The sequence below is a fragment of the Sus scrofa genome, chromosome 9 (assembly GCF_054392235.1).
Source record: "Sus scrofa isolate SSC_HxYL_T2T_F1_AM1 chromosome 9, Sscrofa_HxYL_maternal_Yorkshire_Landrace_v2.0, whole genome shotgun sequence".
Lineage (NCBI taxonomy): Eukaryota > Metazoa > Chordata > Mammalia > Artiodactyla > Suidae > Sus > Sus scrofa.
The window spans coordinates 85,732,780-86,309,495 of NC_139391.1; the positions used below are offsets into that span (position 1 = coordinate 85,732,780).

The 576,716-nt window shown below is 35.4% G+C and overlaps 1 protein-coding gene and 2 long non-coding RNA genes across 11 annotated transcripts; 1 reads left to right on the top strand and 2 right to left on the bottom strand.

Moving 5' to 3' along the window:
- Positions 1-6,428: 6,428 nt before the first annotated feature.
- On the bottom strand, positions 6,429-452,716 carry THSD7A (thrombospondin type 1 domain containing 7A). Of its 9 annotated transcripts, XM_084977144.1 has the most exons (27): positions 452,308-452,716; positions 280,417-281,248; positions 235,247-235,495; positions 232,566-232,747; positions 185,783-185,938; positions 184,269-184,481; positions 119,949-120,143; positions 101,555-101,789; positions 96,635-96,750; positions 86,812-86,944; positions 85,115-85,218; positions 69,013-69,207; positions 67,286-67,549; positions 46,363-46,541; positions 41,879-42,012; positions 37,377-37,530; positions 34,467-34,611; positions 32,999-33,114; positions 29,293-29,410; positions 28,684-28,829; positions 28,086-28,260; positions 23,013-23,186; positions 18,899-18,994; positions 15,621-15,703; positions 15,071-15,281; positions 12,627-12,714; positions 6,429-11,917 (listed from the first exon to the last, which is right to left on the bottom strand). In XM_084977144.1, exons 1-27 carry the CDS (start codon positions 452,468-452,470, stop codon positions 11,833-11,835), a joined length of 4,941 nt encoding a protein of 1,646 aa, XP_084833270.1. In that variant the 5' UTR covers positions 452,471-452,716; the 3' UTR covers positions 6,429-11,832. The 9 variants fall into 9 exon arrangements, 7 of the variants coding, with proteins under 7 accessions (XP_084833270.1, XP_084833271.1, XP_084833274.1 ...); XM_084977145.1 differs by lacking the exon at positions 119,949-120,143; XM_084977148.1 differs by lacking the exons at positions 280,417-281,248; positions 452,308-452,716 and adding an exon at positions 265,343-265,430.
- On the top strand, positions 15,185-35,276 carry LOC110262234 (uncharacterized). Its single transcript, XR_002347052.2, has 3 exons — positions 15,185-15,316; positions 20,240-20,338; positions 33,663-35,276. It is a non-coding gene; the product is annotated as an uncharacterized LOC110262234 (long non-coding RNA).
- LOC146400018 (uncharacterized) lies at positions 423,523-426,891 on the bottom strand. The gene is made up of 2 exons (XR_014815886.1): positions 423,816-426,891; positions 423,523-423,740 (listed from the first exon to the last, which is right to left on the bottom strand). It is a non-coding gene; the product is annotated as an uncharacterized LOC146400018 (long non-coding RNA).
- Positions 452,717-576,716: the final 124,000 nt, after the last annotated feature.

Below are 576,716 nucleotides of genomic sequence, written 5' to 3' on the forward strand. Positions count from 1 at the left end.
CAATATTACATGAACACCTCAAAAGAAGCTCAGAGCAAAGATGGTATTGTTTCTTAGCTCATTTATACCACATCCCTGAAAGAGGGAAGCTGTGTATTGCCAAGAATACACATGCTTTTGGAACCTGACAAGATCAAATGCAAGTCTGCAATCAGAGTGACCACCCCCTGAGAGATGTTTTCGTATGATATGATAAGACTGGATCGATATTTATCACTAAATGAGATTCTAGGAGTGTACCAGTGTCTTTTGATTTTTCTGATTGTTTGCTGTAAGGGATCCATGTTCAAAGACCCCAGGGTGGATAGTGATATCGTGATGCATAAGAAATCACATCATTCAAATATTCAGAGAAATAGGTATTTCTCATATATATTTGGTCTTGGTCTGTGGTTTCTGGCTCTCAGCTTTCAAAACTTTTGGAATTTCCCAAATTGTGAGAGCAATAAAATTGTCTTTTGTTACCTTTAATGAGGTAACTTTTAGAACTCACCTAAGATGGGGCTGGTTGTCAGGAATACTCAGAGAGGGAAGAGAGGAGCTGGAGGTTGAGTTTAATCACCAGTGGTCAATGATTTAATCAGTCATGCCTATGTCATGAAGCCTCCATGAAAACCTAAAAGAATGGGGTTCAGAGAGCTTCCAGGTTGGTACACAGGTGGAGACCAGGGAGAGTGGGCATCAGAAGAGGGTAGAGAAGCTCAACATGCCTTGCCTTGTCCATGCATCTCTTCCTCAGGCTGCTCCTGAGTTATATGCTTTTATACTAGTAAGTCAATTATCTAGTAAGTAAATATTCGAGTTCTGTGAGCCACTCTAGAAAATTGATTGATCCTGAGGAGGGGGTCATGGGAACTCTTGATTTAGAGCCAGTCTGGTAACAGCCAGGACTTGCAAATGGCATCTGAAGCACATGGGCCTTCTTGCAGGACTGAACCCTCCGCATGTGGAACCTGAGGCTTTCTCCAGGTAATGTCAGATTCAAGTAGAATTCTCTCAGAGAATTGCTTGTGGTGGTATAGTGAAAGCTCACCCTCCTTCCTCATGCTGTCCAGGGGAATGGTGTACAGGAATATAAAGTGTTACCCTAGTCAGGAGTGGCCTCCCCTTCAAAGCTCTAGTATTCCCTCTCACTGTATCCAGCTTTATTTTCTCCATGGAAGTTTTCACTAACAAGCATATTTCCTTAATTTTTAAATTGTCTTTCCCCTCATTAGAATATATCATCAGTGAGGGCAAGTGTTGGGTTTTTTCCTTCTCACGTCCCACCATTCAGTCTAGAACAGTGCCTGGTACATAGCAGATTCTCAGTAAATATCACTGAATGAATGGATGGGTAGAGAGAGTCACAACACATGCCATTGCCTGTGTTCCGTGAATACTAATTCTCAATCTGTTTGAGAGAAGGTTTCAAACATCTCACTAGCCAAGAGGTCTTCTCAGACTCATGGCACTATCTGTAATTTCCTCTATAATGTAATAAAAATACAGTTTTCTAGCAGTGATCATATTAGTGAAGCAATTAGGGAAAGTTAGAATGGAGTCTTTTCACATGGCATCTAACATTCTCATTACACTTATCTTTGGATTGATCATTGATATTAAATTCCCTGTATTTTTCAACTTCACCTCACTATCCCTGGATGGAAGATAAAAGCTTCTTATGTGCTTTTTGTTCTTGGTCTTCACAGCCAAGTTCTTACAGTGTTTCAGAAGATAATAATAGTAGTGACATCCATTTAGATAAACATTTGTTCAAATTTTTTTCCCCCAGAGGCCTCTAATGTACATTTTGGGAAGTTTTTTTTCCCCTTACCTACTTTCTTAGCTTCAAAAATTGAGGCTGGATGTCTAACCAGAAAGATAATTATCAGTTCTTTGTGCTTCCAAGTTGGTGTTCTGTGTTTTTCTAAGTCCAGATGAGCTACAAATGTCTTGCTCATTAACTGGTAAACATCGACCACTGCAGACAGAAATGGGCTTCTTTTCCAGCTGCTCTTCCTAATGTTGCCGAAGCTTTCTTTTTCACTTCATTAAATTTAACTCCAGGCAATTACTAAAATGCAAGATAATTCTTTTTTGTTATTTCTTTGGCACTTCCAAAGTTCAGTCTCACATTAATAGCAAAGAGCTGAAGGGGCTTTTCAAGGTTTTTTTGTTTGTTTTGTTTTTTAATAGTTATTTTCAAAGATAGGGACTTAGAAAAAAAAGATCCATTCCAAATGACAAATATTTAGCCTTATTTTTCTTTTGTTTATATTGAAGTGTCCTCAATTGTAATCATTTTCGAAGTTGGCTTTATAAATGCATGATCGGGAGGAAATATTTTTGAGTTTCATACTACACCACAAATCTGGACTCTAAATTTCCAGTCAGGTGTTTCTAACACTTAAAATAAATGACTTGAAAAACATTTTTAGAGCATAATTAAGAAATGTTTTTGTGACTATGTGTGTGCTCTGATTGTCCACTAATTTTTGCCAGTCCCCAGCTCTGAAAAATTAAAGATAGAAATAAGAGGCTCCCATAGATAGGATCTTGCATAGTGTTCTGTATTATGAACGACCATAATTTATTCATTTAAATTTCCCCCTTTTTTTTTTTTTTTTTTTTTTTTTGCTATTTGCTTTTTAGGGCCACACTAGCAACACATGGAAGTTCCCAGGCTAGGGGCCAAATTGGAGCTTCAGCTGCTAGCCTACACTGCAGCCACAGCAACATGGTTTCCAAGCCCTGTCTGTGACCTACACCACAGCTCACAGCAATGCTGATCCTTAACCCACTGAGCGAGGCCAGACAGTGAACTAAAGTCGTCTTTAGTTCTTGTAGCTGAACGAATTTGCCAAAATCTTTTTGCAACATGCCTTACGTCATGATTAACTACCAGACATGGCCTCAGTCCCTCTGTACCTCCATTTAGGAGATAATTTGATTTTGTTGTGGATTCTTACAGGTGGACATCAGACTGAGCATGAGCACACAAAAATTAATTTTCTTCTCATTTTTAAGGTTCTTTTACACAAACATTTGATCAAAATCCCATCCATTATGACTCCTTCTACAGTTAGGATCCTTTCTTGATTTATTTTTATAAATTACTTTCCCCATAGATAGCAAGGCAGTGTTATCAGTAGAAAAGACTAGTAGCCCTTTGGCAAAGACAGTAAAAAGTGATAAACATAGAAGAAAATAACCCCCAGCAAATACTATACACATTGGAAACTTTTATAAAGATAAATTGTGAAAGGGTACAGTTATACATCAGCTGTCAGAGTAGCAGCTGGAGGGTCACTGGGGATGTGGTTTGACAGGATTTTCACTGTAATCACTGTGTTTATGAAAGATGCGGACACAGGCCTCTGCCTCCTCTTAAGATGGGCACTCTGTTCTTCATATTACAGTCTAAACTTGATAGCCGACTCTTGGTTCTGAAATTCTTCTTACTCTTGCAAGAAATCAAGATACTATATTCTACAAAGAATGGATTTTAAATGGTCTATTAATATATTTGCATGATTGCTGATTGGCTCCCTCTATTGTTCCAAAGTAATTATGAGGATTTGGGAGACATTTTGAATTGTAATTTCATTCTGTTCTTTTTTTCTTTTTCTACTTTAGAGCAAGCAAATGGTATGTCCTTCGACTACTATTGATACCATAAAATAAACTAAGAGTTTAAGATTTAATAGGATAATCACTCAGGCTGTTTTTGCGTCTAGGAACAAGGGCTTATTTTTTTTCTTTGTAGTTTTGGCTTTGTTTTTATAGCCACATCCATGGCACAAGGAAGTTTTCAGGCCAGGGATTGAATCTGAGCCTCAGCTGTGGCAACCTTGGATTCTTAACCCACGGTTCAGGACTGGGGATTGGACCCTAGCTGCTGTAGTCTTATTCTTAACTCACTGTACCACAGTGGGAACTCCTGCAATTGATCTTTTCTTAACCAGCCTCCCTCCTTCATTTTGCAGTATTCTCTGCTCCCTCATGTACTTGTACTGGAATTTCCCATGCAATGAAATTTAAATTAAGAGAAAGCTGTGACAGAATTATCTTTCACAAACTCCATTGTCAATATAGTTTCCCAAATCCCACATCTCACGTCTTCCTGGCATGTCCTCGACTGTCACTCTTCTATGATGCCAGGCTGATTTTATTTTTTGACTGATCTGCTACTGTTCTGTGCCACAACATTGTGCTTTCTGAGTTCACGTGAACATACTTGTGGTAAGTGAAATGAATATAAAATGTGTTCATGATAGAATACTGACAACTTTAAACTTTGGATGAATTAGGTGGTCACTTAACTCTACTGGCCTCTTTGTAATTGCTCTGCTATTTAACTTAACCACTCTTTGTCCATAAACCTCACAGTTCACTAGTTCTTTTGTTCCTTTATTCATCCAACCAGAATCCATTGTTCTCACTATGTGTTGGGCTTCATTCCAGGGAAGAAACAAAATGGATAAAAGACCTGACCTCTCTCATGTGAGAGACAGTAAAAAGACAACCAGACCCAAAAGATAAATAATGCCAGGTGCTGCCATAAGGAAAACTAAAGAAGGGCAGGAGGATGGAAAGTTACAGAAGTAGTCAAGGAAGGCTTCTCAGAGGAGGTAACATTTGAGCAGAAGGACCTGTAGGAAGTGAGGGAGCTGCCGAGCCCATATTGAGGGGAAGTGTGTTCCAGGTAGTGATAACAGCAAGAACAGAGCCCTAAGGAAAGTTGTGTGGTCCTAATACATGATTAGGTTCCAACTTCTACACCTCCATGTAGCATGTCTTAAGGGTTAGCATGAAATGGGAGTGAACATGCTCAGGAAATAGCAGAGAGCTGAGGGCAGTGAGGCAGTAGGGTTCTTGGAAGAACATTTCTGCCTGGGAATAAAAAAAATAAAAACAAACAACCAAAAAACAAGCTTGTAGAGAAATAAAATCCAGGAATTTTTTAACTACAAAGTTTAAATTTAATTGATGACCTAAAATTAACAACCACTATGGTATCACAGAATTGTCACTTAAAAATGATATATAATAGAGGACCAAATCTAAGTAACCCACGCATAAATATGAAATGAAAAGATAAAATGGGCTCAAACTCACCAATCATCACGTAAATGAAAACAATGAGAGAGGTTGTTTTATCTTGGATTGGGTCTTTTTCATAACTCAAATTGTAACTAAAGAGCTATGGGTTTTGCTTAGATGTTGCCAAGGGGAGCACAAAGGACACTGTACTGTGTTTGAAACAGTAATAGAAAAATAAATAAAACTTTTTAAAATTGTATCTACTACATTTAGTCTACTTCTCACTCTCCAGTCTTTCCCACCACTGCCCCCATCATAATCATAAGGTTATACGATTAAGGAGAAAAATATGGCTGGATACACATCACATTATTGAGTTACCATGTCAGGGAGATACTGTGGAGAAAGGTATAAAGGCAGGGGGGAGGGAGGAGTGACCTTTGGGGGTTTGGGGGGGAGACTGCAACATCAGAAGGCTTGGTACTGCATTTAAGCATTTTTGTATGGACATAGACTGTTTTCAGAGTAACTGATACTGAGAGCTGTAAACTACAGTGTGTTGGCTTTTCTTCAGAGTATGTTCAGAGCTTAATGAATCACTAGGGACTCAGACCAGCAAAATGTAGACCAATCATGTTCATACTTGTGTTTGCAGGACATACATTAGAGTTGAAAAAAAAATGAGGTTAGGAATTTGACTATGACTATCCAGATACATAGGAAGAAATATGTGGGTTATTTAAAAAGCTTTCATCTAGATTCAGTTGTAAGGATCAATACAGAAAATAGGAAACTGTCAATCACTGGTTTTTCATCAAGTGTTTGAGGCTAGCTGTGTATTTTGAGTGGTTCATATACCGTGTTTAATAGGTTTCTTGCTTAGTTATATTTTAACAGACAGGGATTTCAGAAAATGCTGTAACTGCAAGACCCTAACAGTAACTTGTCGAATTTGTGCATTCCTTCCTGGACTTGTTAATGTGTAAATCTGAATTTGGGGAGTTAAGGGGATCTTAATTTGTTAATGTATGAGCTCCTGCCTTGTTTTTTTTTTAGGATGGGTCTTTTACTGGTAGACATACAGAAAAGGGAGACAGGGAGAGGCCTGCCTATGACTGAGGGGGCAAGAGCTGCACCCTGTTCTAGAGTGCCTTACCATCCTTTGCTGCTGCTTTTAACTGACTAGAAATCAAGGGGTCCTTTGTCCAGGTTGATTAATCTGTGGCTTCTACAGACTTGTAAAGGTTTGCATCTCTCCAACTTTGTAAATAGGAATTAAAAAAAAAAAAAAAAAGACTCAGGAAAGGGCAATACAGTAGCAAAAAGATTTGGTTATTCACTTAAAAAATTTTAACCCATATGGAATAGCAAATGATACAAATTAAAACACAGATACACATGAGTAGAATGAAAATGATATCTGTGTTTATGTTTGTCAGCAACATAGTTATTTACAAATAACCCATATGAAAATGTAAAAAAAGCATATTACATCTTCACATGCCATCTGTATTAACTGAATAAAGCTTAGTGACATTATTTGCAAATCTGTAGTTAATTGTACATAGACATTTTGTGCATTAAAAAAGAAATGTACATAATTTAAAATAAATTACACAATTTACAAAGTAATATTAACAAAAACTTCTTAGACAGCTGCCTCCTTATTTAAACAAAATAAATATAAATATTTAAGTAATTAACAAAAAACACAATTGGGGATTATAATTTATAGAAAGACATATCTCAAATTTAATAGTTATATTTTACAATGACAGATATTGATTGCTTCAAATCTGTGCTAAAAATAGGCAGGAAAAAGTACCAGAAAGGAAATTTTAATGTTTAACTTTTACAAAATAAACATAGAGTCCTGAAAAATAGTTTGAAAGAGTTCATTGAGGAATTGAAGTAGATAATCTAGAAACTGTTGCTTAAAAGAAAAAAAAAATCTATAAAACACAACCTTAAGAATGATACCCAATGATACTCTAAGTAGACACCCAATGATATTCTAAGTAGACAAGAGATTTTTGATCATTGGAAACATGACACTCCAAACTAAAGGTCTTCATACAACTGCCTGTTTTAAAAACCTGGCTTGGTAAAAGCACAAAAAACGTAAAACTACAAAATTAACTATCCATTTAGTATTTGTTTCACTCATTTAATAATGTAGACATAACCATTTTTCAGTGTCCCTGTTAGAATTATCATATCCCACTGCAAAACATCTTTTTTATAAAGAGTCATGTCTGCTGCAGAGCAGGACCAGGTAGGACAAGAAAGGTCACTACTGTGAATCCTCACATACCTGTTCTGCACTGCTCTCCTTTCAACACTCTCAAGCTTAGAGGGGAAATAGAACAAAAAGCACACTGGAATTGGGTAATAATCTTAAACATAGTGAGACCCTGGATCATTTGAGAAAACCTGTTTTTTTGTTTTGTTTTGTTTTGTTTTTTTTGGGGGGGGGGCATGGTGTGCAGTGGTTTGATATGGGATCACAATTCTCAGACGAGGCATTGACCCAGGCTGCAGTGGCAAATCCTAACCACTAGACCACCAGGGAACTCCCCAGGAAAGCCTGATCTTTGCAAATCTATTCAAGCCCTGATTGAGCCTAAGAATAGGCCCTCCTTGTAAAAGTTTGGAAAGTGCAAGCCTCCCTCGCTGTCTTGTAGGGTGGTATGTGAAGAAAAAGGCAAAAGGAAGGTAGGTTAAGGGAGAGAGTACTGTGTAGGACTAAATCTAAGATGGGAATTGATACTTTTACAGAAAGGGTTAGTTTTGGCATGTCTTCACAGCTTTCATTTCTTTTCTTTTTTACTCATGTCTTTGACCAGTACATTCTGTTTAAACAGAAATATTCACACTTTCCATGACACTTTAACTCCAATAAGAGGGACATATAGATAGTCACTTTTTTTCCTTATTAAAAATTGAGGCATGTTAGTAGGAAGTGGTTCTGGGGGAAGCAGAAAAGATTAGTTGTTGAAAGGAGAGCAGAGTAGACAGAAACCAGGGAGAGCAAATCATTATAAAGGAGCAGGGATATAAAAGGAGTTAGAGGAGGTTAAAAAAAATTGAGAGGTGTTAACTTGCTTCCTGTAAGAAGCTTTAAATAAGTGACTATACGTTGAAATGTCCAGGAACTCTAAAGGGCTCTAATTAAGCCATCGTGACCCCTGCCATCTGCCTGAGGGTGGAGGAGTGAGATAGCCAAAGCCTAAGAGCATGGACATAGAAGGAAAAATACCAACCACACTGAATACCAAATCTAGAGTGAAGGGTGATGTGAGTGTCATTTTAACTCATTAAGCATTTTTTCCTTCTTTTGAACGTCTTACATATGTATGTAAACAAAAGCTGTAATATTTTACAGTGCTTAGCAGAATGTCTTACATAAGATGATTCCATAAGTATTTGTCTTGTTATAAGTATTTTGTGCTTTGTTGTAAGTAATTAAAGAACATGCTTTTATGCACTCCTTTTCAATTCAGCTTTAAGCTACATCATAATGTCCTCAAAAAGTCTTTGAGATAATGATTATGGTCAGTTTCCTAGATTAGATAATGATGAATGAGCAAATCACCCCCTTTCAAGAGATCAGTTATGCCACTTGTCTGTGGCTTAAACTGAAACAGTCCAACAAAATAGCATAATATCGTGTCAATGTTTTTCATTTCTTTTTCACACCAAGTAGACCTTCATAATTCTGGAACAATAATTCTTAATCTTTGTGGACTCACAGACCATTTTGGTAAGGCAAAAGTGTCAATAGAGAAGTTACTACTATATTCCCCTCCTAAATTCTTAGAATGAACAGGAGGAATAAGGTTTTGATGAAATTTCAGTAAATTACTTAACTCATTATTGACTCAGACCAGGAACAAAAATAAGGCCATTTTCATGTTATGAACATGAATACAGTAACCTTTCATTTGTCCAAAATAGTCAGTTACCTACATTCTCCTCCTTGTAGTTTTCTAAAAAAGGCCATCCAGTACTCATTTATCATAATGATGAACTTCCAGTATGTTCCCAAGAGTTAGGTCACACTGAACTAGTTTCCTCCATGTATATAGTGTTTTAAAAGGTAAAATTTCTATGAGTAAAATCATCTTGTATTTTCATAACATTGTAGAATTTGGATCTATTCATTTCATTTTAACAGTATAGGTAGGATGATACTGATCTGCCTTCTCAATGAAAGACCTTTTGCAGTATCCTTAGTATTAGTAGTAACAATATTTAATTCTGGTCAACAATTTCAAGGATGTGGGGGGTGGCATGCATTTCATAAAACTGTTAGCTGAATTTTTCAAGTAACTGTGATAGACTTTCTCAACCATTTTGGACAAATGGAGCTCACTTTTTTCAAAGAGATCAACTTGAGGATTATCTGGACGACCCCTGAGTTACATATATTGACAATCACAGTTATTATTTCTGTCTTCCTCTTTAATAAGACAGTTGAAATGAAATTTGTTTTTAGGCTTTTCCTTGTTTAGATCCTTGGTCGAAGGTAAAGTTCTCATCGTCCTGACAACCTGTTTGCTTAGAAATGATTTATACATTGCTTAATACAGTGAATATTGAGTAAGGAATTAGTGCTTACCCTATTTAATGCTTAGTGAAATATGTAGACATCTGTTCATTTGGGGGACAATGATATCCTAATCTATCTTTTGTAAAATCTTTGCAAATATTCTAATGAACAGTAGAGGGAGTTCAAACTCTACTATGAAGGTAAAATACCTTCTAGTCCAAACCACTTTTGTAGCAACACAGCTGCGTTTAAGATAAAATAGTTGGTGATACTACTTTTGAAAGAACTTAAAACTCAATGTCCTCCCCTCTCCCAAAGGCTACTGCAGTTAATGTTGCCTGAAAAATGGTATTGCTTTTTAATGGCACCTGTTAAATTTTCTTTTCATATGAAAGAAGTCAGCCAAGTTAGATATGAGTTCACTGTGCCATTCCCAGTTTCTGTCTGTGAAAAAATGTAGCTAATTCCAATACAGTGCTAAATTTAAGGGACTGTTTTTCATTTTTAAAATTAAACTCTGGTCACAGTCTGGGAGTAAATGAATGAAAGCTCAAGATGACCCAATGGATAGTTAGCACTGAAAAAAACTTGTAGACTAGTGACCAGCAAACCACAACTTGCAAATGTGGCCTGCTGACTTCTTTTAAAGCAAGTTTTATTGGAAAATAGTCATGTTCATTCCTTTGTGTACTCTATTGTATATTGTCTATGGCTGCATTCCCAAAATGGCAGAGTGGAGAGGCTGCAACAGACCTGGCTGAAAACATTTACCATACGACCCTTTACTGAAAAAGTGTGCCACCCTTAGTCTAGATATTTAATGAAGCCCAGGACAAAATATGTATTCTTCTCTTTTTAAAATTCTAGTTTTTGAAATTATATGTTAAAAAAGACTCACTTCAAATTTTACCACTGAGAAAGACCAACTATGGATTTAGAAATAACATTCAGGCTGAAGCTAGGATAATGAATCAGGGAGGAAAAAAAATCAACACACAATTTTGATTTTAGTTACAAAAATCATCAATACATTATTTTCTCCATCTGCCCCAAATTAAAAAGACAACCAGCTCCTTTTTTTCTTTTCTTTTCTTTTTTTAACAAAGATAACAAATATAAAAATCTAGTCATAAACAGCCTTCAAAGTACAATTAAAAACCAAGTTGACGGATCCATCTTCTGGAGGGTTAATGAGTTCGGGACTTAAACACTTAAATTACCGCCATGTTGTTGATGTCACAATGGCTGCAGAGATGAGGAAGAGTGTATACAGTAGGTGTAATATAGCTAATTCCATCCTGTTGCCATCCCAGCTGAACTTTACTCTCTTCAGGACATAAGAACTTGTAAATATCTCCATGACACTCTGAGCACAGATGTCTTCATCCCATATGAAAAGAGGCAGTTTCTATGGCAATACTGGTTAAGTGCCTATCATGCTGCACTAATATAGTGCAAAAATGTGCCTTCCATATAGCAAAAAAGATGCAGGCAACCAGTTTGAAAATTAGGGAAAGTAGAAATGTATTAACACAAGCAAATTAGTTTTCCAGACAATAACCACTATAAAATACTGAACTTGAGGACTCTTCTAAGATACTAGTATATGTCCAGCATTTGTACTTGGAGAGAGACAAGAATTAAGTCTTACAAAAATGTTTTTGCCTCTGAAATGCAGGTCAATGAAACTATCATCAACCACCAAGATGCTGAATTTATTCAATGGGTTTTCTGCTCAACTTAGAGCTTATCTTTATTCACCATTAAAATTGCTTATTTAAGTATATGATCTGGTATAATGTGTATCATTCAATTGAGTATACATGTTGTTACGTTTGACTATAGTATTGTAGAGACCTTGGTATAAACTCTTCATGCGAAAATGTTACTATGGGTTATAACACTTCAGACAGAGGCTAGCATCAGGCATCCTAACTGGTCAATTCCATCACTGTATTTTAAAGATGGAAGTGAACTGTCAGTTGGTAGACTGCAAAAAAGACCAGATCAAACTCTCAGAATGCAGCATGTATTGAATGAAATCTCCCAGAATTCTCAGGGTCGATCATTTCTATGCAAGTGGCACTGTCTTGCTATCTCCAATGGCACCATGATGTTCACTCTTTTCTTAATGAAGATCTTTTCAAAGGTTACGATGCATTTTAATCCACACAGTTTGAATAGCTTTGTGGCCTCTGGATATCTACAGCAAAGGCAGAAAGCTTAAACTGGTTGCTTCGGGATTAGGTTATAATTTACATGTCTGCATCTCCATCATAGGCTAAGGTTAAAGGTTTCAGTCGGTTGTTTTGCCTTCTTTGGGGTTTCTTTGGCTTTTTGCTGTAAAAAATTTTTTTTAATTGGGAGAAAGAAAAAATCAATTTTCAATTGTAATTTTTATTGTTTTAAGTGAAAAAAATTCAAAACATTGATAAATCTAAACTGCTAAATTGCCTATGCTGCCTAAATTCAACCTTAAAATTTGACTTCCCAATATTTTAAAATCTCATTTTTATGCTCTGAATAAGCCTGAAACAAAACCCTTCAAATATCTTACTATCCTGTAAAAGATAAACTATTAAATGAAATCCCTCTAGTACTAACAACAAAAATAAGTTTATGGTATAATCATTTACATTTGTCCATAAATGTTTACAAATAACACATCATTTATAATTAATGTATATTTTAAAATATAATTGAATAAGATTAGGTATTAACATAATAGTTTCCTCAGTAATAATTGAATACAAAAATCTACAGTTCACCATAAGAATACAAAGTAATATGCTTATATAACCCAGGGGGTCACACTTGAGAGGATTACCTGTAGCAGCACTGGCTCATCTTCAGAAATTAAATGGCTCAGATTTGGTAGACTTGAGATTACCTAAAGAAGCCATGCTTATTCATAAATTCTGACAAACACTAAATAAATGTGGCATACTTATTTGGGATATTACATTGCTGTTTCTGGTTCTGGCCTAACTGAAAGCATGTCCTCTAAAATAAAGAGATCCCCTTAGATTTTGAAATACTAAACACTCACCAAGCTAGATAGATCATGGAGACAATGAAGATGAGTAACACAAATGCCCCAGCTGCTACACCGTAAACCCACGTCTTGAGTCTTCCATCTAAGAAGAATGAATATCAGTCATTAATTTACATTAGTCTGGTAGTTTTAACTATGACCAATGACCAGTTACACATGACCAAGTCCTTTCAAAACTCAAAATGAATTATTACTTAGGCACAGTTAATTGTTAATGCAAAGCCGCTACTATGAGTTAGATGCTCCTTCATTAAAGATAAATTATCAATGAAAATTGAATTGAAAAGCAATAAATAAAGTTTCAATTTGAGTTTAGATTTCAAATAATATGATTAAATTTATGCTGCTGCTTATCTGATTTTTACTTCAAATTCATTCTATGTGTAATGCTATATAAACATTTCCTTCTGATTTTCATTCTATCTTGAGACTGGCAATTGTGAGAAAAGAGGGGGAAAAATGGAATTTCGAGGAAATTCTACAACTTTGAGTTGATGAACTGATGCAGACAGTATCTGAATGTAAACTGTCATTTAAACATTTTTTTTCCAGATGAATTGAAAGTAAATATATTTAATATTTCTGGAATTAATAACCCTTTGCCTAGTTCACACCTAGGAGTGTGCTTTAAAACTGATTTGACAATATCATTTATAAAATTAACCAAGAATAATTGAAATACAAAAGAATCCCTAACCTTTTCTTTTACGTTTTCTCCTATATGGAATTCGATAGGACAGGAACTTTTAAAATTTGATTTTCTGGTTTTATTATCTTTGAAATTCCCAGCTTTATTCTAAATAAACTTCTAATGGATGATACTGTTAATGACCTTGACTAATTTAACTTGATCCTCATACGAACATCTATTTTCTGTTGTACACATACAACTAAACATGATTTTAGCATTAAAACTGGGGGCAAACTGACCCCACAGAGACTATGGGTTATCTGATGTTAGGAAGGTATCAAAAGCAAATAAGTACTGAATGGTGAATTTTTTTTTTTCCCTACAGGTGTATCAACTTGAGTTCATTTGCCAGAAATAAATTAACTTAATATTCTAAGAATTAAAAAAAAAATGAGTCTGGGTGCAAAATCAAAAGAGCTGTTCTGCTGTTGGGTTTGTCTGCCCTGAAAGAAATTCAACAAATATTTTTTGGTTTTTCATAAACCAAGGTCTAATTGTATGTTTTTAGAACAGGTACATTTTTAATATAAGATGTTCGCATTAAACTTGAAATGACAATAATAATATTCTCTCTTTAAATATCAGTTTTAATATGAGGAGATCTGCTTGGATTCTTGGTCAAGATCCCAAATGTAAATGGCTACCTGCTGATCTGCTATCTTGGACACTGAGAAGAAGAGTTTTCCATGCTTACACAGATAATTCAGCTTTGCAAAATTTATTTTTGGCTCAAAACCTAATCAAGGCAGAGTAGTTAAATGAATCACCCAAATATTAAAAATACTGAAATAAGATGCCAGTAGTAATTCACCAGTAAAATGTTTTGACTTAATGCATTAACATGAGAGATGTGCTAGCTATACGAATTCCCTCTGTCCTTTCTCTGTAGAAAAATGGATTTAGGAAGTACTAAATGTACTCCTGGCTTTGCCCGGAGAATTCCTTCAGTCATGAACTAGTAATCCCTTTAGGTTTTGAGAAAAAGTGACATGGTCTTAGTTACCAGTTGTAACTCTAGCTCCTATAGCACATTTTTAAGCACCAGCTTCGTTCTAAGGGATAAGCATATGATTGAATCAACTGAAGAAAGTGCAGAGTATGAACAGTATTTCATCAGCCTTCAAGCTTCTATCTGCTTGGCCTTCAAGTCCATAAGTAGATACATTAAAATCTGTCTGTTTAATATGACAAGGGTCTGGTCAGTTTCCAAATTTAGACTGTCCCATCTAGACAGGAAGGCTCCACCTGCCCTGTGTATCTGGTACAGATTCTGAGCATTTGGATGTGGCAACTCTAAGGGCTGTTAGAAATTGGTCTGGCTGCCAAGTGTCCCCTGCATTACTGATCTTCCTATCTAAGGTTCGAATTACTAACACTCTGTGGTCAAACGGAAAATTCTTGAATGTCTTTATAGTTTTATTCTAGTCTCAATGACAGCACACTTCTTTCCTAATTAATATTTTCATGGTTAGATTTCTTTGCTCAATGTGCAAATAATTATACATTTAGGACTGCAATTAAAATAATTAATATCAATCCTAAAATTTCTCTCAGAAGAAAGTATTTTGAGCATGAGTCTTTTTTCACAATAGTAAAAAAATTATAAGACTATTTGGCAATATCAAAATAAATGAGTATAGACGAAATAATTATCTCATGAAAACGCTTGCTCATTTTTTTTTTTTTTTTTTGCACTGGTTAAATATAAGCTAAAGAATTCTGTGTCAACACTGGCTAGTAACTTCACCTGGCCCAAATGGCTGTAGAAACCAGGTCCTTCCCCGTCCTGCTGGGTTACTGGAGGGCTGGGTTGGATGTACTGCCCGACTGGTTTTCACATCTTCTCTTTTGTCCTCCACAGTGGGTATCACCACCACGGGGATAAGTGTGCATTGCTCAAGTGTACCATTGGAAGACATGACTTCAGTGTACCCTTCTTCACAACTGCATGTCCTTGTCTGCAGGAGAACAAGACTTGTACTGTATGGGCAAGGTGAGCTTAGAAAGCATAACAGACTCCCTTTAAAGAAACCCTATTCTGGGAATTTACTCCACGTCATTTCTGTCATAACCATATAAAAAAAAAGAACATATTTTTTTGTACCTTATCCAAACTTATTCTAAAAGTAGAAGCAAGTGCATTCAGAATTGTTTATATTGATAAAAGGAAAAGTCTCCAAATAGAATTTTTATGTCTGTAGACATGGGTTTTAGAGGTGGGGGAATGGATTGTACCAGAGGTAGTGAGGTGACAAATGATGAAGCTGACTTGTCTACACTAATGAATTCACACATACCTCGCTACAATACGAGTGGGGTTGACTACACGGTGGGTTACAAGACCTGTCAGCATCAGGCTGGCGCACCACCAAGCAGCCCCCTGCAGAACAGAAAATCATATTTTGACAAGTAGCATCTCTTGCAATGATAAAAATACATTGTTATTGTAGACTTGTCTCTGAATCCTGAACCACCTTGGGAATCCCATAGGTTTTTCTGACTGTGGCTGACTGAAATATTTGGTTAACCTTAACTACTTTATTTAGGGACTTAAGGTCCTTCTTGTTCAGAAGACAACTTAGTACCTAGCCCTCAGGCTCAATAAACACTCAGTGAATGGATGATTTTATAGTTGCTACTTGGAAAACGCTAATTGCACACAAGCTATTTGTCATAGTTACTGAGACCAAATCTAGCATTAAAAACCCATTTTTTTTTTGTCTTTTTAGGGTCATACCCACGGGATATGGAGGTTCCCAGGTTAGGAGTGGAATTAGAGTTGTAGCTGCTGGCCTACACCACAGCCACAGCAATGTGGGATCCAAGCTGCATCTTCAGCCTACACCACAGCCACAGCAATACCAGATCCTTAACCCACTGAGCGAGGCCAGGGATTGAACCTGCATCCTCTTGGATACTAGTCAGGTTTGTTAACCACTGAGCCATAACGGGAACTCTGTAAGAATTAATTATTTTAAAGTTAAAATTCCTTCTTGGTTATCAAATAAATAGTTTTCATGTTAAGAGGTCTCTCTAATGTATGTGACTGCCTTGTAAGTGTATTTTTTATAATACATATTTCTTTTTGAGAAAATTGCTATTGCTACTAATTCAGGGTTTTGGGTTACAGGAAGGAAAGCAAATGCAACTACTAAATGGTGTGTTTGCACTACTGTTTTACCTTGACATTGCAGCTCTCTATTTAGCCCTCTTCTTTCTTTCTTCCTTTTCAAGTATAATACCAAGTGTGCCTAAGTTGTTATAATGAAATTTGAGGATGAGAATAGACGTCACAGTGAAACAATTTTGGTAGCCTGGATGAAACTCATAGTTGCAAACTATACTTGTTCAGTTTAATAGAATTTTAGCAAAATCATTTATTTATGGAATTTACAATCCTCTGGAATTTAATCAAAAGTGCCTATTGTTAAAACTTTGCCTTATCTCTTTGGTACTATAAACAAAATATTCACAGAGAAATTTTCGCAGAGAAATTGTTATGGAAAAGTAGTTAGTTATTGCGAGGCATTTGCAGTTAAATGGCCACATTGAAGTTATCATCATTAAACACATGAAGACAAAGGAAAACAATATCTTGAGTTTCTTATATGGTCAACTATTCATAAAATTAGAGCAACTGATCAAGGTAGGTAATATACTTTACATGCTTGTCTATTTCTTACAAAGAATCTCATCTTTCCTAAAAGATGGAAGAAGAATTCATAGAGAGTTTATTACAAATCATTTATACATTTTTTGATATAGAACAGCATTAGAAGGGAATAAATACCAGGGATACTTTACTATATGGAAAATAAATTGAAAATATGATTTCTACAGGTAAGTTTTTTAAAAATTTAACTTACCTTTGCATTGGGGAATAGCCCCAATTTAAGTGTAGAAAGAGATTTTTAACATGTAGAAGAAAAGGCAGACAACTATTACTTGGATCCATATTTGGAAAACAAAAAAACCCCCCAAAAAACCCAAAAACCATTGAAACTAATAGAACCTTCTGGGGAAGCTGTAAAATCCCCTTTGAACAAAGAAGCAAAAAAGCTTATATGCCCCCCCCATGCCTCTTAGAGTGATGTGGTTGAAACCTATTTTTGTCCCAGAAAATGATACTGTGAGAGGTACCTGGTAGGTATCTTTTCTTTGATATATATGGGAGATACAATTATCAAGTGTTTCTTAACATAGATTTCTCATGTATAAAATCTTATCTTCACAAGAGTACAATTTGAAATCTTGCTCTAGCTTTCCAGGGAGGAAATGAGTAATTAAGTTTTGATAAATCTGGGTAATTTAAAATTCAATGTAAAAATTGATGGTTTCCAAAAAGCATATCGATCCCTGCTCCTGTCATCTTACTGTAGATAGTACAGCTAAATTTATAAATGGATGTTACTCAGAGGCACCAAAGTGCACATCACTTTGTCTTCCAGCCAGGGGGTCAAAACAATGGCCGCAAGTCAGCAGGTATCCTTGAACAGTAACCTGTCAATACTCAGGCTGCTGCTAGGCTACAGAGATCCCTGTAGATTAGATCTATACAATGTATTGTTTAAGAAGAGACATTAGATCTTTAGGTCCACGTGCTTCAGGTTCTGGTTCTGACCTTGAATTCTTGGTAGGAAATTTGCAGGGTGGTTTCACTCTATCTCTGGAGCCAGGCTTATTCCCTCTTCAAGAGGGTCTTTAGGATTCCTTGATTTTATTGGACTCAGATAAGGAAACTTTGCATAACTGCAGATTAGAGTAGTTCTTTGGGGTATATTTACACCTAAAAATTAAAAAATGTTGTTCATTTGGATTTCTTTTTGTGAGGTATAGTGATTTTTGAGTAGGACTGAGTATCTCCTCAAATGCTCTGGGCTTGAGTTTTACCAATAGGTCTTTTCCATTAATTTTTTTTTTTCTTTTTTGCTTTTTAGTGCCATACCCACAGCAAATGGAGTTTCCCAGGCTGGGGGTCTAATGGGAACTATAGCTGCCGGCCTGCACCACAGCTACAGCCACAGCAATGCAGGATCTGAGCCGCGTCTTTGACCTACACCACAGCTCATGGCCATACCGGATCCTTAACCCACTGATTGAGACCAGGGATCGAACCCGCAACCTCATGGTTCCTAGTCGGATTTGTTTCTGCTGTGCCACGATGGGAACTCCTTCTCTATTAATTAATTTAAAAATCCTATAAATCATAGATTTCTGAATTTGAGCAAAATATCTGGATTTGTATAATCATTCTCTTGATAACTTTTTTGGCATGTAGTAAGGTATTAATATTTACTTAGAATATTATTTACTTATAATAATCATTTATAAGAGTTAGACAGTATTTTAATTAAATTCTAGCAGCAATGTATAAAATGGCTAGGGGAGGGAGAATTTAATTGAAACATTAAAAAAATAATTTGTCACTGGTCATCAGGCACACAGGTCAGGTTTCCTGAATTCAAGCATGTGTGGAATACTGAAATACCTTTGTTTTCCTAGTTATTTTCTTTAACTAATTAATATGTATGTTAATTGAGGAAGACTCTCAAAGAACAAAGAGAAATAGGTTTACCTGTTACATTTACACCATCTGATCTTTGACACCATACTGTTCGGGAAGAGCCCTTCCAAGCACTGGCCATCCATTTATACTCATAACACTGTCCATCTGCAGGGACACAATAAATATTGACAGAGGTGTTCTGTACTCCAGCAGAACAATCATGGGGACAGAGTATTAATAAAAAATTTATAAACAATTGAAAAGTGAAAAGAAGTCCATCTTAAATGATTCAAATGTTAAGTTATTGTCCTGAAGTTGCCATATAAATAAATGTTACAAAATTCCAGATATCTATCTAAATTCCAACTAATTTTCCATATCTGTTGTCATACTATTTGATAGGAACCTGGATTTTAAATTTAATTTAGTTTTATTTATAAAGTATTATGAAATAAAACATAGAGACAAGGGCAGAGAATAACTAAACCAATATATGCAATTACCCATCACTCAATTTTAACAAATATTACCATTTAGTCATATTTACTTTAGTTTTCTTTTGCTTGTGGAAGAGTAAAAAAACAACAGGTAGACTTGACATCCTACTACATTCTTTCCTCATCTGCCATCCCTCCAAGTCTATCTAGCAATACCCACTATTCTGAAGTGCATATGTGAATTTCTGTGACATGCTTTTTTGTTCTGTTAATATAAATAGAAATATACATAATACATAATTATTGTTAGCATTATTTATAGGCAGTCTTTTAAAAAGTATTATATTGGTACATATGATACATATATCATTCTGAAACAATGTTACAGATGAAATATTTCTGTGTGACATTTTAATGCACAAATACTCAATTTATTTCAACTGCTATACAGACTTCCATGGTATTAACTACTACTACTATTAGCTATTTCCTCTCTGGGTGGACTTTTAGATTGTCTTCAGTTTTTGCTGTTAACCACTACTACCTCAGTGATTAGCCTTGTGCAAGCCTGCTGGTGCTTCTTTTAAGGTAATATCTAAAAGGGAAATTTTCTGGGCATCACTGTAGGGACAAATGAAACTTTACTAAATACAGATCATGTTTTTCTTTAAAAGGTGACAATTTACATGCCCATCAGCAGTGAATAAGGTGTATTACTGCTCTAAACCCTAACAGACATTCTTAAGTTCCAGGCTTAAATCTTTTTTGGCAGTCTTGGGGATGTGGAAAGTTATCCTGTTATTTTAACTTACAGTTGATTACCAAAGCTATTAAACAGTAAGAAAAATGTTTTAGGGCAATTAGAGTTCCTCTTATGAACTTCTAATGTATATCTTTTGGCTCCCCTACTCATTTTTTTTTCTATTGAAATCTATGCCTTTTCATATTGAGTTGTGGCACATTTTTATTCCAGAAAAATAATTCTCAAAGTACGGTCCAGGGACCAGAGGATACTTTGACATTCTTTCAGAGTATGTGTGTGAGGAGTTTCCCCTTTTAACTACACATCTGGGTAAGTAAGCCTGGATTTTTTTTCACATACATAAACCAAGATTATAATAGATTCAAAGCAGAAGCAGATAAGAGAATCCAGCTGTCTTCAATTAAGCCAGATGGTCTAGTGATTTGAAAAAAGGTAAAACAAGACGATCCTTCCCATTAAAGTTCTTCTTGTTCTGGAAAAGTTACATTTTAGGAAATATTTATTGTAACATAAAAATTGATTTAGGATTGTTTTACATAAATTAACACATATTTCAAAACATTAGTTGTCATTTAACACAATTTTTTTTTTGGCTGCACCCACAGCATGCTGAAGTTCCCAGGCCAGGGATTGAACCTGCAACATGAGCTGTAGCAGTGACAACATCAGATCCTTAATACCCTGTGCCACATGGGAACTCATCAGTTATATTTGTTTTGTTTTGTTTTGTTTTGTTTTTGGCTGCACCTGGGGCATGTGGGAATTCCCAGGCCAAGGATCAAGCCTGTGCTACAGCAGCAACCTGAGCCACTGCAGTGACAACACAGGATTCTTAACCTGTTGTGCCACAGTGGGAACCCATTTGTCATTTTTAATATGATACATTTTGACATATATAACTCACAAAGAAGAGCAGTTTGGGGTCCTCAACAATTTCACAAGTGTGAAATTGTCTTGGAATGCTGAAAACTTTTAGGATAGTTGCTCTAGTCACTAAACCCTTATAACTGACTTCACAAACAGCTGTTCTTAGTCTGTGGCTTGTCTGATAACCTTGTTTATTATTTATTTTACTGTGTAGAAGATTTAAATATTAATTTAAAAGTGTTTTTATTGTTTTCCATTTTTGTTTGTGATTTTGGCATCGTATTAGGGAGATTCTCCTCTTCTTTTTTTCCACTTAATTTTTATGTCTTAAGATTTTGCCTAAATGGGAGTTAGTCTGTTTCTTTAAATTTTAGTAAAACTCATAATTAAAGCTATTTAGGTTTTAGTGTACGTTCATATATAAATACATATTTGATAGACTTGTATTTTTAATGTTATTAGAATCTATGGTTTAGCTTTATTACTCGATAAATGGTAATAATATTCTAAATTATCATCATTTTATATTTATTAGCAAAATGTAGTCATAGAATTATATTTTTAACATTTTTTTATTTGTAGTAGTAATGATTTTGTCCTTTTTTTTCTTTTATTTCTTGTTTCTTTCACTTTGTATGGCCACACCTGTGGAATATGGAAGTTTCCAGGCTGGGGTTGATTCCGAGCTATATAGCTGCCAGACTAGGCAACAGCAATACGGGATCCCAGCTGTGTCTGTTACCTACACCACAGCTCATGGCAACGTCAGACCCTTAACTCACTGAGTAAGGCCAGAGATCGAACCCACATCTTCTTGGATCTTAGTCGGGTTCGTTAACCGCTGAGCCCTGAAGGGAATTCCATGTCCTTTTTTTTTTTTTTCATTCACTAATTTTGGCATGAGGTGATCTATTTTGTTAGTTTGGTCAGAAAACAAGCTATTGGTTTTGTTGATTCTCTTATTTCTTTGTTTTCTATCTCACTGAATTTGTATTTATCTGTATTGATTGTACTGTATTTCCTTTTTTTGAGTTGAGAATCTATCTCATATTAAACTTTTATCCCTCCTATATAAGCATTTAAGGTTTAAATCCACTTCTAAGCACTTCTGTGCTGCATCCTGCATAACATTTGTTATGTAATGTTCCAGAAATATAGTTTTCAATTTTTACCTCTGTGTGTGTACGGGGGGAATTTCTTTGCAGTTGTTGTGTTATTGATTCATAATTTTATTTCATTTCATTTTGGAGAGGAAAAAAAACCATTTTTTTCTCTCTCTTGGGAATTATTGTATTGATTGTAACCCCGGACCTTTCTCTCCTTTTTTACCTACCCTTTCCCAGGAATGTGAAATGTTTTATCTGGTAGGTAAATTTGGGAAGATTTACCTAAGATGGTTGATAATTCTATAATTCTAAGCTTTCTTGACATTTTCTATAATATAGGTGACGTTTCCTCTTTGCTAATATGTGTCATACTAATTCCTTCAAAACATAAGCAGGGATGTGGGGGATGTGAGGGTTATTTGTTGAGCAAGACATTTTCTTCTAGGTAACAATTCTTTTCTTTTCACTTGGAAACTATGACACTTTAATGCCCAGTGTTTCTTAAAAGTGTCATGTATTGCCTGTACTGGGTGCCTGCTTCTATGTGTATGTATGTGTATGTTCACATATACACATAAACATGTATTTTCACATATGATGTATGTCAAACTTAGACTAATCCTTAGCGATAATACTTTATCAGTTTGAGAATATAGTAAAATAATTCATTAGGCTGTTGCTTTGTAATTTATCTTTCTTTTCATTTGAATAAATTGAGCATATTTTTAGCTTCATGCATGATTAGGACTGCTACAGATATACAAATACATGCTCCCAATGATTTCAGCCTTCTTTAGCTCATGTAACTGAGAAACATTTTTACAATATTTTGTGTCTAATTTATGAAGGGTGTGGCAAGGCTTTTCTTCCTCTAAATCATACCCTCAACTCAATTATCAGCCTCAAGTGAGAGCTTAGAAAATTAGCTTATTTAACAAAAAAATTTATCTTATGATTTTGCTTATGAACACAAAACTAAAATAAATGATTTCAGGAATGGCAACACTCACCATCACAAGGTCTGGTTTCTAACATCTGCTCTGGGCACAGATATTGGTTCTCTAGTTCTTGTATAATCACTGCCCTGGAACGGACCTGTATTCCACCAAAGCCTAGGTCCTCACCATTTACACAGGTCAGCTGACACAGGCTCCATGAAGACCAATCCTTCAAATAACAGTCACCTGCAAAAGACAGGTTTGCAGTTATACCCATACACATAAAGCAGCCAGATAATCATTTTAGGTTTAACCCACTAAGCAGTGTTTTTAGGTATGCCAATCATACATGATATTTGTAAGATTTATCTAACTATTTAATATTTACAAGTTTGTAGGTAGTTTTTCAAGTTTGTATTGATAGTGTTATTTTCCGAGTGAATGTTACTGAGTATAGACTGTGTTGCTTAATGACATCAAATGTAAACTATGGTTTGAAGGAGCTCATCCATCATGACTCCCTTTCTCTTAAAAGACAACAAGTACTTGATTAAAACCTACTACCACTGTTGTCATTACTATCATAAGGGGGTTCATGAAGCACTTGGTAATAGTCAAAGAAAATCTAAATATACATAGAACTTATTTTCTGGGTGTTCCAAATTTCTGAAGAGCTCAAGTCCAAGCTGAGAACGCTGGTATTTATGCTTGATTCCAGTTTCTTCCCAAAAGTGTGGCGGTAAGACAGCCAACCACAAAGCTGGAGTAGTGGAAATAAAGCACAGAGTTCCCAGTGATCTGCATCTTCAATTACTCCCCCCACTTTTTTTGCAGTTACTTTTTGAAGACTATTACACATGCAAAATGATTACATAGCGTAAATGCACACAGAGCTGGATTTTTACAATCTGATTAAATACCCATGTAACCAACATCCAAATCAAGCAACAGAATCTCAGAAACCCTCCTCATGTTATACATTGGAATAGTATCCTATACACTTCTTTAATATCTGGTTTCTTTCACTCATTGATGTTTGTGAGGTCCATCATATATTTACAAAGCTCTAATTTGTTCATTTTCAGGGTTGTACTCTACTTCATTGACTGAATGTACACAATTGAGAGTTGTGTGTTTTTCCTGTTACAAATACTGCTATTACAAACATCTGGCATGAGTCTTTTGGTGAACTTATACATGCATTTCTCTTGGGTATATTAACTAGAGATGGAATTGCTGGGCCATAGTCTATCTTGTGTTCATCTTCCATCATTTTGAGAACAGGGAAGATTTAATGAAATACACCTTTCCCATACAACCATTCTTTCAAAAAATCAGGACTGACTGCTTGGCATTTCTGTTCAGAGGATACAGTAAATTTTGATAAACACAAATCTGTAAGGAGTTCTTATCACTTTAATTATTCCGGCCATATCACATGAATAATTTATATTGCGTTATATTATGCTGAAGATGTCTAATATGAGCACAAAGTTGCCTAGAGATCTGATTAAAGAAAAAACTTCTTGTGCCAAGATTAAGAAATCCTGGAAAGACATGAATTATTGAATAACAGATACACATATAAAAGTAAAGTGGTATAATTTTTGTAGACCTTTATGTCATTAATACTCTGTCTAATGACATCCTAAAGTGAAGAAAATTCTAGTAAATTTTGGAAGTGCTAATGAAAAAAGACTACTAAGAATTTTTAAGTAGTTTAAGAAAGTTTTAGAAATATTCATATCCCCTAGGAAATGCTACTTTTGGCTTACTCACTTGTTAATTATGCAGAAGAAACTATCAAAAATAAAAAAAACTCTTGTCAGTAGCAGTGTAGTGTAACTTCACCTCAGTAAGTGCAAACTACATGGAAATACACATTTTTCACTAATAGGTTTTTATCTTTGTGCTTTTATCACTTAACATAGTGTATTTTACTGCAAAACTCAATACATCAGTCTGTGCATTTTATAATTATCACACCAAAATAATCCATGTCAGGATTCAAAGATTTAATAACAGCAAATGAGTGTGAGACTTGCAATAAACAACCTTTAAATTGTGACCATATAAACCACTGTAGTAATAAAACTACGCTATGCCTGCCAGAGATATGACAATTAAATGTCTGAAATGCATTTCCTACTTCACTGTTCTACTTTTTTAAAGCTTATTAGCTCACATACTGCTGGCTTTCAAATCCCATCATTGGAGAAAACTAAGCAACAGAGGAATGGTAATGAATAGATTGTAATTTATAAGAGAAGAGCAGCCTTCTTCTGGAATTGTAATTGCTTTAATTAAAATGGTGTGTATGCCCTGTTCTGGGCTACTAGGGGATCTTGTAATTTTTCTTCAGTCTTATTATTTATGTCCCTATTAGATTAGCAACTGTCTCTTCCATTAGAAGGTACACTCTATGAGGACAAGGTATGTTTGTCTCCATAGTGGTGTCTCCATAATCTCCAACCCTGACCCCATGGCCTGGTTTGCAATGACACTTGATAGATAAAACTCAAATGAACTGTGCTGCAGGAAGCATAAGGCAAACAAGCAGGGAGACTCCACAGCAAAGCATATGTCAATGCTTGCATGCCAGTTCTGCTCAGAGTTGTGAGTGTCAAAATGATGCTGATATGGCACTGGAGATGTGGTTTGAGAAGAGGCAGGCCTTCCAACTTGTAGCTTTGGTTAACTTTTGTTGGCTACGTGGACATTCAGCACATCAGAGTTTGAAGGTTCAGTACTTGGTTCTGTCTAGAACCCTCATCTGCTGTCACAGTCTCAACTGTGGTCTGCAGTGAAGTAAAATCATGTTATTACATTGCACTGTGTGTGTGATATGTACTGAAATCAGGCCACTTTAAGTGGGTTGGGGGGGCAAAAAATGGAACAGAGGAATTGCTAGATAAGTAAAAGGATATTACTGGCATGTGTGGGAATATCTAGGAAACAACTCTCTGCCTCGGTCCAGAAAGTTATACATATATATGTATATATATGTGTGCGTATATATATATATATTTTTGTCTTTTTGCCTTTTCTAGGGCCGCTTCTGTGGCATATGGAGGTTCCCAGGCTAGGGGTCTAATTGGAGCTGTAGTCACTGGCCTACGCCAGAGGCACAGCAACGCGTGATCTGAGCCGCGTCTGCAACGTACACCACAGCTCACGGCAATGCCGGATCGTTAACCCACTGAGCAAGGGCAGGGATCGAACTCCCAACCTCATGGTTCCTAGTTGGATTCATTAACCACTGCGCCACGACGGGAACTCCAAGAAAGTTCTGTTTTTAAAAAAATTCTTTTTGGAGTTCCCACTGTGGCACAGTGGGGTAAGGATCTGGTGCTGATGTAGCTGCAGCTCAGATTCGATCCCCGGCTGGGGAACTTTTATATGCCATGGATGCAGCCAAAAAATAAATAAATCTTTTTCTTAACATGAGGTAGATGAAAATATCAGTGTGTGCAAAGATGATTTATCATACACAGTGAAGAATGCCCCCAAGGTCTAGCATATAGTTAAAAACATCAGAGATTATTTTATTTACTTCTGATAAATAAGTTACTGTTCTGTTCAATTTTATTCATTTTGTCTTAATATCAAACTATAGAAACTACCAATATTATTATCTTGAATAACTGACTTACTAAAAAATGAATAAATTAATGAGTAAATCAATGAGCAGTCTCGATTGCTGGCTTTTCCAGCTTTTAGAGAATTAGCCACATTAAAAAATCTTATTTTGAAAATATGTAAGTTATCTATTTTTTAACAGCTGCACCTGTGGCATATGGCAGTTCCTGTGCTAGGGGCTGAATTGGAGCTGCAGCTGCCAGCCTACACCACAGCCACAGCAACCCTGGATCTGAGCTACAATGCCAGATCCTTAACCCACTGAGGCAAGGCTGGGGATAGAACCCCATCCTCACAGACACTATCTCAGGTTCTTAATCCACAGAAGCACAACAGGAACTCTGTAAGTTATCTCTGTACATTTTTCTTAGATCATGTCCTTTTTCTATAGAAAGTCTATTTTATCACCTATCAGTATTTGTTTGCCAAATCCTTTTTATTTGGGGGGGGGCTTGTTTGAAATACATTTTTTAAATAGATAATTTTTTATCATAACTATAGGTAAATTGGGAGAATAAAAACTTTGAGGTTAAAATATAGGCAATTCACTTCTAATCTTGTTCTTTTCCAGCCCGCTAATAAACTGTTGCCCCTACATCTTTCTTAAGGTTCTAAGTGCATGCTTGACACTGAGGTATTTTGACCTTCTATCTACCCTAAAGTTCTCTACATAAGGCCCAAATTTCTAACTTATCATTGCCTGCTAGTTATTTCTAAACTATTTGATATACAACATTTAATGTTTGCACCCCTTTTGTCCAACATTGAGAATAATTTATTTCAATATTTTCTTCCATTATATTTTTTCTCACTTTTGAATAATCATTTAGATGGGGATAGAATTTTTAGGTTATTATTTTCCATCATACTCCAAATATATTCCGATTGTCTTTCGGCTTTCATTGTAACTAAGAGGATTTCTGTTATAATTCTAATTGATTGTCTTCCAGTTGCAGGTAATCTGCTTTTTTCTTCCTGAATGCTTTACTCGTTCTCTATTTTTCTACATTTGATGTTTTGACTACAGTATATCTAGATGTGAATTTGTTGCCGACCCTACCCAAGACCCAGAGGAAACTTTCATTATGATTTAAAAATCTTTCTCTAGCCACTGTGTGCATAAACAATGCCTCTCTCTCATTCTCTATTCTCTCCTTGTGGAAATCCTACATACATATATGTTCTATGCTTATTTTCTCAACTCTTCTTTCATACTCTATCTGTTGAGCATGAGCCTAAGGCCTTAACTGCTATTTCTTGATGAATTTGAAACCCCAGGGGCTTAGTTTCAACAGAGGCCATGTGGGAGGCCTGGACTTCACCCCAGCCGGCAGTAATGAGGCAGCGCCCCACTCCATCCACAGTGCAGTGTCTAGCTGTCGGCACAGATACCACTGAATGAAAAAAACTTTTATCTCTTAACTTAAACTTACAGATGCAATCCCTTCTCCACCCTGGTCCTGGTAAGGAGTGGTTAAATTAGAAATTCTGTCTTGATGTTGTTACCTGGACAAGGCTGGGTGCAGCTTTCCTCAAGGACCATTTTTTTATTACCATCTATAATGGGTTCAGTGTCAGTACAGAATTCTTCATCCACCACTTTGCTGAAATCATCGGCTGATCCATCACTCACTACACAAGAAATGTTCCTTGTTCTGGTCCCTTCACCACACTGGGCATCCTGAAATGAAGGAAGAAATAACTAATTAGGAAGAGAAAAATAATTCATTAGTGAGCTCATCGCTTACAGTCATCTCTGCACCATTGATTTTGATTTATGAGCAGTGAAAGGAGCATTTGAAACCCTAGGGGGAGAAGTCCTACAGGGCCCTAGCTATAAAGCATACAATGAACAATTTATTTGTTTTCTAGCCCAAAACAGGCAAATAAATTTTCATTAAGATGAATCAGTCTCCAAATGATTTTAAAAATACAGGACAGGGAGTGCTTGTTATCAAAACTAATTAAACAGTTATGAAATGGGAAGGTACTGAAAATCTTCAAGTGGGAACATGCCATCTTTAAGCTCTGAAAACTACTTCTGAAACCAGGTCTCTGCACATAATGAATACATATTTTCATACAGCTTCTTGAGACTTGTTACCTGCACTTTGCACGGAGACCACTGACCATATTGCCACTGATAACAGGGCTTCACTGGGCAAGGCTTGGATTGTTCCATCAGGGCAGGGCATGGTCTTCCATCACCCTGAAAGGGCTGGGTCACTGTTCGTCTTCGGATCATTTTTCCTTTAAGAGATCCAAAGTGATGCAACCTTAGTGACAGACTAGTTATGCAAGCATACATCTTTTTATTTAATTAATTAATTTTTTGCTTTTGAGGACCGCATATGGAAGTTCCCAGGCTAGGGGGTCGAATCAGAGCTACAGCTGTTGGCCTACACCATAGCCACAGCAAAGCAGGACCTGAGCCACCTCTGCAACCAACATCACAGCTTATGGAAACACTGGATCCTTAACCCACTGAGCGAGGCCAGGGATTGAACCCTCATCCTCATGGTTCCTAGTGGGGTTAGTTGACTGCTGAGCCACCAAGGGAACTTCTGCAAGCATATCTCTTACTGCAAGAAGGCTTATATGTTTCACCAAACAAGACACCCAGATTCAACCTTTCTGAAGATTATTCAATATGACTTAAAAAGGGATGTTTTATTTTGTATTTGGTCCAGTGCTAAATGAAGCACAAACACACCTGTGAGGCCACATGTTTGAGAACATTCTGACCATGGAGACCAGTCAGAAAGTTGACAGTTGACAGGACATTCTACCATGCAGGATGTGTTCATCTGCCAGTTCTTCTCCAGGCCAAGCTGAAAGGACAGAGATAGATCTGTTTGTACTTGTGTGGAGGCATGATCATTGTGTAGTGTTGATGAAGGGAAGGAGAGAGGAAGGAAAATATAGGAGTGGGGATGAGAGGTGAGGAAGAGTAAGCAAAGTGCAAAATAAAATATATCAGCAGACCAAACATCCAAGCTATTAAAAATACAAACTGGTACTACCCAGAGAGTGGGAACAATAGGCACAGGATAAATGGAGGAACCTATTTATTCAACATATTTATATATTTTTGAGCATTTAAAATAAGCAATGAAAACAGATTTAATCTCCAAATTGCTGAATTTCCTAAATGTGGAATAAATGGTTATAAACACAGTAACTCTGTGTTAGGTAAAAAACAAGAATATCATCAATATACAGATATGTAATTGTATCTTTGGGACAATATTTATTTTCAAATGTGCATGTAAAACTGAAAAGCAAAAGAGAAAACTTTTAAAGGCAAATTGCCACTTAAACCAAAGATATAATGTACTGAACTAATATAGAAATGGTTTTAAAGTAAGCTACCAGTCTCAGAAGGAAGGATGGGTCACTAGAATTTTTTGATGATGATTATTTTATATACATTTTTTATAAGGATTTTCTAAAAGTGATCTCAGCAGTTAACTGTGGTGTAATTATTATTTTGGCATTAGGCTCTCATAAGATAATAATATGCATTTTATTGCACTGGGTTGCATTATTTAAATGAGTATTCTACCTTTAAAATATAGGATGAGATTTCAAATTCATTTACTATATATGTAAACATTTAAAAAGTCTAAGGTACATTGAAATAGAAAAAATTAAGAGCTTGTTAGGAGAATGCATTTGTTTTTTTCTTTACTGGGAATCCTTGGGGATTTTCATGACCTTTTTTTACTTCCGTATAAAGGGTAAGTTTATAATGTCTAATTTACATAGCAGAAAATGGCAAAAGGAAATTTTTCTGAAATGTTATGTTGTTGTTTGAGCATAGCTCTTGGTTCTAAGTTATCCATGGAGAGAGCATCAGATTCATGATTAGTGCACCCTATCCCTCTGCAGGCATTCCCATTATATTCTCCACCAATAATACCTGACAAAGCTGAGTACTGGGTATGAAAACTTTTTCCATATCACTCAAGTTTCATAAAAAATCACTGCTGACAGTTTCATGGAGAAAGGGTCTGAATCATAGAATTCAACTACCATTGGCTTATTTCACTAGAGAATGAAAAAGGATGTCTTTACTGATATTTTGTGTATTCAGTAGTAAGATATTTTAACCTTGTACTACTTTTACCCTTATTTTATCACCTTTTTTCCCAGCTACCTATTAATCATCCATCCATTCATCTATCCATCCATCCATTCATCCATCCAACCTATCATCTAGCTAAGCTATCACTTATCTAAACTACATTTAGCGATCAAAGAATAGAAAAGGAGAAACCAGTTATTGGGTATCACGTGAATTAATGTCTGAAAAACATCAAAGGCAAAAACGCTACATAAATGTTGTATGGGCTTAACCCTAATTTTCCTCTTTGTTGGGTAGTAACGCCATCTTTCTTTCTGGCTATTAGAGAAACAGCAAGACTTAGCTACTGCTGTGGCACTGAATACAGGGTTTGCACATGTATTAGTTGGTAGGCAATATATTGTTAAAAAAGATAGCCAGTTTTTCTCAGTGCTATTATTTAATTCTACTGCTTCCATAGGGGATAAAATGGGATGAGTTGTTTAATCCAATTCCTGAAGAAAGCAGCACTATTCTCCCTGAAGAGAGTATTTGCTAAAAATGTTATGATTTGAATCTCTAATTGTCATCCCAGTATTCAAACATTATAACATGTGTACATAAAAGTTAATTTATCTAGGCAACTGGATAATTAAAATCATTTCTCAGGTCTTTACTCACATTTCACTTAAGAATAAAAGGCCCAATTTATGTCTTTGTCCAGCAGTCATATGAGATATTTAAAAACTGGTCTTATATGATTTGGGTTTAGCGTTCTAAAAGCTTTCAGAGCTATTCATCATTATTTCATTTTGACCCAGAAGGTCATTTACCATGTGAATTTGCAAAAAAAAAAAAAAAAACAGCAAAAAACAACCAACTAGAAGTAGATTATAAAAAACTCTGCAGCCTGTATATGACTATAATAATAATATTCATTAACAATAATGTTATTTTAATAATGATCACATTATTTGGATGTTACGAAGCCAAATTGATTCAGATATGAAATGTCTAATTAAATCGAAAGCAATAATTGACTACTAAGTTACATTATAAGATGATAGTAAGAGGAATTTATTAACTCAATGACTTATTTTTTAGCACATTTGGGAGCTCTGTTTCCATGGACAGTGATATAGAAAGTTAAATTAGGTTCACATGATAAAGATATCAAATAGATTAAAAATATTAAAATTTTTTTTTGGATTTTCTAGGGCCACACCAGTGTCATATGGAGGTTCCCAGGCTAGGGGTCTAATCAGAGCTGTGACTGCTGCCCTACGTCAGAGCCATAGCAACGCCAGATCCAAGCTGTGTCTGCAACCTGCACCACAGCTCACAGCAACACCCGATCCTTAACCCACTGAGCGAGGCCAGGGATCGAACCCACAACCTCATGGCTCCTAGTCAGATTTGTTAACCACTGAGCCCCAACAGGAACTCCAAAAATATTAAAATATTTTTAATTAAAAATATTTCCATCTTAGAGTAACCCCAGGATATGTAGACAGAAGTTGTGGTCACATGTCTACTGGAACCTAATGAGGTTCTAGGTTCCTCCTAGGGTATTTCAGATCTATGGAGGCTGTTGCTTATCTTGGTTCATGTTTAACCCAATGGGCCTCGGATGCAGGAATCAAAACCTGTCAGGAATACGAGTACCCTTTGGTCTGGAAATCAGACAAAATAATTACAACCTGAAGGGTAGCTTCATGAAAATTACAAAAGGCCAACAACTATGTTTTCTTACATTTCATAAAGTCATATTAGAAACAATGACAGTACTTTTGTAAGTTGGAGAGTTAATAGTTACAGTTCTCTGTACCTAAAAATACTTAATGGCAGGCTTCCTTGCTTTGTTTGAATTTCAAGCTCTTATCCAGACATGAGTCTTAGACTCTCACAGCTGGGTATTAGATTCTAATATCAAAATCTGCTACCACACCACATGCGATCAATGTTTTGCAACAGAGAGAATAAATGATGGCTCTTGGCAGGTGTCCCAGGCAACACAAAATTCACGTGAAATTACAAAAGATGATGAGTAGTCTGATTAAGATTTATTGCCTTTATTCACCTTGATTACTTATTGTTCCCCAAGCATTTCTTTCAGAATAGGCTAATTAGCATACCTTTGGGCTCCAGGCAGAACAAAATACAGGAAATTATGTGTAGGAATCAGTAGAGTTGGACAGTGTCTCTTTTCAAGAGGCTGTTTAGCAGACTCTGAATTGTGCGGAAAACATCTGCTGGCAACAAGCTGCATAAAGCTCCCGTCACTTGGCTCAGCACGAATGGAAATTATTAGGAAAAAATTTACTCACAAAGATACAACACAGCATCTCCTCACCTCTTCACAATATTTCAGGTTAACTGACTTGCCATCACTTCGCACACAATCCAACATCCTTGTTTTAATGCCATTTCCACAAACTGCCTTTTCACTCAGCTGGCATGTACTCCAGTCTGAAAAGAAGGGAGCCCATCAGAACAGAAGGCTATGTATGAAACAGATTTCAAATGAAACTAGGATGACCTGAATCCCATATTTAATTCACAACTGCTTCCTAAGCTCCACAATCAATCATCTCCCATACAGAGCATATGGGTCCCAGCTTTGAACATATCAGGAGTCAAATGGAATTGCTGGGGTTGCACATAGCTGCAGAGATTATTCCTGAAGGCAGATATCTCCTTGACAATCTTGATAGCTAGCCGTTTGGTGATACCGTAAAAATGGTTTTGGCCTGCAGATCAAATGTCACATAAAAACTTTTTCCTAATGAAGGGACCAATTTAAATTTCAACACTTTTGTTTTAGCAAAACAGTCATAATTTTAAAGACTGGTACTTTGTGTCATTATATCGCCCCAAAACACTGTATTATTTCAATTATTGTCCATACTTAGAATGTTTTTAAACGGACACATTTATTTCAAAATCACTTTGGCTGTATTTTTTGATTCTCTCATTATATGTCTTTTGCAAAATCATTCTTTCATCTTTCTTTCTAGGGTAATACAGCATGTCCCAGAGAACTGTGATTTCATTATGTCATGAAAAGAAATGGAAGAGAAAAAACAAAAACAAAAAGCCAATCTGCCTGCTATGTGTCATATAGTTTCTGGAGTTTATTTCTGTGTGAAAATTACATGGGAAAAATTCTAAAATAAGCTTCAATATTGCCCTAAGTCATGTAAGCCAAGAAACTCTTCTTTCCTAGAAGTATATGCCTTGATGATATAAGATGACAGTTTGGGAGAAAAATGGAATTTATAATCTTTTTTTTTCCCTAAAAAAATTATCTTTTTTTTTTTACCTGGACCTTTGATAATAATTGAAATTTATATTCTCTTCTCATACTTTTTGGCAAGCTTAAGATTGCTGATATTTTTACATCAAACTAAACATGCTTATGAAATGCCCACATACAAAGAATTCTTGTCCCAATATTTATAGTCATTAAGCATCTTCTGAAGAAGACATCTTTCAGTAAAATTAATACCCATGGGAAAGAGCTATCTTTTATTTGTACCCTCTGAAAGTGGGAGAGTATCTTAAATAGAACTATTTAGACTATTCACGATCTGCCTTGGGAGCTAAGGTTTGCATGCTATTTTTCATTCTCTGTATCCTAACATTTATTAAAAAATGAGACATAAATATTTCTTTCATTTAATACAGAATTATATCTGGGAGAGTAAGCAGCATGTCCAAAGGGCATGCAGATGGGATGAACAATACTTCCAGGAATGCTGCTAAGCTGATAGACACAGAATTTGGCCTTTAACTCAATGAGGAGATGACTATTCACGTACCTGTTACATTATAATAATAGTGGAAGCAGTTTTTGTTCAGGTTACAGGGTTCCTTCTCAATAGCATCAGGGCAGGCTCTTCCTTCATCAGCAGGTTGTCTGATGGGATCAGCTGACCTTTGCCGGAAACTGTTTTGATTGCAAGGCTGACAAAGAATAATGAATTTCTCAGAAAGGTGAATACTCAGCCACACAAGAGCTAATGTACTTGGAGAGCACTGGTACAGGAGTTAGAACCTTTGGGCCACTGGCTAACTTAATCTCACAACACCTCAGTATCTTCATCTATAAAATCAAGGTGTTGAATGAGTTTCTGATGTTCCATCTAGCTCTAAGATGCTGTGGACAGGGTATGTTGCCTGCCATTCCAGCTCAACAAGGATCAAGCTATCAGACATTGTGGCTACTGCAGGAGATGTGACCCTTGAGGGAAACAGAATGGAGAAAAAGAGGTAGCATTCTGTGCTTTGGAGAATCAAAGCACAGAATTCAAGATAGTTTGAATATAAGATAGTCTGATACAACTTCATAGTTGATACAATCTTGATAGTTTGGATACATGGCTAAGGAATAATTTCAGTGAACCCCAATTCTTGTATCTTGCTATACACAGGAAAGCACTAAAATCATTAACTGGAGATGTCTTTTCTAGTAATTAGCAGTAATCTGCTGATGTTCGACTACTTGGTTTTTTTCCAGCAAAAAACTCCTATTTATCCTGATTCTTCCCTTACCTCATTGGAGCAGTTCCTCAGAGCTAGCTAAGAGGCTCTAGTCCTAAGACCTTGAATAAAACTTGGCTTGAAATTTTTAGGTTGTGTGCTTTTCTTCATTTGACAATGCCTAAGAGTCTTTGTGTCTAACTTGAAAAGATATCTGCACCCCCATGTTTACTGTAGCATTATTTACAATAGCCAAGACATGGGGAAAAAACCTAAGTGTCCATCAATGGGATGAGTGCATAAATAAGTTATAGTATAATTACATAATCAAATATTATTCAGCCATAAAAAATAAGGGTTCCTACAATTTATGACAACATGGATAGACCATGACAGCATTCTGTTAAATGAAATGTCAGACAGAGAAAACAATATAAATACTGTGTATCTCATTACATGTGACATATAAATCGAAACAAAATAAAACTCATAGAAAAAGAGATCAGACTTGTTGCTAATAGAAGTGAAGACAGGGGAGGGGGGCATTTTTCTAGTTATGAGATTAAGTAGTAAGAATGTAATGTAAACCATGATGACTGTAGCTAACACTGCTGTACGATATATAGGAAAATCGGTAGGAGAGTAAATCTTAACAGTCTTGTCACAAGTTGAAATTTTTTTCCTTTAATCCTTTTTTCAATTCTTTTTATGTACCTATTTGTGAAGATGGATGCTAGCTGAACCTGCTGTGGTAATCATTTCACGATATATGTAAATCAAACCATCATGCCATATGCCTTAAACAGACAGTGATAGCTGTCAATTATTTCTCAATAAAACTGGGGGAAAAAAGTCTATGTGTCAAATATTAATAAATACATCCCATTACCCATTTACAAGCACATATATATGATCATATTAATTATTGTAGATCACTAATACAGAAATTTCAACCTATCTAATATATCTGTCTACCTACCTACCTACTTACCCATTTCATACAGTTTCTCAAACCTGAAAAATTGTTTTAAGGGTGACTTTAAATAACTAGCTATTAGTAACCTTTATTTTCCTAATGTACATATATACATGCACATAAACACAACTTGGCACTTCTTAAAAAAACTGGCTTGCCATTCTCCTACTGGTACAGTCTTGATTTGAAAACATTTGGGTGCTAAGAGCAGAAACGGTCACTTCAAATCTGATGCTACGGAATTAGAATAGAAATCTTTGGCATACCCTTGTGAAACAGTTGGTTCTTTATTCCAATTTAACCTGTATCCAAGTCAATTGCCAGCCCTGTTTTGCTCCTGCTATATTAGTTGTTTGCTAATCAGCATCTTTAATAATGTTAACACTGAAATAGAAAATTAATTTCTCCCTGAAAGCATGTATCTGTCCTATATTGTATTTCAGAAAATCAATTTCACATTAGATGTTATTTTCCCCATGCTTTTGATGCCACTATGAAGTGTGTAGTTTTACAAAGGTGCCCCTGGTAAGCCAGATTTCTTACATCGCCAGCCAGTTCTGTTTCAAGTGACTCTCATCCCAGTGTCCCACGGAAGAGCTCCTGCGGGCTGTTGAAATCTAGAAGCTTTGTGTGACTGGGGACTCTCAGCTGGCTTTCCAGGCCCAAAGAGGCTCAGAGTCAGCATGTGGAAAAGGATTCATTGATGCACAGCTTTCTTCCTTCTACTCCCTTTTTTACCAGGATCTTTTGTGTTTTAGTGTCAATAATCCTGCTGCTGTACTTCCACTGTGTGGAAGGTAATTCATAAGATTTAAATAAAATGGATTGAGCAAAAAAGCAAGGGATGATAATTACCCAATACCGTTAAAATACTTTCACTAGAATTTCATTCTTTTTCCCTTTACCTGGAGGGAATCATTATCACCACTGCAGTTTTTAACATGCTGTGTATTCATAAGCCAATCTAAAGGGATTTTGTGCTGGGTTTAGGAAGATGGTGGAGGAGTACAAAGCCTGTGTGAGGTCAAGCTGTTCTAGTGTGAGTCAAAACGTTGCTTGACTTTAAATGGCTCAGTCATAGAATGAAGTAGCCAAAAACACATCTTGCTTTGGCAGTTTATTCAGTAACTTTTTTAGCAACCAAACCTTTATTTTCTTAGAAGGCAGCTAGGCTAACCACTATGCCACCACCGCAAACCTTTCTTAATATCTTCAGAGCTTTACAAGTAAGGAATCAAGCAAATCCTACAATAATAAATGGTTATTGTCTCACCAAAGTGCATCGGGTCCATGGACCCCATTCAGATATCACGCAATCCTCAGGACACGGTAATTTGCACTCTCTAGAGCCCAGAGGCATCTCTTCTGGGTCACAGAGGTAATCCTCTACGTGGTCAGAAGGGCCATCCGCTGTGTTCTGCATGCATCTAGGAGAAAACACACCTATCAGTGAAGGAAGTGGGACAATCGACCCATGAGCAACCTATAAGGTATATGGTTTTTCCTAAGATAACACTGTGGGGGTGGGGGATGGGAAGCTTGGCATTTAATGAATAAAATTCTCCAAACATAAAGACATAAAAGGATCTCTGCCTCCCATAACTAGTCATAGAACTTCATTATGATTTAAAAATCTATGCCTGCATGTATCATCATAATCTTTTCAACGTTTAGCCATGTGGTACACTCTGTATATAAACTCCACGTGTCTTACTCTAAAAGGAGGGGGTCATGTACACCCATATATGATCGGAAACTAATGAGGAGTGGTCCAAACATATTCATAGATGGGTTGAAATTTTATAATATAATGCTTTTTTTTTATTCTGGGGAAAATGGTGGATTTTTCCTATTTTATGAAAATAGAGAAAGTAGATCACACATGATGGAAAATGAGGCACATGTAAATCTCTTCATTAAGTGTTTCTGAAAGTAACTGATAGAATTTGTTAAGTTGTTCTGTCATTTAAGAAGTAATTTTAGCCTCCTCTCTGCTGATAACCTTAGGAGAAAGCCAGAAGTGAAGTGACAACCTTCACTTTTTTTTTTAATGCTATTATTATTGCATAAATTCTCTAAACGTGGTCATTGGGATCTTCCTATATCTTGACCTTTTAAAAATTGTTTTCTTTTTAAGAGAACAAATTCAAACATTTTATTACATTTTATTCTATTGTAAGCAATCAAAAAGGGCTCTTTGCTCATCTCTTGGGAATCTAATTAATGTGGCTTTTACCAGACTTCACTTTTACCGTAGTTAATAATCTCTCCGGGCACTTTTCTAATAAAAGAGAAAAACTTTATCCCTCATTTGTAACTCAGAGAAGGTCAACACAATTAATAGGTTTGGGAAGAGAAGGATATTGCAGGAGATGAAAAGGAAGGCTTGAGCTCTTAAGCCTCTCAAATACAGTGCAATGTTTTGAACTGTTGGTTGAATTACGTTATCAATTATACCTGGAATCTCAACTTTTCTCAGGGATTTACAATCAGTAGGGACATGGCATCTTCACAGATCTGCTCTGTATAATCACCTTTCTATATAGTGCTGCTGATTTTAGGAAACGTGATTTTCTTATAGGATGCATTCAGAGAATGGAAAACTATGCTGCTGGTTATGTAGGAACTGGGTTTGTACCCTAAAAAATATTCACACAAATAGCCACATGTGCATTTTTTTGTATACCAAATATAAAAAAGTAACCATACAAATATGTAAATGTAGATATTTATTTAATTTCATTGTTGAAGGAAAAATAAATTATAAATTTCCTTAAGAAAATTTTAATTTGCCAGGAAAAAAGTTCTAGCTTTAGAGCTATTTTTAAAATGTTCTGTGATAGCAGCTTTGAGAGGACATGGAGCAGATGGGACAATTCAATCTCCAAAGTTGGATTTGCTGGTAGGAAAAGAATGCATTCACGTTAGGCCCTGACATGATGTACAAGGATTAACTTGCAAAATTACCTATTGATCTAGAGTTAAGGACAGATGTTCAACGTTCTATTAAGTAGTTATACACATAAAACTTTGTTTTCAAAGGCTTTTCCTTAAATTTTTATTATGCAGATAATAGATTCATTTTAGGAAAATTAGAAGAAATAATAAAAACTTACTTCATTCTATTAGATATAACGACTTTTAAGACTATTTATTTATTTACTTATTTATTTTTTAAGGCTGCAGCTGTGGCATATGGAAGTTCCGAGGCCAGAGGTTGAATCAGAGCTGCAGCTGCTGTTCTGCACCACAGCCACAGCAATCTGGATCCTCTGAGCTGCACGTGCAACCTACAATGCAGCTTGTGGCAATGCTGGATCCTTAACCAACTGAGTGAGGCCAGGGATCAAACCTGCATTCTCACAGAGACAATGTCGGGTCTTTAACCTGCTGAGTCATGACAGGAACTCCCCACGCTACTATATCTAAACCTATATTTCATTAAACAGGAGCAAACTTTACCTGCTACTACCATTAGGAAAAACATCAACAATACATTATAAACATCTTTTCCATGTTATTGCTTTTCCAAGATATAATTTTTAATGGCTACATTTGAATTCCATCATTTGAATGTGCGACAATTGATTAAAATTCTTGTTAGCATTTAGATTGTAAGTTTTCTTTATTTGATTTGGTATTAATGATATTTTTATCACTGTAGAATACAGAATAAATATTTGAATCAAGTTTTGATCCCAAAGGAAGGCACTTTAAGTTTCTATGCTCTCTTCAAATTCCTGGCTTTTCTCCTTTCTATAGGAGAAGGGATTATGCTCTGAGAATATTGAAATATACTAGAAAACAATGTAGAACCAAGTTGGAGGACAGGGATGGGGCTAGAGACCCACCACAGCTGTGACAATAAGGAAGTTTACTGTCTTGAGAGAATTCAAAAGCAACAGAAGAAATAACTAAATCTGTCTGGATTTTATTATCATTATGTGCTGGCAATTCTAGAAAAGTTACAGTGAAAAAATATTCCTTTCCACCAGGGCAAACCATTACTATCACTCAGTCACACCATCATTAAAGAGAAGGAATGAGGTCAGATATTTGGAAACCTGTTCTCCTATAGACTAATCTGTCCTGAAATGTCACCCAAAGCTTGCATCTAAAGGGACATTTGTCCATAATTAGCAGAGGATAAGGTTTATGAAGTGTAGTACTCAATCAGGAAAGAAACATTACAAGATCAGAGATTCCAATCAATACTGATCTCTTTTGTTCTATTTGCATTAAAAATGTTTACTGAAAAAATTAATTGACCTGAAAAGTTACTTTAAGATTTGTTTGGAAACATTGAGACTATCTGCAAAGCAAAGTGAAGCAACATATATACACAGATAACTGAAGGGAAAGGCAAATGAACAGCAGTTCTTTATTGTAATTTTTAGTAGCAAAACCCACAACCTGATCAACTTTTTAATATAAGAAAACTATTTTTAAATTTTAAAGAGAAATTTTAAATTTGGAAGAAGCCTGGTAAAAAAATAGAATCTTTGTCTTTTTCTTCCCTGTTTCTCTATCATCTCATTCTCCACCCTCCATCCCATCCACCTTTTAAAATTCCTCAGAAAAATAACTTTAAAGTTCAGACTGGCTTTGAAAAAAGAAATAGAGATTATTTTTATCAGAGGCTGAGTTTTCCAGTGTGCCAAGGTTTTAGGATACAAACGTTACTTTGTTTTACTTTTGTGTTGAGAGTAAGAAGTAGACTCAAATTCTGGAAAAGTTAGGTCATGAGTGAGGCTGAGATTCTTCAGAGCAGGAGCTGTCGCATTTTGGATGTTTTTATATTTGTCTTAATTGTGCGTCACTCAGCAGCATTAGAAGGAACTGGTATGAAGAGTGACAAGAAACTTGAGTTTGAATTCAACTCCGTCACTTCAGTGATGTGTCTTCTCAGTACATGACCTACTACTTCTGAATCTACTTTGTAAAGTGGAGAAAATAAAATCTCCCAGACTTGTTTCCCAAGTTCTAGACCCTTGAGGGACATATGCAGGGAACATTTAATGAATATCACACTTTTATGAGGTTTTCTGGAATTTCTATGAATATGACATGGTCTCAGTTTGGAGAAACTTACAGAATTTAATAAAGATGACAGATGCGTACATGGCATCTTTGAAAACAGTGATGGATATGTGGGGTAATACAGAACAAGACTGCTCAGTAGAACTTTCTATGGCAACAGGAATACAGTGCTTTCTCATAGAATAGCCACCAGCCACCTCTGGCTGTTGAGCCCTCAGACTGTGTCTAGTGTGACTGAGGAAATACATTTTATTTCACTTTAATGAGTTTAAATTTAAAGTGAAATAGCCGCATGTGGCTAGTGGATACCCTACTGGGCAGTGTGGCCACAAAGAATAATGGGTGGCACCAGCCAGCTGGGGGTTTTAGGGAAGGTTTCCAGGGGCAGATGAGAGTATTCAAAAGGTAGCCAGGGTGATATGAAGAGTTTATAAAAGAGTATTACTAAAATACATTTAGTAACATAGTTAACCTTCAAGAAAAAAGTTATTGGGGTTGGAAAATCTGCGTTCATTCAATGTCACCCTTTATGAGCACCTCAAAACCACACTTCCGAAAATCCAAAGGCCAAGGATGCTAAACTGCTGCTGGAAGCTTTTAGAACCTTCCATGAACACAGCCAGACTCCCTAAAAAGAAAACTGGAGATTGGGAGGAGGGCAAGCTCATGTTGCCGTATGTGAAACTGGGAGGTGGCTATGCCTTTGCTTCTCTGTGTAACCAGGCTGGGCCTTACCTCACTTTGCGGGTTTGCACGCCCTCTCCGCAGTTGTCCCGCATGTTCACGAAGGTCACCTTGCAAACACTCCATGGCTCTGTGACCCATATGTACTGGTTGCAGTCACTGTGGCAAGGAACGACCTCGTACACCTGAAACACACACAGTACTCAATGACCTGACCCCGACAAGGGCGAGTGGGAACACTGCACATCACTGTAGTTAAGATTTTTTTTTTGTTTAGCTACTCTCAGGCCTCTCCTTTACTATTTATTATTCTAAAATAGGCAGAGAGAAAATCTCTTGAGCGCCCTAGCGGTGAAGGGCAGGGCTTGCCGTGCTGTGCTGGTTCTACTGCTCCTCTGTCCCACTGCAGCTGTAGATCTGACCTCACAGACCATTTCAGACACATTCCACACTTTCCTGGACTGACCCTTACCACACGGTCTCGTAATTTCCTGGGCCATACTTCCTGTTCATAGTTTTGTGTGTCTTTAATACTTAGGCCAGGGTGCTAACATGTCAGGCATTCTACAGAGATTTGTTGAATAAGAGGAGTTAATAAATTAAGTAAGCATACAAAAAGAGCTGTTTTCAAATAAATATAATTTGGCCTCTTTTCTAAATAAGTATGTGTACCAATTAAGAATTTTTATTTATTGTGTTTTATATGTGAAGCTAAAAGATAAATCAAATCAAATAAAACCATCTTAAAACTAACTAAACTTCAGTCATTTAGGGCTTGGAAGCAAGGTCTGAAACTGGCCTCATACTGTAGAGCTAAAGCCCAAAGCAGTGAGGGCCACAGGGAACAAAATGAATTGTCTGTGCTCTGGTCCCCACAAAGGCTTGCAGCCCCAGATTTGGGTGGGGTGGTTGGTTTCAGGATTTTTTTTTATTTTTATTTTTTGGTTCCTAATGCTCTTCTCTTAATGAGAAAGAATGACTAAATAAATGAACTAATTAGACCACAATCCACTGCAACAGAGCTGACGCCATCTTTAAAGAAAAATGTCATTTTAAAGAAAAAATCACTTCAAAATCTATGATAATTCAACTCTATTTCCTATTTCACAAACACAATAATACATTCATGCTTTATATACTACTTAATTCCAGATAATATAGATTTAAGTAGTCCTTTTGGGTAAATTTTAGTGGACTAAATACCAAAGTAAAGTGAATAAAGTTGACCTATTCTACATAGGAATAAAAACTATGTACTGTTGGAGTAAGAATCTGTAATTATTGCAGTAAGAATCACCTTCACATCTGATGCTGTATTAAAAGAGGACTAAATACTATTTTAGTATTTAATAGAACATAACCCTCCAACTTGTGGGGAAGGGAAAAACTGAGGGGAAAATACCATCTTTCCTTCACCTCCCTCCCTCTGAGTAGCAGGAGACCATTAACAGGAGGTGTCAATGCCTTTTCCAGGCTGCTAGAGTAAAGCTTGTTCTCCCCATTCTTGTACCTCAGGACCTGATGTTAAAATGAGAAAACACATGTAACATGCTAGGGAAAAAAGGGGAACGGCTGCAGAAGAAAAATTTTATGGAAAATATGATGATTTTCCCTATAAGAGATAAAGGAAAGAGCAGGAAAGGAAATACATTCTCTGATGTCCGGAGTGAAAAAGAAAACAAAGAGCACTCTGTGATGAACCATGAGGTTTAAAAGTTCTTACCTGGGCCTGGAGTAGCATTCAGCAGGCATGAAGAAAAGGGAGAGAAAGACAAGTAAAACATGTCAGTATATTTGGTGCAAAGAACTCATGTACTAAGTTGCAAATATCATCCATATATAAAAGATTTCTTTTTGGTAAATGATTAGAACATTTTTCTTAGACCTTGAAAGAGAAAAGCCAACTCCTTATTATTGTTTAAAACTGTGATACACAAATGAATATTGCAAACAGCATAGCCAAGAAAAGAATCAGATAGGAAGGATGAAGAAAGTATTAGAAAACGGAGAAGACTTCAATACATGTATCATGGGGAATTGATAAATGACTGCAAATATCTTGTGGTTCAAAGTGTGAATGGACTGGAGTTCCTGTTGTGGATCAGTGGGATAAGAACCTGACTAATATCCATGAGAATGTGGGTTTGGTCCCTGGCCTCACTCAGTGGGTTAAGGATCAAGTGTTGTAGTAAGCTGCAGCCTAGGTCTCAGATGTGGCTTGGATCTGGTGTGGCTGTGGCATAGGCCAGCAGCTTCAGCTCCATTCGATACCTAGCCTGGGAACTTACCCATGCCATGAGTGTGGCAATAAAATAAATAAAATAAAATAAAATAAAATAAAATAAAATAAAAAACAAATTGTGAATGGATTATCTATAGATTGATTGGCTGACTGATGAATATGTTGATCTTAATCAATCCATCCACCTATATTTCTTAGGAAATAAGAATCTGCTTCCTCAATTGGAAAAATGGGACCTTAGAGATCATTTTCAAGGCAAAGTACCACCAATTATTTATCAAGGAACATATAATTTCAGTACAAATTAATATGATTTATAATTTTCAACAAACATTACACAAACCTTAGCAAACAATCTGAACTTTTGCAAATTCACTATTTAAAAAATGCTGAGGCAAACATAGCTTGTTATATTAAATGTTGCCTGGTTGTACACACACATACACATACTAAAGGTATGAAAATGTGTAGAATTTATTTGAATCATGGATAAAAATTTATTAAAATTTGAATTTACTATTGGAGGAGTTCCCATTGTGACTCAGCAGTAACGAATCCAACTAGTATCCATGAGGACTCGGGTTTGATCCCTGGCTTCACTCAGTGGGTAAGGATCTGGCGTTGCCAGAAGCTGTGGTGTAGGCTGTAGACGCAGCTCGGATCCCACTGTGACTGTGGCTGTGGTGTAAGGCAGCAGCTGCAGATCTGATTGGACCCCAGCCTGGGAAATTCCATATGCTGTGGGTGTGGCCCTAAAAAGACAAAAAACTTCACTATCAGAAATTCAAAAGTTCAAAGCTTGTAGAAAAAAAATTTTTTTATACTATAAACATTATATTTCAGTTATTCTGTTTCATCAGGGTCATGCATTTTCTTTGGAAATATGTACTAGGACAGAGAAACTTGATTACCAGTAGATGGCAGCAGTACAGTATATTAGTCACCTTTAGTTGCATTTAAGGGCAAGTTCATTAACTTTAGTGAGGGGGTGGGTATCAGCATTCTTTCAGAGTACTTTCTATGCAATTTAATTCTCCACTTTCTTGGTCCTTAATCCTTTTACTGAAAAGTTGTTTTAATTTTCTCTATAGTTTACTTTTATTGTGATGAATAAATTTAGGTTAATATGGGAAGGCAAGTACATATACTTGCTTACCCATATATATTTAGGTAAGCAGTGTGTTTAGAGATTAAAATTAGACAATCTAGGTGTGTATGAAATACATCTACGTATTTAAGGCTGGTTCACATAATGACTAAGTTCATCTGTGACTTAAATTTAATTACACATGTTTACATCTACACATACTGTAACAGTTCAGTGTTTGTTAATTCACATGTAGGCCAAACATGATAATAATTGTCTAATGCCTCTCAGATTATATTAAATTAGTCACTATTCCCTCTATTAGACTTTTTACTTTTTGTTTCCAATGGAACACAAGTAACAACTATGAATAGCAGCTAACAAAGTTTGCATCCAAAGTCAGGGAAAGTTCCAAATAAGATTGAAAACGCCAATGAACAAATTGATAGATAACACCTTTATGTTTTGTTTTTCTTTATTATTATTATTATTTGCTTTTTAGGGCTGCACCCTTGGCATATGGAGGTTCCCAGGCCAGGGGTCAAATTGGAGCTAGAGCTGCCAGCCTATGCCACGGCCACAGCAACCCAGGATCTGAGCCGCGTCTGCAACCTACACCACAGCTCACAGAAATGCCGGATCCTTAACTCACTAAGTGAGGCCAGGGATTGAACCCACATCCTCATGGATCCTAGTTGGGTTCAGTAACCACTGAGCCACGACAGGAACTTCTCTTAATATATTTTATATCAAACAAATTTAAACACATGTCATGGATATATTTCCCTATTTTAGACCCAAATCCATATACTTTGATTTTAATTTATAAGAGTTGGTAATTGAGATGTCTTATCTAAGTCTCTAGGGGATCTATAAGAGTGAGACAATCCTGCTCTCATCACACAGATTACTGCATAATATATAATAGATTAAACACCTTGATATTATTTCAAAGGTAGATTTCATTTTTATTTCCAGTGAGTTCTATTAATATGCATATGCATACATATGAATGTACTAAATCTCTTGAGAATACAAGATCATCTATCTGACTTGGGATTTTAATAATTTACTCAGGCACTCTAGAAATAAAATGGGTCAAATTTTCTTATTTGGGGCTATTATTTATTCTTCATTTTTGGATTAAAATATAGATCATTGTGCATCTAGAAGATACTTTAAAATACCCCCAATGGTAGAAAATACCTGGTTTACATGGTCCAGCTTGGGGCACGGCCTTCCTCCATTATAGGGTTTTTCACGCAGCCATTTAGACCGAACCTTCACGCCACTCCCGCAGGACTTACTGCAGCGAGACCAATTGGACCACTCACTGAGTTTGCAGTCTGAGGGGCAGGGGATGATGCACGCCTCTTCAATATAACCTGAGTGGAGGAAAATGAGACAGGAGCCATCTCCTTCATATGTCATGTGTCTACTTCATTCTAGCTCATTTAGAAGGTCCAAGTTGACTTGACAGTAACATGCAAATGCAGAGATGTCTCCGTCATTAGGGACTCAAATTAAATTCTGCAGGAATATGACACATACATAAGGCAACTCTGTTAAAATAACAGCTGAGCAGCTGCCACATGATCTGCTTAGGATTCATGCTCACCATATTTCAACATTTTGGACTTTCTGACAGCTCGTGTTTAATTGACAATAACACGTCTGCTGCCATATCATTCTCAGTCTGCCAGAATGATACATTAAAAAAACTGTAACAGTTTTCTATAAAATCCTATCTGTTAATGTCACACAAGTTCAAGTGTCTTGAGTCCAGACACTTTCTTTCAAGAAGAAAGCCAGACCCTCTCAATCAATATTCAAAAGGAACCATTTAACTTAGCACCTTATGTTTCCCCTTCATTGAAAATCAAGTCTGATGAAGGAAAATGAAGGATGTTAAACAAATAATGCCTCATATTTTTATAGTGCAGTCAATTTCAAAACACCTTCACCTCTTGTATTCATTTGATTCTCTTAAAAATATTACAAATGAATTGGGCATGTATTGATGTTCTATTGGGCAGACAAGAAAACAAATGCAGGAAAATAATTGACAAGTGCAAGGTCACACAGTAAGAGATGGGGATAGGTTTTCTGAGGTCTAGTCCAGGACTCATTCCATCAAATCACATAATTAACTTAAGAGTCTACAGATTTGTTTTGAGAAATGGGAGCATTTTCCTTGACCAGTCCCTCACTACCAATTTGGCATTTCATAGCACCAATTTATCATTATTGTTCTCAAGGCAAATATGTGGAAAAAGTAAGACTCCTCTGGTCAAGAGTCAAATGCTGTCCTCTGTAATACTCTGACTGTGGAGAGAGGTTGGCTTTTTGTTTGTTTTTTTGGTTTTTTTGGCTGCATACACGTCACATGGCATATGAAAGTTCCCAGGCCAGGGATCGAACCCGTGCCATGGTCTTGACCGGTTCCACAGCTGCGGTAATGCTGGATCCTTAACCTGCTCTACCACAAGGGAATTTCATGGAGAGAGACTGTTTGTGATACAAGAAAATACTCTGCTCTTATCATTTTAGATCAACATCATAGTTTGATTTTTGAAAATAATTATAATGTAAACAATTTATCCTGGGACTCTAGGTAGATTTAAAAAAATTTTTTGAGACTAATTTATAGGCCATAAAATTCAGCTCATGTTTCAGTTTTTAATATAGTCTAACTTATGCAACTATCACCACCATCTAATTTCAGAACATTTCATTTCCACAGAAAGAAACCTTATACCTCTTAGCATTCACTTCCTGTTTTCCCCTCCCCTACTCCCTAGCAACTAATCTAATTTATAGTTCTAAGAATTTACCTGTTCTGAACATTTTATAAAACAAAATTAAACATTATATATTATGATTGGCTTTTCACTTAATATAATATTTTCAGGGTTCTTCTATGTTGTAGCATGTATTAATACTTCATTCCTTTTTTTAAACTAAATATTCCATTGTATGGATATATCATGTTTTGTTTATTCATTCATCAGTTGATGGATATTTTACTTGTTTCCACATTTTTTAGAATATGAATCATGCTATGAATATTTGCGTACAATTTTCTGTATGGACAAGTTTTCAGTTCTCTTGGGTATATATCTAGAAGTGGGATTGGTGAAACATACAGCAACTCTATATTTAACTTTCCTGAAAGTGCCAAATGATTTTCCAAAGTGATTGTACCAGTTCACACCACTACTGGAAAAGTATAAGTCTTCCAATCTCCACATTTGTTAAAACTTGTTAAAAAGTTGTTGTTGCTGTTGTTTTTGATTCTTGTTTTCCCAATACAATTTTTTCCTACTGGGGTTAATAGATACAACAAAAGTTTTAAGTATTAATGAAGTCCAATTTATCTATTTTTACATTGATTTGAAATCAGAAAGTGTGAATCCTCCTACTTTGTTCTTCTTTTTCAAGACAGTTTTGGTTCTTTTGAGTCTCCTGCATTTCCATATGTATCTTACACCAGCTAGTCAATTTTTACCCCAAAGGGCAGCTAAGATTTTGAAAGGAAATTGTGTTGAATAGTTTGATCAATTTGGGAGTATTGAAATTGTAACAGTTCAGGAGTTCCCGTCGTGGCGCAGTGGTTAACGAATCCGACTAGGAACCATGAGGTTGCGGGTTTGGTCCCTGCCCTTGCTCAGTGGGTTAACGATCCGGCGTTGCCGTGAGCTGTGGTGTAGGTTGCAGACGCGGCTCGGATCCTGCGTTGCTGTGGCTCTGGCATAGGCCGGTGGCTACAGCTCCGATCGACCCCTAGCCTAGGAACCTCCATATGCCATGAGAGCGGCCCAAAGAAATAGCAACAACAACAACAACAACAAAATAAAAAAAAAAAGAAATTGTAACAGTTCAGGTACATGGAATTTCTTTTCATTTATTTTGGTCTTTAATTTCTTTCAATGATGTAGTTTTTAGTGTAACTCTTGGACTTCTTAAATTTATTGAGTATTTTATTCTTTTTTTTATAGATAGGTTTAAAAGAGAACAAACATTGGTTTCTTTCCTTATGGGCAAAATTAAGACCACCTAAAAATTAATATGACTAATTTATTTTATTTTATTTTTTTGTCTTTTTGCTATTTCTTTGGGCCACTCCCGTGGGATATGGAGGTTCCCCGGCTAGGGGTCAAATCAGAGCTGTAGCCACCGGCCTATGCCAGAGCCACAGCAACTCGGGATCCGAGCCATGTCTGCAACCTACACCACAGCTCACGGCAACCCTGGATTGTTAACCCACTGACCAAGGGCAGGGACCGAACCCGCAACCTCATGGTTCCTAGTCGGATTCGTTAACCACTGCGCCACGACGGGAATTCCTGACTAATTTAATATAGAAGTATGTGCCCAGTATTGAGATACTGTTAAAAAGTTACCCCACAAAAAAAACAAAACAAAAAAATGAAATGCCATTTGCAGCAACATGGATGGACCTAAACATTATCATACTAAGTGGTGTAAGTCAGATAAAGACAAATATTATATGAGATTCCTAATATGTCATAGCTAATAAAAATGATACAGAAGAAGTTATTCGCAAAACAGAAAGAGACTCAAAGATTTCAAAACCAAACTTATGGTTACCAAAGGGGAAATGTTGTGGGGAGGGATGGATTAGGAGGTTAGAACTGGCATACATATACTACTATATACAAAAATCAATCAATTTTAAGGACCTACTATATAGGTTAGGAAGATCTATTCAGTGCTCGTGATAGTCTATATGGGGAAAGAATCTAAAAGAGAATGGATATATATGTATATGTAGGGCTGACTCACTTTGCTGTACACCCCAAACTAACAGAACATTGTAAGTTACCTATATTCACAGACTTTTGGCTGCCTAGGGGAGAGGGAGGAAGTGGGAGGGATCAGGAGTTTGGGGTTATCGCATGCAACTTGGAATGGATTTACAATGAGATCCTGCTGAGTAGCATTGAGAACTATGTCTAGATACTTATATTGCAACAGAACAAAGGGTGGAAAAAAAATGTATACATGTAAATGTAACTTGGTCCCCATGCTGTACAGTGGAAAATAAATAAATAAATAAATAAATAAATAAAATGTAAGCAACTTCAAAAAAAATTTATTTTATAAAGTTAGCCAATTTACTATATAGTATTTAGCCTTGCTTTATAAATTACCTGGCACATATCTTAAAAGTACAGGTCTCTGGCAACCCCAGACATTATGTCATACTTCACTTGGGATAGTGTCTGATTTTTTGGAATTAATTAATTTTCTTGTGTTTATTCAGCACTCCTTTTTTTTAATTGAAAATTTTCTTATCAAGGTAATTGTAGATTCGCATATAATTGCAAGAAATAACAGACAGGTCCTTTCTATACTTTTCTCTGTTCCCTACAATGGTAACCATAGTATAATTTCAACCTAGATAGTGAGATGGACACAATCCATTGCGTTTACTCAAGTTTCATTACATTTACTTGTACCCATTTGTGTGTGTGTGTGACTAAAATTAGGCAACTCTGTTGTAAGACACAGGAAGAACCAGTAAAATCTGTGTGAGAAGTAGATTTATGGCATATTTTTCTATATATTCTATATTTTTGTCAAAGATACACATCACCTGTTCTAAACTTATTGTAGTCTCCATACATGAAAGCACATCTTTCAAAAGTGTAAAGTTCACTGAACAGCACTCTAGAACTCTTTTTTGTGTTGCCTTCCAGTCACTACCTCTTCTCACACGAGGAGCTACTATCCTGATTTCTCACAGTCTAGAACTGTTTTACTTTTAAAAAATGTTATGTCAATGGAACCATAGAGCATATACCCATGTGTGCTGGCCTCATTCACTTTACCTTGTGGTGTGAGATTCTTACATATTGCTGCATGTTGCTGAAAATCATTCATTCTAATTGATTATGGTTTATTAATTCATTCTACCATTAGTGAGTATTTGGTTATTTTTCAATGTCAAGGTATTATCAATCATACTGCTATGAATATTCTAGAACATGTCTTTTGGGAAACTTATGTATACATTTATACATTTCTTTTAGGCATATTCCTAAGAGTGAATCAGGTGTCTCAGAGGATATACATATTATATCAGCAATTTTTTTTCTTTTCTTTTCTTTTTTTTTTTTTAGGGCCGCATTTGTGGCATATGGAGGTTCCCTGGCTAGGGGTCGAATTGGAGCTAGAGCTGCCAGCCTATGCCACAGCCACAGCAAACCAGGATCTGAGCCGTGTCTGTGACCTATACCACAGCTCACAGCAATGCTGGATCCTTAACCCACTGAGTGAGGCCAGGGATGGAACCAACATCCTCATGGATACTAGTTGGGTTTGTTACCACTGAGCCATGATGGAAACTCCCTATATCAGCAAATTTTAAGTAAAGTATAAAAGGATTTTTTTTTTTTTAAGATAGGATCATGAATTTGGTATGAAGTGCAAGATGCAGTGAAAGAGTTCTTGAAAGTGCGAATAAGCTTCCGAGAGTTTTCAAGGGGGCAGGTATGCCAATGGGGCTGTGAAACAGTGAAGGTAGAAAAAAGATGCTAATGTTAAGGTTTGAATATACTTCTGATATTGAAGAAGACTTTTGGAGTATTGATAATAATCCAGAGGAGAATCCAAAAAATAAGTGAAAAAATACTTTCTAATAGTGTTTACCAAAATTTTGAAAAGCATAACTATTTTTCAAACAAATTGTGCCGTGACCTACTTAAACCTTATACTCTGACTTTAATTATGGTTTGAGGTAAGGAAACAAGCCCACCTCACTATTTTGAGTTAAAATATGCTTCAAATCACATTCCCCTTTTCAATCAGCACAGACAATAAATGAATTTATCTAAAATAGAGTGAGATAGTTAAAAATGAAGTCTGATAGGGCCAAGACCAGTAATAATTTGTATTTCATAGTTTAATAAATAGAATCAAACTATAAAAATATCTAAAGTCATTTCCAAATCAATGCCATCTTTGGCCCAACTGTTTAATGTTGTAAAAGTACAATGAATTAAGTAAAAATCCCAACTATTTCCAAATACTATCACTGGCTTTTGTAAAAGGACACCAGTATTTCAAAGGTAGTGAGTTACTGAAATATTTCAAGAAGAATTACATTTTTCCATCTTGCTAAACATCAATATTTCTGCAAAAGTAAACCTCTAACCTTCTGTTACTCAGTAATTGCAGTTGAAATTGGAATCACATGATCTTTCTTGTTACTCCTTCAGAGAGTAACAGTTAAATGAAAAGTCTTTCCATTTTATCTGTTGAAGTACTGTGGCAATGGTTAAATAGATCATGTCTGTCTTCAGACTAATTCACATTGTACTACTAAGTAAGCAGATATAAAATTTTTATGTTTGATCTTCTGATAGAGTATTCCAGAAAACATCTTTCAAATAAAAATCTATTAAACTGTTGAAAGAGACAAATTAGACACTAAGATAAAGACAAAACTGCAAAAGAGTATAATGCTTAGTCTTCCATTTTAATTTTCTAATGTGTTACAGCATTCAATAATTGCCTGTCATGTTTATCTAGTACAAATTAAAATCCTTAACGTTACTAGTGAACTGCTAGATAAGCATTCCCCTGCCTTCTCTGCTAAGATCATTTCTGAGGGCAATTAACGCCAAACAATCATGGGGGATAAAAAGACAAAAACATTTGAAGTATTTTAAGGCTAAATAAACTGCTGGCATCTTGTAGCAATTTATGGTTCCTGAGGAATGCTGGAATAAAATAAGTGACTTCACAATTAGGGTGTTAAAACTTTCAGTAGCTCAACACTGAATATGACACATGGGAAAATTGAACTGCTGACTTCTGATTGTATTTTTTGTATCTGCATCTGTTGTGATGGCTGCTTTCAAGTTGAAATGCATACAAAACACTAGCAGGCTTTAGGAGGCAACCAGAAAACATATTGCCTTTGAGATATATCCAATCATCTCATTCAGGTGAATTATGAATGTGCAGATAAAGTAGCTTTCAACAACCTTCACAATTACTATATTGTGCTGTTGAGAGGCACACTGCTGATAGATTAAGGAATTCATTTTGAAAGCACCTGGAAAATATTGGTTAGTTCTGATTTACAGCTGTGTAAATGAGCAACTCTGGCACTCTATCTGAAACATCTGGATTAATTTCAAAAGTGACCTGAAAAATCTCTTCTACTTAAACATGTGTTATATGCACATGACTGCAATTGTGAATGAGAACATTTAGCTGGAACTTTATCTATTGTGGTCCCTGTGGATTTGAAAATATTGAAAAAGTCATTTAAAAATATGTTATACATGTATGACTGGGTCACTTTGCTGTATAGCAGAAACTGACACAACATTGTAAATCAACTATGCTCTAATAAATTTTTCTTTTTTTTTTCTTTCTCTCTTTTTTAGGGCCGCATCTGTGGCATATAGAGGTTCCCAGGCTAGGGGGCCAATCGGAGCTGTAGCCGCTGGCCTACGCCAGAGCCACAGCAATGTGGGATCCGAGCCGCGTCTGCAATCTACACCACAGCTCATGGCAACGCCAGATCCTTGACCCACTGAGCAAGGCCAGAGATTGAACCTGCATCCTCATGGATGCCAGTCAGGTTCATTAACCGCTGAGCCACAACAGGAACTCCTCTAATAAAATTAAAAAAAAAAAATAAAAATATGTTCAAAAATGAACAGAATATCCTTTTGAATTTTTTCTTAGGAACTGATAACTTGAAAAGCTGGGAAAACTAAACTTCTATATACATATCCAAATTCCTATAATCAGCTGTTCTACCCAAATTCATTATATTCAATGTATGAAAAGTTATGAATCAACATTGGGCAATTAAAATTTTCACAGTGAAGTGTTCAGGTAAAATTATGTAACTGCAGTGAGATGCTATTTTATTTTTATTTGTTTTATACACATATGAAGGCATATTTCTTCATATCTGCTAGGTATGTCTAGATTGTCTCAGACAATTTCAACATCACTTTTAATTGCTGTAGGATTTTATAGCTGCTGTTATTCCAGTACTAGGTACGTACCCAGTGAGTAGGCACATTTAGATTCAGGTAGTGCATCTATGTATAAGTTCACCACCAAGGCCATTTCTTATAGCAAACTTTAAAACTCTGATGTATAATCAAGACTTTGGCTGGTCTTTTCCCTTGATCCCTGACAGGCAGCCTCTAAGCCCTGAAATTTCCTGAGTGGTTGGAGTATCTTTGTTATTCATGGTGGGCTTCTTGGACTACATGTGAATTTATGCTAAGATGTCTAAGAAAGAGGAGAATGATCATACCACAAAGACCAACTATGTGTTTAAAAGGGTGGGGCTTTAAGCCACTTGATATCCTCCCAACCACTGGGGAGGGCAAAGTGAGTTTAACCCTGCAGTCAATGTTCAATCACTTAGGCCCTTCCCCCTCCTCCCCAACTATGGACACAAAAACTCAGGCTGGTAAAGCATATCCATGAACCAAGAGGGTGACATCTGCTGGCTCTGTGGGGAGACAACATAGACCTCTTGTATTCAGGATCCTCTCAGGCCTCATCTATGTGTCTCTTCAATTGACTGGTTGTGATTTTTATTCTTTCGCTACAATAAAGCTGTTAAGTACAGTGCTTTCCTGAGTTCTCTGAATTGTTTCAGTGAGTTATTGTATCTAAGGGAATTGTGGGAATCCCCAAATCTGTGGCCAGCTTGTCAGAAGTAAGGCTGACCTGAGGACCCTGGGAGGCAGCTAGTGTCTGAGGTGACAGCAGTCCTTCAGAGGACTAGGCCCTTAACCTGTGAAGTCTGGCCTAAGTCCAGGTAGTTAGGAACATAACTGTGTTCCACTTTCAGATGTACATTTTATTAAAAAAGGAATATACATATTCATGCAAGAACCCATATCTGCAGTTTACTTATTCCACCAAAAATTAAAATGAAAACTTTGGGAATAATTATGTACATAAGGCATTTATGGACTTTCTTCCCAAATTTAAATTTTCTAATTTTAACTAATACTGCACTAAAATCAGAAAAAAAGGTATAAAACCCCATGAAAATAGGGCTTTGTCAGCAATATAAATAATAGGACTTTCACTCCAAGAATTAAGCTCATGATCCCTATCAAACCCTGTGAGTATCTGCATGATCCACTGAAGTAATCTTAAACTTTAAATGTGTAAGAGAACCCCCTGGGGATCTTGTCAGAATATAGATTTTGACTTAGCAGGTGTGCAGTATGGACTGAATTTTTAGCATTTCCAAGGCTTCTCCTGTGATGTCTATGCTGCTGGTCTGTAGATGGCATTCTGAGCAACCAGGGTTTAAATCCCAATTGGCAAATGACAACCCAGGCTGGCAGCCTGTTTCTGTATATAAAGTTTATTGGAACACAACTGTGCCATTCACTCACATATTTTCTATGGCTACTTTCATTCTCTAACTGCAGAGTTGGGCAGTTATTACAGAGACCTTTTTGGCCTGGAGAACCTGAACTATCTGCTATTTGGCCCTTTAGGAAAACCTTTGGTAACAAGTAATTTAACCTAATAGTTGAATTCTTGAATTTCCTCAGGGTCTCTCCATGTTGGCAACAATTTGCAGGTATCAACAGCAATAGATTACTTTTAGGTGATAGGAGAGCTATGTATATTAAGCAGTGTGGGCTCAGGAAGGACAGTCATATCAGATAGGTCTTTTGCTTACTTGAAATGAACAGATGATAAAACATCACAAAACAGATTGAGTTCAATTTTAGAATATCTATTGATAATGCGTTATGGCTTAAACTCCCTGTGAGGAAGAGCATAGCCAAATTTGCTAAGTAAAGATTAACAAGATGTGTCTAGAAGGAATTGTGAAACTCAAAGAGTTCAAGACTTGAGCATCTGACATTTTTACACTTTATCTAGTTCACCTTCAAAGTATCCCTTATAGATAAATCCAACAGAAATATTATTCCTTATTTTCTCAAGGAAAGATGAGTGTATACAAAGAGGATTAAATAAACATTTCAAACTCCCAATTAAAGCTGTAAACATAGGTTGGGAAGAGCAAGTTGCCACAATCACTAATATAAACCAAGAAATCAAGGAATCAGGCAATTCTGAATAGTAAGCTTTCAATGGGAATAAAGAGACTTTGTGATATTGATATTATTGGACTAATTCTGATACTGATATTACTGGGTATGTGACTATTATTTCTTCTATCATTCCTTCTACCTACTATTTAGTTAGGTAGGGAGAAGCACAAATATGTGATGAATATTATACAGTAAGTTTGTGGCCTGTTTGTCTCTTATTCCTGATTTAGTTATTCTCAATGGTCTATTTATTTCCCAGAAATGTGACACAGAGGGAAGGGCACTGTCTAGAAAAAAGAAAATATACAAGCCTGACTGTGGACCAAATATAACTACAAATATTGTCTCTAGCTCTTCACTCATTCATTCATTCTACAAATATTTACTGAGCACCTACTGTTCTAAGTGCTTGGGATACATGAATGAATAAAATAGCTCAAGATACCTTTATCAATCTACATGTTATATTATACAGTAATGCATGCTTTTGAAATACAAAAAGTAGAGCAGAATAAGGGGTTTGGGGATAGCCGGGTAGGGTTGAAGAGCAGCATGATATAATTCTATCACTTATGTTTAAATGAAAATCTTGTATACATGTTCCTTGCATAAGCTCGATTACCTCTAAGAGTCTTCAAAATATCGAGGTTAAATGATATAATTTTAAAAGGTTCCAGAAATACTACTTTTTGTTCTGTGAAATTTTAAAAATGATTAACTTGAGGGAGTTCCCACTGTGGCTCAGCAATAACCAACCCAACTAGTATCCATGAGCATGTGGTTTCGGTCCCTGGAGCTGCTCAGTGGGCTAAGGATCCAGCATTGCTGTGACCTGTGGTGTAGGTCGCAGACATGGCTTGGATCTGTTATTGCTGTGGCTGTGGTGTAAGCTGGCAGTGCAGCTCAAATTCGACCCTTAGTCCCCTAGCCTGGGAACTTCCATATACTGCAGGGTGGCCCTAAAAAGCAAAAAAAAAAAAAAAAAAAAGATGAATTTGAAAAGCACCTAGTACTATGTAGATAGGTACTCAATCAACTTCTAGTGGATTTCTAACAGTGAGTAGGAAATGTGCAATTTGGTTTTTGAGTGATCTATAATCTGCTGCTAATAGCAACGTCACCCAAAATTTTATACCAAAAATAAATATACATAATTTGCATTACAATTTTAGGATAGAGGATGCCAAAAATGTATTTATATATCAACATTTGTGCAGAAACTATATTTAATACTATACATCAGGATGGATGAACATTATGTGGTTCCCAAGGTATATTTTAAGATTTGATTTTTGGAGTATGGACATACTGCTTTTTTTGGTACAGAGTCTATTACTATAAGAAATTCCAGACATAACAGAATTGTGCCTTGGATTTCAAATATTTAAAAAAAAATAGTGATCACATGAGAAATGACCTAAAATAATATACTTAAAATGATGAAAGGCAAACTGTTTTATCAGTATCATAACTGAAAATATGATCCACAGATGGACAGCACAGATTAAACAGAAATTCCATAAGGTCACTATTGAATAGGACAGGGGATTAGTGTCTCTGCACTGCATACATGTGGGGATCAATTTTATGTTTAAATTGAAAGCAGGAAGAGACTTTTCTTGAAAGCCACTTTAAAACCCCATTTCCATCCCCTTCTGGAAAGCTGATTTGGCTGAGAAAAGGCAGCGGTCATAGAAACTACAATTTAGAGCATGCCTAGGACAGAAAGCCAAAGTAATAAATAGCATTCCACTAACATGATCAGGATTGACAGAACATCAGTGTAATTCCAAAGAAATCAGGTAAGAGAGAGTCAACTTCCTCAGACCTTACTTTGAGTAAAAATGTTAGTAAACACTAAAAGACCCCATTGGACATCCATCATAGATCAAATTTAATGAGAAAGTGATGCTGGACAGACACAAAGACCTAGACTGAAACAGTTTAAAGATCTTAGATTCTTTCACAAGTGCCATGAAGTTCAGTGGTACCAGAGATTCATCTTTTTCTATATGTGCTTTCCTTCTAGAATACAGTACTGCATTCTTCATGCTTTGAATTGATAGTGCAAAGGCAGGAAGTTTACTGCCTTTGGCCAATTTCAATTTTTTCTGTACTTTTACATTTTGTTTTTTGTCTTTTTCGGTCTGGACCCATGGCATATGGAAGTTCCCAGGCTAGGGATCAAATCAGAGCTGTAGCTACCAGCCTACACCACAGCCAGAGTGACACAGGATCCGAGCCATATCTGCAACCTACACCACAGCTCATGGCAATGCTGGATTGTTAATCCACTGAGCAAGGCCAGGGATTGAACCTGAGTCCTCATGGATACTGGTTGGGTTTGTTACTGATGAGTCACAATGGCAACTCCTACTTTTTTTTTTTTTTTTTTTTTTAAAGGGACCAAACATTTTTGTGAGTCAGAAGATATTTAAAATTTTTTTCTAAAAATAAGATTAACTGTTAAGTGGCTTAATGAAATTTCATGCATCTAATTAACAGATCAGGGTAAAATGAGAATATATGAGAGTCATTCTGAAAGCTCACAGGTTATGCTCAAAACAAATGATTAACTGGTGATTCACTAAGCATAACAATTTAAACTGTGAGCAAACACATACTATAGTTCAGGAGAAACACATATTTAAAGTGATCTTCATTTTTACATTTTAATGACTAATTATGATCTACATTATCATCTCAGAATGGGAAGTGCATTTACATTTTTCTGCTATCTAACTTATAGCACCTATGTTATTTGATATAGAAAATAAAAACCTCAATACTCTTAGAGAAGTTTTTCAAAGCATACTAAACCCTTTTTACTTATTGTTCTAAATGCATGGGATAATCTTAAACTTAACAGTACAACTATTTTAACCTAAAAATAATTATATCTAGAGCTTCAATACAACAGATTCTTATAATATGGGCTTATATTACTAGACTTTGATAAAATGGTAATTATGAGATGAGGTAAAAAAAAAAAAGTCAGGATTTTGGGAAACTTTTTTGTGGGGACAGGTTTAAGAGATTCCATAAATATGTCACCATGATACTCCATAATGGTTTACAAATGTGAGACACTCCTATTTATTCATGATGTTTTTCTGAACCATTTAATAAAACTGGAGGAGCAGTGTTCCAAGAGCAGAAGTTATTTCAGCAAGGTTGGAGTCTAACTACCATGTACCTCCCTCCCAGTGATTTGACTCATCTTCTTTGATCAGCTCCATGAAAGGAAGAGGATCACTGTCCAGTATTTGCAAATATGTGATATCCATAATATAGGCTGACCCACTGTTGACTGTTCTCATTCCATTATGAAATGAAAGATACATTAAAATAAAAGAATGAAGAAAGCGGGATCAAGATGGCAGAGCAGTAAGATGTGGCACTCACTTTCTCCCACAAACACATCAAAAAGATAAAACCATCTATATGTAGAATGATTCACACAGAACATCTACTGAGTGCAGGAAGAAGACCTTACACTTCCAAAAAGGGCAAGAAACCTTCCATGTAACTGTGTAGAACAAAAGCAAAAAAGAGAGTGTGTGGGGGGGGGAAGGAATCAATATGGGACCAGTAATCCTGAGAGGGAGCTATGAAAGAAGAAAAGAATCTGCACCCTGCGAGGCCGCCTAACTGATTGGGAGATCAGCTGGGATGGAGGGGAAACCTCAAAACCTTGGAGAAAAGTACAGCAGCTAGACTGAGGAGGGCAAAGAAGAGACAGAGCCACACAGACCATTGGTACTATCACCCAGGACACAACAGCCCAAGACACTTGGGCAGGGGCTGTGTACTGAGACTCAGACTTCAGAAGTCATTTCCTAGAAAAGGACTGGGGTTGGCTGTGTAAAGACAGCCTTATGGGGTGGGAAGCATTGTGCCACAGCTGAGAGAGTAGAAGGAGGAGGCCTGGGCCCACAGGAGAAGCAAGGGGCCATTGTTGGAAGGGTGAGAGGAGGATGGGTGGGACCACCATAGGAACATCTTTCTCTGTGCATTCGAGGGTGCTCAGGTGTCAGGGGCAAACTGCGCAGCCATCTCAGACTCCAGAGGTGGTATGACCCACCACCACTAGGGAGTCCTGTGAATAGTCACCACTTGTGGCTCCAGTCATCGTGAAGTTTGCTTCCAAGGAGGGCACTACAACTGAGCACCCCCTGTTGCCCTTACTCCCCTGGGAAGGCACATGTTCTGCCATTGCTGACATTGTTAAAGGCTCTGGGCACTCCATCTACTTTCCTAAGGATCACTGCCACTGCTCAGGGCTCTATAACCAGGAGAAGCCTATGCTTTGGCTTCCCCACAGGTCTTCACCACTGTCAAGGGTCCAGTAACCAGACACTGGCTACAGGCCCTGCCCATTGCCTCTGTCTCCCGAGAAGTATGCACAGGCCATACACAGGCACACCCCCTATCAAGGGGATACAGTCTGCACATGCTGAGGAAAGAGAGAGCAAATATCCAAACCAAAATTAGCCCCCATGCCAAAGAAACCAGTAGGCCCTTACAAGCTACCCAGAGGTGCTCTTGCATATAAATAGCCCTCTGAGACTATAGTAGATAGTTGTTTTCCCTAAACTCACAGAATAAGAAAAATATAAGCAAAAGGAAGAAGCTCAAGAACTACTCCTAGTTAAAAGAACAGGGTAACTACCTTGAAGGAGCAAATAATGAAAGAGACCTTTGAGTCTAACAGACACTAATTTCAAAAAGGAGGTAATGAAAATACTGACAGAATTAAGAGAAGATATGAATAGTAATGCAGATTATTTTAGAAAGGAACTAGGAACTACAAGGAGGAGCCAAGCAAAACTAAAAAATTCACTTGCAGAGACAAAAGCTGAATTAAAGGCACCAAAGAGCAGAATAAATAACACAAAGGATTGAATAATTGACTTAGCATATAGAATAATGGAAATAATCCAATCAAGACAGTAGACAGAAAACCAAATTAAAAAAAGAAAGAAAACAATATAAGAGATCTATGGGATAACATAAAGTGGGCCAATCTACACATAATAGGGATTCCAGAAGGAAAAGCAAAAGAAAAGGAGATTGAAAACATATTTGAAGAAATTGTCCGAAAACTTTCCAAATCTAAAGGAAACGCATATCAGGATTCAGGAACTATGGAGGGCCCCAAACAAGTTGAACTCAAACAGACCTACACCACTATAATAAAATTTTATTATATTTTATTATAATAAAAATGGCAAAAGTTAAAGATAAGAAGATTCTAAAGACAACAAGAGAATAACAAAGAGTTAATTATAAGGGAACCCCCATAAGGCTATCAGCTGATTTCTCTACAGAAACTCCACAGGCCAGAAAAGAGTGGCCAGATAAAGTTCTAAGAGGGAAAAATTTGGAGCCTAGAATACTCTACCCAGCAAGATTATCATTTAAAATAGAAGAACTAAAGAATTTCTCCAACAAACAAAAACTAAAAGAAGACAGCAATACTAAACACATTCTAAAAGAAATACTGAAAGGTATCTTCTAAATAGGAAAGAAATGAGAAGACGTAGGATGGAGGAAATCATATTTGGAAAGTAATCACTTAAACCAGTACACAGGTCTAATGGGAATTAAAAAAAAAAAACACAACTTATTTGTAAAAGTGATGATGAGCACAAGGAACAGAAAAAGGATGAACATGAAGGTGTAAAAAAGGACATGGAAATCATAAAATATGGGGAAGGAAAGTAAGAAAATCTTGACTCTTTCTTTAAAGAATGTGTTTAGACCTTTATGACTATCAGGCTAAGACATGAAAATACAGGAACTGGTTAACATACTTGAAAAACAGGGCAACCACAAATCAAAAGCAAATAATAAATTCACAAAAACTAAAGAGAAAAGGACACAAGCATAATAAAAGAAAATCATCCAACCAAAAAAAGAAAGGAACAAAGGAGAAACATAGAATCAATTGGAAAACAAGGTTTAAAATTTATCAACAATTACCTTGAATGTCAATGGACTGAATGCTCCAATCAAAAGGCGTAGAGTGGCAGACTGGATAAAAACACAAAAGCCTATAATATGCTGCCTACGAAAGACTCACCTCAGGGCAAAGGACACATATAAATTGAAAGTGAGGGGATGGAAAAATATATTTCATGTGAATGGAAATAACAGGAAAGCAGGAGTCACAATACTCAATTCAGACAAAACAGACTTTAAAACAAAGGGTTAGAAAGACAAAGAAGGACACTATTTAATGATAAAAGGATCCATACAATAAGAGGATATTACAATTGTCAATATATATGCCCCTAATACAGTAGCACTCAAATACATACAACAAACACAAAAGGAGAAATTGATGGGAATGCAATAATAGTAGGAAACTTTAAGAACCCAATCAGATCAATGGGCAGAGCCTCTAGACAGAACATCAATAAGGCAACAGAAATCCTAAATGACACAATAGACTTAAATGATATTTTCAGGACATTACATCAAAAAAAAACCCAGAACATACATTCTTTGCAAGTGCACATGGAACATTCTCAAGGATTGACCACACATTGGAGCACAAAACTAAACCACAACACATTTAAAAGTATAGAAATTAAGTATCTCCTCTGAACACAATGGCATGAAATTAGAAATCAACCACAGGAAAAGGAATGAGAAAAAACTGACTGCATGGAGACTAAACATGCTACTAAAAAACCAATGGGTCAATGAAGAAATAAAAAAGGAAACTGAAAAATACAAGACAAATGACAATGAAAACACAACCATTCAAAATCTATGGGACGCTGCAAAAGCAGTGCTTAGAGGGAAGTTCACAGTGATACAGGCTTTCCTCAAAAAAGAGGAAAAATCTCAAATCAACAACTTAACCTACCACCTGAAAGAATTAGAAAAAGAACAAACAAAACCTAAAGTCAGCAGAAGGAAGGAAATCATAAAGATCAGAGAGGAAATACATAAAAGAGAGATTCAAAAAACAATATAAAAAATTGATAAAACCAAGAGATGGTTCTTTGAAAGGGTAAACAAAATTGACAAACCTCTGCTCAGACACACCAAGAAGAAAAGAGAGGGAAATAACCCAAATAAACAAAATAAGAAATGAAAAAGGAGAAATTGCACAGGATACTGCAGAAATACAAAAAACCTTAAGAGAATGCTATGAACAATTATATGCCAACAAGTTTGACAACCTAGAAGAAATGGACAACTTTCAAGAGACATACAGCTCACCAAAACTCAATCAAGAAAAAAATAGATCATCTGAACTGACCAATCACTGAAATGAAATCAAATATGTAATAAAAGCACTCCCTACAAATAAAAGTCCAGGACCAGATGGCTTCACAGTGAATTCTACCAAAACATACAAAGAAGAACTTATACCCATACTTCTTAAACTTTTCCAAAAGACTGAAGGGGAAGTAACACCCCCAAAGATATTCTATGAAGCCACTATCACCCTAATACCAAAACCAGACAAAGACACTACCAAAAAAAGAAAATTATAGGGCAATATATTTGATGAATATAGACACAAAAATTCTCAACAAAATTTAGGCAACTCAATCAAACAACACATAAAAAAGATCACACATCATGACCAACTGGGATTTATACCAAGTTCACAAGGATGGTTCGACAAATGCAAATCAATCTATGTCAAACACCACATTAACAAAAGAAAAATCAATAAACCACATGATCATCTCAATAGATACAGAAAAAGCATTTAACAAAGTCCAACATCCATTCATGATAAAAACTCTTACCAAAGTGGGTATAGAGGGAACTTACCTTAACATAATAAAAGCCATTTGTGACAAACCCACAGCCAATATAATTCTCAACAGAGAAAAGTTAAATGCCTTCCTGCTAAAATCTCAAACAAGGCAAGGATGCCTGCTCTGACCAATTTTATTCAACATAGTATTGGAAGCCCTAGCCATAGCAATCAGACATAGTGCAAGAAAAGAGGTAAAACTGTCACTGTATGCAGATGACATGATACTATACATAGAAAATGCCAAGGAGTTCACACAAAAACTACTCAAATTGATCAATAAATATAGCAAAATAGCAAGGCACAAGATTAACACTCAGAATTGACTGCATTTCTGTATACCTACAATGAAATACTAGAAAAGGAATATAAAAAACAATACCTTTTAAAATTGCACCCCCAAAAAATTTAATACTGAGGAATAAACCTGACTATGGTGGTAAAAGACGTATATGCTGAGAACTATAAAATTTTAATCAAGGAAATTAAAAAAGATTCAAAGAAATAGAAAGATATTCCATGCTCCTGGATTGGAAGAATTAATAAAGTTAAAATGTCCATACTACCCAAAGCAATCTACAGATTTAATGCCATCCCCATCAAAGCAACCATGACATTTTTCACAGAACTAGAACGAACAATCCAAACATTCATATGGAACCATAAAAGATTCAGAATTTCCAAAGAAATCCTGAGGAACAAAAACCAAGCAGGAGGTGTAACTTTCACAGACTTCAGACAGTATCACAAAGCTACAGTTATCAAGACAGTGTGGTATTAGTCCAAAAACAGATATACAGACCAATAGAATAGAATAGAGAGCCAAGAAATAAAACCAGACACTTATGACCAATTAGTCTTTAACAAAGGAGGCAAGAATACAAAATGGGAAAAGGACAGTCTCTTCAGTAAGTGGTACTGGGAAAACTTGACAGCTGCATGTAAATCAATGAAACTAGAACATACCCTCATAGTATGCACAAAAATAAACTTAAAATGGCTGAAAGACTTAAACATAATACAAGAGATCATAAAACTCCTAGAAGAGAAAATAGGCAAAACATTTTCCGACACCATACAAATGTTTGCCTAGCTCAGTCTCCCAAGACAATGGAAATAAAAACAAAAATAAACCAATGGAAACTAATCAAATGTACAAGCTTTTGCACAGGCAAGGAAACCATAAAAAGCAAAAAAACTAAAAGACACCCATGGAATAGGAGAAAATATTTGCAAATGATGTTACTGACAAGGGCTTAATCTCCAAAATATACATACAAACAACTCATAAAACTCAAGAACAAAAAAACAAACCTAACTGAAAAATGTGCAGAAGACCTAAGCAGACATTTTTTTCAAAGAAAACATACAGATGGCCAATAGGCACATAAAAAATACTCAACATCACTAATTGTTAGAGAAATTAATAAAAAATGCAATGAGGTACCACCTTACACAAGTCAGATGGCCATTATTAATGATTCTACAGGAGTTCTCGTTGCGGCACAGCAGAAACAAATCTGACTAGGAACCATAAGGTTGCAGGTTTAATCCCTGCCCTTGCTCAGGGGGTTAAGGATCTGGCATTGCTGTGAACTGTGGTGTAGTTTGCAGACATGGCTCGGATCTGGCATTGCTGTGGCAAGGATGTAGGCCAGCAGCTGTAGCTCTGATTGGACCCCTAGCCTGGGAACCTCCTTATGCCACAGATGCGGTCCTAAAAAGCAAACAACAACAACAACAACAACAACAATAATTCTACAAATAACAAATGCTGGATAGGCTCTAGAGAAAAGGGAACCCTCCTACATTGTTGGTAGTAAAGTTAATTGGTACAGTCACTATGGCAAACAATATGGATGTTCCTCAGAAAACTAAATAATAGAACTACCATATGATCCAGCAATCCCACCATGGGCATATATCTGGACAAAACTTTCATTGAAAAAGATACATGCACACCTATATTCACTGCAGCATATTCACATTAGCTGAGACATGGAAATAACCTAAATGTCCACTGACAGATGAATGATTAAGAAAATGTAGTACATATACGCAATGGAATACTACTCAGCCATAAAACAACAAAATAATACCATTTGTGGCAACATGGATGCCACTAGAGATTCTCATCCTAAATTATGTAAGTCAGAAAGACAAATATCCTATGATATTACTTATATGTTGAATTTAAAATATGGCATAGATGAACCTATCGACAGAACAGAAATAAAGTCACAGACACAGCAAACAGACTCACGGTTGCTGAGGGCAGGGGGAGGGGGTGGGATGAACTGGGAGTTTGGGGTTAGTAGATGAAAACTATTACATTTAGACTGGATAAGCAATGAGGTCCTGCTGTATAGCATAGGAAACTATATCCAGTCTCTTGGGATAGACCATGATAGAAGATAATATGAGAAAAAGAATGTTTGTATGACTGGGTCAGTTTGCTGTATGGCAGAAATTTTCAGAACATTTAAAATCAACTATAATACAAAATTTAAAAAATAAATTAATTGATTTTTAAAAAGAATAAATAAATAGTGCTTAAGGCTGACTGTATTAATACTTAGAGCCAAAGAGTTCATTACATAGCCTGGTCATAGCCACTCTTCACAAACTTTTGGCAACTCAATTGTTATCACAGTATTTTAGCTTCCTTTTTGTTTTCATTTTTTGGTTGAGAAAAAAAAAAGTTTCCTAAATGTTATGTACCTTTTTCTGGTTTTGTTTGTTTTGGCTAATCTCAACCCAATGAGGAATAAACAAGAAATGTTTGAGTTTCCACCTATTACGGCTTTCAATCTTTCTTTTCTGCCACTTTGACATCTTAGGCACATTCCAAATCCTGCCAGTTCCATTATTAAAAGTCTGTTTAGTTTAACACTTTATTCTCAAATTAAATTCACATCTCCCTCTTCCCTTTTTTCTATACACAGACTTTCTACGGATCATTGAGCCTATTCAACAGACTCTGGATCAGTCCCAAGGAGATCTCTGGCACTGTTTTTGCCTACATGAATGTAAGCCTTCCTTATCACCAATTTTGGACTTAGTTGTCAACTTCTAGACAACAAGTGCCACCCAATGTCCTGTTGCACATAAATGATATAGTGTGGTGTCTGATGATGTTCAATTTAGGACACATTTCTGTAAACTTTCTTTTCCATCCATTCTGATACACATGCATTTTACCTCCACCTCCAAAGATAGCAAATGTGTTAAGAGTAAAGAAAAATTGAATTACCATGGCTGTTACATCTGGATGTCTCCACGAGCCTGCCATTTTGATCGTAGCAGGCCATTGCTTGGTAACGATATCCTTGACCACATTCCTTGATGTCTCCTTGTACTTTCATTCCCAGTAAGACTTCCACTTTCCCCTCTGGTAAAATGCAGTCAGACCAGTTCCCCACAGGCTGTGCATTATACTTGTCACAGGGACAATACTGAGTCTCAATCAGGGGGTACAAATGAGAATTTTTACATTTTTCCTTCTTTTTACTTTTTCCTGTAGAGAAAAATAAGTTGGAAAATATCATTATTAACATCCCCAAGTTTTTTCCTTTTCTAAAGCTCCTTTCTCCATTTTTAACCATATTCAACAGCAGCCTCTAAATAAATGCTATTTTCTCACTCTGTAGTGACTTCTATGTAGGCTTTTGTTAGCACTGAGTGCTTTGCATAGTGAATTTTTTTTCTTATTTTCTCACTTAAAAATAGCCTACTTTGAATAAGGCACTGACTATTGTGCTAAATTTTACACTCTTCATATGGATTAAAATCCTCTCAAATGATCATGTGCTGTCACTGACTGAGGAGTCTGAGGTAATTGCTTAAATCTCTCCTTTATAATATTAGCAAAAATATGAAATGCAGAGAGACAGTCACTGTGTTGGCTTGCACAATTAACTTTTTTTTTAATTTCAAATAAATGGTATAGTTACATTAGGATTACAATTCAGAAAATGGGGCTTCTGCATTTACTTTCCTGATTGTGATTTTCTATCTTTCAGTGATTCTGAATAACTATTTTGACACACTGGGTGATTAACATAGGAAACAATAATATTCAAAATGAAAATATTTAATATCACCATAAAATATTAGAAATGGCTTGTATATAAATCTAAATAAATTCCCTTTTAAAATAAAAAAACTTGAATGCAACACTAATATGCACCTGAAAAATAATATATCATTATTTTAATTAGATCATATATTTTATATTATCATATATATTATATACTTTTAATCATAGTGCATATAACCAATTACATATGTTTTCCATATATTTACCTCTTTTGTAAACTGTTTTACATAGTTTTTGATGCTTTCATTATGACAGATAGTTCATTTTATAACTTTAAATTCTGAATACTCTACTTGTACCAGTATTTTTAGACTTCTTTTGCCACTGACAATATTTTTGAATGCATCAGAGTTTAGTTCAGTATGATGACTCCTGCTCCTGCTCATTATATTTTTTTTGTCATTTTGACTGCCTTTTTAAAATGTAGTTTTCAGATACAGAATTGATATCATATTTCTCTTCTAGGATAGGAAAGATAATCTGGAGCTGTGACAGTGAGAATGGGTTAAGAAAGTGAAGGGGTAACCTTTCCTCATGTTCTTAAAAAACTTCTCCAAGCACTTTAACAGTCTGTAGGCAATCTATCAAAGGTACATGTTTAAACCAAAAATTAATCTACCATGTATTGTATAGGGAGACAGAGCTCAATTTTCAAGGCTACTTTTTCTTTCTACTAAAAGTACATAATGCATCTGTCACTGCCAACTTACATTAACATAGAGCTCTGAATCTCTTGCTGTCTTAGGTGTAAGTATTGCAATAATAATAAGGCACATCTGTGCATTTTCCAAATATATTGTCAGAACTATCTTGGTCTAACTTTTTTTATTGTGTTTTTCTGCCTTGACAAGTGTTGTCTTTGGCACACCGCTTATTCTTACCAACAATAGTGCGCTTTCTGGTCCTAACTGCTCCACAGTCTCCATTGCATGAAGAAAACTTGGACCAGCTGGTAAATTGACAGTCATCTTGGCAGGGGATCTGGCAAGCCTGGGTGAGGGCTGGCACAGGGCCCGCGTTCTGGAGGCACTCATGGATGCTAGCCTGTCCTCCATCTTGCTTTCGACAAGTAATGGCTAAAGGGAAAGCAAAAAGCTATTTACAACAAATTTGAATGTCTGTAATTACTCTATAATTTAGGAATTAACCTAACATTTCTTACTCATTCAGAGGAATCTTCTTTTTATTCTTTTTTGCAGCAGAAATCTGGTAGGTGTGTTCCTAATAATTACAGTAGTCATTAAATTGATTGTATAAGATTTTTAAAATAATAGATAACCCTCACTGATTTTTGTGACACATAAAAAAACATATATATACACAGCAGCTTTTATTAGATGCTATTAAGGATTTCAAATCACATGTGGAGTATATTTAGAAATGAATTATTTAAGAGACAAGTAAATAATACATGGGTTCTGATAATAGTTTATCTTGAACACAGGCTATTCACAGAAGTTCTGGGAGACACCACATACCTCTCATAGTTGTTTTTATATCATCGGCCACTCTAGGATTCTATATAGTAGGGTCTTAATGATAGCAAATTGTTTGGAAGGTTTGGGTGGGGAGAGAACCCTTATGAAGCTTATCTTGATGCTCCATTTGCATAGACAGTATGTTTAAAAAAATTTACACTGAAAGATTGTTGTGGCGGCTTCAGAGCAGTTGATGGGCAAAGGCAGTTTCAAAGTCCCCCAAAGCCTCTGCCTAGAAGTTCTTCACATGCAGATAACAATCATGAATTTATAGTGAAGACAAAAACTTTGAGCAATCTTAATCTATCATACCATAATTCACATTTCCAACAATTACATACAGACTCTCAAAAAATGGTCAAATAATTTTGGTTTTATGTATATTATTTTCCCCAAGATATTGTTCCATGGAATTTTTTAAACCAAGTCATAGTTTTATTACTTTTTGAACATAGATATAAAATTGCTTTAAGCTAACAGGTATGAAAGAAAAAGAGTGAGTCATGTCTAAGTCCTCTTTCTCCCTCAGCCATTTCCCCTGGTGGTTTTAGAAATAATTCATTTTTTTTAATTGAGGAAGCAGATGAAACACTTAGACCTTGGTTCTAAAGTTAAGTCTTCATTGAACTAGCTTAAATGGCCCAGTCAAACTGATTTACATGGCCCTTTCAGGTTTATGGTCTAGGCTGAAACTGCTGCTGATCTCTGCCCTGCTCAGGATTCTATCATCACTGAAGGAGCCTGACACTTTGATCTTGAATTACAAGTAGGGACAGAGGGCCCTAGCTTAGATACACTTTCTGGATCTGTACACTTAAATTCAACCCTCTAGTATGGGGCTGTGTGGTGGGGTGTGTAAAAAGATAAAATTTTAGCAAAAGACTTGCTCTGTGTAGGTGAACACAACTTGTTGCAACTACTGCAGGAAAAGTTACATAATTGTGCAAAGGTAGGTGAATACTCACCTATTTCTTTGCTATAGCTATCTCTTCATTTAATATGCAAAACACTACAAGGGCTGATTTTTACAAAAAAAAAAAAAAAAAAAAAAAAAGAGGTCTCTGAATTTTAAAGATAGGAAAACCTGGCTGAGTGGACAGTGGTGGTAGCCTTTATGAAGGTCATACGATGGGAAAATAATATCAAGTGCCCCAAAGAGACTCTCACCATTTGGGGAAGGAGTTGTCTGGTGCTCCGTGGTTATGGTTCCAGTGCAAGGTAGTGGCTCTCCAATTAAGCTGCAGATGAAAATCATCTGGATAGCTTTTGGAACATGTCCAGGCTCTTGATAAACTCAAACATTCTGATTTAATTTGTCAAGGGTAGGGTCCCAGGCATTAACATTTTTTAAAAAGCTACCTGATAATTCAGGGATGGACACTGCTGCTCTAATAGGTAATGTATTTTCACTGGTACCAGAAACACTTGGAATGCTATTAAAGTTGAAGATTTTCAGCTTCACTCCAGAGCTCCTGAACAAGATCTCTATGTGTAAGGTCGACAAATACACATCTTTTTTTCAAGATGCTCAGATGTTCCTTATGCACATTCAAGCTTCAGGCCCACTGGGCTGTGTATTCAAGTCATCAGGAGAGGTCGGCCTGAGACTTGTGACTGAAACTGAAAATCCTTTAGTGCCTCATCACTCTGGTACCATGCCAAGCTTTGGGAAACAAAGGCTGAATATGTGCTAATGAACTAAGAGGAGTTTAACTCGGAGCTCACAGGGGCTTCTACAAGGGGTGCACCAAAAAGAGCATCCATGTAGTTTCAAAGAATGTTATGTGTGGAACAGTGAAGGAGGTCTCCACACAATGCAGTATATTAATAAGCTGATGTGATTTTGCAATTCTCTCTACATCTGCTTAAACACTTTAAATGTAGTAAGCTTGTGGGCAAAGTTGTTCCAAGAATGCTCAAGAGGAACATATTAGACTTTTACTAATCAGGAGCTGTAGGAACCTCAAGAACGATTCATTTGGAAAATAAGAAAATCGATGATACTAGAATTCCAAGCTGTGAAGAGGGTCGCACTGTTTATAACTAAAAGAAATCCACAAAACTAAATTTATGTTCTTTAAAATAAGACTACTTTTATCTACAGATCCAATTTGGTACTCTGAACTAAAGATTTAAAAGCTTGACTACGAATCTTTTAAACGAAATGAAATTGCCTTGGGTTCTCCATTAAGGTTCTATCTCTAAGGTTCTCTTATAAATTTTATTTCAGGATTGCTCCTGCCATCACATAAAGGGACACCAAAAAACAAAAACAAAGTAAAACCACTACTAACACAATCCCAGAAACAAAATAATTTCTTTTGTGCAAATCTATACTATTTACATAAATCTAAAGCCTACACACCTGCAGTACATAAAAATATGAAAAAGTATCTCAAATAATTCAAAAGAAAATTGTGTAAAAGTCCATATCTGTTCTCAGAAACCCACTCAGCACTCTGCTCCCCTTATCTGAGATTTTAGACAACATACTTTGAATGAATTACTCATGCAATGTTATCCAAACAAGTAGCAACAGTACCATTTGTACACTATGTTGAAATTTATCATACATCTCAACTTGTTTCTATTCTTTCTTGGAGGAAACACAACAATTCAAACACAGGAATGCAATCTCAAATGAACTTCCTGCTACTGGGATGAAGAAAATATAAATGTTTGGAATGGAAATCATCTGGTCTCTCAAATTTATAAATCTTAAAAATCATTTTAAAGTCACTGAAAACAGGGTGGTTTTAGTGTAGAAAAGATGTATCATCCTAAGCATGGTTTTCTAGCACACCAGAAAGCTATGTATACCCAGACGATCTGTATTTACAAGTGCAGGGTATATATCTTGTATATAATGATTATGCAGATTTTCCTTTGTGCTGAGGCCTTGTTAGCAAGATGGGCCAAAACCTATGTTGCACCATGGATAAAATACCATGAAAATTAGCATGAAAGCTTCTGAGTGAGGTCAGCATATATCAAAATAATTAAAGTAAAATTCCATATTTAACTTGAAACTGATGATATCCATTTATTTGATTTATATAAGGGACAGAAATTTTTATTTAAGTGCCATGGACAGGCTGCTTCCAGCAGGCTGAAAGCCTAGGAGACATTCATGTGACTTCCTTCTGGGTTACTTATAAATTAAGCTAGGCAAGCTCAGCCCATCAATACTGAGGAAATGATAGAAAGATAAGTAATAAAGTCAGTTTTTTCAACAACTAAATGCTCTGAAGAAGGGAACTGGAATTGTTCGATTAAAACTGAAGAGTTCCTGCTATGGGTGTGGTAGGTTAAAGGTCCTGTGTTGCCTCTGCAGTGGCTTGGGTTCAATCCCTGGCCTGGGATAAGGATCCAACATTGTTGCAGTACACGTACATAGGTTGCAGTTATAGCTTTTATTTGATCTGGAAACTTCCATATGCCACGGTATGGCCAAAAAAAAAAAAAAAGTGACTGGAGAAATATTCTAACCAAATGCAATGTGGAGACATTTATGAATCCTGATTTAAACAAATCAATTATAAGTAGACATTTTTGAGATAAGGAAAAATTAAACAGGATCTGAATATTAGATGATATTTAAAGAATTACTGTTATTTGTGTTTAATGTTATAATATTTGTTATATTTTTTAAAATTAAGTATTTATGGATGATACATATCTTCTTTGGGAATTGCTTTAATACTCCAGCAGGAGTTCCCGTCGTGGCGCAGTGGTTAATGAATCTGACTAGGAACCATGAGGTTGAGGGTTCAATCCCTGGCCTCGCTCAGTGGGTTAAGGATCCTGTGTTGCTGTGGCTGTGGCATAGGCCAGTGGCTACAGCTCCGATTAGACCCCTAGCCTGGGAACCTCCATATGCCGCCAGAAGCAGCCCTAGAAATGGCAAAAAGACAAAAAAACAAAACAAAACTCCAGCAAAATCATTTTAACTGTGTGAAGAGTAGCAGGTGACCAAGAGTGACAAATTAAAATCTGTTGAAGCTGTGTGAGTAGTAACCATACTGACAGTACTTATCTAACAGTCTCTCTACTTTTGCGTATCTTTGAAACTTCTCATAAATTTAAATTAAAAAGATTCATAAATAGAATAAATAGAGTCAATTCTGGAATGTTTTCATGTAAGTGTAATTCTGAACTATGTTTTAAAGAGGAGAATAATAAAGGTTTCTGAAATGAAAGGGAATAAATAACATTGGTCTGAGCTAAAACGACATTACTATCTGTTATGTATATGTGAGTATGTAAATGGAAGGCTATCCATGCAGCTAAGAGGTCAGTCTAATAGAATTCAGAATGGAGTTGCTCATCTTCATTTTCTCGAAGAGGAATGAAACGCTCTAATTATTCAGGATGCACAAAAACAAGGAGTTCTACTGGTCTGCAGATTCCCCTTCAGCGTGTAAGAGCTGGTTGTAATTTTGTTTCAATAATCAGAGTGAAATAAATTTTAGATCAAAAATGTGCACACAGAAGTTCATTACAGGAAACAGAGTAAGATCAATGCCCTAGTGCAGTGAAAGCTGTTGGATTATATGTAACAAAGAGTTCAAGGAGCTCTGAGACCTTATTTATTAAATTGAGCCATATTAATACGGTTTATCCCACAGCAACAGCATCTGGGCAGCACTAGAGACAGAATATGTTTAGCTGACTGAGTGATTAGAGGAGTGATTCCTTTTTTTTCCTATGGTGTTATGGAAAAAAATGACAACAGTGAGGATGAATCATGTAAAAGTAAAAAAGAAAATGCTTAATGTGAGTGGGAGCCAGTTACCAAGAGACCTAATTGTGCTTAGAAATAAGACTAAACCTATAAATAATGCAACAGGGCTCCAGTTTACTGGGTAGATTTAATGATCTTGGTCTTTCTCTGTGTGGAAGAGATTTTCACTGACAAGTTTGCCAAATCACACTTTCTAATTACGATTTGTGAACGTAACTCTGGCAGAATGGAGAGAAATGCAGTTTTCTTGTTTATTGATCCTAACTAGTTATCAATGATCTTGAGTCTTATTGGTACTCATAATATATGCAAAAGTCTTTGTCTGGGGACTAACTAGGAAATAATAATCAGCTCCCAGTAGAATAGCTCAGACCAAGGTCAGCTACATCTTCAACTGGAATCTGGGAAGGGTTAACTTATTGCATTACAATAAACAGGGCATTGAGGAAGCATCACAAAGCCATCCCAGTGTCAAGGTTATTTTACCAGCTATTTAAAAAATAGAAAATGCTAAGAGTCACTTTATGACAGGGCCCTCACAGAGATAGAAAACAAAAATCAAAATCCCCAAATCAACTAGAATGCTAATATTCAAAGAAAATCAGAGAAAGCCATTTAAAAGTAGAAATAATTCTAGATGTTTTAAATAATGGCTCATATAAAGGAAAAATACAAAAATATTGGGTGGTAGTTATTTAATAAGTATATTAGCCCAAAGAAGATTTTAAAAATCATATCTGTGCAAAATTTCTTTAAAGCAAGCTCCTTGGCTCTTTTCTACCTAGTTTTTTTTCCTACTTTAATTATTTTCATTCCTATTACATAACAACCTATGAAAATTAACAGATTAAAGTGAGTTACTGAGATAAACTGGCCCAGATACTCTAGGCCTAACCTCAATTAATGCCTCTAAGGTATAATCCTTTAAAAATAACAAAGTGGGCCAGAATTTAAGCAAAAGAGTGATGCCAAGGGCGTCAATATAGTTTAAGTCACTTAATTTAAGAATAAGATTTCAGCATATTTGCTAACCAAAAAAATGGTTACTTATATCTCACATTCTACAAATTCATACAGGTTTAATTTTGGTGGAGGGAAAATAAGAACTTTCTTTCTTATTCCTAAATTTTCCTTTTATAACTGTTTTAACCAATAAATGATGCAGTGTAAGGACTCCCAGGCCAGGAGTGTCCCTCCCATGTAAGGCAGAGAGCTGACATTTTTTCTTTTCTGTGGGCTGGGTGTGAGAACACATCTGTATCATGCTGGCCTCCACAGAAAGAGAATGATATCAGATCTTAGTGACAGGTCAACATTACAGTGGACATTCCTTGGCAAGCAAGGGGTAGAGGGGATGGGGGATTAGGATAGACAGGGTTGACCCTGGGGATTAACTCTAGTTCTAATTTACAGAAACTGTATTTGGCAGGAGATACTATCAAGATAACATAGAGACTGAGTAAGTGTAAATCTGAAGTTATTCTTATAAAATCCCAACGTCTAATCTATGATATTTTTGCATCATATTCCTGGTATTAATATGCCAAAAAGTAATAACACTGAAATTATATACATATATATACACACATACATGTATTATATATAAGCAAATGTATATACATGTATATAAATATACACATTTTATGTAGCAGTGACTGACATTGTCTTTTAGGGCAGTCCTAGAGAAAAAATAAGTAAATTGTCCAAAACTGCCATTAATTGAACCATGTCTTTTATTTTGAATGTAAATGTAATGATTAAGTCTAGCCACAGCTGCTGTGGCTGTGTTTTAATGATATACTCACTGAACAATCAATAATTTAGCCCTCTAAATGCCATCTGAACCATAGAAAAGTGAGCAGAGAGAAGAGACACTAGAGGTTAGAGTTCTATTAAAAGTTTATATTCAGTTAACTTGAATAGCATGAAGCAAATACGAGCTGTTTATACACTAAAAAATTAGATTGTGGGCATAATTTTGTGTTATTTGCTTTCTTTTATTGACAATCTCATAGAAACGATGCCTACTTCAAAGGCCCTCTAAAATTTCCCTGTGAGATTTAAGAATAATTTGTTTTAAAGTTGAAAAATCCTGTTAATTCCATCTTTAAAATATCTCTTTCTCTTCTCTCTTTTAAATTCTTTTAACCATCAGTTAAAATGTCCTGGAATACACCATTCTCGATATTTAAAGTCTTGCTAAAAGTCTTTATTATTGCTAATTTCCTGTTATGTTCTAATGTAAAGTGTTTCCACAGAAAGCATTTTTTGAAATATACAGAATGTAGTTTTTTGAAATATATAGAATGTAGACTTGGTTAAGACTGTATTTACTTGATTAGGATAGGATCTTCCTATCTTCCTATATGCTTATACCTGTGTTACTCTAACCCATTTCTGGGTAAGGCTGATTCTCATTAATCTGCTTTATAGTAAGTGCAAGTGCTGACATAGTGAGCAGTTACAGTTAGTGACCCATTAAAGAGACTCTGGAAAAGTAACTGCTTCCCACCTCCTCTGAAATGTGTCACCACAGAGAGTTTCTACAATTCCAACAATTATGGTATTAATAGCATTGAGCTAAAATGAAAGACTCATGAAATAAAATGAAATAAAAAATGAAAGACTCATGAAATAAAATGAAAGTCTATCACAGTCACTTTTGTGTTAACAGGTGGCTTTTTAAGCATAGGTGCAGGTGACTCAATAGGAGGACCATGAGGACAGCCTGCTAGGAAGCGAGTACAACAATTTAGAGTTACATTTTCTACTTGTAGGGAAAGTAAGTGTCTTTTTAGAGAAAATGAATCATAGAAAGTGAACTTATAAGTGTTCTGCTGAGTGATGCACAGTATATAGGACACATACATTATTTCCTTTCTATGTACATGTAGTAAATTAACTCTTCTTTTTGGTCCATATGACATTTTTATTTAGCTGAAGAAAGAGAAATATTATCATTTCAAAATATAGTCCATGTCAGAATGAAGGACAAGATAAGTCCTGTTCTTCTTTCGGAGCCTTGAAATACAGTGTTTTACAATTACAGCACATCTCAAATTAAAAATTAAATTTGATACATTTTGAGATTTCTTAAGATTTCCAGTTATAAGAGAAGATTCAGAGTATTTGTTTACCCTCTTTAAAAAATAATTCCCTGTGCCATACAATATACCTATTTTATACATAGCCATTTGTATCTCTTAATGTCATACCTCTGTCTTGCCTCCCATTGGTGACCACTAGCTGTTTTCTGTATCTGTGCATCTGTTTCTCTTTTGCCATATACATTCTTTTGTTCTATTTTTTATATTCCACATAGAAGTGATATGCAGAATTTTTCTTTCTCCATCACACTTATTTCACTAAGTATAATATTCTCTAAGTATATCCATGTTGCTGCATATGGCAGAATTTCATTCTTTTTCATGGCCGAGCAATATTCCATAGTGTGTGTGTGTGTGTGTGTGTGTGTGTGTGTGTGTGTGTGTGTGTGTCTGTATGTGTGACATCTTTATTCATTTCTCTATTGATGAATACTTAGGTTGTTCCATATCTTGACTATTGTAAATAATGCTACTATGAACACTGGGGTGCATGTATCTTTTCTAATCAGTGTTTCATTTTTTCCAGATACATGTCAGGGGTGGAATTGCTGGATCATAATAGTTCTAGTTGTAGTTCTTTGAGGAATCGCTATATTGTTTTCCATAGAGGCTGCACCCATTTATATTCCCACCAACAATGTACAAGTATCCTCACCAAAATTTATTTGTAGACTTTTTGATAATAGCCATTCTGACAGGTGTGAGGGCATATCTATTTGTTGTTTTGATTTCAATTCTGTAATAATTAGCAATGATAAGCATCTTTTCATGTGCCTGGTCACCATCTATACATCTTCTTTGGAAAAATGTCTATTCAGGTCTTCTGACTATTTTTTGATCAGGTTGCTTATTTTTTGATATAGAGTTGCATAAGGTGTTTATATATTTTGGATATTAACCCCTTGTTGGTCATATCATTTGCAAATATTTCTTCCCATTCCATAGGTTGGCTTGTTGTCTTGTTGATGATTTCTTTTACTATGCAAAAGCTTTTAACTCAGTCCCATTTATTTATTTTTGCTTTCATTTCTTTTGCTTTAGGAGACAGAGCCAAAAAATATTGCTACAATTTATGTGAGTGTTCCACCTGTGTTCTCTTATAGGAATTTTATTAGTTTCAGGTCATACATTTGGCTCTTTAATCCATTTGACTTTATTTTTATATATAGTGTAAGGAAATGTTCTAATCTCACCATTTATGTGTAGCTGTCCAATTGTCCCAGAAAAACTTATTGAAAAGATTGTCTTTCTTGCATTGTATATTCTTGCCTCCTTTGTCACAGATTAATTGACCATAGCTGTGTGGGTTTATTCTTGGGCTCTCCATTCTGTTGCATTTATCTATGTGTCTGTTTTTGTGCTAGTATCATGTTATTTTGATTACTGAAGCTTTATTGTACAGCCTGAAGTCAGGGAGGATTACACTTCCAGGTTTGTTCTTTTTTCTCAAGACTGTTTTGGCAATTTAGGACCAACAATGGCTGCTCCTGAGTCACTGCTGCTCCAGATCTGGTGCTGTGCTATGATGTGGAGTGAGTGGGGCTGGAGTCTTCATTCAGCTCAGACTGGGATGTGAGCCCCAGCATTCTTGGGAAACCCAGCAGACCTCACTCCACCTGTCTTCAGGGACAAGCCAGTGTTAATGCACTCCTTAGGTCCCGCAGCCCTCCTATTAGTCTCAGCAGTCCTCTCATCATCAAAGGTGACTTGTCTTCCCTGCTTAGGATACTAGCAATGGGGTGCCTGATCTGTGGCTCTCACCACTCAGTCCCCAGGGTGGATGTGTGCCCATGTATCCTCCCTTCCCTCTGAATCCCTTCCCAGGGGATAGGTCCTGACTTGATCCTTTTTCCTCCTTTCCTACCCAATTTTGTGTGGATCTTCCTTACAGCCTTGGTTGTACCAGGTTCCTTCTGCCAGTTTCCAATTACTTTTTGTGAGAATTGTTCTATACATAGATGTGTTTCTGATGTGTTTATATGGGAATGTGAGGTTTAAGTCCTCTTACTCTGCCATCGTGATCAATTTCCTGTAAATGAAGAGTTAATGTCCAGTTCTTGGGTATGATTTGCCATCTTCTACACAGGGAAACTATGAGGACCTTTTGTCTCTTGTCTTCTATATCTCATGTATTACCTGGTTTCAGCTTTAATTCTTTTTTACTTTTATTTTTATTTTTACTACTAAAGGTTTCAGAATCAAAATTTTATTCCTAAACCCCCCAAAGAATACTGCAATTTCATCTTCATGACATTTTTCACTCCTGACACAGTCTTTAACATCTACTACTTTTATAACTCTAAAATAGTTTCTTTACTCACAAATTACATTTGAAAACTTTGTCCCAAGAGACCAGATGAATGTTAGGGATTTTCTGGTGCTATAGAGTAAAGACTATTCAGTACTACTAGAAGTTGGCTATGCCATTGATTACATGGCTTTAGAGTTTAGACCAGGGGTCAGCAAACTTTACAAAGGACTAGAAAGTATATATTTTTGGCTTTGTGAGCCTTATGGTTTCTGTCAAAATTACTTGATATTATTCTAGTATCATGAAAACAGCCATAGGCAACTGGTAAAGAACTGGGTGTCACTGTGTTGCAATAAATTGCAAAAGAAAAACAAACAAACAAACAAACAAGAAACCAAAAAAAAAAAACAAAACCAAAACCCAAAAAACAGGCTGTGGGTTAGATCTGGCCCATAGGCCCTTGTTTGTTGACCACTGATCTAGATCAGTAGTTTGATAAGGCATGTATAATAAAAATTCCTATGTATTTATTTATTTATTTAATGGCTACATCTGTGGCATATGGAAATTTCCAGGCCAAGGATCAAATCTGAGCCACATCTGTGACCTACATCTCAGCTCTGGCAATGCCAGCTCCATAACCCACTACACTGGGCGGGTGATCAATCCGGCAATGCCACAGAGAAAAGCCAGATCATTAACCCACTGAGCCACAGTGGGAACTCCAAGAAAACAGTAATTTAAAGTGAATACCATTTAAGTCCTTTAGGTACAAAGAAATGCTTAAAGAGTATACAGATGCAAAGGGGTTTTAGAGAAAAGGAAATCTATTAATGGAAAAATACAGTAAACACTTTTTCTTCTATATACAATATATTTTAGAACTCTTAGCTTCTCCTATAGCTTCATCTCTTTATGGAAATGTTAACCAAATTTATATCTGCTTTCCTAAGGTATATCTGTAGCTACATTTCTACATTTCAAATGCATACTTGTGTATAACCTATTAGCTTCCCTACCATCACCACTAACACACAATATAGAAAATACGCTATCGAAAATTAGCTCTGCTTTTACACCCAAGAATTTTCACAAATGTTATAAATATTCTCAAGCCAAAAATATTTTAGTTAAAAAATCATATGATTTTTGACTTATTTATGTTTACTTCTGCTGCTATTGTCTGCTAAGTCCTAAAATTATTTTCCTCTACACTGTGTTGAAAAATCCCCTTATTTTTGCCCATTCTGGCTACAGTGGTTCCAGTCTGAGTCCTTATTATTTCAACCTTGCATTGCTAAAACAGAGTCCCGGCTGCATCCAGACCCATGTGTCTCATCTTTTTAACTTATTCTGTACATGCTGACAGATAAAACACGGCTTTCATCAGGTTCTTGCTCCTACCACTTATTGAACAAGGTCTAAAATACTGATCTTGACATTTATAGCCCTCTACAAAATTACCCCAGGCTCCAGCTCACATCTTCAGAGCTTCAATCTACCTACTTTTCTGTGAACACATTTAATGTTTTTGTTTTTCTTACCTCAAATCCTTAGCTTATAGAGTTGATCTTATTTTGTATTCTTTTCTCCTTTCTACTTATTCTAATACTATGGTAAAAGTCAAGTCCCAGCTCATCCTTTAGATCTTTCTTAAGCTCTTTAGCTTCAAATGACTGCTTTTGTAGTAGATTGGTTTCAGTCTTTAACTCCTACTTGTTGGCTGATGTTACCAGTGATCTCATTTCCCTAAACAAATGTAAGTTCCCTGTTTGAACATCTTCATTTTTTCCTGACAGTCATGGCTCTTTCTATACAACCTCTGAGTGCAAACATGGTTATATGAGTGACCTGAATTAGAAAGTCTGAAATATTAGAGAGAAGGGAGTAGCTTCTCCACAGTCTTTGCTATTGATATTAATCCTTACTAAACAATTATTTTAATTACTAAAAAGTAGCACAAGTTGGTGTTTTTTCAGTCTATGACTGGATAAGGGAAAAGATGCAAATAGCAAGGGTCTGAGAGGTTCAATCATACAGAGTTCTGAAAACAGCCATGGCCACCAAAGGAAGAGTTTTTGGCTTTTCTGCCATTAGTAAAATATATTTCTACATTCTTAATTCTTCCCATTTCATGTCTCTGTAGGAATATAGGCTCTAATTAAAAAAATAATCTATTAAGGCAACAAAGAAAAAGATTATTTTCATATAGAAATTAAAGGGTTCTTCTAACTATAATGATGCAGAAATTACTTGTTATAGTCCAAACTTCTCTTCCCAGACATACTGTAAGATTGCTGAGATAAAGTAGTCTGACAAGTATGCCAAGATGAGGAGGCATTATTTAAATACAGGTAGAGGAAGAGGCACCAGTAACAAGAAACCAAAAGAGGGGACATTCAGAAAGGCAGGAGAGGAGTTCCTGTTGTGGCTCAGTGGTAACGAACCCAACTAGTATCCCATGAGGACGTGGGTTCAATCCCTGGTCTTGCTCAGTAGGTTTAGGATCCTGCATTGCTAAGAGCCGTGGTGTATGCTATAGATGCGGTTCAGATCCCACAGTGCTGTAGCTGTGGTGTGGGCTGGCAGCTGCAGCTCGGATTTGACCCCTAGCCCGGGAACTTCCATATGCAGTGGGTGCAGCCCTAAAAAGACAAAAAAAAAAAAAAAAAAGAAAGGGGGGGGCAGGAGAAAGTATCATTGAGGAAGCTGAAGATCCCTTTTCACAGTGGGGGTGGGTAAATAGTCACCCAAGATGAGGAATAAGCAGAAACTTTCAGATTTGGAAAGGTAACAAGATCAGTGGTAATCACAGAAAGAGCAGTTTTTATACAGATTGTGTCAAAAAATAAGAGTCATGTTAATAATATTGTTGTTTTTATGCCTACTATGATCTATGTGCACATTTACTGAGGCATGATCTAACAGGAAAGCGGAAGGAAGGAACATTTAATGAGGACTTAATATGTGCAAAGCACTTTAAGGATTTTTATATCCTTGTCCTCAGAAGGAGGAAATGAATAAACCAAGGTTGTACAGTTAAGTAACAGAGTTTGTAACTGAAGCTGTTTTCACCCTTGTGTAACTACCACCGTATCTTAGATTTCCTCCTCTAGTGTCTACAAAAATATGGCTTTCAGGAGTTCCCATGGAGGCACAGTGGTTAACGAACCCGACTAGGAACCATGAGGTTGTGGGTTCAATCCCTGGCCTTGCTCAGTGGGTTAAGGATCCAGTGTTGCTGTGAGCTGTGGTGTAGGTTGCAGACTCGGCTTGGATCACACGTTGCTGTGGCTCTGGCGTAGGCCAGTGGCTAAGGCTCTGATTAGACCCCTAGCCTGGGAACCTCCACATGCCGTGGGAGTGGCCCTAGAAAAGGCAAAAAGACAAAAAAAAAAGTATAGCTAAAACACAGTAAAACAGACTTATATAAAATGTACCTACTTTATCACTGAACTCAAAATAGAAAGGAATTCAATAAAGTTGTTATATAAATTGTTTAAAAAAGTATGGTTTTCATCTGCTTTATCTAACTTCAGGTCACACTTTGATACCTGGATATTATCTGCGCAAAGATTGTAGAATACGAAAATTAGAATAATCCTAAATAAATTGGTCCAGCCTCCTTCCCTTTTCTTTTCTTTTTCCCGTTTAAGTAAACTGAAATCCAGAAAGGTAAAGAGATGAATAACTCACATTGAAAAAACTGGACTTTTCAGTGAAAAAACTGGGACTGAAACTTCTACTTCCTGAATCCCAAACTCATGCCTGTTTTCATTATAAACTCTATGAAGAGTCCAAATTGTATGCAAATATGTGCTTGATTCAAGGAGGAATCAGCAGGGCATGACAAGAAGGTCTGATATCAATGTTTCTCCATGAATGGTTTGAAATGGGGAGAATGACTTTCAATTCTAAATACCTAAGTCTCTATAACTATAAAAGAAGGCATTTATTTTTTAGCAGAAGCTGATGGTGGAGGATACATAATGAAAAATAAGCATACAAAATCCTAAAAATCACTAGATAGTTAATATTCACTATAATCTAACATTTTTATTTCAAACCAAGATTTCTAAAGTGACAATGATCAGAAGATTTTTATAAAAAAGAAGCCATTTTCCTCAAATTGAAAAAAAGCAATTTTTTCACTGTAAAGAAAAGGGAGTCCTTTTGTCCTCCAGCAAAACTGGAATCTTATTCTATATATTAAGACTTTTGCATCATCATCAAATATATACCTACCAATGAGGGTGCAAAAGATGTTTTTATGAATCAGAGAAAGGTGGCTATGTATTCCACTACATATTTAGCCACATTTTAAGTATGAAGCAGGAACTGCATGCTAAAAGTCAATATGAGTAGGAGTTCCCGTCGTGGTGCAGTGGTTAACGAATCCGACTAGGAACCATGAGGTTGCGGGTTCGGTCCCTGCCCTTGCTCAGTGGGTTAACGATCCGGCGTTGCCATGAGCTGTGGTGTATGTTGCAGACGTGGCTCGGATCCCACATTGCTGTGGCTGTGGTGTAGGCCGGGGGCTACAACTCCAATTCGACCCCTAGCCTGGGAACCTCCATATGCCACGGGAGTGGCCCAAAGAAATAGCAAAAAGACAAAAAAAAAAAAAAAAAAGTCAATATGAGTAAAAAGAATTATGCAATCTTTATGAATTTTGCTACATGTATAAATAACACATTCCAAAGCTTGGAATGTAAGTATTATCCATAATCTCTAGCAATAATCATGTAAATAATCATGGCAAGCTGGAGGCATTTTCCATCGCTCATTTCTGCAGGATTCCATGTTACCTAGTAGTGTTGACAGATTGCAATTCACATATGGTAGCTTTTGAGTACATAAATCTGCCATTTAAAAATCAGTACTAAATACAAACAGAATTGGGGGTAGCCATGACAATGATAAGGATGTCACTGCTGAGTTGCTGAGAATTTCTGGAAAGTCAACCAATTATATTACATTATATGCATGCACATATATAATGCATATGGGCAAGGATCTTATTGATTGCTAAGGCGACAAGCAGAGTGTTATAGAATGGCATGAGCCACAAGCCTAACATGATTAACAAAGAAAACAAGCTGCAGTGTACAATATATGTCATACATAACCCTCTTAAAAGCTTGACCTGATTGTCTTCCAGATATGAATGAGGGGAAAGTTCAACCAGAGGAGTTATGAACTCATATCAAAGAACAAAGGACACAATTTCCAAAGACAGGTTTCCTTTTCCAGTGTGAGGTAGCATGGGTGCCAGCAGATTCTTATCTGCTCTGCTGTGTTGGCCTAGCATGTCATCAAAGTGACAAATTCTTCAAGCTAGTGGTTAAGTTAGTGATGTTGGAGAAATGAAGAGTACATCAACTGTGGTATCAGGCCTCCTACCTCTTGCCTGTCGTCCGGGCCCACAGCCTTCCTGAGCTCCTGGGCTCTCCTGCTGCACGCTCCAGGGGACCAACTGGCACCTGCGCCATTTGTGAGTCTTCCACCTACAAGGGAAGAACAGAAGCCTCATAGAGAAGGAGCAAAAATGCCAAGGAAATCAGAGAGATAACAGTGGCAAGGAACCACGACTCTGACAACTGCAAAAAGGAATTTATTTGATAATGCTCAGTCCTATCGATATTTACTTTAGATCTTCATCAAGGAATTATAAAAAGCAGCAATAAATACAAATGTACTTTGTAGGGCAGTGGAGACAAGAGTCCATCACAGTCACGTTTTATAAGAATGGACTCTACAAGTACCATTTAGCCTTTTTAATGTTAAGACTGCCAGCAGATGTAACAGTACCAGAAGTGATGTCTTCCATTTAAATAAGGTATATTTATTTTATATTCAAGTTATAAAATTGCATTCAAGTCATGAGGACTTTCGCATAGTGCGTGCGTTCTTTCTCTTTCTTTCCTTCCTTCCTTCCTTCCTTCCCTCCCTCCCTCCTCCCTTCCTTCCTTTTGTCTTTCCTTCTGTTTTTCCTTTCTTTTATTCTTTCTTGCCTGCAGGTACAGCAAATGGAAGTTCCCAGGCTAGGGGTTGAATCAGAGCTACAGCTGTTGACCTAGACAACAGCCACAGCAATGTCAGATCCAAGATGCAACTGTGACTTATACCACAGCTCTTGGCAATGATGGATCCACAGCCTACTAAGCAGGGTCAGGGATTGAACCTGTGTCCTCATGGATACCAGTTGGGTTCATCTCCACTGAGCCACAAGGGAAACTCCTGCATGGTGCTTTTTGATTAGCATTGTAGGGATAATTCAGAAGCTGCAATTTATAATATGCTTCACAAAAATAAATCCCCTAAATAAGTTTGGGCTAATAGTTAATATTCATCATGTAAGCATGTAATTACACTGTTTGTCATCTCAGAATTAATACAGATAAATTAAGATGGCAAATGTGCCATCAATTTCATCTTAAATTATTATTTTTGCGATCACTCATTCCATCAATTGATGGCATAATATTTCATTTATTGTCAGGACTGCAATTATACACCATATCGAGTTTCAATTAGATGCTTTTTGAAAATAGTGACAAGAAAAATTTTCTCTAATAATTATCAAGATGATGATATATAGCTTCAACAACCTTACTTTTCCTTGAGGTGGCTACAAATGAACAGAATAGACATCTCACTAACATCACTGAGATAAAGAAGTCACTTCATGAGCCCAGATGCCAGCATTTATGAGGAACAGGTGCTCTTTGGAGCCAAGGAAGGAATGCTTAGGCTCTTCCTAGAAGTGTAAAAGAACTGCTTCCTAAAGCATGTGTTTCCTAACTACACATCACTTATCTGCATTTCATATTGTTTATATCAACATAAGACATTTCCTCAAACTCCTGAAGCTGAAAATATAGCTTGGCCATTTACACAGTATTTGTGTCCCTGGAGAAGATTCTGGCAGCAAAGCAGCTCTTTGAAAGAGGCAAGAGATGGTATCCACTATCATAAATATCTCCAGCTCCACTGAGTCAGCAGGGCTGTGCTGGCTTCCTCTTCTCATTGTTAAGAAGATGCAGACCTGACATATTTTGCTTTGTGCTTTGTTCATGGCTTTTCGTTCACTCCAGTACCTGTAGCTTTGGCACACTTGAGGGGCCTCACAGGCCTTCTCTTCATAGAGAGGATCCGTGCAGTCTCTGCCTCCATTGGCTGGCAGCTGAATGACGACCCGGTGCCGAGTCTGTTTCCTGATTCCAGAGTCTCCTGGAAAGAGTCAGATTTTTAACCTCTGTTCTCTGCACTGAGAAAAGAATCTCCAACTACTAGCCTATGTGAAGAAATTACATGGCCTCCAGCTACACATGCTTTGACATTCCTGAATGAGAGGCCTCATCTAGTCTAGCCATTTCCTAAGTTCTCAGAAAGACCATTTATATTGAAAACCCAATTTACTCTAAAAATGTGAAGAATGGGGAAAATAGTTCCATAGTCAGCTAGCCTTCCTCATGCTCAGTTACAAAGTGATTTTGCTTTTGTAAGTCTCTTTCCCCTTGAGACATATGACAGATTTAATTAATTTATTTTCCTCTACCTTAAGTTTATTTTCATGCCATTTCACATAGCCCTGTTTACCATATGGGACTCATACACATCTAATGAATCTTTCTTGGGAGAATATATTCAATGTTTTAATGTGAAGTTTTATTTCTTTGCTATTCACTTAATTTGAAAGGTATGGCTCGTTAATTATTCTAGTCATTTATTATTCATGTTAAACAGTTTAAGATCTTCAATTCAGAGCACATCCTAAACACCCAAACTGTAGTAGTGAAACAAAAGTGGCTTCCTAGAGGCAGAATTTTTAGAGAAGCATTTAAAAGTACAGTAATTACTATGAGTAAACTACTACAAATTGTGTTAAAAGAAACAATGGAAATAGTCAAGATTTATCTTCAATGAAGATATCAACTTGAGACTACTGCTGATATGAAGATGCTCAAAATATTTTACTATGAGAAATACATAATATATACGACTTGACAACTTTAACAAAATACATCCCAACTCACAATATATACACTTTAAAGATGAATAGCTTCATGTCACAAATTCACTTATAAAAGGATTCCCTAAACAGTCACTTCAACAGAGGTCCCCTGATGCATTTACATTTTTTGCAAGATCATTAAATATTTGATCTGCAGACAACAGAAACGGAAATTTAGAAGGGTTAGCAGCTTCTAACAATGAACATTTAATCAGAAACAAAATGAAACATTCTTAAAAATCAGTCTGTAGGAAAATATGATTTGACAATTAGAAGTTCCCAGTAACAGAACATGCTCTCACATGAAGTCAGGGTATCCCTCAGCATGGTCTGGTCTCTGACTCCCATGGGAATTGGAGTTTCCTGTATTATATGGGAGAATGGATCAGAGTAGTGATTCCTAAACGTCTAACTACATAGGAACATTTATTTGAAAACAAACAAACAAACAAACAAACAAAAAAACTATATTTCTCATCAGATACCCTGAAATACTAAATAAAAATCACTGAGAGCTGGAGGAGGGAAACTGTGGATATGTGTGAATCTGATTTTTTACAAAGCTTGCCAGGAAGCGCTGATAAACAGCCAGGTTTCAGATCTACTGGGATAATTGGCCATGTGTGTCTCATCTCAATTTCAGGTTCTAGGGTTTGCACATAAATTTTTAGGCTTATTTCCATAGTAGGAATGTACTATTAATGACTGCATTAACTATGTTAGTGAATAGTTGGAATTCTATAGGTAATGAAGTAGGGAACTGGGAGCTGGAGGTAGTGGGTACCAGAGAGACAAAAATATTGGAAAATATTGTTATAGACTCTTTAAAACTGTAGCAATTGTAGTTTGAATGCCAGCTGCAATTTTACATATTAAATATCATTTCCTAAGAAAGCTCTAAGAGGTGCCAACAGGACTTTTAATTGCTAACACTATCTCCATCCATTATATTGTTCAATGACTGTTATTTTAAGGCCCAGGTGACAAATTCTTCTAATAATTTAGAGTTGGGAAAAATTTTGTTTCCTTTGACAATCTGTTCAAATAATCTACTATGCTTCTATTTTATTGCCTTGTTCACAGAAACTCTGAACTAATTTTCTTCTCAATTGCAGGGGCTTACCTTAGCTCTCATTTTATATTATTATGTTTCTCTTCTTCTCCCCTCCCTCCACCCTATTTACTATCTGACTCATTTTTTTTATGCTTTCTATTATTTTTCTTTTGCTTTATATTTATAATCTATCTTTAATCTTTTTAAAAGAATACACAAACTAAATGGCCATTCTTACTTGTTTAGAACTAGGGGAAGGAGGGAGGTGTATGTTTGCTTGCGTTTTAACAGGGAAAAGAGGGAAAGAACACAGAAGAGCACATCTTTGTTTCCCAGGTGGTCAAAATTCTTAGAGTCAATAACTCTCCAGCCCTTTTTAACCTGCAGATAAAAAAGGAGACATAGAATTGAAGCCAAGGGATTCGGAGGGATGATGAGATCAGCATCAGTGGCACCTTACACACTGAAGCTCCTGATCATTAACTACCTAGATATCAGCTGGTATCCACCCCAGGCTAATCAGATTTGGGAAGCAGCAATCAAATGTTGGTGTTCCAATTCTACTTTATTGATCTGAGAGCAAAAAGTCACCTAATATAAAATGCTGAAACATTTCAGTGCCTTCTCCTCACATCTCCACAGGTTTGTACTTGATATATAAGACTATGATAACTCTTTTCACATCCATAATTGATTCTGCAATGGCCATCCATTTATTCCTATAAAAAAGTTCAAACACCTTAACCTTGTGCGGCCCATATGATAGAGATTATGACCTGATGAAAGGGGAACATTCCAAAGCCGTAACACCTAGAGAGGAAGTTTAATAGGGTTACACAGGAAGTCATGACATCCCATGTCTCTATCCACTGGAAGGTTCATTTCCTCCCAGATCTTAGTTAACAAATTATCTGTACACTCAAAGAAAGAGCACTATAAGCTCAGCCAGGTTATACAGCTCTCACATCAGAGAGCAAAAGGAAAGCTACAGCACACATCACAAAAGATAAATTACTAAAAATGGAAGGTTCCTCACTAATGATTTGAGCTGGCCAACATGGAATTTTACAATCTTCATATCTTCCTCTATGTATTTACACCCAAATTATTGTACGTGGTGGGAATATATTCATAGCTTCCATTTATCTTTGTGTTTCAGCACCTGAGCAATGATCACACAGAGTAAAGGCTAAAAAAAATGTTTGCTGAATTAGCAAACACATTTATTTCACTTCTTCCTAACTGGATTATAAACTAGCATATTCGGGGAGTTCCCGTCGTGAATTCCAGAAAACGAATCCAACTAGGAATCATGAGGATGCGGGCTCAATCCCTGGCCTCACTCAGTGGGGTTAAGGATCTGGTGTTGCCGTGAGCTGTGGTGTAGGTTGCAGACGTGGCTTGGATCTGGCATTGCTGTGGCTCTGGCATAGGCCAGCAGCAACAGATTAGCACCCTAGCCTGGGAACCTCCATATGCCTCAAGTGTGGCCCTAAAAAAGGACAAAAGACCAAAAAAAAAAAAGCATATTCTACTCCTTTTAATCAATTTTCTTATAGCATTATGCACATGGGTAAGAAGTCTTTTGTTTAGTGTTAATATGAAATAAAGTATTTGTTCACTGGAAATAATGAGAAGGGGAAAAATAAAGAAGTATTTCTGTAGTGTTTATACTTGAAAATACCTATCTAGGATAGGAAGAAAAAAAGGGATTATATATTTAGAAAACAGCTGTGTGGTAATGGGCGGCAGAGATTCAGAAGATATGTAATCTCTCACTCAGTTACACATTTTTCAGATATCTTAAGACATTCAAGACAAATTCCACTGGAGAAATTCCTTGATGAAAGGACTTAAAGGGCAGGCAAAACTAAGACTGGTTAAGCTGGAAGTGTGGTATATGGTAGGCTAGAGCAGCATAGTGATGGGACATAGAAGGGGAAAGGCAAAATATAAAGGCAGTTTTCAGACTTTTGGGGGTTAATTCTAGTATAGTACTACTTGAGGGCATCAAGGTAGAAAAGATGCCTCTGCAATATTCCTTCTAGCTCTCAGGTCAATAAATGTAGTAAGAAAAAAGGAGCAAACAGAATTTGAGCAGTCAAATGTATATTTGGTCAAAAGAACTGATTTTTTTTTTTTTTAAGATTGGAGCTACAAATAATTTATATGCATAAATGTTTTCCATCTTTAATAAATCATTTTATAAACATTTATGAAAATCTGGAAAAGTTATCAAGTATGCTGTTTTAAGGATTAAATGACTCTACTCAAATATTGATCTTTATCAGCATTGATTTTTCAAGACATATCTTGAGTGAGGGCTCGGTGCCATTTCAAATCACTCTTTCTGTTCTTCCTGGAATCCTAAGCTGCTCTGTTCCATTTTCTGTAATCCTATACTGTAATTTTACCTATTTCAAGTGACTTTAAAAAGAAGGGGAGCTCCACATTTTCTTAAGTCCAAAATACTTACAAAATGTAGATTTCACCTACAAAATTAAATTTAAAAGAACCTCTTCATTCCTGAATTAATTTTCTGTTGCTATTATTTATCCCTGAATATTTAACTTTTTTTTTTTAGCATTTTAAAATTGTATACGGAAGTCAGTGTAATTTCAACGAAGCTTGGCTTATTTCCACTTCATGCCAAATAATGAAAAACTAACATGTCATTGCTTTATTTTTCCCTACAACAAAAGGCTAGTTTTCTATAATACCATTGTATCTTTATTCTTAGTTACAGCAGTCTACAGGAAAAACAGAAAAGGCTTCTCCCCGCACACAAAGCATCCTGGCATTGCTGTCCAATAGCAACTGCACCACTACCTCCTAATCTTTATTCTTCAATACGCAATTACAGCTATTCTTTTAAAAGTCTGAGCGCCTAAGTTTAAGATTTATGAAAGCCTCTTCTTCTGGGCAACTCAATATAGAGCCGCCAAATAGAACAGGCAGGGCTAATCTGCTGGTGATGAGTTCATCAGTTTGGCCAAACACAGCCTCATCTCTCAGAGCCTCTTGCTCTCAGGACAGCAGATTATTGAGCTGGCATTCTTGCACTTTTTAGCCATTACCACCCAGGAGATCTAGAGACTAGTATTCTAGTGGCACCATGCATTTTAATTTACAGTAGTTAACCACCTTCCTCCAAGAGACCATCCAATTAAAACCCATTAAATCTCATATGTCTGTCACTTACCACAAGAAACTAGCACCCGCTGATCCTCCTTGCACATCACCTGGACCATGGCACACATTCTGTGCCTAATCTATTCAATTTCTCATTCTTTTCCATCCTCTAATCTTTCCACAACTGTACCCAGTGAAAAAACAGTGGCTCTCTCCCTTCAATCACTCCTTAGAATATTTCCTTCATATTCCCTGCCAGTGGAGGTTGGCTCTACTAACCATTTCCTAGTCTTTTCTCCTCTCTTTTACCTTTAGAAATCTCTAACTTCTCTGAAGCTCCTGTCATCAACTTTATCATCAGTTATTAACTTTGTAGCAGTCATCTATCAACATTCCATTAATTAATGACTTTAGAACACTGCTCACTATAATCCTTGCTCTTCTTACCTCTGACACCAGTGGTTCTGGCATTCACTCTGGTGGTTATTCCATCAAAGTCACTGGACTCTGAATTACTGTACCTCCTCACCTCCAATGACCTTTTCCTGCATCATGCATCAATTACTAGCTCTTCTGTTCATCCCCCAATGATATCATCATCAATACCTGCACACTCTCATCCTAAACATCTTAATTTCTGGTTACTCCACCTAACCTTCCAGTTCACATACTTTACTAAAGGTGAAAGTTCCTCTTACTAAAATTCCTCAAACTCCATTAAGAGTGCCACTCCACCTTCCCAATCACTTTTTCAACACATCATCCCCTTCATGACCTTACTTCCATTTTGACCCACTTTAGATTCCATTCTCCATTATTATTATAAGCACTCCCTTGAAAACACCCTTGACTCTTGGTTCCTCTTTCTCTTGTACTCTTCTGGAAAAGTCCTGACCTTAATCAATGTTAATTCTTTCCCTATGTCTTTCCTTCACTCAAGCAACTAAACATGGTTGAAGAAACACTGGCAACTGTGCTAAAAAACCCCTTTTAAAATGCATGATTAAATGGAACTCCATGTTGTCTATCACAAATTCTATTACATATTATTAACCTGCCCACTTTTGTACATTCTAAAATGATGTCATATCTTCTTTTTCTTGCCTACCCTGCACCCTTCACATACAATGAAACATTAGAACAATCACTAAATGCTTTTTCTGTCTCATACCACCAGAATGTAAGCTTCTAGAGAACATGAAAATTGATTTCTTTGTTGACTTCTTTATCCTTTATATTTAAAATTGTGCCCAGTACATTACAGTTATTTGAAAAATCTCTTAGAATGAAAAAAAGAATGATTTCTTAAATAATATATATAATGTTTAATGACACAGCAAAGCATTTAAAAACAATTATAGTAAATGTACCAGCAAATCCTAATAACAATTAGAAATTCGTATCAGTAAGTTCTCCTTAATCATGATCTAAATATTTTCCCCACATTGACATGTAATTAAACTTCTAAGAAAGGATGTTTTCGATACACCAAGTTAAAACATTTATCAGATACTGAGCATATGCAATGTGTAATGCCTCTTCTACTACAGGAACTTATAATCACTATAGACAAGAAATTATGTTTTAGTTGAACCATGACTCACAAAGCAAAGAGCACTTTACCATATGTTATCTCATTTTTTTTGACATAGAACAACCCATAGATGTTATATCCAAGGCTTGGAGAGATTAAGTATCTTCCTTAAGGTCACTTAGCTGCTATGTGGCCAAGATAGGTGTCCAAATGAGATTTACTGATTCAAAGTCCACTCATTCCATTAAATCATGAAACTCACTACTCATTTTTATGTTCAAAAACTAAAATTGTTTCCTACCATATGAGTAAGTCTAATTTGATCTTGGACGACCTGCCTACATTCTTCTTTCCAACTTCATATCTTGACTTACCTCTACACATTCCAAGCTCCAGTGGGCTGGATCCCACCTTCTTCTCAATAACACATCTTTTTTCATGGTCACTAAGAGTTTTCCTGATGGCTTTGATCCACCCTTGGGATTCTTTTATGCATTCTCTCTTTCAAAAAAGGCTCTCTACCTTCTTTTCAATAAGATTTTCCCTAATATTTCCTCCCACAATGGGTTTTCCTCTCCCTACAGCTCTTTCTGTTGTACCACTAAATCTTGTTATTGAATCATGTTAATCTTACATTATGTGATCTATGTAGAAGAGTTCTATATTTTAAATAAGATCAAAAGCTGCTTTGGAGTTCTCTATAGGAGCCACCAATGTGCTAGTTAAATATAGTAATCATTAAATTAGAAATGCAGTATTTATGCATATATTACAGATGAGTATTAATAATCTATTTGTTCCCTCATCTATCTGCTAAAATGTTTTTACAGAGCCTTATATAAGTTACCAGTTTGACACATAGTTTTTTTTTTATTTTCTAAGAGGTAAGAGAAGAGTAAATATATTTCTTAGTACTGTAAAAATCATCATCAAAATGAAAATCATGTTATTTAATTTTTCAATGATAGGTTTTTTTTTCTTTTTAATTTTATTTTTTCTTTTTTAGGGCCACACCCATAGCAAATGGAAGTTCCCAGGCTAGGGGTCCAATCGAAGCTGCAGCTACTGGCCTATGTCACAGCCACAGCAACACAGGATCCAAGTTGCATCTGCAACACACACTGCAGCTCATGGCAACATTGGAGCCTTAAGCCACTGAGCAGGACCAGGGATGGAACCCACATCCTCTTGGACATTAGTCGAATTTGTTACTGTTGAGCCACAATGGGAACTCTCATGAAAGATTTTTTAATGAGTAAGTTATATCTATATTTCTTCCTTTTCCAGGCATATGTAATGCATAAGAAGATAACAAATTCATAGATTAGCTAAACTGGTTCCTAATTCACTGACATATTCTAATATCCCAAATTAGTTTCAAATGAAGATCTACTGAAATGAGAATATTTTACCCAATTTCTCTTTTTTAGGATTAACTATCCTAGAATCAATTTCATGGAATCTTTACTGTTTAATTTTTGTATTTTGTTTCCTTGAAATACTTCAGACCAGGAGAGCTATTATTTCAAAATACTTTACTCAATATAAGGTAATACCCCAAATAAAGAAAAGGCAAAGTTTTTTCTACTTTCAAAAATTTTTCTTACATATGTTAAATCTGCATGAGATTATTGATGTTTTGAAATTAGTAGTAAATGACCTATCTCATACCAATACAAAACATCCAGTATAAAAAATACAGAACAAAATGTTCAAGGATAAAAATTCTTTGCAATTAGTAATCTTTTTCATTGTAGTAATGAATAACCAATAATTATCACAGAAATATTAACCAATGAGAAAGTACAATTCTATTGCTGATTATGACCAAACTAAAGGGTATCATATATTATTTAGTTTTTAAGGAAATAAGGATATAAAAGAAGAAAATCTGGATAAAAATGTCATACAACATTGCCTTATAAATAAGATTAACTCCATTAACATTTTTTAAAAAGTAGATGTAATTTTTTTGTCCTAAAAGCTTTTAAAATGTCTTAAAAGACTTTTGTTTTTCTTTCTTTTTTTCTTTTTTCTTTTTTTTTTTTTTGTCTTTTTGTCTTTTCTAAAAGGGCTGCACCCGTGGCACATGGAAGTTCCCAGGCTAGGGGTCTAATTGGAGCTGTAGCTGCTGGCCTACACCACAGTCACAGCAACGCCGGATCCAAGCCATGTCTGTGACCTACACCACAGCTCTTGGCAGTGCCAGATCTCTAACCCACTGAGCAAGGCCAGGGATCAAACCCGCAACCTCATGGTTCCTAGTCGGATTCGTTAACTACTGAGTCACGATGGGAACTCCCATTATTAAATTTTATGCTATTATGTAATATTTTCAGAATTAAGAAAATTCTGACAATTTAAAACAGTTATTAAACTAGAAGTTGATTCTTAATTGAATCTCTCTAGTAAGAGTCAAGAAGCATAAGTGAAGCATAAAAGGAGCTTAGGAAAAGCTGTCTTGATTTGTTGGAAGAGTAAAATAAAAAGTAGGAGACAGTGTCATCTGTGACAATGAGAGACATTGTGCTCATTCATTGCATAAGTTACCTGGAGGATGTTGACATCTTTCTTAGCTGCCAGAAAGGATCCTATCCTAAAGGGTAAAGAATCATCAAAGTATATGCCATGATGTAAAAGGGACTGTGTCTGTGAGTAATGAAAGCAAAACCAAACCAAACTGGTAACAAATCCTCATCTTGTAAATGCCCTATGGCATGTTAAGTGTTGGCAGAGGTATAATTTGCCCATTTTTCCCTTTCCTTTACTCCCATCCTGTGGGTCACACGATTCAATCTTTAGCGAATCTGGTCTCATGACTGTTTCTTGCCACTAAGTAGGTTGAAAGCCATGAGTATGTTCTTTTTGAAATACATAAAGGCACTATACATTCTAGAATTAATGTTTATGGAAAGTTTATTACTACAATAAAGTTTAGAGTATTTTCACTTTGATCTATATTCCAAAGTTATTTATGTCACTTTTAGCATAAAATTCATTTGTTTGGTACTCTAAAAGCTCTGTTATTTTCTAGAAGGAAACCAAAATTTTATAGCATTCATGCCAAACCAGGATTAAACAGCCAGCCCCCATGTAAACTTCAAAATATTGCTCAGCCACAGGAACTTGGAGGTACTGGTGAGAGGCTTGCCAGGTGAACCACCTTCAGAACCCTGCAGATCATACCTTCTTTACATGAGGAAGGGCATGGAGTCCAGTCACTATATGGGGTCACGATACAGTCCTTCCTACAAGGAAGCAGACAGGGCCTCACTGTTTCAGGTCGAAGGCTTTCAGGACACCTAGGAAGAGCAAAGGGAAATGACTGCATCTACCTCTATAGTCATCCAGAAAACTAGGTAATTTAATATCTTCAGAATTTTCATTGCTAAAATTGCTAAACAGTCATCAATCTATTATTCAACTTCCAGCATCCTTTCTGATTTGACAAGCACTACACAATGAAAATAATTCTTCCAAACTGAACCTCAATAAAGATTCTCAAGGCAGAACATGTAAATTCAATTATCGTAATTGTGCTGTACAGAAGAAAATATATTATGCCTTATTTGCTTATAACAATCTCTCCATTAATAAATTTCTATTTTCCAACATGCTTTGTAAGAAATTTACTGAAGTTCAAATTGCCAATTTATTACCAACTATAACTTTCCAGGTTATTCTGCAGTTTATATTTACAAAATATGTTCGGCATAAAATAAATTTATAATGGAGTATATTCTACATATAGCATATACTCAAAAGTACATGTTGTATTTACAGCCATGTATTTCATAATAAATAAATAATAAAATAATAAGTGTATAGATCACTAAGATAAACAATTTTTATTTTATTCCTGGTTTCATTTACTGTCTCTATTCTTATTTTTTCTTCCATTTTGTCCCAAGTTTCAAATTATTGGATTTTAAATATTTGAAGTGTTTTTATAAGTTACAATATTTTTCAAAGAAAAAGTGAGTACAAATAAAGCAGAAACAATTAAAGAAAAACAAAATGCTATGTTCTTGACATAAAGTATAGTAAATTTAAAATGATTATTATTTTTAAAAATATAGGAAAAATATATTATTTATTAGGAACACAAGAGAAAGATAATGACAAAACACTGAAAAGTCTTACACTATATAAGGTTTTTACTTCCTAAAAGATAATTTTAGGAAGCTGATATATCAGTTTTAAATATACTGTTTTGGTTATTGTGTACTGATTATAAGATTTTTAAATTTTCCTATTCTTTTCTGTATCTTTACAATCTGATTCTACTATTGCTAGTGGTCAAATGTTGGTCATGAGCACTAGAAGACAATGTATATTAGGACAATAAAATACAATAACATATTTCTTATAACTAAAAGTACTTAATGTTCTGATTCCTAAGATATTCTGTTTTGAGGTCATATTAATCCCTGAAAAGTAAGTTAAGAGGTAGTGAAGAAATAAACCAAAGAATTAGTATAACTGTTACTGGAATAACTTGGCAAGTTAGTGAAAAATGGGATTTAAAAATACTCCCCATAGGAGAAGCCAAATTTTTTGTAGGTCAAGATAAATTGCCTTTTAACAAGTAAGTTAATCAGCTTTTCAGAACTGAACTATGAGTGAAAAAAATCAACATCATTAATCTCCTTCCCATAATTTATGGCACTTTGCTGACACTTCATCTTTTGCTAGATCTTATAATTTTTTATCTACATATCCTATCTCATCTGTACATGTTATGTTCTATTCAACTATACAGATACATGCCTTTATCTCTTATTCTATAACACTAGGGTTTATTTGAAAGTGAATTTAAAAAGATATACTGGATTCAGCATTTCTAAAAGAAATAATCTCCCTGGGTTTATGTTGAGTAATAAGTTTGGATATTCCTAATTGTTATGCCTACTCAAAGTCATGGACATCAAAGAAATTTAGATGTGAATCATGGAAGTTAATGTGTTGTTACAAATTGAGCATATAAATCACTAGAATTATAATTTAACCTATATTCTTGACCAGGAAACACATGTCAAAACCCCAGATAAAATCATGTTAATTCTTTTGAAACTATGGAATTATTGATCATCAATTATTATTGGAATCATTCCTTCTCGATGAGGTAATTTTATAACTTTAACAATGGGAGAGCATTACTCAATTATGTACTCTTCAAATTTTAGTCCTGAGTAAATCAATGGAATTTACAATGTTATCACTGACAACCTCCAGAATTCTGTTTTAGTTTAGAAATTTCCTCAGCAAGATACTTGGCTAACTGTGGAGAACAAAATTACCAACAACAAAGCCGTTAAATGAATACACAAAGATAAATTATACAGCCTAGATTACAGCCAATAAAATGAAATCAGACTTCCTTTGGTGAGGCAATTGGTTCAGTCAACATGCTTCTTTTTTCCTTTGTGCTGTTTGTATTTAGTGTTTGTGGTTTAAATCAAGGAATTGATTTTCCCCCAAATCTTATTCAAGGTCAAATTAAACAGATGTGATAGGAGTTGAAGTTTGTTACTCGGAGGATAGATAAGATCAATAACATTGATTTTACCATTGTACAGTAATCTCTTTTATTAAGAGGAGTTTAAAACAAGGTTTCTATTTGCATTTTTGTTTCAAATGGCTAGTACTGAAAATCAGTCACCGAATTGAACCTAGCATTTAGGCATGAGGGTAGTAACACTTCTTTTTTTTAATTCACAGTATTTGCTTAACTTTTTAGAACTTTAAGAGCCAAGTAAACCTGAGTTAACAAATCTATACCTGTATCCAGGTCATTGAGTAAAGGCTGCAAGGGTAAAACACATTTTAAATGGATTATTGTGGTGGTTTGACATAGGGCTTCAGGATACCTTTCCTATTGAATGATTTAATGACATTAATCCACCAGGCTTTTCCACACATGGGGTTGTGCACATACATCCATTGTTCAGCAAAATATTCTGTAGTTTGCATAAGGGAGGAAAACATCAACAACAACATGTGAGAGGTGATTAACTGCAAAACAGGAGCAGAGTGAGGTTACCTGTAGATTAGCACAACACTCCATTCTGTGCCATGACAAGTTGCTCAGGTTATAACTCTTTGCAGTGAATATTTCTGCCTCTGTGCTTATCCCAGCAAGACCCACAATATCCTCCAGCACTTAGGGTTTCCACTGCTGCTGTTACTGCTACTGAATTTTAATATACTGCATATTAATATACTTATCACAACTTCAGCATTATTCTATTAAAACATGTGGAATAGTTTCTCAATTTATCCAAGTCTTTTTGGCATGTATTTTCTGATTTTTTTTTTTTTTTTTTTTTTTTTTTTTTACTCTTTGGGGCTGCACTTGCAGCATATGGAAGTTCCCAGGCTAGGGGTCTAATCGGAGCTGTAGCCACCGGCCTATGCCACAGCCACAGCAACACAGGATCCATGCGCATCTGCAACCTATACCACAGCTTACGGCAATGTTGGATCCTACCAAGCAAGGCCAGGGATTGAACCTGCACCCTCATGGATTCTAGTTGGATTTGTTAACCACTGCGCCATGATGGGAACTCCCTTCTGACATGGTTCTTAATGTCAAAGTACATAAAAAAAGTCTGGCACAAAATACTGGTAATATCTAGAATCCTGGCCATTAGTAAACACAACTCATAATGGGATTCCTATTTTCCCCTGGAGTTTGTCATCTATCAGGTACATTATTATCATTTCTCTGAAACACTAAGAAATTATCTCAAATTTTTAATAGAAAATAACAATTTCTAAGACTATGTCGTGCTTATATTATGACTCTTTTTTTTTTTTCCATTAAATCCTTTCAATGAACTTTGAAAACTGAGGCCAGAATCTACTATATAGCATGCCTAAGATCACACATAACACCTAAGCATTTGGCCAAATATTTGGAAATTATGAGGCCATTTTTATACTAATGCAAAACTGACAAGTTTTACTTTCCATGTTTCACATGGCTGAGATGATTTGAATTTTAAAAGACTAAATCTCCAAATTTAGTAAAAGGCAAAAGATTTATATGATATGAAGAGAAGTGGGATCGCTTGGGTGTTTGGTGTTAGTAGATGCAAACTACTGCATTTGAAGTGGGCAAGCAATGAGATCCTGCTGTATAGTACAGGGAACTATATTTAGTTACTTGTGACATGATGGAGGATAATGTGACAAATACATATATAAATATTTATGGGTCACTTTGATTTGACAGACACTGTAAATCAACTATAATGGAAAAAACAAAAATCTTTAAAAAATTAAAAAAATAAAAGATGAAACCTTTAAAAAAATCTCCAAATTTAGTCTTTGCTGTCTAAATCTTCAAAGATAAAGAGGTTTTTTTTTTTTTCCCCTCTTAGAGGAATATATTTTCGTGCTGATTGATTAATTTTCTCTCAGAAATGATGAGCCCAGCTATGGCATGTTTTTGTTTATATTCCTTACAAGGCACTTATAAGATGCCAACTCTCCAGTTCTTTGTCCTCCCCTCTAGCAAGTTGTTTTCCTTGCTGTTACACTATTCATGAAGAAAGTTAGAAAACAGTGGTTTTCCTGCTTATCATAACACTCATCCTATCTCAAGGCTCTCTCTTGGGAGCAAATGGCTTATTCATTTAGCTATTAAAAGATGTAATAAGATTGGCCTCAGTATTTTTGATATGGTACTTTCTAAGGGAAATGAAAGGCAGATCATAGAAGGCTACTGCCCAATTAAACTAGATCGGCAGCCTCCATAGCCTTCGGGTACACAGGGGGTCATGGATGACCTCCACGGCCAGGACTTGTACATTGTCATTATCGATCAGCCAGGCCTAGAGCAAGCACTGCTTTCATTGCCTCACTAGCTCAATAAAAGCAGAAAGTGCTACTATAAAACTGAATATAGGTACCACATCAAAAGATCCCAGGTACAGGACTCTTAAGCTGTTACAACTTTATCAGTGGCTGTATTCAAAACAAAGAAGTCTAATAACTCTTGAGGTCAGGTATGACAAGCGCTGAAACATTCAGTTTCATGAAGCCTAAGCCAATACCTGTGTGGCTGGCCACAGGATTTACTGGTCATTCTAAAGCCCTTACTTTTTGGGTCCCACTTGGCCCACATTGACCCGCACGCAGATGACTTTTCTTGTCTGCATGCCAACAGAGCAAGAGGCCTCCCCGTTCCAAGTTGTAGTTGTGTTGAAGGACGAGACTGAGGTGTCCTCGATGCACTGGCCCCAGGGACCAGTTTGCCAGTGGTACACAGTACAGGGATGCTCGTTACAGCTGCGCACCTCTTGCAGAGCACTGCTATTTGGACACTGAGCTCCACCTGTAAAAATGGACAATATTAGATTAGATATGGTGCCAACAAGAACCTTATGATTCTCTGTTCCTTGAAATTAACAAGAACGATGATACTTGCCACCTATTAGCACATGCGACTGGGGCACTGCAAACTGCATATTAATCTTACCTCATAGCATGGTCTGACTTAAATTTAAATCATGTGGTAGGAGTTTCCTTGTGATACAGCGGGTAAAGGATCCAGCATTGTCACTGCAGTGGCTACTGCTGTTGTGAAGATTTGATCCCTGGCCTAGAAACTTTCACATGCTATGGGTGAGCTCCTCCCTCCCCCACTCAAAAAACCCTATCTGGTATACATGATATTTATTTTTGAGGACTCAGGATGACCTCAAAGAGAGGGGCCATTATTCTTCAGAGAAGATGAAAATGAGGTACAAATATAGCCTATGTATTTTTCAACACGCATAACATGGGCATTGAGACTCTATGGTTGGAAGAAACCCATTGTGTTTAGAATGTTATCAGAATGACAGGTTTCAAAGTGCTGCTTATTTCAATGAATGAGGATTTAGGGTAATTAGAAACAGGGGCTTTAAAATCAACTGATGCTTTATGATCTTCCATAGAATTACTGGAGAAGACATGTAGTGATGACAATACTGTATTTCTTTAAATCTAAGATATGAGTATGAAATACACCATCATTTTATGTGTCCCAAAGAAAAATAGCTGCAAATTATCCTATAGTGGAGCAATTTTCATCAACTCTAATTTTTACTGTATGCTTATTGAAATACCTTTCTATGATTTATTTACCTTTTTTAAAAAGATACCACTCTTTAACATATACTGAAAAGGAAGGTACTCCTAGAATTTCTTTTTCTTTTTTTTTTTTTTTTTTGTCTTTTTGCCATTTCTTGGGCCGCTCCCGTGGCATATGGAGGTTCCCAGGCTAAGGGTCGAATTGGAGCTGTAGCCGCCAGCCTACGCCAGAGCCACAGCAACTCGGGATCCAAGCCGCATCTGCAACCTACATCACAGCTCACGGCGACGCCGGATCATTAACCCACTGAGCAAGGGCAGGGACCGAACCCGCAACCTCATGGTTCCTAGTCAGATTCGTTAACCACTGCGGCACGACGGGAACTCCTAGAATTTCTTTATTTCAGAATCCAAATTTTTCAAGTAGCATTTTAACTCACACTCATCAAAGTATACGTTCTCTTACACAGCATCATACCTGTGGCACTAAAAGTATTGCTGATGCAGGGTATCTGTCTGTCTGTCTGTCTCCCTTCCTTCCTTCCTCCCTTCCTCCCTCTCTTTTCTTTTTTCTTCCTCCCTCCCCCCCTCTCTTTCATTTTCTTTCTTTTTTCCTTTCTTTCTTGGCCATGCCCACACCCAAGCTGCTGCAGTGACAATGCCGGATCTTTAACTTGCTGAGCTGCAAGAGAACTCCATGCACGGTTTCTTAAAGAGTGTTCTCCTGTTGTTTCCAGCGGTTTCCTCCAGAAAGGATACTGACACCCATTTCCAAATACTGATACTGTTGCATTTTTTATTTTATTATTATTATTTTCAACGGCTGCACCTGTGCATATATGGAAGCTCCTGGACCAGGGATTGAATCTGAGCTGCATCTGTGACCTATGCTGCAGCTGTTGCAACACTGGATACTTTAACCCACTGTGCCTGGCTGGGGATCAAACCTGCACCTCTGCCGTGACCCCAGCTGCTGTAGTCAGATTCTTAACCCACAGTGCCACAGCGGGAACTCTGCTACTGCATTTTTTAATCATACTAGGAGATATATGCCAATGAAAAGGTTTATGCAAGCAACTGAGGGTTTATTTTCCTTCCTCACATGGCCCTTGGCTGATTTTCTTTTTTGGGGGTCAGAATATCATGGGATTGCTATTGCCCCTAGGGTATAACAATGAAATTCACATGTACTAGCAATGACAACTATGTTAACTGCTGCTTGGGTACAGCAATTTTAAAATGCATCCATTGTAGGATGTAGTAATTAAAGAGGTGATAAAGGGTAAAACAGATGTGTCCTTTAATCAACAGATTGTTGTGTGGAGTTGTCAATATGGAACTCTTTTTTTATGTGTTAGCCCCCTTACAAGTACTTTGTAGGTGGGACCTCATTTTACAGCCACAGCTGAACAAGTTAAACATCATTATAAAGTGGATGAGCCCATAGAGCTTAAGTAATGTGGCCACAGTGACAGCTAGGAATCTATGGAGCTTAGTTTTTTTTACCACTATGCTATTTATAATGCTGACTATGGAAATAAAAAGATTTGTATTGTTAAAGTCAGAGTATTGGAGGAATTTATTGCTTACTTTATTAACAGTCTGATCTATTCAAATGTATGTAGCCTTTGGATTTCATGAGAATAGAAAATAACTGGTGGTTCATGTGGAATGGTGGTAACCCTGGGTTACCACATTTGTGACAATAAATGAAGGCTATGTTGAACACAGCAAGAGGTGGATTTTAAACATTAGGAAGACAAGTCTCAAAAAGTCAACATAAAAAAGAAAATAAAAAAAGTTAAAAAATAAAAAAAGATGATTCAATAGCTATTGACTCTAATTCAGAAGACGGTCCCTAAAGTTTGAGATTTCGGTAAAAGTCCTCAACAACACCATACCCTGAACTGATCTTTAGGTAACATTTCACCCGGGATTAAGGTCATTCCTCTATTCAACATATAAAGCAGTAGGTAGTTAACGTGAGAATTCAACTGCAATTTAGACTCACTTATGCAGTGTTGAACGTGGGATCAACATCAGAATAACCTGCATTCAACAGCATTTCGTTCCTGCTTCGTGAAAGGGAAAACATCTGTCACAGTTCATATTCTATCCTCCAACACACAGCTCAGTGACCACAGAAGCAGGTTTAGGATTTAAATAGGAAAGAATTCTAAAACCTACTAATTGGATTGCAGAGAAGTAAATGAGGTTCTACCCTGAAGCTCTAGATTTATCCAGTCTTATCACTCAGGAAAAAACATGCTAGCTGTAAACAAATACAAATATCTCACATAACCATTTTAGCCATATCTTCATATTTAATATCATTCTCCCACAAAATAATGTCTTTACCCCATTTTCATGTGCATAGACAAATGCTATTTAAACTGATTTGAAATTGTTTTTGACATTGGAATTAACTTGTTGACTCTGAAAAAAATGATAAGAACTTTAACATCAGCATAACGTGTCTAAGAACTGCAAGATGACTGTTAAGTTTACAGACATAAAGACTACTTATTTTCTTGCTCTAATCCACATTAAAGCCACATCAGCAGTTTTGTTCTGATGTCAAGATATTTGCATAGATAAGCCCCAATGTGGTCTTAATTATAACAACAATGTGGCAATTTGGAAAGCATGGCTCCGAGTAATCAGTCATTGCAGTGTGTCATGTTGTTTGGGGAATAATTCTATGGTTGAAAAATTGATAGATAAAATATTGAATTTATCATTTATGGGATGATCTAATTCCAGACATCAGGGAATATTTCCTTAGTACTGGGGAAATTATAAAATGTCACCTGTGACAAAATTAGTGATAGGTGTATTTTTAAAAAAATCCTCTTATACATAAAAACATATACTTCAGGAGTTCCTATTGTAGCTTAGCCAGTTAAGAACCTGACTAGTATCCTTGAGGATATGGATTCAATCCCTGGCCTTGCTCAGTGGGTTAAGGATCCGGCATTGCTGCAAGTTGTGTGGTACGTCGCAGACATGGCTTGGATCCTGGGTTGCTGTGGCTGTGGTATTGGCTAGCAGCTGCAGCTCCGATTTGACCCACAGCCCAGGAACTTCCATATGCTACAGGCACAGACCCAAAAAGAAGAAAAATATATGCTTCATACCAATGTGACTAGGCTTCCTATCATCCCACTGAAATGAAGGACTTTCTAACACTCTGATGAAATTCTGCTTTATAAACAAATTTCCATGTTCACATAAAAACATCAACTATTATGTGAAACTTCTCAGAAATGAAAAAGTGACTTTTCTTTTGCACATCAAGTCCATAAAATCTTGTTTAGGATACATTTAATAGAGCTATAGTGTTTCTAGGTCTGGCACTGAAGTCTTTACATTTTAGATGGCAGACTGAAAAACAAAGAACCTTTTCAGAATGTATTGGATTCCTATATATTAACTGCAATATGCAATGATGACCTATGGCTCAAGGGATATCTTGAGGGGTTAGAAATAGTTTCTGCTACCCTCAAGGATCTTACAATACAGTAGAGAAAAGTAGTAATGGGGGTAAGCAAATAAATGAGTATAATTCTAGGTAGAATATAATAATTATGTTAAGGGAAGTATTTGGTATAACTGGGATGCACAATTATAAGATTCCATTAGGTTGGAAGGACTAAAAATGCCTCAGGTAGAAGGCATCGAGATGAGTTTGGAAGGAGTAGGATTTCACTGGGAAGGGAGAGAAGGAAGGGAGGATTTTACTTAGGCAGAAGAAAAAATAAATAAGAGCAAAGACACTCAGGGAGGTATGATCCTGGGAATTAGCAATATTGATGTTGTCAACAGAAGTGTAGAGTTTATACAGGGAAGTAACTGGCAATAAGGATAAGGAAGTGGACTGGACTCAGGTTAAAGAGGCTGTTACAGTGTACCATGTATTACAGTTTTAAGATACTTGTAAGTTGCCTGCTATTGCAGTATTAATCTCTTTGATAGCAGACCACTGTGGGTGAAAAGAATCTTGGCAACGGCATGATCTGGGAGACTTTAATTGCAAATGGATTAGCCATAGGGAATCTCAAGAGACTCTGCTGCAGCTCCCCATCCTTTCCACTTCTTTCCCCCTGTAGTAAGAGGTAGAAGACAGCCCACTGTGGAATCTGCATAAATCCTGCCAGGTGGTCCTATAGGAACAGAGTGAAGCAGAACTGGGAGGATGAAGAAGTGATAGTATTTACTCAGGAGTCAGAGTATGTGTGTATATACATAAAAAACAGATCCTGGGTTCTTCAAATTCTTCTAGGAAATTTAAGTACTTCCTGGTCTTAGAATTTAACTGTAAAAACAAAACAAGGTAAAATAGAAATATTCCTCCCCTCAATGTTTTGTTCTATAAAATATAATTTTTGAAGACTACTAATTATTTGAGGAAAAATTGGCATATTTTGATTTCAATTTGCATCTATTCTCTGTACAAAGCAGAAGTAAAGACACACTAACATTTGACTGAAGTTATAATACTAGGTCATTTTGAACTCTTCAAAAATAAATATTTTCTCATTTCTTACTTTGTAAGGACAATTGACTCTATAATGAGAATTAACAGAAGTTATTGTTATATACAGTGGAACACATTTTGAAAATCCTTTTTCCTTTTTAAACCAAATATGTTAAGGATCTTCAACAGAGTACAAAATAGAGATGGCCATAAATCTAACACCAATTTTTATGTTTTTATTAAAATGCAACTTACTACTCTTAATATTAAAAATATGCCAGACTTAAGTGTTCTAAGAGCCTTTGACATAATTATAAAGGAGCTTTTGGGACCCATCTCATAGTTTACACATTATAAGGAAGATATTTTACCTCAAGATATCATACAAACCAAAGATCACATTACTAATCTTATTTAACCAGAAGTCAAAGCTTTAGAAGTAAGATATACACACACAACTTTATTTTTTAAGTTGAAAAGACGTACTTCTACTTTCTCCAGTATATCAACCATCTACCTCCAATTGCTAACATTTGTGATTTGGTTTCCAAATGACAATATTTCAGTAAAAAGCATTTTATGACAAATTTTATGTATTGCTGATACACAAAATGATAGGTTACCTAATGCTACTCAAGATTATATGAAAAGCAATTGTATTCAAATTGTTTCTTTTTTCTTTTTCGTTCTGGCTGCACCAATGGCATGCAGTAGTTTCCAGGTAAGAGATCAAACCCATGCCACAGCAGTAGCTACAAGCCACAGCAGTGATAAGGCCAGGTCCTTAACCCACTGAAGCATCAAGGAACTCCTATATTATTTTTTTTGTTTAACTTTTTAAAAAATTTATTTTTACTAATATATAGTTGATTTACAACATTTCGTCAATTTCTGTTGTACAGCAAAGACAGTTTCCCATGTTATACAGTAGAACCCCACTGCCTGTCTATCCCAAATGTAATGGTTTGCATTCACCAACCCTGAATTCCCCATCCATTCCACTCCCTCGCCCCTCCCCCTAGCAACAAGAAGTCTGCTCTCCTTGGCTGTGATCTGTTCCTGTTTTGTAGATAGGATCATCTGTGCCATATTTTAAATTCCACAAATAAGTGATATCATAAGGTATTTGTTTTTCTCTTTCTGGACTTAATTTCACTTAGTTTCATCCATGTTGCTGAAAATGGCATTACTTTGTCCTTTCTTATGGCTGAGTAGTATTCCATTGTATATATGTACCACATCTTTTTAATCCATCCATCAGTTGATGGACATTTAGGTCATTTCCATATCTTGGCTATTATGAATAGTGATGAACATAGAAGTACATGTATCTTTTGAATGAATGTTTTGTCTGGATATATGCCCAGGAGTGGGATTGCTGGATCATAGAGTTCTATTTTTAGATTTCTGAGGTACCTATATGTTGTTTTCCATAGAGATTGTACCAATTTATATTCCCACCAACAGTGAAGGAGGGTACCATTTCTCTACACCCTCTCCAGCATTTTTAATTTGTTGAGTTGTTAATAGTGGTCATTCTGACTGGTGTAGGGTGGTACCTCATCATAATTTTGATTTGCATTTCTCTAATAATTAGTGATGTTGAACATTTTTTCATGTAACTGTCGGACATCCATATATCTTTTTTGGAGCAATGTCTGTTTAGGTCTTCTGCCCATTTTTCAACTGGATTTTTTGTTGTTGTTGAATTGTATGAGTTGTTTGTATATTTCAGAGATTATGCACATGTCTATTGCACTGTTTGCAAACCTTTTCTGACATTCAGGTCTGCACCTGAGGCATATGGAGGTTCCAAGCTAGAGGTCAAATCGGAGTGCCTGCTGCCAGCCTATGCCACAGTCATAGCAATGCAGGATCTGAGCCACGTCTGTGACCTACACCACAGCTCATGGCAGCACTGGATCTTTAACCCACTGAGAGAGGCCAGGGATCAAACCCACATCCTCATGGATACTAGTTGGGTTTGTAACCTGCTGAGCCACAATGGAAACTTCTGTGAGTTTTGTTTAAATTTTTTTTAATGGTTTCCTTTGCTGTGCAAAAGCCCCATTGGTTTAGTCCATCTAGGAGGTGGATTAAACAAGATGTTGCTGTGATTTATGCTGAAGAGAGTTCTGCCAATGTTTTCCTATGGAAGTTTTATAGTATCTAGCCTTATATTTAGGTCTTTAATACATTTTGAGTTTTTGTGTATGGTGTTTGTGTTCTAACTTCATTCCCTTACATGCAGCTTTCAAGTTTTCCCACCACCACTCATTGAAGAGACTATACTTTTTCCACTGGATGTTCTTGCCTCCTTTGTCATAGATTAGTTGACCATAGGTACTGGGTTTATTTCTGGGCTCTCTATCCTGTTCCATTGATCTATATTTCTGTTTTTGTGTCCGTACCATATTGTTTTGATAACTGTAGCTTTGTAGTACAGTCTGTGAAGTCAGGGAGGCTTATTCCTTCATCTCAATCTTTCTTTTTCAATATTGTTTTGGCTATTCTAGGTCTTTTGTGTTTCCATACAAATTTTGAAATATTCTGTTCTATTTCTGTGAAGAATGTCTTTGGTAATTGGATAGGGATAGCACTGAATCTGTAGATTGCCTTAGGTAAGTATAGTCATTTTGACAATATTCATTCTTCCAATTCAAGAGCATGGTTTATCTTTCTCTGTGCTGTCTTTGATTTCTTTCACCGGTGTCTTACAGTTTTCAGAGTTGTCTCTTTAGGTAGGTCTTTTGTCTCTTTAGGTAGGTTTATTCCTAGGTATTTTATTCTTTTTGATGCAATGGTAAATGGGATTGATTCCCTAATTTCTCTTTCTGATCTTTCACTGTCAGTATATAGAAACACAATCGATTTCTGCGTATTAATTTTGTATCCTGCAACTTTCCCAAATTCAGTGATGAGTTCTAACAGTTTTTTGGTAGTCTATCCAGGATTTTCTAGGTATAATATCATGCATCTGCAAACAGTGATAATTTTACTTCTCTTCCAGTTTGGATTCCTTTTCTTTTTCTTCTCTCATTGCTTTTGCTAGGACTTCCAAAACTTTGTTGAATAATATTGGTGAAAGTCCATTGCTTTTGCTAGGACTTCCAGAACTATGTTGAATAATATTGGACATCCTTGTCTTGTTCCTGATCTTAGTGGAAATGCTTTCAGTTTTTCACCACTGGGAATGATGTCAGCTGTGGGTTTGTTATATATGGCTTTTATTATGTTGAAGTAGGTTCCCTCTCTATCCACTTCCTGGCATTTTTGTTTTTTTATCAGGAGTAGGTATTGAATTTTGTCAAAAGATTTATCTCCATCTATTGAGAAGATCATATGGTTTTTATTTTTCAGTTTGTTGATGTGGTGTATCATACCAATTGATTTGAGGATACTGAAGAATCCTTGCATCCCTGGGATGACTCCAACTTGGTCATGGTGCATCATCTTTTTTTTTTTTAAGGGCTGCACTTGTGGCATATGGAACTTCCCAGGCTAGGGGTTGAATTAGAGCTGTAGCTGCCAGTCTACACCACAGTCACAGCAACACCAGATCCAAGCTGTGACCTACACCACAGCTTAGGGCAACGCCAGATCCTTAACCCACTGAGCAAGGCCAGGGATCAAACCCTCATCCTCATAGATGACAGTCAGGTTCATATCCCACTGAGCCACAATAGGAACTCCCATGTATGATTCTTTTAACATATATTTCTATTTGGTTTACTATAATTTTGTTGATGATTTTTTCATCTATGTTCATTAGTGATACTGGCCTGTAGTTTTCTTTTTTTCTATGGTATTCTCATTCAGTTCTGGTATCAGGGTGATGGTGGTCTCATAGAATGAGCTTAGAAATAACCTTTCTCTGCTATTTTTGGAAGCCTTTCAGAAGGATAGATGGTAACTCTTCTCTGACTGTTTGATAGAATTTTCCTGTGTAGCTATCAGGTCCTGGATTTAATCACATTTTCAATTTCAGAACTTGTAATCAGTTTGTTCATATTTTCAATTCTTCCTCATTCAGTCTTGGTAGGTTGTACCTTTGCAAAAATCTTTCCATTTCTTCTAGGTTGTCCATTTTATTGGCATATAGTTGCTTATAGTAGTCTCAAGATCCTTTGTATTTCTTTGGAGTCAGTTGTGATTTCTCCATTTTCAATTCTAATTTTATTGGTTTGAGCCCTCTCCCTTTTTTTCTTGATGAGTCTGACTAAAGGTTTATCAATTTTATTGATCTTGTCAAAGAACCAACTTTTGGTTTCATTGATCTTCTCTATTGTTTTGTCTCGTCTCTATTTCATTTATTTCTGCTTTGATCTTTATGATTTCTTTGCTTCTGCTAATTTTGGGCTTTGTCTGTTCTTCCTTCTTTAATTGTGTTAGGTTTAAGGTTAGATTGTTTATTTGAGATTTTTTTTTCTTTCCTGAGGTAAGATTGTATTGCTATAAACTTCCCTTTCAGAACTGCTTTTGCTGTGTCCCATAGATTTTGGATTGCTGTATCTCCACTGTCATTTGTGTCTAATTATCTTTTGATTTCCTCTTTGATTTATTCAATGATCCATTGGTTGTTCAGTAGCATATTGTTTAGCTTCTGGGAGTTTGTGTTTTTTGCTGTTTTTTTCTTGTTGATTTCTAGTATCACAGCACTGTGGTCAGAGAAAATGCATGAGATAATTCCAACTTTTTAAAATTTACTGAGGCTTGATCTATGGCTCAAGATGTGATCTATCCTGGAGAATGTTCCCTGTGCCCTTGAGAGGAATGTACATTCTGCTGCTTTGGGATGGAGCGTTCTATAAATATCAGATAAGTCTATCTGGTCTAGGGTGTTGTTTAAGGCCTTTGTTTCATTGTAGGATTTTTGTCTGGATGATCTATCCATTAATGTAAGTGGGGTGTTAAAGTCCCCCACTATTATTGTGTTGCTGTTGATTTCTCCTTTTACGGCTGTCAGCAATTGCTTTATATATTGAAGTGGTCCTATGTTAGGTGCATATATTTACGGCTGTTATGGCCTCTTCTTGGATTAACCCTTTGATCATTATGTAGTGTCCTTCTTTGTTGTAACTTTCTTTAAAGTCTATTTTGTCTGATATGAGTATTGCTACTCCCACTTTTCTTTGATTTCCATTTGCATCTATCTTCTTCCATCCTTTCACTTTCAGTCTGTATGTGTCCTTATGACTGAAGTGGGTCTCTTGGAAATAGAATATATATGGGTTTTATTTTTGTATCCACTTGTTCCTTTTCCTTTATGGCTTTTAATATTTTTGTCTTTGCATTTTTGTCCATTTGATTAGTATGTGTCTCACTGTGTTTCTCTTTGGGTTTATCCTGTGTGGGATTCTCTGTGCTTCCTCAACTTGTGTTTCCTTTCTCATATTAGGGAAGTTGTCACTTATAATACCTTTGAATATTTTCTCTAGCCCTTTCTCTCTCTCCTCTCTTCCTGGTACCCCTATGGTACAAATGTTGGTATATTTAATGTTGTCCTGGAGATATCTTAGACTCTCTCCAGCCCTTTTTATTTTTTAATTTTTTTTTTCTGCGGCAGTGATTTCCACCACTCTTTCTTCCACCTCACTTATTTGTTCTGCCTCTGTTATAGTGCTTTTGATTCCTTCTAGTATATTTTTCATTTCAGATATTGTGTTATCCAACTTAGTTTGCTTGTTCTTTAAGTCTTCTAGCTCTTTGTTAAGTATTTCTCATAGCTTCTCTATGTGCTTCCATTTTTTTCCAAGATCTTGGATCCTCTTTAGTATCACCACTCTGAATTCTTTCATTTAGATTACCTATCTCCTCTTCATTGACTTGTTTTTGTGTGTTTTGGTCTTGTTCCTTTGTCTGAAAGCTCTTTCTTTGTCAACTCATAACATCTAACTTTATATGTTTATTGCCCCCTTTATAGCAGGTATGTAGATGCAGCAGCTGGTGCTTAGCTTGGAGTTCTCAGGGGTCATAGTGGCTCATGAGTACCCAGAGCACATAATGTGAGTGGTGGTATTATGTTAGTTCCACTGTAGCTGGGTGGCTGCTAGGAATGGTGTCCAAAAGAGAGTTGGCAGTGGTTTATGATTCACAGGATTGCTTTTGTGGTGGGGGCGGGAGGAGGGCAGCACTGGCCCCTGAGACCCCTCCTGCTCCAGGCAGCCCTTAGGATGATTTTCTGTAGTTGTCAATATCAGCATCTGCTCCTGCAGTCCCTCCCCTTTGTTAGGGAGGCTCTCGGGACTGGTCTCCATAACTATGGGGGCAGGCACATTTTTTATAGTCACTCTCTTTATTTGGTTGGTCTAGGGAGCATTCTCTGTAGCTCCAAGGGTGGGGGCTGCTCCCTAACTGTTGCTAAAAGGCTCTCTCTATAGCTGTAGGCCTGTACCATTCTGGTGGTCTCTCCCCCTACTGGGCTGGTGACAAGAGTGTTCCTTGTAGCACTGCAAAGTAAAAACATGTGCCAGTGGGCCCCTCTCGGATTTTTTGGCTAGCCATGCAATGTACACTGTTTCTGTAGCTCCTGCTTGGTTTCTGGCAAGGATCACAGAGCTTGTGTTGTTTCTGAGATCACTCTGCTGTCCTACCAGGCTGTTTGTGACTTCTAGGCAATGGTTGCTATTTCCAAATTCACTTTGCACATTCACTGGGCCTTTTGCAGCTTCCACTTGCTCAGCAGGCCTTTTGCAACTCCCAGAATCCCTTGTGCTGTTTCCATATTCTCTCCCCCCCCCCCCCCCAGTTCAGATCACGATTTTCCACCCACCGGCCTTTTGCAACTCCTGGGATCTTTCCCACTGTTTCTGAAATAGCCTTATAAGTTCTATGGGCTTTTCGCAGCTCTCCACCTGCCTAGAAGTCCCCTTGCAAATTCCCAGGATAGTTTGTACTGTTACTGAAATAACTTTCTCTGCCCCCTAGGGAGGTCGCCCACACACCAGGCCATCAGCAGTTCCTTGGGCATTTTGCTTTGTTTTAGCAATTGCTTCAGTGTTTCCTGCCTGCCTGCTGGCTAGGATCATGGGGCTATGCTATTCCTGAGTTTTCTTGGCCTGCTCCAAGAGTCCCCTCCATTTGTTCCACTTTCTCTGTAGCCTTAAGGGCAGTGGGCTGCTCTCCAATTGTTGCTAAGCAGCCACTGCTTGAGGGTAGATCCTGAAGCTGCAGCAATTGGCCATATGCAGCCTGAGAGTACTCAGAGGGTGAGGCTATAGTGGTGGATCCTGCCCCTTCCCTCTAGCACCCCCTAACAATGGCTCCTAGCCTCCAAGTTCAACCAGGTTTTCTCAACTCACAGCCTCAAATGTGGTCACTCTGGACTCTAGTCCCTCTAGGCTGTCTCCACACTACCAGTCCTAACTTTTCCCCATGTAGGCAGTGCCAACTTCTTCTCTGAGTCTGATCTCCAAAGCTGGAGTTTCAGTTCCAGCCCCTGACCGCACCAGCATATGGCTGGGAAGTACAAGGTGGTGATACTATTTGTAGAGGACTGTTTCCTTTTTAACTGCTTTACACTGATTGCTGTGTTCTCCTCCAACACTCCAGAGTTTCTCCTCTGTCCTGGCTGGTGTCCTCGCTAGTGGGGGGCTTCCAAGGGTGTGGGAGTTTTTTCTCTTTCCAGCTCACTCCCAGGGGTACAGGTCCTGATCTGCTTTGTTTCTTTTTTTCTCTCCTTTTTTCTTCTTTCATCCTGCCCAGTTTCATTAAGTTTTTCTTGCTTTAACAGAATCCTGGGGTCTTTTGTCAGCACTCAGCAAATTTTCTGTGCAAACAGTTCCACATATAGATGGATTTTCAGTACGTTTGTGGGAGTAGGTGAACCTCACATCCTGCTCCTCAGTTGCCATCTTGATCTCGCCTATGTTTAACTTTTAACCAACCTCAAAATTACAGGAAAACTAAAGTATTATCAATATCTTTTCCCTTGGATCATTTGGAAGAAGTTGTTAAAACGATGCCCATTACTCTAAATACTTCAGTGTGTATTATCTACAATCAAGAGCATTTTCCTACACATAAGCACATTTGATATTCAAGATCAGGAAATTAGGAAATTAACACTGATGCATTACTTCATCTACTCCTCAGACCTATTCAAGCTTGCCAACTCTCCCAAAATGTTCTTTATAGCAAAAGGACATAGTTCAGAACCAAGTGTTGTATTTATTATGTCTTGATGGTATTCTTCAATCTTCTCAGTCTTTCCTTGATTTTCATAAATTAGACACCTTTGAAAATTAAGGGCCAATTATTTTGTACAGTGTCTTTCATTTAGGTTTTCTCAGATATTTCCTCATGGTTAGATTCTACAATACACATCTTTGACAGGGATGTCATAGACATGATGTCATATTCTCATTGTATGATACCAGGATTTGCATTTGCCTCATTACTGATGATGAAAATTTTGATCACTGGGTTAAGGTGGTGTCTGTCAAACTTCTTCATTAGGAGGACACTTGAGATTGTAAACATAGTGCTCTTTATCATGTGTTCAATTAATATATTTACTTATATAAAATATGGATCCATGGTTTCCTATTTAAGATTATCAGCTGATATTATCATTATTTTGGCCTTCATATTGTACACATTGGCATATGTGACCAGGAGGAGACCCTTCACATTAGCTTCTGTAACCTTTTGACATATTCTCCTCTTCCTCCCTTTCTGGCACAAGATCCTTCAGGCATATCTTGTACTTTTCCCATCCCAGCCCTAGAATTGGCTATTTCTCCAAGAAGTCCTTGTACTTTTCACTGAAGAGTGGTAATAGACACCAAGGTCTGAGTGCTGAATGCACTTATTTCTATTAGGGCCCCACTGCTCTGATGTCCTTTCAGTGGACAGAGCTAATATCTGCATATATTCATAATATAAATATGTATAATACACTTACATTTACATTTTATTTGTATCACTAGGTTTAAAACTGAACATCATGAATGCACAGTGACAACTGCAAATCCAATATAATACAACAGAATTTACTGTAATTTTCTTTTTTAACATATTTGTAACTCCTTTCCTTTCCTTAGCAATAACAAACCCAACTGCTATTAAGTTTAATACCTATTTGGTTGAACACCCCCTCACCAATCTCCCACTGCCATCTCCATTGTCATAGCCATAGGGCATCTTCATCACTCTGCTCATACTTTGATATCCTGTATTCAGGCACCTCACATCACAGAAATGCTCCTCAGCTCTACCTGGCTCTGATATGCCACATCAGGCTAGCTGCCTCAATGCTGGTATTTTCTCTTCACCTTGCTGGTGCTCTCTGACATCCTGTGTTGGGTCATTGCCTTTACATTCTTATATAATCCATGTGCTCCTCCCTTTAGATTTCTCAGTGTCTGTAACACTTCATGCCTGGCCACCCTTTTCCCACTGGGGTTGCCCATCTCACTCAGGCTAGGCTCTGACAGCCCACTTTGGACCACTGCAGACCCTCCACCTGTGGCACAGATGCCCAACTGCTTGGTTCCACTTAATGACTTTGCAAATAAAATTCTTAAGAAAGGGAAAGAAAGAACTTATAAAGGAAGAGAAGGAAAGAGAAAAGAAAGTATAGCATGAGGAAAAGGATATATTGATCTATCATCCTTTTAATAGTAACAAGTAAATAATAAAGGTCATAACATTTTAACAATGGAGAGCTTATCTACTGAACTGGGGCTGTATGGAATAATCCTCTATCATATATGTATGAATAATAGATATACATATAGACATAAAAGTGGACACATATATGTACACACATATACAAAAAGAAAACTGGCAAACCAGGGTTAAGACCAGTAGCCAGCACTCTTCTCTTTCCGGCACACAGTAGAACTCTATTTCTCGCGCCCCACTTGAAGACAGGTTCAACTTCATTCATGATTATATAACTTGCTTAGAGAATGAAATGTCAGTAGATATGACATAAATCACTTTTGCATCAAATAATTTAATTGCTGACACTTTTAAATCAGCAGATATATTTTTCCTCTGGAGTGAGGTAGGTCTTCAGATGGAAGTGTGATGCTAAGACATTTCATGGATGACAGACTGCCTTGGAGAGTTACCTGTCACTGTAGCAAAATTTCTTTTCTTTCTTTTTTTTTTTTTTTTTTTGTCTTTTTGTCTTTTAGGGCCATACCAGAGATATATGGAGGTTCCCAGGGTAGGAGTCAAATTGGAGCCGTAGCCTCCTGCCTACACCAGAACCAAAGCAACACGGGATCTGAGCCGCGTCTGCAACCTACACCACAGCTCATGGCAATGCCAGATCCGTAACCCACTGAGCGAGGCCAAGGATCGAACCCACCTCCTCATGGATGCTAGTCGGGTTCATGATGGGAACTCCCGCAAAATTCTTAACAGGGAAAAATAATTGTTCTTTTAAGTTACTGAACTTCTGGGCTGTTTGTTATTATATTACAACTTAGTCTGTCCTTATTAATACAAAGAGGTTATATAATCATCCATATAATGTTTAATGATGACATTTGACCAAGATAAACAAAAATACAAATGTATAGGTTGCAGCATTTATTTCATAAATTTAGATAAATAGTTTGCACATGGACTTGTCCTGTAAGTTATTTCTCCAGAAAATTGTAAAGTTCATGACTAAATACTCAATATATAATTTTATTAATGTGATCTTTCCCCTTAAGGTCATCACAGTAGTTTTCTGCTCTATAGAAAATTAAGAACATTTAAGACACACAAAAAATGCTAATTCTTGAGGTAGTAATAGAAAGACCTGCTTTTGTGTAGAATTATAAAGGGTTATCTCACTGGCAGGGAAACATACTTTAAAACTTCTTGCAAATGTAGTTCCTAAATCATTTTAAAAATAGCTCAGAATTATAAAAGCCCAATTATGAGGAAAAGAAAATGTGTTTCAGTGTCCAGCAACAACCAGGTATTAAATCCTCTTTGAAAGATAAATTATTCATTAAATGATTCACATAATTACACCAGTTTTTGTAGCTGTTATCAACAGAGACAAATAGCAGCAGATTCCCCACTGACAGAGTTTCCTCTATAGTTTCCATTTAAAATTATGTTTTGAATTCATGTCTTTATGATTAACTATATACACATCTATAATTTTCCAGCATGGCTTATGATGCAGCTACTAGCCTTAATTAAAAATTATCAAAGTCCCACCTTTTCAAACAAAGTTGATGAAATATACCAAAGAACAATCATAAATTTCTGCCTTTAAAGCATTTCATGACCTTTCAGTGTGAAGCATTATGTCTATAGAAATAATGATCTGGTGAGTTCTGCAAGCATGGCAAAATCTCAGCCATGTGACTCATGGGGCGAAAGTCACTCATTACTAGTCACACAGCAAGTATAATGGATTTATAGGAAGCATGGTGACCACAGATCTAATTTTAATGAAGCCCAAGACATAATCTGAGCTGATAGAGTGTGAAGTCTGAATATAATCTATACAAGGTTAGAGTGATTGTTTGGCAACATAAGGACTATAATTTTCTCTTTAAGAGGTTCTATCTTTCTATTAGGTTCCATAGATACACTTTTTTTTTGGAGTGTATAAGTAAATTTATATTAAGGTGACAAGAAAACTGTTTTGGATACCTTAAAGAAAATTTAAAAAAAAAATTTCCCATAGGTTAACTATTTTAAATATGATAAATTTTCTCCTATGTCTTAAGGCCAAGGTAGTTATATTTCTGCATGGAATCACATACACAGACGGCAAGTTTGATTAAATATGAATCTACCAGATTTCTATCACTAAAATGCTTTATGAACAGAATAATGAAAGGGCAACATGAAAACTCCTCCAAAATTGATTATTTGATCAATATTCATAAATATGTCATTACTATAAAAAGAAATCATCATTTACTAGTATTAAATCTGAATGAGAAGAGTCATTCAGCCTGATAATATTTAAATAACATATGCCTCTATTCTTGAGACGGAACACTGCCTTAATGTGACAACTTGACTTACTTCTATGTTTTCCTTACTCCTGTGTAATTTTCCAGAATGACAAGATTAAGGATGATGTTATATCACCCAATCACACAGAAGCCAAATTAGCATTTGGATATAAGCTTGAGAAACAATTACCAGGAGCCTTGTATTTCTTGACAACAACGCCTGCACAAGTGAGGTATGAATATATGACAAACCATGCTATATTCACCCAGCTGGGTGAGGTGATTTAGGAGCAACATATTTCAAAAATGAACACAATCTACATATGAGACTTCTGGAGCTCAGAGCCTATGTTCAGAAACCTGAATAGTAGAAATATCTATGTAATTTTCAGTCAAGCAACAGTCAGGTCAGTGATTATTTTAAATGAAGTTTCTCAGTGAACACATATTTCTATTTATGAAAAGGGAGAATATGATTTCATGGGGAAAACTGACTACTGAAATAGAGAAAAAAACAATTAAAACTGACATTTGGAGTTTTTTTTTTTTTTTTTCTTTTCAGGGCCGCACATGTGGCATATGGAAGTTCCCAGGCTAGGAGTCAAAATGGAGCTGCAGCTGCTGGCCTATACCTTAGCCACAGCAACACAGGATCCGAGCCGCGTCTGTGACCTACACCACAGCTCAGGGCAATGCCGGATCCTTAACCCACTGCGTGATGCCAGGTATCAAACCCACATCCTCATGGATCTTACTGGGTTCGTTACCACTGAGCCACAAAAGGAACTCTGGGAGTTCACTTTTAAAAGTCTTTGTTTTTTAAAGATCTATTTTCAAGGTTAATTTTAGAAAATAGGAGCAAGCTGCCCACTATGTTTAATAGATCTTAAATCTCCTTGGATTGGTGAATTTCTGAAAGTTGCTATTTTTAGAATATCATCGCATCCAGGCTAGACAAAGAAAACACACACCAACTTCTGGAAGAAACTTGAGTATCTTCTGAAGCTGGTGACCTTACCTTCCTCCCCCGCATAGGCCAGGATGGACCGCGCTCGGATCTGTTTCCCTTCTGTGGTTTTCCCTGAGCATGTGTGGGAGCAGGAGGACCAGGCAGACCACATACTGAGCACACAGTCCTTGGGGCAGGGGGCATCGCAGGCAACGGGGATGGGGAAGATGGCGTCTCTGCACAGCTGTCTGTCAACTTCTTCTCCTGGGAAAGACAGCATCACCAACAGTCTATCATTTTACATAAATGTAAAATGAGCAACTGAAACCCGGTGAGCACAAAGATAAATTAGGTTACTTCTCTTTTGTTCTCTGTCAAAAACAAAGGCAAAAGAATAACTGCCTACTATAGCCAGATGCTAAAAGAATACTGGGGATAGACAGATAGATAGATAGATGGATAGATAGACAGACAGACAGACAGACAGACAAATCTTTAAATGAGGCTTCTTTATTATCAGTGCTTAGGTATGTAGGTAAAGCATACTGCAGCAAGTATTTTATGCTATGGTACCTGCCCAGTAAGTGATTTTTACATGTATAATATTAATCTTGCAATAAAGAGCATCAGTGCGATATGCTCCCCCCTTTATTTTGTTACTGGAGATTAGCCATCATTTATAAATAACGAGTCTATCCATAGCACTGTTTGTTTTTATAAACTAACTCATATCTCTACTTGCAAACTTTCTAATGTCTCAAAGAGAATTTAATTTTTGTAAAATTGGCAACCTTCTTCTTTCATTAAAAATTAGTTTATCCATTGGTAACAACCAGGAAACATAAATGATAGGATAGCACTATAAAACCACTGGCTACAGTGGTCCCATAGGCAGGAGGTGGCGGCAACAACAAGGTAAGCAAATGGCAGAAATAAGAGAGTATCACTGCAGTGCTTAAAACTCTTTGGTAGTTTCCTACTGCTCTTAAGATAAAGACAATATTTCTCAAAAGTTTATGAGACCTCCAATGACCTGGCTCTTGTTTCCTTTTCTAGCCTCATCTTGCTCCACACACTCTGCTACCCACAAAACTCTAGATACTGGCGCTCATTTATGTTTGTGGAGTGAATGAAATGATACATACAAAAGGCCAATGAGAAAGAAAATATTGTTGCTGTTAGTAAATATCAAAGAAATTTACAAGAATTACAAATAAATGACCAAAATACAGTACGAAAAAAAAGCTTGAATTCTGTGGCTTAGCTGCTAAATGTAAATGCTAATGAAGTCAGTGGAACAGAGTTAAGCAAAATACAGACAGGCACAATTAATATTCTATTTTTGCCACAGAATATATCTATCATTCTAGATAAGTATATCAGAAATGTGTCCCTTGAGGCATGAGGACTTCAGGTGATAAAGGGTGACTAAATGTGCCTTTCTTCAGTGCTATAAGCAAACAATTCAAAACTGTTTGTCACTGATGAAGGGTTAAGAGCTTCATTTTGACAGTCTTTTATTCATATATTTGAAAAACAAGACATAAAATCAGAAGTCAATTGGAAATGCTCTAACATGTTAACAGCTACTAGTTTGTGGAGCCTTAAATCATTAGGCAAAATCAGAAGTCAATTGGACTGCACTTGTGTGTTAAGAGCCACTAGTTTGCAAGGTTTTAAACTATCAGACTTAGTCACTAGTAAGACTAATATAACAGTAGGGTCATCATTATATCATTCATTCCTCTTCAGTTACTCTGATCTGTGAGATCTGTTTTAATTATGTTTTTATTGGCTTTAGGGTTTGGTTTGTATACCAATAAAATGATATGATGGTTTGTATGGTAAATAGGAGTACAAAAATCATTACAATAGAATATGTATGATTTATAGAATAATGGTGACTCTTTTGTTTACCAGACTTTTTTCTTAGTGCAAAGAGGGGTTTGCATGTCTTATTTCCTTCACTGCCATCTTTTACTATTCCATCTACTCTCATTTATTTTTGCTTCCAATATTCTGTGAAAAGTAAGGCAAGTTTGGGGCTACCGCTTAGAGACAACCAGGAATTATAGTTTTCTGTTTTCTGTAATAGCTACTTAATCATTTCTATTCAGAAAAACTTAATTCTTTCTGCAGCACTTGAAAAGAGTGTGCCACCTGAGTGCTATTACATTAATCTGCACAGCATAAGTCATACATTCTGTTTCTTACAGTGTAAACCTAAGGGATATACAATTTTAATCTCTCTTGCTTTTTGAATTATTTTCTTTTCCAAACTGCATCCCACACCTTATGTTAGCTCTTTTTCACTCACCTTGTTCTGCTTAGGCAGGCGGATTTTCTTGCAGGCACAGTCCTTCTAGAGTCTACCTTAACCCTCTACAGAGCTGTTAAGACCCATTTCAGAGTCATTGTTTAAGATTTCAGCATTTACGGCACCACCTCCAACTCTGTCAGGTATTGGCTCTTCTTTGCCCACTATGGTCTTGCATCCAAATAACAGCATTATGTACTAAGCCATAGTGGCTTTTTTCCCTTTCCTCCTAGAGACCAATCTCACTACTACCTTTGCATTCTCTTGTCACTCTTCCTGAAAATTTCAGATCTTCACATAGCAGACTGCTTCTGCAGTCTGGTTTCACTTCAACTGTCTGCTTGCTAGGGGAGCCTTAATTGACCATAAGGAAGCTCAGCAACTTCACTTTACTTTCTTGATGGTTTTTATCATCACTATACATTAATTAATTAATTAATTATTTTGGTCACAACCATGGCTTGTGGAGGCCAGAGACTGAACCTGTACCTCAGCAGTGACTTGAGCTGATGCAGAGACAATGCTGTGCCACAGCAGGAACTCCAGAAACTGTTTTAATTACTTGTTTACCCATTTATTATCAGATCCTACCACTAGAATAAAAGTTCAATAAGGGCATGATTTTTATCTGCTTTGTTTATTATTTTATACTTAGAAACTAAAACAGTATCTAGGACCTAGCAGACACTAAATAATCTTCTGCTATATGAATAAATGATTTTTTAAGCTACTGTTCCAGGAAACAAAATGTTAGACTAGACAAATGTGAGCAAGTGCAGTATTTTGAAAATTACTGCGTGCATTCAAGTGTTCTAGGACTCTGCTGAAGTGGACAAGCAGCACATGCATCATCTGGAATTTGCTGGAAATGCAGTCTCCCAAATCCCACCCACTAAGTCATAACTTGCATTTTAAAAAGATCCCTGGATGATTTGTATGCAGGCGAAATATGGAACGCATTGCTCTAAGATTTTCTTTGCCTTTATTCTGTTGTAGTTTGATGAGAACCAGATCACCTCTTGAAAGGGCAGCTGTATAAAATGAATTCATCTGGACTTCATACCTAACATCATTTGCTTCTCTGTGGGACCTCCCTTTATATTTCTCTTTATATTTGGATGGAAACATTCTTTCAACAAATAGTTACTGATTGCTCATCTTTTATCAGGCACTGTGCTACGAATATTGTATACATCATCTTGGCTAATTATGACAACGACCTTCTTTTTTTGAGATATAATTGATATATAATATTATTTTAGTTTTAGGTATACAACATAATGATTCAGTATTTGTATGTATTGTGAAATGATCACCACAAAAAGTCTAATTAGCATTTGTCCCCATATATAGTTATATTTTTTCTTGTGATGAAGATTTTTAAGATGTACTCTCTTAGCCAACCATTAAATATGCAATATAGTATTATTAACTAGTTGCCACACTGTGCCCTACCTCCCCATAACTTACTTATTCTATAACTGAAAGTTTATATCTTTCACAGTAAACTTCTGACATAGGTATTAAAGTCTATTTTTCACTTTAAAGGAAATTTGAGCTCAATAAGTTTAATTTTACTATCTCAAATTAGCAGAAGTTTGACTGGAGAAGAAGATTTGAACTGAGTTCTAATCAACCCCTCAATCCACTTTTTAACTGGTATGGTGGTAGGGAGCACTCAGATGCCAAGAGAATTAAGAATGGATGAGTCTTTGTCTCAAAGACGTCAAGAAACCAGCACTCTAAGTTGTTTTTCAAGGCACAGAGATGTGTGGTGCCAGACACATGCTGCCTCACATACAAGACTATGCACTTGCTAATGTGCTCCATGTTTCTTATTCTGGCTTATGGTCACTGAACAAACATCAGTGACCTGTGAGAATACGGAATCATTCAGTACTTGACTTCGCTTTCGAGGGATGCTTTAATCTACTCGGCTAATTGCTACTACCTGGAAGTCTTAGGACCTCTGCTCTTTTTAAGCTAAATATCCAGCATTTCTGGCATAAATCATCTGAGAAATGTTGGGGGGGGGGAGTTGGGTCTATGGCTATCACATGTAACTCCATAACTTGTCACATCTGGCCACTTTCTGGGGCTATTACTTTTATCTCATTTGTTATATAAAAAGTGACCCTGAAAATAAGCTCTTTAAGAGCTGTAGAAAATAATTTCACCCCTCTTTCTCACATTGAAAATTATTTTTGATTGATAAACATTTTAATTAGATAAGAACTATGTTGCATGATATTCTATCAGAGAATATATAGCAGAGAATATATAGCAAACCTAATAATACCAATATCAGGGTTAATTTACACTCTTTCCATATAGAGAAATGGAAATTTTTCTGCTTAGCACCTTGGAAATTCCATTTTTCCATGTCAGTGGCCCTACTATTAGGACATTTTCAGCCACCGTATGTCTCCATTATAGAACCATTTGAGACTTTGATTATCTGAATGCACATCCCAATAAATCTGGGTAGACACATCTGATTATCATTATGGTGAATGATGTAGTTCTACAACTCATGCATGCACAGACCAATGCAACCTGTTTTTTTTTTTTATCTTCAATCTTTCTGAGGTTAATTTCTTGCTATTCTGAATATGATGCTAACATTTTGAATCCTTTGCATGCTTGCCACTGTGTATTAAATATCCCATAATTTTTGGCATGCATTTTCCAACATGAAAAGTTCTGAAGGACTGCTTTGCATTTATGTAACATGCTCAGGCACCCCACATCACATCAAGCTCTAGATATGTTAACCAATTTTTAGAAATGCATGTTTTACATGAAATACATAACATAGAACTAAGTGAATGAACCATTGTCTACCTATTACAGTTTATACTGTTTTGAAGCCTTAACAGGAGCATATCTGGTTTAAACTCGTTTGTGAAACCCTATAACAAAAGGTTAAGAAGTAAAATAAAAATGATTGGGTTTTGTACTTTTATGAACTCAGAAAATTTAAATATTTAAGTTGCTGTCTCCCATTTAACATTTTCCTTCGCAATTATAGTTTTAAACATTTTACTAATTCATCATTTCAAACATGTACTTTGATTAACATCACCTTAAACATTTATTTTGGCATCTTTGAAGTAATCCTCAAGTTTCCCCGTTTAATCCATTTTCATGGATACCACCAAAGTCTTTCACAAACTCTTCCAAAATATCTCCTCTCATTCTACTGTGTTTCCTACTATAGGATAAGAAAATTTGGAGTTCCCATCATGGCTCAGTGGTTAACGAATCCGACTAGGAACCATGAGGTTGCAGATTCAATCCCTGGCATTGCTTAGTGGGTTAAGGATCCAGCGTTGCTGTGAGCTGTGGTGTAATTTGCTGACATGGCTTGGTTCCTCTGTTGCTGTGGCTCTGGTGTAGGCCGCTGGCTAGAGCTCTGATTAGACCCCTAGCCTAGGAACCTCCATATGCCACGGAAGCGGCCCTAGAAAAACGCAAAAGACAAAAAAAAAAAAAAAAAAAAAGAAAAAAGAAAATTGAACATCAGCTTAAAGTAATGAGACTAAAAGTTCATTAAGATTTCCATAGAAATAAAACAAAATGAGAACTGAGATCAGAGGGAAGACTTTTTCTTTTCTTGGTAAAAATATATACTGAAAGTTTACTGTAGTCACTATGGTAAAGCTTAGATGTAACATAAAAAATAAACCTTGGTTTATGAAGGTTTTTATAGCTCAGGAGCCAAGTTAAGAGTACAGTGTTATTACATCAAAAATATAATAAACTGGAATTTCCGTCGTGACTGAGTGGAAACAAATCTGACTAGTATCCATGAGGATGCAGGTTTGATCCCTGGACTTGCTCAGCAGTTTAAGGATTTGGCATCACCATGATCTAGGGTACAGATGCAGCTCAGGTCTGGCGTTGCTGTGGCTGTGGCACAGGCCAGTGGCTACAGCTCCAATTTGAACCCTGGCCTGGGAACTTCCATAAACTGTGAGCATGGCCCTAAAAAGATAAATAACATAATAACAATAATAATAAACAACTGCATTTTAATGTAAGGTATCATACATATACATATCCCTAAATATCCCTTGCATAATTCTATTTTTTAAATCATAGAAATATGCAGATTGTTATGGATGATTTTTAGCCATCACAGTCAGCACTACATGTGGATTCCTTCCAGAAGGCATTTCAAAATCAAACTCACCAGTGAAATAAAATTGAGGGGGGGGTAGTAAGCAAAAGGAGAAATCAAAGTAGAGAAATCCAGATACAGCCAAGATTTTTTTTTAAATCACACTATTTAGAAAATCTCTAGTATTGCAACTTTGTCATAAGATTTCCCTTGCCAGAACTGTACAAACTCTACAGTAACTGTGAAAATTATTGAGTTGTTGATGTCTTTCATATTCTTCAGAAATTCACATTGACTTTATAGTGAAAGTCGTTATTTATATATTTACTTATTTATTGATAATCAATGCAAATCCAATAAACAATTGCGTGCAAAAAGAATGAATGCTCATACGTGCTTAGATATTCTAGAAAACATTTTCATATAATCATCTTATCTAAACCTAAGAACAACTGTAAGATATGTAAGTCAAGAATCGCTCTCAGCTTACTGAAGTAAAACACCCATGGACTGAATCTCAGAACTCTATATTCCCCATCTTAAAGCTACATGTCTCTTCATCTTAAATGGAAGGTTCCAAATCATTTTTAATCCCTGCATTTCCTCTGCTACCACATCGAGATAGTGAGTCTGATTTATTCAATGTACTAAGTATTGCCTGACCCCATGTTCTCTTCCAGACCACTGAACACTTTCCTCTGGTCTCCTGCTGTATCCCATTTCCCCATTTCCCCTGCAGCCCATCGACCATCCTGAACCCAAGGCCAAGTTTCCAAAATGCAAGTATTAGTTGAAGGCCAAATACTTGTTAGAGCATAAAACATCCTTATCTTCTGTCATTGCTTCAAGTTTTCCGTACATTCTATCCAGAGAAAGCTATGTGCTTTTCCCGGAACTGACATGCTGCTTTCTCATTCTTCTGGCATTTTGTGTACACTGTTTCTAAGTTTGATTGCCCCATCATCTTGCTAAGCCGTCTTTCAGGACTGGATTTCCTTCCTCTGCAAACTTTCTCTGGCTTTCTCAAATTGTTCATATGGAGTTGTGCTCTACCCTCTCTGTTCCCACAACATTGTAGACATAACACTTTCCAAGACTTTATAATTGTCTGTTTAATCATCTTTATGTCCATTAGCCTATCAGAACTTTCTAACCAGAGAGTTTGTCTTATTCAACATCTTTATATCTGAAGTCTTGGGTTCAGTTATTGCTAAAACCTAAGAGTTTTGCAGTAAATATCTGATGGATGAGGAAATAAAATGAATTGGAAATACCAGAACATACACTGCTTTTCTGAAAAAAGCCACTGGTATTTATATATTTCCAGTTGTTAGTTTACTAGAACTGGACCAATATGGCCTTTACACTACCCTCAGCTTGGCTGAACTTTAGACAGGTTTCTCCTGACTCTAGGCCCCTGACCTTACTTTTCTTAGAGAATTTATTTTTAAAAAATTGCAATTGTAAATTTTCTTTTTGCCCTTTTGAAATTTGTATCAATCTTCTAGCCTCTTGCAGTTTTACAGTCCAGGAAATGAATCGCTTGGAGTTTGGAGCCATTTCTGACATTGAAACATCAATGAAGATAATATCCTGATCTCCCAGTGTCTATAGGATGGCAGGTGCCTATTTTCGTCAATGGGTGACAGTATTACATGCAGATGATCTAATTACACAGAAAATCGTCTGCAAACTCAGGGGTAACTCCATGTGCCCCATACATTCCATTGATCCATCTCTTCTCTAATATTCTCTAGTGCTTTTCCACTAGCTCACCCTAGTGCTTTAAAAAAAAGCCTTTTGTTTTTGCAGAGTTGCAAAGTAGCTCTGCAAAACTTTGCAGAGTAACAGCCTAGGATAAAGGTCTCCTTGCTTATATAACTTTGGTGCAGTTTTCATTTTAATAAACCAATTCATATCCATTTATAATATGAATATTATCCTTAGCTTCACCTCCTCTTCTTTTGCTGATATATATATAAAACCTATTGACTATTAAATATCATTAAACCATCTAGGATTTTCATCCTAAAATTTCTTCAGGATTTTTCTTATTTTTTCATCTTCTTCAAACTCTTTCCATTCTTAACTAAGTTTGTTTTATGTCCCCACTATGTTCTTTTCCTTGCCACCTTTATCTGTTTTGTTATCTTAAGTCTCTGTGTTTTCATTCTTCACAATTCTGGCAAAATTGACCCAGCAGATCCTGAGATAAAAGCTGCTTTCCTTCCCCCACAGCTGCCACTTTCCAACTCCAGGCCCTGATATAGTCAATATACAAACTTTTTAACTTCATTGTTGAGATGAAACTCAGTCTAACAAGGTATAGTAAATAAGATGACTTGTTATCAATAAATGGTGAAAATTTAGGGCTTAATCTAATCATAACTTTGCATTTTCTTACTTTGTTAAATTTAAGGCACTTGTGTTAATCACCTACTTAGTGAATAAGGCATTAGGCAAAAAAAAACTTTTATTACTACATCAATGACTTCCTTCCTAATAACTCTAGTTAAGGATTTCATACGGAGTTAAGCTGAAAATAAAAAAAAAAAAAAGGTAAGACTGACATCAGACCTATGACTTCTGCCTCTGTTTAACACCAACTAACATGGCACATTTTTTATACATGTTCTCTATGTGTGCAACATGCTCTGTGTAAAATTGAAAACATAAAGATATATGAAAAATGTGTTTTGCAATAAAGGTCTGAGGTGTATTTTCTTAACTGAAATGAATACTTCAGTTTTATGCTCTTTCCTATTATCTCTATGTTGGTCTGCCTGAATCCCAGACTCTCCTGCTTTGTTTATTTTCAGTGACTAAAAGGTGAACTGACTCACGTTATTAAGTGTTTTATAAAAGCACTATGGAAATTCTAGGAAAACTAAGTAATAACTTTATCTCCCGCATTGTTTGAGATTAAGCTAACCATGGCCATGCCCTTCTGAACGTGCCAGATCTCATCTGAGATCAAACAAAGCTTTATTCATTGTTAGTTCCTCAAATTTATTTCATATTTTCACCCTTGTTTAGTTATCTCTTGTGACTTTATTCTTAGTTGTTTTTGAGTTTGAAATTATCTACAATGTTAATTTCATCTCTTCCATTTTTACTTTTTTAGTAATTAGAAGTTAAACTTTCCTGGTTTAAATACTGACTCTATTCCACTTAACTATGGCTTCTCGAGAAAATAATTTAATTGTTTTATGATTCGGTTTCCTAATTTTGAAAAAGGGAAGCTAAACAGTACTTATCTTAGGTACTGTTATGCATATTAAATGATAAAAATCTTTTAATGAAGTGCCTAGGCTGAATATCTGGGACAGAGTTGAAAATGTTACATATTATAACAATACCATGCCTATTTTCATCACCTTCTGTCAGTGGAGGAGTTGAATATCCCCCCATACCACTTTGGAAATGGATCTGCTCCATTCTAAATATCAGTGTGTTTAAATCAACTTGAATTAATGTACTTAATCAGTTTTCCCCTAATTCTGCTTAGGATTAGATATTAGCTTAGAAGCAGGCTTACAGAAAAGTATTAAAAAATATCATTGTACTAGAATTACAATATAAACTCTATCATTCAGTAATTTTGTATTTTTCTTTTTGTTAAAGTGTTAAGGTTGTAGGGAAACAGAAGTCCTCAGAGAAGCCAATTTATGTAATTATGACCATTACACATTACAGTTCATATTTTGAAAATTATTTAGAGTTATGTTGTAAATGCCTTTTGAGCCTAAGTCAAAAAAATTAAAGTTGCAGTAGAGAATATTTAGCTCACAGTGATAAGCAGAAGTATCAGGACACGTGGCATCTTCTTTTGTCCCTTTTCTCTCTATGCACTAAAAAATTTACACTGACTTTTAAAAATGCTAAGTTAAATAGCTGCACACAACTACTTCCAGTCATCAAGTCTCTCAGGAATCTTCTAGACAAGAAGAAAAAATGGTTCTTCTGGAAGTACTGTGATGCAGTTACAATGAACTACATTAGAGTACTAGATTGTTACAGGCTTCAAGACCCCTTCAAGGAGATTAAACCCAAAGCTTCTGGCCATGTCTCATTGTAATGCCCCTTTCCCCGCCTTGAGTAGCCTGGGCTCCTCACTCCCTAGGAGGGAAGAAATGTGGCCCATTCCTCACCCCACCCTCCCTATAATCCATTATCCATGCAAATAAGGTATCCTGCCTGAGATCAATTAAAAGATCAAATATGCCCCATAGAGAGATCAAACAATATTCAGTGCCTAAGCATGGTGTAGGGGGCTGGGGCAGGAGAAATTGGGTCTCCACTCAGGAGACCAGTATTGTGTGGTATGAAGACAACTGTAGAGTGAGTTGGGGCCTTCTTTTTTAACTTGCGTGCATGTGAGTTCTCTCTCTGAAAATGTACTTTCACTCTAATAAATTTGTAAAATGTCTGCATCCCGGGAACATGGAAACTGTGACTCTATCACAATGAGAGAAATTATATTACTAAATGAAATAAATTATACCTTTGGGTCATTCTGAAGAGTTATCAATACAATTAACAAAACAGTCATATTTATTATAACCCAATGGTTTAATTAATTTAGTTTTTAAAGCTTGTATAAATACACAGTTCCATATCAAGCATCTAGGCTGTATCCCATTCAGTTCCTCTTGCAACCTTGAAGGGCTAGCTGTGGATGAGGATTCTTAGAGTGGCTTTTCCTTTTGTTTTGTTCTTTTTTTCTTTATTTCCCCCTCTTTTCAGGTCTTGGTTACCTCACCTTCTTTCTCTGAGGGAGTCTCACATTTCCAATCTGTCCTGCAAATTATCAACCAAATAGTCTGCCAGCCACACTGCTGTGACTGCATTACACCCTCTAATGACTCCCTGTAGTTCTCCAGATCAAGCATGCATTCATGTCTGTTGTGTTTTAAGACATTCCGCCATCTGTTCCTACTTGACATACCTTATCTAGTAAATCCATTTCCCATGCTCTGGATATATCTGCAACAATTCTAGGCTTGGGGGACCCCATTACCTGGAAAAGGATGACTCCAAGCCTTTATCATCCCTTTAGGATGAGGTTAAAAACCAATTTCAATTTGTAAATTTTCTTATTCAAAGCAATTTTTACTATCTCTCTTTCTGTACTCCTGCATTTTTGGATCTCTTTAATATTCACAAAAGTAAAAAGAAAGTATTGTTCTTCTATAGATAGCTCTTACAAGATCACAAGGTACAAACAAGTCTGTAGCGTAATGGGGAAATTACAAAAAAAATTAAATAGATTTATATTTGACCTTTGAATCTTGCCAGGATTAAGAGGACCAAATGACTGGGAGATATACATTTATCACATAAAAATATTCATCAATAAACCCAATGTAAAATTCAGTTCATTGATAGAGACTGCGGATTGATGGGTGATTAGAGATAACAGTTTTTTTGTTTGTTTTTGTTGTTTGTCTTTTTGCCTTTTCTTGAGCTGCTCCCACAGCATATGGAGGTTCCCAGGTTAGGGGTCCAGTCGGAGCTGTAGCCACCAGCCTACGCCAGAGCCACAGCAACGTGGGATCTGAGCCGCGTCTGCAACTTACACCACAGCTCACGGCAACACTGGATCCTTAACCCACTAAGCAAGGGCGGGGACCGAACCCGCAATCTCATGGTTCCTAGTCGGATTCGTTAACCACTGCGCCACGACGGGAACTCCCTAGAGATAAAAGTTTTTAAAGGGAGATGTTTTTGAAGGGAGTGAAATCTAAACAAGAGTTCGGAGGAAATACAAGCTAAGTGATTTGAGGAAGAGAGAACATTAAATTATAGGAGATTGTCTATACAGAAGACTGAGGAAGAAACTAATTCAAATATCATCACCATGAAATTTTTTCAAGATCTTCTGTTTTGTCCTCTGATGACCCTCAATAATGAAAGTTTGGACCATGTAGACTAGGCTGAGAGTCACAGCTGAATAAATCACAGTCTGTCCCTTTAATCTTCATGACTGAAGTGGGATGTCTGCTAGCAAATCATAGGAAAAAAGCTCTAGGGAAAGTGAAGTTTCACTGTTGGGAGAAATGTTACCTTATTAATTGATCCAAAAGCTGTTTGCTTCCCCAGTGAAAATCACGAATGTGTTAGGAAGTACCAGCCCATTTCATTAAGAGTTAACATTTATAAGAAGTTGCTTGGGATCATCTCAGACTCAATAACAATCACAAGAGTTGGTAATAACAACAACAACAACAACATAGCTATAGCAGATAGAGAAAGAGCATTATGAGCTCAGCAATTGAAAAAGAGAGTCTCTGTTAAGATCAAACAAAGCCAAATCATGATTAATGAATATTTGCAGAAAGTAAACCTGAGAATTCTATAAAACATTAATATCTATACAGAAAAAGAAGGAGTTGGTTAGTTGGGGATGGGCCAGAATGGAACTCAGGCACAAGTCAACATAAGGCAAAATTAAAGGCTGGGAGTTCCTGTCGTGGCTCAGAGGTAAGAAACCCTACTAGTGTCCATGAGGACATGGGTTCAATCCCTGGCCTTGCTCAGTGGGTTAAGGATCCTGCGTTGCTGTGGCTGTGGTGTAGGCTGGCAGCTACCGCTTAGATCTGACCCCTAGCCTGGGAACATCCATATGCTGCAGGTGTGTCCCTAATAAGACAAAAAAAAAAAAAAAAAAAAAAAAAAAAAAAAGTTAAAGGACAATGAGAGCAAGGATCCAATAAAAGATAGAAAAATTACTCTAGTTCACAGTTTTCTAAACCTGCTAGGGGGTGTGGTGTAGGGTAGTTATAAATATTCTAAATCTTAAGGTCCCATCAGAGAACTACTCAACTGGACCTACAAAGCAAGATCTTAGAAATATTTTAAAAAGATCCCTGACACCTCCATCACATCACATAATTACCATTTCTTTCTTTTTTCTTTCTTTTTTTTTTTTTTTTTTTGTGGTGAGGACATTTAGGATCTACACTATTAGCACTTTTCACATACACACCCCAATGCTGTAATCTATAATCACAATGTTGATCATTTGATTCCCAGAACTTACGCATCTCTTAACTATAAGTTTGTACTTTTTGTTCAACATCTCCTCATCACCCTTCAAGTCCCAGGCCTTGGTAACTAGAGTTTTCAGATTCCATATAAAAATGAGATCATACAGTATTTGTCTTTTTCTGTTTGACATTTCACTTAGCACAATGCTAATACTACCCTGGTAATCATATAGCAATATATAAGTGTATCAAATAAACACCTTGTACATCTCAAAGATACAGTGTTACATGTCAATTACATTTCAGTACAGTTGGGGACAAAGATTCCTAAATGATTCTGCTGCATCAGCATTTGGGGTTATGCTACACTGTCTACTCACTTCTGATTAAATGCCAAAATCTAGGAAGAGATTAATGGTTCAAGTCAAATTCTCAGTCTTATTTGTGAATAGTGTTTACATGTACATATTTAATTAAAAAGAAATAATTTAGGTACACTGCACTATCTTATCTCAAACAAATTTTTTATTGTTTATTTCATATAATAATTTAGGTATTTTAAAGAGACAAAAACAAATCAAAGTGGGCTCTTTTTTACTGCATAGTCTGATAAGAAGACTAAATAAGTTTTAACAGTAACAGGTTTTAATGTTGAAGTTTTAACAGGTTTTAATGTTGAAGTTTCCTAATAAATAGATTTGGGGGTAATACCATTTTGTTTATAAGGTACTTTGATGACTGCTAGGTGGACTATTTAATCATAAATCAAAAAAAAAAATTACAAATGCTGCCCTGAAGAAACACACACACATTTATATAATTTGACTCCAAGTCTAAAAGCAAGTATTGATATACATTAGTAGGAATTTTTCTCTTATAGGACAGAGTAAATATTTTCTAAAATTGAAATGTAACTATATTAAGCTAAATATATTATATAATTTTCTTAGGTAAATCTAGTGCTAATATTCAGTTGGTGTGTGCTGACAAAAAAAAAAAAGCACACTGATTTTTCTATTAAAATTTTGTTTTTTCTTTTTATAGTTGCACCTGTGGCATATGTAAGTTCCCTGGCTAGGGTCAAATTGGAGCTGTAGCTGCTGGCTTATGCCACAGCTTGTAATGCCAGGTCCTTACACCACTGAGTGAGGCTGAGGATCAAACTTGCATCCTCACAGAGACAACGCTGGGTCCTTAACCCACTCAGCCACAATGGGAATTTCCACACTGATTTTTTTAAAGACAGACCAATTAGTTAAGGCTTCTTTTCAGAGTGCACATTGTTTGTGTCTTGGTCAGTGAATATTTTTGTAAAATATTATAAATAAAACTCTCGGGAGTAATCAATAATTTATTTAGAAGTCCTGTTCTCTTAATTTCTACCATCCCCATTATAATTTCAGAAGAAAGCAAAGTAAAATAAACAAACAAACAAAAAAATCATGCAGTTGAGTTTAAGAGTCTTAAACTTCTCCCCAATCTAAATCTACCTAGCACTTCAGTTCAAGGTATGATGATCTGTCATGGTTTTTTTTCTGCTTAAAAATCTGTAATAGCTTCGCACTGATTATTGTATCCTGAATGAAGGGAAAGAAAAATAACTTTTTTTTTTTTTTTTTTTTTTTTGCTTTTTAGAGCTGCACCTGCCACATATGGAAGTTCCCAGGCTAGGGGGTGAATTGAAGCTATAGCTGCCGACCTACACCACAGCCACAGCAAAACAGGATCTGAGCCACGTCTGCAACACAGCTCATGGCAACGCCATATTCTTAACCCACTGACTGAAGCCAGGGATCATACCTGCATCCTCATGGATACTAGTCAGATTTGTTTCCACTGTGCCAAAATAGGAATTCCGAAAATAACATTTTTGAGTACCTACTATGTGCCAAGTAAATGATCATCACGGCGATTCAATAGGTACAGTTTTCTTAGTCACATTTTTCAGCATTCAAAATAGAGAATTGAACAATTTTTTTTTCTGTCTGCCCCCAGGCATCAGTAACTTCATGCAGAGGCAGGATTTCAAGCCCACATTCCTGGACTCCAATGTTCATGTTCTCTCCATCATAACATGATTAATTCCAGGCATAAGTATCTGGTAGACACTTGATTAAAAACTAGTAAAACAGTTTATATTTTACCCAAGACTATATACACTAATGCATTTTTCAAAATACACTTTTTTTTCTTTCAGAGTATAATCTACCCTTAAAATATACCAATTCTATGTACCATATTAACATGTGGAAATCATCAACAGTATACCTTGCGGAAAAGGAACCACAGTAAAGACACAACTTTTAATAAACAGATGTTTAATTTCTTTGGAGGTTTATTCTTCTATGCAGTGTAACTACTTCTGACATTTTAGTAAGGCTTTATAAGCAACTTGACCTTTCATATATTTCTTTTTTTCAAACCTGTAGCTTGAAAAATTGCCAGAAATAGAGCATTCAGGAGGAGAGTTAAAAAAGCAAAAGAAAACAACTAAAATAACTCTGGCTTACCAACCAATGCTTTTTCAGATGAAATTTTATCTGATTTATAATCTCGCCTTTTGATTTATTTTTAACACTCTGCATGTATATGCTATTTTACATTGTGCTTTTGTAATCTGTGGTTCAAAACATACACAGTAACTAGGCAAGGAAGCCCTAAGGAAGCATCAGTCCTGTATGCTTATGAGGATAAATGTTAAAGATAATAACTGAATAAGAAAATAAAGAAATAAGATACATAAATAACACTTACAGTTGAACTCTTGCTAGAAATCTGTTACAATACTAAGGAAACCATAAGCACATTCACTTACAAACTGGCAGCACTTTTATTCCCCAGTTCTATAAGTAGCAGCTAAATAGTATCAATGAAGATAAAAAATAAAATCAATGTGAACCCTTCCTATTGTAAAACTCTATCTTCTAGTATTGTGTGCCAAGATAATGCTCTCTAGAAGCCATTAAAAAAATCAAAACCATTATTGAACTAGAGAAATCTTAAAAAGTGCTTGGCTTATGTATACATCCTAAGATGGAATAGAGGCTGCCTATTTGATCAAACAAGGAGAGAAGATGCAGGCAGAATGAGCTCCATAGCTAATGTGCTAAGACTTTTGAAGTCTTTACCCTGAGGGTAGGAATAATAAGCTGCTCTGCTTGGGTTTGGATGGACTTACAAAGCCCGGGGGAATGGATGAGATGAAATACACAGAATCAAAATAACAGGGGATTTAGGGAGTTACGATTTTCAGACAAGTTAAGTTACTGGGAAGTCAATGCCAAGAATAACAATAGAGACGCAAATAGGAAAATCTTGGCAGTTATTCTAAGATCATAAATTTTTCAAGTGATAAATTCTACAATGAGTCAGAAGTAGAAAGAAATGCTAGGGATCATATGTGAACACTCTAAAGGACATGAACATAAAATCACAATCTGGAACTAATAACTTCTGACATTTATGAGCGAGGCTATATGGTTAGGCACGAAGTGTTTTACAGGTTTTAGCTAATGTAATTCTCCAACAATTTTATGAGATACATATGCTTATTATACCCATATTATAGAGAAGGAAACTAAGGCATGCAAGTTGACTAATATGTGATCAATCTCTTGTGATTCTCCAATAAAAGACTGCTATGTATGTAAAATCAGAAAAGCATGGAAAGAAAAGAGGTCGGAGTGATTTAGTTTAAGGATTAGGGGCCTATAGAAAAGGAAAGACTTACCCAAGGTCACACCACAAGTTACTATACATTTGGGTTTCTAGTAACCATTCAGTGATAATATGGAGCTCACTGAATGGTTACTAGAAACCCAAATGTATCATTAACTTTTTGTTATTTTCTCATATATGAGGCCATTACAGAGAATATAGATACTACCTCACAGTATTGTTCTCAATTATCTGATGCACCAAGAAACAAATAAATTACACTGCTCCCAAGTGCCAGATAAATGTGCTATGTAAACTGCTTACAATAATCTTGAGAAGCAGAAAATATCATCTTGCTTTCACAAGTGAGGAAACTGTATGAATCAAATATAAAAGCAGTAAATATCACTTAAGCATGTAAAGGGTTAAAACCATATAACAGAGTTTTCTTGCAATGAAACAGAAGAAACAATAAAGAAATCCAGCCAACAAAGAGTAGAACCGAAGTCAACAACTTAGGAGTAGGAAGGACAAGATGTTATAGATCTGATAACAATTAAATCTATGTAAATAAAGGAACTGAGGCTAAACAATTGTGAGACTTCATTACAGATCACACAGATGCCATGAATCCAGAAACTAAACTATCCAGCATAAATCAATAAGGAATTTTAATAGACATCTATCTGCTGAGAAAGGCAAGATGTTTTGTACATCTCCCAGTAAATGGTGTTGACAGACATTCGCCCCCGTCCATCTCTTCAGTATACATTAGAAATGAAGTAGTTCTTGAGAAAGCAATTCAGAGTCAATCACCAGTCCGGCATTGTTTCAAAGATAGCATGGAAATCACTGATCATCCTGTTGGTAAACACATTTTGTAGTATAATATACTGTCAATAATCTTTAATACTTTATAGCACCTTCCACTCAGAAAAAAATCCTTAAGGTTAACTGTCCGGGTATATTATTAGCATCCTTGTATGTATGAGGCACAGACTGCAGAGATGCAGGAATGTTTTGAAACTCCTGACTGTTCAACTGTGGCTGTCACATTCTCATTTGGTTCAGCAGGCACTTGAATGGATTTGACAGGGTACCACTACTTAGAAAAAGTCTTCAACTTATGAAGCTTCAGTGGATGACAAAATTCAATTCTGCTTTAGCAGAACTGAGTATCTTAATATCAGAGGATTAAAACTCTTTGATACAAGAAAATAACAATTAAAATTCTGTAGCTCATTCCATTGGTTGTCCTTCTCTCTAAAATGTCTTACAAATAAATGGTCACTAATTCCAAACATTCATTTCCAATACTTGATGTGAGAGAGTCTAATTCCTTCTATCTTTTCAACTTAAAAGTAGCAATGATTTAAGTATTTAAAAGAACTCAGTTGCAACCTATGTTTCCAAAAATATTACAAAGGAAAGAAATATTTTTTATTTCATAAAGTTGACATGTTACAATTTGTAAATTTAGGTTGTATGGCATTTTACTTTGATAATTTATATACTGTAATACAATTGCCACTGAAGCAATATTTATCACATATATCATTACAGTACAGTATTATTCACTATATTCATCATACTGCATATTAGGTCTCCACAGCATATTTACTACTTGTTACAAGTTTGTACCATTAAATACCATCAATTTTATCCCCCCACCCTGGTACCACCCTTACTCTATTTTCCACTGACTCCTTTTTAATTTTTTTTTTTAGATTTTTCATTTGGGTGACATCACACAGTATCCATCTCCCACTTTCTATCTGATCCATCGCACCCAGCAGGATGAGCTCAAGGTCACTCACAAATGGCAGGATATCTTCCTTTCTCATGGCTGAATAATATTCCTCTGTGTATATATACCACATCTTTTTTTTTACCCATTCATCTGTGGCACTTTTTTTTTTAAATTCAAAATATTAGAGTAGAAGATGTAAATGATGGAAGGGAAAGTAGTTTTCACAGTGGAATTGTGGATAAAAGCTCTGCTACAGAAAGAAACAGCAAAATTAAAAGTTGGTATTTTGGAAAAATATTTAAGGCAAAAAATTAAATACACTAGAGAATTTATATAATAAAAAAGTTCAGGTGGATTCAGGGAGAAAATTCCTTTCCATTAGAGTGAAAAATAGAAATTCGTATAACACTGGTGTGTAGTGAACAGGGTTTGGGGACACAATTAACAGGGTTAATTGTACATGGTTAAAAGTGAGGGAAGGGTTCAGAATAATGAGGGAATGAAGCATGCTATTTGAATGCCATTTGAGCAGTTAACTGTGTTACTGGGCTGTGCATTATGGCTTGAGAGTTTCATGTCTATGGGGCTTATTACTGAGTTTCTTCTCCTTCTGGTAGTGACCTGGCATGCTAAGAATCTTGAATTAAAGGATAGAGAATTTAAGAGTGCTTTACAAAGAGTACCAACCTTTTTAAAGTACTTCTGAAGCAAATGAAATAAAATTTTATGAGAACACAGGGATAAAGAGATCCTGAAGCAGGACTAAAGGAGAGGTACCAGCATATTTGGTTAATTTCACCAAGGGACACTGCAAAATACAAATGTTTTGATGTTTTTATGTGTAAGCTTTTCTTTTAATTAAGTATTTTCTTAGCAAAGAGTATCATTTTACTACTAAGTAAAAGGACTCTCCTTGATTTATATGGCTATTATTGTATTTGGTTCATTTGTATCCTAATCATTTTATTACCAATTCTAACCACTTTCTAAGGTTCCGGCTTTCACCCTTTTTCTTCTCCATTTTGCAGTCAGACAATTCTATTAAAAACATAATTCTGATCCCATCATTCTTCTGAAGACCTTCCAGTAGCTTCCCATTAATGTGGAATATTTCCCAGGTCCTAAAAGGCTCTCTATGATTTAGTTCTTGGACATGTCTATTCTTTTGCTGCTGCCTTATTCTGTTCTAGCCATAGTGGCCTCTGAGATAGTCCTGGAAAACCTGAAGCATACTCCTGTCTGGGATCTTCCTTCTAGCTGTGATACCCCTCTCTCTGATATTCACTTCATTGCTCCCTCATGCCCCATCTCTAATTTTCTTCTTCTTTTCTTTTCTGGCCATGCTGTAGCATCTCGGGCTTTAGGCCAGGCATCAGATCCAAGCCACAGTTGCAACCCTAGCCACATCTGTGGCAACACCAGATCCCTAACCCACTGTGCTAGGCTGGGGATTGAACCTCAGTCTCAGTACTCCTAAGATGCCACTGATCTCAGTGTGCCATAGTGGGAACTCCTTAAGTTTCTTCTAAAAGAGGCACTGCCTGGCCTTTCTGTCTAAGATATTCTTCTCTCCATGCATGGTTCTCCATTACCAGACCTTTCTTTATTTTCAGGTACACTGATGGTGCATTGCATATTTTTGTATGTTTGTTCTCTCTCTTCCCCCTAGAATACAAGTTCTACCAAATCAAAGGTATTATCTGTTGTTCATCTATCATTGCTGTATCCGTAAGTGACTGAAAATGTGCCTGGTACCTAGTACAAGTTTGTTAAACATTTTCTGAGCAAATAAGTGAGTATGACACCTAATGACTCCAGATAATTATCATAAAGAACACTTATAACTTAACTATAAGAGAGCCCAATTAAAAACAGTCAAAGAATTGAATAAATATTTCTCCAAACAAGGTATACAAATAGCAAAGAAGCACATGAAAAGATGCTCAACTAGGAAAATGCAAATAAAACCAAATAAAGTACCATTTCACCCAAGATGGTTATAATAAAAAGAAGAAAAAAATAGGTGGTGTTGATGATGTAGATAAATTAAACCCTTAAATATTGCTGATGAGAATGCAAAAATCTTGCAGCCATGGTGGAACAGTTTGGCTGTTCCTCAAAAAATTAAACTAGAACTACCGTATGACCCAGCAATTTCTCTCCTTGGCATAGAATCAAGAAAACTGAAAAAAATATACCTATACAAAAAACTTGCCTACAGATATTCACAATAGCACTATTCATAATAGTTAGGTGGAAATATCCCAAATGTCCATCAACAGGTGAAAGATAACTCAAAATGGGGGGGTATAGAATATTACTCAGACATTAAAAAAAGGAATGAAGTACTGAGAAATACTGCAGTGTGGATAAACCTCAAAAATACATGCTCAGTGAAAGACCGGACACAAAAGGTCATATATCGTGTGATTCCATTTATAGAAATATCCAGGATAGGTACATGTATAGAGACAGAAGGTAGACTGGTGGTGGTCCTGAGCTGGGGGAGGAGGATAAGAAGACAGGCAATGACTGCTTAATGAGTACTGAGTCTTCCTCTGGAGTGATCAAGTGTTTTAGAACTAAAGAGCAGTGTAAGCAGCATAATATTGTGAAAAATACTAAATGCTACTGAATTGTACACTTTAAAATGGTTACTTTCATGTTATGTGAATTTCACCTCAATTAGGGAAAAAAACATGATGTGTTTACAATAATTTATAAGGCCTTCAGGATCTCATCCCTGCTACATTTCTACTACCTCCCCATCTATCTCCCCTACACACACACACACACACACACACACACACACACACACACACACACTGTACACACGGTCACACTTAGCTCACACTCCTGCCTCCTGCTCATCCTCAGACCAGCCAGGTGTGCTCCGTTTCAGGTCTTTACCCTTTCTCTCCCCCTCTTTGGCACACAATCCCCATGCCTGCCTCAGGGCTTATTCCCTCTTGTAGGGGTGGGGGGCTCTGCTTAAATGTTGCACTTCAGAAAGGTCTTCCTTGACCACCCAAAATAAAATAATACACTCCCATCTCTCTCACCCTGTACATTCTTCTCCATAGCATCTATCATCATTTGACTCATTACTTTTTAAATGTCTGTTTCCTCTCTAAAACGTGTGGTCCACAAAGACAAGGACATTTTTTAATCGTGTTATATTCCATATATATAAAACAGTTATATATATTGCCTGGCACAGAGTAGGCAATCAGTTAATATTTATTAAGTAAATTAATATCATTTATATACAGTTCCACAACAAGTAAACATAAAAATGCTTAGGGACACACTCATATGCTGTAATATGGAAATGGAAAAACATAATGATAAACAAAAATTCACTTAGAAAATCACTTTGGAGAGGCGTTGAGTAGATGTGAGAGAAATAAGGTTAGTTATGAGGTTCCAGGGCTTTCAGTGCTACTAGCAAAGTTCTAATTGTTTAATCGGAAAAATGTTTTAATGAGTGTTTATGCTTTATGACATATAACATTTTAAATAAATTTTTCATATGAATCAAATATTTCACATTTTAAACAAGTTAGAAGTATAATTATTAGTATCCCATTTATACTAAATATTTAAATAAATTACTTGCTTCTCTTTCTCTCTCTTCTTTCAAGAGTATTACTTAGAAGAATATAGGGACGTTTGGCTAAAACTGCACGAAGGCTCCAAAACTAAGAATCACCAGCACTGGTGGGAGAACTCAGCTTTCAGTAACAGTGACTTCTGTTACTTCATTCCTAACTCATCAGGGAGGAGGTTTTCACCCAATCTTGTACATATTGCCAGCTGCTTCATATTTATACTCATTTAAAACTGTTTTCTTTTGCTTTGAGCAGTAAAAGAAGTGATGAATGAATTTCCAAAACCAGTAGTTATAGAGAGAAACGCTTACATACAATCAGGAATCACATTAGAAGGCCTGACGACATATTTAAAATCATTTACAAATCAAGATGGAATAACTACGGTTCAGGCATGCAGTGGAGTCAGTAACCATTGGGGATGTGGTTTCAGACACCTTCCTGCATCACTGAGAACTTTTCTCTGAACTGTATCAAAATCAAGGACACCACCAGCAGTTTTTAAAATTATATCTGGAAGTAGCTACTGGCTGCAACCTTGTGAAAGTTCCCACTGCCTTTGCAACTGTGTAATCATTTTGAACCCCAACCAATCCTTGCTTACCAAGAATCCTTACTTGCCATTTCCATTCCCTAATTCTTGAAAATTTATATAACCTTGTGTTTTTTTGCCTTTATGATCTTCCCCAATTTTGTACTCCAGTAGAACACAATTCAAGTGCTTTTAGGATCTGTGTCTCCTGGCTGCAATCTTAACAAATACCCCTAAAACACATCTCTCTTGCCTCAACCATGTCTCTGTTCTTGGAATTATTGGTTAATATTACATTTAAAAATATTAAAACACATGCCTTCAACTGAAAACAGAAAAAATTTGCTATGATTTTGATTTCTACTCTAACAATTAAATCTATTTGTTGGACTCTGTATCAGCCTGGTTGGTCTCAGAACATTACAATTATTTCCTGCATATGCAATATTTTAATTTAATAGTCATAACTCCAACAAGATTGGCATCACACAATCAGAGGAGATGATGATGGCAAGTTGATCCTATTTTTTCCTATTTGTTACTTATTTGATCTCTGGTTGATCTCTGACAATTGTCGACCTGACTTCAAACCATGCATTTCTACCTTTTAACTGAAAGAAGGGAATTCCTTTCTGATCCTATAAATATTCAAGACAGACAATTTAATAATCCAGAGTGCCATAAATTAGCACATATATCAATAAGCAAATATATTTACTTAACACACATTTCACTTATCATCTTCTGATCTTGAAAACAACATACTATCACAGCATTTTCCTAGATTCATTGCCAGATACTGAGTTATCATGACAGTAAGTGACAGAAGTAGGATTAGAATTCATGTCTCCTTACTCATATTTGGGTAGTCTTTCCAGTATACCTCTGATGATGATGTCTATACATAGTATCCTGATTGTTCTATCCAGGGATATAAATCTCAAAAGTTCCTGAGAAGAGTGGAGTACTGCTTTGGCTAAATGAATTGGGACTTCATAATTGTGAATGGCCAATTTACAGTAAGAGCCTGTCAACATATTTTAAGGTTCAGTATCAATCACGATTTAGAATATACTGTGACTGAGTAAGTAATGAATAAAAAATTATTTATAGAAATATGAGAACTCTTTTTTTTTTTTTTTTTTGTATTTTGCCTTTTCTAGGGCCGCACCCATGGCATATGGAGGTTCCTAGGCTAAGGGTCTAATCGGAGCTGTAGCCACCTGCCTACGCCACAGCCATAGCGACTTGGGATCTGAGCAGTGTCTGCAACCTACACCACAGCTCATGGCAACGCCAGATCCTTAACCTACTGAGAAAGGCCAGGGATCAAAACTGCAACCTCACATTCTTAGTTGGATTTGTTAACCACTGAGCCATAATAGGAATTCCCTGACTGTGATCATTTTTGAAAAATTATTTGCCAATTCTGTTTCCTATTAATTAGAGATTTCTAGGAGCTACTATTTTTATTTTAAGCTGTATTCTAGCTATAAAGAGGTAAAATACCTAATTAGTAATTTAATGAGCTTACTGAAAAAAATTCCACCCTAAAGGTTAAGGTAATTGCACCCATAAAATACACACATACATGAAATACACTTATAAAATCAGAAATTTTAATGTGGCAACCTATTTCTTGAAACAGGAAAGGCAGAATGGAAGATAAATAAGGTTGTTGATTAAGCCTGGTGAGTATCTTTGTACCCTAGGAATGACTTTGAAAATTGATTAATGACTCCAGGCGACCCACTAGAGATTTGTTATCCCTTCCAGAGGAGAAAATGTGAAAGTGTACTTGGCTGATGCGATATAGCCACCCACCCCTACCTTTCTGTAAAACTAGACTTCCACAAGCAAGCTGACCTTGTCTTGTGTGCAGAGATGGCCTTGTTTGTATATGTACCAAGGCCACTGTCTGGCTTCAGTATAAAATGCTATAAATAATATTTTGGTTATAAATTCTTAATTATCTGCAAAATTTTTAATACTTTTTCTTAAGACAGAGTAAGCTATTGACTGGTAATATAAATCTCCATACAACAACTTCTTTACAGTAGAGACAGTAAAACAGAATTCAAATCGCATTTTTGAAATATTAAATATTAACTTTTAATTGAAAATCTGGGTATACTTAAGAAATTCCTTAGGAGACACATGTGAGTTTAATAATGAACTTGAATTTGGTGACATAGCATCAGTTGTTCTGGAATCTTGTCAGTACCTCTATTTCATAAAAGACAGACATATCTTTATTTTTATTGTTTTTCTCTACCACAATTACAGTAGTAGCCATGTAGATAAAGTCTTTACATGATGCCCAGGGATAAAAGAGAGTAAATATCAGTATTTTCTCCATACTAACAATTATTTTTAGAGGTAAATGTACTGCCACCTATCACATTTATAGAATCAACAGTTTAAGTGCAAGAGAAGGTAGAAATACTTCCATATAATTAAAAAAATCAGAAAACTACCTTTCAAATCCTACTATTATATTGAGAAAGTTAAAAAATAGTTTTCCCTCCTGAAACATAGCTATGCCATTAAAAATAGATGCATCAAGTATAAAAAAGTACAAGCTATAAAGCAAAAAAAAAAAAAAAAAAAAGCACAAGGGAATCAGATAAGAGGAAAAGAAGAAAACTCCAACAGCTTATAATATTTTGGTGTGAGCTTTTGATTACTATTTTACCTCTAGCCCTTTTTTAAGAGCCTTCTATTGACCCAAGCTGTCAGAAGACAACTACACCATTTTTACACACAACTTTATGTCTCATATAGAAAAAACATTTTAAAGATGTTTATAATGAGATACATGGAAGAGAATTTTGTAGTAGGCTTATTTTTTCTGATACTTTATGAAAACTGACAGACCTATCATCTCTATATGCTAATCTGCTTTCTTCTCATCTAGAATTAGGTGCTCTTCAGAGAAATTCAACATTTCTAAGTGAAGAACCAACTGACTATTCAGATTTACAACTCTTTCTGGACCAGCCCTGGGGAGAACACTGAGGAAGTTGCTGTAAGAGCCACAGGGAGATAAGGCAGACATGTTGTTATGGAGGCAACAGGGAGAAGTGAAAAGGGAACTGACTTTAGAGCCACAGGGACCTGGGTAGAAAGAAGAGGCCACCTCCTTGCTATAGATATGTCACTTGGGCTGCATTACTTAACTTAAGAGCTGGAGCGTCACTCTGCTCAGAGTATAGAATACAGCTCTTCAAAAAAAAATGTTAATGCCTGTTCTCCCCTTGCTTCCCCCACATAATCTACTAATTTACAGCTTAGGTCAAGGAGACAGAGGTACATGAAATGTAATATAAAGTGAGCATCATACAAGACATGACAGGGGTAGAAATAATCACTATGCAAAGAGAAAGCATTTGGTTCTTAGGAGGAAGAGTGAGGGAGACATTGTGGGACAGACTTTTCAAATTGGCTCTTAAGAAATGAGCAAAATTTCAATAGAAAGACATAGGTAGGAGAGTGTATTTTAAGTTGGAGGAGAAACAGAAAGGTGTCATTTAGAACTGCATGGTTTGGTAAGTATCAAGCTTCATTCATGTGTGGCTGGCACCATTCTAGGTACAGCACATACATTAGTGAACAAGACATGACAAGCCTTTTCCTGACAAACTGCATCAATTGACTTCCAGTAGAAGCAAGGAAAATAAAGTAGAAAAAAAATGCACAAGTATGTATCAGACTTTCTTCCCTGAAATTGTATTAGATAAGAGATACACCAGGTATGTGCTATGTGCTCAGAACTAGGTGCTGTGGATAACTAAAACCAAATGGAATATGACTCGTGGTTTCCAGAAATTTTTTTTCTAATCTAGTGGACAAAATGAACTCCTGTGAAATAATAAGTAATCACATTTTGTGGCACTGACTATAAATGAACTCAGAGTTAAAAACAGGAGATAGTGTAGGAAATATTTCATTCACAGGTCTTTTTAAAATGTTTCCATTTTCACTCTTCATTAATACAGACTTCCTGACAAATTTGTTCACCAAATTTGAATATGCACCAAAGTTTTACTCCTTGTACTGTTCTACTGAATGAGGATAAATCATTCATAAGCTTTGAAGTTAGGAAGGCCTGAATTTGAATCCCTTACTTGCATTTTCTAACTAGATGACTTCTTTCTTGTTTTTAATATTTTAGTTTTGTTTGTATTTTTATTGAGGTATAAAAGATATACATCGTAGTGTTGTCAAGTAAATCTATCACTCAACAATAGTCACAATGCAAACAACTGGGTGATCATTCCTTAGAGTGCGAAACAGAAGAATACTGCCAGCAGCCTTGACACTCCTGTCCCCCCCTCAGGACCATTCCAAGTACTACCCCTTTCCTCTTCCCCAAAGTAATCATTATTCTGATTTTTAGCCCAGTTGTTTAGTTTTGTCTGCCTTTGAAATTCATATAAATAGGTTTTTAAACATTCTTTATATGTTTTTAGTGCACTTATGTACACATTTCTCTTTGGTATATACTTAGGGTTCAGATTCCCACGTCATGGGTGATGAGCATGTTCATTTTTGCTAAGGCAATGGCCAAGTGTCTCTTATCTGCTGTGGTAGTTTCCTTGCTCTACATCCTCACTAACTCTTGGTACTGCTTAACTTTAATTTGAGCCATCCTGGTTTGTGTGTAGTGGCATAACATTTTGATTTCAACTGGCATTTTCTAGTTACTAATAAGTATGTTTTTAATATACTTCTCTTTTTTTTGGAAAAATATCTGTTCATCTCCTGATAAATTTTTTTTTCTATTGGAATTACTGTGTTTTTCTGGAGCTGTAATAGGACTTTACATATTCTGAATACAGAAAATTGTCAGCAAATATGTTCCTTCATTCCTTCCTTTTCCTTTCCATGATCTTAATAATGTTTTGGAATGAGAATTTTTTGACTTTAACTTATGAATCTTTTTTCTTCATAAGCTGTTAAAGCTTTCTCTATGTGAGTTCATAAAGTTAATCTCCTATATTATCTTCTAGATTATAAATTAAAATTTATATTTTAATTTACAATCCAGGTAGAATTGATTTTTGTATATTGTTTGAGAGAGTGATCAGGTTTCTATTTCCCTTATTGCCATCCTATTGACCTAGCACCCTTTATTGGAAATTTTTTTTCTCTATGCTTTTACATTGCCAGCTTGATCATACATTATATCTATAAACAGCCCATTCTGTTTCTGGGCTATGCATTCTGTTCAATTGATCTAAGTGCATATTTTGCCCCAATACCACTATGTCTTATTTACACAGGTTAATAAATCTTGCTCTCTGATAATAGAATATTCTTCCATATTTCTGTTTCCTGATGGTATTGTTTACTCTCGCCTTTTGAACGTCCATAAAAATTTTAGAATAGGCTCTAGACTGCCTACTCAAGAGTGAACAGTACATATTTTTATTTCAATTTGGCTATAGTTATTGGATGTTTAATATGCAAATATTGATTTGATCTGATAACTAATTAGTTAATTTGCAGGAATGGTGACAGCATACATCCTTTCTTGTTGCTTATATCAGAGAAAGTTTTCATATTTCACCACTAAATATGATGTATGATTTAGTATTTTTAACATACAGTAATCAAATTAAAGAAGTTTCTTTTCATTACTAGATTGCTACAAGTTTATATCCTGAATAGAGGTTAAATTTTTACCAAATACCTTTCCTGACTCCATTGAGAAAATTGTGTTTTGTTTTCTTTTACTTTGTTAACTAATTGAATTATTGTTTGAGTTTTGAATGATAAACTTACGTCACATTCCTGGGGAAAAAAACATAACTAGTTGCTATATACTACCCTTTATATATATATATTGGATATTATTTGCTAATTTTCATTTACAGTTTGGCTTCTAATTTTGATATCCAATTTTGACTTTGATTTTGGTATTAACATTATGCTCGATCTCATTGAATCAGTTAGGAAGTACTTCTCACTTTTTATTTTCTCAAAATTTTGTATAAGATTAAAGTTATTTTTTCTCTTAGTATTTTGGCAGTATTTGCTAATAAAGCCCCTGGATCTGTATTTGTCTTTATGGGAAGATACTTATTTTGGATTCAGTTTTAGTGAACTGTGTTTCTCTGGGAATCTGTTCTTTTCACCTAAACTTTTAAATGTATTGGCATAAAGGACCAATAAGTACTTTGGATTTCATCCAAAAAATCAAATCCCTGTACTATTTTTTCATGTTTTCATAATCTCTAATGATGTCCCCCTTTTCACTCTGAAGTTGGTAATGTGTACTTTCTATCACTTATTTTTCTTCATTTGTCTCTGTATGGATTTATAAATGTTATTAGTCTATGAAGAATTAATATTTTTAATACTGATGTCAATCTCTATGGTACCATTATCAGAAAACACATTCTGGAAGATTTGAACCCTTTTAAATATACTGATAACTTGCTCTCTGTCCCGCAATATTTAAAGATTTCATGTTTCCTGAGAAGAGTACTCTGTGATTCTTTTAGTTCAAATTTATTAGTTATGCTTTTCAAATCTTTGTTATCTTTGCTGGTTTTAGTGTAATTGTTCTATCAGTTACTGACAGTGGTTTCTTAAAACCTCACATAATATTTATGACTTGTTGCTTGCAATTCTGGACAGCTTAATCCAATTTTCATGATTTAAGTGATTTGAAGCTGGTCTAATTTTTCTTTTGATTTATGCTAGAGTAGAGCTCTTTAAGATCTCACCCTAGTGTTCACTAGGCAGCCCCTTCTTTGGCTGGCCCTGAATTCTAATTCTTGTCTCCATAGCACTGTGGGGCTGTGAAAGCTCTGCTAGTCTTCTCACCTGTATAGCCTCTTCTCTTCGGGTGCTACAGGTATCAACCCAGCTGAGATTATCCAAATACTAAACTTATATTTTTGCCATTCTCCTCTCAGATCTTTGACCTGTAATTCTTCACCACTGTGTTAGCCCTCTAGTGCTTTTAAACATTTTTGCAAATATATTTTTTCAGCCTTTTAAATTGTTCTCGGAGTTCCCGTCGTGGCGCAGTGGAAACGAATCTGACTAGGAACCATGAGGTTGCAGGTTCAATCCCTGGCCTCGCTTAGTGGGTTAAGGATCTGGCGTTGCCACGATGTAGTTCACAGACGTGGCTTGGATCTGGCGTTGCTGTGGCCCTGGCATAGGCAGGCGGCTACGGCTCCGATTAGACCCCTAGCCTGGGAACCTCCATATACCGCAGATGCGGCCCTAGAAAAAAGACAACAAGACAATAAATAAATAAATAGTTCATTCTAATTATTACTCTTTCATTACAGGTAGTGGAAGTGTTAATAGCTATGATTTTAATAAGTTACTTAACCTTAGTCTCAGTTCATTCTACTATAAAACAGAAATAAAATTACTACCTTTAAAATTTTCTACTGCATACTTTGCATGTAATAGTAACTCAGACAAGAATTATATTTGACTTCAATTACATTTTATTTACTTAGAGATCTGGATCTAGTCGGGTGGCTCTATATATCTTTAAATATTTGGCAAGCCATACTTCATTTCCTTTTGATGTTCTCATATTCATCCTTTTGATGTTCTCTTTTGATGTTCTCATATTCACCCTTTACACTGGTTTTCAACTTGCTTATCTGCTAATCTCTCATATATAAACTAATCCATCTAAATAACTTTTCTTTCCAAAGTCATTTGCTTCTGTATAAAGTTATTTGTGGTAAATTATTATTATTATTATTTTTTTAGTTTCTCACCCTCCCAAATTTGAAGGCATGTTTGAATCAAGTTTCTACTAATGTTTATTCAACTGAAAAGATTTTGTGATTTGTCCTTAAAAATGTCAGTAGCCCACACTCTTTTAGTTCCATTGCATAAATTTTGTTGTGACACTTAGCCCCATATGTTTGTAATAGTTTAAATGTCTCCTGATTCTTCTACTTCCAGATGCTCAGACGTTTACTCTGTTCTACAGTAGTCTTTCTTTTTTTGGCTGTCCCATGGCATATGGAGTTCCCAGGTCAGGGATCAGATCCCAGCCTTAGTTGCAACCTTCGCCACAGCTACAGCAACACCAGATCCTTAACGCACTATGCCAGGATGGGGATTGAACCTGTGTCCCAGGGTTTCAGAGATGCTGCTGATCCCATTATACCACAGAAGGAACTCCTGTCTTGCAGTAGTTTTAATAGAGTATTTGATAGTATTAACGTTTTCCCCAAAAGCCTTCAAGTAAATGTGGAACATTCAATAATAAATTCCAAGCCAATATACGGCATGCACACCCTTCTATAATCTTGTGTTACTGACTCCCCAACTTTATCTCCAAACTGCTTTCAGATGAAACCTATGCTCTGTTCATATCGGTAAATTCCCATATGCATGTGCCCCTCCTCTTTTTGTCTTTATTAATTTGTGCCTTTTTCCCCCAATTTAGAACCACTTCTTCCTTCTGTCAACTTTTTAAAATCCTTCACACCAAGAAATGCTGACTCAGTCTTCACTGTCTGTCGAATCTTCCTGATGACTGACTGTAGCTGAGACAATCCCTAACTTCTGAAAAATCTGTAACATCTATGGGGATGTAACATGATTCTTTGACAGACTGTGGACATTGTCAAATGGAGAATTTTAAACTATTTTTTAGCTGCACAATCTTGAGTAGGTTACTAGTTTCCTGTATGCAAAAGGGATTTAATTCCAACTCTTTTGAAGGCTAGTATAAAAATTAGAGATGATAGTTGTAATAGCTAAACACAGTATAAAGAGCCTGGTATATATAGTTGTTAAAATAAGTGGTAGATATTACTTCTATCATTGTTAATAGTATGACTCATTTAAAACTAACTGCATGCTATTTTTATCATCAACTATCTTTTATGCATATATTCTATATACGCTACTGGGACATAAAATCCTTTAGAATAAGACCCATGTACATACCTACTTTTGCAAATCTTGCACATATTGAGTACTTGAAAATCTCTGTTGATTGACTGATAATATTTACATACAAGTACATAATATTTTTAGAAAGACTTGCTAAACATTATTTTAGGTTGATGAAAGAAGTTAAAATTGTGAAAAATCTTCAGCTTTTGGTATAATCTGACAAGAACCTCAACTATTCCAGCATTTATGAAGGTACTCACTGAAAGGTCTATAAAGATCAGTGAACACTAGCATATTGATTGTGTTCAGTGAAGGAAGCTGTCTTCCATTGAATAATCCAATCAAATGTCATTTTGGCCTAAGAGAAAAAGAAAGTTTGATGACAGGCAAAGGTCTTAGTGTGGTAGTAGGGGAATCAGTTTTAGTCATGGAAACAAGAAGGATCAATATGCAGACCACCAGTCTCCAAATACACTGAATGGTCTTATAGGAAATAAGAATGCTGATTGTGCTATTTAAAAGAAAAGTCCACAAATATTGCTCTCCAAAACGTAGTCACTTAAAATCTCTGTGCTTTTATCAGATAATTTTCAAAACATTTCCAATCATTATTGGTGATTATTTAAGGAACAGTGATAATAAATGTTACACACTCCAACATTTCACACATCAGAACTCAGCTGTGTGTGTGCACGTGTGCACACACACACACACACACACACAAATATAAAAAAGAGTGCTCAACCTGAGTTGTCCCAATAGTAATACTACTTTTCAATTACAAAATGTCATCTAGGTCACCTTCCATTCTCTTCAACCTTTAAAGAACTAAACATGAAGTACATTTACATAGCTTGGCATCTTCAAAGAATTTTATATATAATCACTGATTTTTAAAAATTTCTTTGCTAACTGGCAAGTGTTATCACTGAGGTAGAACTCTCTGGAGACAATGAGGTCACAAGATTAGGGCTCTGAGATTGAGCCACATGATTAAAAGAATGCTTCTGTTGTATGACTTTTTCCTTCAAATGACTGCGGAGTGAGAGCAAAAGAGGATTGCTATTTGGCAGGGATAGGCAGTCACTACCTTCTGATGGGCTGACTTCAAAATTTGTGAGGCAGATGTCTGGAATTGGGAATTTAATACATTAATTAACTCCTATGTCACCTTGTTCCAAAAAAAGTTTTAATGTCGTTTGCAACATCTAAGAGTTAGCTAACTGTAATTAAAAGGTTGAGTAATAAATTTATTTTAAGAAGTAGAGACTCCGGAGAAACGAAGTTAATACAAGTAGTTGTGCATATGAAATCTCATACACTGGTTACAGGGAGGTTCCTCATAATCTCAGTTCTAAATTTTTTTAGCAGTCAACGTAAAGGGGGATTGATTAGAGAATTCATCCTAGAACAGGACAATTTTCAGGAGGGGTAAAATGTTCTCAATTTGAAAAACAAGTAAATTTCTTTCTACAATTTTCACAAAGGAGATGTTGTGTAATTTACTGCATAAATATTACCACAACTTCTGCATGCCCTTTGTGAAAGTGTCTTCAACATAGGCACTATTAAGTAAAAGAATTCAGTGAAAAGACAATTGTATAAAGAAAATTAAAATATATTTTCCTATGGAAATTTATACTTGGTCATTATTTTCTAAAAAGATTTCATAAATCCTTAATGATACAGAGTTGAGCTAGGTTTCTGATATTAGTCCTAAAACTTCAGCGTTTCTAAGCTCTTTAGGTCCTAAATCCAGGCAAGGTAGGACCAAATTAGGGAAAAGAGATTTAGGGCCTGATAAAGACTTTGACAGTAGGGACTTTCATGAAAATGTCAGGAAAAAATTCAGCTGCAGGAGAGTAGTAAGGTGGTGGCACTATTGGCTCAAGTGAGGGCATTCATAACCCCACATTATTTGTAGGACAGGATTCCTAGTTAGAAGCCCAAGAGTCAAAGCCTGCTTTCCCCATTTTCTATTAAAAGTGCATGTTTCCCCACAGGCCACTAGGCAAATGTCCAACGGAAGTAGGTCACTTTGCCTAAATAGAACTAGTAGAAATCAATATTATTTAAAATGTTCTTTGGGTAAATATTTCATCACATTGATTTATAACAGTTTTCTTTCACACTCTCATGTTTATGGATGAGAGTTAACACTTCCATACTGTCTTAAAGTGTTTTTCACATTTATCCTTGGGCTTTGTTTTTTTTTTTTTTTGACTGTTTATTTTTAGTTGCTACCACAAGAGACAATTGGATATAAAACCTATTGTTGGCAGTTAAAGAATAATTATTCTTATTAGAGCATCTTGTATTATTATAAATAAATTATTATAATTAGAAGATAAAATAATGATCTATTTAATGCTAAAATACTGAATATAGGAACCAGATTACATCAAGGCTGTGGAAACTATAATATGAGAGTTCTTTAAAAGTTTCTACAAGCCCATTGCTCTCATCTTTCTTGTGGGAAAATATTTATTGTGGTAATGTTTGTTTGGTTTCTACTATAATATGGAAGTACTTGGAAAATTAAAATATTAATGCATAGCACACATTTAATCAAAACCATCAACAGATAAATATAATACTAGTTATCTTTTGTTAAACATTCACTGTCCCTTTCAGTTCTAAATTTTGAGGTATTTAAAATATCTCTGTAGAATTTGAATGCCAAAAAAATAAAAGATTATAGCTAAGAAACTCAGATCAACTCTCCCAATACGCTCTCAAACAAGTACAAAGAAAAGTTACAGAAAAATGGTACTTTATTAGTAGTAATACAAATTTTAATATAAAAGACACTTTCTTAAGACCTAAGATACATACCATATCATTTTCAGTTCTGTGTTGATTTTGCACTTTGGTGAATGGAAGCTTGACAAAGTTCAATGCATTTTATAAAAAGCTACTCAGAAATAGAGTCATAAGTAGAAAGCTAGCTTTGTCCTTTTTGTCTAAAAATATGGCTTTACATTAATATATTGATTTTTGCTTTTAGAAAATGATTACTAAATGAGAGACACAGGTATTAGAAAATAAAAGTAATGGCAATAATCATGTTAATCCTTCTCTTTGATATAAAATTATTTTAAGGAGTTACTGTCATGGCTCAGTAGAAATGAATCTGACTAGCATCCATGAGGACACAGGTTCAAGCCATGGCCTCACTCAGGTTAAGGATCTGGCATTACCCTGAGCCGTGGTGTAGATTGCAGACATGGCTCAGATCTGGGCTTGTTGTGGCTGTGGTGTAGGCCAGCAGCTGCAGCTCCGAGTTGACCCCTAGCCTGGAAACCTCCATATGCTGTGGATACAGCCCTAAAAAGACAAAACAAAAAAAAAGTTTTTAAATATTAAGAAAAATAAAGGAAAAATTGACAAATAATGAAGGAATATATCAAGCTTCCAGATGGAGACATTATACCTAATAAAGATGTCAGTTTTTGCTAAATTCATTTCATATTTCCATAATCCAGCCTCACACACTGTTGGTGGGAACATAAATTTGTATAAGGAGTTCCCATTGTGGCTCAGTGGTTAGCAAATCCACTAGCATCCATGAAGATGTGGGTTCCATCCCTGGTCTCACTCAGAAGATTAAGGATCTGGTGTTGCTGTGTGCTGTAGTGTAGGTCGCAGTTGCAGGTCAGATTCTGTGTTGCTATGGCTCCAGCGTAGGCCGGTGGCTACAACTCCTATTGGACCCCTAGCCTGGGAACCTCTATGTGCTGTGGGTGCGGCCCTAAAAGACAAAAGGCAATAAATAAATAAATAAATAAATAAATAAATAAATAAATATTGTGTAGCCACTAAGGAGAAAGGTATGGAGGTTCCTTAAAAAACTAAAAATAAAACTACCATATGATCCTACAGTCTTACTCCTGGTCATATATACAGAGAAAATAATAATTGAAAAGGTACATGCACCTCAGTGTTCATAGCAGCACAACTTAAAATAGCCAAGACATGGAAGCAACTTAAGTATTCATCAATAGATAAATAGATAAAGGAAATGTGGTATCTACACAATGGAATATTACTCAGCCATAAGAAGAATGAAATGATGCCATTAGCAGCAACATGGATGGACCTAGAGATTTTCATACTAAGTGAAGGAAGTCAGACAAAGACAGACAGATATTGTATGATATTGCTTATATGTGGAATCTAAAAAATGATACAAATGAACTTATTCACAGAACAGATATAGACTCTAGACATAAAAAACAAACTATGGTTACCAAAGGGGAAGGGTAGGAGGAATAAATTAGGAGTTTGGGATTAAAATGTACACACTACTATGTATAAAATAGATAACCAACAAGCACCTCCTGTATAGCACATGGGACAATAATTAATATCTCACAATAACCTATAATGGAAAAGTATATATATGTATACACACATATGTATATATCTTAATCACTTTGCTGTACACTTGAAACTAATACAACATTGTTAATCAACTATATACTGTACCTCAATTAAAAAAAATGCAGATTTGGATTCAGTAGGTCAGAAGTGGGACCCAAGATTCTGCCTTTCTAAAAAGATCTCAGGAGATGCCAGGTAGCTGGTATTTGGACCACATTCTGAATAGACAGAAAAGAAAGTTGCCTGACTCCTGAGTAGAGGCAGACAGCCTGCAGAGTCAGCTAGTTCCCAGTCTTGTATTCAGATTCTCCTCTGACCATATCTTTAGTCACATATTGCTTAAATAAGCGACTATGTTCTTAAACTTTTTTTTTAAAGGGACTGATAATCACAATGTTTTAATAATATGTACAAATAACATATAAATATAGGTTTTCTCTATAAATTGTGCACATCCTTCAAACAAATATACTTTAAACCATGTGGACATTTAATATTCTCTATATTTCTACAGAATGACTCTTCTGTCATTTTCACTGATCTATCTCCTTCCTTGATCCTATATCTTTGTATCTACGACCACTGAAAAAAACCCAAAAATAGGAAGTAGGATCAGTTACCTGAAAGATACAATTTGCCAAAACTCACATAAGAAGAAATAGTCTGACTAGGACTATGTCTATTAAGGAAATGAATCCATATTTAATAATCTTCCAAAATGGAAAGCATCAGGTCCAGACGGGTTCCCTGGGGAATTTTATCAAACATTTAACGAAGAAGTAATACCAATCCTCTATGATCTCTTACATAAGACAGAAGCAGAGAAGCAGGGTGAATACTTTCTAACTTCCTAACCATGAGGTCACTATAAACTAGGCAAAGACAAGACAAGGAAAAACAACAACAACAGACCAATGCCTTCCATGAACACAGATGTAAAAATTCTCAGCAAAATAATAGTAAGCCAAATGCAACAATGTACAAAAAGAATTATGCATCATGACAAAGTGGAATTTATCCCAGGTATACAAGGCTGGTTTAACATTCAAAAATGAATTAATGTAATCTAACTCATCACCAGACTAAGAAAGAAAAATATCATTATTATTTCAATATAAACATAACAATTATTTGAAAAAAATCAAACACACATTTATGAAAAGAAGAAAAAACTGTAATCCCATTCCAAAATAAATCACGAAAAAAAGAGAATTTACAATTCAGAAAAATGGCTAATCAGTGAATATTTGAAAGTTTAGGAAAGAATGACAGAGAGATCAATAGACCGGAATATATTGTACAGCCCTCCTTCACAGTAATTATCACAAGTAGTGCCTTTACGTACAAAAGACACTCTTCCTTGCAGTGCTTTCGGGTCTTCTTTATTCTTACTTCATTCTTACTACTTTTAGTATATGCTATAGACAATATTTTTTTCTGTAGGAATTCACATTTTGGGTATTATTTCTTAGAGTAGACTACTAGAGGTGGTAAAGAAAAAAATACTTAAGGTTTATGATATATAGTGTTTAAATTCTAAGGATCACAATAATTTACAATTCCTCTTCTTTTGTGTAAGAGTTTCTATTCCACGGCACTGTGTACTCTTTTTATTGACTGTATTACACACACAGAGGAATATAGATACTGTCTTATCAATTTGCATTTTTTTGGGTTGCAGTATTCTCATACATTCAGTAACTCCCTGTGTTATTTCTGACATGAATTGGATCCTGGTTCTGTGGTGGTGTTCAGAATCTAGGCCTAGTGAAGGGCTGAAAGCAGCAACAGAGAATTCCAGAGGGCACCCTGTACCCTACATTCTAGACAAATGCCAGTCTTAGGGCACAACTTCCCAGAATGGCAGGAGACTCACAGTCTTGTGCTATATGAGCAATTCCTGACACATGAGTGTTCACAGCATTCTCCACGCCTTCAGCTGGAGCAGCATTAAGACTTGCACCATTTTTACAAAAAGCATGAAGCCCGCTCAGAGTAACACTTTTTTTTGAGTGTGTCAGTGAACCTTCAGCTGAAACATTCATTTCAGATGAACAATATTTTTTATGAATATATAAACTTTATAAGAGATGAATGTCTTAGGTAGGTAGAAAGGTGACTTGGTTATAAAAACGTTTTCAATCTTTATGTTACATGTGCCTAGCCAGGCAGAAACACAACTTCATACAGTCTGAGCTCTCTAGGGTGCTCTCAATGGCCCCAGAACTCTACTTTCCTCCTCTCATGCATGTGGGCTGTCAAAGTAGAACTCATGGGGGGGCCCACTCAACTTCAAAAGAACTACTGTCATTCTTCTATGAGAAAGAGTTAGGTTATAAAGAAATCAAGATACACTTAATTCAGAATGTGTAGTTAATGCATACCTGCAAATCTGCTCGAAATACAAAACTTTATAAAAGAAAAGCTCCAAAAAATTGATTTTTCCCCTGAATTTGATTAAATGATTATAGGATTATTTATAAATAAATAGCAGGGAGCCAGCCTTGCCTTTCTTAATTGTAGCAGGAGGTAAACACTTCATTTTCTGGGGATGAAAGGTACATTCTTCATACACATTATCATCTTTTCCACATTTAATATTAAACTTTATGTTGATCAAAGCTACAGTTTAATCCTTCAGTAAACCCATTTTGAAATGCTTTCTTCAAGCAGTAGAAAAAGAGGATACGATTCTGTGAACAAAGGCAAAGGATTCTTTTATGACTGAGATGCAGCTCTGGTTTATTGTCTTCTGCCAACTGTATCAATAGACCATGCCTGAGTACAATCCATTTGACTAGCAAAAAGTTATTTAATTTAAATCCAACTAATAAAATGCATTGCAAATGAATATATTAAGGGACTATAAAATATTCTTTATATTAAATGGAAAATATAATAAAATCAATTTTTAAATTATAACCATAAGAACAACCAACATTATAATCATTATTAGTAATGTCACAGATCAATTCCAGGAATACAGAGCTTAACCTATTAGTCCTAAATAACAGAATTATTACAGTTATGTTACAAACTTTTTCAAGTATTCCTGACATGTAAAATTTGCTATTTTAAAATTATAGCTTTCACCAATATTATTATAATACATTGATCTTTTACACTTTTATATAGATGTCAGAGGTGTGTATGTATAAAGTTCAGATACGGATTTCTCCAATAATTATGAAAGCCATCCTTACAGTTACATTATTAGGGGCACTTTAACATAAATAAAAATAAAGTGTTTATTATAACTTCCTTATTCATTTACTTGCAAGATCATACTAATTTGGAATTTTTATTTTCATTAGCATTATGATAATCTATAAATTGTCTTTTTTGTTTCATAAACATATAAAATATAAGTTCTAAAACATATGGATTCCCACATTTTCTAAATTTAATGTGTGATAAGGGAAAAAAAGAGCATCAATAACCCTGATTAAACACAAATTCCACTACAATAAAATTCTCAGGTTATTCCTAGATCAAAATTTTGTTTTAAAGATAAAATACACTTCTTAGTTTATTTAAAAAAAGAATAAGAGCATCTGTCTCAACTCTTCTTTTTTCCTGCTCTGGTTGGAGGTCTATTTCTATATTATTATTATCATCACCATTGCAGAACACATTTTATACCCCTATATTATACCTCTTCACCCCTACTACTGATAACGATTAGTTTGATCGCCATATCTGTGAGTCTGCTTCTTTTTTGTTGTATTCATTAGTGTGTTATATTTTTCAGATTTCACATGAAAGCTATATCACAGAGCATTTCTCTCTCTCTGACTTATTTCACTTGGCCTAAGACCCTCCAAATCCATTCATGTTGTTGCAAATGGCAAAATTCTGTCGTATGTTATGGCTGAGTAGTATTCTAGATATATACACAAAATATATATTATATACACTGCATCTTCTTTATCCATTTATCTGTTGATAGACAAATAGGTTGTTTCCATATCTTGGCAACAGGAAATAATGCTGCTGTAAACATTCAGGTACATGTATCTTTTTGAATTAGTGTTTGTGTTTTTTGTGTTTTTTTTTTTTTTTCAGATATATACACAGGAGTAGGATTGCTGGATCATATGGTAGTTCTATTTTTACTTTTTTGAGGAACTTCCATATGGTTTTCAACTGTGGCCGAACCAATTTACATTCCCACCAACAGTGTACAAGAATTCCCTTTTCTCCTCATCAACATTTGTTTTCGTGGCTTTTTCCCCACACCTGCAGCATAATGAAATTCCCAGGCCAAGAATTGAATATGAGCCACAGCTGTGATCTATGCCACAGCTGTGGCAATGCCGAATCCTTAATCCCTTGCACCACAGCAGGAATTCCTATTTGTGTCCTTTTTGATGACAGCCATTCTGACATGTATGAGGCAATATTTCATTGTGGTTCTGATTTGCATTTATCTGATAATTAGCAATGTTGAACAACTTTTCATGTGTCTGTTGGCTATAGCAGAACACTTTTAATACCATCAGAATGGAAGAGAATTTCTTTTACTTGGCTTCTTTCATAGCCTGGTGCCATCCAAAAAAATTCATCCTCTCCAACTTTCCAAACACACATTCTGTAGTGACATATCCAAATATTTGCAGCTCCTCTAACATCCCAAGTTCTTTCACACCTCTGTGCTTTTGCATGGCTGTGATTTAAGCCTAAAATATACTGACTTTCTTAAAAATTTTTATTTATCCTTTGAGTTAACACATAAGTCATCTCCTTTCTAAAGCCTTCAGTGACCCTCCAAGGTAGAAAATAAACTCTACCCACTTTTCCTCTTAGCAGACTGAACATATTTCTAGTTTAGAAATTATTGCACTATGTTAAAATTATATGATTACACATTTTCCCATCTCCAACTAGGTGCTTGTTGGGAGAACCTATCATTATTAACATTAATATCACTAGGGCATATTACAAATTGCCTGAAACAGAGCAGGCACAATAAATGTTGCGGAATAGGTGAATGAATGAGTCTAGGTAGCAGACTTAGAGATCTAACCAATGTTCAAACCAATTCTAAACGTTGTTTATGAGATCAGAACTTCTCTCTAGCTCTCTCACGGAATACAGCCATCTTTTGGGTTGTGTATCCTAGAAAAGCCCAGACTAAATATCCAGAAGGCTCACTACGTACATTTCTTATTTAAAAATACATATACACAATGGAATACCGCTCAGCCATAAAAAGAACAAAATAATGCCATTTACAGCAACATTGATGGAACCAGAGATTCTCATACTAAATGAAGTTAAGTCAGAAAGACAAATACCATATGATATCATTTATGTGGAATATAAAATATGGCACAAATGAACCTATCCACAGAACAAAAACAAACTCATAGACATACAGATCAGACTTGTGGTTTCCAAGGGGGAGGGATGGACTGGAAGTTTGAGGTTAGTAGATGCAAACATTACATTTACAATGGATAAGCAATGAGGTCCTGCTGTATAGCACAGGGAAGTATATATCTAATCACTTGTGATGGAACATGATGGAGGATAATGTGAGAAAAAGAATGTATATGTGTGTGTGTGTGTATAACTGGGTCACTTTGCTATATAGCAGAAATTGACAGAACACTATAAATCAACTATAATAAAAAAAAATTCCTGATATGGCTGTGAATCAAAGTTGACCTTTTGAAATTCTAATAAAAAATACCAGGCAGATATTTTGAGACAACATGTCATTTCTATCATGATTTCAACAATGATGTCCAGCAATGGAATATTTTAATGTCAAAAGATTAGAAGGGAATGGGAAGGTAAAAAAGCATCTTGTAATACTAGTGGCAAGAAAGAAAAGAGAAAGAAAGAACAAAGGGAGGGGAGAGGAAGGGAGGAAGGGAGGGAATAAGGAAGGGAGGTTAATTCCCTGAGGCACTTTAAATACTCCACCATTTCTCTTGACCTACTTCTGTTTTGGTACGGACAACTGATGCTTTCTTAATATAACATCAAATACTCTCAGAAGACAAAACAACCAGATTGTCATCCTGTGTTCCTTCTACCAATAAATCTTCTGCAGAAATTAGCTTATTTAGAAACGCCACATTAGACCCTTCTTTAGTCTAAGCAAGGGGTTTTGCAAATGTTTCATAGCTATATTCTTAAGGAAAATAGAGAGTGAATAGTTGCTTAGAGGTGAATCTTGAGTATATCTGGGAGTGTTAGCCTAGGTAGCCAGCCACTAATTCAGAGAGGGAACTTTCTAGTCTCTCTCTGTATCAGTCAGATCTCTTCTGGGATAGAAATAATGAAGAGACTTTACTGGTTTAAATAATGGCTTCAGGTAAAGATTAAAAAATGGCTTCAGGTGAGGATTGATTCAGTGGCTCAAATGGCACCAACATGCACCTTCATCACGACCACATATATATATTTTGTCTTTTTGCCTTTTCTAGGGCCACACCCGTGGCATATGGAGGTTCCCAGGCTAGGGGTGTAATTGGAGCTGTAGCTGCCGGCCTACTCCAGAGCTACAGCAATATGGGATCTGAGCCGCCTCTGCAACCTACACCACAGCTCAGGGCAACGCAGGATCCTTAACCCACAGAGTATGGCCAGGGATCGAACCCGCATCCTCATGGATGCTAGTCGGGTTTGTTAACCACTGAGCCAGGACGGGAACTCCCTCCACAACCTTTTATATTAACTTTATGTAGTGATCCTGGAAAGCTCCAGAGTCTCTTTTACTTATTTTTGCACATATTCTGGGGTTTATTCTCTCTTGCTAGTCCAAATTTGTCATATGTTCATCCTTAAAGCAATTATTATGGCCAGGTAAATGGGATATGGCCTTACTAAGTACAATCTCACCAAGTTTTGTGAATAGGTTTGGGGGATGGGTGAATTCCTCAAAGAAAAAAAATCAGAGGCATAGTTGATGAGAGGAGAGAATGAATCAATGCTGAGGAGGCAATATATAATGAACACATATCTTTAAGTTCTTTACATCAATTCAGCAATTTCTTTTATTCAAAGATTCAAGATTTTAAGACATATGATCACAGATTTAAAATTTTCACTAATTTAAATTCTTTACCTCCTTTTAGCCTATTGGCAAAACTGAAAATCAAGAAAATGTACTGTATTAGTCTTAAATTTTTTTCATACCACAGTCCCTGTTTCTATACTATATGCTCTGAAATAGGAAATCTCAAATTGACGAGCAGAAGTAAGCAGTATCTTCTCTTTTACTTCCTAATGTAGATTTTTGATATTTTGGGATACTGGTGGCCTTAAAGTTCAAAGATTACTACAGATTTCTTTTCTTAGATGTTTAATTGTCATTCCACAAAAATAGTGCCTGGTTCTAATATAAACCAAGCGAAGTCCAATTTCTGATTATACTCACTGATTTATCTTTCTAAGGTAAGAAATAAAGCTACATTTTTTGGTACATGACACATTCAGTATAATTCTGACATCATATAAATAAAAAATGTACACCCCTAATCACTTTAAAATTAATGGAAAAATGTTACAAGAATTAAAGTTCAAAACTTGGCCAAACTCAGTCTTAGTTATCTTCAGAAGACATTACTAGCTCCGTACAAGTTTGAATCAAAAGCATATATCAACTGGAAAAAAAGAAACATCAATTCAGAGATTTCATTGTATAACAGGGGAAAGGATTCTCTATGATGGAATTTTACTATTCTATACTTATTATTTTCTGATAGCTAATATCACAAGTTACGTTCATTTCTTCAATGTTACCTATATATAGAGAGATATCAATATAGGTATATATACATACATATTCGCTTTGAAAATATACTTCTATGAGGGCATTATAAAAATAAATGAGATAGACTGTAAATCATTTGGTCACTATGGGTAAGTAATAAAATTATCCTTAGCAAAACAAACAAAAAAATAATCATCTTTCACTATTGAACTCATCTCAGATGTATGACAGTAACAACAAACACTTAAACAGTTTTATGTGCCAGGCACAATTCTTAGCACTTAACACATATTAACTTATTTATACTCCACAACAATATCATGCATAGGTAACTATATTATCCTTATTTCACAGATGAGAAAACTTAGTCACAGGGGATTTAAGTAACTTGCTAAGGAAAGTGGCAAAGTTAACATCTAATCCCTACTCAGTGCTTCAATGATGGGGTTCCATAAAATTGAATTTCAACAAAAAAAACAGACTAATGATAAAATGCCGTGAGAAGAACCCTTCAGATGATAGGTTTTTATGCACATTCTGTTTATTTTTTCTCTTTATGCAAATGCAGTGGTTGTTTGGTTCTGGTGTTTTGGGACTCGAGAGTAATGGGATTTGAAGGCATATTGAGACGTAATAGAGTGTGCAATTTGGTGACATGCTTTATCTGACATCTGTTAGGCAAAGTCTGAATTTGCAGTGAGAGCAATAATGAAAGTTTACTTAAGGAGAAATTGAGAGCCGTTTCCCCCAAAGATGTGATGTTTAGGAATAAAGAAAGCAAGAAATTAGTGATGAATCAGAGATCCATTATCGACAATCTGTTATGTGGAGCACAGCACTAGGAAATAGGTATACAGAAATAAAAAAGACATGATCTCTATCCTGCAGTAACTAACCGTCCAGAGGGGATTATGGGTAACAGTAAAGTGAAAATAACCAAATACTATAAAATGTACAGTGATGTAGTAAACAGAAAGACAGAAAAGACAACTGGTACAAGGGCAGGATGAGATCAGGGAAGACATTCTGTGATTCCCAAGCAGCTCTCAACTTTATGCAGAAGGCAACAGGAAGACAAGAGACATTATGCAGCTAAAGTACATGATCAAGAAAGGATGTCTGGTAGGACCTGTGATCGCCAAATAAGGAAAATCTGATCCTGGGACCTCACTATCTCTATTAACTGCCTTAGTTCTTCCCAGATTATTTAACTCTTTTAAACTAGTATCCCCCACTTCTATTGTTACAACCCTTATCTAAACCTCACAACCATCTCTCACCTGAATTAATGCAATAGCATATGCATGGCTTCTTACCCTCCCTTTATCATCAAAGCAACAGGAACAATTCTTTAAAAACATATGCCAGTTCTGGTTACTTGTCTGCTTAAACCCTCCAACAGATTCCTAACTTGGTCACAGTGAAAGCCAAAGCCCCTGCATGGTCTCACTCCACATCACCTCATCCACACTGGCCACCTGGTTGGTCCTCAGATTCAAAGTAGTTCCTACCTCAGGGTCTTGCATGTAGTATTCCTTCTGCCTAGAATATTGCCTTCTCAGATTCTTGTGAAGCTGACTTTACCTCCTGTGTCTCTTGACAGTTGTCACTCTATCAACAGGACTGACAAACTGGTGCAAAAAACTAGGTAAGAAAAACTGGAGGAGAAACACATTTTGGAGGAAAGATGATGAGTCTGACTTCGGTACATACTGAAACTGATATGTCATAGGGTTCAGCTGGAGCTTCCAGGTAGACCTCAAAAGCAGAAGGCTAAAAGGGGAATGCTAACATTTAAAGACGTAGAGAAAGAATATAGCATATGGGAAAAGAGGAAGTAGCCTGTGATGGATGAAACATATCTACAAATTCTGACTAGTACTTCCACTATTCTGACTAGTACTTCCACTCACCCTGTGAATGGCTTTGGCCTAAATAACATAGTAGAAGTAACCTTAGGCATTATTAGGCTTTTTTTTGCCTGTTTTGCCCTTTTGGAACCCTGCCCTGAGATTACCTTGAAAAATTAGCCAGTCTAGTCTACTGGGCTGTGAGAGTTCATATGGAGGAAAAAGAAAGTATCTTCATTGATATTAGTGAGGCCACTTTAGACATCGCCCATGCCAGCCCTCAAGGTGAGTAGAGCTGTACCTGTGTGATCTGAGAAGGAACCAGCAGAGGAACTTCTCGGCCAACCAAAAGAATTGAGAAATTAAAAAAAAAATAAACAATCTTTAGTTTTAGAGTGGTTTTTTATGCAGCACACATATCTGGTACAAAACTTGGTAATCAAAAATAGAGTCCTTCTTTAACAAAAATCTAAAATATGTAACGATGGCTTTGAGACTTTGGGTAAAGGCTGAAGAGTGGGTGAGATTTTTTTTATTATTATTATTTTGCAATAGTTATTTCACCAATACAATTTTTTTTCTTCTGTACAGCATGGTGACCCAGTTATACATATATGTACACATTCTATTTTCACAAATTATCATGCTCTCTCATAAGTGACTAGACATAGTTCCCAGTGCTACACAGCAGGATCTCATTGCTTATCCCTTTCAAAAGCAATAGTCTCTATCTATTAACCCTATGCTCCCCAGCCACCCCATTTCCTCTCCCTCCCCCTTGGCAACCACAAGTCTATTCTCCAAATCCATGATTTTCTTTTCTGTGGAAAGGTTCATTTGCGCTATATATTATATTCCAAATATAAGTGATATCATATGGTATATATCTTTCTCTTTCTGACTTACTTAACTCAGGATGAGAGTTTCTAGTTCCATCCATGTTGCTGCAAATGGCCTTACTTCATTCTTTTTTATGGCTGAGTAGTATTCCATTGTGTATATATACCACATCTTCTGAATCCAATCATCTGTTGATGGACATTTGGGTTGTTTCCATGTCTTGGCTACTGTGAATAGAGCTGCAATGAACATGCGGGTGCATGTGTCTTTTTTAAGGAGTTTTGTGTGGATATATGCCCAAGAGTGGGATTGCAGGGTCATATGGGAGTTCTATGTATAGATTTATAAGGTCCCTCCATACTGTTCTCCATAGTGGTTGTACCAGCTTACATTCCTACCAGCAGTGCAGGAGGGTACCCTTTTCTCCACATTCTCTCCAGCATTTATTATTTGTGGACTTATTAATGATGGCCATTCTGACTGATGTGTTATCTCATAGCAGTTTTGATTTGCATTTCTCTAATAATTAGGGATGTTGAGCATTGTTTCATGTGCTTGTTGGCCATCTGTACATCTTCCTTGGAGAAATGTCTATTCAGGTCTCTTGCCCATTTTTCAATTGGGTCATTGGCTCTTTTGCTGTTGAGTTGTATACACTGCATATTCTAGAGATTAAGCCCTTGTCCATTGCATCATGTGAAACTATTTTCTCCCATTCTGTAAGACGTCTTTTTGTTTTCCTTTTGGTTTCCTTTGCTGTGCAAAAGTTTGTCAGTTTGATTAGATTCCATTGGTTTATTTTTGTTTTTATTTCTGTTGCTTTGGGAGACTGACCTGAGAAAATATTCATAACGTTGATGTTAGAGAATGTTTTGTCTATGTTGTCTTCCAGGAGTTTGAAGGTGTCTTGTCTCATATTTAAGTTTTTCAGTCATTGAGTTTATTTTCGTGCATGGCGTGAGGGTGTGTTCTAGATTCATTGACTTGCATGCAGCTGTCCAGGTTTCCCAGTAATGCTTGCTGAAAAGACTGCCTTTTTCCCATTTGATGTTCTTGACTCCCTTTGTCAAAGATTAATTGACCATAGGTGTCTGGGTTTATTTCTGGGTTCTCTATTCTGTTCCATTGGTCCGTCTGTCTGTTCTGGTACCAGTACCACACTGTCTTGATGACTGTGGCCTTGTAATATTGCCTGACATCTGGGAGAGTTATGCCTCCTGCTTGGTTTTTGTTATTCAGAATTGCTTTGGCAATTCTGGGTCTTTTATGGTTTGATATATATTTTTGGTTTGTTCTAGTTCTGTGAATAACGTCCTGGGTAATTTGATAGGGATTGCATCAAATCTGTAAATTGCTTTGGGTAGGATGGCCATTTTTACAATATTAATTCTTCCAACCCAGGAGGTTTGTCAATTTTGTTTACCTTTTCAAAGAACCAGCTCTTGGTTTTATTGATTTCTTCTATTGTTTTCTTTATCTTACTGATTTCCTCTTTGATCTTTATGATTTCCTTCCTTCTGCTGATGTTAGGTTTTGTTGGTTCCTCTTTTTCTAATTCTTTTAGGTGTCGGGTTAAGGTGTCAATTTGAGATTTTTCTTCTTTTTTGAGGAAGGCCTGTACTGCTATGAATTTCTTTCTGAGCATTGCTTTTGCAGCATCCCATAGATTTTGAGTGGATGTGTCTTCATTATCATTTGTCTTGAGGTATTTTTTAATTTCCTTCTTGATTTCCTCATTGACCCATTGGTTTTTTTAGTAGCATGTTTTTTAGTCTTCATGTAGCCATTTTTTTCTCATTCCTTTTCCTATGATTGATTTCTAGTTTCATGCCATTGTGGTCAGAGAATATACTTGAAATAATTTCTATACTTTTAAATTTGTTGGGGTTAGCTTTGTGCCCCAGTATGTGATCAATCCTTGAGAATGTTCCATGTGTACTTGAGAAGAATGTATATTCTGAATTTTTTGGATGTAATGTCCTGAAAATGTCAATTAAATCTAAATTTTCTATTGTGTCCTTTAGGATCTGTTGCCTTATTGATTTTCTGTCTAGAGGGTCTGTCCATTGATGTGAATGGGGTGTTAAAGTCTCCTACTATGATTGTATTCCCATTGATTTCTCCTTTTATGCCTGCTACTATTTGTTGTAGTTATCTGGTTGCTCCTATATTAGGGACATATATATTGATGATTGTAATATCCTCTTCTTGAATTGATCCTTTAACCATTATAGTGTCCTTCTTTGTCTTCCTTTATGGCCTTCGTTTTAAAGTCTATTTTGTCTGATATGAGTATTGCAACCCCTGCTTTCCTGTCTTGTCCATTGTCATGACATCTTTTCCCATTCCCTCACTTTCAATCTATATGTGTCCTTTGCTCTAAGGTGAGTTTCTTGCAGGCAGCAGATTGAAGGCTTTTGCTTTTTTATCCAGTCTGCCCCCTGTGTCTTTTGATTGGAGCATTTAGTCCATTGGCATTTAAGGTAATTATGATAGATATGTATTTATGCCATTTTAAACCTTGTTTTCCAGTTGATTCTATGTTTGTTTTTTCTTCTTTTCTTTTTTGGGTTGAATGGTTTCCTTTTGTTTTATGCTTGAGTACTTTTCAGTTTTAGTGAATGTAATGTTTGGTTTTGATTTGTGGTTGCCCTGTTTTTTAAGCACATTAAGCCCTTCCTATATCTGCTTGCTTTTGCCTGATAGTCACATAGGTTCAGACACATCATTAAAATATAAAAAAGAATCTACATTTTCTTACTTCCCCACATTGCATGATTTTGATGTCTTTTTTTTTTTTAAACATCTTCATGTTTAGATTTGTATGCTGTCTTATTTAAGTGATTTCTTTCCAATTGTGGTTTCCTCCATGCTATTTCTTTTCTCTTTTTTCTCTATTTTTTTTTAATTTAGAGAAGCTCTTTTAGTGTTTCTTTTAGAATGGGTTTAGTATTGCTGCACTCTTTTAGCTTTTGTTTGTTAGAGAAATTCTTAATCTCCCTTTCTAATTTAAATGATATTCTTGCTGGATAGAGTATTATAGGTTGCAAATTTTTTTTCCTTTCAGCACTTTAAATATATTTTCCCACTCCCTTCTGACTTGCAGTGTTTCTGTAGAGAAATCAGCTGATAGCCTTATGGGGGCTCCCTTATAATGAACGCTTTGTTTTTCTCTTGCTGCCTTTGGAACCCTCTCTTTATCTTTAACTTTGGCCACTTTTATTATAATATGTCTTGGTGTGGGCCTGTTTGGGTTCAGCTTATTTGGGGCCCTTTGTGCTTCCTGTATCTTGAACTCAGTATGCTTTAGATTTGGAAAGTTTTCAGCCATAATTTCTTCAAATATTTTTTTTATTATTTATTTATTTATTTATTTTTTTATTTTCCCACTGTACAGCAAGGGGGTCAGGTTATCCTTACATGTATACATTACAATTACAGTTTTTCCCCCACCCTTTCTTCTCTTGCAACATGAGTATCTAGACATAGTTCTCAATGCTATTCAGCAGAATCTCCTTGTAAATCTATTCTAAGTTGTGTCTGATAAGCCCAAGCTCCCGATCCCTCCCACTCCCTCCCCCTCCCTCCCCCTCCCATCAGGCAACCACAAGTCTCTTCTCCAAGTCCATGATTTTCTTTTCTGAGGAGATGTTCATTTGTGCTGGATATTAGATTCCAATTATAAGTGATATCATATGGTATTTGCCTTTGTCTTTCTGGCTCATTTCACTCAGGATGAGAGTCTCTAGTTCCATCCATGTTGCTGCAAATGGCATGATGTCATCCTTTTTTATGGCTGAGTAGTAGACTATTGTGTATATATACCACATCTTCCGAATCTAATCATCTGTCGATGGACATTTGGATTGTTTCCATGTCCTGGCTATTGCGAATAGTGCTGCAATGAACATGCGGGTGCAAGTGTCTCTTTTAAGTAGAGCTTTGTCCGGATAGATGCCCAAGAGTGGGACTGCAGGGTCATATGGAAGTTCTATGTATAGATTTCTAAGGTATCTCCAAACTGTTCTCCATAGTGGCTGTACCAGTTTACATTCCCACCAACAGTGCAGGAGGGTTCCCTTTTCTCCACAGCCCCTCCAGCACTTGTTATTTGTGGATTTATTAATGATGGCCATTCTGACTGGTGTGAGGTGATATCTCATGGTAGTTTTGATTTGCATTTCTCTTATAATCAGCGATGTTGAGCATTTTTTCATGTGTTTGTTGGCCGTCTGTATATCTTCCTTGGAGAACAGTCTATTCAGGTCTTTTGCCCATTTTTCCATTGATTGATTGGTTTTTTTGCTGTTGAGTTGTATAAGTTGCTTATATATTCTAGAGATTAAGCCCTTGTCAGTTGCATCATTTGAAACTATTTTCTCCCATTCTGTAAGTTGTCTTTTTGTTTTCTTTTGGGTTTCCTTTGCTGTGCAAAAGCTTTTCAGTTTGATGAGGTCCCATGGGTTTATTTTTGCTCTTATTTCTGTTGCCTTGGGAGACTGACCTGAGGAAATATTCATGATGTTGATGTCAGAGAGTGTTTTGCCTATGTTTTCTTCTAGGAGTTTAATGGTGTCCTGTCGTATATTTAAGTCTTTCAGCCATCAAATATATTTTTAATCCCCTTTCTTCTCCTTTTCCTTCTGGAATTCCTATTATGCATAGATTGGCCCGCTATATATTATCCTATAGGTCTCTTATATTGCTTTCATGTTTTTTCATTTGGTTTTCTGTCTCCTGTCCTGATTGGGTGATTTCCATTATTTTATCTTCCACATCACTAATTCATTCCTCTGCATTATTCATTCTGCTCTTACTGCCTTAAGTTCTGTTTGTGTCTCTGCAAATGAGTTTTCTAGTTTTTCTTGGCTCCTCATACCTTCTAGTTCCTTTCTAAAGGAATCTGCATTACTGTTCATATTCTCTCTTAATTCCTTCAGTATTTTCAATACTTCCCTTTTGAACTCAATGCCTGTCAGACTGCAGAGATCTGTTTCATTGTTGTCTGCTTTAGGTGAATTCTCCTGTTCCTTTGACTGGGAATGGTTTCTGTGCTTCTTTATCTTGCTTGTGTTTTTCTTTTTTGGTGAATTTGGGAAGTCAAATTGTAGTCTTGTAAGGCTACTTCTATGCAAGAATACCCCTTCGTATTTTTTTGGGGGGGTACTATTTATTTTTGATGTGGGAGTTTGAATATTTGTTGTCTCTTTCTTCGGTGTGAGCAGACTGTTATTCCCAGGATGCCCAGTGTGTTTTCAGGGAGAAGGAGGCAATGGGTAGGGCCAATGGTCATTGGGCTCTCAATAGCAGCAAGCACCTGCAGGAAGGTGGCACAGGCTACTCCTAGCTGCAGGGCCCTGGGAAGTGGTAATAAGCTCTAGGCAGATCTTCAAGGTGATACCAGTAGCAACAGCAGGGTGCGTGAGTTCCCAGGGGAGTGAGAGCAACAAAATCTTGTGTTTGATTGCAATGCCCTCTTTTGAGGTGAATGGAACCACAGGTGGTGCCTGTTCAGGGACCCCTATTGGGAGCAGGCCATGACCATCTCTAGAGTCAGCGATAATTGCAGTGGTTTGTCCCTGCCACCTGTAGACCGTGCATGAGGAAACCTGTCTCACTTAGCCCACACATGAGGTGTGGTGAAGGGTGCTCCTAGTTGCAGGACTCTGGGAAGTGACAGAGATCAGGTGTGTGGGTACTGCCCAGAACGACTGGCAGTGGCAACAGCAGGGCGGGTGTGTTCCCGGGAGTACAAGAGCACAAACAGGTGGTGTTCAGTCACAATGCCCTCCTCTGTGGTACCCTTTAGGTAAGTGGGGCTGCAAGTGATTTTTGTTCAGTTATTTCCAATGGCAGTGTGCCATGCCCACCTCTGGAATCAGGGATAACTGTGGCAGTTTGCCCCTGCCACCTGCAGACCATGCAAGAAGCACCCTGTCCCACTTGGCCCATGCAGGAGGTGCTGCACCAGTTGCTCCTAGTTGTAGGGTCTTGGAAAGGGACAGTGACCAAGTGTCTGGGGCTCACCCAGAGCGTTTGGCAGTGGCAGCTGTGGGATGGGTGTGTTCCCATGGATTTGAGAGTTGCAATGCCCTCTTTTTTTCTTTTTTGGCAAACCCTGAGGTGACTGGGGTCACTGGTGGAGCCCATTCACAGGCCCCCAGTGGTGGCAAGCCACGCCTCCCTCTGGCCTCTGAGAGGACCTCCTCAGTCTGTCCCTGCCACGTATAGATCGTTCAAGAGGCACCACCTCGTGCTTAGCCCCCTCATGCCCTTAGCACACACAATAGGTGGCTGGCCACCAGTAGCCTGCACAAGAAGCACCTAAGCTCCCTTAAACAAACAAGAGGCTTCTCATTGCCCATAGCCTCCATAGAGCCGCCCCACCCTCTAAGCCTGTGGGCATGTACATGCTCCAGCACAGGGAGTTTCCTATGGTGGCCCACCTCTCCTCCTCTCTCCTCCCCAACAATGGCACCCTGCCTCTCCTGCAGGACTGGACCTTCTCCCAGGTTCCCTCTGCCAAGGTGTTCCCCAAGTGTCAATTTAATTTTTTTCCCCCAGAGAATGACATGCTATAAGGAAAGAAATAAACTAAAAAAGGAACAACTCAGGGTAAAATTGGAATTAAGATAATGCCAAAATGTGCTGAAATGGAAAATAAAATTGTTTCTTGCCCTAGTTATCTGCCAAAAAATTTTAGAGTAATAAACAGTCTAAGATAAAAGTTAATTCAAGGATGCAGCCAAAAATTTCACAGAACCAGAACAAATTATTTCAAAACTTGTTTGTCAGCAAAAAAGACCCCAAACAGCAAAGCAATCTTGCCAAAGAAAAATGAAGCTGGAGGAATCAAGCTCCCTGACTTCAGACTGTACTACAAAGCTACAGTCATCAAAACAGTATGGTACTGGCACAAAAATAGAAATATAGATCAGTGGAACAGGATAGAAAGGCCAGAAATAGACCCAAGCACTATGGTCAATTAATTTATGACAAAGCAGGCAAGGACATACAATTGAGAAAAGACAGTCTCTTCAATAAATGGTGCTGGGAAAACTGGAGAGCTATGTGAAAAAGAATAAAATTAGAACAGTCTCCAACAGCATACCGAAAAATAAATTCATAATGGCTTAAACACCCAAATGTAAGACTAGATACCATAAAACTCTCAGAGGAGAACAGAGGTTGAACACTCTATGACATAAACTGTAGCAACATCTTCTCAGATCCAATTCCTAGAGTAGTGATAATAAAAACAAAAAATAAATAAATGGGACCTAATTAAACTTAAAAGTTTTTGCACAGCAAAGAAAACCATAAACAAAACAAAAAGACAACCCAAAGAATGGGAGAAAATATTTGCAAATAAAGTAATTGACAGGGTTTAATCTCCAAAATATACAAACACCTCCTGCAGCTCAATATAAAAAAAGAACAAACAACCCCAACAAAAAAATGGGCAGAATATCTAAAAAGACATTTCTCCAAAGAATACATGGATGACCAAAAAACACATGAAAAGATGTTCAACATCACTAATTATTAGAGAAATGCAAAACAAAACTACTATGATGTACCACCTTACACATGCCAGAATGGCCATCATCAAAAAGTCTACAAACAATAAATGCTGGAGAGGGTGTGGAGAAAAAGAAACCCTATTACACTGTTGGTGAGAACGTACATTGGTGCAACCATTATGGAAAACATTAGAGAGGTTCCTCAAAAAACTACAAATAGAACTACCATATGACTCAGCAATCCCATTCCTAGGCACCTATACAAAGAAAACCATCATTTGAAAAGACACATGCACTCCAGTGTTCATTGCAGCACTGTTTATAATAGCCAAGATATGGAAACAACCTAAATTTCATCAACAGAGGAATGGACAAAGAAGATGTGGTACATATATACAATGGAATATTACTCAGCCAATAAGAAGAATGAAATAATGCCATTTGCTGCAACATGGATGGACCTAGAAACTATCATACTAAGTAGTGAAAGATAAACATCATATGATATCATCTATATTTGGAATATATATAAAAAAGGATACAAATAAACTCATTTGCAGAACAGAAGCAGTCTCACAGACTTTGAAATACTTTGGGTACAAAAGGGGGCAAGTGGGGGATGGAAGGGATAGACTTGGGGTTTGGGATTGGCATGTGCACACTGAGGTATATGAAATGATTGGCCAGTGGGGACCTGCTGTATAGTACAGAGAACTCTACCCAATATCCTGTGATAATCTATGTGGGAAAAGAATCTGAGAGAAAATGGATATGTGTATATGTATGTTACTTTGTTGTACAGCAGAAATTATCAAGCCTTGTATATTAACTATACTTCAAGAAAACTTAAAAACAAAAACAAAAAAATAAAAAAACCTGAGCCACACCAGTGACAGTATTGACTCCTTAACCACTAGGCCACCAGGGAGCAACCAGTATATACCTTAGACTTACACAATGTATTTGTCAATTTTATCTCAATAAAGCTGGGAAGAAAAAGTTAATAAAAAAAAAAAAAAGAGGTAGAGCCTATTCCTCTCCTCATTAAATGTGAGTTGTCATCGTGACTTCCTTTGACCAAAAGAATGTGGCAGAAATGATATCGTGCAAGTTCAAGAGGCCTGTCAGTTTGTTTTTGTCCTTTTAAAGCAGTGCCCTAAAACCTTCTAAGGAAGCTTATCCAACTTAATGGAAGATGAGAGCCTCCATAAAGAAGCAGCAATGCACCTTAGCAAGAAGTTAGCACCAATTGCAAAATACACCTTGGGAGGCAATCTTGGATCTTCCTTCAGTCTTAGCCAAAGCTCCATGAGTAGTCCAGTAAAACCTGAATAGGAATGCCTCAGAATCAAGAGAAAACCTTTTTTTTTTTTTTTTCTTAACCAGTGAGTTGACATGGTTTCTTAGCCAGCAGTAGTTTAATGATACATGGCCTGAGAAGTGGGAAGCAAATCCGAATGGAGATTGATGAAATCAAGAGAAGACAAAATTTGAAAGAGGAGATAAGAAATAAGAAAAGTCATGAAAGCAAACAAGGGAAGGATAATGTAAGGAAAGAGATGCATCTGCTAGGTTTAGCAATTAAACTCCTGCTTAATTTGACTTGAAAGATGTGTCTTCTATCACACTGGCTTTTACTGACAGCTATGAGAAAACTGGCTTCCCTGGGTTGTATTAAGGCACTCCATCGCTTATGATAAAATGAAAGGCTGTTTTCTCTTGCATCTGCCATTTGAAGTGGTAGCTAACACTTGTGAAATTTATACCATCTCATGAAATCTTAAACAAACTATTGTTCACTTAACCTTCATCTCAGGTTTCTGCTATATCTACCCTACTTTAAAAAAGAAAATTCTTTATAAAATTCTAACGTTTGGTAAGACATTGGTATGCAAAAGAACACTGGCTTAACCCTGATCTTTACAAATAAAAACTAATTTTAATTAATAATATATCAAAATATAATAAACACCACAATTACACACATACACAGAGCAAAGCAGAAAGATCAGAGTATCTGATGCCAGATTTTTTTAAGCCAACATAAAACTGTAATTACTACAAACCAACACTGAAGAATAACCTATTGTCTTAAGTTTTCTAAAAGGCTATAATGACTTTTTCATCTTTTCAACAAATTGAATAGTGACTCTCACCCCAATTATAGGAAACAAACTCCTACCAACAGTGTTAGATGATCCTAATTTTAAAGAGACCTTAAATTTAAGCATAATATCTAACCTAATTATATTCCAAACACATTAGAATGTAGCATAGCATTCTACAAGAAGGAAACTCCTTAGTTGATTTATTGCTTAAATTATGGAAAAACAATGCAGTTACAGGACACATTCTTGCATTTAAAAGATCAACTTTTCCATGTAATGGCTGTGTAATTTGTGTTAAGAAGTAGATTCCAGTTCCAAAGAGTAATCAGTCTTTTGAAATTGTGTTCTCAACTGGCTCTACAGATACTTCAATTGATATGAACTCAAGTTCTTCCCAAAGTTTTAGAAGCAAATGTTATTTAGGTTACTTTCCCTTACACAAATTTTAACTTAGGTTTTCATCACTCCTCCTCATGTATTATGATGTTCTTGTCCATCACTGATAAATAATTATGAAAAAATATGACACAAAATGTATTACCTTGATGGACAAAAGCAAAAGTATTTATGAATGTGCTTTCTGATTTTAAGTTCTTGAATGATATTCTAACATTTTCAAGTAGTAAACAATCTCAATGACTAGTTCTTGTGTATTTTCTTGTGTACTTTCAGGTTTCTTAGCCTTCTCAAGTTTCATTAAAATTTAAATAGGGGGAGGGAGTGGGATGGATGGGGTGCTTGGGATTGATTAATAGATGCAGACTATTGCCTTTGGAATGGATTAGCAAAGAGATCCTGCTGTGTAGCACTAGGAACTACATCTGGTCACTTATGATGTAGCATGATATGTGAGAAAAAAAGAATGCATACATGTATGTGTAACTGCGTCACCATGCTATACAGTAGAAAATTGACAGAACACTGTAAACCAGCTATAATGGAAAAAAAATAAAAATTATAAAGCGAAAAAAAGTTAAATAGAATTACCTAAATTCCACTGGAGAAGGCAGGAACCTCTTAAGTGGCAGTGGATCACCCCACTTTTATTTTCTATAAGAATTTTAATGGAGCTAATAGTTCTCCTAATACTTTTAGTTCCAATTTTATCTTGCCTCCTAGAGGATGATCACATACACACTACTTATTCTTCAAACCAGGTCACATTTTAGGACCAAGGAGAGAGCCATTAATAATGATCTCAAGAAAATGGTACTATCCTGACAAACCTGTAAGGCCAAATCACCTATTTCTCATATCAAAAGGTATTTCCAATTATCTGTGGCCCTCCTCAAACTTCTTCTCTAATTTCCTTAAGATCTTTACTCACACTTTTCCCAGAGCTTTTTTACATTCCCAAACTTCTTACCTCTCTCCCCATACTGCCAGAGAGAGCTTAAACATTATCTTATTTTGCAGAACTCAGCTCTTCTCTTATTATTCAGCAATATTGAGAGTATTGAAGATTTGTCAACCAAAACCTCCCATCAAAATATTTCCCTCAACTGGAAGCTGTATTCTCCGTGGTATAGAAGACACTATTATTAAGTTTTAGGTTTGCTTTAGTATTCACAACATTTATACCCCTTCCCACTGTATTTGGATCTCCTCCTGGACAGTGCTGTTACCCAGCATGGATCCCTCCAGATTCCTTTTACTGGATCTTTGCACCCATCTATCAGATTCTGCTGTTAATAAATTGTTTTTGACTTTCAGCTAAATAACCTTGGGCATTAGGGTGGTCTGCCAATGTAGAAAGCTGGAAGTTTCTCAGATTCACTTTCTTCCTTTGAGGCAGCACCTGTGGGCCAATGGTTTACTGGTATAGGAGTATAAAATCCCATCTTCTTTACTTCTAAAACTACAATGTTTGGGCATTAATTTATACTCCAGAGTGTCTCCCCTAATTACACAGCATCTGCAACTTTGGTATTTCCTTGTGCAGAAGAGTTAACTTAGCAGGCCTGAGGGTGCTATCCTTAGTCATGCTCACTGTGCTGGCCCTTGGCTTGCATCTGGGCACTTGAATTTCTGGAGGGCTCTCCATTCTCTAGATGATTTATTGCTTACTGTGGTTAAAGTATTTATACAAGCAACAAGGCTTAGACCAAACACCTGCATTCCTTCTGGGAGTCTGGAATTTTGTTATGGGATTGGCAGAGAGTGACTGCCAATGGCTGACCCAATGTAAACCCTAGCCTCACAGGCTCAGATGAACTTCCCTGATAGACAATACCATACATGTTACAATTTGTTGGTGGAAAAATTATACATATCCTATGTGACTCCACTTGGAGAGGACTCTCAGAAGCTTGTGCTTGGTTTCCTCTGGACTTTTCCTGTGTGCCTTTTCCTCTTGCTGATTTTGCTTTGGATCCTTTTGATGAAATACATCGTAGCTGTCGGTATGACTACATGCTAAGTTCTGTAAGTCTGCCTGGTGAATTACAGAAACCGGGGGTGGTTCTGGGAACCCAAGATACATTCCTACTTATCTATGTCGCTTCTTTATTTCCTCTTCTTTTACTGGATTCCCTGGGAGCACATCCTTAACAAACTGTGTGCATCCTAATCCTTGACTTGGCCTATGTCTTGAGGAGGGCTTATGAATATTCTCAGACAAAATAATTCTTTCTATTCCTGGAATGATTTTCTCCTTACCCTATACTCTTTATTCCACATATCTCTATCCCCCTCCAAACCATTACTCTTTAATAAATATATTTGAATGAATCAATCTGACATTTATATAATTTATAAACTATATAAAAATTATACTACAAAGCTTAAAATAAAGCAATACCTTGCCATATCTCTCCCCATACTGAGTCCTGTTTCCCAGAGACAAAATTTTTCAATATTTTTTAGGTATTTACTTCTGATTTACCATAGGATATTGAAATGGTATGTCCTTACATTCCTTTTAATACTGATACATGGGAAAAAAATAAGTATGACATGAAGTGCCTGGGAAAGAAAGAGTATATAAGTCTTCCCCTCCTCAACTCATATGTGGATACACATCTCATTTCAGCAGGAAGAAACTGGTGGTAAAAGTACAGAAAGTCACATGGCAAGCCAGTGCTTAGGACACTGTAGTCATCTTCAACCAACTTTCACAGTCAGTTCTTTTGGTACTTCTGATAACATTCAGAAATGGTTCCAAAAAGAGGCAGAAAAACTTACCTGAAAGGCCTGCTTCAGCACTAACCTCAAGGAGTTCTTAATCATAGGTCTTCTTCAGCATTACTCAAATTGAGCCAGTTTGCTTTGGATAACAGAGTCGGGTCTTATGTTCCACCAAATCAACCCTTTTCTCATTTTAGTACAGTGGTTCACAAACTCCACTGCATCAGAACTATCCAGAAAACTTCATAAAAGTACAGCTTTCTGGGACTTGCCTCCATAGTTTGTGATTCATTGGGTCTGTACACAAGACAGGTACCTGAATTTGTAGCACAGATTGCTGATGATGGGAGATTTTAAAACACTCTTTGCAAAAACAGATATAGCATTTCACAGGGTAATCGGAGCTGTAGCCGCCAGCCTATACCAGAGCCACAGCAACGCCAGATCCGAGCCGTGTCTGCCACCTACACCACAGCTCACAGCAACGCTGGATCCTTAACCCACTGAGCGAGGCCAGGGATTGAACCTGCAACCTCATGGTTCCCGGTCGGATTCTTTTCCACTGCGCCACAATGGGAACTCTAATATTTTTAACAATCTAATAGATTTTAACCATGGTGGCATGACACAATGGTATGTTACAATCAGGTCTTAGGTTTATGTAAAACATTTGTTATTAATGACATTTCAAGTAAGTAAGTTACTTTTTAATAAATAAGTTTGAGTAATTTAGGATTAATCCATATCATAATGATGTTTCTATTCATTTGAATTTTGACACACTATACCCAATGCAAGAGGAAGGAGCTGAGCTTCAAGAATGGCTTAACACACTTGGAAGACCCTGGCCAGACACTGCTCTTATTATTATACTATTAGTAGCTGTGTAATGAGTAGTTGCTGCATCAATTTACTTCTATACAAGTATTAGTTCTCGATTTCATAAAAATCTCTGTCAAGTATGACTGTGACTCATGTATGTCAACATCATGGGTTATATGTTAACTTTTACTAATGTGGAAAAAATAAGAAAAGTAGCATAGACATTGCAGGTATTTTTAAACTGCTGATACTCATTGCTTGGCAAAGTAATACACAAAAAAATAATACAACTATGGTTTACACAAAGTGCCAGTACTCTGATATCTGATACAGAACACATGGTAGTGAAATATGGATGACACCACTTTTCTTTCTTTCAACAGAGGGGAGAGAAATATGGAAACAATATTAAGTTTACAGTATCCCTAAGTAATTGATATGACAGATTATTTTCAGATTTTCAGCCTAACAGCCTTGCTTGCTTCTGTGTCTAACCAATCAATTTGGGAAAAAAAAATACTCTGGCCTCACCAAATCTAAACTTTTAAATAAAACACAAACACATTTTGCAAAAATAGAGATAAAGCAGATTTGGGATTTTCTCAGAGGTTCAAGCTCCTTTAGGATTATTCCACTTGCACTCTGCCCCATCACTACCAGACTTCTAAGAGTAGTTCCTGTATTTGTGCTTCAGAGATATGGGATCACTTTTTTAATGAACTTTAAGTTATGAGTAATATTTTTTCCGTTACTCATAAAACGTTTCTGTCTTTCTGGAGAGTCTAATTGTCTTGTAAGTTCTCTCTCACCTCGTATGTTTGCTACACCCTTCTGTGTGCCAGAGAATCTACATAAAACTCCTCCTGGGTGCCATCACAACCCTTACCAACTCTGCTCCTTAGAAGACAATTGGAAAAATAAATAATAACAGCAGCAGCAAGCAGCAAATCCTAAGATCTGTGGATCTTTGAAAACTTGGATGAAGAGTATTTCAGGAAAAAAAATACTTTAAATGCTTTGAGGTCATTAACAAAACTGTGACATTTGTGAGGAACGTGGGAAGAAAAAAAGCCTTTTTATTATTTGCTGTATTCACAGGCTCTAATTCTTCATTTCCCTTGTTGAGCTTTAACTTAATTATAAAACAAAATCTACAGCCATAGCCAGGCCTAGAGGTTGAGTCTGTACTTCTAATCAACTTTAATTCCCTGGGCTCGGTTTAATTACAAAACGACATTTGGTGCAGCTGCTAAACAGTTACCAGGTGACCACATGATAATACTGGAGAAGTGTTTACAGGTCTCCAGCTTTTGCGCTGCTTCTTCCAGCAAAGCTGTTTCAGTTATAGATACATCTGAATGGCCTCTAGGATTTATAATAAAAATTTTCTTGATTTTATAAATCCCTGCAGTTGAGCCAGTTAAAATACTGAGTTGCACTACAACTAATATCAGGAAGTAAAATGGAACAACAGAGGAGATGTCTTGATAAAGAACAATAATAACATACTGAATATCAATAACATACTTCTTACCGTTTAAAATTCATTCTGTTTGTGGGGTGGACAAAGTAAAACCACCTTATGTATATTGTGAGTTATCAGTTTGCCTCTTAGGTTATAACATACATTACTGTCCAACCTAACTAGACATATCTCATTCTTTTGCTTGTCATTGTTCGCAAGACAATTTAGGAGGTTTTTTTTATCTGTACTACAAAATATTTTTTACTTGACAAAATTAAATTTAATCACTGATGTTTCTAAAATAGCCAGTTTCTCTAGCATATTTAAAATATACTTGGAGGAGTTCCTGTCATGGCGCAGTGGAAAATAATCCAAATAGGAACCATGAGGTTTTGGGTTTGATCCCTGGTCTCACGCAATAGGTTAAGGATCTGGCATTGCCATGAGCTATGGTGTAGGTCGAAGTCACAGCTCAGATCCTGCATTACTGTGGCTGTGGTGTGGGCAGGCAGCTTTAGCTCTGATTTGACTCCTAGCCTAGGAACTTCCATATGCCACGGGTGAGGCCCTTAAAAGCAAAAAAAAAAAAAAAAAAAAAAGATACACACACACATTTACACTCAATTTGCACAAACATCCAGGAAGACCACTGCAATAAGTGAGATCTGATTTTTCATTTGATAATATTTACGTGGAAGTTCCAAGCACAATCAACTTTTCATCTTAGAGGGTTTTTGTCCATCAACTCAAATACACTTTTTTTTTTTTTTTTTGCTTTTTAGGGCCATACCTGTAGCAAATGGAAGTTTCCAGGCTAGGGGTCGAATTGGTTATCAGCTTACAACACAGCCACAGCAATGCCAGATCTGAGTCTCATCTGAGACCTACACCACAGTTCATGGCAACGCTGGATCACTGACCCACTGTGAGAGGCCAGGGATCAAACCTGTATCTTCAGGGATACTAGTCAGATTCTTTTCTGCTGCGCTCTCAAATATACTTTTTCTAATACTTAGGATTCCAGTTCCTCTCTAGGTCTATAGGAGGATAAGAAAAAAAATTATTTAAATTAAGGAAAAGGAATCAAGAAGCATTGTCATTAAAGGAGTTATAATGATGCTAAAATAAATGACACTTACTGTATTTACAGCAACTCAGAAGGTAATATAGAGTGCCATTTAATTCAAATTATGATTTGACATGAGTAGATAAGCACAACAGAATGTTTTCCATTTGCTTTCTTTTACCTCGATGTCAATTGCTTTATCATTCCCTTTACAGCAGAACTGGGTAAAAGCTAAAGAGAGGATGTACCATAGCTAATTATATCACAGAAAAAAGTGGAATATATAACATTCATAAAATATCTGGAGCAATAATCCCTTTCTTCACCTTCCAACCACAACGCTGGTTCAGATTTTACCTGGTTCATATTTTACCTGGTTCTGTCCTGCATGACTACCTTGGACCCTGGACAAAGACAACACTCTCCATTTCACAGTTAAGAGGCTAATTTTCAGTACTAGCAGGGTCTGTCAGTTTTCTATCCCAGAGAGTATCCTTCTCTACTGAACAGTGACTGAGTCACAGGAGGAAACGATTCTGCTTGCTGGAAGAAAATCTGATGGAAGGAATTACGAGGTCTACCAGATGTTCCAGTGCCCCTGAGGGGGCACCAGAATGTTGCTGCATATGCTGTAAACAGCATCAACTGTCAACTATGGGACCCTGGGGCATGGTGCTCATGCTGCTCTGACTGCAGAGTCATAGGATTCCAGAATTGGAAGGAACCTCAGAGATGATCTTAGTCAGGGGTTTTACGCTATGTCTGGGGGAGTTCTATGTTTCCTAAGTGTGACTTGGGCATTGCTAAAGAATAAGGGGGAATTTCCCTGAAACCACGGCAACACTCTTGGAAAGATGTACAAATCTTAGGTCAAGTTTGACAGCAAGACAGGATATTTTATCAAACAAAAATCAGCTGTAAAAGCCGAAGGTAATACCAATGGTTTAGGAAAAGAACCTTATGGAAAATCCCCATCCTGATGATTGTATGACATTCCTAGAAGGGAGAGCCTTAGAACTCAGAAGGCTGATTCAGGAACTCTAGGCTGCAATAGGCCTCATTGCTTGGAAGTCTGGAAATTAAGTTATATTACTAAGACACAGTATCAGAGTGGGAGGTAAAAGCTTCTGAGATCTGGACAACCAACCCTTACAACCTTTCTTTATTTATATATCATTTTCTATGTCAAATTTTAAAAGAAAAAACACTTGGAAAAAATGTTACCTTTCCTTGTTACATTTTAAATTTGACAATTTGATATATTATTGCCTTGACGATAATTTCTTATTCTATATTACTTGTTTTCAAAGTAAGAAATACCATGTGATTGTTCAAAGACCCTCTTCACAGCCACCAGAAGAAAGAAAGAGAGAAAGAGAAAAAGAAAGAAATGGAAGGAAGAAGGAAGGAAAAAAGAAAGGAAAGAAAAAAGAAAAGTGTGGGAAGGGAGGGAAGGAAGGAATGAAGGAAGGAAAGAAGGAGGAAAGGAAAGAAGGAGCAGCTATTTCTATGTTTGTAAATGGAACCAGTTATGATAAAACATGAGATTTAACATAAGGAAAAGCACTTCTCCAGAGTCAGACATTCATAAAAGCAACATCTTTCTTACCATCACTGTTGATGCATACAACCTCTTGAACTTGAGTGCCTGGACCACATTCTTTTCCATTATCCGGTTCACAGTCTCCAAGCCTCACTGCTTTCCAGTCATAGCAGGATGGCTCTTCACAGGGAATGGCTTCCAGTAAGTGAGGGCAGTTCCCAGTGCCCCCAGAGCCTCCAGTGGGCTCATTGGTAATGCGCCGCTTCCTCAGTTTGAAACCTGAATTATTGGGGAAGGAAAATATTTATTGTTACCATCATGGGTTGAATATTCAGAAGACTGAATGAAACCCCAAGTTAAATTTGGATGAGGGTAGAGGGTAGAAGTCATAACTGCTTTAATCACTAGTGTATCCCCAAACTCTAGCTTAGTGTGAACTCATTAATACTTTATTAAATGAACAAATGAATGAAAGAACAGAATGGCCAAAGAGGAACTTTTGGGGTTAGCCTACTATAGTAAAAATAAAGCAAGAATGGAATGGGGGGGATTGCTTTTGGTTAATTTGCAAAGTCTGCAGTTATAAAATATTCAAAGACACAACAAAATCTCAAGCTATTCAGAAATATTTATGACCAACAAAAGTACTATTATTACTTTTGAATTGCGTTGAATTCTTTGACAAGATCATGTGATTAAATTTAAAAAGGAACCTCTGAGAGGTCTGCTGGTCCCAGGAAATTGTCTCTTTGAGCTTTAGTTGATTTTAAACTATCTGGAAATTTGAATTAGGGACATAAACCACCTGGGCTCAAACAAGGAGGATTCAAAGTCTTGCTCTGTGTTTTAATAGCACCTAAGTGTTGCCCTTCCTGACAATGTATAACAAAATTAGTGAATGTTTATTGCTATGTGAACATACTAAAATTACTAAAAAAACTGTCCTTTGAAACAAAGTAGAAAAATATTTTCAATTACTAAATCATATGAAAATGACCCTACCATGTCTACTATGTAGTAATAAACAACTGCATTTATTCTACTCCTTTTAGATATATAATTGCATCACAAAAGCAATAGTTGTTATTTTTTTGTCTGTTTATTTAAGTAATAAGGAATTATGTCTTTCTAGGTTCTAGCTATGGGTCAGACAATGAAATGTGTTTTATATTTATCTCATCTTTAAAGAAAACCTGGGTAACAGTATTCTATCCCTTTTACAGATAATGGGACAAAGATTTAAATAAGTTAATTAACTTATCTAAACAATAGAGGACAGAATAGGGTTTCCAATCCAGGTCAGCCTGACAGCACAGCTCATCTTAACCACTGCGCCAACTGTCTCACATGTTCTCCATCTGTTGTCTAAATTAACAAGCATCTTGCCTACGATCTGCAGTTTTAATCTTCTGGTGCCATCACCAGAGGAGGTGTATATATATTTTTTGATCAATACTCATTACCATTCTGGAAAATATTGCATACAAATGATCACAGGAACACAGAGTGGCATTTGTCAATAATTCATGGTTTGACAAAACTGACAAAATATTTCAGCATGCCATATTAATATTATATACCTTTTTTGCCTTGCTGGTCATTACAGTTTTCATAAGTACATGGTCCCCAAGCTGTCCAAGGCGAAACCTCACATTCAGTAGGACAGGGAATGTGGCACAGTTGTGTTGTATTAGGGACAGGGCCAGTGCATGATTTCACGTCCACTGGTTTTGAGGCTGTTGAGAGAAAAAAAAATACAGAGATCCCTTAAGAATTAAACATTGCTATGGTCAACAATATGATTTTTCTATGTGTCTGGACAGGGAAAATGCTTAAAGTAGTGCCACCAAGACATTATTCTGATGCTTCTCAGCTCCATCCTGAGAATAAAGGGAGAAGGAATGGAGAAAAAAGAAGCAGTTGTCAAATGAAACAGGGTGCAAGTCTTGCAGATTGTTTGATTACCAGCTTTACTACTAATTACCCATGCAATTAATAATGCTGAGTCTCAACTTTCTCCGTCAGTAAAATAATCCATAATGCTAATTTTATTTCTAAAATCTTATAGTTAAGAGTCGAAGAAAGTGGAAGGTACTTTGAGGACTGATCAGAGTAGGGGTATTTTTTCCATAAACATATGCATCTTTAATGTAATATGGAAAAAACCTCCACTGAGGGGCTTCTGGGAGGGCAGTCTCCCTTCCCTTTTGGTCCACAGAAAGGTAACTGATGGATACAATGAAGGAGTAGCTCAGGCCACCAGATGGGGCATCTCTGTCTCCAGCTGATGACTCACTAGATACTTTCCAAAACTTTAAAGACTATACTATCTACATATGCGATCCAAAGCTTAGAACTGCTAAAAAGGCTAATTAATAATTGTCCATGTATGTTCACGAGCTGACCATTGAGCTGTGGATATTGCTAGCCCTTGCTTCTCTTCCGTTTCAATGACTGCAGTCTATTTTGTACAACACAAGCATTTGACAGTTAATGTCAAGATATGCTCATAGATCTTGTTAAAAATGACTAAATGAGGTACTACTGTCCAGCATGTGGAACTATATCCAATTTCTTGGGATAAACCATGATGAAGATAATATTAGAAAGGGAATGTGTATATACATATATATATGTATGTATCACTGGGTCACTTTTCTGTACAGGAGAAATCGGCACATTGTAAATCAACTACACTTTAATACAAAAATAAATATCAGAAAAATACATTAAACATTAAAAAAATTAAAAATGACTAGGTTAGAAAGATACTTGAAGCTTTGTAGAAATCAGAGGAGAATCAAGGTGTACTACTATAAAATTTTTGAGAAATAAATGTCTTGGGCACACATTTACTTTAATAAAACCTAGCTCTTGTTACCCTCTGATACTTTGAAATACCCATAAATCTAGCATAAAAGACTGAAATAATAAGAGGTCTTAAATCTCATTTTCTCCATGTAAAGGACTATCACATTTCAATTGCATGGGGTGGCAGATAGAAGCTCATAGAGAAAACAAAATATTTTAAACTATATTATCCTAACTTTTAAATAAAAGTACTAAGTATATCTGCTTATAGTTTAACTATTAAAGCAAACTGTAGGTACTTGTGTATCCCTCAAGTTTCTGCACACACAAATACAAACAACCATAAGTGCTCTGCACACACAGATACAACCCTTGTGCTATCTAAAGACTACTATACCGACTCCTCTGTCTGCCACAGATTCACAGTTCTGAAAAATATTCTATAGATTTTATTTTTTTCCTTTTATTTCCTTCCCTTTCTACTCACCCCTACCTCCCCCACAATACTGCAGTGAAAATGCCTGGATACCTCTAATTTGCTTAGCATGATCACCATGAACATTCTCACTTAAGTTGCTACTTTGTATCATAACATTAGCCAAAGTCAAAAATGATTAAGTGGATTGCTTTCCAACAGAGAAAGTACTTGGCACACTAATGACAGAAAATACAGAAATAAATGCTTCATTTCTCTAAATATATACATAAAAAAACTTGACACCAATGATACATCATTGACACAAAATAATTTGTTTTTAATATTCTTACAGGCATAAGAATCTTGTGGTGGTTAATTTCATGTGTCGACTTGCCTGGACTAAGGGATACCCACAGAGCTGGTAAAGCACTGTTACTGAGGGTGTCTGTGAGGGTGTTTCTGGAAGAGATTAGCATTTGAATCAGTAGATTGAGTGAAGAAAGCCCTCCCCAGTGTGCGTGGGGCATCATCCAACCCTTTGAGGCCTCAATAGAACAAAAACTTGAGCAAAAGGCAAATCCTTTAGTGTCCTGAGCTGGTGTATCCATTTTTTCCTGACCTTGGAAATTAGAGTCCCTGGCTCTGGGAAACTGGGAATTAAACCAGTGGCCCCACTCGCATAATCATGGGAGCCAATTCCTATAATAAATTTCCTCATATATATCTATATATATCCTATTAGTTCTGTTTCTCTGGAGAACCTTGACTAACTCACTTTAACAGCATGGAGAAAGCTCCTGTAACTGCAAATTAGCATAAGTGATTCCTTCACTTATAGAATCCTTCAGACTGTCATTTAAATTGTGGCTATATGTTTAATGACATTAAAATTATCCATTCTTTCCCTTCAATTGAATAAAAGTAACTTGAGGCTTTTTTATTGTATAGTTTTGGAAATCATAGTTACTATAAAGGGAAGTCTACTGAGCATACAATTATTAGAACCTGAAGAAATTTATTTTATCTGTAAGGCTAAAAACTTTAGGAAGAAAACAAGGTTGTATTTATTTATTTATTTATATTACTCAAATGAATTTATCACATCTGTAGTTGTATAATGATCATAACAATCTGATTTCACAGGATTTCCATCCCACAACCCAAGCACATCCTCCAACCCCCCAAACTGTCTCCTCTAGAGACCATAAGTTTTTCAATGTCTGTGAGTCAGCATCTGTTCTGCAAAAAAGTTCAGTCTGTCCTTTTCTCAGATTCCACATGTCAGTGAAAGCATTTGATGTTGCTGTCTCATTGTATGACTGACCTCACTTAGCATGATAGCTTCTAGGACCATACATGTTGCTAAAAATGCTGATATTTCATTCTTTTTAATGGCTGAGTAATATTCCATTGTGTATATGTACCACCTCTTCTTGATTCACTCCTCTGTTGATGGACATTTAGGTTGTTTCTATGTCTTGGCTATTGTAAATAGTGCTGCAATGAACACTGGAGCACATGTGTCTCTGTGAGTCATGGATTTCTCTGGATAGATGCCCAGGAGTGGGATTGCTGGATCAAATGGTAGTTCTATGTTTAGTTTTCTGAGGAATCTCCATACGGCTTTCCACAGTGGTTGCACCAATTTACAATCCCACCAACAGTGTACTAGGGTTCCTTTTTCTCCACACCCTCTCCAGCACTTATTGTTTGTAGACTTTTGGATGATGGCCATTCTGGCGTGTGAGGTGGTACCTCAGAGTGGTTTTGATTTGCATTTCTCTAATAATGAGTGACGCTGAACATCTTTTCATGTGTTTCTCGGCCATCTGTATGTCTTCTTTGGAGAACTGTCTGTTTAGATCTTCTGCCCATTTTTTGATGGGGTTGTTTGTTTTTTTGGTATGCAGCTGCAGAAGGTGTTTATAAATTTTGGAGATTAATCCCTAAAACAAGGTTTAATCAAGGAAACAGGTAAAAACATTAATTCCTGACCATTTTTCTGTGAGCTTAATTTTACCTTTTGGTGTATTTTGAATGAATCAAATAGATTATCAGTCACAAATTCTCCCTGAGCTATTAAAAGAGAAATGTGATGAATAAAGGAAATAGTGGAATAAGAGAATAGTTATGGAAGTATTGCTTGAAACAAAATACTTAAGTTTTTCTGCTAAACTGGTCAAATCAACACTGAGATAATACAGTTCTTGAAAAATAACCTCCAATTTAGAGATAAATTTTACCTTCCTCCCTTCCCCTGTCCCTCCCTTCCTCCCTCCTTCTCTCACTGTTCCCTCCCTCCCTTCTTTCTTTCTTCCTTTCTTTCATTAATAAAAGAAACACAAGGAGAGAATATGTATTTGTGCATGACTCAATTCCTTTGGTGATGTTCATTATAGGTTTTCTTATAGAGTATATACCGATTAATGTAAATCACAGATATCAGCTGAACTCCTCAATAACCAGTCTTGCATCCCTGAATAAACTATACTTGGTCCTATTTTTCAATTCTTATATATATTACTGAATTCTTATTTGCTAATATTTTGTTAAAGATTTCTGTGTCTATATTTATGAAAAAGTTTGGTCTGTAGTTTTCTGAGCTACTACCATTGTTTTCATGTTCCTTGGGAATTCCTCTTTCACACATGACTTATTTAGAGGTGGACTGTTTAGTTTCCAAGGGTTTGGAAATTGTTATTTTTCTGTGATAGAAACTTAGTTTGGTTCCAATTGTGCTCAGAGAAAACACTTTGTATGATTTAAATTCTTTTACATTTGTTAAAGTTTGTCTTACAGATCAAGATATGGTCCGTCTTAGTATATGTTTTGTAGACATGTGAAAAGAAGGTACATTGTGTTGTTGGATGGAGTGTTGTAGCAATGCCTAATAGTTTTCAATGATTGATGTTCTTGAATTCTTCTATACTCTTGCTGACATTTTATGTTGGAAATACAGTGTTGTCATCTTTGACTTTAATTGTGGTTTAGTGTATTTCTTCTTTCAGTTCTATTGGTTTTTGTTCATGTGTCTTGCAGTGTGTTGTTCAATGCATATACATTTAAGATTAGTCTTTTTTGATGGACTGACTCTTTCATCTTTACATAATGTCCTTCTCTGTTTCTGGTAATTTCCTTTGCTCTGATTTCTAATTTACCTGATATTAATATAGCCACTTCTGCTTCTCTTTGAGTAATATTTTCATGTTTATTTTTTTCCATTATTTACTTTCAACCTGATGTATTGCTCTATTTGAAGTGAGTTTCTTATAGAATGTGTATAGTTGGGTCTTATTTTCTAATCCACTCCACCAATTTATGTCTTTTCTCCTTATCGGTTTAATTTTGTCTAGATACAGAATGTATTTTAATTTTTATAATGCATTAGAAGCAAATTATAACATTGCTTGAATAGGTGTTTTTTAAAATCTGTACCCACAGGTGCTTCTGGACTGCTGTCTTCTCTCACTCCAAGTCTGAGATGGGGAGGCAAAAAGAAAACCAAAGGAACTCAGAGTTCCCATCATGACTCAGCGGTTAACAAATCTGACTAGGAACCACGAGGTTGCAAGTTCAATCCCTGACCTCGCTCAGTGGGTTAAGGATCCAGCATTGCCGTAAGCTGTGGTGTAAGTGGCAGACATGGATCCAGCACTACTGTGGCTCTGGCGTAGGCCAGCAGCTACAACTCTGATTAGACCCCTAGCCTGGGAACCACAGGGGCGGCCCTAGAAAAGATAAAAAAAGACAAAAAAAAAAAAAAAAAAAGGGAAGAGAGAAAACTAAAGGAACTCATCATTTTGTCATTTCTTGAGTCTTAAAATCTTTCGCTTATCTGCCTCCTTTTCTCCAGAGTCATCTTGTGGTCTGTTTACAAATATAAATGCTCACTATCACTGATTATTAGATAAATGCAAATCAAAACTATCATGAGATACCACCTCACACCAGTCGGAATGACCATCATTAATAAGTCCACAAATAACAAATGCTGGAGGGGGTGTGGAGAAAAGGGAACTCTTTTGCACTTTTGGTGGGAATGTAAGCTGGTACAACCACTATGGAGATACCTTAGAAAACTATACATAGAACTCCCATATGACCCAGCAATCCCACTCGTGGCACATATCCAGACAAAACTTTCCTTAAAAAAGAAAGAATTTCTTTTTTAATTTAGTGAGAGAGTTAGGAAATATTACTCTTTTATATCTTCCTGGAAGCAGAGGTCCAGACACAATTCAAAAAATAAAACATTTCAATTTTATAACTGAGATCGTAAGAAAGGAAAACCCTCAAAAGGATTCCTTAAATCCATAGCATGAATCCCATATAGTACCAGAGTCTTAAAGCTGGCTTCTCTCTTGGGGAATTACTGATCCCAGGTTATAGAAATTTCAATTTTAATGGCCTAATGCCCATTAAATTGCATATCCAGAGTTCTTCAATTACCAGGGATAAAGAAAGGCATTTTCAGCCAGAAAAAGAGTGTTTAATTTTAAAAGACCGTCATTAAGGAAATTTCTAAAAGATTTATTTCTCATACAAAAAAAAGCAAACAGAGAAGCAGGATCTAAGATACCAGATGGAATGGTGGCCAAAGAAAATAATGTGAGTAAAAGTAAACACTGACTGTAAAAGCATAATTATGATGATTAAATAGGGGAGTGTGGTAGGCAGAGTAATGGTCCCCCAAAGATTCCATGCCTTAATCCTTGGAATTGGTGCCTATGTTTTCTCAATGGGAAAAAGGACTCTGCAGATACTGTTCAGGGTTTGAACCCTGAGATGGAGAAATAATCCTGGATTATCTAAGTGGGCCTAATCTAATCACACTATCCTAAAAAAGCAGAAAGCCTTTCCCAGCTGGTCAGAAAGGTGAGATGGAAGAAGGAGGAGGAGAGATTCAAAGCATGAGAAGTACTTGATTTGGCATTTCTGCTTTTGGAGGAATGTGGTCAGAGCCAAGGAATGTGGCCTCTCAAAGTTGGGCATGGTGTCCAAGAGACAATCAGTAAGGAAATGAAGATCTCTATTCTTCAACTGCAGAGAACGGAACTCTGTCAACAATTTCAGCAAGGAAACAGATGTTGCTCTAGAGCCTCTAGAAAGAAAGGCAACTCTGCTAAGCCTCTGATAGCCATGTAAGACCCATGTCAGATTTCTGAGTCACAGAACTGTAAGATAAAATGTCAGGTTTGTGGTAATTTGTCATAGTAATGACAAAAAATTAACACAGGGAGTTATAAATAACAATACATAAATAAAACACAAGACTACATAATATATAACTCGGTGAAAGTTAATCAGAGGTATAATAGTCTAAAGTCCTTGGCAAGGTAACATATTAATTATAGATTATATTCAGTTGGGTCCGGACTTTAATATTTTAATCTCTTTATAGAAACAAGATAAGAATATATAACTTCTAAACCAAAGGAAACAATATAACAGTAACTGTTACAATAAATTCAAAGGCAGACAAGAATGAAGAAAAGGAAAAAAATTGAATGAAGAGAATAAGAAGAAATGAAGGTAAAGTCTAATCCACTAAAAGTCAAAGATTACCAGACTTAATAGAAAAATAAAATCTGAAATGACATTTATATCTCTTAGTTTATCAAAAGAAAAAAAAAAAAACCTTGATATTTGACAATACAAAGTGCTGGAGAAGATGCTGAAACAGCCAGAATGGTTAAACACTGCTAGGAGAAATCTAAGTTGTTTTAACCATTCCAGAAAATAACTTGGAATTTTCTAGTAGATTTGAAGACAGGCAAACTCTCATGTACATAACTTTGGAAAAACGATTAGACATTAGACATTTGCCTCAGGAGATATTTATAAGAATTGCCACTGAAGCATTGCTTATAACTGCAAATATCTAGGAATAACTCAGGTGTCCAACAAAAAGGAAATAAATGTTAAATTATGGAATTGATACTACAGTATCTATACAATGCTATACAGAGGTAGAAATAAACTGGAGTACAATAATCAAAGTAATGAAACCCATCAATATACCAAAGAGTAAAGAAATCAAGCCAAAAAAGCATATATACTATTAAAACTTTATATAAGTTTTAAAAAACAAACATGATCACCAAGTTCTGGGATAAATAGGAAAGAGGAGACCAGCCACTACTGTCTTGGAACTGGCCTGATCCTTTCAGCTGGGCCCTGGTGTTTTTAAGAGCTGGCCTGGTACTCTGAGCTATGCCATGGTGTTCTCCTATGGGGTATAAATAATCCCCCAGAGTACCAAATCAGACAAGTCATTCTGGACTACGATGGAGTGAGGCAAAAAATAAGATTACTTCATGTGTCACCAAGGAAGGTCACCATGGGGACTGCAAAAATATCAACGACTCTCATCTCCCAGATATGAGTGAGTTCTGCTTCTTTATCAATTACAACTTTAGCCACCCTCTAGTCTTTCCTCCTTTCCAAAAGGTTTATTAAGATACCTGGTTATAGAATTACCCTTGTTTCCTTATGGTATTTAATCCACAGCCAAGCCCACTTATTTAAATCTCCCTAAAATGATTACCTGATTGAAGCCTAAGTCCTAATATAAGTGCTATCTGACATTTTTATTGAGATGCCCATGGTTACCCTTGGTGTAGGTCCTCTCTTACTGCAAAAAATAATAAAGCCAACTTGTTCAAGCACAAGTGTATACTTGGTGGTCTTTGACTGCAGAGCATGGACAAATCAAATACATAAAAGCAAGGAATGTTAAACATAAAATTTAGAATAGGTGTCCCACCTGTGGATGGAGTGGGATGTGCTTTATTTAAGGTGCTAGGCAATGTTATGGTGGGTCCAGTACTTAAAAAATATTATTTCATATAGTTTGCACAAAATCCCATGGTATAGGCATTTTAGTTATCCCCATTCGGGGTGGCAGTGGTATATAATTATTCCCAAATGGGGAAACTGAATGTGGAAAGGTTAAGTAACTTTCTCAAAGTCACATATCTAAGAAATTATAGATTTTTGATTCATATCCAGGCAGGGTAGCTCCATAATCTTCAGTGTGTACTTCTAACTACTACTCATGTGATCTTGAAAGCATAAGTGAGGCACTTTAAACAATATGTAATAATATGTAATGATACACACACATGCAAACACATCTGAAATAAGTCATAATGTATTAAAACACAGTCGATGGGGATTATTAGTATAATGCATGTATGCCATAATAATATAATGAGGCTATCAAGATAATAAAACGTCAGCCCTGGTAGTGAAATCAGTGAAAACTATTCAGACTTTCATACATCAGCTGAGAATGGAACTAAATAGTCATTCTACAAGATATAAAAAACTGGCCATCCAACTAAACTACTATTAAGGTGGGATGTTCTACACTCACACTGATAATAATAATAATAATAGTGAATACTTACATTGAATTTACTAAATAATTTTAATCCTCATGACAATCTCATGAAGTATGTTCAATTACAGTAATCCAAAATTTAAAGATGAGGAAATTGAGGCACAGAGAGATTAAGTAACTTGCCTATGGTCACACAGCTAGTTAGTACCATCTGGTATTGGACTTCAGCAACCATGCTCTTATCCACTCTGCTATATACCATGATACGACAATTAACAGAACCCACGTTCGTCCCTTATTTCTTACCCCAACTCCCAGAACTCTATAATATGAAGTTTGGCTTGACCAGAAGACATTTTTAAAAGTTTATTTAATTATTATTGGTGTGGGGGGGGGTGGTGACAGAGAAACTAGGAATGATACTCATCTGGAAAATGAGTCTTCAAGTATTTTAATACAAAACATTTTAGATTCTCATCCATTTTTTTAATGCTAAAATTTAAAAGCTAAATAATTTTCATCCTTATGCCTAAAAAATATACCACGTGTTTTAAACTTTTTGTATCATAAATACATACTTGGATTCTCAAAACATTTTAAATGACAGATCTCACCCTCAGCCTACTTCAGACCTATGTGTATAACAATATGCCCTTTCTGAGTCCTTCAAAAGATATATTAGGGTTCTAACGTCGAGAAAAATGCAATAGGTTGAATAATTCATTCACCCACTTAGCAAAATGGCTGAGTGTGTTAGGCATTCAAAAGCTCCTGATACAGTATTTTTTCCATTGTCTTCCCTGAAAATCTTTTTCTTTTTTTTTTGTTTTTTGTTTTTTCAGGATTTTTATTAAAATAGCAGTAGAGGGGCTTTAATAGCACACATTTCAGAGCCACTTAATTGGAAATTCTCAGCATTGAACCCAGAGAGTATATATGTACTGTATTCTCATTCACTCTTTGAACAGTTCCTTTCACCTTCTTTCCCTTACTGGAGTCTGGTTATTTCCTAATGGTTTCTATTTCCTGCAGCCCTCTCAAGCAGAGGCTCTTCCATTCTCTTACATGTTTCATCAGTGGGGTAGGTGTCTTGTTCTTGATATAGCATTGTTTCTTTAAACAAGCTTATTTGATTGCTAATCATAATTCCAAGGAAATTCTCTTGGATTTAAGTCAATTTCTGTATAGGAACTGACCAAGTATTAAATATACATACATACTTATATATGTATATGTATGCCTGGTAACAAAAGAGATTCCAAAGACATGTAAATAAAATTAATTACAAAGGGCTCTCCTTTCCTTTGTTACTCTGTTTTTCAGTATGTTAAACATTGGATGCCTACTCTGCAAAGCCCTGCCACTGCATTAGGAACCATATACCCAAGGGTGCTATAGGGCCAATGGCAGCAGCAATGGTGATTTTTCTTATCAGCATGTGATGATAGTAATTTAGGGTATATTTAACCAAAGCAGTTTTAATTCCATGAAGGTTCTTTTGATGGTTTACTCAACACCCACTTACATGTCAGCTGGAGGCAAAATAAATTCTCAAGAACTTGTGTCAAGCAAATAAAGAAAGACTTCATTCTGAAAATTAATCAAATTCTACATGTATCAGTGATTACTTAAAGCTTTGTGAAGATGTTCTTATACTAAACTTTATTCACAGAAATTTATTTTATCTTTCACAGGCTGGTATAGTTAATGGGGACATAAAACTCATGTTCTTTTTAATAACAGAAGGCATTGTTTTCAAGATAATATGCTTATTCTTTAATCAATATTCCAACAATGTTTAAAATGATGGTTGAGAATTATCTCTTGGTATTTAACGTGCTTCAGAGCTCACTGCCAATCCTTTCTGGCTATGATCAACTCATTACTGAGCTATCATTTCAGATTAATCCTTTTGTTTATTAACAGAAGATATGTTATAGTTTCTTTCGTAAGCATTCATGATAGTCTTGAGCTCATTTTCTACTCTATGATTCACGGTTTCAGTATCTGATGGACTCATCACTGTCTCTGTGCTGCTCAGGAGTTGATAGTCATGATTTTCATCTCCAGGCCATCCTGTTTGACTGTAGCTTGCTTCTCTTTGTGCTCACTTGTGAGTGCTGTTGTTTAACCTCTTGAACTGTGTTGACAAATTGTGTTTACAATTCAAAACATTTGATTGAAGTCACAAAACATTTTTTTTAATGTTTGTTTTTCTTCTTACATTAGGCAATTTCAGAGCTAAGCTGTTTGAATGGTCCCTGTGTTTGAAACTGCGGTATTTTTACATTTTTCTGATTTTCTGTTTGTTTATTCTTTGGGGGCTCAGCGAAGTCCAGGCTTTTTCTATTTTGGTTTTTATAGTCAACTGAAAGTGACACTGAATACATTCCATACATTTAGATAAGGTTCTTCCCAAATATCCCAATAAAGGATATTTAGGTCCAGATTAAAATAAGAAAAGAGCATTCCTCTTTCTTTTCTCCTCAGCTATCTATTCTAGTTTTAACTTCTCAACTGTGGGTGCTGAGGAGACTGAAGATAGGGAAGGAGGGAGCCCATGAACCCTAACAGTGTTATCAAAGATATGGGCAGACCTCAAAAGAAGCCATCTTCTCTCTATAAAGGACTCAAATGACCATGCAGCTGGTCTGCTGTCTGAATGTTGCCCATTAGCAGGGTCAAGAGGGCACCAAAAGATGGGCTTGCCACTGCTTGTGCTTCCAGCTTTATACTGCTAGGTTGGGTATCATGGAGAGTCCTGTCAGGGTCCCTTCCTACTTCTCTTAGGAATGCTACTCTGCCTCTCAGGGGCTGTTCCTTTGCCTTGGTGCCTCTGTCCCTCTGATCTTCCATCAATATCATCTTAGCACATAGAAACCCCATTCAGGGTCTAGCCTCTGGATGGGCTCTCTTCTCGTTTCAAGGACTCATGCTGGTTTTTCTCTTTTTGCATGTTCCACTGATCACTGCAGGGAGTAAAGAGAGGCCCATATGCCTAAACTCACAATGCCATATTGCCTAGAAAAGAGCTATCCTCCCATCTTGACTCAAATGAAACAGTGCTATTCTTTTAAGTATTTTCAGGGACAAACATATGTCATGTAATTTCTCTCAGTGACCCTGACTCCTACAAAAAAAAGAACGTTTAAAAATACATGGGACTGTTCAAAATATCTTCATAGTAATGTCAATCATGTTAGGATTTAAATTTCACAACTGTATCAACAGCTTGATGAGGACATCAGTTTTCCTACTATAGGGATGGGCCATCTGTTATAACACTGCAAATATGGAGGGGTTTTTATTTTTTACCTTTTTTTTTAAAAAAAAATAGGACATGTAGAATAAGCTATGTGAAATTCTCACTTAAATCTTCTAACAACATGTTCAAACTTACTGATTCAAATTTCCCATTTACAATGCCCCTTACTTGGAAAATAACATTAATAAATGTTGTAAATTAAAATAAGCAGTTTGGAGCCTAAATGTTATCCACAATATAATGACAAAGAACCTCAGCCATTAGGATTTCAAATAAATGGCACTTTTGTTTTGAAAAGTTATTAAAAAGCAGACTAATCAAATAAGGCCTACAATCAGCTCTGTGCACTTTCTGAGCTCCTCCAACTGTCATTATCCTGATGACCAAATGTATCAGTCTGCTCAGGCTACCATCACAAGATAGCACAGACTTGGTGGCTTGAACAACAGAAGTGTATTTGCTCACAGTTGTGGAGACTGGGAGTCCAAGATCAAGGAGCTGGCAGAGTTGGTTTCTGTGAGGCCTCCCTGCTGCTGCTTTCTTGTTGTCCTCACACAATCTTCTGTGTGTCTGATCATCACAGGAGACTTTCTCTTCTTGTAAGACACTAATCCTACTAGGTTAGGGCCCCATCTTTTCAATCTCCATTAACCTTCATTACTTCTTTAAAGACCCAATATCTTAAAAAGTCACATTAGGGGTTAGGGCTTTAACAAATAAATTTGGGTGGGGGGCAGGGACGACACACAATTCAGGCCATAATGCCAAGCTTGATTATCACAAACAATGATAATGATTTAACCACAGTCCAGTATATGACCATATTCACTGGCAAATTTTATCAACTTTTAATTGAGTTTTTTTCCTCCATTTTCAGTTGTACCTGCTGCATATGGAAATTCCCAGACCGGGAATCGAATCTGAGCCATAACTGTAGCAACAGCAGATCCTTTAACCTACTGTGCAGGGCTGGAGATTGAACCCATGCCTCTGCAGCCACTTGAGCTGGTGTACTCAGATTCTTAACCCACTGTGCAAAGGGGAAAATTTGTTTTTGCTATACTTGCACTTACTCAAGTTCTTCCACAGGAGGTTACTGCCACTATTACTCTCTGACCACACTTCATTTAAAAGCAAGCAGAGGAAGTATTTCCAGTATGACATTTTCAGTTTTTCCTGATACTTTCCATTCTTCCTTCAAAATTTTTACTTAAAGAATTCAAAGTGTAGAATCCCATTTCCTGATCACTGAATAGACAGAGATGAACTTGCCAAAAGGCTCAGAGACATCTTATGGCTTTTCCTTCTACTATCTTCATGTTAAAAAATAAAATACAACTGGAACTCTGAGACAAAGGCCAAAAGCATGATTTCTGGGTAGTCTTGAACTGTAACTTCAGAACTACTTAGTACCTACAAATACACCTACAAATAAACTCATGAGAAGTTTCTGGTTCCAGGCCTACTCAAATTTTTTGGCCTACCTAGTTATCTTTATATACCTCAGATTCAAGTTAATTTTCTCTACTTAATCCTTTGTAATTATTCCTAAATTTCCCCCCCTAATGCTTTGTCAGGATCAATATTTGTGAATATTTATTTAAGTACTTCAATCAACAAATGTTTACTGAGTACCTATTATGTACCAGGCTGATAGAGAGAGGTGCTCAAGATTTAGTAGAGAACAAAACAGATAAAGGTGCCAGCTTTTTTGCAGCAGGGTTTCTCACTAAAGAAGTGGGGAAGCCTAAAAGTAACAGGAGACTTAATAACTTATTAACTGGTATAGTATAGTATAAGGCAAAAAGGGCTGTGAAAAAAAGAAAAAAAAAAAGAGCAGAGAAAGGGGTCTGGGAGTGTGCGGGGGAAGGGTGGGCAATTTTAAGTAGGGTGAGCACATCTAGCCTCTTTGAGAAAGAGACATTTGAGACAAGGCTGGAAGGAGGGATAGAGTTATCCCAGCACATGTCTAAGGGAAAAACATTCTAAGCAGAGGGTGTGTTCCAAGAACTGCAAAGCAGTCTCAAGCGATGGAAGAGAAAGGAGCAGGAGGCAGAGGTGAGGGAAATGCGGAAGGGGGACAAGAGTAGAACATGATGATGGGCTTTACGTGGAGTAAACTGTAGCACAAATGCAAGGCTTTGAGCAGAGAGGTGACACAGCCTGACCTATTATTTTAAAAGACTGCTCTGCTGCTGTGTGGAGAATGGGTTGTGAGGTGGACAAGGGACATGGGGACACCTGTCAGGAGGCTATTACAATAATAGAGGCAAAAGATAGTGTTTCAGACCAGGGGTGGTAGTGGAGATGAGCTGGTCAGATAAATATTGAAGGTAGAGATGGAAAAAGTTCCTAAGGAACTGACTGTGGGAATGAAAGAGAGAAATCAAGATGAACCCAAAGATTTTGGTCCAAACAACTAATATCTAGCTTTTGGTTGTTGGTATATCCTTTCTCCTAGTTCTTGACCCTTCCAACTATTTTCTCACATTGCCTTTGAGGAGATCAAGACCCTTCGCTCCACACAACATTCCAATTGACAGGATTCCCCCCAGTTCCTCCTCCCTGCACTTCTATTCTGGCTCTGTTATGCTCCTCCTCCAATTAATCTACCCATTCCTGCAGCTGCCAGTGGAAATGACAGGTCTGGACCAAACTGCTGAATTTGACATTTAAAAAATATAATTTCTGAGATGTCTAGTTTCCCCCTTTATTAGGCTATTACATGAGGACTGCTAATGTTCAGCTCATTCATGGTAAGACACATGAAATCCATGTTAAGACTCCTTGAAAAACAATAGTGCTAAAGTTTATGGCATTATTTAAATTCTAGTTAAGTGTTTCTAAAAAAAAAAATGAAAGAAAGGTAAAAGGTGGCTGAGTCACAACATCACTTGTTGGAAAATGTCATCGTGTAGCATTAGGGCTTTTTGGAAAGTGCAACATTACTAGTTTTTGGGTCTGGGGAGCAGAATCATAATGTTCAGGATCCACGCTTAACCCTACAACAGTGACTTTTCAATTTTCAGTGCCTGCCACAATTACCAGGGGGTGGGAGTGAGGAGATGGGTTGTTTTAAAGAAACAGACTCCTGGGTATCATGACCAGAAATTTGGATTCACTATATTTGGATCAAAACCTAGAAATAACTTAGCAATATGGATTTTTGACAAGCACTTAAGCTGATTTTGATATAAGGAAGGCCGAGACTACCCTTTGAGAAACACAGGTATGCAGGACTGGGGCTGAAGTTAACCATAGGATACCATTTTGCTGTGGCACAAAATGCTTACCTTTTAGAAAATGTCACTCATATTCTAAAACAGATGTGTACACCCTGGTAAAAAACTGCTTGCTATTGTCTTCAGCCATAAGAAAAATTAAGAATTATTCCTTCCGTGGTATATTTTTTTCTATTGGTGATGTATTTTTTTCCTGGACATTTTTCTAAGCCTAAATCCACATTTTAATTTATGATAGCATGTAAACTGAGTTTGAATAATTTTCCCCAATTTACATTGTATTCTTTTAAATAAATCTGCTTGGAAGATACTGGATATATGAAAACATCTGCCATTGTAGATCTCAAACCTCACTAGGAAATCCTGCTAGAGATTTGGTATTGGTGATCTTCTCAACTCACTTTTACGCACTGATAAAACTGCATCTTAGAGAAAAGGAATAAAATTGTGGGAGCTCCCTAGAGCATACAGGCTTGCATATTTTGGATATTAACCCCTTATCACTTATGTGGTTTACAAATATTTTCTCTTATTCCACAAGATGTTTCATTTTGCTGTTGGTTTCCTTTGCTGGGCAGTTTGATGCAGTCTCACTACATCATTGCATATTTTTACTTTTGTTGTCTTTGTTTTCAGTGTCAAATCTCAAAATCACTGCTGAGGCCAATGTCAAGGAGCTTACCCCTTATGTTTTCTTCTAGGCATTTAATGGTGTCAGGGCTTATGTTCAAATTTTCAATCAATTTTGAACTAAATTTTTATTAATTATTAATGAGGCTCTCTTACATTTTATCCCACAGATTTTTAACTTTTTAATCTCAGCTTTACTTCTCTCTCATTTATGTTTTTGTGGACTTCCAGCCTATTGTAATCAGTCAAAATCTTACCTATTTTATTTTCTTTTTCACTTTTTTTAATGATACTTTAAGTATCATAGTAATACCTTATTACCTTTTTGCAAAATCTCTTTTTCTTTTTTTCAACCTAAAAACTCCACTCCTAATCTCTCCTATTATCATTGTTTTTAAACTCCCTGTTCTCATAAATTTCAGATTTTTTTTCCTCTGGAAGCAAAAATGAGAGAACATGCAGCAATATATGGAGTAGGGTCTTTTCCTTTACTCTCTTGACCTTCTGATTAACCCCAAACATCTTTGAGTGTTTTCAAGTATCACTTAAAAAACAGAATGGTCTTTGTTTTTAATACTACACATCGTTCAAAGTTTACATGAAGAGAGCTACATGTTTTTAAATCCATTATGCCTGACACAAAGAATTACTAAATGTGGAGAATAAAGAAAATGTCAGCATTACAACCCAAGCAAGGAGGGACTGTAGGCATGGGGCACAGAGAGAGCTTTAAGCTTCTGGCTTCACCCTGATGAAGGGCCAGGTGGCTTACAAATTGAAAAGAACTCTCAGAGGATATTTAGAGGTAGATACAAAATAAGGGACCTGATCGCATATGTATTTTGCTTGGTTCTTGTGTTCTTATGTCAAGATAATTGCTGTCTCCAGTCTTGATGAACTCATCAAAGAACCCTCTTGGCTGTGGAATTTCTCAGCTCCTCCCTCAGGTCAGAGGAGTTTCCTAATGGGCTCAGCTGGATTTAAGTTGGAAGGCCACATTCATTTGTAAAGACTCATATGAGGCCAGCTGGCACCAAACAGATCCGAGAAACCACAAATATGAGAAGGAAAGCTGGTCTTTCCTCAAGATTATGGTTCCATCAGATATAGCTCGCTGGGACTAAGGAAATGATGAAGGCTTCACAGATTCTTTCTCACCCAAAAGGAAATGAGGATGTTATTCTGGGGGAAAGGGAGAACTGGGGCCTGAAGGCCCTTACTCAATTCCCATGGTCTAAGCTATGTGCGGGAATTTTTTTTTCCCTTTATAGCCCTGCTGCTGAGTTGCACACCTACATTTGAAGGAAAATTTATGCTAAATCATGGGTCCCACTTTACATTTTTAGATCAGATTTATTGAGACCTTAGTATACGCCTGGCACAGTTCTAAATGCAGTAGGTGGATTCTCTCATTTAAAATTTTCACAGATTTTATTATCCCTTTTTCTAGAGAAGGAAACAGGTTCACAAAGAAGTTATATAAGCCATCCAAGATCATGTGGCTCAGGCCTTCTATCTCCACAATCTACACTCTTAACCGCCAAGGAATTAGTTCTCTCAGCTTTCATTTCTCTGAAGGTGTCAGTTTGACATGGTCAGTCTTGAAGGGCATTTTCACTGGATATAGAAACCTGACAACTTTTTCCAGCAAAGACATTGTTTCATTGTTTTCTGACCTTGACTGTCTCCAATGAGATTTCAAGTCTCATTTGTTATCTTTATTCACATGTTATATGGTGTGGTTTTTCTTCTGGGTGGCTTTGAGAATCTTCTCTTTATCTTTAGTGTTTAGAAATTTGTGTTATAATGTATTTTTCCTCTTGTCTTTATATTTATCCTACTTGGGGTTTGCTGAGCTTACTAGCTATGAAAGTTTATTTCTCTTTCAACAAATTTGAGAAAGTTTTGGCCTTTATTTCTTCAAATATCTTTTTTTGTCAGATCACTCTCTTCCCTATAGTATCATTAATATGTAGATACTTGATGTTATTTTACCAGTCACTGAGTCTCCTTTCACTTATTTCCCTCTTTCTCTCTTTTCTTCACATCTGATCATTTTCTATTGATCTGTCTTGAAGATCAATAACCCTTTCTTCTACAAAGATCCAATAATTTTTATTGATCTATCTTAAGGATCACTTAACCTTTCTTTTACTATCACCAAGAATAATGCACACAGTGAATTTATTGCAGATTTGTTACATTTTTGAATTTCCATATTCTTACCTCTGTGTTTCTCTTTATACTCCCATCTGTTCACTCCCCAAGACAATCTTTTCCTTCAAGACTTTGAATATATGTAATGGTTTTTAAAGTCCTTATCTGCTAATGAATATATATAATGGTTTTTAAAGTCCTTATCTGCTAATGGTTATATCTGAGTCCTTTCCAAGTATATTTCTACTAAGTGCTTTTTTCTTGATAACAGATCTCTTTAATTTTACATATGGAGCAATTTTTTTTGTTAGTATTATTTTTTTAATAGTTATTTCCCCAATACAATTTTTTTTTCTACAGACAGCATGCCATTTGCAGCAACATGGATGGAACTAGAGACTCTCATTCTGAGTGAAGTAAGTCAGAAAGAGAAAGACAAATACCATATGATATCACTTATATCTGGAGCAACTTTTTATTGTACTTTCTAGGCTTTGTGAATATGTTGTAGAGTCTGGGTTACGTCATCTTCCTTTATGAATTTTTTTCTGTCCAAAAGTTAAATCACTGGCAGTTCCTTTTGACCTCTTGAGGTTTGGTTTCATTTGGATTAGCATTTGCCTGGTTCAGATTTGAACTTGTCTGTGAGAGTATGGTCCTTACTCCCAAGCCCCGAGGCCCAGGGTGCTCAGCGAGTATTCTCCTCCTTGCAGGGCTGGAACTTTGACAGCTCCCAGCACTGCACTGTCTATTTATGACCCTCAGCACTCAGCCTTGCAGCACAGGATCTCTGCTGGGCTTCAGAGTCTTAGTCTGCATGTGCGCAGCCCAGCTCTGAGCCAAGGCTCCATGGTATATTTCCCCTATAGATTCCTGGACTCCACAGTGCTCCCTCAAATTCAGATTCCCTTTTGCTGTACTCTGCCCTGAAATTTCCAGTCATTTCAGCATCCTGAATTCAGATTTCTGACTCCTTAGTTCAGCAAATCTTGGTGCTATGCTTGCCTTCATTTTCCTATTCTATGTTAGGAAAGAGCCTCCAGTAGAAGACTGAGGGGACTGATCACCTCATGACTGTGGTCACAGTCTTCTGTTTCTTTGCTGTTTAATGCCTAAAGACAGATGCTTTGTAATTTTTGTCCAATTTTATAGTTACTCATATTGAGAGGGTTCCAGTTACTCAAGCACAGCCAGAAGCAGAAGCGTAACAATTTATTTTCTTTTTTAATGATGTAAATTATTTACTTACCAAGTTCTGTGATATGTTTCTAAGTATGTATGCCTTAGAACTTTCACCTCTCTGGCTATCAGAAGAAGAAATTTTGCCAAAGTAATGATGAGTTGGAAATCATATGTATCAAACCTTGGGGGCTATTACTAAGTCCATTTATTCATTTACTCACTAAATATTTACTAAACAATTATTATGTGTTGCCTATTCTGTGATTTTTTCCCCTTATGTAGATTTAAGGGATTTATTTTAACACATGTATTAAACAGATCATGGAGCTGGTACTATTCAGGAATATTCTACTCTGATGTTGTTTTAAAACTCTTATTTATTTCTACCATTACCAGAGAATGCAGAGGGAAGAGAAACATTCTTCAATGTTATGATTAGATGTCAAATAGAAAGAACAATATATGGTTTTGTTCCTCATGGGAGAATTTTGGGCTAGTTATATAAATTTGGGAAGTCAAAGAATACCCCAGAGATCCAAAAAGTATCACTGCTCAACCTTTTTCTCACATCACCCTATTTTGATCCTCCACATAATACTTACTGCAAACTGATGCTTTTCTATCTCTTTGCTTATAGTCTCTTCCCATCAAAATATAAATTCTGTGACAGAAAGAATCTTGTCTATGCTGTTTACTTCTCTAGTTTCAGCATTTATAACATTGCCTAGACATAGAAGGCACTCAGTAAATACTGGTTGATTAATGAAAGAATGAATAACTTCCTTACATAGTAAATAGAAACATGGACATTATAGTATATGTATAGTTTTACTGTCATTAAATAGGAATAACTAACAATAATAAATCATTGGCTCTGAGACCTAATTAGGTGTATGAAAGAAAGGTACATATTTTAAAACAATTATCACTTTGAGGGGAGGTAACATCAAATTGGCTTAAAATAATAACCCTAACTCCATGGCATAGTGATTAAGAGCACAGATTTGGGAAGCAGACTTTTTGATTCACAATCCTGATTAGGATATTTACTAGCTAAACACCTTGGTAAAATGATTTCTTTGTACCTCAATATTACATAATAATAGTACTTACTTCATAGGCTTGTGATGAAGGTCTAATTAGCCACTAAACATAAAACAGAACAGCGTCTCACATATAGTAAGCATCTATTGTCTTCTCAATCCTTCTCCCCCTTATTATTATTACTTCAAGTTAACTTATTTAGTTCCATAGATTTATACTCACGAATCATTTTGAAAAAGATGCCAGAAAGTTAAAGTGTTTCTTCTAATAGATGACATTAAGGTTAAAGCTGCGTTTCCCTTGTATCTGTGTCAGATTTTTGCTATGGGTGATGCACGGAAATAGAAGTAGACATTCCTCTATCTATGTCTAAACTTTTTCTTTGTCCTACATCTAAGTGGAGTCATATTTTATTTTATTCAAGTTTCTGTCTTTGCCAAAAGCCTTTCGATTTTCTCTTAAGGATGCTAATCCTATTCTCACCTAGATGATGGCTAGGAAATGTGTCTCTGCATTTAAGTGCAACTAATAGAAACTGAAATAACAATATGCCAGATCCTCGTGTCAGGGGATGTAAGGAAGCTCTCTGCCTCTCAATATCTATCGAAGCTCCCAGGAGCGTTGCCCTAGGGAATAGTTGTGCATCCATTTATTTAGGTATTCTGAACTCTATCCCTGAGTTATCCTGCTTAGCAGAGACCTATAAATCTGTACCATATCACATTAATCCTTGCTGATTTGCCTTTCCTGAGTTACACTTTCATATTTATGCTAGTGGCCTACACTGAGGAAAACTGCTTAAAGAAAAAGCCTCCTTATAAAATTCATGGTGGTCTTCACATTAAAGATGTTAATGAGGTTGTAATGTACTATAGCTACAGTGTCCTCCTTATGAAGGCCTACTGCCCGATTTTCTTTCTGACCCTAAAACCAGAAATTGGGCTTTTCCTTTACAATTGGTTTCTATTGTCTAAAGGATGCTGTGAATTTCATAATTAAGATTGTATTCCTCTTTGCATTGGCTGTTATAAGATTAGAGACAAAACATACAGACCTGCTTCAAGAAATTCACAGGATCTTATAACTCACATTTTGTACACTATCTTTATTACATTCATCATTGGTTTGGTATTCTCTTTCTTCCTTTGCTCACATTCCTCTTCCATTTATTCTTAAAATCACTTTATGTCTTATTTTGTATTATATAAAACAAAGTGGGACATAGGAAAGTATTAAAAATCACATAACTGAATGCAGGAGATTTCTTTTCTAACTGCATAGAATAAAAGCTGCCTGATAAATTCAAGTCACTCTCAACTCATCAATATAAGTTATCTTCCCATAAATTATATCTACTATGTGGAAATCTACATATTTTTACAGGAGACAATCATTACCCTCTCTACAGCACACTGCACGAAGCACAAATGTATACTGTTCACATGGAAACAATGACTACAATTCACATCCAATAGCTGCAGGCTTGATTCTGACAGTGCAAAGTCTTGGGCAAAGATTAGTTCATGCCTGGTGACATGACACAACAGAATACAGATACCTTCTCAGTTGGCACATATAAACTGTCACTAATCAATAGCTCTTGATCTACAAAACTAGCAGTTTCATATGATTCAATACAATACTGGCTCAAATGCCCATGGACAAGACTTCATATTGACCTTATAGAACCAACTCAGGAATTAAATCTCTTAAATGTGTTGAGTCCTAGAAAGGAATTAAATTAACCTTAGTTTTCTTTCAAAAAGGCAGATGTCCATGAAATTTGTTTATTTTTGCAACAGAAACATAATCAGATAATTTAATGTTATACAACTACTTCTGATGATTTTGATAAAGTTGTAGATAGCTACTATACACAGTTATTTATTCTGAAGCAAATTCACAGGGCAGGGGAGTATGACTGGATAGAGTTTAAACCTGGAATTAAAAACTGGCTTGAATATGTCATCAGTCACTAGTCTCAGTATGTCTGTGAAAACTATTCTCTAATTTCCAGTTAATTATATATTAATGGAAAAATACTATGTATCATGACATGTGAGTTTCTTTGCTTACTCCCTTTGCTATGAAGTTTTGAAAGACAATGAAAAATGCATGAAGAGCTTTCTTAGTGAAAAATATGACTTTTCACTTTCAAAGTACTTCTGGAAATTCCTAATGGGGTAGGAACTTAATTGAACCAAGGCTTTCGAACCAAATCTAGCTGAGAACGTGTAAAACATTGTCTCAAATTGTTTTGCATCTATATAATATTATTTTGAAAAATAAAAAATGTTTTATTAAACATTTAATTAAAAAATTAAAAAATGTTAAGGTCTCCCAGGCATATTGCTGCCTAACCAATATGGTTTTAGATACCCAGGAATCCTATGTAATACAAAAGGCAGATGGACCAGTGTTGCATAGGCTGAGCAATGGTGAAAGTGTTCTTTTAGAGCAACCACACAATCCCATGGTTATTGCAAGCATCTCCTTCAGAGTCCTTTGGCAAGGGAGTGCTGCTTAAAATTCTCAAGGATTCAGCATCACAAAGTAAGGGAAGCTGTAATTATTCTGTCTCCCATAAATATAGAAGTGAAATTAGTTCTATTTCTTTTCACTCTGAAATAATACAAAGCAAGCCTACTTTTTCCAAGAAAGGAGCTATTTCATATATAATGTAAGTACATGGAAGGATTTAGGGACAAACTGAAAAGAGACTCCATGAATTATACATCCTCCATTATGCTTCTCAACTAGCAAGGCCAGTATGCAATTATGCCTTTACTACATGCAAAAGGCTTGGAGTAAAACTATTATTTCAAAAAGTTCCTTCCTTTTTCTCAATTTCACCAGAAAAGTAAACACATAAACAAAGGCAGTTAATATTTATTCGACATATAATAAGTGCAAGTCCTCATGCTAGGATGTGTTTTACATATGTTATCTCATTAAGCCTTTGCAGAGGAAAGGAAAACAAAGGAAGAAAAGAATGAAGTTAGTGAGACATTTAGCTTAATCCAAAATGAAACACTATACATGAGATATCTAGGAAGCCACCATTCTCTCACTAAAGGGCTTTTTTTTTTTTTTCTTAAAGACATTTTAAAATGATACAATTAGCAAATTATCTAGACCTCTGGTAAGAATGATGGATAAATTAAAATTTAGGAGGGAAAAAAATGTTTTTCCATCCTCAGAAGCTTAAAATCTTGGGGACTTGGCACAATATTCATGAAGCAATTGTAAAAGAATAGAATTCTATGTAATCAAATGGTAACTTGTTTAATATGGTATAAGAAGGGCATAGACTTTGGACAAAGAAAGAGCAATGAAATCTAAACAGTGTAAAAATGATCATTTGAAATATGAGACATCTGGATAGTTGTGACAATGGCTGAAGGCATTTCAAGCCAGATAAGAGAGGAGTGGCAAGAGAAAAGGAACAGAAACGTCACTGGTCTCTGGTGCCACAGACGTGTGATCCTAGCTTAGAGAAAGTTCTTGTCTAGAGGCAGATAGACAGAGACAGCACAGACTGTCACACTGAGAACCCATAGCTTTGCTGAATACTGAAAATATGAAACTGTAAAGCAATGCACCAAAATCATATAATTATAAGAATATGGATGACTCCTTTAAATTCTTAAATTGTATTTAACACAATTTTTTTTCATAAATTAGTTCACCCAAGAAGAGGCATTTTTAGTGGATTCCAGACTGATAACATGGATCCTTATATTTCAAGTGTGTTTTTGTGTGCAATAAATGGTGAGACCTTTCCAAGATGAATCCGTTGTCATGGCTTCCTTTTCCCACTGCTATTCTCCTTGGTTTATTTCCCTTTTTATTGCCCATTGCTTTTAGAAGAAATAAATATTAATGAGTTCCACAGTGTAGTTTGTACTCCTCTGTTAACACTGATGAGAGTAGCTACTCCCTATTGAGCAATCATCAGCAAGGCAGGGAACAGCCAGCCACAAACCATTTCTTTTACATTCTTAGATAGCAGGAGTGTGCCTCTGAAAAAATACTATTCATTTGCCAGTGTGCATCCCTGAGTGCTAGTTTCAAGATTCCTTCTGGTGCTATCATTCATCTACAACTGACTCGACGAAATAAGTGCTTAAGGGTTACCCAAAGCACACATAGTACAGTCACTTGATCGTGCCGGTTATGTGACATTTTATCCAGCATTTTTCTTTCATTAATGGAAGGTCCTTTACTAGTGGCTGTGGCTTCTCTCCATCTTGGGTTACAGGTATGAAGTACGATGAAACAATATCTCCCTGTTAGGTGTTCTTCCTCTCCAATTTCCTAGCTTAGCTACTAGCAAGCTATAGTGGTTTTCTAAAGATTGGCAGCTCAGGGAACTAAAACAGGGCTCAATGAATGTAAATAAAACTAGTATTAGTTTTGCGTTTTTTTTCTGTCTTTTTAGGGCTGCACCTGTGGCATATGGAAGTTCCCAGGCTAGGGGTCAAATTGGAGCTGTAGCCACCTGCCTATGCCACAGCCACAGCAATGCCAGATCCGAGCTGTGTCTGTAACCTGCACCACAGCTCATGGCAATGCCAGATCCTTAATCCACTGAGCTAGGCCAGGGATCTAACCTGCATACTCATGGATGATAGTCAGATTTGCCTCTGCTGAGCCATAATGGGAACTCCAAGACTGACATTAGAACCGAAAGGTCTGCTTCACTTCTGAAAATACAGAGTGACTCTCCCTAGTCACACCATTGGCCCTAGTCTTGCCTGGAAAACTCTGGGAAACCTCTATTCAGGACATGAATGTCTGCATTTCTGTTTCTTATCTTAATGTACCAATTCTCTTTGGCTCTAATAGAGGCCAAAAATCTGTGTTAGAATTTGGGACAGATTTATTAAGAAAACCATGATTTCTTCATCAGCACTGGAGTCTTCTGAAATTCTGAGAGAGAGCTTAGTGATTTTGTATTTGGAATTTTACTCTTTTTTTAATGTATAAATTACATAAGTTTCGGTCCTAAAAAAACTCTCAGATCTCCCTGCCTCCATCGCAGTCTCTCCCAAAACTTTGGAAAGAGCCTTTTGAAAGACCTGTCATGAGCATTATAGTAAAAGCACCTCCTGATTATAATTACTACAGGGCTTATAAAAAAGACAGAGGTTCCTGCACCCATTTCAGACCTATAGAATCATGATCCCAGTGGGTAATATCAGGGATTTTTGCATTTTCTTAAAGCACACAGGTGATTCTTAAACTTTTAAGCACACAGTTTGAAAATATGCGCTTTAAAAAAAATAATGTACCTAACAAATAAGCATAAAGGTTCTTTTTAAGACTAGAGCATGGCGGTAATATATTTTCAGACTTTAACTGAAGAGCCCCAAAGTGGCCTATCTTAGAAGTTGCTCCATAATAGCCTTGTGAAGTGGCGGTTCTGAACCTCGAGTAAACAAGGTTGTAAATACAAGGCTACTAGAAGCAGCTTGTAGTAGGACAGGGATCAAGTCTGCTTTTTAAATTTTTTCTTTCTTTTTTTTTTTTTTTTTTTTTAAGGGTTGCACCTGTGGCATATACAAGTTCCCATACTGGGGGTCAAATCACAGCTACAGCTGCTGGCCTACAGTACAGCCACAGCAATATGGTATCTATGCCACGTCTGTGACCTACACCACAGCTCACAGCAATGCCAGATTCTTAACCCACTGAGTGAGGCCAGGGATGAAGACTGAATCCTAATGGATACTAGTCAGGTTTGTTACCACTGAGCCACGACAGGAACTCCCAAGTCTGTTTTTCTAAACATTCTGCCTTTAATATCTAAATAAGTTGTGCAACCTAACAGTTGCTCAGTAAGTATTTACTGAATGAATGAAGTAAATGAGTGACTGAAGGACTACTGATTGACCTATCAAAATTTGAGCACCTCATCAATCAGATTGTGACTGATGTTCAGAAAAGTAATGCTTGGAAGAACAGACAGAAAGTGTTTAACATTAAGCCTCTATCACATGGAAAGATGCTCAAAATTATTAATTGTTAGAAAAATGCAAATCGAAATTATAATGAAGTAATACCTCATACCAATCAGAATGGCCATCATCAAAACATCTGGAGGGGGTGTGGAGAAAAGGGAACTCTCTTACACTATTGGTCAGAATGTAAATTGGTACAGCCACTATGGAGAACAGTATGAATGGCCCTCAAAAAAATAGAGCTACTGTATGATACAGCAATCCCACTCCTGGGCATATATCTAGAGAAAACTCTAATTCAAAACAATACATGCACTCCAGTGTTCACAGAAGCACTATTTACTGTCACAGACATTTTTCTACAATATTTTCTTAACCTCTTTGCTGAAAACTCCATCTTGTCCTGCTTGACTTTACCCCATATTCCTGCTTGAAAAATAGCCGCAGTGCTGGTAAATGACTTAAGCTTAAGAACAAAGACCTAAAGGTGTAAGTTATTCATGTGGTCAGCTGAATGAGGACATAATGCGTTGGTCTAGGCACACTGGACCTGTGCAGATTGGCACGCCATTTGCACAGCATATGTCCTGTTAAGAATAAGAGAAAGAGGAACTTCAAGCCCCAAGTGGTTTATGAGTGGTTGTTAGCAGAAAATGCATTAGCAAAGAGAACCAAAGTGCAAACCTAGGCACGCTGGGTTGCCACAGATAGGCATGCCATCTGCGGAAGCACAGTGATCGGTCTCTAGATGCTATGCATAGATAGTTAACGCCAAGTTTCCTCAAATGTTAATGATTGTTAAATGTCTAAAGGTCAGAGTAAAAGCTTAACCATCTACCAGCTATGTCACTTTTAAAATAATAAAAGAACTTTTAAAATAATAATTAAAAAAAAACTATATCCTGCACCTACATTCCCCTCCTCACTTGACGTAATCCCAAAGAGCGCAATAAAAGCAATGTGGTTTCTTGAGATGCGGCTCTTGGTCCCTGAGACCTTGAGTCTCCAGTTCCCACCTTTAATTAAGATAAATGTCTCTATGTCTTGTTTAATGTTAACTTTTTCCTTAAGTTTCACAGCACCCATTCTTCAGCCCTAATCTGCTGAGCTGGTCTCTGCAATTTACAGTAATCAAGAGGAGTTCACATTGTAGCATAGTGGCTTAAGAATCTGACTGCAGCAATTTAGGTCACCATGGGGGCACAGGTTCAATCTCTGGCTTGGCACAGTGGGTTAAAGGATCTGGTGTTGCTGCAGTTGCTATACAGGACTCAGCTGTGGTCCAGATTTATTCCCTGGCCCATGAAATTTCATATGCTGTGGGTGTGGCCATTAAAAAAAAAAAAGATATGGAAGCAACCTAAATGTCCTTTGACAGAGGAATGGATAAAGAAAATGTGGTATATATGATACAATGGAATATTACTCAGCCATAAAAAAGAATGAAATAATGTCATTTGCAGCAACATGGATGGACCTAGAGATTATCATACTAAGTGAAGTAAGACAGAAAAGGACAAATACTATGTGATATCACTTATATGTGGATTCTTAAAAAATGTTATCAATGAACTTATTTACAAAACAAACAGACTCAGGCAGAGAAAACAAACTTATGGTTAATAAAGGGAAAAAGTGGTAAGGGAGGGATAAATTAGTAGCTTGAGATTAGCAGATACACACTTTTATATATATAATAGATAAATAACAGGTCCTACTATATCACACAGGGAACTACATTTAATATATTATAATAACCTATAATTGAAAAGAATCTGAAAAAGAATATACATATATTCTTATATTCATATATATGTGTGTATATATATATGTATATATGAATCACTTTGCTGTATACCAGAAACTAACACAACAGTGTAAATCACTATACTTTATAAAAATACATTAAGCCTTTGATGCTAACTGTTCCTTCCCCACATTAAGCATTTAATCTTCACAGCAACCAAATAATTAACACAGTGCCTTAATAAATGCAATTAACACTGTCACTGTCATCATCATCATACTATTATTTTCTTTTAGACTGCACATCTGGGTCTTAAGTGTAGGTATTTGTTGTAAGTATTTCATTAGACTTTACATTGTTGGAGAAATTTCAGTATGTCCATCATATTAATATCTCTTTGTGTCATAAAATTATCCAGTATGTTTTATCCTTACTAGGTTAATATCAGTCACATATTTTATCAGCACACCATCTAGGACTTTGTCAAAGACGCCAATATACATAATGAATTTTATTATCTTCTCCAGGTAATAACTTCTTTGTCATTACCTTTGTCTAGGTAATCAAGCCAATGTCATTCGCCTTTCCCATTAGCAAACCGGGAAAAAAATAGAATGATAGGTTTGAAATATTCATAAATTTTCAGATTTTTTCTCTTTCAATTTTAAAAGTTCGCAATCCTTCTCATACTTAACTGGACAATATCAAGTTGGTGACATGATTTTTCTTGAGTTTTAGGCTTGTGAAGATTACCCTTCACTCTAAAAATATGAGTGAAACTTTGGGGCATTTTGATTATCTAAGAAAATTTTCTATCAAATGCTCTTTCATTGATTTAATCATTCAATGTTCTGAATGGTTTCAACATCGCACACACATGTAATTTAAATCAACCTCATGTTATTTTCCTGATAAAACAAAATTTTAAATTGCACTTTGTATATGAAGATGGTATTACTGTCTGGGAAATACAATGTGTGATAGTGTGTTCATGTATTTGGCCAGAAGTGGTAAATGTTTAGACTGAGTAATCCATGCTCTTAGTTTGATCACAGCAAAACACTTATAATACAGTTGGTCGAACTCATAGAGGCAATGATAATTAAAACAAAATAATTTTATGTAAAAACCTCTGACTCTAACATTTAAAAAGTCATATTTCTAGATCTTCAGTCCTTTTTAGTATTAGATCTCTATAAGAAAACAATCATTTTTTTCTCTTCAATACTTTCATTGAATTGACTGATTTTTATTTAGTCTCTTTTAGAAAAATGCGCATATGTATTTACACATATATATAACATGTATTTTTATTTTAATAATTATTGTCAATTTTTAATACGCAGAACTTAATGTGTAAGGGTATATAAATATATATTATATATAAGTATATATAAAGTATACGTTTACTTTATATATATCTATCCTTATTTAGATTATCCAGGTACTTACTAAATTCTTTGCACATCTTGAATTCTTCTCTTTCTAGGTTCAATTTTCCTCTTTCTAAACATCATTTAGGAGTTCCCGTCGTGGCGCAGTGGTTAACGAATCCGATTAGGAACCATGAGGTTGCGGGTTCGGTCCCTGCCCTTGCTTAATGGGTTAACGATCTGGCGTTGCTGTGAGCTGTGGTGTATGTTGCAGACGCGGCTTGGATCCCGCATTGCTGTGGCTCTGGCATAGGCCAGTGGCTACAGCTCCAATTCTACCCCTAGCCTGGGAACCTCCATATGCCACGGGAGCGGCCCAAAGAAATAACAAAAAAGACCAAAAAAATAAAATAAAATAAAATAAATAAAAAATAAACATCATTTAGCAGTACTTTGAGGTAGGGTTATTAATCCTTTCATATTTGTCTTAATTTTGCCCATGGTTTTTAATGATAGGTAGCTAGATAAATAATTCTAAGTTGACAGTTATTTTCCTTTCAGTACTTTTAATGTATTATTTTTATTATTTTTTCTCTTTTGTAGTTGTTGGGAATTTCATTGTTAATTTCTTAATTCTTTCAGTTTATTTTTTTCCTTCTATTCTTTTTAATTGTCTTTAGCATTGATGAGCTGAGATCTCACTGCACTGTATCTAAGGGTACATGTATTACTATTCTGTTTGGAAACTGTTTTTATTGACTCTACATTCTTGACTTTCATAAATTCTACAAAGTTCAGGAAAATTCTCACATCTTTTCTCTTGATTCTCTCACTCTGAACCTTCTTGTTTAATTCTGCATGACTATTATACTGGCTTTTATTCTCAACTTCTAATTTCAGTGTATAATTCTGAATAATTTGCTTACATTTGTCTTTGGTTTACATTTGTCTTAGGTAGTTATTTATCTCAATCTGTTTACCTCAACCTATGCATTTACTTCCAGTTAAAGTATCGTTCATTTCTAGAACTTCTTTTTCCTTTTTAAAATCTGGTCCTATTTAATTGTGACTCACTATATTTAACTCTTTGATTTTTCTTTTACATCTTTATTAAGTTTTAGCATATATATTTTATAGTTTATATATATTTCTAATATTTCCAAACTTGCATGTCTAACCTTACCATTGATTAGGCATTTTATTTTATTGCTTTTTAGGGCAGCACCCATGGTACACAGAGGTTCCCAGGCTAGGGGTTGAATCACAGCTAGAGCTGCTGGCCTACACAACAACCACAACAACCCAGGATCAGAGGCACGTCTGCCACCTACACCATAGCTCATGGCAACACCAGATACTTAATGCACTGAGTAAGGCCAGGGATCGAACCTACAACCTCATGTTTCCTAGTTGGATTTGTTTGCACTGCACCACAATGGGAACTCAGTTGTTAGGCATTTTAAATTCTGCTACCAATGAATGATTTTTCCTCATGTAGTTCACAATTTTGAACAGCGCAATTTATCTGGGAAATCCTGCAGCTTAAGTTAAGATATTCCCTTCCTCAAAGTTTTTGCCTTTGTTTATGTTAGGCCCCTTGATAATACCACTGCCTGACATTATTTCTTATACTAATTTCTCAGTTTTGTGGTCTTTGGACTTATGGAAGCAACATAAATTTGAAAGTTAAACTCCTAGGATTATAGGCCCATAGTTGGATTTCTTAAAGGTTTGTTTTTACTCTGTTCTAAAGCTGATCTACTTCTTGTCATCTTCCTCTCTAGGTAAGTTAAGTATCTCTATACACTCACTGATGCTGTAACTCCTTAAGGTTGATGAAGTAATGCAGTATTTCTGCTTGTACGAGTTCTCTGAGTACATATATGTCATGCCTCATAATGGCTCCACTCCCCCAGATTCCCATAATATAAATCTTTCTCCCACACCCTCCCTACCCAGTGATAACCACAGAAAATATAAATTCAGCCTTCATAGCTTGTTATGGGAAACTAATCAAGACCCCAGTTCTGCTCCTAAAAGTATTTATACTTTTATTTTTTTAAATTTTTTGTGTCTTTTTTCTATTTCTTTGGGCCGCTCCCCTGGCATATGGAGGTTCCCAGGCTAGGGGTCCAAACGGAGCTGTAGCCACCAGCCTATGCCAGAGCCACAGCAATGCGGGATCCGAGCCGCATCTGCAACCTACACCACAGCTCACGGCAACGCCAGATCATTAACCCACTGAGCAAGGGCAGGGACCGAACCCACAACCTCATGGTTCCTAGTCGGATTCGTTAACCACTGCGCCACGATGGGAACTCCTAAAAGTATTTAAAAGTTGCATCCTTCATGTCCAGGTATTTTGTAAAGAATGATTTCCAGCTATTTTAGTCTGCCATACTGCTGGAAATGGAACAGAAGTGCCATTATAGCAATCTTTAGGCAAATAAAGTTAAATAAGGATACAAGGCCATGCAGAAATGAAAAGCAGGTTTCCTTATTGGGGTTCTTTTGAAAGCTGCTTTCACATAAAAATTCACAAGATTTTTAAGCTATCTATATAATTAGAAAAGAGAAAAACAGACATACAAAAATATTCCTTAAATGAGTGGCCAACATGACACCGAGTGCATAAATTTTGACTCCCATCATTTGATCTAACAACTAGATCATGTTTCCTCTATTCAAAGTCAGAGGTGCTTGGGTTTGCAGCGGCCCAGCTAGCCGCTCCAGCCCTTGGGGGGAGCTGCACTCCCGTGTAACAACTGCCCAGGACCTCCAGCTCCCTACAGGAGCACCCCCTCCTCCCCGCAGCCCAGAAAAGCTACAGCAAGCTTGGCCGGGCCATGAATAGATCTGCCTAATTTTCAGACAGATCCTCCGAGTCAGGATGCCCTGGTGAAGAGCCTCTTGGGTTCGCAGCAGCCCAGCTAGCTGCTCCAGCCCTTGGGGGGTGCCGCACTCCCATGGAACAGCTGCCCAGCAAGAGCCAGCCCCCTGCAAGAGCCCCACAGCCCAAAAATACCAGAGCAAGCTCTGCCCGGCCGAGTGAAATCTGCTACCATCATGGTGTGGACCTCCCAGTCCTGTCTGCCATCAGGAAATCCTCCTTTGCTTCAAAGAGACCCTGTTAGCCCCACCAACACTCCAGAAAAGCCACACTGCCTCAAAAAAGACTGACCAATAATGCCAGCCCTCAGGAAACATTCCACGGCAGTGACAAGGCAAACACTGCCCGGCCATGGAGAGTACAACTCCACCAGAAAAAAGAAAACAATAAGCAAGATGAAGAAGCTGAGAAACCACCCCCAGTTAAACCAACAGGAGAACTCACCTAAAACAGTCAACAATGAAACAGATCTCTGTAGTCTGACAGACCTGGAGTTCAAAAGAGAAATAGTGAAAATACTGATGAATTAAGAGAAGATATGAACAGTAATGCAGATACCCTCAGAAAGGAAATAGAAAATATAAGGAGGAGCCAAGAAAAACTAGAAAATTCATTTGCAGAGATAGAAACAGAACAAAGGGCAGTAAAAACCAGAATGAATAATGCAGAAGAACGTATCAGTGATATGGAAGATAGAATAATGGAAATCACCCAATCAGGTCAGCAGGCAGAAAACCAAATCAAAAAACAGGAAAGCAATATAACAGACATATGGGATGATATAAAGTGGGCCAATCTACGCATAATAGGATAAGGGAATGAAAAATATATTTGAAGAAATTATCTCTGGAAACTTCCCAAATCTAAAGGATATTGAGTTTAAGATACAGGAAGCACAGAGGGCCCCAAACAAATTGAACCCAAATAGACCCACACCAAGACACATAATAATAAATATGGCAAAAGTTAGTGATAAAGAGAGGATCCTAAAGGCAGCAAGAGAAAAGCAGAATGTTACCTACAAGGGAACTGCCATAACATTATCTGCTGATTTCTCTACAGAAACACTACAGGCCAGGAGGGAATGGCAAGAGACATTTAAAGTGTTAAAAGGAAAAAATATGCAATCTAGAATACTCTATCCAGCAAGAATATCATTTAAAATAGAAGGAGAAATAAAAATTTTTTCCAACAAACAAAAGCTAAAAGAATACAGCAATACAAAACCCAGGCTAAAAGAAATACTGAATGGGCTTCTCTAAACCAAAAAGAAAGGAAGGAAAGAAAGGGAGGAAAAAGGAAAGAAAAAAAAAATAAGAAGAGGAAGAACTAGGACTGAGGAAACCACAATCAGAGAGCAGTCACTCAAATAAGCCAGCATACAGATTTAATCATGAACATGTTTCAAACAAAATAAAATTAAAAAGAAAAAAAAGAGTCATCAAAATCATAAAATTTGGGCAAGGGATGTTAGGAAATAAATAGACCCTTTTTGTTTGTTTGTTTGTTTGTTTCTATTCTTAATTTTAATATAGTAATGAAGTGTTTGAACCTACAGGACCATCAGGCTAAAACACACAATTATAGGAAGGGGTTAGCATACTTAAAAAACAGGGCAACCACAAGCCAAAACCAAATATTGCAGTCGAAAAAAATGAAAAAAAAAAAAAAACCAAACAAACACTTAAGCAGATAATAACCCGAGACCATCCAACCAAAAAAAAAAAAAAAAAGAAAGGAAGAATGGAGAACCATAGAATCAACTGGAACACGAGGTTCAAATGGCAATAAATAATCATCTATCAATTATCACCTTAAATTTCAATGGACCGAATGCCCCAATAAAAAAACAAAGAGTGGCTGAGTGGATAAAAAGGAAAAAACCTTCAACATGCTGCCTGCAAGAAACTCACCTTAGGACAAAGGATACATAGATTGAAAGTGAAAGGGTGGGAAAAAATATTTCATGCCAATAGACATGACAGGAAAGCAGGAGTGGCAACACTCATATCAGACAAAATAAACTTTAAAATAAAAGCCAAAGAAAGACAAAGAAGGACACTACTTAATGATTAAGGGATCCATCCAAGGAGACGATGTTACTACTGTCAACATATATGCCCCAAATACAGGAACACCCAGATACATACAACAAATATTAACAGACATAAAGGGAGAAATTGATGGGAATACAATCATAGTAGGAGACTTTAATACCCCACTCACACCAATGGACAGATCCTCTAGACAGAAAACCAATAAAGCAACAGAGGTCCTAAAGGAAACAATAGAAAAGTTAGACTTAATTGATATCTTCAGGACACTACATCCAAAAAAATTAGACTACACATTCTTCTCAAGAGCACATGAAACATTCTCAAGAATCGACCACATATTGGGACACAAAGCTAACCTCAATAAATTTAGGAGCATAGAAATTATCTCAAGTATCTTCTCCGACCACAGTGGTATGAAACTAGAAATCAACCACAGGAAAAGAAATGAGAAAAAACCTACTACATGGAGACTAAACAACATGCTACTAAAAAGTCAATGGGTCAATGAGGAAATCAGGAAGGAAATTAAAAAATACCTTGAAACAAATGATAATGAAGGCACAACCTCTCAAAATCTATGGGATGCTGCGAAAGCAGTGCTCAGAGGGAAATTTATAGCAATCCAGGCCTTTCTCAAAAAAGAAGAAAGATCCCAAATTGACAATTTAACCCTCCACCTAAACGAATTAGAAAAAGAAGAACAAAAAAGACCTAAAGTCAGCAGAAGGAAGGAAATTATAAAGATCAAAGAAGAAATCAATAAAATAGAGACTCAAAAAACAATAGAGAAAATTAATAAAACTAAGAGCTGGTTCTTTGAAAAGGTAAACAAAATTGACAAACCCCTGGCCAGACTCACTAAGAAGAGGAGAGAAAGAACCCAAATAAACAAAATTATAAATGAAAAAGGAGAAATCACAACAGATACTGCAGAAATACAAAAAAATATAAGAGAATACTATGAACAACTATATGTCAACAAATTTGACAAACTGGAAGAAACTGACAATTTTCTAGAATCTTACAGCCTGCCAAAACTGAATCAAGAAGAAACAGACCAACTGAACAGACTCATCACTAGAAATGAAATTGAAGATGTCATAAAAACACTCCCTACAAATAAAAGTCCAGGACCAGATGGCTTCACAGGTGAATTCTACCAAACATACAAAGATGATCTGGTGCCCATCCTCCTTAAACTCTTTCAAAAGGTTGAAGAAGAAGGAATACTCCCAAAGACATTCTATAATGCCACCATCACTCTCATTCCAAAACCAGACAGAGATAACACCAAAAAAGAAAACTATCGGCCAATATCATTGATAAATATAGATGCAAAAATTCCCCAAAAAATCTTAGCCAACCGAATCCAACAACATATCAAAAAAATTATACACCATGACAGGGAGGGTTCGTTCTAGGTTCACAAGGATGGTTCAACATATGCAAATCAATCAACGTCATACACCACATTAACAAAGAAAAGTCAAAAATCATATGATCATCTCAATAGATGCAGAAAAAGCATTTGACAAGGTCCAACATCCATTCATGATCAAGACCCTCGCCAAAGTGGGTATAGAGGGAACATTCCTGAACATAATCAAAGCCATTTATGATAAACCCACAGCAAATATAATCCTCAATGGGGAAAAACTGAAAGCCTTCTCACTCAAATCTGGAACAAGACAGGGATGCCCACTCTCGCCACTGCTCTTCAACATAGTTTTGGAAGTCCTAGCCATAGCAATTAGGCAAACAAAAGAAATAAAAGGCATCCAAATAGGAGGAGAAGAGATAAAACTGTCACTGTATGCAGACAACATGATACTATACATAGAAAATCCTAAGGACTCAACCCAAAAACTACTTGAACTGATTAATAAATTCAGCAAAGTATCAGGATGTAAGATTAACATTCAGAAGTCAGTTGCATTTCTGTATACCAGCAATGAAATATTAGAAAAGGAATACAAAAATACGATACCCTTTAAAATTGCATCTCACAAAATCAAATACCTTGGAATACACCTGACCAAAGAGGTAAAGGACCTATATGCCGAGAACTATAAAACTTTAATCAAAGAAATCAAAGAAGATGTAAAGAAATGGAAAGATATTCCATGTTCCTGGATTGGAAAAAATCAGTATTGTAAAAATGGCCATACCACCCAAAGCAATCTACAGATTCAATGCAACCCCTATCAAATTACCCATGACATTTTTCACAGAACTAGAACAAACAATTCAAAAATTTACATGGAACCACAAAAGACCCAGAATTGTCAAAGCAATCCTGAGAAACAAAAACCAAGCAGGAGGCATAACTCTCCCAGACTTCAAAAAATACTACAAAGCCACAGTCATCAAAACAGTGTGGTACTGCTATCAAAACAGACAGACAGACCAATGGAACAGAAGAGAGAACCCGGAAATAAACCCAGACACCAATGGTCAATTAATCTTTGACAAGGGAGGCAAGAACATAAAATGGGAAAAAGACAGTCTATTCAGCAAGCATTGCTGGGAAACCTGGACAGCTGCATGCAAAGCAATGAAATTACAACACACCCTCACACCATGCACAAAAATAAACTCCAAATGGCTGAAAGACTTAAATATAAGACAGGACACCATCAAACTCCTGGAGGAGAACATCAGCAAAACACTCTCTGACATCAACATCATGAATATTTTCTCAGGTCAGTCTCCCAAAGAAATAGAAATTAGAGCAAAAATAAACCCATGGGACCTAAGCAAACTGAAAAGCTTTTGCACAGCAAAGGAAACCCCCCAAAAAAACCCAAAAAGACAACTTACAGAATGGGAGAAAATAGTTTCAAATGGTGCAACGGACAAGGGCTTAATCACTAGAATATAGAAGCAACTTATACAGCTCAACAGCAAAAAAGCCAACAACCCAAGTGAAAATGGGCAATAGACCTGAATAGACTGTTCTCCAAGGAAGATATACAGATGGCCAACAAACACATGAAAAAATGCTCAACATTGCTGATTATAAGAGAAGTGCAAATCAAAACTACCATGAGATACCACCTCACACCAGTCAGAATGGCCATCATTAATAAATCCACAAATAACAAGTGCTGGAGGGGGCTGTGGAGAAAAGGGAACCCTCCTGCACTGCTGGTGGGAATGTAAACTGGTACAGCCACTATGGAGAACAGTTTGGAGATACCTTAGAAATCTATACATAGAACTTCCATATGACCCTGCAATCCCACTCTTGGGCATATATTCTGGCAAAACTCTACTTAAAAGAGACACATGTACCCGCATGTTCATTGCAGCCCTATTCACCATAGCCAGGACATGGAAACAACCCAAATGTCCATCGACAGATGATTGGATTCGGAAGATGTGGTATATATACACAATAGACTACTACTCAGCCATAATAAAGAATGACATAATGCCATTTGCAGCAACATGGATGGAACTAGAGAATCTCATACTGAGTGAAATGAGCCAGACAGACAAAGACAAATACCATACAATATCACTTATAATTGGAATCTAATATCCAGCACAAATGAACATCTCCACAGAAAAGAAAATCATGGACTTGGAAAATAGACCTGTGGCTGCCTGATGGGAGGGGGAGGGAGTGGGAGGGATTGGGAGCTTAGGGTTATCAGACACAACTTAGAATAGATTTACAAGGAGATCCTGCTGAGTAGCATTGTGAACTATGTCTAGATACTCATGTTGCAACAGAACAAAGGGTGGGGAAAAAAATGTATACATATAAGGGTAACTTGATCCCCTTGATGTAGAGTAGGAAAATAAAAAAAATAAAAATAAAAATAAATAAATTAAAAACAAACAAACAACAACAACAACAACAACAAAAAAACAAAGTCAGAGGTGTGCATTGTTCATTCAGGGGTGAAGAATGATATATGTGGATATAGCCCCAAGCTGAAATAGAAAATATTTAAGTGTACCTGAAGTGTTGAAGAGATAATTTTCAGATAAATTTAAAAGAAAATTGTACCATTTCATAAAGGGAAGAGTAAACATGTCAAACAATAAATATTTCTTAAATGTAGACTAAGTCAAATGCATTAGAAGCATTGCTTTTATGTTTACATGACTTCTGAGCCACCTCGTTATATTTTTCTTTGATTGCCTTTTTGGTTGAATACTTCCTGACATGTCATTAGCAAGCTCTTCCTCTACTAAAAAACTAAGTTACCTCTGGGGTAGACCACTGACAAGCTTAATCTAATCCCCAGCATGCAAGTTTTTATTAGCTTCCATTCCAGTGGCTAAAACCTCTTGGCATCAAATAGGGTAAAAGCCTTCTCTCCCACAAAACAGCAAGTGGATTGACTTCTGAGGAAAGTCTGACTCTTTCAGGGGTTTCTTATATTTTAATTATTCTATAATTACATCACAGTGCTTTTTAATCCCAGTGCATCAGTATAGGCTGTTGTCCAAATGCACCCACGGTGTGACTGAGTGCCTTTCCTTTTTCTTTTTCATTCTTTCTTTTTTTTAATTTTTTTTTTTTTTTTTAGGGCCGCAACCATGGCATATGGAGGTTCCCAGGCTAGCAGTCAAATTGGAGCTGTATCTACTGGCCTACGCCACAGCCACAGCAATGCAGGATCCGAGCTGTGACTGTGACCTACACGACAGCTCACCACAATGCCGGATCCTTAACTCACTGAGTGAGGCCAGGGAGCAAACCTGCAACTTCATGCTTACTAGACGGATTTGTTTCCACTTCGCCACATGGGAATTGGGAGTTCCTTTTTCATTTGCCATATGAAGATTAGTAGAACACAAAGTGATGTTTAGAAATACAGTGATAAACTATGAAAACTGTTCATACCATCACTAACTTATCAAAACAAAAGTGTTCATGACCAAACTTTATATATGTGTATATAATTTATAGTGTCCTAGTGACCTTTTCAAGTCAGTAATTTTAAAATATTTTTATATTTTTCTAAAATTTGTATCTATATAATGATGTTATAGGAAAAGACACAAAATCCTTTCATCTATTTCTAGCAAAATAGAAGGTAAAAGTAAACTACTATTCTTCCTGAAAAGTTTAAAAATTGTATCAGGGAATGTTCAGAGAATTCTAATACACATTTCTGATTGCAATGTTGTACAAGTCTAACATACCTGTTATTTCACAAGTGATGGATACGCAAGGTGTAGTGCTAGAATGCCATGTACTCTGATATTTATTTTCTGAAATAATAGGGACATAGCAACATAAGCATAGCCTTTTCTAAAAAGTAGTTTTGACTAAAATGGACTAGTTTGTGGAAACTGTGATAAAAGACTACAGTTTTAAAGACTCTGCATTTCACTTAGCGATGGTGACTATTTTATTTTTTTTCAAAACATGGGAAAACATGATCTCTTTATTTATCCTTCTGTCTACCTATTTATAGTTCAATCATCTTTCCTTCAATCCCTCTTTCATTCACTGATCCTCCATTTCATTCACTGACCCTCTAAATGTTTCTGCTGGTCTATCTCATCCTATGTCATTGTACAGGCTCATTATCCAGGCGGTCTTTCTTAATAACATCAAATCCTGCGTATCTTATCCAGATTTCAGAGGGGATTATTTGATACGTTTTCTACAAAATAACATTATAAAATTTCTTATAAATCATAGTAAGCTTTACGGTGCTTTATAAAAATACTTTGTTTCCATAATTTAAAAATATATTCAGTCAGTATCAAATGGAACACTTTCTTGAGTTACTATAGCTAAAATTTATATTCATTTCACTTTGAATTCTTAAAAAAAGAAGTCAATTCATGTTCATGCATTCAATGATCAGCAACATTTAATCAGCTTCCTAAGCCTTATGTTGATAACCTCCCCATGGGCAAGGCATCATTATGACATAGTCTGAGAAGGCAGATTTCAATTTCATGCCAGCTTATGCTGGACATTCGACAGCCCTCGTGGGATTCTGAACAGTAAGCTGAACAGGAGATTCTCAGAGATTTTTACTAGTAACTTTTCTCAGTAGAGAACTTGTCAAGACATTCTACTAAAGAAGTGATAGTGGAAATTTTGATCACCTTCCTAAATGACACAACAGAAAAGTTAGAATTAATCAACATTTTCAGGACATTACATCCAAAAAAAATCAGAATATACATTCTTCCCAAGACACATGGAACATTCTCAAGGATCGATCATATACTGGGGCACAAAGCTAACCTCAAAAAACTTAAGAGTATAGAAATTATTTCAAGTATATTCTCTGACCACAATGGCATGAAACTAGAAATCAATCACAGGAAAAGGAATAACAAAAAAAAATGACTACATGGAGACTAAACAGCATGCTACTAAAAAACCAATGGGTCAATGAGGATATCAAGAAGGAAATTTAAAAATACCCCAAGACAAATGATAATGAAGACACAACCTCTCAAAATCTATGGGATGCTACAAAAGCAGTGCTCAGAGGGAAATTCATGACAATACAGGCCTTCCTCAAAAAAGAAGAAAAATCTCAAATTGATACCTTAACCCAACACTTAAAAGAATTAGAAAAAGAAGAACCAACAAAACCTAAAGTCAGCAGAAGGAAGGAAATGATAAAGATCAAAGAGGAAATCAATAAAATAGAGTTTACAAAAACAATAGAAGAAATCAATAAAACCAAGAGCAGGTTCTTTGAAAAGGTAAACAAAGTTGATAAACCTCTGGCTAGACTCAGCAAGAAGAGGAGAGAAAAAACTCAAATAAACAAAATCAGAAATGAAAAAGGAGAAGTCACAACAGATACGACAGAAATACAAAAAACCATGAGAGAATACTATGAACAATTGTATGCTAACAAATTTGACAAACTAAAGGAAATGGACAATTTTCTAAAGACCTACAGCCTGCCAAAACTGAATAGACCAATTGAACAGACCGATCCCTAGAAATGAAACTGAATATGTCATAAAAACACTCCCTACAAATAAAAGCCCAGAACCAGATGACTTCACAGGAGAATTCTACAAAACATGCAAAGAGGAACTTATACCCATCCTCCTTAGACTTTTTCAAATGGTTGAAGAAGGAATACTCCCAGGGACATTGTATGACACCACTATCACCCTAATTCCAAAACCAGACAAAGATACAACCAAAAAACAAAACTATAAGCCAATATCTTTGATGAATATAGATACAAAAATTCTCAACAACACTTTACCCAACTGAATCCAACAACATATCAAAACGATCGTACACCACAACCAGGTGGGATTCATCCCAGGTACACAAGGATGGTTCAAAATATGCAAATCAATCAACATCATACACCACATTAACAAAGAAAAGTCAAAAACCACATGATCATCTCAATAGATGCACAAAAAGCATTCAACAAAGTCCAACATACATTCATGACCAAAACTCTTACCAAAGTGGGTATAGAGGGAACACACCTTAACATAATCAAAGCCATTTATGACAAATCCTCAGCAAATATAACACTCAATGGAGAAAAGCTGAGCCTTCAAAATTAGAACAAGACAAGGATGCCCACTCTCACCTCTGTTATTCAACATAGTACTGGAAGTCCTAGCCACAGCAATCAGACAAACAAAAGAAATAAAAGGCATCCAAATAGGAAGAGAAGTGGTAAAACTGTCACTGTACACAGATGACATCATACTATATATAGAAAACCCTAAGGATTCAACCAAAAAATTAATTGAACTGATCAACAAATTCAGCAAAGTAGCAGGATAAAGATTAACATTCAGAAATCAGTCACATTTTGGTATGCTAACAATGAAATATTAGAAAAGGAATACAAAAATACAATCCCCTTTAAAATTGCACCCCCCAAAAATAAAATACCTGGGAATACATCTGACAACAATGTGAAAGACTTGTATGCTGAGAACTATAAAACATTAATCGAGGAAATTAAAGAAGATGTAAAGAAATGGAAAGATATTCCATGTTCCTGGATTGGAAAAAATCAGTATTATAAAAATGGCCATCCTACCCAAAGAAATCTACTGATGCAAAGCAACCCCTATCAAATTACCCATGACATTTTTCACAGAACTAGAACAAACAATTCAAAATTTTATATGGAACCACAAAAGACCCAGAATTGCCAAAGCAATTCTGAGAAACAAAAACCAAGCAGGAGGCATAACTCTCCCAGATGTCAGGCAGTATTATAAAGCCACGGTAATCATGAGTGTGTGATACTGGTACCAAAAGAGACATTCAGACCAATGGAACAGAACAGAGAGCCTAGAAATAAACCCAGACACCTATGCTCAATTAATTTTTGACAAAGGAGGCAATAACATAAAATGGGAAAAAGACAGTCTATTCAGCAAGCATTGGTGGGAAACCTGGACAGCTGCATGCAAAGCAATGAAATTAGAACACACCCTCACACCATGCATGAACACAAACTCAAAATGGCTGAAAGACTTAAATATAAGACAAGACACAATCAAACTCCTGGAAGAGAACATAGGCAAAACATTCTCTGGCATCAACCTCATGAATATTTCCTCAGGTCAGTCTTCCAAGGCAACAGAAATAAGAGCAAAAATAAACCAATGGGACCTAAGCAAACTGACAAGCTTTTGCACAGCAAAGGAATCCCAAAAGAAACCAAAAAGACAACTTACAAAATTGGAGAAAATGGTTTTAAATGATGCAATGGACAAGGACTTCAACTCTAGAATATACGAGCAACATACACAACTCAACAGCAAAAAAGCCAACAACCCAAGTGAAAATGGGCAAAAGACCTGAACAGACATTTCTCCAAGGAAAATATACAGAGGACCAACAAGCAGATGAAAAAATGCTCAACATCCCTGATTATTAGAGAAATGCAAATCAAAACCACCATGAGATACCACCTCACACCAGTCAGAATGGCCATCATTAAGAAGTCCACAAATAACAAATGCTGGAGAGAGTGTGGAGAAGAGGGTACCCTCCTGCACTGTTGGTGGGAATGGAAGATGGTACAACCACTACGGAGAACAGCATGAAATCTATACATAGAACTCCTGTAAAACCCATCCATCTCACTCTTGGGCATATATCCGGACAAAGCTTTCCTTAAAAAAGACACGTGCACCATCATATTCATTGCAGCACTATTCACAATAGCCAAGACATGGAAACAACCCAAATGTCCACTGGTAGATGACTGGATTAGGAAGATGTGCTACATCTACACAATGGAATACTACTCAGCCATAAAAGAGAAAGAAATTATGCCATTTGCAGCAACATGGATGGAGCTAGAGGTTCTCATCCTGAGTGAAGTCAGACAGAGAAAGACAAATACCGTATGATATCACTTATATCTGGAATCTAATATATGGCACAAAGGAACCTTTCCACAGAAAAGAAAATTACAGTCTTGAAAAAGAGACTTGTGGTTGCCAAGGGGGTGGGGGTAGGGGATGGGGAGGGAGTGGGTTGGATTGGTAACTTGGGTTTAAGAGATGCAGACTATCGCCTTTGGAATGGATTAGCAATGAGATCCTGCTGTGTAGCACTGGGAACTATGTCTAGTCACTTATGATGTAGCCTGATAATGTGAGAAAAAAGAATCTATACATGTATGTGTAACTTGGTCCCCATGCTTAACATAGAAAACTGACAGAACACTGTAAACTAGCTATAATGAAAAAACATAAAAATCATTATATAAAAAAAAGCAAAAAAAAATACATTTTGATCACCTAAATATTGTGTTAACAATTGGGACAGTTACATGAATAAAATGTGGATACTCTGAAATATCACATAGATGTATTTTCCCTATTGTCTAAAGATGCCATCACCAACTTAAGAAATATCCTGATGATTAAACAGATAGAGAGAAGATACCAAGTTTTGAATATCCCACTTTATATTTTGTAAATATTTTAATAATACATATTTCAATCTGGTAAAAACGAAATATATTAGTTCTAAGGTAAAGAGTTTTTATGATCTCTGTGGTGTTATCAGTTAATAGCAGTAAATACATCAATGAATAAAGTGATTTAATATGGTCTTGCTTTTGTGCTAAAGTGGTTATTATCGTTCCTCTGTGTAATATTATGTGCCAAGATAATAAAAGAAATTAAAGTGAATTTTTTTCCTTATTTCCATATCAAGAAATTTTATTTTGATCTAAAATATTATATTTTAGTTAAGGTATTTTTAATAGTTTGGTTACGTGTGAAAGCAAGACATTTTTAGAACACAAAGTGTGAATCTGCAAAAACAACAGTTAGACCTTGTTCCTCAAATTAAGTGCAATACAAATTGCGCTTAAAGTTTGTTGTTGATTGTTACAGTCAGAATTTCTTGAGATCAGTACCTTCTTCTTAAGACTATTGGGGAAGTTATTTTGAGAGGTTTCCCTGTTTTTCTAAGGTAAGTTTCCATTCTTTCTCATTTATTGAAGAAGAAATAATGAACAATCTCCACAGCCCACAGTTTAACTGTTATCCATTCACACATACTTAGTCTTTACATCTCACCTTTGGGCGGCAGGTGTATTAAGTTTCCAATTGGGAAATGCTAAGCGCTTCTGGGGGAAACTCAAAGTTGTAACTGTTAAGGAAAATCAACTGTTTTTGTTAAAACTATAAGTTTATTAATATTCTTGCTATTTGACATGGAAGGACACATATTCTTACGTTATTTGTATTCCATAGTTACATGATAAATATTAATTTTAGAAAGTGACTACTTTCTTATCTTTAATCTCTGCTTTGGCATTTGCTTTAATTCAACAAATACATCTTAATGATATTCTTTTGTGCTTTCCCTTTTTTTCTGTGACTTTTATTTTTCTTGCTACATTGTGTTTGACAGCAACAATAGGGGAACTCTATGACAAAATGATTTTAAAAATAACCAGTTGCAATTCAGAATTCTGAAGGATTTTTAGAAAGTAATAACCTACAGGATATAATTGACATTCAGAAACTAAAATCTGATCTATCTCTAGCAATGAAATTATACTACTCTGAAAGGACTGCTGTAATAAATCCGCCTAAGAGTGTTAAAATGTAGCTATTAAAGTGGCCAAGAAAATATTAATGTACTAACATTACATGTTTTATGCTACTTCTTAAAACCTCAAGATACATTAGTAGTAAAATGTATCCCAAGGCTGGATTCCTAAATGAGTTGACATGCTGTGTAAAGTTAGTAGATTCAAAACAATTAAACTTTCCAAGTTGTAAATGCAAAACTTTAGTCCTTATTTCCCAAGAATTACTGGTCACTGGTTCCACTCCTTCTGAGGTGACGCAGAGGAACCATCTTCCTCTCTTCCATCTCTTTTTTGTTTTTTAAAACATCTATTTCTCTTGGTTCTTTCCCTTCTTTCTGCTTATGTGGTTATTGTTGGTCAGATTCTTTTTTTTCTTTTTTTCTTTTTTTTTTGGTGTTTAATACATGCTGTATATCGTGCTTAATACATGCTGTAAACTGCCTCTTGCATTAGTGACACACCTAACTGTATGGGGTGTACATGTCATAACTTAGCTCAAGTGCCAAGTTATGAAGGTTTATGATGAAGGTTTCTCTATCTCTGATGTCCCATAGTTACTCTAAAACTCAGTTACAACACATATTATATTGCATTATAAGTACTGGTTGGTTGTGTACCCTCATGATGACAATGAGCACTTTCCTGACATGAAATCTGTACTGATAAATTTCTTTTTGTTGTATGACCACACCCGTGACATAGAGAAATTCCCAGGCTAGGGTTGAGTCAGAGCTGCAGCTGTCAGCCTACACCACAGCCATGGCAACATGGGATCTGAGCTGCATTTGTGACCTATGCTGCAGCATGTGGCAATGCCGAATCCTTAACCCACTGAGTGAGGCCAGGGATTGAACCACATCCTCATGGATTCGAGTAGGGTTTGTAACCCACTGAGGCACAACAGGAACTCCCTATTCTATTTTTATAATTAATACCTCATGTTAAATTTTGACTCAGAGTCTGAAAGTCAAAATTTAAAGATAGGCTTGTCAGTAAATCAGAACTGACCAAACATTGAACTGTATTAATTGTCTCTACAACCATAAATTGGACTACTGTTCACCAAAATCGCTATCAGCTGTAATGTGAACAAAAATACAGCTGTTCGGGTCCCAAATGGCAGCACATACACTCCTACTGGGGGATACCACAGTAGGTCTCCACAGGAGAAAAGAAAACAAAGTTTACCTTCTTTGTCCTTGGGGGTGTTTAACTGTGAAGGGAGGTTCTGCTTAGCCTGCACACAGTACACCTCCCGGGTCTGGATCCCTCCTCCACAGAGGGCTGTCTGGTTGCCCCGCCTCTTGTCCTGTTGGCTGAGCAGAGGGTCCACACGGCACTCAGTCCACTCCGTGGTCCTCCAGCTGTACCTGGAGAAAGAAAATGCTGGCAGTGGCAATGTGTTATGGAATTAAACTTTTCTCCACTACTATTTCATTCTCAAAAAGATTAATCTGAAAAATACTGTCCTCTTGAATCAATCTTAGACCCATCTATGGAGCAGATTCAGTTTCAGTCCCTTCTTACACCTTTGCTTTGCTCCATTTAAACAGGGGTTAAATTTAAGATGATCCAGTTTTAATTGCAACTACTGGAAGTTACTTATAAATATTTTATGAAAAGAGAACATAATGCTGAAAACATGAAATTTTATGTTCAATTAAGCTAAACTCAGGCTTGCCCTTTCTTGATGCTTATAAACAAAGGGAGACTGAATCTGAAAATGGAAAACATTCTAAACGATGATGAACCCAGACATTTGCTTTGTCTTTCATAAAATGCATGAAAATTATTGTTTCATACTGGATCAAAACCGTAATTGTGTGTTAGTAATAAAAATATAACATAATTCAGAGTTTTCTCTTTACTTGAGAATACATTTTTTTTTTTCCTATTGCAATGAGCATCCCTGATGAGTGCTGATGAATGATGAAAAGAGCTGACATTTCTAATCAGTGGAACACAGGAAAGATGTTCTGTGATTCTGAATTAAAGCTCCAATCAAGACTATGGTGTGAAAAAATGTCAGGTTATTATCAGCTCAACACACGCTTTAAGGAGATAGGCCACTATTTCCTGATGCCATTGAAGATAGAAAGTGATGGCATTTCTCCACCTCAAGGAAAATGGATATTCTAAAAGCACAAGGAAAATGGCTCAGGTAGCACTTTGTGTCACCTTAACCAAGATACTTCCTTGGTAATCAGATAAACAGCCAACATAGGGAAAAATGGATGTACTAATGTTCATCTCAATTAGACAAAAAGGTTCAGCGGGCTCTCAGATGTCTGAGCTAGATGCTTTACTTTCTCAGTGGTCAAGTTTCATGACAGTAAAACTGAACTTTATGCCCGTTTTTCATTTTTACAAGTGGGAGATTCATGGCTTAACAGAGGTGCAGGACTGGGGCATCAAGAACACTTGACATATATTTATAAAGGAAGTGCAGTACCTAGGTCAATTCTAAAAACCTGGATAATTGATGCCTTGGGTGGGGAGAGAGGGAAAGACAGTATAATCAAACAAGTTATCCATTAGGGGAGTTAAAATGAATTTTTTTTTTTCTAGAATGGAGTACCAATGTAGGTCATCTGAGGGAGTCCAGTGAGAAGAATAAAATTTTAGTAATATAAACTGATTACACATTGTAAAAAAAAAATTCTCCCACCCACAAGGGGTTAGAAGAAAGAGACTCAGAACATATATTTATTTTTTTAATCATCAATGGTATTTGACTATCTGAAAGAATAAAACACCTAGCTTGAGACAAAACTTGAAGACACATGGAGACAAAATACTGATTAGAGAAACTAATCCTTTGTTATTATTATTGTTATTACTGTTAGAAATGGGGGGGTGGAGGAGAAGGAGTAAATTTTCCTATTGGTTCATGAAGTTCAAGTTGTGTACAAGTTCTTTAAATGTTTAAAATAGTCTAGGCAACTTCTCAATGAAGCATGTGCATATCTACCGAGAAATTAAGATTCTGTAAGTTGTTTTATAAATATTCTATATTCAAACTAAGCTGAAATCTATTTATTGCCAAGATAGTTCACAGTAAGGTTTTAGAAATGATGTTTTTAAGAATAAAAAGAATATAGTTATACTGCCAAATATTTCAAAATTAGTCTTATTGCATCTGATTTCAATGAACATTTATTGGGCACTTACCGTGTGCCTGGTCCTATAATATATGCTAGTAATTAAAAAACAAACAAACCTCTGCCCACAAACTTAATAAGCACCATCTTTGTCCTGAAGGAGCTTAAAGTCTCATTATTTTAATGGAGTATTTTATCCATTAGGATAATGGATAAATCAATAGGATTTGTTACATACAATAGTTAATTTTAATAGGACTTCCTCAATAAGCAATAGGAACCTGTATTTGGAAAGTTTATTTTACCTTACAGACTAGTTGATGCACTATTGTTCTAGGTCCAAATCCAACCTGTCCCATTTTTATAAATACATTTTATTAGAATATATCCACACTCATTCAATCACATATTGCTGATAGCTCTAATGGCAGAGTTGAGGCATTGTAACAGAGACATAAGTGGCTCCTAAAGACTAGTATACTCACTCTTGTCAATACCCATGATAGAAAATACATAGAGAACTGCTGCTAAAAACCTAACTTTCATGGGGATTTGGAAATACAGCTTGTTAAAGACACTTTTTTTCTGCAACACCAGTGTTTTGCTATAGGATAGTGTTTGTAAAGAGACATTTTATTTTTCCTCTTAAAATTTGTAAAAATCACAGTTTCTCAGCATATGGTTCAGTTGGAATCAAACCATTAAAGGAGCATGCAATTGGGGCAGGCAAGGCCCCAGAGGCTGCCATCCTGTCCTTGATTAACTCACGTGGCACAGGGGGCGACACCATCTCCTTGAGACACACAGGGCTCTTTCTCCTCAAGTTCTGGGCACTCCTTCTCGCTGCCAATGGGAAACTGCCTGATGAGCCGCATCCTCACACGCGTGCCTTTGGGGGACGCCATGTCGTGACACGTTTTTGAGCAGGGGCTCCACTCAGACCACTCCGACACCTGGCACTCTTTCATAATCACACAGGCCTGGAAGGTCATGGGCAGCTTCTCTTGCTTGCAAAAGCTGCAAAAGAGCATTAATATTCTCATCACAAACCCAATGGCAGGCATGAACTGTGTCTTCTACACTCCAGAGTGAAAACAGCATGGACATTTTAATTTCCACTTGGTGGTGCAATTCCAATTTCATTGAAAATATATCAACATTTACGACATGTAAAAGCTGTTAGACGTAAAGCTAACATTTGCATTTCCTCCTATTTTGTAAGAATTGTTAAACCATTCATAGGAAATAGAAATAAAGGGATTAAGCAAAATTAGCTGAAACTAAGTCAACCATATTGTTCATTTTACTCATTTCAGATTTGTTTTAATTCAGAAAATGAGAAACCAAGAGCTGTTAACATATGATAATTTCCATTCTGTTTAGTGACTGAAATAAACATGCCTGGCTAATACAATATTGTTTTGAATAGAAAAAGTAATTTAATTTATGCTTAACATTATTTTTAATACTATTTGAAACTTTAGCTGTCAATTATAATGTATGCTTATTCAAATACATCAACTTTTCCAGCTCATACTTTAATGCAAGGTATACATATGAGCATATTAACTAAATACATCATATAAATCTATTTATGGCTATATTCCTGGAGAGATATTCTCTAAATTGACAATATGTATTCATCAGTAAAGTATTTATGTTCAAATTCTTATCTAGCTAGTCCTCCTTGAATCAGAGGGATGTTGAATTCTAAACTGCAGTGTCTACATATAAAGATGGTATTATTTATGCATGTCATCAACTAAGGCCATATGCACTTCAAGGGGTTTTCCTGGAATTAGATGGTCCTGTGTTGATTCTTAATAGAACTCTTGTCCATTCTCAGTAACTAGTAGCTCATGTTTATAAGACACAGGCAGCCTGTTGCCACAATAGAGCATCTGTGTCAATGGGAGACTGTACTGACAATTCTGATTCATCATTCAGGTGCTATATTTAACTATGATAATCAACCAAACAGAGAGGCAGGTCCATTCTAATGTAAAAACTCACATTCAATCTCCTTAATTCTACTAGCATGTGTACGAAAATTGCATTCCTAGGAGACAATTAGAGCTCAAAACGTCAAAGTCAATTTGTCTGAGATGAGAGGTCTGGGCAGAAGAATCATCTGAGAGTGGCAGTAAGAGGGCCCTGTGAGTCAACTCCGTTTTTCTTATAACAACAGAGAGGACTAAAATCCCATTTTTACTCCAACATCATGTACTGAGTATTAATGATACATTGAGTACAATATTAACTTTAGAGCAAAATCTTCTCAGTGATGAACAAGTTTTCACTCTTAACACTTATGAGTTTATCCATAAAAATGAGGCAATACAATGAATGATGGTGACCTCTATAACTCCTTTCTTACGAAAACCTCCACATTTAATTTCCTCTTAAATACCTTTCTAATCCTTCATGAGATTGTTTTCATATACATATATGCATCTATTATCCCTATGTAATACTTACTAAGTCCACATTTTATTTATTTATTTTTAAGTGTTAAGCAGTAGTTATTTTTTTATTATTTGCTTTTTTTTAGGGCTGCACCCATGGCATATGGAAGTTCCCAGCCTAGGGGCAAAGTTGGAGCTACAGCTGCTGGCCATAGCCACAGCAATGCGGGATCCAAGCCGAATCTTTAGCTCATGGCAATGCGGGATACTTAACCCACTGAGCAAGGCCAAGGATCAACCTGCATCCTCATGGATACTAGTCAAATTCATTTCCACTGCACTACAAAGGGAACCCCCCTAATTTATATATAGGTAGAGAATTAACTGTCCCTTTTAGCCTTTTGTGGAGAATTAGACCATCAGATAACTGCCTCCAGTTACAGTTACCTGGTAAGCTGATGAAAACTGGAATATCAGCTATGTTACTAGATAATATTACCTATGATAAAATGAACAATTTCAATAAATTCCACTTGCTCTGGAGAAACTAAAACTACCTTGTAGGCATTCACGGCTTTGGGTTTTCCCGAGTGTGGCAATTCTTGTAACAAGGCTTGTTTTTTTTTTTGTGGGGACATTGCCAACTAGCACAATGGGATCACTCTGAGAGATATTATCTCTTGTGGAGCATGAAGCTTTTAAGCCAAGGCAGCTCTTGGACCTCCCTAGTGTAGAACTAGCTTCTTCTATCTGAACCGTGCTGCATGGATTTCTAGGAAAATTTCCATCTAGTAAGAAATGACTTTTGCTACAATGATGACAGGTTCTATATCTTTTTAAGCAGACTGATGCCAGATGGTGGTCTTGTGAATATTGTATATCTGAAAGTTTGTAGAGGCTAAATTTAAAACTTAATTCATATTATATCATTTTATACTCCCAATAATCCTTTTGTGTGGGTACCATTATTATTTCCATTTTATAGGGAAGGTTGGGGAATGCATTCAAGATTATACAGTAAATAGTGAACTGATATTTGAACTTGGATTTTCTAAAATCAGAGCCCAGTTTCTTAATCACTCTGCCCTAATTCTTCTCACAGTTTAAACTGAATGTAAATCTCAGTTTGTTAGAGGAACTGCTTTAGCTGAGGCCAATGCCAAGGTTACTGGCATACTATGAATCAACTGGTATCATGATTTCATAGCCCCAGGATTAGTACTATCCTAGAACTCTGCAAATGTGCTACTTGTCCTAAGGAAGACTTAGCAATTATGGAAAAGTCAAAACAAATGCGTTTTCCTGATACATGTTAACAATGTTTAAAACAGGCTCTACAATGAGTAATCAGAGCATAAACATGAGAACAGTATGAAGTTATATGATTATATAGCTTTTGATGTGATATGTGTCTACCTATTTGTCTATTTAGCATTTGTCTTTAATTTTCTAATACCCTAAACCATTATTTCAGCAAATGTGAATCAAGTAACTCTACTAATTGGGCTTCAAATGTACAAAGACAAGAACACAGTAATTAAATTAAAAGCATATAACTCTGCGTGGGGAGGCACGGAAGGTTATATATAATAACAGGTCACTATGAGGAAGTTTAAACAATATATTAAAATTTTTGCAAATGTGCTATATTAATCTCTCTCGCTGTTTTTTTTTTTTTTTTTTTTTTTTTTTTTTTTTTTCTTTTTGGTCTTTTCAGGGCTGCACCTGGGGCATATAGGTTCCAAGGCTAGGGGTAAGAATTACAGCTATAGCTGCTGGCCAACACGACAGCTATAGCAATGCAGGATCCTACACCACAGCTCACAGCCACACCAGATCTTAAACCCACTGAGCAAGGCCAGGGATTGAACCCACGTCCTCATGGATTCTAGTTGTGTCCGTTACCACCGAACCACAATGGGAACTCTGATCCCTCTCTTTTTTAAAAAATAAAGAAATGGAAATTAAATATCTCACCTGAGTCTAGAAAACAGCAGAACTGGGATTCTAACTAGATTGTTTTGCTTACAAGACGTATGAAGGTGTTAACAAAGACAGTGGCAGTAGAAACTGAAAGGGGTTAAACTATAAAAAGAGGAGTTAAAGACCGCAGAACCTGATGGATAGCTGAAGAGGTTAAATGAGAGGAAGAAGTCATTAAATAACTTAGAAGCTTCTAGCTTTGGAGATCTGGTGAGCACCACAGCAAATCTTTGAAATGGAGAGTATGGGATTATAAACAAGTTTCTGGCAGGTGATAATTGAGTTCAACATTTGCATCTTGATTTGATGTGGACACATCTGGTACATATCCAACATGCAGAAATGTCCAACAGGCAGATTTAGAATTAAGCATCAGGGTTTAGATGAAGTTCTAAATGGTCTGTATACTTTTAAAAATCATAAGCATATATCAGAGTTCAAAGACAAGCCTGAGCAGCTGAGTACTCACACAATGGGACTCATTTTAGGCCTGCATAATTCACACATGGCCTTACAGTGGACCTTGGTAGGCCCATGAGGACTGTGACGTTCATAAATTTCATTCTGTGATTGCTAGTGAGACTAACTGGGGTCATGAAATCATCCATGCTTCCTAAGTTATTCAGCTGCCACCCTCTCCCATTCTCTCCTTTATCCTAACCAGGCAAAAAGTTGATGCTCAAGAACTTAGGGGAGTATGCATTGTGGTCATTACGGTTCTCACGAGAACATGCCCCTCTGGGAAGTCAAAGGCACAGGCTGGGCTCCTGTAAATGCAGCCTGGTAGAAGATGTGATGGTGACTGTGACAATATCCTTCTCATTTACATGATATATTCAGGATACGCCGAATAACTAAGACGGAATAGAACAAAAACTTAGCTTTGAGACAAAAGTAAATGTTAATTAATCACCTTGCATCAGAAAGAGAGAAATCATTTTGAAAAAAATGAAAAAGTGGAGAGCAAAGGTACATATTTGTCTAAAAAGAGACTTTATGAAGAGATGACGGAACACAGATACTTCTTACAGTCACTTTTAAACTCTAATTATCCAATATACTTAACATTTTTTTACTTCAGGTCAAGGTTAAAACTGATCAACGACAGATTACGTTTTATTCATTCTGGATAATTCAAGTCATACTACACAAAAATAAAATGCCATTTCATAACTCTTTTTCCTAAGATTATTTCTGTAGCCCATTTAATAATCATAACACCTGTCAAAGTATACCTTCTTTCTGAAGGTAGCCTAATTAACCTCACAAAATACCATTACAATTCTTTAGCTTCTTAAATAGGAACTTTTCAGAGATACTTATTTTCTCAAGGTCAAATCCAAACTCCTTTCTGGTAATCAAAGTGCTCTACAATCTTTTACCGCTTCTACAGCCCTCTCTCTCTCTGATTGCCACTTAGCCAGTATTAACTTTCAGTCTTCCTTCCCAGTAGCCTGTAATTCTGCCCACTCTCCTCACTGACTCCAGATAACAGTAGCTGGGTTCTATCCTACCTGCTTTTGTCTACACTATCTGCCATTTTGAATGCCATCTCCCCTCTTCCTTCCTCTGTGCCTCTCTGAAGTCAACTCTCTCAGAATCTAGGCCAAAGATCAGAAAAAGTCTCTACATGTGGCCAGGATTACCCTTCCCCAAACAGGTGATTGTGTGACAATTTTTACTTCTCACAGGAAGCAGAAAAAATAGTAGACTGAAAATACAGTGTGTTAAATTATTGGCATGAAATATGTGTCCCTTACAAACAGGTGGTCTGAGTTTCTGCAATGAAGTGGCCAAAAATGACATCTGTAATTACCCATCTTGAAGCCTCTTTGCTTAGAACTGACTTGTTTAATTCCTTTCTCTTTCTTCCTCTCAATAGGTAGGTAGGTAAGTACACATATAGATAGACAGATAAGATAGGTGGACATCGATAAATGAAAAAAAAGCTATTTCTCTTTTTGTTCCTAGCAAGGGGGAAAAAAAAAAAGTCAGAGTAGACTTGGCTGGAAATCACTGTAGTCCCACTGTTTCTAATTCAGGGAAAGTCATTAACAATTACCAACAGTTTCTCATCATCCTCGTTATTGCAGTTAACTGGGACCTTGGTAGTTATGCAGAATCTCAATCCCCAGGAATACACACCACTGAATCAGAATCAGTATTTGAACAACATTCCCTGGTGATCTATAAGCACACTGAAGTCTGAGATTACTGGTCTATAGCTAAATCTCTTTATTACTCAAAACCAGAAGCCATCCACTATTTATAGTTGACAAATGAATCTTTAACAGTATATCCCTATTTCTTACAGACAGCAGAAACTAAATAGATCATATAAAATGGGATTTATTACCAGATATTAGGTAGTTTAACTGGATAGACTGGAGAGGAAGATTTCTAAGGCCAACTTCAGCACTTGGAATCACATCACCATTTCTTCAATCTATATAGCTGCTTTAGTGGCTGCAGGAAGCCACACTTCTGGCACAAACATCCCCGTGAAGTGGGTGCTTTTGCCTCTTCCTACTGCAAGCCCAGCTCTAGCACAGTGTTGGAATCTAAGTCACATCCAGAAAACTGGCTGCAAGTGGAGGGTAATTGACTGTTAGGAGTTACAATGAGTTAAGCTCAGCAATCGAAAGTACTGAGGCATTGTAAGAACACGATCAGCGGATGCAATTCCATGAATAGGGCCTATTCAGGTTTGTTTATGATAAATTCCATGGTGAGAGGCCTATGATGTGAGCTGCATGCTAGACAAACAGAGTAGGACAATGTTATTGGATCAGTAGGAAAACAGGAGTTCCCATCGTGGCGCAGTGGTTAACGAATCCGACTGGGAACCATGAGGTTGCGGGTTCGGTCCCTGCCCTTGCTCAGTGGGTTAACGATCCGGCGTTGCCGTGAGCTGTGGTGTAGGTCGCAGACGCGGCTCGGATCCCGCGTTGCTGTGGCTCTGGCGTAGGCCGGTGGCTACAGCTTCGATTCAACCCCTAGCCTGGGAACCTCCATATGCCGCGGGAGTGGCCCAAGAAATAGCAATAACAACAACAACAACAAAAAAAAAAGATAAATTCCATGGTGAGAGGCCTATGATGTGAGCTGCATGCTAGACAAACAGAGTAGGACAATGTTATTGGATCAGTAGGAAAACAAAAATGAAAACCAGCAACCAAAATCTGATCCCTCACTGGAAACGGCTTGCAAAACACCACTCTGTCACCAGAGTGGCATGACTGAAGAGCCAGCCAATACATGGTAATTCCTCAAACCCAGCTCAGTTACTAGCTCCATCATGAGGACTGGACTATGATGAGCTCGTATGACTTTTTAGAAATATCAATCATTTTGGCACTTAAAAACATCTATAAACAAGAACTATAGCAATGTATTATTTTTAGTCACTGCAAAATTAGCCTACAATAAGCACTTAAAATATCACTGAATTAAAGAACATGTTTTCTTCCTGTAAAGATACAAATGAGTTCAATAACACTATTCATGTTACAGAAGGATTTTCTACAAAAGGATATTACCTTAAATCTTTTTATAATAGTAACAAGTATCCCCAAGTTTTATAATATAAACAAACACATTTTAGTGTTCAGAATAGATGAAAAAAATATTCATTTTGTTGTATAAGGCAAAATATTTGTAGGCTTGTGTACTCTGTTAGGACAGAGTTTCATATTTAATTTGATTACATAAATTTGTTCTAAGAATGAAAGTGATTGTCCTTATCCTGGCCACCAAATTATAAGGGTATGGAACTTAAACCACACACAGTGTATTACTGTAACACACTGACTATGAAGAAAAAATGACATGCTTTTGGACACAGATGCATTTTTCACATATATGTGTATAAGATAGGTATCAGCAAAACAATAGTTACATCTATAGTCCCATTTCTTATGCTTCAATAAAAAGATTTAATTTTTAAATGATATTCGGAGATTACTGTCAGAATATAATCTTCAAATACACATTTATTTTTCCTACTGATCTACTGCTTGCTTTTTCAATGAAAAAATGAATAGACCAAGAAGATTGACCAGTTTTCTGAGTCCCTAGCATGTAACAAGATAGAAATTGATGAATGCCGTGCTCATAGTCAAGAGACCCTGACATGCCTAAACTGCCACAGTTGAGTTGCATGACTCTGGTTAGGTAGCAATTACCCAATGGCTTTTTCATATGATAAAATTACATTTTCCTAAAAGACATTTAGTGTCCCTTTCTTCAATGAAATTGAATTCTTAAGTCTTTGTAACTTAACCAATGTAAATTCTTATTGATCTATGTTTTCAGATTGAATCTTAAAAAAATAATTTTCCCATCTTTAATGATATTCAAACTACATTCCTTTTTTAAACACAAACTTCCATTTCCTTTAATTTTGTACTTATTGGAAGGAACAGTTGACACATTTTCCTAGCTGATTTCATTAAGTTCACCCTTTCCTTCACAGAATTCACCAAGTTAGAAGTAATAATTTTTATGGAAGCAAAAATGCATGCACAGTCAAATTACTTTCATTCTAAAGGCAGAGGTCTTTCCCCTTGCTTTGATATTTGAAAATCTTTTGTTGAGCTACTGGGAACACTGCCAAATGGTGTCACCTGCCAGCTGGAGTGATCATATGCTTACTATTAAAGCTGAGGGCCATGCCACTGGTCAGCAGCTGAATGTGAGGATATCAGTCCTGCACACATTTAGTAATGGGATAAACTGCTAGGGCAGTGAGGCCTCCCTGGAAGGGATGGTACATCTATTTTCTATCTTTTCACACAGTGAATGCTTGCATGCAGCTGCTTCCTTATTACTCATGCTGTTCGAGGCAGTGAACCTTAGTGAAGATTCATGGCGCAATCCCAAAGCCACCCCAAGTGAAAACTCCAGATAGCTTTATGAGACAGCGGGGGGGTGGGGGGGTTGGGGGGAATGATCTACCTACCAGACTTCTGAAATGGCATTACGTGGCATGACTGATTTGGGCAATTCTTTCCATTAAAGGGATTCTTCAACATTAAGGAATTTTTGCCTGCTTTCAAAACTCAAATTAAAGTGAGAGAGAGAAAGAAGGAAGAGATAGCCACAGGGATAGTTGAGGTATTATTTTAGATTCTGCATCCAATTTTAAATGTGTGGGGTGGTGGAGAGGTGGAACATCAACAAGCAATTTTTGGATACCAGCTGGGTGTCTGAGGACTCAACTTAATTCCGATGCTCTCTACCCAGAGACAGTATCATATTACAAAGGCTAAGGATTCAGTTCTACAAGGCTATCCTCACCCTCCCACTATAGATGCTATCACAAGTTCTGGCTGTTTCCAGTACTTCTGATGGACTAACTATAACTATAGGTTCCCAAGACCCACTCCTTCAGTTTGATTAATTTGCTAGAGTGGCTTGCAGAACTCAGAGTAAAAACATTTTACTTACCAGATTAATGGTTTATTATAAAAGGATATAACTCAGGAACAGGCAGAAAGAAGAGATGCTGAGCGCAAGGTGTGGGGAAAAGTGTAGAGCTTTCAGGCCCTCTCCAGGCACATCACTATCCCTGCACCTGCACTTGTTCACCAACCCAGAAACACTCCAAAACTAGTCCTCTGGATTTTTATGGAGGCATGATTGCTTAAATCATTGGCCAACGGAGACTGTTTAACCTCAAGCCCCTCTCCTCTCCTATAAAATAGGGGGGCAGTGGCATTGAAAATTCCAAGCCTTTAATCACACAGTTGGCTCTACTGACAACTAGCCCCTATGTTTAGGTGCTTTCCAAAAGTCATCTACTAAAATAACAAAAGACTCCTTTATGACTCTCCACACTGAGGAAATTCTAAGGGTTTTGGGAGCTGTGAAGCAGAAACCATAGGCAAATAATAAACATAGATGAGAAATATATTTCGGTCATCTGAATGACCAAATACATATTTTTCTTATAAATCACAATAACATTATGTCAATTATGTAAAAGGAGAAATTACTAAGTATCAATTCAAACACCGAGTAACTGTCATAACTTTTATGACAAACAAAAGAGAGAAGGAATTAGTATAATATATTCCAGCTAAGGAATTGAAGTTAACGGCAGGAAAGCTTAGGGGCAGTGATATGATTGGAGATTCTATTTTATGTAGACACTGGATTCCATTAACATTCACCTGACCTGGCCAACTCCCCATTGCTTAGACAATCTGAAAGTCTCAGTGACTACTCTATTGAAATCAGTACAAAACCTAATTATAAAATGCAATTTACAATAAAACTATAAGAAAAACAATGTCATTATTCTGAAACAACTCAATTTTCCTGCTTTTGATCACTATTTCTAGGATATGTCTCTGATTTTTTTTTTCTCTTTCCTCTGAACTTTCACTCTCTTAGATAAAAACCCAGAACCATCTTCAACTAAATATCAACAGAGATATTTCTATTTACCTCTAATAAAACAGTTCTCAAACTAAATTCAACATCTTTCCCTCGAAGTGACTTGCTGCGTATTTTTCCCAAACCTCCTGATTCTTTACTGTCAACTCTACCTTACTTATGCTATTTTGCAACCATCTATCACAGATCCTTATACAAATCATCCACTGATCTCCATTTCCACCCTTACAATCCTGAGCCAAGTTTTCTTTGTCCTGTGACAGAGGAGGAGGATAAACTGCCTTTTTTTTAATCCATCCCTGCAAACAGTGTTCCATGCTGCTCTGTCAGGATGACCTGACAAATTTATATTTACTCAAGTTATCATCTACTCAAGAACCCACAGTGGGTGGCTCAGAGTCCACTTGATCCAGATGAAACCCTTTGTCCGGACTTTCAAGGTTTTCACACAACCTCTATCATGTTCTCACGGATGTGGAAACACAGCACACTGACTACATTCTTCCACTTCAGCACCTGGTTCTTTCGCATTCCCTCTGGCTATCTTAATTTTCCAAAGACTCATTCAAGCCCAGGACATTTTTATTGAATACTGAATTTAACAGGGAGAAATTTAAAATATTAATTTAGATTAGCAAATGACAAACCCGGAATCAAGGAGACTTACTTAAATAGTGATCCCTGTGATGAAGCAACAGAGCGGGCCCACCCACTACCCAAAAACTCTTTAACAAGTTCTTGAAATATGCAGTCTGTAGGATGAAGAACACAGTTTACTTCTTTCTACACTGAGAAAAATGGGAAAGTAAAATCTTTTAAAAGAAGATAATTCGGTATTTCTTTCCAATAATGTATTCTTCAAAAGGCTCAGGGGAGAAACCAAGACATTCAGAAAAAGTATTTTAAAATCAACATCTTTAGATAAATTGCAATAAACAGGAAAAATGAAGTCATTACAATTGTATGAGAATTCCTGCTGGAATATTTGTTCAGCTTAATGGAAAAGTACTTATTATTGGCTTTATTTTCTACCTCATAGTTTTTCACTATGTTCCAATATGTATCTTGTAATTTCAGAGTTATTTATTTAATGGTAGAAAGTTCTTTTGTTGAATTACAGTGTTACATAGAAGAAGATGCTTAAGGGAGATTAATAAAAAGGAGATGGTAGATTCTCTGTTTAAATACCTATTTGACATATTCTAAGACATAGAGGGTTTCAAGTCATAAATGGGAAATCAGATCTGGACAATAAGAGTCACCAGTGTGAATGAACCTCATCTTTCAACTTGCCTTCTACATATTTGTCAAAACTGTGAGAATTTGGATTTTCTCCGAAATTCAAAGTTTTTTTTCAGTTAAAATATAATTTTCTTTAATTCCAAGTCTATTTCAAGTGTTAAGGATGATCTAACTAAATCAACACTTAATAAGCAATAAAAGAAATGAATCTGTTTTTTTATAGAATGAAGACAATGCAGTAAATATATGCAGGTGCCATTTTAAAATATATAGATTTTAATTTTGGAAGGGAGGACTGATGACCATATGTTATCATACTACATATTCTATGATAACTGATTAGTATGCTTATTCTACAGAATATATTAATTCTAATATTAATAGATAACTGTGTACTGAGGCAGGACACCTATTATATAGCTTGTGAAAATAATTACTGTACATTAAATGTTTACAAAGTACATGTTAATGAATTTCATTAATATTAGTAATAACCATATCATTGATTTAATGGTTCACTAGGCATTAAAATTCATTATTTGTTCAGAAAAGCTACTGTGCAGACTGTATTTTTAATCAAATGTAATAAATTGATAGATTTTATAATGTTATAATATTAGTAGGCTTTAAACTACCTGAATCAAAGCAATATATAAAAATATAGGAGGCTGTTGAAGGTGCTAGATTAACCCAGGGTGCACAGTTATGACTGGTCATAAACAACATAAAAATATCAAAAAGCTTTTTTTTTTTTTTATCTTGATAGGAACCTAAGACATTACTGCCAATTAACTCCTCAATTTTACAGATAAGGTAACTGCAACCCAAAAATGTTAAACAATTTTTCAAATATACAGAATAGCTACCATTGGCTTTCTAGCTTGGTTAAGTGCTGCCATCTTAGAACCTACTGAGAGGCCTGAGTTCTTCATGACAGCACCTGAGTCCCAAGTCTTTGTATTGTGAACTCCGTAAGAGGGAGGTACCAGATTCTTACTGCTGGGGTTCCATGACCCTCCAGAGGGCTCTACTCAACAGCACTCAAAATGACCCCGTACTGTTCTCCCACGTGACAGCATGGTCTTCATGGAGTCTGTATGAAGCAGCCATTGCCATAATCTCTCTGCGAGTGTAGGGTCTTTACTGTGGGCCTCCCAGAGCACAGTGGTTCTCCTGGATCCACCAAACCAAAGTCGTCAATCACCCCAATCTAACTAGAATCTCAAACCCCAGGGAATGTACGGCTCCTGAGGAAAGGCCCTTATTAGGTATGAGGTAAAAAAAGCAGTTCTTTTCTAAGAATCACCTGACAAATCCTTCTTGCTTAGCGCTTTTACTCCATTTTATATTCTTGATGTGAACATGAGGCTCAATATCTATCAAACATGTATCCAGATATTTACTTCTGAACTGCATGTGTTTCCTAGAGATACACTGCATATCTGTAAAAATAAATATCCTCAAATATATATTCACATGTACTTAAATGGATGCATGCATGTAGCACTTGGAAAAGTATCAGAAGTGATTTTATTGCATCATACCTTTTAACGGTACATTTTGACAGCACTCTAAGATCATCAGTTTCAAGATGGAAATCCTAAATTATAGTCTGATCAACTGTGTATGAGTCTCATTTTCTCATATCTGAATTTTTATACATAATTTTTTACACCAGAAGAGAGATAAGTGGTTAGCACTTTCTTACTTTGCATTTCTTTGATTATTAGTGAGGATGAACATCTTTGTATAAACCAATTGGCCTTTTTGTATCTCCTCTTCGCTTTCTCAAAAACGAGATTTTTCAGTATCTTACCTTAGGGCTGCATCAACCCTCTGTGCCATAGTTTAGTCTGCAGGAATTTTACTCATATCATTCCACAGGACATCCATACAGATGACAGTATGCCAATAAAATCTTACCATCAGAGAGCAGCAAGAACCCCCGATATTCAAAGGGAACCCTCCTACACTGGTGGTGGGAATATAAAGTGGTGTAACCATTATGGAAAACAGTATGGAGATTGCTCAGAAAACTAAATATAGAACTACCATATCATCCAAGAATCCCACTCCTGGGATATATCCAGACAAAACATTCATTTGAAAAGATACATACACCCCTATGTTCACTGCAGCACTATTCACAATAGCTAAAACATGGAAAAAAACCTAAATGTCCATCGACAGATGAATGAATTAAGAAGATGTGGTACATATACACAATAAAATACTAATCAGCTATAAAAAGAAGAAATTAATGCCATTTGCAGCAAGATGAGTAGAACTAGAGATTCTCATACTAAGTGAACAAAGAAAGAGAAAGACAAGTACCCTATGATGTCGCTTCCATGTGACATCTAAAATATGGCACAGATGAACCTATTTACAGAACAAAAACAGACTCAAAGACATGAACAGACTTGTGATTACCAAGGGGGAAGGGGAAGGAGTGGGATGGACCGGGAGTTTGGGGTTAGTAGATGCAAACTATAATTTTGTTAAGAATTTCTGTGTCTATATTCATCCAAGACACTGGCCAATAGTTTTGGTTTTTGGTGGTATCTTTGTCTGGTTTTGGAATTAGTGTGATGGTGGCATCATAGAATGTCTTTGGGAGTGTTCCTTCTTCTTCAAACCTTTGAAAAAGTCTCAGGAGGATGGGTTTAAGTTCCTCTTTGTATGTCTGGCAGAATTTGTCTGTGAAGCCATCTGGTCCTGGGCTTTTATTTGTAGGGAGTGTTTTTATGACATATTCAATTTCATTTCTAGTGATCGGTCTGTTCATTGGTCTAATTCTTCTTGATTCAGTTTTGGCAGGCTGTAAAATTCTAGAAAGTTGTCCATTTTTTTTCAGATCATCAAATTTGTTGGCATATATTTGTTCATAGCATTCTCTCATTTTTTTTTTTTTGTATTTCTGCAGTATCCATTGTGATTTCTCCTTTTTTATTTATAATTTTATTTGGGTTCTTTCCCTCTTCTTCTTAGTGAGTCTAGCCAGAAGTTTGTCAATTTTGTTTACCTTTTCAAAGAAGCAGCTCTTGGTTTTATTGATTTCTTCTATTGTTTTTGTAAACTCTAGTTTATTGATTTCCTCTTTGATCTTTATGATTTCCTTCCTTCTGCTGATTTTAGGTTTTGTTTGTTCTTCATTTTCTAATTCATTTAGGTGGTGGGTTAAGTTGTAAATTTGACATTTTTCTTCTTTTTTGAGGAAGGCCTGTATTGCTGTGAATTTCCCTCTGAGCACTGCTTTTGCGGGGTCCCATAGATTTTGAGAGGTTGTGCCTTCATTATCATTTTTAATTTCATTATCATTTTTAATTTCCTTCTTGATTTCCTCATTGACCCATTGGTTTTTTAGTAGCATCTTGTTTAGTCTCCATGTAGTAGGTTTTTTCTCATTTCTCTTCCTGTGGTTGATTTCTAGTTTCATACCACTGTGGTCAGAGAAGATACCTGAAAAAATTTTTATGCTCCTAAATTTGTTGAAGTTAGCTTTGTGCTCCAATATCTAATCAATTCTTGAGAATGTTCCATGTGCACTTGAGAAGAATGTGTATGCTGATGTTTTTGGGTGTAGTGTCCTAAAGATGTCAATTAAGATTGACATTCAGAAATCAGTCACATTTCTGTATACCAACAACGAAATACTAGAATAGGAATACAAAAATACAATACCTTTTAAAATTGCACTGCAAAAAATCAAATACCTGGGAATACATCTGACCAAGGAGGTAAAGGACTTATATGCTGAGAACTATAAAACATTAATCAAGGAAATTAAAGAAAATGTAAAGAAATGGAAAGATATTCCATGTTCCTGGATTGGAAAAATCAACATTGTAAAAATGGCCATCCTACCCAAAGTGATCTACAGATTCAATGCAATCCCTATCAAATTACCCATGACATTTTTCACAGAACTAGAACAAACAATCCAAAAATTTATATGGAACTTGAAAAGACTCAGAATTGCCAAAGCAATCCTGAGAAACAAAAACCAAGCAAGAGGCATAACTCTTCCAGACGTCAAGCAATATTATAGCCACAGTCAAAACAGTATGGTACTGGTACCAAAACAGATATACAGACCAATGGAAAAGAATAGAGAACCCAGAAAGCAAGAGCATAAAATGGGAAAAAGACAGTCTATTCAGCAAGCATTGCTGGGAAACCTGGACAGCTGCATGCAAAGCAATGAATCTCGAACACACCCCCACACCATGCATGAACATAAACTCAAAATGGCTGAAAGACTTAAATATAAGACAAGACACAATCAAACTCCTGGAAGAGAACATAGGCAAAACATTCTCTGGCATCAACATCATGAATATTTCCTCAGGTCAGTCTTCCAAGGCAACAGAAATAAGAGCAAAAATAAACCAATGGGACCTAAGCAAATTGACAAGCTTTTGCACAGCAAAAGAAACCAAAAAGAAACCAAAAAGACCACTTACAGAATGGGAGAAAATGGTTTAAATGATGCAACGGACAAGGGCTTCATCTCTAGAATATACGAGCAACATACACAACTCAACAGCAAAAAAGCCAACAACCCAAGTGAAAATGGGCAAAAGACCTGAACAGACATTTCTCCAAGGAAAATATACAGAGGACCAACAAGCAGATGAAAAAATGCTCAACATCCCTGATTATTAGAGAAATGCAAATCAAAACCACCATGAGATACCACCTCACACCAGTCAGAATGGCCATCATTAATAAATCCACAAATAACAAGTGCTGGAGGGGCTGTGGAGAAAAGGGAACCCTCCTGCACTGTTGGTGGGAATGTAAGCTGGTACAGCCACTATGGAGAACAGTATGGAGGTACCTTAGAAATCTATACATAGAACTACCATATGACCCAGCAATCACACTCTTGGGCATACATCCGGACAAAACTTTCCTTAAAAGAGACTCATGCACCCCATGTTCATTGCAGCACTATTCACAATAGCCAAGACATGGAAACAACCCAAAAGTCCACCAAAAGATGATTGGATTCGGAAGATGTGCTACATCTACACAATGGAATACTACTCAGCCATCAAAAAGAATGACATAATGCCATTTGCAGCAACATGGATGGAACTAGAGGCTCTCATCCTGAGTGAAGTCAGGCAGAAAGAGAAAGACAAATACCGTATCATATCACTTATATCTGGAATCTAATATATGGCACAAAGGAACCTTTCCACAGAAAAGAAAATTATAGTCTTGGAGAACAGACTTTTGACTGCCAGCGGGGAGAGGGAGAGAGTGGGAGGGATTGGGAGCTTGGGGTTAATGGGTGAAAACTATTGATCTTGGAATGGATTTACAATGAGATCCTGCTGCGTAGCATTGAGAACTATGTCTAGATACTTACATCACAACACAACAATGGGAGGAAAAAGTATGTAAACATGTATGTATAACTTGGTCCCCATGCTGTACAGTGGAAAAAATAATAAAAAATTTAAAAAATGCTTAAAAAAACTATTTCAATATCATGTTGTTACTATTGATATTTGAAATACTAGAAATGGAATCAAAGTACTCTAAGTATTGAATATCCAAAAAAAAGGAGGTAACTGTCCTAGGCAGACTATCACAGAGTCTCTTACTTCATTATATTCCAAACTCCTTGGAGCATGTTTTCCTGTACATCTGAGACTGGGAAGATGAACCACAAATCTGTGACTCCCTTGTAGGTGAGGTTACACATGTGGCCTAGATTTCATACATGCAACTATATGTAACTTGTAAAGGATACAACACAATTGCAGGCAACTTAAGGAATGTGATCATCCTTAGAGGAAGGCAAGTACACAGATGTCTGGTTATTCTTTACCAGCTAGTGTGCAGCTTCTGCTTTAGGGATGCCAGTTGGGGGTGATGAGTAAGGTACAGGACTGCTGCTGATGTCCCCGCCCCCACCCCCTGCTGTGAGATTGGGTAACTCTCCCATCTGTGCTGCTCCTGGCTATGTGGTGTTAAAGCTTGTTTCCTTGGCTCTCCCTGGAATTCTGCACTTGGTCTATTGTCAATAATAAGCTCCTTTTTGCTTTTAAACCAGTTGTTATGCAGTCTCTTATTTGCAGATAAGACAACTGACCAGTATACTAGTTTTCTAGTAAATTCACTTAAGTCTTATAATTACTGTTTTGGCCAAATACCAAATTATATATTTTCATTTATCATGTTATCATTTTCTATTATTTATAAGTGCTTTTCAATTTTTTAGCTTCATCCCCTCTTTACCAGGAGAATATATATTTTTCTTTTGGCTATATTTCAGTTGCCGGTTTCTAATTGCAGTGTGCAATTATAATAAATGTAGTCTGTCTGAAATAAGTAGAGGAACATTGATTTAATCCAGATTTGTCTGGTCTCACAGAGTGTATTTTATCTACCACATTATATAATTTTGACCTTTCTGATTTCCTCCATTATTTTAATTACTTTAAGGGAGGAAATCATCCAGAAATTAGATAATATTTATTTGTTTTCTTCTATTTTCTCCATTATTCAGCATTTAAAAAATACCTTACTAGTCTTAATGTTGTGTACAATAATTTTTGTTTGTTTTTTTGTCGCGCCTACAGCAATGCAGAAGTTCCTGGGCCTGGGATGGAACACGTACCATAGCAGTGGCAACTCTGGATCCTTAACTGCTAGACCACTGGGGAATCTCCTAAATTTATTTTTAAAAATGATTTTCTTGTTACAAAATTCTTGTACATTACAAATGTCACAGTACTGGAGTTCCCGTCGTGGCTCAGTGGTTAACAAATCCTACTAGGAACCATGAGGTTGTGGGTTCGGTCCCTGCCCTTGCTCAGTGGGTTAACGATCCGGTGTTGCTGTGAGCTGTGGTGTAGGTTGCAGACACAGCTCGGATTCCGCGTGGCTGTGGCTCTGGCGTAGGCCAGTGACTACAGCTCCGATTCGACCCCTAGCCTGGGAACCTCCATATGCCATGGGAGCGGCCCAAAGAAATAGCAAAAAGACCAAAAAAACCCACAAAAAACAAAAACAAATGTCATAGTAGTACATATTGAATAAATTTCCCTTACTCCACTGACCTGTTATATTTTGTTATATATAAAAATTGTAAACAGATAAAATCCTTTTTTTCAGATTATATTCCATTATAGGCTATCACAAGATAGTGAATATAATTCCCTGTGTTATACAGCAAATCTACATAAAATCTTTTAATCCCTTACTTTTAATATGTATCTCTGTACCAGTGTAGGCACATTTTCAACATCAATACTAATCACAGCAACTTTTGACACATTTGTTACTCTTTCCTTGGTGAAATTGTCTCTGCTTTTAAGAGGTAAATGAACAAAACACACCTGAAATGAGTTTAGAGTAGAGTTCTGATTTCATTTTTCTCTTCCCACTAAGCTGGACATATAGATTTTATAACTTTATAAATTTTATAAATCAAGAGGACACATGAGGGAACACCAGAAACAGATTGAGACATGTGTCCTGACAATTTTGATCCAAGGCTATCTAGAGAGGTAGAAATACATTTTTGTGGGTATTGCTTTACCCCATCCAAGAGTGATGTAAAATTTAAGATGTAAAACCATAAGTCAAAAGTCATTCTTTTCCCAATTTCTCTCACACATTAAAAGGACCTCAGAAAATGCGTTTCCCATCAGCAGTGATTAAATTACTTGTTTTCTCTTGTTCACTTAAATACCAGGAAGTGGCTGTTTTTTTTAATTCAATGAATTTCATTATTTTGTTGTACAACCATCATCACAAGGGGCTCACTGTTAAATTCTTCTAATCCTTTCCTCTTGGTTCCCCATGCTCTCTCATCCTCATGTGGGCCATCCCCTCCTGAGCTCTCCCGAAGGTCTGGTTTCACCATGGCCTATAGTGTCCTGAAAAGTCTACTTCTGTTGCTCTAGTTGTTTTTCTCAAGAGACTACACCCCTTAAACTTTTTTCCTTTTTCTCCTAAGAGAAAATAGGCAAACGGAAAAATATTAAATAGTAAGTCAAGCAGAATTTTGGGAATTCTCATAGACTAATTTTTATTCTCTGACACAATCATTCATTTAAATGTTTTTATTTGTTAAGGGTAATTAACATCTTATTCTTTAAGGAGAGTCAGGAAAAATTTCTAAATAAGTAACATAAGCAATATTTTTAGAATCTGACAGTGATGGTATATCAGTGCTTTGCAAAACAACTGCAAGCAGTTCAAGCAATATATCCAAGCTAGATATTCTATGAATCCAAGATCTCCTCTAGCCAAATAAACTTTCTATCTGGTCTACAGTATTTTAACCCCTCTTGAACTACTTTATACAACTATTGGATAAACTTGTGCTCCAAAAATTCACAAGGTGACAGATGAAACCGGTATACACACACCCACGCACTTTAAGTAAGAATCATGTTTCATCTTTTTCTATTAACTGACCAGGTATATTAGTCTAATTTCTGTTTCAACTTACTATAGCTAGTCCAAATGTGATTTTAAAACCTCATATAATATCTTCCTTCCTCTCCTCTTTCACTAATTGCATTTATATATGTATATATGCATATATAACTCATTTATCTGTTCATTTTGCTTTCTTATTGTAACCCCACCCCCTACCAAATCATTACTGCAAGTAGATTATAACTACTTTATATAACGCTAACAGATACCTGAAATAAATTTCTAACACTTTCATTGTTGAAAAATGACACTGATACTATTATTCACACTATTTAGCATTCTATTTATCACATTATCAACAATCACCAATTCCTTTGTTGTTATATTAAACTTAGATGTTAGATGTTAAATATCTGGTCTAATTAAGAAGGGACTTAGGATAAAAGTAAACTAACCACAATGTTTTGTTTCAATACATAACTACTCTTCTTTAAGTAACAGGCTATTTAAGATCTAGAGTTAATTGAAAACCGCTATTATCAAGAGTCTCTATTCAATTAGCAATCAGAGAGGTAGAATGTATATTACTGTAATTGAAGACCATAGGTCTCACTGCCAGCTCCAAACTCCAGTGGGAATTAATGGAACATGAACTCTAGCTAGTGACACTATGAACTTCCTTAGAAAGGATTCAACTTGCATAGACTCTGTAACTCAGCCAATGTATAAGGCCTCTCATCACTATTTTTATGATATATTAATTTCAATCTAAAGCACAGAATAAATTTGAGGTTTTCTATTTGCAGAACTTTGGACAACAAAAGAGAACTCAAATACTATATTACTAATTAATGCCTTGATTTTGATCACATACCTTCTTCTCTTGTACTAATCATTAAAAATAATTATGTTAGAAAACTTAAATATATCCCCTATGGAACAAATTTTTATTGATTACTATCATAGTTGAAACTGCTTTATTCAACCAAGTAAAAATACCATGCAAATGAAATAATACACATAAACACTGGAAAAGGTGAGAAAGAAATTTCTTTTGTTAATGTTACCATTACATACTACAAAAACTCAAGAGACTCTAATAAAAAAATTTTTGGAATTAAAAAGCAAATTGGCAATGTGGATGGATATAAATTAAAGATGTAAAAATAAATAGCTCTACCCTTGTAATTAGCATCTAGACACAGAAATGTTAAAAATTCTATTTATATTATCAAGAAAAAAATCAACTGTAAAATATTTAGAAATAAAGACAGCCAGAAATATTCAGAATCAATATAAAAATTATAATGTATTATTTTAAAACTCAACACAAGAGCAGAAGAAATAGAAAACTGTAATACTGTCTTTCTGGCAGTTCATAATTATGTTCAAATATAAATTATCCCAGTTAAAATCACAACAAGATTTGTCCTATAATTAGATATAAAGCCCTCAGTGCCAGAATAACTAGAAAATTATGAAAAAGAAGTAGGAAGGAGAGCACTTGCCATTCCAAATATGCAAAATACATTCTCCACAGAAAAATCTACATAGTATTGAACAGGGGAAGACAAACACATGAGGCACAAAATATAGAGAATCCAGAATTAGATTCTGAAAAACATGAGGTATTGATAGTTCAAATAAATGAGGAAGGTAGGAATTTTTTAATTGATGTCAGGAAAGCTAGTTATCCAGAGGAAAGAGAAATAAAAAAGGAAGCCCTATTTTACACATACACACAAAAAACACCCAGATGGAAAATATGTAAATTTAAAATTAAAACAATATACATCTTACAAGAAAATCTATGAGACTAAATTTGTGATTTTTGACTAAGAAAGCCACCTTAACCTCAACTGAGGATGGAGAAGCTGTAAAAGAAAAAAAAATATATATATGATGGTTTAAAAATTTAAACTTTGTGCTAATCAATAGTAAATTTGAAAAAATTTTAATGAATATTATGAAATCTTTGTTACCATTGAACATTATAAACTACTACAAATTGATAAGAATACACATAAAAGATAAAAAATACATGCCTTTTATTATATACATAGATGCATAGAAGAAATCAAAAGTCCATATATGAATGATAACATGCTCAGTCTTGCTACCGAGGTAAATGAAAGTTCAAGCAATAATATTGTCACTTGATATGCATGAGATTGGCAATAAATAAGAGCTTTTGTTCAGAGGAATAAGAAAAAAAGAGTACTCCTAAAAGTTGTTAACGTAAATGTTTGATGTTACCACCTTTTCAGAAAGCATCCAGAAATACCTTTTAAAATAAAATTTGACCCAGTAATCCTACACCTAGGAATATGCCCTATAGAAATAAAAATACCGATTAACATGGAAATATATCTGAGAATATTTATCAAAGGCTGGTTCCTGGTAGTAATAAGCCAAAAATAAAGTTAACCCCATCAATAGGGAATTTAAAAATTTTAAAAAGAATGGATTAGAGCTGTTCTGTATAAACTGGGGTTTATTTAGTAAAAAATAGGACACAGAAAAATAAGTACAATATGATCTGTTTTTTAATGAGAAAAATAAGTCAGTGCATTTGCATGTATATGTATAATCAATATGTTCATATGAGTGTGTCCATATGAATATAGCTTGTTAACATAACTTACACTCCATGGGGGAATGGTCGATGTGTTAATACGATGCAAGAAGGGAGATAACAATAAATTTAGTATGTATGGCATAATCCAATTTATATAAAATTATATGATACACTACAGATACATAATATGATGCACAGCCACCAAAATATTAATAGTGGTTATTTCAGGGTCAATGGAGTCTAGATGGCCTTTACCTTTCTTTCTATTTTAATATATTATACTCAGTTTAAATATTATTTACATAAATAGAAAAACAACCTTATTTCCACTCTGTATAAAGGGTAATAAGAATAAATATTCTAAAAAAGAATTGCACTATGAAATATTTATACCTAAGCTAGAGGACACAAGGCAAGGAAGTATGATCAGCAAATAAGAAACAAAAAGAAATTGGTTTCATTTACCATTACTAAAATATAGTGGATTTGCAAAGCTTTCAGGTGTAAATTCCTATGTAATTAAAAATTTTTTATTAAAGTATAGTTGATTTACAATATTCCTTCAATTACTGCCATATGCAAAGTGACCCAGACATACATCTATATATATATGTATATATATATTTTTTTACTATCATCCATCATGTTCTAACCCAAGAGATTGGACATAGTTCCCTGTGCTGTACAGTAGGACCTGTTCTGTATCCATTCTAAGTGTAATAGTTTGCATCTGCCACTTAAACTCCCTGTTCATCCCACTCCCACCCCCCTATCCTCACCCCCCTGGCAACCACAAGTCTGCTCTTTATGTTCATGATATGTTTCTGTTCTGTAGATAGGTTCATTTGTGCCATATTTTAGATTCCGCATATAAATAATATCACATGGTGTTGTCTTTCTCTTTCTGACTTACTTCACTTAGTGTTAGACTCTCTAGTTAGGTCCATGATGCTGCAAATGGCCCAATGTAATTTTGTAACATTGTAGACTGCAACAAATGCTCATAATTGATTAGACTATGATTTCTGCCACCATATTGTTGTTGTTCATTAGTGGTACCAACAACTATGTTTCAAAGATTAATTTTGATATGATTTATGTGTTTTAAACTTTTAAATTAAAGTAGTCATACGAGTAAAGAACATTTTACTCATCTTTGTACTTTCAGGGCCAAGGGGATATGGAGAAAACTGCAAAGGAATATGTGTCAAGTGATCCTAATATGAGTGTCAGTTTAAATATTTATGGCTTTCTGATTGTATAATTAATATTCACCTCTGCTATCTTTCTAGAATTATGGGGCAATTTTATAATTATTCTCTTTATGCTGCTTTCACACAATTCCCACCTTTGTATAAGTGAAAACTGCTGACCCAAAACACTCCCATCAGGCAATATTCACTACTACTACCTAGAGCGAGGCTCTAGTCCTGTGTAACACTTTCTCAACATCCAGTTCACTTCTCTCTCAGATCTAGAGGGTAAAGTTAGTAATAGCAAACCATGGGATTGACAAACATCTGATCAGTTATGTGATGATTCTCTCAATAAGAATTGGTTATTTGAGTAATTAACAATTCTACTTGCACTTCACACCTTTCTTCGTCTATACATACCTTAAAGTTGGAATTCCAATAAATGCTCAACAATCGTTTTCTTTTATTGAAGTATGTTGCACTATTAGCACTTTTTTTTTTTAGAATTTTTTACAAGTTGAAAATATTTTTTATCCATCTTGCTTTTTAAAACATTTTTTGGAGTTCCCAAGGTGGCACAACAGTATCAGAAGTGTCCTGGGAATGCTAGGACAGGATGCAGGTTTGATCCCTGGCTTGGCACAGTGGGTTAAGGATCCAGCATTGGTGCAGGTGTAGCTTAGGCTGCACCTGTGGCTTGGATCTGATCCCTGGTTGGGGAACTCCATATGTCATGGTGTGGCCAAAAAAGAAAAGAAGGAAAAAAACAAGCAAACAAACAAAATTTTCTGGACAAAATTCATTAGACTTTTTGTTTGTTTTAATCAATGCTGTATCTATAGTATTAAGATTATTGTCCTAGATCAATGTATTTAATACACATATAGAAGTACGATCATGTATTTGTATACTAATGAAATAATAAATAAAATGCATAAAAGGAGACTACAAGTGTGACATACCTGAAACTCCAACTTTCAAAGCTGATATTGCTAACATGGTCATTTCTAATAGAGATGGACAATCGATACAATTTCAGGGATGCATTTACTAGGTGTTAATGACAACACCCCCTCATCCTTTGGGAGCTGCCAAGGACTGAGTACCTCTTCAAAGTCCTCTCACAGTAGAGGGATAGAGGATACGAATCAGACATTCTCAAGTAGTTCACAGCCTAGTTGGCAAAATACTGCACATGAATTATATAAAACACTTATTATCAAAGGCAAAGTAATCTAGCACAACTGAAGCACTTAATTTAGGCTCAAGAAGATAAATCTAGACCATTTTCATCACTAACTGTTCATTTAACCTGTACTTTTCCATCAGCCATTTTCAGCCAATGTCCCTGGCAGGCAATAAAAGCTCACTATGGATTATACAGCTCTGACCACAGCCCAAAATAGGACAAGTGTCCCCATTCTCAACTCATTCTCAGCTTCACTTGTTCCTCTGGTTCCCTTGGGCTCCAGACTGTCAGCATCATAATGAAAGTATCAGATAAAACGAAGCTATGCAGTGTCACCAGTACACTGTTACCAAGAAACTCCACAAATCACATTAGGGAATGTTTTCTTTTCAAATGATTTATTTCACAACACTCTGCTTTGGTTGCTCAAATGCAAACAGTTCCAGAAATCAAATTTGCAAGTCTAAAATTAAGATGCCACACCAGAGCATATGCATCATTCATTACGATTTCACAGCGTTTCCTAGCCTGATTTACAGTTGTCAAAATTAACATCATATGACATGATCCATTATGTTTCACTCAACACAGCATCATCCAGATCAATGACGAATTCAATTAAAACTAGCTTTGATTCATTTCAACTCTTCCATTTATTTCTTTTAGCTCTTTTATATCCCCTTCTTTCTGCCAAGATATAAGCTTTCTATAATTCTAATTACAACATCCCTTTAGTAACAATTTCTTCACAATTTCCATAGCATTCCTCATTTTCATACTTTAATTTTTTAAATGCAAATTTGTTTTACCTTACTTTTCTTTCCTTGATTGATCTGTATTACATAGAAAACTCCACACTGTTTTAAGTTGCAAAATTTTTTTGCTATAGAGCTGTGCTGCAGACATAATCTCAACATATAATGATACAGAAATAAAAATAAAATCTTTTTTTATTTAGCTTTATGTTGAATACAGTGTCTTATAAGTTAGGAAACAATTAAGGATGAAATCATTAAGAAATGCTAAATCAATTAGTGACTTTCCACTGGAAATCTGTGATGTAGCAATTCTTCGTAGAAATCTCTGATTTAGTTGAAGATCAAAATAGTCAATGATGTTAGCTATCACAGATTTACATAACATTTGTTGAAAATCACATCATACAAAAATTATCTTTAATATCCTCATTATAATAGTATAACTTTTATAAAAATAACTTTATACTATGCTTAATAGGATGTAAAGACAATATAATGTAAATGATATTTTGGATCCTTCCAGAATTTAAAATTATTTTTCTGTCTTGTGTGAGCAGAACCCAAGATTCTATGACTTAGCGGAAAAACATATTCATAGTAAAATGTATATACATATATATATATAAAGTAAATATTATCCTATTAATATTGGTCTTACTCTATCATACTAAAGGTATATAGACATAAAAAGATGTCTATTTTACTTTGGAAAATAATACATACATTGATTTCTTTCCCCTTTTGTAATAATACTCTGCCCCTTTGAGGGAGATTTAAACCTAAGAAGGAAAGACTTGTGTTTTTATCTCTTGTTTTCTTTTTCTTTCTTTCTTTCTTTTTTTTTTTGTCTTTTTGCCTTTTCCAGAGCTGCTCCCATGGCATATGGAGGTTCCCAGGCTAGGGGTCTAATTGGAGCTGTAGCCACTGGCCTACACCATAGCCACAGCAACCTGGGATCCAAGCCACATCTGCAACCTACACCACAGCTCAGGGCAACGTGGAACCCCCAACCCACTGAGCAAGGCTAGGGATCAAACCCAAAACCTCATGGTTCCTAGCTGGATTCGTTAACCACTGCGCCATGACGAGAATTCCTATCTCTTGTTTTCAATGCTGTCTACCATCTGATTATCTTAAAGCTATGTTTTACTATTAATAAAAATTCACATTTTGATCAGCCATTTCAACTTACACAGCACTTTTACACACATTTGCACATTTTTTTTATATCTTTTTTTTTTTTGTATTTTTAGGGCCACACCTATGGCATATGGAGGTTCCCAGGCTGGGGTCTAATTGGAGCTGTAGACACTGGCCTACGCTACAGCCACAGCAATGCCAGTTCTGAGCCATGTTTGCAACTTACACCACAGCTAACAGCAACACTGGATCCTTAACCCACTGAGCAAGGCCAGGGATTGAATCTGAGTCCTCATGGATACTGGTCAGATTGTTTCTGCTAAGCCATGACGGGAACTCCTGTTCTTTTGTATCTTCAGAAAACTCCTAACATGTACATAATGTAGGAATATTATCCCTATTTTGGAATTACAAAAATAAATGGTAGAATTCTAAGTGAAATCCAGGCAGTCTAAGTCTGATGATGGTGTTCTGTCAATGACATCAGTTGCATCAATTTCTTTCTCTTTTCCTCATAAAACTATTCCTTGAGTGTCTAATCTAATACAAATTAGTATCTAAGTTCCAAGCAGATGGGGGACACTACATCTTCTTCTCAAACCAATGAAAGAGAAGGTGTTAGCTTAAAAAGGGCCACCAAGGATTCATCTATCTTAACTTCTCTCTCATTAACCTGTCTGAACATCAGAAATTGTTTCCCTCATTATTCCTTTGTAATAACAGACTGAAGAGCCACATGTCATATTATTATGAATAAATGAGTTCTTTTTAAATAACCAGTAACCATAGAGGAACAAAATATAGATAGATGAAATTTAGACTGAGCAGATAAAGTCCCCAAAATGCCACTGCATGGTATTGCTTAGAAAGCCTTTAGATATATTTGCTTAATTAAAGATGAGAATAAAGCCCCCCACCCCAAAATAGAGCCAAAGGGACTCTCACAAAGGGAGACTCTTAGGCTCAAAGGAAAAGTAACTCATAACTTTGCACCTCTTCAAACTTCACTCCACAGTGCCATCCGCTTCCCTAAAATACTGCTAGATTCCTGGACAATCTACGTCAGATGGTAGTGATAATCAAAAGTTAGTGTATTAAAACTTATTTTCCAAATAAAAGATTAAGTGCAAAATAGTGGTTCATTAAATATTTGTTGAGTAAATGTACAGATACAGAAGATGAAGATATGAGAATCCTCAGTGCACCAGCCCAATTCACCCCTCTTCTCACCTAAGTTAGGCTCAGAAGTGCTTGTGGAGCAAAACTGAAGGAGGTACTGGCAGGACCTTCGGAGTGAGTATCTACTTACACTTAGCGCCCTGGGCCTATTTTGCCTCTGGCTAGTTGGGCCCCGTCCCCATTCCCCACTAATCTATTTTGCCTTGATTGGAAATCCTGCTTCTATATTCATTATTTAAAAGAAAAAAGTTAAGACACACCCCTTGCCAGCCTTGGGCAGACTTGGTGGTGAGGAATGAGTAGAATGAATGATCATTGAAAAGGAACCTTCACAGCTCTTTTTCTTCCTTTTGCAAAGGGTAAAGCCTGGGAAGTGCAGAGTTTGGTTGATACACATAACTGTAAGGATCAAAAGTGATATACACGAATATATTTAACAAAGAGTAAACCTTAATTATCATCATGAAAATTCATCCACAGGGTCAGTTAGGGATCAGCTTCAGTAGTTTGGCATCATCCTAGAGCTTCCTTGACTATGATCTATTATGTATGTGGGACCCCAAATAAAATGGCCAGTTGAAAGTCAATCTGTTGTTTGAGGAGCCCAAAATAGCTGACTGCTAAAGTAGGAATGGCAACTTCTTTTCCTTCTGTCTCTAGTACTTGTCAGTGTTCCATTTTAGTTAACCCAACTATCCTAGGATTTTGTCATTTATTGGTCAGAGTTCAGGAACTTGGAGGCTCACAGCAGGCAGAGATCCAACACACAAACTGTTAAACAGAAATGGCCAAAATTGCATTTCTTCCTAAATTGATTCTATATTGTCTGTGTGACCTCAAAATCCCTGGCACGTATACCTTGATCCACCCCAACAAATTCTTGGATTATAAACATGTCCTAAGCCCTGGCTGCCCACACTCTAAAATTTGGGCTCTTCAATCCATTCTGCATGCCATTCCTGTATGTGAACATAATTCTGTCCCTGCCTACTGGAAGGAAAAACCTTCAAATTTCTCTTCCTTTCCATCTTTACTGTCCTCTACAGATAATCTGCTCACTTCCAATTCTGAGTTTTTTTTTAAATCATGTTTGCCTTAGAACGCTCAGATTTGCCATCGCAGCACACCTAGGTAAATAGAACCCATTTTTTGGGAACTTGGTCAAATTCCTTTGCCTTATCAAATTATTCTAGTTAACATAAATGCAGCTGTTTGTGAATATTTTAGTTGTTTTATCTTTGATTTATCCTTTCATCAGATATTTTTTACTGACTATGAACTCTATATTATACAACTCATAAAGGATAAAAACTTTCTGGGTCTTTATGGTGTTACAGTAATTTAAAGTAATTTTACTTATTTTTTTCCCACTTTTTTTCCTCCTTGTTTCTCATGCATAGAATTAAAGATATCAAGTGCAGAGACAGTGCTTTACACAGAGCTGGAACTATACCCTGTCTACTATATTTTTGTTCACCTATTTCTTTTTTAATTTCTCTATACAGGATCCTTGATAGACATGAACCTGCCAAAGAACCACATTTTTGATAAAAACTGCTTGAAATTTTATATAAAATTCAAAAGTATACAAATTCCATACTACCAAAAATAATTTTTGACCAATTAATAGCTATTATTCTTGAATTAGAATTTATATCTCTTTTCCTAACTCTATTCACATTCACATTCATCTGCCAATAGAAATATTACATATATTATAATGCATATATATACATATATACACACAAAAGTATTTATATATGTCAGTTAGTATCTGGCTTATATCTGTTAGTGGACTTTTGAAAGTTTTAATAATTACTATTTTTTTTGTAAACCAAAGCAAAAAATAAATGTAATCTCAACTATCAGTGGTCAAAATTGATTCTGCTTTATCAAAAACATGCTTTCTTTGTTCTAGCACTCAACACTGTACATGATTGTACCAACTTTTCAAGATCCCTTTAGTACAATGGCTTCTTGTATTAAGCACAGCACAGTTATTCTGTTCATTTACAATTAAATTGCTATCCTGTTAAATACTACTTGAACACATTTCCATGATCACATTCTTTTAAAATCTAGTACCAATAAGCACATATTTATAGTAAACAGAGAAGAAAAAACATCTGTCAAAAAAACTTAGGGGAAAAAGGTAAATAATCGCTCTATAATAAAAGTATACAAAAGTAGAACAAAGAATATAACAAGGTGAAAGTATGAGTAGAGGCTTAAAATAATGCCTAATATATAAGCAACAATTTGGGGGAGGAAATAAGATAAAATACTCGTAGTTATGAACACATTGTGTTAGTAGAGTCTAAAAGAGTGAGTGCATTCTTAATTAGGATGTACAAATAAAGCATTAATGATCTATTAAATTCCTTACCCCATGTGCTTTTTTTTTCCTTTTGAAAGTATTTCCTCCCATTTAAAACCTTGTTATATTCCAGTCAGAGGGAAATTCAGTACTACCCACAGAAAGCTGGTCGAATTCCAGTAAATAAATGAAAACAATGGGCGAGATCAAACTTGCTATCACGGAGATGCAAGGTCACTGCCCCAATCAGTGGCCAGGCTGCTTAAGGAAGTGCCCGCTCAAGGAAGTTTCTCAAGGAAACGTACTCATACTCTCTCACCCGCTCAAGGAAGAAAACTAAACTTAGAACAATCAAATGAGAGATATTAATAAAGCTCTCAGGAAAAGTGAGGCAGTTGGAATGGATTTTAACATTAAATAAAGTTTATATGACAGAGGATTAGGCAGCAAGGTCTATAACATGGCTTAAAGTTAGCCCCAACCCTAAATTGCTCTCCTTTAAGTTAAACACATTTTAAAAGCTGCCTGAGAGCTTCCTTTTGTTTAATTGCCACATGAGAGGATCATCATTTAAACCATAAATACTCCTGGGAGGTAACAGAGGAAGGTGCAGGAGAGGTAAAGCTACCCTAAGTAGGATGAGACTGTGGTAACATAGGATATGGAAAGTGACTCCAGGGGGTCACACTGATATTTTTGAATTTGATATGTTTATAGGTGGATATTGACAATATCAGCCTTTAGTATGTTATCATCAATATCAACTAACTGTTATGACTAAGTAGCTTAGTGACTTCAAAATGTAAAAACAGGAGTAATAAGCTTACAATACAAGCAAAAATGCTTATAAATGGAGTAAAGATGAAATGAAATAAGCTAACACTTAGAAACTATTTGGAGTACCTTTACAATATCAGAATATTAGGAATGTTACATTTTCTTTTTTTCCATTTTACAGCTGAACCTGTGGCAGATGGAAGTTCCCAGTATCAGGGTCAAATCAGAGCTATAGCTGCTGGCCTACACCACAACCACTGGAGCTTGGGATGTGAGCCTTGTCTGTGACCCACACCGCAGCTTGCAGCCATGCCAAATTCTTCACCCACTGAGTGAGGCAAGGGATCAAACCTGCATCCTCATGGATGCTATACGGGTTTTTAACCTGCTGAGCCACAACAGGAATTCCATGGTACATTTTCTAATTTCTACAGAAAATATATTTTATCTAACTATTCAACAGCAATTGTTGGGTGTTTACCAGGAATAATAATATTGAAATATATTCTAAGTAATGTCACCTGAATGGAATATCTATATTGTACATTCTATATATTCTATATACTCCTAGTTGAATATGACTCATCTCCTGGTATTTTTACATATTTTGGTTACTTTCTTTATAATTTATAGAAGTTTCCATTTTCTCATTGGCCTTACTTGACTCTCCCTTATTCACTAAAAGACTCAAGTTCAAAGACTCTCTTAAATTTTGGAGTGCCTGTTGTGGCGCAGCAGAAAAGAACCCAACAGTATCCATGAGGATGTGGGTTAGATCCCTGGCCTCGCTCAGTGGTTTAAGGATCTGATGTAGCTGTGAGCTGTGGTGTAGGTCAAAGATGCAGCTTGGATCTGGCATGGCTGTGGCTGTGCCTGTGGCCGTGGTTGTGGCTGGAAGCTGCAGTTCTGATTTGATCCCTAAGCTGGAAAAGTCCATATGCTGCAGGTGTGGCCCTAAAAAGCAAAAAAAAAAGAAGAAAACAAAGACTCTCTTAAATATTAATATTTTGACAAACATTTATTGGAGGCTAATTATTTGCTAGTCACTGTCATAGTTGAATGGGACCTAAAAATAATTGGAATTGTGTCTTTCTTTCATGAAGTAGCTTGATTCACCTAAAAAACTCACCTATTTTTATTACATAGAATATGTACATATACACCTATGTAGATTTGTGTCAGTATATGTCTTTCCATAACTTTTGAGAAAATTTTCACTATTTAATAAAATATAGTTTTCAATGAATTCTGGGACCTGACATAATATACATAATATGAATAAACCAACTTTTTTTGTACAATGTTAAAAATGTGCTTTTTTCAAAAAATAAAGTTGAGGAAAAGAACAGAAGAAATAGAAATGAACTTGGGTAATAATTTAGGTAAATATATCAGGAAAGAAGGTGTTCATAAACTTAGCATAAGTTTGAAGAGAATGTCATAGTAAGTGGGGAATAATAAAATTAGAATAATAATTTTAAAATAAAATTAAAATAAATTTAATAAAATTAAAATTAAATCAATTAAAAATTAAACAATAATAATTAAACACTAAAATGAGAATATAAAAACAGAAGATTACAAGCTTTTCGCCCTTCATAATTTCTACTAAAACAGCTATTTTGTACCCTAATGCTGGTTTAGTGAAGTATATAGAGTTAATAACATCTCTTCTGACTGTGCAATTGCTTTAGTATTTTGAAATGAACAAAACATCTTTGGTAGGAATATGAAAGTACATGTGCTTCCCTTTTACTGATTATAGGTAAAGTGCCTACATTTCTCTCCCTACTATTATAGTCTGTAATCTAAATGGAATATTTTCTGGGAACATGCAAAATCATAAGAAAATGGAAAACTGACACCTCTGCTATGAATCAACCTTGGCATAGACAGAGTGGGGCTTGATAATCTAATCATACCCAATTAGCTGTGTCCCCTAAAAAAGAAGTTATCCAGAAGACTGCTTTAAAAATGGATGTACGTAAATGATAAAAAAATAAAAAGTAAAATAAAATAAATAAAAATGGATGTATGAACTTCAAGGTTTGAAATGTGTTTCTGTATGCTGAGAGTGAACTTAAGCTTCCTCTTTGAAGTGCCTTCATGTGAACCATCTTTCACCCTAGATTCCAAGATAGTGCTCGGGTATCACGTATCCAAAAGCTGGTCAACTCTGGTCAAGACTTTTTTATTGCTCTCTGCCTGTGCTCTTTGGGTGACCTAGGTGAGGTACTTAAAACTCCAAATACTCAATTTTTGTCATCTATATCACAGGAATAATAACATCTGCTTTATTTTAAACACAGTAATCTTTAATTAATCAACAAGTAAGCCAGCTATGACATGGAAGTAGTTCTCTGTCTCTAACCTTGTACTCTAGTAATATCAGGGTTGGCAGAAAACAAATTGCAAGTTTACATGTGTTAACTTGGAAGAGTGTAATAAAAGGATTATTAGCAAAAGCATGGGCAGTATTAAGAGAAATCACCAAGGGATGATGAAACACTCTGGGGCTAGCAACTAATAGGAAATTTATCATGCCAAGGTGATAAAGGCACCCAAGAAAGGATTTTTACCAGCACTGAGACAGATATAAACAGGTGTAGGCTGCTGGACAGGGGCTGAAGTCTTTTGTTAGAAGAACTCAGCCATTGCTGATCCAAGAAGACAGAATGAAAACCCTAACTTCCCTTTCCACCTCTGACAGACTGCTGCTGCTGACTCCCAAGGGTAGAGTCCAATCAGGAAGAAGAGAACTAGGAAGCCTTATAAATGAGCTGCTCAGAGACCAGCCTCTAGAAATGTAAGCGGGATCTGAAAGAGGTGAGAGCGACTTTTTACGGGCAAACATAAAAAGTGCCCATTCGGATCTGCATTCCGAGTGAAGGTTTTCAGGTTCACCATAGACCATCTACAAAAGGTTGTGGGCACACTGCCTATTTCTTTAGCCAGATGCAAACAACAAAGTAAGCTGAGGAAAGCTCATGAGAAATGCTGGTACCTGGCAGATAAACGGACACTCGGGATATTCCACAAAGTTTTTAATCTAAAAGGCTGCTATTTATGCATGAAAAGTAGAAATTTTATAAATGGATTTTGAATAATCTAAAAATAGCCTGTATTACTTTTTAAAATGGGCAATTTTTAATCAAATGAGTATTAAATTTGCAATTTCACTGATTCACAGTCATAGTATAAGAATGGACCTCAGGAACCATGCAGTGAAGCAATTGGGTCAAAACCTTGCAGTTACTCTCAAGTCCAGAAGAGCTGTCTTATTCTATAGGAACTGCATATACATTCATTTCCATGTTTCACTATGAGCTGATTTGTGGAATATGTTGAAAGTTAATTAACTTTCTGCTGAGAAAAATACATATGATTTTAGGCATGTAATTTTAGGTATGGTTTTTGTTCAAGGTTCACCAGAATCACAAAACTTGGAAGCCTTTTAGAAAATTTTTAAGATTCCTCTTTTACTCATCACTGCCCACTGACCTCTATACATATGGTTTATAGGTGAAAAAACTGAGTCCCAGAAAGTTTAAATCACTTGTTCAATGTTGTGTAGTCATGAGTGCAAATGCGTCCCTATGTTTATTGAGTACTTATTTTCCTAATTACCCATTTCTTAAATTGTCCCTCATTGCATCAGTGAATTTTCAGACTATTATAAAGCCAACTTTATATTCAACTTTTATATCACCATTTGAGAGAGCAAGCCTAAAGAGAAGGATGGAGTAGTTAACAAGTATTCTAAAGTAAAATAGGAATCAGGCATAAAAAGATGGACTGTCCAGAGAAGGAATATACTTTTCTGCTCACCAGATTTAATTTTGAAGTTGAGAGGGTACATCAAAAAAATCCTGAGTTTAGAAAAAAAAAATAGAAAGTCACTTGAGCATTATTCATTATGATTTGAAATGCTAAGGTTGAATTTATATAGAACTACACAGGAAAAATAAAATTGGTAACAAAATGAGAAAAAAATACTCCACCATGTCAGTATTTCCAGGAGTTACGAGATTATTCTTCTCTTCATGTATTACCCAGTTTTTTAGAAGAGACTTTAGAGAAGTTTTAGATTTACAGCAAAACTGAGAGGAAGGTAGAGAGATTTCCCATATATTTGCCACCCCCACACATGCATAGCTTCCCCCATTATCGACATAACTTACTAGAAAGGTACATTTTTACCAAGGATGAACCTACTCTGACACATGGTAATCACTCAAACTGCATAGTTTACATTTTAGTTCACTCTTAGTATTGCAGATTCTATGAGTATGAATGATGATATAAAGGCATATTTCCATCTGCCCTAAAAATGTTCCAGGTTTCCCCTATTCATCTCTTCCATCTAACCACTGGCAACACTGAACTTTTTATTGTCTTCACAGATTTGCCTTTTCCAAAATATCACATATGTAGTTGGAAGTATGGAGCATGTAGTCTTTTCACATTGGCTTCTTTCACTTAGTAACATGCACTTCAGTTTACTCCATGTATTTTCCTGGCTTGATAGTTCCTTTCTTTTCAGCACTGAATAATATTCCATTGCCTAAATTTAAACACCACTTCTTTATCCATTCACCCACTGAAGGACATCTTGGTTTCTGAAGGGTGAGTTACTTTTTGTGAAGGGGTAAAGTCTGTGTCCACATTCCTTTTTTTTTTTTTTTTTTTTTCTTTTTTGCCTGTAGATGTTCAGTTGTTCCAGCACCATTTGTCGAGGAGACACTCCTTACTCCATTGTATTGCTTTTGCTTCTTTGTCAAAGGTATGTTGACTATATTTATGGACCTAGTTACTTTTTATAGTTTTCATTTGTGCCCAAAATATCTGATTTATGGAGTTATCTGGAAGCTGGATAAATCTATTTTTTTTTTTTTTTGGCTTAGCCAACAGAATTCTGGTTTAAATCCTAATTTTTATTCCCTCAGGAATTTATGAGTTGAATTTCCCACACTTCTTGGAAAGGCTTCTATTGGCTTCTATAATCACAATTAATTGCCTTTGTTGAACAATAAAACAGGACCTGTTCACATTAGAGATATTTTCAAAAGTAAGCATTACTTCCACCTAATACTTCTTGAAGATTTCATAGTTCTTCCTGAAACACATGCCTTTGATACACAGATTCAGGTATTTATTTCTGGAATTGGTGAGCTGGGACAGCTAAAAGCTTTCCAGAAGTGAGAGTGGCTTACAGTAAAGCCTGAAATCTTAAAAGCCTTAAAGCTATACTTGCTGCAGTCTAGAAATGTCTGCCTCTTATATCCCCTTCTTCTCCCCTTCACCTTTGACAACACAGACAGGGGATGAGGGAAGTTATATTCTGTTCCTCGAGCTCTACTGCCCCTATAGTTCCAGGGTAAGGATAGGCTTCTAAGGCACATCCCTCATCTCCTCTGTGGACTGTCTATGCTCACCTCCCAAGACTGAGATACTCCAAGGAAAAGATTCTTGAATGGCCCTTCCTGGACTGTGTCTTAATTACTTTCAAAGACTCTCTTTCATGCCTCAGGTCCTAGATTTCTTCTTCCTTTAGATCTAGATTTTTAACATGGATACTTTTTTAAAAAATTTTTTTCTATTTTTCTTCTTACTATAGATGTGATTATTTCCTTTATTGGTGTTTCTGGCTGATTTCAAGGCAGGGAAGTAAAAATAAAATTGCCTTTAAGCCCTCTTGTTTAATTATAAGTCACATACTGCAGTGAACTAATTGTTTCTGTCCCTCCCAAATTCATACTTGAAAACCGTAACCCTCAATGTGATGCTATTAGGAGGCGGAATCTCTGGGAAGTAACCATGAGGGTGGAGCTCTAATGAAGGAGATTAGTGCCCTTATAAAGAAACCCTGGAGAGAGTTCTTTCTTCCATATGAGGATACAATAAGAAGTGAGAATTTTTGCACTTGGAAGAGGGCCCTCGCCAGACACCAAATGTGCTGATGCCTTGATCTTGGACTTCTCAGCCCCCAGAACCATGAGAAAATTTTTTCTTCTGTGCTTCATAAGCCACCTAGTCTATGATACTTTGGTATAGCAGCCTGAATTGACTGAGATACATACCTCATTTGGTAATAGCTGCATGGGATTCCACACATGGGAACATGGTGATTCAAGCAACCCTTTATTGGTGGAATTTAGATTATCTTTCTATAACAAATCATGCTTCAATAAGAGGTGTACATATACTTACACACTTAGATATATTTTAGAAACATTTTCTAGGAATAGAATCACTGCCAAGGGAATGTAAATTTTTCATTTTGACACATATCATAAAATTATTTTTTCAGATAAGTTGTACCAATTTTTGCTGTTACCACCAAGAGTGTATGAGTTCCACAACAGTAACCAGAGTCACTGCAGTGACAACACCAGATCCTTAACCTGCTAAGCCACAAGACAATGCTTTCTCAATTTCTTTATTTTTTCCTTTTATGGTCACACCCATGGCATATGGAAGTTCCTGGGTTAGGGGTCTAATAGGAGCTGCTGGTCTATGCCATATCCACAGCAAGATGTGATCAGAGCTGCATCTGTGACCTATGCTGCAGTTTGCTGCTACACCAGATTCTTAACCAACTCAAAGGGCCAGGAATTGAACCTGCTTCCTCATAGACTCTACATCGAGTTCTTAATCTGCTGAGCCACAGAGGAAACTACATTTTTTTATAGTAAACACTATTATTGATTAAAATAGAAAGTCTCAGACTTCTAAACTTACAAAGATCTGCTTTCAGGACAGGGCTTTGCTTAGGATCTAGAAATTTAACTTGTGAACAGTTCCCTACACTGATGTAAAATTTTCTCTAAATGATAAAACTAACTCTAAATGATAAAATGGCTCACTGTGCCTAATTTGTTTGTCTAAACAATGTTTATGGTGAATATTTATTTTCCCTCTGGGAGTTTGGAATTTTTTAAATATTTTATTTATTTTTTATTAGAGTTGATTTACATTGTTCTGTCAATTTCTGCCATAAAGCAAAGTGGCACACTTACAAAAATATATATTTTCTTTTTCTTATATTACCTTTTATCATGGCCCATCCCAGAGGGTGGATAGAGTTCCCTGTGCTATACAGCAGGACCTCAATGACTATCCATTCTAAATGTAATAATTTGCACCTACTAACCCCACAATGTGAGATGGAATTTTTGTACATGCCAGGTAGAGAGTGCCTAGGTGATTAACTCCAAATAAAAACTTGGGGGCACTGAGGCGTAATGAGCCTCCCCGGTAGACAATGCTTTCCACGTGTGGTTACAACTCTTTTCTGGAGGAGTTAAGTGTGGGCTGTGAAACTCCACAGGGAGTTCACCTGGAAGCTTGCCTCTGGTTTCCTCTCCTCTCCCCTCCATGCACATTTTCTTTGGCTGATCTTGCTTTGCATCTTTTCACTGTAATAAATCTTACCCATGAATGCAACTAAATGCTGATTCCTTTGAGTCCTTTTAATGAATCACCAAACCTAGATGCTGTTATACCTGATACACTACCAAACATTTTTATTTGCTAATTTGAAGGTGAAACTGGGGTTTTAAATTTTATATTTCTTTTTATTTTAAAATGATTTTTATTTTTTCTATTATAGTTGGTTTACAGTATTCTGTCAATTTCTACTATATAGCAAAGTAACCCAGCCACACATACACATACATTCTGTTTCTCACATTATCATCCATCATGTTCCTTCATAAGTGACTAGATATAATTCCCTGTGCTATACAGCAGGATCCCATTGCTTATCCACTCCAAATGCAATAGTTTACATCTATCAACCCCAGACTATCAGTCCATCCCACTCCCTACCCCTCCCCTGCTTGGCAACCACAAGTCTCTTCTCCAAGTCCATGATTTCTTTTCTGTGGAAAGAATATATTTCTTAATTATACTGGAGGATTAGCATAATTTCTCTGAGTTGATCCTGTCCTTTGCTAATCTGAGTAGACTTAATTTTTTAGAGCAGTTTTAAGTTCATGGAAAAATTGAATGGAAAATATAAACAGTTCCTTTATACCCTCTGCCCCTATGCATAAACAGCCTCACTCATTTTTATGATCACCCCCATCAGAGCAGTACATCTGTTACCATTGATGGATCTACATTTGACACATCATTATCATCTAAAGCCCATAGTTTACATTATGGCTCATTCTTGGTGTTGTTCATTTTATGGGTTTGGACATGTATCAACCATCAGAACACTACATGGCATAGTATTGCCGCCCTAAAAATTTTCTGTGCTCTGTCTATTCATCTTTCCTTTCAATATAACTCCTGGCAACAATGATCAATTTATTGTATACACAGTTCACCTCTTTCAGAATGCCATATAGTTGGTAGCATACAGTATGTGGCCTTTTCAGATGGACTTCTTTCACTTAGTAATATACATGTAAATTTCTTACATGTTTTTTCATGGCTTAATAGCTCATTTCTTTTCAGCACTGAATAATATTCTATTGCTGCAGCATAACACAGCTTCTTTATCCATTCACCTTCTGAAGGACATCTTGGTTGCATCCAACTTTTGGTAATTATGAATAAAGGTGTTATAAACATCCATGTGTAGATTTTTATGTGAACAAAAGTTTTCAGCTCTTTTGAATAAATACCTAGAAGTGTGATTGCTGGATCATATATAGTAAGAGTATGTTTAGTTTTGTAAGAAACTGCCAAACTGTCTTCCCAAATGGCTGTACCATTTTGCATTCCCACCAGCAAGGCAGGAGAGTTCCTGTTACTCCACATCCTCACCAGCATTTGGTGTTGTCATCGTTTTGGATTTTGGCCATTCTCATCGGTGTGTAGTGGTAGCTCAGTCTTGTTTATAAAGCATCTCTTTATGTGCTTATCTGCTCTCATTTTTTGGTGAGGTTTCTCTTAAGGTCTCTGCGCCATTTTTTAATCCAGCTGTTTTCTTACTGTTAAGTATTATGAGTTCTTTGTATATTTTTGATAACAGTTCTTTATCAAATGTGTCTTCCAAATGTTTTTCCCAGTGTGGCTTGTCTCTTCATTCTCTTGAACTTTTGCTTATTTTTATATTAGAATTTGGACCTTCTTCCTAATGATTTGTAGGGGTTCTTTCTGTATTAAGAAAATTACCTCTTTGCCAATTTTATGTGACACTTTTTTTTTTTTTAGTTAGCTATTTGGATTTTAACTTGGTTAACATTTTTTCCTGAGCAAAATTTATTTTTTCAAATAAATATAATCATATAGATCAATCTTTTCTTGCATGACCTCTGCATTCTTTGGCCTAATGTGTTCTTCCTTATTTTAAGACTTTTAACATTCTCTCTTTTCTTCTAGTACTTAAAAGAAAAACTTTTTCAAGTACTGAATGAACCTGGACTTTGTTCAGGTATAACAATTGAAAAAAGGATCTAATTCTTATTTCTCCTCCTTATTATTTACATGACAAAGAAATCCCCCCCCCAAACAAAAGCAAATTAATTAAATTATATATTTTACCCCTACTTGGAAATGCTCCTTAACCACTGGCACCATATTGCAGGGTTTTGAGGATCTTTTTTCTAGACTCTTTGCTGATCTGATAAAATTGTTACTATTATTATACAGAGAATGTAATGCATTTAATTTTCTGTGACACTAACATAAAATTGTTGCTATGATTGTACAAAGAATACAATGCATTTAATTATTTGTGACATTAATCTTTTTCTCATAATTTTCCTGATTTTTACTTTGTTTTTCTTGCTAATTTTATAGTAAAAGTGTAAGGACAATTGGTATACTTACTAGATGCTCTAGACAGGTAGACATTTACTTTTTTACTTTTTTGAGTTTGGTATTATGTACAGAACTTTTTTTTTTTTTCTTTTTTTTTTTATTATTTTCCCACTGTACAGCAAGGGGGTCAGGTCATCCTTAGATGTATACACTGCAGTTACAGTTTTTTCCCCCACCCTTTCTTCTGTTGCGACATGAGTATCTAGACATAGTTCTCAATGCTATTCAGCAGGATCTCCTTATAAATCTATTCTAGGTTGTGTCTGATAAGCCCAAGCTCCCCCTCCCTCCCACTCCCTCCCCCTCCCATCAGGCAACCACAAGTCTCTTCTCCAAGTCCATGATTTTCTTTTCTGAGGAGATGTTCATTTGTGCTGGATATTACATTCCAGTTATAAGTGATATCATATTTGTCTTTGTCTTTCTGGCTCATTTCACTCAGTATGAGATTCTCTAGTTCCATCCATGTTGCTGCAAATGGCATTATGTCATCCTTTTTTATGGCTGAGTAGTATTCCATTGTGTATATATACCACATCTTGCGAATCCAATCATCTGTCGATGGTGTACAGAACTTTTATAATTAGGCTTATGTACAGAACTTCTTAACTATTTTAAATGGGATATTTTAATCTTTTGTTTCCATCATAATGTTTATCTGTTATTTGTGTATATAGGATATACTGATTTTGAGATACTATCTTCGTGTCCATCTATCCTACTGAGTTATTTTATTGTACATTTCAATTGATTATCTTAAGTTTTCTATAATATCTGGAAAAATATCTTAACTTTTGCCATCTGCTTTCCAATTTTCATTTCTTTCTCTTTTCAACTACATTGATTAGTATTTACAGATCAATGTTAACAGTGGAGAAAAGAGGCAGTCTTGTCTTATTTTTGAGTTTAAAGGAAATGGTCCTAGTGTTTCAGAATTGAGTAGTATTCTGGCCTTTGGCTTGGTGGCTCTTTGTCTATCTCTTTCTATACAATTGTTCTATATCAGTTCTTCCATGAGGACACTATTTCAGCCTCCTCTAGCAGAAAGTTCATCCTGTGCAATTTAAATCTGTGGATTAAACTCTTCCAACCTCAGGAAAGTCTTCTATTGTATTTAGGGGGTTTTATTTTATCTTGTTTTGTTTTACTTTTTTCTCTTCTAATTTTTCTGGTCCTATCTTCAGGAACCCCAGAATTTTACATAGTGATCTCCTTTGCTTCCAGAGTCATCATCTTTTCACAAGATCTAAGTTTACCTGAAAATCTTAAACTGTTCTCCATCTCACTGACTCCTCTTGCCACAGAATAATTCCCTCTTATTGATTATGTAATGTGAATTTGATTTATTTTCTTGTTTTATAATTATCTTCCTTGCTTTTTCTGAGCTCTGCCAAATCACTTTTAAATTCTGTTTTCTTAACTCTCCTTTGAATACTGAAATTCTCTCTGGTTTTGGTTCAGAAAATCCTATTTCTTTTAATGTGTTTGGTTTCTTGAAGAGCTATTTGTTGATACTTATATAATAATAATAACTCCTGGCATGGGGAAGACTCAATTCAAAGCCCCTGTGTCATGACGTGCATATAATGATTTAGCAATCTTTTCTACTGGTCATTAAAACTTCAATCCCTCAGACTTATAGTTTTTTTTCTTGGCAATAATGGCATGGTGAGTTTCCCTGTTCAGTACTGTATTATGCCATTCTGTTTTCAAATAGACCCAAACATAAACCATAAATCATCATAAGCAGTGCCATTGATTTGGCCCTGCAGAAGTTTCAGGCTACTCTTAGAGATTCTGAGTGCTCGTGAAAGCTGCATAGATGTAATGCACCTTCAACTTTTCTCCCTCATTTAGGTCTAACATCACCACATTGGCCAGATCTTCTCTATCAATTGTGGTCTGGGACTGTTATTGTTTCCTATTGTCATAGAAGATAGGTTTTCATTCTGTTTTTCATGCTTATTGATTTTAGTCTGTTTGAAAATAGAAAGTAGGGTAAATATATCATCTTTAGCTTTGAAGTTCTAGTAGGAATTTCACTAAGCTTATTTTTATTTGCCCTATGAACTGCTTCCTCCAAATTCTTAGATCTATTTAGCTAAATTCACTTAGTTATTGTAATAGGACTTTTTTAGACTTATTAAATGCTTTTAAAGAGCTTTTTACATGATGCAATTACTTCTAAATTTGATATGACATTTTAAATTTAATCATCAAGTCCATCTCTGGCCCTCTTCTTTGTTGGTGTTACCTATTTACTCTTCATTGGTATTGGCGTAATATTGGAAAAAAATGTACCTACTTTTTTCTCTTTTTCTACTAAGACTTTAACTTTCATATGTACTTATTCATATATTCTCATATATAATTCTTAAATAAGAGAAATACCAAGAAACAATTTAACATAAAGTTTAATTTATACCCTAAGTTATAACATACATGCAACTATCATGTTATTGGACTAGATATGGTATTTCTAATAGAATATAGGCACCTGACAAATGACCTACAGATTTTTAAATCTGTTTGCTTAACAAATAACTGGATGGGAATATCAGGCTCTATGAAGTGGTAGCCACTATCCTAATTATGCTTTTAATTGAGTAGTCAACATGAAATTAAATGTCTAAGCATATTAACCCAGTGACAGCAGGAGACAACTAAGTTGCCTTGGAGGCTCATTCAATTACATGGTGGGAGCCAAGTAATGAGTATAACTGCACTGCTTCAGGAAAAGAGATCAGGAAATCATCAGAAAAAGGATAGTCAGAAGAGAATAAAAAGGATTGAACTGAAAATGTACATGACACAGAAACAGAGGTGAGCACACACTCATAAGGAGTTATAGGGAACCTGGGAAATGAAGACAGTAGAAGCTGCCAGAGAGACCAGGAAAAGAGTAACACTAATGACCAGAGAGAGAGCACAAAGTACCACATAGCTGAAAGAAAATACAATTGCGTAAGCACAAAGAAGGAGTAGCAAACACCCTAAAAATAGCAGCCAGGGCAATGCTATGAGAAGAAACACTGTCTTAGGTGGATGATCAATTATTTGTTTGCTCACTTATTTAAACAATACACTGTTCCAAAAAGGCTTGCAACCAGCTTTCAAAATCCACACATAGCAAAATCATTACATAAGAATGAATGAAGGTGGAGTTCCTGCCATGGCTCAGTGGAAACACATCTAACTCATAACTGTGAAGACACAAGTTTTATGCCTGGCCTGTTCAGTGGGTTAAGGATCTGGAGTTGCTGGGAGCTGTGGTGTAGATCACAGATGCGGCTCAGATCTGGCATTGTGGCTGTGGCATAAGTCAGTGGCTATAGCTCCATTTTGACCCCTGGCCTTGGAACATCTCTATGCCGCGGGTGCGGCCCTAAAAAAAAAGAATGAAGGAAGGAAAATAATGAGTATCAGAAAAAGATGAAGTCAGTGGGGATTGTTAGTAATCAACATGCATGCCTTACAGTTCTAATTATGTCCCCTAGAGCCAAAGTAAACGGGAAATATGATCTATTAGAAGATTTCTAGAGGCCATAGGGAAAACAATCCATATATCCAGACACTCAACAGAAGCACATGGGTTGAGACGTCAGTGAAATTTATCTTATGTGTTTTTAATCAAGAGAACAGACTGTGTGATGGAGTAGATGACACTTTCAATGTCATTTCTACAATAAATATGATATAAAATTCTGAATGATGCTACCATAATTTCTCTCAGTTCAGTCCAAATCATAGCTGCATAAATATTTCAGAAGAAGCAATTATGCAAATGATCCAGCTAAGCCACTCCCAGATGGTCTGGCTTATCCATGAGCAAAATTTAGAATATTCAGAGAACATCATATCCTTCAGATAATCCTCAATGAATATTTTCACAAGGAACAAATCATAGGTGAGAAAGTCTTTCATAATGCAGCCATTATTTACCAAGGGATAATTTGACAAATAATTTCTGTCTAGAAAATGCAGCCAATTTCATTACATGTTTCCTAAAGTAAGCTACTCATGATTAAATAACCCTACTTACCTTAATTTCTGTTGGTTTTCCCTTTTTTTCTCTAGGGAGAGTTATTCCATTTTATAAAATGTGAAAGGAATTATTCTTAGGTATAGCTCCCTGGGTGGTTGTTTAGATTTTGTTTATAGGATAATTCTGAAAATGCTATAAACTTGGAAAGATTACAAGTGTGTCTTATTCTCACTAAAGTATCTGAAGTTAAAATTTCCAAACTCCAGCCCCCTAAATAAGTTATTTTTTCCCCCATTGTAGGTGGAAACAGCATTACTGAGACAAAGAGGTATATCATCCATAGAGGCTCTCATGCATAGATTTTGACAGGAAACTTAAATTTACTCTAGTTTAGTGCCTAAGCACGAGCAAAACAGAAATAACTCCAGGAAACCCACAAAAGCTTAATTGCCTTAAAATGGAAAATGTTCCCCTGGGCAGTAGTTCTTCCTAGGTCTACACATAAGAATTTCAGGGCTTACAGCAGGTTTTAGGTATTTTCTAGCCTCTGAGACAGGTGTACATAACAAAGAGACAGGTGTAATTAACGGCAATAAAATGTTACCTCAAATCGGCAGTTTTCCCGGTCTTGTTAGTGCACATAACCTCTCTGGTCTGATATCCAATCTGTATGTCCCAGTATTTGTTCTCCTGTCGGTTCTGTCTGTTTCTATTTCTCTTTTTCTTGATCAGTTCACGGGCCTCTGGATCCTTCACTCCTTTTCCTCGGTCCTTGTCCCGTTCCTTATTTTTCCCACGCCTCCTGGCCTGTCTTACTTGTCTGGAGTGGGGCATTGAACATGTGCTCCAGGGCCCCACCTGCAGGCTGTACAGGCTCTCTGCAGCTTCACAGGGACTGGACTGACACACCTGGAACTCCGTTAGGTTTGGACAGCCTGAGCCTCCGAACTGGGGAGGAGCTACCACCTGACGCGTGCGGTGCTGGAGCCCGCTGCCACAAGTCTTGGAGCATTCCGACCAGGCAGAAAACTCAGACACGATGCAGTCTTGCTGGCAGGGAATGAGGCAGGCCTGTTCCAGGAGAGGCTTGGGCTCAAAGTATTCACAGATGATGTCCTCTGCAGGAACATCTTTTTCTTTCTGGATGCATGTTATCTCTCTCACCTGAATGCCTTCTTCCCCCTTAATGCACTCAAGGGGTTTCTCCAGGCTTTTAGAAATCACAGGTTGACACTGATTCCAGGGACCCAGTCTCCAGTCATACAACTCTTTGTGCCAGTCACAGACTTTGAAACAATTTTGCTGGTTACTGGGTCTCTCCGCCTGCTTGCAATTTGTATGCAATGTTGTCCATCCTTCCGAATGAGCACACCATACAGCCCGGGTTTGAATGCCTCCTGGACCACATTCATCTCCCATGCATCGGCCCCATGGACCTAAAAAGGATATGAGAGTTAAGTGGGCTACTAGAAGAAAACTACAAGTAACTTCACATTCCAGAAAGACATTTCGAGTTCCAGCATATTAACTTCCCTGAAGTGTTATAAAGTAGGTTTCTGAACATGGCTGTTGGCAAGTAACGATCCACATTGTTTCTGCAGAAGGGGATCTGTGTCACAGAGTCTATATAGGATAACTTTTGGGATAAATTCATTTTGCATCCTTATGGGATTACCAAAAATTCACTTTTATTCATTTTCTTAATTTTAGGTAGGGAGAGAACCCTTGCTCATAAAGGACATTAGAAACTCATCACAGTGAGGGAGTTCCATGGTGGCTTATCAGCTAAGGATCCAGCACAGTCACCGCTGCAGCTTGGGTCACTGTTGTGGTGCTAGTTCATCCTTGTTTTGGGAACTTACATGTGCCATGGGCACAGCCAAAAAAAGCAAAACAAAAACAAACAAACAAAAAAAACCCCACAAAAATATAGAACCTAGTCAGGGAGAAAACTCATTACTCCTGCCTCATAACCATCAAATTCATTTCATTCACTGGGAAAGAAATGGGCTCCTTGTGAAGAACTTTGTCTCCTGAAGGCTCTTCTTTTCTTGAGCAATTAACTATTTTGTAGAACGTGGTCCCTTATCCCTCATTTCTATTGTACATACTATGCCTGTAAGAGACTAATAGTTGTATCATGTGTGCTGACAGAAGTGTTTGCTTTCTTAAAACCAAAGCTGAGGAGTGAAAAATTTCATTTTAGCACATTCTGCCTTTAAATTTACCAAAAATATATATATATTTATCTCTGCAGTGAAATGCAATGATGGGTAAAAGAATTAAAATTTAAAAGATCTTTGGAATTCTCTCATGTTCAAGGGTTACTCGGAGCTTTATCGATTTATTCATGTCCTAAACATGAGCTATTTGGCATTATAGAACAATTTTATGGAAGACTTAAGTCAGCAGCTTTATGATGAAATGTGGGCTTTTTACCTCAGAAGCCTTCTTAGCACAGACTAAAACCACTTATTTTTGTATATATCTTTTTGTAAGGTAGACAAGAGAATTTTCAGGGCTTTAGCGGACAAATATCAATGTATAAAATTGACATCATATTATTTTGAGTTTTAAAGTAATGCAATGCTCATATAATTACATGATTTTCAAAATGCAGTCTATGGCATTTGAGGGATTATTTGATGGACTAGAGCCAGCTTCAGTTGGCTGTGTGAGAAGTGGAGGGCCGGGAGGCAGGTTCAGTTCTCGGTCACTCAGCCCTGCGCCACTGGTCTCCCCCCTCATTGCTGCTTCCCTAGGGAAAGCTCCATTATTGTTATTTGTTTTACACAAGTTGAATTTATACATAAGATTTTGTTTGAGAAGAAGCTTCTATCGCTGAAAAGTGAAAATCACTAAACTAGGCCAACAGATTCACTCTAGGGATGAGGAAAACAAGTGACGAGGAGAGGAAATGATTTGCCACGGTCACATCTTGAACAAAGAACAGAACCATCCTGGATTTTAGATTTGAGTTCTGATTTTTAGTTTTATGATTTATCCCAAATTCTAGAGCTTAAGACTTAGATACGCTTATACAAAATGATTAATCTACAAAGGATGAAATATGAAGAATGTGCTTATATTTAAACATTTAATTTTGTTTAACTAGAAAAATGTTTACAACTTGAAGATGTTAATTTCATTATAAATAATGGAGTTGTAAATAGAAAGGAGATTGACCAAAAATACTGCGCTAATCACAGTTTCATGGAAATAAGAACTGGATATTTGATACACCCATATCATTACTTTACAAAGCTCAACAGAGTTATAAAGGACTTAAACCACACTTAAGGAAACAGGGTGCTGATGTCAAAACTTTTTGAGCTAAGAAAGTCAGCGTGTTTGTTAAGTCTGAGAACCTGGAATACCTGATAGTGTTTTAATCTTATTTATAATTTGTCAAAGGAAAATATATATTCATAAATATGTTGATGTTCTTTTAGATATTTTCTAAATATCCAGATTGGGATAAGAACCTGGGACCTTCTCAAGGGAACATGGTTACATGTATAAAATCTTAGTTAATTCCTTAAGTCTTTGCTATTTATTCCTGTCCCTCATTGTGCTTGGACAATAGTAATCTGTATTTCCCACCCTAAATACAGCATATAAGGATACATTTATGTTGGACCATCAAGTGAGGAGTAAGCAATATGCCATCGAGATTAAACTTCAGGATATAAGTGTTTCACATTAACTCAAAGTGTAAAACCATGGTGTAATTCAAGAGAACTTCTTGATATTTTATTGTTTTCCTATTTATTTATTTATTTATTTATTTTTACAGCCATATCTGCAGCATATGGAAGTTTCTGGCCACAGGGTGAAGTAGAGCTGCAGCTGAGGCCTCCGACACAGCCACAATGGATGCAGCCACATCTGTGACCTACGCTGCAGTTTGCAGCAATGCCAGATCCTTAAACTACTGAGTGAGGCCAAGGATCAGACCTGAATCTTCACAGAGACAATGTTGGGTCCTTAACCCTCTAAGTCACAACAGGAACCCCCTGTCTTCCATTTTTTGACATTAATTTTGAAATCAGAATAATGAACCAGATTAGGATTATTAAGAAGTTAGATTTTTATCCTTCAAGTTAAAAAAAATTTAAAGCAAAGTTCTACTTTTGGCATTTAAAAGTATTTAATTGTACTCTTTAGGTAGGCTGTGCTACTATTAATGGATGTATTTCAACGAATTGATGAAAATTAATATTTTATGATAGAAATCTGAAAACAAAATATAAACTTATTTTAGGTTTGTGTGTCATTTCTGGATAAGGAAAACACACATACTAAAAAACAAACACCCTAAAACTATGAAGCAGAACTATACAGCACTAGCTAACTACTAAATCTGAAAGTTACCCTAGACAAAAAGAAGGATGGTTGAAGACATTAAACTCTTATAAACTAAATCTTAGGAAAATATTCCAGGTTTACTTCTAAGTTTATTCAAAAATAAGAGTGAATGATTACTTCAAAGATAATTTATGATTTACTGACAACAAATTAGGGAAAGATCCCCTCTTCCACGCTCATAGAACACTCTGCACATTTCCCACATCATGCTTATCACAATTTCAATTAGTTTATTAAAAAATAGTTTTCCAATATCTATTTATCTCATCAGACTGACTCTATGGCTCTTAAGAAGAGAACTTCACCTGTTTCCTGAAAAATTTGGTTTAATTTTCATGGCTGTCTTTGAACAAATTTCTTCAATTATTTTTTTTCAGAAAAGAGAGAATTTAGTTTGCAGATCTTAATATTCAAGGCATTACAAGGTTGATGTCAATGCCAGCAGAAAGAAACTGAGTTCAAGAAAACTACACTCACTGATAATAAGCATTTTTTCTAAAGTTTATTTCGATAACTAGAAAAAGCATACATTTCTATATACAAATTCAATTCAATTTCTATTCCAAAAATATTATCATAGATTCCTATTAACCAGCTACTGATAGATAACTGTGTTGGGTTTATTTTATTCAAAGTATATCTACATCGAGAACCAGAAGATAGGGTATCTCAAGAAAATTCCAGAGATCTACACAAATACTCACTAGGCTAAAGGAAAATAAAATGCATGAATGCACCAGGTAAAATAGAGATGGCAATGTAATCACAATTGAACCTAAAGAAAACTCACTCACTTTGTAGGCTTTAACTGCTGTCTTATCTTTTCATTGCACCTTGGGGACTGTACACGTGCCCAATGAACAGGCCACTTGAAAAATCAGATCCTCACCACTGTACACTTGACGAAGGGCTGTCTACTTCTTTAGACGAACAGTCTTAAAATAATCACAAGTTGAACAGAAAAGGGACATCTAAAACTGATCTTGGCAGCTAAGAACTGTTAGCCCAATTAGCGACCATATTTTAAGAAGTGCAAATGTTTTAAAGTGCAATTTGAAAGCACAATACCAAACTTTATCAAGGCAAGCATGAAGTCATCTATTCAGCACAAGAAGAGAAAGTGATATTTAATTCATATGTCTCTGCATACATGTTAAATTGTAGCCCCACATCTCAAGTTACTAAAAGTGGGAAAAGATGCTGTTGGAAATATTGTGTGTGTGTGTATGGGTGTTTGTTTTTTCATAAGAATAGAAAGAATTTCCATTGGTTTGAAACTTTCTTCATTTATTGTTCCTGTTCACGATTATATAAAGAGGACTTGGAATCTAATGGTACAAAACAAAAGATAGGCAGCTTTCCGCTTAAGAGCTTGGATGATATCCCTTTATGAATGGAAATGTATTCCTGCATACAGATTTGTAGGATTATGTTCATTCAGTATCATGCAAAGCACTTCTGGGATGTAGGTCAATAAATATATGTAGAACACAGCTTGACAGATTTTATGTAAATCAAGAAAAAATACTGGATGCCTTATTCCACTAAAAAGAAATTAAAGCAACTGTTTACATATCCAACATATGTATGTAATTGTTAGACTCACAATACAAATATTTTTACTTGGAATGGATGCAAAATTATGCAAAATTGTTACAACAACTTAAAATGAATGTTACTTGTCTTAGTTTTCCACTGGCTAGTGTTTAAATATAATTCTTAACTAAATTTCCAAAATATTGATAAAATAGTGAATTTATCTTTATTCCTGCTAAAGAGGATTTTATAACGTCTATTCTCTTCATGTCATTCAAAACTTTCTATGTAAGTGTACAAAAGACAGTCTTCTAAATTTAAAATTAGTATCTCACCCACTATATTCAACACACTTCTAAGCCTGCTTCATTTTTTTTTTTAATATGTCAAGGGCATGAGAACAATAAAAGTCTGAGTCTATAAAAGCCCATGTTATTGACAGGTGGCTAGCAACTGTTCCAAAGAGCCTTATAAAAGATAAACACTACAAAAGGAGCATGAGAAAATTATGCAAACTACTTTCTGTCCTTGTTTGCTACAAAACTCTCAAATGAGCCCGTTTCTTGTTTGACTAAATATGTTTGCATCCTTCAAATGAGAGAGTGCATTTTCTCTCCTGGCTTTGGTTATGGAACAGCATGTCCTAGTTTACCAAGATCAAGGAGAGCAAAAACAGCTTAGTGATATACTAAATTCTACTTCATGAATGTTGCACGGTGTCCTGTTTCAAAATTCACAAGTCACGGAATGTTTTAAAAATTCTATTTGTTTTTACTTGAGCAAATTAGTACAGGAAAAAACCCCAGAAATTACTGCTAATTATTAAGAAAAAAATTATCCATAAACTCCATAAAGTAGCAGTAACTAGTCTTCATATTTTGCTATCACCCTATTAAGCAACTAAAATATATTTAAATAAACTTAAGATCATGCCATCAGTTGTCCTATCATCTAATTTTTACTTCACAATATGCTATAAAAATAACTCCATTTCAAGAGATGTTGTGGGGTGCAGGGGCGAGACTCAGTTACACACATACAAAAACTGAACCTACTAGACAGTTATTTAATCTCATGTGCACTGCATATTTTCACAATTACATCTATAATACAGTTGCATGGCACGTTGTGTCAATTTACCATGATTTATCTAATTGATATTCTATTCATGGAAATTTAGGTCTTCATAAAAATCATCTCCAACAATATAAAGAATGTTACAATAACTGTCCATGATTGTATATTTGTCAGGTAATTTAGTTTAAAATTATGCAAATTTTCAAGCTTTTGATATATCTGGTGTTGCACTCAACTGCACAGTCTCTCCAAATAGACTTTTATGAGTAATTTATTTTTTCCTGATATCTACAGACCATTATTTCTCCAAGCATTTGGGGAATCTTATGTGCTTGTTTCCTCAGAGGGTCTATCCTTTGACTTTATTAATGATACCAATAGTCTTTATGCCCTTAAATCTAATCCTTTGTGTACTGTGGTCTACAGAAAGACATCAAAGCTTCTGGAGAATTGCTAATAGTCTTCCCTTTTTCCAATACTGAAACACAATTTTGCTTATCTTGTACTCAGTCATTTCAAAGGATTTTTGCTGAGGGCTGAAGCCAACATGTGATCTTAAATGTCTGTCTTTAAATAGTCCCATTGGAGTTCCCATCATGGTTCAGGGGAAGCGAATCTGGCTAGGAACCATGAGGTTGCAGGTTCAATTCCTGGCCTTGCTCAGTGGGTTAAGGATCTGGTGATGCCATAGCTGTGGTGTAAGTCACAGACGTGGCTTGCTTGGATCATGTATTGCTGTGGCTATGGCATAGGCGGGCAGCTGTAGCTCCTATTGGACTCCTAGCCTGGGAACCTCCATATGCTGTGGCTGTGGCTCTAAAAAGCAAGAAAATAAAAAATAAATAAAATACTCCCATAGATTGGTAATCCAAATATGTGGCATACTGCGTAATTCTATATCATACTAATTGATTTAATTATAAATTTGCATTCTTTCTAGGAGAACATTGTGTATAAACTTATGAACATAAACCAAATTTTGAATATTTACTGAGCTAAAATAGAGTAAAATTTCCTTCTAAAGAGAAAAAGAAGAGAACAACTTTTTTGACTTGAGTTTTAATTTAATTTCCTTTTAATTTAAAATATAACTCTCAAAAGACAAATCAGTTTGGTAGATAAGGAGAGATCACTGTGAAGTCAAGCTGAGCTTTCATCTTCGATAAGTAATTAAACTTTAATAAGAAATTATATAAGAGTATCAAATTAAATGTACAAAAATTAGAACAAGCTCTCTAAATCTGATGAGACAATGAATGATGAATCAGTGACTAGGATAGCTGATTTCACAGTTACCAAATATAACAATCTATTTTCAGGCCCTATCAATCTGATCTCTCTTAAGAAAATTACTTAACCTCTTTGAATCCTGGTTTCTCCCATTTGTAAAACATAATATGTACCATGTCATTAACTTGCATCATCTTGTAACACTACCTGAACTATAACCTAAGTATCAATATTATGAGGAATATGTGTGATAAAGCTGTGAAATGCCTTTTTTTCACCCTAAAAGATTCTCATTTTTTATGGCTGTACTTGCAGCATACAGAAATTCCAGGTCAGGTAGCGAATCTGAGTTGCAATTGTGACATATGCCACAGCTGTGGCAATGGTGGATCCTTAAGCCACTGTACCAGTCCGGGGATCAAACCTGCAACTGAATAGCTACCCAAGCCACTGCAGTTGGACTCTTAACCTACTGTGCCGCAGCAGGAACTCCTAGATTCTTATGTTTTATGTGACTTAATCTTAAAATTTACACGCATCAGTGATTATTTCTTTAGACTAGACTCACTTGGTCAAAAAATATGACAATTTTAAGACTTTTAAATATATGCATCTAATTGATTTTTTAAAGAAACTTACAGAAATCTACATCCCACCACTATACCCCAAGCAGCATTGTTATTATAATTATTTAATTTGATAAATACAAATCCACTGTTAACTGAATTCTCATTATATGACCTTTGGACATAATTATTTCCTCTTCTACAAATTATTTGTTCAATTAGTTTTCCCAGCAGTATTATAAACTTTCATCTCCATATGTTTATTTAGGTGGTTGTAACATTTTCTATGCCTTTTAAAGTGTATCTGTTTCTTCATATTTATTTTTGTTTATGATGTTTTCTATGCTTTTGACATGCAGGTTTTTTTTCTTCTTCTTCTTTTTAGGGCTGCACCTGCGGCATATGGAAGTTCCCAGGCTAGGGGTCAAATCAGTATAGCTGCTGGCCTACGCCATAGCCACAGCAACACCAGATCTGAGCTGCATCTGCAACCTACACCACAGCTCATGGAAGTGCCAGATCCTTAACCCAGTGAGTAAGGTCAAGGATCAAACCTGCATCCTTATGGATACTAGCAATGTTTGTTACCACTGAGCTAGCCACAATGGGAACTCCATGCAGGCTTTTCACTAACAAAGGCTCATGTTTCTTCCATTGCTTTTGGACTGAAACTTATTTTAAAGTAAAGAGATATAAATATATATTACTAATTACAAAATTATACAAAAATTTATATTCTTTATAGATTCATTTGAAAATATGTTTTAAATACATCAGGAACTTATCTCTGAGTATGTATAAAGGCTAAATATTTTATTTTCTACATAAGTAATTTCACCATGAATACACATATCATCTAAAAAGTATTAATTATCATCTAAATATGGCAATAAGAAGTGCTTAAAACACTACATCCCCAGATTATATTGCTATTTTATTGCTATATTTTATTATTTGTATAGTGTACAGCATACTTTCACATATATGATCGCATTTGATTTTCACATCAAGTGTTAGATATGAATAACAAACAAGATTAATTGTTATACTATATAGTAGGTTCAATCTTTTTAGACCTGAGGAAAATATAAAGCCATAAACCTCCCAAATATTTCTATTGCTTTACTGGATGTGGTTAAGCATCCCATCAAAAGTTATATTAGTATAACAATCCAGATAGAGAATTCATGCTGGCATCATGAAAAATCCCTAATTTTTCAATAATGTCCCTTTCAAATACTGAGATGTTCAGACCAACTTCTTAGGGAACAGTATCGTTTAGTATGAAAAACTGCAAGGTCAGTGTTTTCCTTCCAAGCTTATAAAATTTGTTAGAGCTTTGAATACAAAAACAGCAAAATATTACAGTTCTAGCCTTAACGCATACTAAAATTTAAAAGATCTATTTGAGCAGTTGCACTGCCATTTTGCAAAACAATGTAACTCTACTTCCCCAGCCCCCCCCAAATAATGACAACAACCAAAATAACAACAACAACACTTGAGAGTTTTATGGGATTTCATTATACATATGATTGGCAGCAGACTATTTGTTGATCATAACAAATACGTAAACTTAGCCTTGAAGATATGCCAAGTCATTAATATACTTTTTCATAGACTGATTTAGAGAATTTAGGCAGTAACATTAAATCTAGTAAGTGTATATGCTGTCATTGTTTGAAATAGGTTCTGTCTTATCACTAATATCAAAGCATAGCCCTGAGAGCTATATCATGACTCCCTTGAAAATCTGAAGTGAACAAAACTTTCTAAACGTATCAAATTACAGATCTTTGGCTATCATTATCTTGAAATGAGCTATCTTAGAGGAATGTATATATTCAACAAATACCTGAGCTGAATGGCTCTCAAGAAGCCAAGTTAATTAAGCCTTCAGAGATTTGTGGTCCTATCATTTATAATATTCACTTAATTCCAGGAAACTCTGATAAAAATAGTAAGTGAAGTCTTCATATAGCCAATCAAATTTAAAGCAGGCTGTCTTCTACTGGATTAGCACACAAGTAGAACTTGAGACAGAAGCTTATATACAAGCTGTTTATTTTAAAACTCATTCTTTTATTTATTTATTTAAATTTTTAAAATTTTTTTCCTGCTGTACAGCATGGGGACCCAGTTACACATACATGTATATGTATATATATATATTTTTTTCTCACATTATCACATTCCATCACAAGTGACTTGACATAGTTCCCAGTGCTACACAGCAGGATCTCTTTGCTAATCCCTTCCGAAGGTAAAAAAATAAAAATTAAAAAATTAAAAATTAAAAATTAAAAATTAAATACTGGACAAATACATTTAGTTAAAATTTACCTTAGATTATAATTATAAATTTCATTATCTGAATAAAATAAAACTATTATTAGGGGGAAAAAAACCAAAACTCATTCTGCAGAGACCTCCATATGAAAGAGGCAGGTGCCATGGAAATCTGGGCAAAGTGTTTTTACAATTCATTTCATCTTCTGGATCCCAAACACTCTATTTCCATTGTACAGTGGACTTTTACTGTGTGAACCCAAGCATTTTATTTGATGAGCTTCATAATAGCTCACTTAGGACTGACAACTGCAGTCAAGGCATCAGTTGGTGTCCAATACACAGTATCTATTAGGACATAAAAGCAAACCAGTATCTGTGTGGCGTCTTTAATAAGCTTTTCTTTTCCCCTAAAGTGAGTACTTCTCTGCTGCAGAAAGCATGCCTTGCTGCTAAATCTGAGGAGTCTGTGATGCACTCTCCTATTAGGGTTAGCCAGAGATTCAACATAGCCACTTTTCCTATGAGAAATCTTTATAATTACTTCTGATCTTGTGGGCCATTATGACCTGAATAGCTTAGCAGCTTGCACTACAGCCTGGACCTGCTGGCATGGTCTCTATGTAGGATCCACTCAAAACTGGCATTCTTTCAATTCAATAAACAAGTAGACTGTGGCAAAATTCCCAAGTGTGACATATGCTGCTTTCAAAATGCAAAGAGGCTGTGGTAGTTAGCCTCCAGGATAGCCTCGGTTATCTCTCTTCGTATACATGCTTTGCAGTTTACTCTAACACTGAATAGAGCTGACCTGTGAAACCATGAAGATACGGCAGAAATATTGCTATGTAACGTACAAGTCTAAGTCAAAAAAAGATATTGTGGCTTCTGACTTGGCTGCTCTTAATGAATTCCTTCTGGGAGAAGCCACTTGTGATGTCATGAGGACACAGAGTAGCCTTTTGAAAAGGAACTGAGACCTCTTGCCAACAGCCAGGTAAGGCTATTGACCTTTGATTTTCTTCAAAGAAGATCCTTTAGCACAGAGTCACCTTAAGATAATGTCAGGACTGGCCAGTCTTGACCACAACAATCTCGTGAGAGACCCTGAGTCAGAACTACCCGCTAAGCTGCTTTCAGATTTCTGACACACAGAACCTGTGAGATAATAAATTGTATTGGTGATAATCTGCTAACTTTTGAGGGAATGTGTTATGTAGCAATAGATACCTAACACAGAGTATGGTCCTGGAAGAGGTATGTGCCATAACAAAACATTTAAAATATGGGAGTGGCATGTTGGAACTGAGCAGTGGGCAGTGTTGGAAGGACAATGAGGAAGGTGTTAGAAAAAGCCAAAGGTGCTTTTAAACAAGATTATTAGAAGATGCCTAATGGCAGCTGCTAGTAGGAACTTAAAAATGTGAGGAGAATGTTACAGAAATTTGAGGAAAGAGGATCCTTGTATCGTGACAGAAAGTATAACAATGCTGTCACCTACAGTAATTTGCAATGTAGAAAATATACCTAAGGAAACAGGTGATCTAAATAAGATTTACAGTCAGAGTATTGAGGGAGGGTGCCACCTGGTTTTACTTACAGCCTATCTCTAATACTTGTCACGTCCTAGTCATCAAATCCAACCAGTGATGTATAGTGGGAACGTGTGATGATCTTTTTGATAAAAGGCAGAAGTGTGTGGTAGCAAATGTGTTTGCTGTATATTCTCAAGTAAAAGCAAACAGCTTTGGATCCTGTTTACCAATGAGAATTGAAAAAAACACCTTTTGCTGGATGTTATCTACAGAGCAAGTACCAAACTCTGCGTTTATTTGTTCTAGTTGAAATACCACATCTTTCACAGCAGCTGCAATTGGGTCTAACACTTGGTTACATTTACAGCAACTTGGTGTCATCATCTATGACCCATCCATTTTTGTTTTACTCTTTTCAGGAACAATACAGATCAACTGGATAAGATGTGGACCACATCTCCTGCATCTTTTGAATGTTTGATGTGGCATTAACTTCTGGAATTGCTTCAAGGATGTTATGCTAGAACATAACACAAAATGTTTCACTTCCTATCTACAATTCATCTCAATCTGTCAAAAAACCAGAGCCTTTGCAACTCTAAGTAGTAAGCTACCATACATTGGCCTAGTTGGTGATAGAGCAAAACATTCATCCACTTGCCGCCACTGGACAAGAATGGCCCCATGATCATCGATGTTAACTCCTTCACAATTTCAGGTTGTGCATGAGTGAGTGCTAAGTGGATTTTCACAGATAGCTTGTATTCCAATATCAGGGAAAGGGAAAGGGGGCTGCACAGCCTACGGTAAGTTTTAGTTGATTTGTTCCTACATGAATCTGGTTAAACCTTTGCAAAACTGGAAGTCACAGGAGTGACTGGAGGTGGAGGTGGAGCCATGAGGATTTTAAATGGCACAAAAGTGGCATCGCATGTGGAGAAAATGATGGAAGTTTTTATTTTTTCTTCTAAAAATGTAAAATCAAATTCCATCTTTCTATGAACAATGTACCTTCAGGATAAAATTGCTAGAGGCCGAAGATGTCTCAATTTTTATATTTATTCATTCATCAACAGATATTTAGTTTGGACCTACAATATACTAGGTGCTGTAATAGGCAAGGAAATAGATATGTATTGAGGTAATAAAGTACTATGAAAGATGTTAATCAATGGATAGAAGAATAAACAAAATGTGGTATAAACATAAAATGAAATATTATTCACCTTTAAAAAAGGATGAAATTCTGATACCTGCCACAACATGGATGAGCCTTGAAAATTTAGGCTAGATGAAATAAGCCAGACACAAAATAACAAGTTTTGTATGATTTGACTTACTTGAGGTACCTAGAATTGCCAAATTCATAGAAACAGAAGGTAGAATGTTACCAGGAGCCGAGGGGAGGGGGATGTGAGAAATTACTGCTTGATTTGTGCAGAATTTCCATTTAGAATGAAGAAAATGTTTCGGAGATAGTTATTGGTAATGGTTGCACAACAATATGAATGCACTTAGTGTCACTGAATTGTTCAATTAAAAATGGTAAAATCGCAAATTTTATATTATGCATTTTTGTCACAATAAAAAAAATATACAATGCTGTGACAGAATTTATCCAGGACTTTACCTATTCAACCCATAATGTCATAATGTCATCAAACTTTGGGAATCTTTCTTGTTATAGCAACATGGCCAAAGTTCTAGGAAGTTACTGCCAAGTTCAAAGCCTTAGGGAATTCTTAAATTCCTTAGGCCTAGAAGCAATTTATTTGAGAACTTCAAGCAAAAAAAGGAAGAGCCAATTATAGATCTGATACACTTTTCCTTATCTTATTAAACACTGAAAAAAGGCAGTAGCTCAGAGATACTACCATTATCATCTTAGGTCTAGTGCCCAGCATATTAAACAGGTTGTTATCATTAGAAATAATATATACCAAGTTCTTCTGATGATGTTACACTGTTAACTTCATACCTCAATAATTACAATATAGATTAGCCAGTAATGTGAGATTATGGATACAATCTTCACAAAATGGAAAATAAAAATAGAATGAAAATGCACCCTTTTGACATCGCTGCTATTTTCACTATGCGTCTAGAGATATATTTTATTATTTGATTATTTAGGACATTTTTTTGCCCATACTTTGGTTAACAAATACATACATGCTAATTACTTTTTTGTAAAGCTAATTAAAGGTATATATTACAATTTAGTACTCTATGCACATTTTTGTTTGAATATAAACTTCTCCTTGATTGTTAAATTTCTACAGGTATTAAATAGCTATAATTTAGAAATCATAATACCAGCTTATGAAGCCAATCTATACTTTAAGACATGTCATTAGTCTTTTTGAAGATACATGTAGATGGTAATACTTCTTTTGCTGGATTGGCTCAGAGGTAACAAATCCAACTAATATTCCTAAGGACTCAGGTTCGATCCCTGGCTTTGCTCAGTGGATTAAGGATCCACTGTTACCATGAGCTGTGGTGTAGGTTGCAGATGTGGCTCAGATCTTGCTTGCTATGGCTATGGCATAGCCCAGAAGGTACAGCTCCAATTCCACTCCTAGCCTGGGAACTTCCATATGCCATGGGTGTGGCCCTAAGAAAAATCACAGTAGACATGAATTTTAAAAACATAATAAATATCAATCGAAATGAATTTAGGGCATTAATACACATGGTTTCACTAAGTAATTGATTCCAAGAGTAGGATAGAGAATCAACAAAAGCTGATGGGTAGATGAGGAATAGGGGAGTTGATAGTTGCACATTCACGGAAATTGCAAAATTAAAACTTAAGGGCACAAAAGTGATAAATAGTGCAAAATGTCACAGTCAAGATCTTCAGCCATCACAAGTTAAATGCAGATTACACAGTCATCCAACCCAGGTCAGAACCCAGATATTCTGATTTCCCATCTCACATTCTCTAGTGTCCTATTCTCACATTCTACCAGAGGAGACTTCAATTAAGATGAAAGCTCACAGTGGAACTCTATTTCTCAAATACTAGTTAATAAATTATCAAAGTGGCCTCAGGCTCCCAAAATAATTCACTCAATTACAAACAAAAATTATCATTATATTGGCAGTTGTGATTTGGAAGAATCCATGGAGATCCTATAGTACAATCTTTCTTTTTTACTTTTTTCCTTTTCAAGGCTGTACCTGTGGCATATGGAAGTTCCCAGTCTAGGGGGTTGAATCAGAGCTGCAGCTGCAGACCTACACCATGGCCACAGCAATGAGAGAGCCAAGCAACATGCATCTTCAACCCACACTGCAGCTTTCAGCAATGCCAGATCCTTAATCCACTGAGCAAGGCCAGGGATCAAACCCGCAGCCTCATGGATACCAGTCATGTTCTTAATATGCTAAGCCACAATAGGAACTCCACAATCTTTCTTCATCTTAGGTTCTTTCAGCCTCATATGGAATACCTCTGGTGACAAGTGCTCACTGTTTAGTGAAATTGCCCATCCTGGCGATGGGCAGCTTTACATATTAGAGATTTCTTTCCAGTATTTCTTTAAAATCTTCCTCTCAGAATTCTTTTCTAACCTTTTCCTGAAAGCTTTTCAAACATTTTGAAACTCCAAACTAAATACTTATCTCTCCTTTTCCTTATTCCTAATAAGACTTCTGGTCTGATCATTAGGCTCGGTACTTTTCTGTTACACTGTTAGATTGTGCAATAATATCACAGAACAATCTGGAAACTAATAATTAGAGCAGAAAACTAGTAAATAAAACACCTGACCACATCCATGATTTTTATTCTTATTGAGATAAAAAGTAATCTCATATCCATTTCAACATGAGTCTCACCCCATCAACACTCTGTTAACTCATCTCACACACACTCAGTCAAGATTCAGATGTTTTTATTTATACTGTTCTCTACAGTGAGTTTATTCACTATGGTCATTCTTTGGTAATTGCTTGGCTAACTCAGCCTCTTAAGGCCAACAGCACATACTGAAAATCCTGTCCCTGAATATCTATTTCTTCAATGAATCCTCACCCAGAGGCTGACTCCAGGAACTCAATGTACATTTCATATGAGCTTTTCCAGATTCCTTAAGCAGCAACCCTCCCTGACCCAGGTCCTCGAGGTGCCACGCATTCAGTTACTACTCTCCAAACCGTCTGCCCTCAGAAAGCTGTAATTCCATTGCAGAGTCCAGAATGAATACCTTTTAGGTTACATTTGAAGAAAATTTTCATAATATATATTTGCATGCTTTGATATGGTGTGTATATGATGCCACAAAGAAATAAGACTAATACAAAACCAATGCTTCACACATCTTTCTGAATCAACTTAGTATTCTTTTGGTGAGAATTATTTAAATCAAAATTACACTCATAAATTAAATTCTTATTATAGGACGCAATTACAATGCTAAAAATGTTCTCAGCATTCTATACTGAATGCTCATTATTTGTTAGAGTACAAAGGTCATAGGGACTCACAGTTCACAGATGGTCTCCAGACTAAATAGGACACTCCAGAAGGACAGAGGAAACGTGTGTAAACCACCTAGCCCGTGTTCCCTACTAGAATTTAATTTAATTTTTTAAAATTCTATTTTATTGCCGTAAGAACACTTAGCATGACATCTATTCTTAACAAAATTTTAAGGGCACAATATACTATTGCTGACTCTAGGTGTAATGTTGCACAGTGGTTCTCTAGAACTTCTTCATACTGTGTAACTGACACTTCATGACCACAGATTAATAGATCCTGATTTCCACCTCCCCAGTACCATTTCTGCTCTCTGCTTTTATGAGTTTGGATATTTTATATACCTCTATTGTTTAACATATTTTCTTTATCTATTCATCTGTTGATGGATATTCAGGTCATTTCCCCATCGTGGCTGTTGTGACTAGTGCTGCCATTCCTCAAAAGAAGACATAAAAATGGCCAAGAGGTATATTTAGAAAAATATTCAATGTCACTAATCAACAGGCTAGTGCAAATCAAACTAAAATGATGTCAGGATGAATTTTCTAAAAAATAAAAGACAAAAAATGTTGGTGAAGGTGCAGAGAAATTGAAACTCTTGAACACTTTTGGTTAAAACAGTATAACCATTCCTTTAAAAATTAAAAATACAACTACTATACAATCCGGCAATCCCACTTCCAGATATTTATCCAAAAAAAAATGAAATAAGCACCTTGAAAAGATACCAGTAGAATTTATTTTTAATACTTATCTTTCTAAAGTATCCACCTTGGATCTGGGCATTAGTTTAGAACCTTTTTTTTTTTTTTTTTTTTTTTTAAACAAGGGTGCTAATCTAATTACTTAGTACCTACAACCCCATTTATATTACTACCTCGTTAATTGAACAATTCCATTCAACTTAATTAATAAATATTATGAATGCCTAAATTTTAAGCATCCACATTTATTTGCTAATCCAAGGAACCAGAATTATTTCTTTCATTTACCCATGAACTTCTTGAGTTAAAAATACTTGAAATCAAAGTTTGGTAGAATTTTCTTTCATGTCATTATCAAACTCATTATTATAAGATTCAAAATAGTTTTCAATGAAGAAAAACATAGATGAACATTTTTATCTTCTCTTTTAAAATATGACAAAGAAAAAATTAACTATTGATTATTTACAACAAACTCTGAATTAAGTTCAATGTGACACAGTTGTTCAAACTGCCATGTAGTAAACCTCATATAATGTTCTGTTGACATTATTTTTTATTTTTTTAGGGTTGTCGTGGCATATGGAGGTTACCAGGCTTGAGGTTGAATGGAGCTATAGCTGCTGGCCTATGCCATGGCCACAGTAATGCCAGATCCGAGCCACGGCTGCAACCTACACCAGAGCTCATGGCAATGCTGGATCCTTAACCCACTGAGTGAGGCCAAGGATTGAACCTGCGTCCTCATGGATGTTAGTCAGATTCACTTCCACTGAGCCACAATGGGAACTCCTCTGTTGACATTACTTTGAAGAGTGGGGATGAGAAGACATACACTTTAGCAATGCAGCCTGAATGACACGCTTTAAAACATAGTTCCTTTCTTATATCACAAGCTAACATTGAATACTTTTAACTGGTTGAGTTTTGTGTATTCCACTTACAGACAGAAAATGGGTTCATTAGGAGCCTCAAGAAGGAGCATAGTATATTCCTACTGGGGAACTCAAAGCTTGATGGGAATAATGAGATTTGAGTTGCAGAGGTAGAAATGGAAATGAGGTAACTTAAGCTTAGACATACACTTGTATACGATTAGAGAATTCTGGGAACAAGGACACCATAAACATAACCAGGAAAGGCAGACTGTACAAATAAACAGACACATGGAACACAGATATGAAAAGCAGAGGGAGCTTAGGCCAGATTGGGAAGGCATTGGAAACTTTTCTGTAGGTAAATCCTAGCTTAATGTATCTTACAATACCATATCATAGGTAAATCCTAACTTCCTTTCAATAATTTGCTTTAATTGTGCTCATTATCTTCTCATATATAAGATAATTTTTTACATTATCCGTCCCACATATTCTAACCTATTGTTACACTGTGTCCTATTTTGTTTACCAAGTACTTTGCATACTCAAATCTATCTCTCCAATAAGATTTTAAACCACTCAAGGAGAGGAGCTTTGCCATGGTCCTTTTGTAGTTCCCACTATAATGCTAGGCTGCCAATAAAAATTTATACGAAAGTTCTTTCTAGAGTACATTTAAGATATAATTGGGATTGTGCCTTAATATATACTTGGTGAGTTGTAAAAGCTAGCGTAAGATGGCTATTTCTAGAAATCCTCAAATGAAAGGAAAAGATTCTGATTTAAAACAAGTAGTTTGACACCCTGTATGAATTATCAAGAGGCTGGAAAATAGAGTACCCTGACTATGGAGGCCAAGGTTATATTACACTCAGAAAGTGACAGTAATGAAAGTCAAGCACTAGATAGAATGGCCACCCTGCCAGCATCAACAGGGGACTAGCAGTCAGTGAGTTCAACATCTGAAACTCATTAATTGCAGAGCTAACAGGTGATAAAAATAAACCATAGCTCAAGAAAATTTTGTGCCTAAAAGCTAATTGAAGGCTAAAGGACATTAGGCGATTAAATTGCAAAGCATGACCATTTCTTTCTAAGAAAGAGCCACCCATGATTGTTGAAAATGAGATTTAACTCAGTAAACTTTAATATCATTATCCTTTCTTTTTTCTCCCCTGAGGTTGTCACCAGAAGGATGCATGTTTATCATATGTATTTTATTTTAGACTTCTTCGTCACTTGCTAATATGCTTCTGAAGATGACTGTAAGAAGTGATGGAATTCAAATTATTTTCCACACATAGGCCTCTTTCACCCTGATGGTGTTAATAGCTGACTCATTATTTCAATGGCATTTTCTTCAGTGTCATGATGTCTCTCTGAGGATGTGTTACATTTTCATAATTGCTATCTTCCCAAGCATTCTGATTTCTCAGTGTGACAAAGACTACCCCTAAGATTTGAGATTCACAGCTCTCACAGGAAATCTCCATCTCTTAGAGGGTTTTTAAACTCATTTTGCCAACGGCTGAATTTTTTATCTGTAGATAAGCAGTTTTTCAGAATTTTTATACCATAAAAAATTCCAGTCTTATGTTCTTTGATATTGTGCCATTTTCATGACATCAGGAATTATAAAGTAGAAGCTACTACTGAAGGAATGCCTTTATCACTGACTTTGGTTTAGCTCCTGGAAAACATGGTAATTTTTGCTTGTCTTGAAAAGAAGATGAGCACATATAAGATGCACTAGAATATATTTTAAGATTCTTAACAGACCTCAATAAAATGCTATATGTCTAAAAGGATAAATGAACAAAAATGGAAAAAATATTAAGGGTATATGTCTTAATCTGCACTTTTCAAAGAAAAATATATGACATATTTTGGATTTTGAGCTTACTCAAATTAAAAAAAAAATACCAAAAAAAAAAAAAATCCTTGTCTTTCATTTATCTCCAGCTCTTCTAGCTATTACTCATTTGTTACTGATTTTCTTGGTGTGTAAATGAATGGTCGTGAGTAACTTAAATCTCATTTATTATAGTAGCTATACATTTGATTAGAGTAGCTTATCAATATGCTTAGAGGCACTTGAACAACCAATGCTCACATCTAGAATTGTAACGGTACAAGCCTTGCAAGTCCACTTTGGCCCCATCTCTAATCGTTCTCTGCACTGAAGAGCCAGAGAGAGTTTAAATTTTCAACAAACAAACCTGTTGATGGTGCCTTCTTGTTAGAACTCTTTGATGCTTTCCCTTTGCTCTTAGGTTAAACCAAAGTTTGTTACTACAATCTACAATTCCACTGGGATGTGACCTGTACTTTCTTCTCCAAGCTTATCTTGTATTTTGCTTTCTCTCAATATTGTGCTTGAGTCACACCTGCCTTCCACACAATTTTTCCTCAAATAGCTCTCAATAGCACTTAATGTGTTTAAATTATTTTTTATGTCTCTCTTCCCCACAGAATATTAGTACCTTGAAGGCAGATAATGTCTTTTTATTTCTGTCCCCAATGCTTAGAATCATGCATATCACATGTTAGTTGCTACTACATAAAAACTTGCTTAAAGAATACATTTTAATGAAGAAAATTCCAAGTGCCTAATAAGAAAAAATTATCACTGCTTGTACATTAATGAGAAGAAATCCCTCATAATGAGCATAGCACCTTAGTGCAGTCAAAATATATATTTCCACAGAGGTCCTATCTAAGAACCTAGAATCTTTCTACTCAACGTATAAGCCAAGGAAGAGCAACATCAATAATGCCTGGGAGCTTATTAGAAATTCAGATTCTGTAAACCCTAGACCCAACCTACTAAATCGGAGTCTACATTTTTAGAAGACTCCTGGATAATTTGTGTGTGTGTTAAAGTTTGACAAGTACAGATCATTATTTTACACTGATTTATAGAAGAGACCTTTATATCAATCAAGATAGAGAGGTATGTGCCTCTAGAGGTGAAGAATTAATATGGAAAAAAAGTCATTTTTAAAGAATAATTTATAAATTCATTAGTGCTTTCAGTGAAGAGATAATGAGTAGCAAATATCTGCTAAGTGCTGTGCTAGAACATTCCATGATGTTTAAAAGTGATGGAGTTACTGTCCTTGTTCAGTGTTCCATCTATTCAGAAGATAAGCTTACATAAAGCATACAAATCTATCACACACTTAGAGCAAAAGCTAACAGAAAATTCAGGTTAATATAAATCAAATAAAAATTCTAATAAAATAATTTTGAAAGAGAAAATGATTCGAACTTCATCTCTTGCTACAATCAACTGTGATACATATTATAAATACAAGCAATGCTAATGAAACTCACCTGCTTTATATTAAGCCACAACTTGATGTCAAAAAAAAAAAAAAAAATGACAGCCATGTAAGAACTGAAGAACTGTTCAACAGGACATAATATTGAGAAACATACATACGCAAGTAAAACATAATGAAGTGCCATTTTATATGAAGAATACATAATAAAATATATGAATAAAATAAAAAATAATATTGAATTATTGACTCTCTGATCAAAAGAAATTAAAATCACTATCCAGTAAAATACACCAGAATAAATTACATATGTATAGAAGAGTTAAATATTAAAAAATAAAACTGTTATAATCAGAATTAAGAAAAATACGTGTATTAAAAGAACGATGTCTTCTGTTACTTGCTCTTTCACACTTCCTTGTGTCTGGCCAATCTTTGCAATGCGAACAATTAGAAAAACTAGATAATTAAAAAAAATCTGTTTGAATTCATCAGAGAAATATTAATGCACCAAGAACTTCAAGAATCAAGACCCCAGACAAAAATAAAGTGCAGAACAGGAGTCTGAAATTTGTCTCAGCTTGTACCCCTGAGATATTTTCCATCTCTTAAACTATGGCCAAGAGGTGAAAAAAAATGACTAGAACTTTTAACACTTTTATGGACCTACGAAGAAAATATTATGTCCAGGATTGACCAGGAAGAGGAAAAACAACCCCACTGCCAGTTATAATTTCCAAAGGCTACACTTGTGGATAAAAGGGAAACAAGAAAAAAAAAAAAGATAAGCTTTTCAGATGGCTGAAATTGAGCTTCTAATTAGCAGAATTTCAGACCAGATTAAAAGGTGATAATTACATAACTTAAACACCACACACACCTAACAAATCTATCTGGAAGATTATGTCAATTATACAGAGTCCCCAGAACCATCAAAAAAAAAAAAAAAAAAAACAAATAAACTTTAAAAAGTTAACAATGGCTGGCATTCAGGCAAAAATTTCTTTGAATACCAAAATACAGGAGATCTATATTATCAAATTATCAGATCTTCACATTTAAGTTAACTGTGATTAATGATTTGCTGAAGATGTTAAGCATGAAGAATTTCAGAGAAAACAGAAATCTGTTTCTAAACAGTCAAATGCAAAATCTAGAAAGCAAAACCAAATTAAGAATTTAACACAGATTTAGCAGCAAGAGGACCAGTGAGACAGAATATAATTCAATTAAATAACTAAAATGATGCAAAGAATGAAAAAAAGAACATATGGGGACATAGAAGAAATCTTTTAAATCAAATTAACAGGAGAAGAGAAAAAAAAATACCCAAGAAGAAATCTTTAGGAAGTAATAACGAAAAACAGAAAAGGCAAATACAGGTGAACACTGAATGTATAAAATAATGATAATATACCTAGTAGGGTTTACATTTAAAAAGAATAGAAATACATAGCACTAAGAATGTTAACAAAAGAGGATAGGGTAAACAGAGCCAAAGAGTAATTTGTATGTAGATATATGTGCATCCACATATATCACTTTGCCGTACACATGAAACACAGCACTGTAAATCAACTATTCTCCAATACAAAATAAAAATTTTAAAAATAAGTGAAAGAAGGAAATAAGAGTAAGAGCAGTCATTAATGAAATGGAAATCAAATGTTCCATAGAGCAAAGTTTTTTTTAAAAAAAGACTGATAATGGGAGTTCCCGTCCTGGCTCAGCGGTTAACAAACCTGCTTAGCATCCATGAGGATGAGGGTTTGATCCCTGGCCTCGCCCAGTGGGTTGAGGATCTGGTGTTGCAGTGGGCTGTGGTGTAGGTCACAGACACAGCTCAGATCATGCGTTGCTGTGGCTGTGGCATAGGCTGGCAGCTACAGTTCCAATTAGACCCCTAGCCTGGGAACCTCCATAGGCTGCTGCGGGTGCAGCCCTAAAAAGACAAAACGACAAAAAAAAAAAAAAAAAAAAAAAAAAGACTGGTGATAGAACTCAACCCAAACTGAAAAAATTTAAAAACACAAATGACTAATATTATAAATATAAAGGAGACATCCCCAGAGATTCTGTACACATTAAAAAGAAGAAGAGAGTAGTATAACAAATCTTATGGCAAAAAAATTGAAAATTAAATGAAATAAATTCCTAGAAAAATATAAAACTTATCAAAACTGACATTAAGAGATATAAAAAAACTGAATACATATTTCTCTATCTGTTCAATCCATAGTGAAAATATCCCACAAAGAAATTTCTTGGCCCTTAATGGCTTTATTGGTGAATTCATCCAAATATCTAAGAAAATAATGTGTGAGGATGACACCTAGATAGTCCAGAACACAGAGGAAAAGGGAATCATCACCAGCTCATTTTATAGAATCAGAGAACCTTGATCTCAACACCTGACAAGGACGTTCATCACAGACCAATCTCTTATAAAAATAGATGTAAAGGAAAATTTACTGAGCCAATCCAACAACACATCAAAAGGATAATATATCATAACCAACTGGAAATTTCTCCAAAGATACAAGATTGGTCTTAATGTTTGAAAAATCAATGTAATGAAATAAGAATTCTTCAATATGCATTGTTAAGTCAAAATATAATAAAATAGACTAAATATGTAAGAATTTCAATTTTGTTGAACGAAAACAGAAGTGGAATGACATTTGCAAAATGCTAATAGTCGGGAGTTCCCGTCGTTGTGCAGTGGTTAACAAATCCGACTAGGAACCATGAGGTTGCGGGTTCGGTCCCTGGCCTTGCCCAGTGGGTTAACGATCCGGCGTTGCCGTGAGCTGTGGCGTAGGTCGCAGATGTGGCTTGGATCCAGCGTTGCTGTGGCTCTGGCGTAGGCCAGCAGCTACAGCTCTGATTCGACCCCTAGCCTGGGAACCTCCATATGCCGCGGGAGCGGCCCAAGAAATGGCAAAAAGACAAAAAAAAAAAAAATACAAAATGCTAATAGTCATTTTTCCTGTCTCATAACATAACAAATTTTAATTTTATTCTCCATTTTGATAGTTTTCCTTGATTTTAAATAATGAATTGATAATAAATTTCCTTTTAAAAAGAAAGGAAACATGTTACAGTAAAAATAGAAGTTGTCTTACATTCTGGGCTTTTTTACTTCTAGATACTATTAGAACTAGAAACTACCTTTTTATCCACTCCTTTTATTACACTGGTGCTCTTCAGACTCACCCCTAGAATAAAACCTTATTTACTTTTTATTGCTTTTGGTCTCTATCATCCAGTCTTTTATGTGAGATTTAAAAAATGGTTCTAACATAGGTATTTCAAGAAGGCAAAGAAGTTAGCTATTAAAACAATAAATAGAGTTTTTGAAGTATCTCAGTTCATATGTATATGGTCCTTATTTGTAACAATATACAATCTATGGCAGGCAGAAGAAAAGAATGGTAATAAGATACTTGGAATCAGATGAATTCAGGTTTGTGTAGTGCATGTTTTTTTTTATTATAATTCTTTATCTTAACTTTTGTAAGCCTCTACTTTCTCATTTTTTTTATATAGAGGAGGCAGATACAGCACACCTCATAGGGATGTTGTGACTATTTAGTAGATGACATACTCGGCATTATTATTACTGAAAGGAAAAAACCTAGAGGTCTGAATCACATTTGCCTAAGATTGAGTAACATATTTTGTCATTTTCGTTGGTTAGCAATGAGTAGCAAATAGCCACTGAACCTGATACCAGGCCATATACAGCTATCAGCTGTAATATTTAAAGTGGCTTTGCATATAGAAACATAAAAGATAAGAGATACATGATTTCTAAATCACTTTAATTCCTACTAAGGATAGAGCACCAGAACAAATTCTCAAGTAGTTGATGGTAAACTTAGAATGGTTTTTCTAACTTTTGAATACTGTCTCCTTAATAGCACTTACTGACACCCTAGTTTTTCTTGGAAACAATTCTTCCCTTTAGACTCTATCCATGGATCACCTTGACAGTCTCTTATCTCTGTCACATTTTCGTTTTTCTTATCTTCTCTTTCAAGGGTTGAATGGAATCAATAAGAGAGTGTCACTTTCTAATAAGATGGATGCAAATCAAAGAGAATGGGTGACTTAAGTATTAATTTGACTGCTCTGTTACTTGTAGCAGAATTTCAGCATTCAGGAGCCAGCAGCACCATTTCACAGGTAAAGCAGCATCAAAGGCTTTGTCTATGATGTCAGGCAGAGTGTACTTGGCTGCTGCTTGATGGAACAGGCACATCTAGATCCCAGATAAAGGAATGAAAAATCCTCGGTTGTCTCTGCATATATAAGGTCATGCAACAAAGCTTATTTCTAAGAAGGAAATGTGAATGTTGCAAGAAATCCTCTGAACGAGTTATTATGCCATGACGCCAATTTACACTGAAATTGTTCCTGCCCATTAATGTTAATTACCAATAATTTTCAGACCCTGCCAGCTAGAACAGCTTTGTGGGCATATAAATTGAATAAATATGGTATGAGTAGAGCTAATAAGTGCTAAGGTTGAGCCCTAACACCCCAGAGGAAAAAAAAGGCAAATATGAATTGGGTTTTTATTGTGCCCTCAATTGAACTTTTCTTGATCTCTCAGCCACATACATCTCACATTCAAAAGCAGTTCTTATCCCTTCTCAAGAAAACTTTCTGTAGTGTGACAACTACAAACCCCTCAAAATATCGGGACATAGGGGTTTGGAGCATGCATCTTCTTTTGGAATCTCTAGATGTTTGCAGATAAAACTCCCTTTCTATAGGGAATTTGACTTTATGAGAGGGAGAGGTCTCTAAGATTGTGGGGCACAGTAAGAAAAAAAGCAGTCTTGAGAGTCTTACAGATGAGTTGCCCACTTTATAGAGTTAAGCTTCAGGAATAGACAGGTTTGGTGAGATTTGGGGCTTGTACAATTTGGGAACCCTCTCTAAGGAAAAAAATACAAAGTTACAGACACAAAATTAGATCCAAGAGTGAGTATTTTTATAAAATGAGAAAAAAGATACATATTGCAAGTTTTAAAAGATAACAAATACATATTAAAAAAAACTACACCCATGGCTTTAGATAGCAAGTGCAACTACACCCATGGCTTTAGGTGTGCAAGTAATACCATTTATTCTCCTCAAATTAAAATCCTCTTGAAATTAGTGAGCTAAAAGTGGCTGATTTATTTACTTCATTGATTCTCAATTAAATATTTGGACATCAAAATCATATAAGAATGAATAAAAACTAATACATTTAGAAATTGTCATGGCAAGTTGCTGTAGGCATTCAATGGAGGACATATAATAATTAGTATTATTATAGCTTATATCATGCCTATTACATTCTGCCTATCACAGTGACTGGTAAGTATTAGAGAACACTCAACATTTTACTGAAAAATAACTTTTAGGAATTTATTACCAAGGAAGATATAGTATATTTGACTGTACAATAGTGATGAAATTTTTTTATTCCTTTAAATAGGAGGCTAATCTATAGTGCAAAATTCAGTTAAAAATAGTTAAAGGTGTGTTTTATAAAGTATACCAAAATTAATGTAGAACAAAGATTTCCTTTTAAAAATATGGAGGGTGATAGTCCATTTCATAGGAGTAAACAGGTGATACCTTAGGAAAAGGAAGAGTTAAAACATTCAAAATTTCTAGCTGCTGCATTTAAAAATACATATTTTGTTCTTTTTATGGCTGAGTAGTATTCCATTTGTGTGTGTGTGTGTGTGTGTGTGTGTGTGTGTGTGTGTTAACCATTCATCTCTCGATGGACATTTAGGTTGTTTTCACATCTTGGCTATTGTGAATAGTGCTGAAATGAACACAGGGGTGCCTGTATTTTTTCAATGAAAGTTTTGACTGGTTATATGCACAGGTGTGGGATTGCTAGGTATTATTTATATCTGGAATCTAATATATGGAACAAATGAATCTATCGATAGAAAGAAACTCAGGGAATTGAAGAACAGACTTGTAGTTGCCAACGGCGTCACTTTGCTGTTCAGCAGGAATTGACAGAACATTGTAAATAAACTATAACAGAAAAATAAAAAAATTTTTAAATGCATATTAACTAAAAAAATTAAAATGTCTACTCATACTGTAGACTCTAGATAGTAATATCTTTAAAAAAAAACAGGTCTAAATGCTAATTGTCAGAACTGGTACAGATCTAGTCATTGAACAATATAAGAGGCATTCTCAGCTTTGTTAACAATTGCCACACTTTATGAAATCGAAATTGCTTCAACTTGCAAACACAGTCATTTGTACTCTTTTTATGTTTCCGCTTTCTTCTTAAAAGTCATTATTAATCCTGAACTATCAAAACCTTAGCTTCCAAATAGGGACAGTTATAATAAATTTTAAACTAACATTAAAGAGTAGGACAAAGTGGAGAGAAGAACTGCATCTTGCTCTGCAGTGCAAGTGCAGAGGTCAAAGATTAGAGCCACACTATAATAAACGATACTCCTAAAAAAGATGATGCTCCCTTTGGGCCCACAGTGTTAATAAATGCTAGTGATTAAAAAAGTTTTTTGTTATCAGGAACTCATTCATACATCAATTTAGGAAATTGAGAGTAGCCTGTACTACTGTGACTTTTTGATAATTCCCTGTGGTTAACTTTAACAAAAATTATACAAAAAAAAATCTTGAAAAAATCTGAAAGGGACTGATCATCTGCTTTATTGAAAGCACTCAGAAAAACTTCCCAAGCTATACATTAAATAAAAGTATATGAGTTATGGAAAAACAGCATGCCCAATTTTAATATTAATAGTTAAACCAATGCATACTCTTTCAATGTTAGATGCTTCAGAGGCTTCAGAGACCAGTGAACTCAAATGTTTCATTTTGTGCACACAAACTAGAATGCTGAAGTGCTATTTCCAAGGTCAAGGTGGGAGTCATGCTAGCAAACTGGACCAAGAAGTACAGGTCTCTGAAGTTGGTACAGTGCTCTACTCTGGATGTGAAATCTATGATTGTTTCCACATAAGAAATAGAAATATCATGGTTTTTAACCTCACAATACGTCAGCATAATTACACAAGAATAAATTAATCAAACGAATACTGAATACTTGTAAGACACAACTAAAGGTTAAAGAGCTGTCCTAGAGAGACCCATACTTTCATGATGTCAGTAAATTTAAACCCTAAAATAGAGATATGGATGGAGGAAAGTACAAAAACACAGTCAGGCACATATAATCTAGCCTTCTGTCCTGAAAGATCTGAAATTATTTCATTAAGATATTCTGATTTATCTGAAGTCAAATAATGAGCCTGGACATGAGTGGTTATTACATATATGGTGTTAGTATGCAGATTTTCCCCAATGTTCTGAATTCTCTACCTAATTAAACCTAAGTTTCAAAAAAGTGGTCTGGAATAGTACTTTTAGATAAATGGCTATTGGCTATGTCTATGGCATAGCTCTCAGCTTTCCCCTAGAATCATGATTTGACATTTTCCTCAGATATTAAATTTATCATTTAATATTACTATTTAAATTTATCATTTAATATTACTATTTTACTAATCCACATGCCATTTCATATATAGAAGGTCTCTGCTATAGAAATGTCCTACATGGAATACGAAAGAAGAGAATAAAACATGATTTCATTCATTTATAACTTAAATGATTTTCAATTAATATGCACAGAAACTCTACCTCATCAGAGAAGAGAAAGACCTTTACCACTAACCACCCACAACAAGAAAAATTTTCCCCAACAGGAAATATTTCTTAGTGTGATGAAAATGTAACACTTAAAAAGACAGTTGTTGAAAATCAGTATTTTAAGTCATTCATTAAAGATTTCTTTTTCTTTCAGCTACTACATCATGTGTAGAGATAAGGAAAATAAGATGCTTAACTTTCCCTTGAGTAGCTCAAAAACTGGTATGAGAGAGCTCTTTGAAACAGACACTCTGCAAATAGAAGAATGCTATAATTGAAAAATGTACAAAGTATCAAGTGACCACAAATGCATGAATGACCAATATTGTTTAGGAAAAGAGAGAAAGATCAGACCATTTTGTTTTTTGGTTGTAGTCCCCCTAATTTGAGGTAAATTATTGGCTCATATAAAAAGTAAAACTTTTGGTTTTTAAAAAGATGTGTATATGGAGATTTTATGAATACACATTAATTTTTAATTAATTTGTTTATTTACATTAAAAACAAGTCATAACCAGGATTTATAATCTCCTTTCAGAGACATACTACTTCTAAATTTATTTATTATTAGTATACCTCTAAAGACATTAGAAAACATAAATTGTCTCATTTAACAAACTTAATTCTTTAAGGATATACTGCCTCTAAATATTCCTTTTTGGACTTCCAGACCTTTGTTACCTTATTGGAAAATATGAGCCATTTTCATTCTCAGTGATAATTCTCCCAAACTTTTCCCGTCAAAGTAGTGCTGTATTTATGTTCACGTGTTTCTGTGCATGCAGGTGTGTCTGTACATGTGTATTTAACAGCTATCAGTAATATAAGCTGCAATGTATGGTATTCAACAGGCATATTTTTTTTTTTAACTGGGAAGAAAGCATTGTTAGCAGAGCAAAATATCACAGAGGAAAAAGAGCAGAAAAGCTTTGGATTATCATGCTACTGAGGAGTTTAGTTTAGCAGCAATGGAGGATATGGGGAGTGAGACACAGATTCAAAATCTAGCTTTCACTAGATTCTGGAAGTCCTTGAAGGTAAGGAGTATACACTGGAACCCTTAGATTCTATGGTTTAGAAAACGGAGAGTCATTCCTACAGAGGAATCTTCAACGAGTAGGCAGAGGCCAGAAGGTTAAGGGCCTGGGACTGTGGAATGGAAGGGGAACAGATGATCCAGGCATTCAGCAGGGCACAGGCTAGTTGGGGCCTGAGCTCTGAATTTTCATATTCATAAAGGAGAAGAATATCTGTATGCAAGGGTCTGCCTTAGGTCTTTAAACAAACTGATAAATGAATATAACTCAAGGTTAATGAGTGACAATAAATGGTACTTCACTCTGATACTATATGAACATGTATCTAACATAGCCCTGCTGGAAATAAACTGACTTTTACCAAAGATTTGATAGCTAAGCTGTGCTTTTCCAGGATTCTGATAGTTTTATAAAGTGATCTAATGGGGCAGAGGAGCCTCAGATCAAAGCACTACAGACAGTATTAACTTACTCAGCCAAAGCATGACTTCTGTATTTCAAAGTCCTTGGTATAAATCCATTATTCACAGAGATCCGAGTCCTTCTTTTTGAAGATGCTTTCAGCATATACTAAGCTAAGAAAAAAACTGGATCCCAATATCCAAACTACACTCAAATATTTCTACCTCCGCTGCTATGATGTTAAATTAACACTTCTTGCTAAATGCTCACATTTTTCTAACAGTCCAGCAGCCAGTACAGCAACTTGTCTTAGGTCATGAAACTCCCTGACTTCTGTGAAATAATACTATTTTCTGCAAGACTTAAGTATGCTGATGTTTCAAATTTGGTAGGAAGTTTCCTTGCATGCACTTCTGTTAGTGAATAGCAGATAATGAAGAGCTCTCCTGTCCTGTATGTTGAATGCCTCAAGGCTATCTAAAAGGAACATTAATGGACTTCAGTGGTAAACAATGAGAATGGAATGGAAAGTAGCAAATGCTTTTAGTTGCTTTTCTGATGCACCCAGCACTAGTGAAAGCAATCTTCAAAATGAGAGGGAAATCTAATGGCCAGCTCCACTGAGAGCCTCTGGTTTTGTGCCCCTCATACTAACCAGTTTTATTTAAAAGACATGACAAACCCTAAGATAAAACAGTTTACTTTTCAGTTTCAGATGTGATTTAGAGCTATAAAAAAATCTTTTTTACTAATAATCAAATATCTCCTTAATTAAATTGTAGAGACAATAGTGAAATAAGTTTATGGGCATGAGTATTTTGAAGTCTAGAAGACATTGTTTTTGCTGAGAAATATTCCATAGAGCTGGCCTTGTGTGCATTCATTATCCACTGTAATTTGCTGAAGAGCTGTGAAACTCATTTACAGTTTTACACATCCCATTAAAAGAATATCATATAAAATCTTTTTTTGTTGCTGTTTTTAATTTTCTAAATTGCGATGCTTAGCTTTATAGGTAGATGACTAGAGAGAGATAATGCATACAACATATTAAAAAACAGATATACAGAAGGTTCAATTAAGAATGTATTTTGGGTTATCATGAAATCTTACTGGTGCAGTAAAGCACAATAAACCCATTTAATTTGTAATACATGTAATCCAAATAAGGGTGATTAAAAATTTCCAGAGTAATTTTGATTGTTTCATTCTGTGGTTGTCTATTTAACAGGGTCCTAAAGGGAGCAGGAGAATTTATAGGCAATAATATATTGAGCTTCTCATGATCAGGTGATATTAAGAAAATAATTTTTATTGTTTGCTCTCTTTTCTCTCTTAGCTTTATTCTTTTTTACCTCTCACTTTTTTTTTTTTTGAAGGTCTGCACCTGCAGCATATGGAGGTTCCCAGGGTAGGGGTTCATTTGGAGCTGTAGCTGCCAGCCTACACCACAGCCACAGCAACACGGATCTGAGTCGCCTCTGTTACCTCCACCACAGCTCATCCCAATGCCAGATCCTTAACCCACTGAGCAAGACCAGGGATCAAACCTGCATCCTCATGGATACTAGTCAGATTTCTGCTGAGCCATGATGGGAACTCCACCTCTCACTTTTTAAAAGAAACTAAGGCCGATTATTACGAATGAAATACAGTACACTTTGGGACATTTTAATTCCTAACTTTTGTAAACCCATTCTTGTTAGAGCATATAAAATATTCCAGACCTTCTGGCATACTTGATATCACAAGTTTGAAGTTTTGCTCATTTTGTGACTGTCGGTATTTCTAATTAGAGTATCATCATACTTCCTCCTTTCTTTCAGATATTCCCATGGGGGAAACCCAGGATTATAATTTCTGATTTTATTTTTTGCTCAAAATATTATCTCTGTTATTATTGCTTGCCATCAGAGAATAGCTTGTACAATTGCTTTTTAAAATGTACTGCATTGAAAAAAATTGGTCAAGCTGAAATCTCACCAGTAAACTTGCCTTTCAGTCTATTATTAAAATTCTCTGAAGAATGGATATGTCTATAATTGAATCATTTTGCTGTACAGCCAAAATTAGCACAAGATTGTAAATAAACTATACATTAATAAAACTTTAAAAAGTAAAAAATTAAAATTCTCTCATTGGATTATATATTATTTTAGATTAAACTGGCGTATTAATACTACAATTATGAATCATTCTATTAGTCTCTCATTTTGAACAAACTTTACATTTTATGCTTGTACCATATTTTGTGACATTTCAAAGAGCGAAAATTTAAACCTTTATTATCAATATTATCAATACAGAATAACCATCTTTGTCTCACTTTTAACTTTTGGCAACAATTTTAATTTGATTTTGGTGTCACACATTTACTTCTGGCAGGCAATTAAATAACTTTATAAATACAAAGTTATTATATGTGTCATAATGCCATGTGGAGCCATGTTGGAGGCAAAAGGAATTATGTGAACTCTGACTTTAATGGAAGCAAATTTATCAATTTTATTAAAATCTTTTCTTATCACATTTTGAATTGAGAAAATTGCCATGTTTGCCGATTTCTCTTGACCAAAAGACAACCTAAAGCAATTCTAGTTAGCTTCAGCTGAGTTAAAATTATAGTAAATAATTTTGTGCCAAATATTCAGCATAAAATACCATTTAAGCATTTTTTTCACTAACTATAATGTTCTGAAAAAAATCACCCATTAAAAATATATCCAATAAAAAGTATCTAGGGGTGCACATTTTTTCCTTTTGCCTCAGACTGCGATATGGTTCAGTATGGCACTAAGCTTCATTCATAATTGTAATATTTTCTTCGTGATGGATTTTATGCATTAATTTGCATTTCTAAAAATACTACATTAAAAGGTTACTATTTTGATTACTGAGTGGAACACCTCCCACTTAAATTTTGCACTGAGAAAAATGCCTTACTTGCCTCACTCCAGTTCTGACTCTGATTATATAACCAAGTCACCACATGTGAAAAAATGTAGACTGAAATATAGATAATGTTAAAAAATAAAACGCATTTTGCTAATAAATAGTATGTTGAAGAAGTTTATGTATTTGATTTAAAATTTCATTAGTTTGGTTGTAATAAGTTGGAATGGATGTCCTATGGTAAGAATATTGGTTAATGGCTTTAGAGATCTATGGATAGATTCTCAAAAGTAAGAAAAATGAAAAATACGTATACACACACACAGCTTATGGTCACATTTTGCAGTAGATCTTCTTAAAACATTCTTCTTCATAAAAAAAAAAACTGGAGGAAAATATTTCCTTTCCATCACTGGGAGGGGAAACAGGATTTATACAGGATTAGTTTTTATTTTGAAGCTTAGAAGAGTATCTTACACTTGCAAGTTTCTTTTTCATTTCAACATTTAGTATATCACTGCTTGAAAATATTTTTATCATTTCCAAGGAATATTTTGGCAAACAAAGAACATTAGAATGCCAGTGATAAGACAGACATCAATTCAAATATTCACCTCTCATAATTGTCACAGTGGGTCTCATATTCACCAAGCCCTGTGCTAGCAGCCAATGAAGATGACTAGTGCTTTTCTGGAGTTCAGGGCAGAGCTCCACACTCTGCTGCAAGTTAGAATCATCTGGGGGAACTTCTAAATAATACTGATACCTGGGCCTTACCCAGGGCCAATTACTAGAATTTCTAGCAGATGGAGCCCAAGCATCAGTATTGTTTCCAAGCTCTTCAAATATTTTAAAGTGTAACCTGAATTAAAACCCACCGACACTTAAAACCCACAGGCATTGCATACAATCACTCACCCACAAATATGAAATGACAAGATTCCATGGAAGAACAAGTGGATACTTTTTAGTAAAGAAGAGGGACTGACTCACAAGACACACAGACTGACCTTCCTGAAAAGTAAAACCTAAACAGAGATTGAATGATATGGCATCAGCCACATAAAAGGCAACCATAGCACATTTCAGAAAAAGAGAAAAACATGGTCAAATGTTCTAAGTAGGAAAAGGAGGAATGAGTGCATAGAATTGCACAGCAGTGAGAAGAGAGTGACAAGAGGAAGTTAGGTAGGTGGGAAATGGGGCGGTGGAGGAGGAAAGTGACCAGGAAATAATAGTTTTGGGTGCCTACCCTTCATCAAGTCTGCTGCTCTGTACTCACCTAACATTATCCTGGGTAATTCACATAGCAACCCTTTGAGGTTTGTGGTAAGTAAAATATAATGGTTCAGCTATAAAGAAAAATGTAACAAAAACTTCACTGGAATTCATGCAGATAGGATGTAAAGATAAAATTTTTAAGAAGAGTAGCATTCCTCTCTCGCGCACACCTCTATTTGTTCTCTCAAGTAGGAATAAGCTTTTGTAGACTTTCCTTCTTTTTAAGATGAAAATGTGGATAACAATTAATTTCTATACAATACAGAGAAAGCATTTAAGATATGACAATGCCAGCTCTGGCCCTGATGGGGCTATGTCATAGAGGATCAAGCTACAGCGTTTGAGCTGAGGAATTCTTTACTCGACAAACTATCTGCCAGTAATTATGACCAAATTGGTTAAAGCAGCTAAAATGATAACTATTATGTCAGGTCAAAGTACTTGCCGGTTCAATGACTGCCTTCAGTACCACACTATGGAATAAAATGCTTTTCTCTAAACTGTCATTTTCCCTAATTTGAGAGAAATAAAGAAGTCACTTTTACTGGAATAGGGTTATGACTCTGAACAACTGACAGAGCAGAGTAGATGTGAATTCTGTGACCTTGGCCTTGTCACATTCTACTGAGAAAAGGTTTTAAGGATCTTTTTGAAAGATGCTGCCTTTTTTTTTTTTTGGTCAATTGAACATAAAATCATGTTTTTTTTTTTTTTTCCCCTTTTACCAAACCAAGTAAATGATTTTATCTTCTTAAGAGCCATAGGTTAATGTCATGGGCCATTTTAATCTTGCTTCTATGGTCATATTATGTTAGAAAATGGAAATATCATTCCCAAGTGCCATTCTCCTTCAGGCAAGAAGGTTAACCTACCATTTCAAAAAATATAAGAGGTCAAACCTTTAGAAATCAATAGTAAGTGGAGTGAAGATAGCTTTTTATGTATGGAACCTACTCCAATTAAGAAAGCCTTCACCCATTTGGAATGAATAAAGAAAAAAGGTTAGTTCTGGACAAAGACCACTGAACATTCCTGCCAAGCTGGGCTCCAGAGATTTGTTATCAGCCTGCATTACATTCAAAGCTTTGGCTGTTACTAAAACGCTGTCAAATTATAAAGTCCACTTTATTTGAAGAAAAATATTTTGAGGCTTCTTTATTAGCTTCCAGCAAATAAAAGTGCATATTAAATAGCAAATATGAAACTAAATAGTCAATATCACCACATACTCTTCTTAGAATGGAGAAAATAAACAGCATTTCATATTCTCCTAAAATTCTTAGAGTAACATCATTCTCAATGGTGAAAAGCTGAAAGCATTTCCTCTAAGATCAGGAATAAGACAAGGATGTCCATTCCCAGAACTTTCATGCAATAGTTTTGAAATTCCTAGCCATGGCAATTGGAGAAGGAAAAGAAATAAAAGGAATCCAAATTGAAAAAGAAGATGTAAAACTGTCACTATCCACAGATGACATAATACTATACATAGAAAATCCTTGAGATGCTACCAGAAAGCTATTAGAAATCATTGATGAATTCAGTAAAGTTGCAGAATACAAAATTAATACATAGAAATCTCTTGCATTTCTATATACCAACAATGAAAGATCAAAGAGAAATTAGGTAATTGGAAGTCTCATTTTCCATCACATCAAAAAGAATAAAATACCTAGGAATAAACCTACCTAAAAAGTCAAAAGACCTGTACTCTGAAAACTATAAGAGACTGATGAAGGAAATCAAGATGACACAAACATATGGAAAGATATACCAAATACTTAGATTGGAAAAACTAATGCTGACACTATTACACTATTACACTATAGTATAATATGACTATACCACCCAAGGCAATCTGCAGATTCAATGCAATCCTAGCATTTTTTCACAGAACTAGCAGAAAAAAATTTAAAATCTGTATGGAAACATAAAAGACCCTAAAGAGCCAAAGCAATCTTGAGAAAGAAAAATGGAGCTGGAAGAATCAACCCCTTGACCTCAGACTATACTGCAAAGCTACAGTCACCAAAACAGTATGGCACTGGCACAAAAAGAGAAATGTGGATCAACGGAAAATAGAAAGCCCAGAAGTAAACCCATGCACGTATGGTCAATTCATCTATGACAAATGAGGAAAGAATATACAATGAAGAAAAGACAGTTTCTTCACCAAGTGGTGTTGGGAAAACTGGACAATTACATATAAAAGAATGAAATTAAACATTCTCTAACATTACACACACAAAAAAAACCCCTCAAAATGGATTAAAGACCTATGTGTAAGGTTAGATACTATAAAACTCTTACAGGAAAACATAGGCAGAACACACTTTGACATGAATCACAGTACTATCTTTTTGGATCCACCTCTGACAGTAATGAAAATAAAGCAAAAGTAAACAAATGAGACCTTATTAAATTTAAAAGCTTTTGCACAGCAAATGCAACCATAAGCAAAACGAAAAGACAATCCATAGAAATTGAGAAAATCTTGGCAAACAAAGTGACTGACAAGGGATTAATCTTCAAAATATACAAACAACTCATACAGCTCAATATCAAAGAACAAGCAACCCAACTAAAACATAGGCAGAAGACCCAAATAGACATTTCTCTAAAAAACACAGATGCTCCAAAAGCACATAAAAAACGCTCAACATCACAATTAGAGAAATGCAAATCAAAACTGCAATGAGGTATCACCTCACATCAGTCAGAAAAGTCATCATTTAAAAGTCTATAAACAATAAATTCTGGAGAGGGTATGGAATAAAGGGAACTTCCTACACTGTTGATTGAAATGTAACTTGGTGCATCTACTATGGAAAACAGTATGGAGGTTCCTCAAAAACCTAAAAATAGAACTACCATATCATCCAGTAATCCTACTCCTGATCTACCTGGAGAAAACCATAATTGAAAAAGATACAAGCACCCTTCATGCTCACTGCAGCACTATTTACAATAGCCAAGACATGGAAGCAACCTAATTGCCTATCGATAGAGGACTGGGTAAAGAAGATTAGGTACATATATACAATAGAATATTACTTGGCTGTAAAAAAAAAAATGAAATAATGCCATTTGCAGCAACATGGATGAACCTGGAGAATTTTATACTAACTGAAGCAAGTCAGACAGAAAAAGACAAATATGTGAGATCACTAATATGTGGAATCTAATAAAAATGATATAAAAGAACTTATTCACAAAACAGACTCAAAGTGTTTGAAACTCTTATCAAAGGGGAAACGTTGGGGGTAGGGATAAATAGGGAGGTTGAGAGTAGAATACACACACAACCACATACAAAATTGATAACTAATAAGTACCTAATGTATAGCACAGGGAAACCTAAAACTCTCTGATGGCCTATAATGGAAAACAATCTGAAAAATAATGGATATATATATATGTGTATAACTGATTCACTTTATTGTACACCTGAAGCTAACACAACATTGTAAGTTAACTAACTATACATTCAATAGAATTAAAAGAAATAAGAAATTTCTGCTAAGGCTGATGTCTGTGTTTTCACTTCAGCTCTATTATTTAAGGAAGTTGCCCCTGTATTTCAGGAAATTGAAGTTTGAGACAAATTTGTTTCACAGAGAACCCTTGCTACAGACTCTTGCTCCATGGTAGATATACTGATCCACCTACAAGTCCATTTCATGGATATTAGCACTTTAAAGCCTTCTTACATCTTCTCCTTGGGAAAACAAGTCCACAGTCTCATAAGATCTTTCTCTCTATGTATATATATACACACAGAGGGTGAGAGAGAGAAATATATATATATATTTATATATCTAGAGAGAACACAAGTGTTCATATAGTGAGATATCTGGATGATGCTTCCTTTACCAATCTTTAGTTTTCTTTGAAATTCTTAGCGGTATTTTCTAAATAACAAAATGTTACCTAAAGTGGACAGGTATCAGAAATAAATTTAAGTGAAATATTAAAGTCAAAAAAATCATAAAATTTATAACCAAGGGTGATATTTTCATATTTTGGGAAGAAATGACTTACTTATGAATAAAACTGTCCATAATGTGTTAGGTTTTAATGTTTCCTTTAAAGTTTGGAGTAAATGTAATTTCAAAAGAAGACAATAATTCACACCCAGGCTTTTATTAAAACTTATTCAATGCTTATTTTTTGAACCTGGTAGGTCAGCATTAGGGTAGACACTGAGAATGCAATGATGAATAAAAAAGATTGAATCTCTGGGCCCTCAAGGAACTCATAGTCAAAACGGGAGACAGACATTAATCAAATGTTCATAGGAAAATGCATGGGAAAATTGCAATTATAATAAATACTGGTTTAATGAGGATGCTAGGGTTCAGTTAGTTCCAACCCTCATTCTTTCCCCTCAATCCTCCCATTCTGCCCAAGTACCTCAAATATTCTTAAAAAACAATTTAAATGTGACTGCTTTGAATCAATTTAAAAAAACAACTCTCTTTAAAATAACAGAGTATGTTCTTAATGTGAACCTTTGAACATATGAAATGTGAACCCTGGAATTAATTTTTCAGTATGAATTTCTAGACCTAAATATCGAACTCTGAAAACAAAGGATCCTGTGAGATATTTAACATCCTACCAAAAATAATGTAATATCACTTTAAGTCCAATAGTTGAAATACTTCAGGAGAAGATTCCATGATCATGTCTATGGCTTCCCAAACAGCCCTCAAGCCTTTGTTTGAGTCAGAATACTAAAGTCAAGGATAATCATAGTTAGAATATATTTTATTTCATTTCCTTAAGAGAAGATTAGTGGATATGGTTATAGTCACATAATAAAATTTTCCTAAGTGTGGGGATTGTTGATCACACTGCTCTTGAAGTTTATTAAATACAGTTCATAGCAACCAGAAAAGAGAGAAGTGGGTTCTATTTGAGCAATAGAACACTCTGAACATAGCCATAATATTTTAATTGAAATATGCAATATGGTTCCTATTCCAATTTACATTAAACTATTATACTTATTAGAAAAATAAATCAAGAATGGGAGTTCAAAGTCTAATTTTGGAGAACTATTCAAAAAATTTCAGTAAAACTGATACATACTATACTAATGTGATAAGTTCTAGAATATAACCTAATGTGAAGAATTGAATTTTTTCTTTTATAAAATAACATCTATTTTTTTCTGAGACAATCACACTTAACAATGGTGTGTATTTTTATTTACTTGCATACGAACAAGTGTACACTTATTAATGAGCTCACACTACATTTCATTAATGCTCTTGGCCCTATTTCATGACAGCACACCAGACCCAATTTTTAAAACAGATTTTTTTCAATAGTTGTACAACTATGAGTGCACTAAAAACACTGAATAGTATACTTTGTTTTTGATTTTATTTTTACCTTTTGACCCCCTCACTCCCTACCTCTGGCAACCACCAATCTGTTCTCTGTATCTATAATCTTGTTTTTTTCTGTAAGATTCCACATGTCAGAGAGATCATATGATATTCTTCTTTCTCTTTCTTATTTCAATTAGCACAATGCCCTTAAGGTCATGAATGCTGTTGCAAAGAGCAAGATTTCATTATTTTTGTGGTGGAATAATATATATGTGTGGCTAACACTGTATGAATATGGAAGTGTAACTATCTCTTCAATATTTGGTTTTCATTTCCTTTAGATACATACCCAGAATTGGGATTGCTATATTATACCTTTAAATTTTGAGGAGCCTCCAAACTGTTCCCCATAGTGGCGACCCCGATTTAGATTTCGACCAACAATGCACAAGGGTTCCCTTTTCTCCACACCCTTGCTGATACTTGTTATTAATATAGCTGTTCTAACAAATGTGAGATGATATCTCACTGCGGTTTTGGTTTGCATTTCCCTTATGATTAATAATGTTGAGCATCTTTTCATGTACCTGTTGGCCATATGTATGTCTAAACTGAAAAAAGTATATTCAGATCTTTTATTCATTTTTATATTGGATTGTTTGGGTTTTTGCTATTGAGTTGTATGAGTTCTTTATATATTTTGGCTATTAGCCCCTTACTAGATATATGATTTCAAATATTTTCTAACATTTTCATTAGATTGCCTTATTTTGTTCATGTTTTCCATTGCTATACAAATGGCTTTTGCTTTGATATAGTCCCACTTGTTTATTTTTGCTTTTATTCTTTTTTACTTTTGGTATCAGATTTAGAAAGGCATCACCAAGACTTATGTCAAAGAACTTACTGTCTATGTTTCTTCTAGGAATCTTACGGTTTCAGGTCTTACACTCATGTCTTTAATCCATTTTGAGTTAACTTTTGTGTGCAATATAAGCTATTGGTCCAGTTTCACTATTCTGCATATGACTAGCCAGATCAGAGCACCACTTATTGAAAATAACTGTCTTTTCCCCATTTTTATATTTTGGCTCTTTTTTTTTTAAATTAATTGACCATATGTGCATGGGTTTATCTCTGGACTCTCTATTCTGTTCCAATGATCTAGTGTCTGTTTTTCTGCCAATACCATACTATTTAGATTACCAAAGTCTTGAAAATGGTTTGAAATTAGGGCATGTGATACCTTCCATTTTTTTCTTCTTTCTCAAGATTGCTTTGGTCATCCAGGGTCTTCTAGACTCCATAGAAATTTTAGGATTGTTTGTTCTATTTCTATGGCTTGCATTAAATATGTAGATTGGCTTGGGTAGTATGGACAATTTACCATATTATTCTAATCCATGAGCAAGGAACATATCTCCATTTATTTGTGTCTTCAATTTCTTTTCTTACTATTTTTTAATTTTCAGTATTTATTCCTAGGTCTTTTATTCTTTTTGACTCAATAGTAAGTGGGATCGTCTTCCTGATTTCTCTGATAGTTCATTTTTAGTACAAATAAGTGCAGCAGAATTGTGTGTATTGAATTTGTATCCTACAATATTACTCAATTAGTATACTTATTCTAACAATTTTTTGATGGAGTCTTTACAGTTCTCCATATATAGTATCATGTCATCTGCAAAGAGATTTACTTCTTCCTTTTTAATTTGGATGTCTTTTATTTCTTTTTCTCACCTAATTGCTCTGCCTAGGACTTAGAGTACTACATTAAATAAAAGTGGTGAGAGTAAGCATCCTTGTCTTTGTTCCTTATCTTAGAAGAAAAGCTTTCAGGCTTTCACAACTGAGTATGATATTAGATGTGAACTTGTCTTACGTGGTCTTAATTGTGATGGGGGCATGTTCCCTCTTTACGCACTTTGTTCAGAGTGTTCTTCAAAAATAGATATTTAATTTTGTCGAATGCCTTTTTTATGCATCTACTGAGATGATTACATGATTTTTATCCCTCATTTACTTTATACGGTATATGACACTGACTGATTTTGAAATGTTGAAACAGCCTTGGATCCCTGGTATGTAATCCCACTTGAATTAAATATTAATTTACTGCATGCCAGAATCCTAACCTAGGCAGCATCATTTAATCACAGCAATAATGTGGTAGTGAGATATTACTATTCATATTTTATGGATGAGGACACCAAAACCCAAGAAGGTGATAAAATTTACCATGATAACATAGGTAGCATAGATAGCATGCAAATGAAATGAGGTATTATAGCAAGTATATCTGACTTTCAAGGTCATAAATCTTTGGGAGTTCCCTTGTGGCACAGTGGGCTAAGGATCTGGCATTGTTACTGCAGCAGCTCAGGTATGATCCCTGGCTGGGGAGCTTCTACATGCTGTGGTGCAGCCAAAAAAGTTCATAGATCTTTCCTTACAGAATTATGTCTTCCTGTTCATTTCTTGCTGATCATAATACACCACAATTAAAGGAGAATATTGGCAAAACAGAGAGTATAGCAAGAACAGCTGAGATAAAGAAGTCTTAAAAAGCATGACAACCTGAGGACACTTAATCTAGGAATAGTTATTGATTCATTTATCCAATTAACATTTAATGAGTACCAAATGTGAGCTAGTCTCTGCTAGATGCTAAAGTTCCAGAAAATTATCAAGATATAATCTATAAATTCAATAGTCTACTTAGTATTAGAGAAAGAAAAAAAAGAAAGTACTGACTTCCATATAGTGCTAGCTGTATGCATAAAGACAAAATTGAGTACCTAATCTATCTCGAATGGGGAAGAGCTGAACATGCTGACTACGGAGGCATTAACTGAACTCATATTATAGGACCTAAGAGTGTCAGGCTACCAAATGAGAGGAAAAGGATATTGAGAGAGGAGCTAATTGATTAAATAATATGGGAAACTAAATGTTGGTGTGATAGTATATTAGGACAAAGTAGTAAAGGACACTGGAAGGTTGATGGAAACAGACTATGAAGAGCAAGGTTATAGTTCGAACTTCATCTCAAATACAGTGGTAATCCAATGACTTTTTTTTTTTTAATTAGGGGAATAACCACAAAAACCCACATTTCAGAGAGACCTGAAATGTAAGAATATACTGAAGGTAAGCATGACTTAGGATATGAGGATTAAGAAGGCTATTGTCACGATTCACGTAAATAATGATGAAAAACTGAAATAAGTTTCAGTGCAGCATGGTACTTGCTAAACAGACCTGGGTGTGAATGAAGACTAGTTTCTAGACTGGGTCATTTGACGGATTGCTGAGGTCAGCTACTGAGCTAGGGAATACACAAGTAAAACCTGGTTTTGTGGGAAAGATGATGAGTATAGCCTCAACTCAGACATGTTGCATTTGAACTTCTCTGTGAGGCAAAGACCTAGAAGTGTTTGGTTTGCTTGGAATCATGAGCTGACATCATGATTGGTAATTAAATCTATAAATAAGGATGAAATTGTCAAGAGATAATATACTGTTTTAAAGGTTTACCATAGGAAAACGATTAGACTTCCATGTAACTCCATTAATCATATTTAAGATAAATATGTGGAACATACTAGGAAGTAAATCTTAATTCCATATAAGGAAGAATTCTTAAACATGTTCTGAATCATGAATGGGGCTACCTCAGAAGGGAACGTTTTGGCAATATTCAAAGAGAGGAAAGTAAAAACTATTGTGAGTGTTCAACAGGGATTTCTTGAACTAGCAGACTAGGGTTTGCAAACTCATATACCTATAGGCAGTGGGTAAGTAGCATAAATAACTGAAGAGTCAGCAGTAATATAATATGGAAACACATTCTATCTAGAGCGGAACATAAGTTTTCTGTTCTTCTTATGGTGATAAGAGAATACGGACTCACCACTATAGTTTTGAGCAGAAGTTCAAGAAAATCATAAGTAAGAATTCAATATCAAGGTTAACTACTGGCAATAAATTCACTCTTTGAATTTGCTGAGGCTAAATTGATTACCTCTTCTGATTTAACAAGAGATTGTGATGACATTTCCTACTGTGAGATATTCTTTTTTCTTTTTTTTAGATTTTTTATTGTTATTTCCCCAATAAATTTTTTTCTCTACTGTACAGCATGGTGATCCAGTTATATACACATGTATAGATTCTTTTTTCTCACATTATCAGGCTCCATCATAAGTGATTAGACATAGTTCCCAGTGCTACACAGCAGGATATCATTGCTAATCCATTCCAAAAGCAATAGTTTGCATCTATTAACCCCAAGCTCCCAATTCATCCCACTCTCTCCCCCTCCCCCTTGACAACCACAAGTTTATTCTGCAGGTCCATGATTTTCTTTTCTGTAGAAAGGTTCATTTGTGCTGTATATTAGATTCCAGATATAAGTGATATCATATGGTATTTATCTTTCTCTTTTTGACTTACTTCACTCAGGATGAGAGCCTCTAGTTCCATCGATGTTGCTGCAAATGGCATTATGTCGTTCTTTCTTATGGCTGAGTAGTATTCCATTGTGTATATATACCACATCTTCCTAATCTAATCCTCTGTCAATGGACATTTGGGTTGTTCCATGTCTTGGCTATTGCAAATAGTACTGCAATGAACATGCAGGTGCATGTGTCTTTTTTAAGGAAAATTTTGTCCTGATATATGCCCAAGAGTGGGATTGCAGGGTCATATGGTAGTTCTATGTATAGTTTTCTAAGGTACCTCCATGCTGTTCTCCATAGTGGTTGTATCAGCTTACATTCCCACCAATAGTGCAGGAGGGTTCCCTTTTCTCTACACCCCCTCCAGCATTTGTTATTTGTGGACTTATTAATGATGGCCATTCTGACAGGTGTGAGGTGGTATCTCATGGTGGTTTTGATTTGCATTTCTCTAATAATCAGGAGAAGCTTTTGCACAGAAAAGGAAACCAAAAAGAAGACAAAAAGACAACTTACAAAATAGGAGAAAATAATTTCAAATGATGCAATGGACAAGGGCTTAATCTCTAAAACATACAAGCAACTTATACAACTCAACAGCAAAAAAGCCAACAACCCAAGTGAAAATGGGCAAAAGACCTGAACAGACATTTCTCCAAGGAAGATATACAGATGGCCAATAAGCACATGAAAAAATGCTCAACATCCCTGATTATTAGAGACATGCTTTCTTTTAATCGATTATCTCCAAATAAATATTGTAATTTCCAGTGCTTTTGTATATAATAGTTTTATTTTCCTATGTTTAGGTATAATTGTATTATTTGTCATTGACCAAACTATCTTTTGTCTTCATACTTCCAAAACCTTAGTGCATTACATTCCCTATACCTAGAACAACTTCCCCCCATTATTTAGACCGTTGACTGCTCATTAACTCTTTAAGAGCCAACCTATGCCCAAAAGTCTTCATAGACATCCTCGGAACAACAGAATTTATTTTCCTTAATTCAACTAATAATTTTTGCATGTTTATTATATACTGCTCTATTTTTAGACAACAGACTCGGTATACTGATAACTAACACAATTTTATGTCTTATGTGGTACTGTGCATAAATTTAATGCATAGTAAATAGTTCTTACATAAACATCAGGGCAAATCGAGTTTACATAATCCGATAAACTTTTTATGTGAAGATGCGAGAAGCACGCACAATCCTTGTTCTTCAGCTGTTTACTGACTTCCAAAAGATAATAATGATCAGTATTGATCCTTGAGTTTATAAATTGCTTTCAAACATCTTCTCATTAACCTTCCCAAGAACTCTTCAAGATGAGAGAGGAAGCTATTATTATTAATCTCTTACATAGTTAAAGATGTCTGTGTAGAACTGCAGGAAACTTCACAGTAAGAAACCAAATTGAAGGTCACCTAATTTCTATACTTAGGAGCCTTTCTAAAAAGTGAAATCATAAAGTCCTTCCACTAAATTAACATCAATTTAATGCATGTAAATAGGCAATGCACACTGCCATCTTTCAGTAAACTACTGTTGATACCTGATGTTTCTACTATATATTAATTAGACAACTGTTCTCACTTGATCTGGAGGCTGTTGAGTGTTTTTACTGTAAAATCAGAGAAAATTAGCCTTTAATGGATTCTAACATTCAATATTGTAGGTCTGCTGGCGTCTGATTCCATGTAACTTTTCCCCCCCAAAATGGAAATGTGTTGACAATATGTATTCAAATATGATTTAATGATTGTTTCCCTATAAAATATTTTTATAAAAACTTACAGACCAGAAAAAAACAAAAACCTGCAACCTGCCTAGATAAAACTGGACTGATATGAGGATGAAAGGTGTGATCATGACAGATAGGAACTTCTGGCTGTAGAGAATTTAAGCTGTGAATCCAAGAAGTGATTTTTTTTTTTTAATTCTTTCAAATTGCATGAGTTGGCACATCAACAATACTGTATTTCATTTCAGCTCTCACATAATTTATTCACTGCTGCAAGGAGACAATACCCTCTAGGGAACTTCCCAAGTCCATGTAATGTTACCTCTTGCTGTATTTTCCATTTAGCTACAGCTGACAGATGTGACAAAATTGCAAATAGCCAGGCAACTCTCCCAACTGGGCCTACAGAAGCAATTCCCACAGCTGCACAGAAGAAAGACTGCAAATTATTCCACGCTCAGGTTAAATTATTTCAAGTTAATTTGCACTCGAAGTTCTCTCTCCAAAGACACCTTTATTTCTCCATGTATCATAGAGCTGTTCTGGGCTGATTCTATTTAGGTTCAAAACAACACTTCAAATTGTAAATCATCTAATACTGAAAGGAAGTACAAAGATTAAGGAATTTGCTGATTTCAGAAATGGTAATGCAAGGAAAGAGCAACATTAATTATAGAAACTAACAGTTCTAATCACTTTAAATAGGTACCTAAAATTAGAGAATCAAATCAGGTTTTGAGTCAGCTATGAAATACAAGTTTTTTATTTTACATAAGGTGATTTAAAAAACAAGCATATCTGTACAAAAGTGCATTATAGTGCTACTGATTGTTTTGCTTTTGCATTTAAAATGTCATGTTGCCTTAACATTGCTAAGAGGTAGATAACTAATTAACAGCCAGAAAAGCCCAATACAGCAAATGGGTAGCAAAAAAATAAATGAACTTGTGCCTTACTAATAAGACAGCATGGCTTCTGTGTTGAGGTTAGTTGGATGCTGACCTTGAGGCATGGAATTCCCAGTTCTATCTAAGCACTGTAGCTTCACTCTTTAAAACTCATTTTTCCTCTGTCTTTTCTAAAAAGTCATGTTCTATTGCCACAGAGAAAAGAAAATGAAGAACACAAATATAAAATTAAAACCATGTTATACTAGTATTTTATTTATATGATGCTTTTTAATGCCTTCTCCTTGAAAAAAAGACTAGAGAAAAGACACTAGAAATGTCTTCCTTGTAAAAAGTACTAATGTAAGCTTTGTATCTTTAAGATGTCCAGCTATTTATTATTATCGATTATTAATTTTCTTAAAAGTTGTTTTAGGTTTTCTGATTCTATGACTATAATTCTTTAGCTGAATACACTTTTTTTGTTGTTTGTTTTTGGCTTTTTAGGATCACACTTGCAGCGCATTAAAGTTCCCAGGCATTAAAGTTCCTAGGGGTAGAATCAGAGCTGCAGCTGCTGGCCACAGCCACAGACCTACACCACAGCTCACAGCAAGACCAGATCTTAACCCACTGTGTGAGGCAAGGATGGAAACTGCATCCTCGTGGATGCCTGCTGGGTTCCTAACCTACTGAGCCACAATGGGAACTCCTTAATACATTTTTTTTTTTTTTTTTTTTTTTGGCCATGGCATGCAGAAGTTCCCAAGCCAGGGATTGAGTCCATGCCACAGCAGTGACCCAAGCCACAGCAGTGACAATGCCGTATCATTAACCCACTGAGGCACCAGGGAATTCCAACCAGTACATTTAAGGTACAAATAAAATAATATAAAATATAAGTAAATTATGCATAATATGGAACAAATTCTTAAAAATTGAGCAAGTTTATTATCTTCAAAATTTAGTTATGGTGATGAAAATGTGTTATAAAGAAATAAATATTGCATCTAACTTAAAAAAATCACCCTTCAAAATCCCATTTAATTTCAGAACATGCTACTTGTGCTGTTTGATGGCAGCACTTCTCCATGGTGAAATCTTCAACTTTCCACATGTGTAACTGTAGTATAATAGTTATTACCTAACTGACATCTTGAATCTCATGCAAGTACAGTGGGATAAAAGCAACTATAACTTTTTAATGATGGAAGTGTCAAAAAAGGGCACTGAAGGCTTACACAAAATGGTTGCTTTGTCCCAGTTTATCTTGTGTTGCTCTAAACTTATTTATAAACTGAGCCAGAACAGTGTATAAGAATTATATGGAAGTAGTATTAGTTGAAAAATTTACATTTATTTTAGTCGTAATTATTGAAGGTTTACTATCTCGACAATTGTGTTCTGAAAACCACAAGGCATACAACACGCTAAAGATGTAGACTCTATTCTACAGGAGGTTTTCTGACTGAAGATTCAGTTAAATGGATACCACTTGTTAGGTCAATTTCTGGCCAGCTTCCAACTTGGAGGATGACGAAAGGTGAAATTGATTAAATAATATACTCTCTTTCTACAGTAATAGTGCACAACATAGTAAGGCGCACTCATTTAAAATAAAAACCCACCATATGATGTTGAAAATGTCTTCTAACTTTTGAAAAGTAGTTGGGTTTTCTGTAATTCTCTTTTTCCCTACTGTAAAATCCACTTAAGAAAAATTCATGTCTAACACAAAGATTACCAATTCAAATGAATAATGAATACATATATGGGCTGTGTGTGACCAAATGACAGGAACCTCACATGTAAAGCCACTACTAAAAACTACCTTCTTGCTAAAACTGTTACCAGTTTTTATGTTGTGGCTGTTTACATATAGCCCTTCCCAAAAGAAGGTGAAAGACTAAATTCTCTCTCTCAAGCATTTCTAAAAATTGTAATAATTTATTTTGATCTTAATGGCAATCTCCCAGCGGCATGTTGTGCCCTGGATTTCATGTCTGTTTGCGCTCACTGCCTTATCTATCTAATAAGTATTCCCATATTTATGATTGGTTCACAGCCCAAGGAAAAAGAACAGACTTAAGCTACAAGTAATTCCAGCTTCACACTGGAAAAACTGGCAAGTTTAAACAACTGTTCGTATGTAAATGTATATGCCTCAGTTGTTTGCACTGTCCTCTTTAAAGCCAAACAATTTTTAATTTGATTATTAATGTTATTCTATAAGAACATGAAAAATAACCTCCCTTTCATATAATGATTTTTTAAAAGTTCTTTCTGTAATTATTATTACTTTAAAAATGAGTTTGTATGATTTAAAAGTGATATTTACTTCAAAATTTGAATGTGCAATACACTATTTTAGGGATTTAGTTACATGTTTCAATATGTGTACACCAAACTGTTAAAAAATATAATGTGTGCTTCTTTTATATAGGATGTTACTTACTAACATATATGAGACCATGCAAGCAGCATGTAGTAAATATATCAGAGCTTTCATCATACAGATTGTTATATGCAGATCTTTCTTTAAAGACGTATGCAAATCATTTGAAGATTCATGGACCTAAGTTATTTATCTTCCTTAGGTCTTAGTTCTCCAATTCATTTGTTTCACACTTTCAATTTTCTGAATGGCTTTGTCTAAGCCATATAGATCACTACCATTCACTAGAAGGATACTAAAAAATAGTAAATGAAAAATATTTTAAATTCCATTAAGATCTTTTTTCCTCACCTACACACTACTTGGAAACTAACAGAAACTGTTATATAGAAACTGCCCCTGCACCCCAGACCCAGTACAGTACTTCAAAAACTTTACTATGCAAATAAACCATCTAGGACAGCGTGTCAAAATGCAGATTCTGACTTTCTAAGTCTAGGGCAGGAACTGATATTCAGAATGTCTAACGAGCTCCCAAGTGATGTTGGTCCCCAAGCCACATTTTGAGTTGCAAGGCTCTTGACATGTTCTTACTCCTTTTGCCCACTTCTCAAACACCTTCACATTGGGCCTCAGTCCCTAAAGTTCAATCATGTGATGATAAATTGGCTATGGAGGGATCCAACTTCTGACCCAGTTGGTGTTTGCTTCTGTTTCTACCTCTCTGAGATAGCTGGATAGATTGATGGATGGATGGATAGATAGATAATCTCCCTTCTCTCTCTCAGGACTGGGCACACTTTCTCCCATAGAGATGATTTCCCATGCTAAACTACTGGCTACATCTTGTCACCTCCAGGTCTTAACTCTCACTAGAGCCTATGAACATTTCCTGGGTCTGAGGTCTGTTTGTGTCTCAGTCTATCTTCTACTTCTAGAGAGTTCAGCAGTTAAGAGCATGTGCTCTCAGTATATTTACAACAGTGTTAGTTTTCTATTACTATCATCACAAACAGAGCAGCTTAAAACAACACTCACATGTTTGATCATCACTAAGCCAGAAGTCCAGTATGGTATGACTGGGTTCTCTGCTCAGGGTATCGTGAGACCAGAATCAGATGGTGGCTTGACTGGATGGTTGCCTGTAGGGTCTGAGGAAAAACCCACTAGCAGGCTGATTCTGGTTGTTGACAGAATAAAGGTCCTTGCACTGCAAAACTGTGGTCCCTCTTTTCTTGCTGATTATCAACAGGAATAATTCTCAGGTCTTTTCCAGTCTTTCTATCATCAAAGGTATCAAAGTATTTCAATCCTTCTTATGGTTTCAATCTCTGACTTCTGTCACCAGCTTGAGCAAACTCTCTGCTTTTAAAAGACTTATATGATTTTTATTAGTCATGCCCACCTGGATAAATCATATCTTAAAGTCAACTGAATTTGAATTTCAATTACATCTGCAAAATGTCTTCACAGCAGTACCTAGATTAGTGTTTGATTAAATAACTAGGAGCTGAGAGTCATGTGGAGACATCTTAAAATTCTGCGTGAGCAAATTAAATAATTATTTTTTAGTTCATTTATAAATGAAGATAATATGAATACCTATGTCATAAGATCTTTGTGGCAACTGAATACTGTAGTATATGTGAAGCATTTAGAACAGTATCTGGCTCATGCTAGGTACTCAGCATCTACAAGATAGAATTAACATTATCATGATACAATATCACATCTTTTACTTCTTCAAACTTATTCCTGCTCGTGAGACTAGGCCAGCTCAGTGTAATTCTTCTTAGCTTCTTTAGACAGAAATTTATAATCCTGTCTGCTCAGCCTCCAGAAACTCTCCAAGGAAGACACACTATTAAACAACTCTTTGAGGGGATATGTTCAAAGCTGGGAAGTTCTGCTCAGGAAAACTATGCACAACTCTCTTGGCTACAAAGTTGATTTCTCTGGGCAAGATATGCTCTTGGAATAGTCCTCACACTGGTTTCATTCTTCCCAGCTGAGCTCACATGTGTACAGCTGCACGTCATTCAAACTTTCTGGCAGTGATCAAACTGTGGTGTCAAAAATGCTAGAAAACCCTTCCCAAAACTGTTAAATTGCTAATTATATGGCATATCTTTTTTGAAAGAGGAACAAAGCTGGAAGACCTGACAAGTTTCAGTTAAAGGCATCCCCTCTACCTAGCAGAGTGAAGGAAGAAAAATTGCCCACACTGGAACTGGAATTAGTTGGGATATAATTAGTAACAGATACAAACTTGAATCGAAAACAAAACATCAGAATACATTAGATTATCACTTAATTAGTGCTATCTTTGAACTATAAACTAATATTTATACTAATTCCATACACAGAACAAGTATTTAATTGAGAGGAACAAGTGTTGGAAACTCTCATTACAGTCCCTACAAGCAGGAAAAAGACAGTTTCTGCCTACAACGAATAGCAAACTTGAAAGCAAAAAATTAAAAAAAAAAAAAGACTTGAAAGCAAAACTACAAACAATGGATCATGTACACAATTACTCCTAATAATGTAAGGTGGCCTGAAATCTAAAATTCTTAGCATTTTCAAATTGAACATGAGGATAAAATATAAAACACAGTAAGTAAGTAGATAGATAATAGCATACCTTGGTATATCTAAGCATGTCTTGCTCTTAATAGAATTACAAGATTTTCTTGCCAAATCTTGCACTGGATATAATAAAAGTGACTTAACCTTGGGGAGAACAGGAATACGGTGGAATATCTGTTTTAGCACAATAGCTCTCTCACTGAATTTCTTTGGTGGACAGGAAAAGAAGCAAAAGTGATAGAGACCTTTGGGCATCTCAGTGGTATCTGGATCCTTGAAAGGTCATACAAGGCTGGTGCACCTCTAGCCTTCTACATATAGTTTTCTCACCTTCCACACTTATACCATTTGTGCTTAAATAAATTAAGCTATACTTTTGTCACCTGCACCTAAAGGATTCCATCTCCATCATCCAATCATCGCTAAGTCACATCATGGAGTAAAAACCATCCCTCATCTAAAATCACCAATTCTAGGTTATGTTATCTGAATATGATTTATTTTACCTTTCAGCTGGATTGTTCACCTTTTCTCACTACAAATATTTTTTTCAACTTCATTGGAATCTTGAGTCATTACTTATTTGATTTTCCTCACATTTCTCCTTTTTTATCTTCAACATAGTACCCTGTAATTCCATTAGTGGTCCTGCCAATACCCTAATATATTTCAGTTGTATGCTTCCTCCGTACCTACACTGAAGTTTCCCAGAATTACTGGAAAAAAATCTATTCATCAGCCACATTACCACCATTATAAATTCATGATCATTATACTCACATAATTCTGCAAATAATACCATTTCTTCTTTCTGGACAATTGTGAGAAACGTTCCATCAAAAAAGGAAACGCGTTTTAAATATTCTCAAATTTACCCCTTAGCAAAATATAAACTTGTCTCATACTTCAGAGCAGGAAAAAACCATCATTGTAGTAGTTTCAGCTTTTTGCTACCAAATCTACACAGCTGTCATTGTTTTAAATATTGCAGAGGGATTAAAGTCCTGGGCTTTGGAGCTGGGCTCTTCCACTTAGTGGCATTAGCCTGTTATTTTCTATAGCTCTCAGTTTCTTCATCCACAAAACTGGAATTTAACAGTCTCTATTTTATTGAGTTCTTACAAGGATCAAATTAAATTATGCTTTTAAAGTGCTTAATATGGAGCCTGGCACACGATAACCTTAAATAAATAATAACCATTATTGCATTATTGTTATTATGATGATGATTGCTATTTGGAAGAACTATTTTCTCTCCATTACCTCTGTTTCAGTAGACAAAATTTCTATCCTATCAATGGCCAAAGTTTTCATACATCTTTTGAACCTTTACACACTTCCTTCTACTTTTGAAATAGTGCTCAGTGTCAGGCAGTAGTTGTGGAAGGGCTTCATAAAGAGCAGTTTTTACAATCCTTTGGAAACATTTCTGCCAATCCTACTCCCCAGAGTGGGGTTTATAATGTGAGGCTAGCCTGGGGTCCATGATGTATACATGAATTCATGAATGTGTTGCTTCTTCTCTCCCTTGCTTTCTGGGGAGAGAAGGTCCATAGCTTACAGTCTATTCATGATTCATGACCAAGAAAAGGTTAAGAAACAATTGCTCTACAGCTTCTGAAAACTTTGGGGGCCTAAGTGGCCACATTAAGTAGTGTTTTGGGAATCATATTATGGGGCGCCATAAAGAAAATGAAATAATCTAACATGCTTCATTTAAAACAGCTCTCCAAAGAAAAAAAAACATACTGTCAGTGGGTACTTCACCCAAGATAAGTTAAATGGTTGCACCATATTTGAAATGCTAATAATTAACTGACATTTCAGAACTAAATGACTTTTAAAAATACATTCAAAGTACTATGATTTAAGGAAGTGATTAATTCCCCATGCAGAGAGGAAGAATACAGCACTACTGGGTTATTAGATGTAACTTAAAAGTATTTGTCACTGTTACATTGACAATTTGAGATAATAGTATCAAATAACAGGAAAATGACTCATTAAACTTTTAGGTATAGTATCCTAAGTATAATAAAAAGCCTCATCATGATTATATTTGCTTATTTAATAAGAGTTACAGAAAAAACATCATAAAACACATTCAAGTTACTGAGGTGAGTAAATATCACATACAAGCTTAAAAGTACCTATTCTATATTTTAGTAATCTAATATAAAAGTGTTCCCAAATTTAAATAAGCCAGGTCAAAATGAATCTAATTCTGAAAGGTGACCCAGTGATACTCACTTTGATTTGGTGTTAGGGTGATTCCAGAAATCCTATTTTCTTTTCAGAGGTATATGGGACTTGGGTTTCCTCTTCACTGCCCTTTCAATCAGATTGCAGTACCTGGGCTTACACTGTACCCTACTTTCTTTTACCCCTTCCTCAAATTGGGGATGGAGAGATACAGGAGAATTTTTAACTTTCTAGATTTTTATTTACTAGGTTTTGTAATCAAATTTGTACTTATCTGTTCGTTTGTTCATTTATTTATTTACTCTCATCTTTTTAGGGCCGCACCTGTGGCATTTGGAGGTTCCCAGGCTAGGGGTCCATTTGGAGCTGTAGCTTCTGGCCTATACCACAGCCACAGCAACACAGGATCCGAGTCGTGTCTGTGACCTACATCACAGTTCACAGCACACTGGATCCTTAACCCACTGAGCAAGGCCAGGGACTGAACCTGTGCCTTCATAGATGCTAGTTGGATGTGTTTCTGCTGAGCCATGACAGAAACTCCTATACTGTATTTTAGGCACATTTCATCTAACTTGGCTTAGTGGGCAAAAGATTACTTTTTTCTATGGTAAAATGTTTTTAGAGTACTACAACCTATCAAAAATTAATTTCTTTTAATTAATCCCTGAGTGTATTAGGGGTTACCAAAATTTAATTATCTTTCATGGTTCAAAAACCTCATCTTTATTCCACTCTTACTGTTAAGAAGTGTCTCTAAGAACATGTATCACACAGTATATAAGGCTTCCAGTTTGCCCATAATATACTGTTTGAATAAAAAGAGTGAGCACATAATATATTAAAACATATAAAAGCATACAATTATCAAGAATAACATTCCCATTGTTATAGTCTCCATGCTATATAAAGGATTCAGGTTATACTTTTTACTTTGAAGCCACATTGATCTGGTTCTTATAAAATGACACAGAATTACTGTCATTTTACATTTGAAATTGATCTAAGATTTGTTATTCCATGTAGCTAAAACCTAAATATAGCATTGCCTGCTACCGTATTTACATTAAAATGTGCTGCTAAAAACTCTGAAATTTGAACAAGTATCTTTCTTTGTTATAGTCATCTACATGTGTATTGCCCCAGTATCAACCTATATGCTAAGGTCTTGAGTATGAATGCACACTAAATATTTATCAAACTAAATGCTACTTTCATTGGGCATAAATGACTATTTCAAAGCAGGGACTGCACATTAACCTTGCAAGTGGGAAAGCAATGTGATTTTGAAGGCTTTACTTCCTCAGAAAATAAGGAAAAATGCCATTAGTTTGCAAAAATATCCTTTATATTGTGGCAGTTATATCATCTTCTCTATTCACAAGGCAGGCCTATCAAGGTAGGGCACAAGTGTTTTGCTTGTGTTCAGTAGAATATTAACATCCATTTAAACCCTATAAATTTAGGGTAGTCTTTCTTTTTTAAAGTTTCTAACATTTGAGTTTTGAAAATAAAAAATTTAAGAGGATACTATTTAAAAAACAAAAATATCAGCTACGTAGCAGGAACTCATTTGCTTAAGACAAACTACATCTATAAACCAGGCAAAATAATACAAAAGAGAAGAAACATGGTCTAATCACTTTCAAAGATTAAGCCCAAGCTTAACAGAAAATCATTAAAATACATTTATCAGAGCCTAAGGAACCAACGACTTATTGGTGAGTGAGTGATCAGTCAACTTCTTGTCATTATCTGAACAGAGCAGATGTCAAGCAATCTACTCAGGCCTGATTCAAGGTTTTTCAGCTGGTTCTCTGTACACAGGAAGAGTTTCTCAGTGATGTCATTTTCATTTCTTTATTTTTAAAAAACATGAACTGAATAGGTAGCTTAAAGTACAGTCTAGAGGAAACTTTGTCCATAAAACACGCAACTGGTTTAAATATAAAATGGAAGGCATTTCCAAAACAATTTAAGCATTAAACTAAGGGGGGCTCACACTGAGTTTAGAAAATGAGATAGTCCTTTCTGTCCTAGATGCAGAACAACCACGTTGAGACAGACCTCTGAATTCTCATCTCTAGCCATGACACCATTAATATTTCTGAATATTTCTGACTCCTTCCATTGTTTTCCTTTGAATTTATGCACAAGCAGCTGTAAATCACAGTGGAGCCACAGTGGGAAGGTAAGCACAGTGTTTGTCTTTGCAAGAGTTTTTTGGCCTCCTGGTTTGAATTACTGCCTCTCAGTTATGAACCTATTAATTTTTTATAGACCTTCTGTTTACCACCACACCCTGTCTCATACGCCAAGTTTGTTGGCTGCCTGCTGAACGAGTATATAAAATTCTGTTGGGTTTAGGAATCATACAAAACTCTGGGCATTTATTATTAAGAGGAGCCCCAACTGACTTTTGTTTTGCAATTTGTTAGCTAAAATCAATACATTCTATCATTATAATGTCTGCAAAACCTCAGATGTGTGTGCCTGGCAGGCAAAACCATCAGAGACTAAGATCTTCCCCAGCAGTGGAAAAAAATCTTATTTTTATTTTTAATTAATATAAAATGTACATTGAAACCAGAGGCTGCAAGACCCAAAGGAATCTCTTCTAAAGCTTTCAGCAGTGTGTGGTGCACTCTCGTTTCCATGTCTGCATCTTTCAATGCTTATTTGGTATTCCTTTGAAATTCATTTGACTTGAGCCAAAATAACTCTTGAAAGTAAAAGAAGCTCATACAAATAAAGTATTTTATTCAAGGATCTCTTTATGTTTTCTCATTTTTTTCCTAACAGACTGTCATGTTTGAATATGCATATTTTATCTCTTTCCCTCAACCGTGGATTTCTTAAATCTAGGAAAATAGCACGCAGCTGAATTAGACTGAGGAATGCCAAGGGGTTTCTCAAATATTCCTTGCAATTCTCCCCACTTTTATATTCTTTTTCACCCACATTTCTTTAATCTGGAAGTGAATTCTAGCTTCTCTGCCTAATCATGATTTATAAACCTTCAAAACACCTGATTCAAGGCCTAGAGTTAAAGCTAGTTAAACACATATTTTATATAATACAGGGATAAGTAGGACAATGCCATAATTTAGAATTCAGCGATATACATTTATAACTTCCATTAATTCATGTTGAAATATTTATTATAAATTACCAATACTTCATAATCATAGGTACTATTAAAACACACTTAGTTTTAAAAAACGAAATGGATCTTGCTCATGTTTTCCATAGGTTTGAGAATGCTCCTGTAGGTTTAAAAAAACAAAATAACCAATAATGAACAGAAATCATAAATATTTTCTGTTTGCTTTGTAATGTATTTGCTTATTGCTATATTACATTCTCTTGACTGTGCACACAACTTCTAATAAAATTAATCAAAAACCAACAACTCAAGACAACCAAGGACAAATCAACATAAAGCCACAGGATGTTTAAAATAAATCGGTCTTTCAGGAACTAAGTCTTCTCAGCAGTAACATGGAGACTTTCAGGTAGATTTATCTTTAAATTCCACCTCAACTTCAAACTGTTCTAGCATTAACATCTTCTCCACTTACCCTAGTCCAGGGATTTATGTTTTCTCTGAGTTCAGTATGTTTGGACCACTCACTCAGCTAGCAGTGCTGTATTATGTATCATTTCTTGCATCATGGTCTAAGGCACTGTACTCCAATATGCTGTTTCCACAATCATTAACAAATAACTAGTGTGGATCAACTAAGTATAATCTTCAGGAGTTTATGCATATGGAATATCATTTCATGTAACTGTTGAGTGTCTAGATAGCATATGTGAGCAAATAAAGCATACCAACATAAGAAACAGAATGGAAATATAAGTAACATATGATTAATGCTATGTAATCGGTTTAGACAACTACTATAAGAGAATTCAGAAAAGGAAGAAATTGAATAACCTTGATTTGTTTTGAAATTGCTATGCACTAAACACTGTCTTAAGTCCTGGAAGAATAAAAATATGTAAGACCCCTACTCTCATGGAAATTTCTAGTAAAACCCAAGCTAATTTATGAAGAAGACAAAGCTGTAGGGTTTCTGAAATATTTATTCAGAATATTTAAGTCTATAATTTTTGTAGGCTCTCTGCTGAAGCAGCATAGGTTCAATGTGAAATGTATCTTCTTTTTTCTTTTATTTTTTTAATGCCCACATCTGTGGCATATGGAAGTTCCTGGACCAGGGATAGAATCTGAGCCACAGCTGCGACCTATGCTACAGCTATGGCAATGCCAGATCCTTTAACCCACTGTGCTGGGCGGCACCTCCACAGCAACCCAAGGTGCTATAGTTGGATTCTTAACCCACTGCGCCACAGCAGGAACTCAGTTTATATTCCCCATAGTACCTTATACACAGCAGGCATACCCAATGGATACCTCATGACTGATTCTCCTAACCACATGAATTTATACTCACAAATAACCTACTATAGCCAGATCAGCCTGAGATAATAAAAATCTGCTGACATGATTTACACACCACCTGAGTGTAAGAGCTGCTGGGCTTTCTGACTTATCAATCTCATGATTTGGCCTAGTAAATGAGTTATGGACAGTTGAATCACTTGTGATTCAGATCTGATTTTATGGTCATAACTCATAGCTAGGATGGAAGGAACCAGAAGGAGTCTCTTCTCTACCCATCTTCAACTGCTGTCTCTTTTGGTCTATATTTCAGTCTGTATTTGACATAATATTTTAAAAAAAATGAATAAGGCCTTCAAAGATATCCAAGAAGTAGTTGAACTTAGCTTTGATAATGTTATATTAAATTCCTAGAAGGATCCAGTACTTGGAGGTTGCAGAAAATGGTCTTTTATCAACAGGGAAATAAAAAAATTTTTAAGAAGGTAAATCATGACTGGGAGGCCACTGAAAGCATAGCAAGTTTGGCAAGAAATGCAGTGTTTCCTATCAGTTAAAGCCTGCTACCTTATCATGTGAGATAAAAGCTGAAGGTACTCTGCCTTCTGAACAGGATCAATGCAAATAGGCTTTCCTACATGGACACAACTTCATATAGCCATTCTTACTAACTGTTAACTCACAAAAGGGCAGATAAAATACATGTGATATCTATAAATTTCTTTAATGCCACTGTATTTAAGAATATTATGAATATTCAACACAAGTTTAGTTTTACAATGTTACTGTATTGAAAACAGATATAATTAAATAAGCACATTTAGATCTGTTTGGCATTAAAGTTGAGGTTCTGATTAACAAGTATCAGAATCTTATAGAAGCTTATTAAAACATAAATTACTAAGCTCCATTCCAAGAGCATCTGACTCAGTTTGGGGTGAGGCCAGAAAACTTACATTTCTTACAAGTTCCCAGCTGATGCTGGTGGGCCATGGAACACGCCTTGAGAATCAGTGCACCAAGTATTAATTACATTAAGTACATTCTATACACACACACACACACACACACACACACACACAGAGCAGGAAAAGAAAATTTTGACACAGCCATTGTTCAGGGACTTTTCTAATTTCAAATACATATATTTACTGTAACATATTTCTTTCAGACCATTTGGGCAACCTGAAATAGATTCTCAGAAATTCTGATTTTGGCCCATCATCTCATTAAGGCTAAGATTCAGATATGAAATTTAGCAAGGGGTGGTGTAAGTTTTCACCTACAAAAACATACAGCAAAAATTTAACCTATAAGTCCCAAGGGCACGGAAGACAAAATTATTTGAGGGTAGCCATAGGAGAGATATTCTTGCATGCAGAATTAAAAAGCATTTCTATGGTTCTAATGCAGGAATCTGTATACATCTGACCCTCTTTAAAGAAAACATGGTTAAGTTTGTAAAATGCTCCGATAAGCGCTTTATGATTTCACCCAAGATGCCAAAAAGTATGTTAGCATTGATAAATTTCTATTTGTTACAAGCCCATATTTACAACCTCTGCTTTAGATCATTATGTATTATGCAGGTTACATAAAGTGAGAACAAGGAACAATATAGTTGAATATAAGTAAATTGTAGGATCTAATTACTTTACATTTGCTGTTTGAATAACTATGATTGTTACCTTATTTGATAATTATCAAATGATTTGAAGAGAGCAATCCCAGGTGCACAAGGATGGTTCAATATGTGCAAATCGATCAACATCATACACCACATTAACAAAAGAAAAGTCAAAAACCACATGATCATCTCAATAGATGCACAGAAAGCATTTGACAAAGTCCAACATCCACTTATGATCAAAACTCTTACCAAAGTGGGTATAGAGGGAACATACCTTAACATAATAAAAGCCATTTAGGACAAATCCACAGCAAATATAATACTCAATGGAGAAAAGCTGAAAGCCTTCCCACCAAAATCTGGAATAAGACAAGGATGCCCACTCTCACCTCTGTTATTCAACATAGTACTGGAAGTCCTAGCCACAGCAATCAGAAAAACAAAAGAAATAAAAGGCATTCAAACTGGAAAAGAAGTGGTAAAACTGTCACCATACGCAGATGACATGACACTATATATAGAAAACCCTAAGGACTCAACCCAAAAACTACTTGAACTCATCAACAAATTCAGCAAAGTAGCAGGATATAAGATTAACATTCAGAAATCAGTCAGGTTTCCATATACTAACAATGAAATATTAGAAAAGGAATACAAAAATACAGTATGTTTTAAAATTGCCCCCCATAAAGTCAAATACCTGGGAATACACCTCACCAAGAAGATAAAGGACTTATATGCCAAGAACTATAAAACATTAATCAAGGAAATTAAAGAAGATGTAAAGAAATGGAAAGATATTCCATGCTCCTGAGTTGGAAAAATTAATGTGGTAAAAATGGCCATCCTACCCAAAGCAATCTACAGATTCAATGCAATCCCTATCAAATTACCCATGACATTTTTCACAGAACTAGAACAAACAATCCAAAAATTTATATGGAACCACAAAAGACCCAGAATTACCAAGGCAATTTTGAAGAACAAAAACCAAGCAGGAGGCATAACTCTCCAGACGTCAGGCAATATTACAAAGCCACAGTAATCATGACAGTGTGGCACTGGTACCAAAACAGACATATAGACCAATGGAACAGAATAATACTATGTATTGAATGATTATAAGATGTATCTATTACATAATGTGTGCATTAAATAATTTTAATTCAGCAAAGAATCTACAATTAACTTCCCTTGCAAAAAAAAACCTTTAGGAATATTCCTAATATTGTCTTATTTATTTTCCAAGGACTGCTGAGAAGTCTTGGAAAGTTGAAGGAATACAAATCAATCAGATTAGCAATTGTGCTCTAAATATTTAGTTAAATACACAGGCAAGGAACTTCTGATAATTTGTGCCTCAGTCATTTACAACCATGGGTTTTGTCTTCCATTATACATGCTATAAAAGAAGAATTTTATACAAGAGCAGAAACTGCCTACTCTTGAAACATACAACCCAGAGTTCAAATCTGTGTCCTACTGATTAGTCACTGTGTAGATGTCTCCAGGTGAACATAACATTCTTGGACCCAAGCGAAGGTTTTGACATACCACTTCAATCTTAAATCTGGCATTTACTTGCTTATAAAGCCATTAAGTCTTCTAAGTTTCTTTTCAAGTCACACTTGTACCACCATGTTTTAACTTCCTCAATTTCCTTATCAGAGGAATGGCATACTAATTAGCTACCAGATGAGGCTGTTATTAGGATTATGTGAAATAATAAATGTGAATCTAAAAGATAAAGCACAATATGGCTACTAAACCTGATAATTTATATATGTATATATATAGTCTTTTTGCCTTTTCAAGGGCTGTTCTCAGGGCATATGGAGGTTCCCAGGTTAGGGGTCTAATTGGAGCTATAGCCACCAGCCTACACCAGAGACACAGCAACGCGGGATCTGAGCCATGTCTGCAACCTACACCACAGCTCATGGCAACGCTGGATCCTTAACCCACTGAGGAATACCAGGATCAAACCCATAACCTCATGGTTCCTAGTCAGATTCGTTAACCACTGCTCCACGACGGGAACTCCTAAACCTAATAACTTTTATTAAGGAAAAAAATATGCTGGAGTTCCCACTAAGGCTCTGCGGATTAAGGATCCAGTGTTGTCACAGCTGTAGTGTAGGTTGCAGCTGCAGCTGCAGCTAAGATTGGCTTCCTGACCTGGGAACTTCCATATGTCACAGGTTCAGAAAAAAAGATAATGGGTTATATCCCAATGAGAATTGACAGAAGTCTGTGGCTCTAATGACAGTAGACAACTCAGCCAAGCCATGTTCCACATTTACCCACTGGGTAACTATGAACAAGAAACATGTGGTCAAAGGCCAATTAATATGGGAATATCCCAGCTGAATTAAGAAATGGTTATTTACCACCTTTGTATTCATGCCAATGAAAGCCCTAGGACTATCTTTCAGGTGCTTATTTGGATTTCTCCTTTTGTCCCCTAAAATAAACAAAAATGCTCAGCTAAAACCTTCTTCCCAGTTAACACATGAAGAGAAATGTTTCAAAGAAACCCTCTTGCAAGAAACCACATGCTATGAATGGAGAAAACTATGAACTTGTGTCTATGGTGTAGGTTTCCAGATTATCTGCAGCTATCTACTGGGGCTAGGACCAATGATGAATTTACCCAGACAGAATGATGACAACATCATACAAAATGACAGGTCCATTTACTCTGAGGTGATAGGCTGATCCTATATATTAAATCCTAATATTACTGTCCACAGTCTACTACAGTAGCTAAAGATGATGCCTTACTGGTTTGTGCCTGAGTGTGTAAACTATAAAGCATCATAAACCAGTGAAAGGAACAGATAACTTTTTCCTTCCTCTACATAAAATGCCATTTTGCTTTGGAGTTTACAGATCATTCAGATGTCAACATAACCTTTACCGAAATAATTTACCTCTGGAAGAGGTCAATATTTTGATGTAGCACAAACATAATCATTAATCTATGTACTAGATTTTAGGTAGTCCCCTCACTTCCAAATATCTACAGTTATTTTCATCCCCTATGGGCAAAGCTATTGGTCATATCTATCCATAACACAGATGAACCCGATGCCCCAATGGTCCAAAGAGAGTGTCAGATGTGCTGCCATGAACTTAGACTCTGAATTTATTTACTCACAAGAATTTCCTCTTTAATCCTAACATCAAGTCTAAAGTCCAAGTATCAGGTAATAAATAAGTGGCTGATTTTAAGGTATAGGAATCAAACTTTTGCTCCCCCGTTTAGAAATCATTAATTCCTTAACAAGGTTTCTTAAAGCATAAGTTATGGCAAAGGGCATAATTCATAACACAGAGCAGACAGTAATCCTAGAACTAGGTGGATTTAAATCCCTTCCAACGTAAATACTCTAGGCCCAGAAGTCAAATTTCCCCTTCCTTTGAACTGCCACAGCATTCCAACTCTAGTTGTCTCAAATCAATTATTCATCTTTGTGTGTCCATGCATATGTAAAGAGTCACTGAGTGGACAGATAATCTCCTTAATTCCTTCACACACACACACACAGGATACTTAATCTACTATAGCTCCAAAGCTATGGCTTATCGATTAACACAGGTCTGCACAGCATATCGCTACAGAACCAGCTCGCAGCCTGCTGAGGTCAGGCAAAACACAGCTCTGAGATCGGCATTTTGTGTTTCACTTCCATTCTTCAAAAGGGGAAGGACTAGAAAAAACTTAAAAGTAGGCACACACACACAGACACACACACACAAAAAAACCCCACCAATGATCCTACTTTCTAGGGTTCAAGATTATTTTTAGAATCCTTTCCTCTCTAAATGCTTCTTTCAGCTTGGCTAAGACATGCCATGTACAGTGGTGACTACCAGTTCTTTTTTTAAAAAATAACAGATAATCTTTTTTGCCATAAATAAGACTGCCTGCTCATTCAGGCTCTGAGAATGAGGTTTGTATTTCCCGTCATTCTGCTTCTTCTGCATATTACTGTGTGGGCCTAAACAAGTATATGGAGAATATAGGGAAATTCCTGGACAGAGAATTTAACAGAAGCTTATTATATGTATCAGGAATCAATCTCAAGCATATCTTAGTCCTCTTTTTAAGGACTAAGGAAAAGATATACCTTAACCTATGTTAGCTTAGATGATGGTATTTCTCAATCTAGAAGCAAATCTCTGCAAATTCAACAGGTATGCTGAAGCCAGATAGTCCCACATTCCTTAAACTTTGTAATTCTTATCAGTGGGTCTTGAATATTTAACACGTCACAGATTTTATTAAATTGAATGCTGGTAACAGTCTTTTTTTCAAATGATGACAGTTGATAGGTGGAACAAGATCAGCCCTTTTAAAAAGTGAATAGAAAAGAACAGAGTGGAAAATAATAGAAAAGTAAAGAAAGGAAAAAGATCAGAATGCATCACATATAACAAAGATTTTATTTCTTAAACTTTTAAGTCATATGTATGTGTGTATCCTGAGTCCCAATTTTAAAAGAATTTTAAAATCAGAGTTATAGTAAAAAAAAAAAATTTGGAAAGCATTGATATAATAAATCCTGAAATCTCCAAATGGGTTAACAAAATAATTGTATAAAGATATTTTAAAGTATGTGCTCTGTGCCAAAAGAGCAACATTCACAGTGAGTCACACTCATTTTCTCAATTAACTCTCACATTAACCATGTAAAGTGTTTTTTGTTTGTTTTTTAATCTTCCACTTTGTATGACTGAGCTACTGGGACATTTATTTGAGGCTCTTGTAATAACATTTTGATTGAACTGGTAGCAAATAATGAACATTTTCATAAGTGAATAAATGACTCCTCATCTATTAGAACATACTGATGGTAAAATTAAGGAACCTCTTCCACCCTCTGTCCATTTTTTTTTTCTTTTTAGCAATCACATGAAAATATTTTAATTTAAAAATGCCACAGAAAAAAGAAATTTGTCTAGACTTACAGTCTAACCACAGGAATACTCAGAGCCAGTAGACACCATTTGACTTGATTTGCCAGAAAACAGCGTCTGTCTCATAATTCTCTTTCTGATGCCCATCTTCCAACACGGATCTTCTCAGTCAAGTTTAAAGAATCCCAGGCTTGTAAACCACCACTGACTGTTTAGCATGGCCAGTGCAAGAGGAGTATCCAGGTTAGCTGAGCAAATCCAGGAACAATCACATGAAGGAGGGGACTCAAAGCAAGCACACTATTCTAATTTTTTCTCATGTGAGTCTACACAAGACTGGCCAAGTGGCTTTTATGGTTCTCCTCTTCTTTACAGCAAAGGAGAATTAGGTAGAATAACTTGCTTCTTCCAGGCCAACACAAGTTGGGTCAGGGATTAGATTTGTTATTGTTCAAGAAAAAACTGTATAAAAGGAGTGGATAGGAGTTCCCATTGTGGTACAGCATAAACTAATCTGACTAGGAAACATGAGGGTGTGGGTTCAATTCCTGGCCTCACTCAGTGGGTTAAGGATCTGGCGTTGATGTGAGCTGTGGTGTAAGTTGCAGATGTGGCTCAGATCTGATGTTGCTTTGGCTATGGTGCAGGCCAGCAGCTGTAGCTCCAATTTGACCCCTAGCCTTGGTGCCGTGGGTGTGGTGCTAAACAAAATAAGCAAAAACAAAACAAACAAAAAAGAAAGTAAAAGGAGTGGATAGTTATACTGAAGTTATGCAAATTAAATTCCAGGTGGAAATAAAATCAAATTATTTTCTTTTGAAAGCAAATAAACTCTTTGTTAATTACAATGAAGCTTCATTTATGAAGTGGAAACTCCCAGTTTATATAACAAAGGTAATTCTACAAGGACCCTCCAAAGCCAAACAAAATCAGTTTAGCATTTGCTGACTAAATAGTATAACAGCAATTCCAACAGAAAGCGAATAAAACCCATGACGCATGCTTAGAAATGATTTTTAAGGTCTCCATTTCTAAATGGCTTTATTCAGCTTAAACATAACTCATATGCATATAAACCTGCTGTTAAGGTTTATTTTCTCCTGTGTCTCTCAGAATGATAAAATATTGATCTGAGAATTATTATGTCATACTATATAGTCTCATTTAAAACACAGAGTGCCATCTGATTTTTAGAAAGTATCACGTAAAAAATTATATATTTGCTGCTTATCCAAGTTACAGTGTTATTTGAATTCGAGATGTCTGGGTTTAAATTTCTGCAGAAGCTCAGGACTCTCAATTCTTATTTCAGTGGCCATAAAATAGTACAAGATGCTCTATAGGATCTCGTTTACCCCCTATTTCCTCATCCCTGAATACTTTCTAACATAAAAGCTACTTTGTAATTACTAAAAGGTAAATCAAATTTCTTTTTGTTCTGCAATTATATGAAAAGAGCAACATTTTCATTAAGGTAGGAAATAAAAAACTGGAGGAAACCCGTGTACCCTAGAATGGTTGAAGTGGAGCCTAGACAGAGGAGAACCCATCAGGACGTAGTAACCATGTCAATGAGGAACACAGAGGCACATCTATCTGCCTCCTGGACCCTGAGCAGCCTGCTAAGCTAACATTGATACTGCCTAGACTTTCTTTCCATCCATACCCCTTGCCTTTTCAATTTCTTCCTCCAAATTTTTGCCTGCACATAATGTTGTTCCATTAAGAAGGATTTATCCCTACAGTACACTCTTTTTTTTTTTAATGCCAAGCTTTTTATTTCTTTTTTTATTTTATTTATTTATTTATTTATTTATTGTCTTTTTGCCATTTCTTGGGCCGCTCCCAAGGCATATGGAGGTTCCCAGGCTAGGGGTCTAATCAGAGCTGCAGCCACCGGCCCACACCAGAGCCACAGCAATGCAGGATCCGAGCCGCGTCTGCAACCTACACCACAGCTCACGGCAATGCAGGATCATCAACCCACTGAGCAAGGGCAGGGACCGAACCCGCAAGCTCATGGTTCCTAGTCGGATTCATTAACCACTGCGCCACGACGGGAACTCCTACACTCTTTCTACAATACCCCTTCCTCCAACCCTTTCCTCTTTAGTTAGTTCTCTGTGACTCTTCCAGCCCAAACTGCTGCATCTAATTCTCCTCTTCCAGCCCAAACTGCTGCATCTAATTCTTCTCTCCAGTCTTAATAATAGAGATTAAGAGGCAAACAAGAAATTATAATATATGGTTTCTTTTCAAGGAGGAGGAGCATGTGGCTATATACATGCTATGGGGAACAAGACAAAGGTGATGGATGCTGCCTTGTGGCTCCTACAAACACCTATACTCCATGAGGCCACAGATCCCTGCTCTCATGCTTTTCTCCCCCAGTCTCTGGTTTCTGAGTTTTGAGATCTTCGAACTCAACTATGCCCCTGTAAAACCTGTGGCATTAAGTTCTCCAACAACCAAAAAAAATCACACAACCCCATAGATTATGCAGTAGCTATCTTCTAATTCATTATATACCTCATATTATTCAATTTTCTTGTTCTTATTGCCACTAATCATATTTAGCTTCACATCACTGTTCCCTATAACATTCTCCAAACTAGTTTTTAAATATGATGGTTAATTTTATGCATCAACCTGATTGGGCCATGGGATTTCAGGTTAAACATTATCTCTGGGTGTGAATATAAGGGTATTTCATGATGAGATTAGCCTTTGAATTACAGGCCTCAGTAAAGCAGACTGCTCTTTGCACTGTGGGTATGCATTACTCAATCTGTTGAGGACCTGAACAGAAAAAAAAAAAACAAAAAACAAAACAAAACAAAAAAAAAAACAGAGGAAGTTAGGTTTGTTCCCTCCCTTCCTGTGTGCTGAGCTGGTTCATCAGTCATCTCCTGTCCTCACACCAGAATTTACACCATCAGAAACCCTGGTTCTCAGGCCTTTGGACTCAACTGCAATTTATACCACCAGTTTGCTTTCCTGGGTCTTCAGCTTGCAGATGGCAGGTCATGGGATTTGTCAGTCTCCATAATCACATGAGTGATATACACATATATCCTACTGGTTGTATTTCTCTGGAGAACCCTAAAAGAACATCTCTATTTGTTCCTGCTAACAATCCACTCTATGTACATGGCTCTCCTATTTGTCTTGCTGAAGGAAAACTCTTATCATATTGCTTATACAATAAGGATCATAACAACAAAAATAATAATATAGACCAAATCTAAAACCCATAAACACATGTGATTTAAAAATACTACCTGGTATATCAGTAAACAAAGGACGTTGCAGTCATCAGCCACTATAGCCACCCCCAGTAGTACACCCTGATGAAACTCAGGATGAATAAACAAAGGACCCTGGCCTCAGATACCTGAGGTGCAAATTAAAGGAATGATTTCAGTGAGCTCAGACCTTTGCATCTTACCATATGTAGAAAACTGTTATATTCCTTAAGTTGTCTGGTTTTCTTTCATTAATAGTCATCTCTTGATGTTCTGACTACCTGGTATTTGCTGCAAAAACTCGTCTATATTCTGGCTCCTCTCTTACCTCTTAGAGCAGTCTCTCAGAACTATCCGAGATGCTGTGCCCCGGCCTGAAGTCCTCAGTTTTATTCACTAAATAAAACAAAACTCTCAACTTTTAAGGTACCCGTTTTTTTCAATCAACACACAAAACCCAAAAAGCAAAAACAAGAAAAACTTCAGGAGCAATAAAGAATCTTCATGAATTGGTTTTCTACCTTTTTCACTTTACCTTCCACTATTCTTATCATGAACTCTTCAAATCTCTTTCTTACAAAAACTGCACACTTCCCCAAGGCACCAGGTGCTCATAAAATGGATGAAAGAGATGGGGTAGAAGCTGACACTCATTAAATCCTGAGCATTTGAAAGTATAGTGCTAACTGTCCTAACATGTTAAAATCTAAACTTGACTTGATTCAAAAGGTCTGATTACAAGAATGGCATGAAAGCAATGAAGGTGCTATCTCTCAGTCAGATGGAGACCTACACTTTACCCTGTCCTTTTAAATATCCACATTACTTATCTCTTAAGCCATCTTTGCTACACATATATATATGATCTTCTTAGGGCTGCATCTGCAGCATATGGAAGTTCCCAGACTTAGAGGTCAAATCAGAGCTTCAGCACCATAGCCACAGCAACACCAGATAAGAACCACATCTGCAACCTACAACTCCACGCTGGATCCTTAACCCAATGAGCAGGGCCAGGGATCAAACCCATGTCCTCACTGTTAATAGTCAGGTTCATTACTGCTGAGCCATGACGGAAACTTCTGTTACTCATATTCTTGAGGAACCTCCTCTACTCTTGGTACAGCAAGCCCTCATTTCTCTATCTGCCCGTCTCCATGTCAAGTGACTTCTACTGTAATCACATTTATGACTCTTCTCACCACTCCTACCACCACTTCATCCTTCATTTACTCTTCTCCATGGAGAGAAAAGAATTTAAGCAAATGAATTATACAGTGTTGGCACAACCCCTATCTGCTGTTCTTTCTTAGAACCAGCCTTTCAGCAGGACGGCAAATTCTGATCTGTTCTCTGATGTTTGGCCTGCCTCTATGGAAAAGTCTATCTACCGTCCACCTGTGAGTGTTACTAGGAGGCTATGTCTGTCTAATTACACAGCAAAGCCACCAGGGAGCCTATTGTGACAATATTTCCCTTGATCCATGAAGCTATTATTTTTAATCTCCATTTTCATCAGACTCTTATCTCTTATTTGGTTCCAAACTAAAACTTGGATAAAAAGTTTTACTGCTTGACCTCCTAGCTGCTCCAAACTCCCATGTTCTTTTGTGCCTACAGTTCCAGATACTCATCTTCATATGGTTCCTCTAGTGTTTATTTTGTGAAGGGCTTGCAGGTACCTTCTAGATAATCTCTTCTTGGGTCTGCCAATTTGCACCTTCCAAGATCCAAAGTTTCTCCTATGAAATTAAAGACAACTATCTTTCTGAAAACTTTATTCTCTATCTACTGCCAAAGATTACCAACATATACTCACAATCATTTTGGAAGTAATCTACCTAAGAGAAAATATAATTTTTTTGGACCAAAGCCAGAACACAACTTTGTAAAGCGCACTCCATATCCTCACTTCAGAGTACCTTAGTTTTCCTTGTCATAGCATAGCAAATGCAAAATTATGCAAGGATTAGCAAGCTCATTAACAACACAGTTTGTTTGTCTTTTTGAGGGCTTTTTTAATCATAGGAGGACACAAAACAACTTCATATATTTAAACTTTATTCCTTCCACCAAACTGCTTAACCTACCTAAATACATATGCATACATAATTTGAATTATGGCCATTTGGTTTACCGTGTCCAACCTGAAAAAATATTCAGAACCTTCTGACATTTTATATTGACCTATTAAAATGTTTGTAGTTTGAATACTGGCACATTCTATAATACCTATGAATGATTTAAAAGATTGTGTCTTGTGCAACTAGCTGCATATGAGTTAGGATCTACTAGGAAACAATGTGTACAGCTGTGATAATTATTCACATCCTTTTCCTTTAAATAATTCATCAATCTGTGCCTATATTTCTCTAATCAATACTCCCTAATGTAATATTACTCCACTGAGTGCATTCACAGAGTATAAGGAATTGAGTGAAGAATTAGCTGATAAGAAATCTTCACATTATACACAATCCCTTTAAATAGTAATTTATAAAGCTCTAAAGCTAATTTAAAAATAAAAAAAGTGAAATAATACAATATAACCAATAGGTGTATTTTGGCCCTGATTTTGTACAAATAATTTAAGACAAAGTTTGGGCACATAAAACTTTGAATTGCATTGCAAATTTCCTTTTTTTGTCTCAACAGGTTTTAAACATAGATACCAATGGAGAAACTATGAAAAACAAAAAAGATGTCAAAGAAAAAATCAGACAAGTTTATTATTTTATACTCACTGAGGAATTTTGTACCTGTTATTGAAAAAAGAAGAGTTGAACTGTATCTGTTCTGTAGAAACATAGTATCTTTGAGCGCAGGTGTTCTTTCTAAAGTCCATATTAGGCCGAGTGACATACCTTTCATCCTCCCAAAAAGGTAAACTTTTGGCTACCTATATAAAAAGCTGGACTAGCAAATTCCCTCCTTTTCCATGTCTTCCTAAATTCTATTTTCCTGCCTTCGCTGAAACCAGGCTTTTCATTTCAAGGCCATTTTCTGCAATTTACCTTCTAATATAAGCATGATCCCTCTTATTTTCTGCATTCTATCCCTTCTTTCTTGGGGATATCTTTAATTATCATCATTCCCTTATCCTTAATCTCATTCTACTGGCTCACTGCCACCAGCCTTTAAACATGCTCAAGATTCTCTCAATTTAATGAAGCAAAACAAAACATAACACTCTCCCTTAATCCCAGGTTGCATTTTGGTTTCTGCCTTTCTATAACCTATTTCTTGGAGTTTAACTCATCCAAAGCTGCTATTTCATGTCTTCATTCCTCTATCTCATAAGCAATCTACCACCAGCTGGTTCCCACCTCCATCACTCTAAATCTGCTGGGATCATGCTGTCCCCAGACATCTACATTAATAAACCCAATGGATACTCTTCAGTCCTTATTTATTTGGATGTCCAGATGCATTTGATATTCTGGTATCCTTCTTTTCTTTTAACATTATATTCCATCATGTTTCAGTTTCTTATAGTTTTGACTTACCAATTCTTCACTGTTGTTTCTTCCTCCATCTGCTAGGTCCTCCTACTCTACTACCTTAACTAATGGTATTCCTTAGGGTTCCATTTGTACCCTCTCTATTCCTGCTCTTTATCTCTCTGAGTGATAACATCTAATCTCATGCCTTCAATTACCAAGCATACATTTAGGATCATAAACCTTTTTATCTCAAGGCAAGACATTTATGTTCTAATACATGAAACTGTTGGAAAACAACACTACCTCTACAATCAACAAGTACAAAACTAATCTTATTCTCAAAATCTGCTTTTTCTCAAATAGTCCTAAAGAACCCTGAATTAGGCCACATCTGTCCGTTCCCATTGCTCTCCCCTGAAGGAGCCACAGGCATGTCGCACTTGGATTACCGACAGGGTTTGCAAACTCCTCTGTTTACCTAGTCTTCCTCCTCTTTAATTCATTCTCCAAGTTGCAGCCCCACTGATCTTTCTTAACTGAAAAACTGATTTTTGTATTTTTATTTTAAACCCTTCAATGTTCCCACAATGATCTTTGGTAAAAGTGCAATATTCATATACTATTCCAGGCCTTCCAATATCTCACTCCATTCTACCTCTTCAATGTCACTTGGAGTCTCTCTGTGCTCCATACATAGTGGACTCTTACTATTTTTGGTCCCTAAGATCCTTTAATATGCTCTTTCCTCCTTGAAAACCTTCCTGTCTTCTTTGCCTGCTTAGTTTGTGCTCTTATTTACACTCGTGGCTTAAATTACCTATTGTCCCAAAAAGCCTTACTTGTCCCTCACAGGCCAGTTAATTAGGTCTTCCTCTGGCTACCATGGCACTGTATGCTTTCAAAACATCACTGATCAGGTTTATTTATACACTTTTTTTTGTACTATTTTGTCTTCTTTGTCAAACTGTAAACTCACTAAAGCCAGATAACACACCTGTCATCAAAAATTTTCTTCACAACTCTCAGTTCACATACAATAGAAATTCAACAAATATTTTTTTTTTTTATAAAACAGTGTGTGAGGTGTTAATACTTCTTCCTTAAATCATGCATACACACAGAATGGATTTATATTCCACATACATTAATAAAAGATCTTCAAGCTATGGGGGAATCCAAGAAGTAATCTATTTCAACACTGTTACTTACAAGTGTGAAAGATTTGATGCAGAAAAAGGTCAATTATTTTCCCAAAGTCGTAGAATTAATTTATTTGTCTTATTGCTAATTTTCCTCTCCAAATAGCACACCTCTTTCTCTTTTTTCCTTTATTTCTTTATGTCAGACACAAAGATGTGCTTCTTTCACAAGATTTTGAAAACTTTGAGCTGATATTTGTTTGGTATTTGGATATACAAATAATCTGAATTTAAAATACTGGTTCAGAGAAACAAAATATGTCTTTAAAATGTTTTACATAAGTCAAACCTTTCTTCTGATCCAAACTGTTATTTTTTATCACCTCTCCAAAATATCCTGGTAACATTTTTGATTATGTATAAACAAATGCAACAATAAAACATGTTTATTTTCCATCCTTGTGAACTACTCAAAATAAAAACATTATTTCAACAAATACTGACTGATTACATAGTAGGTTTCAGGCACTGTTTAAGGTATGCTGCATGTGGCAATAAAGGAAAGAAAAAAGTCCCCAACCTTACAGAGCTTGGCACTAGTTAAGGAGAAAGAAAAATAAACTAATAAATGAGTAAATTAGATAGTATGTTAGATAATAATAAGTACTAAGAAGACAAATAAAGCAGATGAAGCAAACTGGAAATGTCACTGTTATTTGTTGGTTGGTTGACTAGCTTTGCATTTTTATTTGGAGCTATGACCAGAGGTTTTCCTCCGAGTGAAGATGAAGGAAGATAAGAGAACTGGCCTTGTATCTCTGTGGGAAAAGAGCATTTCAGCAGAGAGAAGAGCAAGTTCAAAGGATCTGAGGTAAAAGCATGACCAGTGTGTTTTGATCATAACAAGAAGATCAGTAGGGCGGGAGCAGAATGAGTAAGGCAAAGATTAGTGTAAAATAAGGTCAGATAAAAGGTAATTGGCCCAGACCATACAGGACATTGGAAAGACTTTGGATTTTACTCTGAATGAAATGGAAAGCTCTTAGAGGGTTGTATGTACTCTAGCTGCTGAACTGAGAATAGACTCCAAAGCAGCAAGGGTGAAATCAGGAAGACTAGTTAGGAAGAAGCTATGCAATAATCCTGACAAGAGATGATGGTTTGAATCAAAATAGTAGGAGTGAAAGTGGTCATGTACTACAGGAGTGGGACACATTCTGAAAATTGAGCCCATACATCTTGCTAATGGATTAATTGTGGGATATGAGTATAAGAGAGGGGTCATAGATGACACCAAGGGTTTTTTGTTTGTTTGTTTTTCTTAAATACATAGAAGGGGGTTGTCACCTAATTCAGTGTGTGATTATTCAGAATATTAGATTAAATGCTGTTCTACAGCCAAACTATGATTTCCAGTATAGAATTCAATACTGTGAAAAGTCTTCTGGCAGTCAAGACAGGATAGCTCCATTTTTGGCACATGCAACAGAAGCATGTCTTTATTAAACCTTTTCAAGTAATTCTCCTCTAATCTAACTCTGTGGTATTACAACAATACTCTATGCTGATTTTATTGCTTACAATGGCTTATATGGAATATCACTGTGGAAAAAAAAAAACCTAGGCAAAACTTTAATTAAATAAAAAGAAATATGTGTATTTCTATAATATGTATATACATGTATGTGTATACATGTATTTTTACCCACCATAACAATGTATTATTTAAGCCTAAATTTTGGTTGATTAAAAATTATTTTCAACCTTCGGGCACTTGAGGAAACTGAGTTTTTAAAAGGGAAAAAATTTTTGTTACATAAAACTGTTTTAAGACCACTACTATATATATCTGAATATCCAACAAATCAGTGCATGAACATAAGGAGATGCATATGCATAAGTTACATGTAACAGCTAAAAAGTACTGATCAAGTCTGCTATGTAAGCTGTAAGTACAGTAATCAAAAAAGTAAATGTTGAGAAGTTTCTCTCAAATCAAATCAGGAAAACATATTTTTTTGGAATCCCTAAATACCACCTTTTGGTGTAAGAACTATCACAAGGACAATGCATAAATTAAAGAAACAAGAAACTCCTCAAAATTAAGAGCAACAAAATAACAGAAAAGCCATTTAATTGACTTTTTGGGGTAAAATTAAAAATCCTACTCAAACATGATTCACTGAAAAATAACAATATTTTTAAACTAGACATTAAGTTTTAAAGTCAATCCTTTGTACTTTTATAACAAAATGCTCAAGTTTTAACTTAAAGAAACATTAATTAAAAATAAATCCTGCTTTCTAACTCTCAGGGATGCCTGATAACACTTATTAACTTGCTTACACATGTAGTGAAATAGGATTAATAGGATTGAGTTTATAAATAGGATTGAGTTTATAAACCTGAGATGTTCTTACCAGAAACTTAAATAGAGGAACTGAGCTTGCTTAAGTATTGTATACAGTTTCTATGAAATTTGTTCCAAACATTTTCAGTTATATTGTTTTTTGGAACGATTTTGTTGATGTATCTATGAAAGACTTTTAGCCTGTTTGACTTTGAATGGCAGTGGATTTACTAAGATTTACTACTTTCTCATTATGTTATTTTACATTAATTTAGAATCTAGACTGGAAAGTGAAACGTCAATAGGGCCATATAAAAATGGAAAATTATTTCTTTCTTCTTTTTTGTTTTTTTGCTTTTTATGGCCACAGCTGTGGCACATGGAAGTTCCCAGGCTAGGAGCTGAATTGAAGCCTCAGCTGCTACCCTACGCCATAGCCACAGCAACACTGGCTCCGAGCAGCATCTGTGATTTGCACAACAGTTCACTGCAATGCCAGATTCTTAACCTGCTGATCTGATCGCGGCCAGGGATTGAACCTGTGTACTCACGGATACTAGTCAGATTCGTTTCCACTGAACCATGACAGGAAGTCCTATTTCTATTTTTCATGTGGTTCGTTTTTAAAATAAACTATTTCACATATTTGAAACAGACTTTTATTTATGTATGTGGTAATGTTCATGTTATTTACCATTTATATATGTGCATAATTATGAATATTCACACTATATTTACATAAACATCTACAAGTATTTGTGTGACTTTCAGTGCAAATCTCCAAGTCCTAATTATAAAGAGTGCTAGTTTAGATTCACAGTTTGATTCAAACTATAGGTTCAAAATTATGTGCTTAAGAGTCATTAACAAATTATTTTATCTTCTGTGAGTCTCTGTTTTTTCCATCTATAAAAGAGAATAATTTACTAGTGTTACAATATTAAATTTTATAATACATTTATAGTGAAAATATACTGAAAGCGACATAAAAATCTTAATGTTTCAACAGCAACAATTTTCATCAGAAACACTGAACTGTTCTTCTTTCATTGTGGTTATCACACTGTGGTGTGATCATTACTAACATTATTTAGAAAAATATTACTAACAGTATTTAGAAGAAGACTGTGCTTTATAGAGAAACACAACGATGTGAAGCATTTTTTATAAGAACTGAAGTGGAATTCAATATATGTACTGCCAAATGCCCTACATCGTTTGGCAAAGTTGTGCAAGTCTTGAATGATTCACTCCATTTTGGCAGGTGGAATCAGAGTGCAAAAGGGAGATGTGAATAAAATATATTTTATATTTCTAATATGAAATCAACCTTTCTATTAATAATTTGACAATGACAATCCATCATGCCTCACCTCATCTAAAGCTTCTGCCACACATCATAGTTTTAGGTCTTAGAAGTAATGATTAGGTGCAGCTGTAAAACAATGATTCAAAATGAAAGGTTCATTAGTCACGTAATAGAAGCAGCACCAAAGAATTGCACAATGAAATGTGGGATTTCCCTTTTGTCTACTTTTCGGTACTCAATCTGTTTTGGCCTGAGGTCTGCATACAGACAGATGCCCAGAATTGATTTTTTTTTTTTGTACCCTAATGATTCCCTTTTCCCTCTTTGCATTAAATTGATTGAAGTGGACAATGACTGTGCTGATATTCTAAATGGATTGTGACTCCCTCATGGCACACCTGAATCAAGCAGAAATACAATTTGGACCGATATTTTTTCCACATTGGCTATTTTATCTGTGAGCACCATATGAATTCTGACCAGTGTATGAGCAGTGCTGAAATTAACTTATTTTCCCCTTACATCATCTTCCATAGTCTGAAGAAATAACACTGACTTGGGAATCATAAAACATAAATGCCTCATGCCTAGTGGGTCTCATGTTTTCTAGATTACCTTTTCAGTCATCTAAGAATAATTTCTCATATCCATCCCAGTCTGTCTCATAATGAAAACCAGAGATTTGGGGCATAGCTCTTAACAAGGCTGCTGGAGTTCTGGCAAGAACTATGCAATATAGAAACCACTGGCTGGATGGCAGGGGTTCTGATGCTTCCTTCGGAGGCAACCAAATTATTTCTGAATGTAATCTTGAGACCCCAGTGCTGACATTATATCACATTATAGGTATTATCTTTCTAACGAAAATGTAGGCTGCAAATGACTATATTCTGCCATTTTACCAGGAACACTGCAGGCAATGGATACATATTTGTGAAATTCAGTTGCTGAGATTGTTACCAATATCACCAGATATTCACTTTCAACTCTCTTGAATTCCTCATTCATCCCCTTCCCATCTTTCCTTCTTTAGCTGACTTTCTTCTTTTCTAGGCCCTTATTTTTTCTAATTGCAACAATCTTCTTGTTTACTTTCACCCTACCAAAAGGGAATGGAATCTCAAAGTGATAAGACTCATAATAAGGGGAAACAATAATTCAAAACAATGATCCAGTGGTGGAGTAAGTTAATAAATATATCATCTATATAAACACCTATTATAAGAAATACCTTCATTGCTCTTTCTCTACATTTATTTCAGGAAAAAAAAATGTTGAAATAATTGATATATACTATTACCAACTAAGCACAGTATGCAAATGTGGAAAACCAATGAAGTTTTCATTTTTTTAAAAGTGAAATATATATTATGTTTTTTATCCTTTTATAGTTTACTTAGAAGATTTAATATGTGTACTGATTTATTAATTTTTCTTGCTTTTTAGGGGTGTCAGCGGGGCATATGGAAGTTCCAAGGCTAGGGGTTGAATCAGAGCTGTAGCTGCTAATCTATGCCACAGCCACAGCAACACCAGATTTGAGCCACATCTGTGACCTACACCACAGCTCATGGCAATGCCAGATCCTTAACCCACTGAGCAAGGCCAGGGATCGAACCCGTGTCCTTATGGACACTAATCAGGTTCACTACGTCTTAGCCACCTCCTCTAGTGTTTTAAATAAATGACAGAAGAGCATCTCAAAATAATACTTAAAGATATTCCAATATCAATAAGATTTTTTTTATTTATCCTTTAGGATAAATCTATTATTTTCTATTTCTATTAATAATGCTAACTCTTTTTACTTCACTACTGTAACACCTTACTAATTGGATTCTTTCTTTGGTCCTTAGAATAAACTTGATTTTGTCTCTTAGAAAACCCTTAAATGACAACCCACTGTCTATAGCTGTCTTCAAACTGGAAACAAGCCTCTGATGGTGTTTGTGAGAAGATGCACTGAAATGCTGTAAAATCTTGTTACTCTAAGTGTGGTCCAGGGACCAGAAGCCTGAGTCATCTGGAGCCTACTTAATCAGAATCTATAAAAAGTTCTCCAGGTGTTTTGTTAATTTTACTCATATATTTTTATCTATAAAATAAGACACATTAAACATTGCTAATATTTAATGAACAAATCAATACTATTGCTTTACTTAGTCCATTGGATACATATGCTATTCTGAAAGGAGGTCAACATTGGATCAAGTAAAAACATACAATCTTCCATTTTCACTAGTTTAATATACATTGTAATGTACTAGTTTAATGTACACTAGCTTCTTTGTACATTCATATGAAGATTGAAGGATTATATAATTTTGAGTAGAATAAATTAAATATGCCAAAATAAATTTATGGTATGGAAGTATTAACATGAAAATAAAGATAGGGCAAATTATGCAAACATAAGAACAAGAAACTGGCAAAGCTGATTCTTCTTTTTTTATTACAAACTCTTTTTCAGAGGGGTAGAAACAATGACAACCTAGTCATATCTGATAAGAAACCGACCAACAGGAGGGTTGGTTTTTCTCCACACCCTCTCCAGCACTTATTATTTGTAGACTTTTTAATGATGGACATTCTGACTGATATGAGATGATATCTCATTGAAGTTTTGATTTTCATTTCTACTTATTAGTGATGCTGAGCATCTTTTCAAGGGCCTTTTGGCTCTGTGCATGTCTTCCTTAGAGAAATGTCTACATCTTCTGCCCATTTTTTGATTATTTTAAATATACTGAACTGCATAAGCCGTTTGTATAATTTGGAGACTAATCCCTGGTAGGTCACATTGTTTGCAAATATTTTCTCCCATTCTGTGGTTGTCTGTTCGCTTTATTTATGGTTTACTTTGCTGTGTAAAAGCTTTTAAGTTTAATTAGGTCCTATTTGTTTATTTTTGGTTTTGCTTCCATTATTCTAGGAGACAGATCCAAAAAGATACTGCTGTAATTTATATCAAAAAGCATCTGCCTATGCTTTCCTCTAGGAGTTTTATAGTATCTGGTTTTATTTTTATACCTTTAATCCATATTGGGTTTATTTGTGCGTATGTTGTTAGGGAATGTTCTAATCTCATTCTTCGAAATGAAGCTATCCAGTTTTGCCAGCACTACCTATAATGAAGACTGTCTTTTCTCCAGTGACTATCCTTGCCGCCTTTGTTGTAAATTAATTGACCATAGGTGTGTGGGCTTATTTCTGTACTTTTTATCCTGTTCCACTGATCTATATTTCTGTGTTTGTACCAGTTCCATACTGTTTTGGAGAACAGTATGGTGGTTACTTAAAAAAAACTACAGATAGGAGTTCCCGTCATGGCTCAGTGGAAACGAATCTGACTAGCATCCCTGAGGATGCAGGTTCAATCCCTGACCTTGCTCAGTGGGTGAAGGATCTGGCATTGCCATGAGCTGCTGTGTAGGTTGCAGACATGGCTCAGATTCCACATTGCTCTGGCTATGGTGTAGGCCAGTAGCTACAGCTTTGGTTGGACCCCTAGCCTGGGAACCTCCATATGCCATGGGTGTGGCCCTAAAAAGACAAAAACAAAAAACAAAACAAAACAAGCAAACCTACAAATAGAGTTACCATGTGATCCTGCAATCCCATTCCTGGGCATATATCTGCAGAAAACTATAACATGAAAAGATACATGTACCCTAATGTTCACTGCAGTACAGCTTACAATAGTCAAGACATAGAAGCTACCTAAGTGTTCATCAAAAGATGAACAGATAAAGACGATGTGGTATCTATATATGAACATTACTCAGCCACAAAAAGAGTAAAATAATGACATTTGCAGCAATATGGATGGAACTCATGATTATTATACTAAGTGAAGTAAGCCAAAGGCAAATGTATCACTTATATGTGTAATTTAAAAAAAGGTTATAAATTAACTTATTTACAAAACATAAACAGATTCACAGAGAGAGACATCAGACTTGTGGTTGCCAAGGGGAAGTCAGGGAAGGGGAGAGATGAATTAGGAGTCTGAGGTCAAAATATATACCCTACTATATGTAAGTAGGTGACCAACAAGAAGCTACTGTATAGCACAGGGAACTATACTCAATATCTTAAAATAAATAACCTATAATAAAAGTAAACTTTAAAAAAAGAATATATGTATACATATAATTGAATCACTTTGCTGTAAATGTGAAACTAATACAACATTGTAAATAGGCAATATTTCCTTTTTTTTTTTTTTTGGTCTTTTTAGGGCTGCATTGCAGCATATGAAGTTCCCAGTCTAGGGATCGAATTGGAGCTCCAGCTGCCAGCCTACACCACAGTCAGAGCAACGCTAGATCTGAGCCACATCTGTGACCTACACCACAGCTCACAGCAACACCAGATCCTTAACCCACTGAAAAAGGCCAGGGATGGAACCCACATCCTCATGGATCCTAGTCGGGTTTGTTATCACTGAGCCGCAGTGGGAATTCCTAAGTTAGCTGTGTTTCAATACAAATCTTAAAAAAGAAAAACTGAGGGAGTACCCTTCGTGGCACAGCAGAAATAAATCCAACTAGTATCCATGAGAATGAGGGTTCAATCCCTGGCCTCACTCAGTGGGTTAAGGATCCAGCATTGCTGTGAGCTGTGGTGTAGGTCGCAGATGTGGCTCAGACTCCGAGTTGCTCTAACTCTGCCATGGGCAGGCAGCTACAGCTCCAATTAGACCCCTATCCTGGGAACCTCCATATGCCGCAGGAGCAGCCCTTGAAAAGGCAAAAAGACAAAAAAAAAAAAAAAAAAAAAAAGAAAAGAAAAGAAAAAAGAAATTATACATGGTAACAATATGGTGACAACTGAAATGAATTCCTTTGTTTTTGCTAAACTTTTGGAGAGAATCACACAGAAATCACTGCTAATGAGTTGAAAGAAGAGGTGTGTAAAATTATGTAATCTTGGGAGGTTGCGTGCAGTGGAATAAAAATATAAAAGTTTCTATCGTGTCTTGCGAATAATATAATTTGATATAGTAAATAAAAAGCTGTATGGAGGAAGATATGCCTGGTGGGTGACATTGAACAAAAGTGGTGTTTCTGTGCTGAGAGACCACTGTCTGCTAGGGTACCACTGATGAAACAGATTCTAGAGCAAGATTACCAGAACATAACACATGTCAATTTCTTTCATTGCATCCTTCCTGGACAATGTAATGCAAGAAATAAGTTGGGGAATTCCTGTCGTGTCATAGCAGAAATGAATCTGACTAGGAACCATGAGGTTGGAGGAGATCAAATGTACTCTAGATTCCTTAATCTCCCTTTCCCCTCCTTTTAATTTATATTTTTGTCTTACAAAAATGATTGTTTTAAAATATAAAGTGTTATTATATAGTGCATTATAATATATTTTACTGTGAAATAAATATTTCAAAGTTACTGTTTAATAACTCCTACATTTTAGTTTTCCCAGTTCCTCATTTTTGGTTCAAAAGAACTAAATGCAGAATGCTTCTCTCCACAACTTATCCTCCTCACCCAAACATCGCTCCTAACCCAAACATCGCATCTAAGTAAATGTTTCTCCTCCTGTACACTGGTGAGTAGTTATAACTCATGTTCAGTTCCTTTACCTTTGGATGAATATTCATCTCTTGTAGCCTGCTGGCCACACTTTCACTGAATATTGCTTTTCCCATAGGAAGAATACCCTATACTTCGCTTGAAATCCCTGAGATTCTCTCAATCCACCAATGGCTTCTCGGCTCTTTCTCCCATCATGGACCCATTTGCCCTCCCCTTCCATAAGGTAATCTCAGGTGACGTTTTCATTCACATTTCTTTTCCCTACCCCCAACCCCCACTCTATACTTCTGTTAATACAGCCTCTCCACCTTTCCTAGGACATACCATACATACATGGTCTCACTTTGTAATTTGCTTTGACTATTGTATTCTTAAAAATGGTCTCTTAGGCCTCTCTGAAATCTAATTAATTCCCTTCAAGACAGTCATATTTAACCTTATTGCTTTCTAATTCATGGATCTATTTTTTCCCTGAAATCCTATAATATTTATTCCCTATACAGATAATTTGTCTTGTGCTATATACACTGTCATATTGTATTACATGGTTACTCTATTATACACAATGATGCATTTTCCTATTTAATTATTGTTACTTTTCAAAAAAAAAATAAGCATTGTATCTATGAGGTTTGAACTTCTTTGAGGGGAGATAACCTCCAATTACTGTGCATTCCTGAGAGTACTTAGCAGGCTGTTGACAGAGAATAGATGTTTCTTAACACAGTCTTATTAATTTAGGAAAGATTCATCTGCTACGTATAATTCATATGTTTATGTATAACTCACAAAATTAGGAGTTCTAACTACTTCTATGATGCCTTAGAGCTATTTATAGAAATGACTATTTATGGTGAATTCTTACTCAATTGTTTGAGTTCCAAAACTGGTCTACTTCTTTTATTTCAAGATCATTTTTCCTTTTACTATTTCATTGTAGTCAACTTTATTTCATTTGTAGAGTAAGTTCAATTGCCTGATCTAAATAAATAATACAAGCAATGAGCCACAAAGACATCAATCCATCTCTAAAGCTGAAATGTAATATGGTTGAAATGACAGAGGAAATCAAGCTACAGGCTACATCTCAGACAACCTTTGCAAAATAATCTAATTTGTGCTTGTGGAAACAGAGAAATCTTGCTGACAGAATCGGAATTATGACATACAGCCTTCTCTTACTCTGCTTCAAAAAAGTCTTCTGTACTTGATCCTCCTAATCATTATCACAAGTAATAGCACCCTAAGTCTAGCCTCTTTTAGTTTTAGAATCCATGATACACTAATGTTTATGCTATGTTACCACATTTTCCAGGCATTTTAGCAAAACTAATAAGTGCATATTTTCACAATTATACTACTATTAGGAAAAATGCCATTTGTTACCTAAGGATTTTTTAAAGTGACTCTCTGGAGAAAAGTCTTCACTGTAAAGATATGATTTCATCTACAAAAAAGAAAGGGTGTTTTTTATTGAGCATCAAACACATGGGCACCTATTTGTTCTTTTAAAACATAAACACATTTTTATTTCAATAAAAATTCATGCAACTTCCTTTGGTAATACCTCTATAGTAAGAGTTTGAAAATTGACCATGTATTGCTTCAAGTATTATAATGCATAATCCTAAAATATAAACAGGTAAATCACAATTTAGAAATATAAAATTGTGAAACCCAAGGGCAGTCAACCATGTGGCATACTGCAGAACATAAAGCAAAAAGTGAGTGAAGACATGTTAAACATGAAATTAATTCTTATTCATGAGCTTAACCCGATAGAGATTATTCTTCTAAGCTTATCCATCAATGTCCTTTGGTCTTTCAAAATATTTTTGGCACATTTTAAAGTCAAAGATATTTTATATTGTACCTATAGTATACAGTTTATGTATAAAACACAAGACATTTACTCATGTAGTGAAGACCTTTCAGTTATGTATGAAACAACAACAGTAAATGTATCTTCAATTTCACCTAAAGAACATCATCTAAACTTGGATATAAAGTTAATTATCTTTATGGCTTTGAAAGTACATGTAAGAGGCCTATGGAAGTGACCTTACTGTAAGATTATCAAAAGGAGGTGAGGGCATATGAACCATGGTTGAAAGCCTATTTCTTCAGATGGATTATTTTCGAAGTTTGTATTCAAAGTTTGTAACTTATACTCCTCACAAAGATTTTTTTTTTAAATGCCTTCAAAGAATGTCATTTCAAAGACACCTGTACACTGGGATGACCCTGAACATATTTAGCCACATTGAACTACCTTTTACCACTGTGAACTTTTAGTAAACATAAGCCCTTGAACATAAATATCCAAGAAGGACTGGCTAGTGTTAATTAGCCGTAATTGTTACTAAACATGCTTGTATGAGAAAAATCACCAACAATTTCTGATGACAATTCTACTGTCACCAACCAACAAACCAATCCCATCTCATGTTCTTAACAAGGCAATTTCCTTTCCTGCTTGGTTTTGTCCTCTTAAAAAAAAAAAAAATCCCCTCAGGGAACTGGTGCTTCCTATAGGACTAGTACATACAGAAGAAACTTAAAAACAGAAATGGCATATCCATGCACTATAAGTGTGAATTACTTCACTTCATGTTATGTAAATATCAGCCATGTTATCTCCACTGTTGAATTTTTACTTGATAGCTCCAGAAGTTAGAAACCACATCTTGACTTATATATACTGACTAATACATCTTCATGTTCTTAAATGACATTTAATGATCAAAACCAATGATACATGTGCTCAGAAATACTCGAATTTCAGGAGCCTCTACTTGCTTTATCTGCTTCTATATAATTTTCATGTTAAGTGTTTGGAGGTGGAGGGAAGCAGTTATGGAGGTGATCTGGCTGAAGTAATGCTGAACGGAACTGGGAAGAAAAGTGTCTTGCAGTACATGATACCTGTTTTAAACATAGTGTGGGCAGTCGAGGTCTGAAGCAGTGAGACTTTTACTAGGTCAGTGCTGAGGGTACAACACGGTTGAGAAAGATATGTGACCTGAATAAGAAGAATTAGAAACAGATCTATATAAGCTGAAAACTAAGGATTTCTTCCTTTAAGACACCCTTATATATTATCTCTATGACCCTGCTCTTGAAAACCTATAATATTGTTTTGTCTTATATCTCAGAGCATTGATAATGACATTTCTTACATTATGACTCTTTGTGTCCACACTATATTCTTTTGTAGAATGTAAACTTCCTCAGAAAGAAAATTGCTCCCAAGGATGAAAATTTCAATTTAATAAAATTTTGATTCCACACAGGGCATAACACAGCACTCATCATGTTTCCTGCAAAACATGCGAGTGTGAAAAGAGGGAGACAGTAGTTGAGTAAACCTCCATTTTCTGACAAGGCATATTTTAGCTGATTTTATAGTCATTTTTAAAATTTTCTTGTTAATGATCTTTATTGCTTAAAAGACTAAAGCTGGGAGTTGCCATTGTGGCACAGCAGAAATGAATCCAACCAGTATCCATGAGAATGCAGGTTCAAAGCTGTGGTGTAGGTCTCCGATGCAGCTCAGATCCCGTGTTGCTGTGGCTGTGGTGTAGGCTGGTAACTCAACCCCTAGCCTGGGAACTTCCATAGGCCACAGATGCAGAGCTAAAAAAGTGAAAGAAAAAAACAAAGCCCTGTGTTTCAATATATTAAAGAGTAGGAGGAAACAATGTACTGTAATTTATTGACTCTCAGTACAATTTAATGTATTTAGTCTCAAAATTACTTTTTGTTTCATCTGATTTGTAAGAGACAAAAGTTAAAAGAGTATATAATATGATGGTAAACTTGTTGGTATTTATTTTTGGATGGATAATGATAATTGTGAATCATGGGAAGGCAAAGCCAAGTGCTTTATTTATTTATTTATTTATCTACTTATATTTTTATGGCTGCACCTGCAATACACAGAAGTTCCTGGGCTAGGGGTAGAACCTAAGTTGCAGCTGAGAGCTATACCACCACAGCTATGGCAACACCAGATCCAAACCACATCTATGACCTACATCACAGCTTACAGCAATGCAGGATCCTAAACCCACGGAATGAGGCCAGGGATCAAACCTGCTAAGTCCTTTGTTTATAAATGTAAATATCTTGTTTGGACATTTTCAGCTATGAAGGTAAAAATGGACATATACATAAAAATATTCTTCATTAAAATGGAAAATATACAACCAGAAAATGGAACCAATGCGACCTAGTTTCTTGTACTCAAATGGCAGTATATTGTTTCAAGTGTTAAAATAAACGGACTTAAATATATTAAGTTTTAAATATTTTCAATATATGGTAAATACATAATGCTTAAATTTCAACAATGCTTTTTTAATATACCTAATTTACAACTAAGTTTTCAAAGTAATATCAAGGCAAAGAAGCACCAAATACAGTGTTTATAGACACAGACTAAATTATTTTCTAAAGATTCTTTTATATTTACTTGACGTAAATAGAAATATCACTTGGCTAAAGTCACAGATGCATCTAAGATATTCTGCATTAGAAGAATAATGATTAATAATAACTAGGTCCATATGAGAGGAGAGCAAATTTCTTCATCTTTCATAATATCTAGGCCTTTCAAAGCTATTTTAAGGACACAGTAAGAAAGCTCTAAATGATGTTTTTATTCTTTTGATATCAAAATCATAAAGGAAAGCCACCATTTTTTTTCTTGATACTCAAAAGAAAAGTGCTAAGTATACCTGCAATACTCATATATACAAATGGAAAACTAAGAAAAACTAAATGATGAAAAAAAAGCATTCCTGACCTTCAAAGAAAGATACTGGCATTTATGTCATCTTGCATAACATAATGGCACATTTTATGTGCCAGAATGTGAGAACACTGGGAAAGTCAGATTGGATTGAGAAGAGTATCTGCTTCTGCAGAAAGAAACTTTTTTATGTGTGATGGTAGGGAATGGATTTCACGGCACTTCTTTTGGGTTCTACATAAGTGTGTATGTGTCTGGGGGTGACCAACTGGTGGGCTGTGTGAAGGGAAGAATATGGAGAAGGCTAAGGGCCATGCAAGACCAGCTGATTCCTTGCCCGTGCCCTTTCCCCAGATGTCCTAAGGCTCAATTTACTACATAATTCAGTATTTTCCATCAGAGAATATTCTCCAGCAAATCTGGTAAAGGTATCATTCTGTGCACAGATGAGTCCGGAGCATAGGGAAACCTGAGGTGAGGAAGTTACAAATCATGGAGGAGGATATAATCTTTCAGAGAACATGAAATTAGAGCTTTACACCAAGTCTACTGTATTTCCAAAGGAATAGCTATCCCTAGGATATTTGGGCCAGATGATGATTATCCTTTCATCATTTTCTATGTATAAATTAAAAACTACATTTAAAAATAAAAAGTATTAAAGGAGATTTATCCAGATGGCAGAGTAAGAGGACGTGGAGCTCATCTTCCCCCACAAACACATCAAAAATACATGCACATGTGGAATAATACTCACTGAAAAGTAACAGGAAACTGGCAGAAGTACCCTGGTACAACCAAGGCTCTAAAGAGTACCCACACATAACCAGATAAGAAGGAAGGAAAGGAAGGCAGTTGGAATGCAGTCTGTGTCTCTGGGAGTGTACTCAAGCAAAAGGGAGAACACAGAAGTGTAAAGATACTCTGCAGAGTGAGTGGTGAGAACCACAGATTGAGCTCCCCAGTCCTGGGGTCCTACATGGGGGAGGTGAGCCCCCATGGGGGAGATGGCTGGTTAGAGGACCATTGTGACTACTAGGAGGGCTGTGGAAAGCTTGAATTAAGCTTGAGAGGAGTGTGTATGCTGGCCTGACCCAGAGGCCAGGAAGAGAAGGTGGAGAGAATACTGCTGTAGCGGCTTCTGGGTTTCCTGTGACCACCCTGGCAAATACCCCAGCCCTAGCCAAGCAAATGTTTTGGTCCAACTCACTCCAAGTCACAGTGTAGCACTAAATCCAGACAGCCTAAGTGGGGAATGGGGAGATGACTAAGTGATAGAGAAGAACACAAAAGGGATATGGAAGACAGAAATAGTGGAAATCACCCAATCAGAAAAGCAAGAGAAAAAACAAATTAGGAATTCCCACTGTGATTCTGTGATAATGAACCCAACTGGTATCCATGAGGATGAAGGTTAGATCCCTGGCCCTACTCAGTGGGTTAAGGATCCGACATGCCATAAGCTGTGGTGTATGTTGGATCTGGCATTGCTGTAGCTGTGGCATAGGCTGGCAGCTACAGCTCTAATTAGACCCCTAGCCTGGTAACTTCTATATGTCACACATGTGGTCCAAATAAATAAATAAAGTTTAAGAAACCACTAAGGTAACATTAGGCATACCAACATTCATATTACATGTGTGCCAGAAGGAGATGAGAGATAGAGGGGGATTGAAAATATATTTGAGGAAATTATGACTGAAAACTTTCCAAATCTGAAGAAGGAAATAGATATCCAGGTACAGAAAACACTGAGGGTCTCAAACAAGATGAACCCAAAGAGACCCACACCAAAACGTAACATAATCAAAATGGGAAAAATCAAAGATACAGAGAGAATTTTAAAGGCAGCAAGAGAAAAAAAAAATTCATGTGTGAGGGAATTCCCATAGGGCTATCTATTGATTTCTCTGCATAAACTTTGAAGGCCAGAAGGAAGTGACATGATATATTCAAAGTGCCAAACGGGAAAAACCTGCAACCTATGATACACTACTCAGAAAGATTATCATTTAGAATAGAAGGAAAGATAAACGACTTCTCAGATAGGCAAAAACTAAAAGAATTCATCGATACTAAACCTACAAGAAATGTGGAAGGGTCTTCTCTAAATGGAAAAAAAATAAGAATCTACAGGAAAGAGAAAGTCCCACTAGGAAAGATAGATATATAAGAAGTTCTGAGCATTACTTAAATAAGCTAATATGCAGATTAAAAAACAAAAAAATGTAAAAATAACCTATACTCTTATAATAATAAACTATAATAAACTGTTAAGGAAAAAGCACAAAATGTAAAACATGGTATCAAAAACAAAATGCAGTGGAGAGGATTAAAACATGTAGATGTTTTAGAATGTGTTTGAATTTAAAAGGCAAAATATAGTTATAGGTCAACATGGGGATACAAACCCTATGGTACCCACAAATCAAAAACTTACAAAAGATACATCAAAAGTAAAAATAAAAAAATACAAGCATACTACTACTTAATATCACCAAAACATGATGGAAGAAACAAAAAGAAGAAATCAACAGGGAAGAACTTCAAAAACAACCAGAAAACAAGTAATAAAATGGCAGTACATACCTATTGATGTACTTCATATGTTAAATGTCAATGGACTAAATGCTCTGATCCAAAGACAAAGAGCAGCTGGTTGGATTTAAAAAAAAAAAAAACAAACAAAAAAAAAACTTTTAACCTGCTGCCTAAAATAGACTCATGTCAGGGCTAAAGGCATGCAGACAAAGTGAGACAGAAAAAGATATTTTATGCAAATAAAAATAAGAAAGTGGAGGGAGCAATACTCAGACAAAATAAACTTTTCAAAAAGGTTCTAAGAAAAGACAAAGAAAAGCATTATACAATGAAAAAAAAGATCAATACAAGAAGAGGACATTATACTCATTAACATGTATGTACAATACAAGAGCACCCAAATATATACAGCAAATACAAATAGACAGAAAAGGAAAAAATGACAATCACACAATAATAGTAGGAGACTTTAACACCCCACTAATATCAATGTACAGATCATTCAGACAGAAAATCAATAAGGAAACTGTGGTCTTAAATGACACAGTAGACCAATTACACTTAATGGATATCTATAGGACATCTGATTAAAAAACAGAAGAATACACATTCTTTTCAAGTGCACATGGAACATTAACCAAGTTAGATCACAAATGAGGCCACAAAACAAGTTTCAACAAATTTAAAAGGTTAGATTAAGCATTTTTTTTTTTTTCGGACTACAACAGTATGAAACTAGAAATCAATTACAGAAAGAAAATTAAAATGGGAAAAGAACAAACACTTGCATGCTAAACAACAAGCTATTAATAAACCAATGGGTTGATGAAGAAATCAAAAAGAATGTAAATAACAAATGTTGGCAATGATGTAAAAAAAGAGAACCATCTTATGTTGGTGGTGATATCAATTGGTGCAGCAATGGTGGACAAAGAATGGAGGCTTCTCAAAAAACAAAAGAGAACTATTATTTGACCCAGCAATTCCATTCCCAAGTATATACTGGGGAAAAAAAACACTAATTCAAAAGGATACATGTACTTCAGTATTCATAATAGCACTATTTACAAAAGCCAAGATAGGGAAGTAACCCAAGGGTTCATCAATAGACAATGGATAAAGAAGAAGTGGTACACACACACACACTCGCATGCATGCACACACGCACACACACCAGAAGGAATATTACTCAGCCACAAGAGTTAAATCCTTCCATTTGCAGCTATGTGAATGTACCTAGAGAATATCATGCTTAGTGAAATAAATCAGACGAGGGAAAGACAAATAGGTATGATGCCATTTAAATGCGGAATCTAAAAAGCAAAACAAATGTATATAGCAAAACAGAAATAAACTCACAAATAGAGAACAAACTAGTGGTTACCACTGTGAAAAGAAAGGGACAGAAGGGCACAACAGGAGTATGGAATTAAGAGAGACAAACTACAATGTAATGGATAAGTGACAAGGATATATTGTATAACACAGGAAATTATAGTCATTTTATTATAATAACTTTTAACAGAATATAATCTGTGAAAATACTGAATCACTATGCTGTACACCCAAAACTAATATAATATTGCAAATAAAATATACTTCAATTTTTTCTGGCTACATCTTTGGCATGTGGAAGTTCCCAGGCCAGAGAATGAACATGCACCAAAGCAATGACCAGGGCTGCTGCAGTGGCAATGCCAGATCCTTAATGTACTGCACCATGAGGGAACTCAACTATACTTCAATTTTTAAAAATTAAATATAAGTTATTCAGGAGATTATCACATATAAAAACACTTAAAAGTAATTTCAGACTTCTCAAGTAGGAAGCATCATGATTTTCAAAGATATTGTACTAATAAGTTCAGCCTGTATTGAGTATGACTGTACTTAGTAGTAAACGGACAATTAAAGAAGAGGTTCCCTTTATGGCTCAGCGGTTAATGAACCTGACTAAGGTCTATGAGGATGAGGGTTCAATATCCAGCCTCACTCAGTGGGTTAAGGATGGGGCATTGCCATGAGCTGTGGTGTCGGCTGCAGAAATGGCTCAGGCCCCTTGGTCTGGGAACTTCCATATGCTGCAGGTGTGGCCCTAAAAAGAAAAAAAAAATATATATATATATATATATGCCATGATTCATCAAGATGGCAGCAATGAAGGTGGAAAAATACACTAAATGCCATGACTTCCTCCTCATTCTTCTGAATGCTTGTAGCACTTTAAATGTATTTCACCTATGGTGATATATAGATTTTATATATATATATATATATATATACATATATATATATATATAATTTGTTATGTTTCATCTCCTTTGTTAGACTCCCAGTTTCTTGCCTGCTGGATAAGTTCAATTAACATTACATCCATAACCCCACTAAGCATATTATTTTCAGATATACATAATAAAAAAGCATCTCATCAAACACTTGTTAACCCAGTATGATCAAAAGAATACAATATAGTACTAGCAATACCTTTCTCTTCTTTAGAGATGGCAGTGTGACTTAGTGATTAAGGTTGTATGTGTTTGAACTCATGACCACTACCTAGCTTTGTGATCTTTGCCAAGTTCCTTAACTTCTTTGTGCCTCAGAGTCCTCACTGTGAAATAGTGAGGATATCTTTGGTAGGCATAACAAGGGCCCCCTGAAAATGGCCCTGATCCAATTCCCAGAACCTGTGAATATCTTGCCTTACATGGTAAGAGGGAATGAGGCTGCTCATCAGTTCATCTTAAAATAGGGAGACTGCCCTGGAGTCTTAAAATAGGAATACCTAGGTGGGCCTGATATAATGACAAGGATTCATATTTTATTCCTTAAAATAGGAATACCTAGGTGGGTCTGATGGCATGACAAGGATCTTTAAAATAGAGATGGAAAAGAAGAGCTAAGTCAGAGAGAGAGGTATGAAGATACTATGCTGATTTTTTAAAAGGAAGGGTAATCAGCTAAAGAGTGCAGGTGGACCCTAGAAGCTGGAAAAGGCAAAGAAGTGTGTTTTTCATGGGCCCTCAAGGATGAACAAAGTCTTGATGTCTCATCTTGACTGTAGCATAATAAGACCCTTTTCAGGCTTCTGACTTTGAGAACTGTAAGATTATAAATTTGTGTTAGTTTAAGCCACTGATATTCTGGTAATGTGTTACAGTGTCAACAGTCAAGTTATATAAAATTAATTGGTACATCATAGGATTCTGAGAGGAATAATATTCATAAAAATAATATATGTAAACCACATATATGGTTTTGGACCCACTATTATTATTACTTGGTTCCCAGGTTAAAAAATGATATATGCTTCATAAAGGAAGTGAATCTTGTTGAACTAACATAATTTGGCTATGGAGAAGGTAACAACATAAGAAAAATCCTAGGAATAAGAATATATGTTGAATAATAAGGAGATTATGTTTCAAGAAACATGACATAAATTTGGATAGCTTTAATGAGACCAATAAATGGAAGGGCTTGAAACGCAAATGAAAGACTTAAAACTTAATATGGTGATAAACTGAAGGACAAATGCCTTTAAGCAATGGAATGACATAGAAATATGAAAAAGTTGCTGGAGTAGGGGAAAGACATCAGAATAAAACCATTTAAGAGAGCATTTCATTCTTGCAGGTAAAAAAAAAAAAACAAAAAAAACATCAGGTAGGTAGTATGGTGACGAAGAAAGAGGAAATATAAATGAATATATTTGATTAAATCACATTCTTGATTACCAGACATTAGCAAACACTACATTTCAAGCAACCACCATCTCTTGCCTGGACTACTTCACTATCTTCCCAACTGATCTTTTTACTTCTCTTCTTCCTGTCTTAGCTTGGTTCTCCCAGAAAGTAGAGGAAGAGCAAAAATGTATGTTTCTCTTGTGTTAGGAAGTACACTTCCAAAGAAAGAGAATGGAGGAAATGGTAGCTGAGAGAGAGAAGGAAAAAACCAAGGCAGAGTGCATTACAATGCTGGCCAGGGTTTGGTATCGCAAACAATGGATTGCTCGGTTTTGAAGACAAACATTTAAAAGACCACAGGAGTGCCTCTATCTCAAGACAATCTGTCCTAAGGAAGGGAAAGAGCAAAGTCTGTCCACGTGCTCTGTTTTCTTAATGGTCAAAGACTCAACCTGGAATATTAATTGCTCTACAACTCCAGATGGTGCCTGCATGGATCTCATGTATCTCACACCTCAATGGCTTCCCTGAGGCCCTAGAATGGAAGGTGAGAGACATTAGGTACAAGCATGAGGAGGATGTATCATAGCTTTTCCTCCTGATGTATAAGATGTTTATTTTTTTCTCTGTAAGATTACCCTGCTATGTGCTTTCACATAGGAAAGACTTTTTTTTTTTTTTTTTTATTTTCCCACTGTACAGCAAGGGGGTCAGGTTATCCTTACATGTATACATTGCAATTACAGAAAAAGACTATTTTTTTTAATTGAAGTATAGTTGATTTACTTTATATTGGTTTCAGGTATATAACATAGTGATTCAGTATTTTTATAGGACATCCTATGTTAATTAACTTCTAGCAGGAAAGTTCTTCCCTGCTTAAGCAAAGAGAACACAGATGTCTCTTCATCTAAAACATTCATGCCATGCCAAGTTCTGAGTGAAAGTTTATTCATTATCCTGTGCCCATACTCTCCCTCATCAGTAAGATATTGAAATACACTTTATAATTAATCTTGTAGAGATACTTACACTATACATATGTTGAAAATAATGAATATGGGAAATAAACTCAAGAGTGATTGTTCAATCAAGTTTTCTAATGTATATTATCTTTATAATAGATAAAATATTGGATAGAAAAGTGGACATAAAATATTCCACTTCATTAAACTTACAACCTGTGAGTATATATTGGTTAAAGTAAATCTGAGATAGTAAATATTTTTAAATTATAAAGCTAACACCTCTAAGAAGGCAAAAGGAAAATGTAAAGATAGATATGTAGTATCTACGTAAAACAATTATTAATAACTACAGTGATGACAGAAATAAAGAATACAGTTGAAGAAAGTTCTCATATTACCACCAAACTATATACAAATTTACCATTTCCAAAGCTCCTGTGCATACATCATTTCACCTGGTACTCACCAAAAAATTCCATACTTTAGATAATGCTAGCATGGTAATTTTTGTTTTATAGATGGTAGCTCGAAGTCTCAAGGATAAGTAATTTTGCCCAAAACCGCATAAGGCTTAATCTGGGACTTAAACCCAGGCTTCCTAAATTCACATTCCTTCTATTCCTTCAAGTAAGTTTTAACTTTCAGAGTACTGAAAATTTGTTAAATCAAATTGAACCTCACTGCTTCCTGCTTATCATCTGGTTATGATTTTCAGAAGAAGCTATCAAGTTTAGAGGTAGTATAGAAACAAGTTAATTTAAGATAAGCTGAAAATACGTATTTAATTTAAAAAGAAATGATAAGATTCCATAATCTTTGTAATTATTACGGTGGGGAAGGAGAAATCATTAAATCCAATTTCTGTTTTATGTTGTCATTTAAAAATTTGATTCCTCTTTCAAGTTATTAAATTAGTAAAATCAGATCCCTTGCTCACTGCTTTAATTTTATTTTCATTAAAGTGAAATAAATTGAATACTTATTTCTTTGCTTCAAGGAATGTATCTACTCTAATAATATCAAATTCTCAATTAAAATTGTTGTGATAACAGCTTGATGTATTGATAGCACACATTCAAAGAACTCCTATATTATGCAGTAGATGAAGTCGGATGCACAACACAGAAATTCTATAGCCACTTCTAAGCAATTCTCATAGAAAATTCACATCCTTTCAGCTGAAAAGGAAAACCTCTGTGCCTGTCACTGGCACTCCAAGTGACTGCCATAAGACTTGGATGTTGCTATTAATAAGAATCCCTGCTGTTGCTGCACTTCGTGATTTATCACCTTCACATCTAAGGGGGAGGAGGTCAGATCAGACAGAGAAAGCTATTCATTCAAAGGTGTCATTTCTCCTTCCATAGCCAAGTGCTTTAAAACAGTAATTCATACTTAATTAATGGCTGTCTTTGTGTCACTATGATTTTGTTCATTAAGGTTCACAATACCAACTGCTACTTTCTAATATAATTCTTCAAGAATATTAACCATTAAAGTTAAAAGTGTGCCTTTGCAATCAGGAGCCCTGACTCCTTTCCGTTATTAAAGAAATCAGCTATATCAAGGTAGCCTTATGCTGTATTCAAAGAGAAAGATCAAGAAGTTTTAGGATTTAAAATACTGTGCTACGTATTATTGCCTTTCCAAACTCTAATTTATAGTCAGTGACTCTTGTTTACCTATTCTCTTTCATTAACATTTATGAAAGCATAGATATTTTATAGCCCTAATAGACGAAATATGTAGCAATGCTTTATTGACTTTTGTTGTCTTTACAAGGCAGCTCAATAATAAATAGTTAAGGTGTTCAGAATGTAACAGTGAACCTAGTTTTACCAGTACTGTATTTCCTTATCTCTTAGACCTGAAATTTATAGCAAGTGTAAATAAATTTATCATCCACTGGGGATATTCATCTCTGTTTGAGAGATCAAATTTATATTCTGCATGTTCTTTAAGTAGCTCATCAATTTTGGTCTGAGTTCAATGGAGAGAAATATTTCTTTGAGAATATCAAATAATAAGAATAAATATTACAGTCCCTTTTGTAATCTAATACTATCCATTCTTGTTTCTAATTTTATTTCCAGTTACTGCGTTTTAATATATTCCTCTTAATATATAACGTGTTTTCTTGGGGATATAGTTCCTCTTGTAAACTGTCATTTCACTCTAGAGACAAACTACAAATGTGGTCACATTAAGGCTAAGTACAAAGTGATGTGAAAACTCACTTACTATCTCCTATAAAACACTCATAGTTGTGTTAATAAACAGAGATCTGTCTGCCCAGTCCTATGCTATGGCCACCAACCAATACCTCTACATTGTGCTTAGGGATCGCTTTGAAAAGCACTTATTTCCTATTTTATGTGATATTCAAGCTTCTATAAAGAATTATAAGGGTCTTGATTTTTAAAATTTCAATTTTTAGGTAAAATTAATTAATGATAGACTATCCCATCATTAAATAAAATTTGCCCATATTGCTAACTTTTGATGGCACCTACCACATTCTTTCTCACAAAACCAGTTGGAATGTAAACCAATTATCAGACATTTAATACAGACTAGATTGGCATGGCATGACACTGTATAGCATTTGGAGAATTTACACTTTCCTTCTAGAGGTGCTTGATTTTTCAGGAACCCAAAACTAATCCACAGCTTTAGTAGAAATTTAATATCTCATGACTTTTCACATACTAGATTGAGTATTGGAGATAAATGTCTAATACAATAACTGTCTTGTTAATAATAGTCTAGAAGGAGATTTTTTTAACCTTAATATAACAAATTTACTGGATTAAAATTAAGCCCTACATTCACACTACCAAAACATGTGGCAGTGAACTTATACAGCAAGTCTTCCTAATATCAAAAGACTAATGAATGTATAATTGTTTTCAATTAAAATAAGTGGATTAATATGTGTTTATATCAATTTCTACTATACCATGGTTAATCAACCTTTAACTTGAAACGGTACTCACTTGCTGATATTTTCAAATGTTGCATTCACCCTTATATTTTGTATATAAGCATTTATTTTTTATAATTACAGAATTACAGAAAAGCCACAAATTGTATAGGGAGTTCCAATATAACCTTTAACATTTTCCCTAATGTTAACATCTTATATTACCATAGCATATATGTCAAAACTAAGAAAGAAACATTGCTAAATCACTATTAACTGGATTCCAGACTTTATTTGGATTTCATTAGCCTTTTCCTCTAATATCATTTTACTGTTTAAAGATCTAATTTAGGATTCCCTCATTGCATTTAGCTGTCATGTTTACACTATGATAGTTCTTCAGATTTTCCTTTTTTTCTTAACAATTTTGAGGAGTACTAGTTATATATTTTATAGAATATTCCTTAATTTGGGTTTGTCTGATGCTTGTCTCGATTAGCCAGTGGCTACTGGTTGTATTAACAAATACCTCGGAGATGGAGTGCTTTTCTCACCCCAATATGTAAAAGATACAACATTTCAACTTGACATCATTAGGGATATTAAGGTAGTATTTGCCAGGACTCTCCACCATAAAGTGACTACTGTTCCATATTCATACTAACAATTGTTAAATTGTTACAAATATATTATAATCTAAATTAGTTTAATCAATTTGGCTTCTTGGGTTTATTTGTTGAGTCTTTCATTTCATAAGTTTTAAGTCTAGCGCATGTCAAGTCCTGTGCTAGTTGCTGGAGATACATATAAGGAAAACAGTCTCTACTTGTAAGAAAATAATTACCCAGTAGGGGTAGATAGGGTAAATAAGCAATAATTTGATAGTGAATATGTGCTGCTGAAGAAAATGGAGATGGGAAAAAGGGGGCTTGTGAGGCACAAAGCCAAAAGAGTTTAATTTCCCTGACAGGTCATGGAAAATATCTTAGAGAACATGACATATGCTCTTGAGTCTTAAGGGGGGCATTAACCAATAGAACAATAGACAAGTAGAGATTAATGGCAGGAGAAAAGTGTGCAGGAAGTAACAATGATGTTCGCAGAACAGGTTGTTTTCAGAGAGATAGAGTTTTTACATGTTATAATACATATAGAAGTTGCTGACAACAATGCTGAAAAAGAGACTGCTGGCAAAATCATGAATGGACCTATGCCATGCAAAGGAATTTGCGCTCTAACCCTAAAGCTAAGGAACTCTAAGTAGGGGAGTTGTATACAAAATGAATTTTATTTTTAAGAAAAGTCTGGCACAGTATCAAGACAGAAAGGCTGGGTAGAATGCAACTGAAGTACGGAGAGTCTGATTATGGCAGTGGAAACAGAGGAAGAGGAGTCATTTGCTAAACTACTTAGAAGACAAAACTAATAGGACTTGGTGAACTGATTAAATTTCAAGAATGAAAAACAGGTTTCTTTTTGGGAAAAGTTTAGGTAGGAGGAGAATGAGATGAAAGCTGTTTCGGATAATGGAGCTGACTGTCAAACTTGTTCATGAATATGACTAGTAGGTGATCAGAGATGAAGCTGTTACCTGAATTAGGAAAGGTGATTTGTTCTTGAAAACACTTTTAGGGCAAAGTTTCAGAAGAAATTTTAAAAGTATTTGCCATTTAAATTGTTAGTACATAGATAGTTGAACAGTTAAGAAAAGCAAACATACATTTTTGATATTTCTGTAATGTAATCTTTAATCATTTCTACCTCCAAAACAAAACTCAGAAAAAAAGCCAAGGGAAATCACCAAAAGGCATGCAAACAATGTACAATATTATTAAAAGTATAAATTTCCAAAGTACTTGCATGAAAGAAGAGACAATACCATATATTCCATAAAAATTGAAAAGTTAATAAAGGAACACTATGAACAACTCTGTGCTCTCATATTTTATAACTTAAATTAAATAGACTAATTCTTTGAAAAACATAAGCTTCCAAAACTTAAACAGGAAGAAACAGACAATCTGAATAGGCCTATTTCTACAAAATAAAATTAATAATTAATAACTTCCCAGAAATTGCCAGGCCCAGATGAGTTCGCCAGCAAATTCTATCAAACATTTAAGAAAGAAATTATGCCAATTTTCTACAATTTCTTTCAGAACACAGAAGCAGAGGTAATAGTGCCTACTCATTATGTGAAGCTCACATTACTCTAATACCAATAACAGGTGAAGGCATTACAGGAAAACTCTTAACCAATATTGCTCATGAATATAGACACAAACAAGCTCAACAACGTTAGCAAAGCAGATCCAAAAAATATATTTAAAAATATACCACAACCAAGCAGGATTTATCCCAAGTATCCAAGACTGGTTCAACACTGGAAAATCAATTAATGTAATTCATTACATCAAACACTATAAAAAAATCACATCACCAAGTCAATAGATTAATAAAAACTATCTAACCAAGTCCAATACCCACTCATGATTAAAAAAAAACTCTGTAATCCAGGTATATGGGGAACTTAACTTGGAAAAAACTGCAGCTAACACTACAAAACTACAAGACTACCAAACAAACAAACAAACCTACAGTTAATATCACACTTAATGATGAGAAACTAGTTTTTCCTCTGAGACCAGATACAAGGCAAATATGTTCCCTATCACCACTCCTTTCAATATTGTACTGGAAGTTCTTGCTAATACAATAAGGAAAGAAAAGGTATACAGATCAGAAAGTAAGACATAAAACTGTTTTTGTTTGCTAATGACACAATCATCTATGTATACAATTTGAAAGAATGGACAAAAATCTGAAACTAAAAAGCAATTATAGGATGGCTACAGGATACAAGGTTACAATACATAAAAATCAATTGCTTTCCAATATAACAGTAATGAAAAGTGGCATCTGAAATTTAAAACATATTACTATTTATATTAGCACTCCCGAATAAAATACTTAGGTATATGTCTAACAAAATATATAAAAGAGATATTTGAGAAAAACTAACAAATTGCAGTGAATGACAAAGAAGCCCTATATAAATGGAGAGCCATTCCATGTTCATGGCTAAAAAGGCTCAGTATGGTCAAGATGTCAGTTCTTCCCAATGTGATCTATAGATTTAATTCACTTTCACTCAAAATCTCAGGAGGCTATTTTATGGAAAGCTAAAAACTGATTCTATGGTTTACATGGGAAGGCAAAAGACCCAGAAAATACTTAAAAAAAGAACAAAGTCAGAGGACTAATATTACCCAATTTCAAGACTTACTATAAAGCTATAGTTATCAAGACAGTGTGGTATTGGTGAAAGAATAGATAGCCCAGAAATAAAACTCCATAAACAGAGTCAATTCATCTTTGACAATGACGCAAAACCAGTCTTTTCAACAAATGATACTGGAACAAATGGACATCCACATGCAACGACAAAAAATATCTACACACATCTTTTTTTTTTAATTGTTATTTCCCCAACACAATTTTTTACAGAATGGGGACTCAGTTACACATACATGTATACATACTTTTTTCTCCCATTATCATGCTCCATCATATGTAACTAGACATAGTTCTCAGTGCTACACAGCTGGATCTCATTGTTAATCCATCCCAAAAGCAATAGTTTGCATCCATTAACCCCAAGCTCCCAATCCATCCCACTCCCTCCCCCTCCCCCAGGGCAACCCCAAGTCTATTCTCCAAGTCCATGATTTTCTTTTCTGTCTACACTCATATCTTAAATGTTACTTGAAAATTAATTCAAATGGATTAAAGACCAAACTGTAAAATATAGCACTCCTAGAAGAAAATATATGAGAAAACCTAGATGGCCTTTGATGGTGATGCTATTTTAGATACAACAAAGGTACAATCTATAAAGGAAATAATTGATAAGCTATATTTAATTAAAAACTTTTGCTCTGTGAAAGACAATGCAAGAGAATTAGAAGAAAAACCACAGACTGGGAAAAATATTTGTAAAAGACACATTTGATCAAAGACTTTATCTAAAATATATAAAAAATACTTAAAATTCACAATAAGAAAACAACCAAGACCTTAGACACCTCACAAAGAAGATATTTAGATGGAAAATATACATATGAAAAGATGCTTCTCACTATGACATCAAAAAAATGTGAATTAAAAGAACAACAAGATATATACATCTATTAGAATAGCCAAAATCTGAAACACTGACAACACCAAATGCAGGTGAGGGTGTGGAGCAACAGTTAACTCTCATGTACTGCTGATGGGAATGCAAAATGATACAGCCACTTTGGAAGACAGTTTGGTGGTTTCTTCTATAATTAAACATATCTTACTATAAGATCCAGTAGTCATTCTCCTTGGTATTTACCGAAAGGAGTTGAAAACTTATGTCCACATAAAAACATGTACATGGATATTTATAGCAGCTTTACTCATAAACACCAAAACTTGGAGGTTTCGCTATTAAATATCCTTTAGTAAGTGAATGGGGAATGGGTAAAAATAACTATGGTACTTCCAGACAGAGAAATATTATATAGCACTAAAAAAAAATGAGCCATAAAGCCATGAAAATACATGGAAGAACTTTAAGTGCATGTTAGTACGTAAAAGAAGTCAATCTTAAAAGGCTGCATATTGTGTGATTCCAATTATTTGACGTTCTGGAAAAGGCAAAATATGGAGGCAGTAAAAAGCTCAGTGATTGCCAGAGGTTGGGTCACAGGAGGAATAAAAAATAGGCAGAAGACAGAATATTTTAGGGCACTGAAAACACTCTGTATGATACCTTAATGATGAATACATAACAGCATATATTTGTCCAAACCCATGGAATGTACAGCATCAAGAATGAACCCTGAAGTAAACTATGGGCTTTGGGTGATTGTTATGCCAAAGTAGGTTCATCCTTGGTAACAAATGATAACACCATCTTGTGAGTAATGTTGATAATGGAGGCAAGGCAAGAGGCTATTCATGTGTGAGGGAAGGGGTTATAGGGATATATAAGAAGTCTATGTATCTTCACTTCAATTGTGTTATGAACCCAAATCTCCTCTAAAAATTGTCATTTTGATAAAAGTAAGTGCTGTTAAAGGTACTAAAATATAAAGCTTTTTTGTTTAAAAATATAACTTATCAAAAAGAACTGGAACAACTGTGATAACATGAATAATATAAACTTACAAAAATACTTCTGATTATATAATTCAATCAATAATATTACTTTGTAAATATGATATATTCATTGATCATAAGGTTGCCCTGCTTACATATTTGCAAATTCATTAATTAGAGCATCACAATGTATACTTTTATACTTATTATTTGATAAAATTGAAAACAATGTCAGTTCCTCTTAGGCAATGCAAGATCACAAGTAACTTTTGATAATTTTTAATTCTGAGAAAGCCTTTCTGCTGATATAACCATTAGTGAACTTGTTAGGAGTATTCTATAAGATTTGAAATAAGGATAAATTCCAAGTTACTATTTTGTAATATATATTTAATTTAATTTATTTGTTTCTTTCTATAGCCGCCCTTGCAGTATATGGAAGTTCTCAGGCTAAGGATCAAATCGGAGCTTTCAGCTGCTCCTATGACACAGCAACACCATATCCAAGCTGCACCTATGCTGTAGCTTGTCACAATACTGGATCCTTAACCCACTGAGAGAGACCAAGGATCGAACCAGCATTCTCACAGACACTATGTCAGGTTCTTAATCTGCTGAGCCAAAACAGGAACTCCTTTAAATATAAATTTCAAAACATCTAAAGCTGATGATTCAACATGAAAAAAAATTTTCTAAAAAGATTTCGTTTTATAAAATTAGGTGTTCTATAAATTTTAGTTTAAGAGTAAATTGTTACAACGGTATTTTAATGTTTCCTTGGACATTTCCTGTAACTTGTGAGGTTGTACAAGTAACTAGATTGGGTTTAAGATTTGTTCATAATTCAATATGCCCATTTGTCATCTATCACTGCATCCCCAATTACAAGAAAAAATAATTTAAAAATTGTCTTTATCTTTTAAGTGGTTCATCTGAAGCTTAAATGAAATTATTCTTTTCCACTGAAAGTAATATTTAATTTTGATTTTATTTTTAAATTTGTGTATATTGGCTTTGCAATATTACAAAATTAGAGCTTAACTTTTCTAAGAATTTTCATAACTCATTCATAAGTTTAACTGCAATGTCCCCTTATACACTATTATTCTGTAATAATTTATTGACAAAGTTTACTCTCTAACCACCTGTTCTAGGTCTCAGGCCAGATGGTTAGCATTTGTACAGATGCTGGCAGATATGAAATTGAGGAATGAACTGGCAAGCTAGCCTCCCACTGAAGGTCTCAGCACTGCCTTCACAAGGAGTCCTTTCTCCTTCTCATAGCTGCAATCAGTGCCACCATCGCTGTCTCTGCTGCAGATACCATTGCCACCACTGCACCACTATTACCTGGGTCCAGTGCCCAGATTAAGGAGGAACCCACCCTGGAGCCCCACTGCATTCTGAGCTGTTCTGAGATCACACATGAAAAACACTCATGAAAGTTCTCTTTGAAAAGATCAATATGCTTATAAATTTCTTGTCAATACTGATGAGAGGCAAAGAGAGAGAGAACATTAAATTATCAACTAGTAAATAATTTAATGTTAATAATAAAGATGGGACAGAAGTATGGATTTTAAGAATTAGACCCAAACTTTATAGAATTAGTTCATGAATACCACTCATAAATATGGATTTTAAGTATGGGACATAAGTATGGATTTTAAGAATTAGACCCAAACTTTATAGAATTAGTTCATGAATACCACTCAACATATACAAAGAAGTATGAATGAAAATAACAATAGCTAGAGAGATAGTAGAGTGTAATTTTCAGAGCTGCCACATTAAATTGCCACTTTTAACAAAAATACTTATAAGACACAACAATAAACTGGAATGTCTGACCAATTTATGAATAAATTGGTAGACTCAATGAAGCCCTAATGATGGACTTATTAGACAAATATTTCAAGCAAATGTTATAAGTTCAAAGAAATAAAGTATGAGAATAATGTCAAAAAATAGAGAATGGCAATAAAGAGACTGAAATTATAACATATAGGGAGCACCTGGGAGTAGGGATGTCAGTTAAGGAGATGTTAGGGTGGCACAAAGATCATGGGTTTAATAGCCCATAACACAATGGAGAGAAGACATACTTAAGTGACATGATGGGCCATATAAAGGATTTAGTTAGCGAATGATGGAATAAAAGGAATGAAAGAGAGTAAATATGTAATATTTGCCTTCAAGAATATTACTATTGAAGAAACCACAGATTTACTACTGCAGCATTACCAGTATGGATCTTTTTTCTGATTCTTTCAAGATGGTCTCCTTGGAAAGTGCTTTCTTTTAGGTGCTTTTATGTCTACTTTTATGATTTAGGTTGTGCAATTAGTCTTGCCTAGAAAGTAAGAAAATTCTTGTGATTCCTCAAAATCTGCCTCAGTGCCATCTCCTATAAACCTTTCTTACTATTTCCATGGTAATGATCATATCTTCTCTTATTTCTTAGGGCATAGTTGCTTCTATCATATTTCTGCAACTGGTGATGATCTTGCCTATGAAAGGCTTTGGGCAATGTGCAGAGACATCTGGCAATGTCTGCAGACTGGAAGACAGTGTTACTGGCATCTAGTGGGTAGAGGGGCCAAAAATGCTATTGAACTTTTTACAGTGCATAAGACAGCATGTCAAAACAAAGAATTATCCAGTCAAAAATTGTATTAGCAGTGATGTTGACAAACTCTGGTTTAGGTACATGCTATTTGATAGGTGAATATTTCATTCAAATCCTGGATAATGTATTTCTCAAAATATATTGAGTTATTATAATTCCAACTAAAAGTATGAATATGAAGACTAAGAGGTCATGAGAAAAATCCTAATCTAAGAACACCATAATATAGGTATGACAGTTTACATCCTCCATGAAGCTGATGCCAAAATATGATTAGACATGGAAGACATTACGAAGGTTTAAAAGGCTAAGACTAAAAAGGAAGTGGCAGAAATAATGGGGACATTTCAGACCCTGATACAGTCCTCTATGACAGAGACAGGAAAGAAAGGATGGGGTAAAAAAAGCCTCAAATGTAACATAATTCTGAGGACATCTAAGTCAGGCTGAGGGGAAGTGTTTGGACTAAAAATACATATTAGAAGAATCTCTGGTAGAGCAGAATGTCTTAGCTCTAATGCATTGTCAAGGTCTGGGAATAGCCCAGGGCAAGCACGACTCTGGCCTCAACACTACCATCATCTGCTACTAGTGGACCCAAAGCTGTGGTAGCCAGAAGGTGTCAGTAAAGCATGCTTCCAGCATCAAGTCTTCCCAAATAGATACCTAGCAATATAACCATACCATGGTTTATCACCTCATACCATAGCTATTTGAAATCATTCCATATGAAACCCGTTTTTCTTTTTTGCATGTTTGTCATCTACCTTCAACAGTTACAGGAATATCATCTAGTAGCAAAATAAAAAGAGGATATTTTATTTAGGAAACTACCTGTATTATCCACTTGGAGGCTTGATGATTCAATGTAATCATATTTCTGAATTAACAAATGCATGTATTGAAGGCATACCAGTTGTGCAGTTCACTTGTTATAACAACAAGTTAGATTTTTAGAATGTTTAAGTTTCAAAGAAATATTCCTTGGAAATATATCTAGGTGTTCTCAATTAAATAACTTCAAAAAGGACTGCTGTGTATCTATGTAGTTATAAAAACTTTTAAATAGATAAAATAGAAATATGACAGATGTATTTTACAAGCAGTCCAGAAAAGACTGCCACATTCAAAATAAAATTTTGCATATACACTTATATTTTCATGTTTCAGCCAAAAAGCTACCTAATGATGATTAAAAGATAACTTTACTCAACCTATCTCAAAGCAACTTTATCACTACATATGATTTTAAACATCACTATATTCTAGTTTCCTCATTTACATAGTCAAGGCACCAGGTTATTTATTCAGGCTCCTTTGATTGTTTTTTGTCCCGTCCATACTCAGAATGTTACTGAGACCTAGAGATCCCACCTCTTTAAATACTCATAAAGCCACTTTTTCCTTTTTTTTCCTCTTGTCCCTATTCTTGTTTAGGATTTCTTTAGCTTTTCATTTATTTGGCATAAAATATTAATTGCCAACTTCAAGTTGCTTCTTCTACATTTCTCCTTCATTCTTTGCACTGTTGCCAAAATAATCTTCTGAAAGCATATCTCATCCCTTACAAGCACCCTTCAGAGAATTCCTTGCTGTCCGGTATAGCCATTAGCCAGCTCTACGTGGATGAATTCCAAATTGATATGTCCAGCTCCAACCGTTTCCCTTAATTTCTGAATCAGATATCCACTACCTGCTTTGCACCTCCATTTTCGTATCTCTTACAAATCTCTAACTTAATGTCCTAAATAAATCACGCATTTCCTCCATAAACTTGTTCTTCTCCTAGTCTTCTCTTTTACAAATGAAAACGTCATCCTTTCAATTGCTGACTTCTCTTTCTCACTTTATCATCCAGTCCACAAGCATATGCTATTAAGTTTACCTTCAATACATATCAATTTTATATATTTAAGAAATATGTATTCAGCCCCTAATATACAGTAGGTATTGTTTTGAGTGGGAAATGGTCAAAAGTCCCTGACCTCTTGCAGCTTGTATTAGACTCTGAGGAAAAGCCCATAGAAAAATCAGTATAAACACAATGTTTTAAGTTCTTGCTATCCCTCAAAACTAATGGCACAGCTTCTTCCCTACTTGCTAACTACCATCCTTGTCTAGGACCCAGCCCCATATTCCCTCACTTTGATGTTAGAAGCTAGAGGTTACTGATTATTCATGTAAGTTTCAGAAATTTAGACTTATTTTGATACATAGTGAGTATCTAGATCATGCTCATGAGTCCAACAAAAACTACGATGGGGGCAGAGGGAAGGGAGCTATTAGGCTAGGTTGTTGGGTAATAGTCAATGGTGAAATTGAAAATCAGGTTTGTGGATGAAAGAACATAGTTGAAATAATATGAACACTAAGCATCAAATTGAAAGGTGAGGAAAGGCTTTAAACATGATGACTTAAAATGGAATCAGATGTTAGGAATAAGAAGAGAATGGTGGAAGGGAAAGGGCAAATTTTTATGTTGCAGTTTGTGAGAGTCTGGGTTTAAATCCATCTTTTGTTCAAACATTATTTGAACCTCTTTTATTTATTTTATTTATTTATTTATTTATTTATTTTTATTTATTTATTTTTTTGTCTTTTTAGGGCCGTACCCACGGTATACAGAGATTCCCAGGCTAAGGGTCTAATCGGAGCTGTTGCTGCCGGCTTACACCTGAGCCACAGCAATGCAGAATCTGAGCCGTGTCTGTGACCTACACCACAGCTCATGGCAACACCGGATCCTTAACCCAATGAGCAAGGCCAGGGATGGAACCCGCAAACCTCATGGTTCCTATTCAGATTCATTCCCACTGCGCCACAATGGGAACTCCTATTTGAACCTCTTTTATATGCTAAGAACTCACCCAGGCACTTGGTACATTATAATGAACAAGGACAATATTCCTGATCTCATGAAACATATTTTAGTAGAGCAAGAAAGACACTGAAACCATAATCAAATAAATAATATTATAACAACAGATGTAGGGAAGAGGAAGAAATATAAAGCAGGTCATAGTGTAGAAAGTAATAGGGGAAGGTGCTATCTGAAATAGCACAGGCAGTGACTTCTCTGATAGAATAACATTAAGCTGACCAAAACAGAGGGTATAGAAGACACAAGCATACTGAGATGGATATATCCTTGGCGTATTAGGAATAGCAAGGAAACAGCTGTGACTGGAAACTAAAGTAGATAGGAAAACGGCAGATGAGAACAGAGAGTTAAATCATGCAGGTCAAATGATGCAGGGCTTAGATAATCATTGCAAGGAATTTGGGTTTTATTCTTAGAGAGATGGGAAGCCACTGGAAGATTGAAGATTTTGAGGATAATATAACTACACTTTAAAAGAATCACACTTGTTTCTCTGTTGACAATAGACTCCAGGTCAGGAGCAAGGGTGATTTAAAAGATTCTAAACTCTTACTTCTTTTACTTTCCCTTTGCTCTATAACTACCATATAAAGCTTCCCAGAATGAACAGTCTGAGATTAGAGGTGCTTTATTATTATTAACTGATAAATTAGAAGCTGACTCTTTTGATTCTCCTGAGTGTTATTAATCTTATTCCCTTTGTCTACTGCAACATTTTTTATGACTTAGAGTAAATATAGTTTGTGGGCTTTTATAAAGTTTTATGTAGTAAGTGAATATTTGATACTTATTATCTTAATCCCAGAGGCTAATAAAGCACTAACACGAACTTTTAAATTCTAGAATAAATGACTTAGGTTAGGCTTAATTATTTGTGGTATAGGCCAACATAGTAATAACATAATAATATACCATTTTTGTTAACGATGTATTTGTATCTGCCAGATTTATCTGTTCATTCATCCTATTTGCCAGATTTATCTGTTCATTTGCTGCTGGGCAAGATGCTAACATTAAGTGTATACATATGTGTTTATATTTATGTAAGGTTTCATTTTTATTGTTACAAAGTCTCTAAGAAATAGGTGAATTTACTATCATCTTATTGAGATGAAATATGGATTTAATGGTGGTTATATAAGTAACCCATGGCCACATATAAAGTGCTAGGCAATAAACTGTGCCTAGAAGTCTCAATCTAAAGCCGGTAGGCTCAAGTCATATCAGCTTAAAGGAAGAAGTATGGCTTGAGATCATCCCTAAAGTAGGTTATGCTCCATATATGATAATATGGCATACCTGGTACCTAAGGAAATCCTCTTAGTTTAGAGCACCTGAATGTTCTAGACAAAATATAACATGCATTTTTTTAAATGCATGGCTGAACTAAAAGGGAAATTCTCAGATGCAGAAATGAGAAAACATGAATTCAGTGAGATAAGATTTTAAAATTTGTATTTGCCAGATTTATCTGTTCATTCATCTTTGATGGCATAGGGTTTGTCTTTAAAGGTTAATGATGTACTGAACATATGACAAAATTTTAAAGTAGTTCAAAATGGCAAGTCAAATTAAAGACCACATAGAACATCAAGACTCCTGCTGGGTAAATTCATCAGTTAGTACACTAAAGACTGAGGGTAAAGATAGTTTTCTGCCACAGAATTATCTATTTGGAAGGGAATAAGAAAAAAAAAAGTGTCCTATGGGAATTCATAACCATAAGTTTGCCTTTGAAGAGTTGGGGTTGGTATTCAGATAGTCTCTATGATCTAAAACCATAGTTGACAAAGTTCTTCCTCAAATAGCAGGATAGTAAATATTTAAGAATTTGTGAACCATATGGTCTTTGTTGCAGCCATTCAATTCTGCCATTGTAGTAGAAAAAACAGCCAAGAACAAAACATAATGGGGGCTGGATTCCAATAAAAATTTATTCATAAAAGCAGGCAGCAGGCTCAATTTGTTCTGAAGACTATAGTTTGCTCACTCCTGCCCAAAAGCACATTAAGTAAAAAATTAGCTTTGGGTGGCCCATGCTGGTAACGATCCAGGTTCCTCACAGATGAAAACACCAATCGCTTTTGAAGAAAATATTTTTTTTTTTTCTTTTTAGGGCCACATCTGTGGCATATGGAAGTTCCCAGGCTAGAGGTTGAATCAGAGCTGCAGCTGCCTGCCTACGCCACAGCCACATCAATGTCAGATCCAATCCTCATCTGTGACCTACACTGAAGCTTGCAGCAATGCCAGATCCTGAACCCACTGAGCAAGGCCAGGGGTCAAACCAGGGGTCAAACCTGCATCATCACAGATATTTGTCAGGTTGTTAACCCTCTGAGCCACAATGGGAACTCCTTGGAGAAAATATTTGAAACCCAGGCTTAAAAGAATTTCCACAAATAATGTTCCTAGAAACCTGATTTCAATAAGAAAGGAACAATCAGGAGCAAAAGTTAACAAAAACCAACACATTACAGTTAATATGTACAAATAGAGCAGATAATGGAATTATAATGTAAGAATATTTACTTACTTCAAAGAGTAATGACATGTAATAAAAGTATTCTGAAAGAAAAAGAGGCTATAAAGATAACCAAGTAGTTTGACAAAGAATCAATAAAATAATCACAAATAAAAGATATGCTTCCAGTTAGAAAAAAATGGTGAAAATGTTAAACAGCTGATCAGATACAACAGAAGAGAGAATTAATGAATTGAAATGCTGATCTGTAGAAATCATTCACAGTGTGACACACACAAGAATATAATATGATAAGGAGAAAAAGAATGAGGCCTAATATCTCTATTTTATTTTTTATTATAGTTGATTTACAATGTTCTGTCAATTCTGCTGTATTGCAAATATTTCTAATCAGTGTTCTGATAATGAAGGGAAGCAGTTTCAGAAGAAGAATGACTAAGAATTTTTCAGAATGGATAAAAGACACCAGTTCTGAGATTTAGAAAGTCAAGCGAATTTTTAGAATAGAATTTAAGAAAACTACATATAGAAGTATAACACCAGAAACAAAGGAATACATTAAATTTTCTTAAAATGCTAAGATAAAATACCTGACATCCTAGAAATGTATACTGTGAAAAACATTATTTAATAATAATAGTGAACTAAAGACAATTTCAGATATCCACAATTTAATACAGCTGATCAACTACATATTCTAATAGAACTTCTAAAGAAAATACATCATGAAGAAGTTACTAAGCCCCAAAATCTAAGTAACAGTACACACACATGGGTTGATTTAAGCCATTAACGACTTTACAAGCACATCACTTGGTTTACTGTAGTTTGTTTTACTGCACTTCACAGATACTGCATTTTTTAAAACAAATTGAAGATGTGTGGCAACCCTATGTTGAACAAGTCTGTTGGCACCATTTCTTCCTCAACAGTTATTACTTTTTAAGGTATGTACATTGTTTTTCTAGACACAGTAAATACTGTTGCAGATTTGAAAGACTACATAATAGTATAAACATAACTTTTTTTTCTTTCAGTGGCTGCATTCATGGCCTATGGAAGTTCCTGGGCCAGGAATTGAATCCAAGCCACAGCTGAGGCAATGCTGGATCCTTTAACCCACCACGATGTGCTGGGGATCAAGCCTATGCCTCTGCTGGGACCCAAGCCACTGTAGCTGGATCCCTAACATACTGTGCCACAGCAGGAACTCCTATAAACATAACTTTTATACACACTGGGAAACCAAAAAATCCTTGTGACTTGCTTTATTTTGGTAATCTGGTACTAAACTTGCAATATCACCAGGGTATGCCTACGTAAATAATTAATAAGAACATCTAGGGAGTTCCTGATGTATCTCAGTGGTTAGAAACCCGAATAGTATCCATGAGGATGTGGGTTCGATCCCTGGCCCTGCCAAATGGGTTAAGGATCCAGCATTGCCACGAGCTGTGGTATAGGTCACAGATGCAGCTCAGATCTGGCATTGCTGTGGTCATGGCATAGGCTAGCAGTTGCAGCTCCAATTCAATCCCAAGCCTGGGAATTTAAATATGCTGTGAGTGCAGCCCTAAAAAGAAAAAAAAAAAAAAAGAATATCTAATTGTTAGGGAATAAAATATAAATATTAAGTATGATAAATAATATCAAATAAGTTGAGAAGGCATGATTTGATTTAAAGTAGTCTAAGGCACTTGTATTTTGGGGAAGGAGTAGAGAGTTACTATAGAATTTATAAATTTAAATATTTCTAATAAAACATCTATTATAACCACTAAATAGCTAAGTATAATACTATCAAACTAGATTAAAACAACTAATTGAATCAAGTTTGGGAAAACTGAGAGGAGTACAAATACATTTACATAAGGCAGAAATAAGTATGTGTTGAAAATAAGAATGTCCAGTGATATTTACAGGACAGTCATTTCAAAAATATCAATGTAGCTAAACCTCTAGTAGAAAAAAAAAAAAAAGAAACTACATGTAATATTACATTCATATCCAAAGAACAACGGTACAACCTTGAATTGCTATTCAACATTATGTGGACTTTGCTAGCTCAAAAGTATCAGTCAACAAATGTAAACGTTGTGAAATCCAATCTTCTTGTTCGCTGAGCTTCCAGGAACAACTGCAGAATTTCAGTCTCAAAGGAGGCCAATTACAGCAATGTAGCCTCCAGGCTCACATAATCACAACATCTGTAAAAGTCCCCTTCATGGATGGTTTACAGTAGATTTTATTACAGTTTTCATCTTGTACCAAAGGTTTTAGCACATACTGGGCTAATAATATCAGCAACTAACCAATTAAAAACCAGATAATCAAAATTACTGCCTTTAAATGGAAATAATTTATGAAGTTTAAACTTTTTCTAACATGATAATTTATTTTTTAAGTACTTATAAACTAATTACCCACTAACTTTATATATTCTAGAACATAAAAACTATTCAGCTATAGTATTTGAATTTATAATTCTAATATAGCCTTATCATATTGCTAAGACGGTAAGATACAAACATGTCTAATACAAAATTTTAGACACGTCAAACAAAAAAACAAACCTGGTGGTAGGCCTCGAAGGTTTAACTGCTGTTTCTGAAACTTGAGGAAAAGTTCAATCACATTAAACTATTTAAGATCTCTACATTCAATTTTTTAAAAGTAAACCCATTTCTAAATGCAAAAATTGCCTTTGGTGTTCATTAACAAAATATATTTCACTATTGGTTAAACAAGATATAAAAATCAAGACTTTTTTCATGGAAAAGGGAAATGCGAAATCTGTTAATTTAAAGTTGAAAGAGATTTAATGCCATTGACTATTACAATTTCAGTCAATAAATCACATAATTGCAGACAGAATGACTTATACAGAAACACTTTCTTGGAGCTTATTTCTCAAAATGCTTTTACAGGGATTCTTTTTTTCTAAGAAGCATTATTCATGTATCTATCAAGTGTGTCCTTGAGAAGACTGTATTAACATGTGAATGAGAAGTAATACCTTATGTAAGAGTTGCAAATGGACTAATTTTAAAAGCCTATTATTCTTGTTACAAACATCCTTAAAGCTATTCTCCCCTTTTGTTTTTACTTTTCTCTTTTTAGGGCTGCACTCTTGGCATATGGAAGTTCCTGGGCTAGGGGTAGAACTGGAGCTGCAGCTGGTGGTCTGTGCCACAGACACAGCCAACACTGGATTAGAGCTGCATCTGTGATCTATGCCAATCTATTCCGTAGCTTGCAGCAACACCAGATCCTTAAACCACAGAGGGAGGCCAGGGATTGAACCTGCATCTTCAGGGATACTAGTCAGGTTCTTAACCTGCTGAGCCACAAGGGGAACTCCCCCATTCTCCCTTTTGATATCACAATTATCTTTCTAGCTAATGTCATCTCATCCCCTTAGTCAAAATTCTTTACTATGTCTTTTCACCCACCCAAAATAATAATAATAATTATAAAAATGATAATAAAAGAGTTTTAACTTAATTCACCTAATATGTCAAAACTGTCTTTTTGTCATTTTAAGTTAGACAATGACAATTATTATGTCATTTATACATAGACCTAGAAAATGATACAAACAAGCTTATTTATAAAAGAGGAACAGACTCATAGTCATAGAAAATAAACTTATGGTTACCAAAGGGGATAGTGGTTAGAAGTGGGGAGGAGAGATAAATTAGGAGTTTGGAAGTAATACATTCAGACTACTGTATATAAAATAGGTAAACAAGAAGGCCCTACTATAAAGCACAGTGAAGTATACTCAATATCTTATAATAACCTATAATGGAAAAGAATCTGAAAAAGTATATATATATGTAATATATATAAAATAATATATATGTGTATATATATATATGTGTAACTGAATCACTTGGCTATATTTTTGAAGCTAACACAGCCCTGTAACTTAGCAATATTTCAACTTTTTAAAAAGACAGTATTGTGTAACAGATAAGGCCATTCTGAATTGTTTTAATACCGTCTTATACAACTATTTTTTCAAACAGTGTATTTGAAATACACAAATGTGAATAGTTTAGCTTACTATATTTGAATAGTTTGGCTTACCCTACTGGTAGCCAAATCCTCTCACAGTTAGATACATGCTCATGCTGTTCTCTCTCACTCAGATGCTTTCTCCCATCTCTGTCCTTATCTACATTATTGACTCTATTCATATCTCAGCTAAAATGCCACTTCCTGGGGTCATTTTTGGCTGTCTGTATCTCCATTAGGTCAAGTTAGATGCTTCCTCCTTGTCCTCATAAAAATTAAAAATATATTTACAGTGTATTGTTATGTGTGTACGTGTATATACAATATACATGTAAATATATTTACAGTGTATTGTTATGTGTGTACGTGTAAATACAATACACATTGTATACAAATATACAATATGCTATTTACATATATATACACAGTTATCTCTGTATTTGTATATATACACACAGACATCTTTATAATGCATTTGTATGTACATGTATTTTCATATAAATAAAACCTAATATATAGCATAATGCTTGAAAACAGTCTACTCAAAAAGTCAAATAGACTAATAAAACTTATTAGATCTTCCAATTTAGCTTAGTAATAAACAATCAGTTTTTACCACCTTGCCTCATCCTTAGAACATAATTTCCCTTAATGACTATAGCAATATTTGTGTCTGGTCATTAAATATTGCTCCTGCCTTTCCAGGAGAAAAGATATTTCAGTAATTGCTCTAGTTTTTCTCAAAGCTCCTCTCTACTGCTCATTTTATCAGAATTTAAAGATGCTGTATTTTATAAAAACATGTCAGCTGGAACAGTAACCTAAAATTTGCTTTGTGCGGTAGTTACAATAACACTATGATTACTATAAAGAGATCAGTCAGATTTTATAAAACTCTTAAAAGAATTTAAACTTCTTTATCAGCTATTCATTTTGTTAAATTTTTTCCTCCCTTCTCTACTTTTAATTCCTTCCTTCCAATCAAAAAATCAGACAAAGAATATAGGTAAATCCTACAATTCTTCATTTTAAATATATAATTACCAATTTATTATTCTAAGAGATTTATTTCAGTAAAATATGATTATTCGATCCTCACTTAAAACTCAGAAATTGAATGATTCACACTAAGGCAAATATGTCAGTATTTACAACACAATTGTTTTTGTTATTAAATAAGTGAAATTAAATAATATTACAAATTAACTATGAAAATGGATAAATACAAAAATAAAGGGAAGAGAATGAAATTATAATGATCTTATGTAGATTGTCATGTAAAGATCATAAAGAGAATTAGATCAATATCCTGAAATAATATTAAGACCCAAGGCTTTTTTTTTTTTTAATGGACACGCCGGCAGCATTTGGAAGTTCCTGGCCAGGGATTGAATCCAAGCCACAGCTGCAACCTAAGCTACAGCTGCAGCAATGACAGATCCTTTAACCCACTGTGCCAGGCCGGGGATCAAACCCACACCTCCACAATGACCCAAGCTGCTGCAGTTGGATCCTTAGCCCACTGCATCACAGCAGGAACTCCTAAGATATAAAACTTGACTTCATGATCATTTGGAATAATTATGCATGAACCAATGTAGTAAACTAAGAGATCGTATTACTTAGAAGAGACTTTGGGAAGTCAATTTACTCAACTTCAGTCTTCAGGCAAATAGGTTAATTCTAACAAAGCACCTCAATTTCAGAAAATGTAAGTGACTTTCCCAGGTTATATAGTTCATTAAATCTTAAGGTAGGAAAAACTATAAAAACAAGACACGGATTTCAAGAGGCTGATACAATACACTCTAATGTTAGGAACAAATGGTTTGAAAGTATATAACAGAATGACACCTCTTAAAACTTGCCCAGCCTTGGCATGTGTTAGTGAAACATACCAGTCAACAGTAATATGAATAGCACTTTTCATCCGTCACACATGTTACCAGCTATCTATGAAGAACAACGAATTTTACTAGGTCAGAACTAACAAAATGCTTTAACTGTTTAAAAGTTGCTTAGGCTAATGAATAATTAAAATAGATATGGTTTGCATGACTTCTAGAGAAAGAATTTCAGCTATTGCTTACTTAAGTTGTGTTTTTCAATTATATCTTTTTGGTTTATTTAAGTCACACATACTGTCACTAAGTGAGAATACTATACATTTTACCTGCTTTGATGCTCCTCAAGAAAGACTGATTCCCTTGAACAGTTTTATGTAAATACATAGCAGCAGTCTTCCATTTTAGCCTCAAACTGGCTATGACTTCAGTCTCTTTTAGCCTATACATATTCTGAACACAAATGACACTGTAAAGGAAATAAGTTCAATTTTTGTGCAAGAGGCCAAAACCTGAGCAACCTGACTGAATAATAATCTCAGCTTCTGTTCCCATCTCAAAGAATAAACAGATTAGTTTTTATCCTAGACAGAAATCTAAACAGTTTGACTTTGTAATGATCTAGAAAAATAGTCTAACCACTAGGCATGCACAGTGCCTATTCAGTGATATGAGACTCTGAATAAATAGTTAAAAGCGGAAAAAAAAAAGGCAGCTACTTATGTGTGGAAGGACAATGAATTTTAAAAGAAGGTTTATGAAGTTCCATGCCCCTTGACCTTCTCTTATTACCACTGCCCAGTGAACCTTTTCAAGATGAATGATGCATATCTTTATTTATGACAGTCCATTTAGCAATCACAATATTTCCTTTAAGTTAGATAAATTGTCCAGTCACTTAACAAGAAGAAAGGCCAACACCAACTTCAACAAAGGTCACTCAATCCAGTTTTGTTCTATATTAAATTGTCATCAGATCCGAAAAGCAATTTCATCAATAATGCACCTAACTAGAATGTTCCAAAATTTAGAAATAAACTGCCTGTCCTATGGGGAAAATGAGGTAGGTAAATAAGAAACAACTTTCCAAGGCAAACTCAAGGGTATTGAACCCAAGATCATCCTCTCCCCAACAGTCTCATTTATCATTTAAACTAAATATGACTTTTAGAAATAACTCTATTGGTTCAATGTTAGCCCTTATAGAGATTACACAAGTGAATGTCATGTGAACTTTGTAAATTAAACTTTCTCTGACAAACTATCCAAGCAAGGAATATATGAAAGAAGTAGCAAAGTATATTCTGATAGTATGACTCAAACCTAAGAATGAGGAGCCTGTCACTCAAGTCCAGAATGAAGGGTGATCCCCAGGATGAGTGAGATGAACTTTTCCAGAGATTAACCGCCTGCCGTGAAGAATAGGAGGTGGCAGAGGGACTCAGAATGAGGGAGAATAAAGAGCTCAGCTAATGTAGAGAGTGGTCCTTGGCCTATTCAGGATTAAAGAACAACCACCCAGCAAAAAAGGAACTTTAATGAAAATTGGAGAAATGTGAAACTATTATTTATTGTATTAAGTATGCTAATGGTGATGTACCTCTCGAATGCCTTTCTTTCTAGGAAATGCAAACTGACATATTTAGGAGGAAGTATCATGATGTTTGCAGGCAATTTTTAATGACTTGACAAAGGGGGCAAGTGTGTTTGGGTTTCCATATGTAGACAGAGCAACCGTGGGAAGAGATAAAGAGTTCAGGAACCTAGAAGAAAGTACAGGGGTACATTGTATATTACTTCAACTTTTCTGTGAGTATAAGACATTTGAATTTGTTTTTTAAACACGATCATGTTATTGCTCTGCTCAAAAATCTGTACTGGTATGCCATTTTATTTGGAATTAGTCCATTCTTTACAAGGGCCTACAAAGCCTAACATGATTTAATTTCTCCTATCTCTCTGATCTCTTTGCCTATAATTCTTCCCTTTTTGTTAATTCACTTCAACCACTCTGACATTTTTGCTGCTTCTCAAACATATCAGGCATGGCCTTTGCACTGGCCTGGTCCCCCTAGCCTGAAACACTATTCCTCTACATGTGTTAATTCCTTACTGAGAGACACTTCAAGGAAACTTAGTCTAACCACCTTATTTATAATTGTAACACAGCTGCAACAAACTGTTAACCTGTTCGTTTTTTACATCATTTCTCAACTTGTCACATGTTTGATTACATAATATTTTCACTTTTATTGTAGGCATTACAAAGTAAGCTTCAAGAGTGATAGATTTAGGAATTTTATGTTCACTGAAAAACCTAGAGTTCCTGGCACATAAAAAATTCTTAATTCTTGGTGAAAGTTTAATAAATGAAGAAAAGCTCTATGACTTTCCTTGTACTAAGAAAATAAAAGATCTTAGTGCAATTTTGTGGTGGAACACAATGGGTTGGGGAGGATAAAAGCCCAAGAAGGAAATAGGTCAACACAGAGACATCTGGGAGAAGATCCAAGGAATAAGGAGATGGAATGACAGATGACCTCAAGATTATCTTAGATATTTGCTCACTTTTACAATATGAATGAAAACAGAAAGCAATAAATACACTATCCTCTAAATATTTTGTAATATAAGCAAGTTCATTTACAGTGAAAGGATTTAGAATAAATGTAATCCAGGGAGAGGCTCATGAAGTATTTGATAATGTACAAGAAACATTTAATTAGAATTTAAGTAAGATCATACTTGTCAAACTATTTAGTATCCTAATTCAATGACAGTACTTATGTTAATTATCAGTACTTATGTTATCTGCCTTCAAAGCTCATTTGCAAAAGAGCCTGGGCCATTACCAATGCTGACATTGCCAATGCAAATACAAAACAGCTTGACATGATAAGAAATAAACAACCAATGGCATGTAATTCATTTTTGTGGCAACATGGAATCATTTAAGAAATCTGAGAGTGGAGAGGTGAACAGCAATATTCTGCTTGGAAGGCATAACACACAGAACTTTCTTTCGGGATATGCATTAAACTATCACTTTCCCTGGGTACTTAGCGGTACTTATTTAGGAAATTAGTGATGGGTGTGATCAAGAGAGACCTCCAACTCTACTTTAGAGATTTTGAATATAGGAATAGATTTCTTGAACAAGGACAGAGATTGTGGTTTTATTTAAAAAGTGTTAAAAGAGTTCACATGTATTTAATATACATATTAGTTTTCTAAAAGAAAAGATAAAATTAATGACAAATTATTGTGCATTGCTAATTTATAATATAGAATACTTTGTCTTTGAAGCTGTATTTTAAAACAATATTTAAATGAAAATATATATTTTGAACTACAATCACTTAGCTTACAAATTTTCTAGAACACAATCAACCTCAACATCTGAAACATCATAATCCTTTATGCTTTCAAGGATTAGGCCCATCATAATACATTTAATGAATTTTAAGATAAGCAGTTATAGAGCAGGCTGTTCCAGAAAATTCATTTCAAATATATTTGTAACCAAACAGTAGTTAATTATTAAACAATCAATTGTGGTGGCCCCTTGGCTGAGACTTAAGAAAGTGAGTCCATAAGGTTATCACTGGGCTGCCACTTAACATTACCTTGAGATGATAAATGAGTTTAAGTAGACATTTATCTTTCTTGTTCAGGAATCTATCTCCCAAGAAAAGGTCCTTAGGGAAACACACTTTTCTAAGCAAAATTCTATTGAGTATGTTTAATGAGAAATACTTCTGGTATTTGCAACTGAGGCATTTGCCACTGCTTATGTCATCCTATCTCACTTTACTTAGTAATCTTGGCAAATAGTTCTGAAGTACCTACGATTATAAAGCACCACCTGTGCCTTCTTCCTTCCATCTATTTATATCAAATAAGTATTTCTATTTATTTATATCTAGTTGATTTACATATACCCAACAAACATTTGCATAGTTTTATTCACTTATAGTTTAATTCAAATAAGAATTACTGCAATGAGTCCTCTTTTTAACTTTGATTTAAAAGCATTTTTATGACTACCTGCATTACATAGCAATTATTAATTTCAAGTATCTTTAAAGTTAAATAATGTAAACAAGCAACATTTTTGAAAACTAGTCGTTTCATTTATATTATTCTAATCTTAAATTGCACTCATCATTATTGCCTTTTATAACATGATATATTGAGATATGTCTAAAGACCTGTTAGAAGCTGACTGTCAGTAGCTTGATCTAAACATTCATACCACTATCTCATATGTGTTCTTCCTTTATGTACTGAATTGACAAGTCTGTGATCTTTCACCTAGTTTTAAAAAATAAGGAATTAAAAAAATACTTGAAGAAAAAATAACATCATCTTGTTATCTTGAATACTTTTTTAAAACTATTTTACTTTCAGTAACTTATCTGAATCATATTTTATCATTTCCAAATACTTAATCAATAAAAGGATCAAAATTAGATTAGGCTAACTTTAAGTGATTATTATTTAATTAATAATGCTGCACTTGCAAGCCAAACCAAGTATTTATTTTGCTAATGTGAACAATAACACTCCAAGAATTATATTCTAACTGCAAGTGCAATAATCTGGTTTCATCTTAAATTTGCTCAATATTTGATCTCAATGAAATTATTCTATACAAAAAAATTACCGAATATGTTTTCTGTTTTTCTAGAGCCAAAAGTATACTTTAAAGAGCATGGGTAGTCCTGATAGTGAGCCACATTCTTCTGAAGTTCTCCCTGAAAACAACTAAAATTATCAGTTAGAAAGTGACAAAAGTAGTTTCAATCTGACTTTTGCTGTTTTTTTGGGTTTTTTTGGCTATGCCCATGGTGTGAAAAACAGTGTGGAGGCTCCTTAAAAAAAAATAAAAATGGAGTTACCATACGATCCAACAATCCCACTCCTGGGCATATATATAGAAACAATGAAAATCCTAATTCCAAAAATTACGAAGCTTCACTGAATAAAAAATAATGGGTTTCAACAAGAAAATAACTCAAACTGAAATATTAATAATAACCAGTATTGGAAAATATTTTCTGAAAGTAGCCCTCATATGCTGCTGGCAGGAGTATAAATTAGAAAATAATTTGTAAGACAATACTAAGAATCACATAATCTGTATTGGCCTTTATGCCAATATACCTCTATCTAGAAATGTAGTTGAAGAAAATAAAGATTTAAGACTTAAATAAAAGACTGCTTACTGCAATATTACTTGTAATAAAAAAATGGAATCAACACATCATTAAAGTGGCTTTAAAAAAAAACAGAAAACAAGTATTCACAAGTATGCGGAAAAATTGGAACCTTTGTGTACTATTCATGGGAATGTAGAATGGTACAGATGCTGTGAAAAACAGTAAGATGGTTCCTTAAAAAATTAAAAATAGAATTACTATATGATCAGCAATTCCATTTGGGAATATACTGCCAAATAACTGAAAGCAGGTACTTGAAGTGATAGTTGTATGCTCTTGTTCATAGCAGTATTATTCACAGTAGTGGAAAAGAAGAAGGAACCTAAGAGTGCACTGATAGATGAATGAATAATAATAATAAAAAAAAAAGCGTGGTAAATACATACAATGGAATGTAATTCAGCCTTAATAAAGAAGGCATTTCTCACACATGGTACAACATGTATGAACCTCAAAGACATTACAATAAGTGAAATAAGGTAGCTATGAAAGGACAAATACTGTGTGATTTGACTTCTATTAAGTACTTGGATTAATCAATTTCGTAGAGACAGAAAGTAGAATGGTAGTTTCCAGGGTCTGGAAGGAGGAGGGAAGCAGGTGTTACTGTTTAATGGATACAGTGTTTCAGTTTTATAAGATAAAAAATGTTCTGAAGATGGATAATGGTAAAAAAGACAAAAAAATGGTAGATGTTATGTATATTTTACCATGATTTTTAAAAATTCAAAAGCAATCAAATAAATGGTAAAATAAATGAACATTCAAATAATGAAATAGTTATGTATTCTCTAAATAGTCCCCACAGAATGTCCACACTATTGTAATTATAAAGGTACATTTGGTCAGTAAAATAAATGAGATCTGATATTCTTTTAAAAGGGAAGTAGAGTAGGCTTCTTTGCAGGCCTCTTCTGATGGTGAAGCAGATGTTTCTGAAGACATGATTGGCCAAAGAGGGTTGCAATTTCAAATGAAGAAAACTGAAAATGATTCCCTAAATAATGATTCCCCCCCGCCCAGTGTGAGGTGGGGTTGGGGGTGGAATTGCCTCTTCCCAGACCACCAAAGTTAGGGCGTATGTTTCATTTTCTCCTCCAGGGCAGCTAACAAATGGGTAGAAGAAGCTGTTCTAACCCCACATATGAAATTTTGCCCCAGAGACTGAATCTGCATATGAAAAATCAGTCCCAATAATGAAACACATCCAGCTGCTGAGAGTACAATGCCTAGAAGGAAAATGTTGAAGGCTTCATAATTTTTCAGAATTCCTTAGAGAAAAAAAGGAAATTTAAAAAAACTATCCGTTTATTATCTGGTCACTATTCATGACCTTATTTGATAATAGAGTGGGTGGTCTACCATAATCAGATTTCATTTTCCGTTTGATGACTTTGTATAGAAACTACTTTGAATTCAGACTATAGTGGATGAAGCACATCACGTTTGTCTCCTTTGGATTGTTCTCTTTCAAGGTTTGCTATGTTTCATAAAGCATGGAATTTCATTATTTATAAGAGGCAATTTTAAGAAATCAGTTTTTGAAAATGGAGCTACTGTATCTACTGAATGAATTGGTGAAACATTAACAGAAGTGTTTTTAAAGAGCCAAAGCCAAAAATGCATCTTGACAATTAAAAAAAAAATGTTTTTATTTAAAAGTCCTAATATTGGAGAGCTTGAAAGTATTTCACAGCTTAAAAAAATTATAAAGTGCTAATTATTACTGGTTCTCTCTTATCAGACCCCGTTTAAAATTAAGACATTTCAGCCATCCTTTGGCAACCATTATTACCTATGAAACACTACTACAGATGTTGTCGATTTAACACCAAGAAGTCTAACCATCCTACACTTGTTCATTTAGGCATTCATTCTATGCATATTCTCAGCTGTTAGAAAGCATTGAAAGATATAATTTATCATTTTGGAGGGCAGAATGTAAAGTGATGCTTATTTTGCATGACAGCAAGTCACCAGAGATAATGTGCAAAGGGAGAAGTAAAAAAAGTAATGTAAACAGCTCAGCTCAATTTCTGAAAAGCCCATTTCCTTGAGAGGACACAGTTATATTTGTGTCTACCAGTGGGAAGCTTCGTGCCATTTGATAATATTTCCATGAGATTCATCACATTTTTTTTTCTACAAGGAGATCAAAATTCAATAAAGATAATGCTCACAGGCCCCAAAACCCAGAATATTAAAGCCAAAAGAGCCAATTAACTAACAGAAAAGACCATATTCCACCATAACGGTACCATAAAGCTATTACAAATATAAGTTAAATTCACACACACATTTTAACTTGTAGCGCTGAGTCAACTGTGGCCAGCATCTATGACACAGTATATTTAAATATGATTCAAAGTCTGCCTATGTGGGCTGATCTTCTAGTTCCTGGGGACTCAGAGGAGGAAACAGAAGATGATTCCTGGATCTTACCTAGTTGTTTGTCTTCTAAATTTCCAATGTTCATCTAAGATAAACAGTCAGTTACAGAATTCCCTACCATTTAAGCCCATGGATATAAGGAAGGTACTAGTGAAGTCAAATACAGTAAATCTGTGTTAAATTAATAATATTTTACAGAAATAAAATAAATGGTATGGGAATCATGGCTTGGTTTCCCTTTGAAGCTGATATACTTTTCCTATCATAATCCTGAATATATCACACAATGGAAGCTGTTAAACCTTTATCTGTTCCTACAGCAAGAAAATGCTTCTCTATGAAAGACACATTCACAAACTTGGGGTGTTAGTTTCTAAAAGGGACTTTGAGAAAGACAATCCACTAAATAGGTTCCTAGGAGTTCCTAAAAGATATTAACTTCCTCCTGGCACACTTTAACACTTGATTCAAACATAAGGCCATTCATTACTTCTCACCAGACAATGTTTTAGTTATTAATAACCAAGCTGTTAACAGTTAAAGAATATCTATAGCTTCATATCTATTTTAATAGATAGGTATTTGGTTAAGAGTGCCAATAAAATAAAGCTCAATATAACAAAGTCTCTACCCTTTAGGAGATCAAAATAAATGGGAAGTATTTTTAAAAATTAATGAGATTAAGCCTTTGTCAGTTGCATCATTTGAAACTATTTTCTCCCATTCTGTAAGTTGTCTTTCTGTTTTCTTTTTGGTTGCCTTTGCTGTGCAAAAGCATGTCAGTTTGATTAGGTCCCATTGGTTAATTTTTGCTCTTATTTCTGTTGCTTTGGGAGACTAACCTGAGAAAATATTCATGAGGTTGATGTCAGAGAATGTTTTGTCTATGTTCTCTCCACGAGTTTGATGGTGTCCTGTCTTACATTTAAGTCTTTCAGCCATTTTGAGTTTATTTTTGTGCATGTTGTGAGGGTGTGTTATAGTTTCATTGATTTTCATGCAGCTGTCCAGGTTTCCCAGCAATTCTTGCTGAGTAGACTTTCTTTTTCCCATTTTATGTTCTTGCCTCCTTTGTCAAAGATTAACTGACCATAGGTGTCAGGGTTTATTTGTGGGTTCTCTATTCTGTTCCATTGGTCTGTATGTCTATTTTGGTACCAGTACCACAGTGTTTTGATGACTATGGCTTTGTAATATTGCTTAAAGTCTGAGAGAGTTATGCCCCCTGCTTGGTTTTTGTTTCTCAGGATGGCTTTGGCAATTCTGTATCTTTTGTGGTTCCATGTAAATTTTTGGATTGTTGTTCTAGTTCTGTGAAAAATGTCATGGGTAATTTGATAGGGATTGCATTGAATCTGTAGATTGCTTTGGATAGGATGGCCATTTTTACAATATTAATTTTTCCAACCCAGGAACATGGAATATCTTTCCATTTCTTTATACCTTCTTTAATTTCTTTGATTAATGTTTTATAGTTCTCAGCATATAAATCCTTTACCTCCTTGGTCAGGTATATTCCCTGGTATTTGATTTTTTGGGGTACAAATTTAAAACATATTGTATTTTTGTATTCCCTTTGTAATATTTCATTGTTAGTATACAGAAATGTGACTGATTTCTGAATGTTAATCTTATATCCTGCTACTTCACTAAATTTGTTAATCAGTTCAAGTAGTTTTGGGGTTGAGTCCTTAGGGTTTTCTATGTGTAGTATCATGTTGTCTGCATACAGTGACAGTTTTATCCCTTCTTTTCCTATTTGGATGCCTTTTATTTCTTTTGTTTGACTGCTGTGGCTAGGACTTCCAAAACTATGTTGAATAGCAGTGGTGAGAATGGGCATCCCTGTCTTGTTCCAGATTTTAGTAAAAAGACAACTTACAAGAATGGGAGAAAAGAGTTTCAAGTGATGCAACTGACAAGGGCTTCATCTCTAAAATATATAAACAATTTATACAACTCAGTAGCAAAGAAGCCAACAACCCAATGGAAAAATGGGCAAAAGACTTCAATAGACTTTCTTCAAGGAAGATATACAGATGGCCAATAAGCACGTGAAAAAATGCTCAACATCCCTGATTATTAGAGAAATGCAAATCAAAACTACCACGAGATACCACATCACACCAGTCAGAATGGCCCTCATTAATAAGTCCACAAATAACAAGTGCTGGAGGGGTTGTGGAGAAAAGGGAACCCTCCTGCGCTGTTGGTGGGAATGTAAGCTGGTACAGCCACTATGGAGAACAGTGTGGAGGTACCTTAGAAAACTATACATAGAACTACTATATGACCCAGCAATCCCACTCTTGGGCATATATCCAGATAAAACTTTCCTTAAAAAAGACACATGCACCTGCATGTTCATTGCAGCTCTATTCACAATAGCCAAGACATGGAAACAATCCAAACGTCCATGGACAGATGATTGGATTAGGAAGACATGGTATATATATACACAATGGAATACTACTCAGCCATCAAAAAGAATGACATAATGCCATTTGCAGCAGATGGAGCTAGAGACTCTCATACTGAGTGAAGTAAGTCAGAAAGACAAAGACAAATACCATATGATATCTGGAATCTAATACATGGCACAAATGAACCTTTCCACAGAAAAGAAAATCATGGACTTGGAGAACAGATTTGTGGTTGCCTGGGAAGAGGGGGAGGGAAGGGTAGGGCTCAGGAGCTTGAGGTTAACGGATGCAAACTATTGCTCTTGGAATGGATTTACAATGAGATCCTGCTGTATAGCATCAAGAACTATGTCTAGATACATCACAACACAACAATGGGAGGAAAAAGTATGTATACATGTATGTGTAATTTGGTCCCCATGCTGTACAGTGGAAAAAAATAAATAAATAAAATGAAAAAAATTTTTTAAATTAAAAAAAATAATGAAATACTTCTAAAATTATGGAAGACTGATATTTATATTCAGATATCACAAACCAAGACTTTATGACTGGAGGAACAATTAAAAGAAAATAACTGCACACAATTATTTTAGAAACTATTCCTCTGTGAACAGGAATTATAACATTAAAATTATATACCGAGAAATATACCCAATGATTCTATAAACTATATACACAAATATATAATATCCTTATTAATTTTTAAGCATCACACAGACTGAATTAATAACAATTTATAAAGCACTTTCACATACATTATCTTACTTTGTTCTTAAATAAATCCTATGAAGAATATTCACATAAAATAAATGTAAACATAATAAGTATCATTAACTTTTTGACCTAGATATACTATAGAGATTTTCTAGGTTAAGATTCTAATAGATGTGAAAAATAAAGACAAGTGAAATTAAGTGGTTTGCCAAAGATCAATCTGCTAGTTAGTACCAGAAATGGGTTTGACACTTTAATTGGAAAATAATGTTTACTCCATCAATTCTATAATGTCCTACCAAGAAGTATTTCACCTACCTTTAAGAAATATCCACTTCCACCCAATGTTAATGTTCCCCCCCAAATAAACCCCTGTCAACTGCACCCATGTTACTTACACTATCAGCAGTTAATTCCAGACAAAAATCTCTAATTAGGTGCCCTCTCCCATGTAACATCCAATTTTCCAACTCCTTCCTGGAAATTTTTACGTGAAATTCTTTGTCTGACATATCAAGGTCAAGAAAATCAAAACTAGATTCATTCTGTAAAATTACTCTTTACCTGTGTTGTTTTGCTGACTTACTTAAGGTCATGCTCTCTCTAAAAGCAGGGGCAAAAATTCTCAGAATCATCTACAGTAGGACCCTAAACTGACATTCAAAACATATTTACCCAACCTCACAGATCCCCATTCTTTTCCTACCACTCAAGTTTATTTCTGCTTCCACAAGACTGGTCCTCATCCTTCTCTGAATGACTCATTTTATTAACTTCCTTATTGATTTCTGTACTTCTAGTCCCTTTCCAAGTCATTAATCAATGAATTTAGAATATAAAACACAGCTAAATAATTTATGAACATACTCTGTGACATAGAGAAGAAAATAAAACTTTGGCTAATTTTAGTTAAACATTTTATTGAATATATCAAAAGTGTAGGAACCAGAATCATAGGTGCTCCTAATGGTTTTACCCTCTGGGTTCTTTGTCTTGTGTAGTTTCCTACCATGTTGATCTGTGTAACCAATCAAATTCTACAGAAATGACTGTGTATAACTTTTGTGACTACGTTATAAAAAATATTTTAGCTTCTGCCTTGCTTTCTTTAGGATCTCTAGTTCTGGTGGAAGCCAGCTACCATGTTTTGAGGATATTCAAGCAGCCCTATGCAGAGATCTATCTAGCTAACAGGCAGCCTTAACATGCTAGGCATGTTAGTCACATTGGAACTAGGTTTCCTTGCACCAGCCAAGCCTTCAGAGGATTGTAGCTCTACACACATGTTGACTTCAATCCTATGAAAGAGCTTGCTCCAAAATCAACTATTTACTCCATTCCCCAAATCTCTGATTCACAGAAACTGGATGAAATAATGCTTATTGTTTTAAGTCACCAAGTTTTTGAGTATTTTTTTACACAGAAATGAATAATTAATATAATGAGAACTATAATTTCATGGGAAGCATTATGTAGCAATAAAATATCCTGGATAAGGAATCAAAACATGAGTACTAGATATGACAGAGTAGAAGCAAAGGCTATATCAAGCACTCTACAAGGTCAGGAGATAAAGAGAAGGTCATTCTGAAACTTGTATTCCCATGTAAAAATCCAATTTAACCACCTTTTCTAAGAGTTCATTTTATTCCATGCATGGTTCATATATTTGCTACAATGAACTAGATATTATTAAAAGCTGGCTTGATCCTAAATAAAAAATACGTGCCAAGTCACATATTTCTCTTGCTTATTTATTGAACATCTGAGATATTAAAAATAAATAACAAAATGATTTGGTTCTATATTGATAAAAACACAATTCGTCTTCTCTATTTTGAAATCTGGTTGTTAGAGGGATCTATCTTCAAAAATTTAAGGCAAAAACAGTATTTGACTAATTTAAGTATATATAAATTAAAAGAAATGTGCAAATCCTCCTAACGTATAGACCAAGATTTCCCAAGCTCTACTCTACACATTACTGGTTGCAGGGGGCTTTCTCCTTTACTGTAGCACACATGGCCTCAACCCACCAGATGCCAGAAAAACGCTTCTCTCCACAGTTCCAAGTCACTGTAATAAAAAATGTTTGCAGATACCATCAAGTGTCCCTGGGAGGGCAAAATCATTCTTGGCTAAGGATCATTGCTATAAACTCTAGAATGTAATGTAATTTATAACCATTTACTGGAGAAGTGGTTTTTTCAACAAGTAGGAATGTCCCCATCTGTTCCACAGCACTTTATACTTTAGGACAAAATATAAAGAAAATCTAGGACCTTCAGTTTGGATTTTCAGATTAAAAAGTCTGAGGCCATCTGCTATAGTTATAATAATAATAATCTGCCAGATTGTCACAAATGATGAGCCCGATTTTAGGAATCAACAGAAAAAAATATTTTTGGAGATGGGTCTTTGATGTCTTTATTGCATAAGATAAAGAAAGCTTTTAATTAAACACACACACACACACACAAGTACTATGGAAAGAGCAGTCACTCATTCTCAGTACCTAACAATAGTTTCGCATATGAACTGTGAACATTAGGAAAGAAGAATAGCAATTACCTTTAAGCACCAGGGATGACAGAATCGCAATCTAAGTCTGTTTTGTTTAAACTTTCAAAATTGAAAAATTAATCATCATCACCTAACCAAAGGTCTTAAATAAATTGAGGCCAGAAAATGTTTTAATAATGCCCTTAAAAAAGGAACAGCATGTTGTGAGACACCCACATCATATACTATCAATTACATGTGGAATCTAAAAAAAGGACACAATGAACTTCTTTGCAGAACAGATAGTGACTCACAGACTTTGAAAAATTTATGGTTTCCAAATGAGACAGGTTTGGGGTGAGGGGATGCACTGGGGGTTTGAGACGGAAATGCTGTACAATTGGATTATGATGATTGTTGTACAACTATAAATGTCACAAAATTCATTGAGTAAAGAAAAAAAGGAATAGCATGTAAAATAACCCTAACCCTAAAGATATATATATAAATTATATATATAATGTAAAATGACATTTGTGATTCTTTCCTACACATTAGACTTATTTCTGCCATGAAACTTTTTGCTATGGCTACAAAGAAAAGAGGGGGTAATTTCTGCAGTAATAAGGACTTCTTTGCAATATTTTTCTATAATAAGTTATAAAATTATGTAAGACTTTCCACTTTAATGATTGGGGAACATCTATTTTATTGAAATCCTGATCACAAAAATTTTTTAAAAACCAATCTTTTTTGTTTTATTTATGATTCCTGCAGAAGCAAACTCTGATACAATGATCTGAGTGTGCATAATTTGCTTCTCATAAAGGAAACATTGGTAGAGGGATGGGAAAGTGAGACACAGAAGGTGGGGCCAGGGAGCCAATAAAGGGCACATGGTAAAGCTAGCTGTCAATGAAAGCAAAGCAAATGAAGCTTAATCTCACTATGGAAACTTTGAGAACCAATACATAATTAACAATTGATTGTGATACTGTTGAAGTGGAAGGGAGCAGGGGTATTTAGACATCAATCCTCACTGACCACTGTTTGAGGGCTATTGCAAGAATATTTTTTATCATTGTTGGCCTTCTACCCAGAGAAAGCAGACCTCTGTGGTCAGAGAAGGCCCTCAAACAAATACATACAGAATTGGGCAGTTAGAAGTTAAATAGCTAGTGAGTTAGAAGGGATAGAGGTGGGGCACTGGCTTCATCTGTGGTATTACATTGTCTATAAAACAATAAATAGTCCAGAAATGTCAAGGCAACACTGCCTTCTTAATTAGATATAGGTATGTAGTTGCAATGAGGAAATATTTGCTTCTCCATATCAAAAATGCAATGTCCTTTTAGGAGAATCCAAATAAAATAAAAAATGCAGAAGCAATTCCTCTTTGGCTCATCAATTAATTAATAAAGGCCGTAACTACCCGCTTAAATTATTTATTCATTTTTTTTAACTTTTTAAAGATAAGAGAGTTTTAAACATCCCTGTTGACTGAGAGTTATAGCATTAACAAATTTAAATTGCACAGAAAGTTATAAAATAATCCAGCAATCCTACTCTTGGGCGTATATTTGGACAAAACCATAATTTGAAAAGATACATGCACCCCAATGTTCACTGCAGCACTATTTACAATAGCCAAGACATGGAAGCAACCTAAATATCCATCCAGAGATGAATAAAGAAGATGTGGTATATATATACAAAAGAATATTAGCTATAAAAAAGAATGAAATAATGCCATTTTTAGCAACATGCATGGACTCAGTCAATTTTTATGTGCATGTATTGCAAATTCAGAATATCATGAACAAATATCCACACTCTAGAAATACTATAAATTCTACCTTTGTGGTGACTTTTGCCAAGTACTTTAAGGGACTGATATAAATTAGTTTCTCATGTCACTTAGGTAGTACAATTTTCAACTCCAAATATCTGAAATAGAGACCCATGGTTGTACCTCTCTTTTTGCAAAAATATATACAGCTCTTGACATGTCTGAATTTTATTTGGTAAATCTCAATTCCAACTGCCTACCTTTTCAATTTCCATAGCCTTTTCTCCTGTCCTCAACTTCTTGGACAACAATCCAAATCTCCTGATTATTACATGTGTCTACACTCCAAGTCACCCTTGGTTCCACTGCAGGGTTAACAACTTTGGATTTCAGTTATTTTAATTTTGGCCCTTCAAGTTTCCTTTTCATTCTTGTGAGTTCACCTGTACTTTTAATGTTATAATACATTTTATTTAGCATTTACATTGCATAAAAAAGGGGGTCTTTCATGACATGTAGTATTTCAGTGTGTGAAATAATATCCCTGGTTTCATCTGCTCATTCCCATTTTACCTGCTCTTAATCTTCACTGTTAATGCCACCCCCAAGTTATCCCTTATTCCTTTAGCACATTATATGCCCATTATACTTTTATTTCTTCCAGATTCATGATTATTACAATAATGTCCCAAGAGGCACTTTATTTTTTTTTATTTTTTAAAAAAGTTATTTCCCCAATACATTTTCTTTTCTACTCTATAGCACGGTAACCCAGTTATACATACATGTACACATTCTATTTTCACACATTGTCATGCTCCATCGTAAGTGACTAAACAGTTTCCAGTGCTACACAGCAGGATCTCATTGCTAATCCATTCCAGAGGCAATAGTTTTTATCTATTAACCCCAAGCTCCCCAACCACCCAACTCCCTCCCTCTCCCCCTTGGCAACCACAAGTCTATTCTGCAAGTCCATGATTTTCTTTTCTGTGGAAAGGTTCATTTGTGCTTTATACTAGATTCCAGATATAAGTGATATCATATGGTATTTTTTTTTAATTTTAATTTTTAATTTTTTAGGGTTGCACCTGTGGCACATGGAAGCTCCCAGACTAGGTGTTGAATCAGAGCTGCAGCTACCAGCCTGCACCACAGCCATAGCAATGCTGGATCCTTAACCCACTGGGTGAGGCCAAGAATCAAACCTGCATCTTCATGGACACTATGTCAGGTTCTTAACCTGCTGAGCCACAGCAGGAACTCCCCAATAGGCACTTTAAATTTATTCAGTTTCTATATTTTATATCATATCACAAACACTTAATATATCCTACCTTCAACCTAACCTTACATACAGTTGCTATCAGTTTGCCAAGCCTTATTATGAGGAAAGTAATACTCTTATCTTCTGCTCTACAAAATAACCCTCGCAAAAACTCAAATGGACTAGGTTTGACACTTGCACCAAATCTTTGAGACTTTTCTGCTTCCCCTCAATCTCATTTCTATTTTCAATCTGAAGTTACTTCCTTTAAACCATTTTCTCCATTATGGAGTATCTCTGCATGTTAATTAATTTCTCTTGTTCTTCTCAAAAAAATCTTGTTTTACTTGTTATTTCCTTTTATTTTCTTTTTTTTCAATTGTTCCTTCTCCAAAAGATCTTTGATCACACCCCAAAGTGTTTTGTTTAATTTTTATACTCACTATTCTACCACTAGATTGTAACAGACGCTGGACCAACCACACAAAAGCCACCATAAACCCTACTCTCTCTTACCTTCCTCTATACCAGAGATAAGCAAACCCAATTACTCAATTTTGCATTCTCACCTGTAGTCATGTGGAGCCACACTACATGGCTTTGGACAAAAAATTTATCTAGGAAACACTGGACAGTTCCCTCATTAAAAAGAAAGGCAAAGCTTTGCAAGGAGAAGTAACTTTTCTTTCTTTGCCTCCCCACTTTCTGCTCAGAATGTGGTTAAGTCAAGTCTAAAGGTATAGTAGCTGACTGTCTTGCAATTGTCAAGACCTTACAAAAAACTGCTAAGAAAGGTGAAATAGAAGAGCAAAATGCACCTGCAACCTTGATATACTTTCAGCCACAGAACTCTCTGGATGCCAGAGTTCTTGCTCTTGAAATAATAAATCACTAAAAAACAAACAAAAACCACTGTAGGTTGACTTTCGTTACTTACAAACCAGTATGATATTAATAAACACCTTTCTTTGCTATCTCCCTCCCTTCACACCCAGCTGACAAAAACATTAAAGAAATGTTTAAAACATTAAACAAATTACATATGCTTGTTAATCCCTATTTTGTCACCACCCATTTACACAAAGCAGTGGCCACAAACTTACAGCCCTCAGGGCACATAATGCCAAGAGTCACCCACTTTGCTCTAAATAGTTAAAATATAAATTTTCAATTAATCAATGACATTTAAGAATTAGAAAATGTTAACTATTGGGATTTAGTTAGAAAATTTAGTTAGAAAATGTTAATTATTTGGGATTTCTGGATTCATCAAAACATGAAAAGATTAGGTAACCTTGGTCTGATCCCTGCTTCCTCAGAGCAATGCAGTTAGAGTGCTGCTTTTGAAGCTGACACAAATAACACAATGGAGAAAAGACAGTTTTTCCAACAAAGGGTTCGGGGATATTTATTAAAAAAAAAAAAAATCTAGACATAGACCTTATACCCTTTCCCAAAATGAACTCAAAATGATCACAGATATAAATGCAAAACACAAAACTATAAAACTCCTAGAATATAACACAGGAGAAAATGCAGATGACCTTGAGTATAGTGCTGATTTTTAGATACAACATCAAAGGCACAATCCATGAAAGAAATAATTGATAAGCTGAACTCTATTAAAATTAAAAATGTCTGCTCTGTCAAAGACACTGTCAAGAGAATTAGAATACAAGCCACAGACAGGGAGAATATATTTTCAAAAGACATTACTAACATAGAACTATTACCCAAAATATGCAAACAACTCTTAAAATGCAGCGTTAAGAATTAAAAACCTGATTACAAAATGGGCCAAGGACCTCATCGAAGACACACAGATGGCAAATAAGCATATGAAAAGATGCTCCACATCACATGCCCTTAAGAAATCGCAATTTTAAACAGCAACTAAATACCACTGCACACCTATTTAAAAGGCTAAAATCCAAAACACTGACAATGCCAAGGCCAACTGCTAGTGAGAATGTGTAACAACAGTAGCCCTCACACATTGCTGATGGGAATGAAAAATGACAGTTGTTTTGAAAGACGAGTTGGCAGTTTTTTATAAAACTAAACAAACTCTTTAGCATATGATCCAGCAATCACACTCCCTGATATTTACCCAAAGGAGAAGAAAACAGGTCCACACAAAAACCCACACAGGGATGTTTATAGCAACTTTATTCATAATTGCCCAAATTGGAAGCAACTGAGATATATTTAAGGAGGTGAATGAATAAAATGTGGTACATCCAGGCAAGGGGATAGTATTCAGTGTTAAAAAGAAAGGAGCTATTAAGCCATGAAAAAATATGGAGAAAACTTAAAAGCACATTACTGATTGAAAGAAGCCAATCTGTTTTATAAAAGGTACATATTGTATGATTCCGACTCTGATATCCTGGAAAAGACACCTGCTAGAATGTCCAAGTGAAATTCCTGCAATCACTGCAAAACCTCTATGTCTAAAAGCAAACTGATCATCTTCCCTACAAAGCAGGTTCATTTCTGTTTCTCCTCTCTTTTTTAATATCGTAAGTTTTTATTCAACCTCTGAACAATCTTTTGCATCTAATTCTTCTCAATCATATCTGTAAACCCACTATATTTATGTCAATAATCTCTCTTGCCTGTATTACTGAAGCCATGATGTAGCCACCTTTAATATTATACTGTTCTTTTTTGATGATTCTGCCACATTCATCTTAAAACATAAATTTGGTATTGTTATTGTCCTACTGAAATACTTTAACTGTTTTTCCACTGTTTTTGTCTGGCATGTGTTCTTCTGTAGTCTGGCCCAAATCTACCTGATCAAACTTATACTTCAAGGTATTCAATATTCCCAGCACATACCTCCAATTTTGCTTGCTGAGAGCCTCTTGGTGTTATTCGCTGCTGAGAAAATGTTTTCCCTTCAGCTTCTACACAAGCTGTGTATGCCCATACAAACTATTCAAGGCCTAGAATGCCTTTTTAAAATTTTCACAATTATTCACAAGCTGAATGAGACATTCTCTTTATTACACAATGACAAAGAAGATAGTTTGAAGGCTGTTTCAAGTGTATTAAGGAACTGTGGATAAGTTCACAGGCTTTGGAGTTAAGCTGCCTTTATTTACATCTCAATTCTATCACTCAATAGGAAGAGTTTTTAAATCTTTTGTGACTGGATTTCATTATCTGTAAAAGTCAGATAATAATATAACCAACAACTGGTGTTGCTCTGAGGACCAAATGAGTTAACACTCAGCACTGAGTAAGCACAGACTAAGTACCAGAAAATAAGTTGTTTGTGTCGTCTGCTGTTACTACTATAGTCTAGTGAGGGAAATCAGAAAATAAGCAAGAAGTTACATGGCAGTAAGTGCTTTGAGGAACACCAAACTGAGTGATTTGTTAAATAGAAATTCAGGGTGACGAGAGAGATGGGATGATCAGGGAGAGGGTCTTTGAACAGGTGACACTGGAGCACTGACTTGAATTATCTAATGTACCCAGTTCCCCATAGATCCAAAGGCAGACTTTCTGAAAAGGAGAGGGAATAACAAAGTGCAAAGGCCTGAAGTGATGTGTTTGAACAACATAAAGACCAGCATGCCTGTACTTTTCTGAGCAAAGTAGAAAGATACAAGAGATTAGATCAGAAAGATGGACAATTTAGCAATCATGTAGGGCACTAAAGGCCAGGTTAGAGGTTATACTTTTTTTCTAAGGGGAAAGGGAAGCCCTTGGAGTATTTTAAGCAAGACCACCTGTGATCGCTAGGACTGGTATCTGGAGAGCAAGAATGGAAGGGGGAAGACCAATTAAGGGGCCACTGTGGTCCACCAGGCAAGAAAGTATGATACCCACAAATCCTCTTTTCCAAGTAGATAAATCTTTGTCTTTCAAAAATCAATTCAAAAAAATACCTTTGTTCTTAAAACTCTCTTTATCTTGCTTTGAAATCGCCATTTATCTGAATTTTCCTTATAGCACTTGGTGTATAACTACTCGTTTGTGTGTTTTTCTTCCTAACTATCGTCTAAGCTCTATGGGCAGGATTTATGTCATATGGACTTCTAGGTGTTTGACTTTATGTCAAATATTTGCTGGAGCAAGTAAATTGGTATATCTAATTTTACATATCTAGAATCAATACTAAAATACCATGAAATATTAATAAAATTTTTGTTCTGTGTTGATACTTTTCTTTCAAAATTTATTTGAAAATTAAATCTATATACAATGAGAGGAGGCAAGAAATAGAGATTATAGTGAAGTAAAGATACTTTTTGAAGTCTAAAAGGGGCAAATTAAATATTTATTGACTTCTCAACCAGAGTCAAAATAAAAGCATACATGATTGAGCTAAATCTGCTGAGTGTTTTATAATGAGGGCAACCAAACTGTTTGGGGTTGAAAATCAAATTAAGCAGCTCAAAAAACTGCTATACTGTATAGAAAATAAAAATAAATAAAACAGAAAAGAAATGGTGCTGCCTATGGTACATGATAACCAATACTGTTGAGAAAGTAAAATAATTACACAATCTAAGGAACTGAGTTGTAACTGATACCCTCGATTGGCAATGTTGCACAGAAGGAACAGTAAGAGCAATTGTATAGTGATTTGGAGGAGCTTCAGAAAAGAACAATTAATTCCTTACTTTGCAATAGAAAGGCTGCATACCAGAGCCTTTCAAATTCTTTTATGTTGGTTCACTCTCTGTTTTAACACAGCAAAAACAAAATCAAAGTCTTTAATGAGAGATAAAAGGAGCATTTCTGCATGAAAATATTAAAAATTACACTAAAAACATGGGATTATTTTTTCCTACTTAAAAATTTCTTAAGATTGTAAATGTTTTGCTAAAGAATATTAGGCTGACCAATACTGACAAAAATATGATTATTTAATTTCTGGAAAAGCTTTAATGAAATGATTTATATTTTAAGATTTTGAGATTAAATTACACACGTGCACATACATACGGACATACATATAAATGACAAAAATATTGCAAATTTATTTTTAAAAATATATATAAAGACTGGTAAATAATAGTCATTCTGACAAGTCAATGAAACAATAGGTGAGTTTTAATTTCTGTAAGTTTTATTCAAGAAATAAACATTTAAAACATGTTTTTCAGCTGGGTTGACTACTCACAAATCTACTCACAAAACTGCTTTCACCATTTTTTAAAGAACAAAACCCATTCTAAATACTCCTGTGCATTCTACTGTAATATGAAATCATGCTTATGATATTGAGAAGAATGAAAAATAATGAAGGTTAAAAATCAAACCATGCATAATTTTCTTACCTACTATAAATTTATAAGATTGAAATAAAACATTTGAAACTTTTATTTCTGCAAACGACTTTAATAATATATATTTAATTAGCCTGAGGGACACAGACTAGTCAATATTAAGTACAGCATAATATACAGTAATATAAAATATGAAGTAATTATACCTATAATAAATAATATATAAACAAATAGAGTGTGAGATTTCAGCCTATAATCTCAAAGCTTGCATGTTTCAGCAGTTTGTTCTGATTATCACTGAGAGTCCTCCAACCAATTTTACCTGGCAACTGGTATTTGTTATCTCTTATTACAGAATGCTATGGCAATTTTTTTGGACCGCTCTCATATCCATGAGCACATTATCCCTCCCATATCATCTACTTTTCTTAGGAAATTGTCAAATATAAGCAGTTACATCAGAGATGCTTATCCCACTCTGTTAAAGATTGGGGTAAAACTGTAATTTCCCAAAGCTCAGTTGATTATGACAGTTGAGGGATTTTTGTAAAGTATCTTTCATGATGAATCTTTATCTGCTCATAGGGAAAAAAGTTTCATAAAGAAAATTCCTTAGTACCTTAATGGCAGCCTACATATTTCCTGTTGTCTTCCTTTTAAGAATATATTTAGACATAAAGCAGATATAAACTACATAGTCTAGTTCTTTAAATCTCAAATTTTGGTACAAATGGCTCTTTGTTCTTTAATATAAGTAAATGAAAAGTAATGTCTGCATTGTGAAGTCACAGAGAGGCTGTGAAGTAGTGAAGTACAGGAAGCAATGGTGCACTCATCTTGTTCCTGTTTGCTTTCTCCTCTTCCTTGACTACCCCTTGCTTTGGGGCATTTCCTAGTCCTGTTCCCAGAAGCTTTTTTTCTAATTTTACTGTTGTTTACTGGTGGCCTTTCAATTTATAACTTCACCTAAATGTCCTAGAAACTCCTTCAACTCCCTATGCCTAAAAGTAAACTGTTAGTTCCTACTAAAACTACTCTTCTCTGTGCATTTCCTACCATAAACACAGTCACCCAAACTGAAATCCTTCAAACTGTCTTTCCCAACCCTTCCATTTTACTCTTTCCTTCTTATCTGTCACTGTTTTTACTCTCTAAATATCACTTTATTACCTCTCCATCACTAATGCTTGACTGATGTTTCTTACCCTTTCTGGTTTGGATTGTTCTGAATCATAACTGATCATTCTGCTGGTAATGGAAAAGCTTTTCAACTTTATAACAGGGCTTTTCCATAGCAGCAGAGTGATATGCCTGACCTAAAGCATAAATCTGAATGTCATTTCTTGTTGAAAAGTCCTTGATGGCTGCCCAGTGCAAACTACTCTTCATAGTATATGTGTCTTAATAATCTGATTCCTAACCCCACGCTCCATCTTCCTGAGTTTATTACCAACTCTGCCCTCCCACAATGTATCTGTACCAAGGCTTATAGTGGGAACAATTTAATCAGAGCTTCACCACAAAATGCAATCTACTCAAATACAAATTCCAGGAGCAGTACATCTGAATAAACTAGCCATGGTTATTTGTTCAGCATGGAGCAAATGCAATAGCTCTCAACTGTATCCAATGAGGTAGCCATAATTCCAATAAAAGATACTGAACGCTCTTAGAGACAAGAAATGGGAGGATAGCCCAAAGCAAACCTAACAAAACATTTAATGTTTTTTAAATTTCCACTATATCATAGGTTGGCAAACATTTTTCAGTAAAGGGTCAGATACGAAACAGCTTAGGAGTTTTGATCCATGTAGTCTGTTCAGACTATTCACCTCACCACTGCAGCACAGACACAGCCATTGACAGTGCATAATGAAATGGAAATGGCTGTGTGCCAATGAAATTATATTTTAAAAAGGAGATCTGGGCGAAGATTTGACCTGCAGGTTGTAGATTTTTAAGCTTTGCAAGGTATCACAGCATCATGATTTTAAAGTAAGACACGCATGGATCAATTAAAATTTTGTTTTCGTGTGTTTAACAAAGTTATTAGTAAAAATGAAAAAAGTTACATTAAACTGGCATCTGCAAATGAATAAAAGATTTATACAGTCTCTATCCAACACAAAGCGACAACCCTGGATGAGATAGAAAGACAGTAAGAGGGATAAAAGGAGAGACTGAGGAGGTAAAAAATATTGCAAGTCATCAAAATAGTATGGCAGATTTAAAATCAACTTAAGCAAAATAAAACATAACAATGATAAATTATTCTTCCATTATGTATTGGAAAAACGTAAAGCAACGACAAAGAGAACTAAAACATACAGAGACTGAAGAGCGAACTTGAAAATATTTCTTCCTCTGAGAAAGAAAGCAGAAAAGTTCTTCACAGAAAGAAAATTTAGGCTTAAAAAACAAGGAAAAAACTGAAGAATCCGGAAACTATGATAACAAAATGTTCTATTTTTTTCCTTCTAGAAATCTATGCTAAGGAAATAGTCTTGAAATGAAAAAAAAAAAAAAGATACATCATTTTTTCAATGTCAAAAATTGGAGAAACATAAAAGTTCATAAGAATAATCAAAAAGGAATATTAGGCATTCTTAAATAAGAATTCTATCTAAAAGTCATGTGAAGTGCTATACAAGTGGAAAAAAACAAATAAAAAATTTACAAAGGGCAAATTCCAAACTGTTTTACTTTTTTAAATAACTGAATTAAACAAAATGAAAAGACTCATGCTAATGTTAACCACGTTGCCTTGGACTTCTAATATGGAGGAGGTGCTTCCTTATGTATTCCTTTCTTTTCAAAAATTTTAAGGAAATATAAGTAAAAAATAAAAATAACTGAAAACTAAGTGTGCAGGTTTTTCAACTCATGATCAGATCATCTAATGTATAATGATCTAAAACTTTGGCAAGTTTAGGAAGAAAAACAGAATGACTTTTAGATTCTATTTTCAAAACTGGATGTGAAATAATGAGTAAAAAAGGAGAGAACTGAAAAAAAAACAGGAATTTTCAAAGGCATAAAGATTTTCTAAGTCATATTTTCATTTACCAAATTAGAATATATTTCATGAATATATAGATTAGAATATATTTAACTTCCATTAAAGTAAACAAGTAAAGTAAAACACAGCAGGTAAAAGATGAAGAAGTTTGTAAGGTCAAGATGCATGTGTTTTACCTTCCACAATTTTTTTTTTCTTGAATGTCAAAATAAAAGATATACTACACAGATGCATAAAAAACATTTTTACTCAGAACCTGAAAAATGACAGAAATTCAGAGCTTATCAAGTCACTTGCCATTGTTTCCCTGCATAATTCAACAGACAATTTCTCATTAAGTCAAAATGAATAGCATCCTTCTGGCCTACAATCATACCATATCAAACTTAGGCTCAGGAATTAATGATTATTAGTGATGTCCTTCAGACCAGATATAAAAGAAAGTGGAAATCTTTTTTCATTCACACATCTACTTCCTCCTCTCCCCCCTGCTTCTTTTCTAACAGGCAATATGATATAAGGATTTAATTCAGGTCAATCTCTTACTAATCCACAGCGTGAAGGAAAAACAGCATAGCTGAGAGGTCTGTACCAGGATTAAGCTTACTTAATTTTCCAATAATCTTTCATATCGTCACCTAAGTCCTAAGAATCAATAATGAGGGGCTCATTTTCATGAAGTCAATTGAAATAGAAGTCTTTTTGACAATGGGACATTTTTCAACATCCTTCCCATCCACTCTGCTATTGCACAAAAGAACACATGCCATCTTGGTTTCTTCAAAATAGAGGAAATTCTTTATTTCAGAGTACTGTACACCAGAAATTTACCTTTTTAAACTGCGCTAGATTTAGGGACAATAAGACACAAATGTAATGGAAACAGGATTTCATTTTGCCAAGTATCAAAAACAATGAAATAAATTATATACTTCATAAGTACTACCATTGGCTTTGGCATTCTTTGTCCTCTAGAACAGTTTCAAACATATATAAGTTGAATGTTGGAGAGATACTCATGTTAACGAATAACAGCATTCTCAAGAAAATTAGCTATGCTTTAAATTTAAAAATATATGCGAATGAAAACATATGTAAACATGCACACCCACACAAGCATACACAGACCTCTTGTCTTTTTAGCAATGAAAGATATTAAAAACTCAAGAGTCACATAATATTCTAATAATCCTGAACAACTCCCAATAGCATTTGCAAGCCAATTAAGATTTGTCAGAGGATGATGCTATCTATATATAGGAAGTCACAATTAAATTTATGCTTTACAAATAGCAGATGGCCTTCAATTACTTTTCTGGGAATGGCCTGATTTAAAAAAAAATTTAAATCTAACACAATGAGTAGGCTCCAGTTTTTAGAATACATTTTATTAGTCTATAGGTTTAAGTTTTAGAAAATTTGATTGAAATAAGCATATTTACTACAATTAAAATATGTATCATATTATCACAGAAGAACTTTTACATAATTTATAAGTAAAAGACATTTGTTGGAGTGTTCTCCGAATGCCTTTCTTTATGCTTCCTGACCAGGATGGAGACAAAAAATTTGGAACTAATTAATGTGAATATGCAAAGAACTGCTAGAATAAGAAGGCCTAAGAAATATGAAAAATATTTGAGAAGAGAAGAGCTAAAAACAGGGGCTCAAGAAAGACCCAAAAGAAGAGTTGGCAAACAACTAAATAAAACTTCATCAAATTAAAGGTTAGGGTTAATAGATGCAAAGTATTCCATTTGGAGTGGATAAGCAATGAGATCCTGCTGTATAGCACAGGGAACTATATCTAGTCACTTGTGATGGAACATGATGGAGGATAAAGTGAAAAAAAGAATATGTATACATGTGTGTATGTGTAAACTGGGTTACTTTGCTGTACAGCAGAAACTTGACAGAACATGTAAATCAACTACAATGGAAAAAATAAAAATAAAAAATTATATGAGGTCAACCCATCAACAATTTTTAAATAAAATTTTGATCATTATAAAGTTGTATTCTCCTAATTATGCTTCCACTATTATGCAGAACTGTGATCAAACATGCATTTTGGTACTTCTTTTGAACGTAAATCCATCATAATGTTTTTTAAAACCACAATGATACCTAAACATAAATATTTAGCAAGCACTGATTAGCTTTTATGGTCATTTTTCAACATATTTTTGTACAAAATGGAAGTTACTTTCATTTTTATGATATTGTTTTCCATTTAGACTATAGCATATTTTGCTATTTATTCAAGCTTTGCTTTATGGTTTTCAATAGAATGTAATCATTCATTTAGATCTTGCTTTTTCCTGTTAAATTTATTTATGTATATTTTATGTATTTTGTCACTTACTTTTTATAGAAAATGAAAAAGATGCCTTTTCACCTTTTCCATTTGCCTAGTATAAATAACTATTCATTTGTGTATATTTATCTTGCATCCAGCCACTTAGCAAACTTTCCCACTAATGGTAACTTTTCTTTTTTTGTCTTTTCTAGGGCTGCATCCACAGCATATGGAGGTTCCCAGGGTAGGGGTCTAATCAGAGCTATAGCTACTGGCCTATGCCAGAGCCACAGCAACGCCAGATCTGAGCTGCGACCTACACGGCAAGGCCAGTAACTTAACCCACTGAGCAAGGCCAGGGATCGAACCCACAGCCTCATGGTTCCTATTCAGATTTGTTAATCACTGAGCCACGATGGGAACTCCAATGGTAATATTTTGTATACTGTGCTCAGTTTAGTAGGTATACAGTAACAGCATGTATAGTATGCTTTAAAATGTATGTATACTAAAATAACATTGCTGAGTTTTCATTCAAGATGTCATTCAAACATGAACAACAACTTGAATGTTCAGCAGAATGCCTTTTTTGACTTTTGTCTTCACCTTTAGGTCTGCAAAAAAGTCTCTTTAAAAGAAGCCACTAAGAGGTAACATTCTTTGAAGCAAATTCCAGTTATACTCCTTAGAAAATTTGAAAAAAATTCACAGTTAATAACTACATGCCAACTTTCCTTGTAGCACAGTGGGTTCAAAATCCAGCATTGTCACCGAAGCTGTGGCACAGACTGCAAGTGTGGTGCAGGTTTGATAACTGGCTGGGAAACTTGCAAAAGAAAGAAAGAAAGAAGAAACTGCAAATCAAAATGACTCTTTGACTATTTATTTTTACATACGTTTTTGTAATGATTGCTTACTTTTCTCCTCCAATAGAAAAAACACTGTAATGCAGGCAGAAGCATTAATCAGAACTAATGCATAGTGACAATAAAAAGTTTGTATAGAATTCATCGAACCATCTGCAGCTCATTAAGACGAACAGAAGAGGGTTTAATTATTCATGCCATCTTTTTGCTACGTAATAGCACTGTGTTCCTTTTTTCTTTTGTAGAAATAAAGCATGCATACAAAAATATATGTAAATCATGTATTCTTCGTGAGCATTTATGAATTAAGCACATTTGTATCACCATTATTGAGGTGATTCGGTAACATTTTCAAGTTTTTTAATACATACAGGGATTGAGCTAACAAATATAAACATATTTTATGGTACTGATGGAAGTCAATGCATAACTGACAAATCAGATAATCCTCTTTAAATGATTTTACTCAACTTGAAAAATCAAATATAACACCATGCACGTATATTAGCATTGACACTCATACTTTTGTAAAAATAGTGGTATATTTAAAAATAATATTAAGGCTATTAGCAATATAAAAAATCATTTTATCCACATTTATTTAGTACATATCTATATTTTGCTCTAAAGTTGAGAGTCTAATTGAGCAACTTCTATGATCACAGTTGCAAAGAATCACTTTGCTTTACTTACAAGCATGGTTAGAAAAGGCATATGGATTTAAAGACACAAATTCATTGGTTTTTAGTGAAGAAAATTCTACAATACTAATGTCCTTTTTATTTGTAATGACTTAATATGGTACACTGTCTTTATTTACATTGATTTTTAGACTGCATCATGGTCTAAATCGTATTATTTCATAAATGCATCAGGAAAACATTAATGCACAGTTAAAGCTATTCCATTTTGCGTAACAAGAGGAACTAAGAATATATTTAATTAGAAAATAAAGATTTTTTTAATTCTAAGACGCTTCATCACTCTTCTTAAATAAATAAGTATGCCTATGATATAAAAGCACTCATACTTCAGGACATATTCCTCGTCGTCATCCTAAAACAGTCATCTATATTATTTACTGACAGTAAAAGAAACAAGTATTTGTTGAGGTTTTATCTCTCAGGTTAAAAGTTCTTATGTACATTGAAAAAATTGCTTTACATTTAATAATTATCATACACAAAAATAGACACAAATTATTATAATATAGGAAAAGTGTTTGTTACTTGAGGGAATATTACAGAATTAGAGATTTTAAGAGCTGAAAACTAATATAGAGAAAAATCCAATCCACTTGTGACAACTGTTGAAGATAAAGATTATACAATTAATTAGCAGCAAAATTACAGATTTTGATAATATATTATACATATATAAAAATAATATAAAATGAAACTTCCATGTGCCTACTTTGAGATACGGAAATCTTTTGAATATGGTTAACTGACTCATTGCAGTGTAAGATGCTGGCTCTACTACGTGTGTCTAGATCGCATGTAGCAGATCCACAAATCCAGGTGGAGAGAGATAGGAAGTACATGTGACTGGCCTCCAGGGAAGGATGGCAGGAATCTCAGAAGGGTAAAACTGACCTATAACATTTCATAAAATTAAGTTGCTTGATGTGGTTCTAGGTGTCAACACTAACTCACTGCCTTTTTTTTTTTTTTTTTTTTTTTTTTTTTGATTGAGGACTGCAGTAAGTCTTATACATATGTGATTTCATCTACTACTGGCAGAAAAATCTGTGACGTGCAGGTAAGTAAACTTAGCATAAGGAGCTTAAGAAACTTGTTCAGGACAGCAATTCTAGAAAATGCCAAAACCAAGATTTTAAACCGAGTGCATTTAAAAACAAAAACACAAATTTGAAGAAAAAAAAATTCCAATGTTAACTGTAACACTATTTACAGGAGTCAAGATATGGAAGAAATCTAAGTGTCCACTGATATATGAAAGAATAAAAAAGATGTGGTATATACACACAATGGAATATTACTCAGCCATAAAAAGGAAACCTTGCCACTTGTGACAACATGGACAAATCCAAAGGATAGTATGCTAAGTGAATTAAGTCAAAGCAAAGGACAAATACCTACATGATCTCACCTATATGTAGAATCTAAAGAATAAAACAAAATGTAAACAGATTCATAGATATAGAGAACACATGATTGGGTGCAAAAATGGGGTGAGGGACAAAATAGGTGAAAGGGGACTAAGAGTTACAAACTTCCAATTATATAATAAATAAATCATGGGATGTATTATACCATTTAAGGAGTATGGTCAATAATACTGTAATAATTTTGTACGAGGACAGATTGTTACTAGACGGATTAGAGTGATCATTTCATCATATTGCTAATGTGAAATCATTGTATGGTACATGGGAAACTAAAGCGATATTGTATGTCAACTGTATTTCAATAAAAACAAAAATAAAATGAAATACATTTGCATTCAGAAATTTCATCACCCCTCAAAATATCATGGATTCCAAATTACGTAGTCTACATTACCGAGTAAAATTATAAATAATCATGTCTACCCATATATAAGTTTAACATATTTAACTTCAAATTTGTAAAATATTTTTCTAAGGAATTAAAAAAAGTAAATTATGTTTAGATTTGGCAAAGTGTATAGCTACATGGTTTTTCTTTTGTACCAGAGGGAAAAAAATAAAGTCCAACAACAACAAAAACAATGACAAAAAAAGAACAAAGACAAAAAAAACCACAAGAATTTGATAAGTTATAATCACGTTTTTCTAATTTGTTCAAGAGCAAAAAATTTTAATGTCTGTGATATTATGCACATAGTGTATTATTCTAATTAGACCAACTTACTACAATATTACAGTGACACATACTTAAGAATATATATGCGTACTTTCACACAGCATGGTTATTATGAAGACATTTAAATTAGTTCACATAAATGCTATTGGTGTTATTTTTACAAAATGAGGATTTCTCATTTCACAGGCAGTATTTTGGTATGTTTAAAGCTATTTAATGTTAAGAGCTTTTCTGCCTATTGTGTATAAAAATGTAGCTATAACTAACCCTGAAGACAGTCTCCTCCATGATCTTTACAGAATTTTTAGTATCCAACAATGAGTTTGTTTCCCCAAGCCTGAAATTTCCTGTTTTTAGACTCAAGCAATCTTTTTGACTGTATCACTTTCTTGCTCTATAGCTAAAAGGTCCTTCATGATCTTCCCTAAATCAGAGTTGCTTAGTTTTAAGCTCCTCCAACACTGATATAGACATGGCACCTGCATTACCATCGCTTAGAGATTGTACTGTTAAATTAAAATTCTTGGAGTGCAGAAAGGGTATGTGCACTGTGAACATTTTCTCTGATGCTTCTCAGGCAGACCAACGTTTAAGCAATACCAGCTTTTAGAGTTCTCATTATGGCTCACTGGTTAACAAACGTGACTAGAAACCATGAGGTTGAGGGTTTGATCCTTGGCCTCACAAAGTGGGTTAAGGATCCAGTATTGCCTTGAGCTGTGGTGTAGGTCGCAGATGTGGCTTGGATCCCATGTTGCTGTGAGCTGAGATGTAGGCTGGCAGCTCTATCTCCAATTCAACCCCTAGCCTGGGAACCTCCATATGCCATGGGCGGCCCTGAAAAAACAAAGACAAAAAAAAAAAGAAAAGAAAAGAAACACCAATTTTGTGTTAGCAGCCTTGAGACTGTTAACTCTGAGACCGTGAATGTGTACTCACCATATTGTGTGAGAAGCCACAGAGGGATTCGGTGAAAAGTGGCTTTGGATCCAGTGCATGTGCTAATAATGGGATAGCTTATTTGCATTTAGGAGTAAATAGAATAAAAGGGAAAGACAGAGAGAAAGGCTGAATTAAAAGTGGGATGGGAAATATGTTATTTTTTCCAGTTCTGCTCTTTCTCATCTGTGTTTCATTGGGTAAGTTAGTGAACCTTTCTATGATTGAGGGTATAAAAATACTTAATAGATTTTTGCAATTATATGTGTTAAGTTATGTGATACACAATGTCTGACACAAGTATTCGTTAGTTACACCACTATATATTCATTCATCGATCCATCCATCAATCCATCCTTTCAACTAGCATTTGCCTCCTAAAATGTGTTAAGCTCTGTGCTATGTTAAAAAACAAAGATGAGAAAGTCTAGACATGGCACCTTTCCCTTGAGAAATCTGAAAGTATTGTGAAGAATACATATATTAATTGAATAATTGCTCAGATATTAAATAACACCTGTGATAAATCTAGAAAAGGAGAGATAGATGGAGCTAAGAGTATATACTGTAAGCTAACATAAGAAGGAGAATGTGGTGAATGTTCTCCTGAGAAATCCAAAGGAAGAGTAGGAGTGAAGACAGTAGGGACTGGTGGGATCTTTGAGATAGAGAACAGCAGGTGCATCAGCTTTTGGGCTACTGTAAATATCTCAGTTTTGGTGACCATACATGGCTAAGCATTTTATCTTAAATCATTACAAATCCTTCACATTAGTTATTTCGAGTGATATTTTTTTAATTGAGAAATGCAAAGCTTAGAAAGATTAATTATTTAAGCAGAGTGATAGGAAATGTAACAAGACCTAAAAGTGGAAATTTCAGTTGGTTCAGTTTCAAAGTCTATGACTTCTCATTGTATTTGGGCCTAAATGTATTTCAAAGCATAAATGACACGAAGAGCTCTCCAGAACATAATTCTGACTCTTAAGAAGAGTCAGATATCCGGAAGGAACTAGGTCTCTAACAGGGAGTGAGCAGACAAGGATAAGGAATGGTTAAGAGGAATTTGTCTCTAAGTATCAATGCTGGAAAGTCAACAAGTTTAGTTTACAGAATGCATGTAGAGTCATTGTGGGATAATTAAATTATCTTGTCCAGAAGGCAAGTGAATGTTATTAAAATTATTTTGAATTACATTTCTATTTCAGAAATCTAAATAAATATTTAATGATTTTTATAACCTAACTTTGCTTTACCCCTAAAGACTACCCTATTATTAAAGAGAATTTATTTGTAATTATTTACAATTCATTTTTATCCTAAATTGGTAAAATGAGGTTTTAAAAGTATATGTTTAGGCATTCTTTTCTTCTGAGAAAGATCTTTAGGCACAGTATAGATTAAACATGTAGAGTTCTATTTTTACAGATTCTTGGATTTAAACAGTATCTACTAAGAAAAAGACTTCTTGATTATTTTCCAGAAAAGTCTGCTCAGCTAGATTTGCAATGATATTTCAAAATTATTAGATTCCTTTAAACAACCATGGGGAGAAGAGACTTCTTGACAAATATGGATATAAAAAATAAATAAAAAACCCAGACCTAAGTATAAACTTTTTAAACTCAACACAACTGAAACACAAGTTACTTAAAATACTTTTGGAGATTTGTCAAATGTGCTACACAAAATGCTGTATGTCGTGTTTAAATCTGCATGGATCAATCTGGTGAAGACAATGCTTTTGACTGATAAATTATATTTTGATACTATCATGTGACCTTCAATTCTTCAATAATGATTAAGGCCAGTCTCTTTTTCTCAAAGGAAATGGAAACCAGGCTTATACCACCTTTAATGCTTTAAATATTGTGACTGAATTTTAAACACTTCCATTGTTTGTTTAATGAGCTGCCTGGTGATGTTCAGTTCCCACACCTGGGACCTCAGTCCCCATCTGCAGGCTGAGCCCACCTACCCTGGTTCCAGGGCCATTTGACTGAGATGGTTGAAAAGGAATACAGGATTTACGTGTTTGCCGACTCCATAAAGAATCAACATTAATTCTGGTAATTTTGGTAATTAAATCTGGTAATGGGTATTTTTTTCTTGTTCATTATATTCAAGCCCTCAGATTCCCTCCAGTTCTGGGAATTGAGTAAAGAGTCAGATCCCTGCATTGGTTCCCTGCCAACGGTTATTATACCAGCACCTACCTTCTGGACCTACATCTTCATCTATTACCTGACTGCACTTCTATTTATGTCAAGTCTCTTAACCTTTAGCCCATATATCTAGACATCGTTATTTACTACTTAAGATTTGTTCATTCCTGGTCCCTCTCTAATAATATATTTCTTCTCATTCCATATGGAATTTGGAGCAAATGGAGACCATCTCTTTTCTGTATCCCACTAACTGATCCCACAGTCAACAAAATATTGACAGAAACATTACACTGTACATATTATTGCTAGCACTTATAGAAACATCATAATGCCATAATATACCCTTATTTACTAAAGGAAAGTATACACACTTGCTATTTTACTTGTTGCTACAATTCTCTATTAATGTAATGTTTTCAGACAAAAATACATATAAACAAAAATCTGTACAGACTTCAAATGGTCCCTTTATTTTAATGGTCCCAGATAATATCCTAATCAGAGAAGTCTTTTCACACCTCTCTAAAGCTTCTTTAGAAAACAAAACTCCCTTATATCATGCACAGATGAAAAGATATGCTGATAACTTTCATTGATTCTCATCTGATTATATGGTTTGAAAATGTCAGCTAGTAACAATGTAAAATAAATCATAATGATTTCAACCTTAAGATAAATTTATAATCATATGCAATTTTAAACAATTTAAAACATAAAAAAAAACAGTTTTATTCAGAAATGGTGGTAATATGCTTACATTCAATACCATTTATGAATCACCCTTTAAAAAATATGTTTCAGGTACAATATATATAGGTCTCAGAATTTTGTTTTGACTGTAACTAACAGATGATTTTTGCAAAAGAATAATATGAGTTGTATTTATCTTACTGGACAATTTTAGATGTTTTCAAGGGCAAAATGGCAAACTATTTGGTGACTGATCCTTCATTTTTATTTTAACCTTCATTCAAAAATCAAAAGCAGTTCTAATTTTCATACTTTTCTGACCTGTAACTTATTATTTCAGGTTTTCCCTATGATAGGGAAAGAGTATTAATTTTTGTAATCAAAAGAGAATCTATTTCATGTTCTATGATCAGCCAAATATTCACACAGTTCTCCTTCACAAGGCTAAACAGTGCTCCATAGGTGAGAAACTATAGCTCTACTTCATGTTTTAAAACACTTACTTTTGGTTATATTTACTTTCAACCCCTGAAAGAAATTCCACAAGTACATTTTTTGTATTTCAGGAAATTTTTTTAAGAATAGAAATAACTCTCCAAAATAAATTTAAAAAGGTAAAACCAAAGGTAACATTTTCTTAAAAGTAAGTCACCAGGAATTAAAACACTCAGTGCATAAAATATTGAGCTTTTAGAACACCCGCTTATACAGTTCATCTTCAAAAAAAAATGGTAAAAAGGAATATTAGAATTTATAAATAGGAGACTTATTAGTCTACAGAGTTAGTTCACAGGGTTTAGAAATAGTTGTTGGTATACAATCGTTTTTTGATAAATAAATAAAAGGGTAGAAGTGTGTCAGGCTTCTTATGTGAAAGAGAGTCCTAAATTAAAACAATGATGTTTTGACCCAACAGTTCTTGGATGATCGATTTATTCCTGGTGATTTAGGATATGTAGAACATTGTTCAGAACCTGGAGTAAGCAAGCAGGAAAGGCTCCTGGAAAGTGGGTGGTGAACAGAGCACTGGTGGAAAAGAGGTGCCCCGCCACCTAGCTCCCATGCATTCTCATCTCTGCTTCGTATTAAGGTCTCTTTCGTATTAAGCTTTCTACATTTCCCATCCAATATTATGTTCCCCAGCCCCTACTGGTCCTCTAAGACCTCTGGCATAAAATATCCACCTCTAAGACCTCTGGCATAAATTCCTCACCTGCACAAAATACTCAATGCAGCATTATTTTTATAGATTAAAATAAATTGATCATCCTCCTTTTCTCTCCCTGGCCACTGGCCTCTCTCCTCCTGTCATTCTTTCATGCTTTCTCGCTTGAGCACACACACAAATATACTTCTCTCTAGGGGCTTCTGAGTTGCTTTAAGCTTTATGTTGATATGATACAGATCCAAGTGACCACTACTGAATACCTTCCCATTTCTTCTAAGCAAGACACATCAAATCTGTCTGCTATTCTCTCAGGGCTTCTAAGTAACACATGGCTGTGGCTAATAGATGCCACAATCATCAAAGGACACAAGCCTCGTACTAAGATCTGTGAGGGAGTGGGCTTGGAAAAGACAGAGGCAGGAACTTATTTGCATAAACATTTCAAAATATTTCATAAATATTTCTGATCAAGATAACAGCCTGAAATAAGTGTCTGAGAGAAAGGTATAAGTAGTAATAATACTACTTATTTTGGGTATCAAGAGGGATCATAGTTATTTACCATATTTTAATCAAATAAAAGTTTACTTTCTTTTATATAGAGATGATATGGAAAAAAATAAAAGGCAGCAAAAATACAAAGCAAGTTATTGTTTTCATCTTTTGCATTTGAAAATTTTCATAATTGTAAACAAAATTGGAATAACATTAAATATTATACTTTAAGCCCCATCTAAACTTATTTGAATAAATCATTTTAAATGTGACTTGACTTAGTCACAGTAGTAATTTATGACTGAAATTAATACATTATGCTTTTAATTTTTTAAGAAAAGACTGATCATACCTAAAGCTTGGTCTGAGTAGTTTGCTCACTGTAAAAGATCATCTGACATGAGTTTTAGTGAATATTTCACTACAGTATAATACATAGGCCTGAATTTTTTTTGCCAAAAAAGTTTGTTTCTTGCAAAGCTATCTTGTTAAGCCTATTTTCCCAGATCTCAACTGGGATCAATAATTCTAAATTAATACAAAATGAATAATAACCAACAAACAATATATTGTCAGAGCAATACTGATATCTGCCTCCATATTCATCCTCTAAATGCCTCATTATTCACTTGTCCCAAGTGGGCCTGATGGCTTCTCACTGCCTCCCACCTATTCATCCATCTATCCATACACAGATCCAAGAAGCCTCCTTCCCTCTTGTGAGCTTTTTATCTTTTTTTTCTTTTTAGGGCTACAGATGCAACATATGGAGGTTCCTAGGCTAGGGGTTGAATCAGAGCTACAGCTGCTGGCCCGCACCACAGCAACGTGGGATCCGAGCCGCATCTGCAACCTACACCACAGTTCACAGCAATGCCAGATCCCTGACCCACTTAGCAGGGCCAGGGATCGAACGTTCATCCTCATGGATACTAGTCATATTCATTTCCACTACACCACAGGGGGAACTCCCTTGTGAGCTGTTTTCATTATGCCAGGCTGAAACACCTCTAGGCTGACCTTCATCCTCTTCAGGGTAGTTTAGAGAGAAACCAAACTAAACAAACCAAAAGAACTATACACCAAAATGAAAAAATATACTTTTAATATACTGAAAAGTTACTTAAAATAATATTGAGGAGTTTCCGTCGTGGCGCAGTGGTTAACGAATCCGACTAGGAACCATGAGGTTGCAGGTTCGGTCCTGCCCTTGCTCAGTGGGTTAACGATCTGGCGTTGCCGTGAGCTGTGGTGTAGGTTGCAGACGCGGCTCAGATCCTGCATTGCTGTGGCTCTGGCGTAGGCTGGTGGCTACGGCTCCGATTAGACCCCTAGCCTGGGAACCTCCATATGCCGCGGGAGCGGCCCAAGAAATAGCAAAAAGACAAAAAAAAAAAAAAAAAAAAAAAAAGATAATATGGAGATAGATAACTTGAGTTGTCATATTGGCAAAAATTTCTAAAAAGTTTATGCCTAGTTTTGGTCATGTGAAATAGGCACCAGCCATTCCCTGCTAGCACCTGCAGTAATTTGACAGTCTGTATTGAAAAATCTTAAAAACTTATCCTTTTAACTGAATGACTGTCTTTCTGGGATGGCATCATAAAGAAATACTCAGAGATGTGCAAGAGAGATATAGCTACAAGAATATAATTCACAGCATCTTTTCCATAATAAAAGCAAATGACCTAAAACCTACATGGCCAGTATTATAGAAGAGAAAATATACTCCATTAAAAGGTATCAAATTTTCTAAGGTTATTTAATAAAATAAGAAAACTGTCTGTGAATGTTATGAAGTTTAAAAAAAGTGATATAAAATTACGTGATCTAAAATAAGGTTCGGTCATTTATTCTTTCATCAATCATATACTGATATACTGATATTTAGTGTGTAATAGATACCGAGGAGCAAAGATGATTAAGACAACCCCTGACTAAAGGAGTTCACATTTTAATAGTAAAAACACATTAACAATAAGGTACCAAAAAAAAAAAGTAACAGTTACTTCAGTGGAGGCACAAACTACATATAGGAGGTATAAAGAAAAGGAAACCCAGACAGCTGTAAAAGTGCTACCACAAATCTGGAAGGAAGACCACAAAAGCTTCACAGAGAGGAGTTCCCGTTGTGGCTCAGGGGTAATGAACCCAACTAGTATCCATGAGGATGTGGGTTTGATCCCTGGCCTCACTCATTGGGTTAAGGACCTGGCATTACTGTGGCTGTGGTGCAGGCTGGGAGCTGCAGCTCTGATTTGACCCCTAGCCTGGGAACTTCCATATGCCATGAGGGGGGCTCAAAAGAGAAAAAAAAATGCTTCACAGAGAAAGTGGTGTTCAAGGTGAGTTTTCACAGGAGAGCAGATTTTGGATTCCACAATGCTTCACTCTTAAGAGTTCTAGCTATTTGCTGCTTAGGTACCAGGAACTTTAAAGAAGATACTATATTTACCACATACGACTATCCTTCCCTTTCTGTGGGGTTGCCTATGAGTGAAAAAGAAAATCAGGAGTTCCCGTCGTGGCGCAGTGGTTAACGAATCCGACTAGGAACCATGAGGTTGCGGGTTCGGTCCCTGCCCTTGCTCAGTGGGTTAACGATCCGGCGTTGCCATGAGCTGTGGTGTAGGTTGCAGACGCGGCTCGGATCCCGCGTTGCTGTGGCTCTGGCGTAGGCCAGTGGCTGCGGCTCCGATTCAACCCCTAGCCTGGGAACCTCCATATGCCGCAGGAGCGGCCCAAAGAAATAGCAAAAAGACAAAAAAAAAATTTTAAATAAATAAATAAATAAAAATTAAAAAAAAAATCATAGCTCACTTGCTGTAGCAGGATTTTCATAGCCTCATCATCACAGCCTTACAAATGTATCAAAGTATATTCTACATGAAGAGGAGCTATAAAAGTTAACCATGTTGAATATTATATAAGCACCAATACATCATCAAGTAACATAAGGCTGAGACCTTCTTTAAATTTGAAAGAACTATTTTAAATAAATCTGGAACTTGATTACTTGCTTAATTCCTGGGACTAATGGAGATCCAAGATACTTCTTTACATACAAATTTTCAATCGTTTCCCCACTAAAGTTCCCAAATACATTTCATATGCACCAAAGCATAAATGGTGAAACACATGGTTCCAGGTAAATATGGCCGGAAGTTGGATTTAATATCCAATTACAGTTATTTGATATCTCTTGGTTCATGCTGGAAGGTGGTGTATGTTTGACAAGGTAGCTGAACTAAACTGACCACTTGGTAAAAAAACATGAAACCAAGGAAGGTGGACAAGTAACTGGTTAGGATTAAGGCCAAATCTGGAATTTAAGTAGACCTTCCCATGGAAGCATTATAAGAGACCAAACAAGGAAGGAGAAACCAGGTAGATAGTGTAGCTGTTACATAAAGCTGGCAGGTTTATGAAGCACAAGAAGTAAAACTGTCTGGAACCACTGAGGTTATTGAGGATACCAACAGGATAGGATTCACGGGCAAGGAGAGAGCTACTCACAACATAGAATGCATTTAGATGGTTAAGTCATACCTTTGTGTCTTACCATGCATGACATCCCACCATCTCATCTTTCAACTCTCAGATATTTACTCATCCTGTCAGGGTTTTCCCTCCCGGTCCTCACCCTTCTCCAGGCCAGACAAATTGATCACTCTCTCTTTACTGTCCTTAGACCACTTCAAACATGCCTCCTTGATAGCCTCGATTACTTTGATTTATGGTTGTTGTGTGTCTGCATCTCTTTCAAAGAGATGAGCTCATCAGTGACCAAAGGACCAGTCACATGTGTCTATATTTCCCCAAAGCTAGAAGAGGATCTAGCCCAGAGTTCAGAAAAATGTTTGTGCAGTAAATAATGGGGCTCAGAGGGCATCACACTTAATGCTGATATCACTAACATATCTATAATAGATTAAAACAGGGAAAGAGGGAGAATAGCTTTGCTTGAAAGATGAAATAACATTTTTTTCTACCATTTCAATTTATCAGTCCATTTTATAGACAATGTAATGCAGCATGTAAGAAAAATAGTATATAAATGTACATGTAGGCACAATCATTGATGATATTAGCACAGCCGTAAATAATTTCATCTCTCAAAAGTGTGGATATAAGTAGGATGATATAAGCCTCTGTAAATTTTTGAATGTAAAAAAAAAAATCACTCAGAAAAAATGCCACTATTAAAAATATCTTAAAAGTTTACACTTAAATGAGAAAAAGACTTCTTAAATATAGCTTAATTCAGCACCCTACCAATAAAAAATTTTTCCCAGAACATCCTCATAGTTCTATTCAACAATCAATTTCTGTTCATAATGAAGATTGTGGTGCACTTCAACCTTCTGAAGACATTTATGTACCATGATAAACTACAGATTAAATTATGCGCTGTATGATGTTATTGTTAAGTATATCTTATTGGATTACAGTATTTTAAAACTTGGTGATTTGTGCATAATGTCTCTTCAGTCCATTAAGCAGACTTTGATTAAGATACAAAATTTCCTGTGCACATTATTAACCAAGAGAATTATCAAACACACAAACAAAAGACCTTAAAATTAGGACATATCTTGCACAAAGTTATGTAAAGACCTTCAAAATAGAAAGAATATGCCAAGTTTTCCTCTGAGCCAAAGTGCTATCTGTTTGTATACTTTATATTTACAGAGTAAATGCTTCTACAATGTGCTCATGATATATTCAGGAGCTAATAATCACTGATTCTGTTAAGAAGGACTTTTCATGTCAGTCCAATATTTAGGAAGAGATAAGCATAGATCCAAATTCAAATTAAAAATCCTATCTCACCGGTGGTAGAAGAAACCTATCATATAAAGCCCTGAATACTTATAATACTAATTTTTACCTCTTTCATCACATGTCCTAAGATATATAGTGTCTTCAGAAAAGTCATTTTTAAAGAGGCAGAATGAGAATGGTTCCAAAGCCTATTTACTGTAATGTTTGTAAAGAATTTCATTTGAATAAATTTACACTAGTTCTTTTACTTTCAATAATAAATTATAGCTCATTTCACAGCTGTATCCCTTACAGTAGCCCACACTGAATATATCACAGTTTAGCTGCCTGCAGACAAATATAATGATGCCGGCAGGTTTTCATTTTGTCTCTTTCTGGGAAGAAAAGGAAAGGAAAAGTACAGCTGGAATGCAAGTTGCCCTGCATAGGACACTGCAAGTCAGCATTTCTATTGTCAATAATATTGTTATTCAAGAAATTACATCAGCACATATACTCGGAAAATAATTCCCTGAAATTAAAGGTAGCGTGAAATACTCTACCAAAACATAATACAGATGGTCAAAATCTTTTTCAGTGTAATATTTTATTTTCTATTATATTAACCTAATGACAAGAAAATATCAAGTTAATTTTAAATGCAAATCTTTACTTCTCGAAGAAAAAATTCAGAGATACTTTTATAATAGACCATTATAGTTTACAAGATGTAAACTAAATCACTAATGTATCTATATGCTTGGTTTCCTTAAGCTACAAAGAACCACAGAAAAGATGGAAAGGAATGAGAGAGATGGGATAGCAAGAGCCTAGAAGTAAAGAGAACTTTTAGGAGAGAGTGAAAGAAACCTGAGACTACTTAGGACACTTAAAGGCGGGGGGAGCAGGGAGAGGGAGGAGGGAATAGAATAATTCTTTAGAGTATATGGGGAGATATCAAAAAAGATTTAGAAAGCTTTGTTGCTTGGTGTTCAATATAAACTCTTATGTTACACTGCCAAGAAAATCTACAGTTTAAATCCATATGATACTCTAAAAGAAAGAGGAATAAAAAAGGATATCATCAATACACTGAAACTAAATACTGAATTACAACTTGAGGCGGCAGTTCATATGCTTCAGTGTTAAGATTCATTGCATTATAGAACAATATGAGAAAACATGTTGTAAGGCAATGAATTATTTAGATAAAATATTTTATGTCACAAAAACTGAGAAAAACTATGAGAGTAAATGTTAAAATCTCAAACACATTGCCAAATGCTTTGTCAAGATACTTAATATCCTGTCGTGGCCCAGTGGTTAACAAATCTGACTAGGAACCATGAGGTTGCAGGTTCAATCCCTGGCCTCGCTCAGTGGGTTAAGGATCTGGCATTGCCGTGAGCTGTGGTGTAGGTCTCAGATGCAGCTCAGATCCCAAGTTGCTGTGGCTCTGGCATAGGCCAGCAGCTACAGCACCAATTAGACCCCTAGCCTGGGAACCTCCATATGGTGTGGGAGTGGCCCTAGAAAAGACAAAACGACCAAAAAAAAAAAAAGATACTTAATAGTCATCAAAATATTTACAAAAATACAAATCTGTAATCCTTTACTGTATTTGCCTATGCTTATTGGAAATACTAAAACTAAATTTCTGGTATTGCCTAGTATTTATACCATATAATGCCAATTTAAATATGTGAAGCTTACTTTTCACATAAACCAAGAATATTTTTCCTATGCCTCTTCACTTAAAGTATCATGCATACGTTTCAAAGTATTTTGTATAAAGTTTTTATTTTTCTGTATGTCACAGCGTAAAAGACAGTAAGATATGTGTCCTGGCTGCTAGTGTGATACTAACAATGTGGTTTGGGTCAAATCACCTAACCTCAGGTACCTCAGGGTTTACTCTTCTGTTAAAAGAAAGGGGCATTATTTCTTGCCCTATATTAATGAAGTAGCTATGAGAATTTAGTTAAAAAAAAAAAAAAAAACCTGTCAGCATGAGTGCTTGGATAATTGTAGGGGAACATAGGAATACAAGCAGGAATTGTTATTACAAACACTAAGCTGTTAAAATCAAATGTGTAACTTCCAAAATGCATTAACATTTAAATTTTTCATTAGTTTTACTTAGGTTTTCCTGTGCATTTTAAATACACGTGATTAAGTCACCCAGTCATCCTAGCTTTCCAGCAACCCCAACAACTCCTTAAACAACTGTGCTACGCTGGGGTTCAAATCTGTGCCTCAGCAGTGACCAGAGCCACCACAAAGACAACACCAGATCCATAACCCAATGTGCCACAGTGGGAACTCCTTGTTTTTGGTTTTGGTTTTTGACTGCAACCTCAGCATGAAGAAGCTCCCAGGCTAGAGAATGAACTCATATCACAGCAGTGAAAACACTGGATCCTTAACCTCTAGGCCACCAGTTAACTCCTCCCATCCCATTCTTTACTAAAGCTTAACCAGATGATTAGATTAAAACCCCAAAAGAAGCTTCTTCTAGACAACCTATCAAGTGTGCTCAAGATATTCCTCCTAAATGTGATTTCATTCTTATGAAAGAGGTTTCCAAAACCACTTTCCTATATTTTCCAACTATCTTCTAATTATAAAATATATTTTTATTAGAATTTTAATGTATTTTCTCAAAGGATAATTATATCATAAATGAAATTCCTGGAAAAAATATATTATTATGCTGTTCCAAGTTCAAAAATATATGGTTCAAATAGTCTGACAGTCTCTCAAAAGATTAAACATAGTTGCCATAAGACCCAGCAATTCTAATTCTAACTGTATATTCAAGAGAAATGGAAACACCTGCCCACACCAAAACTTGTACATGAATGTTCATAGTAGCATTATACATTGTAGCGCACAGGTGTAAATAACCCCAGTATCCATCAGTTGATGAATGTATAAATAAAATGTGGCATTACACATACAAATGGAATAATATTCAGAGATAAAAAGAAATGAAGCACTGCTATATACTACAACATGGATGACCCTTGACAATAAGGAAAAGAATCCAGTCAAAAGGCCACATAAGGGTATGATTCTATTTATATGAAATGTCCAGAATAAGCAAATCTCTGGATATGGAAAGTAGATGAGCACTTTCCTGGGACTGGGGCTCACAGAAAAGAGTGGGACTCTGGGGGAAATGGCTAAGGAGTATACAATTTCTTTTTGGGGTAATGAAATGTCCTAAAACTGATTGTGGTGATGGATACACAACTCTGTGAATATACTACTAGTCACTGAATTATATACTTCACATGGGTGAACTGCCTGGTATCTGAATTATGCCTGATAAAGCTATTAAAAAAGGCTATCTGACAGCAATTCCAATATTCAAAATATGGCCAATAAAAGCAATTCATCTTATCTATAATGACAGAGTATGAGAATCACTCTTTTCTCTAATTTTCACATTTTTCATTAAATAATCAAATTGATTTTGTGTGTAAGTGATTCTATCCAGAAAGAAAATTACTTTGAGAAGAATGACTTTAAAACCTCTGAAAACCCTCATCATGATGTGGGACATCAGGGGGCCCAGGGTTCTATAGCACTTGATCAACCAAGGTTGAAAAGATCACCTTGCCTGCTCTACACTATTTATTCTCTTCCTGTGCAATGTCCACAGCTCAAATAGTTCAAATCCAGTTCTTGTTTTATAAAACAAGCCAAGGAACTGAAGAAGTTATATTAAATCTTCCAGTAAGAGACAGGGGAGAAATGTATCTTCGCAGCAGTCAAAGCTTTCCTTATGAATTATTTGATTCCATAAATTCAAATCCATTCTGATGACTCTCCCATTAGAGATGTTTAGTCACCACTGCAAACTGTCAGAAGAAGCTGTTTTATAGTGTGATTGAACCCGATGCTCTATAGTGCATCTCTGTGATTATACATTGGCTCTGGGCAGCAAATGCCTTGCTCCCACTTGCTCCTCTCATTCCACAGGGTCTGTTAACTAATGAGAACAAGTGAAGCCCAGCATGTGGAGAAGTGGAGGGAAATGTTGATGCTGGGTGGAAAAAGGACCGTTTTGGGTATTTTAATTTGATTTTGAGATTTCATATGTTCTCATTTAAGTCATTCTCTTGAACTTAAAAAAACATCTTTTACATAACTTTTCCACCCTCTCTTTAAGCTTTAGATTCTGAAAGACCTGATATGACTGTCAAACAAAGGTGGGAAACTAGTGCCACAAAATCTAACTTTGGCTCACTGGATTCTGTATTTGGCCAACAGTGTTATCCCTTATGAGAGTTTTTTTTTTTTTTTTTTTAATTGAACCCCATCTCTAAATGATGGCAAATAATAGACTGATAGCAGGTGCTGCTTCTTCAATTAACCAAGTTCACATAGAGAACAGCAAATACGACCAGCCTTTACACCATGCCTGGTCCACTTCATCCATTTATATTCTGTCACTGACCCCACCAGAGAAATCGTACATAGATTTCAACTTTATTCATTTGAATATTGGTCTAATCAAAACTATAGAGGAAAAAAATAAATCACCCTTACATGTAAACCTGAAAGATTTAATTAGCCTTTACCATGCAAAGTTTGTAAGAATTCTAATCATTTATTTTTTTATACAATTGAAAATCTTCTAAAACTCATAAAATCACATATGACTTAATATTTGCAAATATAACCTTTTATTCTTAGTAATATTTTGTCATGCCAAATAGGGGTGGGCTCCAAAATGTCCTAAGTAAAACACCACCATTACAAAGGCCAAGCTCCGAATGATGGGCCTGCTGGCTCAGTGCAACCCACATACTCCTTTCTCCATACACGCCCACCCCTCTTCCTACGCCAACTCACCCCCTGCTTTCCCCACATGCCTCAGAATGTCTTGCTGGCCCTGAAAATACATGTCATTTAATTTCTTCACAAGTGTTCCTCTTTACCTGGAATAGTCTTTGTATACCCTTTGTCTGGTTTGTAAACAAATTTTCAAATATGTGTATTATAAAATCTTCCCTTCCCTGTCTCATCCAAGAACATCATCCCTGTCTCATTCTGCATACATCTATACATGCTTCTGTTTTTGTAATACATTCACTACACAAAAATAACTTTTTTACCCATGATAGGTAAATAAACATAAACACTACTTATGTTTGCCCCTCACCACCCAGCACAGAGGTTGGCATAAACTGGCACCAAGCACTTGCCAGTTTTACTTGATTGAACTTCACTGACACAAACTAATTAAGGAAAAGTTTACCTAATTTGTTTTTTTTTAATTGTCTGCAGACCCTGAAGTTGAATAATACAGTGGCCCTAAATGAACTATATTTCCTATAGGAAAAAAATACATTACATATAACATATATACTACCTTCACAGTGAAAGAGAACAAAATAAATAGTTAATCCAGATATCCAGATCATCCCACCTGGGGCTGTTAACCATATTGCCTTAACGCTATTACAATCAACATAAACTATTTACAAGTAATATTTTATATGAATGATGTTCATCGATATACTGACAGGCAGTGCTGTTAGAATATAAGTACTTCTTGGAAATTTGTGCAGGCACTGCAGTTTGAAGACATTGTTCAGGCATCAGAGTGGCAAACACAGGAAGATGGTGAGACATAAAAAGGATCTTAAAATAAAAGCATATAGTTATAAATTAGTGGGAGGTAACGCAAGAATTTTTATAAAAATCTTTTATATGTGCAGGTTCTTGATGAATATTAAACTGGCATAAACTTTTCTAAAATAAAATTTTAACATACATTTTATATAAATAATCTTTTAGTGAAAAGTATTCATAATTGCACACATTTTTAAAATTCACCTCTATAAAATCAGATATAAAATACATTTTGATACGGTATAATAATTTCCACAAAAGCAAATAAATTATGAAGTTCTGTGTATTCATTTAACATATATGATTATGCTAATTGCAATGGCATGTACGTTGTTTGCATTTATACATCTAGGTATGTATGCATGTATATGTATGCTTGTAATGGTGCATTCAATTATTACTGTAATTCTATCCTAAATTTATATATTCTACAAAAGTTTTAGACAATGTACAGAGAAGCACGTTGTACTGGTCATGAAACTGTTCAATAACTGTCTCCTCTCCAAGTTGAGAAACACTTTAGTTTCCTTCAGAAGATTCTGAACCACATATACGGAAGTATGTAAGTAGGATATATATACGACACGTGCATATATATTCACAAATGTATATGTACACTTACATATAGAGGGATGGAGGTGGGGAGATTTACTAAAGGAGAGGAAACAGAATTCTAGAGAGGAAGCCTCAGCGTTCACTGCACATTTCCTACTCACTTTCACTCACAGTATCACAGACCAGGAAGTCCTGCCAAGAATAATCCTAGGTGTTTCCACACAAAGGCATTTTGGAATGCACAGTCCCACCAAGAGTCACACATCCAGCATTCCTTGCATGGCAAAGATATGCACCATTACAAGCAAAAATAAAACACTAAGGGAGAGGATCTCTATTTTAAAACCACTTTGAACAACTCTGCAAACAGCAAAGCTGAGGGCTTTGCAAATATGCTATCGGCTCTGACAGCAGGCAGAAAGCAGAGCAGTATCAGCTGCAGAGAAGCTTGAGATGCAAATGCACATCCAAGAAGAAAGAAGAACCAAAAGGAAGGAAAGGATGTAGGCAGACCCAGGAATCCAACTCTATCCCAGAGAGGAGGCATTCGCAGCTCACACCAGGATCACACCAAGTTAAGAGGGAACATTTATGAGCACTGATGTGTGGTAGGCACTGTCTTAGTGGTCTACAGGTTTATCTCAAGTTATCTTCAATCTGGAGAGGTAGATACTAACATCATACGTATAGTTTGTCTGAAGAACAAGAGAAACAGAGATTACATGTCACATTATTAATAAATTACGAAATTAGGTCAAGATTCATGTCTGTGCGGCTCAAAAGTATCTTCTTGAACATCTATTTTATTTATTATATTCACATGTAAACACAACACAAATATGTATTTAACTTCTTAGCAATTAGTGTTTCTTTCAAGTTATGGGTTCAAATCTCTGCAACCACTCTCTTTGTCAAGGCTAAGTATCTTTGTATAGTGGATCCCTCTGACATTTATAGTTGCACTTTCCAATTTTGGTAAATAAAACCAAAAAAAATCTTTAAATGGTGGAACTCAAATAGGCAATATTTGTGTCTGGATGCCATAATTTAGCAGGCACATTATAGAACATACTTGCAAACATACCCATCTATGATACTCAGGATATCCTGTTATTGCCACTGCTGTAATAATCCAAAGGATAATTATTTATCCAGACTGTGGGGAACAATTAAAAAGCTCTGCATTGGCCATATTCCATAAATTAAACTATTCCAACCACATAATCCACACCTGTACCTGATACATTTGTTTGGGAAAATTAATTTTCTATCAAGCTCTTTCTATAGTTCTAAGTTAGCTACTTAGTGTGCTGAATTTCTACCCCTGTGCACAAGCTATCCACCTCAGAGTCATTGTCCAATAATCAATAAGCTCTTATTGAATTTTGAGCACTAACTGTGCTATGATAAAAGAGTAGAGAGATAAGACATAAACTGTATTTTTTGGTTTTGCTTTTTCTTTTGTTTTTTTTGTCTTTTATCTTTTTAGGGCCACACCTGTGGGATATGAAAGTTCCCAGGCTAGGGGTCGAATTGCTATTGCTGCCGGCCTATGCCACAACCACAGCAATGCCAGATCCAAGCTACGTCTGTGACCTATACCACAGGTCATAGCAACGCTGGATCCTTAACCCACTGAGCGAGGCCAGGCTTCAAATCCTCATCCTCATGGATCCTAGTCAGGTTCATTAACCTCTGAGCCATGACAGGAACTCTAACTATAGGGTTTTTTTTAAATTATTTAAATAATTACTTAAGATGTAAATCAAATTATACATTGCAACAATTCTATTGTGAAAGTAATTTGGAAGGCAATGGTGACAACATTAACTGCAGGAATATGAAACTTCAGAATTTTGAGAAATCCTAAGACGTAATCAAAAATGAAGTATAGAAATTCTATTTATATAATTCACCCTTAATTTGCTGCTCAAAATATTTTGATGATCTTTGGTCCATGCTGTCTACAAGTAAGTGCCAAAGTAACCATAACAACAACAAAAAGACAAGCCTAGAGAAATGCAAATCAAAACTATAATGAGGTATCACTGCACACTGGTTATAACAGCCATCATTAAAAAGTCCACAAACAATAAATGCCGGAGAGGGTGCAGAGGAAGGGGAACCCTCCTACACTGTTGGTAAGAATTTAAATTGGTACAATCACTATGGAAAACAGTGTATAAGTTTCTAAAATACTAAAAATAGAACTACCACATGATCCAGCAGTCCCACTCCTGGGCATATATCCTGAAAAACCATAATTCAAAAAGATACACACACTCCATTGTTCACTGTAGCACTATTTTCAATAGCCAATACATAGAAATGACTTCAATGTCCATCCACAGAGGAATGGATAAAGAAGATGTGGTACATATATACAACGGAACATTACCCAGACATAAAAATGAATGAAATAACTATTTTCAACAACATGGATGGACCTAGAGATTATCATACTAAGTGAAGTAAGTTAGGTAGAGAAAGACAAATATGAGATCACTAATATCTAGAATCTAATAAAAAATGATACAAAAGAACATATTTACAAAACAAAAACAGACTTACAGACTTGGAAACCAAACTTACGGTTACCAAAGCGGAAAGGTAAGGGGGAAGAATGGATTAGGGGTTTGGGATTGTACTTTATATGGAATGGAATGGAATGCTTAACAGGGACTTGCTGTAAAGCACAGGCAACTTTACTCAATATTCTGTGATAACCTATCTGGGGAAAAGAATCTGAAAAAGAATAGATTTCTATGCATGTATAACTGAATTGCTTTTCTGTACAACAGAAATTAACACAAAAAAATCAACTATGCTTCCATAAATTTTTTAAAAAATAATTCAAGGCTACAATAAAATAACTTCACTTTCTAGTTTTGTTTTGTTTGTGTCAGAAAACAGAACAGTAAAATTCTTCAAGTTACATTACATTTTTAGGTGAAGAAGAGATAAAGAATGGGAAAAGAACTAACATTTTTTAATGTCTACTATATTTAAATCACTGTGCTAGATACTTTTCATTTACCACCTGTTAAAAGTTGACAAATGCCCTCTTACTTCAGAACCTCTGTCACCACTCTAAGGTGAGAAAACAAAAAGAGTTTAAGTAACTTGATTAGTCAGGTAGAAGCAAGATTTAAACAGTGGTTCATCTGATTCCAAAGGACATGTTCTTTTAATTGCTCCCTTAAAATTTGTTGGACTGTATACCACTATAACTATATCAGTTTGTGATTCCTAGTTCATTTACCAAAATACAGAGGCTTTACAGAAAGCTAATGCATATTACTGGATTTGTTCGTGGTCATAAAATAGGTAGTCACTGTGTTAAGTAACAGAATAAAAGCAATAATATAAACTACCATTTACTGAAATCCTAATACGTATCAAGCATTCTACCAGTACATTACATATGGTACCTTACTTAATCCTCAGAAAATCCCTATAGAATACTAATTATTTATCTGTACTGGACATGAAAGAAAAAATGTGACATAATTTCATAGGTACCGTGGATAAAATATTTCAATCCATATTGTTCCAGATCTTAACACTGATGTCCACATTCTGTCCACTCCTATCTCTGTTCCATCTCTATTCTTCGTTCAATGAGCAAACTATGTCACATTCCAATTAAAGACAAACTGTAAGCATAACTGAAATGAAAAACACTTTTTTTTGGTCTTATTTTGCCTTTTCTAGGGATGCACGGTATATGGAGGTTCCCAGGGTAGGGGTCTAATCAGAGCTGTAGCCACCGGCCTACGCCAGAACCACAGCAACTCGGGATCTGAGCCATGTCTGCAACCTACACCACAGCTCGTGGCAACGCCAGGTTGTTAACTCCCTGAGCAAGGCCAGGGATTGAACCCGCAACCTGATGGTTCCTAGTCAGATTTGTTAACCACTGCACCACGACAAGAACTCCGCAAAAAACTTTTTTAGGATAATGCCATCCTTATGCTACTACACCCTGGGATAACATCCCTCTCTCCTTTGTCATTTAAAGAATGACAGGATAGGATAGATATCGTTTTTCTTTTTGAAAAAATTATAGCTGATATACAATGTTCTGTCAATTTCTGCTGTATAGATTAGATTTAGTTCCCTGTGCTATACAGCAGGATCTCATTGCTTGCGCACTCCAAAGGCAATAGTTTGCATCTATTAACCCCAAACTCCCAATCCATCCCCCTCTGTCCCCATATCTTTCCATATACATTGCAGACTATTTTATATTAGTTCAAGTACCTGAAAGAAAAAGAAAAGGATAACACTTGTTTTATTTTAAACTGAGGAAACAGGGATTATTTTATGTGCAATTAACTATGTAAAGGACACAGTAACTGTCATTAATAGCACTGTCTTGTATTGGATGAAGCCAGGTCAAAATTTTTTAATGCAAAAAGTAATTTCCTTGAGAAAGAACTCACAACTGCAAATACTCTCATCATCTGTTCTGAAAAATGGTGACTATATATCTTTATTGGATTTTATTGTAGTTTTATTTTTATAAAAATAAATTCGGTTACTAAATTAAGATCCTTTGAAAACATAACTATGGAAGAAGTTGAGAAAAGTTGGATGTATTAACTATTTACTATCTGATTCAAGTCTTCAATCACATTTTACTCAATGCACTTAATTTGGAATTGCCAAGTGAATATATTTAGTTATAATTATTATTGAAAAAATTCCATACTCTAGAATGTTAACAAGTGAAAAACTGTCTTACACTCATCAGTTATTATTCATCTTCCAATAACAAGTGTTTTAACTCTACATTAGGGAATGTTTTTCGAGTATTCAAAGTTATCTTTCAAACGATTGTGACAAAACTATTGAAACATTAACTTTTACACTTTAATAAATAACTTTAATGTCTTCTATTTTGGGTTTTTTTTCTGTTGACAAACAACAACAGTCTAAGGGATAGACTAAATAGCTTATTTAGGGATAAACTGCTAACTACCATGTGGTTATTCATTTTTATCAATGCTATAACTTTTCTACTATCTTGTTTATTATTCAATCGAGTTTCTATCTTTACCACTCTACTTAAAATATCTTTTCCCCAAACACTGTTAATTATCTTAACAATTCCTCCTCTTACTTGATTATTTTCTAAAAGATTTCATAATCCTGTTTTAGACTTTTGGAAATGTTTCATACATTTTGCCATTATCTGAGTCATATTTTCTATTTAGCACCTATTGGCATTTTCTTTGTACCTGTTGTGATCACACTTTCTAAGGCTCTTTCACTAGTTTCTTATAGTGGATCTTATATCAATATTCTCTGTTAAGTATCCTGACCCCTCTTTTCAATATTTTTCTCCTTTTAATGATCCATCCCACTTTACCATGCCTTGAAATGTCAAATATTTATTGAGTTTCAAGCCTTTACCTTCAGCTTAACACTTTCTTTTAAATTTCCTACCCATTCTCTAATTTCTCTATCAACTGATTAAATTATTGCTACCTCAAGTTTGGTATATCTGAATTAAATTGATATTGTTTCTCAAGAAACCTGTTCTTCCTTCTTTCACATCCTCTGTCTCAATGGAGTAACTGTGTGCAGACCTGATGGAGATGGCATTAGTTCCTCCTCTCCTTAGCAGACACTGTATTCCCTGCCTGCTAAACCTGAGCTAATACTTCAGCATTGTAAATCACAGTCCGACCCCGGTCACCCTTCATTATAACTGCAATGATGCCGGTTTGCTTCCCTTGATCTCTCAGTCCCTCTCCTTGCTCCCAACCTCTTAATTTCTCTCTCTCTCTCTCTCTCTCCATTCTCCATAAAGAATCTTGTCAGTCCTCTCTCTGCTCTAAGTTTCCAATGTCTTCTACCTGCTTATCAGTGAGACTCCAACATCTATACCACACTTTGAAGGTTTTCTTACAATCTGGCCTGACTCACCTCATTAGCATTAAATCCATTAATTCCCACAAAATATCCTGGACTTGAGGTGCAGTACTTCCAAGACCTGGGAATGTTGTCACTCCTTACATTTTAATTTTTCCCTCTATCAGCTAGGTACACAACCTCTCTGCTCTCACTGTATTTTGTTCATGAGTATGGTATACCATGTTGTAATTATCATGTATTGTTCAACTGTGACTTTCTTGCAGGCATGGACAACAATATCCTAGTCAGCCTCTACCACGATGACTTCATATAAGTCACATAATGAGTCCTCGACAACTACTTGCTGTTAAATGACTTAATAAAACTTCCATATAAAATCCCTTATATTTTACATTTTCATATACACTATGTATCATAAACCTTATGTGCTATGTACATATATATGTATATACACATGTTAATACACTATGTATAGGTACATATTTATATATGTGTGTTTATGTACGTACACAGATGCACATACATATACAACATCTTAGGGCTGAAAGGCCTTTAAATATCATCTTTTCTAACCAATGAATATCATAAAATAGGAAGCCAAGAACTAAAGTCATTAAATGACTTTGCCAACATTCTACAGCTTGTTTGTGATAAACACAGAGTTAGAGTTCCTCTCCCAGCTCCTCATCCAGTGTACCTTTCACTCTATCAGTGTAATTCAATGACTCACCAATAATGTGATTCCAAATTATCTGCTCTACCAAGACCAATCCTATCCCACTGGAACAGATATCTTGGACTGTCTCACCTCCTTTTCTCTCCCAATTCCCTACCTGCCTCTTTATATTCAAAGGTAAGGAACACTTATGATTCTGTCACCTCTGTATTTTCATTTATGATGTATCCCTTTCCTTTAAAGATTCCCTATTTCTTCATAGATATGGTGAGGTCTCCTTTCTCTCTGGAAAAATAAGGAGGTCATTAAAAATAATGACCGGTTTCACTCACTATTTTTTCACCAAACCAAGATCATCATAACTAGATTACATTATTCTCATCATATAGCTTATAGTTGCATATGCACATAAGTTTGAACTTTACAGATTACTTTCTCATAACTCACTCATTTGATTCCATAATACTGTGAATAGTCAGGAGAAGGTCACATTTACAAGCAGCTGAGTAAACGGTTCTAAAGTTAAGTGACCTGCCAACGTCCCTATAGCTAGCAAAAGCTGGAACTGGCACTGAAACCAAGGGTGTCCATATCCTCCTCCTGAGAGCTTTCCACTATTTGAAACTGTTTATTGGCTTGGGTTCCCACCACGACATTTATGTTGACATATATTGGCATCTGAGATGCTGCATAGCATGTGTTGCCTAGATTCTTCTTTGATCTGTACTGCTTATCTTGCTACTTTAATAGTACAATTTTGTCTAACATTTACTTACTTGAGAAGCTCTTACCAAGCATCTAAATAACACTTTTAATGGTAAATTATGGTTTGATCAGTATTTGTTATGACTGAGCTTCTGAAATTTAATATCATGGCTTTAAAGTAGAAAAAATCTTCAACTATTTTTAATTGAAATAAATCAATTTGATTCCACCTGCATCCATTTATCAACTGATCTTTAAACTGCAAGTGTTAACAAGAATGGCTAACACTAACATCCAAGTGGCTTTTCGGAGAGAATGTGTGTGCATGTACATTTCATGCAAATTTCTAAGGCAAATTATGTAGTCTGGCTTTAAATAAATTTCTGTTCAATCTGCTAAATTGTTAGACAGATGCAACTTCTTTCAAAATTCAGGGTATCAGTGTAATCGCAGAGCAGACTGACCTGACCTATCTGTGCATCAGGGGGCTATGGATAGCTGAAGCCAGGAAAAAGATTCTCTATGTAACTTGCTTATGATCCCATGATGAAAATATAATTCCCCTCCTTAACATTGCATCCTTCTCTTAATGTTTAGACATTGCCAAGAAAGTCAATTCATCCCTAGCCCTAAGCAATAAGAATAATGTTTCCCACTTTCTTCCTATAAATGTCAAGTTTCAGGTCTGCTGAAGAATTCTCAGTGTCCTTTAGAGGAGAAAGGAGCGGCTGGAGAGGGGGTGGTAATTCTTCATTTGGTATTGTTTTCCTGCCCTTCACTGCCCCACCAGGACCTCTAGTCAGCACTTTGCTAGGAGGTTCTGAGGGACAATTAGTTGCTGCTTTCGTTGCCTGGTTGAAAACAAAGCAAAAATTTTTCAAGGCAGGAAAAGTTGAAACCTAAACATCCTAAGAATTACACACTTTAAAAATCCGGCAATTCACTCGTTAAGAATTAAGCTTTACAAGGTCTCAGCCAGCTCGCTGGAGTCCCACTTGCTTTTAACTGTTAGAACTGCCCTCACTTGGCTTGTTTCCACGTGTCCCACATAAGCTACACTTAACAAATTTAACTCTATATCCATATATACCATGGCACTGACTAAATTGTTTGTCTTAACACAGAATAAAGACCAGAGCTAAAATGTTTGCTTGTTCTTTGCTAGAATGAGAATGTAGAGGTTAAAAATATGGCACTTAATTATGAAAGTGCAGGTTGGTTTGCCCTCATTAACTATGGAGCTGTGAGAAAAATACCATTCTAGTGATTCACTAATGCCTTTTAGTTGTTAGGTTTTTCTTTCCTAATAGCATCGGACATGACCTAATTTGCTTCCTAAGAATCATACTTTTTACCTTAGGATCTCAGCATACCCGGGCCATCAAGAAGCACAGGGGTCCCTCCTGAAGCTTAGCAGTTAGGTAATGTGGACCCAGATGTGAAGAAGGGAAGCAGGGGGAACTCCGTCCCACTTACCAGTCTTCCACAGATAGAGGGTGGGTGTCTCCGCCTCGCCCGGCGCCCCGCGGGTGCCCGGGCACACCAGCAGCAGCAGCGGTAGCAGCAGCGGCAGGACTGCCGGGCGCGGGCCCGCAGCGCCCAGGCTCTGTGACGCCGAGCGCCTAGCTTGCAGCCCCATGCCGTCCGCAACCGCTCCAGTGTCCAGGTCCGGGATGCTGTTGGCAGGGAATTTTCTTTCACTCTCCGAAGGTCTTCCGAAGGACTACAGAACCCAAACCTCTTCCCGGCTATTGTTCGAGTCAGATGAAAAGGAGGGAAAGAGCGTTTAACACCAGGGAACAATAGCGTCTGCGGTAGCCGTGGCTGCTGCCGCCACCGCCGCTGGCGGGGATGCTGCTGCCGCTGCCATTCCGCGCAGAGTGGCAGGTCCTAGTGGCGAGGGAGGCAGCTGTCCGCAGGGGGCCCCAGCTGACTGAGCAGGTCCACGAGGTCCGAGAAGCAGCGCCACCGCCAGCTGGAGGGACAGGAAGGGGTGTGAGCCGGGCGAGGGGGCTGGATGCTGGGGGAGGCGAGAGCGCCAGGGCAAGAAAGGAAGGGAGCGAACAGAAGAGGGGGCACCCAGATCCAATACACCCGCCCAAGAACTCCCGTGCACATGGTGCGATGAAATATGTTTGGGAGGATATACACCAATAAAAAGAATCATTGCCCGACAGGCTTCGGCATGACAAATAACAGGCAGTGAAATTAATCGTCACCCAAGAAGTCAAATGCTAGATCTAGTAGTATGTTCTTCTTAGTGCATATTTATTTACACAAAGCATCACTGTTTGTAATTTTTAAGCGTGCCTTCTGAATTACGTTATGTGGGGAGCAGTATTTATGAGATGTGAAAAACAGGGATATAGAGATATTTACTGTCAAAACACACTTAAACACTTTATAAATCTTTTCAACTTAAAATAATCTATCCTCAATAAAAATATAAGCAGTATTGATATACTGTGACAAATCAAAGTACATTTTCTTTTAATAGCCTTTAAAACTGAATTAGCATAAGTATTCATATGCTATCTAATTGCATAGATGACATTTTACAAAAACTAATCATAAAGTTATATTTCAGATATGAAGTTAATGAAAGTGCTATCCCTTTATTTATTCTCTGTCAAAAGCATGCTACCTTTAAGGATCCACACAGTTCTGAGTAAAACTAAAGAACAAATTGAGTTTCCCTTATTTGGATATGTCCAAATTAGTAAACTGTTCACTTAAAAATCCTTGACACTAATTTCTCTTCATTCTTACTGTAGAAAAAATGCCTTTATAATCTATATAATCTAATGACTTTGGGTCTTTTGTTCTTTGTGTTTTCACTTTCCTAAACCAGTAGTAAGAAAGGAATGTGTGTGAAGTCAGATAATGCTCTGCCCTTTCTCTTTCTCTCTTCTCCTCAATAACCTTTTATTAATTCATTTCCTAGTAAAGCTAAAATAATATCCAGGCATTTAGCCAATTAAAAACTGGCCAAAAAGAAAGCCAAAGAAAACTATTCACATCCGGTCAGCAACATTTGGCCAGATGAAATTTAAAAAGCAGGAAAACTACTCTTTATGAATTTACTCCATCAACACAGCCAACCCAATAGTTTAAAATGAGGAAGCTACTGTTTCTGAAAGAGGAAACCTTCCATAAAGCTCTCCTGGGATGCCTGTCATTTTGCAGATTACTCCAGATACAGCCCTTGCACATGCATTAGATTAAAAGCAAGTTTGATCAAATAATTCCCAGGTCCTGCCTATTTAAGTATTCTGACATCAGATGAAATTAGCAATGTTGAAGGTTGCAAATTTGGTCTTTGTTTACTTTCCACTCTGTTAGGCCTCTAAGAGGGAATTAAAAGCTCAGAGAGCCCTAGCTCTGTGAGGCTGTGATTAGGAGAGATAAGCTAGTGTGGATTACTATTTCTTCACCACTGAAAAATAGGCAACAATCAAAAGATTATAGGTTGATAAGGGATACAAAAAAAAGCCTTATCCTAACTTATGCATGGCTCCCTGAAGGAGCACTTGTTCCAACACTTAAACCAAGGAAGAAAACAGGACCTGCTATGGCTTCCTTGATTCTGCCCTCTAAGAAAACACTCTGTATTACCACTCTACACTGGCAGTGTTTTCCTATTGTTTTTTACTTCTCAGCTACCATTAGGGCACTACATCCTAAAATCCTCTAACTCTGGCACAGATAGCATTTAAAACCAGAAGTACTCTGTTAATAGTTCATTCTAAGCATTCCTGGGCAGTCCCAAATCAATTCACAAAGTAGAAACTCATTAAATAACAGAAGGCAAAGAACTTAAGGTGTCAAGCTAGTACAATTGGTTGTGCAGGATAATCATTAGCCATTTGAACAGCCATCAGATGCTTCACCTACCTTAAGGTCAAAAGAAACTTTAAGATCTGATTTTTATATTTATCCATGATTGTGTAATAATTACTCAAATGATCAAGAGTTTAAGCATTATAGCTGCAACTTCAAGCCTAATACGGACAACCAGAAACCACTTCTAAATCAAGACTTGCTGCCATTTAAAATACTCAACTAGGGTTAATGTTTTGCTGTAGTGTTTGAAACCAGCCAACAATTTTTTTTTTCAATTTATACAAGGCTTAAAGATCACTCCAAATAATATCACTCAGGCATAAAGAAGAATGAAACAATACCCTTTGCATCAACATAGATGGAGCTAGAGATTATCATACTGAATGAAGAAAGTCAGAGAGAGAAAGACAAATAAGGAGTTTGATATTAACACTATTTACTATATGTAAAACAGATAAACAAGGATCTACTGTATAGCACAGGGAATGATATTCGATATCTTGCAATAACCTGTATTGGAAAGGAATCTGCAAAAGAGTAGATATATATGACTGAATCACTGCTGTACACCTGAAACACTGTAAATCAATTATACGTAAATTAAAAAATAACTTTAAAAAGAGTTAATTACAGCGTTCCCGTCGTGGCGCAGTGGTTAACAAATCCAACTAGGAACGATGAGGTTGTAGGTTCAGTCCCTGGCCTTGCTCAGTGGGTTAAGGATCCAGCGTTGCCGTGAGCTGTGGTGTAGGTTGCAGACGCTGCTCAGATCCTGAGTTGCTGTGGCTGTGGTGTAGGCCGGTGGCTACAGCTCTGATTCGACCCCTAGCCTGAGAACCTCCATGTGCCGTGGGTACGGCCTTAGAAAAAGCAAAAAAGACAAAAAAAAAGTTAAAAAATTATTCCAAATACATAACACACTCACAATTGGTTGCTAGTAAAGACATTTCTGGACAAGGTTACAGAAACTAAGTCATATAAACATTTGTCTCTACCAGTGCCACATAATCTGTTCTATAACAATGACATAATTGCACTTGAGGACAAAAATGTATGGGTCTCTGAGGACACAGAAATAATATATATATATTCAGATACATGTTCCTAGTGAAAGCTATATTGTCTAGCTAGATAAATCCTAGCAATAAAACCAATAGATGGCAAGAGGTAGCAAGACATAGCAATCTTTGCTTTCTAGAATATGACATAAATAAAACACAAATGTTTAATGACATGTCAAAATTTAGTCATGAAAAGTCTCAAAGATGCAGATTAAATTGGCCATCTGTACAGCCCGCCACGAAGTAAATCATTCATCATTTTTCATGAAGAACTATTAAAGTATTAATGAGCCAGGGCTATAAAAGTTTCCAAACTAATGGATGATAAATGCAAAACATATATATTTATTATTATTTAGAAATAAGATAATTTTGAACCTATCACCTCTCATGTGTTGTCTTTTTATTGGTCTTTCTTTTTGCTATCATTTCCAAACTCCAAAGAGTATATGTACAGATTTACATGTATTTTCTCTTAATAGAACATAAGCATACAAAACCATACTTCATGATCCATTAAACATATGAACAATGACTTTCAGTATTTAAAATCAATCATCAACAATTCATTTACGTAACAGAGAGGGAAACAACTCAATCTCATCGGTTTTTATGAAGAAAAACAATGAATAAAGAGAAGAATATGTACAAAGTTATTCATAGCTACATAGTTAAATATCTAGTATTATTTTAAAATAACTTTACATTTCTCTACATAAATGTATCGTGCCTCATATTAAAAAAAAAAAAAAATCACCCAAAGTAATTCTGTTTATGTGGCCTCTAGGTGTCATACTTGACCAACATTTGGGGTAGAAAAAAATTTATTTTGGGCTTCTATTTCCCATTTCTTGCCACACCCACTAGATTAGTAAAAGATTAAATATCTCACTTTTTATCTTTGTAAAATGTAGCCATAAGTTTGACTTTCCCAATTCCGACTCTAAAATTCACCTTATTTTTTCCTTCCAATTCCTTTTCCTTTATAACTACTTTTATTTTGTTTATTGGTTAGTTAATTGATTAGTTTGCTGGTCTGTATGTATATGCAGTGGAGGAGGTCAGATTCTAAGTTTCAAATAGTTTTACAGGAAGAAAATAAACCCCATGGTTCCTCCATTTTACTCAAAACAAAACCTGTTTGGAAACAAGAAAAACATGCTACAAATCGCCAGGCTCCTTGGCTTGAGTATCATGTAAAAATGTACAGTACTTTGGTTCTGATCCTTCTAGCATTTGGGAAATGGGTACGTAGTTGTGTAAGCCTTACATTAAGGATCCCATCCTAGATGGTATGCGAGGTGTCAATAGCTCCTGACACAAGGTAGTCTCCAATCGTTAAAACGTTTCACCAGTGGTTAACTTGGGAGAACGTTTCTGTAGATAACAGCCTGGCCAATGTAATTTTTCAAGTGTTTGAAAGTACAGAGGAACATTGTATACAAAAGCAATAGGATTGGAGTTCCCATCGTGGTGCAGCGGAAATGAATCCAACTAGGAACCATGAGGTTTCGGATCTGATCCCTGGCCTTACTCAGCAGGTTAAGGATCCAGCATTGCAGTGAGTTGTGGTATAGGTCGAAGACAGGGCTCGGATCTGACGTGGCTGTGGCTGTGGCATAGGCTGGCAGCAACAACTCCAGTTAGACCCATAGCCTGAGAATCTCCATATGCTGTGAGTGCAACCTTAAAAATACGAAAAAAAAAAAAACCCAACAAAGGCAATAGGACTGACTAGTTATCATTAGTCATATTGGTATCCTACACATCAATAATAATAATAAAAAAAAGTACCAGCCTTTAACAACTGAAAACTAAATATGAAGGCCAGGAGCCCTTAAAAAGAGATGCTTGTCTCAGGCAGTGGCATAGTTTAAAAAAATAAAATTAAAAATCTGACAATCAAACTGAAAACTTCTGAGTATAACAAACGCAGGATCTCACTGCTTATCCACTCCAAATGCAGTAGTTGGCTAAGCAATGAGATCCTTCTATATAACAAGGGGATCTATACCTAGTAACTTGTGATGGAACATGATGGAGGATAATGTGAGAAAAAGAATACACACACACACACACACAGACATGTATGACTGGGTCACTTTGCTGTACAGTAGAAATTGACTTAAACCAACTATAATGAAAAAAATAAAAATCATTAAAAAAGAACAACTGCAAAGATATTAAGAGCTAACAATTGCAATGATAGACTAAATGATCAACTGAGGCAGGTTTGTTGCTAAGATCAGGGTTCTGCTTGAGAAAACCTGAGTTTCTCTGGGTTTATGCCTCCATGTCCTTGGTTGCCCAGATGTCTCTGAACTCTCAAAACCTTCAGAGGCAGCCTGCCTCTCCCTATTAAGAGCTGGCACATCTCCTCTCCAAGTTTGCAGGCTGATAGCTAGGATTAAGCTGCAGTAATAAGTCAGCCTAGTCATGCTAGGTCTGTTAAGAGAGAAAAAGGACTACACAGCAAAGGGGCTGCCAGAATTAGCTAACGACTACTGGTAGGAGCCAGAAGACTAATCAGGAGGTTTGATTTTCAGTGTTTGATTAGGGGTCAGAAGTTAAGACAGAATAAGAGAGTTTACTAACTTGGAGAAGTACTCGAGGATATGGAATTTAATACTCTGCCAAAGACCGAAAGGGATGGTGCAAACTGGTGGTTCCTGGAAGCCTGGAGAAATACTAATGGAAAAGGAAACGTCTGTATTTCCAAGGCAGACAGGGAAGGAAGTGACACGTTGGAGAAAATACATTATATAAGGGAAAAAAGACCCAAGAAAGGATTATGCTCCCCCAAAGGGACACACAGAGAGTACGTCAACCACCAAGGCCACTAGGAATGTACTGGTGAGAAGGACATAAGCATCACTGACTTTCATGGTGGTCCTTTGCTTGCCACCAGTAGGAGAGGTGGTCACACAAGTAATGGTGGCTCTTCATATGCTACAAATGGGTAAGGTGGTCACACAGGTTTAAATCTCTGATCCATTTGAGTTAACTTTTGCACATGGGATGAAGTTAAGTTCTAAATTCATCATTTTGCACATGGATATCCAATTATCTCAGAACTATTTAAAAGACTGCTATTTTTCTCATTGAATTATCTCAGCACTTTTTAATGAAAAAACTGACCACAAATGATATAGTTTACTTTTGTTCCACTCCAAGGTATACCTCAGAGCTACTGCAGGTTTGGTTCCAGACCATCATAATAAAACAAATATTACAATAAAGTCACAAATATTTTGGATTCCCAGTGCATGTGAAAGTTATATATACACTATATAGTAATCTATTAAATGTACAATAGTATATCTAAAAAAGTGTACAAACCTTAATTAAAAAGACTTTATTGCCAAAAAATGCTAACCATCATCTAAACCTTCAGCAAGTTGTGATCTTTTTGCAATAGTAAGAAAGATAACTGATCACAGGTCATCATAACAAATATAATAATGAAAAAGTCTGAAACAGTGATAACTACCAAAATGTGACACAGAGACACAAAGTGAGCAAATGCTGCTGGAGAAAATGTCACCAATAGACCTGTTTCACAAAGAATTGTAATCAAAAAAAAAAAAAAAAAACACTATCTGCAAAGCACAATGAAGCAAAATGCAATAAAAAGAGGTATGCCTGTATTCCTACTTTTATGTTCATACCCTACTGTGATGATTACTTCAGCTTATGCTGAGTTTTAAAATCCACTAATGTAAGACTGCCAGGTTTTTTCTTTGGCTACTCTTTGTTTTGCTATTCACAGTCCTTTGCATTTCCACATCTAAAGGATCTACTTCTCAATATCTACAAACTGCCTACTAAGCTTCAGATAGATTGCAATGGATCTACAGATCCATTTCAGGTCAACTGCCACCTTAACAATACTAAGTCTTTCAATTCATAAACATGGAATATCTCTCCACTTATTTAGATCTTCACAAACTACTTTCATGAACATTTTATAGTTTTCTGTGCAGAATATAATTATTATTAAATGTATGCCTAAATGTTTAGTTTTTGATGTTTTTGCAAATAGAGATGTTTTCCAAATTTCATTTCAAATTGTTTCTTGCTAAGATAAAGAAATCAAGTTGATTTTTGGAAATTGATTCTGTATCCTGCAATCTTAACTCATGTATTAGTTCTAATAGATATTTTCTGAATTTTAGACTTTACAACATATAAAGCTATCATCAGCAGGTGGACATTTCTAGTCATTTTTTTCAATCTGAAAGCCTTTATCATTGTTGTTGCTGTTACTATAATTGTTATTTTGACTATTACAGCAGCTAAAGCTTCCAGTACAATGTTAAAGAGAAGTGCAAAGAGCTCATATCCTGGCTTTGTGCCTGATCTTAGGGAAATAATATACAATCTTTCATTATTAAGTATGATGGTACTATAGAATTTTCATAGATGCCATTTCTATTCCTAGATGAGAAAGCTCCATTACATTCTTAGATTGTTGAATGTTTTTATCATGAATGGGTATTGGATTTTGTCAAAAGATTTTTGTGCATCCTTTAACTATCTTATATCTTTTAATTGATTAATACATTGTATTGATTGCTTTTCAGATGTTAAATCAACCTTGCATTCTTGGGATAAACTGCGCTTGGTCATGGTGTATAATCCTTTATGTATGTTATTTAGGAATATTGGTCTTGAGTTTGTTTAGTTTTTATTGTTGCTATTACTTGTGACATCTTTATCTGGCTCTGATATTAGGATGATGCAGGCCTCACCGAATGAGTAAGGATGTGATCCTTTCTATTTTATTTTTCAGAGTTTTTGAAAGATTGTATAATTTCTCCTTTAAATGCTCAGAATTCACCACTGACATCACCCAGGCCTGGACATTTCTTTAACAGTAATTTTTAATTACTACTTCAATTTCTTAATAATAGTTCTAATCAGGTTTTCAATTTCTTAAGTTTTGGTAGCTTGGGTTCTAGGAATTTACCTATGTCATTTAATTTGCCATATTTGGTGGCAAAAGTTTGTTCATAATACTCACATAAAACATTTAAATTTAAGGTTGGTACTATTTCTCTTCTTGCATTCCTGATTTTCGTGATTCATGTCTATTCTCTTTTTTCTTAATCAGCCTATTGAAGAGTTTGCCTTTTTTTCCCTCTACCCTTTCATAAATCTGATTTCTTCAATTTTCTCTATTAATTTTCTTTCATTTAATTCATTTATTTATGCTCTAATTTTAAAATTTCCCTTATCCTACCTTAGCTTTAATTGCTTTTTTTTTTTTTTTTTCTTCTAGTTTTTTAAGGTGGAAACTTAGGTTCGTGATGCCTTAGCTTACTTAGGTACTTAGGTTGCTTATTTACTTACTGAAGTTAAGCAGGCCTTTCGTATTCTCTTACATAGGCCTTAAAGCTAAAAAAACTTCCTCCTAAGCATCGCTTATCTGCATTACATTCATTTTGATATGTCGTGTTTCACCTTCATTCAGTTCAAAATACATTTTTAATTTCCACTATTTAGTCCCTGTTGTATGAGTTACTTTTAAATGCACTTTTTAATTTCCAAATATTTGAGGGTTTTCCAGATCTATTTCCAATGCAGAAGTATAATTTACCTGTGGTAAGAATAAACTGTATATGATTTCAAGATTTTCACCTTTACTGAGCCCTGTTTTGTGATCCAGCTTGTGGTCTATACTGAAGAATGTTTTATGCGCACTTAAAAGAAAATACATTCTTCAGACGTTGGGTTAAGTGTTCTCTGAAGTTCAAGCTAGTAAATATCATTGTTCAAACATTCTATATCCTGGCTGATTCTTTGTCTAGTTGTTTTATCAACTATTTAGAGCAGATTATTAAAAACTACAGATATTATTCTTGAATTGCTTACTTTTCCTTTTAGTTCTGTCAGTTTTTTAATGTCATCTAATTGGGTGTTTTGCTGTTAGGCATGTACACATATGTTGAATTATTTTATTTTCCTGATGTATTGACCCTTCCATCATTAGAACATATCCTTTAATGTCTCTATAAATTTTCACTTGTTATAAAGTCCATTTTTCCTGATACTATGGCTATTCCAGCTCTCTTATGGTTGCTCTTTTTATGGCAAGTATTTTTTCCATCCTTTAACTTTTAACCAACTGATATTGGAACCCAAGATATATCTTATAGATTGCATACAGCTGAGTTTGTTTTTTATTCAGTCTGATAATAAATGCCTTTGGTTTGTGGTTTTTAGTTTACTTGCACTTAATGTAATTATTCATATGGTTATGTTTCTATCTACAATTTTGCTATTTTCTACTTATCAAAAAGTTTTAAGACTTTAAATGAGTTCATTTATCATATGTGCATACCACAAATGCACTCACTGAAATTACACATTTCACTGGTTTATTCACAGAATTGGGCACTATCACCACCATATAATTTCAAAAAAAATTAAGCTAAGAAGAAATTGCAAATGCATTAATAGTTACTCTCATTCTCCTCTTCGTCTCAACTCTGGAAACCATTAACTTTCTCTACCTATAGATTTACTCATTCTTGACTTTTTACATAAATGGAATCATATAATATATGTCTTTGTGAACAGCTTCTTTTACTTAGCAAATATTTTCAAGGTTTATTCTTAGTATATTATTGCTTTTTCTGGTTGAGGAATATTTTGTTATATAAGCATACTATGTTTTCTTTATCCTTTAATTAGTTGATGGACATGTGGGTTGTTTCTACCTCTGGCTCTTATAAATAATGCTGCACAGACTTTATGTACATCTCATATCATTTTTTGTTCCTCTGTTTCCCCTTTATGCATTCCTTTGAGTTTCTGGCATACTATTTTAATTACTCTTGTTTTTATTAAATAACTTTGCTAGTTACACTGAGGACAACATTATCTATCTCAGCTTTTCACAATCTACTGCTGAATATTAACTTAATTCCCAGCATATAAAGAATCTTCTTCCCAATATGCCCTTTTTCTCTGACACGACATTATAGTTATGCAATCTATAAATGTTATAAACCCATAAAACAGTGTCATTTATACTTCTATATAAAATCTTATATATTTTAGAGAGATTAGGAAAGAATTTGAATAAATACATTTATAGGCACTTTCCAATTTAATGACATATTTACCACTTCTGACACCCCTCATTTCTTCATGTAGGTTATGCTCTGATTTCAGATTGATGGACTTCTTGCAAAGCAGGTCTGTTTTAGTAATTAATCCTCTTGAACTTTATCTGGCAACATATTTATTACATCTTCATTCATGAAGAATGCTTTTGTTGAATAAAGATTACTTGCTTTACACTTTTAACTCTTTAATCGTAAGAGTCTGATGTCTTCTAGAAACCACTGACAAGAAGTTAACTATTAGTTTTACTTTGACACTAAACCAGGTTTGTCTTGCCCAATGCACAGCAAGCCAAAACACTAAGATGCCAAGGTTTACAGCAAAGATGGTGTATTCCTAAGATAGTGAAGAGAGGAGACAGGAGAACAAATCTCAACTCCATCTCCCCAAAGGCAAGGAGCTTAGGTATTTATGGGATAATTAATAATGAAGCAAGGTGGTTTGAGGCATGGGGAACTTGGAGAAAGGTGATTGGAAAAAGGTGGGGTAATCGTTTTTCTGCAAAGGCATAACTAACTATATATGATTACGCCTCTTCAAAAGGTCACTGCGAGGATACTGAGGTAAGGCCAGTTGAAAAATCAGTGGTACTATTCAGTCTTAACCAGCTCAGCTAGAACTAGATGCAGCTGACTCCAACTTCCTAGACAACAACTCAGCAAACACCTTCTTGATTAAGGTCATGTGCTGCTTGAAGGATATGCAAGTATTAAAATGACTCTGATTAGTGAAGGAAGATGAAATGGATTTAACCTATTGTTTCAACTGTGGTTCCCCTGGATTTACTGAGTCTTTTTTTTTTTTCTCTTGATAATTTAAAATATATTCTTATTTTATTTATTGTAGATCTCTTATTCTACTCAGGCTTTGTTGAGGTTCTTAGGTTAATGTTCCTCAGCAAATCTGGCAAGTTTTGAGTGATATTTGTTCATATAGATATATACATATTTTTTTTCTGTTCTCTTCTCCCTCCTTTGCTTCTGAAATTTCCATGACCTATTTGTTAGCATGATTGATGCTGGCTCACAGGTCTGTGAGACAATGCTCATGTTATCTTTTTCTCTATTCATCAAATTAGATATTTCTATTGATCTGTGTTCAAGTTTACTGATTCAACTGTTCTATTTTCCAGGGGCCTAGACTACCATCTTTTGACTAAAAATCTCAACATGTATCCTACGTGATTGCCTCTGAAGGCAAGGAGAGGGCAAAAGAGTGCCAGAGTTCTATTAAGGTCTACATTATCTCTGTGTTTTCATTGAACAAAATATCATATATCCACAATCTTAATTGCAAAGGAAGCTGGGAAATTTGTCTCCCTGTATACCAAGATGAAGAAAATAGATTTAATAAATCCATAGCAATATCTCTACCATAGATTTCTGTATTCAAGCAACTGTCTCACCCAAAAGCTTACATGATTTTTCTTTGCTTACCTAGATGTCCTAGCCCTCTACATGTTTTCAGGTCAAATTGTTAGGCACATAGATAGGCAACAGATTAATAATCATTGAAATGCAAAAACTGGAATCTATTCCCTAGAGAGCAGGCAGTGATTAAGGTGGCAGTGGTAGACCTATCTCAAGAGTTCAACTTGACCAAATAGGAAAGAAAATGCACAATGAAGACAGGCTGGGAGTCATTGCCTCATGATGGGTAACACGATGGGTTGAACATAAGCATTCTCCCTGCTTTACCCCCAAACCCCACTAAAACATGAACACCAAAATTTTGAAAGTATAAAATGGGTAAGGCCAGAAAGAACAGGAGAGGAAAAACACTTTGTGTCTTTAATTAAAGAGGTGAATAAACTGTGGTTTCCTATGTTGCATTACTTTTAAACTCTATACTTGGACAGGTTTTCTAACACATTATCAGGCTTTGCTTCATAATCCCTCAGATATCACTCACATAAGATACAATGAATGGCTCCCTCTGCCTTGTACTACAAGACAGCCCTTCCCACTCCACCTTCAGAGGATGAGATGTTTCTGCTTTCTGACTCTTCCAGATAAATATATTTGCTTTACCCATTGATATATATAGGATCTCAGCTTCCTCCAGTTTGCTGAGTATTTTGAAAGTTTCTCCTGAAATTAAATTTTGAAATTTAATTTTCAATTTTTTTCTAAATTTTTTTTGACACCACTCATTTTGAACTATCTCCTCCCTTGTTCTATTAAGCCTTATGTATTTATATACTTGTAATTCTTTTGGCAGTATAAGTATTGTGGGTTTTAATAGTTATCCAAGGTAAATTTTTATTAGAGTGCTTTTCAACTCCATACAGTAATAAAAATATTTACTCATTTATAGTAGCAAAAACATTATGCTACCTGAAGAATTTTTTTTTCCAATCATCTCAATTTTTTTCCTTATGTCTCAAACCACACCATACATACAGAACTCCCTTCAAAGTTCTAAGTCAAAGTTTAGAGAGAAGTCATGAAGTAGGCCACATAATAGCCATATAGGCCAGATTTATGGATTTAAAAAATTACATAATGGGATACACTTTAAATACTGCTATTGATACTCTAGTGGAGTTTGGGGAAGAAGCAGACAAAACTCTTTTTTTTTTTTTTTTTTTTGTCTTTTTGCTATTTCTTGGGCCGCTCCCACGGCATATGAAGGTTCCCAGGCTAGGGGTCAGATCGGAGCTGTAGCCTCCGGCCTACGCCAGAGCCACAGCAATGCTGGATCCGAGCTGCGTCTGCAACCTACACCACAGCTCAAGGCAACGCTGGATCATTAACCCACTGAGCAAGGGCAGGGACCGAACCCGCAACCTCATGGTTCCTAGTCGGATTCGTTAACCACTGCGCCATGACAGGAACTTCCAGAACTCTTTATGTTCAATCCATCATGTTTAATTGGGAGTCAATTTTTTTCTATTTCTCTTTTATTTTTACATTTTTAAATCAACTATGAAAACAAACTTTAATATTTAATTGATGTTCTTTACTTTAATATGTTAAATGTCAGTTAAACCTTTCACATCCTAGATGAAATTACTGGGGAAGGTATCACTACCTAATAGGATAAAAAAAATACAGAAATTTAACAACTTTCTCATGTAGTAGTTAGTGATGAGTTGGGAAGGAGGAGGATACCATGATTTCCCCATACATTATCTTGCCCAAATTAGAGACAGCTTTCTGATAATCAGTGATTCTGTAGTGTATAACTACACTAAAAATATAATACACACAAACAACTGTCTAACTTGAATTTATTTAGAGTAGTGCAAGGTGCATAATAAGTATGACAAATACTTATACAAACTGGAAAATAATTTAATTCACCTGCCTAAAACTTAAAAGGAACTTTTTTTTTTTTAGTTATTAGAAAGGAAGAGAAACAATTGTACCCAAATGTTCTAGGACCAGATGTGCAGAATGAATTCAAGGACAATACTTTCCGAAGAAAAAATTAATCTTGGCATAAGTGGTTATCCATAAAAGAACTAAAAAACCTCAAGCTTGTCCTTGACAAAATTTAATTTGTTATAGAAAAGTTACATTCATTTTTTAAATGACAATTTTGACAGTCTTACTACTTATATTCTAAGTTAATACATCTTTCATTGCTAAGAGAGTGGCCTTTCTTTATACTTTCTAATAGGTGGTGAAAAGAGACCAGCTGTTCAACATAACTTGTCATTCACAAACATAAGATGCATTCATTCCTAAAGAGTAAGATAGGCTTACATCTCATACACTGTGCATAATAATGCAATAAAAAAAATCTATAGTTATGCTGAATTCACCATTTGGCAATAAAAATCAAGCTCAATCTAAGATTAAGATATGACACTTTAAGAAAAAAGCAAATGCCAGTAAATTAGCTTCCATCCATTGTACTACCCTGTGGTGACAGCAGACGTCACTACCAATTTTCTCAAGCTGCTAGTACACGTCTGTAACTGAAAATAGTATGAAAGCTTTCTAATTAATTGCTACTGGCAGTTCTGCTACTTCCAAAAGTTTTTCCCTTGAGATACAGATGCTAACCTGTCTCTTTATGTGACAATTGCACCCTTTTGGAATTTACAAAGAGAATAACTTTCTTTCATTTGCTAATTGGTGGCACAGAAAATGTTGAAGATCCCAGAAGACAATAAGGGGGGGGGAGTATTTAAAATTTGTTTTCCTTTCTAAGTTGAATAATGGGTTGAGAGCTGCCAAGTTTTGGCTAAACAATAGCTCACCATCCAATTTTACTTTACTCAACTGAAAAGAGATGAACACAAGCAGCCAAACTGGGGTGTCATTAAAAGAAGCACTTTAAAACTGCATTATTAACACAACTATTTAATCCGCAACGTATCTCACTTATCAAAATTTCTTAAGGTCTCAATGTAAGAGGGTTGAGAGTTTGGACAAAATGCCCTTATAAACACATGCGTCTCTAAATGCAAAGTGATAGAAACCACATTTTGCAGCTGTGTGAATATTCTGAAATTGCATTTTTAATCCAAATTAAAAATAAGACTATAATATTGACAAAAGTGACACTATCAACATCATGCAAGCCAAATATCTAGATCTAGGCTCTTCCAGGGCTTATTAAAATCATGACCCAGATATGATTATGGCAAGTTCGTATTACCCACTTATTTTATCACAGTGCTCATGTGATTTCCACTGTGTCCTTCAAATAAAACCTTTGATGAAAATTGACCCTTTCATTCAACCAATGAAAAAATGTTTATTGAGGACCTACTATGTGCCAGGCATAGTGTTAAGCTCTGGAGACGTGACTTGTATAAACAGATCATGCATCTCTCACTGAGTCTTCAGGTATGCGTGGCCCTGAGTTTTGAAATGTACCTGCTAGTCAAATTGCCATGATTCTCAACTCTAAGATGACATAATACATATAATAGCATTTACATAAACAAAGATAAAATGTAAAATGAAGAAAGAACACAGAATCAAAAGAAAAGCCCACAAATGTAGCCCGCAAACATCCATGATACTGGGTTGGCATGTAAATAACTAACAGTGGGCAATATCCTCAATCGATACTTTGCAAAGTAAACTAAACCAGGCAGGCAGCTCCCATAGCGTGTAATGAGCAGAAACCTGTGGCTCTCTGTATTGTCATTGTTGATATTCAGATCCTGCTGTTTTCACATCCTGGGCTGCTGAGATGACTGTACTGTCTTGCCAGCTGAAAGGGAAGCCTGCCTGTGGTTTCTCCCTCAACAAGCAAGGGACAAACCTAGAATCCATTCTATTTTCACCCTATGTGATTACAAAGGTAGCGTTAGTAGGGGCAGGAAACATCACTGATAATGGCTAGTGTGGGAAAAAAAAAAAAATCCCAAAAAAGTATTAACTCAGTAGGTTTAAATCTCAAGAGATCTCTTTAGTAAAATGAAACACAGACCCACATTCAATCATATTTCACTATCTCATTATGCAATTATGGGAGCTACTAATGTTTTATGTATTCTTAGAAAAAATAAGTTTCACAGAAAAAAAAGTAGAGATTTATAAATGGGTAATGTGTTGTTATTAGCAGAGATGATATATTTGAATGAATAGGAGCACTAACGTTTTTCATTCTTCCAGATCATACAAGTACAAAGGAGCACCAGTGCTAGTCTATTATTAATAACTGTTTTCTTAATATATTCTCATGAAATTCGTACAAATGTGTGTTCTATTCCTGATAGAATAAGGACTATTTCCTTAGTTTTCCATGGAATTTAAAAAGCTCCTGGGGTTCCTGTCATGGCTCAGCAGTTAATGAATCCAACTAAGAACCATGAGGTTGTGGGTTCAATCCTTGGCCTTGCTCAATGGGTTAAGGATCCAGCATTGCTGCGAGCTGTGGTGTAAGTCACAGACATGGCTGGATCCCACGTTGCTATGGCTCTGGTGTAGGGCGGCAGCTACAGCTCTGATTAGACCCCTAGCCTGAGAATCTCCATATGCTGCGGGTGCGGCCCTAGAAAAGATTAAAAAAAAAAAAAAAAAAGGTAAATAAATAAAAAGCTCCTGCATTGTGCTGCTTCATGTTGGACTGTTAGCCACCATATTCTTCAGTCACAGAGTCTTCACTCAATAAATAGAGCTAATGCTTACCTCTAAGCAATAAGTGATTAAAATAAATAGTAAACATTTGGTTTACAGCATGTTTTCCTCTCTAAATTATCATTTTGTAACATTTTTAATGGCTTTCATTTTTATTGCATTGCAAAAGTGAGATCGTATTCTTTGTATGCACTTCATTATCTCATTTGATTGGGTTTTAATTCCTGCAACACACAGCAAAGTCTGATGTGCCTTTTGCAATTTGAAACAGTGGTTGCATGCTGAGAATAATTAGCTTCACTAAGGCAGAACAAATGATTTCTTTGCAAAACACCAAGTCTGTGTTTCAACAAAGATAACTGCAAAATACCCAAGTTATTTCGGCTCTTCCAATATAGTGGTTACTTTGACTTTAATATTTTTATAATCTTAATTTTCTACTAACTATGTAACCCAAAGATTATCATAAAGAGTGTTGCTTTTGATATTGGTTCATTCATCAGTTTTCATTAAAATTTTTATGTAAAATTTTACATATTAGTGTTATTTATATCTAACCATAATTTATGCAAAATTTCATTGTTGGCTATGTCTACCAGAATGGGAGTAGCCTAACTTTCCTACTAATTTACCCTGAAAATTTAAAAGATCTTTTATTAATCCAATAGAGAAACACTTAAAAGCAGCTAGATTAGTTGAGTTTTCTACTTAATTTAAGTGAGCTAATGTAAATGTGGTAATTAAATTCCACAAGTCAATTTATACTAAAGAGAAAGACATTTAGTAATAGCAACAGAGAAAAAATTATAATTTCTTATAATTAACAGGCTAATCTTCTTTCACCCAGTAAAATCTGATCCGAAAGGCTTCACTCAATTGTTTATATTTTAGTTAAGATTCTTGTTGAGTTAATAATTACTACAGCATCTTGAATGGAAACATTAAGCAGAGTTCATTTCACAGCAAAAAGGTCATGAATGCATACTGCTCTGAAATTAAATCTTACTTTCATTTGCCGACACTGCTGCAGGGAACAAGTTGCTGCTGCATTACACAGAGCCGTCTAGCCTCTTATAGTTCCAGATATCACTGGCTTAACAAGTTTAATTCCGTACAAGACTTCTTCAACTACTCCAACCTCACTACAAACAAACTCATCCTCTAAAATGACTCTGGAATCAGGTAAACATAAACTTTAAAAGTTTTAAACTTTATATATTTACTTCCATGGTATCACTGGCAGACAGACGAGAGTTTTATCAAATTAAGTTTCATTCTATATCTATAACTTTAATCCTACATGTTAATAAGCTTCTATGACTTATTTGATTGAGCTAGAATGAATGCTTTTAAAACCTGAGAAATGATCCTTCTTTCCTTGCTCTGAGACCACTGAATCACCAAAAATGTTAGTACTTTTCAGAGAGTGAGTTTTATCTTCAGAATTATAACTCTGACCACATTTTTTTTTTTTTTTTTTTTTTTGGTCTTTTGAGGGCTGCACCTGTGCCATATGGAAGTTCCCAGGCTAGGGGTTGAATTAGAGCTCCAGCTGCAGGCCTACACCACAGTCACAGCAACTCTGGATCTGAGCCGCATTTGCATCCTATACCACAGATCACCGTAACCCCAGATCCTTAACCCACTGAGTAAAGCCAGGGATGGAACCTGCATCCTCATGGATACTAACTGAGATCATTAACCACCTAGCCATGGTGGGAACTCCATGACTACAATTTTGAAATGCAAAGAGACCATGTTTTCTATGGATGTTCTTATTCTATCTACACATTGCTTATACGGATGCCAGCCCAGAGAACAAATATAATAAAAGAAAATCACTTTAAAATTTTGAAATAGTAAGAAAAAGAATTTAGCAAAAACAAACTTGAATTCAAAGAGTATTACAGTTTGCAAAAGTACAATGTTTTATTTTTACTCAACTTTTTGTAGATATTATCTAATGATGTATGTTCTTGACACCTTCAAGCACAACTGAAGTTTCCAAATTAATTTTCTCATTAAATGATTCTGATTAGGATCAATGTGGTATATCCTAGAGTATTTAAAATGTTCATATTTCACTTAGATTTTAAAAGAACGACACATTTTTTGTTTTACAAGTGTGTAACACTGACATTGCTTTTCTTCCCTTCTCTTACGCAATTCCATCTCTGCCTTGTATTGGTTAGATCAGGTTCGAAGTTATATTTAATTTACTTAATAAATATGAGTTCAAAAGAGGGTTAAAAATAGGAATGTCCATTGAAATACTGTTCCATTACAGTAAAAATTAATCTTTCTTTCAAATCAAGTTTAGTTGCCTTACCAACCCTTTCATTTTAAAAGTTCAAAGTCAATAAAACACTATTTAGAGAATATAACTGTAAAACTATGGCAGTTTGCTACTAAGAATATCACGATGAATAGTTTAATCATCTCTTTAGAATTGGTGTTATCACTGACAAATTATTAAGGTTTCATATAAAAGGTTGATGGTTACTATTCAGAAGTACTTACGTGACAATGAAAATGGGATTGTATATTTTCATATGTGGTAAAAGAAGACTGATCTTATTGTGTACCAGTAAACGACTGTATTAAGAAATATTATGGAGTTCCCATCGTGGCTCAGTGGCTAACAAATCCAACTAGGAACCACGAGGTTGCCAGTTCGATCCCTGGCCTCAATCAGTGGGTTAAGGATTCGGCATTGCCATGAGCTGTGGTATAGGTTGCAGACACGGCTCAGATCCTGCGTAGCTGCTGCCCTATGCCAGAGCCACAGCAACAGCTCCAATTAGACCCCTAGCCTGTAAACCTTCATGTGCCACAGTGTGGCCCTAGAAATGACAAAAAATAAATACATAAATATTTTATCCGCTATAAAATATAAATATCAACAAGTCCCTTACATTTTATGTACTAGTTGGGGAATTCTGTATTTCAACCTTTCAGAATCAAATATTAACAAATACATCACAATATGAATCATCCCCTTTCTCACTCCCACCTCCACTTTATTCAGAGAAATAGATTTTGTTTTCACTACAGCAATGAAAACAAGTCATGCTGAGAAAAACAGCCTGATGTGGAGCTGGATGGAGGAAGGGAAGGGGATGTCTTGAGACAACATATATTCTTTAATTTATTTAAAACTTAACATAATTAACAGGGAGTTATTCATTTACTTAAAACTAAATATACTTAAACTTCATGTAATTAACATAAGGAAGTTACATGTCTTTGGATTTGGATTACTTTTCTTGTTTCACTGAAATCAGCACAATAAAAAGATGTAACAAAGGATAGGGCATTGCCGTGGCTGTGGCGTAGGCCAGTGGCTGCAGCTCCAATTCAACCCTAGCCTGGGAGGTTCCATATGAACTTCCATATGATTTCAGGTGTGGAATCTAAAAAGAAATGACACAAAAGAACTTATTCACAAAACAGAAACAGACTGAAGGACTTCAAAACCAAACTTATGCTTACCACAGGGGCAATGTCAGGGCGGGGTGGGTGGATAAATTGGGAGGTTAAGATTGGCATATACACACTACTGTCACAAGATTCTGTAATTCTCTATTTAGGTGCTTTGTTTTTTCACAGCAAAGCTGTCTTCTCGCCTAAGCTTTCTTCTCAAGGAATGGGTATTATCAGGTTCTAAAACTATTCACAAAATAAATTTCACACTTTACAATAAGTACTGCCAGTTACAAGCCAGTGAGAAAACACACATAGAACATGAAGTCTGAGTACTTCAATTTTGGAGACTATCTATTCATACTCTCAATTCTAATGCTTTGGCACCTTTGAATCATGGGTTCTGAGTCTATCCAAAAGTGGGATAAACTAAGCCTTTACAGTTCACAGACATTAATTACCCCTTGATCATGGTTTCCATCCTAAAAACTCTGAGGCAAAGGAGGGCATGATAGACAAACAGAAGTTTGTGTTTCAGAATTCTTAGCAGTCAATAACTAGGTAAACCTCACATAACAAGCAAATGAAGAATGATGACACTTAAACATTAAGTTTCATGAGTAAAATCTGAAACATACTGGCATTACATACTTCTGAGGCAAAAATGGAATCAGGACCAAGTCTGGAGTTAGTATTTGATCCTTTGCTTTTGCAAAACTATCTTGTCTAGGATTTAGGGAAACTAATCAGTGAATTTTTAGAACTGCAAATTATAAACAACAAAAATTGTATACGCCCTGTGGACTTTTCAAATTTTATTTTGCCATGTTTCATTTTTGGACAATAGCTTTAAATGTACTACATTTTTACAACTCTTAAAAATATTTCTGGAGTTCCCGTCGTGGCGCAGTGGTTAACGAATCCGACTAGGAACCATGAGGTTGCGGGTTCAATTCCTGCCCTTGCTCAGTGGGTTAACGATCCGGCGTTGCCGTGAGCTGTGGTGTAGGTTGCAGATGCGGCTCGGATCCCGCGTTGCTGTGGCTCTGGCGTAGACCGGTGGCTACAGCTCTGATTCAACCCCTAGCCTGGGAACCTCCATATGCCGCGGGAGCGGCCCAAGAAATAGCAACAACAACAACAACAACAAAAAGACAAAAGACAAAAAGACAAAAAAAAGAAAAAACTATAAAAAAAAAATATTTCTGGTGTTGGTATCAAAAGAAATTTTCATTCTAAAAGTTGTATTTCTTCACATTATAATTATGTAAGGAAGACAAGTTTATTTTTTAATTAATATTTCTTAATTTTAGTTCAAACAATAGCTTCTGTGAATGAGAGCTGCATAATTTTATTTTTCATTTATTTATTTATTTTTTTGTCTTTTTGCCTTTCTAGGGCCGCTTCTGCGGCATATGGAGATTTCCAGGCTTGGGGTCTAATCAGAGCTGTAGCCACCGGCCTATGCCAGAGCCACAGCAATGTGAGATCCTAGCCATGTCCGCAACCTACACCACAGCTCACGACAACGTCGTCGGATCCTTAACCCACTTAGCAAGGCCAGGGATCGAACCCGCAACCTCATCGTTCCTAGTCGGGATTCGTTAACCCCTAAGCCATGATGGGAACTCCAGCTGCATAATTTTAATCAATCCATCTTCTGCCTTTTCATTTTGCTTTTGTCAGCTCTTATGCCCTTCACAAGAAGAAATAAAACACTTACTTTATTACTCACCAAATACTGTTAACATCCTTTGGTTACTAAGAAAGCAGCTATTTGTAAGGCTAATAAAATTCAGTTCATGCTGGTTAGACAACACAGCATAAGCAGGTTCATCTGAAGTAAGTTTTTGCTAAAGAAATGTCATGGGGTGTTGAAGCATTTCTAGTTCTATTCTGGAATGGGGTTAACCCCATGGTTCACTCATTTCCCAATGTGTTTAACATTCAGAGGGAATATTTGGTAGCACCATTACCTTTGTAATCATAACAATAAAGGTAAAAAGACTCATACCTTGTTGTTCTTCGGATATTCTGTACAAGGATTGAGATTTAATGTCTTCAGATCTGCATCTAAGATGATTTTTTTCTAAATAATTAAAAATAAATACCTCATCTACATAGAGTTACTGTCATGTATCCAGAATCTTAAATGACTAGCTTATTAAATTTTCTACAATCTCAGATATTCACATCCACTGGAGGATGCCTATACTCATTCAGGATCTTACCTGTTTAGAAGCCAGTATTGCATACTAAGGTTAATTAAGATGGACTTTACATTTCTTGCCCAGACAATGTCAAAGTACATCAGAGAAATGAAAGACAATTATGCTGATGGTGGCTGAAGCCAAAAAGGCTGATCCATAGCTGGACTCTATAGAATGCCTATAGAGATATGGATTTGTCAACTAGAATCCATAATTAATTAAATCTGGCCTTTGTTTTATATAACTTCCTCCAAGATTCTGTATAAATAACCTGGTAAACAAAACTGTGTGTCACCTGATCTTAAGAAGTTCACAATTTGTATCTGCACTCTCAGGCCTTCAGTGTGCACTAAATGATAAAAGACCAGTTGGCTTTCTCATTACACTTTATTTTTATAGTTTTTTTTTTTTTATCTTAGGAAACTATTTTGAAAATGTCATCTTAAATATCTGTGCAGCCACATTAGAAGTGAAAATTATTAACACTTTGTCATATTTACATCAAATGTTTTCACTGAGTAGGGAAGAACAAAAATCTTATAAACGGAATTTGTGTTGTAGACCCAGTTCCATTCATTTCCCTCCCACTAATCCCTATCAACAATCACAGTCATCACTTTCGTAGGGACCAGGGTTTCCCTATCTCCCAGTTAACTGCCATGACATTTTTGTGCCTACTGCTATCTTTGACCACCAGAGCCTACTCAGCCCTGTGCAGCAAGCCAGACATACAAAGAAATAAGCCGTTCTTCTTCTCCAAAGCAGCCTTTGACAAGTTACTGATGGACGTTGGTATTCCTGGTCCCTTAACTGAGCCTGTTCACACACCATCTTTCAGAGTTCTCCAGCAGGAGCGTACTTATGCCGTTACTCACAGTTCTCATTTACTTGATAACACACACTTTACTGGTTTTCTTTACTGGTTTTCTCCTTTTTCCTATGTCATTTCCCCACTCCCTATTGGTATTCTTTGCAATCATCTACCAAATTAACACTTAAAGCCTTGTCTCAGGGTATGCTTCTGTGTAACACAAACTAGTATGTACCTCCCAAACTGTTAACACAGATGACAAATAATGTTGGTTCACTTTTTCTTTTCCTTTTTAGGGCTACACCCGCAACATATGGAAGTTCCCTGGCTAGGGATCAAATAGAAGCTACAGCTGCCAGCCTATACCACAGGCACAACAACGAAGGATCCGAGGCATGTCTGTGACCTACACCAAGCTATGGCAACGCCGGATCCTTAACCCACTGAGTGTAGCCAGGGATCAAACCTAAGACCTCATGCATACTAGTCGGGCTTGTTACTGCTGAGCCACAATGGGAACTTCCAACTTCATTTAAAATACACTGAATAAGCAAATCACATTTTACTTATCCATTTTCCTTTTGGTGGTCACTTAGATTGAGTTCACTACCTTGTAACAAAAAACAAGGCTGCCTTGAACATCTTTGTATACCGTCCTTGCACATGCATGCAAATTTCTCTCCATTAAACACCCCATGTCGTATATTAGCTTTGTCACAAGCATACACACTTACAGTTTATCAGATACTACCAAATTATGCTACAAATATTAAATAAAATTTTACTCCAGCAACAACTGATTTCGTAAGATTTTTAAGATTTTTAACATTTAAAATTTTGTCAATCTCATTTTGTATCTACATATTTCTTCAAAGAATCAAGAAATCAGATTTCATCATTTGTTCAGAACTCAGAACTAAGCTGAAGCAAGTGCAAAAATAGAGAACACTCTGTGCCTAAGAAAACTGGATGAAGTTGAAGGTCAGGATATACATGAGTAACTGGAAACTGAACAGACATAAAAATACATATATATGAGAAAATATGTAGATATAAAACTTCACATTCTCATATAATAATTAAGTATAATATATGTTTTATAGCTAGGGTAATAAGTGTGTATGAATATATGTGCATATCTATAAGTCAATATATCTATGTAAAATATATACTTGTTTCATAAATAATATACACCAAATACACCCCTTGCCTAGAATCAAAAAGTATAGAGGAGTTCCCGTCGTGGCGCAGTGGTTAACGAGTCCGACTAGGAAGCATGGGGTTGCGGGTTCGGTCCCTGCCCTTGCTCAGTGGGTTAAGGATCCGGCGTTGCCATGAGCTGTGGTGTAGGTTGCAGACGTGGCTCAGATCCCGCGTTGCTGTGGCTCTGGCGTAGGCCAGTGGCTGTGGCTCCGATTCAACCCCTAGCCTGGGAACCTCCATATGCCGCAGGAGCGGCCCAAAGAAATAGCAAAAAGACAAAAAAAAAAAAAAGTATAGAATATGACGGGAAATTGCCACTTTCCTAAAATACTTCCCTTTTAGAGCCCTAAATATCTTCAATTAGTGATGAATTATTTACACAAGATTTCTGTTAGGTTCACTCATTACATGGAAGGAAAGAAGTACAAATAGAAAATAACAAAAACCGGAGTTCCCTGGTAGCCTAGCAGTTATGGATTTGGTATTGTCATTAGTGTGCCTTAGGTTTGATCCCTAGCCCAGAAACTTCTGTATGCCATGGGTGTGGCCAAAAAAATAGCAAGGAACTAAAACTGGGGAACTTGATGGTAAAAACTCCATACACTCTTAACATTCATATAGTCCACTGAAATTTTAAATAAAAATGAATTTGGCAAAAGATTAACTGAAATATCATCTGAACTTTCTCAAATGTACTGAGGCTTATTTGTGTTCTACCAGGTAACCTATCTTGCAGAATGCCCCATATGCACTTGGAAATGCTGCTTTCAAGTGGAATGCTCTATAAATACGAATTAACTACATTTGGTCTAATGTGTTAAGGTTTCTGTTTCCTTATTGATTTTTCTATTTGATTGATCTGTACATTGATGAAAGTAGGGTATTAAATTCCCCTACTGTGGTGTTACTGTCAATTTCTCCTTTTATGTATGTTAATATCTGTCTTGTATACTGAAGTGCTCCTATGTTGGGTGCATATATAAGTACAATTATTATATCTTCTTCTTGGATTGATTCTTTGATCATTAAGTAGGGTCCTCCTTTGTTTTCTGTAACAGTCTTTATTTTAAAGTGTATTTTGTCTAATACAGTATTGTTATTCCGGTTTTCTGTAGATTTCCATTTGCAAACAATACATTTTTTCCATCCCCTCATTCTGGCTGAATGTGCCTCTAGAACTGAAGTATCTTGTAGGCAGCATATACACAGGTCTTATTTTTGTTCTATTTTCAAACTATTCCATCAGTCTATGTTTTTAGAATGAAACATTTAGTCATTGACATTAACATGTATGTTCTTATTGCCATTGTGTTAATTGTTTCTTGCCACTTCTATTCTACATCATTTTGGAAGTCCTAGCCATAGCACTCAGAGAAGAAAAAGAAACAAAAGGACTCCAAATTAGAAAAGAAGAAGTAAAACTGTCAGTGTCTGCAGATGACATGATACTATACATAGGAAATCCTAAAGATGCTATCAGAAAACTCCTAGAACTCATCAATGAGTTTGGCAAAGTTGCAGGATACAAAATTCATACACAGATATCTCTCACACTCCTATACACTAACAATGAAAGATGAGAGAGAGAAATTAAGGAAACAATCCCATTTACCACTGCATCAAAAGAGTAAAATACCTAAGAATAAACCCACCTAAGGAGCCAAAAGAACTGTAGTCTGAAAAGCATAAGATGCTCTTGAAAGAAATAAAAAATGACACAAATAATGGGAAGATGTTGGATTGTAAGCATCAATATTGCCAAAATGATCATACAACCCAAGGAAGTCTACAGATTTAGTGAAATCCCTTTCAAATTACCAATGGTATTTTTCACATAAGCAGAACAAAAAATTTTAAGATTCATATGGAAACACAAAAGACCCCAAATAGCCAAAGCAATCCTGAAAAAGAAATGAGGAGCTCAAAGAATCAGACTTCATGAACTGAGACCATACTACAAAGCTACAGTCAACAAAAAGGTACAGTATTGGCACACACAAAAAAAAGAAATATAGATCAATGGATTAAGATACAAAGCCCAGAAACAAATCCACATGCCTATGGTCAACTAATCTATGACAAAGCAGGCAACAATATATAATGGAACAAAGGTGGTCTCTTCAGTAAGTGGTGCTGGGAAAACTGAACAGCTACATATAAAAGGATGAAATTAGAACTCTCTAATACTATACACAAACTCAGTATGGATTGAAGACCTAAATATAGGACTAGATACTATAAAACTCCTAGAGGAAAACATAGGCAGAACACTCTAACATAAATTGCAGCAGTATCTTTTTGGATCCACCTCCAAGAGTAATGAAAATAAAAATAAAAATAAATAAATGGGGCCTAATGAAACAAACATTTTTGTACAGCAAAGGAAACTATAAATAAAATGAAGAAATAACCCACAGAATGGGAGTAAATATTTGCAAATGAAGTTACCCACAAGAGATTGTCAAAATGTACAAACAACTCATGCAGCTCAATATCCAAAAAAAAAAAAAAACCCAATCAAAACCAGCCAGCTGTATATAGACATTTCCCCAGTAAAAGATATACAGATGGCCAAAAAACACGTGAAAAGATGCTAAACATCACTAATTATTAGATAAATGCAAATCAAAACTACCATGAGATATGACCTTACACCAGCCAGAATGGCCATTATCAAAACATCTACACACAATAAATTTTGGAGAGGGTGCAAAGAAAAGTGAACCTTCTTACACTGTTGGTGGGAATGTAAATTGGTACAACCACTATGGAAAACAGTAGGAGCATATGATCCAGCAATCCCACTTCTAGGCATTTATCCAGAGAAAATCTTAATTCAAAAAGATATATGCACCCCAATGTTCACTGCTGTACTATTTACAATAGCCAGGACATGGAAGCAACCTAAATGGCTGTTGAGTGAGGAATGAGTAAAGAAGGTATATACAATGGAGTATTACTCAGACATAAAAAGTATGAAATGACACCATGTGCAGCAACATAGATAGACCTAGAGATTACCATACTAAGTGAAGTTAGTGAAAGACAAACATCTTAACATTGTATGATATCACTTATATGTGAAGTCTTAAAAAAGGATACAAATGAACTCATTTGCAGAACAGATACAGACTCACAGCCTTTTTTTTTTTTTAGGGGCGTACCTGTGGCATATGGAAGTTCCCAGGCTAGGGGTCGAGTTGGAGCAACAGCTGCCAGCCTACACCATAGCCACAGCAACGTGGGATCCAAGCTACATCTGTGACCTGCACCCCAGCTCACGGCAATGCCAGAGTGAGGCTGGAGACTATACCCACATCTTCATGGATACTAGTCAGATTCATTTCCGTTGAGCCACAACAGGAACTCCCTGGACTCACAGACTTTGAAAATAAACTTATGCTCACTCAAGTGGATAAATAGAGGGGAGGGATGGACTGATAGTTTGGGACTGGCTTAATCATACTGTGGTATATGGAATGACCTGCCAATGAGGCCCTGCTGCATAGCGCAGGGAACTCTACCCAGTATTCTGTGATAATCTATGTGGGAAAAGAATCTGAAAGAGAATGGATGTGTGCATATGCCTAACTGAATCGCTTTGCTATACAGTAGAAATTATCACAATGTTGTAAATAACTATTCTTCAATAAAACTTTAAAAACTGGCCTGTTGCAAAAAAAAAAAAAAAAAAAACAACTAAAAACAGAGTTACTATAAAATCCAGTAATCCCACTCCTGGGCATCTATCTAGAAAAGAAGAAAACACTAATTCAAAAAGGTACATGCACTCCAATGTTCACAGCAGCACTATCTATAATAACCAAGACATGGAAACAACATAAACATTCCATCAATAGATGAATGGATAAAAAGATATTATATATATGCACATATATATATACACACACATACATATATATGAATATGACTAAGCCATAAAAAAGAAGTATCATTTACATCAAAATAGATGAACTTAGAGATTATCATACTAAGTGAAGTCAGAGAAAGACAAAGACACATCATATGATATCACTTACATGTGGAATCAAAAAATAAAAGCTGCAAATGAACTTATTCATAAAACCCAGACTCATACAAATGGAAAATAGACTTATGATTACCTAAGGGGAAGAGGAAGAAGATAACTTAGGGACTGGTACTACCTGATACATAATTCACTATATAGAGAAACACAAAGGACCTACTGTTTAGCACAGGGAACTATGTTAAGTAGTTTGTAAGTAACCTATACCGGAAAAGAATGGACACAAGAGGAATCCTTCTATGACATTTGGGTAAATCATATAATCCTCTACACACAAATATAATAGAAATGCATCTGATGTATAATAAAAACAGAATCATTGCTAATTTTTTAAAACACTAACTGGATATAAGGCCATTGTTGCCTTATTAACACTTCAAATTATTAAAAATATCTAAGATTGATTTTATTAGCATCACATAGAGTTATTTGGTTTGATCTGGAATATTTAAGTACTGATGAGGTGATTTCCAATACAACTAAAGCCTCCCACATTATATTCATTTTATCTAAACTTAAAAATGTGTCAAGGTGATAAACCATAAGAAAATTTTGGGGCCACACCTGTAGCATATGGAAGTTCCCAGGCTAAGGGTAGAATTGGAGCAGCAGCTATCAGCCTACACCAGAGCCACAGCATCAGCAATGGAGGGTCAAAGTCACATCTGTAACCTAAACCATAGCTAACAGCAACCCCAGATCTGCAACCCACTGAGCAAGCCAAGGATCAAACCTGCATCCTCATAGAGACTAGTCAAGTCTGTAAACCTGCTGAGCCACAAGGGGAATTTCCTTGAACTACAATTTTAATTCCATTTGAGAAAATTTAAATAAGCCTAATATATATGTAAATATAAAAATTCAAGCAAAATCCATTTTTGAGTCAATTTCCTATATTTCAAATAGTGGGTTACTTGCAAGATTTAGTTACAGCATACATCTATAAATAAGAGACCAAAAAATAATTTTGCTAAGAATTTGGGAGTTCCTGTTATGGCACATCAGAAACGAATCCTACTAAGAACCATGGGGTTATGGGTTCAATCCCCAGCCTTGCTCAGTAGGTTAAGGATCCAGCATTGCTGTGAGCTGTGGTGTGGGTCACAGATGCGGGTTTGGATCTGGCTGTGGCATAGCCAAGCAGCTATAGCTCTAATTTGACCCCTAGCCTGGGACTCTCCAGATGACATGGTGCTGCTCTAAAAGAGAAAAAAAAAAAAAAAATTTAAACTTAAGATAATGTAGGATTTTTTGGATAACAAATAGATCAATAAATAACAGTTTATTCTTTTCCATTTAATATTTCAGCTATTTCATTAAAGTTGAATGGAAAAAAGAACATATGTTACTAATATGTTAATGATAATTTCATTCATAACTCAAAATGTCAAATATCTATCATACTCTGAGATATCAACCAGCAGAGGAATATTAGTGAAAGAAAAAAAATGTGAATACTGAATAGAAATATTGTGAAAAATATAATAAAATAACATATAAGGCAAATAATTATCAAAAGGTGGCAAGTTTTTGTTGTAAATCTCTAAGAAATAAAAATAAAAATAAGTTGACTATAAATATATTGATATTTATACATACACATCAATACACACTTATATGTAGCTCCAAATACATACAAATACTGGTAACATATGACTGGTAATTAACTGGTAACATATGACATGAAGACTCTTGAATGTGGACTTTAAAAACTAACTATTGAGATCGCTTGCAGCCTTTTCCAGGCTGATTGCTGCTCAAGGGAGAGAGACTAGGGAAATCCATTCAGCCTGATCCAATTTAGATATGCAAATTTTATCTTGTGTGCTTGAAAGGAACATTATGACACTGCATAATTTGCATTTTCAGTTGTAAGATATAGTATTCCTAATCTACTAAAAACATCCCTCTATCGTCCACTTTAACACTCACCACATTTTATCCTATCCATTGTTCGCCTTCACTTTTAAACTATACTTTCCTATTTTAAACTATCAAATTAGTTTATTAAGAAAAGACAAATGTATTACGGAAGTCACTCTCCCAACAAAAGTGGGAAAGACTTAAGTGGTAATTAACTGGTAACATATGACGTATTTTATAGGAGCAGACAAAAAGAGTCCTTGGAAGAAAAGAATTACATTATTCTACGTCAAATATATTTTTCTGATAAGTCGATGGAAAGCTAAATTTTGGAACAAGAACTAGTTTTCAATTAACAATAAACTTTCATAGAAAGACATTACACTCAACTAAGGTTTGAGTGTAAGGTTTTATCAATTTGGACAATGAGTTTTGAAAAAATCATTTTAAGAAAGAGACTATTGAGTTAAGACCTCTAAGTCATATTTTTAGAGAAACACTTTTCTCATTATTAGGTAAGTAAGTGCCCACATAACATTAATGATTAAGTATTCAAAGATATCAGCCTTTATGTAGGAGAAAATAAATTGTAAATCTGCCTTCACATTAATGCTTCTATCTTACCTGTACTAATATCTCTCATTATGTCTACATGGAAAGAATTTAAACAAGAAGTTTCACTGTCAAGAAGATAGTATGAAATTTATATTCTAAGAGTTGTTTTTATTTCTCCATTTGACTCTTAGTCATACTCATTTCCCTCTGTGTCATCCAAGATAGAAAATGTGGGAGGAAGAGTAGTTTGGATAGATGTGTAAGAGATCCATTTTTGCCAGGTGTGCTATGTAGAAATGTGGGAGACTAGTATAGGTTGGCAACTAAATATACAGTTTGGTACTCAAGAGAGACACTAAGACTAAAGGTTTTGGAATTATTTTAAAATTTGCAGAAGTTCACGTTAATTTTCCCCCTAGGCAAAAAAAGAATTCAATTAGGAAGGGAGTTACCAATTTTGTATCTCTTAAGCTTGCCCTTTCTTCTCCAAAGCAACCTCCATTAACTTGGTTTTGGAGCTGCTAGTCTTCAGAAGTGTTATTTTTCTCTAGAATACCTCTCCGCAATGTTGTCAAAGCCTCTACCAAAATCACGTTATCACAGAAATCTTTCCCTAGCTAAAACATATCCTATGGTCCCCTTTTGTCTTCAGGAAAATCTCTCAACATTTTAACAGCTTCATAATGTATTTCTTATCCATTTCTAGAGCACCATTTCCCATCTCTTCCCCTCAGATGTGATAATTGCATTGAAGACATTGTGATGCTTCCAGTGCAATGTTCAAACTCAGATCTTTTTTCTCAGGATAGTTCTCCTTTCTGAAAACACTCTTTAACTCCTTCTTTATCTGGCTTACCTCTACTTATGCCGTAAAATTCATACCAATTTTTCTCATTTAGATGTCCTTTTCTAATCTTTAGGCTGAGTTACACAACCCATAGAACTCTCTAAGTGTGTCATGATCTGCCCAGATTCAGAAATTTATTTTCATTATTTATCTCTACAGTTAGATGGTAAATTCTATGAGCCAATGGTGTTTCTTTGTATTTAATATCACAGCTCCCAGGAGCAGTCTGCACATAGTAAGTACTATGGGTAACTGCTGAGCTGAGTTGAATTTGGATTTTCACATAGTCTTCAGCTGATAAATTAATAATCAGGAAATAAACACTGTAGTTACAGAAATTAATCCAGTTACTGCATTTATAACTTATTTGTAATTGTTTTATACTTTGTTACCTTCATATTATTCTATCACCCTTAATTCTCTATTTCTCTTATATTCATAAGCTATCAACACTCACTGTTCCAATATTCCCAAGTCTCATAAATCATCGGCAAGAGAAGGGGATTGCAATTAATAATTGGTGTTTGTTACCTTGAGCCATTGCATGGTTCACATCCTAGCTTTAGCACTAACTGGCTAAAATGTTGATCAGTTACTCTAAATGTTTGAAGCCTCAGTTTTCTTACTTCTAGCATAGGATGAGTACTCTATTAGAAACTGTCAGAATTTATTATACATTTGCAGATTAAATGAAGACATGCATTTTATGTTTAGCTACAGGAGTAAGGATAAAAATTATAGCTATTTAAACGTTTAATAAACAATTTCAACTGTATTTATAAACACATAAATCTCAAATGTATAATACTGAGTAAAGTCACAAAAGGATACAAATTATTCAGTTATGCAAATGTTTAAAACACAAAGTATATATTATATGTATATATGGTAATACATACTAAAATTATTTTTAAGTAGACAGGAATGATACCAACTTTGTGAAAGCAGAGGGAAGGGAAGGAAACACTTTTAATTATATTTGTAAGTTCCCCACCACTGCCCTTTAAAAATCTTCAGAAAACCCAGAGTTCCTTTGTGGCACAGCACGTTAAGACCACAACACAGTGTCCTTTGAGATTCAGGTTCAATCCCTGGCATCACTCAGTGGGTCAAGGATCCAGTACTGCCGCAGCTGTGGCTCAAATCCGATGGTGCCATGGCTGTAGCAGAGGTCTGCAGCTGCAGCTCCTATTTGACTCCTGGCCCAAGAACTTCCATATGCTGCAGGTGCAGGTGTTAAAAGAAGAAAAAATCTTGAGAAAAACATAAAATTTAACCTTGTTACCCTGGACATATAGATACATGATGATTGTTAAATTTTGTTTGTGTATATATTTAATATATTTGAAAGAATTTATACTTTTAGATAAAAAGTAAAGGGATTTATATTATTTAGAAACACATTTTTCTAGTTTCAGATAATCTAAATTGATTCAAAGGTACTCAAATAGAATGTTAGATTTAAACTAATTTTAATATTTAAAATATTACTTTGAATTTTAATCAATGTAACAGAGATGGTTTATTTTTCTTGATCTTTAGTGATGAATTAAGCATTAAATAAAAAATGACCACTTAATACCAATTTAAAGATCATTAGCAAAATAGACTTAATGATTCTACACATGCTGATTTCTAAAGCTGGAGTTTTGGGTTCATTATAGAACTCTGTTATATTGGTTAGCAGATCAAGAGAAAGAGGACTTAAAATACAATTTTTTAAACATTATCACAAATACAAATCATAATGAAGCACAAATAAAATCCAAATTCATTTTCAGAAATTTTGCAACAACTATTAACATTTTATATTAGTATGACATATATATTAGAGTTAACCAGGAGTGATAAGTTATTAACTAAAGTTTATAATTTATTGGATCTCCTTAGTTTTTCCTTCTGTACTTTTTCTGACCCACTTCAGATTTTTGTATCAAGTATTTTATAGGCTGCCTCACTACTGGAATTTGTTGAGTATTTTCCTTATGCTAACAATGGGGTTACAAAAGTTTCTGGAACCTAAACCATAGAGGTAAAGTGCCATTTTTATTATGACATCAAAAGTACCTATCATCCACATGGTTTATGAAGGTTGATGTTAACCTTGAGCACCTGGCTGAGGTATTGTTAGTCGGGTCTCAGTGTAAAGTTAGTCTTTATTGTTCCATCTTTGTATACTTTCTCTTTGGAAGGAAATCAGCCCACTCATGGAGAGTGGAGAATTATGCTCCCTCTCCTTGAGAACAGAGTATCTACATAAATTATTTGGAATTCTTTTTCAAGGTATATTTTGTTAAATTAATAAATGAAAAAAAAGACATATACGTAAGTATGGACAGAAATAATATTATCCTATACTTTAGAGTATAATCTGGTACTTTATTTTGTTGTTTTGACCCCTGGGGCCTCTTTCAGCTGGCTCCTATGTTCCTTTGTAGGGACTATGGACTTCATTCAGTATTTTTTATAAAAACTTTAAACATTGAGAAAATCTGAAAAACTTAAAATGAACATCTCTGTATCTACTAACTAGACTCAACATAAAAATTTTTAGCATTCTACCATACCACTTCTTTCAATATAGATGTTTTTCCTTTTTTGTTTTGTTTTTTGTTGAACTAGTCTATAGTAAGTTGTAGGCATTTCATCTCTAAATACTTAAGTGTACTAAAAATAATAATTCTCCAAAACCATGGAAGATTTCATATTTTCAAAAACTGATAACTCCCTATCATATACCAATTAACACTCAAAGTCCATTAATTGTATCAACACTTTAGCAGTTTTCTTTTTAAACTTATATCCAACCAAGGTTTATCATGCCTCTTTAGTCTATAGAACCATCCTCTACTCCTTACCGTTTTAAAATAGTCTCCTTCAGAATGAACACATTTTTATAGTTAAGGGTTTTTTTTTCTCTTGTTAGCTCATTGAGAAAGAATCCTACCCATCCTTTTTTTCTTCTCTTGAGAATATAGATACAATATAGTATCACGTCTGTGCTTGTGCTCCTGACAATTTTTTTGCCATTATTTTAATTGAAGCATAGTTGATTTATAATACTGTATTAGTTTTAGGAATACAGCATAGTGATTCACTATTTTTGCAGACTATATCCCATCATAGTTTAATATAAGATAATGGGTATAATTCCTATGCTATACAATATATCCTTGTTGCTTATCTATTTTACATTTATTAGTTTATCTGTTAATCCCACACTCTCTCTACTTCCCTCTCTTCCTTTGGTAACCACACATTTGTTTTCTATATCTGAAGTCCTTTTCTATTTCACCTATACATTCATTTTGTATTATTTTTAAGATTCCACATAGAACTAACATCGTACAATATTTGTCTTTCTCTGACATTTCACTAAACATAATATTCTCAAGGTTCACCAGTGTTCCTTTGAAAGGCAGGATTTCATTGTTTTTGTGGTTAAATAATATTCCATTATAAATACATACGTATTACCTTCTTAATCCAATCACCTGTTGATAAGTAATTGGGTTGCATCTGTATCTTGGCTATTATAAATTATGCTATGAACACTGGGGTACATGAATCTCTTCAAATTAGTCTATTCATTTTTTTCAGGGTGCTACCATATAATCTTACCAAGAATCTTTTATTTCCATCCTTTTTTAAAAAAATTATTAGTATTAATTTATTTACCTTGATTTACACTCTTGAATGTTAATCTGAGGACCCATGTCTTTTCACAAACATGAGAAGTTATCAGATATTAGTTCTTTAAATGTATTCTTCACCATTCTTTCTCTACTCTTTTATTTTTCTTTTTAAATTTTTATTGAGATATAGTTGATTTTCAGGGTTGAGTTAGTTTCAGGTATACAGAAATTGATAGCAATTAATAATTGTTACATACACATATATATTTCTCTTCCATTATAGGTTATTACAACATACTGAATATAGTTCTCTGTGCTATAAGTAGGTCCTTGTTGCTCATCTATTTTATATAGAGTAGTATATATTTTTTAATCTCAGTCTTAATTTATTCCTCTCAATAAATCCTAATTTATTCCTCTCCCTCCATACACTTTGATAACCACAAGTTTGTTTTCTACCTCTGTGAATCTATTTCTGTATTGTAAGTTCATTTATAACTTTAGATTCTACATAAAAGTTATCTCATATATTTGTCTTTCTCTGTCACATTATGATAATCTCTTGGTTTACCTATGTTGCTGCAAATGGCATTATTTCATTCTTTTTTAAGGCTGAGTAATATTCCATTTCATATATATATATCACATATTTCATATATATATCACATCTTTATCCATTCATCTGTTAATGGACATTTAAGCTGCTTCTATGTCTTAGCTATGGTAAATAGCACAGTGATGAACACTGGAGTGCATATATCTTTTTGAATTATGGTTTTCTCTGGATACATTCCATCCTTAACATCATCCTCAGCCTTGCAAACAAGGTTAAAATTAATATAAGACTTAATTCAAGAACATCAATAGACGATATGAAAAATGGAAAGGTCTCACAAGTTTAAATAGAGGAATGAAATAGTTAATGTGATTCCTAATCCTTTAAATTTACAGTGTACTTTGCCTCACTTACTCCCATCAGAAAAGGAGGTTTTACATCATGTTGGCTGAGCACTGCCAAGAGTAGGTTAATTTGAATGCTAACCAAGTCAATGTCACAAATATACAACTTAAAGAGTCTTTAATCAAACACACAGGAATAAATTATATTGACATTAACACTTTGGAATTAAAGCAATGGCAAAGGGAAAACAAAAATCAAAGTCACTTTACCAACATCTAATATATATTCCCAGTCAAACTGGACACATGACCTGAACACACTAATGACAACACAGATAAATGCAATGCCATGTGTCCAACTGTGACTCTCCAAGAGAATTTATGATTCACGGCTCACATGGTAATATCACCTTAGTATAAAGACTTCTCAAAATCCTGGAAATAAACAAGGACAATCCAGACATTGTTTCACTCACCTTATATTATATGTATCCCACTCTTCCCTACATTTTTGTTCATTTACTTTTTGAAGTTATTGGTTTTCACAGACCCGTCTTTAAAGTAAAATAGTTTTATTCATGCCCTGAGTTTATATCCTTTTTTTTTTTTTTTCCCAATCCATGACACCCTCAGCAGGAATGTGTGTAGCTTACAGAGAGGCAGGAAAAGTGAGTTTACAGGTGTTAAAATTAACCTAGGTTTATGGATGTGCATGAGCATTTATACAAGCATCCAACAGCCCCCATATGGTTTCCCACCCCTTCCCAAAATATCCCAGGGGCTTCACTGTGTAGTCAACACTGGTAATCTCAGGCGTTACTACACCACATTCTGTTTCCTTTGGATGTGGCATAAAAGCCTCCTGCTCCCATGATTATCTCATCTCTCACGGCCCTAACAGAGTGTCCCTAGACCGTAATTACATAGTCTCTTTTTTTCTTTCCATGTGAAGAACCTTTGTAAAGTAGCTACTACACCTCTATTATTCTGCAGTATACTTTAAATAAATGAGTAGAGTGTATGAACAGATATTAACACAAATTAAACTGACTTGTTCTTGATTTAGCACATTTATTGTTGCATGTGCCACAGAGTTGTGGTAATTGGTTCTTGCATTTTTATTAAAAATATACCCATTACATGGACTTTCAACTTGGCATTCAGATCCCCTCTATAGATATAGAAAGAAGATAATTAAATATGTGTCTCACAGGGCTCCCAGAGCACTTTGAATGCTTTTAAATTTATTCTCGTTTAATCTTTGAATCTTCCACTCACATTTATTAGTTCCCAAACATTACGGTTTTCATTATAAAAGTCACATGGCTTTTTATCATTTCAAGTATGAAATTTCTTTCCCTTTGTGATAATTTTAGAGTTTAACAACTGTTTCCCAATACCGATTTTATCTTAATGAGTTTTTATAAAAATACACTTCTCCCTATAGAATTCAATTTAATCATCATCACTGGTAAATATTTTTACATATGACTTACTGTTACAGCCTTTGTTTCCTTATAAGGAGTTTCCAACAGGATTCGTTCACATAACTGGTTTGTGTTTGAGGCTGCATTTTCAAAACAATATTGGCTGAAGAAACATGCTCAATAAAATGACAAATCAGGACAATAATCAGCTACCTAAATATTTCCCTAAAAAGGCTCTCACCAGGAAATTAAAAATATTAAATAAAGCAATGTCCACATGGAGGGAAGGAGCTTATCTGTGAGACAGGTTTTTATTAATTAGATATATGTTATGTGCATTTGAAATGAATATTCTGTTCCTAAGCCAAGTAAAAGATCATCAGTGAAACTGTGATATTGATATTATTTTCCCTAAGATTTGTTTTCATTTTATTCTGTTTTTCTGCCCTTTGAACAGAATAGTCTATTTCCTGCTTTCCCATGGGAAAAATCTCAATAAGCTTTTATGTTGCCATATTTTTTTAAACCTAAGCACGCAACCGTATACAGTTAATAGATAATGTTAAATCTGTTTTTATATATTATGTCATAAATGAAAGCCTTTTTAATGTAAGAGCCAACAATTAAAAGCACTGTAATGCATAATACTTTTCTGGGGGTTGTTCCTTGTTGAACTCAGAATTTCAAAACTCTTTGGGAGAAATTGCCTTGCAAACCTCAATTAAATTCTCTAGACAAAGCTGTATACAGGAGTGCAAATCTAGTAAATATTTGCAATCCATCATATTCTTGGTGATTAACAGTCCATAAAGAGATTTTAAACAAAGCTGTGGTTTAATCTTATGCAGGCTTTACATCTAGGATGCCACACCAAACCAGGCTGTTTTAGTAAGAAGTCAATGGTGCAGCCACAATTTCTGAACCACCACAGTGAATTTTTTAAAACCCTGAGGAATTACAGGCCCATTTAGTCCATCTGTGGTACAAGGCAGAGTAAATAGGAGCAAGGGTATATGAGACTTCATTTAGTGAATGTAATGATTCTTCCAGGCATCAAGGGCTAACACAATACACACTAGCATGCACTATGGGGTTAGCATATTCCACAAAGTGAGAGAAATGGGCTTTTTATCACCAAATTCGAATTGTCCAAAGCACCAATATAGTCTCTAAATTACTTCCAAAGCATCTAGTATCTCTTTAGGATTTTGTATTAAGGTAATTCAAATTAACTGACATTTTAAGATCTTCCCCCCTCCACACACTTTTTAGGGCCACACCCATGGCATATGGGGATTCCCAGGCTAGGGGCTGAATCAGAGCTACAGCTGCTGGCCTACACAACAGCCACATCAAAGCAGGATCCAAGCCATGTCTGAGAGCTATACCACAGCTCATGGAAATGCCAGATCCTTAACCCACTGTGTAAGGCCAGGGATTGAACCTGCAACCTCATGGTTCCTAATTGGCTTCGTTTCCGCTGTGCCACAATAAGAACTTTGACATTTTAAAATCTTGATGGATTTATTTTCTATAAGTAGGAGCCTCAGTCCTGTAATTTTAAAATACACCTTTACAAAACAAAACTGAATTCACATAGAGTAGAATCTATCAGTCTATATCTTTGTACCACTGAACAATTATACTAGGAAATAACAGAAAATAGCAAAGGAACAGTTATTTTCTCAAGTTAGTCATAGTTCCCTTTTTAGATACTGATTTGTTCAAGCAGTGCAAAAGTTACATGATAGTCCACATCCAGGATCTAACAGACTGGGAAACCAAAAAGTTGAGAGACTCATTTTTCTGTATTAACTTTATTGCAATGGTCTGGAACCAAACCTACAATCAGAAGAATGCCTGTAATAAGGGTATGATTTGTGGGCACCTAAAAGAGGAATCAGTGATCAATACCAACAGCATAAATTTAATTAAGAATATCCTAGACTACTTTCATCTTCTTTATAAAGCTTTTAGTCTTATAAATTAAGAAAAGGTGGAACAGACGATGAATTAAAACTTCAGCAAAGTATGTTATACTGTCCCTCAACCTGTTCTTAAGAACAATATGGTAAAGTATAAATTGTGAACAGGGACAGTTAAGCATATTAGTGATCATTATAGGAGAGCTAACAACCTCAAGTAAAGTCTCAAGACAAACTACATACTACTCTTTTTAATATTTTCATTAAAAAATTGGATGACTACACTGAGTAGATATTCATCACACTGATAAACTAAACTGGGGGGATATCGAATACATTGTATTACAGACAAAAATATATTCAAATGTATCAAAGACCTAAGTGATAAGATGTTAGATTTAATTAATGGGGGAAATGTGAAGGTTTTTACAGCTTGAGAAATACTGGGTCCTCTTCCGGGTGAGAAGGCAAATTTCATTCAACATGTCCAGCTCTTTCTCTTTCCCTAATTTTCACCTGAAGGGACTGACGAAATTATCAGTCACTTAATATCTGGTATGAGGCCTGCAATCTAGAGAGGGAGGATATGGACACATTCAAACTTTAAGGCATTTATTCTCCATAAAAACAATCAAGGAGTTCCTGTCGTGGCTTAGCAGAAACAAATCTGACTAGCATCCACAAGGATGCAGGTTCAATCCCTGGCCTCACTCAGTGGGTTAAGGATCAGGCGTTGCCATGAGCTGTGGTATAGTTGGTTTATACCCATCATTGCTGTGTCTTGTGGTGTGGGCCGGCAGCTATAGGCTGTTCCTATAGCCTGGGAACCTCTATATGCTATGGGTGCAGCCATAAAAAAGACCAAAAAAAAAAAAATCACAATAGAAATTGAAGAAAAGCCCTCCTTACATAGCAATCTTCAGTAGTCAAAGAGGCTTCCTGGTTTAAAACATAAAAAAAAGTTACTGCTCATATTCCCTAACCCTAGAGAAGCTTGCTTGTATCTTTTTCAAAACCTCTGAAAACAGATAAATTATCATAAGTTGCTCCAAATAAAAGTACCACTGAATAGTACTTACTTTCTGCTTACACACAGAAGAGAATGCGAAGAGTAGGGACTCTGTTCTGACTGTCACACAGATCAGAGGAGAAATGGTGCCCTTTCCTGCAACAACTATTCTGGGTGATTCCTACCTTTCTACTCTGACAGGGCAGCCAGACAATTCATCTGAAAAAGTAAAACCACCATAGAAAAGTTTATCTCTGTTCTGTAATCTAAAAGTCAACTTTGAACAGGCATGCGATTGAGATAATGATAGTACTCATCTCAGTTATCAAGTGTGATTTAGGCTTGTAACTTTACTCACAGATATCAACAAAAAGAAAAATTAACAGACATGTGAAAACACAGTGGAATTCTTAAAGGGAAAGCATGTTAAAACATATGCCTTTTCAAGAAAATAAAATTACTTTAAAAAAAAACAAGGAATTTTTTAGAACATACCTAATTTATGATCTTAAGATTCAATAAGACACTGCCTCTATCCAAACAGAATGGGTCACAGAAAATTAGAAATCTGAGATCAAGAAATGGAGATTTAAAATACAGTTGCTGGAGTTCCCGTCGTGGCTCAGTGGTTAATGAATCCGACTAGGAACCGTGAGGTTGCGGGTTCGATCCCTGGCCTTGCTCAGGGGGTTAAGGATCTGGTGTTGCTGTGGGCTGTGGTGTAGATCACAGACGCAGCTCAGATCCTGCATTGCTGTGGCTATGCCACAGGCTGGCAGCTATAGCTCTGATTAGACCCCTAACCTGGGAACCTCCATGTGCTGTGGGAGGGGCCCAAGAAATGGCAAAAAAGATAATTGATCAATCAATCAATAAAATATAGTTGCTGAATTATAAATTGCAGTAGAGGGAATGAACATCAGATTGCATTAAACCAATTTTCATAAAACCAAATAAATGAAGTTCAACCAGTTCGTCCCAGTTTCAGAAGTAAAACAGCTAAGTTGAGAAATCATTTGAGATAGATCAAGTATTTCCAATAAATTCCTTCTGCCTACAATGGAAATTCCAGGCTCTAAATAGAAAAAAGGAAGAAAAAAATACTAAAAAAAAAAAACAAAAACCCTCAAAACCCAAAGAAATACTCTTCTTGCAAAGTTCACAAAACAATAGAGACAAAGATTAAAAAATAAACAAAAAAATGATGAGAAAAATGACAGAATAGAAAGTGCCCTGCTCATACCCTCCCTTAATAATATTAATTTGGTAGCAGTATAAAAGAAAAGCCATTTTTGTGGGAGCTTTGGGATTTAGGCATAAGACTGAAACCCCAGGGGAGTCCAAGACTGAGGAGGGTTGTTTTGAGAAGACAGACCTAGAGGCAAGTGACTACAGTCCTGCCTACAGACCCAGAAACAAGCCTGTCTCTCTGTGGTCTTCACTATAGCGTCATTGTCCTTTGATTCTGCCATCAGCATCAAATACCAAATGACCCAGGAGGAGTCATACCTGCCCATACCTCAAGCAATAGGCCTGTAGAATTTAGTCCTGGTTGTGGACCCTGAAAGAGAAAAGGTTCGAGCTTCTCTAGCCACAACCAAGGCATAATTCTAACTGCCCCAGGATTCACCAAATGATCTGGCAGGAGCTCTCCCAGGGAATGCTGGGAATTAAGGCCATTTGTGTACCCTGTTTGCAACAGGCCCAACATCTGTGAATCCAAAGGTGAATCCTAATGCACCCCCTTGCTCAGTGCAAATCCTATTGGACAAGGTCCCATAGGTACTCTAGTTCACTCAGTGATCAGAAGGATCTGGGTGTTCCTAAACCCCTGGAAATAGGTGCCCCAATGTGGAACCCACTGTATACTCAGCAACAGTCATATGACCCAGCTCCAATTAAGCCTGACTGCAAGCCTTTGAGGTAATCCCATCAGCCTGGGAAACCAGCAGGAGACATCATTACCTGCTAAAATCAGTCTGTAAAGAAGAGAAGAAAGGTTTGTTTCCTTGAGATGCACAAATACCAATACCAGTCTACAAGGATGACAAAAAAAAAAAAAAAAAAAAAAAATCAAGAAAACAAGACAACACCAAGGAAAAGGATTGGTATTATACATTTAAAGTGATGAAAGGAAAAAAAAAAATTGCCAATGAAGAGTACCATATTCAGCAAAACCAGAAAGGAGGGAGAGACAAAGACATTCCAAAGAAAAAAATCAAAACCGAGGAGTTTTCACTGGACCCTCCTACAATAAATGCCAGAGGAAACTCTTTAAGATAAAGTCAAAGGAATATAAGTAACAACATGAAAACATATGAATATATAAAACTCACATATATATAAATAAATTCAGAATACTCAAATACTATACTAGTAGACATAAATCACTTTAGTGTAAAGTTAAAACACAAAAGAACTAAAAATAACTATAGCTACGATTATTTGTTAATAATTCTTAATGATGGAGGTACAATATAAAAGCACATAAAATATAACAACAGGAGTTCCCGTCGTGGCACAGTGGTTAATGAATCTGGCTAGGAACCATGAGGTTGTGGGTTCGATCCCTGGCCTCGCTCATTGGGTTAAGGATCCAGCATTGCCTTGAGCTGTGGTGTAGGTCACAGACATGACTTGGATCCCGCATTTCTGTGGCTATAGTGTAGGCCGGCAGCTGTGGCTCTGATTGGACCCCTAGCCTGGGAACCTCCATATGCTGCTGGTGCGGACCTAAAAAAAAAAGGACAAAAGACCAAAAAAAAAAAAAAAAAAAAAAAGACTATGATAACAAAAATGTGGAAGAAAGAGAAATGTAGTGTATAAAATTAAATGTAAGTTGTTATCAGCATAAAGTATTATTATAAATATAAGATGTTTTATGTAAACTCAGAATAACCACAAAGAAAAACTTTTAACAGATAACACAAAATATTAAGGAATAAGATGATATAACAACAAGAGGATGGCAAGAGAGAAAGAGGGAAAAAACTACAAAATTGTCAGAAAACAATTAACAAAATGGCAATAAGGCCTTAACTACCAAAAATTAGTTTAAATATAAATGTAAAGGGATTAAATTCTTCAATCAAAAGACATGCACAGGCTGAATAGATTTTTTTTTAAAAAACCTAACAATAGGCTCCCTACAATAGACTCATTTTAGCTTTAAGGAAACACATGGGCCAAAACTGAAGAGACAGCAAGATATTCCTTGCAAATGGTAATAAGAAGAGAGCAGGATTTGCTATACTTATATTAGATAAAACAGCATCCAATCAAAATATATTTATACCTCAATAAAGCTGAATAAAAAATTAAAAAGAAAACCAAAAGAGTCACTATACGAACACCAGAAAATGGAAATAGCAAGGAAGCAAATCACATACATATAGACAGACATCCAACACAGTAAGTTATATTGTTATCACCAAAAGAAGTCTAAGTTCTATAACAAATGGCAAAAATTCCCAAATATAAAAATATTTCTAGACAGTGTGTGTGAGAGAGATATAAAGTTGCCAACTCGAATTGATGGGGAATTAATGAAAGCAATCATTCTGGGATAATTGTTTACTATTTTCTCCCAATATAATGCCAAATAGGTAGAAGAGCTAAACATCAAAAAAAACCTTTAGCATACTGGAACAAAGACCTAATCAATATCTATGAAAATTTTGTGAACAAGCATTTGTTTCTAAACATAATATATAAGGAAGGATTAAGGCAATATATTTATAGACTTAATTTTTTTAAGTTTCTTATAAAACAACTCTATGTTATGGAAGGTTTTAATCATGTTGTAAAATTTCTAATCCAGTATGTCTAGCCTGACTTGGCCAAACTATCTCTCTAATAAATCACAGTGATTAATTCAGGGATAGGTTCATGAACAAAGCCACAACAGCAAGACCCAGTGCTAGGACTATAGCTATCAAAAATAGGCATTTTCTTTTAATAATATTGCTAAATATAAGGTTCAGCTATATTTTGCAGCTGACAAGAGACTAATTAAGAATACAGTCAACCCAGAAGATAAGCAGTGACTTAAGTGATATATAAAAATGGTAATGTCCCTTTGGTATCTGTATATAGTCATGCTGGAAACCTGTGCATGGTCCCATAAACCTATACCTTTTCTTTTTCTTCCTTCCTTCCTTTCATTTTCCTTTTTTTTTTTTTAAGCAAACTACAAGTTGCATCCTTGACATTTAAGAGAAAAGGAGATCCTGCTGAGTAGCACTGAGAACTTTGTCTAGATACTCATGTTGCAATAGAACAAAGGGTGGGGAAAAAAAATGTAACTGTAATGTATACATGTAAGGATAACTTGATCCCCTTGCTGTACAGTGGGAAAATAAAATAACTAAATTAATTAATTAAAAAAATACTATGAGTGGGATTATTGTTTTATTAGGGAAGCAATATATGTTTATATGGTTCAAATAGTATATAAAGCATACAAATTTTAAACTATTGCCTACAACTGTTAACAGCTTGTGTAGTATTCTTTGAGACTTTATTTACATAAAAATGTGCATATGCACATGCTTTTAAAAAATACAATGACACTATAGCTATCATTTAATCCTTGTATTTTTCACTTAACCTAACTTCAAGACACTGTTTTATGCCTATAAATATGGATTGGCCACATCTTTTTTGTAGCTATCTAACATTTAATTACACAAATAATGATTTACTCAATCTTCTATTTTTAGGCACTTACATTTTACTTGTTATTTTTAAAGTTACAGGTAATATTTAGTATACGTCTTTGTATTTACACTATTTGCACAAGTGTAAAAGTATACTGAACAATGATTCCTAACTCAAATTGTTTGACATATTGGTGGCGGAATAGAAAGCATAGAAAATAAGATTTGTGTTGAAATTAATTATAGAAATAAATTTCATCCTAAAGCAGAGTATAAAATGGAATTGGAATGGTATTTTTGCCTGCCTGAAAGGAAAAAATACTCTTGATGAGTAAGAGCTATTATGTTTTATTGTTCTGACCCTGGTTTATCCTTTCTTCCAGATAATTGTCATCATTTTCTTTCCTAACTCTATTCATTATGTCCTCAGTCACATACAAAGTTGTGTGTCTTTTATTAAGTATACCTATGTAGGTTGCTGAATTAAAAAAAAGCCAAACAAATGTTCTTCAATACTACGGGGTAAGAACTAGATTATCTTAGGGGAACAAAGGACAGTAATAATTGTGAATAACATCTGCAGAATGCTTATTCTATTTCTGATAAAAGAGCTGCTTCTGAAAGAGATTTGCATAGATTATCTCATTCAATCTGTACCCCTATGAGGAAGGCACGATTATATCTCAACTTTTTATAAGGAAAATGAGTCATGGAAAGTTTGCCATGATCACAGAGCTCACAAATGACATAACCACAATTGTAAGCTATGGCAGGTACCTACAAAGAGCTTAGAGAATTACTGAGATATTTAAGACACTATGAACAAAGGCATAGATATTTGCATATTCAACACTGAGAAAGAGCTAATGTGGCTAAGAAAGAAAAGGGATTAGAGGTACCAGAAACAATATGTAAAATGATGTCTAAATATTACAAACATGATATGGTGTTAGGAACCATGACTTGCTCTTGTAGCTAAAATGTGATTTGAATGAGGAGGTGGCAAATGAGAAGGCTGGAGAGATGAGCTGGAGATGGGGGTGGGAATACAGGCAAAATCAAGAGGTACAATGAAGATTGAAACCGCATTATCAGCATGGCTTACCATGTGGCCACAAAAGTACAACATGTTTCCATAAAGTGGACACAATGCACCTTCTGCTGGCCTCCTTCTATGGCAGAGTCTGACAACTGGAGCAGCTACCTTATATCCTGTATAGGAAGCCCTGTGTACAGTGAGATAACCCAGTTGAGTGGAACTTGCCTACCCAGGATTGTATGTAAGAAGGAAATAAGGCTCTCTCTTTGTAAGCTATAATATTCATGGTGTCTTTGATAGCTGCTCCTTGGCCTACTCTCATTTATTCGAGGATTAATCATATTTCTTTAAATAGCTTTATGTGTGAGTTTCATTTTGAGACTAAAATTCAATTCAAATATGTCAATACAAAAGCTTTGTTATCAGTTATATTAGCATGTATAAACAGTGTATTATAAGTTTGAGAATGATAAATATGTGAGAAGCATTGAGAATACTTATAGAAAAAATGTAAATGGGATGTCTTATAAATACACATGGTTATCAACAGTATCCTTTATTCTTTACATATTTTCAATCTACTTTCAAGGAAAGTTAAGGAGGTTAGAAGCTCAAAAACAATGCAAAATAAACTGATAAATGGTTAAATTAGATCAGACTACTTAAGTGAGTAAAAGGACTGCATGCTATATACTTAAAGACAGTATTAAAACTACGTACTGAATTTATCTCTAAATTTTCCTGCAGCAAAAATAAATAGATGAGAAAGGCATATATTCTATTTTCTTTTTTAACATGCCTCAAAATGTTTTGCATCAGAAATAATGAAAACTTTTCACTTAAGTTCCCACATTTTGGAAATCTTCAAATAGGACTTTAAGAAAACATCTCAATTGAATGCAAAGTCCCAAAGCATTCTCCCAAATATGTGAGATCTGATCAATTACAATGAAGACTTAGGAGTTCCCGTTGTTGCTCAGTGGAAATTAATCTGACCAGTACCCATGAGGACTCAGGTTCAATACCTAGCCTTGCTCAGTAGGTTAAGGATATGGTGGTGTTGTGAGCTGTGGAGTAGGTTGCAGATGTGGCTTGGATCTGGCATTGCTGTGGCTGTGGCATAGGCCAGCAGCTAGAACTCCAATTTGACCCCTAGCCTGGGAACCTCCATATGCTGTGTGTGTGGTCCTAAGGAAAAAAAAAAAAAAAAAAAAAAGACTTAAATCTTACTACTGCACAACCATTAAAAAATGGCTATGTAAGGTTTAGGAATTATATACAAGTTGAAGAAAATCTATAAACTAGCTAATTTTCTCCCTATATCATATACACTGATTTATGAGAAGCTGGTGATAATGTCAGAATGCTCATATTCCTACAATATTAGCATGTTATAGACAGCTCCATTCAATCATAACACATATTCTTCACTCATAGTTGAAAGCATCAAAATTAAACTAATCTTCATCAAGTCAAAAGTACATACATTAAATGAAAGGAATCAAGATTGGTACTATCCCTTCATTTACTAGAAAGGGAAATGACTACCAAGCAGAAAAGTTCCTAGACTCTAACAGTCCATGTTTCTAGGATTCTGATTTTGAAGGATGACCTGCCCTGATTTCATATTCACTGTGAAATCAGCCACAGAAATGAAAAGACAAAAATTCCCAGTACCATTAATTTTTTTTCATGTTAGAAACACTAATTTCAACATACAAACTCACTTTTCCCTCAGAGATTTAGTAATAGTTGTTTTTTCTCCACCTAGTACCAAGAGGATTTGAAGCTTGTAAGTTAAAATTTTATGCTAAAAAATGCCAAAAGGATCAGAATAGATGATCTCAGATCATGTGATGATCCAATTTTACCAGGACGACACTGGATCTTTTAAATGTCATATAAAGTATCCAAACATAAAAGCCTATTTCAGTTTTAGTAAAAAAATAAGTTATACTGGTAGCTATTCTTTCGTTAAGTTTCTGAAACAGGAAATGTTTTCTCATTTTTTTTTCCTGTTAGTTTACAGTTGGCTCAATGATTCTGAAAGCAACCTGGCAACTGTCTGGTCCTGAGTGCTCAAAACACAACAGTTTCCTGACTCAACAACAGAATATATTTTCCTCTAAAGGCACAGAGATAACAGTTTTTGTTACCTTAGCGTTGCAATGAATGTTTTATTGCACTATAGGAACTTATTAAACAGATTATTTGACTTAAAAATTTTATTCCTCCCTTTACTTTCATTTCAGAGTGTCTTTTTAATGGAAAAATTAAAATTATGACGATTCTGAAAAGAATATTAAGAATGAATAAAGGATTGGTAAAGAAATCTCTATGGAATTAAAATAAAATGCTTTACTGAGTAAAGTCTAAAACAGAAGTATAACAATTGTTTTCAAATATTTGGATGGTCTCCAGAGAAAGACAAATTCCTTTGCTTGTTACAAGAAAACCTATTTATGAACAGTAACAAAATATCACAGGAAATTATGCTAACATAAGTACTAAAATTATAAAGATGTAATATTGTAATAATTTGAAAAAAGTAAAGAAATCTGGTTAAGAATTAAAATTATGCTAGATTGAGAGCCAATGATATACATATTCATTTACCTATGAATAATTTTGGTGTAATGCTCATCATTTGAATATGAATCTAATACCAAAATTTTTATAATTATAAGAAACCTTTGTAAATTAGAAACACTTCTGTTTCATGAAAGATTAAACTAAAGCAATTTTAAATTAAAATATCCCATAAACAAAATGCTTTTATTTTTGAAAATGGATCCAATTTTGACACTGAGGTCCATTCATTACTGATGGCAAATGAACAAAAATTAATTTAGTGAAATGACTTTGCTTTAAGTTACCTAGAATATACCAATCATTTCTTATTGCCAACAAAAATTCAATTTCAAAAGAATACATAAATGCTTATACATTTGAATGACTTCCTTTTTTAAAAATGTTACAATATAGAGTTTATGTGTACTGGAGAATAAGAATGGTGATTTTGACTTACCATATACCAGTGGCTCTGATCTTGAGGATTTTACAGGAATAATTCTATTGTGTTCTGAGCAACCTTAAAAGACAGCTATTTATTACTTTAACTCTATAGATGAGCAAACTGAGGTACAGGAAAGTTAAGTAACTTTATCAAAGATACAAAAAGAGGCAGAGCTGGGATTCACATCTGGGAAACTGGGTTCTGGACCCCATATGCTCAACCCACTAAACTGTCTTCCGTGAGAATAATTTGAACCATATTCAACTTGGACTATAATAAAAATTTAATTGCCATTTATATAATTAAAGAACTTCCTGTGGTATGACATTGGCATCACCGTTTATCTTTCTGAAAATCATAGCCAGTGAAAGAATAGTATATGGAAATGTAAACACTAGCTTTGATGACCTTAAAGCATTTACAGATAAAAGGCACAAACCAAACCATGGTGCAAAATCAAAATCCCATGTTTGCAGTGGCAGTAATGTGATGCATAGGCTGAGGATAAGAGCATATATGCAAATCATATTCAAAAATATTATTCTGGCCCTATGGCATCAGTGAAGGAGGCTATCTTTTATTAAGTGCAAAACTATAGCTGCATATATCCATTGGCTTAGAATACAGATCAACAAATATAAATACAAGTTCCTAGGCCATTATCAAAAATTCATTTTCTGGAAAATTCCCCTCAACCTCCATAATTGAAAAAAACAAAAACAAAACACTACCTAAGGGATTTATCCAATATAGACAATATAGAGACTATAACAAGCATACAAAAATACTCTAAGGAAAAAAAAGGTGGGAAATGAAGAACACTCACTACAAAAAGGTTGCCAAGTGTATGTGCTTCCTAGAGGTGCCATAACAAATTATCAGAAGGTGGTTGGCGTGATACAATAAAAACTTACTCTCTTCTAGATATAGAAGCTACAGTCCAAAACCAAGAGCCACGCTCTCTCCGAAGGCTCTAAAGAAGAAACCCTCTTTGCCACCTCTTCCTGACTTGCGGCTAGCAATCTTTTGTCCCTCTCCACTTGCAGTTGCATCACTTCAACTTCTGTCTCCTCTGTTATATAAATTTTCCCAGCCTGTCTCTCTGCGTCATCATATGAACTTTTTGGGAGGATATCAGTCACTGGACTTAGGGACCACTCTAATTCCTTATGACTTCATCTTAACAAATTACATATGCAAAAACCCTATTTTCAAATATCTATCTTTAGAAGTTCTGGGTGGACATGAATTTTGAAGGGACTCTACTCGACCCAGTATACCAATGAATACATGAAAATTTTGTCTAAAAACTTCTTTACTGATTTTCAAAATGAATAAAGATACTGCTTTCATGAATCAGGAATACCAAGCAAAAGTAGAGAAATTTAGGGAAGAGATGGTGAAAAAAAAAAGGGAGAAAATGGAAACTGAAAGAGCTCAGGGAAGATGTGACATTAAAATTAAAACATCACAGAAATTAAGGCAAAATGAGAATGAGCCTAACAGAAAGAAACTGAAGAACATTAAAACAGGAAATTCTTAAGAAAAAAATAACAATATTTACAGATACACAATAAGTAAAGTATTAAAAGACAAGTATATTTGAATTTTACTTCAGTAGAAACATTTAATACTAGAGGGAAAGTGGCTAGAATGGGCAACATGCAAATATATTATACTAAAGATAATCAGTAATTACAATCAAGGAAACAACCATTTGTGGCTAGATAAAAGATCAAAACACATATGGGGAAATTTTTGGCACAGTCTCAGACACTTTTACATAATACATTAATGTCCAAAGACAGTGGACAAATTTCTAAGTGAAATTAAGTATGACCCAAAAATTTGCACCCAGATAACATGCAAGAGTCTTCTTTTTTTAATATATATAATGATTTTTTTTTCATTATAGCTGGTTTACAGTGTTCTGTCAATTTTGTACTGTACAGCATGGTGACCCAGTTACACATACATGTATAGATTCTTTTTTCTCACATCATCATTCTTCATCATAAGTGACTAGATATAGTTCCCAGTGCTACACAGCAGGATCTCATTGCTTATCCATTCCAAAGGCAATAGTCTGCATCTATTAACCCCAAGTTCTTAAACATGTAAAAGCTTTGAGAATAATGGTCCCATTAACTTTTTCTGAAAATTGCCCTGAGTCAACTAAGAGTTGACTAGGAAAACTAAAGCAGTACAACTGCTGGTGAAAATTAAATCGTCATAAAAATATGGTGTTTCTGTAACACCCCTGAAGTAAATGTGTGTATTATGATGACAAAAATATGAAACAGAACTTATAAAGAGTGTAAAAAGATGGAGATAAAGTATATTAGTTTTATCCCTTATACTTAAATTATATAGACATATTTTAAAACCAACTGTACTTTAAAAACATTTTTAAAAAGAAAAAAATGAAGCTTACAAATCAAGAATAGTAGCACAAGCTACTAAATAGTATACAAGTAAATTCTAAGAAAAAGTAAAATTGACTAAATGTGGACATATGCAAAAGGAAGTAGGGTAGGGAGAAAGAGTAATTTATAATTAGTCCTATTAAAATATTCCCATATTCTGTAAATGAAATAGAATTTGTAATTTGTTATTTTGACTTCCTAGGCTGTAACATATATAATATATTGAAATAATAAAATAGAAGGCCTAAAAACAAAGAAAACCAAATACATCTTCAATAGTATCAAAAATGATTATGATTCTACAAAGATTATATATTCTATAGGAATGAAGCCTCTCTTAAAAATAAGCAATGTAAAGCAAATACATCACAGGTTTTATGTCTTATAACTTAAATATTAGTGATTTCCAATGTTATTTTTTTATCTGACTCATGTGATATATATTTCTAAAACAATTATCTTTGATATTATGGGTAGGGGGCAATGGCATAAAAAATAAGACAACAGTCCTATTTGATTCTCAAGTATTAATTGGGAGTTTCCTCATATTTGTTTTCCAACCATTTTCCAAGGCATTTTCACTTGTGCAATATTGACATTGTATTACTAATGACTAACAATTTACAAGAGACAATGAACGGATGTGGAATTAAGTATTAAAATTACTGCTTTTATTACTTGACTTGCCAAGGCAAATATGATTATACCAACTTTGAAAACATCTACAATCTACATAAAAAATATTTATTTGTTCACATACCTATACTTCCTACGGTATTAAAATCTATCAGTTGTTCCCCTATTACTGTGCACAGTATGCATTATATATAATAGATCCTTATCAATACTTCTTAATAATTTTTACCAATAGGCAAAAATATTTGCTTAAAGAAGAAAAATTCAATATTTCACTCAAAACAGAGATTAAACTTAATTTAACACAGGGAAATAGAAGAAGGGCTTAATTTTTGCTGAGCTAACTGCTAAATTCTAATTAGGCCATGGGCACATGGGCCTCCACTTATTTTCATGCCTCCTTTAAGCTCTGGAGATAACAGAACAGTGATCATGGTAGCCAAGTAAACCATATGGGAACTAACAGACCACAACTTAATTAGCACTGGAAATTTATGCCAGTAGTGTCAGCTTCTATTTTTATATTACTTCATCTTCAGAACCATTAAGTTTTAATAAAATGGACCATTTTGCCATTGAATTTACATTTCCATAAAATATAAATGTTAGATAAAAGCACAACTATATTTATCAAAGAAATTTAAAATAAATGCTCACTATGACAAGCAAGAAAATTACTTAAATCTTGCTTTCAAAAATCACTATTATTAATGTTTTAATATTACTGACTATTGAACATAAATTTTAATGTTGTTGACTATTGATAGTAAATTAAAACTACACTGGTTTCATTTAATGAAAGTATCTGCAGTATACTCCAATAATAAATATGAAAAATTGAAATGTTAAAGAAAGCTTTGACTTTTTTTTTGCATCATACTATATATCAACTTTATAAAATTTTAGGGAGACTTAGTATCTCTGTATTGAGTAATTTGATAATATAGTTGGTAAAGGAGTAACTGATACGGAAGCAAAACTGGTTATCTGAATCTCAGTTCAAGACTCTAAGAGGCAAGTAAAATCTCAGAAAAGCGACATTTAATTTACTTCTCTATGATTTATATCTAAATTTCATTAGTTTAAAAATGCTATGTAAACGTCTAAAACTCAATAGACACCTTAATCTGTATGCCTATAAATAACAATTTAACTTTTAAAAATAGAGATAATCATGAGTATTTTAATTTTTCCAGAATCTTTCAACCTATCCTAATCACTATACTGAAATTTAAAAAATTAGTAATTTGTGATCAAATTTAATCAGTATAATTAATAGTTTGGAATTTGTGTAATTATAATTAAATTAAACAATAATAATAATAATAAAAAGCCTGTTTCTTTGTTGTTGGTTTTTTTTGTTGTTTTTTTCCCTTCTCCCTAAAGTTCTTTATTGTACCATCTGGCCTAGAAATCTTGCAAACATTGCTATCTGGACAGAGATGTGACCAAGTACCCAGAGGTGAAACCCCAGAACACTAATAGTCTTCAGTAATTCTCTGCTCAAACCATCAGTCTGCCACTGCTGTATGTTTTACTTTTAATGAATCAACTATCATATTAGTCATGTTGATTTCTACAACTAGTATAAATATTTTACATAGTATTTATGTAAATGTTGTGCTTCAAAGTTGTGATAAACAAGTCTCCAGGAAAAAAAAATACCATAAAACTACTTAATATGGTCAAATAAAATGGACATTAGCAGCACTGAAGCAATGCTTTTGACATATAAAATAAATTTGGTTGTTTCCAAATATATTTTAAACAAATTGATAAAGCCTGAATTAATTCAATATCACAAAAACCTTCTTTTCCCCAGGTTTATGGTTAAAATCTCCCCCTTGAAATCACAGTAATGATTACAAATATTTAAAGAGTAAGAAATTAGTATTGTAATGGATATAATAGGATTTATCAACTTTGATGTTGTGACATCAAACAATAACTGGAATTCAAATGAAAATAGTCCCACAGCAAAAAAAAATTTAAGGTTTCTGAAATTAATATTGGATTTCTCCATACTTGAGAGAAACAAATTTACCTAAAAGCATACTATGATTTCCACTGATCTAGCACTACTGGATTTCACCGCATTTACCCTGTTACTTAATTTCACTTCCGACATTTTGTTCTTCAAGGCACAAATCCCTGGAGTGGATAGGACCTGCAGTGGCCTTGCCTGGTTCAAGGAAGAAATCTTTGCCAGTGGGCCCGCAATGGCAATCTGGATAGCTGTTTCCATTCTACAATATTTTCTCATAGACAATGAAAAGAGGTAAAGGGAACCAAAGTGACAAATACAGTTCCCAACATATCCCTAGGAACTTAGACACAAGTTTTAATGACCAAGTACCAAAGATAAAGTACACAACTGCTTCAAGAAGTAGGCCCTGGTGGGTAATGTACCTTTAGATGTAAACTGATAGTGTGATATAGGAATGAGAGTTTTGAATTATATTTTTCATCTTTCATTTCTTTGACTTAACTGTTTCAACATCACTGGCTTTCTGATTACATAGCGCACACCACAGCAGGAAGATTTAACAGAAGTGAACTGAAATGATGAAATTGATATATTTTCAGTTTATATATAAAAAGTACAGATAATGAAAGAGGTAGTGATATACAACAAGTTTATTATGCTGGGTAAAGTTCACAACAACCTCTCTGGAATCTGGAAAATAAAATAGCAGTCATATTCAGTCAAGCAATATGAAAAGTTCAAAATACCCGATGTCCTTCTCAGCAGGGACTAATAAGGAATTATCTTGAAAGTTAAAATATTTTCATTAAAAAACTACTTATTTTCTGGCCTCTCAATGTCAGGTAAAAATTGGGGCGGATTGTTCAACACAGATAGTAGGTTAAATTAGCAAACTGCTTTGTGGTTCTTCTGAAAAAGACTGATTAAATTCACCCCACAGTCATCTAGAAATTAGATTTGCTAATCAAGAAGAAATCTGTTCTTTGATTGAGAGGGAGACTATCTCAGCCCTTTGCTTACTCTGTGTTTTGTCTGTGGAATAATGGGCTCATTTTCATGTTTTCTTTTACGACTTGTAGCTGAGAACACTCAGCTCTGCATCTCCCTCCACCTCCCAATCTATGTCTCTCTAGAGCTCATCCTATGAGCAATGAGGGCGAATAAAACTGGTAAGTGATTTTAATTGAATTGTTCAATAAATATCAAAAGACACAAACTCTAGGAGTTCCCATTATGGCTTAGCAATTTAAGAACCCAACAGTGTCATGAGGATGTGGGTTCAATCCCTGGCCTCACTCAGGTGGTTAAGAATCCAGTGTTGCCTCAAGCTGTGACATAGGTTGCAAATGTGGCCCCATCTGCAAATCAGGCTCCCATGTGATTCAAGCCCAGGAACTTCCATATGCTGCAGGTGCAGCCATATAAAAAAAGAAAAAAAAACCCTCTATCTCTTAATGATTACCATCATCTCCTTAAACAATATACATTAATAAAAATAGAGCAGATGAGAGAGAATACATACTGGTAAATATGACAAAGAATTTTTCCATTATAAATGCTAACAAAAACCTAAAAATTAACTCAAAAAAGTAGAAATATCTGAGATGTAAGTGACAGCATAATCTCCCCATATTCATGGTTTTGCTTTCCATAGTTTCAATCATAGTCATAGTTAAATTTTAAATAAAAAATTCAAAAAACAATTCTTTTTTTCTGACTCTCATTCTTAATTTTGTAATTCTATATACCTTTTATACATTATTTCTATTTGAAGATAACACATTTTACTGTACTTTTTATTGTATTCTAGTAAGAAACTGATCCTCAAATTTTCTTATTCATGCATTTATAAAAAAAAGTATGTGTTTCTTTTGAGCTTTTCAGATGTCATTTGCAGAACATACTATATTCTTTTCCTCTTCTTATTCATGCCTCAGAAATGATGTTGGCTCACTTGTTAACTGAAAATCACCAAGGACTTTAACTCATAAAGTAATCTCAAGAGTTAAAAGGGGTAAGTGGCAAGTTCTGCTTTATTTGTACACTAACTTTCTGAAAAAAAGATACAGGCATGAGAAGCATAACTTGGCTTTTTGTCAGGTATTTAGTTTCATAAAAGTTTAACCAAGCTGTGGTGGAGTGGTCAAGATGGTGGAGTAGAAAACTCTTGAGATCATCTCCTCCCACAGATACACTGAAATCACAACTATTTAAAAAGCAATTGTTTATCAGAAAGACCAGGAGGGATCTTCTACAACTAAATATCCAAAGAAGGAACCATAATGAGATGGATAAAATGGGCAGAGACATAGTATACCCAAGACCCAGAGCCCCAATGGGCAACCCACAAAAGGAAGATAATTACAATTGCAGAGATTCCCTGCCAGGAGTGAGGGGTTTGAGCCCCCCATTTGTCTCCCCACCCTGGGGTTCTGCATTAGAAAGATGAGTCCCTGGAATGTCTGGATTTAAAGGTAAGCAGAGCTTTCTTTCAAGAGAGCAGAAAATTGTGGGCAATGCAGGTAACACCCTTAAAGGACCCACACAAAATATCACAGGTGCCAGGACCCAGGGCAGATGTAGTAATTTGAGAGGAGCTTGGGTCAAATCAAATTGGTATTCTTGGAGGGCCACCCAGAGAGGCAAGAGGCACCAGAGCTCACCCTTGGGACACAGACATTTGTTGCAACCATTTTGGGGAGATCATTCTACTACCTGGATGCTGGTCCAGGACGCACCATTTTGGGATCCTCCTGCTAACTAGCATAGCCCTGACTACCAGCCTGCCCACAATAGTACTGGGAAAACTCAGGCCAAGCCAAGCGACTAGTCAGGCAGTGACATGGATTCATCCACCAGGGATACAGAGATTCACTGACCAGCAGGTTGGCTGCCCTAAAGCCCACAGCCTTTCCAAGACATGACTGTCAAATAGTGGTCCCTATAGCCAGCTCTGAACACCAGTGCTCCGGCACTAATCCTGGGAGTCTCTGAGCCAAGTGGCCAGAGACATCAGAACCTAGTGCCACCCACCAATGAGCCATCAATAGCCCAGAGACCAGCCTCACACACCAGAGAACTGGTAATAGTTCCTGGACTCTTCTGAGTTCTACAGCTAGCCACCTCATGACCCAACCCTGCCACCAGCAGCTATCAGCCTCCAAGGCAAGGCCTCATAATCAACCATACCAGAGGGCAGACACCTCTATCAGAATTCCCATGGAAGTCAGCCCACCACAAGAGAAGTACTCACGCAGAGGGCGTAAAAGGCATTCTTAGAGCATAAAGCTCTAGAGACCAGAGGGGAGTGCCTGCTGGGACTCACAGGATGTCTCCTACAAAAGGCTACTTTTACAGGGTCAGGAAATATAATCATACAGAGAAATAAAATCCGTAAATTGGGCAAAATGAAGCAACAGAAAAATACATTCCAAATTCAAAAAAATAAATAAATAAAAAAGGATTAAAAACCCCTGAAGATTTGGTGAAGTAGAAATAAGCAATCTACCCCAAAAAGAGTTCAAGATAATGATCAAAAGATGTTCTAAGAACTCAGGAGAAGATTGCGTAATCAGAGTGAGAAGTTAGAATTTTCTTAACAGAGAGAAAATATATAGAAAAATCAGATGAGGAATACAATACATGAAATAAAAATACACTAAAAGAAATCAACAGTAGATTAAGTGATACAGAGGAGTGGATGGGTGAACTGGAAAACAGTGGAAATTACTCAGGCTGAACAGAATAAAAGGAAAAATAAAAAGCAATGAGGACAGTTTAAGGGATCTCTAAGACAACAGCAAGCATAATAGCATTTGCACTATAGGGGTCCCAGAAAGAGAAGAGTGAGAGAAAGGGGCAGAGAACATATTTAAAGACATTATTTAAAAATTTCCCTAACCTGGGAAAGGAAACAGATCTAAAGATATACACAGACTGAAAGGGAGGGAATGGAAAAAGCTTTTCTTTGCAAATGAGAATTAAATACTTTTGGTAGTAATATTTGTATCAGACAAAATATACTAAAACAAAGTCTAACAAGAGACAAAGAATTAAACTACATAATGACCAAGGTATCAACCCAGGAAGAAGATAGATTTATTGTAAATATACATGCACCCCTGGAAACACCTCTATACATAAAGTAAATATTAACAAACATAAAAGGAGAAATTGACATTAAACACAATAATATTACTTACATCAATGTATAACTCTCTTAAATCAATGGACAGATCATTCAAGAAGAAAATCAATAAGGAAATACTGGCCATCAGTGACAAGTGAGAAAAAAAAATGGACTTTATGGATATATAGAACATTCCATCCAATGTAGAAAAATACATTCTTATGAAGTGCACATGGAACATTCTCCAGGATGACCACTTGCTAGGCCAAAAAATAGATCTCAAATTTTAGAAAACTGAAATCATATCAAACATCTTTTCTGACTATGATGCTATGAAACTAAAAATAAACCACAAGGAGAAAATTGCAAAAAACACATGGAGGCTAAATAATATGCTACTAAACCACCAATGGATCACTGAAGATAGCAAATAGGAAAAAAAACAATACCTGGAGACAATTGAAAATGAAAACACAATGATCCAAAATCTATGGGATGCAGCAAAAGCAGTTCTACGAAAGAAGTTTATAGTGATACACATTTACTTCAGGAAACAAGAATTTCAAGTAAATAACCTAAGCTTACAATTGAAGCAAGTAAAAATAAGGGGAAAAAAACCCAAGATGAGTAGAAGGAAAGAAATCATAAAGATCAGAAATAAGTAAAACAGACTAAAAAATTTAGAAAAGATCAGTGATACTAAGAGATGGGTCTTTGAAAAGATAAAATTATAAACCTTCAGCCAGACTTATCAAGTAAAAAAAAAAAAAAAATGGCCCTGGAGTTCCCACTGTGTTGTAGTGGGTTAAGAACCTGACTGCAGTGGCTCAGGTTGCTGTGGAGGTATGGATTTGATCCTCAGGCCAGTGAAGTGGGTTAAAAAATCTGGTTAGCTGCAGCTGTGGCATTGGTCATAGCTGCAGCTCAGATTTAATCGCTGGCTCTGGAACTTCCATATGCCGTGGGTGTAGCCATAAAATAAAAGAGAGAAAAGGAGGAAGGGCCCCAATCAATAAAATCAGAAATGAAAAAGCAGCTACAATTGATGTCGCAGAAATACAAAGAAGAGATTACTATGAAAAATTCTATGCCAATGCAATGGACAACATACAAATAATAGAAGAAATGGACAAATTCCTAAAAAGGTACCATCCACTAAGGCTGAATCGGAAAACAATAGAAAACATGAACATTCTTTTCATCAACACTTATGAAACCAAATGAACTATCAATGATTTTGAAAGATGGATCACAAAACAAAACAGCTTTATCTCTCCTGTTGTTTCAATGCTTGTTCTACACTGGAGAGATATTATCCAGTGCCTGTTCTTCATCTAAAATACAAGGTACATGAAGGGAAGAGACAGAGACCATCCATGGATGTCTTTCCATCACTAAGGCAAAATATAGTGACTGGAATACAAAAGCTATTCAATACAAGCTTGATGAACACATAAATAAAAAGTCAGAATACAGCTGGGGACATATCACAAATATCTCCAAAAACTTTACATAATTAAATGTTTGACTCTAAAAACAACTGTAGGATAGGACTTTATACTTCATAACATAGTTAACTTTAAAATGATTCAGAGATTTAGAAGCATTTATGGAATTAAAAATATTAAAAGGTAATGGATTTTTAGAGTAGACTAATATATAATCAAGTAATATATAAAATCTGTGTTAGCTAAAAATTCAGTAAAGGTAGGAAAACGTCTAAAAATAGACTGATAAATGTCTTAGTTCAGTAAACTAGTGAAAATGTGGCTAAAAGGTTACATTTGCTTAAGATAAAAAGAACTCACACTAGAATGAACTAAATCACACTAAATATGATTTAAAGAAGGAACAAGAGCATGCAGACCAACTTGCCTGGCTTTCTTTGATTTAAAATTAATCAAAATATCTGACACAAAGTTTTTACTATTTTGATAAGAAATATAGAAAATTGAAAAATTAATGAAGCTATAATCTAAAAAGCACTTCATTCTCGAAAAGTACCTTGCTTCTAATAAAATTGGTCCAAAAGTAAAAGGTAGTTTCTACACAATGTTTTGCTAAATTTTCAATGGAAGTGATAGTAAGAAAGGCCTTACACAGAATATGCTTTGGACTCACTTACTGCAGAGCAAACTAGAGCAATGTTTTATTTAGAGCAAGAAAATCAAATGTTTTAATACAAATGTTTTAGGTAAAAATAAAAATGAAGTAATAAGATTTTTCCCAGGTGTGCTTAAATTCGTTTAATTAATTTTTAAAAATTTTATTGTGGTATAGTTGATTTACAATGTAGTGTTTGTTTCAGATATACAGCAAAATGAATCAGTTTTACATGTATGTATACATTCATTCCTTTTCAGATTTTTTTCCCCATATAAGTTCTTATAGAATATTGAGTTCTCTGTATTATACAGTAGGTCCTTATTAGTTCTCTGTTTTACATATAGTAGTGTGTATATGTTAATCCCAAACTCCTGATATATTCCTTCCCGCACATTTCCCCTCTGGTAACCATAGTTTGAGTTTAGGATCTGTAAATCTGTTACTATTTTATAAATAACTTCATTTGTACCATTTTTTATTAGATTCCACATATAAATGAAATGATATTTGTCTTTCTCTGTCTGACTTACTTCACTTAGTATAACCTCTAGATAGATTTAATTTTAAGTCATTAACATAGAAAATAATGTGTAAGATTTGAAACAAGTAATCAAAATTATGAGATATGCCAAAACAAGTAATAATTGTCCACAGACCTCTGCCACATAATTCATTTGTAAAAAAAATTATTCAGAGAGGTAAAATGTTTTTCATTAGGCAAGTGTTAACTATAAAATAAACCATGGCCATTGAAAAGCTCTATCATAGTATTATTATATTTAGAATCCAGTAATTCAATAAAAACTTCTATGTGAATATTGATGATAAAAGTCTTTACTGTAAGATAGACTCTTAATTTTTTTTATTTTTCTTTCATTTTTCTTAGGGTGGTTGTAACCACAGCATGTGGAAGTTCCCAAGCTCGGGATCGAACGAGCACCACAGCAGTGATAACACTGGATTGATCCTTAACCTGCTGTGACACCAGGAACTCCCCAGACTATTTTAACAACACATTTATGGGGTTCCTGTTGTGACACAGCAGAAACGAATCCAACTAGGAACCATGAGGTTGCGGGTTCAATCCCTGGCCTTGCTCAGTGGGTTAAGGATCCGGCGTTGCCATGGGCTGCGGTAGAGGTCACAGACACGGCTCGGATCCCACGTTGCTGTGGCTCTGGCGTAGGCCAGCAACTACAGTTCTGATTAGACCCCTAGTTTGGGAACTCCTATATGCAGCAGGTGGGGCCCTAAAAAGACAAAAAGACAAAAAACAAACAGAAACCACACATTCCACTGTAGTCAAGTTTTGAACTAATTGAGGTATCCATGCATGAAAACAGCAAAGCAAAGCCAAACGCATGGTTGATACACCTTGAAACAATGTGAGTGTGAAGAAGATAAGGGGAAAAAAGTTATTAACAATGATTTACCATAACACCAAAAATTTACCATAAAATAATTTGGGCTAAGAATTTCATTTCAAAGATTTCATTTAATCCCCTTCCAAATGCGGAATGCTATTTAGGTTAGTCAAAACTTTTTGGCCCAAGGCTTTGCAAACTACCTGTGATGAAAGAATGACTTTTTTTTTCTATCTATTAGAGATAGACAGGCAGATAGGAAGACATACAGCAGCAAAGAATAAGCTTGGTTTGAAATGCAAACACAATCATTCAAAAATGCTCATATGAAACCAAAATTAATGACTACAACACTGTCATATGCTATAAGAATATCAGAAATCCTAAACCTCAAATGAGATAACATTACAATTACATTCTGAACCATGCTTATAATTCAGGGACTAGCAAAGGAATAAGCCCACATTTGGGACAAATAATATAATGCAAGTTTGACACACTGGCAGCTATTCCCCAAGACCCTAGAAGACCTTGCTAACTGTTAATGCCAGTTTTAACCACTAAGTAGAGATGTAGCCTCTCAGCCCATCATATAGCACTGCAGATGCCACTTCTATTTGATTGCTGTTGACATAAAACCAGTCTGCCACATACAGAAATGAAAAATTACAAGAATAAAAAGACTTATTCAACTCCTATTTTTTCCTGTCTTTATAATTAAACATATGTATATGACAGCATATAACAAGCTTCCTTATGTAAAAAGGTATAATGGAATAACCAACCTAATATGAATGAACACATAACTCCAAGCCAAATAAGTCATATTCAAAGATACTGTGAGAATGCAGAAATGTGATTCTGAATACATCAAGATCAGCCTGAGACTGAAGCAGGCAGGAAAGGTTAAACACAGTATGGACCTGGAGGCCCTACTTAAATAGACTGAAAAAAGCTAGGTATTCCACACATCACAAAGCAATAAAAGAGATATGGAGAGAGAAAAATAAAAGTGCTTTCAGGGAGATTTTGAATAAATCAGTGTGTGGCAAAGGATATCAATATGAAAGTTCTTGGGATGAAAAGCCAAAACACAGTTTAGGATCAGATTCTGAGACTCTTATTTTCCTTGTTCCCTAGTTCTTTTCAGGCCTAACCCTGAACCAACAGTAGCCATTCTTCCCAATTTCTTTGCAACATCTCACTAGCACAAAGGACCATAATTCAACCTTTTTCAATTATGAAAGGGCAAAGACATAGGGACAAAGCTTACCCATTTGTTTAATACTGATTTTCTCTTAAATTTTTCTCAGATATTTTCTCGAATACATGTTTTAAGAACCTAAGTCCTAAACAGGGATTACATATACTGGATACCATATATATTATACAGCATTATACTACATATACACATAAAATATCATGCATACACATAGATGCATCGTGTCTACTAACAGAAATATTCAGTATTGTTAAACTGTAAATTCTCCCCAAATGGTTTGTAGGTTCAAGACAATCTTATCCAAAAATATGGCAGATTTTATTTTTAGAAATTGGCTTATTCTAAAATATACATGGAAATAACAAAGAATATACAGAACATCAAGACATAAACTAATTGTTTAAAAAAACACAAGTTTTATACTACTTGATTGCAAAAATTTCCATAAATCTACAGAAAATTCCATTGCTGGACCAACAAAAGGCTATATGAAGTTTAGTAACAGCAAATAAAGGGCCCAGAAATGAACCCATATATAAATGGCCATTTTATTTTCAAAATAAATAGCAAAGTAATCCAGTGTGAGAAACTTTTCAATGAATGGCGCTAGAACTGGTTAACCCATAAGGAAAAAAAATATTGAAACTTAAGTTTTCTGATACCCAAAATAACTCAGCATACATTTTAGACCTAAATGTAAAAGCTAAAATTATACAAATTGCCAAGGAAAACAGATATATTTGCCACCCTGGAATAGGCAAAGATTTCTAAGATAGGTTGTAAGAAGTATAAACTCAAAACACAGAAAGTTATAAATTAAATATCAAAATATGAAAACCTGCTTTTTTTAAAAGAAATCATTTAAAAATAAGGCAAATCATACATAACAAAATATTCTTCATACACTTTGCCAAAGAACAAGTAGACAGTATAGTGATCTCAGAACTTAATTAAAAAAAAAACTAAATTAAAGATGGATAAACTACTTGACCAGACTATCCATAAAAGATGAGACAAAAATGACAAATAAGCATGTGAAAATTAGCTCAACATCACTGGTCATCAGAAAAATCCAAATTAAACCAAGTAAGATTCTACTACATACCCAACAAAATAGCTGAAATTTAAAGACTCAAAAATTCCTTGTAAATTTTTTACCTCAGCTGGGTAGAAATATAATGAAATAAACTTCATAAGCTAACTTAATATACTCAAAATCTCATACATAATTTTTGAGGCTTATATTATTACACTGGTTTTTCTCCACATGCTGGTGGAAAGCTCAGACAAAAAAGCAAAATGACAGACACAATGCTGAAGAAAAGGGAAGTAAATCAACAAATACGGATAAGCCTCCCAAATTTACGTTCTATCTGAATTAAACTCTTTTTCCTTTATTATAAAAAAACAGTTCAAAGTAAGACTACCTTAGCTTCTGCACACGACTCACTTTAATTCGTGGGATACTACTTAGCGGGCAGAAGATTCTTTTCCTACCAAACAGGTAGTATCTCCCCACCTCCAACTCCAATATAAATGCAAGTCTTGGTTTTTCATCCATTTAAGATACTCAGAAACAATTACGAAAATCAAGTGAGGTGTATATGAAAGTAGACCACCCAAAGTTACTGCAGTGTTATCACTTACAATTAACATTTGTTGTACACCTCCATCTTCTCACTGGACCTGCTTAGATTAAAAAAAAAAATCTATCAGATGTTACCAACAACTATTTATACTAAATGGAAAATACTGTCTTCTCACTTTTTATTATAATATAATCCATCCCTTAAAGGTTAATTTTTCTCTTAAATATCCACCCAACATTTCCTCACACAGAGTCACCCAATCATAAGAGGTAAATATTTCTTTGAAACAACAACTGAAAAAATTCTAATTGACACTCATAATACCACCTTTCAGGCAGGTACTGTTCTATCATTGGAATTTCCCTAGCAACTAATTTTACATAGACTTCAAATTACGACATAGTTTTTACGTTTATTAGACACTTAAAAAACTATATGGTGCTTGAGAATAAATGTTACTCAAATATTTCTCTGCAAACTTCAGGAATCCATTGTACACTGACAACGTAACAGTGTGAGGCAAAGCTATTTCTAGGAAGTATCAGATAAGCAGATTAGGAAAATACTGTGGGGAAAAAATGGAGTAAATGATGAACTGGGACATGACTAAAGAAAATAATTCATTGATCACAATCAACATGTTCTGCTTCAAAAGCTTAAGATGGAAATGTCCTACTTTTTTAAACTTATTTTGTGATCATTTTAGATTTACATTTAAGAGTTTTGAAAACTGAACAGTTTACACCCCAAGCAGATCCTTTCACTCAGCTTCTCCTTATGTTAGTATTTTACTTAACAGAATATCAAAACAAAGAAATTAACCTTGGAATACTAATTAATATACTAAACTTATTCAGACTTTATTGTTTTTCTTTGTCTTATTTACATATCAGGAACCAATTCAAGATTCTACATAGCATTTCACTTGCAGATTTCATTTGTCTACTCCTATGTGTGATTTCCTCAGCTCTGCCTGTCCTTTATACTACTTTTGAAGATTATTGATCTATTATTTTTTGGAATGTCTTCCAACTTATAGGACATGATCAAGCTCAGATTTTTCATTATTGGGAAAAAAACATAGTGTCTTTCTCCGTACATTATATCATGGAGTGCATGAGGTCAACATGTACTACTGGGATGTTAACCTTGATAACCTGGCTAAAGTGGTGTTTGCCAGGATGTCATACACTATAGCTACTACCTTCTGAAATTACCAAATAAATTTGCAGGAGAAGGACACATGGAGATGTAGATATTTTGTGCTTGTTTATTTTATATCTACTAGTTCTAACGTTGGTCCATGGCCCTTTCCTATGGCAACTGTGTGTTCCTGGAACTGCACAATTCTATTTCTCCCTCCAGTGTTGCTACTCTGACAACATCCCAGTGAGACACAGAGGGAAACCTCCTTACTTCCTGGTGAGGTTGGAAGTCCGAGCTCTGTAAGTGGTCTACATTGACAAACTGTGGGTTTTCTTTACTGGATGCTGCCGATAAACATTCTGGCTCCCTACCTGACCTTGTGTGACACCATACCAGCAGAAAGATTGAGGCATCTTGTTACAGCATGATGAGAGTGGAAATGGTGAGGGAGAAGACCACACTTGTCTGCTAAAGTGTCTGGCTTCTGTGGAGTGATTACCATCTGCCTTGATAGGCTTGTCTGTCCTTGGAATGTAGAGCCATCCCAGTGGGAAGACTAAGGCAATGCCAGATCCTTAACCCACTAAGCAAGGCTAGAGATGGAACCCACATCTTTAGGGATACCAGTCAGGTTCATTTCCACTCGGCCACACTGGCAACTCCATCCTTTTGCCTACTTTTAAATTATTTTTATTGTTGAGTTTGGGGAGTTTTTATATACATATGAATACAAATTCATCGTCAGAAATGTGATTTGCAAATTTCATTTTCTTCTAGTATGTGGCTTATGTTTTCTTCTCCCACCAATATCTTTCATAGATATTTCATAGAGACATGTTTTATATAAATGTTTCCATAAATGTTTTATAATTTGATAAAGCCCTATTCTTTTATACATTGTTCTTTTAAACCTAAAAACCCTTTGTCTAACCAATCATTATGTAAATTTTTCCTATATTTTTTTCTTGAATTTTCTTAAATTTTGCATCTTAAAGTCTATTACTGACTTGTTAATTTTTTACAAGATTCCAATCAGAGAATGGTTTTGCATATATTAAATTGTTTCAACATCATTTGTTGAAAAAAATTAAACTTTTTCCACTGAATTCCCTCTCCAATTGCTCTTCTATTTACTTGCCTCTGATTTTGTCAAAATCAGATAACTATATTTCTGTGAGTTTATTTCTGGGCTATTTTGTCCAATGAATCTGTTTATCTAATGTCTCATAAAAATGACTTCACATTAAAAACTACTTGATCTGATAAACTAATTCAGCAAAGTAGAAGGATACAAGATTAACATTCGGAAATGGGTTGCATTTCTGTGAACCAACAATTAAATACTAGAAAAGAAGTATTAAAAAACAATACCTTTTAAAATTGCCTCAATAAATAAAAACTAGGAATAAACCTGACCAAGGAGGTGAAAAACCTAAATGCTGACAACTATAAAACATTTATCAAGAAAATTAAAGAGGATTCAAAGAAATGGAAAGATATCCCATGCTCCTGGATTAAAAGCATTGATATTATTAAAGTGGCCATACTACCCAAAGCAATCTACAGATTTAATGGGACACCTATCAAATAACCCATGACGTTTTTCACAGAACTATAACAAGCCATTCATAAATTTATACGGAACCATAAAAGAACCAGAATTGCAAAACAATCCTGCGGGGGGGGGGCAGTAGTCATAACTCTCCCCAACTTTAGACAATATTATAAAGCTACAATAACCAAAACAGTGTGGTATTAGTACAAATACAGACATAAGACTCAATGGAACAGAATAGACAGCCCAGAAATACACTCAGACACCTACAGTTGCTCTATCACAAAGGAGGCAAGAATATAAAATGGGAAAAAGACCTTCTTTTCATCAAGTGATGCTGGGAAAACTGGACAACTGCATAGAAATTCAATGAAACTAGAACACACCCTCACACCATTCACAAAAATAAGACAAGACACCATCAAACTCCTAGAATAGAACACAGGTAAAATATCCTCTGACATCAACTGTACAAATGCTTTCTTAGGTCAGTCACGCCAAGTGAGAGAAATTAAAACAAAAAGAAACAAGTGGGATCTAATCAAGCATAAGTTTTTGCACAGCAAAGAAAACCATTAAAAAAAAAAACAAAACGAAAAAACCTACAGAATGAGAGAAAATAATTGCAAATAATGCAACTGATATGGTCTTAATCTCCAAAATACATGAACAACTCACATAACTCACCAATAAAAAAAGAAAAAAAAACCCAATCAAAAAATGGGCATAAGACCTAAGCAGACATTTCTCCAGAGAAGACATATGGATGGCCAGTAGACACAAGAAAAGATGCTTAACATCACTAAATATTAGAGAAATGCAAATAAAAACTACAATGCATTACCACCTCACACAAGTCAGAATGGCCATCATTAGTAAGTCTACAAATAACAAATGCTGGAAAGGGTGTGGAGAAAAGGCAACCCTCCTATACTGCTGGTGGGAATGCAAATTGGCACAATCACAATGGAAAACAGTATGGTGGTTCTTCAAAAAACTAAAAATGAAACAGCCATATGCTCCAGCATATGGAGCATCTGTCTGGACAAAACTATACTTCAAAAAGTAACATGCACCCCTATGTTCATTTCAGCATGATTCAAACGAGTCATGACATGGAAACCTAAATTTCCATCAAGAAATGAATGGATTAATAAGACGTGGTACATATACATAATGGAATACTACTCAGCCACAAAAAAGAACAAAATAATGCCATTTGCAGCAACGTGGATGGACCTAGAGACTCTCATACTAAGTGAAGGAAGTCAGAAAGACAAATACCATATAATATTGGTTATATGTCATATCTATAATACGGCACAAATGAACCTATTTACAAAACAGAAACAGACTCACAGACATAGAGAATGGACTTGTTGCCAAGGGGGAGGGAAGAGGGAATGGAATGGACCAGGAGTTTGGTATTAATAGATGCAAATTATTACATTTAGAATGGATAAGCAATGAGGGAACTATAGCCAATCCCTTGGAATAGACCATGGTGGAAGACAATATAAGAAAAATAATATATATATATTATATATACATATATATGAATGATGGGTCATTTTCTATAGAGAGGAAACTGGCGCTACATTGTAAATAAAGTAGACTTTAATAAAAATTAAAGTACAAAAAAACATAAAATTTTAGTATTCTAGTTCCTTTGTAAATGCATATAAATTTTATAATAAGCTTATTGATATCAACTAAACCATCTGCTGAGATTTTGACTGGGATGTCACTGAATCTATGGCAAAGATCGACATCTTAAAATCATTGTACCATCTTCAAATCTATGAATGTTACATACAATATTACCATTTATATATTCTTTATCAATGTGTAGTTCTTTTAATATTTAGCAGATAGATTGTGCATGTATGTCAGATTCATACTTAATTCACTCTTTAGATATATTATAAAATTGTTTTCTAAATTTAGAGAACTTCAGTAAGCTTACTTTTAAATTTCAGTCTCCTATAGTGACAACTATCTAGGGTGGGTTTGGGGACCAGATTAAAGACTGATAATTTTGACTTGAGGTGTTCACTTTCCACTGTGCCTCAGAGAAGGGTTTCTTTGCTTACTGCAGATTTGTTGTCATTTAAGCAGTAAATTGTTGGGTGGTCAGTGGAGAGGTGTGCGTTGATGAGGTGGGGGAATGTACAGTCTCTGCTATTCTGAAGAAGCATCATTCTTCTGTATGCAGCTAGTCTCCAGGTCCTATCTGTCACAGCCATTCTGCTGCTCACCCAGCTGTAGTTTGAGGTCCTCTGGGTAAGCCAGCGTCTCCCACAGGAGTTGAATTCTCCCCTTATTTCCTTACTTCCACTGCAGTCAATGCTCATTAACATTCCAGTGGCAGCAGCATGCTTTGTTCTCCCACCACAGACTAAGACTTTGATTCTGGAGAAAAAGGGAAGAAAGCTACAGCAGGAGAGACTCTTTCAGGTCTAGATCACAATGAACATTTCTTAGGGCTGTTTCCAATTTTTATATGAACACACAGTGAAGTTTTTAGAGTATGAGCCTGCAAGAAGTTAGGATTTCTCACAATCCTGAAGCCCCCTGAAGTTTGCTATTACCCACCAACCCATACTATACCTTTCCCATTTCAACTATTTCAGCCAAACTCTTCTTAGTGGTTGAATTTAGCAAAGATGAGTAAGTTCTCCTGTTTCCTAGCTCCCTGCAGGCTCCATTTCTCAATAGATTTTGAGCTAGTTTGTTTGTTTTGTTTTGTTTTGTTTTTCTTCGGCAAACTCAAGTTATTCAGTGAGTTAAAAATCTCATGAACTGGATGTTATTCAGACTAATCTTTTGTGGCAGTTCATTTCATGTGCCAATTTGACTGGGCCATCAGGTGCCCAGACATTTAGTTAAACATATCATGGGTAAGTACATGAGGTGCTTTTGGATGAGATTAACATGTGAATCTGTAGACTGAGTAAAGCAGATTGTGTTCCCTAAAGTGGGTGGGTCCCATCCAATTAGCTGAAGGCTTGAATAGAACTAAAAGGCTGATCTTCCTCATAGTAAGAAAGAACTCCTCCTGCCTGACTGCATTGAGTTAGGACACCAGTTTTTTTGTTTTTTGTTTTTTGTTTTTCTGTCTTTGGACTCAAAGTGAAAGACTGGTTCTTCCTAGGTCTCCATCTTTCCAACTGCAGATTTTGGGATTTGTCACCCTCCGTAACTGTGTAAGCCAATTTCTTATAATCAAAATTCTTCTGTCCGTCTTTCTCCACACACACACACACACACACACACAATTTCTCTGGTCAAGCTTTATACACCGTGTCTTCCCTCTTTCTACCCATGTTTTCAATCTAAAGGCAAGGGTCTTCACTACAAGTTAAAATCAGAAACCTACTTTGCCAGCTGACAAGTCCCATTCTTTTCAGCAGTTTCTGCAGTTAACTCCACAGTAGTGTTTGTATCAAAACACTACTGCCCATCAATTGCCTTATGGTATTTATTAGACTAGGCAAAAATGGCTAAAACACCCAGTGAATTAGTAGCCTAGCAAATTTCTGTCAAACCTAAGAGTACATCTTGAAAGGAGCCAAGAACTTTTCAAATGTGTCAAATGTACAAAAGCAAGAGCTTCAATAACCTTTTTAACATAATTTCAATATTATTCAAAGTCTTCAAACCTGTTAGGTTCACACACCCACACCCATGCACACACACAACCTTTACCTTAATAAAGTACCGTGGGTGGATGAATGTAACCTCTTGACGACTACCCATTACCACCTTGGTAGAACCAATTATCAAAATTGCAACCTAGCCCTGATTGGAGGAAAGGCATTCCTCCATCATTCCCAAAGCCTTCCTCTACTCCATGCCTCAGGGTCAATGAACAGTAAAGCATAGTCTTTTAACATACATCAATGATAGAACTGGTTCTTTAACAGAATGTCATTGTTCTTATAGCATTACAAGACAAAGCTTTGTGGGCTATTTTCACAAGTACATACAAGTGGACCCTGAATGTCACCAAATTCTGCAGGGTTATGACTAAATGGTACAGTAATCAAACACTACTGTCTTTAAAATTGCATTAGGATGAAGCAGGCTTTTTGATAAACATTAGAGTTATTTTCTTAGTTGGAAAATTCATACACTTGGATATTATTTATCTGGCTATTTCTTAGGCCAGGTAAATAGGTAAAATCCCCAACATGTGTGTGTCATATGTGCCTCAACCTTCAGTCAAAACTCCTATTTCCCAAATGCCCTGTTAGAGAAGAAAACACTAATAAAATAATTTATATAGTGCTATGAATTATTAACAACATCCCTTCTGGCAATATTTGTCCTTTAAAATCAGGGTCACATTTTACCATATTTTAGGGAAATGGATGAAAATGAGGCATATTTATTGAGAGGAATATCTTTTCTAGCAGGAGAGATTTCTTGATCCCTTTTAAAACATGCTGCGAACAAAACTGTTCAATGTGAGATTTGTTTAATACCAGCTTTGTTGTGGTCAAATTCAACCCTACTTTAGCCAAATTCTCAAGTTTTACAACCAAGTGATCTTTGTCACAAGACTAGGTACTTAGCTTTTTTTGTGGAACTTAAGAAAATCAATTTAGAATGATAGGCCTATGCAGAATTTATTTACTAAAGTTACCAAGCAACAACTTAGATAAGCATTATTCTCTTCCCATCACTTATTAATTTGGAAAATTTAATGAGATCCTGGCATAGAAAGGATGCTAAAATTTGTCCAACATCTTCCCTGGGCTGCATATATTAGATGCATTATTCAATTTAACCACAATAATTTTATGAAGATGTTATTTTTTAAGGTGAAAGTGGGTCTTTGGGTATAAAATTACTTTTCCACAATCACAGAGTAAGAAATGAAGTTCAGTGTAAAACCTAGATGTGTCTTTTCCCAAGTGTGGGCTTTTCAACTGCATATACTTCTTCCAATAAGGAAATCCAAACATAAACAAAAATAGCTTTTTTAAGTGACAAATATAAACTAGATAAAAGAACCACAGAGGAAGTCAAAATCTGTTGGGATGCATTCCTGAATGTACACAGTGCTCTAGAAACGAGATAGTGAAAAAAAATCATGAGTGTTTATTTGAGGCACCATAACAACAGACAGCAAGTAAATGAAAAATAGAATAGAGAGTGCAAAAACACACTCTGGTTCATGAATTCGTCATGTTCGTGATAACAGTTCCCCCAAAGGCCAAGAAAACTATTCTCAGTATACAAATGCAACATTTATGCCAAAATGCCAGAAGCCCATCAGTGCCAAACCAGTAGCAGCAGGGGCATCTGCAGCAACTGTGTCCTTCCAGGCTGAGAATGGAACTCAGCTACCAGGAAATGAAACACACTACAGTGATATAAGGAAGCAAGCCTAAGGACAGAATCCCAGAAACAACCTAAAAGAAGAATCCTGTAGAACCTGAGCCATAAGGAAACAGTACCATTGATACAAAAGGCACAGCATGGGCAATAAATCAGCTTTCAGCTCATCCACATTGATTTCCAAGAAAAGAGAGAAAGAATTGTAAGAAAATTACCTCACAGTGTTTGTTTTTCAAACATGAACTTATAAACCAGTAGTGAGTTTTAAAACACCCAACAGATGGAACAAAAATGTAGGTTGTAAAGTATACTTCACATGAAAAATTGCCTTCCATTTTATTTGTGTAATAGGTACCTTAATAAAATGTGAATCTAGAAAATACATAATTTCTAATAAAGCTGATATATGCACTAGTAAATCAGATAAAATGTTAGTATTTCAACTTTTCTTTATATTGTGTGATTAACATCAATAGCTGAATGATTAACCATACATTATCTTTTATTGTATATCTTTTATTATAACTCTTTTATTATAACTCCCTCTGAATACCATTCAGTTCTTTTCTATGTATGTGTTACTCACTTAACTGAAGACCCAGATTACTAAAAGAGATAATATCTAAGAGACTGTAATTCACCATAGCATTCCTAGCCCCAATAAGATTAGTCCTAAAGACTGAAAAATAAAATTCTGGGAGCTATGTAAATATATAAACCTAATGGCTTTGGTGGAGAGAGGAGAAATGAAATTCTTCTGGCTTATTAATGTCTTCTCCCCTTTTAAATTCTTAATTTTATATCAATGCTCAATAATTAACTCTTTCATTCAGTTAGAAAATATATATTGGAAAGCTAAAAAAAGAGAATGTGAAAAACAGCTAATGGCTATTCAAAGAAGGCTGAACTTTCGTTTCTTAGCCACCCCTATTGCTGAATGTCCAACTGCCTTTCAAGAAAGACTTTATTAGTTTGCATTTAATGTTTATCGGTAATAGTGGAAGTTCAAATGGATAGTAGGCAATTCTCAGAAAACAGATAAAAGTAAATATATGCTAGCTATTTCAAGCTATTTTGACAAGTAAGGATTTTCCTCTAAAATATATTTACTAAGGCTTTGACAAGCTTCAAGTATAGAAGTTTCAAGTACAGAAACCATGTTATACTTCGAAAATTCCAAAATGCCAGAATTTGTATTTATTTTATAAAATGCTTTATATTCATGCCAAGTAACTCTTAGAAAAACAACATTATTGATCAGGGTATTGAGCATTAAAAGGGGATATATTTAATTCCAAAATAAGTTTCTAACTTAGTAAAGAAAAATCCTATTAGGAGGAAATTAAATTTTACAAAAGGGTGAAGGTCCCAAGACCCTTGATATTCACTTCAATTTCATACTTTAAAAGAATATTCAAAATATGACAAAAGCCTAGGCTTCATGAATAGAATGAGCTGAGATTTTAGTATCAGCAAAAATATTATATCAGAATAAATCATCTATTGGAATGGGTAGTAACCAAATAACAGTAAAATCCAATGTCTGAATTTGAGGCTTTTTGTTTAGTATATTTCAGCAAAATATTTTGTGACAGCACTCCCAATTCTGTTTTAAACTAAAGGATCTGTGAAAGTAAACAATTTCAGGATTTTCAAAGGTTATTAAATCCAAGAACACTAAAAAACACCAAAAAGCCTCTCTAAATTATGCTAAATGGCACAAATACCAAAGCTACAAGTCAAACCCAGAAATTCCTATTGTTAATTTCTACCTTAAAATCTGAACAACTGATTTTCCATTAAATCACGTTCATTAAAAAACTTAAAACCTGCCGCTGACAGACCTTCTATTATTGAATGTGCACAATTAATCATTAGGCATCTGTTAACATCATCTTTTTCCCTTTTAATGAAAAATCTGTATTAGTTGGTAGAATTTCTCTATTTTCCAAGAATAAAGGATACAAGTTACTTCCATTGTTCAAGCTTGTCAGCTGCCAGACAGAAGCCTCATCAGTCACTGAATTGCCCTTGAGCAGCACAGTTTTATGATATTTCTAAAGAGTCTGTTTGCACCTGAAAATGTTATTCCACTTAAGAAATGCACTCTGCAAGTAGACACATTTTCTCTCTATTCTATTCTAAGGCCAAAAAAAAGGAGGGGTAATTTTCTTTACTGCCTTTGTTTTCCACACGCACATTCAATAAACTGTTCTGTCAAGAGAAAGAGCAAAGGGCTCAATTCAATAAAAAATTGCAGTGATTATGCTATGCAATTTCACTCCTGCTACTTTATCACAATTTGCCATTCAAGTGGACACTGCTGTGCTCCCAGCTTTAGAGAGGGGAAAAGTCCATCAAGTGCTGCAAGGTCATTTTAAACCAGAAAGACACAAGTCCAATTTGAGAGCATGTCTATGTCAGATTGTCAGCAGTCCTTGTATCAAAAGCTGAAGCCATGACTTCACATGACACAAAGCAATCAGGATAGATCATTATCAAATAGCACATATTTACCTAAATAATCTCAAGATCTGAGTTAATCCCTGTTACTAAGAAGCTGCAGCGTTCAGGCCTCAAAGATCTGATTCAATTAGTTATTACTGTTACACCTCAAGGCCATCCTAAATGGTGTGAAAACCGAGGGAAGAGTTCAAGCTAGGAGTTCTCTGTGTGGCTCAGCTGTTAACCAACCCAACTAGGATCCATGAGGATGCAGGTTCAATCCCTGGCCTTGCTCAGTGGGTTAAGGATCCACTGTTGCTGTGAGATGTGGTCAAGGTCTCTACAGTCCAGATGATCTAGGTCTCCTTTCATTTAGGGTTACGTGACTTCAGAATTATTTTAATAGTAACACAGTAAAGATTTCTACAAACACTTCTGTATATGTGCTACAAGTTGCAGCATGCTTGTAGCTCTTCTGTGTCACTTTAAAAGAATATTAAGATATTTTACATTTTTTATTTATACTAAATCTTCACAATCTGGTATGCATTTTATACTTACAGCACATAAGTTCAGACTAATTATATTTCAAGTGCTCAATAGCTAACTGCTACCACATGAGACATACCACTCCAGAATCTTACAGGTAAAGCAGGACATATAAGAAAATATACTGTGAGATTATCAGTATCTCTTAGATGATCTTGAAATTCCAAACAGGGAGAAAGTATCTACCTGGGGTATCAAGGACAGGTCATGATTGCATATGCTTTACTGTGAATACTATCTATTTGGTCATAGTTTTAACAGCAAAGTATGTAAGAAACTTGATTTACTGGGGATAAAAATACATAAATAAAAACTTGAGGTTGGAAAGTAAAAGTGTATATGAGGAAAAGAATGTATTTTTGCTGTGCCTGGAGTTGACTTTAAAGAGTACAATTAGGTAGGAGTTCCCATCAAGGCTCAGCAGAAACGAATCTAACATCCATGAGGATACAGGTTCGATCCCTGGCCTTGCTCAGTGGGTTAAAGATACGGCATTGCCATGAGATGTGCTGTAGTTTACAGACATGATTCAGATCTCACGTTGCAGTGGCTGTGGTGCAGGCTAGCAGCTGTAGCTCTGATTTGACCCCTAGCCTGGGAGACTCCATTTGCCATGGGTGTGGCCTTAAAGAGACAAAAAAATAAAAGAGTATTAGCAGGTATATGCAAGCTAGCTTGAAGGCTTTTCTTCTTTAATAAGTGAAAGAGAATGACTAATTGAATAGTAGTGATGGTGTCTAGGAAAAAAAAAAATTGAGTACGGGGGGGAAAAGGCATTGAACCTAAATAATTGGCAAGTATTTGGAGTCCAAGCAAAAGTTTACTACCCAAGTGATTCTGACATATTTACAGGAAAATAAGGTAAAAACAGGAAAATAAGGTAACCAAAAAGGTTAAAAATTGTAAAGAAAGGAAAATTAATGAACTAAGGCAAAAATAAAAGAATTAGTGTTTGGATATATTAAAATTGAGGAACAGGAAAATAAATAAGTGGATATTATCTTCAACAAGATTCTGGAGGGGTAGAACTGAATTTCAGAAGATATATCAGTAGATTGTACAGAAAGTGGACATTAGAATTACGAAAGGTGATGAGAAATGAGAGATAACTTATTGAGAAAAAAACCAGTAGAACCATCAAGAATGTCATACTCAAAGGTCTGCAAGTTTAGAACAGAGGAAAGACAAAGCAAAAAGATTAAGATCAAAGTGCCATTTATGGAGTTCCCGTCGTGGCTCAGTGGTTAACGAATCTGACTAGGAACCGTGAGGTTGTGGGTTCGATCCCTGGCTTTGCTCAGTGGGTTAAGGACCCGGCGTTGCCGGGATCTGTGGTGTAGGTTGCAGACACAGCTCGGATCCTGTGTTGCTGTGGCTCTGGTGAAGGCCGGCAGCTACAGCTCCAATTAGACCCCTAGCCTGGGAACCTCCGTATGCCATGAGAGCAGCCCTAGAAAAGGCAAAAAAAAAAAAAAAGACAAAGTGCAATTTATTTTGGAAGCTGTACCGCTATGATACCTTAGAAGTTACTCACGAAATTTTATTTTGGGGAAGCCTAAGGAACATGGTTGGTAAGGTAAGTGCTTCCTCCCTCTGCTATTCACCACAAGATCATGAAAATACTGAAAACATAAAAAGAAATATTGGAAAACATAAGAAATCGTTTATACTGTTAAACCCTGATTCAGAGCGTATGATTTGAAAAAAAAAAAAACACAGAAGAATGACATTTATTGATTTATTGCCTGAAATAGGTTGAGTCAATATAAATTAAGAATTTTGGTAGAATTAAACCCCAGGAATTTTTCATTTTGCATGTGTTTCATTAGATAACTTATCCCCCTCCCATCAAAAAGACCAGACTGTGACTGGGGGAGCAAAGGATAAGAAACATGATTTTAGTTGAGAAGGTATGGTTCAAGGAGAATCCTTTTTAAAGCCTGAATATGACTGACAGCTGTGTAAATTAAGCTAACCACCATGTAGCTGAAAAAAATCTGACCATAAAAGCAGGCTGAAATTGAGGGACACTGACAATTAACCACACTTTCTGAGAAATACTTTATCTGCATCATAGAAAATGCAGATGGAACCCTGGAATACTTGCAGAATAAAGGCATCAAGAATAGCATCTGGCTGGAATTCCTGTTGTGACTCAGTGGTTAATGAATCCAACGATGAACCATGAGGTTGAGGGTTCAAACCTGGCCTCACTCAGTGAGTTAAGGATCAGGCATTGCCATGAGCTGTGGTGTAGGTCACAGAAGCACTCAGATCCTGCATTGCTATGGCTCTGATGTGGGCCGGCAGCTATAGCTCCGATTGGACCCCTAGCCTGAGAACCTCCATATGCCATGGGTGCAGCCCTAGAAAAGACAAAAACACCAAAAAAAAAAAAAAAGAAAGAAAGAAAGAAAAAAAAAAAAAGAATGGTTATCTGGAAGATCCAACACACACATATATTTGACATGAATATTTTGGGAATGAGAAAAAGAAATACCGGAGATGCAAGAAAAAATATTAATCTGATAGAAATAGTAAATACACAGGTAAATCTAAATCAATTTTGTTATATGGGACAGTGCTAACACTGAACAAGAGCATTTGTGTCAGGAGAGGAGTGACCAGTGTTACCATGCTCTATAGTATTTGGATTATTTGGAAAACAGGAAAGATGCCAACTGAACATAAACCTAGATTAGTAGCACGTGTGACTTTCAATAGTGACCTCTAAAAGAACAAAAATAAAGTATGTAACTTCAAAGTCAGTTAAGTAGGAAACTAGAATGGACAGGAAATATATATGCAATCAATAAAAGACTGAGTTAAATTAAAAAAAAAACTTGTATCTGCTGATGTTGGGACAAAATGTGTGGCCATTAATTGTTTAAAACTTTGTACTCTAGTGTGATTAAGACAGTTCTGATTTTATGTTTAGGTGAATTTCTCCTCTTGAGATACTTTAAAGCTATACAATTAACCTATATTTGTTTGCTAAAGGAATTATAAATGTATACACTAATTTGTAGCTATCACTAAGGGGATTAACAGGTGCACTATTTCCAGAGAGTACAAGAGTAAATAGGAGTATCACTTAAAATGGATGTTCCCATTGTTCAGCAATATTTAGTAAGGATTTTATCATGCAATGAGAAAGATTAATTTTTTTAAAAGTCCTGTTGACTTATTTATCATAGCAAATGTCTATCAACAATAGTCCTCATTACTCTCTCTAGTCTGCTAACCCCCTTCCAATCAAAAGAACATGACAGAAGAGAGTTCAACATATAGAGGTGTTCAAATAAAAGGACTAGTTAAACTGCAGATCATCTTATGAATTAATAGTATAAATGTTGTAAAAATAATATATCATAGAAGGTTATCAGTGGCATAGGAAAATGTTTAATATACATTAAATGAAATTTTTTCTAAGGTATCTACTACGTGTACACTACTAAGGACACATACTCCACAAGGCAAAAAGTGACTCTTGATATGTTCTTTAAGAATTCTCTTTTTTCCAAATCTACAAAAACCATGTACTGTAATTACATGAACCATTAAGAAATGGAGTAATCCATAATTTGACAATGCACTTGACATGTCACTGCACAAACACTAACTTTAATAAATAAAATTTCTCATTTCTGCATATAATGAAAAATCCATGGTTAAAAAAAATCAGAACTTACTTAAGTACACACTCAAATGAAATAACCCATAATGTGGTGTTGTGATCCATACAAATCAACCATCTAAGTAAATGTTTCAGGATCTAAGCTTCAGATAATTAATAATGTAAATGCATGTGTCATCAATAAGTGGGGATATATATGACACACTATAACGAAAGATTTCTAAAGCACTCTTTTTGTGATGTACGTGGTGTGTATGAATTCTTAGATGAAATTCTTGGAAGTCCTTATTCATCCTCTGTGTTTCAATGAACAGCCTGAAAAAATACACGGAAAATATATGTATATACTCCACTTTAACATGTTTGTTTTTACAGCATCTCCCTTGTACCTGCCTAGGATCTTTAAACAGTAACAAAAACAATATAACCATTTTAGAAAAAGAATATATTCAGTTTCAAAAATATTTGGGGCTCTAATTTTAATTCTTTTAATTTTAGGATTTAAAATATCTCAGATTTAAATATAGTTCAGTTTTTGAGAATAATCTGTAGGAAACAACTAGAAAATAAATATTCAAAGCTGTATGTTAAAATTTTGCTTGCCACTAGGTCCTGCATGTCTATCTGTATCAATTTTACTTGTTGACCCACTAATATGTACTTGTATAAGCAAAAATATTTAAAGTTTTTTATATTTAAGTTGTACACTTTAATAATTCCCTTGGAGAACATAAAATAATGCCATCCCTTTCCTTTATCCAACATATCCTTTTCCTTTTTGTAAGGGGTACATGCTCTTGTTTCAGGGATTTCATTACCTAGGTTCTGTTTATGGAAACTTGTATACATAGAAAATCAATGAACAAAAAAAGGAAAATACAAAATAAAAAAATCATGCACTGATGTTTTTAGAGCAAGAAATTTTTCAAAGTTACAAATCAACCAGCTGTTCAAATAAATAATGTATCCTGCAGCTGGCTCTTACATGGGCCTGCATGTCCAACAGTAGCAGATGTCCCAGTTCTATAAATGCGCTAGCAGAATGTCCTAAATTGAGATGGAAACAAATTGTGATGCAAACGTACAAGTGAGCATTTGACTATGGAAATCACAGATTCAATATATATGTGTCTAAAATTTTTATAATCAGAATACAATGGTTTTCAGCTAAAAAATATAAAAATATCCTATAGCCTCCAAAGAATGAGCTGATCTCTACACTGAATTTTTATTTTAGATAAGCTCTTTCCCCCCTATACTATGCAAATGAGTATGTTTTTTTTTTTTTCAATTTAAGAATGTGCTTAGAATCTAGAGCAAGAGTAATTAAAACAATTGACAGATCTGTTTACAGTGGCACTTAGTGATTTAATGAGGACCTGTTTGGGCCTAGAACTGATCATAAAGCACATGCCAAAAGGAAAAATCTCAAAGTGAATAATAAAAACATTAAAATATGCTGGAGTTCCTCTTCTCAAGAAAGTCCACCTAAGAGAAAAAGAGAGTTGAATAAATGAGTATTTCAACTCCAACAAGTGAAGGGTTCACATGAAACAGTAGTACCGATGAGTAATGCCTTGATGAGCAAGAGAAGAGGTCAGAGAAGTTCTGATAAAGAAAATGGTTATCAAATTGAAGTCAGGACAGACATCCCCTGAGTAAGCAATATAATGGAAAGGGGAAGTATCCTAGGCAGAAGGAATAATATGTGCAAGATCACGTAAATCTGAATTAGCATAGTAAATAGGCCTGGGATGACTGAAACACAAAGTAACTAGTGGAAGCAATAATCTGAGAAGGAAGAAAGGGGAGGTCATCAATGACCTTGCAGGGTATACTCAGAGTTTAGACTTTATCCTATAAGCAATGGAAATCCACTTAAATTTTCTTGAGAGGTAAAACTACATATATTGGGTTTCCACATTAGAAAGATCAGGTTCTTACATATCACTGAACTTAGCAAAGAGAGGGTGAACACACGGAGGCGTAGATGGGAAGACAATGAAGCCATCTATTATGAGAAAAGGTGAAGCTTTAAGCTAGTGCAGTGAGGATGGAGGCCATTTCCTGGTCAAAACCAAGGCATGCTTCCTCCCTGACCCTAAATATGACCCAAACTGTATATGAGCAATATTATCCCACAAATTTAAACCAATCTTCTGTTTTAACCCACTAAGCTATTCCCAACCATATGTGCATACAATTCCCCCCTTTCAGTACACACCGGACCAGGGCTACAACATAAGAGGTAGCCTTCCTCATCCATGTGGCTCCTAAACTCATCTGACATTATTCAGCAAAGTTAGTTAGAGCTCTTCTTTGAGGACTTTCAGATCACTCTGGTTCTATCCCCTGAAATAGCTGAAACAGTATCTTTCACAGGGTAGAGCTTCAATAAATGTTTGGTGAATTTAACTGACCCTCTTGTCTCAGTATATGAGGAAACAAAACTCAGAACAGTTCACTTGTTTATCCAAGATAAAACAGCTAAGCAAAGTCAGGGGTAGAATTCCATGTAAGTAAGACCTTGAGTTCTCAGGCTACTTCTTTCTTGACCCTAATATGAGACTTTCAATAGTCAAATGGCCTCTATCTAAATGTTCATCTAACATTACAAACTCAATAGAGTCTTATTCAAATTAATAGCAACAAATTCTTGCCTTCAAATACTCCTGTAATTATCTGCTAATTAAGTTACCATCTAGATTTAAAACTTCCAAAGTCAGATGAAATTCTTCCACTCCCACATACAACTTCAATTACTCCTCAAGTTCTCTGTGGTGCCCCTTTGTTCCATTATACTCTAGGCTGGACTTTGAAATAAGATCCTAACTGTTCTCCCTACTTCCATCAAACCCCCTTTTTCATACAACTAACTCTATATACCAAGACAAATTAATCTTCATAAAGTACAATGCTGACAGTACCACTGCCATGGTAAAATAAAGTTACAATGCCACTGAACAGTATTTTAAAGTGTTTAGTTAATACAAGTAGCTGATAAAATTAAATACATCAAAGTATATACTGAAAATGAATATATATTTTCTTTGGAGATGATATTGAAACAAAAGATCCCATTCTCAACAGTAATAATTTTAAAATTATATTATAATTTAAAGGTATTTTATAAAGATAACCTTATACTGAAGATAAACTTAATAAAAATGAATGACATAAAATTATACAACAATGTTGGAAAATCAAAATCAGGAGAAAAAGGCTTAAGAGAGGAAAATTCCATTTTCTTGAAATAATTAATATAATAGTGCCATATTATTGAAAATTAACACAATGTAATTTTAAATATTTCCTATTATTGTTTCTTACTGTTTCTGTTTGGGGAACCAGAATATAATTCAAACAAAAACAGAAGAATATGTGTCCCAAAAAGCTGAGAAATGTTAAAAAAAAGAATAGTATAAACAAAATGTACTACTAGTATAGCAGTTTAATACCATTGTGTTTCAAATTACCACAATCTTAGGTGCTTAAAGTAACATCCATTTATTAGTGTTCTTTAGGGCAGAAGTTTAGTACCACCTAAGTGGGTTCTCTGATTGGGGTTCAACACAACTAAATACAAGGGTCAGCTGGCTGCATCTCATCAGAAACAGGCCTTTTGGATGATGGTGCAGGAAATATGATTCAGGTATGCTGCTACTTCACACTGAAAAACACTTCACCCTGTCTCCTTTAACAAAGCTAGATATGGAAATGAACATGTAGCATAGGCAGAGGTAAAATCTAGCACAGGAAAGCATGTCTGTTTCCAGAGCTTAGGCTACTCCATGGTGGTAAAGTAAGCATGTAAATAGTAGCCACACTTTTACTTTATGTTTCACATGCTCACTTTAACTATTAAAGTATTTTTATAATTTTAACAATCGTCATGTCACCTTGCCTCATGCAGGTATTTTCCATAAAGAAAGAAACTGCCACCTCTGTAGTCCAACACACTGCCAATGTAGCATTGGGTTTGGAATACATTATTCTAAACATATTATTTTCCTTATTATACAATTTTTCATTAATCCAAGGCATTTCTAAAAAGTGCTACTTCTCTAACCATATTTTAGATAGTACCTACATTTTCCTCTCAAAAGAAGAGAACATCTACTTCTTTCCAAGTACATCTTAAAATAAATGCAGTTATGCTTATACAATATAATCAAAATATTGTAAAATTTGGTGCTGGGGGACAGCAACATTTGAAAAAGCAACTTCAATGCTATGGTTTCTAATTTGAAAAGTAATCATTTTTAAGATCTAGAGAAACTCAATAGGGCTGTTATTGAGGGTGGGTCATTATTACAGTTACCTATCTCAAAAAAAAATAATATATAACAAGTTATCATCTGTAAATTATATCATATATAATTCTGTTTATTAATACATTACTAGCTGATGTTATTTCTAATCATGTTCAACCAGATACTGGTTCTCTCCTCCCCAAAACAGTCAAATTATCTTAGTGGCAACTGTGAGTAAATGGGGATTCCTTTGCAAATGTGACTCTAAATAAAAGTGAATTTATCAAACCCATGAATGCATTTATCTTGCAGGGTATTCCATCTAATCCTTTCCTCCTTCTAATCCATACCCTTGGAATTAAAATGAGGAGCCTTCCGCACTTTAATGAATGCACAAATACAGTGTTAATATTTACTCAACAATATTGTGCAAATATCCTAGCGCAAAAAAGAAAATGGCCAGATTCATTTCCATTGGCAATTACTCAGCCATGGACTGAATTAGCTTGCACCACTGCTTTCATGTCCTCGATAAACACAATAGTTTGGATGATTTCCTGTCCCTGCATATACATATTCTTTCCTAATGCTCTGACAAGAAATAATGTGATAAATTTGGTATTAAAAAAAGATCAGCCAGCTTGAAATCAGAAATTTCTTGTGATGACAAGAAGAAAAAACACAACTTCCTAAAAGGGATGGTTCCTTGTATGTATGTCAAAATAGTTTTTCTGAGTGTCACAGGTAAGAGAAAATCATACTCAAAATGACAGTTAAATGAGTATTTGCATATAATTTTGTGACTGGAATTATTAAATGGAAATTTATTTTGAAGTTAATACATTTGTCTCTTTAAAGCATACAAAATTTGCTAAGTTTCTCATTTTTCGGCTTTGTGCATTTTTTTAATTGACTGCAAAAACAACTGAGACATTTCTATTCTTCAGGATATTACTCTACTTGTACGAATAAAATCATTAAACATTCTAGTCTATCCATCATAATGATACTTTTAATGTCTTTCAGTTAAAATACATAACAATTAAGGGTTTTTTTTTTCAATGAAGAAAAGCCATTAATAAGAGCAAATCACTGGTGTCTCTTGTCTGTTCTTTTAACTAGAGTCCTTTTTATAATTAAGAAAACTATGTCTCATGCCAAAAGCCAAGCAATGTATCAACAAGATTGAGCCTAATACTTGCTTGATTTAATATTCTGAGTCTTAATAGACATCTGTAGACATGGGAAAAAAAATTGTATTTGATAACTAAAAAGCTTGAAGTAAAAGCAGAAATTTAATCATAAATTTGCATTGTATCATTCAGAAATAACTAGTATTTTTAAGTAGCCCACCTCACTTCTAGGTTTTAGTCGAAGAACAAATCACATTCTTTTTTTTTTAACAGCTATTTCCCCAATACAATTTTTTTTCCTCCTGTACAGCATGGTGTACACATACATGTATATATCCTATTTTCACACATCATGCTCCATCATAAGTGACTAGACATAGTTCCCAGTGCTACACACCAGGATCTCATTGCTAATCCATTCCAAGAGCAATAGTTTGCATCTATTAACCCCAAGCTCCCCAACTACCCACCCCCTCCACCTCCCCCTTTGGCAACCATAAGTCTATTCTCCAAGTCCATGATTTTCTTTTCTGTGGAAAGGTTCATTTATGCTGTATATTAGATTCCAGATATAAGTGATATCATATGGTATTTGTCTATCTTTCTGACTGACTTCACTCAGGATGAGAGTCTCTACTTCCATCCATGTTGCTGCAAATGGCATTATTTTGTTCTTTCTTATGGCTGAGTAGTATTCTATTGTGTATATATACCACATCTTCCTAATCCAATCGTCTGTCAGTGGACATTTGGGTTGTTTCCATGTCTTGGCTATTGTGAATAGTGCTGCAATGAACATGTGGGTGTGTGTGTCTTTTTTAAGTAGAGTTTTGTCCGGATATATGCCCGAGAGTGGGATTGCTGGGTCATATGGGAGTTCTATGTATAGATTTCTAAGGTATCTCCATACTGATCTCTATAGAAGTTGTAACAGCTTACATTCCTACCAACAGTGAAAGAGAGTTCCCTTTTCTCCAAAATCCCTCCAGCATTTTTTATTTGTGGACTTATTAATGATGGCCATTCTGACGGGTGTGAGGTGGTATCTCGTGGTAGTTTTGCTCTGCATGTCTCTACTCATCAGTGATGTAGAGCATTTTTTCATATGCTTGTTGGCCATCTGTACATCTTCCTTGGAAAAATGTCTATTCAAGTCTTTTGCCCATTTTTCCATTGGGTTGTTGGCTTTTTTGCTGTTGAGTTATATAAGCTGTTTGTATATTCTAGAGATTAAGCCCTTGTTAGTTGCATCATTTGAAACTATTTTCTCTCATTCTGCAAGGTGTCTTTTTGTTTTCTTTTTGGTTTCCTTTGCTGTGCAAAAGCTTGTCAGTTTGACTAGGTCCCATTGGTTTATTTTTGCTTTTACTTCTGTTGCTTTGGGAGACTGACCTGAGGAAATATTCATAAGGTTGATGTCAAAGAATGTTTTGCCTGTGTTCTCTTCCAGGAGTTTGATGGTGTCTTGTCTTACATTTAAGTCTTTCAGCCATTTTGAGTTTATTTTCCTGTGTGGTGTGAGGGTGTGTTCTAGTTTCATTGATTTACATGCAGCTGTCCAGGTTTCCCAGCAATACTTGCTGAAAAGACTGTCTTTTTCCCATTTTATGTTCTTGCCTCCCTTGTCAAAGATTAATTGACCATAGGTGTCAGGGTTTATTTCTGGGTTCTCTATTCTGTTCCATTGGTCTATATGTCTGTTCTGGTACCAGTACCACACTGTATTGATGATTGTGGCTTTGTAATATTGCCTGAAGTCTGAGAGAGTTATGCTTCCTTCTTGGTTTTTGTTTCTCAGAATTGCTTTGGCAATTCTAGGTCTTTTGCAGTTCCATATAAATTTTTGGATTGTTTGTTCTAGTTCTGTGAAAAATGTTCTGGGTAATTTGATAGAGATTGCACTGAGTCTGTAGACTGCTTTAGGTAGAATGGCCATTTTTACAGTATTAATTTTTCCAACTCAGGAGCATGGAATATCTTTCCATTTCTTTACATCTTTAATTTCCTTGATTAATGTTTTATAGTTCTCAGCATATAAGTCCTTTACCTCCTTGGTCAGGTGTATTTCCAGGTATTTGATTTTTGGGGGTACAATTTTAAAAGATATGTATTTTTTCTGGTATTTCATTGCTAGTATATAGAAATACAACTGATTTCTGAATGTTAATCTTATTTCCTGCTACTTTGCTGAATTTGTTGGTGAGTTCAAGTAGTTTTTGGGTTGAGTCCTTAGGGTTTTCTATATATAATATCATGTTATCTGCATACGGTGACAGTTTTATCTCTTCTCTTCCTATTTTAATACCTTTTGAAGGACTGAAATTATACCAAGTGACTAGCATCCATGAGGATGCAGGTTCAATCCCTGGCCTCGCTCAGTGGTTTAAGGACCCAGTGTTGCTGTGACTGTGGTGTAGGTTGCAGACATGGTTTGGATCTGGAGTGACTGTGGCGTAGGCCAATGGCTACAGCTTCTATTTGATCCCTAGTCTGGGAACCTCCATATGCCACAGGTTTAGCCCCCAAAAGACAAAAAAAGATAGAAAATATTATACAGAATAACTGGAAATTCACCAAAATGTGCAAACTAAAAACATGTTACTGAATAAACAATGGCTAGAAGAAGAAAGAAAAAAAAATACCTTGTGACAAAAAAAAAATGAAATATACCCAAACTGGTAGAAAAAGCAGTCTAAGAGGGAAGTTCATAGCAATAAATGCCTACTTCAAGGAACAAGTTTCATATAAAACATCCAACTTTAAACCTCAAGGAACTAAAAAAGTATAACAAAGCCCAAAGTTAGTATAAGGAAGGAAATAAAGATGAGAGCAGAAATAAATGCAATAGAAACTTAAAAAAAAAAAGATCACTAAAACTAAGAGCTGGTTCTTTGAACAAACCTCTAACTAGACTCAAATATAAGAGAGGATGCAAACAACAAATTCAGAAATAAGAGGGGAACTGTTACAACTGATACCACAGAAATATGAAGATCAAAATCATAAGCAATTACAATGAGTATTTATATCCCAGCAAATTGGACAACCCAGACAATAGCGGACACAGTTCTAGAAACCCAACCTACCAAACTTAATTGGGAAGAAAAACAAAGTCTTAACAAACAGATTACTAGTAAGAAAATTAATTCAGTAATCAAAAACCTCCCAACAAAAATCCAGAACCAGATGGCTTCATTGATGAATTCTACCAAACAGTCAAAGAATAATTAGTACAAATCCTTCTGAAACACATCCCAAAAACAGAAGCAGGATGTCTTCCAAATCATTTGAAGAGGCCAGTACTCCCCGATATCAAAACCAAAAAAGGACACTGTAAGAAAATAAAATTGCAGGCCAGTATCCCTGATATACATAGATGGGAAAATTCTCAACAAAATATTAGCAAAGTAATTCAACAATACATTGAAAAGATGATTGATCATCATGTGAAATTTATTCCAGGAATGCAAAGATGATTCAACATCCACAAATCAGTCAGTATGTACACATTAACAATGGAACAATGTCTCAACAGAAAAAGTGACAATATTAAAAATCCATTTAAGATAAAAACTTAACAAAGTGGTTACAGAGGGAATGTTCTGCAAAATAATAAAGGCCATATGACAGGTCCACAGCTAATCTCATATTCAGTGGTGAAAAGCTAAAAGCTTTTCCTCTAAGATTAAGAAAAAATGGTGTCTACTATCACCACTTTTATTCAACATAATATTAGAAGTACTCGCCAAAGAGCAATTCAGGAAAAGAACAAAAGGATATCCAAATTAAGAAGAAAGAAATAAAACTGTCACTAATTACAGATGATATTTATATATAGATAACCATCAAGATTCCACCAATAAGAACCTGTTATGTCAAATAATTCAGCAATGTCAAGGATACAGTATTAGTATATCCAAGCCTTTTATATTTTTATGCATTAACAGTAAACTATAAGAAAGAGAAATTGAGAAAGTAATCCCATTGGGAGTCCCTGTTGTGGCTCAGTGCTAACAAACCCATCTAGTATCCACTAGGATGCTGCTTCGATCCTTGGCCTCACTCAGTGGGTTAAATATCCCACATTGCTGCGGGCTCTGGTGTAGTTCAGCAGCTGCAGCTCCAATTCAACCCCTAGCCTGGGAACTTCTATATGCTGCATGCATGGCCCAAAAAAAAAAAAAAAAAAGAAAGAAAGAAAAGAATTCCACTTACAGGGAGTTCCCGTCGTGGCGCAGTGGTTAACGAATCCGACTAGGAACCATGAGGTTGCGGGTTCGGTCCCTGCCCTTGCTCAGTGGGTTAACAATCCAGCGTTGCCGTGAGCAGTTGTGTAGGTTGCAGACGCGGCTCGGATCCCGCGTTGCTGTGGCTCTGGTGTAGGCCAGTGGCTACAGCTCCGATTCAACCCCTAGCCTGGGAACCTCCATATGCCGCAGGAGCGGCCCAAAGAAATAGCAAAAACAACAACAACAAAAAAAAAAAGAATTCCACTTACAATTAAATCATAAATAATAAAATAACTAGGAATAAACTTACCCAGGGAGGTGAAAGACCTATATATTAGAAAACTATAAAACACTGATGAAATTAGACGCAAATAAACAGAAGATATTTTGTGCCCATAGATCAGAAGAAAAAATACTGTTAAAATGTTCATCTCGACCAAGGCAATATAGAAATTTAATGCAATCCCTGTCAAGATTCCAATGCACTTTTTACAAAACTAGAAACGATAACCTAACGTTTTTGTAGAAACACAAAAGACCCTGAATAGCCAAGCAATCCTAAGAAAGAGGAACAAACTGAAGGTATTGTGCACCCCTATTTCAAACTGTATTACAAAGCTACATATTAAAACAGAATGGTATGGCATAAAAAGACATGGATCAATGGAACAGAATAAACAATTCAGAAACAAACACAAGTTTCAAACATAAGACCTGAAGCAACAAAACTAGAAGAAAACAAATGGTAAGCTCTGTGACATTGATCTTGGCAATGCAGATCAGATTTCAAAGAACCTGACATCAAAACAGTGGCAAAAATAAACAAATGGCACTCTATCAAACTAAAATGTTTCCACACAGCAAATAAACACGTCAAAAAAATGAAAAGGTAACATACTGAATAGGAGAAAATATTTGCAAATCATGTATATGAAAAGGAGCTAATATCCAAAATATATAGAGAACTCATACAACTACATAGCAAAAAAAAAAAATCCAATTTAAAAATAGAAGATCTTGGAGTTGCCATAGTGGAGCAGTGGAAACTAATCCCACTAGGAACCATGAGGTGGCAGGTTCAATCCCTGGCCTCACTCAGTGGGTTAAGGATCCGGCATTGCCATGAGTTGTGTTGTACGTTGCAGACGTGGCTCCGATCTGGTACGGCCATGGCAGTGGCTTAGGCAGGCAGCAACAGCTACAATTAGACCCCTAGCCTGGGAACTCCATACACCGCGGGTGCAGCCCTGAAAAGCCAAAAAAAATTAGAAGATCTGAATATACATTTTTCCAAAGGAGATATACAGATGGTCAAACTAGGACATGAAAATATGCTCAAGATTACTAGTCATCAGGGAAATGTAAATCAAAACCACAATGAGATACCATTGCACACCTTCTCGAAAAGCCAGTATCCAAAAGATAAGAACTGACAAGTACTGGTGAGGATGTGGAGAAAAGGGAACCTGATGTACTGTTGGTAGAAATGGAAACTGATGAAGCCACTATGGAAAACAGTATAAATGTTTCTCAAAAATTTAAACATACAAACTACCATATGATCCAGCATTCCAATTCTGGGTATTTCATTTCCAAAGCACATAAAAACACTAACTGCAAGAGTCAGTGCACCTCTATGTTCATTGCAGCTGAGAAACAGAAACAACCTATGTATCCATCAGTGAATGAGTGGATAAAGAAATTGTGGCTATATATATATAATATTGCCTATATACAGTACATATATTGTATACACACACAATGGAGTATCATTCAGCCATACGAAAGGACACCTTGCCATGTGCAACAACACATGGCAAGGTTGGATCTTCAGGGTATTATAAGACTGAAATAAGACACAAAGTCAAATACTGCACTATCTCTCTTAAATGTGATATCCAAAAGAAAAACAAATAAACCAAATTCATATACATGGGCAACAGGTTGGAAATTGACAGAGGTTGGAGTTGGGGGTGGAAGAAAGGGGTAAAGAAGGCCAAAGGTAAAAAGAAAAACAATTTAAAATTCTAGGAAAAGAAAAATATAGAGAATAAATGCAAAAGGATCATTTAAGTAACAAAAATGCCAGATTGGAAAAAAATTTAAGAGCCTGTAGAGTGAGGAGCCTCTACAGTCATTTTTCCTTTTCTAAAAATATTCAGCATATTAGTGGAAAATCTGATGAAATTCCCAATAAATTCTACCATTTAATAATAGTACAAGACATCAGTTTCCTAAATAAACATCAATGACAACAAAATCAAATATAAGGAGACTGTACCCTCTGATTGCTACTAACAGAAACATTATATAAATCTATGCTGAGCTACTAATCACATATATTTTATAAATATCTATTAAATTAATGGATGAAAGAAAAAAGTAATGATTAAAGTATGTGATTAGATCAACTGCTGCTGCTTCTATTATCATCCACATTTCCCTCACTCAGGAACATTTCATCAGAATGGCTCTGAGAAAGGGAATGTTACAAGTCAGTTCCTTGGGTTCCACTTCAGCCAAGATCCAGTCCATAGAGTATCTGCAGATGGGGTTTCCAAATCTATCTTTTTAAAACCTCCTGAGGATCACAGCCATTCTGACTGGTTTGAAGTGATATCTCATTGTAGTTTTAACTTGCATTTCTCCAATAATGTTGAGCATCTTTTCATGTGTTTTTTGGTCATCCACATGTATTCTTTGGAGAAATGTCTATTTAGATCTACCCATTTTTTTGATTGGTTTGTTGGTTTTTTGATACTGAGCTGTTTGTGTATCTTGGAGACGAATCCCTTGTCAGTCCTTTAACTTGCAAAGATTTTCTCACATTCTCTGAGTTATCTTTTATTTATTATTTCCTTTGCTGTGGAAAGTATTTCAAGTTTAACTAGGTCCCATTGGTTTATTCTTGTTTTTATTTTCATTATTATAGGAGGATCAAATGAGATACTGCCCTAATTTATGTCAGAGTGTTCTGCCTATTTTTCTCTATGAGTCTTATAGTATCTGACCTTAAGTTTAGATCTTTAGTCCACTTTGAGTTTTTTTTCATAAATGCTGGAGAGGGTGTGGAGAAATGGGAACATTATTACATTGTTAGTTAATACAACCTCTATGAAGGACAGTATGGAGGTTCTTTAAAAAACTAGTAAAAGAATTACCATATGATCCAGCAATCCCACGCTTGTGCATATATCTGAAGAAAAGTGTAATTCAAAAAGATACATACACCCCAATGTTCACTGCAGCACTATTTACAATAGCCAAGGCATGGAAGAAACCTAAATGTCCACTGACAGAGGAATGGATAATAAAATGTGGAACACATATACAAAGGAATATTACTCAGCTATAAAAAAGAACAAAATGATGCCATTTGCAGCAATATGGATGGACCTAGAGATTATCACACTGAGTGAATTAAATCAGAGAAAAACAAATATATGCTATCACTTATATGTGGAATCTATTAAAAAGGACACAAAAGAATTTATAAAACAGAAACAAACTCAGATTTCAAAACCAATCTTATGGTTACTATAGGTGAAACCTTTGTGGGGAAGAAAAAATGGGAAAGATGAGAATAACAAACATACTACTATATAAAATATATGATTTATGAGAAACTACAGCACACAAAAATCTATTCAATAATCTATAATAACCTATATGGGAAAAAAGACTAGATATATATATATATGTATGACTGATTAACTTTCTTATACACCTGAAACTAATACAAAAGTATAAATCAACTATAAAATTAAATAAATAAAATTAATAAAATCCAAAATTAAATAATTCAATAAAAAAGCTCCCAAGGAGACTCATATGAAAGCATATTAGAGATTTTTGTACTTAAGGTACAAAATAATTTAATCCCAGAAAATACTCTTCTCATCATACTTTAGTGTCTGAATCATAGAAGCAAAAGATTTCATAAATGACAGGGACATTTGGCAGTCCATTTTTAAAAAACAGTAACAAATTACTTTTCCTAGAGTGTTATGCTGTTTTTTATTAAGTGTTTATATATTTCAAAGAAAAATAGCTTTGTAGGTGACATCTCTTCAGTAACTATCACACATGAAAGAAACTGAAACACGTTTACAAATGTTATGAAACTGATTTTACAATATTAATATGTATTGTAAACTTCAATAAAACTCATGTATCTGTTGTCTGGTAAAGTGTTAAGCAGTCTATGGTATGTTTGGAAAAATGGATTCCCCTTGGTTAGAGTTCAGTACATGTGATCGTTGTAACTGCTGGTTAACACAGTCATCACTCAGGTGCTACGGGGCTTTAACCTGCCCTATTGTTAAGAAGAGCTTGGATTTTCTAAAATCCAGTCAAGGGCAATTGGTAAATCAAAAGAAACAATTATATCAGAGAGTTCCTATTTATCTTGATATCATTTGAAGAAAAAAAGTACAATGGCAATGTGGATCACAGCCGCCTATAAAAACTGGGCAAAACACCTTAATATGTTGACCATATGTTTACAATACACATTTAGTAGTGATCTGCTGTACACTATGAGTTTACTTCCCTGAATGGAAAAATGTATTTAATGCCAATCATGGTTCTTTGGTTAATAGATCTTTAAGGTTTAAATTGTATTTTATATTAAAAGCCAGCTGCTACATGTATATCCATCACAGCTGAGTCATACAACTCAAAAATAAATCATGCTGTCTAAAACCTATTCTTTCTCCTTGCCCTGATATATGTTAATCCAGTAAAGTTAATGGCAAACACACAGTTTAGAATTTGGGCTTATATATTATTTATAGTCATCAGCATGGGGCTGTGGGAGAGAAACTATGAGTCCTGTCATCAGGGGTTTTAACAAACAGAGCATAAACTCCCCATAGAACACCAAGGTTGGAGCAGACCTTTGCAGAAGCTCTTGAGAGAAACTGCAGGACATCATTCTTTCAAAGTTAGTCTTTCCAGTCTAGCTAATTGTTACTAAAAATGCCCATGTTTGTATTCCCAGAATCACATTTTCCTCTTCTGTTTCCTAAGTCCCACATCTTCAAAGAAGAATAAATTCTCTATCATTCTCTCATATCCTTATAGGCCCTTGTAGGTCTGCCTCATAGGTTCTCCTAATGCCTAAGCCAAGAGCTTACTAATAGGTATTTCATGACATTCGCTGCTTATGAAGCAGGTAAAAATAGTAGTCACATTTAGAAAACTTTGTTTTGCCAATGACATGGCCTTGTCCTGGGACCAGTGTCTTCTGAAGTATACACTAAAGCCTGGGGGCAGTTATCTTTTAAAAAAATTATTTCGTAAATACTCATTAGTTTAAAATAGGGGGGAAAACAGGCTATAACTTCTTTGAATGCATGCTCTAGACTATGTATGCGATTAACAAAAAGGCTATAAATAAAAACACTACACCAAAGAACATGATATTCACATTAATCTTACTTTTCCATAATATTCTTCTAACCATCCAATACAACTTAATCTAGACAACTAGGGGAGACAAAACTACAGGCTCTTCTGCTTTTTTTTTCTTGGTTATAGGCTCTTATAATTCATTTAGTTCAACTTCTTAATCTCACAAAGAGGATGAGACATACATTCAAAGTAATGTTTTACCTAATTGGCTATATCTATTCGAAATATTTTTTTGCAATGTTAAAATGTCTTAGCTTACAAAATAAATCCATAATTAACTATTTTCCTGCATTTTATTAGTATAGTAAGCACTGATTTAATACCTGGTTTAGTCTAAAAATGGCAAGAGAAAACAATCATTTTAACAAGAGGATTGTGATCATTAAGTACTTAAAATTGCTAGTAGCATAGATCAATTGATTTTGATTTTCATTTAAATAACAGAACCAACAAAATATTGTTAATTTTGAATTTAAATTGAAGTCAAATAGAGCTGAGAGCATTATGTTTGAAAGGTAAATCATTTTCAAAACATTCTGTTCTCCATCTGCAAGTCTGATTATTCTATTGTTCCAGATTTTGATAAAATTTTTATGAACAAAGATGCCCTAAGACTTGACCAACCATAAAGATTTCAGGGTTTCACCTATCTCTCTTCAATAACTCAGTGAGTAAAGATTATAAATTTCTACGAAAATCTTATTTGGCCAAAATCTTATACACATTTATAAGTGACCTGAACTATTGTAGAGAGTAGTTTCTGAAAGCCTATTACCTGCTATACTCACAGCACAGTTGAGTGTTTACACAGTGGCTGGTCATGACCTGCTCCCTCAGCTATAAATACTAAACAAAATCAATATTCAACCACTGAGATGGCCTGGTTAAAAAAAATAAACTCAACATTGATAAAAAAGTATTTGATCCAGTGTGTTGATTTTCCAACCCACTGAATCTTCTTTCTTGGATAAACTGAATTTGAAAACTTTAGAAAGGAAACCTGAAAAATAATTAGCAAAAAAAAAAAAAAAAGAGATAGAAACAAATCCCAAATATTTATTACCAAATGTTCAACCATCATTTAACATCCCTATACTGACAGGTGCACTTGGGTTTTTTTTACCTTTGATGATAAAATTGTTTGGAAGTTGGAAGTCACACCACTGATAAGAGAACAGAGAGATGAACACAACATAGGAAGAAGCAGGTAGAAAAGGAAGGAAGCAGAGAGCAGCGAGCCAAATAGGGACAGAACTCAAATACAATGGGCCACCAAAGCCACTGACAGACTGTGAGAGCTACTGATTTGCCCTTGACACAGATAAACAGAATTTTAGCTCTTCCAGACTCCCTTGGTCCCCAAGATATCCTCACAATAAAGCCTGGTTAACTGGTAACAAAATAAAGTAGGTCTGGGATTCTAATGACTAGAAAATAACTAACATGGTTAACCGACAAACACCTCTTCTGAATGAAATTTACATCACAAATAAGGTTATCTTGTGATAAATGCTAATACAGCCATTTTTTCTAGCATCTATTAGTCTAACACTACCTTCTCTCTTCATGACAAGAAATGAATATAATTCACCTCATTTCCATCTAATTAGTTGCTCATATACAATTGCAGTAAAAATGTAATTAAACAATTTATTTAGTTCTTTATCAATTATATCTACTAAAAAACTAATAGAGGAATAAAAATTAAGCCCTAGATATTAAAGTTACTGTGTCCAATAAAAAACTCAACACAACAAAAAAAATATATATACACACATACATGCATGCCTGCAGACCACACAGCATAACTGGTGGCAGATTTGGAATTTTTTAAAAAGTCTAGAGTCAGAGTCTTTGCAAAATGAACTTAATACTATCACTAATACGGCACAGGATGTAGATTTGCAAACTATAGCCTATGGGCTGAATCTGGCTCCTGCCCAGCTTTATATAGATGGTGTGGTTAAAATATTTTTTCAGATTTTTATATGATTACATTTTAAATGATGATATAAGGGCCTATATAATAATCTCAGTTTTGCCTCTTGTTAAACAAAGCTTAAACTGTTTATTATTGGACTCTTTATAGAAAGTTTGTCTTGGTATTGAGTATACTACACTCATTCATGAACTGAAATGTTGTTATAAAATAATAGTCATATTTTGAGCTAGTCTCTAAATGGTCCAAAGAGCAGCCAGTCGACACCAAGTTAGCAGCCTTTCTGTCCTCGGTTAATTATTTTAAGCTGTAGTCATCTGACTACATCTCACTCCCTGGCCATTGTACAGAGAGAAGATACAAAGTCAGGTAAAAACCAACAAGATTTTGCAAAATACTATCCACATATTGCTTTACTCAACAAAATTTATTAGGCACCTCCTTTGTACTTGAAAAAATAATGAATCTGCTCTAGGTCAATGCCCAAGTTATTGGCTTGGCCAGCTGTGTGGAGAGCTGTGCATTCATCCAGTAAAAGGATATTGAAAAGCTGCAAGGTGTTCCAAATTAAAGTTCTGAAATGTGAATGAGGTATAAGGTGGAGACACATGAAAGAATATGAAAATAATGGCTAGCAACTCATAAACAATATGACCTGAAGAATATTATTTTAGACCCATAAGCCTGTATTTAGGAGTTGAAATATTTGAAATTAATCAAATAGAGATGTGTAGGTAAAGAATAGAGAGGAATACATGAGGATTGCCAACAGTTACGGCTAAAGAACTACCAAATCGGGATCAATATTGGGAAAGGTGAAAGAGATTTAATCTGATTTTAATGAAAAGTTTTTAAAAAGTGAGTATGCATTAAGAGAAAACCTGTGATCTTAGTTGATGAAGATCAAGAGGCATGTTTGGGGAAGAAAACAGATTATATGTGTCAAAGCAAAAACAGTACTGGACAAAGGTAAAAAGGAAGACTTTTTATTCAGCCCTAAAAAAAAAGAATAAAAAATAAATTTTAAAAAGATATTTCTCGGTTACAAAACTGGCAAGAGGAATTTAAAAATATTTATATTTCTCAAAGGGAAGAGAAATAGAAAAACAGAATTTTTCTGAAGTTATGCTCTAAGAAAAGCGAAGTTAGGGACCAAGAATTAGGAAGAAGTCTTTCTAAAGTTTAGTCAAGATGAGGGGATCTTGGTCAGCTAATTTGAGGAGAAAATTGAGATAAAAGAAAATTGGAAGCAAAGATAATCAATTACTTCTTCAATGAACTCAGTGTGAAGAGATGAAGATAGACTGAAATTAGAGATAAGGCAGAATTAGAGACTGAATATAAGTTTTTATGATAAAAGAAAAGCATTTATAATCTGAAGGGAAATGAGTGGGATATGATAAAGAAATCATGGGAATAACCATGGCAACAAAATCTTCGAACAGAGGTCAGAGTGTTGGATACAGAGCATATTATTAAAGATAGGCAATGGGAGTCTCTCCTCTATTCAGACAATAAGGGTAGAGGCATTAAAACTATTTTGGTAGCACAGCTTAGCCAAACAAAAACTTACAGAAGTTAATTAAAACTAATTTTCCCCAGAAAAGGCCTGGTGTCAATGGAACAATGTAAGCAAGCTTTTTTTTTTTTAAGCTTCATACTGAAGTGTTTTGAACTAAAGTTTTGTTAATATCATCATCTTGTTGACAACTCACATTTTACTACATTATTTTCAGGTCTAGAAAAACACCCACAACTATGACCTTAGAAATTACATGAACTTTCTCAAGGCCCAGCAGTGACCCTGCTATTTTTGGAGGAGTGACCAGCTGTTAACAAGCAACAGATGTTTAGAGTGGAAGTAGGATTCTAAACTCAAGGTCAAATGAAACCTTTTTTCCAGTCTGAAAGAAAAATGATGCTATAATCTTGAGTTTTTATGTGGATGACTGAGTGCTGGACTATTTCACGTGACCAAATAAAAACATACCTAAATATAAATGGGCTCTGGTAAGTAAGTTATCCTCTAAATCATACACAAAATTCTATATACCATCTAGAGTAGCTGCTTTTACATTTTGTGGAGTCATGATACTCTTTGAGAGGCTGATGAAACCCATGGACACATCAATTTCCTCCAGTATAGATGAACCTCAATTGCCACTGCTCTCAGTTGTAAAGTTATACTGGGATAAAACAGACAGCACACAACATAATAGTTAAGGAGAAATAGAACATTAAAATGACTTGTTTGCATATATCAAAATGGAGTTATTGTTACTTGTTTGTATTTCAATATTATGTAAGTCTATAGATTTACTTTAGTAATATTTCTGTGGAAAAGAGAATACTAAATTTAGGCTCTAAGATTTGAGTAACTTTTAAATATCTTTATATATGTGGATCATATTATACACTTTGACACAAAATGAACCTCAATGGAAAATATTTGATATTTCAAATGCTTCTCGGTAAAGTTATTATTTATTTTTTTGCCTTTTTTTTTTTTTAGGGCTGCATCTGTGGCATATGGAGGTTTCCAGGCTAGGAGTCAAATCAGAGCTACAGTTGCCGACCTATGCCACAACCATAGCAATGACAGATCTGAACGGCGTCTGCAACCTATACCACAGCTCATGGCAACACCAGATCCTTAACCCATTGAGCGAGGCCGGGGATAGAACCCGCAACCTCATGGTTCCTAGTCGGATTTGTTTCCGCTGTGCCACATGGAGAACCCTGCTTCTTGGTAAATTTAAAAGATCACAGATAAAAATCTATCACTAGTGTTAGAAAAATCATTAGTGTTAGAAACATTTTTTCCTAGAAAAATCGCTACAGAAGCATCAACTTCATAGCATGCAATCAAAGATCTTTTCAAGAAATATGTAATTTGCCCTTAAAATTTTTATGTAACAAAGTTAGTTTGCATAATCTGAGTATTGCTTTGATCTTTGAACCAATATAATTAGGAAAAGCTATGTCATTTAGTTTTTTAAAAGTTGTTTCATTCTAAATCCTGCAGGTAAATGAGGAAACAAATATTATAAAACATATACTAGTATTATAATAAAATAAAATGGAGAGGCTAAAAATCCCCCAGCAAACAAAAAAAATCATTTTTTTGTAAGCACAAGTCTAGCTTATTTTACAGATGTAATTGAAACTTAGATTATTTCTTATAAATGCCTCTGAAAAATCATTCTCCAAGATAATCACTTTTAACCAATCCTCTACCATCTGGAAATCCCCACAGTAATAGCTAATCCTTGTAAAGGTTAAAGAACTCTGACTTTCACTTTATGAGTCATCCTGAAACATCATGTCTCTGAGCTTCATGCCAGTGTGGAGTCTGATGTACCCTTGGTCTGGAACAGTTTCTCACTCATAAGACATTCATAACAGGAAAAGCTCTATAAATTTTCTTTTAACAGTAGAGAGCTAACAAAAATATGAGATTGATTTTGTTTTAAAGTTTTCAAGTTGATTAAAAAGCATCTTTGATAAGGCTAAGATAACTAGGAAATAAGATTTTTCTTTCCTAATAAAAGTAGTTCAAAGGAACATGGGGGGGGGGAGCACAACACAAAAAACAAGATTCATGGCATTGCTAACATATACCACATAGAAAGCAGAGTAAAAGCTGAGAAGTGGTTCCCTTTATGCAAAAGAGAGACAGTAAGATTCTAAATCTACCCACAGTTGAAACCAATGGCTTATTATAGGAGAGCTTTGAACTACTTTCAACTCCAAACCCACTCCCAAACTCAGTTAATAAAGAAATATTATAATGATTTAATGTCTAGTGCATCAGACTGCAGTAGGTAAATCTAGTGATTGATTCTCATAAATGAAATCTGTATTTCTACAGAAGAAGAAAACTGTAAGAACACTGGATAGCAATAATTACTAATGTGGTCCCCAGGCTTATTATTTAAACCTAAGTAGCAATGTTTATGATCTATCTATTAGCTGCCAAGTTATTTACTATGAAAATGTAATAGAAAAAATAAGTTTAATATAAATCGAAGTCCATTAATTGTTTCACTAAAGTGTTTATCATCAATGCTGCAATAAGCTTTTGTGTACAGCTATAATAAAAATGCTGCCTGCCAGTCTTACTGAAGGATAAGTAAATAAGCAGCAATGCCAACAATAAAAATCACCTGTTATTTATGCCTACTGAAGGAGAAATGCTCCCCATAGTACAACTTTTTGTGGTACTGTTGGAATTTTTCTTTTTGATGTATAAGAGTACATAGCCACTATATGTCCATAGCCTTAACGTAGTTAAATGAAAGCTATCAACCACCCACAGGAAGGCATGACTAACAGAAAAATACATAAATAATATAGAAAAAATATATGTATCTATATTTATAAGTATAAATATGTACCCATTTAGATACATGAACTACATAAGCAATCTCAAAACTCATAGAGCAGTTAATTAAGTTTTAATGCTCTGAAAATCAGATTCAAATATTGAAGAAACTTACTAGGAAATGACAGCAACCAAAGACAAACTTGTATATCCAGCATTTGCTTTTTTCTTATTTGCTCCCTTTCTTCTTTTTCTTTTCTCTTTTACTGCTTTCTTTCAACACTTAGGTTGTACACCTTCTTTGTGCTATGCACCACTCAAGATGGTAGAATACAGGGAAAAAAAGGCTATTAAATTCTTTATCATCTAATGACTCCTGTCCAGAGGGGAGAGACATTCCAAAAAAAAAAACACAAAGCAAAACCAAAAAATACGTAACATCTAAAAAAACGTATTAACCTGGATAATGGTAAGTGCTATAAAATAGAGTAAGAATAGAGCATAAAGTGAATGAGTTGGGAAAGGAAATTTTTGACTGAATGGCAAAGCAAGACTTCAAAGAGGTAGTAGCATTTTAGTAGAGACAAATGAAGTGAAGAACAAGTCATGAGGTGAGGTGGCAGAAGAACACTCAAAGAGGAGGAAATCCCAACTAAAACCCTTTCTGAGGTGCGAATGACCTTTTGTAAAGAACTAGAAAATTAGTTTGGTTTCCAGGGAGTGGTTCCTAGACTGACAGAAAATGAACAAGGCAAGATGGGCACTGGGTTGATGGGTCATGCATGAGAGTTGGGTTTTCTACACTTAATGTGGCTATAATGCAGAGAGGCCTGTGATAGGCCACAGTTAATTCAAACAAAAAACTCAGAGGCAGGGGTTCTTTTCTTTCATGTTTTTTAAAGTATAGTTGATTTTCAATGCTGTGCCATTTTTTTCTGTACAGCAAAGTGACCTAGTCGTATATATATACACATTCCTTTTCTTATCATCCATCATGTTCTATTCCAAGAAATAGGATATAGTTTCCTGTGCCACAGCGTAGGACTTCATTGCTTATCCATTCTAAATGTAACAGTTTCCACTACTAACCCCAAACTTCCAGTCCACCCCACTCCCTCCTGCCACCCTCGGCAACCACAAGTCCATTCTCTATGTCTATCAGTCTCTTTATGTTTTGTAGACAGGTTCATTTGTGCCGAATTTTAGATTCCACATATAACTTGTTATCATATGGTATCTGTCCTTCTCTTTCTGTCCTTTCTTTCTGACTTCCTCGAAATGAGAATCTCTAGGTCCATCCACTTGTTTCTGCAAATGGAATTATATTGTTATTTTTTATGGCTGAGTAGTATTCCACTGTGTATATGTACCACATCTTAATCCATTCATTTATCTATGAACATTTAGGTTGTTTCCATGTCTTGACTATTGTCAATAGTGCTGCAATGAACATAGGCATGCATGCATCTTATTTTTCAATGAAAGTTCTGTCCAGTTGTATGCCCAGGAGTGGGATTGCTAAATCATACGATAACTCTATATTTAGTTTTCTGAAGAACCTCCATGATGTTTTTCATAGTGATTGTACCAATTTACATTCCCACCAACAGTGTAGGAGGGTTCCCTTTTCTCCACACCCTTTCTAGCATTTGTCATTTGTAGACTTGTTAATGGTGGCATTCTGACCCGTTTGAGGTGGTACTTCACTATAGTTTTCATTTGCATTTCTTTAGGAAACAGTGCTGTTGATCATCTTTTCACGTGCTTACTACTGTCCATCTGTATGTCTATTTAGGCCTTCTGATCATTTTTCTGATGGGTTTTTTTTGTTCTTGAGTTGTATGTATTGTTTATATCAGAGGCAGGTTTTAAATGAACACAACTTATCATTCCATAAATCACATCTGGATACATACTTTCAAAAGTATAATATGCTTAAATATTTTCAGGTACATATGGACACATAATACTATTACTTAACATATTAAAAATGCTTTTCAGTTTATAAAATACTTTTTGTTATCTGATTTCACACTCACAATCTTTTATAGTACACAAAGATTACTTTAATCCTCATTTTATATATGAAACAATGAATGCTTGAAAAATCTGAAATGAGTTGACTATGATCAAGATACTAATAAAAGGAGTCCTGGCTTTTTTAAATCAAAGCACATACAAATATGTGGAATCACTTGCAGTAAAATTCACCAAAATGAGTCAAAAAGATAGTATATACAAAATAATGAACGACTCATTTCAACTTTGTCTCAGTTAACATTCTCCATGGTCTCCTCTGATCTATACACTGGGAAAGTCTTTCTCAGGCACATTTCTTCATCTTCATATGAAAAGATTTTTTTAGAATTGAGAATATGCTTTGAACCCCTCTGTGCTTTTCCTCACAGCAGTGTCTGACACACTTGGTTATGAACTAATGTGATATATTATTGCACTAACTGCCACCATTTAATGAAAACACTATCTCAATTAGTAACTTAGACATAACAATTGTCACACTTTGACAAGGAAGTAAAGTTATTTAATTCCCCCTCACTTCATTATTTTACTATGCCTAGGAGCCAGGGTAAAGATCTATCAATAGCATTAGGAAATATTATTTAGTGACAATATTCTGCAAGCTACTTGTAATTCTATCCAGTTTCACAATACCAAGACATACAAAGGTTAAAAAGCATGTTATAGGCAAATCATGTTTATCAAGTATGGAAATGTTGAAATTGAGAGTATTCAGACTCAATCCTATATCAGAATGACCTTGAAGTAACTACACATGAGTGCCATAAAGGTACCTTTTGGAATATGTTCTATTGTTGATCTCATCAGTAAGTACACTCAGGCTTGTGGGATCGGTTTTGGCTCAATGTATTCCTTCCCCTGCCCATGGCACTAAGACATCAGAACTCTTTTCATAAGATATCTTCCTATGTCACTGTCAAGGTTATAATATTTTTTTCTATATCTTAAGAGTAAACATTATAAACCAATATGTATTTAAGTGTAAAGTACTTCTAAAATTTTGTTTTCATGTCTAAAATATTTTTTAAAAAATATAAACATCACATGCTTAATGACAAATTCAACAGATTTCAGAAAAATCAGCTATTTTAAAGACTGTATTTTCCTATGTTTCTCCTTAGGTAAAATGAATTGTTAAGAAGGCATGACTGTCTTTTCATGTTAACCACAAAAGAGAAAGCAAGGCATGAAAACTACCTGAGCACTTGAAAATCTCAAGATAAAATCAACAATACAGTACTGTATAGAAGTTTTGCTGCTCCTGTGGGTCACTGTTCTCTTCCAGAGAAAATTATTGCTCATTGCTTTTGTTTTTACTTCCTTCTATGTCTTAAATTTGGTAGTATGTTTTTTCTTCCGAGCTTCACTGAAGTGTAATTTACAAATAGAAATTGTAAATATTTCACATGTACAACGTGATGATTTAATATATATTTTTAAATGATTACCACAATCAAGCTAACACAAATATCACCTCACATAATTACTGTGTGTGCTGTTAACATTAAAAATCTTTTCTTTTACCACATTGTAATTACACAAATCAGTATTCTTAACTACAGTCTCTATGCTATACGTTAGATCCTCAGAACTAATGCGTTGTGTAACAGGAATTTTCACCCTTTGACCAATATCCCCATTTACTACACTCCCCAGACCCTGAGAACAAGAATTCTTTCTCCTTCTTTGAGTTTGACATTTTTAGATTCCACACAAATGAGATCATTTATCTGTTTTTTTTTTTTTTTGTATCTGACTTATTTCACCTAACATAATGTTCTTGAGGTATATCTGTGTTGTTGCAAAAGACAGGATTTTCTTTCAAGGCTGAGTAACATGCGCATATGTAAATATATGAATATATTTTCTTTATTCACTCATGCCTGGACAAACACTTCTGTTATTTCCGTATCTTGGCTATCACAAATAATGCTTCAATGAACTTGGGACTGCAGATATTTCTTTAGGATAATGATTTCATTTATTTTGGATACATACCCAGAGTGAAACTGTTGCATCATATGGTAGCTTTACACTTAATTCTTTCAGGAAAATTCATACTGTTTTCCATAATGACTGTACCATTCTATAAGTTCACCAACAGTGTACAAGGGCTCTCTTTTCTCTACTCCCTTACCAACTCTTGCTATCTTTGGTCTTTTCTGTTAACAGCCATTCTAAAAACACAAGGTGATACCACACTGTGGTTTTAAAGTATTTACTTTTATATGACAATGTGGAATACTGAATATCTCTTCATATACCTCTTGGCAATTTGCATATCTTCTTTGGAAATATCTTTTGGAAAAAATGACCATTTTAATTGGATTATTTGCTTTTCTGCCATTCACTGAATGAATTCCTTTTCTATTTTGGATATTAACTCTTGTTCAGATATAGGATTTGCAAATACTGCTTTCCATTGCATAGGGTGCATCTTTATTTTGTTGATTTATTTTGCTGTGCAAAAGCTTTTCAGTTTGATATAGTTCCATTTGTTTATTCTTAATGCTTGTGCTTTTGGTATCATATTCAAAACTAATTCTTCCAATCCATAAACACATAATATTGTTCCATTTGTGTGTGCGTCTTCAGTTTCTTTCATCATTCAGTACAGATTTCATCTCCTTGGCTAAATTTAGTCCTAAATACTTTATTCTTTTGATAAAATTGTAAATTGAATGGTTTTATTTCACTTTTAGTTATTTTTTGTTAGTGTATAGAAACACAACTTTTCCATGGTAGCAGTTATAACATCTCCTATTTCATTTGTAGCTTTGAGTCCTCTCTTTTCTTTCTGGATAGTCAAGAAAAACATTTGTCAAATATTTTTATCACTTCAAAAAGTCAATTCTTTGTTTTAATTATTTGTTTCTATTGTCTTTTTACTGCCCTTCTTTTATTTCTGCTCAGATCTCTATTATATTTGCATCCTTATACTATATTTTAACTTATTTTCTTCTTTCTCTATTTCCTTTAGTATTAAAGTTACATTGTTTATAATCTTTGTTCTTGATATAGGCATTTGTTAATAAAATTTCTTCTTTGAACTGCTTCTGTGTGACAAGATGGCAATTTAGAAACTTCTAGTACTCTTCCCCTCCTGGAAACATCAATTAGAGTCAATTACCATGCATAAAATACCTTCACAGGAGTTAAAGGTTCCATATGAGGGTTTATAGCAGCTGGGTGAAGCACAGAAATAATAAAAGACATAACAAAGGAGTTCCCATGGTGGATTAGTGGGTTAAGAATCTGACTAGTATCCCTAAGTATGTATGTTTGATCCCTGGCATTGCTCAAGTGAGTTAAGGAGCCAGTGTTGCCTCAAGCTGCAGTGTAGGTTGCAGATGTGGCTTGGGTCTGGTATTGCTGTGGTGTAGGATGGCAGCTGCAGCTCCTATTTGACCCTAACTTGGGAACTTCCATAAGCTGCAAATGTGGCTCTAAAAAAGCCAAAAAAAAAAAAAAAAGACACAATGAAGAGGATAAGAAGGGCAGTTTCACACTACCCCTATCATATTGCCAAGTCTAGGCAGGACCAGTATAGACAGGGATACACTACCTGTGGAGAAGAGAGAATGAAATGAACTCCCAAATTCACCATAGATCTTAGCACTGGGCCTTACTTGCCTCAGGATGGCTCCAATGGCCCCAGTTTTCTGGCCCTCTCCAGTTCTAGGCTCTCTCCCACACGCCCAGACCCTGACTAAAAACTTGCTCCTGCTCAACCCCAGCACTGAACACCAAATCCACCCCCATGATCCCAGGCTCTCTCAGATCCAGGCTTCTAGTCACCCAAGTGAAAGGCTTCCCTCCACAGATCTAGCCTTCAGACAGGCTCCTAGGAATCCAGGTTACTGGTCTTCCCCAGCCCCAGGGAAACTCTCACATCCTGTGGCTCTAGAAGAACTCCAGAGGACCCAGGCTTCTGGACTATCCCTGCCTGAAGGTGGACCTTGTGGTCCTGGCTTAATTTCGATTACCTCCCATGAACCCAGGTACTAGGCCAAGCCTTATGATCCAAGTACAAAGCCTTCCCAGCACCTGACCCAGGGACCAGTCCTGCTTGCCTAAGAACTCCCATTGTTATTAGCTTGGAATACCATGTATTGTCTAAAAGATGTATTATATAAGCCTCATGGAAACCACGAAGCAAAAAATCTATAGTAGACACACACAAGAGAAAGGACAAGGAATCAAAGTTTACCACTATGGAAAATTATTTATAAAGGAAGATAGCAAGAGAGGAAGAAAGGAACAAAGAAACTAGAAAACAGCCAGAAATCAATCAACACTAAGGCAATAGTAAGGTCTCATCTATCAATACTGACTTTAAATGCAAATAAATACTTCAATCAAAAGGCACATAGTGGCTGAATGGATACAAGAACAAGATCCAACAATATCTGCCTACAAAGGACTCATTTTAGCTTTTGGGACACACATAGGCTGAATGTGAAGGGATGGAAAAAGATACTCCATGAAAATGGAAACCAGAAGAGACTTTGACACTTTTCTATCAAAATAGACTTTAAGTCAAAAATTGTAATAATGGAGTTCCCGTCGTGGTGCAGTGGTTAATGAATCCAACTAGGAACCATGAGGTTGCGGGTTCAGTCCCTGGCCTCGCTCAGTGGGTTAAGGATCCGGCATTGCCGTGAGCTGTGGTGTAGGTTGCAGACGCGGCTCAGAACCCGCGTTGCTGTGGCTCTGGCATAAGCCAGTGGCTACAGCTCCGATTCGACGCCTAGCCTGGGAACCTCCACATGCCGTGGGAGCGGCCCAAGAAATAGCAAAAAGACAAAAAAAAAAATTGTAATAATGGACAAAGAACGCTGGAAAATAAGGGGATCAATTCATTAAGAGTATATAACAACTGTAAATATACACACCCCCATCAATACACGAAAATTTAGCAAGAAAATGCTAACATATCTGAAAAAAAAAAAAACAAACAAGAATACAACAGTAGTAAGGAAGTTTAATACCCTACTTCAACCATAAATATATAATCCTGAAAGAATATCCATGAGGAAACACTGGACTATATATCTAACAGAGATATATATATGACATTCCACCCAAGAGGACCTAAACACACATTATTTTCAAATGCACACAAAATATTCTCCAGGATAGATTGTTTGTGAGGTGACAAAACAAAGTCTTAGTAAATTCACTAAGATTAAAATCATACCATGTTTCTTTTCCAAACACAATGGTATGATACCAGAAGTCAGTAACAGGAGGAAAAACAGAAAATTCACAAATATATGGAAATTAAACAATATACTCCGGACAACAAGGAGCCAAAGATGACATCAAAAGTTAAATTTGGGAGTTCCCTTTATGGCGCAGAGGAAACAAATCCAACTAATATCTGTGAAGATGTGGGTTAAATCCCTGGCCTTGCTCAGTGGGTTGGGGATCCGGCATTGCCATGAGCTGTGGTACAGGTCACAGACATGGCTCAGATTCTGTGTTGCTGTGGCTGTAGTGTAGGGCAGCAGCTGTAGCTCCAATTTGTCCCCTAGACCGGGAACCTCTATATGCTGAGGCTGTGGCCCTAAAAAGGAAAAAAAAAAAAAGGGAAATTTGGATAAGCAATGAGACCCTGCTGTATAGCACAGGGAACTATATCCAGTCATTTGTTATGGAAAATGATGGATAAGGGGGGAAAAATAATTTGTGTGTATATACGTATGTGTGTGTGAGAGAGAGACTGGGTCACTCTGCTATACAACAGAAATTGAGAGAACACTGTAAATCAACTAACAGAAAAATAAAAATCTTTAAAAAATGTATCTTGAAATAAATCAAACAGAAACTTGGTGGATGGTGCCAATGGGAGGACCCAGTCCATAATGGGTTGTAGTTGAGTACACAAGGTGAGAAGGCTATACCCAGATTGGTAACTGGGAACATGGTCAGCAAGCCTGTCGCCTGGATGCAGATTTGCCTTCTCAAAATGACCCTTCTCAATCTAGGGCTCCACTAGGGTTCCACAACCTCCTATCTAGATCCAAATGGATCCCAAAGCTCCGACAAAGGCATTTTTGTCCACAGATGGTTGCCAAATTATGTGGCCATTTGAGAATACCAGTTTTAAGTGAAGGTTCAACTAGCCTGTATTATTAAGCTTTTCTTCTCTTAATAATCAAACTCTGTCATTTTAAAATTGCTCTGTGATACTAAATTTTATAACAAATAGACAAAGAATCTGATTTTCTAAAGAAATACCTTGTATAATCCCTGATACTACTACAATTAAAATAATATAGTTTTTACTCTAGGCAAAGAACAGACGTTGGTCCTATAGAATGGTTTGTTTATGTGGAAGAGTTTGTTATCACTAAGCCTGCTTCTTAAAACAAATGCATAGATATTATAAGTGAAAATATGTTGTAAATTATAATTTACTGTATCATACTAGGTTTTTAAATTACCACTAATATTAGTTTTAGTGGTAACAACATCATTTGTAATAGTAATCTTATTACAATGAGGGGTGAGCAACAATTCACTACACAGTGTCAAAGGTACAACAGGAATAAGCAATACACAAGAAACACTATATAGCTATGAAGTCCATCCAAACATTTTTTTCTGGTCTTTTCATACCTTTATGAGTTTCTTGTATTTCTCAGACCTGGAATTATGGTTGTATTTGATTTTTTTTTTTTTTTAGCATTTTCAACCAAATATAACTCAAATTTTAACATGATTTTAAATAAATAGTGGCTCTGGTTGTTGGACATGCAAATAATATTTTATGTTGTACAGTAACTTCCCATATTTACATGATTTACATGTCATTTTGAGACATTTGGTAAAATCACCATTCTAAATTATTTGCTCCACTGGAAGCTCTTCTAAAAACTTTTGTCATGTTACACAATACATTTCTAAGGACAGTAAGAGAAGTATTCTTATTTTATAGATGGCTATGGCCATGCTTCATAGAAAATAGTACCTGAACAAACTACACTGCGGCACTATTGGGGCAAAAAAATTGCTCCAAAGGAGATATGACTTGAAGCATAGCAAAGAAATGAGGTAGAAGATGTTATAAAAATTTCCTTTGGGAACTATTGGTTTCTTCCTATTTTTCCCAAATGGCTCATTTACAAAGATTTGAGCTAGGCATTGGGCCAAGGTAAAGACTGAAGTCAGACCATGGCAGCAGAAGCACACTCTGATTGCAGATAAAAATCAATGGGATGACCAAAAATAATTTCAAAGAAGATAACCTGAACATAACTAAAGAAGGAAGGAAAAGAAAAAAAAAAAGTGATAAAAGAATTAGTTCCAAAAGAACTTCCAGAGTAGCTATTTATAGAGCTTACTACATAAAGTGAATTCTGCTATAAGACTTGTTTTAAATTATGAATTTGTTCTAACATGATTGCAATATTAAGACATACTGTAACATAATAAGAAATTTAGTATTCACTTTGAATGTAATTTCATCTGCAAGAAATACTTGGTGACAGCAGAAAACTGCATCAAGCTGAACATAGCTGGGTAAAATAATACACTCATACACAAAACACATGCACACACCCCTTCTAGCCACCTCAGTTAACAGTGTGTATTGTGAGCCACATTCATCCACAGATGGTGTTATAACTTCCCCTCTCTTTCAGTTAATCCTCCCTTCCACCACTCTGAGGTAATTCATAGCTACAACCTTTCCAACTTCTATTCCACAGGCAAACTTCAGGGATTTTTAAAAAATGTTCAATGCCATTTTTATTGTAGTATTCATGTTTTTAAACTGTTTAACACGTAAATCTTGGTTTCTATTTTTTATGAGCCTTCAAAGTTTTCATGCCATTAACTGATTGAATTTTTGAGGATTGTGCTTACACCCCCATTTTTTCCATAATTCCTGTAATTTTTTTACTGAATCATTTTGCATTGCAGCTGATTTTTAAGAATATGTGTCATATTATGCAACTGATTTTACTAGAAAAAAGTCTAACTAGTGCTACATAACCATTCAAGAAAAATTTATTCATCCATACGATATTTATTTAGTATTTACTATGTAAGAAATACAGTAAGTTGGACAATCCTTTTATCTAGCCACTACTATCACTATAACTAGCCAATATGATTTTTATACAAAAAAATTTCTGTAGCACAGACTTTTTATTATTTTGCCTGAAAATATTTCATTTTTGTAATAACAAACATGGGGGGTTTTTTAAGCCTATTTTTCTCAATAAATGTTTAAATATTTTAAAATTGTTTCATACATGATCAAATTGATATTTTTAAGAACCTCACTTTTTTTTTTCTTTTTCAGCTACCCCTGTAGCACATGGAAATTCCTAGGACAGGGAATGAATCCAAGCTAGAGCTGTCACCTATGCCACAGCTGCAGCAATGCCGAATCCTTAACCTCCTGCACTGTGCCCAGGATGGAACTAGTACCTCCACAGGGACAAGCCAGATCATTAACCCACTGCACCACAGCAGGAACTCCCAAGAAGCTCATTTTTAACTAGCAATAAATGTTTACAACTTGATTTTTCAAAAGAGTCAAACTTCAGTCACCTGTTAATAAATAAACCTGAATTTCATAGTGCTAAACCAAATACTAGTAAATGAATGGAATTCAAATGTAAAATAAAATAGCTATTTATTCTAGTAACAAATACACCAATATTAGCATTACATGTCAGTATATGTTCACAGTATAACTATGTGAACAAAAAAAGAGTATGACCTAACTCAAATGCTTTTGATAAAGCTCAATCTTTCCTTATTCACAAATAAAATAACTTTAAAGAGAATTACTGTTCAATCTTTTTTTTTTTTTTTTTTCTGCTTTCTAGGGCCATGCCCACGGCATATGAAAGTTCCCAGGCAAATGGCTGAATGGGAACTGCAGCTGCTGGCCTATGCCACAGCCATGGCAACACAGGATCTAAGCCGTGTCTGTGAGCCACACCACAGCTCAAGGCAATGCCAGACTGCTCACCACTGAGCAAGTCCAAGGATCAAACTCGCATACTCATGGATACCAGTCAGATTCGCTTCTGTTGAACCACAATGGTTACTCCTGTTCAAATCAATCTTACATGTAATAAAATACTAGAAATTTCTTGTTAAAGGTGGGAACAGTACATCTCATAGTATCAGTAATAACTTCATTCTGCAAGTTCTAAAATGCAAAATGATGAAGCAAAGTAACAGCTATAATTTTTAGAAATGGAGCACATTTCAACAACATTAACTTGAAAATAAAAGAAAACAAACTCTAAAATATTTATACCATTAATGTTTGCTAAAAGATTTTCTCAGGTATCAAAGGAACACATTATTCAATGAACAAGGGGAACCATTAACCAAACCATTAACAACAGTAAAGAAAGAAAAGGAAGTAATAGCTAGCTTGGCATATGCTTTTAAATAGACCAACTGTTCGTCTCTATAGAAATGCATGTAAAATATCTAAACAAACAGATACAAAAATATCCTGTTACTGAATGGGAATAAATTATTTGTAACAACGTTAATTCTCCCCAAAATAACATTCTAATGGGACTGTAAGTTTAAAATAGAAGTAATGAAATTATAGAATTTCGACTAGAAAAATAATTATAGAAATTTGACTAGCCAAGAAATTTTTATAAGAAGTATTGAGAAAGGATATATATTATCACAAAAAGTTTCATAATATTATAGTAGCATGCATACATATAAACATAAATAGAAGATATAACTTAGAAATGTTTCTTAATAATGTAACATTTAACATGTGATAAATAATCCAAGTCAATAAAAATACTGTTTAGTAAATGCTAAGAGTTGTTAGAAAAAGAATCTATTTAAGTATTCAAGCCCTAAAGTATTCCAGAATAAAATCCAGATGGTTTAAAGCGTTTAACCATTTTTTTTAATCATAGAAATACTAGAAGAATCCTAGGAAAATGTATCCCAAAAAAAGTTATGTATCTGTTCCTTGGATAAAAAGACATGTGTGGGGAGTTCTCATTGTGGCTCAGTGGAAACGAATCCTATTAATATCCATGAGGATGCGGGTTCAATCCCCGGCCCCACTCAGTTAGTTAAGGATCTGGGGTTGCTGTGATCTGTGGTGCAGGCTGGTAGCTACAGCTCCAATTCCTGATTCAACCCCTCGTCTGGGAACTTCCATAACATGGGTGCGGCCCTAAAAAGCAAAAAATAAAAAATAAAAAATAAAAAAATAAAAGACATTTGTCATCAACAAAGTAATAAATTATGAAAATTTCCTCTTGAAAGTATAGCAAAAAATGACAAACTGAAAAATTACTTAATACTTAAATATGAAAGGACATTCAAATAGATTTTTATCAACATTAAGATCACACACACACAATAATGGGTCAGGCCATGACTAGTTTAAAAAGGATAAATACAATGGACAAACAGAAAACATAAAATCTTACTACTAATTAATGTAAACACAAAGCAAGTAAAAAACAGTTCTGAATTTACTAAATCATCAAATACTTTAAAATGTTTAGTATTAAATACTAAGTTGCAACAAGACAGGCCCTTTCATATTCCATTAGTGCAGAGTTGTTATATTAGTTTACTACAGCTACCAAAACCAAGTGTCACAGCCTAAATGGCTTAAACTACAGAAACTTATCTTCTCACAATTCTAGAGAGAAGTCATCGAAAGTCAAGGCTTTTACAGGGTTGGTTTCTCCTAAGGCCTCTCTCCTTGGCTAATAGTGGCTATCTTTTCCCTGTATTTTCAAATAGTCTTCCCTCTGTATGTCTGTGTCCTAATCTTCTGTTCTTGTAAGGACACCAGTCATATAGGATTAGGGCCAACCCATTTGACCTCACTTTACCTACTTAGCTCTTTAAAGGGCGAATCTCCAAATATAATCATCTTGAGGTACTTGGAGCTAAGACTTCAACATATGAATTTGGGGAGTTAAAGGCACAATTCAGTCTATTAACAGGGGTCAAATTTAATATTACACTGGCCAGAGAAGATGGTAGTTGAAGCTATTAAAATAGAAGGAAGAGGCCAGAGTTGAATCTCAACTCCAGAAACAGAGGGCTGGAGAGTTTTCAGAGCTGGGGTAGGGAGGATCTTGGGTCATCTGTGTTCGCTGACTGGCTTCACCCAAAGGCAAAGTAGCTTCAATTACCTCCCTGTTAAGGACCTATCTTCCTGGAGGATTAATTTCCACAGGAAGGACTCTCAGGTCTTTCAGACAGTCCTGGATAGTAAAACTAGCAAGAGGTTTTTAAAGAGATTTACATCTCAAAGGGAAGACAAAAAATGAACAAGTTTTCTAAAGTAAATGATAGAAGGAAGTGAAGGGCCAAGAGTCAGGAAGAAGCCTATCTAAAATTTTATCAATCTGAGAAAAATCTGAAGGGTATCTTAGGGGGTTTACTTTTCTCTTACCTTTCTTGTAAGCCTTGTGAATTATGTACCATCAAACCGTCAACTCCTATCTTTTACAACATTCCTTTCATTTGGGGGATGCTATTCCAAGGGGGGTTGGGTAGAAATCAGAAACACATGTAAAAAAATAATGTGTTTTCGGAGCATTATTTGTAATAGTAAATAACTAAGTTTTTTTAATTCTATTTTTTATTAGAGTATAGTTGATTTACAATGTTGTGGCAATTTCTGCAGTACAGCAAAGTGACCCAGTCATACACATATACACATTCCCTTTCTTATATTATCTTCCATCATGTTCTATCTCAAGAGACTGGATAGAGTTCCCTATTCTATACAATAGGACCTCCTTGCTTATCCATTCTGGATGTAATAGTTTGTATCTACTAACCCCAAACACACAGTTCTTCCCACTCCCTTCCCCTTCTCCCTTGGCAACCACAAGTTTATTTTCTATGTCTGTGAGTCCATTTCTGTTTTGTAGATAGGTTCCTTTACGTCGTATTTTACAGTCCACATATAACTCATATCATATGGTATTTTTTTTTTCTCTTTCTGACTTAGTATGAGAATCTCTAGTTGCATCTAGGAATAGTGTAAAGTTCTTAAATTTCCAAAATACATGAGTAATTACTTCTTATTTACCACAAAATATGATCTCACTAGTACTGATATGTTTACCAGAAATTTTATCATACATAAAATGCTGATTATTTCTTTTTAAGGAAAATGAATACAAAAGTGTATGGTATGATGTAACCTTCAAAAACATTTATACATATACACAGACACACGCACACACATAACCATACCTAAGATAGATTTGAAGGAAAGAATTATTTACAGTATGCATCTGTCATAGACCTACAGAGTTTTTACAATTATTTTATACATTTCTAATTTTAAAATATAAGCAGGTAAAGAACATAAAACAAACATGAAATAGATGCATCAGACAAATTTAAAGAGCTGGTAGAACAGCAGAACAGATTATATTAGTTAAGGAGAACAGAATTTGTCATTCCAGAATATGCCTCTTTGGTATAAGCATTAGTATTAATCAAGAGCAGGCCTAAGAAAGGCTCAAATGATTTCCCGTAACTGGGTCCTCACCTCAATCTCCAAAACTTTTTTGTCTTTAGCTGGAGATAGCATTTAAGCTGGTGGCTTGGGCAATTTGAATTGGTTACTCAGTTATCCTGTGTATTTCCCATATATGTAGGAGGTACATATGTCTTAATAAACTTTTGTTTTTCTCCTGTTTGCGAGACCTCAAGGGCTCACATAAGAAATAAAACTCAAAAAGTCTATGGCTGAGACAAGAATTACCAGATCCTTATCACCCTTCCTGCCTCACTGTAACAATCCCTCTCCTGCTTGAGCAACCTGGCCTGCTTCTTCCTAACCCCTACTAGCAAAGACATGTGGCCCACTCCTCATCCCACCCCCATAGGGGAATAGTACACCCCCAATCTACCAGTGAGTCTATTGTAAGACACATCTTTTCCCAACCAGTCAGCAGATAGGCTAGTGTACTGCAAGACCTCTCCTCTCTCTAGGATATAAAAACAGACAAAACCATGTGCTCAGGGTTAGCAATACCTGATTTTCTGGAGGTTGTCCAGCTGTGCTAACAGCATTTCTCATCCCAATAAACTCTTCTTTCTCTTCACCTTGCTATGAGTCTGGACATTCTTTTTCCAACCCATGCATGGACCACAATACTGTTAACCTGTCTCTTATTATGGGGATGAGGAGTGGTAGGTTTCAGCCAAGAACTCAGAAGGGTAGAGGGAAAGTTATTTTTTTCTCCCCCACATTAGCATTTTAGAAATATATCTCTGATGGCCATTTATAGGATAGAGTTCAAAACTGAAAGCAGGTTAATAGACAAAGAACCAAATACTATTTTATTCTTAGGGTTGAATGAACATTGTTAATGTTTTAAGACTGCAAAGGAGAATATTTTCCAATCTATTTGTGTCATTTTACTTGTGTGCTTCATTTAATGCACCTAGGGCATGACAGGGTGTTGGAATACTCTGCTCTCTACAATTTTTGTCCCTCTCAATTGTCTTGTGTAGTGGGAAGAAAAAGTTTTATTAGTGTGTCTGCACAAGCTCATACCAACTTGTAAAAGTCAACTGTGCATATCTCTTTCCCAAGACTACATGCAGTGATATCAAGTTAGTAGTGTGGAATCTGCCATGATGGAATTATTTACCCCAGTGATAGTATCTACAAATCAGGGCACTTTTTCCCCCTTAAGAGCTAGCTGTTAACATTTATCAGCATACATAGTTTTAGTATTAAAATAGAGCAAAGTAATGCAATGAAAAGCAATCAGTAATATTTAGAAGAAATACATTTGTCTTCTACATGCTCTTAAGACTGTGAAGAGCAAGGCAACTGGGATTTGCAGACATAAATTCAAAAGACAACTTCATCAAACAGAATTTTCTTAGAGAAACCCAGGGTTGTCATGAGATTAAAGCCCAGGGGGAGAGAGGGAGACTAAGAGGGTGATTTTAAGGTAACTGTGTAGGAAGATTCAGCAATAGTTGAAAAAGAACTAAAAGGAAATAGTCAACAAATGACTATAACCCTATAAATCAAAAGAATAGGGGTACTATTGGTCTTTTTCAGAAATACATCACTTCCAGGATAGAAACAGCTTCAGTATGGTCTCAAGGAGTCTTAATATACTTCACAGAAACCTAGTAAGTGTCAATGTGTTGAAAAGTCACTACAGAGATAATTATCAAACAGAAATGTACAGACCAAATTTCCCTTTTTTTCTACTACAGTGTCTGATAAGCTTTTATTAACACAGAGCTATACCAAGATTCAAAGGCAATAAATCCTACCGGAAAAGAATCCTAATTGCCAAATCAATGTAAACAATGATTGTTCTAAAATGCAAATCTGTTCACTCACTTCTCTCCCCATTAAAACCATTTTATGGATTACCATTGTCAATGAAATGAATTTCAAAATTCTTAGCATGATTCATTAGACCATCTAAAATCCAGTTCTGCCAACCCTCCATGCTTTGCAAATTGCATACACATATCCCTCCCTTAACCTCTACATACAGCTCAGTACACAACAGTTGCCAAAACTTGGCTCTGTCCACTGGTGCCAAATAGAAATGCAGAGACAGAGCTTGGGGTGAAGGAGAAAAAGATAGCTTTTATTGCTTTGTCAGGCAAAGGAGGCCACAGCAGGCTAATGTTTTAAAAGCCTTTGCTCTCCTTTGGGAAGAACTGCAGGGAATTTTATAGAAAAAAGAAGAAAAACAGGTTTTTGGATAAGAATTTGGACAGATAAGGATTGTGACAAACATGCATTCTTCTTTGAGGAATCTTAATGGTCAAAGCATTGGCATGATCATGTTGCTGGTCTTCTGTGTCATTATCTAGAATAACAGTACTTGCAAAAAGGGAATATTGATAAGAGGTTAGAAAAGTTCCTGAAAACATCATGTGATAATAATCTTTAACCCACAGGCAATTGTGTTCAGGGTGCCTATTTTTTAGCATATAGGTGATTGATTTTGTTTAGGGTGCAATTAAGCCAGGGAGAAGGACAAGGAAGGACCCTAAGCTGTTCAATTTTAAAGTATTCACTTCTAAAAGATGCATATGGACTATAACTTTTCTCATAGGCGTTTAAGATGCCTACATCATTATTTGCATCCCTTAGGAGGCAACCAGGATCCTGTTCCAAGGCTGTACCATTGTTTTTCTTTTTTTTTTTTTTCTTTTGGTCTTTTTTTCTAGGGCCGCACCCGCAGCATATGGAGGTTCCCAGGCTAGGGGTCCAACCAGAGCTGTAGCCGCTGGCCTATGCCAGAGTCACAGCAATGGGGGATCTGAGCTGTATCTGCGACCTATACCACATCTCACAGCAATGCCAGATCTTTAACCCACTGAGTGAGGCCAGGGATCGAACCCACAACCTCATGGTTCCTAGTTGGATTCATTAACCACTGAGCCACACGGGAACTCCTGTACCATTGTTTCTTGACTGTTCCTCCATCGTCTTTGCATCCCCTCCCCTCCCTGATCAGCAACTGTCTGAACCTCCTTGGGACTCAGGGAAGGCTACAGTGGCTGAATGAGGCCCATTTCCTAAAAACAAGAAATGGGGAACCCAGAGAGGCTTTTGTGCGCAGGAGCCCCACAGGACCCTACTCAGTTACACCACCCACACAGGATGAGATTCACTGTCTCTACACACATTCATGAAGTATATTAAACGAGTTCCCCTCCCACAACCCAAATCACCTCAATCATAATCTACATTCCTTTAAGAATCAAGAATTCTGTGAGACAAGAGTATATTCATCCTACAAAATACTTGTCCTATGCACTGTGTGTAGATGTACAAGAACTATTTTCAAAGAATGGATGAGTATTTGAGGACTTAAAATAGTCTTCAGGGAAAGAAAAATACTCAGTTACAAAATAATTTCTATAGTATCTGTTCTTTATAGGTTATGAAGGTAGTTTTATTACTAAGAAAACACCCAAAGATCCTCAGTTAGCTAATGGAGTTTAAAACTAGCTCTTTGCTTTTACCTTAAATACTCAATTCAAATAAAAATTCCTTTATGCTTTGGTGAGAATCAGTTGCTGCCATCTCAGACTAACATTCTAACCATCCTCTTTTCATTACTCAGAGAAAACCCTGAGACAAAGAATTGATTAAGTTTAGTGGAAATATTTCTAGATTAGACTCATGAATATATTGATGCTACTACTTGCAAGCTTATTTATGTATTATGGCTTAACTAAGAAAATGTGTGTATGTGTAAATGCATATAAGAGGTAGACAGAAGTACATCCACAATCCAAAGTGAAATCAAGATAGAGCAAATAAGAAAAATATTAAAATTTGAAAAAAAAAAAAGATTTGTGTCGGTTTCTATAGTGGACTGATTAATCAATTCCCTTCACCATCTACCTCTTCCCCCTTCAAATACAAACCACATTATTCAGCCTAGCTTGATCAACTGATATTCTTTATTGATTAAAAATGAAAACTGTGCTACCTTTGTGCACTCCCATCAAGGTTTGTTTTTCTTGAGAAATGACCCAACATTTAGTTCTGCATAAATCTGCCTAGAAGGCAGTTTCATATATAGTTTTTCGTAGTGTGAATGTCTTATCAGACATCTGTTTTAAACCTATCTTCTTTATTGTGGTTACTCCATCCAATTGTATTATTTTGGTAAACAGAAGAAAGTAATTTAAAATGACATCTATCTGAATCAGTCCCAAACTAATTAGGTTTTTTTCCCTCCCCCAAAGACATAAAACAGATGTTTCTGTTATTCTGCCCGGACACTGAATATCTTTTTATTATGGAATCAATTTGTTAAATCTTTTCCATTTTCTGCTTTTAACGGATGTTGCTACTCGCAATCTTATACAGAACTAGTCTTAAAATATTTACATTTAAAATTGATATATTTTAATTACTAATTTTCAAATCTGAAACACTTTGAGGTAAAAATAAGATGTAGAAATGCCCACACTAAATCAGCCCAGCATTTGCACTGGAAGGACTTTAGACAAGGTAACAGAATCCATGAACATTTATCATCTCTGATAAAAGTAACCCAGGGCATCAGTTGCTCAAAATTTACTTCCTCATCTCAAAGATGAAGTCTGACTAGGCAACATCTAAATTCTCCAGAGTCAAAGATAGGATCTGGGCTTTTACCCCCTTTTTCTGTAGGTACTAAAAGAAAATTGTGCCAGAAAAAACAAAAGCAATAGTCAGAAACGCTGGAAAAAAGGTTGAAATATATTATTGTCACAAGGCCAAAAAGAACAACAGTAAATAAGGGGGCTTTCAATAGTGCCAAGTAATAATAATAATCAACACACTTTGTAGTATTTTACAGTTTCCAAATATTTTTTGAACATTAAAATTTGTCACAGATATTCCCTGGTGGCCTAGAGTTTAAGGAATAGGCATTGTCACTGCTGTGGTTTGGGTTATTGTTGTGGCATGGGTTTGATCCCTGGCCTGGAAGTTCTGCATGGTGCAGTTGCAGCCAAAATACATACATACATATATATATATAAAACCAATGAAAACTCCATGATGGAAACAGAACTGAGATTTATTTTCATCTTTTATGAATTATAAAGTCAAGATTAAGCAAGATTAGGTCAAAGACACAAAAATGTGTACAGGAAAATCTAAAACATAAAATATTTTTGCTCCACAGTCAAGTTACAAGCCTAGCTTCTGATGTGGGTGGCCTACAATCAAATCTCAGGCCACTGGGTATTTCCAGACCCTTTGACCACCCTGGGCTTCAAGATGCTCGTAAACTTGAATAAACTTAACAAAGACTTGAGGTAAGCATTTAAAAGCCAGATATATATGTGAAGCACTTAAAGACAACTGCCTGGCATTCAATAATATGTTAGTGGCCATATTACATTCAATAAAGTAACCAGTAGATGGCAAATACAGCCACAGCATCACTGCCTCAGGTTACCTTCCCTTTACAGAGCTCTACAGGAGTTGAATAGACCAAAGAAATGAGTCCAGGGAATCAATGAGCAGCAGCCATGCCGCCAAGTAAGGAACCAGGATAACCAAGGTTTAAGGCCCCACTCTTTGCCACAAATGAACCCTAAACCCTGGCCTAAACAGTCTCCTCTAAGGTTAGTCAATCTATGAGTCGATAACCAGAATCTTCTCATTTACGAGGAATTTACATCATTCTAATAAGGGCTTTTGTTTCAAGACAGCCTGACAGAAAGCGGTAACATGTGAATTTAATTCCAGTCTAAGAAATTGTACAAGTGTTAGCATGTAAGTTAATTACTTTTAATGCTGAAGACAGAATTAACTCATGTAGTAACATCTGGTGGGCCTCTTTGGTTTCTCAAATTAGGATAATTAGAACTGACAAAGTATCTTCATTCCAACTTCTCTTTCTCATCAGACCTTGGATTATTTGCCAGTTTTGGTTTTGTTTTGCTGCTGTTGTGACAGGGTTTTTGCTTTCATTTTACTCAACATTACTCAACTTACTTTAAAGTATAGCAGCTCTAATCATTACCACACTACTATTCATAATATACATTTATATTATGCTGAAAAAGTCACAATATAAAAGAAGTTTATGGAATTTAAATGGTCGGTACTCATCATTATCATCATTATGTAGTATCTGTGAAACGATACAAGTTGAAAGATAACTTCCTAAAAGACATGCACTCTAGTGTTTCAAGTTCTTGACAAACAGTAGGCACTCAGTAAGTCATGTGGCATAAAAGAATGAACAAACCAATCAGCTAGGTACAATTTTATGTTACTACATGTTAGTTAGAACATTGCCTTTGTTCTAGAAGGTTTTCGTTGCCACTTTAATGATATTTTGTTACATTTATTCAAATGTGTACTTATCTCCCTTAGATTGTGTGTCTTTCATCCTATTCATCTTCAAAAAATTTTAAAGGCTAGGAAAACTCTGATCTCATGCTTTATTCTCAGTATAGGATTTCTCATTCTATAATTTTGTAACACTTTTCTTGACCAATCCTTTATAACAGATATAATAAGGGCTAGTATTCACAAGAGTTGAGTACACACTCAAGATCTTAACAAATTCAGTTAATCCTCTGTGCCTAAATCTCTTCATCTACATGTCTATAACCATATATTTATTTTCTGTGGTTCAGAGGGTTGTTCTGAAGACCCAGTTATTTTTTAATAAAAAGCTAAATACACTGATTAAATTGGAATTCACCCTAATGTATTTCAGGATTTTATTCTATTTGTTTAGTTAAAAATGACTAAGTATTTCTAATACTTTAAAAAAATACTTAAGACAAAATTTTTTCTTTACCATATTGGAATATTTATGAAGCAAAAATATGATACTGTGCTTGCATAAAATCAAAGTGAGAGAATCCATCTTTAAAATCCTATTTCTAACGTCATTTGAATTTCTGAGTACAAATCTGCCAGGTGAGTAAGGCAATTAATGTTTAAACACATAGTCTAAATCAATCAATTAGGTCACAATATTTTTTAAAACCTTTCAGTTTGTCCGTTGTTGTCCAGAAGTGAGGTTATATTTTCATTAGAATATTTATGACCAATTCTGATACCGCCACATGAAGATTTTCATGTTTTTAAATACTAACCAGAGCCCTGCGGCAAATATTTGAGAAGAAGGCTTTAATCAAACTGTATTGTACCTAAAGCATATTTATATAACAATGGTAATAATGAGGTAGGAGGCAGGTGGGCTCCAGGATAGACATATGCAACTAGCCTCTTATTTACACTTCTTGAGGCAGGAAGGGTATCAGGCCATAATAAGTCTAGACAACCTTCCTGCATGCCTTGCTTTGGAATCATCTTGACCAAAAATTGCAGATGCATATCGAGTTGGGGGGGGGGGTTCTGGTTAGGTGTGAAAAATAAAAGGAGATAACTGACCAAAGGAAGACAAAGACCCGGAAGAACTGTTCTAAGTCATTTAAATCACCTCCATGGTGTGCTCCTCATTTAAGGGGACACCCACACCCTCGCTCCTTTGGCTATTACTGTCTGCTTCTGCCTCTTATTTGATAAATAGACTAAGTCTCTATATTTCTGTGCTCTCCCACATGTTGTACTGTGTTTCTAACAATAAACTTTATACTTTCTACCTATTTTTACAGTTTTTACCATTTTGAAACATTGTTTTTAACAGGGAGCAAGAATTAGGGCAGTTTTGCTTTTAGCCTCTAGCTAGTCTAGTGGGTAGAATTCTTGGTTTTCATCCAGGCTATCTAGGTTCAATTCCTGAGCAGAGAATTAATATCTCGCTTCAAGCCGTCATCCACTGCTGTCTCTCCAAAATCAGTAGCATCTCACAAACTCAGCATCAAATCACATTTTGTGGGATTAAGTTTGAATACAAATTGAAAGATCTTCCTGTCTCCTAATTTCTCTTAAATATTTGTTCCTTGTATTTTTCTTAGATATGCTAATACTGAAAAATTCCATAAGCAATCATTTAACCTGCAATGCATACTGATTCTAAAAGATCTAACATATAGCACACATTAAAAAATTATAGAAATGAATATATTTAAAAGCTAAACCGAGATGACAATTTCCATAATATATTAAGTGTATCATTTTCCTTCAACAATAGAGTCTACAAGGTATAAATGCACAAAGAACTACCAATAGTAGCATTTTGGTGATAATTTTATTGAGAATATTTAAAGTTAGCATTTACTCTGCCTTAGGCAACCCAACAACTGCAGAGGATAACAAACATCCTAATTTCCAAAGCATTAATGAAGCAATTAGCAAAGAGATGAATGCAAATTACAAGCAGTTATGGGGAAATGGGAAATTAAAAGAAGGAAAATGCAAGCCATTGTATACATGACTGTTTTCCCTACTAAGTACCTTTGAGAATAACCTGGCTTGCCCATTAAAGACTGAGTATCTGTCAAAATTGTTGTATATAAGGTACTTTCATGCTTTAAACATGTGTACCAGATGGTAAAACTCACCGTAGAACTTTACCTCCAGAGTATAATCAATTCTTACACAAAAGCCTTCAGCATTTGCAGATTATCTTTTATTCAAGGACCCTAAAGGATGTGTCAGGAAAAACAGGTGAAGGGAATTTATTCCTCCTTAGTGTCTTTCAATTCCACAGAGTAAGTAAAGAGTCACATTAACTATGCATGAGATTAGATATTAGAGAATACACTGGAAAGTATTCTCAAATCACAAAGAATTAATCCACTGATTTCCCTTGGCCTCTTACCTATTGTCAAAGAGAAGTTTCACTGAAATTTTTGGTTTGGGTTATTCTCACTGGCCTTTAATGTTAGCTAGGAGGAAAATTCACTTCATTTTATAATGGGACTAAGGCATTCCGTACAGATGTATTATTTCAAGTGACTAAATTAAGCAAGTTGATTCTACCACAATAATGTTTATTCAATGCCTCTTTTTTAAATAACCAGAACAAAGATCAAACACAACAAGATACTTAGAACCCCAGTCTTCCAAGTCTTGTGTAACTTGGGGAAAATCCTTAATTTTTTTAGCTTAAATTTCCCTGTTTATAAAATAGGCAAGTAATAGAACCTGTCTTCCATACCTAATGTGAGATTTAAATTAGTGAAAACTAGTAAAAATTTAGGAAGGTGTCCAATCCTTGTAAGCACTCAAAACATTATCACAAATTAAATAATCTAAAAATATATAAGGAAAATTAGCTCTTACCCCCCTGCCAAAAGAAACAAATTTTTATGTATCATCCATCACTGTTTACATGCATACAAATAAA

Bases quoted from the DNA above. Each gene is read 5' to 3' on its own strand.
- THSD7A (XM_084977144.1), bottom strand. From the start codon at position 452,470: ATGGGGCTGCAAGCTAGGCGCTCGGCGTCACAGAGCCTGGGCGCTGCG. The intron at 29,411-32,998 runs GTGAGGAGATGC...CTGTCCTTTCAG, and splicing joins ACCTGAAATATTGTGAAGAG to CTTGGCCTGGAGAAGAACTG. The intron at 15,282-15,620 runs GTATGTGTGAAT...GTTCTCCTGCAG, and splicing joins CCCACTCGTATTGTAGCGAG to ACAAGGACATGCAGTTGTGA.